This window comes from Antedon mediterranea, chromosome 3 (genome assembly GCF_964355755.1).
Source record: "Antedon mediterranea chromosome 3, ecAntMedi1.1, whole genome shotgun sequence".
In the NCBI taxonomy this organism is placed as follows: domain Eukaryota; kingdom Metazoa; phylum Echinodermata; class Crinoidea; order Comatulida; family Antedonidae; genus Antedon; species Antedon mediterranea.
Genome location: NC_092672.1, coordinates 26,268,596 through 26,845,311, shown reverse-complemented (window position 1 = coordinate 26,845,311; position 576,716 = coordinate 26,268,596). Strand labels below are relative to the sequence as shown.

Here is a 576,716-nt window from a genome sequence, read left to right as displayed (position 1 = left end):
GTATAAATATAAATTTCAATTCAATTCAATTACTCGATATTTTGTTTTGCGTTCAAGTTCAATGCGAACGTACGTCTAGGAGAAGCCCCGAAAAAAGCACACTGGGTGAAGGCAAAAGCAATTCTTATTATAGCTCTATCTATAATATTTATTTACAGCAATTTGTTGAGGAAATTAAATATGCCAATGTAAATAGGTGATATTGATACATTTGAGTACGTATCGGCTGGTGGTCTAAAAAAAATAATAGGATGCCATAATGTGAACTACAGTACATGATACCATAGATATTATAGTGTAAAATATTAATAATCACTATAATCCTCTATGATACATTATACTTCATAGCCACACATAAATACTGATGTATGTCGGAAGGCTATATACTTTATGCATGCTGCCTGACTGCCAGTGATCTAAACAATTGGTACGCAGTTGTCTGGCGGTGTCCTTTGTACGAATCGTTCGTCCCCCAGCTCGCTGTGAGACGCGTCAATATCATGTTACATGCAGGCATGGAGTAAAGAATATTTACTCCATGATGCAGGGACCAAACATTTATTTTTCAGGTTAAAATCCGCAATTCATTTGCAACTCTTTACAGACTATATCGCTCGAAGTACGCCATACAGGGAAAAAGGTACTGTATGAGTTATTCCGAACGAGTTTACGAATTTTTTAATTTACGAACAACTTTTTGTACTGTGGGGCACGTATTTGGACGATTTTCGGAGATGAGGGTGAGGTATTGAGCATGTCGGGGATGGGGGTTCGCAGTCGGTTAAGGGGGGTTCGCTGTAAAGGGGGGTTCGCCCGAACCATAAAAACCCCCCCTGGCTACGGGCCTGCTGTCTACACTATCAAACTAGTTTGACAAAAAAGTGTGATGCCCAAATGGTAGTGGATGCCCAAATATTTTAATTTTTTCATTTCCATTATTTATTTGACACAATTAGTCTAGGGGTTGCGACAGCAACAATGCGCCAAAACACAAAAGTATCCAAAACCCCTACAAAATACAATTACAGTATAACAATATTTAAAACAAGATAAAATACATTACATAAAGAGAATATTAATATTATATACAAAAATGAATTGAAATATAATGTACTCATCTGATCAGTCTAGTCTTTTTTATCACAATGATTTATTTACAAGATTAAAAAATATATAAAATTCTGGCACAAAAAATATATCGGTAAACATTTCTAGTGATATGACATCATGCATGTCTATATATGGGCACATCACATTTTTTTGTCACATAAAGTTTGATAGAGTAACCAAGGCTTTATACTGTTTTGGTATTCCCCTTTCGTACTCTTGGGGAAGGTCTGAAACTAATAGTAGGCACTTACAGTAGAGGACATGGCACTTACACAGCAGTGATTTGGCCATTTATTAATGTATGTCTCATAGTAAAATCTGTCTAATAATTGATTAATTCATTTTGCTTTAAATTCCAGATTTTTTAGGTAAATAATTTTTGAACCAGTTTTTTTTTTATATTTTGTGGTTAACCACCACCTTTATTCATTCAATGTTAGATAAACAACAATTACAGAATCTCATGTATGTTTACATTATTTTCTGCATATTTTTTGTTATGTATCTATTACAAAATATATTGCATATTTAAGAAAAATTAGGTGGTTTACTCATGAACCAGTTTTTTTAGGTAAATATTTTTGAACCATTTTTTTTTTATATTTTGTTGTTAACCACCACCTTTATTGACATTCAATGTTACATAAACAACAATTACAGAATCTCATATATGTTTACATTATTTTCTGCATATTTTTTGTGATGATCTATTACAAAATATATTGCATATTTAAAAAAAAGGTTGTTTACTCATGAACAAGTTTTTGGTCAAAGTGAACAACTATGTGACATTAAATGGCATCAACAAAAACATTTTAAAAAGAGGATTTTTTTCAGGGGACAATATCTCCTAACATTACAATATTTTTTTTAATTAGTCTTTTTCTGTATCATATTGAACGTTTTTCATAACAAGTTAATGTATTTAGAAATCTATGCAGTATGGTTCACAGAAACTATGACACGGCAACTGGGACAAATAAGGCTTTTGGGACAAAGGCAACACATTATTATATGAGGACTGATCGTATGAGAGTGGCAACATTATTATCATGTACACTCTCATACATATATCATTTCATAATGACTTTGAGAACATTTGTGAAAGGTAAGTAGTATGGTAAAGCATTTTTTGTAAATAATTTATTATTTTATTTATGCGATATGCTTTATTGCGGTCAAATACAAACTACACAACTAAACTTAAACTTAATAATTTTTGTAAAATATATTCAAATGGTGGCACTCACAAACTATTGAATACAAACTTCAAAATTATTTTTACATGACGTGAAACCATAAACTGTGGTCACAACTACAAACTACAAAATCTAAACGAAAACAAATTAAATATAAAAGTTAAACGTAAGGGCTAAACTTCCAGCATAATTTTAATGGCACATTAAAAAAAATCTACAATGTTGAAGTATTTAAAAAGACAAGAGAAAATCAATTGATATAAGTTATGTAAAAAATAAATAAAACTAAAGAATGTTTTAACTGAAAGTTTCTCCCAAGCAACTCTTGAGTGCATTTACAGAAAGTTAAAAAATGGCAACAGATTCGTCAATCCTCATTAGAATCTCCACATTAAATGTACATTATTATTTGTTGAAGATATAGATAAAATATTCTTTATAAAGTACAGAATGTGTAGTGAGAGAAAAAAAATAGTAGAATTGCATTATTGTTAAAATTTCATTTTCACACCTATAGGTGTTATTCTACAAGGCATGTTGACATTATAAATGTATGTCACGTAATGCCAATAATTTAAAAGGAAAAATCATTAAAATTTAAACATAGAAATATAATCATCTCCAAATCTCTACAGATGACTCTAACTTCTGTTGTTTCTGAACTCTTTGTGTACTGTACTTTGTGCTCCTCCCTAGGCGATTATGTTCGAATCGAAAGCGTAAGCTTTAATATACGCATACGCATCATGTTTCTATTTTCATAATCCCTTTCTGCGATTTTTTGCTTCAGCAAAAATGGTAATTTGAATTGTTTCTACTTTTTGCAAACAATCAGAGCTCAGGAAATGAGGTATGACACGTTCATGTGCACTCATATGAATGTAAAAGCTCAGCAGACACGCAATGAACAGATTTTCCTAGTGGAAAATAGGCTTAACCTATGATATAGACTTCAAAACATGAAATACATTAAGATTCATAAAAGACTTGGGTATCGCAGCCCGTAATTTGGTATCAATTAGTTTTGCAGCCTCTGATTGGGTGTATCGGTTTGTTTCGCGGTTTTGATTGGGTATCAGTTTGTTTCGCAGTCATGATTGGGTATCAGTTTGTTTCGTGGTCATGATTGGGTATCAGTTTGTTTCGCGGTCATGATTGGGTATCAGTTTGTTTCGTGGTCATGATTGGGTATCAGTTTGTTTCGCGGTCATGATTGGGTATCAGTTTGTTTCGCGGTCATGATTGGGTATCAGTTTGTTTCGCGGTCATGATTGGGTATCAGTTTGTTTCGCGGTCATGATTGGGTATCAGTTTGTTTCGTGGTAATGATTGGGTATCAGTTTGTTTCGCGGTCATGATTGGGTATCAGTTTGTTTCGTGGTCATGATTGGGTATCAGTTTGTTTCGCGGTCATGATTGGGTATCAGTTTGTTTCGTGGTAATGATTGGGTATCAGTTTGTTTCGCGGTCATGATTGGGTGTATCAGTTTGTTTCGCGGTCATGATTGGGTGTATCAGTTTGTTTCGTGGTCATGATTGGGTGTATCAGTTTGTTTCGCGGTCATGATTGGGTATCAGTTTGTTTCGCAGCTCGTGATTGGGTATCAGTTTGTTTCGCAGCTCGTGATTGGGTATCAGTTTGTTTCGTAGCTCGTGATTGGGTATCAGTTTGTTTCGCGGTTATGATTGGATGTATCAGTTTGTTTCGCGGTCATGATTGGGTATCAGTTTGTTTCGTGGTCATGATTGGGTATCAGTTTGTTTCGCGGTTATGATTGGGTATCAGTTTGTTTCTCGGTCATGATTGGGTATCAGTTTGTTTCGCAGTCATGATTGGGTATCAATTTGTTTCGTGGTCATGATTGGGTACCAGTTTGTTTCGTGGTCATGATTGGGTATCAGTTTGTTTCGTGGTCATGATTGGGTATCAGTTTGTTTTGCAACTCGTGATTGGGTATCAGTTTGTTTCGTGGTCATGATTGGGTATCAGTTTGTTTCGCGGTTATGATTGGGTATCAGTTTGTTTCGCAGCTCGTGATTGGGTATCAGTTTGTTTCGCGGTTATGATTGGATGTATCAGTTTGTTTCGCGGTCATGATTGGGTATCAGTTTGTTTCGTGGTCATGATTGGGTATCAGTTTGTTTCGCGGTTATGATTGGGTATCAGTTTGTTTCTCGGTCATGATTGGGTATCAGTTTGTTTCGCAGTCATGATTGGGTATTAATTTGTTTCGTGGTCATGATTGGGTATCAGTTTGTTTCGTGGTCATGATTGGGTATCAGTTTGTTTCGTGGTCATGATTGGGTATCAGTTTGTTTTGCAACTCGTGATTGGGTATCAGTTTGTTTCGTGGTCATGATTGGGTATCAGTTTGTTTCGCGGTTATGATTGGGTATCAGTTTGTTTCGCAGCTCGTGATTGGGTATCAATTTGTTTCGCAGTCTGTTATTAGGTGTATCAGTTTGTTTCGCAGTCTGTGATTGGGTATCAGTTTTTTTCGCAGCCCATGATTGAATTGTCATGCATTTTCTGTTGAAGGTGTGTAGAAACAAAAGGAAGAAATTGAATATTAAAGATGTATTGTCCTCCTGAAAAAATAATTCTTTAACAACATTTTCTTTAATATGCCATTTTAATGTAACATAATAGTTATCCACTTTGACCAAAAATTGGATTGAAAAAAAATGTATTTACCTAAAACAACTGTAATTTAAAGAAAAAAATTGTCAATTTGGCTGCCAGTTAATGGTTTTTGGTTGAATTTAACCATTTGATTTGTCATTTCATACATGAAACCATTATTTTTTGTTTTTTTCATGTAGAATTTAAATCAATTGGTTTTGTACAATAGCATCCTATGTCTAAGTTAATGTTCCTGAAATAATTTTTAAAAGCTTACCAGATTACAGTTAGCTTTTTAAATGTCCACATTTGTTAGTAAGAAAAATATATGTCTTTATGTTTATTTAAACATAGGGAATTCACGGTTTTTGTTAATAAATGGATTGTGATAAGTCTCCAGTACTCTATTGTTCAATGTAGTTATAGTAACATTTTCAGACCTCCCAATAAATAAATAGATTTTTGTTGTGATGCCAAATAAATCATTTATGGCATGTGTGATATTTAATTTGTTTCAAAACTAACACTTTTTTGTTCTAAATTGTTTACTGGTTTCAAAATCTTCCTGTCAGTTCACCATAGCTCAGTTCAGGCTAAATAATTTTGGTTGACATATTTGCATTCATAAAGAACAACACAAAGAAAGGAAAAGTTGAATGCTTGGATTACACAATTAAGCCTGCTTATCACCAGAATTACAGTACAGTATTTACAATGGGGTCATTCTGAAGTCAGAGGAATTATGCATTATAGAGAATTTATAGTATTGTATTATAGAGAATTTATAGTATTGTATTATAGAGAATTTATAGTATTGTATATTATAGAGAATTTATAGTATTGTATTATAGAGAATTTATAGTATTGTATTATAGAGAATTATATGTTTTAACACTACAGTCAACCCCTACTCAGAGGACACTCCTATTAAGGGGATGTTTGTTGGGTCCCAAAGGTACCCTTTCATAGGGGTTCTACTGTATAGTTATTTTTTGTTATGTTTTTATTTTAGAGAGGGTCGGATATCAGCTTGCCTGCAAGTTCAGATGAAAGTGTTTACCCTTTCTAAATAATAATTGAAATTAAAAACAAAAAATATTTGTCATTGAATGGTTTACTTTTGAGTTTCAGAAAAGTTAAATATTATTATCATTGCACGAGGAAGGTTGACTCAGCTGCAGAAACGTTTGATGAACTCACTGCTGAGGACAGACTAAGTGTCATGCATAAAGTGATTTGTGACAAGATTCCCACCGGCAGATCAATAGAAATCGAGCGATTCTGTTGGGTTAGTTAAACGTGAGGAAAGCATCCAACATGATAGCTAAGATCAACTTATTTTTGACAGAAATCAATGCTCTCAATCAATTGAATGGTGTGAAAGGATAATGTGATATCTTGTCAAGTTCTGAGGAAACAGATTTTAAAAAGGTAGGATTTTATTGGTTTTTATTTTCTATAATACTGTATGTGTGAAAATATTTGACATCCAGTCCACCTATGAGTGCCGGTATATGGCTGTCAAAACATCAGATGACCCTTTAGGGGAAGAGCATGTTATTGAAGAGTGTAATCTAGTCCACCTATGACTGCCTTTGTATGGCTGTCGGAACATCACATGACCCTTTAGGGGAGGAGCATGTTATTGAAGTGTGTAACATAATAGTCTACCTATGAGTGTCTGTATATGGCTGTCAAAACATCACATGACCCTTTAGGGGAGGAACAGTGATGTCAGAACATCACATGACCCTTTAGGGAAGGACCATGTTGTTGAAGAATGTAACATCTAGTCACCTATGACTGCCTGTGTAATCAGAACATCGCAAGACCTACAGTGTAGTGGAAGAGCAAGTTATTAATATAAAAGTTACAAATGTAAAACCTAGAGGAAACTGTTTTAGAAGTGCTTGACAAATACTCACATAACCTCATTGTGCCCTGTGTCACATAAGGACGGATTACATTTTCTCTCCATCTCATTTGGTTTCTGGCCACTGCTTCTGCCTCCATCCCTGATTCTCTTCCTGCTTCCCTTCTTTCCTGTTCATTTGTTCTTCTTCATACCATATTAGGTCCGCCTCTATTCTCCCTTTACAGTACCACGTCCGTGCATTCCTACTGTTGCCATCTGCTGGGTTTCCTTTATAGCACATGTAATCATACTTGAACTAAATTGAAGTGGTTTGTATTGACCCATTCAGGAAGTGCTTCATTTAGATATAATTACTTTAACAATAGTGATAATATTATAATAACATAAAGAGAGTCAATGTCATTTTAATTTATAGTGTTTTAATACCAGTGTTACTCTGTGTGTTTCTCGGATTCAGACCTCAAAGTTAAGTTTAGTTTTAATTCCATCCCTTTCATGGACGAATTTTAAAGGAGGTGGAGGACAGCTGGTTCAAGTATGCTTTGTTTATTTACATTATGAATAATATTATACATTCGGCTTAAAAATGAGATTATGCAGGAGTGTGACTCACATACAGGAGACTTAGTTACCAGTATTGTGTAAAATATATAAAATCAAGCAATCAGAAACTGAGCAAAATACTTAGATAAATGCAGATAGCGACATGGGGTGGAATATTTTATATTTGCAGGCTACAGTATATTGAAAATACAGATTCCTCAAGAATTATAAACTTTTTTGACATCTAATATATTGAATTTCTTAGAAAATCAAGACCTGCCCTATTTGTATATAATTATTCAGGTCATATATCATTTACTTGAAATTTATTTTAGATGTTATATCGTCAGTGGCCCTGATTTAGCACTCATAATTCTAATTCCGGCGCTGCTCATGCTCTGGTCTTTTAGCCTGTGAGCGCTCATAGCCGTTACTACACTGATTATAGTACAGAAACAAAGAAATATTTTTATATAGTTTATTATATATCATTGTTGTTACTTTGGGAGTACGGAACCTGAACTCTTGTTATAGTGATTAGGTTCACTTTTAGGTTCCTGCCTACTCCCTTAGTTTCTGTGTTTTTGTTTGTTTGTATCTGGTTTTTGGCAATAAATAATAATAATAATAATAATAAAACATACAAAATATATACTTTGACATTTTGCCAAACAAAAAGTTAATGTCATCGTCATGAATGTAAACCTTATCAAACAGAGAGCCCTTGATCTTCAAGAAAGTCTTGCCTGTCATCACATTTATGGTGGCATTTAGTACTTAAAATTAAAAGTAAAAAACAATATTTTTTTAATATTTGAATCAACAACAAAAAAATATGTAAGGCTATTTGGAATTTTTTGTCACATAATAATTGAATAAAAATTGTATTTGAAAAAATGATTTTCCTGAAAAAAATCTAAAGAAAGAAAAAATAGACAACCAGAATACATTGTCTATTGGACAAAAGGTTAAATTTAACCATTTATTTTGACTAATTATTATTTTTTTGGTGGTTTTTTTCCTGCAAAAGTGAATAACTGTAAAATTACAAAATAATTTGATTAATCTTCATTTTTCATGTTTTGGAGAATGATTCATGTTCTTTAATAAACAAGATTCTAAATTTTGATTGGTGACAAGTTTTTGCAGCCTGTTTGATTATACACATCAACCTTGGATATTCAGTTCATACACAAATCATGAATGTGCAAGGAATCAAAGCTTTTATTCTGATTGTTCTCAATTATAAATCTAAAAATACATTTTTTGACCAATACTTGACAATGGCATTGAATTGACATAGATTTAGTAATAAATCATTGATGCAAACATGTTCTGTTAAAATGACCTTTTTACACAGGCAGACTGAAATGTTAAATCTTCTCCTACAGCGATCTATGCTAATTAATGTATTTCTGTAGTTATATGAGTGATAGTTACCACTAGATATGTCAACATTTAGTTTTAGTTTTATTTATTAGTTCTAGCCTTCCAGAGTTTAAACTTCTTTGGTGTATTTTCAGACTCACAGCTTATATAAAGGAGCATTGTGGACATAGTAATTGTAAAATTGCATAAGATTGTTTATACACAAAGGTAGTAACGTAAGAGGCAAGCTTTCAAACCCTCTTTGCGATGCTTTAAATATTTTGATGCTGGCCAATGAACAGACACAACCATTATCAGTGATTATCATTGCATTTTAAAATCTATGACTTATGAAAGTTAATCGTCGTTCCTTTGACTTTTAACTTCAGACTACCATAACCCTGCTTAGGATAAGAAACCCTGTGTGTCTGAACATAGCTTTAAATTCCAACCAGATGGTCAAGGATGGTCCACCTCACTTTTCCAATATTTGCAAAAACACAGTACAAAACATTTTACTCTATGTCTAGATTAAGACCCAGACTGTCGAATTGATTAACCCTTTTAAATGACTTCTTATGAATGTCCTGTTGTGATATGTATTGTGTGTATTAAATTACTTTTAAATCGTATGTAATCTCCTAGCACACTGTATGTCCTACTAATTCCCTGTCTACACTATCAAACTTTATGTGACAAAAACTATGATGTGCACATATAGAGACATAAACAATGTCATATCACTACCATATTTTGGAATATCACTACCATATTTAGGCACATCACACTTTTTTGTCAAACTAGTTTGATAGTGTAGGAATAGCTTAAGTCATCCATCTATTGACAGTTCCATCTTTTCAGCACAAAACCAAAACATATGGTCAACGTGCCTTTTCCTTTCAAGCCCTTCTTTTTTGGAACTCATCATTTTCTGTTCGTAATTCACCAAATCTTCTTTCAGAACACCTTTTTCAGAATTTTTATTGACCACTTTATGCGCCTTTGATAAAGTTTGAATTAGTGCTATAAAAATTTCTGTTATTATTATTATCACAGTGAAAATGATACTTTAAAGGTTGTATATATTAGTTTGGAAATGATAATTATTAATTTTGTTTAAATCGTTTTTCATTAGTGAACAGGATTACCCTTAAACAAACTCTTTATCTATGTATCGTTAGTCTTTCTCCTGACATGCATTGTATTTCAGTCGTTTACGATGTAATCGGTTATAATCAAAATGTCATTATCACGACCAACTGCAATTGGACACATCAAATACATTATAACTTTCGATGACCTAGAAGGCCACTAACCTGTAAAAGTATCTGCTGTTCTTTTTTTATGGAAACAAAATATTTATCAATACTTTAATGTCACTTCATATTTGTTTTGTTATTGAAAATTGTTTTTATTTAATTATACTACAATTACATGTTCAATATTGAATTGATTCTAGTCTTCATCTTTCAATAGTATTGACAAATCTCATTGGGAGATGAATTACTTTTACTCATTTGCATATGAATGGTTTTAACCAATCAGAATGTAGTTTGTTGATAAGTTTAGTGATTGCTTTCAGTAAAACTGTCTGCTTTCTTATATGCACAGTAGCCAGCATTGGCTCAGCAGCAATTTAGGTATGAAAAGTATTATATGTTATATATCTACAAACCTGTATAGCAGTTATTATATGTATCACAATCCGTAGCAGCAGTCTGTAATTTCTGCTTTACATACTGCATTACTATTTTTGCTCATTGATTTACAGTTATTGCAAGGTATCGTTGGTGCAATTGTTATGCATTTCTTGCATGTTAACTTAATTAGTCGGAAGTTCACTTATATTTCCTGTCGTCGTCGATGTACTTGTATTACTCAGGGAGTTGTGATTTGAAGTTCAATGTTATTTGTGTCTTTTTGTTACAGAAATTAGTTTCATTTGGAAATTAACGAGCATCAGATGAAAAGGATTTCAGGAAACCTGGTAAGAGTTTCTATTTTTGAGTATTATTGTCATATTTGTATTTTACTGTTGTGTTCTTTTCAAGTGTTTTTGTCAAAGTTTTCAAACTGGCTGAAGTTGAAACCCTGTCTTTGCAGCTAGTTTGTACATTTTGTATGGCAAAATGAGTTAAGCTCATCAGATTCTTGAAATGATCTAAATCTCAATAGGTTTAGTTCTCCTTTATTTATTTTATCTACAATTATTTAGTGGATCTTGTGGTATAGAGAAATTCCATTTATTAATAAGGGTCTGTAGATTTGCCTGGACCTAGAAACCATCAAACCTATGTCAAGGTGAGGAGCAAAGACACGTTTCCCAATATCACTGCATGCGCACAATGAATTAGCATAACATTTGGTCGTCACAAATTGAAAGCGCCGTATTACTAATAATATAGTTCTGTATAAGGACCACTACAATTGTGGTTTACTGGTTAACTCAATGCATTAATTGATTATGGGGGCTGAAATGGATCACTGGGGTAACTCTACCTTGTCTGAAAGATGCACTGGGTATTTTGGATGACACCTTTGTGACCCAACTGTTTCCTCATAGTCTCCTGAAAAGTTGTTGGCTGTGGTGTTAAACTATGTATTGCTCGTCATTCCTTTTACAGGAAGTTTTATTTGAAAAATGTCTTTAACAAATTATAACATTGCTTTTACTGAAAACTGCACTAATAAGATTTTCCAGTTTAGCTCAAAAAACTAATTTCCATTGATAGAGTCCTTGATAGGTCCCAAAGAAAAGGGTCTAGTGTATCAAGATTTTAAATGTGCTTTTTATTGACCTTAGGATTTTGTTATTTATTACTAGTACATTTAACAAAACACTCATCACATATCCTGTACATTATTATCCAGTCTCATTGTTTGTCTTTTTTTAAAGTGAATATTATAATATAATTACCTATTATTATACCTTATAATAGATGGTAATGTTTTGCTGAGACTAACAAGAAGCAGTAATGTGGCGTAATGTTGAGAGAACGGGAGACTAGCATGAGAACGGGAGACTAGCATGAGAACGGGAGACTAGCATGAGAACGGGAGACTAGCATGAGAACGGGAGACTAGCATGAGACTGAGAGGAATTAGTTCAAACCTGCTTTTGCCATTGTCGTATTCCTTATGCATGTTTTTATCTCGTCCTCATAGACGTAGACTTTCTAGATTAACCCACAGGGCAGAATAATAATTATTTTTATGATTATTTATTAATATTGCAATTATATATATTAATTTTAATGCTGGTTAATGTCATGGATCATGCTGGTATAATGGATTGGCCGATATGAATTAACATCAGTTTTAACTTTAATAGTTTATAGTAATTATGATAATGAGTTGTATGGTTTTCTATCCAGTAAAGTACATTTATATGCTAGGATCTTGATATAAACAAACATAACAATATCAACTGAGATTGTGCTCTTTTTTTGGGACGTTACTGTCTTTTTATTGATTGATGCGAGAATATAAATTATAGTATATATATATATTTTTTTAAATAATCAACAATGAAAAATATAATGTAAATATACTGGTTTGTGATAGTACATTGCAATTAACGACAAAACATGACTCTCTCATAATCTAGCAGCCTCCTTTAAAAAGGGATAAAGCAAAGCTAAAGCTTATTATTTAGGATAGAAAATATAACATTAAGCTTGTTTTATGATTGCATGGGGTTTCTTGTTCCTTTATTTCCTACCGTTCCTTTCGTTTTAATTACAATTTTTTTGTTGTCACTGAATCAAAGTGAATTTCTAGATAAATAAATAAAAATAAACCATTAAGTTTGACCATGATGTCCCATTAGATTACACATTTCAGACACAAAAAAAACTTACTTTGTAATTATTTTTAATTCTGTTGTGATAATAACATTTTATTATTATTGAAAACAAATTGAATTTAAATTGAATAATCTGCATAATCAAGAAGGAAGTTTTTAATTCCAAGAATTGTTTTAATGTGTATTTTTTTTTCTTTTACACATTCATTTATTCAGCAGTATATTACAGTAGATGGACCCTATGGTGACTCTTTCGGGACCCAATAAAATGTCACTTCCAAATGGGTGTCCCTCTGAATTAAGGTTTGCTGTAGTACATTACCCTTGATTTGTTTTAACAGGAAAAATGGTTTCTACTGTTTACTAGAGTTTACAGTTTTTTTTATTTTTCTTGTTTAAAGATGTATTGTCCCCCAAAAACATGAAAAATGAAGATTAATTAAATCAGACTTTGAATATATTATGTTGTAGTTTTAATAAAGTTAATCACTTCCATAGAAAAAAAAACAAACAAAATTATGTTTTCACTAGTAAAATGACAAAATAAATGGTTAAATTCAACCAAAAATGCATTGGCTGGCAGCCAATTTGACCATTTTTTGCCTTCAATTAAATTTTTTCAGGTAAATACATATTTTTTCGATCCAATTTTTGGTCAAAGTGGATAACTATTATGTTGCTTTAAAATGGAATATTCAACCAAAATTGTTTTAAGAATTATTTTTTCAGGGGGACAATACATCTTTAAAGTAATATATATACAAACAGTTTGTATCTGTTTTATGAAACTATTCTTATTTTTTTATTCTAATCACATTCTATCATTCAAGCATGTTACCTAAAATCGATCCTAAATTGTGGATAGATTATGGTTTAACAACGTACATGATTACTCTCAAACAACGCTTGCGATTATTCTCTACTGAAATAAATCTATTCCGTCGATATAAATGTATTTATGATTTTGACGAATAACTATAGAATGCAAATTGGACCAACAAGAAGTAGAATATAAATTATATATATATATATTTAATTTAGCATATATATATATATATATATATTTAATTTAGCATATATATATATATATATATATATTTAATTGAGCATATATATATATTTAATTTAGCATATATAATATATTTAATAATCAGCATTATGAAACACATGGTGAATTAAATTATTATGCAGAGGTCATTTATACTGATTTGTAAGATAACTAATTTGAATTAAATATTTCAATATTATTAATACCACAATCAATACAGAATATATTTTATATTTTTAGATTTGACCATGGCGTTGTTTTTGCGATTAGGGACTTTTAGATTGAGAGTCGTATTTGACTGTTACTCGTCGACAGATATTCTGCCGTCCTAGTGATAAGACCCAGGCCATAACCTGTATTATTAAAAGCTTTATTTAAAATAACCAATACAAATTAATAATTCACAGTTTGCCACTATAATTTGACTGAAATTTATCGCGACATTCTCAGTCACGATTTTCGTAAATTAGTATAGTTTAGTATGCTCCAATAGGTTTTAAATGTCTCCCCACTCCCACACCAATCCTTTTTTTGTTATTATATTTAGTATAAATATGCGGTGAGGAATATTAAAATGTACAGCATGCCAGTCAGAGAGGTACCATATTATTGAATAAATTGCGACAACATTGTTTTCTAAAACGGTCACAATGTCAATATGGTGCTGGTATATGCTCCATATCAGCTCAGTCCTAATAATATTAATACCGTGATATTGTTATTAGGATTGGTACCGATGCATGAACTGAAATATGGTATATATGCATATTTAATTTTCTCCTAAGAAAGCAATTGATATACATATCTATTCTGCTAGCAATAATGATGATTTATTCATACCTCTTAAAATAAATATTGGAAAAAAATATATCAGTTATACTGGAGTTAAGTTATGGAATAGTATCATAATTATACAAAATTTCTTCAATTTATACTCATTTATTTAACAAATGAGTCTACTTATTTATTTGACAAAATGTCTAAAGAGATTTATAACATTTAAAATTACTTCCGATTTGTTTTCTTTAATACTTATAAGTGTGTACGAGACAACATCTTGTATCCTTTTATTTAAACATGTATGTAAACATTTATTGGTCAAATTATCTCAATTTTAAAGATATTCACTTACTTTATCCTAAAGTAATTAGTTCTTGTTTTTGTTTTTTTATTGTTGTTATTGATTTAACTTCTTATTACTTTATTGTCTTTTGGCATCTCGGCTCTAATATTTTTGTTCATACACTGGGTGTAGACCATAAAAACTGATTTCAATTGTTTTCACTTCTCCAAATATCTGTATGTGGCCACATTATAAAGTGAATATTTAACTTCTATTAATTCATTATGTTATGAAAGTTTTGCTATAGCTCTATACCAAAGCCCCTTTATTTCAACACCATATCGTTTGCAGCTCCAAGAAATTATCTCAAGAACATTATAGATTTGTAAGCTACTAATTGAATTACAATGCCATTGATTCAAATATTGGTGTTGTATCCAAACAATATTAAATTACATATGTTAATGATTAAATTACTTTTCTGTTTAAATAGTTGATTGATTGTTACGCTTTTCAATGTCCTGTGTAACAGCAGTACGTTCACCATGTTCATTCTTGCTATGTCTGTCACTTGTATGCTTGCTGCAATTATAGATAAGTCGATATGTGCGTGATACGATATCTTACCTGGTTAAACTTTATCCGTAAAAGTTATTAATAATCAATTTTAATTTACATTTTATGTGGAGTTGATAAGTGTGAAAATTGGATGTTGTATTGTACAGTGTCGTTTCTTTCACTCTTTTTTTAGTATTGTACCTTGAATCCAGAAACGAGCTCTTCGAATAATACTAGGGACTGATCACATGTATGAAGAGGCGTGCAAGATCGCCGGTCTCCCATCGCTTGCGACGAGGAGGGTGGGTCTAGTGTTGTCTTTTGGTGAGAAACTTCTTGCCTCTGACATATTTCGGAATATGCTCCCTCATTGTCGCGAACTTGATGTCGGCCTTCTGTCTCGCCCCCTCCTTCGTATTCCGTTTGGAAGAACTTATTTAACAAATCTATTAAAAACCTTTATGAAGTTTGTGGTACTTAGTTTTTGAGAGTCCATGTCAGTTGTCATATGTTGGTTCCACTAATTCTTTCCTAGTTCAGACATATGAGGTTTTTTGTGAGATGTAAACTTAATTAACTCTGTATGTGTAAACGATCTTGTTTTCTAGTTCAGACCTATGTTGTTTATGCCATGTGAGACATTCTCTTGTACATTGGGCCTTCACAACATTATCCAAGTCAGTTTTTGTAGTTGTTTCCACTAATTGTTTCCTAGTATAAACCTATTAAGTTTATGTCATGTGAGATAAAATAACTGTAGGTGTGAATAGATAATCGCAAAATGATACAGTAAACAGCCAGACAAATTTGCATTTCATGTGTGTTTTTTTTTGTAAGCTGTTTATGTATGTGTATTTATCAATGCTTTTATGTATGTAAATATGCACATTCTTCTTGCATATGAGATTTAAAATGATGAAATTGTTAAAAAGAGAAAAAAAAATGTGTTAAATGATAACGTGTATAAAAAAAGGAATATATGTAGAAAATATTGATAAGCTAACAGGTTTTGGAAATATATTAAAAGATAATATCTAAAAACATGTGTGAACAGATCTTTGTACAGTTTCTGCTTCATACACTGATATAGTGGTTTTTACAATGTTTTCATAGATTTAATATTGTTAATAATATTAATATTAATACAGTAACATCCCTATTAAGGGGAAACCATTGGGATGCAACAAAGTGTCCCCTTAATAGAAGTTTCCCCTTTTTATACCCACAACTCACCCACCACTTTCAGGATCCACAATTGAAAAACAAATAAAATCCCCTTTTAAAGAATTTTTGGGAAAAATAAAATAGGATAAGAATATCAGTTCGGCTTGTTTTTGCCAATATTCGAGGTGAAAATCTTATTCATAGAAAATTCAAATCTTATTTAATCCAGACGGATTATTGTTTTACATATCATGGGAAAATATTGAACGTTTTCTATCAATCAATTGAAGTTAGGATCAAAACTACTTATCATTGTCAGTGAAGCGTAAAGTCAAAACCCTTATACTGTATTCAACCATAGTGTTAAGTCCCTATGGAAGGGCCCCTTGAATCACCCACTGCAATTTAAATATACTATATACTTAATTCAATTAACAAGAACAATGTAACTAGCACTGGCTAATTATGATCATAATCATAATTTGTGTGTTAAAACTCTATATTATTTTTGCATGATTATGTTTGAAATGACCTCAAAAAATAGTACAACAATAGAGAAATTAAATCACAAATTTTCGATTTTCAAATATTCCATTCTTTACCAAAACTTTTCAGAAGAACAAAACATATAGCCCCCTTCAATAGAACTTATTATATACAGGTTTCAGGGTGATTAAACCCTGTTCAATGGCCTACCAAACGAGGCGTTAAATTTTCTAGTAGAATGGTTGGCGGGTTCCGTTAAGACCAGCAGGTGAATTTTAGGGTATAGGATCATTTGAAAGTTTCAGTTTAAATGAACAGGTTCAAATTTATAACAGGTACTGTACATACTATTTTTTATTGGAGCAAGGAATTTATTTTTTCTAATCAAAAGTAAGACTTTTCTTTTTACAGTAAAACATCATTAATAGTATTTTAAAAATGTTTTTAGATTATAAAGGGAGGTAGTTATTCTGGAATTTCCTCTATAAATATATTGTCATTAAACTTAAGTTTTGTGATTGTTTGTTACTGTGTCTGTATTGTGACAGCATGTTGTGATTCTATTTCTATTATCAATCAAATCAAAATCTTATTGCCTAAACAAGTAGATCTTTTGATTCACTTTCTAAATAATTACGTAATACAATTTTCAAAATAAATTCAAATCAAAATCACATTCTTGCAAATAGATTTCTTAATTATTATACATCTAGCTAAAATTATATTATGTTTATTTTTAATTATTATACATCTAGCTAAAATTATATTATGTTTATTTTACTAGAATTCATAAACTATTCATGACTTCAAATAATTTTGTATTTCAAATATTAAAGGAATAATATATTTGTATGCTAAATGTTATCAGTATTATACTTAAAAGCTGTTATGTATTCCATGTTAGCAGTAATTATGTTGTATGGGCTTTGCCAATAGCATAGCAATATATTTATTTCATTTGATAAAGTGATGATTAGATTTACATTATACTGATGTATCCCTGTCGGTCTGTCTGCAGGTCTTTTGTGGTTTATCATTCATTTGGCTGTTCATTAAATGAATAATTCATAGATGCATTCCTTTAAATTTCATATTCTCTTATCTATATATAAACTATGTTCAATTCTGAGATAGGCAGACACAATTCAAAAACGTTTTGGAAATAACCTTCTTCGATACATACCTAACTGAAATGTACTATAGTGAGTACTGTTCCATTGTCTCGCAAAACAATTTTTTTGATTTTTATATTTATATTTATACTGGGTAACTTCTTCAGTCAAAGACTGGTCTCCCAGAGGGCCCAGTTGGTGATCAGTGGCTGTGATGTACTAATACACCGGGGTAACCCCCTACTCGTCTCGAAAGATGTACTTAGGTTCTTTAAAGGGCACACGAGCTAGATGTGTACAATGGACCTACGGTTTATAGTCCTTATCCGAGAAGACTCGTTCTACCACCAGAACCATGGAGTGAGTTAGCCTCGAACCCCTGCCGATGTTATGGCTACGTAATTACGGTTCCACTGTCTTAACCGCTCGGCCACTCACTCACTGTTTCAATATGTTTTCACGAGCTAAACTCAAAGGAGATTTGCTTAGTTTAGTTAACTTCTGAATTCTCTGTAGTCAATTTTCCAGTCACTCCCCATAACGAAATAACTAAGTAGATTTAGATAGTCTTTAATAGAAATAGCTCTATCCTTAGTAGGCTTAATAGGCCGTTAGTAGTTTTTTTCTCTTGGCTACTAAGGATTTTATCATGATTTCTTCGACTACTTTCTGACTACATAAAATAGATAGGTGACATAATAGGTACTACCTATTAAAAGTACACAGTAAGTAGTTGTATCATAGTTGATGTAGCACTATTTAAAGTAGGCCTTTAAGCTACACCATTGTTAGTAGTTTTTAATAGATATTTTTCACCTTAAGAGTTTTTATGTAGACAGGGAGTAGTCTCCATCTATCTATATATAATAGATATTTAGTAGGTATGAAAAAAAAGTTAAATGTATTTTGTTAATAGGTTATAGATAGCTGTTGTCTATCTATTATAAGTAGACAGTTGATAGATAATACAAAACTGTGTTACTCATAGATTTATAATAGACTTATAGTAGTCTCCATCTATCTATATATAATAGATATTTAGTAGGTATGGAATATAAGTTAACGGTAGTTTGTTAATAGGTTATAGATAGCTGTTGTCTATCTATTATAAGTAGACAGTTGATAGATAATACAAAACTGTATTACTCATAGATTTATAATAGACTTGTAGTAGTCTCCATCTATCTATATATAATAGATATTTAGTAGGTATGGAATATAAGTTAAATGTAGTTTGTTAATAGGTTATAGATAGCTGTTGTCTATCTATTATAAGTAGACAGTTGATAGATAATACAAAACTGTGTTACTCATAGATTTCTAATAGACTTACAGTAGCCTCCATCTATCTATATATAATAGATATTTAGTAGGTATGGAATACAAGTTAAACGTAGTTTGTTAATAGGTTATAGATAGCTGTTGTCTATCTATTATAAGTAGACAGTTGATAGATAATACAAAACTGTGTTACTCATAGATTTCTAATAGACTTATAGTAGTCTCCATCTATCTATATATAATAGATATTTAGTAGGTATGGAATATAAGTTAAATGTAGTTTGTTAATAGGTTATAGATAGCTGTTGTCTATCTATTATAAATAGACAGTTGATAGATAATACAAAACTGTGTTACTCATAGATTTATAATAGACTTATAGTAGTCTCCATCTATCTATATATAATAGATATTTAGTAGGTATGGAATATAAGTTAAATGTAGTTTGTTAATAGGTTATAGATATATGTTGTCTATCTATTATAAATAGACAGTTGATAGATAATACAAAACTGTGTTACTCATAGATTTCTAATAGACTTGTAGTAGTCTCCATCTATCTATATATAATAGATATTTAGTAGGTATGGAATATAAGTTAAATGTAGTTTGTTAATAGGTTATAGATATCTGTTGTCTATCTATTATAAGTAGACAGTTGATAGATAATACAAAACTGTGTTACTCATAGATTTCTAATAGACTTGTAGTAGTCTCCATCTATCTATATATAATAGATATTTAGTTGGTATGGAATATAAGTTAAATGTAGTTTGTTAATAGGTTATAGATATCTGTTGTCTATCTATTATAAATAGACAGTTGATAGATAATACAAAACTGTGTTACTCATAGATTTCTAATAGACTTGTAGTAGTCTCCATCTATCTATATATAATAGATATTTAGTAGGTATGGAATATATGTTAAATGTAGTTTGTTAATAGGTTATAGATAGCTGTTGTCTATCTATTATAAATAGACAGTTGATAGATAATACAAAACTGTGTTACTCATAGATGTCTAATAGATTTGTAGTAGTCTCCATCTATCTATATATAATAGATATTTAGTAGGTATGGAAGGAAAGTTAAATGTAGTTTGTTAATAGGTTATAGATAGCTGTTGTCTATCTATTATAAGTAGACAGTTGATAGATAATACAAAACTGTGTTACTCATAGATTTCTAATAGACTTGTAGTAGTCTCCATCTATCTATATATAATAGATATTTAGTAGGTATGGAATATAAGTTAAATGTAGTTTGTTAATAGGTTATAGATAGCTGTTGTCTATCTATTATAAGTAGACAGTTGATAGATAATACAAAACTGTGTTACTCATAGATTTCTAATAGACTTGTAGTAGTCTCCATCTATCTATATATAATAGATATTTAGTAGGTATGGAATATAAGTTAAATGTAAAATGTAAAATGTAGTTTGTTAATAGATTATAGATAGCCGTTGTCTATATATTAGTGCGTGTGTATAACAATTGTTACACCCAAATTCCCGCTTCTTTTTTGCAGCAGCAGCAGGCACAATGCAGATGATCAGAGAAAAAAGGAGCATTCGCTTGTTGTAGGCCTTTTCGATCAGACCATGAATGTTTATTTATACACAATGTCAGTTTAGTGGTAAGTGAATCAATCCATATCTTTACATTTTATTTGTTAAAGTTAAAGTGTTCCTTTTTGATAGGCTAGAAGCTAGGCTAGCAGGCCTCTAGTAGGCTCTATAACCTAGCCAGGCCTGTCTGTATTAGTTAGTAGGCCTAGGCTAGGCTAGGCTACTAAGCTAGGTAGGCCCTAGCCTAGGCCTAGTCTTTTTTAAATTGCACTAGGCATTTTTCATTCAAGTTATAATTATAATAGCCTAGCCTAGGCCTAATATACTTTATACTGTAGCCTAGGCTTATAGGCCTACTACTAGTTAGCCTAGGCCCTACATTGCCTGTTTGTTGTTCAAAAAACATTTATTTATTCAACAATGGCATTATACAGTATAATATAATTATAGGTGTGTACATAAATGAAAACATAGTAATAAGCCACAAGTTGTAGGCCTACTTCCCAGGGTTCAATTATAAAATAGATTTTTTAGTTTATAATATTAATACTAAATAGTTATACTGGGCTGCCTAGGCCTATTATCAGTTTGTTAATAGGCCTAAGCCTAGTCTATTAATAGGTTATTATTATACATAATTTTAAACACAGTAGGTTTCATTTATTACCATAAATATAATTTAATACTACCGCAAAACATAGATAAACTCACATTATTTTCGCCCGTTGAGTAAATGTATATTTTTACTTTACAACAAACAAACTTGACGGGTTGTTTGTTGGTATATATTTACTCCATTGTGTTGGTTCAGAGGATGTTTTTCTTACGCACCTGCCTTTCTTGTATTTTGACTCCAAATTTGTTGACTAACTTTATCCTGAACACCACACTTTAAAATTAGGACTTATAAGTACTTTCAGAAGGAGAAACACATAATAACAAATAAATAAATCCTTTAAATTGATGATTTTACAGATGTGTTTCTTTGTATACTGTAATGTAACTCCTCGAGCTCCCCATGCTCAATGTTTTTGTTTCTATGGAGCGCCAAAAGAGCAACAATAATAGTACAAGTATAAAAACAGAAAGAAAACGAAACAAAAAAACTTATCATGATTTTTAAATTAAAATTTATTTGCCAGTATTTATTTCTTCGTACTTGCATGAGTATACTATTATCATTACAATTTTAATTTTATATTGTTCCATCCACACTGTAGATGGACTCCACAGAGTTTTCAGCCCTCTATATAATTTTTGCTCTTTTGACGTTCCATAGAAACAAAAACATTGAACATGGCCCATGGGGTAGGCCTACTGTACTGTAGGCTAGTCATTTTGTGTGCGAGAAAAACGTCTGTAAAATCATCAATTTAAAAATGTATTTGTTACTTTTTATGTGATTCTTTTTCATGAAAGTGCCAATTCTAAGGTGTGGTATTCAGAATAAATGTTGGGAGTTAAAATACAAGGCAGGTGCGAAAGATAAATATTTGTAATCTAGGTGTTGGGTCTTAGCTTTCGTGATCTTAGGTCTTAGGGGGTCTTAGCTTTCGTGGTCTTAGGTTTCATGACACCCATTGTAAGTATGCAGTTGATAGATATTACAACTGTGATATTAATAATAGATTTCTAATGCAGTATCTAGGCCTAGAGGCCTAGGTCATCTAGCTATATCTACTGTATCTATTTGTAATAATTCTTAGTAGGCCTAAGTATATAAAATAAATAGTTTATTAATAGTTACTGGCTATTATCAGTTTGTTTATAGTCTGTTAATAGGTTACTGGTAGGTAGCCCTTGTATAGCAAAATTCAAATGGCATATTCAACAAAAAAATGTTTAAACAATTATTTTTTCAGAGAGACGATCTTTAACCTATACTAGTACAAATTTGATGGTCAAGTGCAAAGATGATTAATTTATGGTGAAGTGTGCTTTTGCGTAATTAATTTTTCATGTCAATAGTGACAATAGTTGGTGCATTTCTTATTGTCTGGTCTAATTCCATTCAGGAATTGTTTTGAATTTTGAAGTTTAAATAAAATGTATACTGTATATTTGGATACTGTGTCTTGTTTCATTTGATAAGTCTAAATTGTTACAAAAGTGATGAGTGTTGCTCTGTTGCTCGGTATTCTTCCTGTCACATGTCCAACTGAGTTCAAACATGTGCAATGTTATGGTTAAGATATTAAGGTTTACAAATACTGTACTATCTTAATTTTTTGTTAAATAAATTTATAAAATGTATACTGTATATTTGGTTACTAATGTCTTGTTTCACTTAATAAGTCTAAATTGTTACAAAAGTAACTGTTGTTGTTGTTTGGTATTCTTCCTTTTACATGTCCAGCTGAGTTAAAACTTGTGCAATGTTATGGTTAAGATATTAAGGTTTACAAATAATGTACTATCTTAATTTTTTGTTAAATAAATTTATAAAATGTATACTGTATATTTGGTTACTAATGTCTTGTTTCACTTAATAAGTCTAAATTGTTACAAAAGTAACTGTTGTTGTTTGGTATTCTTCCTTTTACATGTCCAACTGAGTTAAAATATGTGCTTAAAGTTTTCGGACTCGCATATGTATGGACAAGATTAAGGTTTACAAATACGGGAAAAAAATTAATTTGTTATTTTTTTAATCATTATACATTTGTTATTTGCCAATAAGATGAATTATTGTTCTGTATCTGTATTTTAGCCAGAAAAGATTAGATTTTTAATTTCTGTAGATTTTAAGTATCTAAATTAACAGTAGTTAATTTATGTATATTTTTAATAGCCAATTTATATGTAGATTTTTAATAGCCCAATAATATCTATATGTAGATTGTTAATAGCCCAATAATAGTTATATGTAGATTTTTAATAGTCCAATAATATCTATATGTAGATTGTTAATAGCCCAATAATAGTTATATGTAGATTTTTAATAGCCAATTATTTAGTAGATTTTTAATAGCCAAATAATGTAGATATTTAATAGCCCAATAATAGCCAATTTATGTAGATTTTGAATAGCCAAATAATGTAGATTTTTAATATCCCAATAGTCGCCAATTTATGTAGATTTTTAATAGTCCAATAATAGCCAAATAATGTAGATTTTTAATAGCCCAATAATAGCCAAATAATGTAGATTTTTAATAGCCCAATAATAGCCAAATAATGTAGATTTTTAGTAGACAAATAATAGCCATTTTTAAGTAGATTTTTAACAGCCCAATAATAGCCAAATAGTGTAGATTTTTAATAGCCCAATAATAGCCAAATAATGTAGATTTTTAGTAGACAAATAATAGCCATTTTTAAGTAGATTTTTAATAGACCAATAATAGCCAAATAATGTAGATTTTTAGTAGACAAATAATAGCCATTTTTAAGTAGATTTTTAATAGACCAATAATATCCAAATAATGTAGATTTTTAGTAGACAAATAATAGCCATTTTTATGTAGATTTTTAATAGCCCAATAATAGCCAAATAATGTAGATTTTTAGTAGACAAATAATAGCCATTTTTATGTAGATTTTTAATAGCCCAATAATAGTCAAATAATGTAGATTTTTAGTAGACAAATAATAGCCATTTTTATGTAGATTTTTAATAGCCCAATAATAGCCAAATAATGTAGATTTTTAGTAGACAAATAATAGCCATTTTTAAGTAGATTTTTAATAGCCCAATAATAGGCAAATAATGTAGATTTTTAGTAGCTGAATAATAGCCAATTATTTAGTAGATTTTTAATAGTATATTAATAGCCAAATAATGTAGATTTTAAGTAGACAAATTATAGCCATTTTATGTAGATTTTTAATTGCCAAATAATAGCCAATTTATACAGATTTTTAATAGCCCAATAATAGTCATATAATTAGTAGATTTTTAATAGCCCATAAATAGCAAATTAATGTAGATTTTTAAAAGCCAAATAATAGCCAATTAAGAATCCATTCTAGATAGATTATTGGTAGTCTAATAATAGTTGTATTTAGTAGGTGTCGCCTACTAATATCATCGCGAAATATGCTAATGAGGCAAAAATCTACTAACAACTATAAAAAATCTATCAAATATCTATCTACTAGTAGGTGATAAATAGGCGACAGCTCTATATCTACTAAGCCGGATAGACTATAAGGCTAACCGCTATAGAGCTATAACTACTAAGACTTTTTGTTATGGGTCTCTTCCTTCACCCACCCAACTCTAATTTTAATTAGTTTCAGTTCAAATTAATTATTTTACTTAATTTAATATTCCTTTGTAGATTTTTGTTTGTTTAAAATATATATATTTAAAATTAACAGTTTTTATTACTGTAAAAATTGTAATGTATGTGACCCACAATACTTACATATTTACTTTACATATTTTGCAGAGCTTTCCATTCGGAATCGTAGACGAAAGAAACTGTAACATTCTTTATCTTTACCTTAATATGACCTATGGTAGCACAGTCCATTATATTCAGAAGGCTAAATACACTTGCCATAAAGCATAAATATAGGTACATAATCATGCAGTTTCAAGACTTATTATTATTTGATAATGCCATGTTTCCGCTCCATACTTATAAGATACTAGAATGTTGTAATTCTTTCAAGATCAGTATTTCGTGATGTTTCGACATTATGTTCTCAATAAAAAAATGTATAATCATGTTAATTCAACATGAGGGATAGAGTCTTTAAACACTTAAATAAAATTGATTGTAGAGCCTATACATCAAACATCTAATACGACTTTGTACGTTTCTGATGACATTTTATGATTTAACATCCATTAGAATGGTGTTTGAAACTTGCTTAGCTGTGATAGGAATAAATGGCTATTAGGTTTAATAAAGATACTCCTACTGACAAGTTTTAAATCCGTGCATGGTTAATATGTTTATATCACCCGTACAAAGATATTACAGAAATCATTAATCACTTTACGATTCGTCTTTGCATAAGTCTCAAATCGTCTGTACAAGACACCTGGAGCATGTGTTATTATATACATCAGTACTTGTACAGAATTTTAATCATACAATTTAAGACATTAAAGTATTTTAATGTTTGTTGAGTAAACCTAACTTTAGATTAGCAGGTGAATTAGATTCAACGAAATTCAACGTATAATAAAATGTGAATACATTATGTTACCCGTCAATCAGATTATTGCACTCCAATTGATATATAATTATTGATTATATTAGTCCCTGTCAGTATCTGCAATTTGCTTGATATTAGTGATCTTTATCCTATAGTCTATGAATTAGTTTAATTATGTTTTATCTATTTAAATACCCAACACTCTCTTTCCTTTTGTGATACACTATAATTACTTGAAATGACTGTAAACATTAGTAATCTGTGAATAATTTACAATGATAACATACATAAGTGTATCAATACTATCTGATTGGTTAATTTTGTATCTACTCCTTGTATTTCTAAACCCGCGAACCTTCAACAAAACATAGCAAACTCTATCGAACCAACATAAGTGATTGAATTATGTGTGCCTTGACTCACTAGGGTTTTAATAGTAACTACTTATTTTGGAGTAAAACACCATTTTCGGTTTTTAGATAGGCTAACTGCTAAAAACCCTGCAACCCTAAAAGAAAAGAGAAGAAAATAAATTGATTTGATTTGATTTGATTTATTTCGGCATCAGTACATAAAAAATCACAGACATTTAAAAATAGCAAATATAAAAAACCATGAATAAAACAAGAAAGGATGCCAAGGATAACTCATAAAAATCCTCTACGGACTTGTTTCCAATGAGGTCCTTTGAAAGAACAGCAAAAAGACATACAATGAAACATATAAAAATTACAAAAAACAGCAAAAGGACTAAAAATTAGAAGAAGCGCTTATTAAATAGTTTCAAATTCTATTGAACCAACCAAATTGATTTTATCATGTAGTGTCAACTTCTAAAAACAAAACTATATTCACATATTTTTTGGGTAAATAAACCAAATCGAGGTAACACGAAAGGTAATACCTTTATCTACTGAACAGCAAAAGTTCTGTTCTAATGTACTTCTATTGCTAGGCTACAACATTCTGTAAACATTTTTATAATGTGTGTAGTGCAAGAGTAACTTTGCCAAAATTGATAAAATTATATTGAAAACTAATTTACTGTTAGGGCTACTGTGTAAATTCCAGATTGATTATTCAACATATGTTAATAGAGCTAAGAAGTTGCCCTCCCAGTAGACAAACATGCCGCATATTTGTCCCTTGATCCTTTTCCTGAAAATATTTCCAAAGTAAAATATTTCCTAACCTTTATTTATTAACTTTTACAATAAGTCCTAGGAATTGTGTTTATAGGCAGATTTAACGGTAGGGGGAGGGTGCCCTCAGCCTAAGCCCACACTCAGCCCAAATCTACCCATTCCAACCCCACACCCAGCCCAATCCCACACCCAGCTCAAATCCACCCAGCCCAAATCCACCCAGCCCAAATCCACCCAGCCCAAATCCACCCAGTCGATATTTTGGTAAATAAAATGCAAAAGATAGGACATAAGTTGAAAGCACTTCATTTTAAAGGCCCTAGTGTTCACCAATTGCCATTTTGTTGGTTTTACTGTACTTTTGAGTACTATTTCTCATTGAACACTTTTTGTTGTATTGTATGAGATCTAACCACAGTTATTGTTGCATATTAGATTTACATGAGTGTTTCATTGTATTATAATTGCATGTACTTTTATATAGATGCTAGTTTGAAAGTACAGACACTTCCTAATTCCCTGTACAACACTTAATTACATTACAATGTAACACTCCAGGTTATTGCTATATTCCAGTAATAATTTTGAAGGAGGTTTACTTTGTAAAATGTAAATGACCCTCTATTAAGCACATTCCATTTGTTTCTATAAGTCAGTAAAGTATGCCAAATCATTTATTATACAAATATTATAATAACAAATTATATAGTAAAGAATGCTAATGAGTGGAATGGATGTAATATTTTCTGAAAGAGAAGTCCATTGACAGAGATTTAGCAGAGCCATGTTCTTTTTATTTTTTCTCCAATAAAATGTATCATTATTTCCATCAAAATATAAATCGGTCCACCCTGCAACACATGTGAATTTTCTATCCTTTCCATTATTTGTTTTCATCAGTGGATCCAAGATTTTTTTTAAGGGATATTGATAGTCTGTAAAAATAGATATTAAAAAGTACTTCATAATTTAATTTTCATTATCAAAAGGAGGAGCGCTACCCTCAGTGAATGTCTAGGCCCTGTTTCATAAAAAAAAAAATACTCTATCACAGCCAAGTTCAGCCAGGCTGAATTGGCTGCGCCTTGGAGCCATATAGACAGAGCTCTCTATAGTTACAAGCCTCATAGTTGCACAAAAACACCTTAACGTTCCTAACCAATAAATCAGATGACAAGGATACGTTAGTAGGTGTGTTATAATTAGGTTATAATAGCTGTTTGTGTACAGTACATTTAACATTTGTATCATCAATGTCTGTATAACAGTTTAACACATTTAAAAATGATCATAATCTCTACAATTCAATGGTTTCCTGACTACACCGTATGGTTTTAAAGAGGAGACATTGGAATTGCTCCTTAAAAGGGTGTTACCTGTTTAAAAGTTGTTTTTTTATATAGTTTTGAGGCACAAAGTTCTGTATTTTTTAAGAATGTTCTTCTGCATCATCAACAATTTTGGTTAATTTAGGATAATTTTTTTTAAAAACTTCTCTTCTTTTTTTTCGTCTTTGAAGCGTGTAGAAATACTTGCTTTAGAGGGGTGTCTGAATAGTTTGGTGTCCCAAAGGATGGGTTCTATTGTAGTGTCTAATAATAATAGCACTCAGTCAAACACATATGGAATTAACATACAGCTGGTAATCAGCGCAATTGTGTTTCAACCTTACATGGTACCCAGTATGGAGAGAGGCAAATATAAGTAGCGTATACAAGTTAATGCGGTGAGCAAATGGTTCTATTGTGTATTTCACTTTTTTGTAAAAACATTGAGAGTATGTTGTGTAACTTTTGAACATTAGTGAAAAGCCTGACTGCTCTTTAACCTGGCGCCACCTTGTTAAATTGAACAGTCAATCTGTCAACTCGTGAAAATGTTCTCCCTTCATATTTTCCAGTTTTTAGATTGTAACCAATCTAAATTACATCATTGTAACAGATAGTGAATTTAAAGATAAACAATAAAAATCATTCTTTATTCTAGAATCCCTTTTAGTCCAATTATTCAGCTTTATAAAAATTAAAAATAATATTTTTAAAGAAAAAAGAGAAATTCACAAAAACAGATATGTAAAATAGAAATTCTGTTTCATGATATTTGCACATATGTACATGAAGATTTTTATATTTCATTGATAACAATTTTAAATAAAAGTAAATATATATTTCCGGTTCAAATATTAACATGACATTTCTATAATTTGCTAAAAAATATTTTCAATGACATATTGAGCTTATGTCAAGCAATTTAATATCCTTGACCCTCTTAGTTGTATTGTTATTATATAATAACTTTGTTATTTTGCATTCTTGCCTATTGTATTTTACAAAAGCCACAAATTCTACTGCAACAATACATAATATATACTTGATTAAAAATATATGATAGATTTCCTTTATGATGTAGGCTACAGTTATATTGAACTCATATTCATAATATATGTGCTTTATTAATTCATTTCTCATATAAATTTATAATAAGTAAAATTACAAAATCTTAATTTACGTGCATCGTGCACTCGCTAGATTGATATCTGAGCACTGCACTGATATAAAGGCCAATTTACACAGATGAGGGGTATAATACAAATTTTATGACCATTTACACAAAACGCAAAGTGGACGGCGGTTTCCACTCAGGATAGATACAGTTTCTATGTGGGACAAGCTACGCAGTTTTCTGCTTGCCGTTACAGTTTGTCTGTGTAAATTGGCCTAAACGGTTCCTTAAAAACCTAGCCCCTCATTCATTTGGAAAGCATCCTGGTTGGAGTGTTAATATAATGGTCTTTATTTGTTTTGTGGGAAAGCAACCATGTACAACATGCATTTAATTATTTTATGATATTACTGACATCCTTTTGAGATTATTTCTAGATTTGCAATAAACAAAACTTTTAATAATGTTTTTTTTTTACCCATATCTTAATTGAAAGTTGACTGTAAGGTTGATAAACTCAAACATGTATTGTATTGTTGTTGTTGAAGTTAATAATCACCCACAGTCTAGAAGTGGTCTAGTACAAATCATACTACAACATACAAATCACTAAATGACCAGTCACCATTATATATTTTCAAGTTTAGTTAAACGTAGATCTCTCTTACAAGATCTCTAAGGTCGTTGACTACTAGTACTTTTGTTTCACCTAATTGCAGCTTCCAGACTGTGGAATAACCTTCCCAATTCTATTTGAGAGCACCTTCAATCAAAGTTTTCAAAATTCTTTAGAAAACACATCTTTTTAGTTTTTTGTAATACAATCTGTTCTATTTCAATCTATTTTTTTAGTTTCTAAGTGCTTTGTGACAATCTGGTGATTGCTAAAAGTTATATTTTAAAATATATAAAAAAAACATTAACATTATAAAAACATAACAAGAATGAATAATAATAATACACAACCAAATACAGTAGAGCTAGCAAAACAGAGTTGGAGGAGCAGAGTCTTCACATATGAAGTTGGCTCCTAATACGAAGAAGAAGAAGAAGAATGTTATTTTCTTATGCTATTGATAAAATATACCAAAACCAGAATTTTGCATTTTAAAATTTATATTTGCTTAACACAAGTATTGTTGTTAGTTTTCAATATAATTTAATTATCTTTTACCTGTATGCATGAATATTCATACTCCCAATTTACATAAACAATTAAATAAAAAAAATTAATAAATATAATGCAATCTGTTCTTTTTTCTAAGAATTTGAGACAATCTGAGTGCTGATTGTTAAAGTACTATATAAAAAATTAATAAATATAATCCAATCTGTTCTTTTTTCTAAGAATTTGAGACAATCTGAGTGCTGATTGTTAAAGTACTATATAAATATAACAATATTAAAAAAATAACATGATTGTTATTTTCTTCCTGATCCTAAGCATAATGAAATATATGATTATTATATAAATATGATAAAATATAAACCAAAATAATAAATCATAACAGTGAGCCGAACGAGAGAAATGTTAAATTCCATCCTAAAATGTAAAACTTCACTTTAATAGATCTCATTTCGATCAATAGTTATTAATAGTTCAGATTCATATAAATATTTTATGATCAATTTCTTTATTCATTTATTTGACTGCCTTAAATTCTGCTTTAAAGACATTTTTGAGAGCGTAATTTAAAGAATGCATTTACATTTGCATTTCGTGATGCCAATCGGTTTTCTACAAAAGAATTCTAGAATTGTTACAATTTGTTTGTTAAATATAATTAATTTAGAATTGTATCCTTAATGTGGATAGAATATAAAACCTCCAAATGAATTCAATACTATTATTATTCAGTAGATTAAATGATTATATTATTATCTAGGAGTATGAATATACATTTTGAAAAGAGCTTTAAAAGTGAACATGGTACCACAAAATGAGAATATTTTGTTTGTTAGAACTTATGAAAACTGATCCACAATACATACAATTAGAACATGAGAACATTTGTTTAAATCACAGCCAAAATGACCCACTGCACAACAACCCACCCACTGTGCCGACGAATTTAGATTTGTTAAATTATTAGTAATATTGCTAAATTGTATGATTTTAAAGCCTTTTGGGCACAGTTTTTCTGTCCATTTATATTCATTACATGTTATATATTACATGATTTAAAATATTATAACCGAAAAGAGTGTTTTTTTTTTGGAGCTTTAGTAAATTGAGATTGTTATATCTGTTATTGATCTAAAAATAACCAGATATTACTACATTTTTTGATTTTGAAAGCACTTGGGAAACATTTTTATTTATTTATTTTGTTTATAACTGTTCATATCCATTATAATGATTTAAAATTCATAATTGAAAAGATTTTCTATCTTAGGGGCTTTGTGCTAATTGAGATTGTTATATTTGCAATTGATCCAAGAATAATCTGATGTTATTGCTAAATTGTATGATTTTGAAACTCCTTTGGAAAACATTTTTTTTAAACTGTTCATATCCATTGAAATAATTATTTAAAATTCATCTATATATAAATTATGGTTAATTCTGACATAGGCGAGCACAATGCAAAAACTTCTCTACAAATCTCCGCCTTGGATACCTACCTTATCTATCCGATATGTACCGCGAAACGTAGATTTGATAACATTAGTGTGCACGCCGACGCTATTGTTCCATATTTATATCTTAGGAAGATATTATAAAGAGTTTTTTAACAACATTTATGATTTCAACATTGGATTTTCCTCTCAATTTCAATTCTTCCCGGTCAAAGTAATTTCCGGGTTTAAGATAAGTTCACCTTAGTTTCAAATATTTCCTCTCTTTTATACACAAGGGAGCAGTTAAAATAATAGATTTGACCCTAAAGGTGACTGGAAACAGGCACTTTCCATCAATCAATACAGTGTCCCTTTGGAAGACGAAAAAAAAATTGGCCATTAATCATAGCCATTTCAGTTTTTTGTTTATTTTAAAACATACCACACGTGTGTGAAGGTACAGTAGTTAAATAATAGGAATTATACTGCAAATTAATAAAGATCAAATTAAATATACGCCATAAAGAATCAGAATCATGCTGAAACTTTCCCTCTTACCACTCTACCCGTCAAATGATGCTTTAGACGGGTACTGAAACCAGGTTTTGCCTGAGTCTAATCGATCTAATCGCATTACACATCAAAAGACTAGGCCGCGCGACCTTACGAAGTGTCAATAAATCACTGGGAAAATGTGTCCGATCAAATTACTCTCTCATGGTCAAATGAAGTGACTAAATGTTTGAAAATGTGTTTTTCTATAAAATAATAGTAATATCATTTGTTTAACCATGAATAAAAAGAAAAAGTGATATATCAGCAATTTCAAATCGTAAAAATTGATTAATTCTACGCGAAGTTAGAATTCGTTGAAAATTCACGATTTCCAGGCTGTGGAGAAAATCGAGCCGGCCAGCAGAGAGACGACACACGAGGTCTTGGCGTATGAATATTTTACAAGCGTGGTACAGTGATTTGTTTTTGAATTATCATGTATTAATATTAATAATAAAATGTCTTTAAAAACAATACTGTATGTAGTTTTTAATACCTTTGCCTTTATTTAAGATGTATTAAAATATAAAATCGAACAATTAATTTTGTTTACAGTATATACATTACTACTTTATTGTAGCGTAGGTATTATGTTCGTACAAAAACAAAACAATTGTCGCGACAAAACACGTGTGATGTGGGCTTTCCATCAAACATGTGTACAGTATTTTGAAAATAATGCCGAAGAAAGCCAAGATGAGGCGAAGCATTCATATAAAAAAATGAATATTTTAGGCCGGGCCTAGGCCTAGTAGTGGTATTATGTCATGGAAGTCACTCGCTCGAGTATGTAAATAAAAACATTTTGTTACAGTTAATCCGATATTTAGCCTAGGAGTTCCACGTATGGACTGCCATGTATCTTCGTCAGATTTTCGTAGGCTACGATATGATGGATTGAGTACTTAATTACAATCGACCTTAGCCTAGCAATAAGGCCGGCCAAGCCTATACCGATCGTGAGAAGTCGTTTCGTCCTATATATATATATATATATATATTATAAATATGTTGTTATATAAATGAATAAATATTTGGATTTTGTTACTTTATATTCGTTTCAGTTCTATTTTGTTGAGTGTTTTGGTTGCTGCCTTTTTTTTAATGTTCAGTAAAAAAGTTCACAGGAAATACCTAGATAGCTTACATGCTTTAATCCATTTAGCATTTAATGAGGTCACATGCTGAGTAAAGTCATTAAGGCTGTCACTATCAAGGTCAGGCAAAACCTGGTTCAAAAGTTGGAAATTTGGTAAGAGGGAAAGTTTCCTCATGATATATTGTGGGGAATAGTATTATAAAATTACATAGGGAGATTTGATAAGACATTTTTCGAGTGAAATCCCGATAGCTGAGTTTTATTGAGTAAGCTTGCAGGAATAACTGTAGGCTATCTTCCTGTGTCCCGTTAGGACCGAGATGTCTGCCCATGTTGCAAGCCGTAATGTCTTCTTTCTTGGGCCCACTCTGTCACGGCAGTTAGTTTCAAAAGATGATTAAATTAAATAATGTATTAATAATTATTAGGATGGTATTCATTTGAATAAACGCCTCTCCAATAAAACATCACTTTGAATAATAACCCCCCCCCCCACCCCACAACCCAACTATCTAATAAACGTCCATCCACATATTTATAATAACACAATTATACTATTTGTAGTAGAATTCACCGCACTGTTATCTGCAATTTACCAAGCATTTGTTATTCTTTTTTACCACTTTTCATATCTATGAGAGGATTTCATTTGATTATAAATGTTACCATATTATTAGAACTAAAAAATTTAACATATATCCCTCGAATAAGCACCTCCCTCAAATGACCTCCGCCTCCCCAAAGGGCCCTACCAAACAATAAAAACTATACTTTAAAATGTTATTAATCATCAAAAACACTGTGAAACAAAGTAGTTTAGTTTTACGAATGTCAAGCATTTTCAATAATGGTAACCGACAGAAAATGTATAAGGAGAACATTATCATTCCGAGAACCATCGTCTACACTTCCTAGAGGGGGAGCGAGCGAAGCGAGCTCACCCTCTAGTAATTGAAAAGATGTTCTACCTTAGGGGCTTTAGTACTAATTGAGACTGTTATGTCTGTAATTGATCCAACGATTATAAGATATTTTTGCTAAATTCTATCGATGATTGAACCAATATCTGATTGATATCCAATCTTCAATATCCTTTTCTATCTCAACATTGATCATGTTCCATGAAATCAGATCCTGATATGTTAGAGCTTGACATTAAGACTTTATTATTTAGACAGTAAAGTATAGTTATGCTTTTAAAACCACTAGATCAAGTGGTTCTTATATGAATACTATTATACAAATAACATAATAGACAATTTGTTTTTATGTGTTGAAAGATTATTTCATTGAAACAAACCTGAGTTGAATAGGACCGACTATCATTTTTTTTCTGGTACAGCCGCTCCATGATCTCTTTGCTTTTCTTCCTTATATCTTTACTCTTTTTAAAAGTTTTACTAACGATTTTTATTTTATTTTATTTTATTATATTTATATTTTTGCTTCATGTACACGACAACTAACGATCAAATAACAGTTTTTCACATCGCAACTTATACAACGTAATTTTGAAAACTACAACCATTTTTCTATATACATACAACGTACATTTCTAGTCTAACAAAAACATTTTTCTAAACTTTCTATTATTTAAAAGTCGAAGATAGCCAGGTCTTGGGTCCATTCTATTGTCGCCACAGATTGATATCTTCATCAGTACTTCTATGAATGGATGATTAGGTGGGAACACGAACGCTAGTTGATCATACCCAGTACCGGTTTGATCGTACAATTAATTGGGAAACCACCTCACGACAATACTTGTGATTTGTTTATAAGAATAAATATTAATTTACTGATAAACATACATTTTTCTTACATAAAACAAAAGAAAGAACAATTTAATATTTGTTTAAAACCACTTACATGAGATCATGATCTACCAATCAACCAAAACCATGAACATGAAGATTAATCAAATCAGACTTTGAATATGCCATTTTGTAGTTTTAACAAAGTTAATCACTTCTGTGGAAAAACCTTAAAAAATAATGTTTTCACTTTAATATAAAATGACAATTACATAAATGGTTAGATTCAACCAAAAACCCATTGGCTGGCAGTCAATATTAATTGCTTAAAAAATTTACAATTTTTTGATCAAAGTCAATTATTATATGACATTAAAATGACATTATTCAGCAAAGGTATTTGATAAAAAAAAATGTTTTCAGAGAGACAATATATCTTTAACTAGAGTAGAATTACTGTATTAAGTATAATTTTGCTGTACAATATAACTATACTGAATGTCCCATGATACAAATAAACCAATCAAATGGCAAGAATACACTCAAATACACTCAAATGTTTTAATATTTAAACCATTTTTTACTGTTTTTATTTTGTTATGTTTACTGTATACAACCAAAATCATAACATGTTTTTATAAGAAAAGATGTTTTTTTTTCTCTTTCGTGGGGGTCACCCACATTTATTCATTCCTTTTACAAATATATATTATAATAATATACATACATTTTTGTAAAAATCTAAAACAATAAAATTCAATAGAGTTAAAAAGGCACTATATACAGGTACATAAAATCGGTGGAATAAAAGATGTTTTTTTTAGAAGAGTTTGGGTTCATTGTTTGCTTCTATGAAATTCAATAAACTGTTTTGATTGAACACACATTTAGAACTTAATTCTGAGGATTTGTACATAAGAACATTAATTTACAATGTATTATAGTATAAAAAAAGATTAACTATAATGTGGTTGAATATGAGAATCTCAAAAAATTGCTAGGATCAAGTATTGAAATGATGAGTGAGAGTTGCCCAAATCAATTTATTCAAACTTGGACTAAGGTATTTTGATTTTGATATGGAGACAGATGCCCTGTCATTGTTGCCACACAACCCTTCGTTGGAATCATTCTATAGCAAGAACCAGTGTTTTGTAACCCAAACCAAGATTATATCAGAAAAAATGAGCAGTGTGTGATATTACCTGTGGATTGGCAAGCCTTAAAGTGTTTTTTCCATAAAAGGGGCAAATCATCATGATCATCACTTTCATGGCTGTTCTCTTGTTGAATAGGCAAACACATTTATTAGGGTGTGTATTTTTAATTTGTTTATAGCTTCAATACTACTCAATTGCTATTTTCAAAATGTAATTTCATAAATTTTCATTAAAATACATTTGCATAAACAATTTTGTAATTGATTTGTGTTTTTGTTTAAAGTAACGTCATTACATCTTTTAATTAAACTTCAATCAATTTCTTGGTATGTTCGCTTGATCTTTGTTTCAATACCATCCTGCCAATAGCAATTATAAAGGGCATTAGTTAAATAAAAGAATATGTAGGTTATTTCATTTATTTTTAATCAATCTATACAAATTTTCAAATGTAAGTGACATTATCGTTGTAACATTGTTTTATGCATGTTTCACAAATCTAGGACATAAGATAGATTGACCTTTAGATCTGTTTCAAATGTGTACTGATCGGGTTCACAACACCAATAGCTACAGGGTCATATCTACCTGTGTTTGCTCCTGGACATTCTGAGGAGCAAGTAATACTGTTAGGGATTCAAATTCAAAGATATAGGCCTAGATAACATAAACAATGCAAATGATTATTTAGTGTTCCATTATTTACGTTTAAAATTTTGATTAAAAAGTCGAATGGCTTGTGGAAGGAAAGAGAGAAGATACCAGAGAATAATTTCTCTAACTGATGCAAAATTATTAATTCAAATATTGTTTTTATATTTCTAAATTCTAAAAACATTTAAAAATGTAAACATATTGATTCAGGCAGCTACTGTAAATTTAGGATACATGACCTAGAATTTTAGCAGCAATTACATTTTCTTTTTATAAACATTTGGTTATAATATAATAGAAATTTAATATAGAATACCATGTTATTTAGAATTCACAACGTTCGAATTATATTCTGGCCAATTGACAGTGAAATCCTAGTAGGCCCCTAAACCTGGCCTCTTTTGGTCGGCCAGTTAATCACGTTAATTCTATAGGACAAAAATTATTCAATCTTACGGAAAATTGTTTTTTTTGCTGATTTTTTTATTACTGATATAAATCATTATTTGGTCTGCTTATAAATCCACTACTGGGGGAAATTTAAAATAAACAAAATATAGAAATTTCTGCTCAAAACATGAATTCTCAATTTGAAAAAAACCACCTAGATTCAATAAAATGTTGGGTTTGTGAGGCTTTGGCAACATAACACAAACACATTAATTTTGACACGTGCCTAACAAGACACAAAACATTTGATCTGTGATGTTAGAACCAGTCGATAATTTCTGTCTTATGCTTTAAATACATATTCCTGTCTAATTTCACCAAGATTCGTTTCTTGGTCGATATTGCTTCTCGTTGGAGACATTCACCGCTTTGATTCAGGTCATACTATTTACAGATTGCCTGCCGAATGTCCCATAACACTGCCCCAAGACACGGAACATCCTAATTTGGTTAAGTTGTGTTATAGTCATCCGGCTGACAACTAGGTCACCATTAAATTACATGAAAACACTCGTCATCAGACATTTACAGCCGATTGATTTTGATTCCGGATAAGTCTGAAATATTTGAAAGATTACATTTGAAGTTGGTTTAAGTTTAAATGGTAAAGTTGCCTGGTGACTATGTTTAAATGTATTAAAAGATTCATATTATGTTAATATATTACTTAACCCTGTAAATATTTACAATAGTTACATATTGGATTGGAGGTTGTAGATAGTATAACAAAAGGAGATTTTTTTGCTTTTACCTTAGCTTTCTTATATGCTTCAAATTGCTTAAATAAACATTTTTTTCAAAGATGAAGGTACTAATTTCTGACTGATTATGATATACAGTAGTACTCTTGTTGCGAGAGAAGGTAGTTTCATTTAAAATTTTAAAGAATCTGTAAATGTACTAGTGTCTTTATGGTTTAATACTCGCCCTATAAGTATAAGCAAGATGTTTCAGAATCGAATCAATATCATCTATGTTTGGATAAATTTAAATTATCTGGGCAGTCAGTCAACATCTTAGTACTTTTTGTTCTCCAGATGAAATGTGTTGTTGCTCAATTCATCAACATCTCTATTTACTTTATCAATTGAATGAACAGTAATTACATCAAAATGATCCCAAGAGACACCAAGAATAACGAAAAGTTATCTGGATGAACTTGTTTGGAATAGATGTTGATTCCCATTGGGTCATTCCTTCTAAAGCTGAATCAGTCATTCCTTGCAAAATGTTGATCTGAAGATAATGTAACATTGTTCAGTGAACAGAGGTCATGGACTATATATGTTTTGGCTATATTTTGTAATTTTAAGAAAAATATTAAAAATAATGTGTTCAAGTTTTGTTTGATGCCTCACAAACCATACGCCACTTGTTTGTTGTACTTGGTATAAAGCATTCGGCATCCATCATTTTATGGCTGCCAATGAAAATCTAGAGATTATTTAAAACAGTAGAGTAGGGTTACCTTGTGTACTGGTTCATCACTGCCCATGCAGTGCCAGCCACCGGTACATGTGGTAAGATTTCAACCTGACCATTTTTTCACAGAGGCTTTTGACAACCCAGTGACTTGAACAGAGATTTTTCTTATTTCTTGCTACAACTGCACCACTTTATTTCTTGTGGCTACATCACTGCCCAGTGTGTCTCGCCCTCAGACAAATTTTGTGACAGAACTTAACACGAAGAAACTCTTTAGGGAAATAAAAGTTGTATACTTTTGTTACATTTAGTCCACTGTCCTTGGTGATGGTTCATGTATATATTTATCTGTATGACTGTCAGATTCTTAGGACAATTTCTAAAAGAGTTTCGTATTGTCACACAGAAGTAATTCAAAAGATCTGTCTACACAATCAAACTTTATGTGATGATAAAATGTGAGGTGCCCATATATGGACACGATGATGTCATATCACTACCATATTTTGGCACATCATACTTTTTTTTTGTCAAACTGGTTTCATAGTGTAGGCAGAGCTTAAAGAATTGTCAGAAGAATATTCATCCCTAGAAACATAATTAAAAGGTTGGTTGAGTTGAAAAATTGAAAAATGATCTTATTAGACAAATAAATATTAACCTTTGATTTAACCTAGCAACGTTCCACATTTACCAAGTTGTATTGATCGAAGAGCAGTTTGATATATATTGGCTATAACATTAAGCCGTATTATTTAATATGTTATAATGACTTGAACTACATTAGCTAACAAATGATTTGTGTCATTTTATGTTAACATGGGTGAAACTTGCAATTCCATAATAAATCAAACGTTACATGATATTTTGAAGAGGATGAAATATTAAACAATTCATCTTTTTCATACTTCTATTGACAATGATTGCAGTCTATGGAAAAAAATTTAATTGATACGAAATTAGACGTATAGACGCTTCCTTTGTGTTTCAGTATTGACGTCTCCGGCTTCTCAATTTTTTTTAATCTGATTCAAAAAAATTGAGAAGCTGGAGACGTCAATACTGAAACACAAAGGAAGCGTCTATACGTCTAATTTCGTATCAATTTAATTTTTTTCCATAGACTGCAATCATTGTCAATAGAAGTATGAAAAAGATGAATTGTTTAATATTTGATCCTCTTCAAAATATCGTGTAACGTTTGATTTATTATGGAATTGCAAGTTTCACCCATGTTAATATAAGAATGACACAAATCATTTGTTAGCTAATGTAGTTCAAGTCATTATAACATATTAAATAATACGGCTTAATGTTATAGCCAATATATAATGTTCATTTAGTCTATGGCTCCAACCTACATTTGACTTTAGTAATGCTGTACATTTTTCTACATTTTGTTGTTTTGATCTTGTTTTTAATATAATCCCGCTCTGGGATACAGTAGCTCCTTAAAATTGTTATGCAATCAATATGGTTCATTTGCATATAAGGCATGCAACATCAACATTTTTTGCTCCCCTATTTAGCCTCTATACTAAAATTGTAAATGGATAAATTAAATTAATTTTCAACTAAACACATAAAGTAGTCTATTTATTGGTTACACTTTATGTTATTGTAACCATAGGCAACAAATGTTTTGAGCGCCATTTCTAATTGAAACTCGTAAAAATGTCCCATATTTTGAGAAAGTAATAATAATAAAAATATGTAGTAAAAATCAATAAGCCTATTAAAGACCCTGATAAAATAAAATTAACTGTATCCTTTTATGTGTTTTGTATGAGACAATATAGTTGTTATATCTTCGGGGATTAAGAAAGGGCTTTTATACTGCATAATAAAATACATAAGCGCGGAAGTCTTTATATATTATATTGGCACCGCATTGCATGCGATATACTTGGTTGATAAAACTGTATAATATGCATACATTATGTGAAACTTCAAAAAAACAAATTTCTGTAGGCTTATTTCCAGTATGACGAGTTTGGGTGTATAGTAGTCACAGGGTATGAATGGTAAAAGTTAGGGATTAGACTCCATTAAATAGCCTCGATTAGAGGGTGGGATTATACTTGACTTCCATCAATCCATCAGAAGAGTATAGCGTTGGTATCCATGTTTTGAGGCAGGGAATTGATAGTCGGTGATATATGTTACCTTAAATTTGAATAATAAAATCATTTAATATAAAATTATAGCCTGCATAAATATCTTGCCAAAAAGGGAAGGAACTACAGACTTAATTAACAGCAAATGCGTGACTATTACTTGAAAAAGTAAACTAGGTGTTTCTTTCCTTATAGCACCAAACTGAAACCAAGGGAGGCACAATATGCTTGTATATTTTTATTACAAAAACCAGAAGTTTGAATTCTTTTTTTTAAATCACACATTTTAGTCAAAAACAATAGCAGTTTTATGTATTTTCATTTTTGAATCAAACGTTTCAGTGATAAAATACTAGCAAAGATAACACATCTTATATATTCTTCACTGTATCAGAGCACATTCCTACCGGAATAGTAACATCTAAAGGTAATTGTCATATCCCAGTGCCTTTCCTGTTTTCCCCATTGTTTTTTGATGTTATATATTCCCAGCAAGTTGACAAGTCCTATAAATGTCCAAGTAACATGATACAGTACATCAAATGTATACACATTCATACCAAAAATACCATGAAAATTGCAATAATGCTCTAACTGCCCCTAACAAATATTTTTGCAGTACAGAAGTCACACATTTTAATTTTTTTTTAAAGTTTAGTCACATACATAAAAACTGAGAAAAAGAAATTCTGCTGTCTTTGTAATGTATCGCAGTCATGTCATTATGTTTATTCCAACAAAAATTGCTCGTATCTTATAAATCAAAAGGCAAATTGAAAAAATGACAATGCTTTGGGTACATGGAAATAGAATATTAATCCAAAAATAAAAACAGCCAGAAAGAAATTGCAGAGCTTTTGGGAATAATACTAATCCTTCATCAATGCAATAAGTTTTAACTGTATTATATATATAAACATTACAGACACAGAACAAATTATAAACCGCCTGGTGATGTACTGAATTTTGATTAATTAATTTGAACTGATAAATGATGAGGAAAGCTGTGAGAATGAGAAAAAGATATTCGAACTCGGAACCTTCTACTTGATATGCAAATGTCCTAGCCATTAGACCACTGGGTCACAATGTATTGTTTGAATTTGATTGTAATTATTTATGTTAATAATATTTTCATGTAAATATGGTTTTCATATTGAACTTTTCCAGTAGTCTACTGACTGAAGTCAAACATTATATTGTAATTTGCCCCTTGAGTTTTCAAGCAATTCTCTTGCGATCTATAGTGTTGGAACTCAATATTTGTACCACATTCATTTTAACAGATATACTACCTGCTAGAACAAGGCAATTGGACATTGATACTTCTACAATCCTAATAATGACAAGGAACTTATTAGGTAAGTTTATTTGTTTATCTTAATTTAATTAAAATTTTTGTGATTGCTACAAATGGTAACATGGATGAATAATTCTGAAATATGTAATTTTATATTGAAAACAAACATTCACATAAACTAAATTTAGTTTAGGCTATAAAAATATTAGTAGTATAAAAATAAAGACAACTCTCTCAAAAAAACCTTTAAACCCTAAAATGACCTTTTTCCAGCCCTACCTATGCACCTTTTTTGGGTAAATGTTGACACCCAGGATTAAGTAAAATTACCTTTATTTAAATTTGTTCACAGATTGATCTTAGATTAGCTTAATAGAGGGATATTAGGCCTATAATATTAAACACTTTTAAAGGAAAACCTTATGAGACATTGGCCTAATTGTATGATATCTCTATATGTTTGGCCAATATAAAGGCGTCGATCTCCTTGTTTGTTTCCTTTCCTTAAAATCTTTGATCTGCCTCTGATAATTATAAATGTATACTATAGTACAATTCACTCTGCAACAAATGTGTTTGCTTTGTACATGATATGGATTGGAGATTCCCAAAAGATGAGTGATTTGTTGTTTGATTGGTGATTGATATAATTAGAGTAAATTGGCTGCTCATATGTATGTAATTGGAAATTTGATTACAGTATTTGATAATAAGTTTTGATTATAAGCCAATGAATGAATGATACTTTTTATGCATAGGCTAACCATGGCAATATCACGTTGAAACAAACAGTTTTTATCAGGTCTTGGATGAGAAACTGCCTAGGTATATTTGGTGCTGCACTGACTTTCATAGGATAATGTGGCATTGTATGAGGAGATTGAACTGGCATGTAAGTTGCATCTGTCCGAGCCATTCTGTGCCATATTGATTGTATGTTTAGGCAAGATGCTCTATTCTTATTGCCTTGTCCTACTGTATAGATGGGACGTAAATGTACAAAGATTGCACATTAAAACTTGGTACAATTCGAAATAGAGTAGGAGATCATCTCCCAGTGTTCTGTGTCCAGCTAATACAGAATTATATCTATGATAGGCCTACCAAGGTAATTAACCATACTGTTGTTCACACCAATGTTACATTTTAGCTGTCTTTGTTAATACTTGTCTAATAACAAATTATGTTCTTGCAAAGTTATTAGTAAGTCGAATTGCTTATTAACTATATCTGTTTCATGATAAAAGGATTTCATGATGTAACAAAGCATTTCATGGTGATTTGACACAATTCCAACCTTCAATTTGATTAAATTATTAATTTACAGATCATCTAATATGAATTCTGTTGCAAAACAATGTTTAGTACGACTCCCTGCAAGTTATGACCTGCGGCTCGAATTTAGACTGCAATAAATTTTTGAAGTATTGCGGGACAGCTTGCAAAAAAAGAAAGATGTTCAATTTGAAATGATAATAATATCATAATATTTATTTAAAAAACACAGGCACATACTGTATCTTTATTGATAATAAAAAAATTTAAAATGCAAACACAATATATAGATTTATAGTTTTAAGCCTTATGTTGAAATAAAATATAATAATTAAGTATATAACAATATATTTATTATATAACATAATGAGTTGAACAAAGGGTTATTAATTAACTTTATAGAGTTCATGATTTTATAAAATGAGATACTGTTATACGGTAAAACCCTTCCTCCTTATTAAGAGAACAATTTTTGTTGAAGCAAACAATGGAAATCACCAATGATTTGCATCCTGAAGGCAAGATTACCCTCTCTTTATTCTCACTGCCTACACCTTAACATTGCTATTTACTGTTTTAAACCATTTGTTGGCCCCAAAACATGTTTTTATCATTGCTAAAGAACACAGACTATTTATCCTGTTAAAAGTGGAATTACATGTTTTGTGACAACCTGTTGCGTTCCCTTGATGATATCATAACTTGTTCCCTTGATGATATCATAACTTGTTCCCTTGACTTGTTCTTCATTTCCTATATATGGCATGTCTATTGTTTGTATGTCATAATTTAAAACATTAAGTATATGTTCTTTCTCATTCTTACAGATATCTTCAGTATTTCTGAATTAATTAATTTCTTTAAAATTAAATATTAAAACAGATTAAAACAGAAAAATGCTTAAAATTTGTGAATTATTAAATTTTTAAATCTAATATTATACCGTAATATAAAAAATAAAAAATTACTGTATAAAGTTTTATCATTCAGTTATTTTGTAAGACTCTAAAACGTCACATTCTGAACTATTTTCTCCACTACAGTAAGCCTCAAATAAGACTTTTTTTTCATCCATTAGGCAATTATAGGATGGATAATTAAAAACCATGCTTATAACTAAGCCTTATTTAAGGATTAGGGAGTGGAGTAGAAAGAGTTACAACGTAACCCAGGCACTTGGTCAGTATTGAACCCTGGCCTTTAGGATTGGAAGGCTTTAGCTTCACAATTTAAATCCTCTAATTGGTGAGTTACTTGCTAGCTGTTGGATGAAAGAAAATTTTATGTATTTATTTGCATATCGACTTGAGAACCGAGACGTCTGTAAATGTTTTTAAATCTAATTTGTATGATACAATGCATTAAGTACAATTAAGACCTTATAGTGTTCAAAATGAGAGGAGCTACGTTGTCCTCAAATTGTAATTGTATCCGAATTTATTGTTGTATTTTTATAGATTTTTTTTTTCAATATTTTTTATTAACTGTGTGCTAATTGCTTTTTTACATTTTGTATATCGTAAAAAAAATTAAAAAAATAAATTAGGTAAAATGCAGGGCCCCAATGGAAACCAGTTTTTAACTGTTTGGGCTACCCTTGGTAAATAAATGTAATAATAATAATAATAATAATAATTTCCATACATGTCAAGTTAGAGGTTGTTAACATGCAGACTTTTCAATTATGTCCCGCTCCAAAATTCATTTCCCCAACCCTAAACAAATAAATGTTTATACCTAAGTCCCAGCCAACTGTGTCAAAACATTCATGACCGTCCATGGTTTAAAACGTCCCTAATTCATTAACATACTCCCCATAAAGTTGATTTTATGTTGTTGTGGCCTAGGATAGGTGATGGTGATTCTAAGCATGATAAACAGCATTTTGAAGCTAGGTACGTGCTTGAGGTTAGGTTAAAACGTAGATGCTTGAGACTTGACATAATGTATTTAAGTGTACAGTAGGCTACAACAGAGGGCAGCACATAGGTAGTAACAAATTAAAGAATTTCAAATCAACCGGTCATAGATGAGTAAAGATGAGAGAAAGATGCATTGTTCTCATTCTCTGGATTGGACGTTTAGCTATTGGTCCAAATGCAAATGAACGATCTCTACACTATTCTAAATAAGTAGGAGATTGTCAGTTTCACTACTTCTAAATTATGATACTGGTGGAGTCAAATTTATCAAACACGCTTAGCTTAGCAAAGGTGTATTTGTCCCCTTAAAACTTGGAAAAAATGAAGATTAATAAATTCATATTTTGAATAAGCCATTTTTTTGCATTTATATATAATATTAATCAATTTCATAAAAAAAAACACAAAACGAATGGTTCAATTTATAACTAAAACCAATTTTGCTTTCAATTACAGTTTTTCAGGTAATGTTTTATCCAATATAATTTGTGCTCAAAGTGAATAACTATTATGTGACACTAAAAAAAAAATATATAGATATATACAGTATATCAGTATCCTTAAGTAAGTGTCTAAACCTTAGATGACAAAGTCCAGGAAATGAAATGATACACAGCCTCAGGTTTTCACTTTTCACCACCTCATAAGATAAGATAAATTCAGATTTTGATATTTGTTATTTTTTTGTTTTAATAGAATGAGTACATCTTCCCTAACCTACCAGCCCTTTGATGAAGTGGAGGAGGGTAATGGCACTTCCAGGAAACGATTTAATGGTAGGTCAGCTTCGACATCACAAATTGAGATTCCAAATCTTGCCAAAAGGTCAGCTAGAAGAAAAGACAGAATGGCAGTGATACCATCAGAAACGGCAAAGAACTGGTCTTCCCAAGAATTTGATGGTAAAGCACTTTTTAACTTTGATTTTAATATTGATGTTTCTTTTGTTCTTTTTTGGCATTCTAGTTTATAAACAAGTTGGAATTGTGATATGGTTACTGATTTCTTGTTCAATGGTTTTAATTTAATTTGTACAGTGTTTTAAAACTTCCAGTCAATGGCAGCATTCAAGTCAACTCAATTTAAAACCATGGAATGTGTTGTTACTAGTATTTATAGATTTCAAACAGGAATGTTCTCCTGCGATAGAAGGAATTGGCTATGAATCACAATAAGCCATTGGGTGAATCAAGTGTTTCAAATTTTACTCCACTTCTAGAAAAATAAATAGAAAATTGTTGGTGTCCACCCCATGGATAACCGTCCCCCTAAGGTGGTTCCTTCTGGTGGGGAAATTGGCAATACACAGGAGATGATCCTACTCTTTTTGAAGAGTGTACTTAACATGCACATGAGCCATTTTGCCCACAGAACTAATGGCCTAACATCTCATCTGGAAGACCGTGCAATACTGTTTCTACATGTATTCCAACCTGCCAGTTGGACACACAGAGAGCGATATGAGATTCTTTAACAAATACAGCAATACTAAATATCACATACATACCATTGAATTCATAACTTGATTTAAGATAATGCCTTTGCGATGTACCATAGATTATATGATTCAACTATTTCTTTGTGTTTATCATTTGAACATTTCAACTCTGATAGATGATAGATGTCCACAACAATTGATTGAATGAATTTGTTCTAAGATATATTTTATGCCAGCGGCATAATGGAGCGTACTACTCATTGAATGTTTATTGTATTTAGATCAATCCACTTTATATTTAATTCAGTGTTTAAAGATGTATTGTCCCCCCAAAACATGGAGATTAATCAATTCAGACTTTGAATAGGTGATTTGCAGTTATTCACTACCATAGAAAAAAAATGATTTCTCATTTAAGACAAAATAAAAGGAATTATATTTAACTAAAAATTATTTTTGGTTTACAGTTTTTTAAGGTAAATAATTGTGTTTTCTATCCAATTTTGCACATTTTAAAAAAAGGGGCCAATATCTATAAGGTAATCTATTTTATTTATCATCTTTTTTTTTTTAATTTCAGGATTTATTTAATACCATATGCAATACAATCTGAGATGATATTTATTATTGGTAAAAAATTACCAAAAAATTTTAAACATTTTCATCCTTCTGTTTTTTTTTTTAATATTTGTATGTGATATATTTGATACCATGTGAAAATACAGTATAGACAATATTTATTTATCCAACCTTACATGAACATTTCTGTGATTGTAAACAGTGTCTTCCCTATGTTTTTGTCAATACCATTTGAAATTATACAACATCATAAATGATATTTAACAATATTTGATATTTCCAACCTTCACACCAAAATATCGGACCCACAGACCACCATTTGGTTCTTAACTTACCATGCTTTATTAAACAATTTGTTTAATTGGATAAGTGATCTCAGGAAACACTTACCCTTATATTGAATAATCCTCTTATCTAGGTGAATACCACTTAAGAGGAAATATCTCAATTAAGTGTTGTTAAATAAATTCCTAAGAGATTTAGAATTTTGTCTAAACTTCTCAAAATATGGAAGTAATGCAATAATTTAGTACAATTCAAAAAGATGTTTATATTAGTGTTTTCTTTTCAACTGTTTTTTTTTTATACCCCTTTCTGTATGTCGGAAAGTCCTGTTTTTAACCATTTTTTAGTATTATTATATTATACAAAAACATGAACATGGAAGCATGGTTATCTGGAGTCACAGTTTGGATTAGTTGTAAATAAAAACATATATTTCCTCTTATTTGTTTCATGGGAAGTGTCCCAATGAGTTCTACTGTATAATACAAAAATCAGATAAATGCTGCAAAAAAACATTAAGATTACATTAAGTACATACTTACCATATTTATGGATTGCAATTGATTATAAATTTATCTAGTGTAATTAACGTCAATAGTGTTGAGCTTAATACTCAATCATGCCATATACTTTTCAAACAAACAACTTTAGTCTTGTTCCAAGAAATGTATTTCAACATGTTGTCAAGCAGCCTTAAAGTTGAAATGTTTAAATTATACAAAAAGGAATCAGTTACATTCTCAAACCTTTGTGGCCTGTAGGCTTTCAATGCAATGAATTGAAAACATTTTATGCCAGATTTTTTGTCGGAAAATGTCATGGTCCTTAAAAATGTATTGTCTCCCAAAATCATTAAAAATAAAGATTTTTAAATTCAGACTTTAAATAGGACATGTTGCAGTTTTAATGAAGTTATTCACTTACATAGGGAAAAAAAGTACAAAATAAAAAACAAATAATGAGTTCACTTATAAAAAGACAAAAGAAACAGTTAAATATTGTCTGTCAGACAATTTGACTATTTTTCGCTTTACATTTCAGTTTTTTCAGGTAAATCATTTTTTTGGTGATCAAATTTTTGGTCAAAGTGAAACATTAAAATGGCATATTCAAAAAACAATTATTTTTTCAGGTGCACAATGTATTGTTTACTTTTATCTAAAGGCTTCTGTAAACTACCGATAACTTAGGAACAAGTCAAACCATTGTGCGCACTGCACTTCCTTACACAGTTTTAGTGGCTATACAACGACGATTTATTAACATAGAGCACAGATTTATAGACATTTTATTTATTTCGACTTCTCACTAACTCAGTTAGTGAAGAATCTGGACCAACAGGTGGTACACACCTCTAAAACGGTCCAGTCCCAATTTGCACAGTGGCTGTGTGTGACAGTGGCTGTGTTTGTGTGGACTAGTACACCGGGGTAACCCCCTACTCGTCTCGAAAGATGTACTAGGTTCTTTAAAGTGCGCATGAGCTATGTGTACACTGGACCTACGGTTTATAGTCCTTATCCGAGAAGACTCGTTCTACCACCAGAACCATGGAGCGAGTGAGTTTCGTACCCTTGCCGATGTTATGGCTATGTAATTATGGTTCCACTGTCTTAACCGCTCGGCCACTCACATCATCCAGCTGCCTTCCCAGTTTATTTTGAGATTTAATTTGAAATGAGGTTGAATGTCTATAATAGTACGTAATAGTAGTAATTTATAACGCGCCAATTCCAGCAGTAAGTGATCAAAGGTACAGTGTATGAGAGAGCTCAATCTGAAAGAAAAAGATGAGTTTTCAAGGGAAATTTAAAGGCGATAGTAGACGAACATGATCTAATAGAGGCGGGTAGGTCATTCCATAAGCGAGAAGCAGCAGAAGTGAAGGTGTTTAAAGACACCTTCCCTACAATTTGTGACGTTTTGTAAAAATAATACATATACAGTATATTACTTTAAAAACATTAAATAAGGTCATTCCTTGTCTTAAATGTACGTTTTATGGTAAATTATGATAAAAAGTGAGAAACAATGCACTACCAAGTAGCTCGCGGCGACTGACCTCTCGTGGACGGTCTTTAGGCCTAGCCTAGCTAGGCTTAGTTGTGTAGGCCTAGCTAGTAAACATCGGTAACGTACAAACATCGTACACTAGCTATATACCTAGCCTGACGTTGTATAGTTGCTGCATTAATTGCCTTTCTATTTTTGATACAAATTGGGGAAAACCCGGTATTTTCGCTGAAATGTTAGGAGTCTTCCATTTGTTTTGGCCTCACGATCGATCGAAAAGTGGGTGAATTACAGAAGAAAAACAGAAATATCAATCCGCGCGCAATGCATTTTGGGATTTATAGCGGGCCGCTATAATTATTAGCATCGACCTGTTTTTCACATTTTTAACCATTTAAAGACGAAAAAAGTTATCGCAATAGGACCATATAGTATTATTTTTAGATTAAATATAGTTTGTGATCTTAAAATAGATCTAAAAAACGTAGGGAAGGTGTCTTTAAGCCAGACGCATATAATTGCATTAATGACAATTATGCATTTAATATGAATTGTTTTTTTATGTATTGCATTATTGTATATAATAATAATATACATTTATTTTCCTTCGAAAATAACTTTAAAACTGTGAAGCATTTGCTTTAATTAGAATAGTTTAAAAAAACTTATATTTTTTATATTAAAATGCATTCATGTGAACCCTAAAATATTAGTATACAACAGACAAGGTTATAAATACAAATTGAATAAAACAATCATCCTCATGTATTGGATTTAAAAAAATTCATTAAACTCTAAATAAATTTCAAGTTTCATAAGGTTGACAAATGTACAACAATCCTAAATTGCATCAATATTTCATTTGTAGTTAAGCCAAGTATATCTGACCTTTGTGTGACCTTTTCAACACATCTTATTTTGAAACAGACAAATCCAGTATATTTATAAAATATTTGATTTTAAATTCAGAATTGAAAATCAAATATTTCACCAATTTCATTTAATTGAAGAAAAAAATCTTTTCAATGAATTCACAATTTATTTTTCTTAATCTTATTGATATTCATTGAAAGTTGAATAATGGTAACATCTAAGCTCCAAATTTCATTTACATACATACATGTCAACACGTTTTGTTGAAGACCTCATACAAGCCACTAAAACATACATAGGTTTTTAGTGGTTTATACATTGTCTGCTTTCTAATTGACTGTTTCTTTTAATGTTATCTGCATGAAAATTATTGGTGCAAAAAGTTTATTTCAGAAACAACTTTAACAAGGTTTTAAATAAAATAACGACAAAATAAAAAAAAAACATGTTGCTGTGTTTAAACATAGCAACCAGATCTGTGTTTTAAATAAGATGGAATTCATAACATAAAAAAAAGAAAATCATGTGAGCATATTATAGTCTTCACCTTGCGCTGTCAACAGATACCACGCCAGTTTTTGGCTTAGTAAAATAATGTTTACTTTTACATTTTACCAGTCCCTTTTATCCTCCTACACTGATAGGATTTGTGTCCTCACACAATATACTTTGACTCAAATTTAGATGTGTTAAAATACATTTATAAATTATAAATGAGTATTAACCATACATATATAAAATATTTTGGGTTAGATCAATTAGATAATTACAAAAAAATAAAAAGTGGTTTCAAGTGAACATTTTAATTTGAAAATAAGCAGCAAAAGATAAAAGAATCAATTAGATATTTTGATCTTACTTAAATTTGTTGGGTCAAAAAATATCTCTTTGATACGGGTTTAATTGATTTTGTTTTTTAAGACAATCATCATTGGTTGTTGTGGCGTGTCATAGCAGCTTTATTAAATTAACATAAAGAAAATGATCCTTAAATCAGTAGTGAATTAATAAAAAAAAAATTAAAATTTACAAAAAAAAGCACAAATGATAAGGCATACAAGATTTTGTTTTTATTTTGATCCTTGTGTCAAAAAGGATCCCTTTGACAACGGTACAATGATCCATGGTTTAGTAGTTCTTAGTTTTTTTCAAGATGGTCATAATTTAATTTTGTACCATAGGAGTTTGATTAAATCTTTCATCTATTGATGCTTTAACAGATTATTTTATCAGCAGCTTTAACATAAAGAAGATAATCAGCAATGATAATCTTTGAATATGAAACGAAGATGAGGAAACAAACGCTAAAGCAATCAAGCCTTTGCTTTTTCACTACTGGTTTTATAATTGTGTTTACCAAATAAGGGCTTAATAAGGTTGAATCTGATATGAATTAAGTTGAAATGATGATTCTTGAAAATAATGTAATATATAAAAATAATTATTTTCTTACCGCGTATGTGCAACACCTGTAAAAATAGGATGCATGGTTCACAGACTTTAATTCACTTTCACAATGTAAACTACTCAGCCATATATTTTGTGCTTAAAAATGAAATATATTGTTTTTCAGTTTAAATTTGTTTAAAAATATGATTTTTGTGTAGGCAGATTCAAAGAGGATCAGAAGCAGGTACCACTGCCACAGACACCTCAATTTTTTTGTTTCTTATATTACCATAGTTTTAAAAACATATTGTAAACCTTTTGTTTTATTTGTAAGCTAACATTTTGTTTGGTTACCTAACCTATAGAAACTGTTATAAAAAAAATGTATTTAAAAAAAAATTTGTTTTGTGAAATGATGAACTAGTTGTCAAAATATTTACTTTATTAATGTACAAACAAACAGCAACACATTTGTGTACCAAGGAGTGGCAAAAGAAGTCAAAATGTTATTAAATATAAAATTAAATATTGAGTCAAAATACTTGCCTCACTTGTTTACTTGAAAATCATGTATTTATTTATTTATTTATTAACAATATTTAACCAGGGTGGCCCAATCAGTCAAAAAGACTGTTCTCCCTTGGGGCCCTGGGTACAATAGTACATTTTAAACTAAAATATAAAAATAACAGTAACACAATAAAACTTAAACTACAGTAATGCCTTAAAGTTACTTTTGAAAACATTTAAATTACTTGACAATTTAGTTTCTTCACTTAATGTGTTAAAAAGATCAACACCTTTCCATTTAAATGAATGTTTTTAGTACTCTGTTCTACATTTTTCCAGGGAAAGTGATTATCAACTATTTCTTGTAAAATGATCATGATTTTCATTAGAAAATTTAAACTATGATTTAAGGTATTCGGGTACATCTTCATTTAAACACTTAAATAACATTTAATTTTGTTGTCATACAGTGTCAGTGTGTATTTACTGTATGAAGGAAGGAACAACACTTACCAAGATCAAAGCACAAGGAACAAAATCAAACCGAACATACTATTTAGACGAACAAAACAGTTGCATACGATGGAAGCCTACCCGCAAAGGCACAAAAGCCAAAAGTAAGTCAATTGTCGTATTCGAGTGTACCGTTGAATAGTTTTTCTGTTGAGTACTTCTTTAACGAGTATTTTAAACGTTGCAATTGTTCTTAACGAAAAAGCTTTCATTGTCAACGTTTTCTATTCGAATGACTTTCTGTTGAGCACAAATTTACAATTGGAATACAAAAAGTACTCAACGAATCTTTACGTTGACAACGAAAGTTTCCAATCGAATACGACATCCGTTTTCCATTTGACATTATGGTAGAACCATCCTATTAAGGGTACACGCAAACAACGGGTACTGAGTTTAACACACTACTACAACACCATTCAGGACACTCACTTAATAATAATAATAATGGCGTTACTGTATTTTTAATGGTACTACACTACAAGAAGGTATGTGTACAGTAGCATACATTTCATATACGTTTTTATAGTTTATTATGAAACAGAAATTTAGCCGAATATTTTAATAAGATAGTGAAGTTAAAGCTATTAGTATAAGTATAGAGGAAATATATTATGTTGATATTAAATGCCTGAGGCATTTAAACTGATTGGTAATATAGTTATTAGTCAGCATGTTCAAACAGAATATTATCATTAATGACTAACCCCTATTAAGGGAACACTTTTTGGACGAAACAAAGTGTCCCATAACTATGTGTTAAAACGTTCTACTGTATTTGAAAATACATTTATATTTGTATTTGTATTTATTTTGTATTTTGTATTATTATTTGTCCTCAGTGAGGATAGCATGCATTCCTTTGGATTTGTTGTGTTTGTGGTTAAGCTAAACCAATTTTAGCTTTGAGATATCTCTATACTTAGAAGCATGAACAGTTGGGAGTCATTAGTTTGATTTTCTAACGATCATAATACCTCTCACAAAAAACACTATAGAGTAATGTCGCTATTGCATCCTTTTTGAAATGAAATATCACTAATTGCATTTACTTTTTTATACTATTTTTAGTCGCTGTGGATTCCATCAAAGAGGTGCGCGAAGGACAGAACACGGATTCGTTCAAGCGTAGCCTTGTGAATGAGAATGTTAACTCGGCGTGCTGTTTTTCGATCATTTATGGCAACGGATTAGAAACAGTTGATTTAGTAGCCAATACAATTCAGGAGGCGTGTATTTGGATTCAAGGAGTGCGTTTTTTGCTTGCTGGCTTACAGATGGAAGACATGCTGGTCAAAAGTAACAGACTTAGAGATAAATATCCTTTAAATATAACAACTTTTGTTATCTATCACTGACGCATTTTGTTATTGTATTTCTTTATATTTTATTTAAAATCTTAAATTACTGGATGCCCTCAAATCAATGGAAATAGAATATTATAAAAATTGAATTATAATTCAATAATTGACATTAATACATTAAAACAGACAACATCAACATAAACAACCCCACATGTTTGCCAGCTCTTATACTATGACATCCAAATTCCTTCACTTGCACTGACTTGCACTGCTAGTGTATCCGAAATGCTTCATGCTTCACCCAGTGGACTCCAACAGCAAGACAAAAAAAGTATGATTCTCATGTATCTCATATGAATATTTATAGGTATAATACAACATCTCATTTGTTTCACCTTAGCTATCATAGATTATAACCTAACCTTTAACCTTTAACCTTTACCTTGCATGATACAGGCACCACATGAGATGCTGTTTACCAAATATTTCTATGATACTAGACAAAATTGTTGTATGTGGAAATACAGCACTGAGAATCGGAAAGTATCCATGAGTATATTGATAAAAACTGATATAATCATACTGTTTTAAGACCTTAACATTTGTTTACCTGGTTGAGAACAACATTTGAGACGGCCGACAAAAGTAAGAATGGACTTCTGGACATGGATGAGGTCATCAAGCTACTTCACAAACTCAACTTTAAACTCAGTAAACGCAAAATTAAAAAACTCTTCAGAGTACGTATTTTTAGATTTTTATTTAAGGATGCTTTAAAGATATGCTTTCATAAAACATGAGAATACCGTACAGTTAAGGTGTACAGTAGAACAATATCTTTCAGAATTTCTGTTACTTATGGACATATTCAGCAGTACTCTAGCAATTTTTATTTGTTGTCTTTAGGCACATGTGGCCAAGGATTACCAATAGTAAATTAATCACTGTCCTATCAGATAAGTGGTAATCCCCCTGATACAGGGACTATTTTGTAAACCATTTTACCAGTGTAACCCCCTACTCGTCTTGAATGATGAACTGAGTTAAGTGCACACAGGTTATAAAATGTGTACACTGGACCTATGGTTTATAGTCCTTATCCGAGAAGACTACCACGAGATCTAGGAGCAAGTCGGCCTCCAACCCATGCCGATATTGTTGGCTCTTTCAGGTAAGGTAATTGGCCCTCCTACCCTAACTGCTCGTCCATTTTACTCACTACTTACTTGATTTCTTGATTGTTGTTAGCTTCTGTGACCTTTGATTACAATTGAACTATTGCTGATGAGGGCTTGTACTGCCGTGAGAGTTCATATGTTTCTCTAATTCGTACTTAAACACATTAAAGCTTTCTTCAGGGAGATTATTTACTCAACTTTAATGTTATATGTAAAGCATTATCATTTTCTATGTAATGTACTAGAATGTTGTTATATAATCTTAAGCTCATAACTTGCGGTGGTACATTTTCTTGTAAAAAAAACAAAAAAATTAATTTACTTATATTAATTATAATACCTGAGAAAACTCATTTTTTGATTACGTATGTTTGTGAGTGTATGTATATTTCTAAAAATGTTTGTTTTCCATGATTTCGGAATCTGGGCTTAGTATGAACGTAGACAGACAGACATAAAATAGAGGGTGGGATTACTGTAGACCAGAGGATACCCAAGGATATAAGGTATCTTTTTTTAGAAGAAAAACAATCATAATACAATTATGTTTCTGGAAAACACTATTATATTTTAAGCTCTTCTAATAAAAACATTAAATTATAACATTACTTTTCACGAGTAGTGTTTAAATTTATCTCGGTACCTTAGTTGTTTAAATACAATATATTGAAAAAATTATCTAAAACAAATTTCTATGTTGATTGGCCTTTAATGTCAGATAAGTTGATATTTGACAAAAAATAGTTAACCAGTAAATAGACCCACTGCACCCATGCCATGATTATGTAAACTGCATAGTAGTTCATAGAACAATCTTCTAAGAATTTCTGTGACCTACGGGTAACATATTCGGCAGCACTTACTTGATTTCTTGATTGTTGTTAGCTTCATGTGACCTTTGATTACAATTGAACTATTGCTGATGAGGGCTTGTACTGTACTGTTTCTCTAATTTGTACTTAAACATATTATTAAAGATTTCTTTAGGGAGTTTAGTCACTCATCTATAAAGTGGTATAATATATACAAATCATTTTCTATGTAATGTACTAGAATCGTAAGCTCATAATCTTTGGTGGTACATGGCCAGAGTCCCCCCCGAAGTACCCTTTTAAAACTAAAGATCAGGAGCAGAAATGATGATAAATATGCTTTACTACAGTTTATCAATTTTTGCCCCTTTTGTGGAAGAAAGGATTTCCCTGGAAAAATCCTGGCTATGGACTTGTATACTATGCATTATGAATAAAATTGTCATTCAATTAATGTTTACTGTGGTTACAATATCTTTTCTAATATGTTACTGACAGGAAGCAGATACAAACACAATAGGACAACATGAGGGTCAACTAGACTATGAGGAATTCATGCAGTTTTACAAATTAATAAGTACTCGAAAGGAACTACTTTTTCTACTCCAGCAATATAGCCAATCAAAACAATACATGACAACTGAAGAACTTCAAAAGTTCTTGCAAACTGAGCAAAGGTTGGCGTCAGTAACAATCGCAATGTGTGAAGAAATTATTGATAAGTTTGAACCGGTACCAGAAAACATAGAAAACAGATGGCTTGGAATTGACGGTGGGTATAGAACTGAATACTTTTAGTATGATTCAATCCTAAAAATGTCTTTTTGATATTTCATATAAGAAGTGTTTCAAATCCTATGTATGCACATTCCATACACAGTGAAAGTTTTTTTTAGCAACATAACCTGTATAGATTGTATTGTATTGAAGCTAAAAGATTGTTTAAAATGGGGATAACCGTCAACCATTTTTTGTTTCTACTTTTTAAAATTGAAGGTTTTACAAAATACCTGCTGAGTCCGGAAGGAAATGCTTTTAATCAGAGCCACAAGAAAGTTCATCAAGATATGACACAACCTTTGTCCCACTACTATATGGCGGCCTCACACAACACATACCTTGTTGGTGATCAGTTAATGTCGCAGTCCAGTGTAGACATCTATGCCTGTGTTTTGCAAGCGGGATGCAGATGTGTTGAACGTAAGAACATTTTTTTTTATAGTTAGTCTACAAAATTACGATGATTATGATTTTATTGTCACATTAGGGGAAAATATTTTGTGTTGAGGTTAAAGGGTACACCTGCTCTTGTCCGGCTCTGGCTGTGGTTTTGCATCACTGCGCCTATCATTAGCGACTTTCCATTTTCACCACACGGCTCCACTAGGAAAGAAAGTAATATTTTGTGCAGAGGGTAATGCTGGAATTTGGAAAGAAAAATAATTGAGCAAATTTGATTATCGGGCTAGGAAAAACCAATCATGTAGTAAAAATGGCTACAGAAAAATTAAAAATGAAATGTCGTTTGAATTATTAACTATAGCTCTGTCAGCTGATAAATTATGGATTGAAATTTTAGAGAAATTAATTCAGATTTCAAAGTTGTTTTATTGGGTGTTATTAATAGTGAGTGTATGTTTTCAAGTTTGATGCTTTGCTTGCATTCATGTGTAAAACTTTTTGATTAAAGGTTAATATTACTGCATTGTGTTAAAATAGACCTAGTAAAGTCGTAACATAATTCTTTAGGGATACTATATCTATATATGTGCTGAAGAAGAAATGTTATAAATATAAATTTGTTGCGATTTATTTTTCAACCTCAGCCTACTTTACAGATATTATGTTGTTTTTCACATAATATTTTATTTTTGTAAAAACAATATTGTAAACATATGCTTGTGTTAACACCAATAGAACAACTTGAAATTTCTTTCTGTTACCGCTATACAGTTTTTCCATTATTTGTGGCCTAGCTTAATTTATCTTTCAAACAATTACAGAAAAATAAGAATCTTGGATAAAAAGAATGTTGTTGTCAAGCCATGTTTTACATTTTACAAGAAATAGGACAGTCAGGTTCCTACACCTGATGTTATTCTGCAATCTGCTGCTTTCATAAATCGAGGGCTGCACTCAGTAGCATCAAACTTCCTCTTGAAATATAACATTTACAAACACGTTTAAAAAGTAAATAATAATTATATAATATATTTTCTAACTAATTTTCAGTTGACTGCTGGGATGGAAAAGATGGTGAACCAGTTATTTACCATGGTTACACCTTAACAACCAAAATCCTATTTCGTGATGTCATAGAAACTATAAACAAATATGCATTTTTAAACAACCCTTACCCTGTTGTGCTGTCAATTGAAAACCACTGCAGCGTGGATCAGCAGAAAAAAATGGCGTACTACCTTGGGGAAATCTTAAAAGGTAGATAATTCAATTCAAAATGTACAATAGTGAAAGTTTTTAAAGCTCTGTCTACACTATCAAACTTTATGTGACAAAAAAATGTGATGTACCCAAAATGGACATTATAATGTCATATCACTACCATATTTAGGTACATCACTACCATATAGGGCACATCACACTTTCTTTGTCAAACTAGTTTGATAGTTTATACAGAGCTATAGTCGTATATTTATGAAAATCCTGTCTTGTGCTTTTATGATGTTGAATGGTGGAGTAAGTACTCATTTGGTGTATGTATGTACTGTTTAACTATACTATATTATGAGTAAATGTATTTCACTCTTATTGTTCACCTTTCTTTAACTTTTAGACAAACTCCATGCAACCCCACCATCTGAAAAACAAACTCATCTTCCATCACCAGCAGACCTCAAGGAAAAAATTTTAATTAAGGTAAAAATATTATTTAAGGTAAACATCATGGAATAAATTTACTCTAAAAATGCATATATCGAATATGCCAAACACAATCTTGCTTCTACAGTAGGTTAAAAGTATTGATATTTTTTTCAGACAAAAAAACTTCCAATGGCGGTAGCAAGCGATGCAGACACAGGGGAAGTGACGGACGAAGACAGTGCTGATGAAATGGAAGATAACTTTAAGGTAACTATTTAGTTTTTCTAAATTCCAGATAAGCATTCACCTGATTACCTATTAGAAGAAATTATCACCAATGATACAGAGATTGTGACCATTATTTTATCATTTTACATATAATTGTCACCAAGACTATCATTTTACGTAGATTGTCAGCAATTCTCAATATCATTTTACATAGATTGTCACCAATAATACTCCATTGTACATAGATTGTCATCGATAGTACTCTATCATTGTACATAGATTGTCATCAATACTAATCTATCATTGTATATAGATTGTCATCAATACTAATCTATCATTGTATATAGATTGTCATCAATACTAATCTATCATTGTATATAGATTGTCATCAATACTACTAATCTATCATTGTGTATAGATTGTCATCAATATTACTCTATCATTGTACATAGATTGTCACCAATACCTATCATTTTACATATATTCACCAATACTCTATCATTGTACATAGATTGTCACCAATACTACTCTATCATTTTACATAGATTTTCACCAATACCTATCATTTTACATAGATTCACCAATACTCAGCTATCATTGTACATAGATTGTCACCAATACTACTCTATCATTTTACATAGATTTTCACCAATATTACTCTATCATTGTACATAGATTGTCACCAATACCTATCATTTTACATATATTCACCAATACTCTATCATTGTACATAGATTGTCACCAATACTACTCTATCATTTTACATATATTTTCACCAATACCTATCATTTTACATAGATTCACCAATACTCAGCTATCATTGTACATAGATTGTCACCAATACTACTCTATCATTTTACATAGATTTTCACCAATATTACTCTATCATTGTACATAGATTGTCACCAATACCTATCATTTTACATATCATTTTACATATATTCACCAATACTCTATCATTGTACATAGATTGTCACCAATACTACTCTATCATTTTACATAGATTTTCACCAATACCTATCATTTTACATAGATTCACCAATACTCAGCTATCATTGCACATAGATTTTCACCAATACTCTATCATTTTAAAAATCAAAATAATCTGAATTTGTTACCTTGCCTTTAATTATTACATCTCATTGCCTTTCTTCCATGTTTTATTTATTTTTGTAAATTATACTCATAATTTAATATTTATAAATGATATTAAAAATAAAATTTTGAATTTATAAAATTATTATTAAACATATAAAAATGGGTGTAGCTTGGGTTCAAATCTTGTCAGGCGGCAGGATTTTTCTCACGACAAAAGCAACTCCACCACTCTGAAAAGACTTGTTTATGTAGAGCGTATTGTGTAGGCCCATATTTTTGTCTTGTAAACAGGATTTCCACCTTTGAGAAAGATAGTTCATGAAATAATAATTATGTATTGGCCCTGAAAAATGAAGATTAATTAAATCAGATTTTGAATAGATTATTTTGTAGTTTTAATCAAGTTAATAACTTCCTTAGAAAAAACAAGGCCATATAGATGGCTGCAGTCGCGTGCTTAGTGTTTACCGACCGACCGACCGACCAACCTACCAACTGACCGAAATTACTGAACATGTTTAAAGATATTGAAATGTTTAAAAACAGTTATTTTTTTAATTTACACATGCGTAGCCTGTCACTTTTGACGTGCTCGTATAACGTAATTTCGAGTTGAAAAGTGAGTCAAGAAAACAGAAATCGGGCAAAAAGAGTGCGCAAAAACATTTAACGCGCAGTGCGCGCGCAAAAATCTGCGCACTCATGGCAATTTTGTAAACGCTTAAAATTGCCTGAAACGTACTCTTATTTCGTCGAAAATAAATTTTGAAAATTTTAAGCGCGCGTACGCGTGCGTTACATGAGCTACGCACGTAATTGTATAGCCATATGATGATTTATGCCCTGAAATTTATGAGTACCAAATTTTATTTAATTGTGATTCATGGTTGTGAAGATATGATTACAAACGTGATTTCGTTAAATCGTGCGTAGACCGCGTAATTTTTTATTGCGCACCGTGAAAACATAACCACATCGATTCCTGGCCATAAGGAATATACTGTGAAAAATTGACTTTAGCTAGATTAAACTGAAATCAAGATAAGGTCAGAAAGCGATAAAACGCATAGTGATACCGGACCGACAGACCGACCGACCGACCGACATAGTGAACTATAGAGTCGCTTCCACGCGACTAAAAATTAGGAAAACATAAAATAAAATTCATTATAAAATGACAAAATAAATGGTTAATTCAGCTGAAAACCCATTGGCCAGCAGCCAATTTGACTATTGTGTGCGTTTAAAAAATATATCTTTTTTCGATTCAATTTTCTTTTTCAAAGTGGATAACTATTATTATATATTATTACTACATTTTTACAAATTATTTTTTGAAAGGACAATATCTTTAAAAAAAATGAAAATAATTAAATACTGACTAAAATCTTAGTTTCATACCAGGCGACATAAATATGTCTTCTGAAGGACATTATTAAATAACATAACACGTTTTATCTACCTCTAGGATAACATTAAATGAGTTGACACTTATCTTTCTATCTTAGAGATATAAAGTGATGATTCTGCATTGAGTGTGATTACTCAGTGAATATGTAACTCCCAAAAGATTAAAAGTTATTATGTTTGTAATTTATTGCATTTTCTAATGCTAAATTATGAAAATAAAACGGCTATGATTTGAAATCATGACCTCTGAGTCAAGGTTGGTTTTATAGATCGTAGTTGTAAAGGGTAATTTTCAGAATAATTTGAAAATAAAATCATCACTGGCGTTCCTGTTCCAACTGGAGTCATACATTATTATGAAAGTAAAATGTATTCCCTATATGTAGGCCTACAAAAAGTACATACCGTACTCATTTATTATCTAGGATGCTTGAAATAGATTTATCTTTGATAGTTTTGATGATTTTTTTCAATTTCATACGCATCCAACAGCGAGCCACACAGCAATTACACTATGATTAAACTATAATTAGGTTATATGCATTATCATGCATATAACCTCTTGATTCTGTCACAATCTTTATTTATTTCTTTATTTATTTATTTATTTATTTATTCTTTCCTTAGCACTATTTGTCCGTGAATTATCTTGGCATCAGTTTCATCTATCTAAGTCAATTTTTCAGAGTATATTCCTTATGGCCAGGAATCGAAGTGGTTATGTTTTCACGATGCGCAATCAAAAATTACGCGGTCTACGCGTGATTTAACGAAATCACGTTTGTAATCATATCTTCACAAGCATGAATCACAATTAAACAAAATTTGGTACTCATAAATTTCAGGTCATATTTCATCATATGGCAATACAATTACGTGCGTAGCGCATATAACGCATGCGTACGCGCGCTTAAAATGTTGAAAATTGTCAGAATTTATTTTCGATGAAATTAGAGTACGTTTCAGGCAATTTTAAGCATTTAAAAAATTGCCATGAGTGCGCAGATTTTTGCACGTGCACTGCGCGTCAAACGTTAATGCGCACTGTTTTTGTCCGATTACTGTTGTATAACCTTTCTTTAATAATATTATCATATTTTATTCACTTTTCAACGCGAAACAGCGTTATACGAGCACGTCAAATGTGACAGGCTACGCACGTGTAAGTTAACAAAATGGTGAAAATATGCTAAATTTTAAAATTAATATATATCGTTAGGATGCTCGGGAACACCTATTTTTTATTTAATTTTCTTGAAGTGTATGTATCATATGTATGATTTATTATGAAATTAGAAGAACAAAAGTTGATTAAGTCATCATTAATGGCATATTAAATTTAACAAAATTAATTTCGACAATCAAACAAATTATAACATTTTCTTAGGCCAAAATAACAAACTTAACGTTAACTTTCTTCCTTAAGAAGTTCATATATTAAAGGTAAAAGTATATAGTTTGACAGTGCATCATTTTTTTTCAATTTTTAAAGATGTCATCATAGTAAAACATTATAATTCATTGCGGTATGTAATAATCTATCTGCACCAAAGTGGTTACTGCATAGTAAATACACGGAGGAATTTTTCTCCAACTTTTAGTCAGTTGTGTATGGCTCAATGGTCTGTGCTCGTGTCTATGGCATTCAAGGTACCGAGTTCGAGTCTCACCTTGGGAAACGAAATAAGATTTTTTTTTATTATCCGTATTGTTTGTTCAAATTTATTTCTTAGTGTATAGATTATACACATGATTTATAATGAAATCTAGATAAAAATTAACTTATGTCTTTATTATTATGTAACAACAAATTTGGTTTATGACATTATACGCATATGGATCTTTGATCGGATTGTGATACCGGCTATGGTGTTCGCGTTAGCAAGGTCCTATCATATATTATAAATAATTAAAGATTCTGACAAAATCAATCAATCAATATATCTTTTAAAAATCAATTATCTTTATTTAAATCAATGCATATAACCTATAATTCGTCATAGTGACGAATTAAATCTAGTTATAATTTATCATGCTCATTTCAGTTGAAAGAGTTGTGAGTTACAACCCTGGCACTAGGTCAGGATTGAACCCTAGGATTGGAAGTAAAGTACATTATTGTCCTAATTTTGATGTTTCTTTTATTTCTCTTGAAAATCGTAGAGCTGTTTTTGATATGGTTTTTTTATACAACTCATTCAATTCCGTTTATGATTGTCCTCTTGTTGCTTTGTTTAAGTTGAATATGCCAACTCGTACTCGCAGCAAGTGTTTGCTTCACGTTCCTTGTGGTCGTGTTGAATGCACAAAACGAGGTATCTTTCAGCGGTTACCTAACACATTTAATAAGTTATAAGTGTTAAATCTCTTTAATGTTGTTATCTTTGTTTATGTTTTTGTTGTTTATATGAATACATTCTATATTTATTATGTTTAGATTCAACCTGTTAGTGGCGGTTTCATCGCTGTTGGTTGACAACTGAATAAAATAAAAAAAAAATAAAAATTATTGTCTGTGTTTCATTGTTTGTCTCTGCTTTTCCCTGTGTTGTGACATACAGATTTCTTAGCTATTTTGTTGCTAGGAGCCATGCTATGTTCACCTGTGTAGAAGAAGTACCTTTTAACTTTTTTTTTATATAATAATTTTTTTGTTATTAATGTGTATGTTTTTATGTTATATTTTTGAGTGGGTCAAACTTAAAGTCTTCTTACCCTGTTCTGTATAACAATGAACAAATTAATGGAAGAAACTTAAAAAGCAACATTTTAGTAGGAAACCAACTGACAATTTAATTTTTAACATCTTAAAGCATGAGTGTTTTTAAAAACATATGACAGCTATATTCTGTCATGTGCCTACATCTGGTATGTTTTGATTCATTATGTCTATATATGGGCAGCATATAAACTGTATTAAATTTAAATGTATAGTCTCTAGATAGTGTTTAAATATGTACAAAACTTACAAGTTATATCTCAACATTTATTTGATTTGGATATTTACAATACCTCTGGGAAACATGACATTAAGAGTCGATTCCATCAGTACTTAATCTCTCATCATGTCAGATTTTTTCTATTAATGTTTGATTTATGTTTTGATGATAAATTGTTCTGTTGAACAATTTGCTTTTATGAAGGTCATTTAATCAGGCAATTCCCATTTCTGCTAAATAATGTTTCTATCGCCAAAACTAATTATTTTTAGCAGGCATAAAAAAACTGAGATTTTTTTCTGTATGCCATAAAAATATAAAAAAAATAACATAAATTTATTTAAATAGATTGAAAATTCTGACTACAACAAAGAATATGTAAAATACATTCCGAACACCATATATTTTGGAAAACCATACTTTTTGGATCCTGCCAATTTTGGGAAAGTTTTGTTGAAGGAGAATGGTTCCTTCTGTACTCTTTGAATCTGTGCAGATTGTATGGCTATATTGAATAATACAAATAATCTTGAATTAATGTATATATTTATTTGTCTTTCAGTTGGAATATTCAAACCAATCAAAGCACTTAGAGAGTATAGCAATGGCCCAGCTGGCACTTATGCAAAAAAAGCCAGTGTCACCCGGCCGAAAAGCTTGGCAGGTTCTCGCCTCAAAGGTAAACATGTGCAATTCTGTTTAATTTAATACTCGGATATAAACATATGTTTGTTTATAGTAGGTAATTATGTTTTTTCTAAAAGATAAGATTTTCTTTTTTGAAAGAACTATATTAAAAATATGGAGAGTACTTACTCCCTCCATTTTAAATAGGTCTTTCAAAAATGAAATCTATGTTTTATAAATATAGAAGCGAAATGAAATTCTTTAAATATTTTTTCTATTTTATAAATCCAAAATTCATGCAAGGACTGAATTGACAGCGTTTGAGCTCTCTAATACCTTCCATTACATCTTAGTGATGGATCCAGACTTTAATGTAAATTATACACGTTTTAAAATAGTGCATACCTAATATAAGGTCTTTTATCTCATATTATCAGGTTAAAAGTAATTTTTCAAATAGTAGACGTTTTATAGTATTTATCTTAAATAGAAATTCTGTAAACCCAACAAAATATACAACAACCATCTAAGAAATTTTAAAGTACTGATTTTTTTCCTCCATTTATCAATGTCGCCTGTCACAATAGGTCAAAGGTCAATTGGTTGGACCAAAGCCTGATGATGATGAAGAGCAAGCCGAACCTGAGGGCACCAGTCGAAATAAGACGCCACAACGTACAACTAAGAAAAAGGTAAAAAATAAGAATTTAGCATTTGGACACACAACACATCAATCAAAAGCACTAAATCATTTCGTAGCATCTATTTTCTTATATTGATTTTTTTTTTTTTTTACATTTAAGTTCTTTTCAATTTTTTAACAGAGGCGCAGTAATCGTAGGTTCTCTAGTACTGATAGTGGGATTGGGAGTGAAAAATCGCGGGATGAACCGCAGGAAAGCAGCGAGGGAAGCGAGAGTCGCAGTAGAAGTGGCAGCAAAAAGAAAATTATAATGTCCAAGATGTTATCAGATTTAGTTGTTTATACTAAGTCTTCATCCTTCTCAGGCTTTACATCAGGTAATAAAACTTTAGTAAGCTGGATGTTTCAGGCATTAAATTTGGCCCGCGAGTGCATTTTATGTGGCCTACATAGTTAATGTCTTCCTATTTCCGAGGAATTTTCTCTTTGCTATGGCCCACAAGATGGATTTATAAATTAAGTCAGGCCCACACTATAAATATCATGAGAGAGGCTCTATGGTAGTTCAAATCCTGACTTTTTCCGAATAGATTTATTTTAAAAAGAATGTTTGTAGCATTATTTAAAAGATATTCTTCTATTTTATTTAAAGTATTATAATCTTATTTTTCAGCACCATTTTGGGAGCTTCCTTCGATGGGTGAGATGCGGGCGATGAATTTATGCACAGTGCACGCCTCCCAAGTTGCAAGATTCACACGCAATAATTTATGCAGAGTTTACCCATCTGCGTACCGTATTGATTCAAGTAACTATAATCCAACACCTATGTGGAATGCAGGAATTCAGATAGGTAAGACCAATGTAGTGTTTATGTCCGGTTCAATAATCAATGGTTTTTTTACATTTTCATTGTAAAACAATCAATTTTGAATAGTGTCGAAGCAAGGGTATTCTAAAATCATCTTCATTAAAATTCTTTATTAATATCCTACATGACTAAACTATATGTACACATCTATACTATTCGTGACTTGGGCAATATGGGCTTGCCCGCTTGGCTACAGCCATTGTCCAGTTAACTGAATATTGATGCTAATAACATTTTATTTCTGGTTACAGTTGCTTTGAACTATCAAACAGAAGGAAGAGCAATTCAGTTATGTAACGCACTGTTCAGTTATAATGGTCAGTGTGGATATGTCTTAAAACCTGATTACCTTTGTGATGGTAAGTTTTAATTATTAGAATCAATATCAAGTGGTAATTATTAACTAGAGAGGCAAAAGCGAATGATGCAAACACAACTCCTCAAAATGGCCAGCATATTTGTTTAAAAATATTAGTTTAACATAATATCCTAAAGATAATGTGGATTTTGTAGACCTACTATACTTTTTCTTGAACACTAGTCCTCACCATTCTGTGCGTTTTCGGCATTTGTGTATATATGTGTGAAAATTTGGTTTCTCTCAAAATGTTTGCCATCCATTGTTAATGAATAATTTCTTCAGAAAAAACCTAAATGTTAGCATACGCAAACACAAGAATACAACATAAGGTGTGTTGAAATATCGTGTGGTCCCTCTCCATGGTGAGCTGTGATTAAATTGGATTTCACTCTCAAGTTGATTATATAATCCTTTTGATAATTATACAATCACTCTTCTGACTAAATATTCATAGCAGAATATTAATATCACATGGAGGTCATGAGAGTTCATGTTACCACCTTTGGGAAATGTAACTGTAGTTTTGTTGAAAAAATTGCACTGATTACACTTACATGGTGAATAAAAAATCCCATCTATGCATATCTGTACCATACTGATTGGATCCTTAGACAGGCAAGATTCTTTACTCCCATTGCCTCACCCTTCAGATGGGACGTAAAGCCGAAACTGCTAAATGCCATGGGTCCGTGAAGGGCCTATTTACCCAAATTTCTGCAGTTGCCAGTTAGGCTAGAGTAGCAAAATTCATAATTTTACCGCATGCATTCAGAAATGAGGATATATTGAATTCGGACTTGATTGTGTGTTAAATGTATAATATTTAATATTACCTGTTCTTGATGCTGTCATGATTAAAATGATAATTTAAATTTCTAATAATTTTTATTTTAATTTATCAAAATAAGGGAGTTGAATTTTTGTTGAACATAATTCAACTAGATTTGAGTGGCTATGAACAACAGAATTTCTCAGAATAGTAGTTCAACATATTGCCATACATAGTGTTTTATTGGTCATAATTCAGCGTGGAGGCTAAACACCTATATACGAGAATTCGTTACGGCAGGTGTTGTGTTCTTGAAATTTATTTTATTAGTAACGCTATCTCAAAATACTTTCATCTCTGCCCTCGTTATTGAGTTATTATTTCATTATTATTTCTATTTAAATGTAAAATTTCACTGATTTATACTTGCTAATACAGAAATGTGATCTAAATGACACTATAAATAATTTATTAATCTATTTGAAAGTAGGTTACAGTGTGGTTATTTAAAGTTAGTACGACTTCCGTAATTTAGTGGTAAGTCCTTGAATCTACTAAGTATATCGCATCATTATTAGTGCCTACTTAAAGGTGCTGTGCATTACCCCTATGTAAAGCTCGTTGTCAGAATCCAGTTCTTCTTATCCATTTCTTTTCCTAAATTAAATTTAGTTTCCAGGATTTTCTTTATGGTGGGCCGCATGCCCCACAAATTAAAAAACCAAACAGCCAAAAAAAAATTAGAAACCATTGTTTGTTGATATACAATACTCCCTGTGGTAAAATCAATCGCATACGTTTCTCGATGAGGCATGGTTTAATACGGTGTTCTGCATTTTATGGAAAGAAAGAAATTGTAAACAAAAATATTCATTAAATTATTACGCAGAATACTACAAACAAATACACAGCAAACAATGAAATGTCTAGATGATAAGTTTGAGATTTGTGGTCAGAGTTATATGGATTGCTATTAATATGTGCGGCTATTATTGTGTGTATTTAGGCCATGATATAAAGAAGAATACGTATTACCACAAGAAACTACATTTCTTTATACTTACCAAAGCCCAGGAGCCTCAGTTATGTTTCATAATAACACTTTAGCATAATTATTATATGTATTAAAATAATAGAGTCTCCCAAGCCAGGTAAAGTACTTGATCACAGAGCATTATTGGCCCTACAGCTCTGTTACATTATCCCCCAAGCTTCATAATAGAAGTTAAAAAATCATTGTGTTTTTTAGCTTTTCATCCAGCGTCTCATATGCTCACATCAATGTTTAATGACAATATGAAATATCATTAAAAATATCTTGTGTTAAAAAGTGTGTTTCAACCTACTTGTTATTATTTAAAAATAAACATAGTTTAAACATTATTTGATATGATTTAAAAGATTGCTGATAACAATTAAAATGTAAAAACGTATTGAGATTTTATTATAGAAAGAAAAGTATTTGTTTTCAATTAAGTTCATTGTAAAACAAATTTGAAATATCAAATCAGTCATATATTTTTGTTTGACTAAAAATAATTGCTCCAAATTAGGCAAATATGTAACACATGTAAAACACAAACTTTAAACAAATAAAAAATAGAGTAAAAAGCACCATCCCGTCGACGTCGGCATATTTATTAATTAAACTTATAAATGGTAATTCAAGTTTTCTAACCTCGCCCATAGTGAACATATCACTTTAATAAATATTGTTAAGAAAGGGACATTTCTCACTTATTACTGTAATCACCACAATATTTATTTTTTTTTTTTTTGTCAATTGAAAATATAGATGAGACTGAGTTTGATCCTAGCTGTCAAGGAACTCATTCGACCCTGCAAAAAAAGCTACTAACGTTACAGGTTATAAGTGGACAACAACTGCCTAAGCCACCTCAAAGTTTACTGGGGGAGAGGGGTGAGGTATGATATCCTATTAATAATTATATTTTGCAATGTAAATGTAGAGGAGAGATTTGTATTATACAGATATTGACTGTTTAGAGGTTAAATATATGATTTGACATCCCCGAGGGAATGATATTATGTTTGAGGGAATATATATTTCCCGAAGCGCCAGCTGAGGGAAATATATATTCCCCGAGAACTTAATATCATTCCCGAGGGGATGTCAAATCTTATATTTAACCGATATAAAAGGCAATATCTGTTATATTATATAGCCAAGAACAAGTCTGCTGGGTTGGGTGAAGCTAGGCTAGGCCTCCTATATAGTATTTGTATTGTATTTAAACAAGCCTGCCTAGACACCTTACCTTGCGAAGAATAATATACAGATAATTACTAATTAATGATTCCTTAGCAATAAAATATTCACTTAGGCCTAGGTCGTTTAAATTAACAGAAGAATTTCCATCAATAAGCCTATTAATAATAATATTATAGTCAGGTAGGCCGAAAAAACAGCGAATAAACAATTCGTCTTCTTCTCTTTGAGGAGCCGAATCACCGGATGTTCAGCGCGTACTAGTTACTAGGTTTACTACCGTGAGTATTGACCAATCACAAACGGTGTTTCATCACATTTAGGGTGGACTAATACAAATGAGGGCGCTATGTATGCATAGTTTAAATAGTTTAGATGATTAATTTCTTCAAGCAAGTTACGTGGCGCAGCGATTGAAGTGTTGTCTTGCGATGGAGTGACAATTCCACCCGAGTTCAAGATCGAGTAGATGACTTTTGTTTATTTATCGGCAAACGCGAGTGTTGCCACACAAAAATTACACAGTCAATATCATCGTACTCGAGAATTTGTATGTTTAATGACAGGGGACACGATAATTACGCGAAAATTACTCAGTCAATATCATCGTTCTCGAGGATATATACGATTTACGATCTTCGCAGCGGTAGTCATGTGATGCAGTTTCAACCAATCACGTTCGCGTATTTACATAGGCTATGTAATATATGTTTATAGTTCTCTATAAAACATAATACAACCTGGTGTATTTGAATTCTACATAGACCAAGGCAATCTAACAACAGGATCCTTGCCAGGATAGGAACTTGTAACATTCCTTTGATCTTGGGATTGGCTGCGACACATTCATAGTTACAGTAGCAAGTACATCATTTCCTGGTTTCTGTTTAGGGGCGTGGAACTGATCATGTTGCAGCCATATATAAAACCTTTGACCTAACTAAGCTTAACAACATCTTGTTATTGATTGCCTTGCTTTTACAAAAGGTTCCAATGTTCAGAAAGTGTAGGTTTGAGGAAGTTACATTTCACTTGTGTTACCTGCATGATGTAAAACAGTTGTTAGCATAGTTTTGTTGAGAGGTCAGGTACAAGAACTTTTGTTTTATATATAAAATTGGTTTTTTTTAAATATAAATTTGATCAAGTGGTATTATTTTTCTTCATTAGATAATTGATCCATTTGTTGAGGTTGAGGTCATTGGCCTTCCATGTGACACAGCTAAGATGATTACGAAGACAATACAAGATAATGGTAAAATATAGTTCTGAAATTTTGCAATCCATGTGCCAAATTATATTAGGCATACTAAAAAAATTAGGAAATATTACAAAAACAAATAGAAATTTAAATGGCTGTACATAATATTAATATATTTATTTGGCATATCAACCACAATCTTGCCAAGAACAAGCAATAGGAATAGGCCTGAACAGATGATCTCTATAACAAATGGACAGGACATAATTATCCCAAGGCTTGTGATGGATGCTCCAGCCGAATTGTTGTCATGCCAGTGTTCGGATTGGACTTTTCTTTGTCAAATTATCTTGTTACTCAGTTAACTTGACCAAATTAAGTCCAGTGTTATCATATGCTTATAAAAATTATTTTTGTTGTTGAATATGCCACTTTGCAGAAAGGGATTAACTTTATTAAAAGTACAAAATAATATTTTCATAGTCTGATTTAATTAATCTTCATTTTTCATGTTTTTCTAGGTTTTTCACCAATCTGGAACAGTACTATGCAATTTGGTATCCAAGCAATTGACTTAGCATTGATAAGGTTTGCTGTATGGGATGAGGACCCGATTGGCAGGGATTTCATTGGACAGGCTACACTACCAATGTCTAGCCTAACTCAAGGCTACAGACATATTCACCTAGATGGGCTGGATCAGGCGACAATCTTTGTAAATATTAGCATTACAGACTTCGATGAGAGGGTAAGAAAATATTTAAGGTCATAACCTGTATTAGAATATCCAATACAAATCAATAATTCACAGTTTGGAAATATAATTTGAATTTGAAATTCACTTTACTACATTCTCAGAATATCATCGCGACCATTCTCGGCCATGATTTTGGTAAACTTTTTGTTGTTATGACGTCATACGTACTCATGTCAGAGAGCGAAAGTCAAAGTGCCACTGAACAAGTGCTCAAATTTGCCAGTCGACATGTCAGTCGCCTAGAATATGCACATATCATAAAATGATGTCATAAGGTAGCAGTTTTGACTGAAATTTTCTGAATATGAGAAATATACCAGATATTGACCAATTCATGAAATCATTAAAAACAACTGCTGTTGCAGTTAGCCGAAAGTGATTCCTGTATCATTATACCCACCAAATCCACATGTTAAAACCTTGTCTTTGACATAATGCTATATCCTTTTATTTTAACTTATTTTCTTTTAATTTTATCATTAAATTTACTATTACTTAACTTCATTTATATCTTACTTCTCTTGCTTGGTTATCTATCTAGCTCATTATTTATGAGAACTTTGCTGTTGTCAAAAATAAGGTAATTTATGGTATAAATGTGAAAAATGATGTACAGTACAAAAAAAAGTTGATCACAAAATGTATCAATTGGTAATAAAATGTCTTTAGTTTTGTCTTTTGTATACAATATTATTAACCAAAAGTGTATGATTAATAAATGCTAATTGTTACAATAGACTTTTTACCAACAAAATTTATTAATGTATTTCAATATATTACACTAACAGTAATTGTTGATTGACTTTTGTGGTATATTCATATTTTTAATCTATTAATTAATAATCAATAATTAAAGGAAGTATAGGCCTACAGACCAATCTGATATTGTTACTGTTATATTAATACAGAAGACAACTGAACATTCCAAAAGCAATATATGAGTATGAAAATCAAATATATCATTTCATGCCCATCTATTTTTGGTAAAAATGATTTGAAATTCTCACCCTGGAAGTTTTATAGAAGTTGATCATATTTACAACTACTAAAAGTAGGACACCATGATTGTAGATATTTTAAAGTTACTTTTATACATGAACATTTTTTGAAGCGTATCATAATTTGAACTTCTCGCCTCGGCTGTTTTATTGAAGGCAAACACCTTAATAACCATTAAAGTGTAAAGTAGGGCGCTATCATGTCATTGTTGTTAAACCACTGTGCAACAGACTGCATTTTTACTATTTTAGTGTTCCTTTGAGATTTGACATTTGGTTTTCACTAGTAGTGTCCATGGGTGTGATATATAGCAGATATTCGTTTGATGTGAAAATTTAAAAAAAAACTTGGCAAAAAAACATGCAAGACAGTGTTTATTCATTTTCTTTGTATGTATAATAATACTATGACATTTTGTAAAGTTGATTTTAAAATTTTTTACTTTAAGTATAAACATTTTTTTTTAATGGAAATCAGCAATATTAATTGGAACTTGTTTTGCAATTATTGGGAAAAGTCTAATTCTGCTTTTAACAAACGTAAATAAGTGAAACATGTTTTAACATTCATTTTATCTTAATAAAAATTGCTTTAATTTTCTTTAATCATCAACACATTCAAAGACTCTCAAACACCAATAATCCAAAGTCTCTCATCTCATGATTTATAACCCACTGGAAAAATCTCATTTGTTTACCTTTATTTTGGTTGCATAAGTCAAAAGAATAATTGCAGAGAAAATTATTATTTACCAAACCAGTATGTACTGCATTAATAGAATAATTGATTTTTACATTTACTAATAAAATAAGTAATAATAATTATTTTTTGGCCAACCAACTTTGAAAAACCTAGCATTAACATACTTTCAGTCTCATGTGATGGTTACTGAATAAACCTCCTTCTTCTTCAGGATTTGGAAGTCCACTGAAGAACATATCGCTCCTTCAAATCTTTCCATTTGCTTCTCTCTTTTGCTATTCTCAACCAGTACTTTTGATATGGGCTCGGGTTATTTAAAGACCTGAGGAAATTTTCTCAATCTCATTCTGGGTTTGCCAGTCTTTTCTTTTTCCTTATCTTTGGTTACCAAACTATTGTCATAGAGTCTTGCAAAGTGGCTTGCCCATCTTCACTTTTTTTTTTGCAATTGCTTAAAGTAGGTCTTATTGTTACACCAAGCATTCTCCGTTCCAAACTAACGTTATTATTAATAGCATATCAGCCAAAATAATATATAATAAATACAATTATAGTTTGGGTCAATTTCAAATATTTTCTCATCTTTACTTGTTATTTGTTAATTTTCAAATATAAAACAATTAATTATTGAATACATTTTCTTAAATTTTAGAGTATTAAACATCTGAAAAGCATGCAAACTAAACTGTATAATCGATCCAAATCGGCTGAGGGCGCTGCAACTCAAGTTCAATTGTCTACACCTCGAAAACAATCTCTTGGCCGAATGTTCTCCTCCAGAAGACGACATACTATCTCCGCTATTTTCAATCGACCAAAACCAATTGGTGGCGCCTTTGATAATTTACAAGATGAAGATTTTCAAACGAAGGAGTCAAAGTGTTTAGAAGGTATATTCTTATTATATTATTGTTTTTTTTATTAATTTTTTCTAGTTTTAATGTCTACAACTTGATTTCCACTAAGATGCAACACAGTGGGAGAATTTACAAAAACATAATTCTACAAAAACTGTATCTTTCTCTACTAAACTTCTGTTTAGCAATTACATTTTATTTAAATGGATATAGTTCAAAGGTTTGATTCCTTATTTTTTTTCTCACAATTCTGCTTCCATTATCAGGATCATCTGAGGTATATAATCTTTGATTTCAAATTTATGTTGTATAATTATTTACATTTACAGAATTATTAATAATATATTGAAAATAAATTATATATATTATGTTTAAATGTTGTGTTGTTACAATTTTGATCTGTTTTGTGATATGCATGTTGTATACGTCAAATGCCTGCATGAATACTTTTTATTTGTTAGTTTATTAATAAAGTCTGTTTAAGTTTTGAAATATTAAATCATTCTATATTCAAATAATATTTTCCACAACCAAGTATTTGTGTTTAGTGCATTTTTGTTTACAAATTCCTTAGCTGAGATTGTGATGTCATCATAAAAATGTAACTTTAACTCTGCTGGTTTAATGTAATTTTTTTCATTTTCTTTTTAGTCATGTTAGATAATGATGAAACTGCAGTGTCAAACAACACCATTTTGGAGCAGATTATGGCATCGGATTTATCAACGAGATTCGAAGAAGATGGAAGTGTAAGCGTTGATATTAGTCAACTGCAGTGTCTCTTTGAAACAATATCTGTGTCAACTCTACTTACTTGTATTCGTGAAGGAACTTTAAATATTCTTGTAAATGATGAAAGCAGTGGAGATTCTATTTGTAGACTCTTATACCAGTATGTACCGCTTCAAAGACCAATGGATCTACCAATCTCGGGAACAGATGAGAAATCTTTGCGTTCCTGGTGGAACAATCTTCTTCAAGATATGTCTGAACAATACCAAAGGAACTCTATTGCTTCCAATTTAATGTTGTCAAATGATGATGATTCATCATCATCTTCATCATCAGAATCTTTTGGTGAACTCTCTTTTCTTAGTGATATATCTGATACATTCATTTATGGTTCTAATACTACTTGCAGCGAAGGAATTGAGTCTTTACAACGTGAAGATCCTGAAGGATCTGACTGGAATTTTTCTGAAGGAATGCAGTACTTTGATAACACGCATAGTTTTGAATTGTTAGATCAAATTGAACATCCAAAAGATGAACTAAATGCTGATAAAATTGAATGTCAAGGATCTCAATCTTTACATCCTGATATTCTTTCAGGTAAAGATTCTACTGACATCAGCAAGAATCGTGATATGGAATCTGTGTCAGATGACATTGTCTTTGAAGATTTATCAGAATTTTCAAAAGTTTATATATCGTTACAAAATTGTAAAAAATCTTCAGAAGTGTATCAAGAGCACAGTTTGACATGTCAGAAAAATGTTGGAAATAAACTTGATTATTTTTGCAATGCTAAAATAATAGAAAATCCCAATTCAGGTATAAAAGATGGACTTTCGCAGCAATGTGATGATACTATAAGTTGTATCAGTGTACCTTGCAATAATGATGGAGAATTTGATACTTTAGAGAGCATAAAGCAAGAAAACCCTAAAATTAGAAATGACTTTATGTCTTTGGAATGTGATGATGTCATTAGTGATATCAGTGGCTCTGATTATGACAGCGATAATTCATCTTCTGATAATAGTATAAAATTGAACACTTCAGAATCATCAATACCAAGCGCATCTCTTAGTGAAGGTGCCATCACTGGAGATCTTGATTTTGAAGGGCATTACAATGTAACGTCCATAAACACAAGTAGTAACTCTATTCCAGAATACATGATGCAGAGATTTGTGCCAACGCGTAAACAAAGACTTTCTCGATCAAGAAATTATTCTAAACTTCAGCCAGAGTATACGGTCGGGAGGTCAATGACATCAGCTAGTTCAGAGATTCTCTGTGATACCAACCAAACATGTATTAAATTATTAACCCCACCAAGGGTTAAGCTCAGGAGATCTTTGTCAGATCGTATCATAACTTCATCTAAAGTACCGTTTTCAAGTTCAGTGTCATCAACTCTTTGTGAGGAACTAATGATGTCAGATGAACAAGACTTATCCAGCAATGTACAGAAGTCAAATCCTGTGATAAATTTGAACTCTAACAATAGTAATAATAATGATGGATGTGAGGGAAGTGATGACACCTCTTCTGATAAGGATGGAAAAGACTTACATGGAAGCTTTCCAATTCATTCAGTACCTTGTGCTCAAAGTGACAATCCAATAAGTTCATCCTCTATTAAGCATAAAGAACCAACATTCATTGTAGACTCAAATGTGGCAATAATGCCAATGATATCAATCGATGTCACTAAAGATGATCCCCTTTGGCAAAGTAGTGATGATGATCACGACTCTTTAGACTCTAGTAGCTCTAGCAGTTCCTCTGAGAAGACCATTTTAGATATTACTTTAGAAGACTTTGGAAAGAAATCAGAAGCTATGGGTGCTTCTTCTGAGGAAACAATAGAAATAGGTGAATTGAAGATTAAAGATATATTTGACCCAGAGGAATACAATTTCTACAAGAAGTGCTTTCTTAACCGGTTACATCAGGCACAAAAGAAACGAAAACATGATGCTAGAAGAAAAGGGAAGAAAACGTCAAAGAATAAGATTAAGCGGAAAGAATTAGAAAAGTTGTTAGAACAAGATGAAGCAACAAATGAAAATATTGTTAATAGTCATTCATTTGTAAGAGAAGTTCCACTATTAAAAGATGAAAATGAAAACAGTATATTAAATGCATCAGCAGAAAGAATAGTTAATTTTGAACAGAATCTAGGAAACGAACGATATGACCAAAATCTCTCTATACCTGGTACTGAAAATTACAACATGTCTAATACTTCCAAAAAGGAATTGATTAACCATAATCCTGATACAGACTATATCCAGCTTCACCAGATGCCAGACTTACTCTCCAATCACACCATTGAAGAAGATAACCAACCTATATATGAAAACAGTGATATAGTGGGGTTGGTTGATGAATCGATGATACAACCACAAAAGGTTTCCTCTCAGGAATTTAAACTCGGTGAATTACTAAAGTCACAAGAGTCTTCAGGTTTAAATATCGACTATGGAGATTATGTGTCATTGAGGTTTAATGAACAAGGTCACAGGCTACCGCTTATTGATGGCTCAGAAATAAGGCTTGACTCTCATACAGAACAAGGAATGATCAAATCTGCCCATCTGTTAGAGAATATCTACGAGGAGCTACCAGATGTGAAAGAGAAAAGGTTACAAATGACACAGAGCATGATGTTAACCAATATTAAAGCTCACAGACCTAGACCTATAGATGTTGATCTTGAAAAGATGTTTCTGGAATCACTTAATCTTGAACCTGGTATGATGTACGACTTAAATGATTCAAGAAATAGGTCTACTAACAGACCAATTTTTAGTTCATTGGGAAAAAGTGACCTCACTGTTCCTTCTCATCGTTTTTATCACAATCAAATTGAAAAAGACACGCATACCGACGACGTCTGTGCATTGGCACTTAGAGAAAGAAGTAAACAAATCATTAATGTTATGGCAAATGTCACTTCACCAACAGCAGTTAGAAAAGAACACAACATGGATAATTTGGATAATGGTATGGCTCGTGAAGATCACATTAACGGAACACACAATAAGGCCAGATTTGGTGATGATTTAGCTTATTCAGGTAAATGTGCTGGATCAAGGCGTCCTGTAAATATGCCAACTTCTAACGACGACAGAGAGTCGGCAGCTCTGCTTCGATTGAGTGATGCTCGAATTCATAATCGTAAGACATGGTTGCAGTCGAGAAGTTCACAACGCGTTAGCAATGAACAACTACCTACACAAGATCACGCAAGGAATGAACATCACGTAACAAATATGCAGCGCGTTAACCATAGTAACAGACGCGTCAAAAGTTCGCTAGAACATATTATGGACAAAAATACTCCATCGTTTCCACGCCAAGACTTGAATTCCACAGGACTTCCGCAGTATCAATATCATTGTCAACGGTTGAATGAGTCTGAAGAGTTTTTATTGGAAAACAAACCATTAAGGAGCAACATAGATTATGTTGCATTTCCTCGTAATCGTCATTATTTTAAAGAATATGCACGTACAGACAATCTCTATCCTCATGATTACCCATTCGCTAAACCACCTGATGCTGTAAATGTTCACAATCCAAAAATGGTAGATCAAGCAACAAGTCCCGGTGTCGACAAACACGAGACTTATACACCAGTAAATGCACAGCGAAATGATAGTAATTCATTTATGCCGAAACATAGAGATGCATCAGTTGTCAGTCACGAGAGCAGTCAAGATTTGAGTGTGGAAATGAAGATGACGTCAACACCTACTAGATCATGTAGACGAGTATTGTCTGAAATGCGACAGTGGAATTTAAGTGCAATTGGATCAGAATCTCTAACTACCGAGAAAATTAAGAACACGGGTTTCACTTCGTCAGAATCCGGTAGCCAAGTACCTGAAAGGAGTAATGAAAATACGGCGTCATTGTATGAGAATATGGCGTCGTTGAATCAACAATCTAAACAAGAAAACAATCAGAATACAACAATAACGGGTCAAGTGCAATCATCAAAGAAATCGATAAAGCTATCTGCATCCCTGACAGCCAGTTATGATCACACGATTTCTCCATCCACTACAAAACATCATGTTACACCTGATACTTGTGGTATCAAACGATGGTATACGAATGAAAATATGGCTGTCCATAAAGCAATACTACATCAAAATGACGAATCAGAAGTCACATTGGATAATTCCACACCAAACCATAGTCAGATGCGAACTACACCCGTTGAATTAACAAAATGTTTACCAAGTTATAAAGATCACCTTGAAAAACGTGGTATGTCGAAGCAGTACTCATCAACGCCGAGTTTAAACGACGACAATGATTCAGTGTTTCTTAATGATTCTGATTATGATGAAGAAACCCCACCCAGACCTCAACTTGTCCGCAGTGTAAGCCAACCGGAGAATACAAGATCTAGTATAATGCTGTATCGATCTAAATCGCATTCTGGAATGAAGCGGACGAAGTCTGTTCGTTTTGATGTTCCTGGTGAAGAAAGTTCCGATTCACTACCGTCGGATGAACTATCGAATGGTAACGGAGAACAGTTTAGTATTATTGAACGATTGGTTGGAAAACAGTCTTATCAGGCAATTCTTGATAAGTGGGCTGAGCGGAATGAATGTGGGTTACCTGCTGAACAACACAATACTTTGGAAGACGACAAACAGAAGAGTCGTCAGACAGTTATATATGCTTCTCCAAATACTTCGTACAATGGATACACAGAAATGGTAGATGGTGTCCAGATTAAGGAGTATGCCGATATTGGAACGCATGAAATAACACAAAAGAATCAATTCAAGACAGAACAGTTTGGGAATTCTACTTATGTGGATCAAAAGAATATTCCTATCACAAGGGACACAGAATATGACCACAGAAACAGCAATGGAACACGTTTTTCAGCAGACGATATACATACGTTATCAAGGTACCAAATGAATTACAGAGAAATGGAAACGTCAGAGTTCTGGAAACCAATTCATAGTGAAGACCATCTCAGACATCATAGTTCTTCCTCAAGCAATATGAGCATACCATCGTCAACTACAGACATCACATACCTGACTGAATTTGATCGGAATGACGTCAGAAGAGGAGTTATACGAAGAGACGCCACACCCTCGCAGTATAGTCACAACAGGCAACGTGATGCTGAACAAGGGCATCCACAAAAGACGGTATCGCCTCCTTTTGACGTCGTAAGTCCAGACGATAAATTCAAGTGGACAGATTCAGACTGTTCATCATCAAGGAGCGGTGACGGAAAAAGGAATACGTTACCTGGTGTTCGACGACTACACCGCTATTCTGCAGGAAACTTTAACAGTAAATTTACCGCGATCCCAAATAAACAACAAATGCATAATCGACAACCAGAAAATGGCTACCAAAACAGCTTGCCAGTGCGGGACATATTTAAAGATACAGGAATTCAACAATCAAACCATGATGGTCAACACATAAGAACTGACCTGATTTCACATAAAAAAGAAGGTATACGAATTAGTAACCTAAAGAATGGGTTGAAACACGTCTTCAGAAAAAAGGGGAAAAGAAGTGACGATGATAGTTCTGGCCAAGGATCTGAAAGCTCTGATAATAATCAGCAATCAAAGAAAAACGAAGAATTAATTCAAACTTTTAAAGACCATGTTGTCTTAAGAAACACAGACCGACACCAACAACATTTACAGGCTAGGCCTTCTTCTCTTCAAGTTCATTATGGAGTAGACAAACCCTCACAAGCAGGCATGCATAGTAGGCCTTCGTCTTTCTATTATGAACACGGGGATAGATGGAATGAATGCAAACCGTCGTCTGGTCATAGTGAACCACTACAACCAAAACACAGATCCACTAGCATGCCATTCGTAACTCCAACAGGGTTGGAAAACTCATCATCGCTCTACTTTTCACTTAATATTTAAAAGTTTTTTACAGTGATTTCCGCGCAATTTAATATTTCTGATACTCAGTGTAGTGTATAATTTTAGTTTATAATTATTAATAGAGAAAATGTATTTAACAATGGTATACATTAAGAATTAGTGAAATTAATTTTACCTTTTGAACTCACGTTCTACAGCATGTATGTTTATCGTTTAATAGTTTGCATTTTTTTAAACAGATTTACATAGTGAAGATATGTATGTATTAACACCGCTTATAAGTTGAATTGAATCAATTAACACATTTTATAAGTGTGGCTTGACTTGGCAAACAAATATAAAAAAAACAGGCTGTATGTATACATTGTTTTGTAATCATTATACCTACTCTAAACCTACCCGTGTGGGCATGCGCAGTAATTTGTAGATTTCTGCTTGCTGGATGTTTTGTTATAGTTTTCTAAAATATGTATTGTATCGGCCAATTTGGCATACAATACTGTATATCAAATGCAAATAGGGTTTGAGTAAATCGTAAACTACTGAATTAACTTTGTGTTTTAATTTAATTGTGAATAAATCACTCTACGCGTTAAAACAGCAATAAACTAGATAAGTAAAATGTGCAATCAAATATATTATAGTAGTATTATTACATTGTTAATAATTTGTAAAATTACTATTGCTTTCTTGTTGTAAATATTATTAATAATAGTTATGAGTATTAGTCAAACTTAAAAGTAGTTCCCACTTGGACGCATTGTAAGCGAGTTGACCAATCGCAAGCGACAGTTCATATGATCCATTTCGTCGTGATTGGTCAAACTGCTCGCGGTGCACTTATGTTATGCGTTGCATCCCAATGGGAACCAAGCGTTATAGTTATTTCTGTTATGTTAATACAGTACCGTAAATGATCGAATTAATGCCGTTTTTTATGATTGAATCACAGCAGCATAATTTCTTCTACTTTCTTTAAACAAAACACTTTTGCGATACATCAATGTATTCATACGGCAGATTATTTCAAACTCAAATAACTTGAGGCGATAGTAAAAATAATAATTTTCCCATTTTTTAAACATCTAAAATTTGCCTCATTTAAATTCAAACAATTAACATTTTTAAATCTTAGTGTGTGCATTGTACTATCTTAAATTGTGTCAAAATGCAAATGCTAATTTTAGTTGTAAATAGTTTGTGAATATTAAGCCATATGGTCCCTTGAAGATATTAATAAATATGTACGTTTTACTTATAATATGTAGTTTCAGATTTTTTTTATTGGGAAAAAGTAATTTTCAAAGTCCTATATAATTATTTTGGATTTTTCCAGTAATATTCAACTACACAATATTACTTTTGGGTTTCCCAATAATATTCGAATTCTCCTATATTATTATTTCGGATTTCCCAATTATGTTCAAATTCCTCTATACAGATTATTATTTTGGATTTCCCAGTAATATTCAATTACCCAATATTATTTTCGGATTTTCCAATAATGTTCAAATTCCTCTAAATTTTATTTCGGATTTTCCAATTAAGTTCAAATTTCACTACGGTATATTTTATTGTTTTCGGATATTACAGTAATTTTTTATAATTCTACTGTAATTTTTATAATATTGTTGTCGAATTTTCAAATTCTTTTCTTTTCAAATTTCACTATATTATTATTTCAGGATTTTTCAGTAATTTTCAATTTTCCCATTATTTTTCTTTTTGGATTTCCAAGTAATTTTCAAATACTCCTATTATTATTATTATTATTTTGGGATTTTACATTGCATTCTTAATCATCAGATTAAAATGTAAAAATGTGTAATTATGTTGTGCTTCAGATTCCAAAAAAAAAATATTAAAATATTTTTTGTGGAAGGGATCTGAGGTACAACAATTTAAAAATGATTTTTTTGCCTTCTATAAAATGATTGTGAAAAAGCGTCGCTAAAATATTGATTGACAGAAGCAATCAAGTCCATCCCCTCATAATGATCTCGAGATAAAAATTAAATGGTCATTTCATATTATGTTACGCATCATCACTGTGAATAGATATGTTTATTGAATTATTTAATAATCTAATGACAACATTTATTGTATATTTCTGTCAATTATACCTTTAATTTGATATAAATTGTCGATAAATATTAGATAAAATAATACTTGATACTTCACCAGCTTTTAAGTCATCATCATATCAAATACATTGCTTGTATCGTACGTGTACGCTTCAAAGATGGAAGGGGTTTTAATGTTGTCGTTGGCTCTCATGCTTTCACCGTTTTTGAGTACTTTGACCATTGGTAAGTTTTTAACTTTAACCAAGTTTGAAATATTGCTGGTATGCCTAAGTCATAGTTGGGTATCACAATTTAGAACCAATATGTTCACCTGATTGTCACATGACAATTTTAATCAGTATCATAGTTAGCATTTCAACTACCATTTCCATCTTCCTCCAGTTCGATGCTAAGTATCCTATTAATGTAGTTTCTTTCTAACAATTCTTTATATATTCGTCGTTGGTAATAGAAATGATCACGCCGCTTTTGGATAACTTTAATTAGTTCTATGAACAGATTTTTATTGCTCGCTTGACACTATGGGGATAATTTTATTTTTAAATTAAAAGAAGGCATCTCATTTTACAGCTGCTCGGACACCCTGGGCCATCTTTAACAAAGAAGAATGATACATTTTAAAAACTATTTACCATGTAGCCTCGGTGTATTATTTTCTTTGTATGTTCGTTTGTATCTATTGCACGATAGCGCTAAAAATAACTCGCACTTTCTAATTCTGTTTGTTTATTGATTTTTCATGAAAATTTAATGACGTCACAAAATCTTGAGATACTGTATCTTCATGGACTGAAATGTAAACTTACGCGCCCACTGCAATTCCTCTCTGCATTTTGCAATTTCGCTCATTTTTTTTTTTAAATTACAATTCTAGCCTCCAATATACTTTTAATTAATATTTATTTGTTAGCCCTTTGCCAAGACAGGTGGAGCTATTATAATCACAGCTGCTACAGATTTTTTGAATCTAAACTGAGTTGGATTGAAGCTCTTACAAGCTGCGAGGAACACGACGCTACACTGGTAACAATTTCATCTAACGAAGAAAACGAGTTTATTCGTTCAAACTGTCCTGATAATATATGGATTGGCTATAGCGACAGACTGTATGAGAGTGATTGGCGTTGGACAATAGAATCGGAAAACTCTACTTTTGTTGGTAATAGATTGTATATAATATATAGCCTATGTAAATAAATGAAGGTTATTGGTCGAAATGGCATCATATGACTACCGTTTCGAGGATTGTAAACGTTATAGATCCCCGAGGACTGATTAATGTTCGTGTTCCCCGTCATTAGACATAATCAATAAAGCATTTATTTCGTTCGATTCAAATTAAAATTAGCACACATGTTATTGCATTATTTTTTGTGAAATTACAAAATGTAAATCATAATATCATGAATTATAATAAATGGAAACGGCAAAAACACCGAATCATTTAAACGTGTCTTTGAAAATCCAATATTACAAGTTAACAACAACATTGATACGATGCACACTACTACAAAATACACAAACACAAAATAAAAATGTTCATGTTTTTATTTCGTAATTAAGCATAATTAAATAATAAGTGACTCTTTTCAATATGATTTTCAATACGCCCTTATTAAATTGATTATTATCAATATATATTATCCTGCTTTTTTTTTTTTAACATTTTAAAAGTAGGCCAAAGCCGTACCCGTAGCCAGGTCGTCGGTAGACGTCAAAATTCAGCTCTAGTGGTAAAATATGCATCCACTAAGGATTGGAAAGAAAGTCGCTTTGGGTCCACAACATTTGAGATCGAGATATATATACTTCCTTTTTCCAGAATCTTTTAAGATTTAAAAATTCTGATGATTATTTATACGGAAGATTGGTCTTACCAACTGGTCCTATACGTACAATACTTGAGTATAAGTTCCTTATGGTGTGTTGTATGTTAGTTAACATTAGAAACAATATTGTTTTACCTATTTGTAGATTGGATAGCAAGTCAACCAGACGATAAAGGGCTTGATGCCGTAAAAGATGCAGATTGTGCCTTGTTCAATATAAGCACAAATAATCAACCAGGATGGAGAGACAACTTCTGCACGTTGAATTTGACATACGTTTGTGAAAAAAGTTGGTAAACTTAAAATCTGTATCTCCCTTAATCATCCACCAACTTACCCATTGTATAAATTCATCTTTTTTATCTGGCACTTTTTCAACACACTTAAAACTAGTTAATGTTGTGCCCATTTTCAAGGAAGGTGAACGAAGTCAATTATCTAATTACCGGCCAATATCACTACTTGCAGTCTTTTCCAAAATTATTGAAAAACTCATGTATTCTAAACTTTCTGATTATCTCATAAAATTTGATATACTTAATAAACGGCAATATGGTTTTCGAAAAAATCACTCTACATCCCAAGCCGTTTTAGATCTTATTAATAATACTAGATGGTACGCTCGCTTCGCTCGCGTACCATCTAGGTCGTGCCCACAGATGGTTCTCGAATACACAGTAATTTCAGCGTTAAAAAACTGGCGATTTCAAATGTACAATAATGCAGGACAATAATATATGTCGTTTACAGGAACGATTAAATAGACACTGTGATTTATGTACTCAACTAAAATTAGCACACTGGGAATTGCTTCCGAAAGAGAAAGTTGTCAAAAAATGAGACCAATTGTTTAAGTCAAATTTAAACAAACTTAATTTGTGTTTTGTATGTAACATTATGGTTGAGAGATGGGGAAGAGGATGGGTGCAAAGAGGAACAATTTTTAAATATATTCTTTATTTTGTAACGAAATATTAATTAACATGTTTTACAAATAATATACCACTAAACACAGTAAAACATTGCGATGTAATACTTTGTTGAAACTATCACCGTCGTAGTCGATTGAAATAGTACAGTACATGTAACGATACACTACGACGTGTGTTTATATATAATGTTAAACAATTTGTGAAAAAAAATTATATCCAACCTCTGCAGCACAGATTGAAAAAAAAATGGATCGAATTTCTGTTATGAGTATACAGTACTTTCCTTTACGACGCCTGAGGGAATAGACACTTGTGGAACGACACAGAGATTTGAATGTTCCATTCATCGCAAATCAATACATTTGTATAAACGTATATTAAATCTATCAAAATAGTATTTTTTAAGAAAATCGGCCTGTCTTCAACATTATGATACTGTACTCGAGCTGTTCAACCGGTTTTCAGCTATTAAAAACAATTATCGTAGGAGGAGATAGGAAAATGCGAAGCCTCCTCGCATTTTTGTGGCGGGTATTTTTCAAGATGGACATCCATTAGACAGTGTATACCACGATCGGAAAACACCCCTATCTGGGGCAAATCGTTGAACCTAAATTCGTTTTAATCGTCAATAACTAATTATCTAACTTAATTTAATTAGTAAACAGGGTTACATCAGGTGGTTAAAATCAGTACCGAAAGTACGAACCAACAAGTTAGGCGCGATTTACCGAATTTTGCCCTTACGTAAATTTATATATAGATTACAAATTCATTTGAATCAAAAGAAAATGTATTAAGTTTATTTATTGATCTTTCAAAGGCCTTCGATGTTATTAATCACGATAATTTAATTAAAAAACTTGAGTGCTATGGAATTAGAGGTATTTCATTGAATTGGTTTAATAGTTATTTGAAAGATAGAAAACAATATGTTGCATTAAGATCTTGTACATCGTCGACGATGGATATTACTTGCGGAGTGCCACAGAGATCTGTGCTTGGGCCATTGCTCTTCCTTATTTATGTTAATGATCTGGCTAATGTCATTAACAAAATGCAAGTAATATCCTTAACCGACGACACCACCTTATTTTACTCTAATTCCAATATTGATTTATTATTTACTACATTCAATGATGAATTAACAAAATTTTGTGACTGGTTTATTTAAAACAAATTACTTATTAATACTCTTAAAACAAATTATTTAATTTTTCACAATTCTCAACGTAAACTAAAAGTTGATAACCTAAATATACTTCTTGACGGAATTCAAATTGAACGTAAAACTGAAACACTTTTTTTAGGTGTATATATTCATGAAAACCTTAAATGGACCAGTCATCAAAATTACGTTTCGAAAAAAATATCAAGATCTATTAGTATTATTAACAGACTTAAGCACTTCTTCCCTCTAAATATTTTAATTTCTCTTTATAACACACTTGTACTTCCTTATTTCCAGTATTGTAACATTATTTGGGCTGCAGATTGCTCTTCTAATATTGCTAGATTAACTAAATTACAAAAACGTGCAGCTAGAATTATTACTTTTTCACCATATAGAACCTCATCTGAACCCCTTTTTAAACGTCTTGGTATATTAAAATTAACGGATATCCACAATGTTCAAGTTGCCAGTTTTATGTTTAATTATTTTAAAAACCAACTTCCTATTTCTATGATTGATATGCTCTGTAAACGTACCAAATTTCACAATTACAATTTAAGAACTTCTCATTTAAACATTCCTTTTGCTAGACTTACTAAAACTAAATTTTTTATAACTATATCAGGTCCTAATTTGTGGAATCATATCCCGCCAAATATCAAAACGTCAATATCATTATTTACTTTCCGAAAAAAGTTAAAGAATCATTATATATCTAAATATTATACTGCTTAGTTAATATGCTTATTATCATTATTTATACTCATATACTATTTATGTTTACACAAAATATTAGTTGTTGTTTATTATTGCAATCTTTAATCTATAATGTATATATAGTATACTATATATATACATAAATTATATGTATACATATTTTTTTCATTTACCAATATCGGTATTTATTTCATTTATATCATGAAACTATTGAAATATAATTTAAATAATTTTGATAAAGAAGATGTTAGTTATGTTATTATACTGTAATTTTTTATCCTAAATTATATAATTATATATTCTAGGTTTATTTTTATTTTTTTTAGTAATGTGTTTTGTTGTGGGTCCCTACGAGACAAGTTTTTAACTTCTACCGACTACCAATTACTGCTTTATCTTTGTTCACTTTAATATCTTTTTTTCTATTTTGTATATATTCATTCATTATTATCTAAATAAATATTATCTGAATCTATCTGAAACTAAATTAGTAATACCGTGTAAAAGAAGAGTGAACTATTTTTTGTAAGCGCAAGCATATTATCGACCACTTCTAAGCCCAGTATAAGACCAATTATGTGATACAGTACACCTTTCTTACACATTTGGCTACGAGTGATAGAAAGGCTTTAAAATAGCATAGTTAACTTGTTTTTTGTAAATCATGTCCATCGTGGCACTGAAATCCTGAAGTGAAGTTTTTCTTCCCTATCACAATTTATCACTCTATCGAAATTTCTAACAAACCCAGCGGTTATGTCTGAGTATTAGGCCTACATTCGCGTATTTTTTCATAAAGAGTATTAATTTTCATTTATTTATTCATTCATTCATTTATTCAATCTCTGGTCCAGAAGTAACATTACGTATGAATAATTGTAGATCTTCCAGTACAATAACAATATAACAAACAAGTTTATATTATTTTCTGTATGTCTTCTTATTCACTTGAAATGAAGAACATGGTTGGAATATGTGTTGTTTTATATGCAACATATCTTATTCTGATTTTAAAACCAAGTTAAAATGATATCTCAAAGATAATCAATAATATAAGAGCTAGTTAATTTTGTGTTGTTTTTAAAAGGGCCTCTTCTAGTCAACTGTACTGTTGTAGTAGATACCCTATTTTAGTATTATAATTATTATCATTTTTATTAATATTATTATCACAATAATTCTTATTTGAAAGAAAGCTTTTAGTTAGCCAACTTTCTTTCGCTCCTCAATGAGTAGGGCTATCTCCACTTCCATCCTTTGTTTTCTGCGACAAATACAATAAATAAAAAGATTTTGACTCACTCAATCTACCGTATTTTTTATTATTTATCTTGAGAAAGTCACTAAATTGTATCTTTCCCTTTTTACCGCTGTCTAGTATCCCATCTTCCTGAAGGAATCACCTTTTTTATGTACAATAGTTGATGTTTACTTTTTTTTAATAGAAATCTGTCAAGATACCTGGACGCACTATGAATACAGTTGTTACAAACACTTCGAAGTCAAATTGAATTGGACAGAAGCACTAAACAGTTGTATAGAACATAACGCTACTTTAGTAACAATTTCATCGAGCGAAGAAAACGATTTTATTTATACATTTGCTCCTAACAAAATATGGATTGGATATAGCGACAGACTGAAAGAGGGCGAATGGCGTTGGACAATAGAATTTGAAAATTCGTGTTTTGGGGGTAATCTACTACTTAATAGTATTCAGTTACACTTTTAGTTTACTTCATAGGGTAATTGTTGACGAGTATGTTTTGAATATAATATAGAAATATTAAATCTTTGCATATTTCTAAATTATTGCGTTTTCAAAGACATATATATAGTCGTACGAAACAAATTTGTAGTGATTAAAACAAAGAAGTAACCAAGTTTTCTGCTGTTATTTTATTTATATATTTATATTATATATGTTAAAAAAATGTTATGTTTTGTTTTAATTTTCTTAGATTGGGAAGACGGACAACCAGATAATAAAACTCAAAATACCATTGAAAGTGCAGATTGCTGTGTGATTCGTAAAGACAACGGATGGAGAGATCAAGACTGCACGAAGACATTTTTCTATGTTTGTGAACAGAGTAAATGATGGATATATTAAAACCTTATTTCATTTTATTTAGTCATAGTCATAGTCATAGTCATATATACTTTATTGTCCATTTAAAAAAACAGAAATGTGATTTGAAAACTGGCAAAATACAAAAATATAAAATACAATTTACAAAAAAACACACAAAAAGTTAAGAGGCTAAAAATTGTTAAAATTAGATAAAAATTATCGGTTACATTTTACCTTTGTACTCTGGAGTTATATAATTTATCACTAACCAATAAATACAGCAAATAATACAGCAAAATATGAAGAGAAAAAATAATAAGCCTGACACCTTTCTAAAACATCTTCGTAAAATTTACCATACATGCCCCAGTTGAAAAAGAAACCCATATATAGACCTAGGCTATATAGATGTTCCTATATTGTCTGCAGAAGAATGCCATTATACTACGTGCACAGTAAGTGTCATGCAAATGAATTGCGCTATCAGTTTAGTCTTTCTTCATCAAATGTCAAAATAGTTTACCTGTTTTATTATTTTTTACTGGATTCACACACAGCTCAAGATTATCCTATGCAGAAGAATCTGTGTAATGCAACACATTCAACTATAACCAAGTATGAAGAACAGGACTATGCAGAGATGTATTCAGAAATCTATAACGTATCTTTAAATACAACTGCACCCTTAGGACTTAATTACGAATGGTCAAACGGAACCACCAGAGGTCAGGGAAAGTACACAAATGTAGAAACAGTAAAAGCCTCTGACATTCATATAAGATAAGAGCCATATTAAATATGTCCATAAAACATGGAAACTTGCTCCAAATCATTACTATTTACACATGTTTTACTCTATTTTTCTTTGATATTTTCTTAGAAAATACTTTACTGTTTGAAGGAATACATTCCATTATTGACGATTTCAATCCGTTTGAACTGCTGAATGTTGGTGAAATCCAATACTTCGCATATGAAAATGAAGTTGGCAAGTTGACTTGAAAACCTTTGGATATTGTACTACAGTATTTTGTAGCATTGATAAATGTATATTATTGTTTTTATTGTGGTGACATAATACACCATACAAATAGTGATATAATAATATTAAAGATACATTGTCCTTTGAAATACAACAAATGAAGGTCAAAATATTCTAAATTAAAATTGGCCATATCAAAGTAATATTAAAGTTATTCACTTTAAGTCGAAAATTTGAGCTAAAAACAACAAGTTTACGTAAATTAATTTGATTACATTTCGTCTGGAAAATCCTCGCTAGCGAAAGTAAACAAAGATTTCAAACCACGATAGGCATTATGGATGATGCTAATTAGGATTGTTTACAACAACTGAAGTTTTATGATTATGCATACAGAGTAGCCAAACAAGCGCGTTGCATTATGAGATATGTTTTGATCGAAAACTTTGACTGGAAGTCAACGTTATTTTTTGAACCAAAAAAACATATGTATTTCAGTTAAATGATTTTTTTTCGACTAATTTTTGGTGAAAGTTAATAACTATTATGATACTTCAAAATGACCCACTTTTTTTCGAAACCCTTTTTTAATATTTTTTCTTTAATTAGTCAAATGGACAATACATCTTTAAAATGATCAGCTTTCTAAAGTACAGTAATACATTTTTGTATTGATTTACAGATGGCTTTTTAGTCAAAGTAGACACACTCAACATCTCAGATGTACCGATAATGTCTGTTCAAGATGGTGTTCTAGTTTCAATAGCGGCAGCCGATATCGAGAGTAAGTTCTACCCTTACACTGTATACGTTATGCAATATTCTAGTTCCATTGCAGTTGCACTTAAAACCGTAAAACCATAAATATTAAAGCATTTAGGATGTTTATTTGTAAGCTGTCATGCCCAAAGAAATATGGAAGAGCTACACAGTGGTACGTTTCTGTGAAAGTAGCTCGTATTTTTTTAGCATTACTGCAATAAAACAAACTTTCGCAAAACAAAATTTCCGCTTATCTACGCAACGTTTTAACACTTAGCAAGTATTTGTCTACAAACAAACCACAATTAATATGAATAAAATATCGACAGGTTTGTAAACATTATCGTAATGATTTTTTTTTCAAGTAAATAAATCCAGAAGATAAAGTTTTCTTTCGTTTCATTTAAGATGTACATCATTTTTTTTTACAGTGGGACCATACTTGTTGGTTAGTTATGTTCAAAATATCTCAAGCGAAGAAGAATGTTCAAAGTAAGTTAAACGGTATTAATTCCAGTCTACTCAGCTGAAATCAGTACCTGCGGCGTGTAAATGAACTGGCCACCCTACTACACAATGTCAAGACTCAGTAAAATGAGCTCCTGGCAGCTCATTCCCCTACGTTCAGAAATAAATACGGGACATACCTTACCTTGCCGTACATTATTTTGCATTTTTAAATTGAAAATTTGTTGAAAAGCGTCTAAAATATGTTTTATGTTTTTTTAGACAGTCATATCAGGGAAGAGTTAAATTAACTCTTCCCTGGTCATATTTATATTTAAACCAGTAATTGTGTATAATGCTTCCTACTTTTATACTTTAAGCAAACGGAAAATATATAGGTAGAGCCTATTTGTTTTGGTTTAATATTTATGGAAGTACATTTCAGACCAGATTATTTTCGCGCAGCTAGGCATACGTCTTGTCTTCGAGAGGTTTCCATCTACTAATCCAAATCGGCAATGATTAGAAAACATAAGGGTAAACATATTGTTTAATAAAGCAATCTGCGCTCTGGCGACCATCTCTTTGTTTTGTAAAAATATTTTCATATTATTTTTAAAACTTTTTAATCTGCAGGCAGTATCAGTGTGTGTCTGTCATCGTATCCGTCTACGCGTTTGATAGTTCTAGAAACTCGTTGAGCACTAATGTTAAAATTGTTTACCCGTATACAGAGGTAATGTTATGCTACATGTATATCGAATCATATACCGTAAAACCTCGAAAAAAGCCCATGGGATTCTTCTTTTTAAGGAAACTTGGATAGGCTTCTTTTTTAGGTAACTTTTTACAAACCAAAGAGGGGGTGGGGGGGGGGTGCTTTTTTTCAAGATGGGTTCTTTTGGAGGTGTTACGATATTTCTAATTTATAATCATTAATCATGTAAATGCAACTCGGATTTTTTCTTTCGCTTTTTTCCCTTTTTAATTTTTTGATTTTCTTTTTCTTTATTTAACTTTTGTTTTTCCCCTTTTTCTTTTTTTTCATTTGTAGGCCTACTACTTTTTTATTCTTTTTAAATTGTCTAGTTTCTTTCTTTTTACCTCCGCCAAGGAGGTTATATTTTCACCCCTGTATGTTTGTGTGTTTGTGTTGTTTGTGTGTGTGTGTGTCTGTGAACAGCCTGGAGGCCACAGTTTTTATCCGATTTTTACCAAATTTGGCAACAATGATCTATGCCCCAAAAGCTCGGACAAGTTCGAATTTGAGAGGAAAAGGTCATAGGTCAAGGTCACAACTAACAAAAAACTATTTTACTGCCTAGAGACCACAGATTTTATCCGATTCTCGCCAAACTTAGCCACAATGATCAATGACATCATATAATTGTGGTTACATTTTGAAGGGTCAGGGTCAAAGATCAAGGTCCACAAAAAACTAAAAAAAAAACAAATAAAAAAATAATAATAAAAAAAAACCTCAGTGGGACTTGAACCAGCGATCTCAACTGTGAGAGGCTGGATACATAACCATTACACCACACTGTCACCCACAACTTTGTAGTGTGCAGTTAACATATTTACACTTAGAACTAATAAAAAAAAATGTTTAAAAAAATATTCAGGGGGAATTTTATGTAGGGGAATTTTACAGTAGGCGGAGGTTTGTACTCTCGGAGTACCCTCTAGTTTGTTTATATTTTCACTTTTCTTTTTTTATTGTTCCTCCTATTTTCAAATTGTTTTCCTTTTCTAATTTTTTGTCTAGTTTTTTCCCTTTTTTCTATTTTATTCATTTTACTATTTCTTCCGACTATTCTTTTTAGTTTATTTTTTATCTTTCTTTTTTTTTTGTTCTTTTCCCCATCCATCCTCTTAAGACATTGGTATAGTCATTGACATTAGTGAAATACTACTGTTTTTACCTAAATTGAGATATCACCATCAAAGTGTAACTGTATCCATACATATTCTTTAAAAAAAAATTTTTCTCACAATTTGTTCCTGCTTTTTCCTCATTTTCCTCCTTCTTATCATCTTCAACATCTTCCTCACCTTTACCGCTACATCCTCATTATTCAACTGTGTATAAAAGTTACTACTACTATACTAAATGAACTATGTATCAACATCATCATAAGAAACCATTTTTATCATCACTAGTAATAACCTACACATTTTTTTATTCAGTCTGTTTTGATGACGAAAACAATAGCCGACACTTACGAAAATAGTTCTGTAGATTTTCTGTGCCATTTTAAAGATGATAATGATTCAATTAACGCCACGTAAGTTAATTGACTTTAAAAATAGTTTCTGCAATAGTAGTAAATTATGATGTTACTATAAGCTTGGTTCCCACTAGAACGTAACGCAAGGACGCACACGCAACGCAAGCGTTTTAACCAATGACAAGCGAAGTTATAGACAGTTAGCAATCACAAGCGAATAAGCCATCGCTTGTGATTGGTCAATTCACTTGCGTTGCGTTACGTCTTTGTGTTGCGTCGCTAGTGGGAAGCACGCTTTACGTTGCGTTACGTCCTTGCGTCTCTAGTGGGAACCAAGCATTACCGTCTTCCCAATTTCATCTTCTTTATCATAAACATAGATTTTGTGTTTTAAATGTTAAGTGATTGGTCGACCAAAGGGTGTGTCACCATAATTAATGGAGAGCTTCTTACGGACGGTTTCGTCTGCGCCTGTTCTCACCTGACGTCATTTTCGATTTTGATGGTCCCTGCTAAGGTTCTTCAAAAGGTAGGTCATATTATTAGGAAGTCCGCGTATGTATTTATATAATTAATTATTTTAATTGTTTACTTTCTTGTTTTCCCATTTAAATTAAGCCTGGTTTCCATTAAAATCGCTACAGCGTTTCCATTAAAATCGCTACACGCGCAGATGTCGCCGACGCAATCGCGAAGGCTCCCCGATTCATCGCAGTAAAATCGGCAAAGTTCAACCATGTTCATCTTTGCCGATTGTGTCGGCGCGCGATGAATCGTATACGCGTATCAAAGAATATTTAGCGCTCGCGTACTAGATCCCCGATAAATTCTAGCGATTTTACGGAAACCAGGCTTAGAGAACTCAGTTAAACTAACATTCATCATCATTTACTCGTATAGTTTGTCTAAAACAGTTAGTTTCTATATTATTTTATGCCCTAATTTAGTTTTATTTTATTGTTATTGAACAGTTGTCAATAAATTTCTCACATTCACTTCAAACTTCATATTGGAAGTTTAAGTAAAAGCTTGATTTCTTGATATGTAATTATCTATAATTCCGTTATCATTATTCTAGATATGTACATAAATAAACGCCTATCATCCACTAGATATCTCTGTTTGCAGCCATACTTTACTCACAAAATCCTTCATAATGTGTAAAGCCGGCCAAAACATTGCACTCGGCAATACAATGGAGAATAACAATATCATAAAGCTGAGAAGTCCATAACCTTAAAACATATTTGACACTTGTCAATCTAAGACGAATATAGCCAAACAGATGATAATGATGGTATATTTCTATTTTCATTTATTTTAATATAATTGTTTATATTTGTTTTTTGTTTGTTTCTTTTTTTTTGGCAATGGAATACATCAGAAGACGGTGGATGATGAGAAGGTTGCGTTGTCTATCCTAACATATATTGGACTTTCTACGTCAATTGTGTTTCTCACTATTACACTCGTTATCATATGTAGTTTTGAGTATGTATCTCGTTTTTATAGGAAAATCTATGGACTGCATGTTTCTCTCTGTACAGGGACTTGTTTTTGGAAAAATGGCAAAATACTGTATCGACTACATATCAATACATTTATGTATTGAGGTAACATGCACAATGCCAGTTTATAAAAAAAAATTGACCAATTTTCGAAATGATCCCTGTTTTTCAGAAAAATCGTTAAATATCGACTGTTTAAGAAATATAGCAGAAATGCGCAGACCACATTACGTGATTCTGCGCATTTCAACAGAACTTTTGATGATGTTAGATCAATAGACGCTCATAAATAGCAATATTATCACATAATAATAGATTTGTTTTAACAATTTTAATATTTTTTCAATTATAATTAACAGTGATTTAAACCAAAAAATCTGCTATAATGAACTGACTTTTATTTTAATTTTGCAGGGAATTGAGAAACTTAGAGCGATTTAAAATATTACGTCATTTAGTCACGTCTTTATTGTTCGCATACATTTCTTTCTTACTTATTGAAATAAACACAGGTAGTAAGGTGAGTCTTACCGGGATGAAAATATATATATATATATATATATATATAAAAATAAATCCTGTCGACGTAACGCTACGGCGAGTTGCGTTGAGTTTTCAAATCGTTAAAGTTGAAAATAAATAACAATAACGATGATCGAGCCGGTTCAACTTTAACGATTGCAGATTTCAATGGTTTTTAACGTTGATTTTTACCCCCTTTTCCTGTGAAATCGTTGAATCCGGTCAATTGAACGCAACTCAACACAACTCGCCGTCACGTTACGTCGACAGCAAAACAGGCTTTATGGATAGGTTAGGCTTTGATCTCACGCGTGAAAGACACGTATTATCACTATAGTGATTGATTTACGGTGAACGTAAAATTACAGACATTTCTTACAGTGTATGTAAACTAAACATGGCTGGAGTTACGTGCAAACATTTGAGATAGAGTTTACCGACCACCCGACCGACATAGTGAGCTGTAGAGTCGCGACTATAAATAGACAGATATAGGGCCGAGAATCTCACCCAAAATACAGTATTTCTAGAAAAACACGATAAACGCAAGAGTTTTCAGAAATATTCAAATTAGGTTTTTGGAGGTATTGCTTCAAACATTAACCATATTTATTTTGGGTCGGTATCACATGAATCGATAATAGAAAACTTGTAGATACAAAGGTGAGGTTTTGCTGGTTTTTCACCCAAACTACTTCTCAAAACACGACGAACAGAGTTTTCTCCAAATATTCTAAACAAGTTTTTGCGATTCGTTTTCAATTACTTTCAAGCGACCTAAAAAAATAAAATGATTTAAAAATTGTATTTGGTTCTATTTCTAGGTCATATGTACAATTCTAGCTGGATATTTACACTACACAATCCTGACGTCATTTACTTGGATGTTGATATTTTCAACGGATATTTACTTGAAGATCAAGCATCCATTTTTAAATCATTATAAGCGATATCGAATAAGTCGATATGTTGGTTGGATTTCACCCGGTGTATTCGTTACTATATCTATTATTATCAGACGCGACAACTACATCGCACCTGGAATGTAATTACAATTCACTTTGACACAATACACCCGATTCTCGGTCTGTATTTAGATTTCTCCAGTATCACAGGAATATTTCGTATTAATATAACATCACATGTGTTTCACCTCACATGATACAGGCTCATTATTTGATACACATGAGATGCTGTATTACCAAATATTCCTATGATACTGGGCAAATATTGTAGTATATGTGGAGATACAGTAAGAATCATAGTCATACTGTAAAAAGACTACTACGACGATAGATACATTTTTTCCTACTGAAAGCAAAAGAAATGAGAAAAATGTTCATCCAAATACGATAGGATAACCTTTTATGTTGTTTTTTTGATCAAATCAAAAAAGTTTCAAATCCAATAAGATAGCGTCATGACCAGTTAAGAACAATAACATCATGGCGATACAACGATTTAAGTATTATATTATGACGTCATTAAAGTATAAATGGTTATCCTACAGTTTTAGGATGAAAACTTTCTTTGGTTTTATGTAAAGCTCTGTCTACACTATCAAACTTTATGTGACAACAAAATCTGATGTGCCAATGGACATGATGATTTCATATCATTACCATATTTGGATATATCACTAGGCCTACTATATTTGGACACATCACACTTTTTTTTATCAAACAAGTTTGATAGTGAAGACAGAGCTTAAGAGAAATTATATATTTATCTAGTTGTTGTCGTTGGTTATAGTATGTAGTATAAACGGGCTTTAACTCTTTTAGTGAAATGTTGAATTTAACCTCTCAATATACCATATCATTATTTCAGTTGCTGGATCAACCCGGAGTCTGAAGCCATGTTCACATTAATAGCGTTTATTTTCATCATTGTTTCGGTAATACTCTTTTTCTATTTTCTTAAAATGAAACACTATCGATAAACATACTTAATGTTCTATGGCATTGAACATTTCCATTTTGGCTTTCCATATTTGTCCTTACAGTAAGATTTAATATGTTTAGAAGTCTATTAACTTAGAGGTTAACTTAATCATAATATTCTCGAAAGCAATTTGCTTTCATTGCTTGTTATATCCGAAAGGTTATGGTTTTTCTACAAACAATTGGCCTAAGACGTCTTAGGCTAAGTTTGCGGTTTTCACTCTCTGCGGTTGAAATCCATACCCATTATTGCAGGCGACGATTGTACATTGCATAGTCCGCGGGAAGTATGTTGTTATTCAAATTAGTAGAAGCGTTCTAATATACAGTAGATAGGCCCTGTGGCGTCATTAAAACATTATATTCTAGACCTACTCTAAGCATTCATTTGAACTTTGCCATTTTTAGAAAGCTTGTTTTTTAAATATTAAAATAACATTTCTAATTTATTCAAATTTATCGCGACGCTTTCAATTAAGCCACACAGTGGTATGGTCGCTGGTAGTAAAATTAAAGCGCTGCTTTTTAGAAACGCGCTACTCGTTTGATAATGTATGGTTAATTATTCAAATCTCTATGTTAATGTTCATAATAAATCATGAAGACGGACTGTAGTAGGCCTATAATACCCACGACTCCATATATACACAAAATAAAAACATGCAAATAACATTTTAGGAAGATAACGTATGGGCCAAAAACATAAAAGGTCAAAAAAGAAGTAGGTATAATTTATAACATAAATTATGTTAATATTTTGTTCATTAATTAGATTGTTTTAGTGGAACTAATTATCATTGGATACGAAGCATTTATGAAATCACAATCGCCAAACAAAACACAGCAAGAACTAAGCAACGGAAACCAAATCAGGTTTGTTGTGAAGATAATACGAGGAATACGAGTTTTACCAATGTACCTCATAAGGGTCGAATGAATATCCAGGGACCTCATATACATTTTTAAATGACCATTAACATTTTAAAAAATGTCAATGGTCATTCAGGTACCTCATAAAAACTTTCAATACAATTATTTATCCAGATGCGGCCTCAAAGAACCTTTCAATAGGCTGCAGTTGGTCACCTAGTAGGTACCTCATAAAGCCTTTCAATACAAATGGTTATCTAGGTACCCCATGAACGCTTGAATGGTTACCCAGGGACCTAATGAATATTTAAAATACAAGTGGTTGTCCAGGTACCTCATTTTTTTTTTAAATAGCAGTGTAATATCCAGGTACTGTGAACTGGTAGATATTGCACTTTTCGATCAACTGTGCTTCTACCCCAAGATCACGCCATGTCAGTGCTGCTCGAAATTCTAGCTGCACTATTTCGTCTGTCCACAACAGTGTGTACTAACTAACTTTCATACACAATTTGGCCTCTGATATTAAAGGAACTCACCACTACTGTTTTGATAAAAGATAGTAATAATGAATAATTGAAATGAATATTAACACAATGCCATTCAACTTTTTTTCAGGTCACTGTTTTTTCGACTTTTACTCCTTGCTCCAGTTGTTGGAATTCCATGGATGTTCGGTATTCTTCTGAGTCTTTATTTCTCTGACGTCATCGAATATATTTTTGTTATTTTCAACTCAACACAAGGTTTTCTTATTTGGTTGTCTCAGTGTTTCTTCAGTAGCGAGGTAAGATAACATTTTCTAAAAAACATTCAGCTTCTGAATAACAGTCACAGTTTCATGGAACAAAATATTTTGGGAAACTGAATTGTAAGCATAGTTTAATTCACATTCAGACCGATCACAACAACAGCTATTATATTTAAATTAGTTTGGTTTATATTGGGATGTTTGACAAAGGTTTTGTTATTCAGAAGGGGTGTAAAATTGAGGACACTTTCTACTATTTAATACGCCGTTCTTACATAGCACTTAATGTTCAAAGCCTCAAAGTGTTTTACATGTAAGAAAACATACTTCCATAATGTTGCAGCTAGTGATCAGCCAATTCGTGTTATGACCTTACCAGGTAACAATTTGTTTTCACCTGGGTGGAGAGAGGCAAACGTAAGTGAAGTGTCTCTCCCAAGGATACAAGCAATCCAACAAGCATTGGACAAGAACTCCCGATATCGGGATCGAAAGTTCACTGCACCACATAATCTCACACATTGTTGAATATGAAAACTCATAAAACAGGTCAAAAAGATCAAATATAAGTACGAAGTGCCCAAACTAAAAAATATGAAATTATGAAGACATTTTTTGGTTAACACTATAATTTTATGTATAATTTAATAATTATTTTGTTTTTCTAGGTCAGGTCAACGCTTAGGAGACATTACAGAAGATCGGTAAATGCTGAATAAGATTAAAAGATATGATATTTAAAAAAAGTGATTGGCCAACATGTAGCATGCTGTGTATGTATATTTGCAGTTCAGACAGTTTTAGAAAAAATAGCAAAGCAAAGATATTTGCATTTAAAATGATTTAAATAGATATACAGACCGAGTCTGAGCAATTTTTTCTATTTTGCCCAGTTTACCATTCCATATTTATTTATTTATGAATGATGACTGGGCAGTTTAGAGTATTTTAACTTATGTAATTAATCAAGCAATATTTCTTCATTTTAGACACACAACTTTAATAATAAAATCTCTTTATTAAACTGTTGTACAGTATGATGAAGCCTTGATGGTTTAGATTAATGCCATTTATAGTCAACATTGCAAATTATTAATGTTAATACAACGGTTAATTTTTAAAAATATTAATAGTTACAATTGTTGCTGTATACACCTTTTTCAACTTGGATCCAACCGATGAGCTGAAAAGAACACAATGGAAATATTACTAAACTTAAAAAAAGTGAAAGTGAATAGAAATGTATGGACAAAGTAAACTATAGTTTCCATAAGCACTCTGCTTGAAAAGTACCTGCAAGTGTAGAAAAGTGGAGATCTGCAATTGATATTTCATTGTTGTTATGTACTGTATTTTATGATCTTTTCGTATATAAAATTAGTAAATTGTTTGATTCAATTTAGGTATTAATAATGCAGATATAGTTTTTTTTAATGTCTGTATAATTAGTATTATACATACTGTTAGTTTTCCCTATTTTAATATATATGGTAAATCTTCTGAATATGCACAATATGTGAATTGTTAGACTGATTAAGACAATAAATATAAGCTTACATTGTTTAGGTATCCTGAGTGATTCGTTGTCTGCTATAGTGCATTCATGAAGAACGTCATGGAAACGGTAGAGCACCCTTAGACTACACTCCTCACCCAAACAAGGGTTGTAAAATCCTGGTAAACTAGCCTAAAATAAAAAAACATAAAAAATAGATGATTATTTGAACTGAATTTAACTAAAAAAAAAACATCAAGCTAAAAACACACTTATATTATGTCACGATAAACTTCTTATGTACACCCGATTGAGTGACCTAGGAATGAATTGGTGGGTAAAGTCTTTGTGTATGTTGCTGCTGAAGATCATTCTTAACAACTACCCTGGTGATTAATCTAAAAAACACAACAATAAATTATCATTGTCATCATAGTACCACAATGTGGTTGAATAACGTGAAGTTTTAACCTATATTGGATGCAATAACTGTTATTTATATTGCATCTAAAAACTGCACTATGGTAATTAGTTTAATGGCCAGGCTCTCTGCAATTGTGTGTCTACAAGCTTCCATTTTCAACTATGATTCTTCAGTTGATAACAAGAATTACACATTAAACAACACGGAAACAAAAACTACACAAACCAGAAGTGGTGTTGATGGATGCTTACATGGATAAACTAACATTCAATTACTTGTCTCTGTGAAGGATTGTTACAACTGGAATACACATTACCTCAACAACACTATCAGACAATGGTAAATTACAAGAATCCTGGAGCAAGTGCCACTTACATGGATAAACCGAAATTGAATTTTTAAATCTCTGTGAAGAGTGTTACAACTCAAATACCCTATAAGACAATGGTATGGTACATTCCAAGAACCTTAGAGCAACCAACACGCATTTCGTTTCGAGACATTTTAGAGGTAACATGTTTGAATGAAGAGCTCCACAGTGTCTTTGGTTAAGGCATATTGGACATCCCTACCAGAAAATGGTACATTCCATGAACCTTGACCACCCTCAGGTTATGGCATAATGTATATTACTAACCTTTGATGCGTCTGTAAGAATTAACCTGGAATCTTTCACCTGGCTTTGCAAAGGTACTGTAACATCAATGACATCACTACGAACTCCATTATTCTCTCCACCAGCAGTCATGGAATTTTCCACTAAAAGCTTTCCATACCAAGCACGAATAATTATTAGACCTCCCACAGCTTGCTCCGTTTCTATGATCCTTTTCACAATTTCAGTCATCAAACGAACCTGACAGAATTATAAAAATAATAATTTTTCTTGTTTAATATACAATAAGTTTTCAAGTTAATAACAGAAGAGTATAGTACTCAAACTAATTTACCTCAGTTTCTGATTCTTTTTTCTTTTCGTTTGAGGTACTAGCATTCTCCTCCCTTTTCTTTTGTATATCTCTGAAATATCAATAAAACTATCAATAAAACCATCAATTATTTTTATAGATGAATTTTGATTGGTCAAGTGATCATGCATTGTAACACTACTAAATAAAATAAAATTCCCATCAGTTTACCCGTCCAATAGACAGGCACCATCTAATAAGTGAATTCATGACGACTTCTCTGTGACCAGATGGCAACAAAAAGAATTACTGACCACAGAATTCGGTCCTAAATAAATTGGTCTGTTTTAGTTTATGAAGAGATAGAAGACAACGTTTCAGGCTAGTACTATTATCTTAGATAATGTCAATAATGAAAGTATTAAATCCCATGGTTTCCTCAATTTTTTGAACTGAAAAAAGTACTGGGTGAGGAAGACCAAAGTACTGTATATTCCAACATTTAACTACACCTGTGTAAGGACTAACATCTTTGATTTAGTACATTTTGCTACACATTTTTTGTAGACATTAAAAATTATGTTATGTTATGGATGGTAGATTTATAAATAGTTGTACAGTTTTCACAAATAAAGGAAATATGCCTTTCCTGGAATGGAGGTGATGGCATGGATAGCACAACTGTAGAAAATTAACTTTACTACTTACTCTTCTTTCATTTTCGCCAAGAATGGATTGACAATAATGACTTTTACAAGCCAATAGACAGCAATTGGTAAAACAGTTCCGTAGAAAATAGCATTCGGTGCGATTTCCTGAGATAAATGAATTGGAAAAACAAACGTTTGGTTTGCTCGGTTTAATCTGAAAAGAAAACAAATTTGAAATAGTTAGAAAAAGGTACATACTGTGTATATAAAAATATATTTTGCAATCATAACTATCTAAGAAGGATTAAAAAAAAAAATTGGTGCAAATCTATTTTGAAAGATGATTGGTTAGTTGGAGAGGGACGGAGTGCGACCATTTAAATGTAATCTTAATTGTTTTGTGACTTACTTTATTTTAACTGCTACTCCAACAGGTACACCTACTGTGACCTTTGCCCCTAATCGACTGTGCTGTGATATTTTCTTCTCAATACCATATTCAAACATAGCACCAAAACTTCCAGCCCTTTCAAGAATAAAACATACATACAGTATTGTAATAGTATACAAATAATGAATGTTTATGAGTGCAATGGTAAAAATAATTTGATGCAAGATAAAAGGTTCACATTTTTTTAAAGAGAGCTTTAAAAACTGGAAACTACAGTATCTTGACCCAAATTCTTGTTTTAAACCATTCAGAATACCAAAATGTTTTGGAAAACCAGACATATTCCACCATAGTCCAAGTGTGTCCGTTATTGGGAGAGTTGACTGTACTTACTTTGCAGAAACACTTAATTTCGCCTCATCCCTTTCAAACTTCTTGACTAGGTTAACACTTGCAAATGTTGATGGAATACCAAGCTGTAACAAAATATATGTTTAAGTAAATTGTTAAAGATATAGTATCACTCAAAAAACAATATTTGTTGTTGAAAATATGCCATTTTAATTTCACATAATATAGTTAATATTCAATTAGACCAAAAATTGGATCAGAAAAAAAAAATTTAGTTGAAAAAATTTAATTTCAATAAAAAAAAAAGTCAAATTGGCTTCAAGGTTTTTTGGCTGAATTTAACCATTTATTTTGTCTTTTTATAAGTGAAAATATATGTTTTTTTCTTCTACTGAAGTGATTATAACTTTATTAAAATTACAAAATGGCCTATTGAAAACTGTATTTTATTAATTTGTATGTGTTTGAAGGACAATAACAACAACATGGAGCTCCTTGATTTATAGTGACTCGTCAGTTTTATTTTTATCTGTTTGTGTAGTACAAATACATCAATATTAAATTAAATAAATGTATCCATCTATTAAGGACTACTTTGGAATATTGTCTTTAATAAAATACACCTAGTGTATATTCTATTTATCAAGTGTAACGCGTCATAGAGGAACAAATTGACTAAAACCATATACTAACTTGTAACTGACAGACAAGTCGTGTGTTTGGCGTGTCACGTATCAACATAGACGTCATGGCTGACTGCATTCCCCATTTCCATGTTACGTAGCCGATTGTATGTTTGTCTAACTGCCTGGCTACGACTACAAAATAGTAAAACGCATGGTAATAGCTTTCTTCTCTATATTAAAACTCCTTTCACATCGGAAGACATTAATTATTTGTATAACATATAAAAACACACTTCATACATTACACCTACAAATATTCAGAAATTTACACTCATCATACAAAACACCTTGAACCTGTGCCGATTGTATAGCTATGGTTTGCGACGCCGCTGCCTTAACGCTTGGCCATCAACTATAGCATGAAAACCACAGAGCTACTATACCATTTTTTTTGGAGAGGATGAATTTGAATTGTTATCAAATGTAATCAAATTCTACAAATGTAGTCAAGTGTAAAAAAAAAAGAAAAGATTTTTGGTCAAACTTTCAGATACTGTATATATACAATTATAAATGATTTACCTGTAATGAGTGCTGGAGCTAAAAAGCCATGAGGTGTAAGTTGACATATTCCAGACATTGTACCAAAACTATAAAAATATAGAAAATAAAATACATACATGACAAAGACTGAAGTGATTAACTTTATTAAAATTACAAAATGGCTTATTCAAAATGTTATTTTATTAATTTTTATGTGTTTGAAAAAGCTATAAAAAATATAGAAAATAAAATATGAAAGAGAGATGATGATGATGAAGAACAACGAGGGAGTGAAAATGACAATGGATCCAAAATAGTGAACTGCATGGATCCAGATCTTGTCAAATTTTGGAGTCTACACCCTTGTTCCATACACAGTAGGCCAAAAAAAGGTATCATAATATTCATGAAGCAAACTATGATGATTAACCAAACCAACCTTCTACGATTAAAATTTTTGAAGACTTTAAGACCAACTTGAGGACCATTTCCACCTGTAACTTGAACCTGAAGATAAACAAACAGTACATAAATTTGGTGGTACTTTTCCATAATGGAATGCTTGTCGATTTGTGACTGTGTTTGATTTGACTATATGACATAGCCTATGTAAATTCGTGAACGTGATTGGTTAAAACTGCATGACATGACTACCGCTGCGAGGATCGTAAATCATATAATTTGTATCCTCGAGTACGATGATATTGACTGAGTAATTTCCGCGTAATTATCGTGTCCCTGTCATTAAACATATAAAATCCAGCAAATTTTCGCGTCTGCCGATAAATAAACAAAAGTCATCTATTGGGTCTTGAACTCGCGATGAAATTGTCACTCCATCACAAGACAACGCTTCATGCGCTGCGCCACGAAACTTGCTTGAAGAAATTAATCAACTAAACTATTTAAACTATGCATACATAGCCCTCATTTGTTATTAGTCCTCCCTAGATGTGATGAAAGACCGTTTGTGATTGGTTAATACTCACAGTAGTAACCGGTACGCGTGCGACGCACTGAACATCCGGTGATTCGGCTCGAAGAAGACGAATTATTATATATTCGGCCTACCTGATAATATTATTATTATTAATGTAGGCTTATTGATGGAAATTATTCTGTTATTATTTAAAAAACCTAGGCTAGTGAATATTTTATTGCCAAGGAATCATTAATTAGTAATTATCTGTATATTATTCTTCGCAAGGTACGGTATCTAGGCAGCTTGATAACACATACAATAAAAAAAAGGAGGCCTGGCCTAGCTACCCGACCCAGCAGATATTCTATTTGTTGTTGGCTATGAGCCTATGTAATATAACAGATATCGCCATTTGGGATGATATTATGTTCTCTGGGAAATATATATTCCCTCGAACATAATATCATTCCCTTGGGGATGTAAAATCTTATATTTCACCTCTAAGCAGGCAATATCTGTATAATAGTTCTTATTAATATGTCTATGGGCCATGAAGTTTTAAATAAATTATTATACAAACAATGAATGTTTATGAGTTGAATGGTGAGAATATTTCTTAAGTTGATTCTAATTTAAACAAGGCAGAGCCAAGTTGAAAATAAAGCAGTTAATTTTTATTGAAAGAAATATTCTCTCCATTTATGTTGTTTATATCACACCTACTTTTATTCAATTTATCGATTGTAAATCATTGATGAATGCATTGCTAGGCTGGGAAGCTAGGCCTTTAAAAAAGTCACTGTTCTAAATTTAGTTGCGGAGTAGAACAGTTACAGATGGCAAGCGATCAGTCAACAACGTGCATTAGAGTGATTTAATTATCACCATTAGATATCACTTTTCAATTAGGTAGGGCTAATTCCAAATGACATGTGATGCGTAATTAACCAATCAAATCGCAAGAATACAATCAGGTGTGTTATAATATCAATAATGAAATACCTTTTTAATATTGTATTATAATAGTAAAATAAACTGAACAAATAATACTTACTTCTCCCCAAGATTGGTATGACAGAACCCTACGGAATGATGTAGATATCTCTCCCGATCCATTGCCATTCCGTGTGGTCAGGCTTCCTGTAAGTGTTGCTGTGTCAGAGGTCGTTAGTGGGCAGTCTATTGATTGGTTTATTGCCATACTGTTTATCTCAATGCTTGGAAATGACCTGAAATAAACATTCAAGATTTAATTTATCAAATTTATCAACTTATTAAATGATTATAAAAAACAAATGAATTGATTCAATTAAACGCATTCCATGTACATGATTGCATTAAACAATTAAAAATATTGTATAGATTCATGGTGGACTAGTCTGGGTTGGGATCAATATTAATACTTCATTCAATGAGTATTGAGATAAAATGGTGTAGGAATATTTTCAGTACTAGTTGCTTTTGTAGTATGGTACATTGTAGCCCTGAAGATGAAATAAGGGTAGTTAATTTTAAATTAAATAGGCGAAGGGGTTATTAAATTATTAAAATCCTATTTCATGTTAAGGAATTAATCCTGATCAAATAAAAATTCCATTTTCTTTTGGGAGTAAATGGCCGAGCGGTTAAGACAGTGGAACCCATAGCCATAATATCGGCCTGTGTTCGAGCCTCACTTGATCCATGGTTCTAGTGGTAAAGCGTGTCTTCTCGGTTAAGGACTATAAACCATAGGTAGGTGGTTACCCCGGTGTACTGGCTCGCACCACAGCCACTGGAGAGGCATGTTCTTGGAATTGTAACATCCATAAAGTCCACAGCGCATTGGTTGTGGAATACGCTATATAAATAACATAATAATAATAATAACCCTAACATTAATAAATAGATTTAAAGTTGATATTGTATGAGTAAGTTACCTTTCTTCTTCAGGATCAAGGTAATAGTCAAAGACATCAGTGGCATCAACACCAACACTTATTATCCCCTGAACAAAAAACAATTTAATACAAAATGTTTAATGATACAAAGAATGACACTGTATAGGTGGATCCAAGCAAACATTTTGGCACACAAAAGATAGAACATTAGTAAATTAATTCAACAATACATTTTACATGATTCTCCCAATCTTGAATATTACATTGCATTGCTAAAATTAAACTTTAACATATACAGGGTTCAGACTTCAAGACAATACAGGGTTCAGACTTCAAGACATTACAGGGGTTGGTCAATCGGCCATTATTGCATCAAAATACTGTTAAATAATGCCAACCTACAGTAATCATGCCTATAAAATGAGCGCAGGACCAAACAATAAAAGAGCAGCATATAGCGTGGTCAGCTAAACTGTGTCACTGTGTTATGAGCTAGACAGTGAAACACGTAGGTTTCCTTGTAGATAACGCATCGTCTACAAGGTGTTGGTTCTGTGTGCTCATGTGCATGTTAAAGAATGCAGTACCGGTGGGATGCTAGTCAAGTCGCCCCATCGCAAAGTCGCCCCATACAAAGTCGCCCCATACACAGTCGCCCCATCGCAAAGTCGCCCCAAAACAAAGTCGCCCTGACACAGTCGCCCCATTGCAAAGTCGCCCCATCGCAAAGTCGCCCCAACGCAAAGTCGCCCCATCGCAAAGTCGCCCCAACACAAAGTCGCCCAATCGCAAAGTCGCCCCAAAACGTAAAAAAATAGTTTAAAAGTGCGTAAAATGTCGCAATGATACACAAAATAACACGGAACGTGTAGGCATAACAGGGGAAGCCCCGCCATGTAGTCTCAGGTCACATGATCGGCACGCTCCCCAATCATCAGAGAGGAAGCCCCCAACTAATCACTCCGCGGTCGCACTAAAGTGCTAGCTCTCACCAGAGAGGGAAACCCCCGTAATTACTCCGCCGTTGTCGCACTACAACGCACCGTCTGAAGGTGGGGAAACCCCGTCGGAGTTTTACGATGATATCAGTCGCGTTCGAAATCGGTGGCGTTTAATTTTGGTCGCGATAAAATGATGTTATACGATAGATTATTTTTACTTTGGTCGATGAATATTATTATTATTAGACCTATGTTAATAATTGATTTTTGTTTTTATTTTACACTGAGGTCTATGATGAGAGAAAGATGTGTGCCTTAAAAATGACAATTTGTAAACATAGTTTAAGATTATAGTAAGCCTATTATTCAGCATAATGTCATTTAACAGTACATAAATTTAAATGTGAAATATTTTATAGGGAACGTAGGCTAGTACGTCTGTGTCTTTTATTTTTTATATGCAACAAATTAGGTAAAACAATTTATTTATAAACATTCAGTTTACTATTATATACATAGTATTACAATGAACATTGATTATAAGCCTGGAAATGCAATCCCATCAGTATATCCATTATAAAATTGCATCATATCGCCACTATATGTCGTAAATGATGACGTGCATGTGTGTATTCGTCGTACGTCCGTGTACGTATTATTCCGTGCCTCTTCACTGTCTTGTTTATTAAAATTAAATAAACACCCGATATGAGGATATTTATTAGGCATGATAATTAGAATGTTCTATAACCAAAAGGGTTGAAAAGAATTTCTTCAATAAAATGATCATTCTGCTGTTGAATAAAAAGCGACTCGCAATCTGAAACATTCTCTGAAACCAATCGGAGCTGCTCCTTCTGGTATCTGTTTCCTTCTCACAGCTGCTACGTCTTTCTGCTGCCCGTCGGGGATTCCCCTTTTTAAAAACACGCACACGATAATCATACGATGGCTTTTCCATGGTCAAAATGTAGCGTTTTAATTTTACTAAAATACCTGCATGTGTAAAACGATCATATCGGCGAAGAAATCCCCTTTTTTTTATTTCTTCATTTTGAAAAGTCATAATTAAAATTAAATAACTATAGACACATAACTTGTCAATAAATGCCAAATGATCAATAGGCCTAAGTAGCCTATATAACATTTATTGTCTTACAACGCTGTTATTGTTTTAACTACTGTAAATATACGAAGGCCTACTATTTATACACTTATTATATTATCCCTAAAAAATGAGCTGGTATCCACGAGTAGGTTGAAGAAAGATTCGTAATTGTGGCTCTGGTAACTAATTTTAAAATCATATTAAATTAACATTTTCGAAACTATAAATCAGGGATAATCTTTTCGAAATCTTTTTAGAACTTTCAATTCAAACAAGGGACTATTTTTTAATGATTTTTAAAAAGCACATCACTCCATTAAAACCTGTAAAATAAAAATTAAAACACAAATTATGTATATAATAGGATAAACATTATAATGTATACGACATTTAGCGCGACCAAAGTAACAACGCAATCGATATCAAACGCAACCGCTATAATGATTAAAACAGCGTACTACTAGCGGCGGCACTTCCGAAATAAAACCGTGGGCGACTTTGCGATGGGGCGACTTTGCGTTGGGGCGACTTTGCGTTTGGGCGACTTTGCGTTGGGGCGACTTTGCGATGGGGCGACTTTGTAATGGGGCGACTGTGCCGGGGCGACTTTGTTTTGGGGCGACTTTGCGATGGGGCGACTTTGTATTGGGCGACTTTGTATGGGGCGACTTTGCGATGGGGCGACTTGACTGGATCCCTACCGGTGTACTGGCCAATTCACCACTGGAAGGACTCCACTAGACACTTAATAGGTTATACTTAGAGTACAACACCAAAATAAAAAAAAAATTTAAAACAAGAGAAAAGCAAGCTTTAAACATGGATTAAACAAATAAATTTACGTGATAGGAAGATTAATTTAGTATCAAGGGTGTATATTGAAACCTGAAAAACTGATAACAGTTGCCCTGTTATATCTTGAATCTGTTAAACTCCATCTACACTATCATATTTTATGTGAAGAAACAAATGTGATATGCCCATAATGGACATGATGATGTCATATCATTACCATACTTGGGCATATCACTACCATATTTGGGCACATCACACATCTTTAAAATTTAAAAATCAAGTGAAAGCCAAACTTTGAAAGTACCCTAGGATTGGTGCTTTGTTGTAATCGTCGCTCCTCTCTTTGACGTTCTAATCGTTCAAATTCTTCCATTATCTCTTGCGGTGTCCTCGTTCGTGGCACAACATCCCATTCTGCCTCAAGACCTTTCTCTCCATATATGTCATAAATTGCTCTTTTCTGTGGGTCGTTTAGAACTACAGAATGGTTGGTTGGAATAAATACAAAATAATTGATTAATACTACTGATATTACTTTTAGACAGATAACTTTAACACAATCACAGCTTAATCTATCATGTAGCAGTAGGGACTATAAAATATCACATGAATCAGATATATCTCAGATCAATGTTAAATCTATTACTGAGTCTGTTGAGTATAAATGCTACAACATATTCCTTTACAATCTTTGTATGTAGAAATTTAAGACTTTAATAAGAAATTATTTTTAAAAACCAAATAATATATACTAGTATTACATTCTTTTTCTTGTTCTTCAGCAGACTATTTAATTGCTATTAAAATGTTCGTATTTTTTATTTATTAATGTTTTTGCTGTTATAAAAACTATGAATATCTCTGAAAGTCTCAGTAAGACTGAATGTGTTATCACGTACAGTAATAGACAGTAAATATTTTCAATTCAACTCAATTCAAATTTATATTCATTTCTTCTTTTATTATAAAATTATAACAATAATAGTAAATGACATTAGCATAGGAAGGAGCTAGAAAAAAGTAAGGTACGAATCCAGCCTGTATAACATAAAACTGGGCAGCCTATACTGAATAATAAAACTTAAAAGGTTTTTGATTGTTGTATAACCAGTACGATGACAGATCTGCCGTGCAATTATATTCAAGCAAAAGAATAGTCTAACGTAATACGTACTTGCATAAGCCTTTTGCACTTTGTTGAATATCACTTCTGCAGCTTCTTTATCTGTTGAGTTCATGTGTTTGTCAGGATGGTATAACATACACAGACGTCGATAAGATGACTTAAGCTCATCTTCAGATGCCTATATAAAATGGCATTAAAATAAACGCCGTGGCTAAAGATACGGTACCGTATTCTAACTTCTGTTTACTAAAGGTACGGTAAAATTGCATTACGTCATAACCAGCCAATGGGGTGCTGGGACATGTGTGACGTCATCGTATAAGGACTTTGTGGATTTTTTTCATATCGCGAAAACAGTGATCAACCGCATTTTCTTTATGCTTTATTTATCGCTATTATCGCCATCGTGTGTGACAAAAACTAAATGTAGCCTACGTCTGTTATTATTATTGAAAAGCCAAAACATGTTGATTTTAATTCTAGAATACAGAAAACCGTTTCAAAAGAGGCCTAGGCTAGGCCTACTACGCCTACTATAACCTCATTATATGAGTTTGTTTGTGTAGGGAAAGCGATGCCAGGCTGGGGCCAGCTGCATGTGTGCGCTGATTTCTGTGACTCGTTAGCCTGGGGCTACTGTCAAAATCATAGTATTTGAGGGCCCCTTTATTGTCTGCATTTGCTTGTTGTTTATGGTCACCATTGTAAACAAAGTTTAATAAAAAATATAGGCATAAATAGGCCATTTGGAATAAAAATAAAACCCTCATCTGCAGCGCACACACACCCACGCAGCCTGGCGCCGCCGATAGGAATTCTCTACACAAAACAACAGAGACGCGATATGAAAAAAAATCCAAAGTCCTTATACGATGACGTCACACACGTACCAGCACCCCATTGGTTGGCTATGACGTAATGCAATTTTACCGTACCTTTAGTAAACAGAAGTTAGAATACGGTACCGTATCTTTAGCCACGGCGTAAAATAAATTATGTCTTATTCTTATAAGTAAAAATTATGTAAAACTTTATACTACACTAATGAGGTCATTGTTCGTTAACCATACATAACACAACAACTGCTTTTCGTATTGAGAAACAAACTATCAATTCTAATAATCCTTAATTATAATTATTAACATGACTGTGTGATAGGGTAAACTAAAAGTAATCAAACCAGGCCTAGGCTAGGCTAGGCCTTCGAGCACCTAGAAGTTCAACTCAGAAATAGAGAGGACTAGGAATACTACTAGTGATAGGCCTAAGCTGAGTTGTAATATAGACCTAGGCCTAGTCAGAGGTCTCATACACAGACGCTATCTAGGGCCTCCTAGGCAGGCTACAGTTACAATTACAGAGAGAGAGAGTCTCTGTTCTGGCTGGATAGTGCACACACATTATCTCCACTAAACAAAACGACTCTAGGCCTAGGCTAGGCCTAGCTTTTAATTTATCAAGTCAAACTTGACAAAATCTACATGCAAAAATGTATTTAAATATAAAAATTACATCTTTTCTTGCGTTTAGTATTGAATACAAATCATCCGTTTTCCCACCATCTCTATCACCTATGGGCGCCGCCATCTTGGTTTGTAGCTACATAAATGACGCCCTCTATCGTGCATACCTTCATTTCGCGTCGATCATAAGAAATATTTCTTACAAAACGCTGCTCGCTTGTTGACGTAACAGTTTTAAATATAATCGTCCCCCTGAAAAATATTTTTTATTTCAAATTTGTTTTTGATTGTGTCATGTTATTGTCACATAATAGTTATTTACATTAACAATTATTTAACTGAAAAAATGTAATTTAAAGCAAAAAATACTTGTCTGTCAGACAATGGTTTTTGGGTTATAATTAAACGTTTCTTTTCTGTTTTTATACATGAATAAATATTATTTTTTTGTTACAGAAGTGACTTTCGTATTTGAAGTAAAATACAACAAGAATTTATACTTTGATATATCATAATTGTGCAATTGAAATAAAAAAATAAAAAATACTGAATCTGTAAAATATGATATGCTTATTAAATAATTTAAATAATGATGTCTAAATAATATACTTTATTCATCTAAACAGACTCAATTTCTGTCACTTTAGTTTATTTTATTGCTTTAAGGTCAAGTCTGGGGGTAACTTCATCAAGTCTAGATGCTTCAAGTGTCAACAAATTGTATTCTATTACAATCAAACACTTTACTATTACTGTATGGACTGTTTTGATCTGGTCTAGATTGACAGTCAATGGGACTTATTGTAAATACCAGAAATAATGTTTTAATTATTATTTGACAGTGAATTATTATAATACTGGCCTATGTTGACAGACTCTCTTCTCCCAGACGTGCTTTGGGGGTTTGTAATTTTAGCATGACCCGTCACTAGTTTACAAAGTACCAACAACGTCGGCCTCTAGAACTATAACTGCTGCCTGCTTTAGCTTCTGAATGAGTAGTCCTCTTGGGACGTACCTGGCTAAAGCAGAAGCGTGAAAACTATTCAGTATAAAGATTATAAAAAACTTGAAAAATGAATATTAATAAATCGGACTTTGAATATGCCATTTTGTAGTTTTTACCAAGTCAATTACTTCCGCAGAAAATAAACCCGAAACAATAATGTTTTCACTTATAGAATGAAATAATAAATGGTTAAATTCAACTAAATAATAAGTAAATTATTTTTGAAAAAATGTATCCAAACCAAAACCAAACCAAAATCAGCATAAACAAAATATTAATAATAGTTCATATATAATATATAGCGCAATAAGCAAGCTCTCAATGCGCTGCATAAATTATTACCCGCCGGTCATCTTGGATCAAACATGTACGGGAACATACTCCCATAATAACATTAGGGTTGGTGAATACCCTGCCAAAATACGCAAGAATTTTGCCAAAATACGCAAATTGAGGGCGCTATGCTTTACCAAAATACGCAAATCATGCCAAAATACGCAAATTGTAGGCGCCATGCTTTGCCAAAATACCTAAATCATGCCAAAATACGCAAATTGAGGGCGCTATGCTTTGCCAAAATACACAAATCATACCAAAATACGCAAATCTGCTTTGCCGAAATTTTTTGCGTATTTTGGGATGATTTGTGTATTTTGGCAAAGCATAGCACCCTCTATTTGCGTATTTGGGTATGATTTGCGTATTTTTGCAAAGCAGATTTGTGTTTTTTGGCATGATTTGTGTATTTTGGCAAAGCAAAACGCCTTTAAACAATTGGAGGCCAATAACACTACTTAATGTGGATTATAAAATAATGGCTCATACTCTGGCTAATAGGTTACACGGCGTTATAGGTTCCATTATAAATGAAGATTAAAATGGTTATATTAAGAAAGGTTTGGAGGAGAAAATGACTGCAGGTGAAAGAATTCCAAATTTGTATAAAAAACATAATGGTTTAATTGAATATTTACAGCTTATGAATGCCATACCAAATGTGTGGAAAGAAATGATTAGAAAAGACAATCCAAATAATCAAGTTGTAGGGAATAATGATTCATTGTTGCATAAGAACATTAAAGTATCTATCTACTATAAAAATGTTATAAACAAACATTTCAGTGAACCAGGTTCACAAAGAAAATGGGAATGTTAACTAAATAACGTAGATAGATTGGAATAAATAAATAAAGTAATAAGGTATACAAGATGAAACATTATAGTTAAAATTGCTCAATTCAACTTTAAACTCCTACATCGTATATTTCCGTGTAAAAAACTATGGAATTTAACAGAAAACAATGTATGTGACAATTGTATAAATCAGATAGAAAGTGAACAGCACATGGTGTTTGAATGCAATGCCATTCAATGGACATGGCACAAATTTAAAGATGTGCTGGCTAATTGCTTTCCAGCTGAAGATAATATTACTTGGTTTAAAATTGTTACAGGAACAAAAAACAATATTGTAAATGAAATGATTTCTCTGTTTTTATTCTGTATATACATGGTGCACATAATACTCAATGCTGAAAGAAAAGATAAAGATGATAAAAAAGATCTGGATTCTTTTCACTGCTGAAGAGAAAAATCTGATAGAAAATTAACATTATGTGTAACTTAATTAAGGCACAACGTAAATGAGATGCAAAAAAGAAAACTCTGCTACAATTGATAGCATGAATATAAGTTGTATGAAGTGTTTTTTTTTTATATTTTCTAAAATGCAATACTCTTTTAATTTATTTCTCAATTACAAATTGTATACAGTAGTAGTATTGTAATAAGATGACATCGGGTATGAAGCGTCTCACATACACACAGGGCCAACATGGTATATTGAACTTGCACAGTGTATGGACTCTAACCTTATGGTTTTCATTAAATATATCATTCCATGCTATCTTCCTTATTATCTATTTTTCAACTTTTGCAATCCTCTTTTTCTATCTCATCCTTTTTGTCTTGGTGACAATGGAGGATATTTTATATTCCTCCTCTGAGTTTATAGCCTCTCTACCCGAACACGAACAAGATTTTATAAGTATGATTTTAATGACAGCTTATATAGTCTTTTATTATCATGTTTATCTTTATATTTTAATAACATCTTCTTTAAAATTGTAAATAAAAGCATATGATTTTATATTGAAATCAATCATCTTTTTATGTAAATATGCCTGCATTTTATCTACTTTTAACACTGTAAAAATCGTAGTAAAATATAATAGAAAGAGAAATATTCATACAAATATTTAATTGTTACAAATGTACCTTTATTGTTATATATAATATATATACATATAAAACAGAGAATTATTATAAAAGTGGGACGACCCCGCACAAGACAAAAACAAGATGTATAAATGTAAAAATCATAATGAATGAAACAATTTTAATGATGATGATGAAATAAAAGTGGAAAACCCACAAAAGACAAAAAAAATAATATGCGTATAAACGAACAAAAAATATAGATAATATTATATCTACAAAAATTAATAAATCTGACCAATCACCGATTTTAATTTACGTTAAGGTTATTGAAAGAGTCGGCAGTTAAAGTTAAGTTGTAAAAACGAAACCATGGCTCATTTATGAAATGGTAACTAATTTTCAAAATTGATCGGAATATTACTAATGGTAATAAACAGATCTTACTTTTTATATCATGTAAATCAATCCACTATATGTCTTAAACCACATATTGTGCGGTCTAAAGCCAAGAAGAAACATATTTTTACGTTAGTTCCTAAACCTAATGGGAAAATCAACACGAATACAAAAGAAATTATCAATTAAAGTCCTTCTAATTATTAATCCCTGTGTTAACGAATGCAATTAATGAATGCAAAATGGCTGTTTCAAACATAAAGTAATGTAATTAAGTCAGTACATAGGTTAACGGTGCAACCAAGAACATAAAAAAATAAGATTAGTAAAATAAGATTTTGTTAGGCCATGTTGTTTTAAAAAGTTAATGTAGAGAAAAAAGAAAAACACACTGTTTTCACTTATAAAAAGACAAACTAAACGGTTGAATAATTTGACTATTTGTTGCTCTAAATTACAGTTGAATATGTAATATGTTGAACAAAGGGGCTGTTTAAGAGCATCATTTTTTGTTTCTTGACAATTTTCTATATTTCGTAGAAATTACTATCAATATCCAATCCCGTCATGCCAGACGATAGCCTCGAGTAAACATTTTATTTAACTAAGCCAAGTACTTCTCTGCTACGGATAAGTTCTGTTGAGTTCATTTTTTTGTTAAAATATTTGTATATACAGTTATTTTATAAACATCTGCTATTAGGTTTTAAACTACTCTATTGGTGACGAATACTACGAAGCCTTTCACATTCAGCAACATATACATTGGGAGATAATTATTGATGACCAGTTACTAATTTAGAACGCAAGGATGTTCAGTTGGAGGTGAGAGTTTCCCAAGAACCAGTGGGAATATTAAAAGAAAACAGATCACGCTTAATAACATCTTTAAAGCAAACTTTTGGACGTGCGTGGTCGAGGTGAATCAGCCAGTTCACCGTAGAAAATATTTTTTTGGTAGACGGTAATCTTCCAGCCGAACAACATGACCAGACCAGCGTAAGCGCCGTTTTCTAAGCATCGTAAATATATCAGTGTCACGAAACCTTGCCAATTTAGTTATACAGAAAAACAATTACAAATTACTTCAAGAGCTTCTATCGGCAAATTAGTTTCATTGGTCAATACGTATTTCTAAAAACGTCAGAATGCCTACTATTTTGGTTGTCTTTTTTTTTGCCTTTTGTCATCAGTGATCTTTCGAGCAATTCATTCTATACAGTTATCCGAGAGCAGACTCTTGAAGGTTGGAGTTACGAGTTGAAAAATATCAGCCGTGTAAATTGTTTGCTGGAATGTTCCGACAAATGTTATTGCTTGTCGGTTAACTATAACCAGAAAGATCGTGTGTGTCAAATCAGCTGGCAGCGAATGGAAATGGAAAAAGCAACAATTGAAAAAAACAAAGCCCATGAATTTTGTTACATCGAAAAGGTGAGTGATATAAGTATATCATAACTGATTAGTGTACTGATGAACTGAACAATTCCAGTGATATTATGATTCAACTAAACATCAACATTATTACAAATTGTTATTAGATTTACAGATGTTTCAATAATAAAGTTTGTAAATCTGTAGCCAATCAGATTTAGACTTTGCATTTAATTTGTTTTACTGTAATTGTCTAATTGTTGTATATTAATTACAAATTAATGGTATTTTCCTTCAGGTCCTGGGCACCAATTCCAAAAGTAAGTATACAATTTTGCAAACTTCTATCTTCATTCATTCTATATGAAAGTTCACATCAAATGTTTGCCCATTATATTAGTTTTGCAATTTGAAATTGAATTTCCTCTATAGATACAAGCTCTTTTCTCAAAGAATTGAAATAAAATCTTGCGGTTTCGTTGTTTCATGTGTATGGATGAAACAAAGAAAATCTATTAAAGTAATAGGAGGGAGAGTTCTATTGGAGTCAACGACACCGATATCATTCAGATCGCCCACATTAAAAACTAAACATTGACTAGAACAATGCCATATGCAGTAGGGTGCGCAAATTTGAGTTCATCTACCGACCGACATAGTGTGCCATAGAGTTATAGGGGCGTGTGACGCAGTGAATTGGGCGTTGGATTACTGATCGTGAGATCGTGGTTAGGCAAGATAGTACTTACATTTGCCTCTCTCCACCCAGGTGTATAAATGGGCGGTACCGGTTAGATGAAGACACAACCTTGCGCTAAGTACTAGTTGCAAATATCATGGAAGTATGTTTCTATACGTGTTTGATCCAAAAAATGACCGGGGTAAAAATGTGCAGCGCATTGCTTCTAACAATGCGCTATATAAGAATGAACTATTTGTTAAGCGCCTTTGAGCATATTTATTCATGAAAAGGGCGCTATATAATAATAATAATAATAATAATATTTATTCGGCAAAAGTTCATAAAGTACATTTTACAATTCATCTTGCCAGGAGCAAGTAATAGGCATGAGCCCAAACAGAAAACTGCTCTTACTCCATCATTACTTATAAAATACAAAAATAACAAAACTAAGTAGCACAAATTAAGTCAAAATAAAACAAAACAAAGTAATAATGAGATACAAATAAATAAATGTGGTATATTATTATTGTTGTTGTTGTGATTGTCGATTTTCGTTTGTCGGCTGTCGTCTTTCGTCTTTCGTCTATCGTCTATCGGTTGTCGGTTATCTTTATCATTTTCGTTATGGTTATGGTTATCGTTATGGTTATCGTTATCGTTATCATTATCATTATTATTGTATAGTCGCGTTGCATGCGACTAAAATGATCTTAATCTATAAATGAGAAAACTAGGCAAAAACTATAAATAATTTTATATATCCTAACACTTCATTTTACCTATATATCAGTGATCTTTTTTATATCAGAAACTTTTTTTAAAGAGTTTTATGAGGGACTGTGGTGACATTTTACAAAATAATCCTTCTGCTGATAGTGGTGAATATGTGATACAGTCATGTGATGGAGAGTTTAGTTTGTACTGTGACATGAGGAAAGATGGAGGTTGGACGGTAAGTATACAGTTTATTCAAATTTATTATAAGTAATCTAACATCATCGCCACAGCTCACTAATTCATTACTAAAACAGTGCCAGAGAAAGAAAACACTGAATATAGAGAATATAGCCTTTACACGGCTGTGGAAACGTTCAGGTTGACAATGATAATCATCACATTATAATACTAATGTTCCAAAACTTTCATAAGAGCGAAATTATTGTAAAATGGTATTTTAGTCAAATTGGAAAATCCATAAAATCTATTGACAAGGTTCCTTAATTACTATATAATTTGTAGCATGCAAAATTTAAAGAAATGGAATCTTACCACAAATGAAATAGATAAATGAGGAACACCTGTTAAAATGTAATAGTATGATTAATCAAGTTGGCAATTTTCTAGTGTTTTCAAATCAATAAACTCTCCATCCAATATAGCTATGGGAACAATTTTGTTATTTTACTATTTGCAAATATTGTAAAAAATATGAAGTAAAAAGATAGAAATTATATTTCAGCAAAGTATTTGTAACTTATTTAGGTTAGAAATTTAGAAAGAAACTGTAAATGGCCATATTTTCGCATACAGAATGATTTGATATTAACTACTTTATTGAGGTTTTCGCGTGTTGATATTTCTCCAATTCCATTTTTATTCTAGGCCTAATGTAGCTTAAATTATTTTATTTTTGAATCACAAATGTCAAGTGTAAAAGTGTTGACAAATGTTTTCTAGGGGCCTAGACGAGCTACCATATTAACATACTGTATATTATAGCTGAGGCCCATACAGTGGGCCTAAGGTCTAGCCTACAGTTTGTAAGTCTAGAGGCCTAGACGAGCTTCCATATCAACATCCTGTATTATAACTGAAGCCCATACAGTGGGCCTAATTTCTAGCCTACATTTTGTATTTGCAGTACTACAGTAGTAAATTTTAAAAATGTTTCTATATTTTTTTAATCATTTTTAGAATCACAAATCTTCCAATAAACTAACTGCGAAACTGACATGCAAGTGAGACAATAATAATCTGTAGCTGTTTTCGGTTTCTACGTAATTTGATAGTTGTTAAAACCAAACATTTTCGAAAAATAAACCATTTCAAAAATAACGGAATATATACTGTACAGTGTATTGTGCAACATACGTTGGACAAATGTTAAAGAAAAGCTTCTAAAAACATCTGAAAATAGAACAAAACAATTCTAATAATAGTATTGAATTGAATCACATGCAAAAATAATCCTAATCTAAACTAAATTTTTGAATGGCCTTTCCAAATTTTTCACAACTACGTATTTTCTTCATTATTGAAATGCATTGCATTTAAAGTATAACTATATGACAAACAAAATATATACAATAAAATATTAAAATAGACTATGATATGAGATATAAATAAATGAAAAAAAATATTATATTGTGTTATGATTTATGTAATAGCATACAATTTTATAAACAAAATTAAATCAATTATAACATAATTATGAATTGTAGGGTATATTGTATAATTATTATTTTCCCTTTTATATCAATTTTTTTATAATATCTAGAAAAACAAATATTTAAAAATGAATGTTAATTTAAAGATTTATTAGAAAACAGATGATCTATAATTGTTTTTGTTTAGGTGATTCTTTACTGCCGTCATTCCACAGTGGTCAACAATTTACAACGTATGATAGAGATAATGATAAGCTAAGCAATGCAAACTGTGCTGAGAGATTCAATGGTGCTTGGTGGTACAAAGACTGCTCTTATTCAAACCTGAATGGGCTGTACACTACACCAGGTACAGATGATATGAAAAGCATCTTCTGGCTCCATTTCCATAATTACAACAGTCTCAAGAAGACAGTGATGATGATTAAAAGAGCACCATAAGAGAGTTTTCATTATTCATATCTAAATGGGGCTTACATCAACTACAGATGATAGCACAAGCATCAACTGATATACTTTTGATTGAGGTCTTAATAGACAGTTAATAACAGTTGTATAAATTTACGTAAGTCGCGCGTTACTTCTAGAATGTTTACTCGATGGTATGTAAAGTTAGTTCGTACTTTCGGTAGTGATTTTAACCACCTGATGTAATCCTGTTTACTAATTAAACTGAGTTAGATAATTTATAATTAATGCTACTACATTTGTTTGCGTATTTTACGTATCTCCTCCAAAACAAGTTTTAATTAATTACACCTATCCTTGGAACAGAATGTATTTTTTTAAATCACGGTTTGGCTCAATGAGTAAAACGCTGTGGCCATTGAAATTAATGCTTAGTAGGTTCGAGTTCGAATCTGCGATATGTGTAAATAATAAATTTCTTCGTTAAAGCACAAAATCTAAACCACAATATAATTACAAAAGTAGCAAAAAAGATACCAAACCTCACGCAAAACAAATAAAAAAAATATAAAAAACCATTACAATTAAAAAAATGTAAAAGAAAAAAAAAAGCAAACCCACACAAATAAAATGATTCCAAAGTCGTGTTTCCACAAAATATCAGATATAAAAGTTTGAGTTCGAGCGCATCATCTAATTTCGAGTAGTGAGTGCACTTTCTGTGTTGATTTTAAAGTCCGTTTTATTATTCCAATACTCACATCCTAATTCTTTAACTTAATTCATATTTATATTTTATCATTAAAATGTTTTAATCTGCCGACTGATTAACAGACGTCACATATTCCAATATCCAGTATTGCACTTTTATAATACTTAATCATCCCATGCGAATTATTATTAAGACTGACAAGACCGTGCGGAGCACGTGTTACTGCTAGACCACACTTATTACAAAAGTAGCGAATAGGTAACAAATCTCCCAAAAATTGAAATTTAAAAAAATGTAAATGAAAAAAAAAAACACAAAAGCAAAACGATTCCAAATGGTTTGATACATTGTTGAACATGAAAACAACTTAACAATTCGTGTTTCAGCAACAATGTGTTTTTCATTCGATTTATGTCCATTTTTTATTGCATGTATCAAATAATGAATACACCACAACAAAAACCAAAATAATAATTATAGTTTGGTATTTTGTACTTTCATTAGTGTTTTCGCGCATCATCTAACTAGTTCACACAGCACAATTGTTATTTAGCGTCTTTTATTTTCGTAAAGCCTGAAAAGTAAAAGTAAAGTATATAGTTCCAAATCCAGTATTGCTTTCATTTTTTAGCTTACAAATATTTTAGAGTGAAGGAATAGTGTATAACAAACTCAATGGCCATAATATGTTATTCTTGATACAATTTGTTTTGTTTTTTGAACTCAATAGTTCACTATGTTGGTCGGTCGGTCTGTCGGTCTGTCTGTCGGTCCGGTATCACTATGCGTTTTATCGCTTTTCTGTACTTTTTGAACTGTTTTGATGTACAGAAAAGTTTTAAAGTACATTCATTTTTGAAAGTTCATTTTTTTCTGAGAGCATGCGACTTATGGCTGTTGGTCTTGTTATTTTGATAATTTGTCGCTTTTATTATACATGCAAAGTATATAATCACATATTAATGCAGAAAAGACCGTGCGGGTTACTGCTAGTAATAGTTATTGACAATTAAAACGAATTTAGCTTCAACGATTCGCCTCAAATAGGGGTGTTTTCCGATCGTGGTATACACTACTGTCCATCTTGAAAAATACCCGCACACAATAATACGAAGATGCTTCAGTGTAATTATTTGGTTTAACATAAGTAGGTAAATGTATGGGCCATTGGGGGTAAACCTGAAACCTTTAGATATGGCATTGCAATACTTTAGCAATACTGTAAAGACATTTTTGGTCGCCATTTGAATCGACAATTTCGTATTGCAGCGAGTTTGGGTACTGTTAGATATAAACACATAATGTACAAATAAACTTTATTACTGACAGTTGGTTCTCAACGTGTGTATTAATTAATAATTACTAAAATATAAACGTCGTAGCGGTATATCGTTACATGTACTTTATATTTCAATTTACTATGACTGAGTTTTAACAAAGTATTACATCGCAAATGTTCTACTGTATTTAGTGGTATAATATTTATAGGCCTATAAAACATGAACACAAATTGCTGTTCTTTGTACCCATCATTCAACCCTAATGTTACATACAAAACACAAATTGGGTTTGTTTAAATGAGTTCAAATCAAACATTTGGACTCATTTTGTTACAACTTTCTATTTCGGAAGTAATTCCATGGTGTTAATTTTAGTTGACTACATAAATCATCATTCATTCGTTTCTGTAAACGACAATGTATTATAGTCCTGTGGTACGTACATTTGAAACCGCCAGTGTTTTACGCTGAAATTACTGTGCATTCGAGAACCATCTGTGGGCACGGCCTAGACGTTACGCGAGCGAAGCGAGGTCTAATTACCACTACTACCCAACTATTTGAACATATCGACAAATCCCTTCTATGTTTCAGACTTTTTAAGACAGCGTCCGCGTTTAAAAACAACAATTTGGGGTTTCAATATACATAACCTCACTACAATACGTTAACTTTCTGTGGTAATCCAAATAATTGTCTTACAAGGTCATTTGCAAATCTGAAGCAACACTCTCCAAGGTATATTTTTGTATCGAAATTGATCAATCTTTCACTTAAGTCTAATAGAAAGTTTTAAAATCATGAGAGAAAACAAACCAAGAAAAGAAAAGACGATTTGAAGGAGAATGCCCAGAATTCTTGCAGTTGTATCAGCGCCCTCATACATCGTATGTAACAGGACTGTCAAAATATTCCATATACCATTTTCAGCTTGATTACGTAGACCCTTCAATTGATTTTAATTGATATTTTATTAAGATCAAATAAGTTAAGTATACTTGCTTGAGTATTACGATATATATATATATATATCTAAATTTCAGCACCTTTCATATAAGTTATAAACATTAAGCTCGCCTTTAATTCTGAAGAGCTATGATATCATCATCAAAATTAAAATCGTGGCAACTCATGAAAAATAATTGGTTGGGCAAGCACATTAACATTTGAGAGGCAATCTGGTTGGTGAACATCATTCCCGAAATAAGAATTGTTTTCCAAATTACAGAAACTTGAGGGCGCTAAACTAATCCTAAATATATTGTTCAGGAGAGATTTTAGAGGGGCGTTTATTCGAGGGAGGCGCTTATAATAATTATTCCAAACGATGTTCTATGGGGAGTAGGGGTGATTATTGGAGGGAGACGTTTATTCAAAGAAAGGCGTTTATTCGAATAAATACGGTATGTCAACTTGAGGGCACTATTCATTTTCCAAAATACTTGAATTGTCCAAAATATGTAAGCATGGATGTAAACAAAAAAAAAATTCCTTGAGGCCCGGACTATTAATTTTCAAAAATATTCCAGCTTCTGTTGATGTGGGGTCCTGTCTTGTTTTTGTTTAAATATTACTATTCGAAGGAGGCGTTTATTTCTTTGTGTGTAATATGGTAGCATGTATAATCAAATAAATTTTCCCTAAATATGAAAAAATACAACATAATTAATATCAAGAAATGATAAAATACAGTAAAAATTCTATGGTGGGAGATGATGGGAATATGAATTCTACTACTGTGTACTGTGTGTATATGCATGTGGCGAGGCGTTTATTTGAGGAAAAAATAAAGGCCCGGAGCGTTTATTTGAGGGGGCCGTTTATTCCAAACGATGTTCTATGGGGAGTAGGGGTGATTATTGGAGGGAGACGTTTATTCAAAGAAAGGCGTTTATTCGAATAAATACGGTATGTCAACTTGAGGGCACTATTCATTTTCCAAAATACTTGAATTGTCCAAAATATGTAAGCATGGATGTAAACAAAAAAAAAAATTCCTTGAGGCCCGGACTATTAATTTTCAAAAATATTCCAGCTTCTGTTGATGTGGGTTCCTGTCTTGTTTTTGTTTAAATATTACTATTGTTCTTTTTATTATTATCATCATCATCATTACCATTATTCTAATATAATAATAATAACAATATTAATAATCATCATCTTTATCTGCCGCACCCAATACAAGTTTCAGTTGATTATTTTCAACCGTTTTTAACTTTCAGGGTTTTGCCTCTTTCATTTTCTACTTCTTTACATGATATCGTCATGATTCTAAAATTCTTCATTTTATTCACAGAAAAAATCCGCCTTAAATGTACTTGTAAACAGATGTGATATTTCTAAGTATCATCTGTACTCAAAGCACAGGTATGCATAGCACTCTTTCTGATAACCACAGTATCCTGTGTATAACCACAATGAATATTAGTCATCATTATAGATTAGAATACTTTTAATTAAGTTACTTTCACTTGTACATTAAACATCGAATAATAATAATATTAATTAACTACGCCTCGTGTATATTTTATAAACTATAACAATAAGTTTACATGGTGTCAGAAGTGACGGAATGTTAAGCAAAATGGCTGAAGGACCTTACTTTAAAGCGCCGTCGGACGTATCATTTGAAGGTAATGTTGCAAGTGGACTGGACATTAAAAAAACAAAAGAAAAATCATGTATCTATCAATATAATTGGTAAAAGATGGTGATGCTGAAGATGGTGTCATTCGTGATCAACTATTAAAAACGATAAAAATATCGAAAAAAGCTAGAGATATGAAGAAGAAAATCTGACTTTAGAGAAAATTCTAAAGATTCTAACCACGAACGAATTTAAACAAATTATTTTAAAAGAAACAACATTAGTTATATCGCTCACCGATATGGATGAAGTTAATCATCGCAGACAACAACACAAGCGAAATAGTAAAAGCCGATCAAGTACAGCAAGAAGACGTACTTGGACATGGATATGGTAGCAAAGGATCCAGCCAAAGAAAGATTGAAAATGAAGATTGAAAACTCTGAGCAATCGTTCAAAGTGGACACTGGTGCACAATGCAATATTATTATAACTAAGAACGCTATTAATGATTTAAAGAATGTTATAAAAATTGAGCAAAGTAAGGTTATACTTACATCTTTTACATGAAACAGAAATACAGAAAATTTACTGCATTATGTGAGTATGATAAAAAATTCTATCCACTTGATTTTCACATTGTAGACGCTAAATGTAATATTTTAGGCTTAGAAGCATGTAAAATGTTAGGGTTAGTATAATCCACAATGTAGAGCCGCACCACAAAGATTTACAAACCATAGGCCTATTGTATTGGCTGAAAACAAGGGCAACAAAGATTAAAGCTAAAACAAAATGCTAAGCCTGTTGTACATGCTCCACGAGTGCCAGTTGCACTCAGAGAAACAATGAAATCAGAACTTGATAGAATGGAAAACGAAGACATACTTTCAAACGTTAAAGGGTCTCAAGTATTGTAACCGTTAAAAAGAAGAACGGAAAAGTTAGAATTTGCCTTGATCCTTCGGATCTAAATAAAAATCTAAAAAGAAAATACTATCCGATGCAAACGTTGCAATTAATGATAAATTGGCAAACTCCAAAATATTTTCGAACATTGACTGTAATTATGGATATTGGATGGTAATCACAAAAGTAGCGATCTATGTACATTTAACATAGAATTCGGCAGATACATTTAATAGATAAATTCAATAGATTAGCTTTGGGATTGAATGTTGCACCGAAGACTACAAAAAATGTTATTACAACTACAAGTTATGATCTAGAGGTGAAATATTATGTGAAAGGTAAACATTTGTATGTAGCAGATGCATTAAGCAGCAATGATATTGATGTATCTGAACCTGAGTCTAATGACGATATGCCTGTATGTATGGTAGAATCGTTGCCCATAACGAAAGAAAGGTTAATTGAGCTAAAAACAGAAACCAACAATGATGATGAACTTGTAGTGAGGAGTTTTTCAATTTTCTAAAAAATATGGATTTAAACGTGTTACGTCTTCACTTCACTACCCAAAAAGTAAGGAAAAGCTGAAAAACAGTGCAAATAATGGAAAAAGAGGTAATATATATTTGCAATTACTGAATTATAGAATTTACACTACTAAATAAAGGTGAAAAAGTAACAGTAAAGACTCCTAATAATAAATGAGTACCAGCAGATTAACTAGAAGTTACTTGATTGAACACAATAATACAATATACCGCAGAAATTGAGTAGATATAAGAAAGTAGTAAATCAGTAGAAAATTAAAATGGTAAATATCTTAAGTTTTCAAAAAGAAGGATGTAAACAGATGTGATATTAGTATCATCTGTACTCATAGCACAGGTATGAAATTACCACCCTGTGTGACAACCACAGTATCCTCCCACAATGAATATCACTCATCATTTATACCATGAGTTTAGAATACTTTTAGTTAAGTTACTTTCACTTTTACATTGAACATCGAACAATAAAGATCATATTATTATTAGCAACTACGCCTCGTGTATATTTTATGAACTATTACAATACTTTTACAGATATAAAAGTTATAGTTCTGTAAAGAACTTTCCTCGAAGACGATCAAAGTAAGTATCAAAAGTCAACATTGGAAATGATTTACGATTATTATTTAAAAAAAATGTATAATCAATTCAATTCAACCAAAATCAGCATAAACAATATATTAATAATAGTTCATTTTATATAACACCTATATAAATTCCTGTCATTTGATTGGACGAATGTGGGTCACATGGCGTGCAATAGTACGCACTATTCAACGATCGTTAAATAGTACTTTTTGAAACATTTTTGTTTGTTATTTAGATGTTATATAAAACAAATAATGAATGTTTTGTATTCGTGTAATGGTACAAATAATGGCACTTGGTGAATGATGAAAGGTTATATCAACTCGGCAAAATTATAGCGCAATAAGCAAGCTCTTAATGCGCTGCATAAACCGCCTGTCATCTTGGATGAAACACGCGGAAAACATACGCCCATAATAATACAGCTACGTTGCAAAGTTGTGTATCGTGATCTAACCGGTACCCATTTTTATACAACTTGGTGGAGAGAGGTAAATGTAAGTAAAGTGTTCAATTGCATAAGGATACAAGCAATGTGGCGAGAGTTGGATTAGAACCACAATTTCACGATCAGTAATCCAACGTAGAACGTCCAACACACTGCACCAGACGCTCTAAAAAAACAACAAACAAGTAGGTCTATATAATTTCGTCCGATCGATTTGATACAGATCTGAGACAGCAATCTTTTAGTTTTATCTCCACTATTATTATGTTTGTAGGTGCTACATTGTATTCCAAGATGGCTGCCATTAAAATCTTATAATTTATATCTTATTATTAAATTTCAGATTTCTAAGAATTTAAAGGCATTATAATTACTTTATAATACTAGTAGAAAAAAAGTAGAATGTATTGCATTTGGGGGCCAATTTATCCCGAGCCTATTTTGGCCGCCATTTTGTGAATTCGAATTTTGCCATTATTATTGTTGGATATTCTTCAGTGTTGTATTTGATTATTTTCTTTAACGACAAGAGTGGGTTAATTCATTTCACTCATTTTTTTTTCATTTCAATAAACAATAAAATCCGGCCCATTCACATGCTTATTTTTTTCTCCAAAACCGTCAATTACAAGATATTCGCTTTCTCTGTTAAAATAGGAAATGGTTTTCGTAATTTAAACTCAAATGATCACAAAGGCACTATATTAATTAACTATTAATTTTTTATTTTCACCCATTCAAAAAATAAAGTACGGTATAATCTAAAGTGTTACTATAACTTAAATAAACATTGGTAATAGAAGTCGTATTTTAATATTTACCGTATTTACTTGAATAAACGCCCCGGGGCTTTCGAGGGACGTTTATTATTCGGGGGAGGCGTTATTTTTTTTTTTTTTTGGTGTAATATGGTAACATGTATAATCAAATAAATACCCTCTAGATAATATGGAAAAATACAACACAATTAATATCGAGAAGAGATAAAATAGAGTCAAAATGCTTGGTAAAATTGTTGATCATGTCAATCAATGAAATCTAATAAAAATACAATATGTTGTAATACAATATTGTGTATATGCATGTGGCGGGGCGTTTATTTGGAGGAAATAAATAAATGCCTGGGATCGTTTATTCGTGGAAGGCATTTATTCAAAGCGGGACCTGGTTTATCCGAATAAATACGGTAGTTTTTAATGTTTTCCTTATGCAATAATAGGTAAATATTTTTGGTAACAAAATCCCACCATAACCATACTTGTTGTCATTACTTTTTAGAGAAGCCTATTGTCAAAACGTGAATTTTGTATATTTCACGTTAAATAATTTCTGGTAAGTAAATATGCTCAAGCCTTTACAGTAGCGATGTAGGCCTATAATATAAACATCTCATAAACATGTAACAATACATTCCGTCTCTTAACTACTATACCGAATAGCTTTACTTTATACATTACTATTAGTTTACTTACTTCTACTCATATTTACACATCTTTGGGAAGAAGTATCTTTCGGTCAATGATCTTCTGACGACAAGTAATTATTAACATGAGAATCAGCTAAATTCATTCGTACCTTTTATAACAAAATATCTCTGGCTTTTTATAATAGCAAGCAGTCTTATTTATTATGCCCGTTTATGCATTACGTTATTTAAATAAGCATAATGAGTAACTAGCAACATCACAGAAGCGCTTTCAATATGCTTCATTTCCTCCTTTACAATTTAAAAACGACGACTAACCAAAGAACTAGTTATTTAGTAGTATACAATTACAATGTATAAGCATTAGTTTAAATATTCATAAATCAATCACACTACTGAATTGGTTATAGCTCCATTATTACTGTATTAAATATTGGATTGCAGATTATGAGATTTCAGATGTAATCTATCTCTTTTTATGGTTTTAGAGATAATAGACCTAACAATAGGCAATAGACTTATTATAACCTGCAGCACAAAACACTCATTACATTACATGAATAAACAATTTGTGGCATACGGTATTGAGTTTTAAATTTACTGTATATCTCCGTGATGTACGAATAAATCAAAGATCAAATCTTTTGGATTTATATATCATTTTTGTTCTTGGGTTCACTCTATTGATTTTGTATCCGTTTGTTGTTTGTAGGCCTACTTGTGTGTTTATGAAGGTGTGTAACCGATGTAAAGATGTTGCTTCAATACGTTTTAGTAGGAATATAATTAATGGTAGGCCTAATATTATGATAATAATGATAAGAAGAACAGTCAGAGATTACATACTTCCGTCAATTGGCTGACCTCCAAAAGTAAATAATTAAACCCCGTTGTTTTAAATTGTTATTGTTTAAAATACCGAACTAACGCGTAACCACGAAACCACAATTTGGCCATCATCTCACACCCCAAAAGTGGTCCAGAATTGGGATCCTGGTACGGTTTGGATGACCTCCAAAATGTAATGAGATCATGTCTAGCTATATACCTTTCAAGTGATTGAATTTGGTAAAGATCCGTCTACAGTAGATTCTAGAATTAGTAAACTAATAAAGTGATCCACAATTAGGAACCTTGTGCGGATTTCCTCCACCCATATCTTTATCTGTGGTTGAACATATTTTAAATATTTTTGGTAAAGATCCGTCTTTCATTTTTGACGTTATTCTTTTAACAGACAAATACACAAAACACAAATATCGCAATTTGAAGCAGGTAATATTAACGTAGGCCTACATAATTCAAATAAGTAGAAATATTGACATTTCTAAACAAACTAAGATAATTGACTTGATAACAGCTTACGTTTAGTAAGCAGCGTATTTTCCATCAAAAAGTTACGGGAGCTTCGACAGCAGCATGTCGTTCATATGCTAGGGTTTTAATTTAGTTAGTTATTAAGTTCCTCTGATTGTGACCAGTTTGTGGAAAATCGAAAATTTGAAAACGAAAGCAGTATACAGTACGAGGACATTTACTTACAATCCTAACCACGATTTCAATTTACTCATTTTACCTTGTTTTTCTCGTTTTGGTAGTGTGTGCTCAATAGATTTGTACTGCTGAAACGGATCATAATTTTCGTTTGTAACATTTTCTAAACATTCGGCATTTTCTCTCAAATCATGTAGTTGCTGGACATATTCCATCCATCCAGGCTTTGCTTCATCCTTTGCATTTTGGATCAGAATATCAATATATTCGACTGATGACAATGGATTTGGAAGAAGAGCAATCTCCTGAAGTCGATTCAAACTCTTGCGAATATCTTCTGTTAATTCCAGAACATCAAACTGGACATCTTCAAATTCCTCTGCAATTTGGTTCATTATTTGCTGAGCAGACATTTTTGCACCTTTTGCGACCTCGTAACGCTTCTTTAAATCTTCAGAGTTTTTCTCGACAGTATACTTTTCAATCATAATTCGATATTTCATATTTTTATGCATGCTCCAGTGACATTGGTTTGTGCATACCGTACAGTAATTACCACCCATTGCGGAACATCCACTTTTAGAATCATCGTCTGGGATACCACAAGGGTAATGGCATGTCCTGTTGCATGTCATGCAGTTGGTGATGTATGTACCTGTTGGAATTTCTTCATAAACAGCCTTTTCCTCTTCTACTGTGTAATTAAATTCTTTATTCATGTCAATATCTTTCTGGTGCTGCCGGAGAACTTCATCTTCCTTCTTAAGTTGTTCAAGTTTATTTAGCCCTGTTTGGATTCCACTTTGTATCCCAACAATGTATGTTTCCAGATGACTGCGCTCATCTAAGACATCTTTGGTCAATACTAAGCTTTTTGTCTCAATTGCTCCCAGCTTGTTAAAGAACCGCTTAAAACTTTTTTCTCCCATTTGCCAGAACATATTATCAAATCCTCCGCCCTCTTCTTCATCCTCGTCTTTCTCTTCATCTTCCGGCACCTCACCATCAGCTCTATTTTGAGCGAACAAAGCAGAATTGTTAAACTTGAAATATCCTTTATATGGGAGTTCAGCTTCTTTGATACCTACCATAACTGGTGGTTTCTGCCCATCTGCAAAAGTTACTAGGATAAAGATGTTATCAGCAATATCCTTCCCAAACAGTGACAAGATTGAGTCAAAAACATATTTCTGTGTTGGTGTGAGTCTCGCTAATGCAGCTTGAGCCACAAATCCTATAGCATCTATATGGTCGATACCACCTACTCCTGTAGTAGAAAAGAAACTGTGAATTTGTTTGGTTATTTGTTTGTCTCGACTAATGCCTGACGTGTCACCAAATCCAGGGGTGTCAATGATGGTCAGCGTATAGGGTACCTGGAAACCATTCTGATGATGGATTGTGTAGGATGTTATGGAAGTTGTCTGTGAAGTTGCCTGTGTAGTTTTGAAATCTTCATGAACCAGTTTGAAGCGATAACGATCCTCCCATTTTACACCAAATACATAATTAATCAGCCCATTGATAAAAGTTGACTTTCCTGCTCCTGTTGCACCTACAATCATAATTACTTTTTCGATAATTGGTGTGTTTCTGTTACGATTTCCAAATGCATATTTGTAGATTTTTTCTGATTCTCTTCTCACAACTTCCTTCAAATTGAGTGCATACACCGATGGCGAGCCGGTTTGAACAAGCTTTGAATTATGCAAGATATTTTCCTTTTTGATTTCTTCTTGCGAAATATTTAGGCAGATAGCCTCACTTGTCGGGCTGTATTTGCTCTGTCCAGCATCACTACAGTCAGCACGAACTCGATACATGAATATCATCTTATTTATAGCCCTGTGTTCTGCTTCTGGTGTATTGTGTAGAACAGTCATCATATCGCACCAGATCAATTTATCTGCTTCAATAGGTCCAGTTTCATCAGTTGTTTCCAACATGCAATATTGAATATTGTAAGATTTTATATTCACATTTTTAGCAATGATATCAGGAGAGTTCCATCTAACACTAATATGAAGACCTGATGGTAGCTGAACTTCTGGTTTACCAGGAGGACATGTTGGACGAGTGGTCATTGGTTCACTCACTAAACTGGCTTTGCTTACCCCGGCTTCACACACTGACTTCACCTGAAATAAGTATACAGAGGAAATGTTCAAATCATTTGCAGTAAATGAACATTCTTTGCTGGAAGTAGAGACTGTGATCCATTCTGTTTCAGAATCACTAAGTTGCTTATAGGACACTTCATAATGAGTGATATTCGAGACACCTTGATCTGGGACTTTCCATTCTAACTGGATGCTATGATGAGTTGAGTCAAAATATGTAGGTTTACCAGGCATTGAAGGAGGTTCAAAATTTGTATCCATACGTTTTCCATTTTTATACAAAAATATTATACCAGTTGGGTTCTCAAACTCGTTTTTGGCCTGATGGATTATAAAAGCTGTTTCTAATGATCCTTTATTTGCTGCATCAAAGTCTTTGAAGTGGCGCGCATTAACGACCATTTTATCTGTCAAAGAATCAGAAGGAAAACCGGAAAATACATGTTCTCCATTACAATTGTAATCAACATCGTTGGTTTTCATAAGATATTTTTGCATGTCTGTTAGTAATGTTTCGTTCTGTACCAAGCGCATTATAAAACATATGACATGTCTGTTGTTAGGATTGAAAATGGTTTCTGAAAAATGTCCATGTGAGTCTGCAAAAGTGATTTCACTCATGAAACTGACGTATGTGCTTAGCATGCGGATGAGAGCTTCCGCTTCATCTATCCATTTGGCAAGGTTTCCATGACTAAAAGGAGATCTTTTTCTACTCTCTAAAATGTTTGCTAAAATTACTTCCTTAGTTCTCCCTCCTCGAATGTCAGGCAATACTTGCATTATTTGCCTCTGAATATTAAGCTTATACTCTTCTACCATTTCTTTGAAGTTGTTTATATTCTGTCTTGTAACCGGGAACTTTTGACATGGGTCAGATTCTGCTAAGTCTTTGCACTTTATTTCCAAGCTTTGTAACTGTTCTAGTGTGTTTTCTGCACTTTCAACCTGAGTATAACTGATTTCTCTAACCAACTTTGCTGCTCTGTTATCTAAATTGTGCAATGGGTGAAGCCAAACATGCACAGGAACTGCTTTTCTACCTATCATTTTTGAAAGCTTTTTATACAACTCCACAACATCAAGATAGGTAGTAGGGTTGGAGGGAGGAATGAAGTCTCCATAAAAGGTGCACTCAAAACCATCCAATTTGTCTTTTAGGTCTTCTGGCAAGTCCAAAGAAATCCTTGGTAATGCTTTAATGGCAGCTTGTAAATCTCCATGTGCTTTCTTGTAAGTCTCACTTTCATAAAACTGTCTTTCAAAGACAAAAATAGCCTGACCACCATACAGTATACCAGTCACAACATGAGTGGCAATCCCGTATTCAAACACATTAGGATACATGATCTTTCCCTTTCCAAGGTGTTCCATTGCTAGCTGCTTAAACTTGGTTGTACACTTATATTGCATCGATACTCTGGCCTTGTAATTGGATGACTTGCGGTCATCAAGATATTTAGCTGAACCTGACCCCTCAACAAGACCAACAAGACAACTCAGTTTCAAGTTAGCATTGATATCAAGGGCATTAGCTTTGTCTGCTATAGACTCTTCAGTGTGTATTTTAAAGTTTGATGACTCTTGGAGATGTGAAACACTGTGACTTTCAAGGAATTCATTATCCCATAGTGAGGTACCAGGGATTAGTTTGTCATTACGACAATCGTACAGCATACCAAGTGTAAATGGCCTTCCTAGTGCTGGTCCATCGATCGGCCCCTTACTCTTACTAGAACCCATACCAATTCACTTTTCCTATTCAATGATGTGATCTGTCCTATGAAATAAGAAAGAACAACATGTTATTTAAGAATTTATTTGAGTAACCAATTGTTTGGTAATTGTGATGACACTGTCATTATCTTTTGTATGTACATCACTTTATCAAATAATGTATGCATTTTAAAATTAGTGTCGGAAAACAGTGGGTAGATTTTATTTCGGAATTTCGGTTATAATGGCCTGTAACATAAGATGATGTTAAAGGGTGTATAGTCTCACTAAGCTAAATTGGCCTACACAATCTAATCGAAGAAATTATCTTCTGTTATCCTTTGTTTGTAAATCACTTATTGGAACGGTTGATTGTAGTAGTGTTCGTCAATCTTTAGTTGTTTAATGGCCGTCACTTTGATACACTTAAGTTCATTCATCACTATGCTCGAACCAATTGTCTTCATCATTCCGCTATTAATATATTCCCTAGGTTGTGGGAAGAATTACCGGAAATGATTAAAAATTCTTTAATTTTAGACAGTTTTCAAATATTTTTAAATTCACTTAAATCACATGTTTTATATTGACTTTGTTGAATCGACTATTATGTATTTTATCCGTTTATTTTATATTGACACTGTTGATTCGTCTATTTGTTTTTTAAATATTTTTATATAGTTTATTTTATATCATTGTTGTTACTTTGGGAGTACGGAACCTGAACTCTTGTTATAGTGATTAGGTTCACTTTTAGGTTCCTGCCTACTCCCTTAGTTTCTGTGTTTTGTTTGTTTGTAACTGGTTTTTGGCAATAAATAATAATAATAATAATAATAATAGCATTTTATCAGGGACGCTTTTCTCAAGTAGTAAAGTACTTTTAGATTCCAGTCCAGACTAAATAATCAGAATCAGAATAATTCTATTGATCTTCAAAGGAGAAATTCATTTGCTCAGAGTTAATACAATTAAAATATTTAAATATATTTCTATAGATGCGTTGAGGCAGCAAAAGTGCTCAATTGAAATCAAGAGCGAATATATATTTATGAATTGGATAGAACACGGGCGTTTATTACACGGTGTTTCACGTTAAACGATCTTCAGATAGACTGAACCATACCGTATCTCGAGGTGTTATAAGGCTTTAGTCAGGTGGTATGTAAATGTTCTTGTTATGACGACATTTTGAAATCAGTTCAGACCTTTTACTTAACAAATTTGTTTTGTTTGCATTTAGAATACATAGCTTTTCATCTAAACAAAGACTACAACGCCCATAAGCGGCGTTCTTAGTGGAGGAATATTTAATTACTTTCCATTTAATTGTAAACATTACGTCATTACTTTTCAAAGACCATACGTACTTTGTACTGATTTCAGAATGTCGTCATAACAAGAAAATTTACATACCACCTGACTAAAGCCTTATAACACCTCGAGATACGGTATTGTTCAGTCTATCTGAAGATCGTTTAACGTGAAACACCGTGTAATAGACGCCCGTGTTCTATCCAATTCATAAATATAAATATATATATATATATATATATATAGATACAAAAATATTAATATCAGAAACTTTATATAGTAATGATTATTATAAAAAGTACGATAAAAACAATACATATAAAGAGAAGACATGCACCAATAAATATATTTAGAAACACACCCCAGTACTTATGTAACCCCAGAAGTTAATATATACGCTATATAGAGAGAACCTCGTGGGTTGAAGAGGTGAGATACATCATGGCGATGTAAGGTTTATAATAACCCAATAAAGGAGTACGTTTAAAGAGCTGGATGTCAAGATTGTTTATTGACTACTGTTATATTACCACTAATTACGTTATTATTGCTATCACTATTCTTATATATTTTTTATTTCAATGTGTTGCAGTGCGTTATCCCATATAATTCATATTGAAAAACTTGATGCTCATTGGGACAAAGGAATAAAGATAACGATTGGTGCGGGAGTATGGCAGTCAAATCCTACCACTTCTAGGTATAATATTTATCTGATCCTCCTATCATGAAGTGGATGACCATTATCATCTAGGATACATGTGGACAGTCTCATCACACGTGTGTGGTGAACAGACTCAGCACTTAGAGCAAAGTAGAGCTAGTTATTAATAATTACCTACTTTCTTTTTTATGCGATTGATCCTAACAATGTCCTCTTTCAATGCGCTACTACCCCACGCTGTAAAACAACAAGCCCATACACCACAAATAACGGATTGGTAGAACATTGTAAGAAATTCAATTACAAGTTCTTTAGTTTTTTTTTTATTTCTTTATTCTGATATAAAATCAATAGGATAAAAACACAAAAAAGTACCGAGACGGCAAACTTATTTCCATTGTGGTCCTAAACAAATATAACAGAATAAACAAGGAAACCACAATTACTTAAACATAATACACAAACATAGGCCTATAGCAAATTAAATTTCTCTTAATCTAAGAATTTCACAAAAATAACCTTTTGATCTCTGTTTAAATAATTGTAATGAAGAGGAGCTTTGCTATTAATTGCTATTATTGCTGTATCATATATAGCAATTATACAGCTATTTGTTTGCTATTATTTGCTATTATTGCTGTATCAGGTATAGCAATTACACAGCTATTTGTTTGCTATTATTTGCTATTATTGCTGTATCAGGTATAGCAATTACACAGCTATGTGTTTGCTATTATTTGCTATTATTGCTGTAAAAGGTATAGCAATTACACAGCTATTTGTTTGCTGTTAATTGCTATTATTGCTGTATCATGTATAGAAATTACACAGCTATTTGTTTGCTATTAATTGCTATTATTGCTGTATCAGGTATAGCATTTACACAGCTATTTGTTTGCTATTTATTGCTATGACCAATCATGCGCCTTAGTGTATGATGCCAGGTCACGGCCGCTCGGGAGTTAGGCTTGAGGAGTGGTATTACAACGAGTGACGTCACTAGCACACTGGCGGGTGATTTGAAGGCGTGTCAGCACACACGCAGATACGTAGTTTAGCCTACACTAATAATGTGTCAAAATCCACTCAAAGGCAGCTTCGTCGATGCAATCAGATCATAGAAAATGCAATAAAACTTGTCCAACAAAAACTACAGATAAACAGGAAAACATCAAAATCGTGAATCTAAGGGTAAAAGCGTGAGTAAAATCGTCCAAGCTTCATGTCAGATAGAGGTGAAGTATGAATAAAGGTACGCTGTGAGCGAAAGCTCAGAATTATTTTGGTAATATTAAGTTTAAGGTAGATATAATCACAATAATTAACAAAGTTAACAATTTCAGTCCTATAATGACTGTTGTTATATCGTACCGTATTAGCCCAAGCAATGCATCATCAGCAAACTTAATTACTGGACAGTCAACATGATTGGATCGAAAATCGGATGTATATAACGTAAAAAGGAAAGTTGCCAATACCGTGCTCTGGGGTGCACTCGTATTGGTCACAATGCGCCCAGACCTCACATAATCGTTCACTTGTATCGAGAATGATACCGACCAATTGATTCGCAACACCCATACCAAGTAACTTATGAGCAAGGAGATGGGGTTGTATCGTATTGAATGCTGATGAGAAACCGTAGTACATTATCCTAACGTTCATACCTTTACTATAATTATCTAAATGTGAATATAATTTATGTAATTTGTATACAATTGCGTCTTCCGTGCTATAACGTTTGCTGGAATATGCAAATTGCAGGGGGTCGACAAAATCCATAACAAGATCAGGCCTTAGCCGGTATTACACATTTCTCACACACTTTCATGGCAACTGACGTAAGCGCAATAGGGCTTAGGTTATTTATGCATTCGATGAACGATTTCTTTGGAATAGGAACTATACAAGAGGTTTTCCATATGTTGGGAATAGTTTGACGACTGAAACAAATATTAAAGATATTTATATAAATACGTAACATAGTTGGTCAACACATGATTTAAGAGTGTGATATGCAATACTTTATCGCCTTACATGAGTTAAGGCGTTAAAAAGTATACGAACTTCTATCTCATTTGTCGTTACACAATCTAACTGACCCCCAGCATTAACCATCCGTCTGATCGCATCCTTCTCTTCAGAGAAGTTGTGTGTATCAAAACGGTTAAAGAATAAATTAGGCCTAAGGTTATCATAACAAGAGCAAGAAACATCCGTAATAGTTGGGGAGCCGGAAGGGGTTTACCTGCACCCTCTAGCAAACTATGCCAACAATGTTTTTTCGCTTCCTTATATCAATACAAATCAAGTTTTTGCTGTTGGCCGAAAAAAAATTGGGGTGCTCGGTCAGTACAGGGGCCAAAAGGTCAATATGGTCAAAGTTAAGACTTTGCGTAACTTAGTAACTACTGGGTGTATTGGAATATTGTTTGTACCAAACTACTCAGAAGACCCATATTTCTATTCACTCTAATAAGAAACTTTTGCCAAAAGTGGACAGAAACCCCCTTTCTGACCACTGGTCAATAAATTGGCCATATAAATATCTCAGCAACCAGTGGTCAGAAAAGGATAATTGTGGTCTCAAATTACTCGCACAGTATATGTTTATATTTGTTCTAATGTAACAAAAATCATAAAACTGTCAATAAACCCTTAATTTTGACCTTTGACATATAGCCGGCACAAATATTTTTGGCTTGGAGCACACTTTTCATATCTCAAAAATTTGTGGGCGGATATGGTCATAGTTGGTGTCAAAATACTCAGAAGATACATATTTCTATTCACTTTCATGGACAATTTTTGCCAAAAATAACTTTGAAATTTTTGACCATTGGTCAAGAAAATAGCCAAATCAATATCTCAGCAGCCACTAGTCAAAAGTTATAATTTTATTCTCAAATTACTCGCAATATATATAATTATATTTGCTCTAATACAACAGAAATACACAAAATGTTTGAAAACACATTATTTTGACATTTAACCTATAGCTGGTACAAACATTTTTTCGTGGAGCACACTTACATTTTTAATAACTAGCGAATTGTCTTGCTTAATATCAAAATATCATTGACTGTTGTGCGAGTATGGTATATACTATGAATACTTTGTATCGGAAGTCCTAAGTAGATAATTCTATTAATTTTAATGAATAACATCACAGTTAAATCTCTTATCACCAAGATCATTATCAATATTTAGTATTATAATTACAATATAAACTATATCACTGTTTAACAATTTTAAAGAACTTCGGTAAATGAATGACAAATGCTATACAGTATACTGTTACATATTTTAAAACCATAGTTGAACAATAACAACAAATCAAAGTAACCGTAGTATGACTATATATTATGGTTTGGAATCACTAAATTATTATAATTTACAACTAATACAATTAAGAAGCTTACCATGTTTGTTATGACATTGCACAGTAAACCTTAAACATCATTCATACTACTCAGTATATGTGATTATAATTAAAACTAAAAATTAATAATTTAATTCTAAAGAACTTAGGTTTGTTTTGTTCAGATGTTACAATGTTTCCCACCTCCATTACAATAACCTGTTTGATGCAACATACTAAGTTATATTGAATCTTTTTAATACAAATAAACAAAAATATGTAAATTAGTTAATCTTTATTCACAAACCTATATTTAGGATACTAAAATATACATTTAGAATATTAAAATCACATGCGCACTGATGTAGTATGATGGTTTACTATTCAATGTTCATTCATTTATTTGCTTCTTAAATTATTAGTAAATCCAACAAAAAGGAGGAGATGAGTAAATAACAATAATGTCCTTTAGGATTATTATAACATAGTCATACTACTGTAGTAACGGTTTTCTTTGATTTTTCTTTAGATTTTCATAATTTTATTAAACACAAGCAAGAAACTGGGTATAGTTTTAAGTGAAATATTGCAGGAGTTTAAATTTGGTATTATAGCATAATGATTTGGGCAGTCTATGTGTGTAGAGACGGCGTGACTTTTTCTATCCATAAATTAAAAGTAGACAGTACAAACAACATTAGTGTTAAAGAATTGAGAAGTTTGATATGATTGTACCAACTAAAAGATCAATGTTTCTACTTTCTTACCTCAGCCCCAACCATGATGGGACTGAGGTGGTGCAGAAGACCCTACCATTGAAATTGGCTCGACCTATGTGTATATTTCAGATTCAAATATATTTTTAAAGTTTTATACAATTGACTCCAAGCTGGAACTTTGATATGATTTTTACATAACTTAATTTCTGGTCAACTATAGGTCCATATTTTCAAAATATCCTTACTCAATCCCAACACGATGGGGGGGGGGGGGGGTGGGGTTTGCTGAGGTTGAGACTTCCCTCCTAATCGCCATCTCTTCCACTGAAAACCATCATCCACAGAGCCGGTGTATTTGAAATTTAATACACATAGTGCCTACAAATTAATCGTAATTGGTAGGTCTATCAAAGGCTTTCAAATTCGAACCCCTCTATAAAAACTAGTTTACGGGCCTGGAGTAGCCTACCGTATGGTGTATCGTGGGCAACGCGTTTCAATTTATCATGTGATACCTGAAAAGTAAGGCTCCACTTTTTCATAACTTGTTATTTCGTTTTTAAACATATTCATTCCTAGTATTTTGGGACCAAAACTACCTAGTTGGTAAATATTTCTATGGTAATTTTCTTGATCAGTGTTCATGATATGTCTTTTGGCACTTGTTCATTAGAGTGATATCAATATGAGTGTATTTTGATATTAAGCAAAAACAACATTCGCTAGTTATTAAAAATATATGTGTGCTCCACGCAAAAATGTCTGTACCAGCTATAGGTTAAATCTCAAAATAAGGTGTTTTTTAACATTTTGTGTATTTCTGTTGTATTAGAGCAAATATAAATATATGTATATTTTGCGAGTAATTTGAAACTAAAATTATAACTTTCTGACTAGTGGTTGCTGAGATATTGATATGGCTATTTTCTTGACCAATGGTCAAAAATAAAGTTTCATGGTCATTTTTAGCAAAAGTTGTCCATTAAAGTGAATAGAAATATGTATTTTATGAGTATCTTGACACAAACTATGACCATATCCGCCCAACAATTTCTGAGATATGAAAAGTGTGCTCCAAGCATATTTGTGCCGGCTATAAGTCAAAGGTCAAAATTAGGGGTTTATTGACAGTTTTATAATTTTTATTACATTAGAACAAATATAAACATATACTTTGTGACTAATTTGAGACCACAATTATCACTTTTTGACCAGCGGTTGATGAGATATTCATATGGCCAATTTCTTGACAAGTGGTCAGAAAAGGGGTTTCTGTCCAATTTCGGCAAAAGTTTCCCATTAGAGTGAATAGAAATATGGGTCTTCTGAGGAGTTTGGTACAAAAAATATTCCAATACATCAAGTAGTTACCAAGTTACACACAGTTCTAACTTTAACCATATTGACCTTTTGGCCCCTGTACTGACCAAGCATCCCAATTTTTTTTCGGCCAACAGCAAAAAATTGATTTGTATTGATATAAGGAAGCAAAAAAACATTGTTAACATAGTTTGCTAGAGGGTGCAGGTAAACCCTTCCTGGCTCCCCAACTATAAGCTTACAATTGCTTCTTCGGTTTACTATTAGCGAACCCACTCAATCACCCATGTTATTCCAAACCTGTGGGATATCGTTATTCATAATTAATAGTGTTCGGTTCTTTTAATTGAGTTAGATAATTAGTTATTGACAATTAAAACGAATTTAGGTTCTTTATTCTTTATATCAAACCAACAGTGTAAAACACCAATAACAGGTTGAAAATAAAAGCTAAACTATAAAATATGAGCCAATATAAATATATACAAATGAAAAAGAAAATTTAAATAATTTCATTAATAATACATTTAAATTGAGAAAAATTACAGTTAAAAATATCTAAAGAATTATTTTTTAAAATACAAGAATTGTACAATGACGAGAGTCTACAGAAAATACCATTTTTACAAACATTGACACGAGAAAATTTAACATGAAGAACGGGTTTACTACGAAGATTACGAACAGGAACATTAAAATAAAACAACGAAACAAGATCACATTCAAACTTAGAAGTAAGACATTTATACAGGAAGTGCAAGTCCTGTCTTGCTCTCCTAGATGTCGGGGAAACAATAGGAGGCAGGTTGGCTGCTGGGCCGACAAAGCGCAAGAACTTGTTATGGGTCCGATCAATTCTGGAGGCTTGAGAAGCAGAGAGTGAATTGTAGATAATTGAACAGAAATTAAAAGATGGTTGGACGAGGGAAAGATAAAGCGCACGTTTGGTGTATGGAGAAAAATGTTTGCAATTGCGCCACATCAGCCCAAGCAGCCTATTGGCCTTTCTGACAACATGATCAACGTGTGAAATAAATGTCAGTTTACGGTCGATGAAAATGCCGAGGTCCCGGTAAGAGTTTACACTTTCAAGGACTTCTTCTTGAACTGAGTAAGCGAAAATAATAGGTTTTTTCTTAAGAGAGCAAGACAGGACTTTGCATTTCTCGGACTTCAGGGACATTTTCCAGTCGGAAACCCACGTACCGAGTCTTTCCAGATCTGCCTGAAGTGCAACGGAGTCCTCAGTAGTGGTAATAATTTTGTAAATCTTGAGGTCGTCAGCGAACATAAGACAGTTGGAATTTTGAAAGAGATTTGGTATTTCATTAACAAATATATTGAACAGCAGGGGGGCAAGAATGGAACCTTGAGGCACGCCTGAGATGACTGGGAGAGAATTGGAAGTGGCACCATCAATTACAACTCTCTGCATCCTACCGCCAAGATAACTTTTAAACCATGAAAATAAAGTACCATTGATGCCAAACTGATGAAGTTTTAATAATAATAGGTTGTGGGACAATTTATCAAAAGCTTTACTAAAGTCGGTGTAGATTATGTCACATTGCTTTTTAGTTTCGATGGCTTCATACACGGTAGACAGAAGAGTAGCAAGGTTTGTTTCACAAGATCTACCGGGCATGAAGCCATGTTGATCTTGGGAAATAATGGGCGAAACATGACATAAAAGTTGAGTGTTGATAACCCTTTCAAGAATTTTGGAGATAGTGGGAAGGAGGGAGATGGGTCTATAATTTTGGACTTTAGCTTTTGAACCATTTTTATGTATGGGGACAACGTTTGCAGTCTTCCACTGGTCAGGGAAAGTGCCAGATGAAATTGAATGTTTAAAAATATTGGTAATGGGTAAAGATAAGGTAGAAGAGCAAAGTTTAAGAGTATGATTACTGATAGGATCATTGCCAACTGCCTTATCCACACTGACTGACCTCAAGAGGTATTCGACATTATCTTGATAAATACTGATGTTATTGAGGACATCGACGTTGAGTTCAGGCAGATCTAAATGCTCGGCAATAGGGGTATCCCTGGAGTCCGAGAAAGCTGAAACAAAAAAGTTGTTAAAAAGTGTGGCTTTTGCTTGCGGGCTGTCAGCAACCTTAACCCCATCAGAGATACTAATGGCATTAGATGTAGTTTTTCGTTTGCACTTGATCCAAGTCCAAAATCGCTTAGGACTTGCAACAAGGTCAGAGGAGATGCATTTCAGGTAAGCCTTATATTTACAATTTGATAATTTTTTGAAATTAGTTCTGGCAACACAGAAGTTTTGACGTGAAATGATGGATGGAAATTGTTTCCATATACGATGGTAATGTTCTTTAGATTTTAAGGCTTTCACAAGCTCGGCATCAAACCATTTAAAACTTTTTTTGCGAATTTTAATGGTGGGGACAAGGTCCCTGACAGCCGCATCAACAAGATCGTAAAACATTCCAACACGTTCATTGATGTCTGTTGCAAAATCTAGGATATGCCATGGAATTTTTTCAAACGTGTTGTTTAATTCACCAAAATTGGCTCGTCTATAATTATAAAAATATCTAGATTTATTATTATTAATTAAATTAATATTTACAAATTGAAGTGAAATTGAAATTGAATTATGGTCTGAGTTAAAGATATTCTGGCCTGCAGAAATATCAGAAATAATATTGTTATTATTGCACAGTACAAGGTCTAGAATTCTATTATTACATGTTGGAAATTTATTGCACTGAGAAATATTGTGACCATGAATTACGGAGTCCATGAAAAGTTCTGAAAAGGAGTTAGCCGGTACTGAGTAAGTACCGTTGTTATTCCAAGTAATATCTGGTAGGTTGAAGTCTCCAATAACCAGAAGGTTATGATCAGGATAACGTTCAACGGCACTGTCAAGTGCAGTAATCAGGTTATTAATGGTTTCTCTACCGGAGCTCGGAGGTCTGTAATAAATAGCAGCGATGATCCATTGGGTTCTGGATACTGTGATCTCCACCCAAAGGAGTTCATTGCTATCATTTTCCAAGTCTTCAATTTTGCGACTTTTTAGTTGATCCGATATGTAGACCGCAACTCCACCACCTCTGCGATTTCCTGGTCTGTCTCGTCTGTAGAGATTGAAGTTTTCAATTTCTAGTTCCGAGTCGAGAACAAATTCCTTGAGCCAGGTCTCAGTAAAGGCAACTATATCGTATGTTCCATTTATCATATGTGCCGTCATGTCGGAATGTAGAGTTTCAAATTTATTTTTTAAGCTACGCACGTTTTGGTAGTAAACACCAAGTTGTCGTGGCGAATGCCTAGCTAAACCATCTGCTTCTGGTGTATCTGGGCCTGGGTTGAGTTCAACATCGCCATATTTGGTAACCAACGGTTGAAACGTGGCGGTAGTAGCATAGTGAGTATTGTACAAAAGCGGCTTACCTCTCATGCTGTGTGATGACTTTGATGTTACAAGAGCATTACGAATTATGATTGAAGACTTTCCCGCAGACACACGCAGGTCCAGGCCTAGTATACCTAGGCCCAATCCATTGGTGTTATGTTGATGTCCACTGCAGCATACAGGAGCTTCCAGCCCTGTTGGAAACTGATAAGTTCTGCTTGGTTGTACCTGATATGGGGCTAGAATATAGCCTAATTTTGGTGCGTTTGAAGACGACTCTCTCAATAAAATATTGCACAGTCCATTGTAGTTAGTGTTATTAATTGAATAATTGCAGATTGTGTTAGGTGAATTAACACAGCTTGGTAAATATAAGTAAAAATTGCACACAACAAGGAACAACAACATTAACCTTTCAGCCATCTTTTGTTAAACGATTTTCAACGATTTTCCACAAATAGGGGTGTTTTCCGATTGTGGTATACACTGTCTATCTGATCATTATAATCTCATTTTAAAATATTTTAAACAGAAATAACAATTCTCCTTTTTTATTGAGATTTTCATTTTATAACTCTTCAACCAATCATAAGCGTAATGATACACCGCAATGATACAAAAAACCCAGAGGACATAATCAATAAGAAACTGTATCAACACGAAAGCTATTTATCTAAGACTCTGACAGTTTTAAAATTTGTAAACTCAACTAATTGATAGGTTCAAGCTTCCACTAAGGTGCAGGATTGGTCATAGCAATACATAGCAAACAAATAGCTTGCAATTGCAATAATTAATACAGCAAAAATAGCAATTAAATAGCTGTGTATTTGCTATACCTGATAATACAGCATAAATAGCAAATAAATAACTTACAATTGCTATACTTGATATAGCAAAAGTAGCAAATAAATAGCTGTGTAATTGCTATACTTGATATAGCCATGAATAGCAAACAACTAGCTGTGCAATTGCTATATTTGATATAGCCACGAATAGCAAACAACTAGCTGTGCAATTGCTATATTTGATATAGCCACGAATAGCAAACAACTAGCTGTGCAATTGCTATATTTGATATAGCCATGAATAGCAAACAACTAGCTGTGCAATTGCTATATTTGATATAGCCATGAATAGCAAACAACTAGCTGTGCAATTGCTATATTTGATATAGCCACGAATAGCAAACAACTAGCTGTGCAATTGCTATATTTGATATAGCCACGAATAGCAAACAACTAGCTGTGCAATTGCTATACTTGATATAGCCATGAATAGCAAACAACTAGCTGTGCAATTGCTATATTTGATATAGCCACGAATAGCAAACAACTAGCTGTGCAATTGCTATATTTGATATAGCCACGAATAGCAAACAACTAGCTGTGCAATTGCTATATTTGATATAGCCACGAATAGCAAACAACTAGCTGTGCAATTGCTATACTTGATATAGCCACGAATAGCAAGCAACTAGCTGTGCAATTGCTATATTTGATATAGCCACGAATGGCAAACAACTAGCTGTGCAATTGCTATACTTGATATAGCCACGAATAGCAAGCAACTAGCTGTGCAATTGCTATATTTGATATAGCCATAAATAGCAAACAAATAGCTGTGTAATTGCTATACTTGATATAGCCATGAATAGTAAACAACTAGCTGTGCAATTGCTATACTTGATATAGCCACGAATAGCAAACAACTAGCTGTGCAATTGCTATACTTGATATAGCCACGAATAGCAAGCAACTAGCTGTGCAATTGCTATATTTGATATAGCCATAAATAGCAAACAAATAGCTGTGTAATTGCTATACTTGATATAGCTATGAATAGCAAACAAATAGCCGTGCAATTGCTTCCGGATTGTTTATTCATTTTAGTACTTTTATTTCGTTGTTTTAGAATAATGGGTTTTCATTAAATAGGCAATGTATTAATTACCATCCAGTATTTGCTCAAGTAATTTTTGGTAATTTTTAGCTTTTGACGTATGCCTATGTTATCGACAGAGACTAGAGAAACAACAACAATATTTTCAATGCAATAAATAACACCATTTTGCAATTATGTTTTAATTTCTAATAACGATATAATTGTTACCCCCCAAAAAAATTGTCTAATAACTTCGATGTGAAATTTAAGCGCAAACACAACGAGTCTGTTTTGCTTTTATTAAGATGATAAACCTGAGACAGAAAATATTAAATTCTTTCTGGGTTTCGAAAAAGTAACGCCAAGAAGAAACATATTACGTTAGTTCTTAAACCTTTCAATGAAGAAAAATTAACATATATTTTAATAAATACACTGTCTTTTGAAGAAAAGAAAAAATATGAAGGCTTGTTAACGAATTATGAATGAAAAATGGCTGTTTTAAACATGAAAATCATCAAAGCAAAAGATTCGTGTTTGATCACACATTTTGGGATTCCTTAGAGAATTAATATGTGATTGTTAAAATATTGGTATAAGAAAATTAAGCATGGGAGAAAAGAGGAATAAAATTATTGTTGTTTGAAAAAATTACTGTTAGGTTTTGATAACGCTAAGTATTTTAATAACAATGCAAGTGTCACAGACAAACAAAAATCGATTTTCTCTGAGATAAACACAATGGCCCGTTTTCATGAAAGGGGACTATCCTTAGTCCTGGACTATGGACTATCTAGTCCAGGACTAAGGATAATCCTGGACTATCATTGATATGGTATTTAGTACAGGAAAAATAAGCTCAGAATTAGTAAAAGGTTGACAAAATTGCAACAGGTTTTTTTTCACCACAATGCATTTCTATAAGGTCCCTATATGAACATACTAAAAGTCTATAAAAATCCAGGTACGCGAAATAGGTTTTTTAAACAAAATGGCACCAATGGCGAAAATGTCCAAAAAATTGACCAAAAAACATAAATAGTAGATCTAATTACCACTTTATAGCAGTTTTTGCAATGCTTTTTATATTTCTTTAGTGTCAAACATTTCAACTGCAATATACATATTAATTTAAGTGCTTAGAAAATGGCCGCAAAAACACATATTTAGGTATCAAGATATCACCACAGTTATAATAATAGACAACATAATTATAGTCTTATGCATTATAATGCATAGGACTACTACATTTGTACTGTCATAACAAAGTTTTAAAACTTATTTATGGAGTGGTAACAAAGAAAAAATTACCTAGAAATATTCTGATATAAAACACTATAACTGGAAAGTGGTGTTAACATGATTGACCTTAGGCTGGGTAAAACTGTTACCAAGTCCGGTCCCAGAAAAATGGAAATGCATCACATTTTATAACTTTTGCTCACTAGAATAAAACATCTTTTGTACATCGTTGAAGTATTTTTAGGAGATATTGTGGATAAGTCTAGATTTAAGTATATATGCCTTGTTACAACGTAGGTAATGTAGAAAACGCCAGCTAATGTCGAAACAACCGTTAATGTAGACATTTTTGTAAAATATATAACATTTTCTACATTAACTGGCGATAGTAACTACATAATTGTGAGGCAATTTTCGTTACTACATAAGCTGTTGACCGTTTCTACATTAGCTGGTGTTGATTTTTATTTACTACATAAGCTGTTGGTGTTTCTACATTAGCTTGAGGTTTTACTATATTAGCGGTGGATTGTTCTACATTAACGGTTGTTTTGACATTAGCTGGCGTTTTCTACATTAGCGGTTGTAACAGGCCTAAATGAAATAACTCCTCTGTAAATAAGAAGATTGGAAAGTTATAGTGGTTGAGAAACCAGGTTGCTTTTCACGCAACAATATTGATACGATACAGGAAAATGCTAACGTTATAAATGACCTACAGTCACACAATCCTTTCTATATTAACTGATGTAATGTATAAAGTTTGCTTACCTAAAACACAAAATAAACTTAGGCCTATTTCATAATTGCTTAATGGATTGAATACAATGTTGGAAAACAACATTTTTGTATGTTATGTCAAATACAACCGTTATTTTATAAGATGAATTTGGTGGTGATGTATCACAGGAAAAGGAAAACAAATAATTAAAAAATAATGCCAAGATGATTAAACAAATTAGGAAAATATATACAAATAATGAGTAGAACAAAATGAATGTTACTTAATAAAATAATGTTTAACGGTAGAAAATACAAGAAAATCATTCGCTCTAAATTAAATAAAATCAACATATATTTATTTTACCAAAACAGTAAGGAAATGACTGTGTGGCATTATACTAACATTTACGTGTTATTACACTGTATTTTATATTGTAACTCAATATTTTACCAGATGAAGAAATAAAAGTGGAAAGAACCTACAAAATAATAAATAAAAAAGATTCTGAGACCATTGTAAAATACTATTCTAATTTAAAGTGGACTAGTTTGTACATTATTTTTAATTCTGTATCATTTAGCGTGGAAGTGTCATTATTTTCATTCTTCTGTATCCGTCTAGGCCTATATATATTACTCCACGCCATGAATAAATCATCAACAAATATTTGTTTTTCCTTGGGCTCACCTTGAAATTTAATTCAGCGAGTACTTGCAGTCTGAACGATCGTGGAAAACGTTGGAAAGAAATGTTCTTATATTCTTTGTTCTTACCTTAAAATGAAATTCTGCGAGGATTTGCAGTCTGAACGACGGTGGAAAACGTTGGAAAGAAATGTTCTTCTTATATTCTTTGCTCTCACATTAAAATGAAATTCAGCGAGGACCTGCTTCCTAAACGACGGAAAACGGTGAAATGATATTTTCTTATAATATTCTTTGTTCACACCATTATTTATGCACTAAACATTCTAAGGGAATTTACAGCTTTGCAGCAATTTAATTGGATAATGGTATCTAGGCACTGGAACTGCATGAATCGATACGGGTTGGGTAGGTTTGGCCAGTATGCGTACCTTTTTATGGCCAGCGGGCGTCCCGGAAATTGCACAATATGGCCAGCGGGCGTCCAATTATTGCGCAATATTTGTTCAATGGCAGCGTCCGCTCCTCCATGCGTGTGAAATACGTACAATGCGACACAGATGGCGCTATATACATAATTAATTTTATATATACAGCTGAATTTGCAAGTAGGGCAAGGCTGAACTGAGGCCTCTAAAATCCAATCTATCTGTTCAGAGCAGGCTAGTAGCCTAAGTTAAACTGATTTAGTAAATTATACTACTGTATTTTAGGGCCTAATTAATAACAATTATTAATAGTTTTAACTATTATAATGTCAATCAAAAAGCATTTTTAATGAAATTTCACATTATTTAATATTTTTTTTCTGATAAATAATAATAGTACGTGGCCGGCCGGCATCTCGCGCGGAAAATGTAAATATAACGCCCTCTCTGTCGCATTGTACGTATTTTTCACACGCATGGAGCGCGCGGACGCTGCCATTGAAAACATATTGCGCAATAATTGGACGCCCGCTGGCCATATTGCGCAATATCCGGGACGCCCGCTGGCCATAAAAAGGTACGCATACTGGCCAAACCTACCCAACCCTGTAGCATGAATCTGGATAATCGTTACCTTATATGGAGCGCAATAAGCAGCAAAACTATGCAAAAAAAAAACCAAAAAACAATGAAATGATTTTTTTCTTATATTCTTTGTTCACACCTTTATTTATTCACTAACAGTCTAAGGGAATTTACAGCTTTGCAGCAATTTAATTGGTTAATGGTATCTATGCACTGGAACTGTATGAATCTGTATAATCGTTACCTTATATGGAGCGCAATACGCAGCAAAACTATGCAACAACAAAAAACACCAATGAAAACTTAGGAATAATTAAATGTGTATGTAATTGTTTATTTGCTTAAAAGACAATTCTAATTATTTTAAATATAAGTGTATTTGTAAAGATTTAAAATATATTATTTATTCATAAAAATTCATAACAAAATAGTACAAACAAAAGGCAGCCAAATGCACAATGACAAGCAATAACAAGGGATAGCACAAGAAAGACAAATGTACAATTGTAAAATTTTAAAACGTTTAAAAAAAAACAAGTTTAAGTTAAAATTAAGTAAAAAAATACCAAGCAATAAATGATTCAGAAATAAAGGGTTTAGAAATGAAAAAAAACAAGGCCAACAGCCATTAAGTCGCGTGCTACAATGCATAGTGATACCGGACAGACAGACCAACAGACAGACCGACAGACAGACCGACAGACAGACAGACCGACCAACCGACATAGTGAACTATACTGACCGAAATTACTGAACATGTTTAAAAATGTTGAAATGTTTAAAAACATTTATATTTTTTTAATTTACACGTGCGTAGCCTGTCACTTTCGACGTGCTCGTATAACGTAATTTCGAGTTGAAAAGTAAGTCAAGAAAACAGAAATCGGGCAAAAAGAATGCGCAATAACATTTAACGCGCAGTGCGCGCGCAAAAATATGCGCACTCATGGCAATTTTGTAAACGCTTAAAATTGCCTGAAATGTACTCTTATTTCATCGAAAATAAATTTTGAAAATTTTAAGCGCGCGTACGCATGCGTTACATGCGCTACGCACGTAATTGTATTGCCATATGATTATTTTATGCCCTGAAATTTATTAGTACCAAATTTTATTTAATTGTGATTCATGGTTGTTAAGATATGATTACAAACGTGATTTCGTTAAATCGTGCGTAGACCGCGTAATGTTTTATTGCGCACCGTGAAAACATAACCACATCGATTCCTGGCCATAAGGAATATTCTGTGAAAAATTGATTTAGCTAGATTAAACTGATATCAAGATAAGGTCAGAAAGCGATAAAACGCATAGTGATACCGGACCGACAGACAGACCGACAGACAGACAGACAGACCGACCAACCGACCGACATAGTGAACTATAGAGTCGCTTCCACGCGACTAAAAATTGTTGTTAAACAATAATATAACAGCAGAGAAGGTTTTAATGTGCAATAAATGTAGTGTTGTTTAAACTAGGACGATAACAAACGACAAGAAATAATAAATATCCCTAGAGAAAACACTTCCTAGAACTACATAGGATAATCATTTAAATTGATGATGATAAAAAAGATCATTGCATGTATTGTATGAAATTTATTTTGAATCCGTTAACTTTCCAGTACACTGTTCGTTTAAACTGACACTATTATATAGAGTACCATCTGGTAACTATACTTTATTACCTGCTAATCACACATTTTCATCTTTATTGATTTCGTCATCCACAGTTATTGTTCTAAACAAATATAAGAATTTATCAACAAGTTTATACTGGACAACAATGAACCACTATAAAATAAATTATTAGTCATAGTCATAGTCATATATACTTTATTGTCCATTTAAAAAACAGAAATGTGATTTGAAAACTGGCAAAATACAAAAATATAAAATACAATTTACAAAAACACACACAAAAAGTTAAGAGGCTAAAAATTGTTAAAATTAGATAAAAATTATCGGTTACAATTACATTTTACCTTTGTACTCTGGAGTTATATAAGTGTATAGCATTAGGTACAAACGAGCACCTAAACCGTTTTGTTTTGGTATTAAGTGCACGTAGTCTTATGCCAGAATTCATGAGAGCAAATTGTTTGTGAAGAGGATGTGTTTCATCATCAATGATACTTTTTACTTTTTTTAACACATTTTCTTTATACAAGGATTCAACATCAGGTAAGTGCTCTCCTACTAGTCTAATTGCTCTATTTCCTATTCGATTAAGTTTAATTTTATCTTTTTGCATTGTATTACCATAAAAACAAACATTACAAAAAAGTATTACACTGAGAATTACAGAGTTATAAAACAATTTAAGTATAGTTTTGTCAATTTGTAGGTACTTCATTTTTCTTAAAATAAACATCCTTTGGTTGGCTTTGCATGTGGCTTTATTTACATTATTTATCCAATTTAGCTTATTGTCAATTATACAACCCAGATATTTGTACTCATTTACTACTTCAATCTCATTTTCATTTATAATCAGAGGTTCTAAGGGTTCTTTAATTTTCCTAAAATCAATTTGCATTTCTTTTGTTTTCTTTATGTTTAGTTTCAGGTTGTTATTGCAGCACCAGTGATAAAAATCACATCCTAGTTGTCTATAGCTTGTTTCATCATTGCCAGTAATGTATCCAGTGATGACTGTGTCATCTGCATATTTTACTATACAACATTCATTTGAATTGGCTCTGAAACTGCTGGTGAACAGTGAAAACAACATTGGGGAGATAACAGACCCTTGTGGCGTGCCAATGCTAACAGTTCTTTTATCAGATAAAATACCGTTTAGTTTAACATACTGGAACCTTTTTGTTATTAAATAAGAATATCATACAGATAGATTATGGAAAACAAATAAATACTTATTTCATTGATGTATATTACAAATGTTGTTATTGTAGACTGTTTTATGTCTATAACTTTATTACATCATACTTTTAGTTTTCTTACATTGGTTGTCTAACATCGATGGTATGTACTCACATTATTACAGTTGTAGTAAATCAATAATTAGAAACAAAATGCAAATTGCTGCTTCATTTCTTATTATACAAAAGAAACAAGTATTTTATGGCAAAGATTTTTTTTTTAATCAATAGATTTTCATATTATTTCAACCTAATAAACTTGAAACAAAGTGGATTGGGTTGTTTTTATATATTTATACAGATTGTTTATTCGGTTCAACCATGGACAAAATAAGTAGCATATACCGTAAAACCTCTAAGAAGCCCACATACTTCTTTGTTTAGTTCTCTTTGGTGGGCTATTTTTTTTTTTTTTTTTTTTTTTTTGCAAATTAAAGAAAATAAGGTTTTTTTTTTCGTAAAATGTTTCATTAGAGCAAATATAAATATGTACATTCTGAACAAGTTTTTGAAAAAATCAACTCTCTACCTTAGCGGTTTTCGATACATATAGGAACCTGTAATTTCACCCTCTAATTTGCATATTTCATGTAACTTGTACTAATAATTTGCATACTTTGAAGGTGAGTGATACAGGTGTGATTTTGAGATTTACTAAACATTCCTATGTTGGCTATTAGAAACCTGTATCTGAGTCATTTGAGGGCAAAACAAAGTCTCTACAGACATTTTAGTTTTCATTATATATGCAATATTGAGAAATGGGGTCGAGGGTCAAATGTTATAGTTCCGGGCATTTTTTTGTAAAATGTCTCATTACAGCAAATATAAATATATACATTTTAAATATTTTAGTGAAAAAATCAACACTCTAGCATTAGCGGTTTTCGAGATATGGCAACGGTGTAATTTCACTCCCTAATTTGCATATTTAATATTACTTATACTACTAATTTGCATACTTTCAAGGTGCGTGACGAAGTTGTGATTTTAGGAATTATAATACAGTTCTATGGTGGGTATTGAAAAACAATATCCAAGTCATTGAGTCCAAAATAAAGTCTCTACAGAAATTTTAATCACATATTTATGTAAATATTGAGAAATAGGGTCAAGGGTCAAAATTTGTCTCATTAGAGCAAATATAAATATATATATTCTGAACCAGACTGTGCAAAAATGAACTCTCTACGATTAGTAGTTTTTAAGATATAGTAACCCTGTAATTTCACCCTAATTTGCATATTTAAGCTAATTTGCATACCTTCGGGATGAGTGTCAGAGGTGTGATGCTCAAAAAATAATTACCTTATCATATGTAACCATTTAAAAAAAAAAATCTCTGTTTGCAATTTGTTTCACTCAAAATGCTAGATTGACTAGCCTACATGTACTCAAAGGAACTTTAAAAATGCGCGTATATGAACACATGAGATGGGAAGATTAGACCCACGAGAATAAAAAATGTATTTTTGTGTAATGTTTATTGTTTAATTTTGCTGACTTATTACTCGGATTGTGTCATACCTAACACACACACGTCACACACACCCACACAGCTACTACTAGAATAGACATGGGTTTAGAGACTAATAATTAGGCCTAATAGTATGAATAGAAACTATAATTTTAACACGTAGTTCTTTAGTAATAAATTATATTAAAACACCATAAACTAAAGGCTGATTATTTTGACAATCCACACAAAACGCCGCTATTCTTCTATGAAATCGCACGCCGCAACAACAGCGGAGATAGGCCTAAAATCGTACCGCACTTGTGTAACCACTTCTTGTTGCTATACGCTTGGGTGCACACGGAACAACAAATTTAAAGACCCCTTCCCTGCAATTTTGGACGTTTTTTGGAAAATAATACATATATATCACTTTAAAAACATTAAACCATGTCATTCCTTGTCTTAAATGTACGTTTTATGGTAAATTATGATAAAAAGTGAGAAACAATGCACTACATAAGTAGCTCGCGGCGATCGACCTCTCGTGGACGGTCTCAGGCCTAGCCTAGCTAGGCTTAGTTTTGTAGGCCTAGCTGGTAAACATCGGTAACGTACGAACATCGTACGCTAGCTATATACCTAGCCTGACGTTGTATAGTTGCTGCATTAATTGTCTTTCTATTTTTGCCAGACTCCGTTGATACAAATTGGGGAAAACCCGGTATTTTCGCTGAAAAGTTAGGAGTCTTCCATTTGTTTTGGCTTCACGATCGATCGAAAAGTGGGCGAATTACAGGTGAAAAACAACAATATCAATCCGCGCGCAATGCATTTTGGGATTTATAGCGGGCCGCTATAATTATTAAAATCGATTTATTTTTCACATTTTTAACCGTTTAAAGACGAAAAAAGTTATCGCAATAGGACCATATAGTATTATTTTTACATTAAATATAGTTTGTGATCTTAAATTAGATCTAAAAAACGTAGGGAATGGGGCTTTAACTGATGAATTATTCATGTTTATTTTGTGACGTTTCATGAGGGGTCCCCAACTTATGTACGAAAAAAAAAATCGCATCCCGGACTGAGTGCCTCCTACCCTAGTAAAGAAACTCAAAAGTTACGCATAAAGTGAATTTAAGTTTACTGTATTCTTAAGTTAGAGAAAACAGAAAGTTTCTTTCCCTGTTCACACATATTACTTTTATGTATGATATTTTCTTATGTATTTTGTAATAAATGATGAGCGCATGAGATTACTATACCTCCATCCGGTTCGGCATTTATGTTCGAAATAATTCAGTACATCATGGTCGATGACCTGCTGCCAGCAAAGATTGTATAGCGCTGCTACGCGGCGCAAGATAGGTAACGTTTGTAATCCATGGACGCCATTCCGGCGGAAAAATTGAACAGGAATAAAGTCGTTGTCAAGGCAATATCGTACGATGTTTCGGTCAAAGAACGAAGTTGTCTAACCAAGCATTTCAATGTAAAGACACAGAATTAATCGGAAAGTGTCCAGATCCCAAAGAAACCTTTATTTTACTTTGTTTACATAATTTCTTCCCTTTTCCATGAATCAATCCTCAAGATGGTTAACCACAGATACTTCGAGGCGGACCGCAAAATTTAAACCATTTACATTTAAGTCACAATAATAACCTGTCAACCTGAATTGCGTCCATGGATTTACTGGGCGCGTAGTGTTATAAGATAGAGGCTTGACAACAGTTATCTATCTTGCGCCGTGTAGCGCCGCTATACAATCTTTGCTGCCAGTGGCGCTCTTGTTTGTTATTGTATATTGCATGCTCGATATTTTAATTTCGCAAGAAATAGATTTCTCAAAAGTCCATATTAGATTAGTTTTCCTTTATAATTGTTTCTTATTTCCTTGAAATAAATTTGATTAGTACACATGTGAATCATTAAAAAAATCGTCATTTACGATTTTAAATTCTTTAGTAATCCATAATGTTTCGTAAAATTATTCCTCTTTCAACTTTGGAAATTATGTTTATTTTGCAATTTCAAATGTAATTGAATCATGAGAACATGTCTAACCGGTCGCAACGCAGTGTTGTTATTTGAATTCTCCCACTCGATTTGATTCCGAGTCCTTCATACAGTACTGGTATTATGTGCACAGGAAACTGGATATTATCCCGAGTCTAATAGAATACTGATCACTTTTTGACTATATTGAATATTGCATCGATCATATCTACTTCGTTAGTAGAATCAAATATCTAATCTAGTACTAGTTTTAACTATATTAAAAATAGTATTCAAATAATATTAGTTTCAATGGGTTGTAAATCATATTGGCAGTTACAGTATATTGAATCCTGGACAGAAATTGCAATTTCATGTTCCACTGAATACTTAACACATACTACAATTCACCCACTCGATAAGGGGATTTTAGGAGATCTGAAAGATCGATTAAAGGAATGAAACACATAAGCATTTGTTCTTTTCTAAAGCGTAAAATGTATGTTACAACAGTACATTACTAAATCATACAATTATTGTTAAAAAAGGCACATACTAAATGTAAATAATCAATGTTTGTAAAACTGAATAGATTTAAAACTAGATTATTCCTATTTATTTCTTATTTTTTGCAAATGACAATGGTAACGTTAACTCAATTGTTCCATCCAAATCCAACACTATTCTGATGTATGTAAGTTGCCTTATTTCATGTTAACAAAGTTATCATCGGCATTAAATATAATTTCAAACAATACTTCACTTAACTAGCATTTGTAACAGGGAGCAGAGAACAGTAAAACGATTTTAAATTGTGATTATAATAATATGAATAACATTTTATTAAATAAGTTATCTTTTTAACTAAATATTATCCTTTTACATGTAAAAGAACAACACACATAAACAATTATAATTATGTATAAGAAAATTTCAAGAGAAAATGTTATAAATATTTCTATAAAATATAAAAAATAAAATAGATAAAGAATATAAGGTATCAATGAAAATGTTATTACATATGTATTATACAAACATTAAGTTAAAACTATTATTGTTATAAAAAATGCAATAAATAAAAACTAGATAAAGATATGAATTTAAGAAAACTATAATTATGGTAACACTATTATTATGTATAAGATATATTTTAGTAAATATTATGCTTATGTTAATTTTATAAATGAAAGTGGGTAAAATGTCTACAAAAGAAATAAAAGTAGAACGAATACAAGACTACTAATAACAACGATGACAATAATGAAATATAGAATACTTTTAGACAAACATATTTCTTTTTTAACAAAGGTCTTTCTAAAAAGATTGTTTAACACATTTTTATTCAACTGTATCCTTTTTTTGAAATTGTTTTCAATGTATCCAATTTTCTTGAAAATCACGCCCTTCTGCTATTTGGGGGATATCATGTAATTTCCCATTCTTTTACATGCAAAAGAGGTGAAATATTTCAATAATCATAAAAATTTCTTTTCTTAACTTAAAAAAAAATGTAAATGTTTAAAAGAAAAAAATGTTAAATGTTTTTTTGTAAATTTTCCAGATCTTTCTATTTCTGGTGTTTTTATTGAGTATACATACTTAATACCTCCAAATGTTATTACTTTCTGGGTTTTGCCTCCTTATTTATATTTAAATTGTTATTTTGTTTACTTTGAAAGATAAGAAATAAATGTTATTATGAATGAATGAATGAATTAAAAAGTGTAATGTATCAAAACAACACTGACTGATTTTTCGCGCCGCGCCTGTAGGACGGAATCATTAGGAAACTGTATAATTACGATTAACATCGGTTTGTGAGAATTTGTATACTCGACTAATTTATAGGTCCATGCTGCTCGAACCAAAGTACATCTGAGAAAAGAGAGTCTATTTTTAAATTCTCACCCTTTGATTGGCTGACGCGAATCAACACACTTCGTACACATTTCCTCACATATGCCCTGAAATCACGTTGTCTCTAAGGATTGTCCATTACGTGGAAAAATAATTTACTGAAATTCTTTGAATGAGGTTAAATAAACACGGTGATGTTTTTGACCCTATATTCCGAAAATTACAAGTCAGATTTTCATAATTCTTTCTTTATTATAATATTAAAACAAAATACTAACAAGCAATGTATAATTTGCTCGAAAAATAATAATTTTTAATTTTGCATCATCGTTATAGGCCTACCTAGTATAGTATGCGGGCCGGATTACTATGACCTTAGGGAGTAATTCCCCTACCCTGGAATATGTACATTCAAGTTCATTACTGTATTTTAGTTTATTGTTATATTTTTGTTGGCCAGACTATATTTACACAACATGTTTACTGCAGATTGTTAAAAAAAATAATTGAAAATAAATCATTATTTCTGAAGAAAGAAAAATAATTGAAATTGTTACGTCAAACAGTCAAGCGCCGTTTGTTGTAATAAATATTTCTTATTTAGAAATAGTTTTTTTGAAAATGTTGTCATAGTGTCCATGTTTTTTAATGTAATCACTTTCAATTATGTATGTATGTATGTATATGTGTATATATTTTTTTCATTTACCGATGTCGGTATTTATTTCATTTATATCATGAAAATATAGAAATATAATTTTAAATAATTAAATTAAAGAAGATGTTAGTTATGTTATTATACTGTAATGTTTATCCTCAATTATATAATTATATACTCTATGTTTATTTTTATTTTTAGTAATGTGTTTTGTTTGTGGGACTGGGATAATAGTGACTACCAATTACTGCTTTATCTATGTTCACTTTAATATCTTTTTTCTATTTTGTATATGTTCATTCATTATTATCTGAATAAATGTTATCTGAATCTGAATCTGAATTAAACATGCTTAAAGTTATTCACTTCTGTACAAAAAAAATTATTTCACAAAAGAAACAGTTACTTATAACCAAAAACCATTGTCTGACAATTTAAGCATTTGTTTGCTTTAGATTAAATTTTTTTCAGTTTGCTGATTTTATGTTTCTTTGCTCAAGATTATATAGAATCTCTTATGTATAGACATAATGCCTACATGTTTCATTTTTTGCAAAGCTTTTTTTAAAAAGACTGCTGTAAAACAGAAAATGGTTTCGTATTTTAAGCTTAAATGATCACAAAGCAAGCATATTTTTCACATTTTATTTGGGAGCGTGTCGAGAGTCGGGCCGGAAAGGAATTTGGATTTTAACCACTTTTTGAATCTGCTGAGTGTACCTTCATTTTTACTTCTTGGTAATGTATCCTGAATACTTTTGTACTGCTGAAACGGATGAAAATTGTCATCTTCGACATTCTTCAAAACTTCGGCATTTTTTCTCAAATTTTGAAGTTCTTGGACATTTTCAATCCATCCTGGTTTTGCTTCATCTTTTGCATTTTGGATTAGGATATCAATATATTCAACTGATGACAATGGATTTGGCACTAGAGCAATTTCCTGAAGGCGATTTAGACTCTTACGCACCTCATAGGTCAGTTCGAGAACATTAAATTGGACATTTTCAAATTCCTCTGCAATTTTGTTCATGATTTGCTCAGCAGTCATTTTTGCACCTTTTGCATCCTCGTAACGCTTCTTTAAATCTTCAGAATCTTTCGTGACTTCACGCTTTTCAAGCTCAATTTTCGTTTGCATATTTTTATGCATCGTCCAGTGACAATTGTTTCTGCATGACCGACATTTACCGTCACTCATTGCAGCACACTCTCTTTTAGATTTATTGTCTGGTATACCACAAGGATAGTGACATGTTCTGTTGCATGTTAGGCAGTTGGTGATGTATGTACCAGATGGAATTTCATAATGAACAGCTATTTCCTCTTCAACTGTGTACTGAAAATTTTTATTCATGTCAATATCTTTCTGGTGCTGACGAAGAACTTCATCTTCCTTCTTCAGTTGTTCAAGTTTATTTAGTCCTGTTTGGATTCCACTCTGTATCCCAACAATGTATGTTTCCAATTGACTGCGCTCATCCAAGACACCCTTGGTCAATACCAAGCTCTTGGGCTCAATTGCTCCCAGCTTGTCTAAGAACCGTTTGAAACTGTTTGTTCCCATTTGCCAGAACATAGTATCAAATCCTCCATCCTCTTCTTCATCCTCATCACTCTCTTCATCCTTCCCGACCTTACCACCAGGACTATTTTGAGCAAACAAAGCAGAATTATTGAACTTGAAGTAGGCTTTATATGGAAGCTCAGCTTCCTTGATACCTGCCATAACTGGTGGTTTCTTGCCATCTGCAAAGGTGACTAGAATAAAGATGTTATCAGCAATATCCTTCCCAAACAGTGACAAGATTGAGTCAAAAACATATTTCTGTGTTGGTGTGAGTCTTGCTAATGAAGCTTGAGCCACAAATCCTATGGCATCTATATGGTCGATACCACCTACTCCTTTAGTAGAAAAGAAGCTGTGAATTTGCTTGGTTATCTCTTTATCTCGGCTGATACCTGATGTGTCACCAAATCCTGGGGTATCAATGATGGTCAGCGTATAGGGTACCTGGAAATCCTTCTGATGATGGATTGTGTAGGAAGTTATGGACGATGTCTGTGAAAGTGCCTGTGTAGTTTTGAAACGTTCATGAATCAGTTTAAAACGATAACGGTCCTCCCATTTTACACCAAATACATAATTGATCAGCCCATTGATAAGGGTTGTCTTCCCTGCTCCCGTTGCACCTACAACCATAATAACTTTTTCGGTAGCTTTTGTGTTTCTGTTATGATCTCCAAACTCATATTTGTGGATTTTTTCTGATTCTCTTCTTACAACCTCCTTCAATTCTAGTTCATACAATAATGGTGAGCCGTTGTGAACACACTTTGACTTCAGCAAAATATTCTCCTTTGTTATTTCTTCTGGTGAAATATTTAGGCAGATATTTTCACTTATCGGACTATATTTGCTTTTTCCAGCATCACCACAGTCAGCTCGGACTCGATATCTATATATAGTGTTATTTATAGCTTTGTGGTTTGCTTCCAGTGTCTTGCCTTGAACGGACATTTTTTGCCAGGTCATTTTATCTACATTACTAGGTCCAGTTTTGGCTGTTGTGTCCAGATTGCAATACTGAACCTCGTACGCTTTAATCTTCACATTTTCAGCAATTATATCAGGAGGGCTCCATGTAACAGTGATATGAAGGCCTGGTGGAACCTGGACTTCTGGTTTACTAAGAGGACATGTCGGACGAGTCGTCAATGGTTGGCTAACTGGACTAGATTTGCTAACTCCAACTTCGCAAATTGCCTTCACCTTAAATAGGTATACTGAGGCAATCTTTAGATCATCTACAGTAAATGAACATTCTTTACTAGAAGTAGAGACTGTGGTCCAATCTGCATCAATACTAAGTCGCTTATAAGACACTTCATAATAGGTGATATTTAAGACGCCCTGATCTGGAACCTTCCATTCTAACTGGATGCTATGATGAGTTGATTCAATACATGTAGGTATACCTGGCTTTGAAGGAGGCTTAAAATTTGTATCAAGCAGTTTTCCATCTTTATACAGAAATGTGAAACCTCCTGGATTTTCAAGCACCTTTTTGTCTTCATGGATTATAAAATATGTTCCCGTTGATCCTTTATTTGCTGCGGCAAATTCTTTGAATTGGCGTGAATTTTGAACCATTGTGTCTGCCAGAGCATCATAAAGAGAATCTGAAAATACATTTTCTCCATCAAAATTGTAATCAGCATCTTTGATTTGCTTAAGATAACTCTGCATGGCTGTTAGTAGTTCTTCTTTCTGTACCAAGCGCATTGTGAAGCATATGACATATTTGTTACTTGGGTTCAAAATGGTTGCTGACAAAACACCAGGTGTGTCTGCAAAAGGTATTTCACTCATGCTACTGACGTATGTGCCAACCACCCGAACGAGAGCTTCAGCTTCTTCCACCCATTTGGAAAGGTGTCTATGACCAAAAGGCGATACTTTTCTTCTCTCTAAAAGGTGTGCTAAAACTATTTCTTCTGTCCTCCCTCCTCGAATATCAGGTAACACTTGCATCAATTGCTTCTGAAAAGTAAGTTTATACTCTTCTACCATTTCCTTGAAGTTGTTTATTTTGTGTCTTATATCGGGAAACCTTTGACATGGGTCAGATACTGCTAGGTCTCTGCACCTTATTTCAAAGTCGCGTAATTCTTCTAGAGTGTTTTCTGCACTTTCAATCAGAGTAACATTGATTTCTCTGACCAACTTAGCTGCTTTGCTATCCAAATTTTCCAGCGGGTAAAGCCAGACGAGAACAGGAACTGACTTGTCTGCTTTTACACCCATCAGTTTTGGAAGCTCCTTATACAACTTCACAGCATCAAGATATGTGGTAGGGTTGTTGGGAGGAATAAAGTCTCCATAAAATGTGCACTCAAAACCATCTACTTTATCCTTAAGATCCTCTGTCAAGTCTACAGAAGCACTACCATCAACTATAATCCCCGGTAGAGCTTTAATGGCAACCATTAAATCTCCATGTACTTTCTTGTAAGTCTCGCTTTCAGAAAACTGCTTTTCAAATATGAAGAATGCCTGACCACCATACTGTATACCAGTCACAACATGAGTGGCAATCCCGTATTCGAAAACATCATGGTGCATGATCTTTCCCTTTCCTAGGTGACCCATTGTTAACTCCTCAAACTTGGTGGTACACTTGTACTGCATCGATACTCTGGCCTTGTAATTGGATGACTTGCGGTCATCAAGATATTTAGCAGAACCAGACACCTCAATAAGACCACCAAGAAAACTCAGCTTCAAGCTGGCATTAATATCAAGGGCATTGGCTTTATCTGATATAGACTCTTCAGTATGTATCGTAAAGTTTGCTGACTCTTGGGGTTGTGAAACAAGTTGGTGTTGAAGGAATTCATTATCCCATAGAGTAATACCAGGGATGAGTTTCTCAGTACGACAATCATACAACATACCAAGTCTAAATGGCCTTCCCAATGCTGATACACTCATTTGTCCCTTACTCTTAATTGAAGCCATCTTGACTGGATTCTTCTGAACCACAAATTTACCTTTCTTTATCCAATGACGTGATCTCTCTTCTAAAAAAAATGACAGAATTTTAGTTAGTAGGTTAGACTTACATGATTTTTTCTAGGTAATTTATTATTTTAGTGTTGGTGATGCCACTGAAAACCAACTGTCAGTCTGTTGTAAATCATGTCCAATAATTGTCAAATATTTATTTTTCTCTGATATAAATCAGGCCACAGTGACAGGTTGTACGTATAAATGCACCCGTCAATGATATTTATCAGGTCAAAGAGATATTACTTAATACAATTACTGCACATTTAATTAAAACACGTCAACATTTTCTATTAGTATTTTTCTAAATAAGAAATTTGATTAATGGCAGAAATGTAATCTATGTCTCAGTCAGTTTTGTGTGTGATTCATAAACATGATCATTGATCAAACAGCACAACGATTAGCCGGTATATCTTGAAGCTAAAAGATGATAACATAAAGTATAACATTAAATGGCGAATAATAAAGAGGTGTAAACCATATTCCAATGTTAACAAACGGTGTAATCTATGCTTGCAAGAGAAGTATTACATCATATGCTAGCCTGAAACCAGCTCACTTAACCATAGGAACGAATTGGTCAGTGGATGTAGACATAGGAGAAAGTTTCTATTGAGGTATCAGTAATTTAGATAATAGGAAATCGGTTAACAATAGACTGTCCATCCAGGAAATAGAGATGTGTTGTACTTGCTAATTAGCATACTATTGTTCACATAAACAGTTTTGCCATAAAACTTCATTATAGCTTTTTGTATTCACTTGTGACTATCATTCAGAGCCAAGCACCTGAAGATTGAGGTCATACTCATGAAAGAGCCTGTAGTGCAATAAAATGTTCAGTTGCTAATTTACTAGCGTCTTTATCATTTATTTCTATTTGGCTCTACATTTTGTATCAAGCACTTTCGCTTTCATGATCTGCGTTAAATTTACCGCGAATTATATACCAATGTATAATGTAATATACTATACTGTAAACAATATTATATGCATTTTTACTTTTTATTATTATAATTGTGGGTATCATAAATTCAAGAAAATAATAAAAAAATAGAGTATTATGTGAGAAAATATTATTATGATGAACGAATAAAAGTTGTAGGTTACACCACAAAATAATTTGTGTGTATTTGCACACACCTATCCCAACTCTACAATAAATATTTACCTTATAATTGTGAGGGTTCAAGTCGAATAAGACTGTTAGGGCTAAATAGTTCTTGTATTTTAATTTGTGCAGTTCTAACTTTTCTAGTTCTATTCACAAACCTTAGCTTTCTTTTAGTTCATTTACATATGTATCTATCCTGAGCGGAAACCGCCCGTCCTCTCCGCTTTGTCATAGGAATAACATAGATTCTATATTTGTTATTACCGTTACCGCTGCTAGTCTGCGTAAATTGGCCTTAAGGCATCACCGGGTGGTTTAGAATTTATTCAGTGCCTGTGATGTTTATATATAAAAAAGTATCTTCATCGGAGATCCCGCTTCGTAAATAAAATACTGAAAGATGAGGGCTTGTCAATTTGATCTCTAGTGCGCGTGCGTACAATTGAGGGATTAGTGCTGTTCCGCCGTACCACGCCGAGAATGTTAAAGAGTCGCTATCCAATCGAGTTTGAACAATACCATGACAGCCCCAGTGGCCTAATGGTTACGACATCTGCATATCAAGCAGAAAGTTCCGGGTTCGAATCTCGGTTGGGGCGAATTTTTCTCATTCTCACAGATTTCCTCAACTTTATCGTTTCAAATTAATTAAATGTCAGTATATCACCGCTTGGTGGTCTATGCTTGGCCATATACTTAGAATTAGTGAAGATACTCCTGCTTTTTCAGCATTGGTGTTTGGTATTGTACACTCTAATTCAATAAAAGGGCGAATTGGAAAACATCAAACCAATCTGTTAAGTACACTTAGAAATGATTTATTTATCAGAAATTTTTAAGTTAAGTAATTTAAACGACTTAATTCATTTGCGTGAGATTGTCAGCAACAGAAATAAGTGGCTTTTGTTATTTTGAATCATTGTTTTTACGTTATTTTATATTTTTTGTTGTTGTAAGAGGCATGCATGTAAGAACTTATCAGATTTTATAAATCCACCACAGTGCGTGGTTTTGTTACATTTTTTAGAAATAAAGTTACCTATATATTATATCACCGGGTGGTTTAGAATTTATTCTGTGCATTTTTCTCATTCTCTTTTTTATATAAAAACTCCGTTTCACATTTACCTTGGGAGATTGACACTGTCGTTAATTCAATTATAAACATATCATAAAAACATATTTAAACATTTGATTGGAAAATGCATTTATAATTCCAACAAACTTGTTCTTTTTCTATTCTAGGTTGTGCCAATACTTCCTTCCATTCAATACGAAAAACATTCATTAGCTTGAAGTATTCTATTATCCCATTATGCTTTATTATAACGAGGGAATCAAATCTCTAAGACTTAAAATTCTGTTATTGACCAAAATTTCACCAATTGTTTTATAGCCTAATTTATGAAGTATAAAGACTTTCCGTCTGACAGTATACGTTTATTTTTCCACGGGGCTTGAGATTTAATTTCCTGTATATTTTGAGGATCTAACAGTTCAATATTATTTATTTTCACAATCGCATTAATCATTATATTAATAAAATTCAGGCATAATTTGTAATTGTTTTTGCTCTTCAAAATTAAGCTTACTTATCTCTAATGTACTTTCTAAAGAGTGCATGTAATATTTTGGAATATATTTCCACTTGCCTGGGTCTGGGCTCAGTAATCCCTTAACCCAGTGTTTAGCTTTAACGAGTTCACAACTACATAAAAATCAATCATATTAACCCTTCCCTCTTCTATTTTATTTATAAGTGTTTCCTCCTAATCTTTTCTTTTTTATTTCCCCATAGGAATCTATACAGTAACTTTTCTACAATTGGAAATATATGTTTTGGTAATCAATACGACTTTTAATTATGATCATTTTTCCAAAGAAGGCAAGGTGTCGTTTTTCCCATAGGTCTTAAAGTATGCTCTAAATCCCTAATTTTATCATCCCAGGTTTTTTTTTCACAAATACCTTTTTTATAGCCAACATAAATTCCGAGAAATTTCATTGGCTCTTTCGTTCAAGTGATACCAAGAGGGGTTGCTAGGTTATTCTGAATTGATCCAATCAAGATTCCTTTACATTTTCCTTTATTTAGCTTTTTACCCCGAAATATTACAAAAAGCATTAATTTCAATAAAAATATATTTTAAACTATTTTCACCTGTTGTAAAAATCACTGTGTCATCAGCACAAATATGTTTAAAAAAAGATTTTCATACGTAACACTGTCTAATTGTTGTTGCATGAACATGTTAGCCTTCAAAGTTCAATAACATTTATGCATTTACGCGCTCCTTGACCTACTTAATATTTTCAAAATGTTTGGTATGATCGATGACCCTTGATCTACTTTACCATTTGCTACCCTAGTTCCGCAAACTTCATTGCGTCTACGCCCTCTATGGCGAATAAGTAAGTAGCTTTACAAACGTTATAACACTTGCTCTACTTAATGTTGTCAAAATAATTTGGTATGGATCGATGACCCTTGACATACTTTACCATTTGCCACCCTAGTTCCGCAATCTTTATTGTGTGTACGTTCTCTATGGCGAATAAGTAAATAGCTTTACAACCGTTATAACACTTGACCTACTTAATATTTTCAAAATATTTTGGTATGGATCGATGACCCTTGACGTACTCTATCACTGTCCACCATAGTTCAGCGAATTATTTTGCAAATTACAGGGCTCGAAATTTACTTTTTTTGTTTTTGTTACTTTTCGCCGTAGAGAGCGTAGACGTTCGCGGAACTAGGGTGGCAAATGGTAAAGTATGTCATCGATCCATACCAAAATATTTTCAAAATATTAAGTAGGTCAAGTGTTATACCGGTTGTAAAGCTAGTTACTGTACTTATTCGTGTTAATAAATAATAGGTCACTAGGTCAAGGTCAAAATGACTGACTACCTCATTATTCGCCATAATAATGGTCACATGCCTGCATAATGTATTAGACAAATAATTAATTAATAATTAATTATAATTTAAAAAGTTGTAACTGTCCCTTTAATCCAATTTGAAAAAGGAACTAGGAAACTTAGCTAACTTCACAGACATGGCTATCAAGCGTTATATAAGAATTGATAGCATTGCATAACACTGCTACTAAACTGAAAGCAGGCCCTGTGTAAACATTCTCAAGCCAAATATTCAGCTTTAAGGCCCATTTACACAAGGGCGATAACGATCGACGACAAATAGTTAAATATGCATTTTCACACTTCCTGAAACAAAAGAAATTTAAACAGTTTTCATCCTAGAACTATTATAGGATAGCCATCTACGCTGCCTTTGATGAAAATTATATTTCCACATGACGTCATGATTGGTAAGAGCAATAATATCATGACAATACAACGATTACTGATCATGACATCATTTGATTGGATTAAAAAAAATAATAATTTTGATCAAAGACAGCATAAATGATTATCCTATATATTTCTAGAACAAAAACTTATCTAACTTATTTTGTTATATGTAAGACAATCGATATCGATTTATCGTCGCAAGGACCCATACATGAACATTTCAAATACAGTATTAATAAATCTATAAACAATTACTGATAAAATGATAATGCTGTGGGTATCAGTGGCTGGATCAATGGAGATAGAAATAAAATACTCAATTAAAACGATAAAATAAAAAGGTGAATTTTAAGCTTTCAGAAAACACTAATTTCTTCGTCAGGGTTAACATTAAGTTATATAAATATTAAATTACATAAAATAAGCAATAGATTGATTTGTCATAGCCTTAATTAATTTTAAGATGTACCACATTTGTTACTAACCTTTAATGTGGAGAATTAAATTCAGCGATGATTTCCGACTGTCTGAAAGACGAAAAAGCTGGAATGATAATTTGTATACGTTTCACAATGTTATATATTTCCACACCTTATAACTATTTGTGTATCTTAAACATTCCAATGGAATTTTCAACTTGGCAGCCATTTAATTGGTCGATAGCAGTTTTTGTTACCACAGGAGGGGTTATACGAACATTTAATCGACCAATCCAGTCTCGATAATGTTATAATCTTTCTTATGTGATCCTATTACTTATATCATTTTGTTGTGGTGACGTGGCTATGAACGCTAGGTGAAAAAAGAGTATGGAAAGTAATAGCAATGCTCTACGTATTTAATGCACCAACCGAAATAGTATTTCGTAGTAGTTGGGATAAAGAAGTAAACAAAAATAACCATAAGAGCTGAAAAGAACTGCTTATAAATAAACGTAATTTGATTATGTAAAAGAAAAATAAATTATAGATGCAATGCAAAGGTGCAAAGATGTGTCAACAGTGATTTTGAGTACTTTCTTAAACGATAGCTGAATATTCATAGCTTCCTTACACATTTCTCACTGTGTATAAACCGATTTGGAAAAAAATCCTCATCCCGCAAAAAAATGTATGTAGACCTATGTAAAGTTAGTTATAGTTCCTTAATCAAATTCAATTCAGTTAAATTTTTTTTTAAATAAAAATGTTAAGCAGGGACGAGTGAACATATTGTCCAAGAAGGTTTTATCTGTGTTATTAAGATTTCACTTGACAGATCGTTAGATTAATGTACTGTAGCTAACTTTAGGGTTGATTCAGTGAATAGTTATTATTTATCCATAATTTTATCTACAGAATATAATTAAGGAATAATTCATATTTAATAATGTGTGGAAATGTGTTTTGTCATAGTCTTAATTAAGATATGAAACAAATTTGTTACTAATCTTTAATGTGGAGAATTAAATTCAGCGATAATTTTTCACAAGTTTATATATTTTCACACCTTATAACTATTTGTGTATCTTAAACATTCCAATGGAATTTCCAACTTTGCAGCCATTTAATTGGTCGATAGCAGTTTTCTTTACCACGGGAGGGGATATACAAATATTGAATCGACCAATCCAGTCTCGATAATGTTATAATCTTTCTTTTGTGATCCTATTACTTATGTAACACTCTGACCATGTGGAAAAAGAGTATGGAAAGTAATAGCAGTGCTCTACTTATTTAATGCACCAACCGAAATAGTATTTCGTATTAGTTGGGGTGAAAGAAGTAAACTAAAATTACCATAAGAGCTGAAACTGCTTATAAATAAACGTAATTTGATTATGTACAAGAAAAATAAATTATAGATGCAATGCTAGTTTATTTTGTATTTACTGTTTGTATTGTTTGAGGGGATTTCCCTAATGATCAGCTGATGCTGGATGGACCACCCTCATAAAATATTGTTGAAAAAAAAAAGTGCAAAGATATGTCAACAGTGATTTTGAATAGTTTCTTAAACGTAGCTGAATATTCATAGCTTTCTTACACATTTAACATTTCTCACTGTGTATAAACCGATTTGGAAAAAAATCCTCATCCCACAACAAAATTTAGGTATGTAAAGTTAGTTCTAGTTCCTTATTCAAATTCAATTCAGTTACAACTTTTTTTTTATTATAAATGTTAAGCAGGGACGAGTGAATAATTTTTCAAGAAGGTTTTACCTGTGTTATTAAGATTTTATTTATTTTTTATTTTATTTCAACAATATTTTATGAGGGTGGTCCATCCAGCATCAGCTGATCATTACGGACCCTCAAACAATACAAACAGTAAATACAAAATAAACTATAAAAACACTTGACATATCGTTAGATTAATGTACAGTAGCTAACTTTAGGGTTGATTCAGTGAATAGTTATTATTTATCCATAATTTTATCTACAGAATATAATTAAGGAATAATTCATATTTAATAATGTGTAGAAATGTGTTTTGTCATAGTCTTAATTAAGATATGAAACAAATTTGTTACTAACCTTTAATGTGGAGAATTAAATTCAGCGATAATTTCCGACTGTCTGAAAGACGAAAAAGCTGGAATGATAATTTGTATACGTTTCACAATTTTATATATTTCCACACCTTATAACTATTTGTGTATCTTAAACATTCCAATGGAATTTCCAACTTTGCAGCCATTTAATTGGTCGATAGCAGTTTTTGTTACCACGGGAGGGGATATACAAACATTGAATCGACCAATCCAGTCTCGATAATGTTATAATCTTTCTTATTTGATCCTATAACTTATATCCTTGTTGTGGTGAGTTTTAGCTATAAACGATAAGTGATAAAAGAGTATGGATATTAATAGCAATGTTCTACTTATCGAATGCACAAACCGAATTACAATAGGTGTGGTGAATTTTGTCCAAGATGGGGAAATTTCTGTCCAGAATGGGGAAATATTTTGTCCAGAATAAGGACAAAAGCGATAGGTGGCGCTATATCGTGTCCAAAATGGGGAAATTTCTGTCCAGGATGGGGAAGTGGAGGCGCTATATCGTGTCCAAATTGGGGAAATTTCTGTCCATGATGGGGAAGTGGTGGCGCTATATCGTGTCCAAAATGGGGAAATTTCTGTCCAGGATGGGGAAATGCTGTGTCAAAAATAGGGAAGCTGTCCAATATAGAGAAATCCGATTTGTCCAGAATGGGGAAATTTCTGTCCAGAATGGGTAAGTGCTGTGTCCAAGATGGGGAAGCTGTCCAATATAGAGAAATCCGATTTGTCCAAAATGGAGAAATTTCTGTCCAGAATGGGGAAGTGCTGTGTCCAAAATAGGGAAGCTGCACAATATAGAGAAGGCAAAACATTAAAACAACATAAGAAACTTTTTTGTTTGTTTTAAAAACTTTAATTAAGTTCACACTTCTAATCTGAAAACATTTTTCTCACTTTACAATAGTATACGAGTATTTGCATATTTGTAACATAGTATTAATTAGTTCTTTTACTGAGTTATTTCCTACTCCAAATAGGCATAGTTTAGGGCTAATAATTATGTTGATATTAAAATATGATTAACAGCCAGTGCTTTGCATTTTCTGTAAGGTTTATGCTCTATTAGATTTGTTTTTTGGGTTAAATTTCTCTCAAAATCTTTGTGTCTATACAAATGTCATTAGTGAGCAACTATTCTGTCAATGTGTATTCTTTTAAATTTACCAGGGAGTGAATTGCTGTGCTGATTTATTATGGCTACTGATGTTCTTCCCATTTTCTTGAAAACTTTCCCATTCTGCCGATCATCTCTAATTCCATCAAGAAAAATTTTCATATGGACCATTTCATGAGCCATAGTATTAGTATTTTCATTTTTTTTTATTTATTATTGATGAGGAACCAATTTTATTCTTATGCAATAATTGAAGTGTTTCTCCGTAAACATTACCTAAAGGTACAAGAAACACATGATCCTCGGCCTAAGGTAACTTTCCTAAGTATACAATAGTGTTTATGTAGTTGTAGAGCGAATGTTAACCAGCTGTTGGTCTTGCTTGTGGGTCTCTCTCTTCTTGCTTCGGTTCGTAACCGCTCTTGTTGATCATATATTTTTTTTTATGAGCACATCTTTCGCACATGGCATGTGTTATGCATTCCTTATGATAAGGCTTGTGGCATGTAAAGCAGTTGATGACTTGTGGAGTAATGGGTGTGTTGCAGCAGTTTGTCAGAGGTATTGCGGACATCCTTGATGCAGGGGCATTGTGGCAGTTATCAATTTCTAAATATCCACGCAAAATCTGCCTTCTCAAATGCTTCAACAAGCTTTCGCCTAACAACCCTCTCGTCTTCTTCAAATCGTAGTGTTGATGGATCTTTTCCTGCACATAATGCAGCATCAAATGCAAATGCTATACAAAAATGGCCACAAGTGTTACTTGCATAAGGTTGTACACCGTACCATGTACGTGAAAATTCATGTTGGGAACGCTGGGTTCCATCAACTTGCATGCCACCTGAGTCAATTCTAACGGGTAATTTCTTGGATTCAATGTCTGTAAACTATCGTACACATCGACGTTACTATTGGTAAGTTTTTGGTACCAATGCTTGATTGATATTGTAATCCAGTGCGAACATATTGTGTAGTCTTGACAAAATTGTGCATTTGCTGTTGATAGATGATGTCTTGTAATCCACGTGTTTCTGGATAGTTTCTCTTTAGAATTATGTTGGCGGCATTTATAATCCTATTATCTACCTCATTATGTCTCTCTTCTACAAGCTTTTTATGGTGTAATCATAGTTGGTATTCCTTCAGCCACCAGTCATTGGGTTCATCAGTCGTTTGTGCTACAACACTTGACTTAGGCGTTGAAATAATCAGTCTTCCAAGAATATCTTTGGTTGTTTTCAGACCGAACGACTTGTTAATGTACTTAATGTGGTTTAAACTAACTCGTTCATAAAATGCTATGCAATCTACTTTTTCTATACATTCATGAGGCTTGCCAAGTTCAGACAAAGCTGTCCTAAAATAAACCTTTCTGTTCACATCCATGATCATTATTGTGGGATGGCACATATATTGCAATGCATATCTTCATTGATATTTGATTGAGCTTCAAATGCTAAAGAAGCATTCAACACCAATGTTTGATCAATTTCTATGCCCGATGTTTCGCATATCTGCTTAACAATGCTACCAGTAGCTATGTGATGATCCACGCCTGACCTAATCCATAGACAAACATCAAAATCCAATACAAAATGAATGATTATAGTTATAAATACCAAGTTCATAATCCTTGTAATGGTAAGTCATTGAACATTTTGGGCACATATTTGACAGTTTCTCTTTTATACAATTTGGAAAAATCGAATTTATTAGGCCTTGGATACTGTAGTTTCTCTAATTTGGACACAGCACTTCTCTATTCTGGAGAAATTTGTCCAAAAATTATATTTTTCTTCTAAAAATTTCTCTATTTTAGACAACATTTCTCCACTTTGGACAAATCGGATTTCTATATATTGGACAGTTTCTTTATTTTGGACACAGCCCTTCTCTCGAGGCAAAATTTCCCCATTTTGGACAAATCGGATTTCTCTATATTGGACAGCTTTATTTTGGACACAGCACTTCCCCATCCTGGACAGAAATTTCCCCATTTTGGACAAATCGGATTTATCTATATTGGACAGTTTCCCTATTTTTGACACAGCATTTCCCATCCTGGACAGAAATTTCCCCATTTTGTACACGATATAGCGCCACCACTTCCCCATCTTGGACAGAAATTTCCCCATTTTGGACACGATATAGCGCCTCCACTTCCCCATCCTGGACAAAAATTTCCCCATTTTGGACACGATATAGCGCCACCACTTCCCCATCTTGGACAGAAATTTCCCCAATTTGGACACGATATAGCGCCTCCACTTCCCCATCTTGGACAGAAATTTCCCCATTTTGGACACGATATAGCGCCTCCACTTCCCCATCCTGGACAGAAATTTCCCCATTTTGTACACGATATAGCGCCACCACTTCCCCATCTTGGACAGAAGTTTCCCCAATTTGGACACGATATAGCGCCTCCACTTCCCCATCTTGGACAGAAATTTCCCCATTTTGGACACGATATAGCGCCACCACTTCCCCATCTTGGACAGAAATTTCCCCATTTTGGACAAATCGGATTTCTCTATATTGGACAGCTTCCCCATCTTGGACACGATTATAGCGCCACCTATCGCTATTGTTCTTATTCTTGAAAAAATATTTCCCCATTCTGGACAGAAATTTCCCCATCTTGGACAAAATTCACCAACCCGTCTCAATTTAAAAAGACCTTCTGTATTGTATGCAAAATCGTTTTTTATTTTTTTTTTATTAATCAGGTTTAGCAGGTCCAAATGCACATATCCAATCGAAATGACACATAACTAATTAAATAATTCCGTGCATTTCCAATAGCAAAGTGAATTAAACCGACCGAAACAGCAAGAGGTCTGCTCACAATCTATATATGTATATAAATTTAGTATTTTCTTCAAAATTCTTGGTTCCGTCAGTGATGCTGGAATGGATCCGCCTCTGATAGCCATGTACCACACCACAAATTGTATATTGTTTAAAAAACTGTCCATAAGAATTGACAAATGTAATACTTAGTTACGAGCATCATAGGACAATTTGTTGGGTTAGTTCTGAAGGTGTCCCTTTAATAGAAGTTCTACTGTGTATTAAAACATTTTACATTAGTAAAATATGATCATTTTGGCACAGAAATACAATAAATATCAACAAATACTACATAACGTAACCTGTTTTTATTGTGATCCCGAATAATAAACATCCTAATTTCTGTGTAGTATTAAACACTATAGATACAAAAATGTGTTTATAATTCTGTTAATGCATTTAATAGCAAGTTTGAAGATTTCTTTCGAATCACTGGATATTATGCTTTATATATTGCATGTTAAATTCAACCAATTACAATTTCATTCTTTCTATGTTGTATAAATGACAAATAATATTATAAGTTTCACGCATTGCAGTTTTGTGTTCTACAATGGGTATAATGAAGAGAGAAAAAAACAAACAATAATAAAGGTGAGTAACATTTATTTGTTAATTTAAAGCTAGCTATTTTAAAAAATAAAAACATATCATATACAATTTGTTAATTCTATAAAAAGTGCAGCATTTTTCTAATAACAATTATTCACATGATGTCATACCCAACTGTTAATGGACAAAGAATAAATAATTAATTTTGTTTCCTTTGAATGTGGAATGTGGAAAAAAACTATTTCACAGTATTACTTTTAGTACACATTATATATGAATAGTAGAATTGTAAAAATTTAGCAAGATCTTCAGTTTAGGGGTAGGGGTAATAAACATTGATGCTATCGGTCATTTTTTAATTAACATAAAATAATTTTATGGTTTTTACTTAGTACTGACAAAAAAAGTTTTAAAAAATTGATTCATAGAAAGTTAGAAATGTATTTTTTTGGTGGTATATACATTGCAATGTAGTTTTTGTTCATTTTAGATCATTTTTCATTTTACTATCTTTAATTTAAAATGTTAAAAAATAGTACTTAGTGTGTCATGTTTATAAAGAATGTACAAATAAACAACAAAAAAATACATTTTAGTGAAATCATATTTGCCTACTGAAATGATAAAAAGTGTAAAAAAACCCCAAATGAAGTTTTTAAAATCAATCTGAAACTAACTGAAAAATAATTTCATCACAAATACCATAGTGTATTAAATAAAATGTTAGGAACCTTTAGTAGAACAATTTAATTTAATAAAATCAGCAATATTATAGCCACCATTAATTTAGAAGTTGGGGTAGTTTATCAGAACTCGTAACATGTGAATATGTCTATGTTGTGTATTGAAATCAAAGGCTCCCTACTAAGCAAAGCACAAATGTAATTCACTCCTTTGTACAAAACTGACAAACGATCCTATTCTAACAATTGTTCAAGTCTAAAATTTTGCCATCTATTAAAATTTCATCTACAAGATTAACTTATATTATTAAAATTATTAAGTAGTTTGCACAGCCAATTATCTGTACTCTATCAAAATTTGTCCAGTATCATAGGGTAATTCCATGATACAGCATCTCATGTGAAGCCTTTAACTTGACCTTAATTGTCTATGAAACATAAGAGATGCTGTATTATGGAATTTCCCTTGATACTGGTCATATATGTGGAGATACAGCACTGAGAATTGGATGGTTTGCAGAACAGCTAAACAACATGATTTATAGTAAGCACCATTTTAAAATATCTATATTTTAAATCAGCCAAATATAACACTAAACATTTACCCTGCCTTTTTCTAATAATTATGACAATAAAATTAAACCTTTATAGACAGCGGTTAGAGTTAAAAAAAACTTTAAAATACAGTCAGTTATCCTAAAAAAATGCTTCTTCATTTCCCACAATGCTTAGCGATTTTAGCCAGTGCAAAGAATTAGTTATAAAATATTCATATGGCATAATTAATTTATACAGTATGTGTCTGTTATTCAGATGAGAGTCACAAAGATGTGAGTATTATCACATGATTGTATCACAGAGCATGATCAAATCGCATAATATGATCACAGCATATGAAATCACACAGATCACACAACACAGTTTTTTCTTGGAAATGGAATACATCATGTGTTCTGATGCACAGCGCATCATCAGATCTTATTATGTGTTCCCAGTACATGAATGAAATACACACAGATCACATCACATAACATGATTCCAGGACATTAATTGGAATACATTGTCTGATGCGATCAAAGCACATGATCAGATTGCATAATAAGATCACAGCATGAATGAAATACATCGTGTGATCACACAGATCACACACCACCGGTTTTTCTTTTAAATTTACATTGCTGTAAGATTTTGTACTCTCTTTCCGTTGCATTCACGGCACAAGACGTGATCGTCTAATGAATAGCAACCTTGTCCGTCAACCTCTGATGATAGCTGTAATCCACAGTCCTGTTAAAAAATGAAAATGTGATCATTCTGTTATTCTATTGAATAATATAGTACTGATATTAATAGAGTGTTTGTATGTTTGGTCCTTTAAAGATGTATTGTCCCCAAAAACATGAAAAATTAATTAAATCAGACTTTGAATATGTTATTTTGTAGTTTTAATAAAGTTAATCATTTCCATAGAAAAAGAAAAAGAAAAAAAAAAATGTTTTCACTTATAAAATGACAAAATAAATAGTTAAATTTAACCAAAATCCATTGGCTGGCAGCCAATTTGACCATTTTTTGCTTTAAATTACCTTTATTTCAGGTACATACATTATTTTTCGATATAATTTTTGGTCAAAGTGGATAACTATTATGTTACATTAAAATGTAATATTCAACAAAAAATTGTTTAAGAATTATTTTTTCAGGGGGACAATACATCTTTTACTGAATGCATTTATACATGAGGTATCAAAATAACCAGAATGTTCCTGTGTAATGGAATGAACTATATTTGAAAGTTCGATACAATATGGCTGCCAAAATGGCGTCTGAAACACCAAACCACCTTGAGTTTTGTAATAGGCATGAATAACAGAAAAATAAAGGCTGCTTTACGAGTTACATCGCCAAATTGTTGTTTCCATTAGCATTGCAGTGCACATACAGAGAGTTCATAAATCATGCCAGGCTAACCTATACTAAGGTCTTGTTTCGACAGTGTCACAAGTGACATAAAGTTGTATACTGTATATATTTTGCTAGTTCATTCTTACTTTCCCTTTGTTTTCACTATTTGAACCTTTCTTTTGTTTTAGGAAGCTATTGTGTGAAGCCAGTGGAGCAGAGTATTTGTGTTGCAGAGAAGGATTGTGTGGAGGTTGCTGACTGGAGGAGAGGTGTAAGAGTTAAGTTAGTGTGTGAGTTGCTGATTGGTGAAGGATAAGGTGGTGGTATGTGTATAATTGAGGGAATTTTGAGGGAGATGGAAATTGAGAGGAGACAGAGAAGAAGGGCTATGTTATGTTAAGCCAGAAAGGGATAGGTGAATATTGATATGAGAAACTAAGACGTACAGGAGAAGAAGTAATTGAATTATGGTGATATAGAGTTGAAGCAGAAAGGAAATAAAGTGATATACATGAAGTTAATACATTGTGAGTTGGAAATAATTATGGTGATGTAGAGCTGAAGCAGAAAGGAAATAAAGTGATATACATGAAGTTAATAACTTGTGAGTTGGAAATAATTATGGTGATATAGAGCTGAAGCAGAAAGGAAATAAAGTGATATACACCTACATGAAGTTAATAACTTGTGAGTTGGAAATAATTATGGTGATATAGAGCTGAAGCAGAAAGGAAATAAAGTGATATACATGAAGTTAATAAATTGTGAGTTGGAAGTAATACTATAAGGCTGTACTTAAATGTAGAACTGTTAATTGTTGAGATTACTGAGGATTAATTGAAATTGTGAATGTAAATTGACAGAAGAAATAACTGTTGGAAACAGCAGAAGTAGTTGCATTTAAAGAATTGTTTGCAAATATTGAAGAGTAACTTTACGTAGAAAGAAATAATTGGTCTGGGAGCGGATTGCAGTACAGAACGACATCAGGAAACATTTTAACTTTGTATTTAATTTATTTATATGTCAGAAAATAGTTGCAGTTTGAGAAGAATTATAATTGGGAGTACCAGCAGAACGGGAGCAGAGGCGTGGGAGTTGTTTAGTTGCAGAATCGTTTTAACTTTTATCTTTCTAATTTGTTTTCGGGTCAGCGTAGGAGAGAAGGCAAGAAGGAACAATATTGTGGACATTTATTATTGTTTAATTATTCATCTTGTGATATTATTGTATTTGAAAGGGGGGTTTCGGGGATTTATTTGACATAAAGAAGATTGTTGATATTTTGTCTGGAAGGATTGGGAAATTTGGGGAATTGTATAAAGTGTGTGGGGAATAGGGATACTTTATCATTGTTTGAGAATTGGTTGGGTTTTTTTTGTGGTTTTTTTTTGGGGGGGTTTGGATTATAAAAGAAAGAATTGTTTGTCAAAGATTATTAAATTTCCTTTTTACATTTATATGTGTACAGCTGTGGCTATTTACCGTTGTTTACCGGTGGTTACCAGGAATTACATGTCCGAAAGAGCCGTAGTTGCGGCTGTGTGACAGACAGGCAATAGTTTCTGTGGAAACAGTGTTTAACCGATTCCGTTCGAGACAAACTGATTATCAAATCAAATGCGATAAGTTTAACTTGAAGGACAACTGGTTGCATTGTAGGAATTGACCATGTAATGACTGGTCATGCGCACTGGATTTTTAAATAATTATCTCATTTAAGGTAAAAATGTTAACAGATAATGTAAAAAAAATTTAAAATTGATTAATATAGGTAAAGTCAGATTTTCTTTACACCAAAATGAAGGCAGTTGTAGCATAACAATTGAAATGTTAAGACAATCTCAATGTTGATTTATTTCTTTTTTGAAACATGTGCAAAATAAAACTTACCTCGCAGCGGTAACAATCAACATGGAAACTGCGATCCAGAGCAACAATGCGTACCGTCTCCTCTTGTCCTTGTTCTGGCATTATGGGCTGTAAGCAAACGGAACATCGCGAAGCAAATTTCCTACAAGATACAAAGTTTTAAAAAAATAAAATTGTTTGTTGCTAAACAAAGGAAGATAAATGTTGTTATTTTGATTAGGTAACTGAATAACTTAGCTATTAGTGAAAGCTTGGTGGCATAGAGAACTGAATTCTAGGTTAGTAAGTCAGTTGTTCACCCTTTCTAGATGAAAACAAACCGACTGTTCTACAATCTGCAAAAAGGCTGTTATGTGTAACTGTTATTAACTTTTGTCAGGTGAATGTTTCTATTCTTAGTTTTTTTACCCATTTTATGATATTTTAACATTTTGTTAATGAAAACTTGTAGAAATTAGATTAATTGGTCTTTAAATATGTTTATGACAACTTTTTCAAAAACAAATTTCAAAGGGCACCATAATATTAGAGAGATAGCTTTTTCATTTTCGGCTGGTTTTACAGGTCTGAATGACAAACATTTTGCTTTAATGTATTGAAAATTTGACACACAATGCTGGTGTGTGTGATATGTAGGCTTAAAATATGTGTTTACAAAGTGGGTGTTTGAGTACAGTAGCTATTTTTCCATCTAAAATAAACTTTGTGACATGTATTAAATGTATTACATGTTGTTTCTTACTAACTGAGATCCATAAAATGTATATTTTTTTTACATGGGAAATGTTTTATGCATTTTTCATATGAACACAAAGTAGAGAAGAACTCACTTTACTTTGTTAATTCTTGATTCTCTATGGTACTGAATATAATTCTCACATAAATAAAAGACCCGTTCTCTGGTCAATTTTAGACAATTTTTTTACGATAAAGTAAAATAAATTTCTAAAATCAACCCTGAAAACAAAACATTGAACCATGGGACTCAATTTTGTTTGAGAATGCATTTTAAAGATTTGGTAATCATTTCTTGACATTTTGAACGCAAATTTTTGGTATTCATTAGATTTGAGAAAGTTGACAATAAATGTAAGACTTAGAGATATCAGGATATTAGAGAGCACCAGTTACTAATAAGCACTTACTATATAACAGTTCTCACAGAAGGCTTTAGATTCCATGGCATAGAATGGCTGTCCTCGTAACTTTTTCTTGCAGGTAGCACATGTAAAGCATGCCACGTGGAACACACGATCCATGGTTGTGCATCCGGAATCTTCTCCTACAACTTTTAAGCCGCATTTCGAAAAAAGGCCTGTTTAAAACAATAAAAAAACTATTATAAAAAGAGTAACAATCAGTGACATGAACAATGGCATGGATTTGTTTATCCGGGTAAAATTACATACAAAATATGCTAGCGTTCCTTACTCATTATACAAGTTTAGTGATCTATTCCTGTGAAGAAATTTAATCAACCTCAAGTGGAAACAAAGCTTCAGGCAAGTGAAACTGAAAACCTGTGAGCTTAGCAGCTGCTGCAGGCCTGGTGAAGAGGAGGAGACAAAGTTGTAATATCAAGATGGTAAACACAAACTCTAAAGTATCACTTGACAGTAAACTATAATGCAGTTTTTGACATTACAAATGTCAACTTACCTTTAAATTAAATACTTTACAGATTCAGTAAATTGCTTCGTTTAGAAATTTAGAAATAGTTAGGAAAAGGTACTGATATAAAAATATATTTTGGAATCATAACTATGTACCAAGGATTGATGCAAATATATAGTGAAAGATGATTGGTTAGTTGGAGAGGGACAGAGTGTGACCATCTAAATGTAATCTTAATTGTTTTGTGACTTACTTTATTTTAACGGTTACTCCAACAGGTACACCTACTGTGACCTTTGACCCTAATCGACTGTGCTGCGATATTTTCTTCTCAATACCATATTCAAACATAGCACCAAAACTTTCAGCCCTTTCAAGAATAAAACATATACATACAGTATTGTACAATAGTATACAAATAATGAATGATTATCAGTGCAATGGTAAAAATAAATGATGATGAATGAAAAAAGGTTCTTTTTCATGAGATGAAGCGCAGATAAAAACATAAATTATTTTATTCAGCTAAAACGAGAGGCTAGGCCAGCTTAACACATTCATTCAAATAGCAGCACTCCAATTTTGGATGCAGAGTATAACAATTATAAACAGCCTAGCCTTGTGTCATGAGTACCAAAATGCATATTGTAACAAGAATGAAGTGGATATAGCAAAATACAACTCGTAATTGCACTTGATAATGTAAGGATTCATTGGAGTAGTTCATTGAATAATTATGTGACCAACAATCCTTCAATCAAATGAATCTTTTCAGGTGGGTCATAATAGTTAATAGTAATAATTGGTCTTACCAAACTATGCAGTCTGCCTCTCATCAAATTTAATCATATTATTGTTCTATTACAAGATGTTACAGTCGACTCTCCTCATACCGGACTCCTGAAGCCCGTCTACACTATCAAACTAGTGTAATACAGTATTCCCAAATATGGTAGTGATATGACATACATCATGTCCATATCATATTTTGTTGTCACATACAGCTTTAAAAACTGGAAACTACAGTATCTTGACCCAAATTCTAGTTTTAAACCATTAAAAACACATTCAGAATACCAGAATGTCTTGGAAAACCAGTCATATTCTGCCATAGTCGAAGGGTGTCCGTTATTGGCAGAGTTGACTATACTTGCTTACTTTGCAGAAACACTTAATTTTGCCTCATCACTTTCAAACTTCTTGACTAGATTAACACTTGCAAATGTTGATGGAATATCAAGCTGTAACAAAATAAAAACAGAAACAATAGTAATTTGGGATATGTTTAAGTAAATTGTTAAAGATATATTATCCCTCTGAACATTTTTTTAAAAATATATGCTATTTTAATTTCACATAATAGTTAATATTCAGTTAGACCAAAAATATTTACCTGAAAAAGGTGTAATTTCAATCAAAAAATAGTCAAATTGGCTTCAAGGTTTTTGGCTGAATTTAACCATTTATTTTTGTCTTTTTATGAGTGAAAATAATTTTTTTTTTCCATCTATTAAGGAATACTATACTTTGTGGAGTTGGATAGCTGAGTGGTTAGGACACCTGACCGGATAGATCCGGGTTCAATTCCCGACAACTTCCAGTCCACTTAGCTGTAAATGAGTACCTAGTTGAAAATACTAGCGAGAAAAAAGGTGACGTGGAAAGGAACTGGCCACCCTACCACATAATGTCGAGGTTTAGTAAAATGAGCTCCGAACAGCTCATTCCCCTATGTTCAGAATGAACACGGGACTCACCTCACCATACTTTGCAGGGAAAATTTTCATTTAAAAATTTTGTTTAGCAATATTGCTAATCAAACTGATTTTTAAGTTGAGAAACATAGTTTTGTATTGTGTTTTTTGCTACACAATTTTCAAAATGTGTAGCAATAAGGTTGTTTTGTATAGCTTTTTGCTACGCTACACTGGCGAAAATGTTCCCTGCTTTGGGATATTGTCTTTAATAAAATACACCTACTGTATATTCTATTTATCAAGGGTGTAACATGTCATAGAGAAAAAAAATTGACTAAAACCATATACTAACTTGTAACTGACAGACAAGTCATGTGTTTGCCGTGTCACGTATCAACATAGATGTCATGGCTGACTGCATTCCCCATTTCCATGTTACGTAGCCGATTGTGTGTTTGTCTAACTGCCTGGCTACGACTACAAAATAGTAAAACGCATGGTAATTATAGCTTTCTTCTCTATATTAAAACTCCTTTCACATCGGAAGACATTAATTAAGTAAGGGCGTGTGGCGCAGTGTGTTGGACGTTGGACTACCGATCGTCAGACCTAGGTTCGAATCCAACTCTCGCCGCATTGCTTGTATCCGTAGGCAAGATACTTTACTTACGTTGCCTCTCTCCACCCAGGTGTATAAATGGGTACCCAGTTAGATCTAGACACAACTTTGCGCTGGTTACCGGCTGCATTATGGGAGTATGTTTCCATACGTGTTTGATCCCAAAAAATACTGGGGTAATAATGCTTGTAAAGCGCCTGTGAGCATGATTACTCATGAAAAGGGCGCTATATAAATGTGGTATTATTATATTATTATTAATTATTTGTATAACATATAAAAACACACTTCATACATTACACCTACAAATATTCAGAAATTTACACACATCATACAAAACACCTTGAACCTGTGCCGATTGTATAGCTATGGTTTGCGACGGCCATTGGTCATTGACTATAGCATGAAAACCACAGAGCTACGACACCCTTTTTTTGAAGAGGATGAATATGAATTGTTATCAAATATAATCAAATTCTACAAATGTAGTCAATTGTAAAAAAAAAAAAAATTGTTGGTCAAACTTTCAGATATATACAATTATAAATGATTTACCTGTAATGAGTGCTGGAGCTAAAAAGCCATGAGGTGTAAGTTGACATATTCCAGACATTGTACCAAAACTATAAAAATATAGAAAATAAAATACATACAGTACATAACAGAGACTGAAGTGATTAATTTGATTAAAATTACAAAATGGCTTATTCAAAATGTTATTTTATTAATTTTTATGTGTTTGAAAAAGCTATAAAAAATATAGAAAATAAAATATGAAAGAGAGATGATGATGATGATGATGATAACAAGAGCAGCTAGGGAGTAAACGTGACAATGGATCCAAAATAGTGAACTGGATCCAGATCTTGTCAAATTTTGGATTCTACACCCTTGTTCCATACACAGTAGGCCAAAAAAAGGTATATTATTCATGAAGCAAACTATGATGATGATTAACCAAACCAACCTTCTACGATTAAAATTTTTGAAGACTTTAAGACCAACTTGAGGACCATTTCCACCTGTAACTTGAACCTGAAGATAAACAAACAGTACAAACAAATTTGGTGGTACTTTTCCATAATGGAATGCTTGTCGATCTGTGACTGTGTTTCATTTGACTATACAACATAGCCTATGTAAATTCGTGAACGTGATTGGTTAAAACTGCATGACATGACTACCGCTGTGAGGATCGTAAATCATATAATTTATATCCTCGAGTACGATGATATTGACTGAGTAATTTTCGCGTAATTATCGTGTCCCTGTCATTAAACATATAAAATCCAGCAAATTTTCGCGTTTGCCGATAAATAAACAAAAGTCATCTACTGGGTCTTGAACTCGCGATGAAATTGTCACTCCATCAGAAGACAACGCTTCATGCGCTGCGCCACGAAACTTGCTTGAAGAAATTAATCAACTAAACTATTTAAACTATGCATACATAGCCCTCATTTGTTATTAGTCCTCCCTAGATGTGATGAAAGACCGTTTGTGATTGGTTAATACTCACAGTAGTAACCGGTACGCGTGCGACGCACTGAACATCCGGTGATTCGGCTAGAAGAAGATGAATTATTATTTATTCGGCCTACCTGATAATATTATTATTATTAATGTAGGCTTATTGATGGAAATTCTTCTGTTATTATTTAAACAACCTAGGCTAGTGAATATTTTATTGCCAAGGAATCATTAATTAGTAATTATCTGTATATTATTCTTTGCAAGGTACGGTAGGCAGCTTGTTTACACATACAATACAAAAAGGAGGCCTAGCCTAGCTACCCGACCCAGCAGATATTCTATTTGTTGTTGGCTAATGAGCCTATGTAATATAACAGATATCGCCATTTGTATCAGTAAAATATAAGATTTAACATCCCCTCGGGATGATATTATGTTCTCTGGGAAATATATATTCCCTCGAACATAATATCATTCCCTTGGGGATGTAAAATCTTATATTTCACCTCTAAGCAGGCAATATCTGTATAATAGTTCTTATTAATATGTCTATGGGCATGCCATGAAGTTTTAGATAAATTATTATACAAACAACGAATGTTTATAAGTTGAATGGTGAGAATATTTCATAAGTTGATTCTATTTTAAACAAGGCAGAGCCAAGTTGAAATTAAAGCAGTTAATTTTTATTGAAAGAAATATTCTCTCCATTTATCATGTTGTTTATATCACACCTACTTTTATTCAATTTATCGATTGTAAATCATTGATGAATGCATTGCTAGGCTGGGAAGCTAGGCCTTTAAAAAAGTCACTGTTCTAAATTTAGTTGCGGAGTAGAACAGTTACAGATGGCAAGCGATCAGTCAACAACGTGCTTTAGAGTGATTTAATTATCACCATTAGATATCACTTTTCCATTAGGTAGGGCTAATTCCAAATGACATGTGATACGTAATTAACCAATCAAATCGCAAGAATACAATCAGGTATGTTATAATATCAATAATGAAATACCTTTTTAATACTGTATTATAATAGTAAAATAAACTGAACAAATAAAACTTTTCACTTACTTCTCCCCAAGATTGGTATGACAGAACCCTACGGAATGATGTCGATATCTCTCCCGATCCATTGCCATTCCGTGTGGTCAGGCTTCCTGTAAGTGTTGCTGTGTCAGAGGTCGTTAGTGGGCAGTCTATTGATTGGTTTATTGCCATACTGTTTATCTCAATGCTTGGAAATGACCTGAAATAAACATTCAAGATTTAATTTATCAACTTATTAAATGATTATAAAAAACAAATGAATTGATTCAATTAAACGCATTCCATGTACATGATTGCATTAAACAATTAAAAATATTGTATAGATTCATGGTGGACTAGTCTGGGTTGGGATCAATATTAATACTTCATTCAATGAGTATTGAGAGAAAATCAGTGGCATCAATACCAACACTTATTATCCCCTGAACAAAAAACAATTTAATACAAAATGTTTAATGATACAAAGAATGACACTGTATAGGTGGATCCAAGCAAACATTTTGGCACACAAAAGATAGAACATTAGTAAATTAATTCAACAATACATTTTACATGATTCTCCCAATCTTGAATATTACATTGCATTGCTAAAATTAAACTTTAACATATACAGGGTTCAGACTTCAATACAATACAGGGTTCAGACTTCAAGACATTACAGGAGTTAGTCAATCGGCCATTATTGCATCAAAATACTGTTAAATAATGCCAACCTACAGTAATCATGCCTATAAAATGAGCGCAGGACCAAACAATAAAAGAGCAGCATATAGCGTGGTCGGCTAAACTGTGTCACTGTGTTATGAGTAGAGACAGTGAAATAAGTAGGTTTCCTTGTAGATAGCGCATTGTCTACAAGGTGTTGGTTCTGTGTGCTCATGTGCATGTTAAAGAATGCAGTACCGGTGTACTGGCCAATTCACCACTAGAAGGACTCCACTAGACACTAGGACTTAATAGGTTATACTTAGAGTACAACACCAAAATAAAAAAAAAATTTAAAACAAGAGAAAAGCAAGCTTTAAACATGGATTAAACAAATAAATTGACGTGATAGGAAGATTAATTTAGTATCAAGGGTGTATATTGAAACCTGAACAACTGATAACAGTTGCCCTGTTATATCTTGAATCTGTTAAACTCCATCTACACTATCATATTTTATGTGAAGAAAAAAATGTGATATGCCCATATATAGACATGATGATGTCATATCATTACCATACTTGGGCATATCACTACCATATTTGGGCACATCACACAGAGCTTTAAAATTTAAAAATCAAGTAAAAGCTAAACTTTGAAAGTACCCTAGGATTGGTGCTTTGTTGTAATCGTCGCTCCTCTCTTTGACGTTCTAATCGTTCAAATTCTTCCATTATCTCTTGTGGTGTCCTCGTTCGTGGTACAACATCCCATTCTGCCTCAAGACCTTTCTCTCCATATATGTCATAAATTGCTCTTTTCTGTGGGTCGTTTAGAACTACAGAATGGTTGGTTGGAATAAATACAAAATAATTGATTAATACTACTGATATTACTTTTAGACAGATAACTTTAACACAATCACAGCTTAATCTATCATGTAGCAGTAGGGACTATAAAATATCACATTGGCCAATCAGATATATCTCAGATCAATGTTAAATCTGTTACTGAGTCTGTTGAGTATAAATGCTAGAACATATTCCTTTACAATCTTTGTATGTAGAAATTTAAGACTTTAATAAGAAATTATTTTTAAAAACCAAATAATATATACTAGTATTACATTCTTTTTCTTGTTCTTCAGCAGACTATTTAATTGCTATTAAAATGTTCGTATTTTTTATTTATTAATGTTTTTGCTGTTATAAAAACTATGAATATCTCTGAAAGTCTCAGTAAGACTGAATGTGTTATCACGTACAGTAATAGACAGTAAATATTTTCAATTCAACTCAATTCAAATTTATATTCATTTCTTCTTTTATTATAAAATTATAACAATAATAGTAAATGACATTAGCATAGGAAGGAGCTAGAAAAAAGTAAGGTACGAATCCAGCCTCTATAACATAAAACTGGGCAGCCTATACTGAATAATAAAAGGTTTTTCACGCTGCCGCTCTAGCCCGCTACGTCCCATTAGGACTACTCAATCAGAAGCTAAAGCAAGCAGCAGTTATAGTTCTAAGGACAGACAGTTTTGTGAAAATGGAAACTCCACTATAATTTATTGATTCCAGCTGCTACAGTAGACCCAAAAAACGTCTGGGAAAGAGTCTATTAGGACATGTCATGCTAAAATTACAAATCCCTAAGCATTTCTGGTATATTCACTGTCAGATATTCATTGAATTATTATCCAAACAGTCCATTAAAGTTTGTGTTTGTAATAGGATACTTCACAATTGAAATATCTAGGGTGATGAAGTGACCCCCAGATTTGACCTTTAGCAATAAAATTAACTAAAGTGACAGAAATTGAGTATTCACTTCTGTAACAAAAAAAATAATATTTATTCACATATAAAAAAAGAAAAGAAACCCAAAAACCATTGTCTGACAGACAATTTAAGTATTTGTTGGTTTAAATTACATTTTTTTCAGGTAAAATAACTATTATGTGACAATAAAATGACACATTCAAAAACATTTAAAATAAAAAATATTTTTCAATAAGCGAGCAGCGTTTTTTGTAAGAAATATTTCTTGTTATTGTTGTATATAACCAGTACAATGAGAGATCTGCCGTGCAATTATATTCAAGCAAAAGAATAGTCTAATACGTACTTGCATAAGCCTTTTGCACTTTGTTGAATATCACTTCTGCAGCTTCTTTATCTGTTGAGTTCATGTGTTTGTCAGGATGGTATAACATACACAGACGTCGATAAGATGACTTAAGCTCATCTTCAGATGCCTATATAAAATGGCATTAAAATAAATTATATGTCTTATTCTTATAAGAAAAATTATGTAAAACTTTATACTACACTAATGAGGTCATTGTTTGTTAACCATACATAACACAACAACTGCTCTTTGTATTGAGAAGCAAACTATCAATTCTAACAATCCTTAATTAGGTTATATGCATGATATGCATAATTATAACCTCTTGATTCTGTCAGGATCTTTATTTATTTATTCTTTCCTTGCACTATTTTGTCTATGAATTATCTTGATATCAGTTTCATCTAGAAGTCAATTTTTCAGAGTATATTCCTTATGGCCAGGAATCGATGTGGTTATGTTTTCACGGTGCGCAATCAAACATTACGCAATCTACGCGCGATTTAATGAAATCACGTTTGTAATCATATCTTCACAAGCATGAATCATTTTAAAACAAAATTTGGTACTCATAAATTTCAGGTCATATTTCATCATATGGCAATACAATTACGTGCGTAGCGCATATAACGCATGCGTACGCGCGCTTAAAATGTTCAAAATTGTCAGAATTTATTTTCCATGAAATTAGAGTACGTTTCAGGCAATTTTAAGCGTTTAAAAAATTACAATGAGTGCGCAGATTTTTGCACGCGCACTGCCCGTCAAACGTTAATGCGCACTTTTTTTGTCCGATTACTGTTGTATAACCTTTCTTTAATAATATCATCATATTTTATTCACTTTTCAACGCGAAACAGCGTTATATGAGCACGTCAAAAGTGACAGGCTACGCACGTGTAAGTCAACCTGTTAGTGGCGGTTTCATCGCCGTTGGTTGACAACTGAATAAAATAAAAAAATAAAATAACAAAATGGTGAAAATATGCTAAATCACAAATGTGATTTATGACATTATATACGCAGAAGGATCTTTGATCGGATTATGATACCGACCGGCTATTGTATTTGCGTTAATAGCAAGATCCTATAATATATTATAAATAACTAACGATTCTGAGAAAATCAATCAATCAATCAATATATCTTAAATCAATCAATTATCTTTATTTAAATCAATGCATATAATTCCACTGTACATAGCCGTATACCTGCCCTGACGTATGACAAATAAGACATTTATTATTTGTCATCCTTCAGGGCAGGTATTGTATGATTCCACTGTACAGTACATAGCCGTATACCTGCCCTGACGTATGACAAATAAGACATTTATTATTTGTCAGCCGTCAGGGCAGGTATTGTATGATTCCACTGTACATAGCCATATACCTGCCCTGACGTATGACAAATAAGACATTTATTATTGTTATCCTTCAGGGCAGGTATTTTATGATTCCACTGTACATAGTCGTATACCTGCCCTGACGTATGACAAATAAGACATTTATTATTTATCAGCCGTCAGGGCAGGTTATTGTATGATTCCACTGTACATAGCCGTATACCAGCCCTGACGTATGACAAATAAGATATTGATTATTTGTCATCCTTCAGGGCAGGTATTGTATGATTCCACTGTACATAGCCGTATACCTGCCCTGACGTATGACAAATAAGAAATTTATTATTTGTCATCCTTCAGGGCAGGTATTGTATGATTCCACTGTACATATTCGTATACCTGCCCTGACGTATGACAAATAAGAAATTTATTATTTGTCAGCCGTCAGGGCAGGTATTGTATGATTCCACTGTACATAGTCGTATACCTGCCCTGACGTATGACAAATAAGAAATTTATTATTTGTCATCCTTCAGGGCAGGTATGATTCCACTGTACATATTCGTATACCTGCCCTGACGTATGACAAATAAGAAATTTATTATTTGTCAGGGCAGGTATTGTATGATTCCACTGTACATAGCCGTATACCTGCCCTGACGTATGACAAATAAGACATTTATTATTTGTCAGCCTTCAGGGCAGGTATTGTATGGTTCCACTGTACATAGCCGTATACCTGCCCTGACGTATTACAAATAAGACATTTATTATTTGTCATCCTTCAGGGCAGGTATTGTATGATTCCACTGTACATAGCCGTATACCTGCCCTGACGTATGACAAATAAGACTTTTATTATTTGTCATCCTTCAGGGCAGGTATTGTATGATTCCACTGTACATAGCCGTATACCTGCCCTGACGTATGACAAATAAGACATTTATTATTTGTCAGCCTTCAGGGCAGGTATTGTATGGTTCCACTGTACATAGCCGTATACCTGCCCTGACGTATTACAAATAAGACATTTATTATTTGTCATCCTTCAGGGCAGGTATTGTATGATTCCACTGTGCATAGCCGTATACCTGCCCTGAAGGATGACAAATAATAAATATCTTATTTGTCATACGTCAGGGCAGGTATACGGCTATGTACAGTGGAATCATACAATACCTGCCCTGAAGGATGACAAATAATCAATATCTTATTTGTCAGGGCAGGTATTGTATGATTCCACTGTACATAGCCATATACCTGCCCTGACGTATGACAAATAAGACATTTATTATTTGTCAGCCGTCAGGGCTGGTTATTGTATGATTCCACTGTACATAGCCGTATACCAGCCCTGACGTATGACAAATAAGATATTGATTATTTGTCATCTTTCAGGGCAGGTATTGTATGATTCCACTGTACATAGCCGTATACCTGCCCTGACGTATGACAAATAAGATATTTATTATTTGTCATCCTTCAGGGCAGGTATACGGCTATGCACAGTGGAATCATACAATACCTGCCCTGACGGCTGACAAATAATAAATTTCTTATTTGTCATACGTCAGGGCAGGTATACGAATATGTACAGTGGAATCATACAATACCTGCCCTGAAGGATGACAAATAATAAATTTCTTATTTGTCATACGTCAGGGCAGGTATACGGCTATGTACAGTGGAATCATACAATACCTGCCCTGAAGGATGACAAATAATAAATGTCTTATTTGTCATACGTCAGGGCAGGTATACGGCTATGTACAGTGGAATCATACAATACCTGCCCTGACAAATAATACATTTCTTATTTGTCATACGTCAGGGCAGGTATACGAATATGTACAGTGGAATCATACAATACCTGCCCTGAAGGATGACAAATAATAAATTTCTTATTTGTCATACGTCATGGCAGGTATACGGCTATGTACAGTGGAATCATACAATACCTGCCCTGAAGGATGACAAATAATCAATATCTTATTTGTCATACGTCAGGGCTGGTATACGGCTATGTACAGTGGAATCATACAATAACCTGCCCTGACGGCTGACAAATAATAAATGTCTTATTTGTCATACGTCAGGGCAGGTATACGACTATGTACAGTGGAATCATAAAATACCTGCACTGAAGGATAACAATAATAAATGTCTTATTTGTCATACGTCAGGGCAGGTATATGGCTATGTACAGTGGAATCATACAATACCTGCCCTGACAAATAATAAATTTATTATTTGTCAGCCGTCAGGGCAGGTATTGTATGATTCCACTGTACATAGCCGTATACCTGCCCTGACGTATGACAAATAAGACATTTATTATTTGTCATCCTTCAGGGCAGGTATTGTATGATTCCACTGTACATAGCCGTATACCTGCCCTGACGTATGACAAATAAGACATTTATTATTTGTCATCCTTCAGGGCAGGTATTGTATGATTCCACTGTACATATCCGTATACCTGCCCTGACGTATGACAAATAAGACTTTTATTATTTGTCATCCTTCATGGCAGGTATTGTATGGTTCCACTGTACATAGCCGTATACCTGCCCTGACGTATTACAAATAAGACATTTATTATTTGTCAGCCGTCAGGGCAGGTATTGTATGATTCCACTGTACATAGCCGTATACCTGCCCTGACGTATGACAAATAAGACATTTATTATTTGTTATCCTTCAGGGCAGATATTTTATGATTCCACTGTACATAGTCGTATACCTGCCCTGACGTATGACAAATAATAAATTTCTTATTTGTCATACGTCAGGGCAGGTATACGGCTATGTACAGTGGAATCATACAATACCTGCCCTGAAGGATGACAAATAATAAATGTCTTATTTGTCATACGTCAGGGCAGGTATACGGCTATGTACAGTGGAATCATACAATACCTGCCCTGACGGCTGACAAATAATAAATTTATTATTTGTCAGGGCAGGTATTGTATGATTCCACTGTACATAGCCATATACCTGCCCTGACGTATGACAAATAAGACATTTATTATTGTTATCCTTCAGGGCAGGTATTTTATGATTCCACTGTACATAGTCGTATACCTGCCCTGACGTATGACAAATAAGACATTTATTATTTGTCAGCCGTCAGGGCAGGTTATTGTATGATTCCACTGTACATAGCCGTATACCAGCCCTGACGTATGACAAATAAGATATTGATTATTTGTCATCCTTCAGGGCAGGTATTGTATGATTCCACTGTACATAGCCGTATACCTGCCCTGACGTATGACAAATAAGAAATTTATTATTTGTCATCCTTCAGGGCAGGTATTGTATGATTCCACTGTACATATTCGTATACCTGCCCTGACGTATGACAAATAAGAAATTTATTATTTGTCAGCCGTCAGGGCAGGTATTGTATGATTCCACTGTACATAGTCGTATACCTGCCCTGACGTATGACAAATAAGAAATTTATTATTTGTCATCCTTCAGGGCAGGTATGATTCCACTGTACATATTCGTATACCTGCCCTGACGTATGACAAATAAGAAATTTATTATTTGTCAGGGCAGGTATTGTATGATTCCACTGTACATAGCCGTATACCTGCCCTGACGTATGACAAATAAGACATTTATTATTTGTCATCCTTCAGGGCAGGTATTGTATGATTCCACTGTACATAGCCGTATACCTGCCCTGACGTATGACAAATAAGACATTTATTATTTGTCAGCCGTCAGGGCAGGTATTGTATGATTCCACTGTACATAGCCGTATACCTGCCCTGACGTATGACAAATAAGACATTTATTATTTGTTATCCTTCAGGGCAGATATTTTATGATTCCACTGTACATAGTCGTATACCTGCCCTGACGTATGACAAATAATAAATTTCTTATTTGTCATACGTCAGGGCAGGTATACGAATATGTACAGTGGAATCATACCTGCCCTGAAGGATGACAAATAATAAATTTTTTATTTGTCATACGTCAGGGCAGGTATACGACTATGTACAGTGGAATCATACAATACCTGCCCTGACGGCTGACAAATAATAAATTTCTTATTTGTCATACGTCAGGGCAGGTATACGAATATGTACAGTGGAATCATACAATACCTGCCCTGAAGGATGACAAATAATAAATTTCTTATTTGTCATACGTCAGGGCAGGTATACGGCTATGTACAGTGGAATCATACAATACCTGCCCTGAAGGATGACAAATAATCAATATCTTATTTGTCATACGTCAGGGCTGGTATACGGCTATGTACAGTGGAATCATACAATAACCTGCCCTGACGGCTGACAAATAATAAATGTCTTATTTGTCATACGTCAGGGCAGGTATACGACTATGTACAGTGGAATCATAAAATACCTGCCCTGAAGGATAACAATAATAAATGTCTTATTTGTCATACGTCAGGGCAGGTATATGGCTATGTACAGTGGAATCATACAATACCTGCCCTGACAAATAATAAATTTATTATTTGTCAGCCGTCAGGGCAGGTATTGTATGATTCCACTGTACATAGCCGTATACCTGCCCTGACGTATGACAAATAAGACATTTATTATTTGTCATCCTTCAGGGCAGGTATTGTATGATTTCACTGTACATAGCCGTATACCTGCCCTGACGTATGACAAATAAGACATTTATTATTTGTCATCCTTCAGGGCAGGTATTGTATGATTCCACTGTACATATCCGTATACCTGCCCTGACGTATGACAAATAAGACTTTTATTATTTGTCATCCTTCAGGGCAGGTATTGTATGATTCCACTGTACATAGCCGTATACCTGCCCTGATGTATGACAAATAAGACATTTATTATTTGTCAGCCTTCAGGGCAGGTATTGTATGGTTCCACTGTACATAGCCGTATACCTGCCCTGACGTATTACAAATAAGACATTTATTATTTGTCATCCTTCAGGGCAGGTATTGTATGATTCCACTGTGCATAGCCGTATACCTGCCCTGAAGGATGACAAATAATAAATATCTTATTTGTCATACGTCAGGGCAGGTATACGGCTATGTACAGTGGAATCATACAATACCTGCCCTGAAGGATGACAAATAATCAATATCTTATTTGTCAGGGCAGGTATTGTATGATTCCACTGTACATAGCCATATACCTGCCCTGACGTATGACAAATAAGACATTTATTATTTGTCAGCCGTCAGGGCTGGTTATTGTATGATTCCACTGTACATAGCCGTATACCAGCCCTGACGTATGACAAATAAGATATTGATTATTTGTCATCCTTCAGGGCAGGTATTGTATGATTCCACTGTACATAGCCGTATACCTGCCCTGACGTATGACAAATAAGATATTTATTATTTGTCATCCTTCAGGGCAGGTATACGGCTATGCACAGTGGAATCATACAATACCTGCCCTGACGGCTGACAAATAATAAATTTCTTATTTGTCATACGTCAGGGCAGGTATACGAATATGTACAGTGGAATCATACAATACCTGCCCTGAAGGATGACAAATAATAAATTTCTTATTTGTCATACGTCAGGGCAGGTATACGGCTATGTACAGTGGAATCATACAATACCTGCCCTGAAGGATGACAAATAATAAATGTCTTATTTGTCATACGTCAGGGCAGGTATACGGCTATGTACAGTGGAATCATACAATACCTGCCCTGACAAATAATACATTTCTTATTTGTCATACGTCAGGGCAGGTATACGAATATGTACAGTGGAATCATACAATACCTGCCCTGAAGGATGACAAATAATAAATTTCTTATTTGTCATACGTCAGGGCAGGTATACGGCTATGTACAGTGGAATCATACAATACCTGCCCTGAAGGATGACAAATAATCAATATCTTATTTGTCATACGTCAGGGCTGGTATACGGCTATGTACAGTGGAATCATACAATAACCTGCCCTGACGGCTGACAAATAATAAATGTCTTATTTGTCATACGTCAGGGCAGGTATACGACTATGTACAGTGGAATCATAAAATACCTGCCCTGAAGGATAACAATAATAAATGTCTTATTTGTCATACGTCAGGGCAGGTATATGGCTATGTACAGTGGAATCATACAATACCTGCCCTGACAAATAATAAATTTATTATTTGTCAGCCGTCAGGGCAGGTATTGTATGATTCCACTGTACATAGCCGTATACCTGCCCTGACGTATGACAAATAAGACATTTATTATTTGTCATCCTTCAGGGCAGGTATTGTATGATTCCACTGTACATAGCCGTATACCTGCCCTGACGTATGACAAATAAGACATTTATTATTTGTCATCCTTCAGGGCAGGTATTGTATGATTCCACTGTACATATCCGTATACCTGCCCTGACGTATGACAAATAAGACTTTTATTATTTGTCATCCTTCAGGGCAGGTATTGTATGGTTCTACTGTACATAGCCGTATACCTGCCCTGACGTATTACAAATAAGACATTTATTATTTGTCATCCTTCAGGGCAGGTATTGTATGATTCCACTGTGCATAGCCGTATACCTGCCCTGAAGGATGACAAATAATAAATATCTTATTTGTCATACGTCAGGGCAGGTATACGGCTATGTACAGTGGAATCATACAATACCTGCCCTGAAGGATGACAAATAATCAATATCTTATTTGTCAGGGCAGGTATTGTATGATTCCACTGTACATAGCCATATACCTGCCCTGACGTATGACAAATAAGACATTTATTATTTGTCAGCCGTCAGGGCTGGTCATTGTATGATTCCACTGTACATAGCCGTATACCAGCCCTGACGTATGACAAATAAGATATTGATTATTTGTCATCCTTCAGGGCAGGTATTGTATGATTCCACTGTACATAGCCGTATACCTGCCCTGACGTATGACAAATAAGATATTTATTATTTGTCATCCTTCAGGGCAGGTATACGGCTATGCACAGTGGAATCATACAATACCTGCCCTGACGGCTGACAAATAATAAATTTCTTATTTGTCATACGTCAGGGCAGGTATACGAATATGTACAGTGGAATCATACAATACCTGCCCTGAAGGATGACAAATAATAAATTTCTTATTTGTCATACGTCAGGGCAGGTATACGGCTATGTACAGTGGAATCATACAATACCTGCCCTGAAGGATGACAAATAATAAATGTCTTATTTGTCATACGTCAGGGCAGGTATACGGCTATGTACAGTGGAATCATACAATACCTGCCCTGACAAATAATACATTTCTTATTTGTCATACGTCAGGGCAGGTATACGAATATGTACAGTGGAATCATACCTGCCCTGAAGGATGACAAATAATAAATTTCTTATTTGTCATACGTCAGGGCAGGTATACGACTATGTACAGTGGAATCATACAATACCTGCCCTGACGGCTGACAAATAATAAATTTCTTATTTGTCATACGTCAGGGCAGGTATACGAATATGTACAGTGGAATCATACAATACCTGCCCTGAAGGATGACAAATAATAAATGTCATGTAATTTCATAATTTCATAAGTGCGAGTAAATACTACATATGGCCGGACCGCAAGTAAAATACGATATATATATGATGACGTAGTAGATATCTACACATGCGTAGAAGAACTCCTGGATTGGAGTAGGGAGATTTAGATCCTTCCAGTTTTTTTTTTTTCAATTTCAATTGCACAATTATGACATATCAAAGAATATGTGACAATAACATGACACATTAAAAAACAAATTTGAAATAAAAAACATTTTTCAGGGGGACGATATATCTTTAAAACTGTTACGTCAACAAGCGAGCAGCGTTTGTAAGAACTATTTCTTATGATCGAAAATGAAGGTATGCACGATAGAGGGCGTCATTTATATAGTACAAACCAAGATGGCGGTGGCGCCGCCATCTAGGTTTGTACTATATAAATGACGCCCTCTATCGTGCATACCTTCATTTTCGATCATAAGAAATAGTTCTTACAAACGCTGCTCGCTTGTTGACGTAACAGTTTTAAAGATATATCGTCCCCCTGAAAAATGTTTTTTATTTCAAATTTGTTTTTTAATGTGTCATGTTATTGTCACATATTCTTTGATATGTCATAATTGTGCAATTGAAATTGAAAAAAAAAACTGAATCTGTAAAATATGATGTGCTTATTAAATAATTTAAATACAAATGATGTCTAAATAATATTACTTTATTATACTAAACAGACTCAATTTCTGCTGTCACTTTAGTTTATTTTATTGCTAAGGTCAAGTCTGGGGGTCACTTCATCAAGCCTACTAAATGCTTCAAGTGTGAACAAATTGTATTCTATTACAAACAAAAACTTTCTATTACTGTATGGACTGTTTTGATCTGGTCTAGATTGACAGTCAATGGGACTTATTGTAAATACCAGAAATAATGTTTTAATTATTATTTGGCAGTGAATTATTATAATACTGGCCTATGTTGACAAACTCTCTTCTCCCAGACGTGCTTTGGGGGTTTGTAATTTTAGCATGACCCGTCCTAGTTCAAAAAGTAGGCCTACTAACAACGTCGGCCTCTAGAACTATTACTGCTGCTTTGCTTTAGCTTCTGAATGAGTAGTCTTCTTGGGACGTACCTGGCTAATAAATCGGACTTTGAGTATGCCATTTTGTAGTTTTTACCAAGTCAAGTACTTCCGCAAACAAAAACCAAAAACCAAAATCAGCATAAACACACTATATTATAATAGTTTATTCTTATATAACGCAATAAGCAAGCTCTCAATGCGATGCATAAATTATTACCCACCGGTCATCTTGGATCAAACACGTACGGGAACATACTCTCATAATAACATTAGGGTTGGTGAGTACCCTGCCAAAATACGCAAGAATCAATTTTGCCAAAATACACAAATTGAGGGCGCTATGCTTTGCCAATATACGCAAATCATGCCAAAAATACGCAAATTTTTTCTTTATATGTTAGGGACTCTTATGGATACAAGCTCAAGAGCTTATATTATTGTTATCCTCTTGCTCTCATCCTGTCAGATATATTTGTATTTGATGAATGGACATCAAATAAAAAACAAATTAATATTACGTAAACTCTTCCTTTAGGACACGCCTATTAAGGGACATGCCATTCTTGTCTTTAAATTTACAATAACGAAATGTCTCCTTTTCGCCATTAAGATAACAATATTTTTATATGCACTTTCGTGTGAAATATTGGTAAAAATGGTTGAGTTTAAAACAAGTTGAGTGTGTGAATTTTGTCTAAATGAAGTATAATAATCTCCAAATCGATATCATTATTTAGGATGTGGATAAAGGTAATTATGATATTATCTCTGTGCTTTTGATTTTATGATGGCGTTCGATCGTGTTGATCATTATAATATTGAGAACTGAGAACCGTATTTTAGACCGCGAAATAAAATGTTTGCGGAACACTGATCGAGTGTAATGTATAAAAACGATGATGTCATTGACACCGATATTAGATCCAGTATTCTGTCAGGCCATCAAGGCATTTTGTTTACAATAGTTTTTTATAGCTTTCATTTACATATACAAGCTCTAATTGTAACACAAATTTAAAATTTCTTTTTGATATCTACTCCATATAGTTAGGGCAGTTTTTAAAAGTTGTTTGAAAAAAAATTTAAGCATATGTTACAAAAATATTTATTTATTAAAATTTAAAAAATAATGTGTATTTTTTTTTATAAATGAAGTATAATAATTCCTAAATCGATATCGTTATTTATGATGTGGATAAAGGTAATTATGATATCATCTCTGTGCTATTGATTTTATGATGGCATTCGATCGTGTTGATATATTATTATATTGTTAAAAATATTACTCTAATTAATCTCGGATCGGATGGGGTCTCTAATTCCTATCATCTGCAGCTTTCTCAGTGACCTAGTATTAAACTTAAAACCATTTTTGCCGACATCCAGTTCTCTTACCAAATGTGGTATTTGTGCCGGTATTATTTCTTGCTCTCCTTAATGCCGGCCCGATTGAGATAAGATTGAAATAAATCGACCCACCCTTGGTGAAATGTTCCACAGGAACTCTTTACCTATTACGCAATCCCTTCTTGAAAATATGAATGAATGGTGTTTGCTCATTTCGCAAAAGTTATACCAAATCTGTTAACTATTATAGACCAATTTCCAGTGCAATTTTAGTTGTAAAATTTAATAATATTGTGTATCCAAAACCAACAACTTAATTAGAAATAAAAAAAATCAACATTTATATCTAACAATACATTATTGTACTTCAAATCATGGTTATATTTTGATTATAAAACAATTGGTGATATATTTATAAATGAATGAAATGACTACAGGTGAAAGAATTCCAAATTTGTATAAAAATCATAATGGTTTAATTGAATATTTACAGCTTATGAATGGCATACCAAATGTGTGGAAAGAAATTATATTAGAAATGGCAATCCAAATAATCAAGATGTAGGTAATAATGATTCATTGTTGCATAAGACCATTAAAGGATCTATCTACTAAAAATATTTTATAAACAAACGTTCCAGTAAAACAGGTTCACAAAGAAAATGGGAATGTGAGCTAAATAACGTAGAAATAGATTGGAATAAAGTATGGTATTATAAGGTATACAAGATGAAACATATAGTTAAAGTTGCTCAATTTAACTTCAAACTCCTACATCGAATATCACCGTGTATAAAAAGATTAAAACTATGGAATTTAACAGAAAACAATTTATGTGACAATTGTATAAATTAGATAGAAAGTGAACAGCACATGCTGTTTGAATGCAATGCCATTCAATGGACATGGTACAAATGAAAAGGTGTGCTGGCTAATTGCTTTCCAGTTGAAGATATTATTAATTGGTTTAAAATTGTTACAGGAACAAAAAACAATATTGTAAATGAAATGATTTTTCTGTTTTTATTCTGTATATACAAGGTGCACATAATATCCAATACAGCAATATTACGTTCGGCTCTTTCAGCATTCGTCTCTTTTTTATTCGCCTCATTTACCATTAGGTTCGGCTCTTTCAGCATTCGGCTCTTTTTTATTCGGCCCATTTACCATTACGTTCGGCTCTTTTTGATTCGGCCCTTTTTTATTCGGCTCTTTCTGCATTACATTGGGCTCTTTGTAAATCGGCATTTTTTATATGGCGCAATCATTTGACATGGGGTCAAATGGAAGAAAATCAACGACTGGAAATGAGTCAAAAGTTTACAAACATTTGATCATCATGGTAAATTATTATTATTAAATGTTAGGCTGACACTAGGCTAGGCCTAGCTAGCCTAGGCCATAAATCAAACCTTTTCTCTCTTAAAATGGTCAATAAGGTGGGACAATTGAAAGTTCTCTAACACATTAATCATGTCAATAAACTGATAAGTCATATTGAAATAGCCTTCAAATTCATTTAATTCAACCAACCAAACACTCTACATGCTGCATCTATATGTTTTGTAAACTTTTCATAGACTCTTTTCCAGCCGTTGATTTTCTTCCATTTGACCCCATGTAAAAGGTTAGAATTTAATTCCGCCGTATAAAAAAGGGCCAAATCAAAAAGAGCCGAACGTAATGCAGAAAGAGCCGAATAAAAAAGGGCCGAATTAAAAAGAGCCGAACGTAATGGTAAATGAGTCGAAAAATAAAGAGCCGAATGCTGAAAGAACCGAACGTAATGGTAAATGGGCCAAATAGAACTGCACCGAATGCTGAAAGAGCCGAACGTAATATGGTAAATGGGCCGAATAGAAATGCGCCGAATGCTAAAAGAGCCGAACGTAATGGTAAAAGAGCCGAATAGAATTTAAGTTCGCTGCCGGATGCAGCGATGGCGTTCCATACGGACTACTGTACTTTATTTGTGCGAGGTACTTTCGAATTTGTTGCGGACTTCTTTAATTGTGCGAGGAGCTTTCGAATTTGTTGCGGACTTCTTTAATTGTGCGTGGAGCTTTCGAATTTGTTGCGGACTTCTTTAATTGTGCTTAGCTCTTCTTTAATTGCGCGTTTCTTCTTTATTTGTGCATTTCGTTTTATATTGTCATGCTTTCTTTTGTTTATATGCGATTTCTTCTTTAATTGTGCGATTTCTTCTTTAATTGTGTGATTCCTTCTTTAATTGTGTAATTCCTTCTTTAATTGTGTGATTCCGTGTTATAGTGTTAGCCGACTGATTAACAGACGTCACATATTCACACAGCAAATTTCAATATCCAGTACTGCGCTTTTTTAATACTTAATCATCCCATGCGAATTATGATTTAGGCAGAAAAGACTGTGCGGAGCAAGGGTTACTGCTAGACCACACTACAAAAGTAGCGAAAAGGTAACAAATCTCTCTAAAAAAAAAAGCAAAATATTAAAACAATTGAAATTAAAAAAATCACACAAGCAAAACGATTCCAAAGGTTTGATACATTGTTGAACATGAAAACAACTTAACAATTGTATTTCTGCAGCAATGTGTTTTTCATTCGATTTATGTCTACTTTTTTATTGCATGTATCAAATAATGAATATACCACGAAAAACACCAACAATAATATAGTTTGGTATTTTATACTTTCGTTAGTGTTTGAGCGCATCATCTAACTAATTCACATAGCACAGTTGTTGTTTAGCGTTTTTTATTTTTGTAAAGTCTGAACAGTAAAAATAAAGTTTAAAATAAATCCAGAGTATTGCTTTCATTTTTTAGCTTACAGATATTTTAAAGTGAAGGGATATTGTATAACAAAATCAATGGCCATAAAATAGCTCCGGATTTTATTGTTGATACAATTTGTTTTTATTTTGATATTTTGTCAAAGTACTTTTATCAGAGTGCGCTTTTATTATACATGTATATAACCACATATTAAGGCAGAAAATACCGTGTGGGGCACGGATTACCTAGTAATAATTATTGACAATTAAAACGAATTTAGCTTCAACGATTTGAGGTGTGTTTTCCGATTGTGGTATACACTATCTAATGGATGTCTTGAAAAATACCCGCACACATTAATACGAGGATGCTTCCTTTTACGATAATTGTTTTTATTAGCTGGAAACTGGTTGAACAGCTTATATCATCATCATCATAATGTTGAAGACAGGCCGATTTTCTTTAAAACAATACTATTTTGATAGATTTAATATACGTTTATACAAATATATTGATTTGCGATGAATGGAACATTCCAATCTCTCAGTCTCAGTATAATTATTTGGTTTAACACAAGTAGGTAAATGTATGGGTCCTTGGGGATAATCCTAAAACCTTTAGATATAGCATTGCAATACTTTGACAATACTGAAAAGACATGTTTGGTCGCCATTTGAATCGCAAATTTCTTATTGCGAGTGTGGGTACTGTTAGACATAAACACACAACATACAAATAAACTTTATTACTGCCAGTTGCTTCTCAACGTGTGTATTAATTGATAATTACAAAAATATAAACGTCGTAGCGGTGTATCGTTACTTTATATTTCAATTGACTATGACTGAGTTTTAACCCCGGTTTTAACAAAGTATTAAATCGCAAATGTTCTACTGTATTTTGTGGTATAATATTTATAGGACTATAAAACATGAACAAATATTTCGTTACTGAGTGGATAAAGAATATATTTGAAAATTGTTCCTCTTTGTACCCATCCTTCAACCCTTTGTTACATACAAAACACAATTTGGGTTTGTTTAAATGAGTTCAAATCAAACATTTGGAGTCATTTTGTTACACGTTTCTATTTCGGAAATAATTCCAGGGTGTTAATTTTAGACTACATAAATCATTTATTCGTTTCTGTAAACGACAATGTATTATAGTACTGTGGTACGTACATTTGAAATCGCCAGTGTTTTACGCTGAAATTACTGTGCATTCGAGAACCATCTGTGGGCACTGCCTAGACGATACGCGAGTGAAGCGAGGTCTAATTACCACTACTACCCAAGTATTTGAACATATCGACAAATCCCTTCCATGTTTCAGACTTTTTAAGACAGCGTCCGCGTTTAAAAACAACAATTTGGGGTTTCAATATACATAACCTCACTACAGTACGTTAACTTCTTTAGTAATCCAAATAAGTGTCTTACAAGTTCATTTGCAAATCTGAAGCAACACTCTCCAAGGTATATTTTTGTATCGAAATTGATCAATCTTTCACTTAAGTCTAATAACAAGTTTTCAGGGGGACCATACATCTTTAAGCTTACTACGTGAGTTTTTGCTCAAAAGGATAATATGAACAAAAAGTAAAAATAAAATATCATGCCTCTTATAATTACAAAATACCAACTAGTTGTACTTTATCCATCTTATTATTAGTTTACTTACTGCTACTCGTATTTACATCATAGGAATTTTATCTATTTAGGCCCGTTAATGCATTACGTCAATCATTAGTGTTTTATGGAGATTTGTTGTGGAAGACTCTGGGTCTTCCTTCAATTAACTATGTGTGCTCTACATATGTCTGTGGTGGTATAAGTGATATTCAAAATCTTGAAAAATTGAAAACCCAAATGGCAAAGGCGATACTCAAAGCACCACGTACAACGTGTAAGGAAGCTTTGTACGGTGATCTAGGTTGGAAGTCTTATTCAAGACATGCAACGAATTGATGTCTTTAATCGTTTAGTAAAGATGGATATGAGTCGATGGCCCAAAGTAGCTTTTAGTGTAATGCTATTCATTGGTCATACGTCTACATTTAAGTGGAAATGGTACAACCATATGCAAAACACTCTAGCCTCGTGTGGAATGAGCCACAGGTTTAAATTAACGACAGATACTAACAATCAATGGGTAATCATTTCAAAAAAATATAATTAAAAGTATTGATGGTATCCAAATTTTTGACCAAGCCAGAAAGAAAACTTCATTGATGAATTATGTCACACTTAAATCCACACCATATATAGGCCTAGAACCGTATCTTTTAGATAAATTAGATTTCTTAGGGGCAAGTCTTAAATTTAAGGCAAGATCAAATACACTTGCACTTAACCTTAAGAAATCTATATGGGAAGAAGATAATGATGGTACATTTCCTATATGTAAAAATGATAAAGAAGACATTATACATTTTATGTTCAAATGCAAATAATTTGATGATCTACGCTCAACGGAATATTGTAAACTTGAACGTAACCTATATAATAGTAATCTCTATACATTCTGGTTGTACTTTCTACTAGGTAACTCAGTATTAAAACTAAAACTAACCCTAGGAAGTGACACTAGCCTTCCTACTGGGACGCAACCAGTAATTGTTAATAAAGTAAATGAAATATTTGACATGTTTTGCAAAAGCTATATAAAACAAGCATGGGCTTCACGTACCAAAATGTTAAAGATTTAAATACCAGTCTGGTACTACTAATATATAACTGTAAATAGAGTAATGATTAACATGATATACCTTACATTAAATATATCTACTTTGTAACGAAATAAAGAATTTTTTTAGTTAAGTATAGTATAGTTAAGATTTTTTTTTTTTTTTTTTTTGTTCATATTAATTTATGACGCTATGTGAATGTATTTTTATATATATTATTTTGTATCATGTATTATTGTTATTACTAAACTGTAGTAGTCTGGTACTACTAATGTATAACTATAAATACAGTAATGATTAACAGGCTATACCTTACATTAAATATAATTATTTACTTTATAACGTTTTTTTGTTTTTTTTTAGTTAAGTATAGTATATAGATGACAAATTTCGTTTTTGTAAAAGCACAAGTTAACGGAGTACTTACTCGAACGTTTCGATCTCTATCAGAGATCCTTCTCAACTGACTGCGGAGTGTTAATGCAGCTTGGTCATTCTTGACGTCATCTGTTGATGACGTCGTACGCCTCCGGTTGTAGGTTGGAGGTTGTGCGGGGCTCGGCCAGGTGATGTGTCTATCAAATCATTGTACAAATGCGAGAGTTCGTGGGCTCCAGTGTCCCGGTTCATGGTCTTCTCCTTATTTCTCCTTATATGTAATGATTCTCTAATCTGTCTGTCTTTGCGTTTAGGCTCTTTGGTTAAGATGGTAGCCTCCCAGTTTGGTACATGATTGTGTTTTATGACATGTTCTGTAATGGCAGATTTGTGTATGATCGAAGAAACCGAAAAAGAAAAAGAAAAAAGAACAAAGGACACGAACCACAGAAGGAAAAGATCAAGATGCGAGGTAGCATAGGAATCCCCTACGTAAAAGGAATGGCAGAAAGAATACGACGCACTCTCTCCTATCACAATGTCGGAACCTATTTCCTACCCCAAAATAAAATCAAGAATAGCCTCGTCCACCCAAAAGATAAAATCGAGAAGATGGATACATGTGGAGTAATCTACGAAGTCACCTGCCGCAACTGTCCACAAGTTTACATTGGGGAAACAGGGAGGGCATTACAAACACTAATTAATGATCACAAAAAAGATGTTACAACAAACACGGGGTGAGTAATGACTCCAGAACATCCACATCTTCGATCATACACAAATCTGCCATTACAGAACATGTCATAAAACACAATCATGTACCAAACTGGGAGGCTACCATCTTAACCAAAGAGCCTAAACGCAAAGACAGACAGATTAGAGAATCATTACATATAAGGAGAAATAAGGAGAAGACCATGAACCGGGACACTGGAGCCCACGAACTCTCGCATTTGTACAATGATTTGATAGACACATCACCTGGCCGAGCCCCGCACAACCTCCAACCTACAACCGGAGGCGTACGACGTCATCAACAGATGACGTCAAGAATGACCAAGCTGCATAACACTCCGCAGTCAGTTGAGAAGGATCTCTGATAGAGATCGAAACGTTCGAGTAAGTACTCCGTTAACTTGTGCTTTTACAAAAACGAAATTTGTCATCTATACAAAATCGAAGCTAAATGAAATTCTTTCAAGACAAAAGTATAGTATAGTTAAGATTTTTTTCGTATTAACTTATGATTTTATGTGAATGTATTTTTATATATTATTTTGTATCACTATGTATAATTGCTATTACTATACTGTATAGGAAACCATTTCAATATTAACTATCATGATAATTTAATATCCTCATCAACAATTATTTTTGTAACTACTTCCTCTTTATGTATATATATATATAAATATATTTAACTAAAATGTATCAACTCATGTCAGACAAATATTGCCACAGTATATAGTACTAATTTTAATTTAAATTAGCTTAAGTATCCGTATCCGTCATTTTATGTTAATTGTGATCAACTAGATGGTACGCTCGATTCGCTCGCGTACCATCTAGGTCGTGCCCACAGATGGTTCTTGAATACACAGTAATTTCAGCGTAACAAAACTGGCGATTTCAAATGTACGTACCGCAGGACTATAATACATTGTCGTTTACAGAAACGAATAAATAGACACGATGATGTATGTAGTCAACTAAAATTAGCACCCTGAGAATTACGTCCGAAGGAGAAACATATCCCAAATTGAGTCCAATTTGTGTTTTGTATGTAACATTAGGGTTGAGGGATGGGAAAGCGGATAGGTACAAAGGGGAACAATTTTTAAATATATTCTTTATCCACTCAGTAACGAAATATTTTTTTCATGTTTTATAGGCCTATAAATAATATACCTCTAAATACAGTAAAACATTTGCGATTTAATACTTTGTTGAAACTGTCACTGTCATAATCGATTGAAATATTAAAGTACATGACGATACACGATACACCACTACGACGTTTATTTTATTGGTAATTATTAATTAATACAAACGTTGAGAAGGAACTGTCAGTATAAAGTTTATTTGTATATAATAATGTGTTTATATATCTAACAGTAGAGCCTATCCACAATTTCAGTAATAAAGTTTATTTGTATATATTTTTATATTACATCTAACAGTACGAACATTCACAGTAAGAAATGTTCGATTCAAATGATGAGGACCAAAAATAGTTATTAGGTATTTACAGTATTGCCAAAGTATTGCAAGTTTATTCTCAAAGGGCCCATATATTTACCTCTACCGTATGTGTTAAACCAAGGGCTCATAAATTTACCTACTTGTGTTAAACCAAACTCTGGCAGACTGAGAGATTGGGATGTTCCATTCATCAATACATTTGTATAATCGTATATTACATCTATCAAAATAGTATTTTTTTAAAGAAAATCGGCTTGTCTTCAACATTATGATGCTGTACTCTAGCTGTTCAACCGGTTTTCAGCTTTTAACAAGGCCATATAGATGGTTGCAGTCGCGTGCTCATTAGTGTTTACCGACCGACCGACCAACCTACCAACTGACCAAAATTACTGAACATGTTTAAAAATGTTGAAATGTTTAAAAACATTTATATTTTTTTAATTTACACGTTCGTAGCCTGTCACTTTTGACGTGCTCGTATAACATAATTTCGAGTGGAAAAGTAAGTCAAGAAAACAGAAATCGGGCAAAAAGAGTGCGCAATAACATTTAACGCGCAGTGCGCGCGCAAAAATCTGCGCACTCAGGGCATTTTTGTAAACGCTTAAAATTGCCTGAAACGTACTCTTCATCGAAAATAAATGTTGAAAATGTTAAGCGCGCGTACGCATGCGTTACATGCGCTACGCACGTAATTGTATTGCCATATGATGATTTATGCCCTAAAATGTATGAGTACCAAATTTTATTTAATTGTGATTCATTGTTGTGAAGATATGATTACAAATGTGATTTCGTTAAATCGTGCCTACACCGCGTAATTTTTTATTGCGCACCGTGAAAACGTAACCACATCGATTCCTGGCCATAAGGGAATATACTGTGAAAAATTGACTTAGCTAAATTAAACTGATATCAAGATAAGGTCAGAAAGCGATAAAACGCATAGTGATACCAGACCGACCGACCGACCGACATAGTAAACTATAGAGTCGCTTCCACGCGACTAAAAACAATTATCGTAGGAGGAGATCGGAAAATGCGAAGCCTCCTCGCATTTTTGTGGCGGGTATTTTTCAAGATGGACATCCATTAGACAGTGTATATCACGATCGGAAAACACCCCTATTTGGGGCAAATCGTTGAACCTAAATTCGTTTTAATCGTCAATAACTAATTATCTAACTTAATTTAATTAGTAAACAGGGTTACATCAGGTGGTTAAAATCAGTACCGAAAGTACGAACCAACTTTATATACCATCGAGTAAAAATTCTAGAAATAACGCGCAATTTACCGAATTTTGCCCTTACGTAAATTTATATATAGATATGGATGCACCATTTCCTGTGTGTGCCACCGATGTAAAGGTGCAATTTCCAAATAAATTGATTGATTGATACCGTACTTAATCACGCATAACGGGATGTAACTAGCGCTATCCCAGAATAGCTTTCAGTATGCTTCATTTTCAACCTTTACAATTAAACGACGACGACTAACAAAAGAACTAGTTATTTCGTAGCTAAGTACACAATTACATAGTATACATTAGTTTAAATAAAATATTCATAAAGCAATCACACAATGCATTGGTTAAAGCTCTATCAAACATGAATTACATAACAAATACTGTAGTAAGTATTTGATTGCAGATTAGGATGTTTCAGATGTAAAATATCTCTTTTCCCGTTTCAGAGATACTCAAAACACTTAACTTAAATAAATTATTTTAAACTGTGGTAGATCTAGCATAGAATTAATGAGTAATATTTAGTAAATACTTAATTGTTTTATATTTATGTATCTCAGTGATGTGCGACTACGACTACGATCGAGTCGGTTGGTTTAACATTTGGTTTGTTGTTTGAATTTGTATGTGTGTGAACGTGTGTCACCAATGTAAAGATGTTGTTTCAATTAGTAGTAGGAACATAATAATGGTAATAATATTATTATTATTATATTATCAAATTATGATTAACTTGTAGTATATAATAGTAATTATAAAAACAACAATCAGAGATCACATACCTCCTCCAAGGCTGACCTCCAAAACTAACGCGTAACCACACAATTTCATAATTTGGCCATCATCCCACAGCCTAAAGGTGGTCCATAATTGGGATCCTGGTACGGTCCGGATTACCTCCAAAATGTAATGAGATCATTTGTAGCAACTGTATAAATGTCCTTGGTTTTAATTTGGTAAATGTTCTAGAATTAGTAAACTATTAAAGTAGTTCATAATTGGGACCATTGTCCGGATTTCATCTAACATTATGGTGTCTTCCGTGACCATATCTCTATCTGTGGTTGAAGATATCTGTAAATTTGGTAAAGATTGTCTTTTATTTCTGACGTTATCCTGCTAACAGGCAAACACACAGACCGGACATAGACCCACAAATATCCCAAACATAAATTTGGAGGAGGTAATATACGTAACGTACATAATTCCAAAGTATTACATTACTTCTAAACATTAGTTACTAGTAAAAGAATAAGATAATGCTCCTCTGATCATGAGCAGTTGGTGGAAAATCGACCATTGGAAAACGATAGCAGTACTGTATCCAGATTCATAGCATGGATTTAAACTCCTAACCACGATTTTAATCTACCCATTCTGCCCTGTTTTTCTCTTCTTGGTAGTGTATGCTCAATAGATATGTACTGCTGAAACGGATCATAATTTTTTTTCTTAACATTCTTTAAAAGTTTGGCATTTTCTCTCAAATTATTCAGTTGTTTGACAGTTTCTAGCCATCCAGGTTTTGCTTCATCCTTTGTGTTTTGGATCAGGATATCAATATATTCAACTGATGACAATGGATTTGGAAGAAGAGCAATCTCCTGAAGTCGATTCAAACTCTTGCGAATATCCTCTGTTAATTCCAAAACTTTAAACTGGACATCCTCAAATTCCTCTGAAATGTTGTTCATGATTTGCTGAGCAGACATTTTGGCCCCTTTTGCATCCTCGTAACGCTTCTTCAGATCTTCAGAGTTTTTCTCGACAGTATGCCTTTCAATCACAATTTGATATGTCATATTTTTATGCATGCTCCAGTGACATTGGTTTGCGCATACCTGACAGTTATTATCACTCATTGCGGAACATAGACTTTTAGAATCATCGTCTGGGATACCACAAGGGTAATGGCATGTCCTGTTGCATGTCATGCAGTTAGTGATGTATGTACCTGTTGGAATTTCTTCATAAACAGCCTTTTCCTCTTCTACTCTGTACTTAAATTCTTTATTCATGTCAATATCTTTCTGGTACTGCCGGAGAAGTTCATCTTCCTTCTTAAGTTGTTCAAGTTTATTTAGCCCTGTTTGAATTCCACTTTGTATCCCAACAATGTATGTTTCCAGATGACTACTGTAGTGAATATTTATCTTTTAGTTGGTTCCGAGCTTCCTCAGGCGTATATCCACTCGACGTACACTGCTGTCACTGAATGATATTTTATACAAAAAGTATATTTAACTCAACTAGAACTTTTATTCCTTGTAATTCGATTAATACATCTTTCTACCACTACCAGTCAAGCCTTAATATTTTCTTTATCATCTTTCCGTTTATCTACTCTGATCTTATTCTCTCTTCCCTTTACTATCTATTACATTCAGCGTTGCCAGCGATAAAATTTAAATTATGCCATATCCTGTCTCAAATAATGCCAGATTGGGAAAAAAAATGCCAGATCCCTAAAATTTGGCCCTAAACAGCGCCACCAACGGTTGTAAGTCTAATAAACGTTTGTAAAACCCCAACTGACCTAAATTGTATCCCTATGCCGTTCAAAAATTGTATTTTTAGTTTTGTGAGTAATAACTAATAATTCTAAAAATATCTGGGGTGCGAAAATGGTAATTGCAAATGAAAGAAACACCAACCCACGAACCCTTCTCCCCCCACCCCCCAACAAAAACCTGTTACAGCCATGGAAATTTAGAATTTTTGAGCTGAAATATGAGAGCTGCTCGATCTTTGCACTTAATTTCAAATGAAAGGATCTTAGCCCACCATAATTAGAAAATGGCAATTATAATTTAAAATAGGAAATAAAAATATATTAAGTGTCTCCAGGACCTCAGCCCCACCATGGTTGATAAGAAAATTTTGAAAAATGCTGATTTAAATGCCACTTAATTTATATGAAATAAAAATATATTTATTAGTGTCTCCAGGATCTTAGCCCACCATAGTTCGAAAATGGCAATTATAATTGAAAATAGGAAATCAAAATATATATTAAGTGTCTCCAGGACCTCAGCCCCACCATGGTTGGGACTGGAGGTACAAAAATTTGGAAAAATAGAGCTACTCAATGGCCGGAAATGGCACTTAATTTTAGTGAAATAAAAATATATTTATTAGTACCTCCAGGATCTTAGCCCACCATAGTTCGAAAATGGCAATTATAATTTAAAATAGGAAATAAAAATATATATTAAGTGTCTCCAGGACCTCGAGCTCCACCATGGCTGGTGCTGAGGTAAGAAAATTTGGAAAAATAGAGCTGTTCAATGGGCGGAAATGGCACTAATTAATTTCAAATATGAAATAAAAATATATTTATTAGTACCTCCAGGATCTTAGCCCATCATAGTTTTTAAAATGGCAATTATAATTTAAAATAGGAAATAAAAATATATATGTGTCTCCATGACCTCAGCCCCACCATGGTTGGGGGTGAGGTAAAAAAAATGGAAAAATAGAGCTGCTCGATGGGCGGAAATGGCACTTAATATTAAATAAAAATTACCTCGCCCACATGGTCACTACTGGGGCCGGCTTAGAGGTGAAGAACATTTGGAAAAATAGGGTTGCTACGACGATGCAAATGGAACATAATTTGAAATATGGAAAACAAATTCTCCTAGAAGAAATTCTTTTTAAAATTAGAGCTTCTAATTAGTTACTGGAAATGACGAGGTGCGGCCACTTATAATTATGAACTGAAACGACAAAACCCCTTTCATAATGTTTTCGTTCAATTGTCTCTATATCTGGGGATCCAATAACCTGCATGGTCTCTGAAATAGAGCAACATAATTGGCCAATAGCTAGCCTCTTCGGATTTGTTGTGCTGCCTATATCGCACACACGGTAGTTCTCGAGCAGCCTTCCTATCCGAAGAGTCTATTTAAGTCCGAAACAAAAGGATGGAAGAACTATTGTACGGAAAACCCGAACAGATCTGTTTTGTACAATATGATATTGTGTAAGGTGATATGTATTAAATTGCAAGATTAAACAAAATATTTTATTTTTGTTCTGTGGTATATTATTTTTTTGGTTGTTCAAAAAACACAAAATTATGCCAGATTATGCTAAAAACGGCTAAATAATGCCGCGGCATTATGCCAGATGCCGTGGGCCTCTAAATAATGCCAAAAAGCATAATAATGCCAGAAATGGCAACTATGATTACATTCCACTTTTATACTGGACATGCAAATTTTAGGCTTCAGAGGAGGATAACATTTTCCCTCCAACAATTATACGATTTTGATTGGCTAATAATATAAGGCGGACCTGGTCTAAAGCATCCTTCTCTAAACACAGAGAATCACAACCTAAATAATATGACATTCCCCTTTTTGGGAAAAAGATTGTGTCAATCTTTCCAAAAATTTAACATTTAAAACCATTTTACTATCAACTATCTACAAATAACACCTCTATAATATTATTTATGCACGGCTTAATCCATCTGCATTTCCATTTAATGATCCTTTCTTGTAAATAACTTTAAATGTATATCCTTGTAAAAACAGAGCCCATCTCATAAGTCTAACATTGGCACCCTTCATTGAGTCCATCCATCTCAATGCCTGGTGGTCAGTATGAACTTGAAATTCACAACCATACAGATAATACTTAAGTTTATTGATAGCCCAAACAATAGAGAGGCACTCTTTTTCTGGCACAGAATATCTCTGCTCATGTACAGATAACTTTCTACTTAAGTACACAATTGGATAATCATTACCCTCACCATATATTTGGCTCAGCACTGCACCTATGCCATAATTTGAGGCATCGGTTTGCAATATAAACATCTTATCAAAATTTGGGGCTTTTAATACATTATCATCAGTAAGTCGTTTCTTTAAAGTTACAAAGGCATTTTCACATTGTTCATTCCACTTAACGGTATTACTTTTACTCTTTAAAGTTAAATCAATCAATGGCTTAGCAATATCGGCATAGTTCTGTACAAATTTTCTGTAATAGCCAGTTAATCCGAGAAATGATCGGACTTGTTTCTTAGACAAAGGTCTGGGAAACTTTTCCACAGCCTCAACCTTATCAATCATGGGTCTAATTTCTCCATTACCAATCTTATGCCCCAGAAATTCTACCTGAGCATAGGCAATTTTACATTTCAAAGGCTTTGCTGTCAATCCAGCACTACTATCTTTCTAATACATCATTCAAATGAAAAATATGATCTTTCCAAGTTTGACTATAAATACATATGACATCTATATATGCCTTAGCATATCCCTCAGTACCTTGTAATACCTTATCCATTAATCTTTGGAAAGTACTAGAGCTATTTTGCATACCAAATGGAAGTACATTGTAACAATACTGTCCAAATTGTGTAATAAATGCTGATTTGTCTTTGGTCTTAGGATCCAGAGGCACCTGGTAAAATCCTTTAGTAAGATCTAACGTAGTTATGTATATTGCGGATGATACCTCATCCAACATTTCGTCTATGCGAGGCATAACATAAGGGTCAAATTGTGTAGTCTTATTTAGTGATCTAAAATCTGTCACCATTCTAATTTGATTCTGGCCTTTCTTCAGGGCAATAATAGGTGCAGCATAGGCACTAACTGTAGGTTCTATTATACCCATAGCCAACATACTATCTAATTCTTCTTTCAATTTACCCTTTAATGCTTGGGGCGTTCTATATGCCCTATGCCTTATAGGCATTTCACCATTAGTCTTAATTTCATGTGTCACTAAGTGAGTTCTACCTGGTACATCCGAGAATACATTCTGGTGGTACTTTAACAATTCTGTTAATTGTTTAGTTTGTGTATCATTTAAATTACTACTAACGTTAACATCTCTCCATGTTTGTGATTGATGATAAGACAATCCTATGTCTATTTCACTATCTAACTCATTTTCATGGACTGTTTCATTTAAGTCTACTTCTTCTATCGACTGAACATTTGTTACTACATAATAACCATCTTTACTTATTTCTACTTTATCATACCATCTCTTTAACATATTAACATGTAGAATTTGTTTTTCTTTTCTTCTACCTCCTATGTATATTTCATAATTTACATCATTGACCTTTTTTGTAACAGTGAAGGGGCCTTGCCATTTACTGTCTAACTTACTATTTCCTACTGGAAGGAATATCAACACTTTGTCCCCTTCTACAAATTCTCTATCAATAGCATTCTTGTTATAATTGTGGGACATAATTTCTTGTTGTTCAAGTTTGTTTACATTAGCATCTTTCATTAATTCCTCCATTTTTTCTCTTATGTCTAACATGTATTTGATAACATCAGTAGATGTTTCTTCATCTTCTACCCAATTACTTTTGAGTAAACTCAAGGGTCCCCTCACCTCTCTACCATAAAGCAATTTAAAAGGTGAATGGCCCGTCGCTTTACTAGGAACTTCTCTGTATGCAAACAGAAAGGGGGGTATGTAGTTATCCCAATTTTTTCTTTGCTTAACTGTAAGTGTCCTTATCATATTTTTCAATGTACCGTGAAATCTTTCAACAAGCCCATTGCTTTGGGGGTGGTACACTGTAGTCAATAATTGATTAATCCCCAACATACTACATATAGATTGCATAATTGAAGACATGAAATTAGTTCCTTGATCATGTACAATCTCTTCGGGTAATCCTACTCTAGTAAAGACTTCTATTAGAGCCCTGGCTACTGTTTCAGCTCTAACATTGGGTAACGGGATAGCATCGGGATATCTCGTAGCATAGTCAATTATAGTAAGCATATATTTGTTATTACGGCTTGTTCTAGATAAGGGTCCAACAATGTCTATCGCTTAACGTTTAAATGGTGTACTTATAATCGGTAATGGTATCAAAGTATGTTTCCTTTTACTTTTACCCTTATCTACCTTTTGGCATTGCTTACAGACTTTACAATAGACTACCACATCTTTAAATATACCTGGCCAATAGAATTGGTTCAGGATCCTACTTTTAGTTTTCTCAACACCCATGTGACCTGCAAATGGCACATTATGACCTAAGTGTAATACACCCTGTCTACACTGAGTGGGTAATACAATCTGTTCCACTTGGTTATTCTTATCTTTAATACTACTCCAATTTCTCATCAATATACCTTGTCTCATAAAGAAACATACCCTATGCTGACCTATTTCTTCTATAGGGACTACCCTGTCAAACACTCCTTTGAGTGAGTCGTCATTAGTTTGCAATTTGATCAGTTCTTGTTTAGTTAGGTTCAGCTTGTGCTGACTGTTTTATCTTTAGCTTTATCCTCATTTTCGTCAAACAAATTATTCATTTCTGTTCCATTCATATCATCTAAACACTTAGTTTTATTTACTTTGTTGTCATTTACTACTGTTTTCAACAACTGTACATTAGTTTCTTTAGGCGGCTCTTCTATCGGATTAAAGTTACTATCTTTCCCTAACAATATCATTTCGTCTTGTATTCTAACATCATTTTCTATTCTGGCTTGCTCCCTAGTTAGGACGAACATTTCTTTAGCCATTGTTTCCCCACAATTCTGGTCCAAATCATGACCCAATAACATATCCCTCTGTAATCCTTCGATTACGGCTACAATCACTTTTCCTGTCACTATCTTACTTTCTATAGCTACCTCAGCTAAGGGGACGGTAATATCGCCTCCTATACCTCTTAACGTAACCCATTTTCCTGGCAAGTAACATTTGTTAGGCACTAGACTTTCCTTAACAGCTGACTGGGTACATCCCGAGTCTCTAAGCATAGTTATATCCTGTCCTTCTAATTTTCCTGGTATTATACACTTCTCCATTTTATTTTCTACACTATCCATAACTACTTGGGGTCTATCTGATTTTATTCCTTCACATCTTAAGCCATCTTTTACATTCGGGCCCTTCTTAGTGTCACTTAGTCTTTCCTTTTGCTACCATCTTAGGACAATCCCCTATTTTATGTCCCTTCTCCTTACAATTGAAGCATAGGCCATTAATCCATTCATTTGAAGGTTCTCTCTGTTGGAAATTTCTACCATAGTTATGGAATTTGCCTCCCCTTCCGCGATACCTATTGTATCCTTGCTGCCTAGCTCCAGGTTTACTATTTTCTTGGCCCTTATAATACGTAGGCTTATTTTCAGAATTTACGGCATTCCAATAGCCACGGCCACCTCTATTAGCTATATAATCATCGGCTATCATAGCCATATCATAGCTCTTATTTACTTGTTTATCTCTAAGATAAAGCCTCAGATCTTCAGGCATTTTATCAAGTGCCTGTTCCATTATAATCATTTCAATAATGCCTGCAGCATCATCTTCTTTTACATTAGCACATTTCATCCAACATTTTAAATAATGGGAGAGCTCATTCAGCCATTCCCTGATGGACATATCTTTAACTCTGTTTGAATTTCTAAATTTAAATCTGTAGGTTTCTGCGGACACATCATACTTTTCTAAGATTGCCTTCTTTAAGGTATCATAATCTACACATTCTTTTACGGTTAAGGATGCATATGCTGTCCTAGCTTTACCAGACAGTTCAGGTGCTAACCTAGCGGACCACGTATTCTTATCCCAACCTGTGGCTTCTGCCAAGTGTTCAAATGTTCTAAAATATATATCAATATCATCTCATTCCTTCAAAGTAGGAACCTTTACCTTCATTTCATCTACTATATTCCTAGCATTACTGTAGCTAGACCTATTTTCTAATTCCATCATTTTCACTCTTTCTTGTGATTCAATTTTTCTTTGCTCTATATCTGCTTCTAATCTTAATTGGTCTTGTTGGTATTGTAATTCTAACTTTTTGTTTTCGGCCTCGGCCTCGAACTTCATTCGAAAATATTCGAGCATCATATCTTTAGGCATACCGCCGGGTATTTCGGGCAAATCAATATCCCTAGCCATGTTATCATACATTTCATTGACTTGGTCAACCATATCTTCCCTAGTATCTTTGTCTGACATAGTCTTATCTATATTTTTACCCGATCTTAAAGTTGTCATGCTAATAACATAATTTTACTAATGAAATATGTAAACTTATGTATACAAAATATGTTATAAAAGTATTTGTATTACCTTGATTCCATTCAGATATGTAAAAATATGAAATCCACATAAATTTATAAATGCAATACAATCTAAGACATTAATTTACTTCAAAGTCACAAACAACGTTCCAAGTTCGCTCCGTACAAAAATTTACTTTCGAAATAAAAATTAGTTTACAAAGTCAGCTTTGCAAATCTTCTCCAAATTTACTGGGCTTCCTTCTGTTACTTCAGTCTTCTTCTTTCAGACCTCGGTGAATATATACAGTATCTCCGATGAATATCCAGCAGTCTTGAGCTCAACAGTACTTCTTCTTCGTTGTAATATCCAAACAACGCACGGTATAAAAACTGTCAGGAATCCAGATCTTCGTAACCATTTAACTTTTTGGTTACTGATTTAACAGGCCCGTAGAGTAGGCACTGTCACTTCTTCTTCTTCTTCTTCTTGATACTTAAATCATGTATCTTAAACAAAAATTTCCACCGCTGCCACCATGTAGTGAATATTTATCTTTTAGTTGGTTCCGAGCTTTCTCAGGCGTATATCCACTCGACGTACACTGCTGTCACTGAATGATATTTTATACAAAAAGTATATTTAACTCAACTAGAACTTTTATTCCTTGTAATTCGATTAATACATCTTTCTACCACTACCAGTCAAGCCTTAATATTTTCTTTATCATCTTTCCGTTTATCTACTCTGATCTTATTCTCTCTTCCCTTTAATATCTATTACATTCCACTTTTATACTGGACATGCAAATTATAGGCTTCAGAGGAGGATAACATTTTCCCTCCAACAATTATACGATTTTGATTGGCTAAAAATATAAGGCGGACCTGGTCTAAAGCATCCTTCTCTAAACACAGAGAATCACAACCTAAATAATATGACAACTACGCTCATCCAAGACATCCTTGGTCAATAATAAGCTTTTTGGCTCAATTGCTGCCAGCTTGGTACAGAACTGTTTGAAACTTTTTGTTCCCATTTGCCAGAACATATTATCAAAACCTCCGCCCTCTTCTTCTTCCTCGTCTTTCTCTTCATCTTCCGGCACCTCACCATCAGCTCTGTTTTGAGCGAACAAAGCAGAATTGTTAAACTTGTAATATCCTTTATATGGGAGTTGAGCTTCTTTGATACCTACCATAACTGGTGGTTTCTGTCCATCTGCAAAAGTGACTAGGATAAAGATGTTATCAGCAATATCCTTCCCCAACAATGACAAGATTGAGTCAAAAATATACTTTTGTGTTGGTGTCAGTCTCGCCAATGCAGCTTGAGCCACAAATCCTATAGCATCTATATGGTCGATACCACATATTCCTTTAGTAGAATAGAAGCTGCGAATTTGTTTGGTTATTTCTTTGTCTCGACTGATGCCTGATGTGTCACCAATTCCAGGGGTGTCAATGATGGTCAGCGTATAGGGTACCTGGAAACCATTCTGATGATGGATTGTGTAGGATGTTATGGAAGTTGTCTGTGAAGTTGCCTGTGTAGTTTTGAAATCTTCATGAACCAGTTTGAAGCGATAACGATCCTCCCATTTTACACCAAATACATAATTGATCAGCCCATTGATAAAAGTTGACTTTCCTGCTCCTGTTGCACCTACAAGCATAATGACTTTGTCGATAGTTGGTTTGTTTCTGTTACGATTTCCAAATTCATATTTGTGGATTTTTTCTGATTCTATTTTCACAACTTCCTCCAAATTTAGTGCATACACCGATGGCGAGCCGGTGTAAACAAGCCTTGAATTAAGCAAGATATTTTCATTTTTTATTTCTTGCGAAATATTTAGGCAGATAGCCTCACTTGTCGGGCTGTATTTGCTCTGTCCAGCATCACCACAGTCAGCACGAACTCGATACATGTAGATCTTGTTATTTATAGCCTTGTGTTCTGCTTCCGGTGTATTGTGTAAAACAGGCATCATATCACACCAGATCATTTTATCTACTTCAATGTGTCCGGTTTCAGCAGTGGTGTCCATCATGCAATATTGAACATCATAAACTTTTATATCCACATTTTCAGCAATGATATCAGGAGAGTTCCATTTAACACCAATAACAAGACCTGCTGCAAGCTTAACTTCTGGTTTACTAGGAGGACATGTTGGGCCAGTGGTCATTGGTTCACTCTCTACACTGGCTCTGCTTACTCCGGCTTCACAAACTGCCTTCACCTGAAATAAGTATACAGAGGCAATCTTTAAATCGTTTGCCGTAAATGAACATTTTTTGTTGGAAGTAGAGACTGTGGTCCAATCAGTTTCAGAATCATTACTTTGCTTATAGGACACTACGTAATAAGTGATAATCGAGACACCTTGATCTGGGACTTTCCATTTTAACTGGATGCTATCATGAGTTGAGTCAACAAATGTAGGTCTACCTGGCTTTGAAGGAGGCTTAAAATTCCGATCCATCAGTTTTCCATCTTTATACAGAAATATAAAACCTCCTGGGTTTTCAAGTTCCTTTTTGTCCTCATGAACGATAAAACATGTTCCCGATGATCCTGTATTTGCTGCAGCAAATTCTTTAAATTGGCGTGCATTCTGAACAATTGTGTCTGCAAGGGCGTCATAAAGATAATCTTTAGATACATTTTCTCCATCACAGTTGTAATCAGCATCTTTTATTCTCCTAAGATAACTCTGCATGGCTGTTAGTAATTTTGATTTCTTTACAAAGCGCATTGTGAAGCATACGATATATCTATTGCTTGGGTTAAAAATGGTTGCTGAAAAAACTCCAGGTGAGTGGGCAAAATGGATTTCACTCATGCTACTAACATATGTGCCAGCCACTCGGACGAGAGCTTCCGCTTCTTCCATCCAATTGGAAAGATGTCTATGATCAAAAGGCGACGTTTTTCTTTTCTCTATTATGTCTTCTAAAACAACTTCATATGAACCACCTCTTCGAATATTAGGTAATACTTGCATTATTTGCTTCTGAAAAGTGAATTTATACTCTTCTATCATTTCCTGGAAGTTGTTTATTGTCTTTCTTATAACATGAAACTTTTGACATGGTTCGGATCCTGCTAGGTCTTTGCACCTTATTTCCAAGCTTTGTAATTGTTCTAAGGTTTTTTCTGTTCTGTCAACCAGAGTAAAACTGATTTCTCTGACCAACTTTGCTGCTTTGCTATCTAACTTTTCCAGTGGGTAAAGCCATACATGCATAGGAACTGAGTTTTTAGCTTTTCCCATCAGTTTCGGAAGATCTTTATACAACTTCACAGCATCGAGATAGGTGGTAGGGTTGGTGGGAGGAATACAGTCTCCATAAAATATAAATTCAAAACCATCCACTTTGTCTTTTAGATTCTCTGTCGAGTCCAAAGAAGCAATTCCTGGTAATGCTTTAATGGCATCATGTAAATCTCCATGTACATTCTTTTGTGTCTCTCTTTCAGAAAACTGCTTTTCAAAGACAAAGAAAGCCTGGCCACCATACTTTATACCAATCACAACATGAGTAGCAATCCCGTATTCGAACACATCATGGTGCATGATCTTTCCTTTGTCCATGTGTTCCATTGTTATCTCCTCAAACTTGGTGGTACACTTGTAATGCATCGATACTCTGACCGTGTTATTGGATGACTTGCGATCATTAAGATATTTAGCTGAACCAGACACCTCAACAAGACCACCTAGAATACTAAGTTTCAAGCTTGCATTAATATCTAGGGCATTGGCTTTGTCTGCTATGGATTCTTCAGTGTGTATTTTAAAGTTTGCTGACACCTGGGGTTGTGAAACAAGGTGATGTTGCAGGTAATCATTATCCCACAGGGTAATTCCATGGATGAGTTTCTCATTAAGACAATCATACAGCATACCAAGTCTGAACGGTCTCCCCAATGCTGGTACATTGATCGGTCCTTTACTCTGACTGGAACCCATACTGTACTGTTTATAAGGTTACACCTGTCTTCTGAAACAGTTCACCTTTCTTATTCAATTATGTGATCTGTCCTATAGGAAAGAAACATATATATATATATATATATATTATTTCAATAATGTAATTTATTTTCAGTTTTGGGTAACCAATTTAGTCCAGTAAAACATAGAACAAATTGCAACAGAATTTGTTATATATATATGGTTTATATGGTGAACATGAACATCATATCCAAAGTTTACCAAAATCGGACATCATTTTTTTTTTTATTGAGCAATTATATATCAAAATGAGTTGAGAAACCAGATTGATTTATACGCAATAATATTGATACGATAGAGGAAAATGATAACGTTACAAATGACAGTCAGACAATCCTTTCCATATTTACTAATGTAATGTATAAAGTTTGCTTACCTAAAACACAAAATAAACTTATTTCATAATCGCTTAATGGATTGAATACAATGTTGGAAAACAACATTTTTGTATGTTATGTCAAATACAACCGTTATGTTAAAAGATGAATTTGGTGGTGATGTATCACAGGAAAAGGAAAACAAATAATTAAAAAATAATGCCAAGATGATTACACAACTTAGGAAAATATATACAAATAATGAGTAGAACAAAATGAATGTTACTTAATAAAATAATGTTTAGCGGTAGAAAATACAAGAAAATCATTCGCTCTAAATTAAATAAAATCAACATTTATTTATTTTACCAAAACAGTAAGGAAATGACTGTATGGCATTATACTAACATTTACGTGTTATTACACTGTATTTTATATTGTAACTCAATATTTTACCAGATGAAGAAATAAAAGTGGAAAGAACCTACAAAATAATAAATAAAAAAGATTCTGAGACCATTGTAAAATACTATTCTAATTTAAAGTGGACTAGTTTGTAAATTATTTTTAATTCTGTATCATTTAGCGTGGAAGTGTCATTATTTTCATTCTTCTGTATCCGTCTATATATTTTACTCCACGCCATGAATAAATCATCAACAAATATTTGTTTTTCCTTGTTCTCACCTTGAAATTTAATTCAGCGAGTACTTGCAGCCTGAACGATCGTGGAAAACGTTAGAAAGAAATGTTCTTATATTCTTTGTTCTTACCTTAAAATGAAATTCTGCGAGGATTTGCAGTCTGAACGACGGTGGAAAACATTGGAAAGAAATGTTCTTCTTATATTCTTTGCTCTCACCTTAAAATAAAATTCAGCGAGGACCTGGTTCCTAAACGACGGAAAACGGTGAAATGATATTTTCTTATAATATTCTTTGTTCACACCTTTATTTATGTACTAAACATTCTAAGGGAATTTACAGCTTTGCAGCAATTTAATTGGTTAATGGTATCTAGGCACTGGAACTGCATGGCTCTGGATAATCGTTACCTTGTATGGAGCGCAATAAGCAGCAAAACTATGCAACAACAAAAAAAAACAATGAAATTATTTTTTTCTTATATTCTTTGTTCACACCTTTATTTATTCACTAAGATTCAAAGGGAATTTACAGCTTTGCATCCATTTAATTGGTTAATGGTATCTATGCACTGGAACTGCATGAATCTGTATAATCGTTACCTTATATGGAGCGCAATAAGCAGCAAACTATGCAACAACAAAAAACACCAATGAAAACTTAGGTATAATTAAATGTGTAATTGTTTATTTGCTTAAAAGACAATTCTAATTATTTAAAACATAAGTGTATTTGTAAAGATTTAAGATATATTATTTTATATTTTCATAAAAATTCATAACAAAATAGTACAAACAGAAGGCAGTCAAATGCACAATAACAAGCAATAACAAGGGGATAGCACAAGAAAGACAAATAATATGTACAATTGTAAAAGTTTAAAACGTTTAAAAAAATCAAGCTTAAGTTAAAATTAAGTAAAAAAATACCAAGAAAAATTTGTTGTTAAACAGTAATAATAGAAGAGCAGAGAAGGTTTTAATGTGCAATAAATGTAGTGTTGTTTAAACTAGGACGATAACAAACGACAAGAAATAATAAATATCCCTACAGAAAACACTTCCTAGAACTACATAGGATAATCATTTAAATCGATGATGATCAATAAGATCATTGCATGCATTGTATTAGTCTGGGTTCCAGACGGAGATTTGTCTTAATATTAGTAAAAAGATAAATATTTTGGCACATATGGCGTTTCATAAGTATACTACTTGATTTTGTATTTTCAGATAAAAATCGAAATAGAAACAAATAAATAAAAAAAGAGACAATGAATACAGACTTGGAGCAAGTCTAGCATTGTATGAATTTTATTTTGAATCCGTTAACTTTCCAGTACACTGTTCGTTTAAACTGACATCACATTTTTTTGTCATTTAAAGTTTGATAGTGTAGACAGAGGTTAATAGTATCAAATACACAGATATTAATATTAACTAGAGAATCATTTAAGCATGTTATCTTAAAATTCATTTTAAAACATTTTATTCAGCAGATGCCATATATACAGGAAGGTATGGTAAATCCACAATTAGCACGAATTTTATACTTTATTATCAATCATTAAATTATTTTTTTTTGTATTTCACAGGTCTCGGAGAAGGACTGTGTCTTTTCAAAATGGCCATTTCTAAAACACGTTTAAATATTATATTAGGCATAATGTTATATTAGGCATATAATAATTTACCTCTATTTATATGTGCTGTAATTAATATATTATTATATAGAGAATATACGTCTGTCGTGTCTTTAAAATCAATCACTTGTAAATGTATAGCCTGTATTGTTCCTTTTCTGAAACTCTATACTATCAAACTTTGTGACAAAAAAATGTGATGTTCCCATATATGGACACAATGATGTCTTATCACTACCATATTTGGGTACATCACACTTTTTTTGTCAAACTAGTACCCACATCATTACAGTTGTATTAAATCGATAATTACGAACAAAATGCAAATTGCTGCTTCATTTCTCATTATACAAAAGAAACAAGTATTTTATGACAGGAATTTTTTTTAAATCAATATATATTTTCATATTATTTTTATTTCAACCTAATAAACTTGAAACGAAGTGGATTGTGTTATTTTTATGTATTCATAAAGATTGTTTATTCGGTTCAACCATGAACAAAATAAGTATAGCATATACCGTAAAACCTCTAAAAGAAACCCACATACTTCTTTTTTAGATCTCTTTGGTGGGCTTCTTTTTCAAGATATGCTTCTTTTCGAGATTAATTTTGCAAACTAAAGATAATAGGGTTTTTGTGACAATTTTACATGTTTGTGATCAAAATAACATAGTCTCAAAAGAAGCCCATACTATTTTAAAAAGCAGCCCAGTGGGATTGATTTCGAGTGGATTTCTTTTCAAGATTACGTTTGCAGACCAAAAATAAGCTCATTTCGAAAAAAGGGGCTTTTTTTTCGAGGTTTTACAGTATATATTTATAACATACTGTAATGTTATTGGAAAAGTATGGGTCACATGAAATAAATGTTGTATTGAACTCGCTCCTCATTGAGAGTGAAATTTCGTTTTTAGTCGTGTGCAACGCGACTCTACAGTTACACTATGTCGGTCGGTCGGTTGGTCGGTCGATCGGTCGGTTAGCCAGTAAACACTAACTTGTGCAGCCATGTAAATGGGGTTGTTCGCGCTTATTTTTTTCCACGACAGAATGGATAGCGTTCTCGTTCAATCAACCTGTATTATAGTGTGCGCCGTCTATAATTGCTCTGTATCCAAAATGGGATCGCTGCTTTCTCGAATGCTTTAGGTTTTGGCTAAAAAGTAAGGTCTATTCTCTAACACTTTGTATTTGTACCATTGTATTCATAAATTCATAACATAAAATAAGCCTTGATATGCCTAACAATACGCTACATCGAATTCAATGCTGTTCTATTGAGTGCAAATAGTTAGATTTGCTCGTGAATCGATAATACACAAAAGACACTACTATTGATGACAAAACATGTTTCTCTTCATAAAATCAATATGCTCTAGTTGCTATGTTATTCGACTTTCAATCTAATAATAATAATATACCATAAACGTGAATCTACAGACTATCCTGCGGCTTAAATATCGTAAATTCAGTTTTCTTTAATGTAGTAGTAGTAGTGAATCAATAATATATACTAAAGAACCAACAATGCATAAAAATAAGTACTTGGTAACAAAACATTGTCACAAAATCAAAAGATGCTGATGTTTTCATAATGTAGGTTTTTTTTCAACCTAATATAGTTGAATTAATTTTAAGTTTTAGTTTTTCTACGGCTTCTGGACTGCCATTTATTCGAAAAATATAAATGTTTAATTTTAAATCGAGAAATATCTCTTATTATTAAAGATACCTCTATTTAAACCTAAAATATCTATATTATAAGATACCGCTCTCTATAATATCTCTATTAAAAACTAAAATACCTTATGTTTTTTACCTTTACCTTTAACTTAGATACATTTAGTGCAATTGTTTATGATGGTCTATTTAGTGCTACTTACAAAAAAAGTACATTAAAGTGCATAAAACAAAAACATACAGTATTTACAGATAAATGATCACCGTATGGATTCTCGACATATATAGTGTTTGATAAACTGCTTTAAAGGTGCCAGTCTAAAACAAAGCAGGCGCGAATAGCTATTAATATACTAATAGTAGAATGTGTAATTGAATAACTAACAATAGTGAGATACCGGTATGTACTTAAACGTAGAAATGTCATGCTACTAACATGTCAAAATATAACATTAATCGTATTCGTATAATGAAAGTTACGAGTCTAATGTGCTAATGGCTAACGGCTGATGATCAACTCGAAACCGAAATTTCTTCTTCCATTAAAAACAAATAAGAGAAATATGGAACAATGCTGAAGATATTAATATAAGTTCACAAATCAAGAATTACAATTTTAGATTATAATTTTATATTTGCTTGTGATAATTTTACGAGTAAGGTGTCTACAAAATACTCAATAACATAATAGTAATATCAAAGATGTGTATTTGTAAGTTTATATATGGCAAAATCTAAGATTATTCGATTCTAATCAGAACTACAAATAAGAGAGAGAGAAGTAATATACTCTCCTAGACCGAGTGACTGAAGTCGATCTTAACGACTGAATGAAGATACAGTTTGGTCGTTCACTTTAGGAGATTTATGTATGTAGTAGGCCTATGTTCTTAACAAAATTGTATTATAAATAATGTTTACAAATAATGATTATATCATGTATTCCTGTCATGTTAATGAAACAAGAGTAAAACAAATTAGAAATATACTGTACTCTGAGAAAATACATTTGTGTTAAATAAGAATATAACACAAAGATAAAAATGGAACGCAATGTACATGTGTAAATAATGGAAATAATGAAAAGAATAAAGGTAGGCCCCTATAGGCCTACGTGGTTTTAAAGTGTTAGTACAATTTTAAATCATTTAAACAAATTGTTTTAACCTAATTTTAGAATGATTTATTGGTTTTTTTTTATGGTTACTGTAATAATAATAATAATAATAACACTAATAATAATAATAATAATAATTTATTAGGAAATGACACCTTTGCATCGGTGGCACCCACAGAAGTGGTGCATCCAATTTAACATAATACATCAAAACAATACATTATATGACGGATACAGGTTCCTAAACTATTTGCAAAAATATAAAAGAAAAATCATTATCAACATGGTAATACAGGTACTGTATTAAATTGTCCTACAGTATCATTGGTTTATTTTGTATTTTTTCAATTTAATTCTTTTTAAAAATATATAAATATTTTTACGTCTACGTCATTAAAAAATCATTTGTTACTCATTGCTGTATTGAAGTTAGGCTTTAAGTGTAAAAAAGATTTCAGTATTGTTAAACACAAGAAAGAAGCGACGCAGCGGTGACCAAATATAAAAAACAGCAAAAAAAAAAAAAAGGATACCTGCACCAGAACTACATCTGCCGTGTCCTAATTTGGAAATGTTACAATTCAATTTTTATCAATTACATAGGCCTACATGAATATTGATATTACGTATTAATAAACATGTAATTCATTATTTATTTAAATCATCAATATAAATTACCTAAGAGTGCCTCTAGACTCTTCATTCAGTTGCGGAGACTACTAATTGGCTTTACTAGATGGTACGCTCACTTCGCTCGCGTACCATCTAGGTCGTGCCCACAGATGATTCTCGAATACATAGTGATTTCAGCGGTAAAAAACTGGCGACTTCAAATGTACATGCAGGACAATAATTCGTTTTGTACACATCATTATGCATGCATACAAAACGAAGACCGAAGAACCAAAAACGAAGACCCAAACGAAGACTCTATAGCTCACTATATGTCGGTCGGTTTGGTAAACATAACTCAAATGTGTGCACGCGACTGGGCCTGCCAGGTATATAGCCTTGTTTAAATAATGTTAAATTATTTTATTCTATTGTAAGTCAAATCACGAGTACAAATGTACACAAGATACTACGGTAGTTGACGAGAGAACAGCGGTTGTATAATATCCGTAGTCTGCGTGGCTGCTAAAATTGCACATCGATAACCGGTTAGACGGCGTTATATTAACGAGTTCCATTCGAATGGATGTTTTAACCGTATTTTTTAGAACGCATATAAACCGGTTATGTGAAATTTGTCCCGTTTCTGCTTCCAAGAAAATGGGGTTAATTTAATCATCCTCATTTTAACCGGTTATATGCTCGGTCTGTTTCTGCTGCAAAGCCGAATAAACCCATTATTTCTAAAATGTAATTTTATATTGACTGATTCCTGCTCAATTTTTGCTCCAAAATAACCGTTTAAATCAGTGGGTGTTCGTTGACAAAAATCGTTAATTAATCAAAATGCAATTGGTCCTGGTGGTTAATCCAAACGATACTGCAGTGAAGTTGACTCAGAGTCTGTTTCAGCTGCTTAACTCAAATTAACCGTTTTCTTTAAAATGTATTAAAAATAACAAGACCGCGTTTCTGCTCAATTTGTGCTCCGAAATAACCGGTTAAATAAATGGGTGGTCGTTGACAAAAATCGTTAGAATTACCCAAAATGCAATTATTGTTCCTGGCGGTTAATTTAAACGTTACTGCCGTGTAGTTGACTCGGGGTTAGCAGCTGTCAATGAAATAACCGTTAATGTGTTGCAGAATGTGTATAATTTGTGTACTGTATTTTTTTAATTCTGCTATTTTATTATCAAACAATATGCATTAAGGCTAGTCAATCTAGCAAAAAAAACAGCCCAAAGTGAAACAAATTGCAAACAGAGATTTTTCTTTTTTAAATGGTCATATATGATGAGGAGATCAACATTTGAGCATCACACCTCTGTCACTCATCCCGATGATATGCAAATTAGCTTAAATATGCAAATTAGGGTGAAATTACAAGGTTACCATATCTCAAAAACTACTAGTCCGAGAGAGTTGATTTTTTCACTGATCTATTCAAAATGTATATATTTATATTTACTCTAATGAAACATTTTACGAAAAAATGACCGGAAGTACAACATTTGACCTTCGACCCCATTTCTCAATGTTTGCATATACAATGTGACTAAAATGTCTGTAGAGACTTTATTTTGCCCTCAAATGACCCAGACATAGGTTCCTAATAGCCAGCATAGGATCACTTTGTAATTCCCAAAATCACACATTTGTCACACACCTCGAAAGTATGCAAATTAGTAGTACAATTTAAATAAAATATGCAAATAAGGGGAAAAAATTACAGTTGTCCTATATCTCGAAAACCACTAATGCTAGAGAGCTGATTTTTTCACAGCCGTATTCAAAATGTACATATTTCTATTTGCTCCAATGAAACATTTTACAAAAAATTGACCGGAAGTATGACATTTGACCCTCGACCCCATTTCTCAATATTGCATATATAAATGAAACTAAAATGTCTGTAGAGACTTTGTTTTGCCCTCAAATGACTCCGATACAGGTTTCTAATAGCCAACATAGGACTGTTTAGTAGATCTCAAAATCACACCTGTATCACTCACCTCCAAAGTATGCAAATTATTAGTACAAGTTAAATGAAATATGCAAAATAGAGGGTGAAATTAAAGGTTCCTATATATCGAAAACCACTAAGGCTAGAGAGTTGATTTTTTCAATAACTTGTTCAGAATGTACATATTTATATTTACTCTAATGAAACATTTTACGAAAAAATGACCGGAAATACAACAATTGACCCTCAACCCCATTTATTATTGTTTGCATACATAATGCGACTAATTCCCAAAATCACGCCTTCGTTTTGGCATGGTTGGAATTCCCTTTTTTCGTATTAGTTTATGTACAGCGCTTAGAGGTTACACAACATTAGGTGCTATATAAATCCAGGATATTATTATTATTATTTCTCAATATTTGCATATAATGCAACTAAAATGTATGTACAGACTTTGTTTTGGCCTCAAATGACTCGGATACAGGTTTTATATAGCCAGTATAAGTCAAGCACCTCGAAAGTATGCAAATTAGTAGTACAAGCTATATGAAATATGCAAATTACAGTGAATTGCCTTATGTATCTCGAAAACGCTAATGACCGAGAGAGAGAGAGATATGGCAACTTTCTTGTACTACTGATTTGCATACTTTCAAGCGAGGTAACAGAGGTGTGATTTTGAGAATTACTAAACAGTTCTATGCTGGCTATAGAAAACCTGTATCTGGGTCATTATTGAAAAAAAAATTTATCGAAAGTATGACATTTGACCCTCGAACCTATTTCTCAATATTTGCATATAATGCAACTAAAATGTATGTACATACTTTGTTTTGGCCTCAAATGACTTGGATACAGGTTTTATATAGCCAGTATAGGATCGTTTAGTAATTCCAAAAGTCAAGCAACTCGAAAGTATGCAAATTATTAGTACAAGTTATATGAAATATGCAAATTACAGCCTTATGTATCTCGAAAAACGCTAATGACCGATAGAGATATGGCAACTTTCACCTCTTGTACTACTAATTTTTATATTTTCTAGGGAAGTAACAAAGGTGTGATTTTGAGAATTACTACAGTTCTATGCTGGCTATAGAAAACCTGTATCTGAGTCATTTGAGGCCAAAACAGTCTGTACAGATATTTTAGTTGAATTATATGAAAATATTGAGAAATAGGGTCAAGGGTCAAATGTCATAATTCAATCAAGACAATTTTTGCATAAAATGTTTCATTACAGCGAATATAAATATGTACATTCTGAATCAACTCTGAATTCAAATCAACTCTCTAGCATTAATGGTTTTCGGGATATGGGAAGACTGTAATTTCACCCCTAATTTGCATATTTCATGTAACTTGTACTAATAATTTGCATACTTTCAAGGTATGTGACAAAGATGTGATTTTGGGAATTACAAAGAGGTCCTATGCTGACAATAGGAAAACTGTATCCGAGTCATTTGAGTCCAAAAAAATTATCTACAGACATTTTAGTCGCATTATGTATGCAAACATTGATAAATAGGGTCAAGGGTCAATTGTTGTATTTCCGGTCATTTTTTCGTAAAATGTTTCATTAGAGCAAATATAAATATGTACATTCTGAACAAGTTTTTGAAAAAATCAACTCTCTACCTTAGCGGTTTTCGATACATATAGGAACCTGTAATTTCACCCCCTAATTTGCATATTTCATGTAACTTGTACTAATAATTTGCATACTTTGAAGGTGAGTGATACAGGTGTGATTTTGAGATTTACTAAACATTCCTATGTTGGCTATTAGAAACCTGTATCTGAGTCATTTAAGGGCAAAACAAAGTCTCTACAGACATTTTAGTTTTAATTATATATACAATATTGAGAAATGGGGTCGAGGGTCAAATGTTATAGTTCCGGGCATTTTTTTGTAAAATGTCTCATTACAGCAAATATAAATATATACATTTTAAATATTTTAGTGAAAAAATCAACACTCTAGCATTAGCGGTTTTCGAGATATGGCAACGGTGTAATTTCACTCCCTAATTTGCATATTTAATATTACTTATACTACTAATTTGCATACTTTCAAGGTGCGTGACGAAGTTGTGATTTTAGGAATTATAATACAGTTCTATGGTGGGTATTGAAAAACAATATCCAAGTCATTGAGTCCAAAATAAAGTCTCTACAGAAATTTTAATCACATATTTATGTAAATATTGAGAAATGGGGTCAAGGGTCAAAATTTGGTACTTCCGGACATTTTTATGTAAAATGTCTCATTAGAGCAAATATAAATATATATATTCTGAACCAGACTGTGCAAAAATGAACTCTCTACGATTAGTAGTTTTTAAGATATGGTAACCCTGTAATTTCACCCTAATTTGCATACTTCGGGATGAGTGTCAGAGGTGTGATGCTCAAAAAATAATTACCTTATCATATGTGACCATTTAAAAAAAGAAATCTCTGTTTGCAATTTGTTTCACTCAAAATGCTAGATTGACTAGCCTACATGTACTCAAAGGAACTTTAAAAATGCGCGTATATGAACACATGAGATGGGAAGATTAGACCCACGAGAATAAAAAATGTATTTTTGTGTAATGTTTATTGTTTAATTTTGCTGACTTATTACTCGGATTGTGTCATACCTAACACACACACGTCACACACACCCACACAGCTACTACTAGAATAGACATGGGTTTAGAGACTAATAATTAGGCCTAATAGTATGAATAGAAACTATAATTTATTTTAGTAATAAATTATATTAAAACACCATAAACTAAAGGCTGATTATTTTGACAATCCACACAAAACGCCGCTATTCTTCTATGAAATCGCACACCGCAACAACAGCGGAGATAGGCCTAAAATCGTACCGCACTTGTGTAACCACTTCTTGTTGCTATACGCTTGGGTGCACACGGAACAACAAATTTAACTGATGAATTATTCATGTTTATTTTGTGACGTTTCATGAGGGGTCCCCAACTTATGTACGAAAAAAAAAATCGCATCCCGGACTGAGTGCCTCCTACCCTAGTAAAGAAACTCAAAAGTTACGCATAAAGTGAATTTAAGTTTACTGTATTCTTAAGTTAGAGAAAACAGAAAGTTTCTTTCCCTGTTCACACATATTACTTTTATGTATGATATTTTCTTATAGTAGAGGCTATATATGGTTTGACCTTGAAAAAATTCTAATAAAAGGTCTTTTGGTATTTTCTTGTACCTTTAGGTGTCAATAATTACCAAAAAATTTTTGCAGCCTTCTAGTTGCTGCGTTAGTGAGATATTGAGGGTCAAAGGTCAGTGACCTTTTTGTGGCATTTGATGGCTCATAACTCCTCAACTCCTGGGTTTAAAAAGACAAATGTGGTTTCTACATCTATGTTTTAGTGGTCAAACAACAAAATAAAGTTTTTGCAAATTTCGGGTTACTTGTGCCATTGGTCAGATAGTCGGGTCAAAGGTCATTGACCTTTATTCATTAATAACTACTGCTAGTGTAGGACCTGAGTAAGATTTGTATGCATTCAATTTAGGAGAGAATATCTCAACTGTTATAGGATAATTTGACCCCAAGGAACAACATGGGATATGTGTCAAATTCGTTATCTGGGGCGAACATGCCCAAAATCGGGGTCAAGGGTTAGAAATGTGTGGTTCTTATATCTCGACAACCACTTGTCATACAGATTTGCTTTTGGTGTCAAATTGTTCAGAATATACATATTTATATTCGGTCTAACACAACTTTTACCCAAAAAAAATGACCGGAAATGCTTTTACTGACCTTTGACCAAAAAACACATTTTCGGGTTAAATTATTATTTAAAATGTCAATGGACACACTTTGCTACCCAACTTGTATTTAATTATGTGATGTTATTTTTGGAAAATATGCATATTTTATTAAATTTAGACAAAAATTAGTATAAATTAATGCAAGTTTATTTTGGGTGAAATAATTCTAGCGTTGTAATGAAATATTTGGTATAAAAAAGGAAAGACTTAGTTGTAGTTTATTAAGTTCTTTATTTGGTAGACCAAACAAAATGGCATTGCAGTAGTCTAACCGTGATGTTATTAGTGCATGGACAAGTTTAATAAGCGAGGAGTGGGTTAAGGATTTGCGAATTGATCTTATGTTACGAAGGTGGTAGGTATCAGATTTACTAATGTTGTTGATATGTCTGGACATAATCGTTGCTGAGTCAAATACAACTCCGATATATCTAACCTCCAACGATGATGTGATTGATGTTTCTAGCAATGGCCAATTTCTTGAAGTGTTTTGAATAAAGAAATAAGATTTCTGTTTTACCAGGGTTAAAAACAGCATGTTTTTAGTTAGCCAATCCTGAACAGAACATCAACAACACAAGCTTCGATAACCGACTTCGCCTCATTAAACTCTGCTGGATTAAAGCTGATGTACAGTTGTGTATCATCTGCGTACACATGATATTGGACACAATGTCTCTTAATGATATCACTCATGGGCGAGATGTTAACTAAAAACAATACTGGACCCAGTATTGATCCTTGAGGAACACCGCATTTCAGGTCGATAGGTGGATTGACATTACCAATCTGGACCTGCTGCTTCCTATAGAAGACAAATATGACTTGAACCAATTTAGAGCAGATCCACGGATACCAATAGACGAGAGTCTTGCAATAAGAATGGAATAGTCCATGGTATCAGAAGCTGCCGACAGGTCGAGGTACACAGAAAAAAGACAATTACCTTTATCCAGAGCTAAAATAATATCATTATGCACCTTGAGAATGGCTGAATCTGTACTGTGGTGCTGGTTGAAGAGGGTCGAACAGATTATTGTCGTCAAGAAAATGTATGAGATCTAAAGCAACGCATTTCTCAAGGATCTATTAGATAAGAAAGTGACATTAGAAATAGAATGAAAATTTGCCATGCAAGTATGATCCAGTGAAGGCTTCTTTAAAATAAATGTAACTAGACCCAACTTCAAATCATCAGGAAAGGTCGTACCAGTTGATAAAGATAAATTAATAATAATTCTAAATACTGAAGTCAATTATGCACATTTTCCATAAAGTCATATTCCTAATTAAAAATTTTCAATACAAGTTGGGTAGCAATGGGTAGCATATTGTATATGTTTCCATTTTATACCATACAGTGTGTCCATTGACATTTTAAAGAATAATTTAACCCGAAAATGTGTTTTTTTTTTGTCATTTTTTCGATCAACCAGCATCGGCCAATAGCTTAAGATCTGCATGGCAACTTGTCAAACAACTCTCAGGGAAGAGATCTCAAAGTTCTTGCATCATGGGAGAGGATCGTCTTCTAGCATGGAAAACTCACTTCCACAAACTACTATCGGTGAAGACTTCAGTGGTAGATGACATGGATATCTGCAAAAATCTTCAACTTCAACCACCAGATAAGCTCCGAGAAGTTCTCCGAGGCTGAGGTGTCAATTGCCTGCAAACAGATGAAATCTGGCAAAGCACCTGGTCTTGACGGTCTTCCCATCGAAATATGGAAATTACCTGGCACCCAGAAAGCTCTCACTCCTTTCTGCAATCAAACTCTTGACGGAAACAGGCCATCAGAATGGGGAATTTCTGGGATCGTTCCTATCCCGAAAAAAGGTGATCTTTCAAAACCAGATAACTACAGGGGTATTTCATTATCACAATTGGCTGCAAAGATCTACAATCGTCTGATTTTAAATAGGATACGTCCTGTGATTAATGAAGATCTACTCCCCAACCAGAATGGCTTTCGTCAGGCTCGATCAACAACTACCCACATTCTTGCACTGAGGAGAATTGTTGAAGAGGTAAGAACCATCACAAGGAGGCAGTCATTATCTTTATTGACTTTCGCAAAGCCTTTGATTCCATCAATCGCAACATCATGATGAAGATCCTCTTAGCATACGGCTTCCCTCATAAAATTGTAGAAGCCATCAGAGTAATGTATATCAATACATCAGCAGTTGTCCTGACTCCAGATGGTGAGACTGATTGCTTCAACATCGACTCTGGCGTACTTCAAGGAGACCCTCTTGCTCGATTCTTGTTTATTGTCTGCCTTGACTACGCAATGCGATCAGCAACTACATCATCAGACGGTCTCAACCTCCACCGTAGGCGTAGTAGAAGACATCCAGCTGAAGTACTACCAGACCTGGACTTTGCCGATGACATCGCCATTCTTGAAGATTCCATACATGCTGCCGAAAATCTACTGCACAGAATTCAACAAGCCACACAAGGTATAGGTTTATACTTAAACATCAAGAAGACCCAATTCATACATTTAAACCCCTCATCACCTTCTATAACTCTCGCACTGGATGGATCAGCAATAGAACATCATTCAAAGACGTCGCATGGGCCTGGCCGGTCATGTTATGAGAAGCTCTGAGCCTGCCTCAAGAGTTCTCCTTTGGGAACCAGAAGAGAAAAGGAAAGTGGGAAGACCTCAACTGACTTGGCTTGACATTCTGTTGAAAGATACCAAACTAGACCTGAGTGAACTGAGAAAGAGCATGCTTGATAGAGATGTGTGGAGACAAATTATCATGGCACCCACTTAAGACATTAAGTAAGTAAGTTTGGTCAAAGGTCAGTAAAAGCATTTCCGGTCATTTTTTGGGGTAAAAGTTGTGTTAGACTGAATATAAATATGTATATTCTGAGCAATTTGACACCAAAAGCAAATCTGTATTACAAGTGGTTGTCGAGATATAAGAACCACACATTTTTAACCTTTGACCCCGATTTTGGGCATGTTTGCCCCAATAGCGAATTTGGCACATATCCCATGTTGTTCCTTGGGGTCTAATTATCCTATAACAGTTGAGATATTCTCTCCTAAATTGAATGCATATAAATCTTACCCAGGTCCTAGACTAGCATTAGTTATTAATGAATAAAGGTCAATGACCTTTGACCCGACTATCTGACCAATGGCACAAGTAACCTGAAATTTGCAAAAACTTTATTTTGTTGTTTGACCACTAAAACATAGATGTAGACACCACATTTGTCTTTTTAAACCCAGGAGTTGAGGAGTTATGAGCCATCAAATGCCACAAAAAGGTCACTGACCTTTGACCCTCAATATCTCACTAACGCAGCAACTAGAAGGCTGCAAAAATTTTTTGGTATTTATTCACACCTAAAGCTACAAGAAAATACCAAAAGACCTTTTATTAGAATTTTTTCAAGGTTACATAGGATAAATGTCACATATAGCCTGTACTATTATGTATTTTGTAATAAATGATGAGCGCATGAGATTACTATACCTCCATCCGGTTCGGCATTTATGTTCGAAATAATTCAGTACATCATGGTCGATGACCTGCTGCCAGCAAAGATTGTATAGCGCTGCTACGCGGCGCAAGATAGGTAACGTTTGTAATCCATGGACGCCATTCCGGCGGAAAAATTTGAACAGGAATAAAGTCGTTGTCAAGGCAATATCGTACGATGTTTCGGTCAAAGAACGAAGTTGTCTAACCAAGCATTTCAATGTAAAGACACAGAATTAATCGGAAAGTGTCCAGATCCCAAAGAAACTTTTATTTTACTTTGTTTACATAATTTCTTCCCTTTTCCATGAATCAATCCTCAAGATGGTTAACCACAGATACTTCGAGGCGGACCGCAAAATTTAAACCATTTACATTTAAGTCACAATAATAACCTGTCAACCTGAATTGCGTCCATGGATTTACTGGGCGCGTAGTGTTATAAGATAGAGGCTTGACAACAGTTATCTATCTTGCGCCGCGTAGCGCCGCTATACAATCTTTGCTGCCAGTGGCGCTCTTGTTTGTTATTGTATATTGCATGCTCGATATTTTAATTTCGCAAGAAATAGATTTCTCAAAAGTCCATATTAGATTAGTTTTCCTTTATAATTGTTTCTTATTTCCTTGAAATAAATTTGATTAGTACACATGTGAATCATTAAAAAAATCGTCATTTACGATTTTAAATTCTTTAGTAATCCATAATGTTTCGTAAAATTATTCCTCTTTCAACTTTGGAAATTATGTTTATTTTGCAATTTCAAATGTAATTGAATCATGAGAACATGTCTAACCGGTCGCAACGCAGTGTTGTTATTTGAATTCTCCCACTCGATTTGATTCCGAGTCCTTCATACAGTACTGGTATTATGTGCACAGGAAACTGGATATTATCCCGAGTCTAATAGAATACTGATCACTTTTTGACTATATTGAATATTGCATCGATCATATCTACTTCGTTAGTAGAATCAAATATCTAATCTAGTACTAGTTTTAACTATATTAAAAATAGTATTCAAATAATATTAGTTTCAATGGGTTGTAAATCATGTTGGCAGTTACAGTATATTGAATCCTGGACAGAAATTGCAATTTCATGTTCCACTGAATACTTAACACATACTATAATTCATCCATTCGATAAGGGGATTTTAGGAGATCTGAAAGATCGATTAAAGGAATGAAACACATAAGCATTTGTTCTTTTCTAAAGCGTAAAATGTATGTTACAACAGTACATTACTAAATCATACAATTATTGTTAAAAAAGGCACATACTAAATGTAAATAATCAATGTTTGTAAAACTGAATAGATTTAAAACTAGATTATTCCTATTTATTTCTTATTTTTTGCAAATGACAATGGTAACGTTAACTCAATTGTTCCATCCAAATCCAACACTATTCTGATGTATGTAAGTTGCCTTATTTCATGTTAACAAAGTTATCATCGGCATTAAATATAATTTCAAACAATACTTCACTTAACTAGCATTTGTAACAGGGAGCAGAGAACAGTAAAACGATTTTAAATTGTGATTATAATAATATGAATAACATTTTATTAAATAAGTTATCTTTTTAACTAAATATTATCCTTTTAAATGTAAAAGAACAACACACATAAACAATTATAATTATGTATAAGAAAATTTCAAGAGAAAATGTTATAAATATTTCTATAAAATATAAAAAATAAAATAGATAAAGAATATAAGGTATTAATGAAAATGTTATTACATATGTATTATACAAACATTAAGTTAAAACTATTATTGTTATAAAAAATGCAATAAATAAAAACTAGATAAAGATATGAATTTAAGAAAACTATAATTATGGTAACACTATTATTATGTATAAGATATATTATAGTAAATATTATGCTTATGTTAATTTTATAAATGAAAGTGGGTAAAATGTCTACAAAAGAAATAAAAGTAGAACGAATACAAGACTACTAATAACAACGATGACAATAATGAAATATAGAATGCTTTTAGACAAACATATTTCTTTTTTAACAAAGGTCTTTCTAAAAAGATTGTTTAACACATTTTTATTCAACTGTATCCTTTTTTTGAAATTGTTTTCAATGTATCCAATTTTCTTGAAAATCACGCCCTTCTGCTATTTGGGGGATATCATGTAATTTCCCATTCTTTTACATGCAAAAGAGGTGAAATATTTCAATAATCATAAAAATTTCTTTTCTTAACTTTAAAAAAAATGTAAATGTTTAAAAGAAAAAAATGTTAAATGTTTTTTTGTAAATTTTCCAGATCTTTCTATTTCTGGTGTTTTTATTGAGTATACATACTTAATACCTCCAAATGTTATTACTTTCTGGGTTTTGCCTCCTTATTTATATTTAAATTGTTATTTTGTTTACTTTGGAAGATAAGAAATAAATGTTATTATGAATGAATGAATGAATTAAAAAGTGTAATGTATCAAAACAACACTGGCTGATTTTTCGCGCCGCGCCTGTAGGACGGAATCATTAGGAAACTGTATAATTACGATTAACATCGGTTTGTGAGAATTTGTATACTCGACTAATTTATAGGCCCATGCTGCTCGAACCAAAGTACATCTGAGAAAAGAGAGTCTATTTTTAAATTCTCACCCTTTGATTGGCTGACGCGAATCAACACACTTCGTACACATTTCCTCACATATGCCCTGAAATCACGTTGTCTCTAAGGATTGTCCATTACGTGGAAAAATAATTTACTGAAATTCTTTGAATGAGGTTAAATAAACACGGTGATGTTTTTGACCCTATATTCCGAAAATTACAAGTCAGATTTTCATAATTCTTTCTTTATTAAAATATTAAAACAAAATACTAACAAGCAATGTATAATTTGCTCGAAAAATAATAATTTTTAATTTTGCATCATCGTTATAGGCCTACCTAGTATAGTATGCGGGCCGGATTACTATGACCTTAGGGAGTAATTCCCCTACCCTGGAATATGTACATTCAAGTTCATTACTGTATTTTAGTTTATTGTTATATTTTTGTTGGCCAGACTATATTTACACAACATGTTTACTGCAGATTGTTAAAAAAAATAATTGAAAATAAATCATTATTTCTGAAGAAAGAAAAATAATTGAAATTGTTACGTCAAACAGTCAAGCGCCGTTTGTTGTAATAAATATTTCTTATTTAGAAATAGTTTTTTTGAAAATGTTGTCATAGTGTCCATGTTTTTTAATGTAATCACTTTCAATTATGTATGTATGTATGTATATGTGTATATATTTTTTTCATTTACCGATGTCGGTATTTATTTCATTTATATCATGAAAATATAGAAATATAATTTTAAATAATTAAATTAAAGAAGATGTTAGTTATGTTATTATACTGTAATGTTTATCCTCAATTATATAATTATATACTCTATGTTTATTTTTATTTTTAGTAATGTGTTTTGTTTGTGGGACTGGGATAATAGTGACTACCAATTACTGCTTTATCTATGTTCACTTTAATATCTTTTTTCTATTTTGTATATGTTCATTCATTATTATCTGAATAAATGTTATCTGAATCTGAATCTGAATTAAACATGCTTAAAGTTATTCACTTCTGTACAAAAAAAATTATTTCACAAAAGAAACAGTTAATTATAACCAAAAACCATTGTCTGACAATTTAAGCATTTGTTTGCTTTAGATTAAATTTTTTTCAGTTTGCTGATTTTATGTTTCTTTGCTCAAGATTATATAGAATCTCTTATGTATAGACATAATGCCTACATGTTTCATTTTTTGCAAAGCTTTTTTTAAAAAGACTGCTGTAAAACAGAAAATGGTTTCGTATTTTAAGCTTAAATGATCACAAAGCAAGCATATTTTTCACATTTTATTTGGGAGCGTGTCGAGAGTCGGGCCGGAAAGGAATTTGGATTTTAACCACTTTTTGAATCTGCTGAGTGTACCTTCATTTTCACTTCTTGGTAATGTATCCTGAATACTTTTGTACTGCTGAAACGGATGAAAATTGTCATCTTCGACATTCTTCAAAACTTCGGCATTTTTTCTCAAATTTTGAAGTTCTTGGACATTTTCAATCCATCCTGGTTTTGCTTCATCTTTTGCATTTTGGATTAGGATATCAATATATTCAACTGATGACAATGGATTTGGCACTAGAGCAATTTCCTGAAGGCGATTTAGACTCTTACGCACCTCATAGGTCAGTTCGAGAACATTAAATTGGACATTTTCAAATTCCTCTGCAATTTTGTTCATGATTTGCTCAGCAGTCATTTTTGCACCTTTTGCATCCTCGTAACGCTTCTTTAAATCTTCAGAATCTTTCGTGACTTCACGCTTTTCAAGCTCAATTTTCGTTTGCATATTTTTATGCATCGTCCAGTGACAATTGTTTCTGCATGACCGACATTTACCGTCACTCATTGCAGCACACTCTCTTTTAGATTTATTGTCTGGTATACCACAAGGATAGTGACATGTTCTGTTGCATGTTAGGCAGTTGGTGATGTATGTACCAGATGGAATTTCATAATGAACAGCTATTTCCTCTTCAACTGTGTACTGAAAATTTTTATTCATGTCAATATCTTTCTGGTGCTGACGAAGAACTTCATCTTCCTTCTTCAGTTGTTCAAGTTTATTTAGTCCTGTTTGGATTCCACTCTGTATCCCAACAATGTATGTTTCCAATTGACTGCGCTCATCCAAGACACCCTTGGTCAATACCAAGCTCTTGGGCTCAATTGCTCCCAGCTTGTCTAAGAACCGTTTGAAACTGTTTGTTCCCATTTGCCAGAACATAGTATCAAATCCTCCATCCTCTTCTTCATCCTCATCACTCTCTTCATCCTTCCCGACCTTACCACCAGGACTATTTTGAGCAAACAAAGCAGAATTATTGAACTTGAAGTAGGCTTTATATGGAAGCTCAGCTTCCTTGATACCTGCCATAACTGGTGGTTTCTTGCCATCTGCAAAGGTGACTAGAATAAAGATGTTATCAGCAATATCCTTCCCAAACAGTGACAAGATTGAGTCAAAAACATATTTCTGTGTTGGTGTGAGTCTTGCTAATGAAGCTTGAGCCACAAATCCTATGGCATCTATATGGTCGATACCACCTACTCCTTTAGTAGAAAAGAAGCTGTGAATTTGCTTGGTTATCTCTTTATCTCGGCTGATACCTGATGTGTCACCAAATCCTGGGGTATCAATGATGGTCAGCGTATAGGGTACCTGGAAATCCTTCTGATGATGGATTGTGTAGGAAGTTATGGACGATGTCTGTGAAAGTGCCTGTGTAGTTTTGAAACGTTCATGAATCAGTTTAAAACGATAACGGTCCTCCCATTTTACACCAAATACATAATTGATCAGCCCATTGATAAGGGTTGTCTTCCCTGCTCCCGTTGCACCTACAACCATAATAACTTTTTCGGTAGCTTTTGTGTTTCTGTTATGATCTCCAAACTCATATTTGTGGATTTTTTCTGATTCTCTTCTTACAACCTCCTTCAATTCTAGTTCATACAATAATGGTGAGCCGTTGTGAACACACTTTGACTTCAGCAAAATATTCTCCTTTGTTATTTCTTCTGGTGAAATATTTAGGCAGATATTTTCACTTATCGGACTATATTTGCTTTTTCCAGCATCACCACAGTCAGCTCGGACTCGATATCTATATATAGTGTTATTTATAGCTTTGTGGTTTGCTTCCAGTGTCTTGCCTTGAACGGACATTTTTTGCCAGGTCATTTTATCTACATTACTAGGTCCAGTTTTGGCTGTTGTGTCCAGATTGCAATACTGAACCTCGTACGCTTTAATCTTCACATTTTCAGCAATTATATCAGGAGGGCTCCATGTAACAGTGATATGAAGGCCTGGTGGAACCTGGACTTCTGGTTTACTAAGAGGACATGTCGGACGAGTCGTCAATGGTTGGCTAACTGGACTAGATTTGCTAACTCCAACTTCGCAAATTGCCTTCACCTTAAATAGGTATACTGAGGCAATCTTTAGATCATCTACAGTAAATGAACATTCTTTACTAGAAGTAGAGACTGTGGTCCAATCTGCATCAATACTAAGTCGCTTATAAGACACTTCATAATAGGTGATATTTAAGACGCCCTGATCTGGAACCTTCCATTCTAACTGGATGCTATGATGAGTTGATTCAATACATGTAGGTATACCTGGCTTTGAAGGAGGCTTAAAATTTGTATCAAGCAGTTTTCCATCTTTATACAGAAATGTGAAACCTCCTGGATTTTCAAGCACCTTTTTGTCTTCATGGATTATAAAATATGTTCCCGTTGATCCTTTATTTGCTGCGGCAAATTCTTTGAATTGGCGTGAATTTTGAACCATTGTGTCTGCCAGAGCATCATAAAGAGAATCTGAAAATACATTTTCTCCATCAAAATTGTAATCAGCATCTTTGATTTGCTTAAGATAACTCTGCATGGCTGTTAGTAGTTCTTCTTTCTGTACCAAGCGCATTGTGAAGCATATGACATATTTGTTACTTGGGTTCAAAATGGTTGCTGACAAAACACCAGGTGTGTCTGCAAAAGGTATTTCACTCATGCTACTGACGTATGTGCCAACCACCCGAACGAGAGCTTCAGCTTCTTCCACCCATTTGGAAAGGTGTCTATAACCAAAAGGCGATACTTTTCTTCTCTCTAAAAGGTGTGCTAAAACTATTTCTTCTGTCCTCCCTCCTCGAATATCAGGTAACACTTGCATCAATTGCTTCTGAAAAGTAAGTTTATACTCTTCTACCATTTCCTTGAAGTTGTTTATTTTGTGTCTTATATCGGGAAACCTTTGACATGGGTCAGATACTGCTAGGTCTCTGCACCTTATTTCAAAGTCGCGTAATTCTTCTAGAGTGTTTTCTGCACTTTCAATCAGAGTAACATTGATTTCTCTGACCAACTTAGCTGCTTTGCTATCCAAATTTTCCAGCGGGTAAAGCCAGACGAGAACAGGAACTGACTTGTCTGCTTTTACACCCATCAGTTTTGGAAGCTCCTTATACAACTTCACAGCATCAAGATATGTGGTAGGGTTGTTGGGAGGAATAAAGTCTCCATAAAATGTGCACTCAAAACCATCTACTTTATCCTTAAGATCCTCTGTCAAGTCTACAGAAGCACTACCATCAACTATAATCCCCGGTAGAGCTTTAATGGCAACCATTAAATCTCCATGTACTTTCTTGTAAGTCTCGCTTTCAGAAAACTGCTTTTCAAATATGAAGAATGCCTGACCACCATACTGTATACCAGTCACAACATGAGTGGCAATCCCGTATTCGAAAACATCATGGTGCATGATCTTTCCCTTTCCTAGGTGACCCATTGTTAACTCCTCAAACTTGGTGGTACACTTGTACTGCATCGATACTCTGGCCTTGTAATTGGATGACTTGCGGTCATCAAGATATTTAGCAGAACCAGACACCTCAATAAGACCACCAAGAAAACTCAGCTTCAAGCTGGCATTAATATCAAGGGCATTGGCTTTGTCTGATATAGACTCTTCAGTATGTATCGTAAAGTTTGCTGACTCTTGGGGTTGTGAAACAAGTTGGTGTTGAAGGAATTCATTATCCCATAGAGTAATACCAGGGATGAGTTTCTCAGTACGACAATCATACAACATACCAAGTCTAAATGGCCTTCCCAATGCTGATACACTCATTTGTCCCTTACTCTTAATTGAAGCCATCTTGACTGGATTCTTCTGAACCACAAATTTACCTTTCTTTATCCAATGACGTGATCTCTCTTCTAAAAAAAATGACAGAATTTTAGTTAGTAGGTTAGACTTACATGATTTTTTCTAGGTAATTTATTATTTTAGTGTTGGTGATGCCACTGAAAACCAACTGTCAGTCTGTTGTAAATCATGTCCAATAATTGTCAAATATTTATTTTTCTCTGATATAAATCAGGCCACAGTGACAGGTTGTACGTATAAATGCACCCGTCAATGATATTTATCAGGTCAAAGAGATATTACTTAATACAATTACTGCACATTTAATTAAAACACGTCAACATTTTCTATTAGTATTTTTCTAAATAAGAAATTTGATTAATGGCAGAAATGTAATCTATGTCTCAGTCAGTTTTGTGTGTGATTCATAAACATGATCATTGATCAAACAGCACAACGATTAGCCGGTATATCTTGAAGCTAAAAGATGATAACATAAAGTATAACATTAAATGGCGAATAATAAAGAGGTGTAAACCATATTCCAATGTTAACAAACGGTGTAATCTATGCTTGCAAGAGAAGTATTACATCATATGCAAGCCTGAAACCAGCTCACTTAACCATAGGAACGAATTGGTCAGTGGATGTAGACATAGGAGAAAGTTTCTATTGAGGTATCAGTAATTTAGATAATAGGAAATCGGTTAACAATAGACTGTCCATCCAGGAAATAGAGATGTGTTGTACTTGCTAATTAGCATACTATTGTTCACATAAACAGTTTTGCCATAAAACTTCATTATAGCTTTTTGTATTCACTTGTGACTATCATTCAGAGCCAAGCACCTGAAGATTGAGGTCATACTCCGATGAAAGAGCCTGTAGTGCAATAAAATGTTCAGTTGCTAATTTACTAGCGTCTTTATCATTTATTTCTATTTGGCTCTACATTTTGTATCAAGCACTTTCGCTTTCATGATCTGCGTTAAATTTACCGCGAATTATATACCAATGTATAATGTAATATACTATACTGTAAACAATATTATATGCATTTTTACTTTTTATTATTATAATTGTGGGTATCATAAATTCAAGAAAATAATAAAAAAATAGAGTATTATGTGAGAAAATATTATTATGATGAACGAATAAAAGTTGTAGGTTACACCACAAAATAATTTGTGTGTATTTGCACACACCTATCCCAACTCTACAATAAATATTTACCTTATAATTGTGAGGGTTCAAGTCGAATAAGACTGTTAGGGCTAAATAGTTCTTGTATTTTAATTTGTGCAGTTCTAACTTTTCTAGTTCTATTCACAAACTTTAGCTTTCTTTTAGTTCATTTACATATGTATCTATCCTGAGCGGAAACCGCCCGTCCTCTCCGCTTTGTCATAGGAATAACATAGATTCTATATTTGTTATTACCGTTACCGCTGCTAGTCTGCGTAAATTGGCCTTAAGGCATCACCGGGTGGTTTAGAATTTATTCAGTGCCTGTGATGTTTATATATAAAAAAGTATCTTCATCGGAGATCCCGCTTCGTAAATAAAATACTGAAAGATGAGGGCTTGTCAATTTGATCTCTAGTGCGCGTGCGTACAATTGAGGGATTAGTGCTGTTCCGCCGTACCACGCCGAGAATGTTAAAGAGTCGCTATCCAATCGAGTTTGAACAATACCATGACAGCCCCAGTGGCCTAATGGTTACGACATCTGCATATCAAGCAGAAAGTTCCGGGTTCGAATCTCGGTTGGGGCGAATTTTTCTCATTCTCACAGATTTCCTCAACTTTATCGTTTCAAATTAATTAAATGTCAGTATATCACCGCTTGGTGGTCTATGCTTGGCCATATACTTAGAATTAGTGAAGATACTCCTGCTTTTTCAGCATTGGTGTTTGGTATTGTACACTCTAATTCAATAAAAGGGCGAATTGGAAAACATCAAACCAATCTGTTAAGTACACTTAGAAATGATTTATTTATCAGAAATTTTCAAGTTAAGTAATTTAAACGACTTAATTCATTTGCGTGAGATTGCCAGCAACAGAAATAAGTGGCTTTTGTTATTTTGAATCATTGTTTTTACGTTATTTTATATTTTTTGTTGTTGTAAGAGGCATGCATGTAAGAACTTATCAGATTTTATAAATCCACCACAGTGCGTGGTTTTGTTACATTTTTTAGAAATAAAGTTACCTATATATTATATCACCGGGTGGTTTAGAATTTATTCTGTGCATTTTTCTCATTCTCTTTTTTATATAAAAACTCCGTTTCACATTTACCTTGGGAGATTGACACTGTCGTTAATTCAATTATAAACATATCATAAAAACATATTTAAACATTTGATTGGAAAATGCATTTATAATTCCAACAAACTTGTTCTTTTTCTATTCTAGGTTGTGCCAATACTTCCTTCCATTCAATACGAAAAACATTCATTAGCTTGAAGTATTCTATTATCCCATTATGCTTTATTATAACGAGGGAATCAAATCTCTAAGACTTAAAATTCTGTTATTGACCAAAATTTCACCAATTGTTTTATAGCCTAATTTATGAAGTATAAAGACTTTCCGTCTGACAGTAGGCCTATACGTTTATTTTTCCACGGGGCTTGAGATTTAATTTCCTGTATATTTTGAGGATCTAACAGTTCAATATTATTTATTTTCACAATCGCATTAATCATTATATTAATAAAATTCAGGCATAATTTGTAATTGTTTTTGCTCTTCAAAATTAAGCTTACTTATCTCTAATGTACTTTCTATAGAGTGCATGTAATATTTTGGAATATATTTCCACTTGCCTGGGTCTGGGCTCAGTAATCCCTTAACCCAGTGTTTAGCTTTAACGAGTTCACAACTACATAAAAATCAATCATATTAACCCTTCCCTCTTCTATTTTATTTATAAGTGTTTCCTCCTAATCTTTTCTTTTTTATTTCCCCATAGGAATCTATACAGTAACTTTTCTACAATTGGAAATATATGTTTTGGTAATCAATACGACTTTTAATTATGATCATTTTTCCAAAGAAGGCAAGGTGTCGTTTTTCCCATAGGTCTTAAAGTATGCTCTAAATCCCTAATTTTATCATCCCAGGTTTTTTTTTCACAAATACCTTTTTTATAGCCAACATAAATTCCGAGAAATTTCATTGGCTCTTTCGTTCAAGTGATACCAAGAGGGGTTGCTAGGTTATTCTGAATTGATCCAATCAAGATTCCTTTACATTTTCCTTTATTTAGCTTTTTACCCCGAAATATTACAAAAAGCATTAATTTCAATAAAAATATATTTTAAGCTATTTTCACCTGTTGTAAAAATCCCTGTGTCATCAGCACAAATATGTTTAAAAAAAGATTTTCATACGTAACACTGTCTAATTGTTGTTGCATGAACATGTTAGCCTTCAAAGTTCAATAACATTTATGCATTTACGCGCTCCTTGACCTACTTAATATTTTCAAAATGTTTGGTATGATCGATGACCCTTGATCTACTTTACCATTTGCTACCCTAGTTCCGCAAACTTCATTGCGTCTACGCCCTCTATGGCGAATAAGTAAGTAGCTTTACGAACGTTATAACACTTGCTCTACTTAATGTTGTCAAAATAATTTGGTATGGATCGATGACCCTTGACATACTTTACCATTTGCCACCCTAGTTCCGCAATCTTTATTGCGTGTACGTTCTCTATGGCGAATAAGTAAATAGCTTTACAACCGTTATAACACTTGACCTACTTAATATTTTCAAAATATTTTGGTATGGATCGATGACCCTTGACGTACTCTATCACTGTCCACCATAGTTCAGCGAATTATTTTGCAAATTACAGGGCTCGAAATTTACTTTTTTTGTTTTTATTACTTTTCGCCGTAGAGAGCGTAGACGTTCGCGGAACTAGGGTGGCAAATGGTAAAGTATGTCATCGATCCATACCAAAATATTTTCAAAATATTAAGTAGGTCAAGTGTTATACCGGTTGTAAAGCTAGTTACTGTACTTATTCGTGTTAATAAATAATAGGTCACTAGGTCAAGGTCAAAATGACTGACTACCTCATTATTCGCCATAATAATGGTCACATGCCTGCATAATGTATTAGACAAATAATTAATTAATAATTAATTATAATTTAAAAAGTTGTAACTGTCCCTTTAATCCAATTTGAAAAAGGAACTAGGAAACTTAGCTAACTTCACAGACATGGCTATCAAGCGTTATATAAGAATTGATAGCATTGCATAACACTGCTACTAAACTGAAAGCAGGCCCTGTGTAAACATTCTCAAGCCAAATATTCAGCTTTAAGGCCCATTTACACAAGGGCGATAACGATCGACGACAAATAGTTAAATATGCATTTTCACACTTCCTGAAACAAAAGAAATTTAAACAGTTTTCATCCTAGAACTATTATAGGATAGCCATCTACGCTGCCTTTGATGAAAATTATATTTCCACATGACGTCATGATTGGTAAGAGCAATAATATCATGACAATACAACGATTACTGATCATGACATCATTTGATTGGATTAAAAAAAATAATAATTTTGATCAAAGACAGCATAAATGATTATCCTATATATTTCTAGAACAAAAACTTATCTAACTTATTTTGTTATATGTAAGACAATCGATATCGATTTATCGTCGCAAGGACCCATACATGAACATTAAAAAAATACAGTATTAATAAATCTATAAACAATTACTGATAAAATGATAATGCTGTGGGTATCAGTGGCTGGATCAATGGAGATAGAAATAAAATACTCAATTAAAACGATAAAATAAAAAGGTGAATTTTAAGCTTTCAGAAAACACTAATTTCTTCGTCAGGGTTAACATTAAGTTATATAAATATTAAATTACATAAAATAAGCAATAGATTCATTTGTCATAGCCTTAATTAATTTTAAGATGTACCACATTTGTTACTAACCTTTAATGTGGAGAATTAAATTCAGCGATGATTTCCGGCTGTCTGAAAGACGAAAAAGCTGGAATGATAATTTGTATACGTTTCACAATTTTATATATCTCCACACCTTATAACTATTTGTGTATCTTAAACATTCCAATGGAATTTCCAACTTTGCAGCCATTTAATTGGTCGATAGCAGTTTTTGTTACCACAGGAGGGGTTATACGAACATTTAATCGACCAATCCAGTCTCGATAATGTTATAATCTTTCTTATGTGATCCTATTACTTATATCATTTTGTTGTGGTGACGTGGCTATGAACGCTAGGTGAAAAAAGAGTATGGAAAGTAATAGCAATGCTCTACGTATTTAATGCACCAACCAAAATACGGTAGTATTTCGTAGTAGTTGGGATAAAGAAGTAAACAAAAATAACCATAAGAGCTGAAAAGAACTGCTTATAAGTAAACGTAATTTGATTATGTAAAAGAAAAATAAATTATAGATGCAATGCAAAGGTGCAAAGATGTGTCAACAGTGATTTTGAGTACTTTCTTAAACGATAGCTGAATATTCATAGCTTCCTTACACATTTCTCACTGTGTATAAACCGATTTGGAAAAAAATCCTCATCCCGCAAAAAAATGTATGTAGACCTATGTAAAGTTAGTAATAGTTCCTTAATCAAATTCAATTCAGTTAAATTTTTTTTAAAATAAAAATGTTAAGCAGGGACGAGTGAACATATTGTCCAAGAAGGTTTTATCTGTGTTATTAAGATTTCACTTGACAGATCGTTAGATTAATGTACAGTAGCTAACTTTAGGGTTGATTCAGTGAATAGTTATTATTTATCCATAATTTTATCTACAGAATATAATTAAGGAATAATTCATATTTAATGTGTGGAAATGTGTTTTGTCATAGTCTTAATTAAGATATGAAACAAATTTGTTACTAATCTTTAATGTAGAGAATTAAATTCAGCGATAATTTTTCACAAGTTTATATATTTTCACACCTCATAACTATTTGTGTATCTTAAACATTCCAATGGAATTTCCAACTTTGCAGCCATTTAATTGATCGATAGCAGTTTTTTTTACCACGGGAGGGGATATACAAATATTGAATCGACCAATCCAGTCTCGATAATGTTATAATCTTTCTTTTGTGATCCTATTACTTATGTAACACTCTGACCATGTGGAAAAAGAGTATGGAAAGTAATAGCAGTGCTCTACTTATTTAATGCACCAACCGAAATAGTATTTCGTAGTAGTTGGGGTGAAAGAAGTAAACTAAAATTACCATAAGAGCTGAAAGAACTGCTTATAAATAAACGTAATTTGATTATGTAAAAGAAAAATAAATTATAGATGCAATGCTAGTTTATTTTGTATTTACTGTTTGTATTGTTTGAGGGGATTTCCCTAATGATCAGCTGATGCTGGATGGACCACCCTCATAAAATATTGTTGAAAAAAAAAGGTGCAAAGATATGTCAACAGTGATTTTGAATAGTTTCTTAAACGTAGCTGAATATTCATAGCTTTCTTACACATTTAACATTTCTCACTGTGTATAAACCGATTTGGAAAAAAATCCTCATCCCACAACAAAATTTAGGTATGTAAAGTTAGTTCTAGTTCCTTATTCAAATTCAATTCAGTTACAACTTTTTTTTTATTATAAATGTTAAGCAGGGACGAGTGAATAATTTTTCAAGAAGGTTTTACCTGTTTTATTAAGATTTTATTTATTTTTTATTTTATTTCAACAATATTTTATGAGGGTGGTCCATCCAGCATCAGCTGATCATTAGGGACCCTCAAACAATACAAACAGTAAATACAAAATAAACTATAAAAACACTTGACATATCGTTAGATTAATGTACAGTAGCTAACTTTAGGGTTGATTCAGTGAATAGTTATTATTTATCCATAATTTTATCTACAGAATATAATTAAGGAATAATTCATATTTAATAATGTGTGGAAATGTGTTTTGTCATAGTCTTAATTAAGATATGAAACAAATTTGTTACTAACCTTTAATGTGGAGAATTAAATTCAGCGATAATTTCCGACTGTCTGAAAGACGAAAAAGCTGGAATGATAATTTGTATACGTTTCACAATTTTATATATTTCCACACCTTATAACTATTTGTGTATCTTAAACATTCCAATGGAATTTCCAACTTTGCAGCCATTTAATTGGTCGATAGCAGTTTTTGTTACCACGGGAGGGGATATACAAACATTGAATCGACCAATCCAGTCTCGATAATGTTATAATCTTTCTTATTTGATCCTATAACTTATATCCTTGTTGTGGTGAGTTTTAGCTATAAACGATAAGTGATAAAAGAGTATGGATATTAATAGCAATGTTCTACTATCGAATGCACAAACCGAATTACAATAGGTGTGGTGAATTTTGTTCAAGATGGGGAAATTTCTGTCCAGAATGGGGAAATATTTTGTCCAGAATAAGGACAAAAGCGATAGGTGGCTCTATAATCGTGTCCAAGATGGAGAAGCTGTCCAATATAGAGAAATCCGATTTGTCCAAAATGGGGAAATTTCTGTCCAAGATGGGGAAGTGGTGGCGCTATATCGTGTCCAAAATGGGGAAATTTCTGTCCAGGATGGGGAAGTGGAGGCGCTATATCGTGTCCAAATTGGGGAAATTTCTGTCCAGGATGGGGAAGTGGTGGCGCTATATCGTGTCCAAAATGGGGAAATGCTGTGTCAAACTTGACCTTAATTGTCTATGAAACATAAGAGATGCTGTATTATGGAATTTCCCTTGATACTGGTCATATATGTGGAGATACAGCACTGAGAATTGGATGGTTTGCAGAACAGCTAAACAACATGATTTACAGTAAGCACCATTTTAAAATATCTATACTTTAAATCAGCCAAAAATAACACTAAACATTTACCCTGCCTTTTTCTAATAATTATGACAATAAAATTAAACCTTTATAGACAGCGGTTATAGTTAAAAAAAACTTTAAAATACAGTCAGTTATCCTAAAAAAATGCTTCTTCATTTCCCACAATGCTTAGCGATTTTAGCCAGTGCAAAGAATTAGTTATAAAATATTCATATGGCATAATTAATTTATACAGTATGTGTCTGTTATTCAGATGAGAGTCACAAAGATGTGAGTATTATCACATGATTGTATCACAGAGCATGATCAAATCGCATAATATGATCACAGCATATGAAATCACACAGATCACACAACACAGTTTTTTCTTGGAAATGGAATACATCATGTGTTCTGATGCACAGCGCATCATCAGATCTTATTATGTGTTCCCAGTACATGAATGAAATACACACAGATCCCATCACATAACATGATTCCAGGACATTAATTGGAATACATTGTCTGATGCGATCAAAGCACATGATCAGATTGCATAATAAGATCACAGCATGAATGGAATACATCGTGTGATCACACAGATCACATACTACAGGTTTTTCTTTTAAATTTACATTGCTGTAAGACTTTGTACTCTCTTTCCGTTGCATTCACGGCACAAGACGTGATCGTCTAATGGATAGCAACCTTGTCCGTCAACCTCTGATGATAGCTGTAATCCACAGTCCTGTTAAAAAATGAAAATGTGATCATTCTGTTATTCTATTGAATAATATAGTACTGATATTAATAGAGTGTTTGTATGTTTGGTCCTTTAAAGATGTATTGTCCCCAAAAACATGAAAAATTAATTAAATCAGACTTTGAATATGTTATTTTGTAGTTTTAATAAAGTTAATCACTTCCATAGAAAAAGAAAAAGAAAAAAAAAATGTTTTCACTTATAAAATGACAAAATAAATAGTTAAATTTAACCAAAATCCATTGGCTGGCAGCCAATTTGACCATTTTTTGCTTTAAATTACCTTTATTTCAGGTACATACATTATTTTTCAATATAATTTTTGGTCAAAGTGGATAACTATTATGTTACATTAAAATGTAATATTCAACAAAAAATTGTTTAAGAATTATTTTTTCAGGGGGACAATACATCTTTTACTGAATGCATTTATACATGAGGTATCAAAATAACCAGAATGGTCCTGTGTAATGAAATGAACTATATTTGAAAGTTGGATACAATATGGCTGCCAAAATGGCGTCTGAAACACCAAACCACCTTGAGTTTTGTAATAGGCATGAATAACAGAAAAATAAAGGCTGCTTTACGAGTTACATCGCCAAATTGTTGTTTCCATTAGCATTGCAGTGCACATACAGAGAGTTCATAAATCATGCCAGGCTAACCTATACTAAGGTCTTGTTTCGACAGTGTCACAAGTGACATAAAGTTGTATACTGTATATATTTTGCTAGTTCATTCTTACTTTCCCTTTGTTTTCACTATTTGAACCTTTCTTTTGTTTTAGGAAGCTATTGTGTGAAGCCAGTGGAGCAGAGTATTTGTGTTGCAGAGAAGGATTGTGTGGAGGTTGCTGACTGGAGGAGAGGTGTAAAAGTTAAGTTAGTGTGTGAGTTGCTGATTGGTGAAGGATAAGGTGGTGGTATGTGTATAATTGAGGGAATTTTGAGGGAGATGGAAATTGAGAGGAGACAGAGAAGGAGGGCTATGTTATGTTAAGCCAGAAAGGGATAGGTGAATATTGATATGAGAAACTAAGACGTACAGGAGAAGAAGTAATTGAATTATGGTGATATAGAGTTGAAGCATAAAGGAAATAAAGTGATATACATGAAGTTAATACATTGTGAGTTGGAAATAATTATGGTGATGTAGAGCTGAAGCAGAAAGGAAATAAAGTGATATACATGAAGTTAATAACTTGTGAGTTGGAAATAATTATGGTGATATAGAGCTGAAGCAGAAAGGAAATAAAGTGATATACACCTACATGAAGTTAATAACTTGTGAGTTGGAAATAATTATGGTGATATAGAGCTGAAGCAGAAAAGAAATAAAGTGATATACATGAAGTTAATAAATTGTGAGTTGGAAGTAATACTATAAGGCTGTACTTAAATGTAGAACTATTAATTGTTGAGATTACTGAGGATTAATTGAAATTGTGAATGTAAATTGACGGAAGAAATAACTGTTGGAAACAGCAGAAGTAGTTGCATTTAAAGAATTGTTTGAAAATATTGAAGAGTAACTTTACGTAGAAAAGGAGAAAGAAATAATTGGTCTGGGAGCGGATTGCAGTACAGAACGACATCAGGAAACATTTTAACTTTGTATTTAATTTATTTATATGTCAGAAAATAGTTGCAGTTTGAGAAGAATTATAATTGGGAGTACCAGCAGAACGGGAGCAGAGGCGTGGGAGTTGTTTAGTTGCAGAATCGTTTTAACTTTTATCTTTCTAATTTGTTTTCGGGTCAGCGTAGGAGAGAAGGCAAGAAGGAACAATATTGTGGACATTTATTATTGTTTAATTATTCATCTTGTGATATTATTGTATTTGAAAGGGGGGTTTCGGGGATTTATTTGACATAAAGAAGATTGTTGATATTTTGTCTGGAAGGATTGGGAAATTTGGGGAATTGTATAAAGTGTGTGGGGAATAGGGATACTTTATCATTGTTTGAGAATTGGTTGGGTTTTTTTTGTGGTTTTTTTTTTGGGGGGTTTGGATTATAAAAGAAAGAATTGTTTGTCAAAGATTATTAAATTTCCTTTTTACATTTATATGTGTACAGCTGTGGCTATTTACCGTTGTTTACCGGTGGTTACCAGTCCGAAAGAGCCGTAGTTGCGGCTGTGTGACAGACAGGCAATAGTTTCTGTGGAAACAGTGTTTAACCGATTCCGTTCGAGACAAACTGATTATCAAATCAAATGCAATAAGTTTAACCTGAAGGACAACTGGTTGCATTGTAGGAATTGACCATGTAATGACTGATCATGCGCACTGGATTTTTAAATAATTATCTCATTTAAGGTAAAAATGTTAACAGATAATGTAAAAAAAATTTAAAATTGATTAATATAGGTAAAGTCAGATTTTCTTTACACCAAAATGAAGGCAGTTGTAGCATAACAATTGAAATGTTAAGACAATCTCAATGTTGATTTATTTCTTTTTTGAAACATGTGCAAAATAAAACTTACCTCGCAGCGGTAACAATCAACATGGAAACTGCGATCCAGAGCAACAATGCGTACCGTCTCCTCTTGTCCTTGTTCTGGCATTATGGGCTGTAAGCAAACGGAACATCGCGAAGCAAATTTCCTACATGATACAAAGTTTTAAAAAAATAAAATTGTTTGTTGCTAAACAAAGGAAGATAAATGTTGTTATTTTGATTAGGTAACTGAATAACTTAGCTATTAGTGAAAGCTTGGTGGCATAGAGAACTGAATTCTAGGTTAGTAAGTCAGTTGTTCACCCTTTCTAGATGAAAACAAACCGACTGTTCTACAATCTGCAAAAAGGCTGTTATGTGTAACTGTTATTAACTTTTGTCAGGTGAATGTTTCTATTCTTAGTTTTTTTACCCATTTTATGATATTAACATTTTGTTAATGAAAACTTGTAGAAATTAGATTAATTGGTCTTTAAATATGTTTATGACAACTTTTTCAAAAACAAATTTCAAAGGGCAAAATAATATTAGAGAGATAGCTTTTTCATTTTCGGCTGGTTTTACAGGTCTGAATGACAAACATTTTGCTTTAATGTATTGATAATTTGACACACAATGCTGGTGTGTGTGATATGTAGGCTTAAAATATGTGTTTACAAAGTGGGTGTTTGAGTACAGTAGCTATTTTTCCATCTAAAATAAACTTTGTGACATGTATTAAATGTATTACATGTTGTTTCTTACTAACTGAGATCCATAAAATGTATATTTTTTTTACATGGGAAATGTTTTATGCATTTTTCATATGAACACAAAGTAGAGAAGAACTCACTTTACTTTGTTAATTCTTGATTCCCTATGGTACTGAATATAATTCTCACATAAATAAAAGACCCGTTCTCTGGTCAATTTTAGACAATTTTTTTACGATAAAGTAAAATAAATTTCTAAAATCAACCCTGAAAACAAAACATTGAACCATGGGACTCAATTTTGTTAGAGAATGCATTTTAAAGATTTGGTAATCATTTCTTGACATTTTGAACGCAAATTTTTGGTATTCATTAGATTTAAGAAAGTTGACAATAAATGTAAGACTTAGAGATATCAGGATATTATAGAGCACCAGTTACTAATAAGCACTTACTATATAACAGTTCTCACAGAAGGCTTTAGATTCCATGGCATAGAATGGCTGTCCTCGTAACTTTTTCTTGCAGGTAGCACATGTAAAGCATGCCACGTGGAACACACGATCCATGGTTGTGCATCCGGAATCTTCTCCTACAACTTTTAAGCCGCATTTCGAAAAAAGGCCTGTTTAAAACAATAAAAAAACTATTATAAAAAGAGTAACAATCAGTGACATGAACAATGGCATGGATTTGTTTATCCGGGTAAAAGTACATACAAAATATGCTAGCGTTCCTTACTCATTATACAAGTTTAGTGATCTATTCCTGTGAAGAAATTTAATCAACCTCAAGTGGAAACAAAGCTTCAGGCAAGTGAAACTGAAAACCTGTGAGCTTAGCAGCTGCTGCAGGCCTGGTGAAGAGGAGGAGACAAAGTTGTAATATCAAGATGGTAAACACAAACTCTAAAGTATCACTTGACAGTAAACTATAATGCAGTCTTTGACATTACAAATGTCAAATTACCTTTAAATTAAATACTTTACAGATTTAGTAAATTGCTTCGTTTAGAAATTTAGAAATAGTTAGGAAAAGGTACTGATATAAAAATATATTTTGGAATCATAACTATGTACCAAGGATTGATGCAAATATATAGTGAAAGATGATTGGTTAGTTGGAGAGGGACAGAGTGTGACCATCTAAATGTAATCTTAATTGTTTTGTGACTTACTTTATTTTAACGGTTACTCCAACAGGTACACCTACTGCGACCTTTGACCCTAATCGACTGTGTTGCGATATTTTCTTCTCAATACCATATTCAAACATAGCACCAAAACTTCCAGCCCTTTCAAGAATAAAACATATACATACAGTATTGTACAATAGTATACAAATAATGAATGATTATCAGTGCAATGGTAAAAATAAATGATGATGAAAGAAAAAAGGTTCTTTTTCATGAGATGAAGCGCAGATAAAAACATAAATTATTTTATTCAGCTAAAACGAGAGGCTAGGCCAGCTTAACACATTCATTCAAATAGCAGCACTCCAATTTTGGATGCAGAGTATAACAATTATAAACAGCCTAGCCTTGTGTCATGAGTACCAAAATGCATATTGTAACAAGAATGAAGTGGATATAGCAAAATACAACTCGTAATTGCACTTGATAATGTAAGGATTCATTGGAGTAGTTCATTGAATAATTATGTGACCAACAATCCTTCAATCAAATGAATCTTTTCAGGTGGGTCATAATAGTTAATAGTAATAATTGGTCTTACCAAACTATGCAGTCTGCCTCTCATCAAATTTAATCATATTATTGTTCTATTACAAGATGTTACAGTCGACTCTCCTCATACCGGACTCCTGAAGCCCGTCTACACTATCAAACTAGTGTAATACAGTATTCCCAAATATGGTAGTGATATGACATACATCATGTCCATATCATATTTTGTTGTCACATACAGCTTTAAAAACTGGAAACTACAGTATCTTGACCCAAATTCTAGTTTTAAACCATTAAAAACACATTCAGAATACCAGAATGTCTTGGAAAACCAGTCATATTCTGCCATAGTCGAAGGGTGTCCGTTATTGGCAGAGTTGACTATACTTGCTTACTTTGCAGAAACACTTAATTTTGCCTCATCAATTTCAAACTTCTTGACTAGATTAACACTTGCAAATGTTGATGGAATACCAAGCTGTAACAAAATAAAAACAGAAACAATAGTAATTTGGGATATGTTTAAGTAAATTGTTAAAGATATATTATCCCTCTGAACATTTTTTTTAAAATATATGCTATTTTAATTTCACATAATAGTTAATATTCAGTTAGACCAAAAATATTTACCTGAAAAAGGTGTAATTTCAATCAAAAAATAGTCAAATTGGCTTCAAGGTTTTTGGCTGAATTTAACCATTTATTTTTGTCTTTTTATGAGTGAAAATAATTTTTTTTTTCCATCTATTAAGGAATACTATACTTTGTGGAGTTGGATAGCTGAGTGGTTAGGACACCTGACCGGATAGATCCGGGTTCAATTCCCGACAACTTCCAGTCCACTTAGCTGTAAATGAGTACCTAGTTGAAAATACTAGCGAGAAAAAAGGTGACGTGGAAAGGAACTGGCCACCCTACCACATAATGTCGAGGTTTAGTACAATGAGCTCCGAACAGCTCATTCCCCTATGTTCAGAATGAACACGGGACTCACCTCACCATACTTTGGGATATTGTCTTTAATAAAATACACCTACCGTACTGTATATTCTATTTATCAAGGGTGTAACATGTCATAGAGAAAAAAAATTGACTAAAACCATATACTAACTTGTAACTGACAGACAAGTCATGTGTTTGCCGTGTAGTAGGCCTGTTAAGTGACCCAATCCTTCAAATTGTGATAACATTCTGAAACTTTGCACAGTTATTCATTAGGGTGTCAGAAATATGAAATGGAAGGGTTGCACAAAATTTGGTCAGGGGAAAGCCGCCATTTTGGATTTCAAAATGGCGGACCCGAATTGTTCACTTTTCAGGTATATCTCTGCTAAATAGGCACTTAGAGTTCTGAATTTAGGTGCAAATTATATGGTAATGGGGTCACCAAACATATTGGTATAACTAACATTTTAATTGCATGGCGGCCATTTTGGATTTCAAAATGGCGGACTTCAAATTTTCACTTTTTAGGTATATCTCTGCTAAAGAGGCACCTAGAGTTCTGATTTTAGGTGCAAATTATATGGTAGTGGGGTCACCAAACATACTGGTATAACTAACATTTTGATTCCATGGCGGCCATGTTGGATTTCAAAATGGCGGATTTCAAATTTTCATTTTTCAGGTATATCTCTGCTAAAAAGGCACCTAGAGTTCAGATTTTAGGTGCAAATTATATGTTAATGGGGTCACCAAACATATTGGTATAACTAACATTTTGATTGCATGGCAGCCATTTTGGATTTCAAAATGGCAGACTTCAAATTTTCATTTTTCAGGTATCTCTGCTAAAAAGGTACACAGAGTTCTGATTTTAGGTGCCAATTATATGGTAATGGGTAACCAAACATATTTGTATTTAACTGACATTTTTATTGCATGGTGGCCATTTTGAATTTCAAAATTGCGAACTCAAAATGTTTCAGTACGGTACCTACAGTTATAATTTTAGGTACAAAGTATAATATAGTATTGAGGTCAACAAACATATTAGTATAACGTCTTTGATTGCATGTCGGCCATTTTGAATGTAGCTCAACCCGTACTGGCTTTACACTATTTGTTTATGTTCATAATTACATGTATTTAACACGGACACTTATTGTAGGTCACATTTTCCCTGGCAATCATACAGCTCTGTACATCGTAAATCACTCTTTCTGCATTTACAGCATCCAAGATCACAGTCGGTGTGTCCAAAGCGAATTAAAACATCGGAAAGTTCCAGCAATGAACTCCAAGCTGGACTAAATTTGTTGCCGTCCTTCCTCTATCCCCAGTTCGCTGGGTCCTGTTCAACCCTGAATGCATCTAGACAGTCGTACCACTTCCTGGTTTCTGTTTCACATGTTCTCTTAATGCCGCAGATGTTGGGGGATATTTTCAATAGTCTTTCTCTTGTTGTAAAAAGATATCTTCTTGCATTATTAAATGTTCTGCAGTAGACATAGTTACAACAAACTGTTCTAGATAATCTGTGTCTGTTTCACTAACATGCCCTACAGACAATGACATCCTCTCAAAAACTGGAGTCATACATGGCATCTTTTTCAAAGTCTCGTTTAATGTAGCTTTACCTTTTCCTTAAACAGATGAAGTTCTATCACAACCGCTAATGGTATGAAAGAACAAGTAAGCGGCTGATGCTTGTGATCCAAGAGAAGAAGCAATCTCGTGTATTGGGATGTACTTCAAGTGCTACAGTTTGAACAATACGTGGAAAATTTCAGCGGCAAGTTTAACGTGAACAAACATACGTTCATCTGCCTCTTCTATGTTACATGGCATCAGCGATTGTATATTTACTGGTTTGTTACAGCTCTGTCTCCCAAAGACCCTACAAACATTCCGTGATTAGTGCCAATGTTCTCTACTACTTCAGTTACAATAAATGAAAACAACTCTGATTTGTTGTCATCAAATCTAAAAAATGTGGTCAAATTGTTGGGCATGCTCCCGCTGGCTTTAACGACCCTCCTTACACCAGAGACGCGGTTTGAACGCGTACCAGACTTTAAACTGTCGTTAAAGTATCTATCGAAAAACAAATCTAGTCGTGTCACTGATCGAAGTTGATGGTTGTATGACACTTGATATATACTCAATGAATGTCTTCGATCATTGGGCCTGAGCATATTGATTGTTGCTGGTCCATCTAACACCTTGGCAGCAACTAATGGTGCTTCATTTTGTCGCACAACCATACAGTATATAGACCATCAACTTCGATCAGTGACGCGACCAGATTTGGTTTTCTATAGATACTTTAACGACGGTTTAAAGTCTAGTACGCGTTCAAACCGCGGCTCTAGTGTAAGGAGGGGCGTCAAAGCCAGTGGGAGCATGCCCAACAATTGGACCACATATTCGAGATATGATGACAACAAATCAGAGTTGTTTCATTAATTGTAACTGAAGTAGTAGAGAACATTGACACAAATCACGGAATGTTTGTAGGGTCTCTGAGAGACAGAGCTGTAACAAACCAGTCTGTAAATATACAACTGCGTACGAACGTATGTTTGTTCATGTTAAACATGCCGCTAACATTTTTCCGCGCATTCTTGTCAAGACAGTAGACAGTGATGTTGTTGTTATTTCATTGTCAACTTTCCACAGAATACCTGGCATCCACGAGCTTTGAATCGAGTTTGGAGTGGGGAAGCACTTGAAGTATATCTCAATACACAAGATTACTTCTCTTGGATCACAAGCATCAGCCGCTTACTTGTTCTTTCATTCCTTTAGCAGTACTGATACAACTTCATCTGTTCAAGGAAAGGAATTTGAGACGATGTCATTGTCTGTAGGGGATGTTAGTGACACAGATTATCTAGAACAGTTTGTTGTAACTATGTAGAAAGAAGGTAAATGATGCAAGACGATATCTTTTTACTACAGACTATTTAAAATATCCCCCCAACATCTGCGTGTGAATCTGCGTGTGAAACGGTCTGTTCTACAAGCCAGAAAATGGTACAACTGTCTAGATGCATTCATGGTTGAACAGGACCCAGCAAACTGGGGATGGAGGAAGGACGGCAACAAATTTAGTCCAGTTTGGAGTTCATTGCCGGAACTTTCAGATGTCACAAATTAGGTTTTAATTCGCTGTGACACACCGACTGTGATCTCGGACGCTGTAAATGCAGAAAGAGTGATTTATGATGTACAGAGCTGTGTGGTTACCAGGTTTGAGCTACATTCAAAATGGCCGCCATGCAATCAAAGACGTTATACCAATATGTTTGTTGACCTCAATACCATATTATACTTTGTACCTAAAATTATAACTGTGTACCTTTTTAGCAGAGATATACCTGAAAAGTGAAAATTTTGGGTCCGCCATTTTGAAATCCAACATGGCCGCCATGCAATCAAAATGTTAGTTATACCAATATGTTTGGTGACCCCACTACCATATATTTTGCATTTAAAATCAGAACTCTAGGTGCCTCTTTAGCAGAGATATACCTGACAAGTGAAAATTTGAGGTCCGCCATTTTGAAATCCAAAATGGCGGCTTTCCCCTGACCAAATTTTGTGCAACCCTTCTATTTCATATTTTTGACACCCTAATGAATAACTGTGCGAAGTTTCAAAATGTTATCACAATTTGAAGGATTTGCCTAAAATATGCACCTTAACATGCCTACTAGTGTCACGTATCAACATAGATGTCATGGCTGACTGCATTCCCCATTTCCATGTTACGTAGCCGATTGTGTGTTTGTCTAACTGCCTGGCTACGACTACAAAATAGTAAAACGTATGGTAATATCTTTCTTCTCTATATTAAAACTCCTTTCACATCGGAAGACATTAATTAAGTAAGGGCGTGTGGCGCAGTGTGTTGGACGTTGGACTACCGATCGTCAGACCTAGGTTCGAATCCAACTCTCGCCGCATTGCTTGTATCCGTAGGCAAGATACTTTACTTACGTTGCCTCTCTCCACCCAGGTGTATAAATGGGTACCCAGTTAGATCTAGACACAACTTTGCGCTGGTTACCGGCTGCATTATGGGAGTATGTTTCCATACGTGTTTGATCCCAAAAAATACTGGGGTAATAATGCTTGTAAAGCGCCTTTGAGCATGATTACTCATGAAAAGGGCGCTATATAAATGTGGTATTATTATATTATTATTAATTATTTGTATAACATATAAAAACACACTTCATACATTACACCTACAAATATTCAGAAATTTACACACATCATACAAAACACCTTGAACCTGTGCCGATTGTATAGCTATGGTTTGCGACGGCCATTGGTCATTGACTATAGCATGAAAACCACAGAGCTACGACACCCTTTTTTTGAAGAGGATGAATATGAATTGTTATCAAATATAATCAAATTCTACAAATGTAGTCAATTGTAAAAAAAAAAAAAATTGTTGGTCAAACTTTCAGATATATACAATTATAAATGATTTACCTGTAATGAGTGCTGGAGCTAAAAAGCCATGAGGTGTAAGTTGACATATTCCAGACATTGTACCAAAACTATAAAAATATAGAAAATAAAATACATACAGTACATAACAGAGACTGAAGTGATTAATTTGATTAAAATTACAAAATGGCTTATTCAAAATGTTATTTTATTAATTTTTATGTGTTTGAAAAAGCTATAAAAAATATAGAAAATAAAATATGAAAGAGAGATGATGATGATGATGATGATAACAAGAGCAGCTAGGGAGTAAACGTGACAATGGATCTTGTCAAATTTTGGATTCTACACCCTTGTTCCATACACAGTAGGCCAAAAAAAGGTATAATATTCATGAAGCAAACTATGATGATGATTAACCAAACCAACCTTCTACGATTAAAATTTTTGAAGACTTTAAGACCAACTTGAGGACCATTTTCACCTGTAACTTGAACCTGAAGATAAACAAACAGTACAAAAATTGGTGGTACTTTTCCATAATGGAATGCTTGTCGATCTGTGACTGTGTTTCATTTGACTATACAACATAGCCTATGTAAATTTGTGAACGTGATTGGTTAAAACTGCATGACATGACTACCGCTGTGAGGATCGTAAATCATATAATTTATATCCTCGAGTACGATGATATTGACTGAGTAATTTTCGCGTAATTATCGTGTCCCTGTCATTAAACATATAAAATCCAGCAAATTTTCGCGTTTGCCGATAAATAAACAAAAGTCATCTACTGGGTCTTGAACTCGCGATGAAATTGTCACTCCATCAGAAGACAACGCTTCATGCGCTGCGCCACGAAACTTGCTTGAAGAAATTAATCAACTAAACTATTTAAACTATGCATACATAGCCCTCATTTGTTATTAGTCCTCCCTAGATGTGATGAAAGACCGTTTGTGATTGGTTAATACTCACAGTAGTAACCGGTACGCGTGCGACGCACTGAACATCCGGTGATTCGGCTAGAAGAAGATGAATTATTATTTATTCGGCCTACCTGATAATATTATTATTATTAATGTAGGCTTATTGATGGAAATTCTTCTGTTATTATTTAAACAACCTAGGCTAGTGAATATTTTATTGCCAAGGAATCATTAATTAGTAATTATCTGTATATTATTCTTTGCAAGGTACGGTGTCTAGGCAGCTTGTTTACACATACAATACAAAAAGGAGGCCTAGCCTAGCTACCCGACCCAGCAGATATTCTATTTGTTGTTGGCTATGAGCCTATGTAATATAACAGATATCGCCATTTGTATCAGTAAAATATAAGATTTAACATCCCCTCGGGATGATATTATGTTCTCTGGGAAATATATATTCCCTCGAACATAATATCATTCCCTTGGGGATGTAAAATCTTATATTTCACCTCTAAGCAGGCAATATCTGTATAATAGTTCTTATTAATATGTCTATGGGCATGCCATGAAGTTTTAGATAAATTATTATACAAACAACGAATGTTTATAAGTTGAATGGTGAGAATATTTCATAAGTTGATTCTATTTTAAACAAGGCAGAGCCAAGTTGAAATTAAAGCAGTTAATTTTTATTGAAAGAAATATTCTCTCCATTTATGTTGTTTATATCACACCTACTTTTATTCAATTTATCGATTGAAAATCATTGATGAATGCATTGCTAGGCTGGGAAGCTAGGCCTTTAAAAAAGTCACTGTTCTAAATTTAGTTGCGGAGTAGAACAGTACAGATGGCAAGCGATCAGTCAACAACGTGCTTTAGAGTGATTTAATTATCACCATTAGATATCACTTTTCCATTAGGTAGGGCTAATTCCAAATGACATGTGATACGTAATTAACCAATCCAATCGCAAGAATACAATCAGGTATGTTATAATATCAATAATGAAATACCTTTTCAATACTGTATTATAATAGTAAAATAAACTGAACAAATAAAACTTTTCACTTACTTCTCCCCAAGATTGGTATGACAGAACCCTACGGAATGATGTCGATATCTCTCCCGATCCATTGCCATTCCGTGTGGTCAGGCTTCCTGTAAGTGTTGCTGTGTCAGAGGTCGTTAGTGGGCAGTCTATTGATTGGTTTATTGCCATACTGTTTATCTCAATGCTTGGAAATGACCTGAAATAAACATTCAAGATTTAATTTATCAAATTTATCAACTTATTAAATTATTATAAAAAACAAATGAATTGATTCAATTAAACGCATTCCATGTACATGATTGCATTAAACAATTAAAAATATTGTATAGATTCATGGTGGACTATAGTCTGGGTTGGGATCAATATTAATACTTCATTCAATGAGTATTGAGAGAAAATGGTGTAGGAATATTTTCAGTACTAGTTGCTTTTGTAGTATGGTACATTGTAGCCCTGAAGATGAAATAAGGGTAGTTAATTTTAAATTAAATAGGCGAAGGGGTTATTAAATTATTAAAATCCTATTTCATGTTAAGGAATTAATCCTGATCAAATAAAAATTCCATTTTCTTTTGGGAGTAAATGGCCGAGCGGTTAAGACAGTGGAACCCATAGCCATAATATCGGCCTGTGTTCGAGCCTCACTTGATCCATGGTTCTAGTGGTAAAGCGTGTCTTCTCGGTTAAGGACTATAAACCATAGGTAGGTGGTTACCCCGGTGTACTGGCTCGCACCACAGCCACTGGAGAGGCATGTACTTGGAATTGTAACATCTATAAAGTCCACAGCGCATTGGTTGTGGAATGCGCTATATAAATAACATAATAATAATAATAACCCTAACATTAATAAATAGATTTAAAGTTGATATTGTATGAGTAAGTTACCTTTCTTCTTCAGGATCAAGGTAATAGTCAAAGACATCAGTGGCGTCAATACCAACACTTATTATCCCCTGAACAAAAAACAATTTAATACAAAATGTTTAATGATACAAAGAATGACACTGTATAGGTGGATCCAAGCAAACATTTTGGCACACAAAAGATAGAACATTAGTAAAGTAATTCAACAATACATTTTACATGATTCTCCCAATCTTGAATATTACATTGCATTGCTAAAATTAAACTTTAACATATACAGGGTTCAGACTTCAAGACAATACAGGGTTCAGACTTCAAGACATTACAGGGGTTGGTCAATTGGCCATTATTGCATCAAAATACTGTGAAATAATGCCACAGTAATCATGCCTATAAAATGAGCGCAGGACCAAACAATAAAAGAGCAGCATATAGCGTGGTCAGCTAAACTGTGTCACTGTGTTATGAGCTAGACAGTGAAACACGTAGGTTTCCTTGTAGATAACGCATCGTCTACAAGGTGTTGGTTCTGTGTGCTCATGTGCATGTTAAAGAATGCAGTACCGGTGTACTGGCCAATTCACCACTAGAATGACTCCACTAGACACTAGGACTTAATAGGTTATACTTAGAATACAACACCAAAATAAAAAAAAAATTTAAAACAAGAGAAAAGCAAGCTTTAAACATGGATTAAACAAATAAATTGACGTGATAGGAAGATTAATTTAGTATCAAGGGTGTATATTGAAACCTGAAAAACTGATAACAGTTGCCCTGTTATATCTTGAATCTGTTAAACTCCATCTACACTATCATATTTTATGTGAAGAAACAAATGTGATATGCCCATAATGGACATGATGATGTCATATCATTACCATACTTGGGCATATCACTACCATATTTGGGCACATCACACATCTTTAAAATTTAAAAATCAAGTGAAAGCCAAACTTTGAAAGTACCCTAGGATTGGTGCTTTGTTGTAATCGTCGCTCCTCTCTTTGACGTTCTAATCGTTCAAATTCTTCCATTATCTCTTGCGGTGTCGTCGTTCGTGGCACAACATCCCATTCTGCCTCAAGACCTTTCTCTCCATATATGTCATAAATTGCTCTTTTCTGTGGGTCGTTTAGAACTACAGAATGGTTGGTTGGAATAAATACAAAATAATTGATTAATACTACTGATATTACTTTTAGACAGATAACTTTAACACAATCACAGCTTAATCTATCATGTAGCAGTAGGGACTATAAAATATCACATTTGCCAATCATGAATCAGATATATCTCAGATCAATGTTAAATCTATTACTGAGTCTGTTGAGTATAAATGCTACAACATATTCCTTTACAATCTTTGTATGTAGAAATTTAAAACTTTAATAAGAAATTATTTTTAAAAACCAAATAATATATACTAGTATTACATTCTTTTTCTTGTTCTTCAGCAGACTATTCAATTGCTATTAAAATGTTCGTATTTTTTATTTATTAATGTTTTTGCTGTTATAAAAACTATGAATATCTCTGAAAGTCTCAGTAAGACTGAATGTTTTATTACGTACAGTAATAGACAGTAAATATTTTCAATTCAACTCAATTCAAATTTATATTAATTTCTTCTTTATTATAAAATTATAACAATAATAGTAAATGACATTAGCATAGGAAGGAGCTAGAAAAAAGTAAGGTACGAATCCAGCCTCTATAACATAAAACTGGGCAGCCTATACTGAATAATAAAAGGTTTTTCACGCTGCCGCTCTAGCCCGCTACGTCCCATTAGGACTACTCAATCAGAAGCTAAAGCAAGCAGCAGTTATAGTTCTAAGGACAGACAGTTTTGTGAAAATGGAAACTCCACTATAATTTATTGATTCCAGCTGCTACAGTAGACCCAAAAAACGTCTGGGAAAGAGTCTATTAGGACATGTCATGCTAAAATTACAAATCCCTAAGCATTTCTGGTATATTCACTGTCAGATATTCATTGAATTATTATCCAAACAGTCCATTAAAGTTTGTGTTTGTAATAGGATACTTCACAATTGAAATATCTAGGGTGATGAAGTGACCCCCAGATTTGACCTTTAGCAATAAAATTAACTAAAGTGACAGAAATTGAGTATTCACTTCTGTAACAAAAAAAAAAAATATTTATTCACATATAAAAAACGAAAAGAAACCCAAAAACCATTGTCTGACCGACAATTTAAGTATTTGTTGGTTTAAATTACATTTTTTTCAGGTAAAATAACTATTATGTGACAATAAAATGACACATTCAAAAACATTTAAAATAAAAAATATTTTTCAATAAGCGAGCAGCGTTTTTTGTAAGAAATATTTCTTGTTATTGTTGTATATAACCAGTACAATGAGAGATCTGCCGTGCAATTATATTCAAGCAAAAGAATAGTCTAACGTAATACGTACTTGCATAAGCCTTTTGCACTTTGTTGAATATCACTTCTGCAGCTTCTTTATCTGTTGAGTTCATGTGTTTGTCAGGATGGTATAACATACACAGACGTCGATAAGATGACTTAAGCTCATCTTCAGATGCCTATATAAAATGGCATTAAAATAAATTATATGTCTTATTCTTATAAGAAAAATTATGTAAAACTTTATACTACACTAATGAGGTCATTGTTTGTTAACCATACATAACACAACAACTGCTCTTTGTATTGAGAAGCAAACTATCAATTCTAACAATCCTTAATTAGGTTATATGCATGATATGCATAATTATAAACCTCTTGATTCTGTCAGGATCTTTATTTATTTATTTATTTATTCTTTCCTTGCACTATTTTGTCCGTGAATTATCTTGATATCAGTTTCATCTAGAAGTCAATTTTTCAGAGTATATTCCTTATGGCCAGGAATCGATGTGGTTATGTTTTCACGGTGCGCAATCAAACATTTTGCGGTCTACGCGCGATTTAATGAAATCACGTTTGAAATCATATCTTCACAAGCATGAATCATTTTTAAACAAAATTTGGTACTCATAAATTTCAGGTCATATTTCATCATATGGCAATACAATTACGTGCATAGCGCATATAACGCATGCGTACGCGCGCTTAAAATGTTCAAAATTGTCAGAATTTATTTTCCATGAAATTAGAGTACGTTTCAGGCAATTTTAAGCGTTGAAAAAATTACCATGAGTGCGCAGATCTTTGCACGCGCACTGCGCGTCAAACGTTAATGCGCACTTTTTTTGTCCGATTACTGTTGTATAACCTTTCTTTAATAATATCATCATATTTTATTCACTTTTCAACGCGAAACAGCGTTATATGAGCACGTCAAAAGTGACAGGCTACGCACGTGTAAGTCAACCTGTTAGTGGCGGTTTCATCGCTGTTGGTTGACAACTGAATAAAATAAAAAAATAAAATAACAAAATGGTGAAAATATGCTAAATTTTAAAATTAATATATCGTTAGAATGCTCGGGAACACCTATTTTTTATTTCATTTTCTTGAAGTGTATGTATCATACCCTGATACGATTTATTATGAAATTAGGAGAAAAAAAGTTGATTAAGTCATCATTAATGGCATATTAAATTAAAAAAAATTAATTTTGACAATCAAACAAATTATAACATTTTCTTAGGCCGAAATAACAAACTTAACATTAACTTTCTTCCTTAAGAAGTTTATATATTAAAGTTAAAAGTATATAGTTTGACAGTGCATCATTTTTTTTTAAATTTTAAAGATGTCATCATAGTAAAACATTATAATTCATTGCGGTATGTAATAATCTACTGCACAAAAGTGGTTACTGCATAGTAAATACACGGAGGAATGTTTCCATAACTTTAATCAGTTGTGTATGGCTCGATGGTCTTTGCGCGTGTCTATAGCATTCAAGGTACCGTGTTCGAGTCTCACCTTGGGAAACGAAACGAAATAAGATTTTTTTTTATTATCCGTATTGTTTGTTCAATTGTATTTCTTAGTGTATATATTATACACATGATTTATAATGAAATCTAAATAAAAACACAAATGTGATTTTTGACATTATATACGCAGAAGGATCTTTGATCGGATTATGATACCGACCGGCTATTGTATTTGTGTTAGCAAGATCCTATAATATATTATAAATAACTAACGATTCTGAGAAAATCAATCAATCAATATATCTTAAATCAATCAATTATCTTTATTTAAATCAATGCATATAACCTATAATTCGTCATAGTGACGAATTAAATCTAGTTATAATTATTAACATGACTGTGTGATTAGTTAGTTAGGGTAAACTAACAGTAATCAAACCAGGACTAGCCTAACCTACTAGGCCTAGGGCTTAGTATAGACCATTCGAGCACCTAGAAGTTCAAATCAGAAAGAGAGAGGTAGTGATAGGCCTAAGCTGAGTGGTAATATAGACCTAGGCCTAGTCAGAGGTCTCCTACACAGACGCTATCTATGGCCTCTAGGCCTACAGACAGGCTACAGTTACAGAGAGAGTCTCTCTGTCTGGCTGCATATGTACGTGCACACACATATTATCTCCACTAAACAAAACGACTCTAGGCCTAGGGCCTAGGCCTAGCTTTTAATTTATCAAGTCAAACTTGACAAAATCTACATGCAAAAATGTATTTAAATATAAAAAATTACATCTTTTCTTGCGTTTAGTATTGAATACAAATCATCCGTTTTCCCACCATCTCTATCACCTATGGGCGCCGCCATCTTGGTTTGTACTATATAAATGACGCCCTCTATCGTGCATACCTTCATTTTCGATCATAAGAAATAGTTCTTACAAACGCTGCTCGCTTGTTGACGTAACAGTTTTAAAGATATATCGTCCCCCTGAAAAATATTTTTTATTTCAAATTTGTTTTTTAATGTGTCATGTTATTGTCACATATTCTTTGATATGTCATAATTGTGCAATTGAAATTGAAAAAAAAAACTGATTCTGTAAAATATGATGTGCTTATTAAATAATTTAAATACAAATGATGTCTAAATAATATTACTTTATTATATACTAAACAGACTCAATTTCTGCTGTCACTTTAGTTTATTTTATTGCTAAGGTCAAGTATGGGGGTCACTTCATCAAGCCTACTAAATGCTTCAAGTGTGAACAAATTGATTCTATTACAAACAAAAACTTTACTATTACTGTATGGACTGTTTTGATCTGGTCTAGATTGACAGTCAATGGGACTTATTGTAAATACCAGAAATAATGTTTTAATTATTATTTGACAGTGAATTATTATAATACTGGCCTATGTTGACAAACTCTCTTCTCCCAGACGTGCTTTGGGGGTTTGTAATTTTAGCATGACCCGTCCTAGTTTAAAAAGTAGGCCTACTAACAACGTCGGCCTCTAGAACTATTACTGCTGCTTTTAGCTTCTGAATGAGTAGTCTTCTTGGGACGTACCTGGCTAATAAATCGGACTTTGATGCCATTTTGTAGTTTTTACCAAAGTCAATTACTTCCGCAAACGTAACAAAAACCAAACCAAAATCAGCATAAACACACTATATTATAATAGTTTATTCTTATATAACGCAATAAGCAAGCTCTCAATGCGATGCATAAATTATTACCCACCGGTCATCTTGGATCAAACACGTACGGGAAGCGATTTTTTTTTCCGTACGAGAGTTCCTCCATCGGGTCGTTTCGGACTCAATCCACTATTCGGTAAGCCACCGATGCTCACTGATGCGTGAAAGCAACCACAAGACAAAACGTGAGCAGCTTTTTTGCACGAGTGACAGATTTATACATACTAGGCTAGGCCTAATATACTCACTGTAAATATAATAATACTGTACATATTAATAGTAGTACTGAACCTCATTGTAATAATAATAATAGGCCTATAATTTTAATAATATAATACTGTATAGGCAGCCACAAACCAATGTATGTACCATCAGATTCACAAACAGTTAACACACACACAGCAGCAGCACTTTGTTGGTCGTCACAAGCAAGGCCTAGCTAGCCTAGCCCTACGTACGTGTGCTTCAATGTAGTACATTTCCAGCTACAGTAGGCCTACTATTTTTTATTTTAATAAAATGAAGTAGCAGGTTAGAAATTATATGTACAGTAACACTAACAGATGTTTTTATCAAGAAAATTACAATTTTCTTCGGGTTTTTAAGTGTAACATTTGAAATGAATTATAGGCCTATTATAGATCATAGTAACATGTAGGCCTATTCTTGTAAGTTGTAATGTATAGAAATACATGCTTGCTTAATAAAGCGTTTAATATTGTGTTAATTTAATCATTATTGATATCTTGGCCGGTGGAAATTTTGAATTAAAATGAACAATTTTTTTTTTTAATTAATTTCAGAAACCATAATAAAAAAATAAAATCAAGAATAAGAATACAGAAAACCGATCTTCATGATAAGATGATAGTATCACTTATAAGCTTCCTGGAAAATGTGTTATTATAAAATAATGTATTTGTAGTCGTGTCAGTACCGTAATTGAATGTTTTTTACTTTGCATGTATTTTTTATGATTTTCCAAATTACATATACACATAATAAACAATAATCTTAGTTGTAGGCCTATAACTTAAAGATGTATTGTCCCTTTGACTAATTCAAAAAAAAATTTAAAATGTTATATTTCGAAAAAATGTGGGTCATTTTGAAGTATCATAACAGTTATTAACTTTCACCTAAAATTAGTCGAAAAAAAAATCATTTAACTGAAATACAGACGTTTTTTTTTGTTCAAAAAATAACTTTGACTTCCAGTCAAAGTTTTCGATCAAAACATATCTCATAATGCAACACGCTTGTTTGGCTACTCTGTATGCATAATCATAAAACTTCCTAGCGATCTGTGTGAAAACACCTTCTCTACCGTGACAGGTGGTAAACAATCCTAATTAGCATCATGCATAATGCATACTACTTGTGGTTTGAAATCTTTGTTTACGACGATCTTTGCGACGATTTTCCAGACGAAATGTAATTTATTTAATTTACCTGTTAATTACGTAAACTTAATATTGTTTTTGGCTCAAATTTTCGACTTAAAGTGAATAACTTTAATATTAATTTGATATGGCCAATTTAAATTTAGAATATTTTGAACTTCATTTTTTGTGTTTCAAGGGACAATACATCTTTAATTAAAACTCCAAAAATGGCCTATTATTAAAAGTCTGAAATCTTTATTTTTCATGATTGGGGATAATACGTACATCGTTAACGTAAAATTTCCATTACCTTACAATATAAATATTAATTTAATATTATTTTAAAAGGTATAAAAAACATACACTGTGCATAGGAATTCCTAATGTACATAATCATTTTAAATTCAAAAGTAATACATTGCATCCATAGGCCTACACAAGCTTGGCTAGGCTAGCCATGGGCTAGCTACAATACCATAACAGTGGGACAGCCAGTCGACAAATCGTGTCAAATTTCGACTCGGAGAGGGCGCCCTACTTTTCTAATTTAGTTCAAAATTGCTAAATTTTAGGGTGTTGGAAAAACACAATATTTGTAAATTTAGCTGATTATCGGAAAAATATTGTTAGTGAAATAAATTCATAAATGGTTTTAATATATCGTCATGTAAAATTAAATGTATTTGAACAAAACGATAATCTGTAATTTAACGGCAAAATCAACCAATGTCTTTTTTCCGAAATTGTACCCTAGAAAATCGTTAAAATAAAATATTTAGAAAAATTGAACAGTCCTGAATTTAAAATCCCTGTTAGAAAAATTAATAATCTACAGAATACGATATTAAGATACAAAATTCGGTGGTTGGGATGCAGCTCCGACTATTCAAACTAAAGGTACCACTATTTGTTCCATCGAAAACTAGCGAAACCGCCATTTTGTAAACACATCGTCATCGTGTTTATGAATTTATTTATAGCGAACGATATACGCGAGGTTTATAATTGTCCGCGTATAAGAATTCATATAAATAAAAACATTCCAATACAACGTATATTATTACTTGTTTATTTATCACAGTATACATTTTAGTTGAGGAATATTTATCATAACTATTATAATAGCTTTTATACGAGTCCGAGGCCTAGCCCTATTAGCGAGCGATTGTTCCAGGGGCGGAAAGTCACTTAGTGACGTTGTGATCGGGCGCGTCGGGCCTAGCTAATATTAATAATATGACCTGAAATAACCGGCTAACAAGAACTGTTATATACTTGCTTTCAATTGTTTTGTTATTGATGAACAAACAAGCAATTAGATTGAATAACAAATTATTTATTCTTTTTTTTTGGGTAAAAACATGTACAAACTAGTACTCTATAATATAAATTAATAGTAATATTAAACTAATACAGTATTAATAAAATATAAAATAGGCCTAACATACAATAAATATTCAATTTTTAAGGTCTACCACATGACAATAACCATGGAGTAAAGTTACTCCATGCAATAACATAATTTGCAGAGTATAGTGTAGTAGGTTTGCATTCAACATAAATATTTGTATTGTAATTCATCTATCCTCTGCAACATACAAGTAATTCAACATTTTGTTTTAAATAATTAAACTATAGTTTGGGTATGACAATGTCGGTAGGTACCGGTGTCATCTTTTTATCCACTTCACTCTCAGTTTAAAGTCACAAAGACAAAGAACTCTGCATCATCAACGATTCCTGAAAGTGTCAGAAAAAATAATAAATATTATTAAAAAAAAATGTTAATGTCAAATGGAAGCTGTATTTTATTAATTAATATTACAGTATTTGCTATTATTATTTATAATAATCTAGGCCTACTAGTAGCCTAGCTAGGCATCTATTGAGCCTAATAAATCAAATAATAAATGAAAAATAAAATAATAATATTAATACTGATTGAAAAAAAAGTATTTTTTGGGGGGATCAGATCACCAGGCTAGGCCGGCCAGGACCAATGATACTCGTAATCAGTACAACTTAACGACTATCGGATCAGCATCAACACAGTACAACGTGCACGTCTCGCTATCGCCTATACTGACACACGTGTCTCGCGTTGCCGAAACCACGCTCACAGCTAGAAAATGTACCTACCTTTCGAGGCCTGAGAATACACCAACAAATTTTGAACAGGATAGAAATATATCATACTCGATTAAACTAATATTATTCTTGATAAAACAATTGATTATAATTGTTTTAATTTGTTGGGATGCACCTCCGACTATTCAGAAAATGGACAACAAAACAGTAGTCAAATCGTACCACATTTATAAATTTCACGAGTCCCGACTTCAGTCGCCGAATGTATTGTATTAGCTTCGGTTTCTTTGAAGGAAACCGATTGGATATTCAATTATACTTATTAGGAAATGCTTTTACCATAATAGGTAATGTTGGGCGGTTCTTAAATATTAATGAGAGCTTAAAATAAAACAGCACTTATTTGCTAGGCGACGAAAAATCATGGTTTCAGTTTTCAACGATAGGTGGCGCTTCAAAATCGTCAATGCGGAAGTAAGTCGATTTTACACGATTTAACGGTCAAAACGCGAAGTGGCTTTCCCACTGATAACGATAAGAAAAGAGCCTTTCGTTCGTGACAAAGGGTCGTTCAACTTCAAAAAATAATATCTGATACGACCTAAATATCTTTAATATGCTATTGGGTTCTTAATGTAATTACTAAGTAGGCCTAATATTTATTAATTAATGTCATCAAAACTCGTATTAGTGTAGATTCATTTTACTATTATGACAGCCTGTGTGAAAGTATTAGCTCGCGGTTTGTAAATGTAAATTGTATTATGTTGTCACGCATCAGTGAGCTGACTTTACCGAATACCGAAGAGAGTCGATTGAGTCCGAAACGAACCGATGGAGGAACTCTCGTACGGAAAAAAAAATCGCGTACGGGAACATACTCTCATAATAACATTAGGGTTGGTGAGTACCCTGCCAAAATACGCAAGAATCAATTTTGCCAAAATACACAAATTGAGGGCGCTATGCTTTGCCAATATACGCAAATCATGCCAAAAATACGCAAATTTTTTCTTTATATGTTAGGGACTCTTATATATACAAGTTCAAGAGCTTATATTGTTATCCTCTTGCTCTCATCCTGTCAGATATATTGGTATTTGATGAATGGACATCAAATAAAAAACAAATTAATATTACGTAAACTCTTCCTTTAGGACACGCCTATTAAGGGACATGCCATTCTTGTCTTTAAATTTACAATAACGAAATGTCTCCTTTTTGCCATTAAGATAACAATATTTTTATATGCACTTTCGTGTGAAATATTGTTAAAAATGGTTGAGTTTAAAACAAGTTGAGTGTGTGAATTTGTCTAAATGAAGTATAATAATTTCCAAATCGATATCATTATTTAGGATGTGGATAAAGGTAATTATGATATTATCTCTGTGCTATTGATTTTATGATGGCGTTCGATCGTGTTGATCATTATATTGAGAACTGAGAACCGTATTTTAGACCGCGAAATAAAATGTTTGCGGAACACTGATTGAGAGTAATGTATAAAAACGATGATGTCATTGACACCGATATTAGATCCAGTATTCTGTCAGGCCATCAAGGCATTTTGTTTACAATTTTAAAATGTCATGAAAAGAAAGGACCTGGAAATTAGAAATTTAACAATAGTTTTTTATAGCTTTCATTTACATATACAAGCTCTAATTGTAACACAAATTTAAAATTTCTTTTTGATATCCACTCCATATAGTTAGGGCAGTTTTTAAAAGTTGTTTGAAAAAAAATTTAAACATATGTTACAAAAATATTTATTTATTAAAATTTAAAAAATAATGTGTAATTTGTTTATAAATGAAGTATAATAATTCCTAAATCGATATCGTTATTTAGGATGTGGATAAAGGTAATTATGATATCATCTCTGTGCTATTGATTTTATGATGGCATTCGATCGTGTTGATATATTATTATATTGTTAAAATTATTACTAATTAATCTCGGATGGGGTCTCTAATTCCTATCATTGCATCTGCAGCTTTCTCAGTGACCTAGTATTAAACTTAAAACCATTTTTGCCGACATCCAGTTCTCTTACTAAATGTGGTATTTGGGCCGGTATTATTTCTTGCTCTCCTTAATGCCGGCCCGATTGAGATTAAAATAAAGTTGACCCACCCTTGGTGAAGTGTACCCTAGGAACTCTTTACATATTACGCAATCTCTTCTTGAAAATATGAATGAATGATGTTTGCTCATTTCGCAAAAGTTATACCAAATCTTTTAACAATTATAGACCAATTGGTTAATTCCAGATCCAGGTAAATGGAAATGCATACCGAAATATTTCCTTAACCTAATTGAATATACAATAAAAAGTACTAAACTTAATGTACATGATCATGGTAACTTGAGAGATATGCCTACATTCTACAAGACGTGATTAATGCTGTTGTAAAATTTAATAATATTTTGTATCCAAAACCAACAACTTAATTAGAAATTTAAAGAAATCAACATTTATATCTAACAATACATTATTGTATTTCAAATCATGTTTATATTCTGATTATAAAACAATTGGTGATATATTTATAAATGAATAAAATGAGGTAAAAGAATTCCAAATTTGTATAAAAATCATAATGGTTAAATTGAATATTTACAGCTTATGAATGCCATACCAAATGTGTGGAAAAAAATTATTAGAAATGACAATCCAAATAATCAAGTTGTAGGTAATAATTATTCATTGTAGCATAAGAACAATAAAGGATCTATCTACTATAAAAATGTTATAAACAAACGTTTCAGTGAACCAGGTTCACAAATAGTAGAGGCTATATATGGTTTGACCTTGAAAAAATTCTAATAAAAGGTCTTTTGGTATTTTCTTGTAGCTTTAGGTGTCAATAATTACCAAAAATTTTTTGCAGCCTTCTAGTTGCTGCGTTAGTGAGATATTGAGGGTCAAAGGTCAGTCACCTTTTTGTGGCATTTGATGGCTCATAACTCCTCAACTCCTGGGTTTAAAAAGACAAATGTGGTTTCTACATCTATGTTTTAGTGGTCAAACAACAAAATAAAGTTTTTGCAAATTTTGGGTTACTTGTGCCATTGGTCAGATAGTCGGGTCAAAGGTCATTGACCTTTATTCATTAATAACTACTGCTAGTGTAGGACCTGAGTAAGATTTGTATGCATTCAATTTAGGAGAGAATATCTCAACTGTTATAGGATAATTTGACCCCAAGGAACAACATGGGATATGTGTCAAATTCGTTATCTGGGGCGAACATGCCCAAAATCGGGGTCAAAGGTTAGAAATGTGTGGTTCTTATATCTCGAAAACCACTTGTCATACAGATTTGCTTTTGGTGTCAAATTGTTCAGAATATACATATTTATATTCGGTCTAACACAACTTTTACCCAAAAAAATGACCGGAAATGCTTTTACTGACCTTTGACCAAAAAACACATTTTCGGGTTAAATATTTAAAATGTCAATGGACACACTGTATGGTATCAAATGAAAGCATATACAATATGCTACCCATTGCTACCCAACTTGTATTTAATTATGTGATGTTATTTTTGGAAAATATGCATATTTTATTAAATTTAGACAAAAATGAGTATAAATTAATGTAAGTTTATTTTAGGTGAAATAATTCTAGCGTTGTAATGAAATATTTGGTATAAAAAAGAAAAGACTTAGTTGTAGTTTATTAAGTTCTTTATTTGGTAGACCAAACAAAATGGCATTGCAGTAGTCTAACCGTGATGTTATTAGTGCATGGACAAGTTTAATAAGCGAGGAGTGTGTTTGCGAATTGATCTTATGTTACGAAGGTGGTAGGTATCAGATTTACTAATGTTGTTGATATGTCTGGACATAATCGTTGCTGAGTCAAATACAACTCCGATATATCTAACCTCCAACGATGATGTGATTGATGTTTCTAGCAATGGCCAATTTCTTGAAGTGTTTTGAATGAAGTAATAAGATTTCTGTTTTACCAGGTTTAAAAAGAGCATGTTTTTAGTTAGCCAATCCTGAACATCAACAACACAAGCTTTGATAACCGATTTCGCCTCATTAAACTCTGCTGGATTAAAGCTGATGTACAGTTGTGTATCATCTGCGTACACATGATATTGGACACAATGTCTCTTAATGATATCACTCATGGGCGAGATGTAAACTAAAAACAATACTGGACCCAGTATTGATCCTTGAGGAACACCGCATTTCAGGTCGATAGAGGTGGATTTGACATTACCAATCCGGACCTGCTGCTTCCTAGAAGACAAATATGACTTGAACCAATTTAGAGCAGATCCACATATACCAATAGACGAGAGTCTTGCAATAAGAATGGAATAGTCCATGGTATCAGAAGCTGCCGACAGGTCGAGGTACACAGAAAAAAGACAATTACCTTTATTCAGAGTTAAAATAATATCATTATGCACCTTGAGAATGGCTGACTCTGTACTGTGGTGCTTTCTATATGCTGATTGAAGAGGGTCGAACAGATTATTGTCGTCAAGAAAATGTATGAGATCTAAAGCAACGCATTTCTCAAGGATCAATTAAATAAAAAAGCGACATTAGAAATAGATCGAAAATTTGCCATGCAAGTATGATCCAGTGAAGGTTTCTTTAAAATAAATGTAACTAGACCCAACTTCAAATCATCAGGAAAGGTCGTACCAGTTGATAAAGATAAATTAATAATAATTCTAAATACTGAAGTCAATTATGCACATTTTCCATAAAGTTATATTCCTAATTAAAAATGTCAATACAAGTTGGGTAGCAATGGGTAGCATATTGTATATGCTTCCATTTTATACCATACAGTGTGTCCATTGACATTTTAAAGAATAATTTAACCAGAAAATGTGTTTTTTGGTCATTTTTTTCGATCAACCAGCATCGGCCAACAGCTTAAGATCTGCATGGCAACTTGTCAAACAACTCTCAGGGAAGAGATCTCAAAGTGCCTGCATCATGGGAGAGGATCGTCTTCTAGCATGGAAAACTCACTTCCACAAACTACTATCGGTGGAGACTTCAGTGGTAGATGACATGGATATCGTCAAAATCTTCAACTTAACCACCAGATAAGCTCTGAGAGGTTCTCCGAGGCTGAGGTGTCAATTGCCTGCAAACAGATGAAATCTGGCAAAGCACCTGGTCTTGACGGTCTTCCCATCGAAATATGGAAATTACCTGGCACCCAGAAAGCTCTCACTTCTTTCTGCAATCAAATTCTTGATGGAAACAGGCCATCAGAATGGGGAATTTCGTTCATATCCCGAAAAAAGGTGATCTTTCAAAACCAGATAACTAGAGGGGTATTTCATTATCACAATTGGCTGCAAATATCTACAATCGCCTGATTTTAAATAGGATACGTCCTGTGATTAATGAAGTTTTACGCCCCAACCAGAATGGCTTTCGTCAGGCACGATCAACAACTACGCACATTCTTGCACTGAGGAGAATTGTTGAAGAGGTTAAGAACCATCACAAAGAGGCAGTCATTATCTTTATTGAGTTTCGCAAAGCCTTCAATTCCATCAATCGCAACATCATGATGAAGATCCTCTTAGCATACGGCATCCCTCATAAAATTGTAGAAGCCATCAGAGTAATGTATATCAATACATCAGCAGTTGTCCTGACTTCAGATGGTGAGACTGATTGCTTCAACATCGACTCTGGCGTAGTTCAAGGAGACCCTCTTGCTCCATTCTTGTTTATTGTCTGCCTTGACTATGTAGTGCGATCAGCAACTACATCATCAGACGGTCTCACCCTCCGCCGTAGTAGAAGACATCCAGCTGAAGTACTACCAGACCTGGACTTTGCCGATGACATCGCCATTCTTGAAGATTCCATACATGCTGCCGAAAATCTACTGCACAGAATTCAACAAGCCACACAAGCTATAGGTTTATACTTAAACATCAAGAAGACTCAATTCATACATTTAAACCCCTCATCACCTTCTATAACTCTCGCACTGGATGGATCAGCAATAGAACAAGTAGAGGATTTCAAGTACCTCGGAAGCTACTGTTCATCCACTAACCATGATGTCGAAGCAAGACTTGGTCAAGCATGGGGTGCGCTAAACAGTCTTTCAAAAATATGGGCATCTCGTATCAACAAGTCCACAAAAATCCGCCTCTTTAAGTCAACAGTTGAAGCCATTCTTCTTTACGGCTGTGAGACATGGAGTCTTACTTCATCGCTCTCAAAATCATTGGATGGAGCATACACCCGCATGCTGAGGAAAGTCCAAAACATCCCATGGTCCTCACACGCCACCAACAAGACACTATATGCCAACCTTCCCCGTCTTACGACCATCATTCAAAGACGTCGCATGGGCCTTGCCGGTCATGTTATGAGAAGCTCTGAGCCTGCCTCAAGAGTTCTCCTTTGGGAACCAGAAGAGTAAAGGAAAGTGGGCAGACCTCAACTGACTTCGCTCGACATTCTGTTGAAAGATACCAAACTAGACCTGAGTGAACTGAGAAAGAGCATGCTTGATAGAGATGTGTGGAGACAAATTATCATGGCACCCTCTTAATAGTGGGATGACATTAAGTAAGTAAGTTTGTTCAAAGGTCAGTAAAAGCATTTCCGGTCATTTTTGGGGTAAACGTTGTGTTAGACTGAATATAAATATGTATTTTCTGAACAATTTGACACCAAAAGCAAATCTGTATGATTTGGTTGTCGAGATATAAGAACCACACATTTCTAACCTTTGACCCCGATTTTGGGCATGTTCGCCCCCCCCCCCCCCGATAACGAATTTGGCACATATCCCATGTTGTTCCTTGGGGTCTAATTATCCTATAACAGTTGAGATATTCTCTCCTAAATTGAATGCATACAAATCGTACCCAGGTCCTAAACTAGTAGTAGTTATTAATGAATAAAGGTCAATGACCTTTGACCCGACTATCTGACCAATGGCACAAGTAACCCGAAATTTGCAAAATCTTTATTTTGTTGTTTGACCACTAAAACATAGATGTAGACACCACAGTTGTCTTTTTAAACCCAGGAATTGAGGGGTTATGAGCCATCAAATGCCACAAAAAGGTCACTGACCTTTGACCCTCAATATCTCACTAACGCAGCAACTAGAAGGCTGCAAAAATTTTTTGGTATTTATTCACACCTAAAGCTACAAGAAAATACCAAAAGACCTTTTATTAGAATTTTTTCAAGGTTACATAGGATAAATGTCACATATAGCCTGTACTAAAAGAAAATGTAAATGTTAACTAAATAACGTAGAAATAGATTGGAATAAAGTATGATATTATAAGGTATACAAGATGAAACATTATAGTTAAAATTGCTCAATTCAACTTTAAACTCCTACATCGTATATTTCCGTGTAACTATTGAATTTAACAGAAAACAATTTATGTGACAATTGTATAAATCAGATAGAAAGTGAACAGCACATGGTGTTTGAATGCAATGCCATTCAATGGACATGGCACAAATTTAAAGATGTGCTGGCTAATTGCTTTTGAGCTGAAGATAATATTACTTGGTTTAAAATTGTTACAGGAACAAAAACAATATTGTAAATGAATTGATTTCTCTGTTTTTATTCTGTATATACAAGGTACACATAATATCCAATGCTGGAAGAAAAGATAAAGATGATAAAAAAAAGATCTGGATTCTTTTCACTGCTGAAGTGAAAAATCTAATAGAAAATTAACACTATGTGTAACTTAATTAAGGCACAACGTAAATGGTATGCAAAAAAGAAAACTCTGCTACAATTGATAGCATGAATATAAGTTGTATGAAGTGTTTTTTTTTACATTTTCTAAAATGCAATATTGTTTTTTGTTTATTTATCAATTACAAATTGTATACAGTAGTATTATAAGATGACATCGGGTTTGAAGCGTCTCACATACACACAGGGCCAAAATGGCATCTTGGACTTGCACAGTGTATGGACTCTAACCTTTTGGTTTTCATTAAATATTCCATGCTATTTTCCTTATTATCTATTTTTCAACTTTTGCAATCCTCTTTTTTCATCTCATCCTTTTTGTCTTGATGACAATGGAGGATATTTTATATTCCTCCTCTGAGTTTATAGCCTCTCTACTCGAACACGAACAAGATTTTATAAGTACAATTATGACAGTTTATAGTCTTTTATTATCATTTTTTATCTTTATATTTTAATTAACATCTTCTTTAAAATTGTAAATAAAAGCATATGGTTTTATATTGAAATCAATCATCTTTTTATGTAAATATGCATTTTAACTACTTTTAACACTGTAAGAATCGTAGTAAAATATAATAGAAAGAGAAATATTCATACAAATATTTAATTGTTACAAATGTACCTTTATTTTTATATATAATATATCATATAAAACAGAGAATTATAATAAAAGTGGGACGACCTCGCACAAGACAAAAAAAAGATGTATAAATGTAAAATGGCTGTTTCAAACGTAACGTAATGTAATTAAGTCAGTACATAGGTTTACGGTGCAACCATGAACAAATTAAGATTAATAAAATCAGATTTTGGTAGGCCATTTTGTTGTTTTAAAAGTTAATCACTTCCGTAGAGAAAAAATAAAAACATACGGTTTTCACTTATAAAAAGACAAACTAAACGGTTGAATAATTTGACTATTTGTTGCTCTCAATTACTGTTGAATATGTAATATGTTGAACAAAGGGGCTGTTTAAGAGCATCAATTTTTTTTCTTGACCATTTTCTATATTTAGCAGAAATTACTATCAATATATGGCCCAATCCCGTCAAAAATATTATTTAACTAACTCTGCTACGGATAAGTTCTGTTGAGTTCATTTATTTGTTAAAATATTTGTGTATACAGTAATTTTATCAACATCTGCAATTAGGTTTTAAACTACTCTATTGGTGACGAATACTACGAATCCTTTCACATTCAGCAACATATGCATTGGGAAATAATTGATGACCAGTTACTAATTTAGAACGCCAGGATGTTTGGTTGGAGGTGAGAGTTTCCCAAGAACCAGTGAAAATTTTAAAAGAAAACAGATCACGCTTAATAATATCTTTAAAGCGGAATTTTGGACGTGCGTGGTCGATAGCCAGTTCACCGTAGAAAATATTTTTTTTGTAGATGGTAATCTTCCTGCCGAATAATGACCAGACCAACGTAAGCGCAGTTTTCTAAGCATCGTAAATATATCAGTTGTACCAGTAATTACCACTTCTAAGGGTTTACCATAAGGTGGTTCTTCATCTGCGCCCTGAGCCAGGATTACTGTTTGCCGATGTTGATCAACATTCCAAAATCCGAGAAGGCCTTTGAAAAATAAACAAGAACTTGATTAAACCCACTTGTTGATAATATTATAAAACAATTTCCATATTATATTCTTAAGTACCCTTTCTATAATTATGGAGAAATAATTAATAATTTTGGCCGTGTTTCTGCAGCAAAAAATTAACCGATAATTTACCGATAAAAATTAACCGATAAACCAATTCTACTAAAAAAAAATTCACCGATAATTATCTCACTCAAATCGGATAATTATTATATATTATAGAGGACAAATTGGTGCGTTGTGATTGGGCCTGGTTGTTTTGTTAATAACTTACCATGCGCACTTATTGGTTATTTTCTCTTATTATTATGTAAATCGTGTAATTTTATTACTATTTGATTGGTGCAGACAGAGCTCTACTTGGATGGAACATCATATATATTAGATGAAAATATAGTTACTAGTTACCACAAATACAGCGTACGTGCATTTGAAGGCAACTTAGTTTCATTGGTCAATACGTATTTCTAAAAACGTCAGAATGCCTACTATTTTGGTTGTCTTTTTTTTGCCTTTTGTCATCAGTGTTCTTTCGAGCAATTCATTCTATACAGTTATCCGAGAGCAGGCTCTTGAAACTAGTTGGAGTTACGAGTTGAAAAATATTAGCCGTGTAAATTGCTTGCTGGAATGTTCCGACAAATGTTATTGCTTGTCAGTCAATTATAACCAGAAAGATCGTGTGTGTCAAATCAGCTGGCAGCGAATGGAAATGGAAAAAGCAACAATTGAAAACAACAAAGCGTATGAATTTTTTTACATCGAAAAGGTGAGTGATATAAGTATATCATAACTGATTAGTGTACTGATGAAATGAACAACTGCAGTAATATTATGATTCAACTAAACATCAACATATTACAAATTGTTTTATTAGATTTACAGATGTTTCGATAAAAAAGTGTGTAAATCTGTAGCCAGTCAGATTTAGACTTTTAATTTGTTTTACTGTAATTGTCTATTTGTTGTCTATTAATTACAAATTAATGGTATTTTCCTTCAGGTCCTGGGCACCAATTCCGAAAGTAAGTATACAATTTTGGAAACTTCTATCTTCATTCATTCTATATGAAAGTTCACATCAAATGTTTGCCCATTATATTAGTTTTGCAATTTGAAATTGAATTTCCTCTATAGATACAAGCTCTTTTCTCAAAGAATTGAAATAAAATCTTGCGGTTTCGTTGTTTCATGTGTATGGATGAAACAAAAAAAATCTATTAAAGTAATAGGAGGGAGAGTTCTATTGGAGTCAACGACACCGATATCATTCAGATCGCCCACATTAAAAACTAAACATTGACTAGAACAATGCCATATGCAGTAGGGTGCGCAAATTTGAGTTCATCTACCGACCGACATATTGAGCTATAGAGTTATAGGGGCGTGTGACGCAGTGAATTGGGCGTTGGATTACTGATCGTGAGATCGTGGTTAGGCAAGATAGTACTTACATTTGCCTCTCTCCACCCAGGTGTATAAATGGGCGGTACCGGTTAGATGAAGACACAACCTTGCGCTAAGTACTAGTTGCAAATATCATGGAAGTATGTTTCTATACGTGTTTGATCCAAAAAATGACCGGGGTAAAAATGTGCAGCGCATTTCTTCTAACAATGCGCTATATAAGAATGAACTATTTGTTAAGCGCCTTTGAGCATATTTATTCATGAAAAGGGCGCTATATAAATGTGGTATATTATTATTGTTGTTGTGGTTGTCGATTTTCGTTTGTCGGCTGTCGTCTATCGTCTTTCGTCTATCGTCTATCGTCTATCGGTTGTCGGTTATCGGTTATCTTTATCGTTTTCGTTATGGTTATGGTTATCGTTATCGTTATGGTTATGGTTATCGTTATCGTTATGGTTATGGTTATCGTTATCGTTATGGTTATGGTTATCGTTATCGTTATGGTTATGGTTATCGTTATCGTTATGGTTATGGTTATCGTTATTATTGTAGAGTCGCGTTGCATGCGACTAAAATGATCTTAATCTATAAATGAGAAAACTAGGCAAAAACTATAAATAATTTTATATATCTAACACTTCATTTTACCTATATATCAGTGATCTTTTTTATATCAGAAACTTTTTTTAAAGAGTTTTATGAGGGACTGTGGTGACATTTTACAAAATAATCCTTCTGCTGATAGTGGTGAATATGTGATACAGTCATGTGATGGAGAGTTTAGTTTGTACTGTGACATGAGGAAAGATGGAGGTTGGACGGTAAGTATACAGTTTATTCAAATTTATTATAAGTAATCTAACATCATCGCCACAGCTCACTAATTCATTACTAAAACAGTGCCAGGGAAAGAAAACACTGAATATAGAGAATATAGCCTTTACACGGCTGTGGAAACGTTCAGGTTGACAATGATAATCATCACATTATAATACTAATGTTCCAAAACTTTCATAAGAGCGAAATTATTGTCAAATGGTATTTTAGTCAAATTGGAAAATCCATAAAATCTATTGACAAGGTTCCTTAATTACTATATAATTTGTAGCATGAACAAACAAATGAAATAGATAAATGAGGAACACCGGTTAAAATGTAATAGTATTATTAATCAAGTTGGCAATTTTCTAGTGTTTTCAAATCAATAAACTCTCCATCCAATATAGCTATGGGAACAATTTTGTTATTTTACTATTTGCAAATATTGTAAAAAATATGAAGTAAAAAGATAGAAATTATATTTCAGCAAAGTATTTGTAACTTATTTAGGTTAGAAATTTAGAAAGAAACTGTAAATGGCCATATTTTCGCATACAGAATGATTTGATATTAACTACTTTATTGAGGTTTTCGCGTGTTGATATTTCTCCAATTCCATTTTATTCTAGGCCTAATGTAGCTTAAATTATTTTATATTTGAATCACAAATGTCAAGTATAAAAGTGTTGACAAATGTTTTCTAGGGGCCTAGACGAGCTACCATATTAACATACTGTATATTATAGCTGAGGCCCATACAGCGGGCCTAAGGTCTAGCCTACATTTTGTATTTGCAGTACTACAGTAGTAAATTTTAAAAATGTTTCTATATTTTTTTAATCATTTTTAGAATCACAAATCTTCCAATAAACTAACTGCGAAACTGACATGCAAGTGAGACAATAATAATCTGTAGCTGTTTTCGGTTTCTACGTAATTTGATAGTTGTTAAAACCAAACATTTTCAAAAAATAAACCATTTCAAAAATAACTGCATATATACTGTACAGTGTATTATGCAACATACGTTGGACAAATGTTAAAGAAAAGCTTCTAAAAACTTCTGAAAATAGAACAAAACAATTCTAATAATAGTATTGAATTGAATCACATGCAAAAATAATCCTAATCTAAACTAAATTTTTGAATGGCCTTCCACTTCAAAATTTTTCACAACTACGTATTTTCTTCATTATTGAAATGCATTGCATTTAAAGTATAACTATATGACAAACAAAATATATAAAATAAAATATTAAAATAGACTATGATATGAGATATAAATAAATGAAAAAAAATATTATATTGTGTTATGATTTAATGTAATAGCATACAATTTTAGAAACAAAATTAAATCAATTATAACATAATTATGAATTGTAGGGTATATTGTATAATTAATATTTTCCCTTTTATATCAATTTTTTTATAATATCTAGAAAAACAAATATTTAAAAATGAATTTTAATTTAAAGATTTATTAGAAAACAGATGATCTATAATTGTTTTTGTTTAGGTGATTCTTTACTGCCGTCATTCCACAGTGGTCAACAATTTACAACGTATGATAGAGATAATGATAAGCTAAGCAATGCAAACTGTGCTGAGAGATTCAATGGTGCTTGGTGGTACAAAGACTGCTCTTATTCAAACCTGAATGGGCTGTACACTACACCAGGTACAGATGATATGAGAAGCATCTTCTGGCTCCATTTCCATAATTACAACAGTCTCAAGAAGACAGTGATGATGATTAAAAGAGCACCATAAGAGAGTTTTCATTATTCATATCTAAATGGGGCTTACATCAACTACAGATGATAGCACAAGCATCAACTGATATACTTTTGATTGAGGTCTTAATAGACAGTTAATAACAGTTGTATAAATTTACGTAAGTCGCTAGTTACTTCTAGAATGTTTACTCGATGGTATGTAAAGTTAGTTGGTACTTTCGGTAGTGATTTTAACCACCTGATGTAACCCTGTTTACTAATTAAACTGAGTTAGATAATTTATAATTAATGCTACTACATTTGTTTGCGTATTTTACGTATCTCCTCCAAAACAAGTTTTAATTAATTACACCTATCCTTGGAACAGAATGTATTTTTTTAAATCACGGTTTGGCTCAGTGAGTAAAACGCTGTGGCCATTGAAAGTAATGCTTAGTAGGTTCGAGTTCGAATCTGCGATATGTGTAAATAATAAATTTCTTCGTTAAAGCACAAAATCTAAACCACAATGTAATTACAAAAGTAGCAAAAAAGATACCAAACCTCACGCAAAACAAATAAAAAAAATATAAAAAACCATTACAATTAAAAAAATGTAAAAGAAAAAAAAAAGCAAACCCACACAAATAAAATGATTCCAAAGTCGTGTTTCCACAAAATATCAGATATAAAAGTTTGAGTTCGAACGCATCATCTAATTTCGAGTAGTGAGTGCACTTTCTGTGTTGATTTTAAAGTCCGTTTTATTATTCCAATACTCACATCCTAATTCTTTAACTTAATTCATATTTATATTTTATCATTAAAATGTTTTAATCTGCCGACTGATTAACAGACGTCACATATTCCAATATCCAGTATTGCACTTTTATAATACTTAATCATCCCATGCGAATTATTATTAAGGCTGACAAGACCGTGCGGAGCACGTGTTACTGCTAGACCACACTTATTACAAAAGTAGCGAATAGGTAACAAATATCCCAAAAATTGAAATTTTAAAAAAATGTAAATGAAAAAAAAACACAAAAGCAAAACGATTCCAAATGGTTTGATACATTGTTGAACATGAAAACAACTTAACAATTCGTGTTTCAGCAACAATGTGTTTTTCATTCGATTTATGTCCATTTTTTTATTGCATGTATCAAATAATGAATACACCACAAAAAAAACCAAAATAATAATTATAGTTTGGTATTTTGTACTTTCATTAGTGTTTTCGCGCATCATCTAACTAGTTCACACAGCACAATTGTTATTTAGCGTCTTTTATTTTCGTAAAGCCTGAAAAGTAAAAGTAAAGTATAAAGTTCCATATCGAGTATTGCTTTCATTTTTTAGCTTACATATATTTTAGAGTGAAGGAATAGTGTATAACAAACTCAATGGCCATAATATGTTATTCTTGATACAATTTGTTTTGTTTTTTGAACTCAATAGTTCACTATGTCGGTCGGTCGGTCTGTCGGTCTGTCTGTCGGTCCGGTATCACTATGCGTTTTATCGCTTTTCTGTACTTTTTGAACTGTTTTGATGTACAGAAAGTTTTAAAGTACATTACTTTTTGAAAGTTCATTTTTTTCTGAGAGCACGTGACTTATGGCTGTTGGCCATTATTTTGATAATGTGTCGCTTTTATTATACATGCAAAGTATATAATCACATATTAATGCAGAAAAGACCGTGCGGTTTACTGCTAGTAATAGTTATTGACAATTAAAACGAATTTAGCTTTAACGATTCGCCTAAAATAGGGGTGTTTTCCGATCGTGGTATACACTACTGTCCATCTTGAAAAATACCCGCACACAATAATACGAAGATGCTTCAGTGTAATTATTTGGTTTAACATAAGTAGGTAAATGTATGGGCCATTGGGGGTAAACCTGAAACCTTTAGATATGGCATTGCAATACTTTGGCAATACTGTAAAGACATTTTTGGTCGCCATTTGAATCGAAAATTTCGTATTGCAGCGAGTGTGGGTACTGTTAGATATAAACACATAATATACAAATAAACTTTATTATTGACAGTTGGTTCCCAACGTGTGTATTAATTAATAATTACTAAAATATAAACGTCGTAGCGGTATATCGTTACTTGTACTTTATATTTCAATTGACTATGACCGAGTTTTAACAAAGTATTACATCACAAATGTTCTACTCTATTTAGTGCTATAATATTTATAGGCCTATAAAACATGAACACAAATTGTTGTTCTTTGTACCCATCCTTCAACCCTAATGTTACATACAAAACACAAATTGGGTTTGTTTAAATGAGTTCAAATCAAACATTTGGACTCATTTTGTTACAAGTTTCTATTTCGGAAGTAATTCCAGGGTGTTAATTTTAGTTGACTACATAAATCATCATTCATTCGTTTCTGTAAACGACAATGTATTATAGTCCTGTGGTACGTACATTTGAAACCGCCAGTGTTTTACGCTGAAATTACTGTGCATTCGAGAACCATCTGTGGGCACGGCCTAGACGGTACGCGAGCGTGGGTTCCTGTCATGTTTTTGGTTAAATATTACTATTATTATTATTATTATCATCATCATCATTATCATTATTCTAATATAATAATAATAACAATAATAACAATAATAATAATAATCATCTTTTATCTGCCGCACCCAATACAAGTTTCAGTTGATTATTTTCAACAGTTTAACTTTGAGGGTTTTGCCTCCTTTATTTTCAACTTCTTTACGTGATATCGTCATGATTCCAAAAAGATGAAGAAATAGGCCTAAATGTTTATTGGAATGAAATGAAATTGTTCAAAACAAAAACGTCTTCATTTTATTCACACAAAATCCGCCTTAAATGTACTTGTAAACAGATGTGATATTTCTAAGTATCATCTGTACTCATAGCATAGGTATGCTTACCGTTAGCATAGCACTCTGTGTGATAACCACAGTATCCTGTGTATAACCACAATGAATATTACTCATCATTTACACCAGTAGTTTAGAATACTTTTAGTTATTAAGTTACTTTTTTGTACATTGAACATCGAACAATAAATATATTATTATTAGCAAGTACGCCTCGTGTATATTTTATAAACTTACAATACGTTTACATGGTGTCAGAAGTGATGGAATTTTAAGAAAAATGGCTGAAGGACCTTACTTTTAAGCACCGTCGGAATTTTCATTTGAAGGTAATGTTGCAGCTAATTGGAACATTTTCAAACAAGAGTTTAAAATTGTTATGATTGCAAGTGGACTGGATACTAAAAAAGACAAAAGAAAAGTCATGTGTCTATTAAATATAATTGGTAAAAGAGGTCGAGCGAGTTATGATAGGCTACATTTCGCTTTGAGAATGATGCTGATAAAACGAAGCCATACATTGTTCTTTAAACGATTTGAAGATCACTGTGTGCCTAAAGAAACGGAGATTTTAGAGCGACACAAGTTCTACCACATAACACAAAAGGATGGTGAAACAGCCAACCAACTGACAAGTGCTCTGCCAAAATTAGCAGAAACTTGTAACTTTGGTGATGCTGAAGATAGTATCATTCGTGATCTATTCTTCAGTGCTATATTTGATTATTTTCTTTTATGACAAGAGTGGGTTGATCCATTTCATTATTTTTTATTTTTCATTTCAATAAACAATAAAATCCGGCCCATATATTTTCACATGCTTATTTTTTTCTCCAAAGCCGACGTCAATTACAAGATTTCGCTTTCTCGGTTTAAAAAGGAAATGGTTTTCGTAATTTAAACTCAAATGATCACAAAAGCACTCTATTAATTAATTATTAATTTTTAATTTTCACCCATTTTAAAAATAAAGTACGACATAATCTAAAGCCTGAAATTAGTGTTACTATATCTTATATAAACATTGATAATAGTCGTATTATAATACCGTATTTACTTGAATAAACGCCCCGGGGCTTTTGAGGGAGACGTTTATTATTCGGGGGAGGCGTTAATTTTTCTGCGTGCAATATGGTAACATGTATAATCAAATAAATACCCTCTAGATAATATGGAAAAATACAACACAATTAATATCGAGAAGAGATAAAATAGAGTAAAAATTGTATCAAAATACTTGGTAAATAATAATTGTAGATCATGTTAATCACTGAATTCTACTACAATAGAAATGTGTTGTAATACAATATTGTGTATATATGCATGTGGTGAGCGTTTATTCAAAATGATATTCTCCTATTGAGGAAGGCATTTATTCAAAGCGAAGCGTTTATTCCAATAAATATGGTAGTTGTAAAACTGAATTCTAATGTTTTCCTTATGCAATAATAGGTAAATATTCTTTGTTAACAAAATTCCACCATAACCATACTTTTTGTCATTACTTTTTAGAGAAACTTATCATTGTCAGAACGTGAATTTTGTATATTTCACGTTAAATAATTTCAGGTAAGTAAACATGCCTTTACAGTAGCGATGTAGGCCTATAATATGAACATCTCATAAACATGTAACAATACATTCCGCCTCTTAACTACAAACTACCGAATAGTTTTACTTTATCCATTAATATTAGTTTATTTAATACTACTCATATTTACATCATATTTGGCTATTTGTCGGTCAATAATCTTCTGACGACAAGTAATTAAAAACATGAGAATCAGCTAAATTCATTCATACTTTTTATAACAACATATCTGGCTTTTTATAATAGCATGCAGTCTTATTTATTATGCCCGTTTACGTATTACTTTATTTAATTACGCATAATGAGTAACTAACACCATCACAGAAGCGCTTTCAGTATGCTTCATTTCCTCCTTTACAATTTAAAAACGACGACGAACTAGTTATTTAGTAGTATACAATTACAATGTATATGCATTAGTTTAAATATTCATAAATAAATCACACTACTGAATTGGTCATGGTTCCTTCAAACATGCAATACAATAAATTATTATTATTAAATATTTGATTGCAGATTAGGATATTTCAGAGATGTAATCTATCTCTTTTTTCCATGGTTTTAGAGATAATAGACCTAACAATTAGGCAATAGACTTACTATAACCGGCAGCACAAAACACTCATTACATTACATGAATAAACAATTTGAAATTGTGGCATACGGTATTGAGTTTTAAATTTACTGTAGGCCTATATCTCCATGATGTACGAATAAATCAAAGATCAAATCGTTTGGTTTTATATTTATCATTTTTGTTCTTGGGTTCACTATATTGATTTTGTATCCGTTTGTTGTTTGTAGGCCTACTTGTGTGTTTACGAAGGTGTGTAACCGATGTAAAGATGTTGCTTCAATACGTTTTAGTAGGAATATAATTAATGATAGGCCTAATAATATGATAATAATGATAAAAAGAAGTCAGACATTACATATCTCAGCCAATTGGCTGACCTCCAAAAGTAAATAATTCAACCCGTTGTTTTAAATCGTTTAAAATACCGAACTAACGCGTAAGCACAAAACCACAATTTGGTCCAAAGGTGGTCCAGAATTGGGATCCTGGTACAGTTCGGATGACCTCTAAAATTTAATGAGATCATGTGTAGCTATATACCTTTCAATTGAATGAATTTGGTAAAGATCCGTCTACAGTAGATTCTAGAATTTGTAAACTAATAAAGTGATACATAATTGGGATCCTTCAGCGGATTCAAACCCCCTCCCATATCTTTATCTGTGGATGAAGATATTTTTAATATTTGGTAAATATAATTTTTGACGTTATTCTGCTAACAGACAAATACACGAAACACAAATATCGAAATTTGGCGCAGGTAATATTAACGTAGGCCTACATAATTCAAATAAGTACAAATATTGACATTTCTAAACAAACTAAGATTAGTAGGCAGCTTATTTCCATCAAAAGTCACGGCAGTTTCGACAGCAGCATGTCATTCATATGCTAGGGTTTTCATCTTAGTTCAGTTTTTAAGCAATTTTTTTTCTAATTACTAAATAGGCCCACCTCTGATCGTGACCAGTTTATGGAAAATCGACCATTTGAAAACAATAGCAGTATACAGTATGCGACATTGACTTACAATCCTAACCACGATTTCAATTTACTCATTCTACCTTGTTTTTCTCTTTTTGGTAGTGTGTGCTCAATAAATTTGTACTGCTGAAACGGATCATAATTTTCTTTCGTAACATTTTCTAAACATTCGGCATTTTCTCTCAAATCATGTAGTTGCTTGACATATTCCATCCATCCAGGCTTTGCTTCATCCTTTGCATTTTGGATCAGGATATCAATATATTCGACTGATGACAATGGATTTGGAAGAAGAGCAATCTCCTGAAGTCGATTCAAACTCTTGCGAATATCTTCTGTTAATTCCAGAACATCATACTGGACATCCTCAAATTCCTCTGACATTTTGTTCATGATTTGCTGAGCAGACATTTTTGCACCTTTTGCATTCTCGTAACGCTTCTTCAAGTCTTCAGAGTTTTTCTCGACAGTATGCCTTTCAATCACAATTTGATAGGTCATATTCTTATGCATCGTCCAGTGACATTTGTTTGCGCATACCGCACAGTTATCACTACCACGCATGGCGGAGCATTTACTTTTAGAATCATCGTCTGGTATATAACAAGGGCAGTGGCATGTTCTGTTGCATGTAATGCAGTTGGTGATGTATGTACCTGTTGGAATTTTTTCAAAAGTAGCCTTTTCCTCTTCTACTGTGTACTTAAAATTTCTGTTCCTGTCAATATCTTTCTGGTGCTGACGGAGAACTTCATCTTCTATCTTCAGTTGTTCAAGTTTATTTAGCCCTGTTTGGATTCCATTCTGTATCCCAACAATGTATGTTTCCAGTTGACTACGCTCATCTAAGACATCTTTGGTCAATACTAAGCTTTTTGTCTCAATTGCTCCCAGCTTGTTAAAGAACAGCTTAAAACTTTTTTCTCCCATTTGCCAGAACATATTATCAAATCCTCCACCCTCTTCTTCTTCCTCGTCATTCTCTTCATCTTCCGGCACCTCACCATCAGTTCTATTTTGAGCGAACAAAGCAGAATTGTTAAACTTGAAATATCCTTTATATGGGAGTTCAGCTTCTTTGATACCTACCATAACTGGTGGTTTCTGTCCATCTGCAAAAGTGACTAGGATAAAGATGTTATCAGCAATATCCTTCCCAAACAATGACAAGATTGAGTCAAAAACATATTTTTGTGTTGGTGTGAGTCTTGCTAATGAGGCTTGAGCCACAAATCCTATAGCATCTATATGGTCGATACCACCTACTCCTGTAGTAGAGAAGAAACTGTGAATTTGTTTGGTTATTTCTTTGTCTCGACTGATGCCTGATGTGTCACCAAATCCAGGGGTGTCAATGATGGTCAGCGTATAGGGTACCTGGAAATCATTCTGATGATGGATTGTGTAGGATGTTATGGAAGTTGTCTGTGAAGTTGCCTGTGTAGTTTTGAAATCTTCATGAACCAGTTTGAAGCGATAACGATCCTCCCATTTTACACCAAATACATAATTAATCAGCCCATTGATAAAAGTTGACTTTCCTGCTCCTGTTGCACCTACAACCATAATTACTTTTTCGATAGTTGGTGTGTTTCTGTTACGATTTCCAAATGCATATTTGTAGATTTTTTCTGATTCTCTTCTCACAACTTCCTTCAAATTGAGTGCATACACCGATGGCGAGCCGGTTTGAACAAGCTTTGAATTATGCAAGATATTTTCCTTTTTGATTTCTTCTTGCGAAATATTTAGGCAGATAGCCTCACTTGTCGGGCTGTATTTGCTCTGTCCAGCATCACTACAGTCAGCACGAACTCGATACATGAAGATCATCTTATTTATAGCCCTGTGTTCTGCTTCTGGTGTATTGTGTAGAACAGTCATCATATCGCACCAGATCAATTTATCTGCTTCAATAGGTCCGGTTTCATCAGTTGTTTCCAACATGCAATATTGAATATTGTAAGATTTTATATTGACATTTTTAGCAATGATATCAGGAGAGTTCCATCTAACACTAATATGAAGACCTGATGGTAGCTGAACTTCTGGTTTACCAGGAGGACATGTTGGACGAGTGGTCATTGGTTCACTCACTAAACTGGCTTTGCTTACCCCGGCTTCACACACTGACTTCACCTGAAATAAGTATACAGAGGAAATGTTCAAATCGTTTGCAGTAAATGAACATTCTTTGCTGGAAGTAGAGACTGTGATCCATTCTGTTTCAGAATCACTAAGTTGCTTATAGGACACTTCATAATGAGTGATATTCGAGACACCTTGATCTGGGACTTTCCATTCTAACTGGATGCTATGATGAGTTGAGTCAAAATATGTAGGTTTACCAGGCATTGAAGGAGGTTCAAAATTTGTATCCATACGTTTTCCATTTTTATACAAAAATATTATACCAGTTGGGTTCTCAAACTCGTTTTTGGCCTGATGGATTATAAAAGCTGTTTCTAATGATCCTTTATTTGCTGCATCAAAGTCTTTGAAGTGGCGCGCATTAACGACCATTTTATCTGTCAAAGAATCAGAAGGAAAACCGGAAAATACATGTTCTCCATTACAATTGTAATCAACATCGTTGGTTTTCATAAGATATTTTTGCATGTCTGTTAGTAATGTTTCGTTCTGTACCAAGCGCATTATAAAACATATGACATGTCTGTTGTTAGGATTGAAAATGGTTTCTGAAAAATGTCCATGTGAGTCTGCAAAAGTGATTTCACTCATGAAACTGACGTATGTGCTTAGCATGCGGATGAGAGCTTCCGCTTCATCTATCCATTTGGCAAGGTTTCCATGACTAAAAGGAGATCTTTTTCTACTCTCTAAAATGTTTGCTAAAATTACTTCCTTAGTTCTCCCTCCTCGAATGTCAGGCAATACTTGCATTATTTGCCTCTGAATATTAAGCTTATACTCTTCTACCATTTCTTTGAAGTTGTTTATATTCTGTCTTGTAACCGGGAACTTTTGACATGGGTCAGATTCTGCTAAGTCTTTGCACTTTATTTCCAAGCTTTGTAACTGTTCTAGTGTGTTTTCTGCACTTTCAACCTGAGTATAACTGATTTCTCTAACCAACTTTGCTGCTCTGTTATCTAAATTGTGCAATGGGTGAAGCCAAACATGCACAGGAACTGCTTTTCTACCTATCATTTTTGAAAGCTTTTTATACAACTCCACAACATCAAGATAGGTAGTAGGGTTGGAGGGAGGAATGAAGTCTCCATAAAAGGTGCACTCAAAACCATCCAATTTGTCTTTTAGGTCTTCTGGCAAGTCAAAAGAAATCCTTGGTAATGCTTTAATGGCAGCTTGTAAATCTCCATGTGCTTTCTTGTAAGTCTCACTTTCATAAAACTGTCTTTCAAAGACAAAAATAGCCTGACCACCATACAGTATACCAGTCACAACATGAGTGGCAATCCCGTATTTAAACACATTAGGATACATGATCTTTCCCTTTCCAAGGTGTTCCATTGCTAGCTGCTTAAACTTGGTTGTACACTTATATTGCATCGATACTCTGGCCTTGTAATTGGATGACTTGCGGTCATCAAGATATTTAGCTGAACCTGACCCCTCAACAAGACCAACAAGACAACTCAGTTTCAAGTTAGCATTGATATCAAGGGCATTAGCTTTGTCTGCTATAGACTCTTCAGTGTGTATTTTAAAGTTTGATGACTCTTGGAGATGTGAAACACTGTGACTTTCAAGGAATTCATTATCCCATAGTGAGGTACCAGGGATTAGTTTGTCATTACGACAATCGTACAGCATACCAAGTGTAAATGGCCTTCCTAGTGCTGGTCCATCGATCGGCCCCTTACTCTTACTAGAACCCATACCAATTCACTTTTCCTATTCAATGATGTGATCTGTCCTATGAAATAAGAAAGAACAACATGTTATTTAAGAATTTATTTGAGTAACCAATTGTTTGGTAATTGTGATGACACTGTCATTATCTTTTGTATGTACATCACTTTATCAAATAATGTATGCATTTTAAAATTAGTGTCGGAAAACAGTGGGTAGATTTTATTTCGGAATTTCGGTTATAATGGCCTGTAACATAAGATGATGTTAAAGGGTGTATAGTCTCACTAAGCTAAATTGGCCTACACTATCTAATCGAAGAAATTATCTTCTGTTATCCTTTGTTTGTAAATCACTTATTGGAACGGTTGATTGTAGTAGTGTTCGTCAATCTTTAGTTGTTTAATGGCCGTCACCTTGATACACTTAAGTTCATTCATCACTATGCTCGAACCAATTGTCTTCATCATTCCGCTATTAATATATTCCCTAGGTTGTGGGAAGAATTACCGGAAATGATTAAAAATTCTTTAATTTTAGACAGTTTTCAAATATTTTTAAATTCACTTAAATCACATGTTTTATATTGACTTTGTTGAATCGACTATTATGTATTTTATCCGTTTATTTTATATTGACACTGTTGATTCGTCTATTTGTTTTTTTAATATTTTTATATAGTTTATTTTATATCATTGTTGTTACTTTGGGAGTACGGAACCTGAACTCTTGTTATAGTGATTAGGTTCACTTTTAGGTTCCTGCCTACTCCCTTAGTTTCTGTGTTTTGTTTGTTTGTAACTGGTTTTTGGCAATAAATAATAATAATAATAATAATAATAGCATTTTATCAGGGACGCTTTTCTCAAGTAGTAAAGTACTTTTAGATTCCAGTCCAGACTAAATAATCAGAATCAGAATAATTCTATTGATCTTCAAAGGAGAAATTCATTTGCTCAGAGTTAATACAATTAAAATATTTAAATATATTTCTATAGATGCGTTGAGGCAGCAAAAGTGCTCAATTGAAATCAAGAGCGAATATATATTTATGAATTGGATAGAAAACGGGCGTCTATTACACGGTGTTTCACGTTAAACGATCTTCAGATAGACTGAACAATACCGTATCTCGAGGTGTTATAAGGCTTTAGTCAGGTGGTATGTAAATTTTCTTGTTATGACGACATTTTGAAATCAGTTCAGACCTTTTACTTAACAAATTTGTTTTGTTTGCATTTAGAATACATAGCTTTTCATCTAAACAAAGACTACAACGCCCATAAGCGGCGTTCTTAGTGGAGGAATATTTAATTACTTTCCATTTAATTGTAAACATTACGTCATTACTTTTCAAAGACCATACGTACTTTGTACTGATTTCAAAATGTCGTCATAACAAGAAAATTTACATACCACCTGACTAAAGCCTTATAACACCTCGAGATACGGTATTGTTCAGTCTATCTGAAGATCGTTTAACGTGAAACACCGTGTAATAGACGCCCGTGTTCTATCCAATTCATAAATATAAATATATATATATATATATACAAAAATATTAATATCAGAAACTTTATATAGTAATGATTATTATAAAAAGTACGATAAAAACAATACATATAAAGAGAAGACATGCACCAATAAATATATTTAGAAACACACCCCAGTACTTATGTAACCCCAGAAGTTAATATATACGCTATATAGAGAGAACCTCGTGGGTTGAAGAGGTGAGATACATCATGGCGATGTAAGGTTTATAATAACCCAATAAAGGAGTACGTTTAAAGAGCTGGATGTCAAGATTGTTTATTGACTACTGTTATATTACCACTAATTACGTTATTATTGCTATCACTATTCTTATATATTTTTTATTTCAATGTTTTGCAGTGCGTTATCCCATATAATTCATATTGAAAAACTTGATGCTCATTGGGACAAAGGAATAAAGATAACGATTGGTGCGGGAGTATGGCAGTCAAATCCTACCACTTCTAGGTATAATATTTATCTGATCCGCCTATCTATCATGAAGTGGATGACCATTATCATCTAGGATACATGTGGACAGTCTCATCACACGTGTGTGGTGAACAGACTCAGCACTTAGAGCAAAGTAGAGCTAGTTATTAATAATTACCTACTTTCTTTTTTATGCGATTGATCCTAAAAATGTCCTCTTTCAATGCGCTACTACCCCACGCTGTAAAACAACAAGCCCATACACCACAAATAACGGATTGGTAGAACATTGTAAGAAATTCAATTACAAGTTCTTTAGTTTTTTTTTTATTTCTTTATTCTGATATAAAATCAATAGGATAAAAACACAAAAAAGTACCGAGACGGCAAACTTATTTCCATTGTGGTCCTAAACAAATATAACAGAATAAACAAGGAAACCACAATTACTTAAACATAATACACAAACATAGGCCTATAGCAAATTAAATTTCTCTTAATCTAAGAATTTCACAAAAATAACCTTTTGATCTCTGTTTAAATAATTGTAATGAAGAGGAGCTTTGCTATTAATTGCTATTATTGCTGTATCATATATAGCAATTATACAGCTATTTGTTTGCTATTATTTGCTATTATTGCTGTATCAGGTATAGCAATTACACAGCTATGTGTTTGCTATTATTTGCTATTATTGCTGTAAAAGGTATAGCAATTACACAGCTATTTGTTTGCTGTTAATTGCTATTATTGCTGTATCATGTATAGAAATTACACAGCTATTTGTTTGCTATTAATTGCTATTATTGCTGTATCAGGTATAGCATTTACACAGCTATTTGTTTGCTATTTATTGCTATGACCAATCATGCGCCTTAGTGTATGATGCCAGGTCACGGCCGCTCGGGAGTTAGGCTTGAGGAGTGGTATTACAACGAGTGACGTCACTAGCACACTGGCGGGTGATTTGAAGGCGTGTCAGCACACACGCAGATACGTAGTTTAGCCTACACTAATAATGTGTCAAAATCCACTCAAAGGCAGCTTCGTCGATGCAATCAGATCATAGAAAATGCAATAAAACTTGTCCAACAAAAACTACAGATAAACAGGAAAACATCAAAATCGTGAATCTAAGGGTAAAAGCGTGAGTAAAATCGTCCAAGCTTCATGTCAGATAGAGGTGAAGTATGAATAAAGGTACGCTGTGAGCGAAAGCTCAGAATTATTTTGGTAATATTAAGTTTAAGGTAGATATAATCACAATAATTAACAAAGTTAACAATTTCAGTCCTATAATGACTGTTGTTATATCGTACCGTATTAGCCCAAGCAATGCATCATCAGCAAACTTAATTACTGGACAGTCAACATGATTGGATCGAAAATCGGATGTATATAACGTAAAAAGGAAAGTTGCCAATACCGTGCTCTGGGGTGCACTCGTATTGGTCACAATGCGCCCAGACCTCACATAATCGTTCACTTGTATCGAGAATGATACCGACCAATTGATTCGCAACACCCATACCAAGTAACTTATGAGCAAGGAGATGGGGTTGTATCGTATTGAATGCTGATGAGAAACCGTAGTACATTATCCTAACGTTCATACCTTTACTATAATTATCTAAATGTGAATATAATTTATGTAATTTGTATACAATTGCGTCTTCCGTGCTATAACGTTTGCTGGAATATGCAAATTGCAGGGGGTCGACAAAATCCATAACAAGATCAGGCCTTAGCCGGTATTATACATTTCTCACACACTTTCATGGCAACTGACGTAAGCGCAATAGGGCTTAGGTTATTTATGCATTCGATGAACGATTTCTTTGGAATAGGAACTATACAAGAGGTTTTCCATATGTTGGGAATAGTTTGACGACTGAAACAAATATTAAAGATATTTATATAAATACGTAACATAGTTGGTCAACACATGATTTAAGAGTGTGATATGCAATACTTTATCGCCTTACATGAGTTAAGGCGTTAAAAAGTATACGAACTTCTATCTCATTTGTCGTTACACAATCTAACTGACCCCCAGCATTAACCATCCGTCTGATCGCATCCTTCTCTTCAGAGAAGTTGTGTGTATCAAAACTGTTAAAGAATAAATTAGGCCTAAGGTTATCATAACAAGAGCAAGAAACATCCGTAATAGTTGGGGAGCCGGAAGGGGTTTACCTGCACCCTCTAGCAAACTATGCCAACAATGTTTTTTCGCTTCCTTATATCAATACAAATCAAGTTTTTGCTGTTGGCCGAAAAAAAATTGGGGTGCTCGGTCAGTACAGGGGCCAAAAGGTCAATATGGTCAAAGTTAAGACTTTGCGTAACTTAGTAACTACTGGGTGTATTGGAATATTGTTTGTACCAAACTCCTCAGAAGACCCATATTTCTATTCACTCTAATAAGAAACTTTTGCCAAAAGTGGACAGAAACCCCCTTTCTGACCACTGGTCAATAAATTGGCCATATAAATATCTCAGCAACCAGTGGTCAGAAAAGGATAATTGTGGTCTCAAATTACTCGCACAGTATATGTTTATATTTGTTCTAATGTAACAAAAATCATAAAACTGTCAATAAACCCTTAATTTTGACCTTTGACATATAGCCGGCACAAATATTGTTGGCTTGGAGCACACTTTTCATATCTCAAAAATTTGTGGGCGGATATGGTCATAGTTGGTGTCAAAATACTCAGAAGATACATATTTCTATTCACTTTCATGGACAATTTTTGCCAAAAATGACTGTGAAATTTTTGACCATTGGTCAAGAAAATAGCCAAATCAATATCTCAGCAGCCACTAGTCAAAAGTTATAATTTTATTCTCAAATTACTCGCAATATATATAATTATATTTGCTCTAATACAACAGAAATACACAAAATGTTTGAAAACACCTTATTTTGACATTTAACCTATAGCTGGTACAAACATTTTTTCGTGGAGCACACTTACATTTTTAATAACTAGCGAATTGTCTTGCTTAATATCAAAATATCATTGACTGTTGTGCGAGTATGGTATATACTATGAATACTTTGTATCGGAAGTCCTAAGTAGATAATTCTATTAATTTTAATGAATAACATCACAGTTAAATCTCTTATCACCAAGATCATTATCAATATTTAGTATTATAATTACAATATAAACTATATCACTGTTTAACAATTTTAAAGAACTTCGGTAAATGAATGACAAATGCTATACAGTATACTGTTACATATTTTAAAACCATAGTTGAACAATAACAACAAATCAAAGTAACCGTAGTATGACTATATATTATGGTTTGGAATCACTAAATTATTATAATTTACAACTAATACAATTAAGAAGCTTACCATGTTTGTTATGACATTGCACAGTAAACCTTAAACATCATTCATACTACTCAGTATATGTGATTATAATTAAAACTAAAAATTAATAATTTAATTCTAAAGAACTTAGGTTTGTTTTGTTCAGATGTTACAATGTTTCCCACCTCCATTACAATAACCTGTTTGATGCAACATACTAAGTTATATTGAATCTTTTTAATACAAATAAACAAAAATATGTAAATTAGTTAATCTTTATTCACAAACCTATATTTAGGATACTAAAATATACATTTAGAATATTAAAATCACATGCGCACTGATGTAGTATGATGGTTTACTATTCAATGTTCATTCATTTATTTGCTTCTTAAATTATTAGTAAATCCAACAAAAAGGAGGAGATGAGTAAATAACAATAATGTCCTTTAGGATTATTATAACATAGTCATACTACTGTAGTAACGGTTTTCTTTGATTTTTCTTTAGATTTTCATAATTTTATTAAACACAAGCAAGAAACTGGGTATAGTTTTAAGTGAAATATTGTAATCGTAATTGGTAGGTCTATCAAAGGCTTTCAAATTCGAACCCCTCTATAAAAACTAGTTTACGGGCCTGGAGTAGCCTACCGTATGGTGTATCGTGGGCAACGCGTTTCAATTTATCATGTGATACCTGAAAAGTAAGGCTCCACTTTTTCATAACTTGTTATTTCGTTTTTAAACATATTCATTCCTAGTATTTTGGGACCAAAACTACCTAGTTGGTAAATATTTCTATGGTAATTTTCTTGATCAGTGTTCATGATATGTCTTTTGGCACTTGTTCATTAGAGTGATATCAATATGAGTGTATTTTGATATTAAGCAAAAACAACATTCGCTAGTTATTAAAAATATATGTGTGCTCCACGCAAAAATGTCTGTACCAGCTATAGGTTAAATCTCAAAATAAGGTGTTTTTTTAACATTTTGTGTATTTCTGTTGTATTAGAGCAAATATAAATATATGTATATTTTGCGAGTAATTTGAAACTAAAATTATAACTTTCTGACTAGTGGTTGCTGAGATATTGATATGGCTATTTTCTTGACCAATGGTCAAAAATAAAGTTTCATGGTCATTTTTAGCAAAAGTTGTCCATTAAAGTGAATAGAAATATGTATTTTATGAGTATCTTGACACAAACTATGACCATATCCGCCCAACAATTTCTGAGATATGAAAAGTGTGCTCCAAGCATATTTGTGCCGGCTATAAGTCAAAGGTCAAAATTAGGGGTTTATTGACAGTTTTATAATTTTTATTACATTAGAACAAATATAAACATATACTTTGTGAGTAATCTGAGACCACAATTATCACTTTTTGACCAGCGGTTGATGAGATATTCATATGGCCAATTTCTTGATCAGTGGTCAGAAAAGGGGTTTCTGTCCAATTTCGGCAAAAGTTTCCCATTAGAGTGAATAGAAATATGGGTCTTCTGAGGAGTTTGGTACAAAAAATATTCCAATACATCAAGTAGTTACCAAGTTACACACAGTTCTAACTTTAACCATATTGACCTTTTGGCCCCTGTACTGACCAAGCATCCCAATTTTTTTCGGCCAACAGCAAAAAATTGATTTGTATTGATATAAGGAAGCAAAAAAACATTGTTAACATAGTTTGCTAGAGGGTGCAGGTAAACCCTTCCTGGCTCCCCAACTATAAGCTTACAATTGCTTCTTCGGTTTACTATTAGCGAACCCACTCAATCACCCATGTTATTCCAAACCTGTGGGATATCGTTATTCATAATTAATAGTGTTCGGTTCTTTTAATTGAGTTAGATAATTAGTTATTGACAATTAAAACGAATTTAGGTTCAACGATTTTCCACAAATAGGGGTGTTTTCCGATTGTGGTATACACTGTCTATCTGATCATTATAATCTCATTTTAAAATATTTTAAACAGAAATAACAATTCTCCTTTTTTATTGAGATTTTCATTTTATAACTCTTCAACCAATCATAAGCGTAATGATACACCGCAATGATACAAAAAACCCAGAGGACATAATCAATAAGAAACTGTATCAACACGAAAGCTATTTATCTAAGACTCTGACAGTTTTAAAATGTGTAAACTCAACTAATTGATAGGTTCAAGCTTCCACTAAGGTGCAGGATTGGTCATAGCAATACATAGCAAACAAATAGCTTGCAATTGCAATAATTAATACAGCAAAAATAGCAATTAAATAGCTGTGTATTTGCTATACCTGATAATACAGCATAAATAGCAAATAAATAACTTACAATTGCTATACTTGATATAGCAAAAGTAGCAAATAAATAGCTGTGTAATTGCTATACTTGATATAGCCATGAATAGCAAACAACTAGCTGTGCAATTGCTATATTTGATATAGCCACGAATAGCAAACAACTAGCTGTGCAATTGCTATATTTGATATAGCCACGAATAGCAAACAACTAGCTGTGCAATTGCTATATTTGATATAGCCATGAATAGCAAACAACTAGCTGTGCAATTGCTATATTTGATATAGCCATGAATAGCAAACAACTAGCTGTGCAATTGCTATATTTGATATAGCCACGAATAGCAAACAACTAGCTGTGCAATTGCTATATTTGATATAGCCACGAATAGCAAACAACTAGCTGTGCAATTGCTATACTTGATATAGCCATGAATAGCAAACAACTAGCTGTGCAATTGCTATATTTGATATAGCCACGAATAGCAAACAACTAGCTGTGCAATTGCTATATTTGATATAGCCACGAATAGCAAACAACTAGCTGTGCAATTGCTATATTTGATATAGCCACGAATAGCAAACAACTAGCTGTGCAATTGCTATACTTGATATAGCCACGAATAGCAAGCAACTAGCTGTGCAATTGCTATATTTGATATAGCCACGAATGGCAAACAACTAGCTGTGCAATTGCTATACTTGATATAGCCACGAATAGCAAGCAACTAGCTGTGCAATTGCTATATTTGATATAGCCATAAATAGCAAACAAATAGCTGTGTAATTGCTATACTTGATATAGCCATGAATAGCAAACAACTAGCTGTGCAATTGCTATACTTGATATAGCCACGAATAGCAAACAACTAGCTGTGCAATTGCTATACTTGATATAGCCACGAATAGCAAGCAACTAGCTGTGCAATTGCTATATTTGATATAGCCATAAATAGCAAACAAATAGCTGTGTAATTGCTATACTTGATATAGCTATGAATAGCAAACAAATAGCCGTGCAATTGCTTCCGGATTGTTTATTCATTTTAGTACTTTTATTTCGTTGTTTTAGAATAATGGGTTTTCATTAAATAGGCAATGTATTAATTACCATCCAGTATTTGCTCAAGTAATTTTTGGTCATTTTTAGCTTTTGACGTATGCCTATGTTATCGACAGAGACTAGAGAAACAACAACAATATTTTCAATGCAATAAATAACACCATTTTGCAATTATGTTTTAATTTCTAATAACGATATAATTGTTACCCCCCAAAAAAATTGTCTAATAACTTCGATGTGAAATTTAAGCGCAAACACAACGAGTCTGTTTTGCTTTTATTAAGATGATAAACCCGAGACAGAAAATATTAAATTCTTTCTGGGTTTAGAAAAAGTAACGCCAAGAAGAAACATATTACGTTAGTTCTTAAACCTTTCAATGAAGAAAAATTAACATATATTTTAATAAATACACTGTCTTTTGAAGAAAAGAAAAAATATGAAGGCTTGTTAACGAATTATGAATGAAAAATGGCTGTTTTAAACATGAAAATCATCAAAGCAAAAGATTCGTGTTTGATCACACATTTTGGGATTCCTTAGAGAATTAATATGTGATTGTTAAAATATTGGTATAAGAAAATTAAGCATGGGAGAAAAGAGGAATAAAATTATTGTTGTTTGAAAAAATTACTGTTAGGTTTTGATAACGCTAAGTATTTTAATAACAATGCAAGTGTCACAGACAAACAAAAATCGATTTTCTCTGAGATAAACACAATGGCCCGTTTTCATGAAAGGGGACTATCCTTAGTCCTGGACTATGGACTATCTAGTCTAGGACTAAGGATAATCCTGGACTATCATTGATATGGTATTTAGTACAGGAAAAATAAGCTCAGAATTAGTAAAAGGTTGACAAAATTGCAACAGGTTTTTTTTCACCACAATGCATTTCTATAAGGTCCCTATATGAACATACTAAAAGTCTATAAAAATCCAGGTACGCGAAATAGGTTTTTTAAACAAAATGGCACCAATGGCGAAAATGTCCAAAAAATTGACCAAAAAACATAAATAGTAGATCTAATTACCACTTTATAGCAGTTTTTGCAATGCTTTTTATATTTCTTTAGTGTCAAACATTTCAACTGCAATATACATATTAATTTAAGTGCTTAGAAAATGGCCGCAAAAACACATATTTAGGTATCAAGATATCACCACAGTTATAATAATAGACAACATAATTATAGTCTTATGCATTATAATGCATAGGACTACTACATTTGTACTGTCATAACAAAGTTTTAAAACTTATTTATGGAGTGGTAACAAAGAAAAAATTACCTAGAAATATTCTGATATAAAACACTATAACTGGAAAGTGGTGTTAACATGATTGACCTTAGGCTGGGTAAAACTGTTACCAAGTCCGGTCCCAGAAAAATGGAAATGCATCACATTTTATAACTTTTGCTCACTAGAATAAAACATCTTTTGTACATCGTTGAAGTATTTTTAGGAGATATTGTGGATAAGTCTAGATTTAAGTATATATGCCTTGTTACAACGTAGGTAATGTAGAAAACGCCAGCTAATGTCGAAACAACCGTTAATGTAGACATTTTTGTAAAATATATAACATTTTCTACATTAGCTGGCGATAGTAACTACATAATTGTGAGGCAATTTTCGTTACTACATAAGCTGTTGACCGTTTCTACATTAGCTGGTGTTGATTTTTATTTACTACATAAGCTGTTGGTGTTTCTACATTAGCTTGAGGTTTTACTATATTAGCGGTGGATTGTTCTACATTAACGGTTGTTTTGACATTAGCTGGCGTTTTCTACATTAGCGGTTGTAACAGGCCTAAATGAAATAACTCCTCTGTAAATAAGAAGATTGGAAAGTTATAGTGGTTGAGAAACCAGGTTGCTTTTCACGCAACAATATTGATACGATACAGGAAAATGCTAACGTTACAAATGACCTACAGTCACACAATCCTTTCTATATTAACTGATGTAATGTATAAAGTTTGCTTACATAAAACACAAAATAAACTTAGGCCTATTTCATAATTGCTTAATGGATTGAATACAATGTTGGAAAACAACATTTTTGTATGTTATGTCAAATACAACCGTTATTTTATAAGATGAATTTGGTGGTGATGTATCACAGGAAAAGGAAAACAAATAATTAAAAAATAATGCTAAGATGATTAAACAAATTAGGAAAATATATAGAAATAATGAGTAGAACAAAATGAATGTTACTTAATAAAATAATGTTTAGCGGTAGAAAATACAAGAAAATCATTCGCTCTAAATTAAATAAAATCAACATATATTTATTTTACCAAAACAGTAAGGAAATGACTGTATGGCATTATACTAACATTTACGTGTTATTACACTGTATTTTATATTGTAACTCAATATTTTACCAGATGAAGAAATAAAAGTGGAAAGAACCTACAAAATAATAAATAAAAAATATTCTGAGACCATTGTAAAATACTATTCTAATTTAAAGTGGACTAGTTTGTACATTATTTTTAATTCTGTATCATTTAGCGTGGAAGTGTCATTATTTTCATTCTTCTGTATCCGTCTAGGCCTATATATATTACTCCACGCCATGAATAAATCATCAACAAATATTTGTTTTTCCTTGTTCTCACCTTGAAATTTAATTCAGCGAGTACTTGCAGTCTGAACGATCGTGGAAAACGTTGGAAAGAAATGTTCTTATATTCTTTGTTCTTACCTTAAAATGAAATTCTGCGAGGATTTGCAGTCTGAACGACGGTGGAAAACGTTGGAAAGAAATGTTCTTCTTATATTCTTTGCTCTCACATTAAAATGAAATTCAGCGAGGACCTGCTTCCTAAACGACGGAAAACGGTGAAATGATATTTTCTTATAATATTCTTTGTTCACACCATTATTTATGCACTAAACATTCTAAGGGAATTTACAGCTTTGCAGCAATTTAATTGGATAATGGTATCTAGGCACTGGAACTGCATGAATCGATACGGGTTGGGTAGGTTTGGCCAGTATGCGTACCTTTTTATGGCCAGCGGGCGTCCCGGAAATTGCGCAATATGGCCAGCGGGCGTCCAATTATTGCGCAATATTTGTTCAATGGCAGCGTCCGCTCCTCCATGCGTGTGAAATACGTACAATGCGACACAGATGGCGCTATATACATAATTAATTTTATATATACAGCTGAATTTGCAAGTAGGGCAAGGCTGAACTGAGGCCTCTAAAATCCAATCTATCTGTTCAGAGCAGGCTAGTAGCCTAAGTTAAACTGATTTAGTAAATTATACTACTGTATTTTAGGGCCTAATTAATAACAATTATTAATAGTTTTAACTATTATAATGTCAATCAAAAAGCATTTTTAATGAAATTTCACATTATTTAATATTTTTTTTCTGATAAATAATAATAGTACGTGGCCGGCCGGCATCTCGCGCGGAAAATGTAAATATAACGCCCTCTCTGTCGCATTGTACGTATTTTTCACACGCATGGAGCGCGCGGACGCTGCCATTGAAAACATATTGCGCAATAATTGGACGCCCGCTGGCCATATTGCGCAATATCCGGGACGCCCGCTGGCCATAAAAAGGTACGCATACTGGCCAAACCTACCCAACCCTGTAGCATGAATCTGGATAATCGTTACCTTATATGGAGCGCAATAAGCAGCAAAACTATGCAAAAAAAAAACCAAAAAACAATGAAATGATTTTTTTCTTATATTCTTTGTTCACACCTTTATTTATTCACTAACAGTCTAAGGGAATTTACAGCTTTGCAGCAATTTAATTGGTTAATGGTATCTATGCACTGGAACTGTATGAATCTGTATAATCGTTACCTTATATGGAGCGCAATACGCAGCAAAACTATGCAACAACAAAAAACACCAATGAAAACTTAGGTATAATTAAATGTGTATGTAATTGTTTATTTGCTTAAAAGACAATTCTAATTATTTTAAATATAAGTGTATTTGTAAAGAATTAAAATATATTATTTATTCATAAAAATTCATAACAAAATAGTACAAACAAAAGGCAGCCAAATGCACAATGACAAGCAATAACAAGGGATAGCACAAGAAAGACAAATGTACAATTGTAAAATTTTAAAACGTTTAAAAAAAAACAAGTTTAAGTTAAAATTAAGTAAAAAAATACCAAGCAATAAATGATTCAGAAATAAAGGGTTTAGAAATGAAAAAAAACAAGGCCAACAGCCATTAAGTCGCGTGCTACAATGCATAGTGATACCGGACAGACAGACCAACAGACAGACCGACAGACAGACCGACAGACAGACAGACCGACCGACCGACATAGTGAACTATACTGACCGAAATTACTGAACATGTTTAAAAATATTGAAATGTTTAAAAACATTTATATTTTTTTAATTTACACGTGCGTAGCCTGTCACTTTCGACGTGCTCGTATAACGTAATTTCGAGTTGAAAAGTAAGTCAAGAAAACAGAAATCGGGCAAAAAGAATGCGTAATAACATTTAACGCGCAGTGCGCGCGCAAAAATATGCGCACTCATGGCAATTTTGTAAACGCTTAAAATTGCCTGAAATTTACTCTTATTTCATCGAAAATAAATTTTGAAAATTTTAAGCGCGCGTACGCATGCGTTACATGCGCTACGCACGTAATTGTATTGCCATATGATTATTTTATGCCCTGAAATTTATTAGTACCAAATTTTATTTAATTGTGATTCATGGTTGTTAAGATATGATTACAAACGTGATTTCGTTAAATCGTGCGTAGACCGCGTAATGTTTTATTGCGCACCGTGAAAACATAACCACATCGATTCCTGGCCATAAGGAATATTCTGTGAAAAATTGACTTAGCTAGATTAAACTGATATCAAGATAAGGTCAGAAAGCGATAAAACGCATAGTGATACCGGACCGACAGACAGACCGACAGACAGACAGACAGACAGACCGACCAACCGACCGACATAGTGAACTATAGAGCTTCCACGCGACTAAAAATTGTTGTTAAACAATAATATAACAGCAGAGAAGGTTTTAATGTGCAATAAATGTAGTGTTGTTTAAACTAGGACGATAACAAACGACAAGAAATAATAAATATCCCTAGAGAAAACACTTCCTAGAACTACATAGGATAATCATTTAAATTGATGATGATAAAAAAGATCATTGCATGTATTGTATGAAATTTATTTTGAATTCGTTAACTTTCCAGTACACTGTTCGTTTAAACTGACACTATTATATAGAGTACCATCTGGTAACTATACTTTATTACCTGCTAATCACACATTTTCATCTTTATTGATTTCGTCATCCACAGTTATTGTTCTAAACAAATATAAGAATTTATCAACAAGTTTATACTGGACAACAATGAACCACTATAAAATAAATTATTAGTCATATTCATAGTCATATATACTTTATTGTCCATTTAAAAAACAGAAATGTGATTTGAAAACTGGCAAAATACAAAAATATAAAATACAATTTACAAAAACACACACAAAAAGTTAAGAGGCTAAAAATTTTTAAAATTAGCGGTTACAATTACATTTTACCTTTGTACTCTGGAGTTATATAAGTGTATAGCATTAGGTACAAACGAGCACCTAAACCGTTTTGTTTTGGTATTAAGTGCACGTAGTCTTATGCCAGAATTCATGAGAGCAAATTGTTTGTGAAGAGGATGTGTTTCATCATCAATGATACTTTTTACTTTTTTTAACACATTTTCTTTATACAAGGATTCAACATCAGGTAAGTGCTCTCCTACTAGTCTAATTGCTCTATTTCCTATTCTATTAAGTTTAATTTTATCTTTTTGCATTGTATTACCATAAAAACAAACATTACAAAAAAGTATTACACTGAGAATTACAGAGTTATAAAACAATTTAAGTATAGTTTTGTCAATTTGTAGGTACTTCATTTTTCTTAAAATAAACATCCTTTGGTTGGCTTTGCATGTGGCTTTATTTACATTATTTATCCAATTTAGCTTATTGTCAATTATACAACCCAGATATTTGTACTCATTTACTACTTCAATCTCATTTTCATTTATAATCAGAGGTTCTAAGGGTTCTTTAATTTTCCTAAAATCAATTTGAATTTCTTTTGTTTTCTTTATGTTTAGTTTCAGGTTGTTATTGCAGCACCAGTGATAAAAATCACATCCTAGTTGTCTATAGCTTGTTTCATCATTGCCAGTAATGTATCCAGTGATGACTGTGTCATCTGCATATTTTACTATACAACATTCATTTGAATTGGCTCTGAAACTGCTGGTGAACAGTGAAAACAACATTGGGGAGATAACAGACCCTTGTGGCGTGCCAATGCTAACAGTTCTTTTATCAGATAAAATACCGTTTAGTTTAACATACTGGAACCTTTTTGTTATTAAATAAGAATATCATACAGATAGATTATGGAAAACAAATAAATACTTATTTCATTGATGTATATTACAAATGTTGTTATTGTAGACTGTTTTATGTCTATAACTTTATTACATCATACTTTTAGTTTTCTTACATTGGTTGTCTAACATCGATGGTATGTACTCACATTATTACAGTTGTAGTAAATCAATAATTAGAAACAAAATGCAAATTGCTGCTTCATTTCTTATTATACAAAAGAAACAAGTATTTTATGGCAAAGATTTTTTTTTTAATCAATAGATTTTCATATTATTTCAACCTAATAAACTTGAAACAAAGTGGATTGGGTTGTTTTTATATATTTATACAGATTGTTTATTCGGTTCAACCATGGACAAAATAAGTAGCATATACCGTAAAACCTCTAAGAAGCCCACATACTTCTTTGTTTAGTTCTCTTTGGTGGGCTATTTTTTTTTTTTTTTTTTTTTTTTTTGCAAATTAAAGAAAATAAGGTTTTTTTTTCGTAAAATGTTTCATTAGAGCAAATATAAATATGTACATTCTGAACAAGTTTTTGAAAAAATCAACTCTCTACCTTAGCGGTTTTCGATACATATAGGAACCTGTAATTTCACCCCCTAATTTGCATATTTCATGTAACTTGTACTAATAATTTGCATACTTTGAAGGTGAGTGATACATGTGTGATTTTGAGATTTACTAAACATTCCTATGTTGGCTATTAGAAACCTGTATCTGAGTCATTTGAGGGCAAAACAAAGTCTCTACAGACATTTTAGTTTTCATTATATATGCAATATTGAGAAATGGGGTCGAGGGTCAAATGTTATAGTTCCGGGAATTTTTTTGTAAAATGTCTCATTACAGCAAATATAAATATATACATTTTAAATATTTTAGTGAAAAAATCAACACTCTAGCATTAGCGGTTTTCGAGATATGGCAACGGTGTAATTTCACTCCCTAATTTGCATATTTAATATTACTTATACTACTAATTTGCATACTTTCAAGGTGCGTGACGAAGTTGTGATTTTAGGAATTATAATACAGTTCTATGGTGGGTATTGAAAAACAATATCCAAGTCATTGAGTCCAAAATAAAGTCTCTACAGAAATTTTATTCACATATTTATGTAAATATTGAGAAATGGGGTCAAGGGTCAAAATTTGTCTCATTAGAGCAAATATAAATATATATATTCTGAACCAGACTGTGCAAAAATGAACTCTCTACGATTAGTAGTTTTTAAGATATAGTAACCCTGTAATTTCACCCTAATTTGCATATTTAAGCTAATTTGCATACCTTCGGGATGAGTGTCAGAGGTGTGATGCTCAAAAAATAATTACCTTATCATATGTAACCATTTAAAAAAAAAAATCTCTGTTTGCAATTTGTTTCACTCAAAATGCTAGATTGACTAGCCTACATGTACTCAAAGGAACTTTAAAAATGCGCGTATATGAACACATGAGATGGGAAGATTAGACCCACGAGAATAAAAAATGTATTTTTGTGTAATGTTTATTGTTTAATTTTGCTGACTTACTACTCGGATTGTGTCATACCTAACACACACACGTCACACACACCCACACAGCTACTACTAGAATAGACATGGGTTTAGAGACTAATAATTAGGCCTAATAGTATGAATAGAAACTATAATTTTAACACGTAGTTCTTTAGTAATAAATTATATTAAAACACCATAAACTAAAGGCTGATTATTTTGACAATCCACACAAAACGCCGCTATTCTTCTATGAAATCGCACGCCGCAACAACAGCGGAGATAGGCCTAAAATCGTACCGCACTTGTGTAACCACTTCTTGTTGCTATACGCTTGGGTGCACACGGAACAACAAATTTAACTGATGAATTATTCATGTTTATTTTGTGACGTTTCATGAGGGGTCCCCAACTTATGTACGAAAAAAAAAATCGCATCCCGGACTGAGTGCCTCCTACCCTAGTAAAGAAACTCAAAAGTTACGCATAAAGTGAATTTAAGTTTACTGTATTCTTAAGTTAGAGAAAACAGAAAGTTTCTTTCCCTGTTCACACATATTACTTTTATGTATGATATTTTCTTATGTATTTTGTAATAAATGATGAGCGCATGAGATTACTATACCTCCATCCGGTTCGGCATTTATGTTCGAAATAATTCAGTACATCATGGTCGATGACCTGCTGCCAGCAAAGATTGTATAGCGCTGCTACGCGGCGCAAGATAGGTAACGTTTGTAATCCATGGACGCCATTCCGGCGGAAAAATTGAACAGGAATAAAGTCGTTGTCAAGGCAATATCGTACGATGTTTCGGTCAAAGAACGAAGTTGTCCAATAGGTGTGGTGAATTTTGTCCAAGATGGGGAAATTTCTGTCCAGAATGGGGAAATATTTTGTCCAGAATAAGGACAAAAGCGATAGGTGGCTCTATAATCGTGTCCAAGATGGAGAAGCTGTCCAATATAGAGAAATCCGATTTGTCCAAAATGGGGAAATTTCTGTCCAAGATGGGGAAGTGGTGGCGCTATATCGTGTCCAAAATGGGGAAATTTCTGTCCAGGATGGGGAAGTGGAGGCGCTATATCGTGTCCAAATTGAGGAAATTTCTGTCCAGGATGGGGAAGTGGTGGCGCTATATCGTGTCCAAAATGGGGAAATTTCTGTCCAGGATGGGGAAATGCTGTGTCAAAAATAGGGAAGCTGTCCAATATAGAGAAATCCGATTTGTCCAGAATGGGGAAATTTCTGTCCAGAATGGGTAAGTGCTGTGTCCAAGATGGGGAAGCTGTCCAATATAGAGAAATCCGATTTGTCCAAAATGGAGAAATTTCTGTCCAGATTGGGGAAGTGCTGTGTCAAAAATAGGGAAGCTGCACAATATAGAGAAGGCAAAACATTAAAACAACATAAGAAACTTTTTTTTTATGTTTTTAAAACTTTAATTAAGTTCACACTTCTAATCTGAAAACATTTTTCTCACTTTACAATAGTATACGAGTATTTGCATATTTGTAACATAGTATTAATTAGTTCTTTTACTGCGTTATTTCCTACTCCAAATAGGCATAGTTTAGGTGCTTTGCATTTTCTGTAAGGTTTATGCTCTATTAGATTTGTTTTTTGGGTTAAATTTCTCTCAAAATCTTTGTGTCTATACAAATGTTATTAGTGAGCAACTATTCTGTCAATGTGTATTCCTTTAAATTTACCAGGGAGTGAATTGCTGTGCTGATTTATTATGGCTACTGATGTTCTTCCCATTTTCTTGAAAACTTTCCCATTCTGCCGATCATCTCTAATTCCATCAAGAAAAATTTTCATATGGACCATTTCATGAGCCATAGTATTAAGCAATTCACTCATCGAATCTGCAGCATTTTTACTATTAATATTTATTATTGATGAGGAACAAATTTTATTCTTATGCAATAATTGAAGTGTTTCTCCGTAAACATTACCTAAAGGTACAAGAAACACATGATCCTCGGCCTAAGGTAACTTTCCTAAGTATACAATAGTGTTTATGTAGTTGTAGAGCGAATGTATGTCCTTAACCATCTGTTGGTCTTGCTTGTGGGTCTCTCTTCTTGCTTCGGTTCGTAACCACTCTTGTTGATCATATATTTTTTTTTATGAGCACATCTTTCGCACATGGCATGTGTTATGCATTCCTTATGATAAGGCTTGTGGCATGTAAAGCAGTTGATGACTTGTGGAGTAATGGGTGTGTTGCAGCAGTTTGTCAGAGGTATTGCGGACATCCTTGATGCAGGGGCATTGTGGCAGTTATCAATTTCTAAATATCCACGCAAAATCTGCCTTCTCAAATGCTTCAACAAGCTTTCGCCTAACAACCCTCTCGTCTTCTTCAAATCGTAGTGTTGATGGATCTTTTCCTGCACATAATGCAGCATCAAATGCAAATGCTATACAAAAATGGCCACAAGTGTTACTTGCATAAGGTTGTACACCGTACCATGTACGTGAAAATTCATGTTGGGAACGCTGGGTTCCATCAACTTGCATGCCACCTGAGTCAATTCTAACGGGTAATTTCTTGGATTCAATGTCTGTAAACTATCGTACACATCGACGTTACTATTGGTAAGTTGTTGGTACCAATGCTTGTCTGATATTGTAATCCAGTGCGAACATATTGTGTAGTCTTGACAAAATTGTGCATTTGCTGTTGATAGATGATGTCTTGTAATCCACGTGTTTCTGGATAGTTTCTCTTTAGAATTATGTTGGCGGCATTTATAATCCTATTATCTACCTCATTATGTCTCTCTTCTACAAGCTTTTTATGGTGTAATCATAGTTGGTATTCCTTCAGCCACCAGTCATTGGGTTCATCAGTCGTTTGTGCTACAACACTTGACTTAGGCGTTGAAATAATCAGTCTTCCAAGACTATCTTTGGTTGTTTTCAGACCGAACGACTTGTTAATGTACTTAATGTGGTTTAAACTAACTCGTTCATAAAATGCTATGCAATCTACTTTTTCTTTACATTCATGAGGCTTGCCAAGTTCAGACAAAGCTGTCCTAAAATAAACCTTTCTGTTCACATCCATGATCATTATTGTGGGATGGCACATATATTGCAATGCATATCTTCATTGATATTTGATTGAGCTTCAAATGCTAAAGAAGCATTCAACACCAATGTTTGATCAATTTCTATGCCCGATGTTTCGCATATCTGCTTAACAATGCTACCAGTAGCTATGTGATGATCCACGCCTGACCTAATCCATAGACAAACATCAAAATCCAATACAAAATGAATCATTATAGTTATAAATACCAAGTTCATAATCCTTGTAATGGTAAGTCATTGAACATTTTGGGCACATATTTGACAGTTTCTCTTTTATACAATTCGGAAAAATCGAATTTATTAGGCCTTGGATACTGTAGTTTCTCTAATTTGGACACAGCACTTCTCTATTCTGGAGAAATTTGTCAAAATTATATTTTTCTTCTAAAAATTTCTCTATTTTAGACAACATTTCTCCACTTTGGACAAATCGGATTTCTATATATTGGACAGTTTCTTTATTTTGGACACAGCCCTTCTCTCGAGGCAAAATTTCCCCATTTTGGACAAATCGGATTTCTCTATATTGGACAGCTTTATTTTGGACACAGCACTTCCCCATCCTGGACAGAAATTTCCCCATTTTGGACAAATCGGATTTATCTATATTGGACAGCTTCCCTATTTTTGACACAGCATTTCCCCATCCTGGACAGAAATTTCCCCATTTTGTACACGATATAGCGCCACCACTTCCCCATCTTGGACAGAAATTTCCCCATTTTGGACACGATATAGCGCCTCCACTTCCCCATCCTGGACAGAAATTTCCCCATTTTGGACACGATATAGCGCCACCACTTCCCCATCTTGGACAGAAATTTCCCCAATTTGGACACGATATAGCGCCTCCACTTCCCCATCTTGGACAGAAATTTCTCCATTTTGGACACGATATAGCGCCTCCACTTCCCCATCCTGGACAGAAATTTCCCCATTTTGTACACGATATAGCGCCACCACTTCCCCATCTTGGACAGAAATTTCCCCAATTTGGACACGATATAGCGCCTCCACTTCCCCATCTTGGACAGAAATTTCCCCATTTTGGACACGATATAGCGCCACCACTTCCCCATCTTGGACAGAAATTTCCCCATTTTGGACAAATCGGATTTCTCTATATTGGACAGCTTCCCCATCTTGGACACGATTATAGCGCCACCTATCGCTATTGTTCTTATTCTGGAAAAAATATTTCCCCATTCTGGACAGAAATTTCCCCATCTTGGACAAAATTCACCAACCCGTCTCAATTTAAAAAGACCTTCTGTATTGTATGCAAAATCGTTTTTTATTTTTTTTTTATTAATCAGGTTTAGCAGGTCCAAATGCACATATCCAATCGAAATGACACATAACTAATTAAATAATTCCGTGCATTTCCAATAGCAAAGTGAATTAAACCGACCGAAACAGCAAAAGGTCTGCTCACAATCTATATATGTATATAAATTTAGTATTTTCTTCAAAATTCTTGGTTCCGTCAGTGATGCTGGAATGGATCCGCCTCTGATAGCCATGTACCACACCACAAATTGTATATTGTTTAAAAAACTGTCCATAAGAATTGACAAATGTAATACTTAGTTACGAGCATCATAGGACAATTTGTTGGGTTAGTTCTGAAGGTGTCCCTTTAATAGAAGTTCTACTGTGTATTAAAACATTTTACATTAGTAAAATATGATCATTTTGGCACAGTAAATACAATAAATATCAACAAATACTACATAACGTAACCTGTTTTTATTGTGATCCCAAATAATAAACATGTTAATTTCTGTGTAGTATTAAACACTATAGATACAAAAATGTGTTTATAATTATATTCATGTATTTAATAGCAAGTTTGAAAGATTTCTTTAGAATCACTGTATATGATGCTTTATATATTGCATGTTAAATTCAACCAATTAGAATTTCATTCTTTCTATGTTGTATAAATGACAATACATATTATAAGTTTCACCCGTACACTTGTACGCATTGCAGTTTTGTGTAATGCTCTACTGGTAAAATGAAGAGAGAAAAAAACAAACAACAAACAATAATAAAGGTGAGTAACATTTATTTGTTAATTTAAAGCTAGCTATTTTAAAAAATAAAAACATATCATATACAGTTTGTTAATTCTATAAAAAGTGCAACAACATTTTTCTAATAACAATTATTCACATGATGTCATACCCAACTGTTAATGGAAATAGAATAAATCATTAATTTTGTTCTTTTTGATTTTTTTTTACCATGGAATGTAAAAACCCCCCACTATTTCACAGTCTTTTTAACTTTTCTTACAAATTATAGCAATAGCATAGAGAAATTGTAATGAATTGTAAATTCCAGTAAGTTCATCAGATTAGGGGAAGGGGTACAACACAATATAAATTGATAAACAAAATTATGCCATTTCATTTTCTAATTAACTATTTTTACTTAGTACTGACCAAAAAAAATAGGGAAAAAAGTTCTAAAAACATGATTAATTAAAAGCTACAAACGTTTTCGGTGGTATATTTTATACATTAAAATGTAGTTATTGTTCATTTTTCTATCATTAATTTAAAATGTGGAAAAATAATATTATCATTATTATTAAATATGGTCATATTTATAAAGAATGGACAAATAAACAAAAATTAACCAAAATGAATTTTTTCTGTGTGAAAATCCATCATATTTTCCTGCTTAAAAAAAATGACCCAAGTAGAAAATCTGAATTAAATGAACGCCCTTTAAAATTTAATCTGTGTACCGTAACTTAGAAATAATTCACCACAAATCCCATAGTGTATAAAATAAAATAAAGCGACCTTCAGTAGTACTGTCGAGCACTAAGACCAATAGAGCCTAACATTAATTTGGAAGTTGGGGTAGTTTACGGAAGTTGTCACAACTCCTAACATGTGAATGTCTATGCTGTGTATTGAAATCAAAGGCTCCCTACTAAGCAAAGCACAAATGTAATTCACTCCTTTGTATAAAACTGACAAACGATCCTATTCTAACAATTGTTCAAGTCTAAAATTTTGCCATCTATAATAATATATATATTTAAAATTTCATCTACAAGATTAACTTATATTTATTAAAATTATTAAGTAGTTTGCACAGCCAATTGTCGGTACTCAATCACATTTTGTCCAGTATCATAGGATAATTCCATGATACAGCATCACATTTGAAGTCTTGAACTAAACCTTAATTGTCTATAAAACACAAGAGATGCTGTATTATGGAATTTCCCTTGATACTGGGCAAATATGTGGAGATACAGCACTGAGAATTGGATGGTTTGCAGAACAGCTAAACAACATGATTTACAGTAAGCACCATTTTAAAATACCTATATTTAAAATCAGCCAAAAATAACACTAAATATTTACCCTGCCTTTTTGTAATAATTAGGACAATAAAATTAAACCTTTCTAGGCAACGGTTATAGTTAAAAAAACTTTAAAATACAGTCAGTTATCCTAAAAAATGCTTCTTCATTTCCCACAATGCTTAGCGATTTTAGCCAGTGGCAAATAATTAGTTATTATGGCATATTCAATTTTTACAGTGTGTGTCTGTTATTCAGATGAGAGCCACAAAGATGTGAGTATTATCACATGATTGTATCACAAAGCATGATTATATCACAGAGCATGATCAGATCACATAATATGATCACAGCATATGAATGGAATGCATAGCGTAATCACACAGATCACATAACTCAGTTTTTTCTTGGAAATGAATACATCATGTGTTCTGATCACAGGGCATCATTAGATCTTATTATGTGTTCCCAGTACATGAATGAAATACACTGTGTGATCACACAGATCACATCACATAACATGATTCCAGGACATTAATTGGAATACATTGTGTGATGCGATCACAGCACATGATCAGATTGCATAATAAGATTACAGCATGAATGAAATACATCATGTGATCACACACCACCGGTTTTTCTTTTAAATTTACATTGCTGTAAGACTTTGTACTCTCTTTCCGTTGCATTCACGGCACAAGACGTGATCGTCTAATGGATAACAACCTTGTCCGTCAACCTCTGATGATAGCTGTAATCCACAGTCCTGAAAAAATGAAAACATGTGATCATATTGTCAATCTATTGAATAATATAGTACTAATATTTAGAGTACAAAAATGCAGTGGACATACAGAGAGTTCATAAATCATGCCTGGCAAACCCATACTAAGGCCTTATTTCTGCAGGCAATAGTTTCTGTGGAGATTCTACTCGAGATAATCTAATTATCAAATATCAAATGAGATCATTTTCACCTTTAACCTGAAGGGAAAATTGTTGCATTGTAGTAAATGCGCACTTGATTTTTTAGTAATTATCTGATTTTATTAACAAAAAATGGCTACGGCTGCAGAGACACAGCCAAAAACCCTTCAAAATTGGCGTTGGATAGTAGTGCAAAATTAAGTATATGTAAATTTAAATATAAAATTGATTAATATAGGTAAAGTCAGGTTTTCTGTACAAAAAAAAAGACAGTTACAGTAGCATAACAAAGATGATTTATTTCTTTTTGGAAACATGTGCAAAATAAAACTTACTTCACAGCGGTAACAACCAACATGGAAACTGCGATCCAGAGCAACAATGCGTACCGTCTCCTCTTGTCCTTGTTCTGGCATTATGGGCTGTAAGCAAACGGAACATCGCGGAGCAAATTTCCTAAAAGATACAAAGTTTTTAACAAATATAATTGTTTGTTGCTAAACAAAGAAAGATAAATGTTGTTATTTTGAAGTAACTGAATAACTTCAAAGGTCCGCTTGTTGGCATAGAGAACTGAATTCTAGGCTAGCAAGTCAATGGTTCACCCTTCCTAGATGAAAACAAACTGACTGTTCTACAAAAAGGCTGTTATGTGTAACTGTTATTAACTTTTGCCAGGTGAATGTTTCTATTCTTAGTTTCTTTTCCCATTTTATGATATTTTAATGATTTGTATTTTTATATACTTTTTATTCAAGTCAGGCCAGTTTTTTTTTTTAAAGTTTGTATTATACTGTCATAAATAAGATTATATATATAGCCTTATTTACAATAATATTGATGTACACTGTAAATAAAACATAATAATTAAGGCACTGTGTAAAAGCATAGGGAAATTAGCGCCCTCAAACAGTTCGTTATGATTTGATACCCAATATATTTTAGGTATCTGGTTGTCATTTCCCTCTATTGGACAAAACATTAGTCAAATACAGTAATAAAATAGCAAGCATTTTGTTTATTAAAGAGGTATTGTGCAATGTTTCAGTAAATAATGGTAATTATTACTAGTAAAAATAAATTGATGTTACAAAACGACCCAATTATCAGAACTAATTGCAATCATGGATTTTTCATCCATCCCTTTTCTAGTATCTAGTATCTAGTATTTGCTAGTATACTGTACATATCAAATATCATATAGTATGTACAAGGCCAGCATACCTATCATGTAAATCACCAAATGATTGGTAGCCAGTCCAATTAAAGACATACTGTAATCTAGGTCATTATGTGACCTATATCAAGTTTTGTTATCAGAAATACATCAATTAAATTTTAATTAAATTCCAAAATAATTATTTATTTTTTAAATATAGTTATTATAATTTCTCCCATAAAACCTTTCTACCAAAAAGAAAATAGATAATATTGTTACATAAATATTTTTTAATTTAGAAATTAATTTTTTTACTATCGTCTTAATTTAATTTGAGGGATATGTTAATGACAACTTTAAAAAAAAAACCATTTTTTTAATTAGTTGAAAATTATTAAACACAAAAAGTCAAATTCATTATTTGGTCTTTTTTCAATGGGCAATACATTTAATATCTTCAAAAAAATTGAAAAGAAAAAACATTTTATGACATTATGACATAATACTATAAATCAGTACCACCAGCCAATCAAAATTTGTCTTTTATTTCACTTACTTGTGGAAATCTTTGATACAGTGTATCTGATTGGTTGCATCAACGGTAAATGGAACACCATCAAGACTGTCACCGCAAACAACGCAAGTGAAGCAAGCAGGGTGATAAGGTTTGCCGGTCGCTCGCAGGATCTGAGAAAAGAAATTAAAGCAATTATTTTGTGGGGTTGAATTAAAAGTATTTGTGTTGCGATTACTTTTCAATTTATAATTGTTAGCATAGTGATTTATCTAGTATTATATTAATGCTACTAAATTTTTTGTGTAATTTTACGTATCTCCTCCAAAACCACTGAAAAATACGTGCTCACATTTGGCACACTGATGTTTATTGAGGGGCCGCACACGATAGGCTATGTCAATTTCCTGAATTTTAAGGATAAACACTAAAAAAAGGCAAAAAACAACGGTAATTTGACGTCTCAGCCACCATGTTACGTCACTGTGTATAAACTTAGCAACCTCCTCTGTTGTGTACCGCCATGGCCGTATCTACAAATACTATGCCGGACCGCTAAATAAACAGTCTTTAGTTGAAGTTTTAATTAATTACGCCTATCCTTGGAACAGAATGTATTTTGTAAATCACGGTTTGGCTCAGTTATGCTTATTAGGTTTGAGGTCAATCCGCGACATGTGTAATAATTAAGTATCACTTTTTAAAGCTAAAAATAAAAACTAAACCACAATGTAATGTAATTACAAAACTAGCAAAAAAGATACAAAAAAATACACACAAAAAAATTGAAAAAAAAAAATCACACATGAAAAAAAATGTATAACAAAAAAAAAAAAAAACACACAAAAAACAAATCCAAATAGCCTATGTGTCACACATACACACCTTGGTATTGTTGACAATTTTTAAAAAAAAACAATTTGTCAGGAGCCGGGAAGCCATTTTTTTTTTCATGCAGAAGTTGGGGCCCTTATGTGAAAGATAGTCAAGTTCCTAAATATAACTAAACCTACCCTCTAAATAATCTCTCTCTCACTATAAAGTAAAAAGAACTTGCTCATCGGATTCGAACCCCATACATCGACATGTAAAGTCCATAGCCTAATACACTCAACTACACAAACAGCTCGAAAGAAAACCTTTGTAATATTTGCGAATTTCTAACGTAGCTTATGGACATGATTAATGAATATTCATTCATATTTTGTGACGTCTCATGAGGGGTCCCCAACTTATGTACGAAAGGAAATATTGTGGCCGGGAAAATATAAATAAACTTAATTCGTGTTTCCACTGTAATATTGCTTTAATTTTTTAGCCTACATATATTGAAGTGAAGGAATAGTGTATAACAAACCAATGGCCGTAAATACAGTAGTTCCGAATTTTATTCGTGATACAATTTGTTTTTATTTAAATAATTTGTCAAAGTACTTTTATCAAAGTGCGCTGTTATTATACTTGTCCATGCAAAGTATATAACAACATATTAAGGCAGAAAAAGACCGTGCGGAGCAAGGGTTACTGGTAGTATATATATTCATTTGAATTGCAGCCAGTATTTAATATGGTACAAGGCACCCAGTATTTAATATGGTACAAGGCACCCTGTATTTAATATGCTACAAGGCACCCAGTATTTAATATGGTACAAGGCACCCAGTATTTAATATGGTACAAGGCACCCAGTATTTAATATGGTACAAGGCACCCAGTATTTAATATGGTACAAGGCACCCAGTATTTAATATGGTTAAATCACTCATTCTCTATAAATCTTGGTGTATCTTTATCGTATAGTACAGTATGTATCTATAACATAAACCTACCCTCTCTGTGATTGGCTTGGAGCAAGTAGCGCACTTCTCAAGGGATGACTGAAATCAAGAAAAAAGATATGCAGTATATGTATAACAATCAATTAAAAAATGACTTGAACATTTTAACAGATAATTATTACTAATAATTGTTACTAGAGTTGTTTCGTCAGATTTGTGCCTGAGCCATACTAAATATTGTGACAGCTTGAATCAGCTTAACATTTTGTTAATGAAAACTTGTAGAAATTAGATTAATTTGTCTTTAAATATGTTTATGACTTTTTCAAAAACAAATTTCAAAGGGCACCGTAATATTAGAGAGATAGCTTTTTCATTTTCGGCTGGTTTTACAGGTCTGAATGACAAACATTTTGCTTTAATGCTAATTTGACACACAATGCTGGTGTGTGTGATGTGTAGGCTTAAAATATGTGTTTGAGTAGCTATTTTTCCATCTAAAATAAACTTTGTGACATGTATTAAATGTATTACACGTTGTTTCTTACTAAATGAGATGCATAAAATGTATACTTTTTTACATGGGAAATGTTTATGCATTTTTCATATGAACACAAAGTAGAGAAGAATAATAAAATACACATGGTATAAATACTAACAGTCAACTCAATTTACTATTGTTAATTCTTGATTCCCTATGGTACAGACTATAAATCTCACATTAATAAAAGACCCTTTGGTTTTCTGGTAAATTTTAGACCAGTTTTTAATGATAAATTAAAATAAAGTTCTAAAATCAATCCTTAAAACAAAACATTGAACCATGGGACTCAATTTTATTTCAGAATGCATTTTAATGATTTGGTAATCATTTCTTGACATTTTTACCATTAATTTTTGGTATTCAGAACATTAGCTTTTGGAAATGTAAGACTTACATCTGGAGATACCAGAATATTATAGAGCACTATACTACTAATAAGCACTTACTACATAACAGTTCTCACAGAAGGCTTTAGATTCCATGGCATAGAATGGCTGTCCTCGTAACTTTTTCTGGCAGGTAGCACATGTAAAGCATGCCACGTGGAACACACGATCCATGGCTGTGCATCCGGAATCTTCTCCTACAACTTTTAAGCCGCATTTCGAACAAAGGCCTGTTTAAAAAAATAAAAGAACTATTATAAAAAGAGTAACAATCAGTGACATGAACAATGGCATGGATTTGTTTATCCGGGTAAGTACACACAAAATATGCTAGCGTTCCTTACTCATTATACTAATTTAGTGATCTATTCCTGTGAAGAAATTTAATCAACTTCAAGTGGAAACAAAGCTTCAGGCAAGTGAAACTGAAAACCTGTAAGTGAGTTTAGCAGCTGCTGCAGGCCTGGTGAAGAGGCGGCGACACAGTTGTAATATTAAGGTGGTAAGCTTAGCAGCTGCTGCAGGTCCGTTGAAGAAGAGACAACACAGTTGTAATATCAAGATGGTAAACACACACTAAAGTATTATGATATTAACACTAGCCAGTAAACTATAATGCAGTTTCTGACATTACAAATGTCATATGACCTTTAAATTAAATACTTTACAGATTCAGTAAATTGCTTTGTATATATTCTATCTCTGACTACTGCTATGATATTACTAGCATGTGGTCTTTGAGGTTATTTCCAACTGACCATTGGACCAGTTACTGTAGATCGACTACTTGACCAAATTCAATTTTACTGGCCATCATCAACATAGCGTTCATTCTGGTAACATTTTACTCTGGGATATTTTACAAACTCATCTGTCATGGCTTATGTTTCTCATATCCACAGACATTTAAACAATTGCCTCCTAAATATGGTTTGGAATAAGTGGTAGAATGTTTACTTATTTTGTTTTTACACAATTTTTGTGCCCAAAACTATTAAATAATTTTAAATTGTAGAAGAGAAAATATATTTAGATGCTCTGGCAACATGTTAGGTCAGTTGCCCAGGTTTTTTTTTATTTCTATAAAATTCAATAAAGATATTAAACCACTTGGGGCTGTTTGGATCTAGTGTCTGACAATTTTTCAGCTATTTATATCACACTTGCAAGCAGGCAACATTAAGTGTCCAGTGATTCAGGTCAATTGTAAATGAAGGGTAACAAAATCAAATGGCACCACAAATATTCATTTGTATGATTAAAAGTTATGCTTTTTATACAGATACAGATACAGATTCATTTATTGTCCAAAATAATAATGGAAATTACAATGCTCATAAACCTTGGCTTGCCTAAAATATAAATATAACGGGGACTATCTAACAAATGTTTTGTTATAATGCCTTATCCCAGCTTAATGCCTTATAACAATCATCAGTAGCCACAGTCTACAGGGTTCCCAAATTCTGTGATAAACGATTGTAAAATCCCAATTTACGGTTGTATCAAGTTTGAAAACCATAATTTCTATGCTAAAAAATGACTGCATACGTGCAAATTGACTGTCATGATGCGTCAATACTGTAATTTTCTCTTTACTGAACTATGGAAATGATTTATCAAGACAACTGATATTAATTATAGCAACTTTGACTTTAATATCATTTAACCATATTAGTCTTTAGCCTTGTCCATACTCGATGTGGAAAATGTTATATTTACCAATACTAACTTTACGGCCATGAGTACTTTTGACCATTCATTCACATGGTTAGTATTACCATGGCTTTACCTGGATTTAACAATGGCATTGGATTTTAATAGCATGGTTAGTTTTACCGAGACCATGGTAAGTTCCACTGACCAAATTTACCAAGTGTACGCAAGCAAACTTTTTTTTTGTAAATTTAGCCGGCGTCAATCATGGTTAATTTTCCTACCAAATTCAGTTCAGTCATAAAGGCATTCATGTACTCTTTTTGGATATAAATAAGAAATGGCAGAAAATTCTAACTAACCAAAGTATTCTCCTTCATCAGGTCGACTGTCCATATTCTGAACCAACAGGTTAGTCAGGTGATCAACTTTTGCTTCGGAACCGGTTCTATCTGGATTTGATATTGGCTGATCAGATGGCTGTGGCAAGAAGTAAGCCCATTCAGATGTTTTGGCACGTTGGGCCCCTTCAGGAGCTGTTGGTTCTTGAGGGCGAGGCACCTGTGGGCCTCTACGAGGAGCATACTGCTGTGTTTGGGACGGAGGACGACCTGGCTCATGGGAAGTAGTTGGCTCAGGGGCAGACTGCGGAATTTGTCCAACGCGTGCGCGAGGGTGTCTTTCGTTGTATGGAGCATTTTGTGGTGGTGGAGGTGGGTTGTAGTAGCCTGGTTCTGGAGGTGGTGGTGGGGGAAGATCATCAACTTGACCTCCTCCCTGGTAATTTGCTGGAGGTGGAGGAGGTGGTGGCAAGTCATCGTCAGGGACAGAGTAGGCTACTGGTGCATAGCTCGATAAACCTAGAAAATTAAATAATTAATAAACATATTTTACACACATAAAAACAAAATTATTTAGAAAAAAATAATTACTGATGTATATACTTTTGATATTGAATATATAGTATTTATTACAATAGAGTAAGTTTATTTTTTTATATAAAAAAAAAAGAGTATTAGTAAACTTGAAATGCAATTGACATTTGACACCAATGAAATACATAATATCTTACATAGTGAAATGGAATTTGAATAATAAACAACATCAACTCACAAACAAAATGTTAAAGTTCATTAAAAAAATATGTTCGTCAACCGATTAATAATAACACATGCTATGAAAACATTTAACAGTAAATAAAAATCATATAAAATTGTATTGTAAAAAGTATAAAAAATACAGTTTTTGATAAAAAATATGAGTTCATGCAACAATTATTATTACTTATTATATACAACTCTTCAAAACCACACTTCTTAAACAGCAAAACTAAAGAAACAAATTCTTTTTTATGAAAAACCAGAAATTGTGGGCGAGGGAGCGGTCACGTTTACAAAATCACATTTTAACATTTGCTTTGTGGACTGTACCAATTATGGAGGGGGGTGATATATATCTTGCTTTTATTGGTTCATCCAGGTAAGCTAGGCACAACATAGCCAATTTTTATTTTTTTTTCAGATTCCACCATACATGTAATGTTTCTTTGGTAAAATATTTATATTTCAAATTAATTTTTTAGTTTAATGGCTATTTAAATAGAACATTTTCCAACTGCTGGGATGAAGGACACCAAGACACATTATACTGTAAACAGGAACATTGATTTATGACAGTGTAAAATGAAACCATCTGTATATGATATGATATCAAGTTCTTTGAATTTGAATCCTATACTTCAAACCAGTTTCTATGGCCTATGTAACCCATGAAACACAGGTGTGGCTATATTAAAGTAGTACAGAAGTGTATATTTTTACACTATATACACTGTGTTAACTTTCGGTGTGTTGTATAAGGTACCACATTGCTATCAGCTGTTCAAGATATAACAGCTATGATAATATTTTAAAAATTACATTGGGATTGTGCTGACTTATCTTTAAACATCAAGTGTTGATGTGGCACCCCTAATGACAGTTACAGTCATCCCCACTTTTGCCACTCCTGCCACAAAAATTGTACAGCTTCAAAAAAATGACCAATCGATGACCCAACCACCAGGAAGCCTCCCATCTTTCAGGTCCAATGTAAATTTATGAGTCACTTACTCCAACACACATGTACTTTAAAGGGTTTATATAAATATAAGTAATAAGTAAGCCTCGTGAATAAAAATACTGAAAGACGAGGGCGTATCAATTTGATCTCTGTTGCGCGTGCGTACAACTGAGGACTAGTGCTGTTCCGCCTTAATAGCCGAGAATGTTAAAGAGTCGCTATCCAATCGAATTTGAACAATACCATGAAAGCCCCAGTCTAATGGTTAGGGAAACTGCATATCAAGCAGACGGTCCGAGTTCGAGTCTCGGTTGGGGCGACATTTTCTCATTCTCACAGATTTTCTCATCTTTATCGTTTCAAATTAATAATTAATTTTCAGTATATCACCGGGCGGGTTAGAATTAAGTTCTTTGCCTGCTGTGTTTATATATATAAGTAAGTATTATATAGATTCTTATTAAATATCTTTTATGATCAAAGGATTGAACAATGAAAACTATAAATATAATTATGAACATCAAACATTATTAGTAAACATAAAATAAATGAAACATGTAATCACATACATAACTTTACAATCGGAAAACTATGAAATCAAATTTTAATGATACATGCTCCATAAACAAGTACTGAACATGCTCACAACATGCCGAGTTGCACGTTTTTGTGGTAACTTTGTACCTCATTCATACCTGGCCCAGTCGGCCGTGATCTAAGCTGATCATGACGTTGTGATGTTTTAACTGGAGGAGGTGGAGGGTATAAAGGACCTAAAATAAAGATGAATTCAATGTACACAAATGTAAAAGCAATGTAAACTACACTGTGGATCTAAAAAATGAAATAATGGACCTTAATGGTAAATCTATTATTCAAAGTATGACATGCCAAAAAGAAAAATGGACACGGATTAGCGAGTGGTAGATACATGAATCTAATCATTACATTTTGATGTCAATATGAAATACACATCTAGAGCTGTGAATAAAACCCAAGTTTAGAAATAAAAATTCTTAGTGCAAAATCACCCCAATTAATTAAAGTGTGAATGGTTCACTGAGCTAAATGCTATCCTGTAGTATACTGTATAACAGAAAGAGAAATATTGTAAGCCAGAGTATACAGTAGCCCATCATCTCATAAACAATTTATATTGTGATTTTCAGATTTTGGTCCTCAGAAGCCCACTCTAAAGTATAACCCTCAACCAAATTCATTTTGGTCTTCCTCAGATATAAGCCCACCCTAAAGTATAACCCTCAACTCAATGCATTTTAGTTTTCAGTTATAAGCCCATCTTACAACCCAATTTGCATATTAAAGAATACAGTGTATGAATAATCATTGTTTTCGAAATTTCATTTTGGAAAACCCAATGCTGCTGAAAGTAAAACTAAGTTTTGGTTACTAGTGATTATTTAAAAACATATTATATGAAATATTGTTTGAGTGAGTGGCCGAGCGGTTAAGACAGTGGAACCGTAATTACGTAGCCATAACATCGGCAGGGGTTCGAGGCTCACTCACTCCATGGTTCTGGTGGTAGAACGAGTCTTCTCGGATAAGGACTATAAACCGTAGGTCCAGTGTACACATCTAGCTCGTGTGCACTTTAAAGAACCTAGTACATCTTTCGAGACGAGTAGGGGGTTACCCCGGTGTATTAGTACATCACAGCCACTGATCACCAACTGGGCCCTCTGGGAGACCAGTCTTTGACTGAAGAGGTTACCCAGTATAAATATAAATTTCAATCAAAAAGAACCTTAAATTAGTTTGCATAAAACAACAAATTAAATAAATGTGGAATTAACTATTAATAGTGAATATAAGTGGTATAAAAACTCAGCAAATATGAATGGTTTAATGATACCATCACCATATACAGGTACAGTATTGTATAGGTAATAATGTGCATGTTTACCAAAAATGAACCAAACATTTCTAGAATAACCATCAGCACTATCATTACCGATACCACAATTCACTATGTCACCACAATTCGCTATGTCACCACAATTCACTATGTCAACACTGTTCATATTTACAGTTAAAATAAAATGATGTGCCACTGTACCATCAACCTACAACACTGCACTTACTGCTTGATGCAGATTTCAAAATAAACTCATCCTATTGGATTTTATATTAACACACAGTGGGATTATATAGGATGAGTGAAAAATCCCCATTGGAATAGATAATGTTATATCTCGGTGGGATAATTTTAACACACTGGGATAAATATAATCCAGTGGGAGATTGATCCTAATATATAAAATGTCTGATTATATAGTATAATGCCTGATTACGCATTGAAGCATAACAAAACGGGACGGGAACATCCAGTTATTTCGGGTATTGCTAAACTGCGCAAACTGCGCAAACACTGCGCAAACAACAACAAAAGCTGCGCAAACCTCCTTCAAACCAATTAATATTTATTAGAACACAACTAGAACTATATAGGGAGACAATTTATGAGAAAAAAAATTTGAAATTCCTTTAAGTTTGCCTTTTTTTGGGTTAAAAACTTCAATTTTTGGGAAAATTACTGATTTCACAGCGCAAACAACAACAAAAAGCTGCGCAAACCTCCTTTAAATCAATTAATATTGATTAAAACACAACTAGACCTATATAGGGAGACAATTTATGGGGAAACACATTTGAAATTCCTTTAAGTTTGCCTTTTTTTTTGGGTGAAAAACTTCAATTTTGGGAAAATTACTGATTTCACAGCTCAAAAAAAAAAAAGCTGCGCAAACCTCCTTTAAATCAATTAACAATGATTAAAACACAACTAGACCTATATAGGGAGACAATTTATGGGAAAACAAATTTGAAATTCCTTTAAGTTTACCTTTTTTTTGGTGAAAAACTTCAATTTTTGGGAAAATTACTGATTTCACAGCGCAAACAAAAAAAGCTGCGCAAACCTCCTTCAAACCAATTAATATTTATTAGAACACAACTAGAACTATATAGGGAGACAATTTATGAGAAAAAAAATATGAAATTCCTTTAAGTTTGCCTTTTTTGGGGGTTAAAAACTTACATTTTTTGGGAAAATTACTGATTTCACAGCGCAAACAACAACAAAAAGCTGCGTAAACCTCCTTTAAATCAATTAATATTGATAGAACACAACTAGAACTATATAGGGAGACAATTTATGGGGAAACAAATTTGAAATTCCTTTAAGTTTGCCTTTTTTTTGGTGAAAAACTTCAATTTTTGGGAAAATTACTGATTTCACAGCGCAAACAACAAAAAAAGCTGCGCAAACCTCCTTCAAACCAATTAATATTTATTAGAACACAACTAGAACTATATAGGGAGACAATTTATGAGAAAAAAAATTTGAAATTTCTTTAAGTTTGCCTTTTTTTTGGGTTAAAAACTTCAATTTTTGGGAAAATTACTGATTTCACAGCGCAAACAACAAAAAAAGCTGCGCAAACCTCCTTAAAACCAATTAATATTTATTAGAACACAACTAGAACTATATAGGGAGACAATTTATGAGAAAAAAAATTTGAAATTCCTTTAAGTTTGCCTTTTTTTTGGGTTAAAAACTTACATTTTTGGGAAAATTACTGATTTCACAGCGCAAACAACAACAAAAAGCTGTGCAAACCTCCTTCAAACCAATTAATATTTATCAGAACACAACTAGACCTATATAGGGAGACAATTTATGGGGAAACAAATTTGAAATTCCTTTAAGTTTGCCTTTTTTTGTGTGAAAAACTTCAATTTTTGGGAAAATTACTGATTTCACAGCGCAAACAACAACAAAAAGCTGCGCAAACAACAACAAAAAGCTGCGCAAACCTCCTTTAAATCAATTAATATTGATAGAACACAACTAGAACTATATAGGGAGACAATTTATGGGGAAACAAATTTGAAATTCCTTTAAGTTTGCCTTTTTTTTGGGGTGAAAAACTTCAATTTTTGGGAAAATTACTGATTTCACAGCGCAAACAACAACAAAAAGCTGCGCAAACCTCCTTTAAATCAATTAATATTTATTAGAACACAACTAGAACTATATAGGGAGACAATTTATGGGGAAACAAATTTGAAATTCCTTTAAGTTTGCCTTTTTTTTGGGGTGAAAAACTTCAATTTTTGGGAAAATTACTGATTTCACAGCGCAAACAACAACAAAAAGCTGCGCAAACCTCCTTTAAATCAATTAATATTGATAGAACACAACTAGAACTATATAGGGAGACAATTTATGGGGAAACAAATTTAAAATTCCTTTAAGTTTGCCTTTTTTTTGGTGAAAAACTTCAATTTTTGGGAAAATTACTGATTTCACAGCGCAAACAACAACAAAAAGCTGCGCAAACCTCCTTAAAACCAATTAATATTTATTAGAACACAACTAGAACTATATAGGGAGACAATTTATGAGAAAAAAAATTTGAAATTCCTTTAAGTTTGCCTTTTTTTTGGGTTAAAAACTTACATTTTTGGGAAAATTACTGATTTCACAGCGCAAACAACAACAAAAAGCTGTGCAAACCTCCTTCAAACCAATTAATATTTATCAGAACACAACTAGACCTATATAGGGAGACAATTTATGGGGAAACAAATTTGAAATTCCTTTAAGTTTGCCTTTTTTTGTGTGAAAAACTTCAATTTTTGGGAAAATTACTGATTTCACAGCGCAAACAACAACAAAAAGCTGCGCAAACAACAACAAAAAGCTGCGCAAAACTCCTTTAAATCAATTAATATTGATAGAACACAACTAGAACTATATAGGGAGACAATTTATGGGGAAACAAATTTGAAATTCCTTTAAGTTTGCCTTTTTTTTGGGGTGAAAAACTTCAATTTTTGGGAAAATTACTGATTTCACAGCGCAAACAACAACAAAAAGCTGCGCAAACCTCCTTTAAATCAATTAATATTTATTAGAACACAACTAGAACTATATAGGGAGACAATTTATGGGGAAACAAATTTGAAATTCCTTTAAGTTTGCCTTTTTTTTGGGGTGAAAAACTTCAATTTTTGGGAAAATTACTGATTTCACAGCGCAAACAACAACAAAAAGCTGCGCAAACCTCCTTTAAATCAATTAATATTGATAGAACACAACTAGAACTATATAGGAAGACAATTTATGGGGAAACAAATTTAAAATTCCTTTAAGTTTGCCTTTTTTTTGGTGAAAAACTTCAATTTTTGGGAAAATTACTGATTTCACAGCGCAAACAACAACAAAAAGCTGCGCAAACCTCCTTTAAATCTAAATCTACCTCCACAAATGGACAGTTGTCCACAACTAATCCTCCATATACTAGTGGCAAAAAAAAGGAACAAAATACTTCAAAAAGGGCTAACAAAACCAGAAAAAAAGAAAAAAGAGCATTGTAAATGTAAAGCTTTATGTTGATTTGGAAATACAGTAGAATGTTATAAAAAAACCTTGAAGGTAAATAATTGCGAAACATTTCATTAAAAAAAGTTATATTTGAAAAAAAATAATTTTCTTGTTTCTGTTTTTTTTAAAGTTTCCGTTGTGAAATCTGTAAATTTCCCAAAAATTGTTTTACCCAAACAAAGGCAAACTTACAGGAATTTCAATCTAAATTGTCTTCCTATAAAGTTCTAGTTGTGTTCTTTTGCGCAGCTTATTTTGGTGTTTGCGCAGTGTGCGCAAACCTTGACATCTGTGAAATCTGTAATATAAATTTTTTAATTTAAAAAAAAAAGCAAACTTACAGCAATTTCCAATTGTTTTTCTAAATTGTCTCCCTATATTGTTCTAGTTGTTATCTAATCAATATTAATTGATTTGAAGGAGGTTTGCGCAGCTTTTTTGGGGGTATGCGCAGGCCTTTAAATCTGTGAAATCTTTAATTTTCACAAAAATTGAAGTGTTTAACCCAAAAAAAAAAGAAACTTACAGCAATTTAAATTTTTTTTTCCCATAAATTGTCTCCCTATATAGGTCTAGTTGTGTTTTAATCAATATTAATTGTTTTAAAGGAGGTTTGCGCAGCTTTTTTTGTTGTTTGCGCTGTGAAATCAGTAATTTTCCCAAAAATTTAACTTTTTCACCCAAAAAAGGCAAACTTAAAGGAATTTCAAATTTTTTTTCTCATAAATTGTCTCCCTATATAGTTCTAGTTTTGTTCTATCAATATTAATTGTTTTGAAGGAGGTTTGCGCAGCTTTTTGTTGTTGTTTGCGCTTTGAAATCAGTAATTTTCCCAAAAATTGAAGTTTTTCACCCAAAAAAAGGCAAACTTAAAGGAATTTCAAATTTGTTTTCCCATAAATTGTCTCCCTATATAGGTCTAGTTGTGTTTTAATCAATATTAATTGATTTAAAGGAGGTTTGCGCAGGTTTTTTTGTTGTTTGCGCTTTGAAATCAGTAATTTTCCCAAAAATTGAAGTTTTTCACCAAAAAAAAGGCAAACTTAAAGGAATTTCAATTTTTTTTTCTCATAAATTGTCTCCCTATATAGTTCTAGTTGTGTTCTAATCAATAATAATTGTTTTGAAGGAGGTTTGCAGAGCTTTTTTTGTTGTTTGCGCAGTGTTTGCGCAGTTTGCGCAGTATTTGCGCAGTTTGCGCAGTTTAGCAATACCCGTTATTTCCATTACAAATATTGTGGCTATTACTGTGTGACTTTTTTTACACAAAAAGTACCGTGTTATCTTCTGTTTGAAGAGGTCTAGACCGAAACTAATGCTAGTCTGCTTATCACAATATTGCAGTGATGCCAGGGGAAATAAAGTGGTCCGGTTTGTGCAAGAAAAGGGAATAATCTCTGTTTAAGCCACTGGGTTGTCAAAGGCCCTTGTGATTGTGAAAAGTGTCAGGTTGAAACCTTACCAATTAGCGTACTGGTGGATATGGCCCTGTATTGCCTCAATTCCTATGTAAATAGTGACATAAACTAAACACAAAATAAATATACACATTCATTCAACACACATCTTTCACTACAAACACCTTTCCCATAATAAATTATTTCTGATGTTATAGACATTTTAGTAAATGTCAAAGTGTAGATGACAAAGCCTGTCAGAAAACAAGTTAGTGTGTAACAGGTGCAAAGCAGTTGGCGAGTTGACCTCTAACCTCTTACCTTTGTACGGCTTTGGAACAGCTGAGGGCGGTAATCCTGTAAGAAAACGCATTCCATGTTTCTATCATGCACTATCTAATGCTAAGCGTAACACTACATTATTACAAGCATTTTTATAAGAATTGTAAAATGGCGTACTACAGCTAAAGAGACACTTACAGTACGAGATTAATACTAAACTGTAGTTTGTAAAGTCACATTGTTTCTGTTATGTCAAACAAAACTCATGTGGCAGTTAGTTATTAAAGCAATGAAATACTATCTAGATGCGAATTTCCTGCCAATCAAAATTATTTACATTTCTAGAGGTTAAATAGATGGTTTCATAAATAGATGGTTTCATAGGTTAAATAGGTTTATATTTTATTTTTATTTTATATTCAATTGAAACCAACAGCGATAATTACCACCACTAACACTAACAGGTTTGATACAAACAAAGCCAGGACTGTTGAAAGCACCTTGGTAGGTCCTAACATTGATCAAGGGCTCCCCTCGTCCAGTGCCCACCTTGACCAGAGGAAAGGCATGGACCAATACATCTGACGCAGATGCTACAGTATACATCTACAGTATGGCACGGTTAGTTACATTAAGCTATTTCTAACCTAGCGTCCACACATAATAGGAATTAAAGAACATGTGCCAACACAGATATGTAAAAAAATGGTCTTCAACAAATATGGAGACTGCTATCAATTTGTTTGTACTGTGTCTGTTGCATTTGAATAATAGCGAGACTAAGTTTCGAAGTTTTACAGAAAAGAATCTTCTTAATATGTTGGATGGATATTCACTACATAGAAAAATCAGCTCTATTTTAAGAATTTAAAATTGAACTAAGGGTCTATGGTTGGGAAACAGAACTGCAGCAACATGCAACAAGTAAAGTTACCTTAATATGAAAAGAACATGTTACAAATTTTGGCTAATCTACACTACAGTACAAACTACAGCATTGCCTTAACAGCATATTCTAACAAAATGTTAAATATGTATGTTACCTCGAGAGCCAGAGGGTGGAAGAGTCCCATCAGCATTACGTCTCGGTTTGGGCGCTGTCACCGGTGCATATTTTTTTGGTTGTCCATGCGAGTAAATATTTGATGACGAAATGGTGTTTGAAGTGTAGCTTTGTTCTCCCGGTTGGCCGTGTAAACGATTACGTTCCACTTCTAGCTTCTGCAACTCTTGCTCTAATTTATTCATTGTTGTCATTGTGATCACTCTAAAATTGTAAACATTATTAAAATTAGATGAGAATGCTGAATTATATTCCGAGACAAACGTTCCAGACCATCAAGTACAGTACTAACTCTATATTTTGAGGAAAGAATAATTCTTAACCATTTCCGCCATTTTCAAAATAAACATATTTCAATTTAACACAATCCAACATTGGTGGGAGTTCTGCTTGAAAATACAGTACACACAGAACAGTGTTACGAAAAGTGTTGCTGTTATAAGAGATGGTTCTCACTAGAGGGCGCTGGTCATGGATGACCACATGTACTCAGATAGGTGTGTGAAACAGAATTTCTTCTTTTCATGTATCCTCTCTTCAGATAGCTATTTTCGGTATACATTACGATATGGTACTACTCTTTGTATCCATGATCCCTCCACAGTACAAAGAGTTTGCTACTGAATAGTTACTGGTCCACTGAATTGGTTAATTCTCAGTAATTAAATATACAGTGTCATAGATATCGATAATTAGGATGTTGTTTAAATACCGCTAAAGAAGAATCAACAAACACTTCATATGGTGAGTCAAACGACACTGATTATGGTAAGATAATTGTAAACTGTTCAGATAGGTGTGCAAAATACATTCAAGTAACTGTACTTTATAAATATTTGTATTGAACTATTTATTTTACATGATTTCATATCTGGTATTTGTCATATGACACGCCACATTTAGTTTAAGGATTGCGGTGGTTGGTGTAATTGTAAATTAATCAAATGCAATATTTACATTACCATGCACTGTCATGCTAACTCAGCAGATTTACCGAATTTATCCCCCATTCTACCGCCTACAAATTTACTAGGCAAAGATGGGTAATATGGACAGTTAACATTGATGTAGTGTACAGTATACTGTTGTGTAAAGTACTGTACATGGATTGACTAATAATACTGGAGGACAGTATTCTATATTAGCTATTTTACAATGTTTGATACAATACTGTACAGTATTATTTATACTTTATGGGTTTTTATACTGCCAACCAGAGAGATGCTGGACCTTTGAATCAATAAAAACTAGCCACCTATGAATATCGCAAACCCTGTCATGAACGGTTCACTTTTTGCTGGGAACTAGTAAAAATATTGCACCCTCTCTGGCGTGGCCCTTTTCCTGTCATCTTGGTACAGTAGTTCAATAGTTGAATCTTAAATACATACACTGGGTCAGGTTAATGCAAAAATATTGTGGCAGCTACCGTAGGGCAGCTAAAACGAGAATATGGACATTGAGTTGACCGTGAATTGACCACAGAACCAAATAGGAATGATATGACACCAGCACATGTTACAGTAGTAAAAATCCTGTTATACCGACCACCTGGTATGAATATAAACATAAACAATAAAGAATACCGTAGATTACAGTATGTTCAATAGAAGTTAGTCAGTATACAGTATCTGTATTTAAATTAACTAGATAGACCTATAATACTGTAGATAATACAGTATCAACTGTAAGTCAATAGAGAGGGTTCGCAATCTTACAAATACGATAACGAAAACAGATACATCACGCACACGTATTCGTTTCGTAAGCCATAAAAAAATCTGCTTCGCATGGCCACGAAATATCGAGGCGCGTCCAAAATATGACTGCGGTAAATTTGAGCGAAGCGCAGGTACGTGTTGCTTGGTGCTTGGCTGCCTAGGTCTACAGGCGTAACACCAAAGCGAGTGAGGACTTTAAAAACTGCTATTTATCTACATTGACCTGGCATTTTAGTAAATTACTTTAGTAAATTACTTTCAATAAATCTATAATTATATTATAATCATGAATCATTCCTAATTCAAATGCAAAATGTGCAAAATAGATCAAAAACTATACTCGTTTTGTAGTTTCGAATACAGTTTCACATTCGTCAACACGAATACGCTTTACGAATATGAAATGGAGATCAGCTCAAAAGTTTCACAAATGTATGACGTATCCGTTTTCGTTATCGTATTCGTAAGGTTGCGAAACCTCCCTATTATCTACACATTTACAACTAAATTTGATACAGTAACAACCCTACCCTACTAACAAACATACTGTACTTCTGAATTGTACACATTCTAACATTATCTATTGTATTTAATCAAAATATGCACTATTTATTATTAATGTCTACATGAAATACAATTTAAAACTTTGTTTCTCCTTAACCAGGTTTATTTTATTTCATGAAATAAAAAAACTAAACGTATTTAAACAAAAAATCAAATCCATTTTACTTACTACTACTGGAATGGTGGTGTGCAGTGTACACATGTGCTGCTATTAGTAGCACTGTATAACTCAACAACAGTGAAATTGTATGTGTTGTGTATGTCTCACTTGGCATTTATTAAAAGTGTTTAGTGATGTAATAAATTGCATACCTAAGTATGACTCATCACTTCCTGTGTGTACATTTTTATTAAAATGTTTTGGAAAATGCATCAGATTTAATTGAATCATTATTCACCATGAAGAGGTTGAAGTACTCTGAAAAACCTCTTGTCAGCCAATCAACATGTTGTGCATCAATTTTCATGTTTTATCTGGGGTACTGTATATCTCATAAATTTAGACAAAATTGTGAATAATCAACTTCTTCATGTTCCTAATGAGAACTTAAGTTGTGCATTTTCCAGTGCAGCATCTATTTTATGGAATTACTTTACAAATAGATAGATAGAGTTTTACGCATCAGGACGAGAGCATCTATGTTCATTGGAGCATGAAATGTTATTCCTTGGGACTAGTGGCGAATAAACTGACGAATAACCATCCAACTGTACTAAGCACAGTTTACCCCTCAAACCAGTTTATGGTAGTGAAATGTTCATTTTTGTAATAAACAACATTAAAAACATAATATTATTACACAATTCAAATCAGAAATTGTATGGGTGTCACGAAAGCTCAGACCACGAAAGCTCAGACCCCCTAAGACCTAAGATCACAAAAGCTAAGACCCAACACCTAAGATTTTCAGCGAAAATACCGGGTTTTCCCCAATTTGTATCAACATCTGGCAAAAATACAAAGACAATTAATGCCGCAACTATACAACGTCAGGCTAGGTATATAGCTAGCGTACGATGTTCGTACGTTATCGATGTTTACCAGCTAGGCCTACAAAACTAAGCCTAGCTAGGCTAGGCCTAAGACCGTCCACGAGAGGTCGATCGCCGCGAGCTACTTAGGTAGTGCATTGTTTCTCACTTTTTATCATAATTTACCATAAAACGTACATTTAAGACAAGGAATGACATGGTTTAATGTTTTTAAAGTGATCGATATATATGTATTATTTTCCAAAAAACGTCCAAAATCGCAGGGAAGGGGTCTTTAACTGAATTTATAGGGAACTGTACATATATTCCGTACAGCACTATAGTATTCACTACTGTACATATTGTACTACAATTTGTAAACCTTAACAGCTCTTGTATTCAATAATCTTTTCCATGAAACCATTTGTCAGTCACAACAATGTCATTCACAAAATCCTTCCATGGTCAAATGCTTACTACTGGTACTACACTATACAATAAAATTAGTCTATAGAAACCCTCTGGATTATATGTATGGTAAGATCAATTTGTACTGAATAGGTGATTGTACTTAATAGCACTCAGGATGAGTTTAACACAAGTACAGTAATTTAAAACACATTAAGATCTAACACAGCAAGGATGCAGTCACACTTGAGACCTTCTGATGTATTGTTTGGATGGCAAAAATGTAAAAAAAAAAAATTATACACTTAAAAAAAAAATTAAAAAAAACAAACTAAAAACATGTACTGTATAATATAAACAACTTGTATAGGTGTGTGTCCCCCTGTAAATAGGTGTGTGTCCCCCTGTAAATAGGTGTGTGTCCCCCTGTAAATAGGTGTGTGTCCCCCTGTAAATAGGTGTGTGTCCCCCTGTAAATAGGTATGTGTCCCCCTGTAAATAGGTGTGTGTCCCCCTGTAAATAGGTGTGTGTCCCCCTGTAAATAGGTGTGTGTCCCCCTGTAAATAGGTGTGCCTGCGCCTGTACATTACAACAATACAAATAAGATGTATTCTTGCAAGACAATACTGTACTAGTTTCACTATCAGCAAAATACTCAGGTATGTTCTGATTTTTTTTGTGCTAAAAATATTAACCATAAAATCAAGCTCAACTGTATTTTTCTTTCAAATTTTAGCATATTAATTTTTTTTCTTTTATATATTTTTCAACACAAATTAATGTATAAGCATTTTTATTTGCACAAACAACACCCATTGGAATTACAATATTCTACACATTAGTAATAATTATTAGTTGATAAATACAATTCCCCACGCCCTCCAAAAAATTGATGAAAATGATTAATGAAATCCAACTTTGGATATGACGTAGTTTTAATAAAGATATCCCCACATTTCTTTAAATTACATTATTTCATTTCAGGTATATATTTTGTTTAGATATGATTTTTGGTCAAAGTGGATAACTAACTGTATTACGTTACATTAAAATGAAATATTCAAAAAAAAAAGTATAAAATTATTTTTCAGGGGGACAATACATCTTTAAAGTAAATTTTTTTTTTTTTTTCAATGTAATTTTTGGTAAATGAACAACTCAAAAATGGCAAAACCAACACACCATTGTTTAAAAGTTACTTTACTGGGAGAAAACATTCTTTAATATTTGGGAATCATTATTACTGTTATAATAATTTATAATATTTAATACATCATATACTCATAACATTTTGTTTTGAAATATGAATATGATCCATTAATGTAATCAAAACACTGCAGTAATACCATACAGCCAATAACTGATCAAATCATTATATGACCAGAGAACATTTGAAATTTAATTTAAGTTTGGTATTTGGAGTATGCCAATACCCACAGGGTTAGCTGGCCTAGGCTTCATCAGTTAATATGCCATCCCTAATGATATGGTACTGGTGGTAGGTGATATACACTGTTTATATAGAAGAAAGGTACTGTTTAGTATTATACCTGTACACTACTGTGATACTATAGATAAAGCTGTACAACAATAATATTTATTGTAAAGAATTTATTATCTAAGTATTTTAAAACTATTCGATGTATTTTAATTTAGCTTTACTGTACAGTATTATAAATATTTTACTAAAGATTAAGAATAAAATGTTCATATTTTACAAGACAAATAAAGTTAATCTATGTCTTTCCTTGTTTACCTTATTTTTTTTTACTAATTACATTACAAAGTACTACTGTGTATATTGAATTCATTCAACCTCCAAGGAAAAGGACATGCAGTATCCCCGACTTTACATGATATGATACAGTACATCGCCTCATTTTAGCTTAAACATACTGTATTAAGCATAATTTGCTCAAAAATTAACTTAGCCAAGAAAGATGAAACATATTCTCTCTTGGTACAGTACTGTAGCTGATGTGCATGGATAAACTTATTATAATGACATTGATGAATAATAAATCACCACAGAATAACATGCCTATGATGCTACGTGGGATGCGCACAAATTATTCCCAACAGCTAAAAAATTGAAATGATTGAAAACCAGATATGATTGGCTGAGACAGAATAATAAATCATTTAATATTCTTACAATAATTTATTCAAAACGCATCAAAACACGGAAATGGATGAACTGTTAATGTAAGGACACTGAATGTACACTAGATTTCTAATATTTTATATAAAACTATGCCAGTTTGGCTGTGTTTTCAAAAGCACATGAAAAAGGCTGCTGATAGTGGCACTAGAGAACCGAAGCGTTCTTAAATCTAGTCAGCTACTGTACAGTACAGTATTCACGATTAACAGTTTATACCATTATTTGCAAAGAATTTTCATAAGAATCCATTGTTTCTGAAACTACACACAGTACCTTAACAAAAAACTGGTCATGTGTACCTTGAAAAGTTGCTAGGAGTGGCTGCGTTTTACAAAACTTGAATTTCCGGAAACGTCCCCAAATATGTGGATAATTAATCATTCCTTAACAATAACAGGTTTTTAATGTCTGTCCATCTGGATTTAGCTAGGCTGTGGAGGCCAGAGTTGACACCACACCATTTGTACGGGACTGTGTAGTGACTACTGTACATTCGCGCAAAAATGTTAATTGTTATTTGGTGCTGTTCAGTTTTCGTGCACAGCTGACTAAATTAGAGGATGTCCTGGTTTTTTTTTGTCAGCAGCATGTTCTGGTTGCTTACAATTTTTCGTAAACACAACACTAAATATAAAACTGCTGTTCAAAAATTAAACTTTGGTATCATCGCCAATTTGACATTTACATTAAATAGTACAGTAGTACTGTACGGTACATTCAATATTTTATTAGCCTGCCTCTTCATACTGTAGACCAAAAGAAGATGATTAAACTGAAAGTTATTCTCAGTTGCCAGACAACTGTTGGATCCTATCCATAAAAGGTAGTTTAATTCAGTACTTCCTTAAAAGGTTTGAAATTGGAGACTTTCTAAAAAAAGCATTATGCACCTTGAGGCCAGTTTCCTGGTGTGTTCAAAACAGGGCAACAATACTGAGCATGTACTTGTATTTAAAGTATAAATTACTGTATCAAAATGTTAATTGATATTATTTTTGAAAGGATTGTGTACAGTTTAATTTGTACTGTACAGTATTGTACAGTAGATGACATTTCTGTCATCAATACTATACTACAGACTGTGTTACACAGTCACTATAATATTAACTTAATTTTACATTACCCTGTAATTATTACACATTTTGTTTTCATACAGGAATGAAAATGGTGAGAAATCTCAATACATGCACATACAGTACAGTAAAATAAGTTAGAATAGCCATAACATTTTTACCTTGTCTAGTTTAGTTTTAAAATAAAAGGTCAAATTGAATTACTCAATATAAAAAATACACCCGGTTCTCTCATGTTGATCATCATTATTGATTAAGTAACATGATGACTTTATCCACAAAGAGTAAAAAAATGTTTGTGCTGTTCAGCCATCATTTTAAAATAGTGGGGGTTTTACGACCATTTTGAAGAGGTATGAGGTATTCTTTTAGTGTATGGGTTTTTTTTGTGAGGGTACACAAAAACAATTAAATAAAATTCTTTCAAAATATGGTACAAAAAGTATGTTCTTTCCTTTAAATTAGAAACAGGACCCAAGAATGTTAGTACGGTATCTTATTATCAAATTCTAAATTATATCAATTAATAAAACAATACAAAAAAATACATTTACTACAAGGTAGGACAAAATATAGCATTATTTATTATTCTTGACTTGGTTATTTTTTAGAGTAAACTTTCTATACATCTTTTCAATCTAGTATAGCTAGGCCTACATGAATGAAGATAAACTCCTAGGCCTACTATTACTACGCCTACTTTGACTGGGCGTCAAATACGGTGGAAAATTATTCAACCCTACTTAACTTAAGTCTAGGCCTCCGCTATTGTCAGACTGCATTACTGGATACCTAGTCTCTACCGGAAGGAAAAGCGACTTCCGGTATTTTAAGCCTACCGTTAGCTCTGGCCGTCTTGACAAAAACATGGATAGTATAGGCCTAGCTAATCTTTATTACTTTAACGTTTAGATAACTATAATTACAAAACTGAAAGGCAAGGCTCGATTTAACGTCATTCAGCATTATATCAAACTATTTATGATTGTAATACCGATAACTTTAAGTCATACTTACCCTTATTAAAGATATCGTCTCCTTTCAAGCCTCCGGAATTCCAAGAATGCTACGCGAGTGAATCAGGGGAGTTGTGGTCTGTCGTCGTAAACTTCTTATACTTTTAATTTTGCATAATAATTTTTATATACAAAATCTAATTACATTAAGGAATTATTATGTAATACTAAATTTAAAAAGAAAATAGTTGTATTACTTACTGTAATTTATTTGTTTAAACTACATTTTATTTAATTGAAATATAACAGTAAATATACGGTTGTAAAATAAAGTTGTACAAAAGACTGTACAATATGACGTCATTTAATAAGGGGGGGGGGGCGTCCCCTTTTGTGGGATTACTCACGAGACGGCGCGGCAAACGCAACACTTCGGGATGATTCTTCTTTTCTATAATAAATTCAAATTTACTAGCTTGAGACTCAGAGACAACAATTCAATAGGCAATTGGTTACGTCTTAGTGTATTTTGAATTTGCAAAATTCATCATGGCTCAAAAGCTAAATAAAAATCCTACATTACAATAATAAAAATATTAATTCCCGGGATGGCAGTCCATTCGTATTGCCATGATATTTAATAATATCAGGGGGATTACCACCTATCTGATAAGTGATAGGAAAGTGATAAATTTACTATTAGTAATCCTTGGCCACATTACCTAAAGACATAAAATTAAATAAAAATAAAAATAAACAGGCATTGCTAATATCTCGAATTAGGAATTATAGATAGTTGTAGGTTTACTCCATATGGCCACTGGAAGCAAAATTAAGAGTGCTCATACATTTCAATATTATATTTATTTTTTGATATTTTGATATTCGGCTATTGGCAGAGGGTCCTCTTCAGCTCAACAATAGGCTTATTCATGACAATATGAATAAGAATTATTTATACGTGATAACTATAATTGAATATATATTATATATTTGTATTTCACCTCCTGTGGTTCAACAACAATTAAAAAGAACTTAAGAAAACGTAAGATTCGACATGAATAACTAAACTAAAAACTATTCCCAAGCAACAATACAATACATCAATCATTGTGAGTATAAGAAGATCGTTCTCGATCCTATGCAGAATATTTTTTTGTAATGGCATTGTTGTATAAATAGTCAGGAAGATGCCTTTCTAGTAAAATAACTTTGCATTAAAATAATGTCCGTATAGGTAATCATAAAAAGAGTCTAAAATAATGTTCTATGTTTCTTAATTCTTCTTTTCTAATGTTGTCAAAAACGTGCTGAGTTAAATAGGCCTACAAAGTAACATTGAACTGTGCACGCTTTTTGACAAGCATGAATCCAAGAAATGGAAGATTGATGATTAAATTCTTCAATCTTTGATTAGTCTTGCAACAATGATTATGACCATTTGCTTGTTTTACAATCAATTTGTTGAGTAGAGTGTTTGATCTTGTTTAAACTGGCACCATAGCAAACATGTTTTCAAGAAGATACTTTTCTATTTTGGTTCAGGTTTTTTAATTTGGAATAGGTTAAATAGGTCTAATGAATTGAGTTTTTTGTACATTTGATAACTCTGATTTATATAATTCTCACAAGGGCTATCCAATATTCCTAACTGAAAATGGTGTGAACACTGAACGGCAGATATTATCTATAGTTGCCTGATGTATGTATTATTATCAAATAATGAGTACAGTATTAAAATAATAGGAACCGGAAAAGTCGAGCGAATCATAGGTCGGTATTTGTAAATATTATTACAAACATTTCAAATTAAAATCAGATTTTAAAGATATCATTTAAAAATGAATTTATAACAACGTTATTTGTTGTAAAATGAGTTGGTAAAATTCTGTGCAATAAACGAAGAAAGGAGGATCGTAAAGTAGGCCTACACTTAATATGTCGATAAACAAGACCATATACTGGCTGCAGTCGCGTGCTGAAATTAGTGTTTACCGACCGACCGACCAAACCGACCGCGAAGTGTGAGGAGCTGTATAGAGTCGCGTTGCACGCACGCGACTAAAAATACTGTATTTAGTTTTGAGAGGCTTTTTAGTGTAGAAAATAGAGGGCGAATGACTTTGTTGTTGTTGATTCACCACCACCCACCGCCGGTCAACAATCGGTCATCCTCCTTTCATCGAGTTTCTTGGTAAGTGAAGTTTTTACTTAATTTGCTTAATTTAAAATTGTTTAAGAATGATTTAATAAATTTTAATTTCCTTAATAAACTGGCATCACAAAACATATGGCAACGCTAACCGATGCACGTAGTATACAATTATGTATGTTTTAGGCTAGGCTAGGCTGTGATGGATTTTTTGACAACCGACAGATCTGACACTACAAATACTCACTTGTGGACGGCGTTGAATACACTTACAACACTAGGCCTAGCCTAGAACAATGTAGAGTCAAACAAACACACATTTAATTTCCATTGTATTGTGGTTATGTAAGCAGATTAGAATAATAGGGTCCTATCATCAGTGTTTTTTTATTTTTCTCCTAGCAGTCAGTGTTTTTATTTATTTTTCAAAGTGAAAATGCAGAAACAAGTAAAATTGTTGAGATTGTTGCGGCCATGTGGGTCGTCACTATGGCAGCAAAAGTGGTGCCAGAGAACAGCAAGTACTGTCAAACCATTCATTTACCAAGATATTTGGCAGATGGATAAACTAGACGAAACGACCTTTAGGAAACTGACAGGTGAGCAAATGACATCCAGATAGTACTGTGTACTCTTATCATTAACACATCACTGTTTCATAAATATTTAACCAGTTCCCAGCTAACCAGTTATATACATTCAAACAAACAGAATTATGAAACACAAAATTTAGAAAATGAGATGGCGTATATAGTAATGTATGAGTAAACATATATTTTTTTATTTACTACTTTTTAAAAGTTTATTTTCATCTTTTTTATCGTCTTTTCCATTATTTCCTCAACAATTTTTGTTGTTGCTTTGTTACTTCCCCGTAGTCAGAGGTGTATCCAGGGATTTTTTAAAGGTGGAGCGCTAACATCATTGATGTCTGTCAAAAACAGATTAAAAACGTAACTTTCATAAATTCAATCCACCTGTCAGAGGGTGGGGCTGGCAAGCATGTGCCCACTAACGCCCTTGGTAGTGCCACATTATCATTTCTTCCTCATTAACATTCCCATCACCCCCTCCACATCTTCAATAGTAAAATACAAATTCTACTTATTAACTTACTATTTTTAACCAGATAAACATGTTTCAACTGTTGAGTTTGGAGGGAGAAAGATTCTCAAAGTTGAACCTCAAGCACTGACCTTGCTGACCTCACAAGCAATGGTGGATATTGCTCACCTTCTTCGACCAGCTCATCTTGGGGTGAGGCTTATCATCATTTGTTTTAAATATAAATTTTCTCATAACATCTGACATTAACAATTATAATTAATTACAAAGATAGATGGATGGATTATCAATATTATTATCAAATCTAAATCCACACTAATCAAATATTAACAAGACTAATCAAATCTTAACCGACACTTAGCAGATCTTAACAAGACTAATCAAATCTTAACCGACACTTAGCAGATCTTAACCGACACTAATCAGATCTTAACGACACTTAGCAGATCTTAATCGACACTAATCAGATCTTAACTGACACTTCGCAGATCTTAACCGACACTAATCAGATCTTAACTGACACTTAGCAGATATTAACCGACACTACTCAGATCTTAACTAACACTAATCAGATCTTAACCGACACTTAGCAGATATTAACCGACACTAATCAGATCTTAATTAACACTAATCAGATCTTAACTAACACTAATCAGATCTTAACCGACACTTAGCAGATATTAACCGACACTAATCAGATCTTAACTAACACTAATCAGATCTTAACTAACACTATTAAATTGGCAATAATCAGATCTTAACTGACACTAATCAGATATTTACTGACACTAATCAGATCTTAACTAATACTATTTAACTGGCAATAATCAGATCTTAACTGACACTAATCAGATGGTATGATGAAACAGCATTGTTTAAGCTATAAACTACACTTGTTTTTACAGCAATTAAGAAAGATCCTGGATGATCCAGAAGCATCAAGTAATGATAGGTTTGTAGCGTTAGAGTTACTAAAGAATGCTTGTATTGCTGCAGATATGGTGCTACCAGGTTGTCAAGACACAGGCACTGCTATTGTTATGGGTAAACTAGCTATTGTTTATTGTCGACAGGCACAACTATCACAGGCCTTGTCTTTTAAGGCGAGCAAGTGCGATCACTCACCTAACACACTCCTAAACTGCCCTTGAGCGAGTGCGATCACTCACCTAACACACTCCTAAACTGCCCTTGAGGAGTGCGATTTACAACATGCCTAAATTTGGTAAACTTCTACACACCAAAATACAAACAGCAAACCTCTGAATGTATTGAGGAGTGCAATTTGTAGCACACCTATAATTTTCAAAAGACAAGGCCTGAACTATGGTGTATTTATTGTTGAATTTCACCACTATTGTTATGGGTTTTAACTTTTATAGGCACCACTGTAATTGTTATGGGTACTCTAATTAACTAAATGTTTATTGAATGTTGACAGACACCACTTGTTGGCTACTGTTTAATAATTTGTTGGTCTTACCAAAGATAAAGTACTGTATACTGACACTGAAAAACGAAAACACTTTAGAAAATTATTATCGGATGGTAATCTGAGACCTGGCATCCACTAGCCAGAAATATATCTCTAGATGAGATTCAAGGATACTTATGGATAGAGGTTAACAGACTTAGAAATGATACACACACTTAACAGGACAGGACATTGTAGGCCAGCTCAATGTCTTCAATTTTTGAAGTATGCCATTTGCTTTTTAAAATTGATTTTCTAGGTAAAAGAGGTCAAAATGTATGGACAGATGAGAATGATGAGGAGCATATATCAAGAGGAGTTTATGATACATACACACAGAGAAATCTTAGGTATTCACAGGTAATTGTTTATGATGTTATGATATTGGGTTATATTATTACTGCTCAAACAATACAAATAAATATCAACACGTTTGATTGTTTTTTTTTTTGTTTTTTTTTTTTAACCATATTTAATGAGGGTGATCCATCCAGCTATTGCTGATCATTAGGGACCCTCAGAGGTTCACAAGACAAACATATACACAAGATGCTCTACATAAACAAAGTCTTATTACAAGTCTTTGGGAGTGGAGTAATTTGGTCCTTAGAAAAAATCCTGACATGTGACATTGTTGTGTTTGGTATGATTTTTTAAGACATAAGACAAAACTTTATTATCTGCAATCCAAAGAAATTACAAGAGCTTGCAGCCAAACATACATAAAAGTATACAGCCAAAAAATATCAATATTTCATAACCTTCCTCAATACAGTGAATGTGTTTCATTCCTCCTTTATTTTATCTTGACCTCTCTCTGACCTTATGGTCTGTACCATTATATTTTAGAGTGTTACACTATAGTAGTGTAGTAAGCTGACCATTCCATAAACAACAGATTCTTTTATAGGTATCACCTGTAGACATGTACAAGGAAGTAAACACTGGTAACAATTTACCTGCCCAGGTTGAGATATACGCCACACCTGGCAACGAATATAACTTTCTATTTATAGCCAAAGGAGGTGGTTCAGCTAATAAAACGTTCCTCTATCAACAAACTAAAGCATTGCTAAACCCAGAGAAGCTTGCACAATTTATAAACGAGAAAATTAAGGTAAATGAAATAATATTTAAGTACACTATACAATTTAATCAATTAGATTTAAATGTTAGATGTTTTCAATTGTTTATAAGTAAATCATTAAAAAGAGAGATTTTGACTGGTATCTGTGAGGGCGTGTGGCGCAATGTGTTGGACGTTGGACTACTGATCGTGAGACCGAGGTTCGAATCCAACTCTCGCTGCATTGCTTGTATCTGTAGGCAAGATACTTTACTTACGATTGCCTCTCTCCACCCAGGTGTATAAATGGGAACCCGGTTAGATCAAGACACAACTTTGCGCTGATTACTAGCTGCATTATTGAAGTATGTTTCCATACGTGTTTGATCCAAAAAAATGACTGGGGTAATAATGTTCAGCACTTAGAGGTTTCATTACATTAGGCACTATATAAATCCAGGATAGTATTATTATCAGGGCAGAAACTGCAGGTGTCCATCATCACTTCCCAGCAGAGAATTTATAAATGAAAGACAAAATGTATAGATAGATACCCATCTCTGTCTATTCTTTGTTTTCCAGACCTGTAAACCCAACTAATAAGTAATCCAACTGCTTGATAAGCTCTCTTTATTTAAGTAATTTCTGTCTCTACATCAGCTGATAAAATCAAGCTGCCTTACTGCCTATCAAATCTGTTATACTACGCACTGCATAGAAATTGGAAAAAGTATAAAATTCATTTGTAAAAGTTGTTCACATTTTCTAAAAAAGTCATATTGATTATATTTGTTCATTTAGACCATTGGCACAGCGGCTTGTCCCCCATACCATCTTGCATTGGTCATTGGTGGTCTGTCAGCAGAGATGACCCTTAAAACTGTCAAACTAGCTTCAACAAAGTACCTCGACAATCTTCCTACAAATGGTGAGTGCAGTACAATAAAGGTCATTGCTTTAAAGGCCATTGACTTAAAATCAGGTTTTGATTCCAACGTCCAATGACATTCACTATTTACCATGCTGGGATTTGATTGGTCGTTCATTGAGTACCACGCCTGGTTTTTATCAGAAACATAACAAAAATTACATTTAAAACAATGGGAATCTTTGTGAGTAAAAATAAAACACAAATTATTTATTCTGTGTGACAGCGATAGTGGCTGTGTGTGTATTAGTACACCGGTGAAAGCCCTGACTCATCTTGAAAGGTGTACTATGTTCTTAGCTACTGTAGATAGACCTATGGTTTATAGTCTTTATACAAAGAGAAGACTTGTTCTACCATCATAACCACGGAGCTAGTTAGAACCCTTGCCGTTGTTATTCCACTGTCTTAATAGCTCAGCCTGTCACTTGCTATGATGATGTCTAGTTATCCCACACAGTAAGGATGTGGTTTTTAGTTAGTGATCAGGATTCTTCAACAATGTTTTTATTCATTTCTCTATTTGTTAGTACAGTATATTTCAATGAGTTATGGTCAAATTTGGGAAAAAACTGCAAATTTCACTTTAACTATGATACAAGAAATTCATAATATGAAACACTAATGATACAAATTACTTCTAATTATAGGTGGTGAGTTTGGACGTGCATTTAGGGATTTAGAAATGGAAGAACAAGTACATAAACTAAGCCAGAAAATGGGCATAGGTGCTCAGTTTGGTGGCAAATACTTCTGTCATGATGTTAGGGTCGTACGTCTACCACGTCATGGGGCTTCTTGTCCTGTTGGTCTTGGCGTCTCTTGCTCTGCGGACAGACAAGTACGTTTTATGAGCAATATATAATTTTTCTTAATAATACTGTATATTAATAATAATAATGAAATTTGAAAGTTGCATTTTAAGATGAAATTTTTTTTAAATATTTTAATTAGTAAATGTTTTATGGAGTTTGTACTGGTAGAGCATTATCAACTACAAGGCAACAGATGATAAACAATGTGCATACTCACAAACTGATTGTTGTGATAGATTCAACATTTACATCAATTTCGAAATGAGGTTGCCAATTGATAGTACAGTTACAAGACAATATTAGAATGTTTAAATTATACATTATGAATTGCTGTCAAAATGAAATGTAGAATGTTAAACTTTGACAAGCGATTTGTACAATAATCCCATTATTTGTACTGTAAACTCATAATCTGTTGAGAAAAAATATAATTTTTTCAAAATAATTTTTAGTCTACTTTTTAAAATTCATTTTAATTGTTTTATTATTACTTTTTTTGTACAGGTAAAAGGTAAAATTACAGAGGAAGGTATATTCTTAGAACAGCTTGAGAAAAACCCAAGTCAGTATTTACCTGAAGTAGCGGAGGACGATCTTAGCGAAACTGTCGTTAAGGTAGCACCATAAAACAATATTACTGTACTACGATTATATTTAACTTTTATAAAGAATAATAATAAGAGGTTGATACTGAATTAAAGTAAAATTAATATAAAAACAGTAATATATTATTCCTATAACAACATATACAGTGCAAAATAACTCTCGTAATAGCATTACTTTTTTTAGTAGTTGATATAGAACAACAGACAATGACCAATAAAACATTGCCTAACAAACAATGACCAATAAAAACACTACCTAACAAACAATGACCAATAAAAACACTGCCTAACAAACAATGACCAATAAAAACATTGCCTAACAAACAATGACCAATAAAACACTTCCTAACAACAATGACCAATAAAACATTGCCTAACAAACAATGACAAATAAAAACACTGCCTAACAAACAATGACCAATAAAAACACTGCCTAACAAACAATGACCAATAAAAACACTGCCTAACAAACAATGACCAATAAAAACATTGCCTAACAAGCAATGACCAATAAAAACACTGCCTAACAACAATGACAAATAAAAACATTGCCTAACAAACAAGGACCAATAGAAAACACTGCCTAACAACAATGACCAATAAAACATTGCCTAACAAACAATGACAAATAAAAACACTGCCTAACAAAATGACCAATAAAAACACTGCCTAACAACAATGACCAATAAAACATTGCCTAACAATGACAAATAAAAATACTTCCGCAACAAACATTGACCAATAAAAACACTTCCATACAAACACCAATCGAACAACCAAAATATCCTTGATTTTCACACTGTTTGAAATGTTAATTTATTCAAACTAGGTGGATTTGAATCAACCAATGAGCAGCATACTTAGTAACCTAACCCAGTATCCAATCAGAACACGGCTTAGTCTGACAGGAACTCTTGTAGTAGCAAGAGACATTGCACATGCTAAACTACAAGAGAGGATAGACAGTGGAGAAGGTTTACCACAATACATCAAAGATCATCCAGTTTATTATGCAGGGCCAGCCAAGACACCAGAGGTATACAAACCACTACATTTTGATATTGTATGGTAGTATGTTAAAGATGTATTGTCCCCCTGAAAAAATAATTCTTAACAACATTTTTTTTTAAATATACCATTATAATAATAATGCACATTCAGCTTTTAGTAAACATTTTGAGAATTTTTGCCATGTGAAGTTGTTGACTGATCCACGTTCGGTAATCATCCTGTGTAGTGCACATCATCTATAACAGTTCTATTTCACATCCAAAGTTGTAGCACTGCGTTTTTTAATGGCCCAGCATTCATCAATGAGTTACAATGAATATATTAAAGTTTGTTTTAGGTAGGTGAGTTATAAAACAAATAATGAATGTTTTATTTTAGTCTTTCAACTCAATTAATTTTCTTACCATCCAACTAAATGTATAGGTTTATGCTACTAACATACTATAGAAATAAAATGGAATTCAGTCAAATAATTTTTGTCAACTGTCTACAAAAAAGGAATCTTCAATCTCTTCAATTAACTTAGTTTGTAAATGAATAACTTCTTATAGGGTTATGCTTCCGGATCATTTGGTCCCACCACTGCTGGTAGAATGGATTCTTACGTGGACAGTTTTCAAGCAGCTGGAGGGTCAAAGGTCATGTTAGCCAAGGGAAATCGAAGTAAACAGGTAGGTCTGAGAAAATAGTTTTTAAAATAATAATAATACAATTTATTTCCACAAATTATAGAGCAAAATACAGAGTAACAAAATAAATATACAACCAATAATGAGCATAATTAATACAATGCAAGAAAAGTGGAAAAGGGTAGCCACAGCAAGCAAGCAAGCTTTAAATTGGACGCCCCACTCAACAGTAAACAAGGCCATATACATGGCTGCAGCTGCGTGCTCAAGTTAGTGACATAGTGAGCTGTAGAGTCGCATTGCACGCGATTAAAAACTAAAACTTTAATAGAAGCTTTTATAAGTCAAGATGATAATTAGAATTAAAGAAAATTTAACTTGACTTTTTGTGTTTTAACAGCAGATTTCGTCTAGGCCCGCTGATTTCCACTCGATTATGAGGCTTAATAGTTGCCCCTGCTTCTGTAGGCAGTTAAAGTTTCAGAATTCACATAGGTTTTTGAAACGAAGCCTAACCAATATGTTCACATTAAGAACAGTAGCGCAACGTAGAGACGTAAGGCTCCTAATTTAGGAACCCTAAGTGGCCCTCCCAGCTCCAGGGCCAATGGGTTTAGCCAATTTTTTTAAATTCCAGTTTTTTCCTCTGGGCACTGCTCAGAGGCCCCTATAAGCTCCGGGCCCCTATAAGCTCTGTGGCCCCTATAAGCTCTGAGCCCCTATAAGTTCAGAGCCACTGAGATTAGCCAGCGAGCGCTCATAGCCGTTACACCACTGATTAAGAAATTTTTAGCTCAAATAGAAAAGTCTTACCTTTATTTTGAATTAATTTCAGGTAACAAAAGCATGTAAAACGCATGGTGGATTTTACCTAGGCTCTATAGGAGGCCCTGCTGCCATCTTAGCTAAGAATTGTATCAAGAAAGTAGAGCAACTTGAATACCCAGAACTTGGTATGGAAGCAGTGTGGAAGGTACAGGTAGAAAATTTTCCAGCATTCATTGTTGTCGACGATAAAGGCAATGATTTCTTCAAGGAATGGCAGGTGTAACAATATGTACAAATTATAAAATATCTATATATCCGATAATTGGATTGTTTATTTCTGATATTAATAAATTACTTTACTATTAGATTTTGTTCCTTTGTTCATTTGAGATGAATATTTATTATCAATAAATAAATTCAATTGAACATTTTACAGATGTGTTTATAAAAGTATCAAAATATTTATTTAAATATTGTTTTTTTTAAAAGGAGGTACACATATGTACTTAATACTCAACATACAATATGTACACCAGTCCTAGTTAAACAGAATAGAGTATTCAAATAATGTTAACTGTTTAAATTAAAAGAATTAAATTACGCAAGTTGTTGGCTTCGTTATAACATTCTTTTTTGATAAAAATATGTTTGAATAATATCTAGAATTCTCAAACAATGAGAAGAAAGTCATGATTCAACGTTTCTATCTTTATTTGATCATCATCAAGAATTTGTTCTTTAAAGTTCCTCAAACAAATCAATTAAGGTATAATTGTCTCTTTTGGTAGTTGGTTGTCGTCGCCATGTGTTGCTTATGAAATTTAATTTAATGTCAAATCATGGACCTATAAAATTATAGGTCCATGGTCAAATGTTCTGGTGTAACGCTTTCAAAACATATTCTTCCTAATATGCAAGCTCATTGAATTGGTGTATGTGGGTTTAGCTTGGTCTGAGCATCTCTCAACTTTAACAAAAACTTGTTAAACGTTTCTTCTATTACTTCCCTGCTTTCATTGTTACTTGTCGATAAATCTGTAACTTCAATTTTAGGAATGTTTAGTATACCAACTGTAGCTTGATGTTTTCCATTTAAATCTCCGTGTATACTGCTTTTAGCTGAGTCAAATGACTGTAATTGAATTACGGGTTTGTTAGTTAACATGCTGTTTGATTTTGTATTTTTATCTGGTGTTTCTCCATGAACCAGACTTTCTAAATTCGTATCACTGGAGGTTGATGGTGATGTGTGACGCTGCAACGAATTATCAATTGTTCTCCGATGTGCCTGATCTTTTGTAATGTCATTGTCCATATTAGATTCCACGTAAGATACACCTGGTAATGACTGATCTTTCTTCTCTTTTTCGTGTCTTTCTGGATGTCTTTGGTTATCGTCTCCTCTTTTACAGACACTGCTTTGTGACTCATTTCTACCAACACTCTGCTTATGTCTGTCGTGTTTTTTCGAACGTGTATTGTGTAGGCTAGCGATAAACCTGATGTATTGCCGATACTGGATATCTTCGTGTGATGATCGTCGTTTCGTAGGATTACTAAGCCTCTTAGACCTTTCTAGATTATCAGCTTCAGCACCATCTTCAACTTTCAATTGTAAACCTGGACTTTGACTATGTTCGTACAAAGCCTTTTGAAATAACACATTCATCGAACTTGGATCTTTACTTCTTCTACTCTCCTTTTTGCAATTAAATTTTGTTTTAACAGTAGTCATATCTTCTTGGTGCAGTTTATGCTTTGCATGAGGAATACGTCTAGCAAACGGCCCTTGACATACCAAACAAATATTTTGTCGACGACCGGACGTCAATTTGAACAACGACGTCTCTTTTGGAATGCTCTCACGAGTAAATGTTTCTGTTAATCTTCCAGTTTTAATTCCAAATCGCCGAAGTTCACGTCTGCCAATAATTTGATGTTTACTATCTGAGTTTCCAACTTTACCCTTGTAAATGTTTCTAGGTATTCTTGTAAGTTCAGTTTTAACTGTATCACATACATCAACAGGTGTATTCGTGCTGATTGGCGGAGTGTGTTCAGTAACTTTTAATTGTTCTGGTTCCCGGTCACTTAATGAAGCTCTGCTGACGTCACACGGAGATAAGTATTGACCATTGAATGTATCTGTTTTGTGAGAAATTACAGATTCTACTCTTGTCAAAACTACTTTTCGTGATACTCTATTCAGGTATACAATTCCTCGGTGGCCCTCGTCTGTTGAATACGAATACTCAGAAAAATCAGAGTCGAATCCTGCAAAAAAATATGAACGAATACGGGTAAAACGTCATCCTCATTTAAAATTAAGCCTACCTTTACTTCTCTCTTTGTTTTCGTTCTAATAATTATTAATAATAATGTGCGCATTATCGTAAGATTACCATAAGCAATTATTACAAATCAGCGATGATTTCATTCAAATTATTACTTGGTCTACTAGATTTGCTGGTTTTAGTTAAGCCAAATATAACTATAAGCAACATCATTATGATCGCCAACATAACTTTCTGTTTAAAGATTTGCATGGAGAAAACAGATCAGTAAGTCAGCTTTATGGTAGATAAAGGTAAAATGTGTTTCTGAAAAGGAATCACAGTAAAGTTGAGGATGTCACTTGGATTAAGCATCAAGGAAATTGAGAATATACCCAGGTCTCAATTTACTTCCTAATTAGACATCACGTGGTAAGTACTGAATCATGACATGTATTATCTTTGATTTGTGGTTCTAGGACACAACGCAAGAAAGTTTGCGCAATGTCAGCAATTTGACCAATCACGACGCGATGGATCATCTGCAGTTTCACTTGTGATTGGCTAACTCACTTGCGTTGTGTATAAGTGGGAACCAAGCTTAAACGAAGATCTACAACGTGTCCTACCTTCTGTGTCGTCACAATAACTGAAGTCACTCCTAGAGCACGTACTGCATGATACAGAATCTGAATCATAATAACCATCATTGAAGATTCCGATCATACCGTCACCATTTGGTTCATTCCGTCGGAGTCCGATCTTAACGTCACTCATCGCGCGAGAAGAACCGTTTACTCCGATTACGTCATCGTTTGAGTAAGTTAAACCCGTTCCGTAAGAACTATCCCTTCTGATGACGTCATCATAAGATAGGTTATGATTGGAAAATGATTCTTTGGATGTATCAGCCAAACTAATTTGAATGTCGCTGACGTTTCTAGAATAAAAAATAAATAGACCAGTTAAAAATAAATCATTAACTAAAACATTAAAAAAGACGATATCTATAGTTGGACGATATTGTTACACGAGTGAGTGGCCGAGCGGTTAAGACAGTGGAACCGTAATCACGTAGCCATAACATCGGCAGGGGTTCGAGGCTCACTCACTCCATGGTTCTGGTGGTAGAACGAGTCTTCTCGGATAAGGACTATAAACCGTAGGTCCAGTGTACACAACTTGCTCGTGTGCACTTTAAAGAACCTAGTACATCTTTCGAGACGAGTAGGGGGGTTACCCCGGTGTATTAGTAGGCCTACATCACAGCCACTGATCACCAACTGGGCCCTCTGGGAGATCAGTCTTTGACTGAAGAGGTCACCCAGTATAAAGATAAAACAAACAAACAAACAATTGGTTAGTGGATGGGATTAGTTAGGTTGATCAACACTATTTTATGTTTATCTAAATAAATATCAATATTTTTAAAAAATGCTTCGTGGTCCTACCGTTGGTAAGACCCGAATTGTGATGCATCGCGGTATCGAGAAGACTCATCAGAAGGTTGGTGGTTAAACGTCGGCATATCTGTGAAAACAAAAGTGGTGACAATTCTATAATATAATCAAAAGCAATAGTACAGCAAAATTGTATTAGTAAAAGCTAAACATTATAAGTATGAATAATCAGTACATTAGGCCTACTTATAATTTCTATCATCTTACTATTTGATTTTCGAAATAATTGAGACTTCATGTTTCGAAAATAGGGCGGATATAATGAAAATATGGCTATGGGGGTTAAAGCCGGTTGAAGAGCCATTATGTAAACCGTAACAAAGTCTGCAGTTTGAGAAAAGCTTCCTGACATAAGTGTCACTGCTATCAATAACTGTAAAAGAGAAACGATATGATTTCGTTACAAAGATAATTTAAAAAGCATTTTAATTAAACAGTATCCATGATGCTATTTTACAGAATTAAAGTCCAACTAGATTGGTACTTAGTAATGTTGCAGATTACGATGTCAATTGAACGAGTTTTTTTGTAATATTACGGAATTAATGGAACAATTTTGTTAAAATACAACAATAAACAAAAAGAATGACTTAACAAAGATTTACTCGGTTAAACTCCTTTAATAAACCTTAAGTTATTTCTCACCAAGAAAGGCATATGACAGCACCAATGAAGAACACAAATAACAAGAAGCATCCTAGTGAACGAGAGTCGCTGGTTCAAATCTGTAGATGAGTTCGGTTTAAAAGAAGTTTGAACAACACTTTCACCATGCGTTCCATTTTGGTTCATGTGACTATTTGACCTGAGTTGAACTTTGACATATGAATTCCAATTACAAAATACAGAGACCAAACTGAACATTGATATTTGAAGCATTATGTAAGCAATTGATAATACAATGATAGAGAATATTGTCGAAATTGTATCATCTGGCGTAATATCAAAGTGACAATAACTCAACGAGTCTTCAAACGTTTTCATTCCGATTCCACCAATCAATGGCATAGATCCAAGTAAAAGAGAGATCAATAAACACGAACCACACGCAATAACACTTCTTCCAATAGGCCTACATTGTTTCTTTAAAACTATTTCAGATGGTTTAACGTAAAAGTAACGTTCTAAAGAAATAAGACAGACGGTAAATGTTGAAGTAAACTTGAGCGCGAATGACATCGAACCCTGGAAACCACATGCACTTGGCGTGTCTTCCATGTTCCAATCCATTAAAAACGCAACAGCTGATATGGGTAAAACTAGTGTAGAAAATGAAAGATCACATAAGGACAACACCAACACCAGCACACCTGGTAGCGATCGGCGAACATTTTTAATCGACACCAGAAGGAGGATATTACCGATGATTGCGATTATAATGATGAGAATAAGTGAAGCAGCACCGATTGCCGAAGTGGCTGTGTCGTTATTCGTTAAATTCATCATGGCCTCCTGAAAAAAAAAATGTATCAGTATCGTATCGTATGGGGCGCCATAAGCAGCAAAAGTATATTTGTGTTAAACACAAATGTGTAGCTAAAAAATGTGTGTGTATGTGTGTTCTAGGTGAAAAATGTATGTGTACATTTGAAATGTGTGTGTGTGTAATTGCAAAATGTATTTGTAAACCTAAAAATGTGTTTGTATTTGTAAAATGCATGTTTGTAATTGTAAAACGTAGTTGTACACTTTTAAAATGTAGTTGTACACTTTAAAATGTAGTTGTACACTTTTAAAATGTAGTTGTAACAAGGAATGTATACTTGTAACGCTTGGTTAGAGATCTCTAATCAAGCGTGAAGACCATACCATTTCTCGAGAGGGGTATACCATGGAAAAGGGCTATCTGTCCGGCGGCCGGCCGCCGATGGTATATTTATTTCCTTTTTATCGTTATAGCATTGGCGTTTTGGGAGTTTTGATTATTATATTGAAAAGCGACGGCGAAACACTGTTGTCGGTCGTCTACTAAATTATATAATAACTAGGCCGGACTATACTAAGTCACTAAGAGTGGTAGGTATGTATTACAATACAATATTTAGCCTAGGCCTCGCGCCTATAAATAAAGACCCAATTCCGTTATTAAAAGAAAAGAATGAAACAGCTAGCCTACTACTACTAGAGGCTATACTAGTTAGGCCTACCTAGGCTAGCCTGTGTAGTTTAGTAGAAGTAGGGGCCTAGACCTAGCCTAGGCTAGGCCTAGGCCTCTTAGCCTACTAGCCAGTAGGACTTCCTAAGCCCTGGGCCTAAATAGGGCTAGGCCTATATAGGCTAGCTCTCAAGCAAGGAGCCTACTAAACTAACCAAAGACCTAGCTAGGCTTTATGCCCACTAACTGCTAGGCTAGGCCTACCTCTTGCCTACCTAGCAGGCCTATAGGCTAGGTCTTTACTAGCTAGGCCTAGTTAGCTATAGTAGGCAGGCCTAGACTACTATAGTACTAGGCCCTAGGCCTAGTCCTTCTACTACTAGCCTTCTAGGCCTATAGGCCCTAGTAGGCTAGTACTAGCTTATAATAAATATAGCCTCCCTGAAGACCATACATAGACTCGGCCGTAGTAGTAGTACTAGTAGGCCTACTAAAGGCCCTAGGCTAGCTAGCTAATAATAATTCTTATTTCAAATCAAATTTTAAGAATTAATTTGTACATATTTTTATTTCAGAACAGGCATTTACCATGGATTTACTGCAAATTATCAGAGAATTACCAGGAACTTTATGCCAGGCGCAAAGAGGTCTTATATCTGACAATATTAATGTGCTTGAAAACTGGCATCTTAGGATTGAGAATTTAAACATTTTATTTAATAATTTTTTAAGAAGGTTACAAGAAAGTGATGTTCCTCTAGATACCATTGAACAATTTGTTATACTTTCTACTGAATTAAACTCTATTTTTGCCTCATATGATGAAAGGGATTGCGGACACAAATGTGTTATGGTGCTCTGTTGCTGTCGCAATCCCTGGACCGCTTGTTGTCGAATAAAGAAATGAAAAAATGAAATGAAATGAAAGAATAAACGGAAATCATGATCATCATAGGTGGTTTGCATCGCATCAAACTGAACAAACATCTAATGGGCGACCAAGGATTATAGTTAATAAAGAGAATATTGAAGAACTATTTGAAATATTTCATAGTTGGAAAATTGTTGCACATCAATTAGGGATTTCTGTTGATACACTTCGAAGAAGAAGAAGATTATATGGTTTGCCCGTTTCCCAGCCTAACTCTACTAGAAACTACTATTCAAATATTTCAAGAGATCAGCTTTTAAATGAAGTAAGAAGAATATTGATTTTATTGCCTGATGCTGGAGAAACATTAATTATTGGTGGATTAAGAAGAAGGCGTATACATGTTCAGAGAAGTCTAATTCGGGATGCTATAATGGAGGTTGACCCAATCAATAGATCATTAAGGCGAACCAGATCTGTTATAAGAAGAGTTTACAATGTTGCAAGTCCAAATAGTTTATGGTAAGGATTACAGTATACGGTAGATGTTTTTACTAACAATAATAAATACAGTATATTTAGCAGATTTAAAAAAAGTATGAACTTTTTTAAGATGTGAATAATAAGTTGCCCATAATACTTATTTGCATGAATTATTGTTGAGGTACTGTACATATAATTGATAAGAAAATATACACATGTAACATTAACAATGTATGTCAGTACAAAAAGTTTATTATGCATGATTCAAGAGAGTAGCCAATTTGTTTTGTTTTACAGGCACATCGATGGCCATCATAAGTTAATTCGCTGGAACTTTGTCATATTAGGAGGCATTGATGGATATTCACGCAAGATTGTTTATCTTACTGTAGATGTTGCACAAATAACAAAGCAGAGAGTGTTCTTCAGCTATTTCAAGAAGCTGTTGGACAGCATGGTTTACCATCACGAGTCAGATCTGATAAAGGAGGCGAGAATGTATTGGTCGCTCGCTTTATGTTAAGCAATAGAGGCTTAAATCGTGGCAGCCATATAACAGGTTCATCAGTTCACAATCAAAGAATTGAAAGGCTGTGGCTGGATGTCAAACAAACTGTTGTTAAACAATTTCAAGGTATATTTAACTAAATGGAAAATTTGGGAATTCTTGATCCCTTAAACCAGATTCATATTTACATGTATTGCCTTCATTCTGTATTTTTAAGTCTCATTAATGATTCATTAAGAGAGATGGAAGGCAATTGGAATGACCATCCCATGAGTAGCGAACATAATCTTTCACCGAATCAACTTTGGCATATGGGATTAAATGCTTATGCATTTACCAATCCTGAAGAATATCAAGATCTAATTCACAATTATGGAATTGATGAAGATGGGCCACAAGCTGTTGATGACAACAATAATGAACAGATTGTTGTTCCATATATACAATTGCCATTAACCAACAACCAAGAACAATTTATTAAATCATATGCACTAGGTGCTAATAAAGCAGATGTTGACCAGTGTATAGACATTTATGTCAATTTAGTTCATATAGTGGAAGGCATGATGTAAACCCCTAAACAACCATTTAGTAACTATCTCTGATCAGTGATAGTAAACAACCCTAGAAATTAACAAACATTGATTCTAATGAGACTTTTCACCGGTTTCCGTAGGACCACTAGAGTCTGGTTTTCTTTTTTGAAAAAATATAATACTACTGTAGCACAAATACAACTTTGTGCAATGGGTAATTTAAATTTACTTTCTATGGACGAGAGAGTTAGTTTTTCTAATATTTATTATAATAATTGTCTCTGTGTATGGCAAGATATTCCAAAAGAACATTCTTATTATTTTCAACATATTTGCGACAGCTCTCCAATGTTATATTAAGCAGCTTTTTTCTGTACACATGAAACATTTGAACTGTAAATAAATTTTTTGTTGTTGCTTTAATCTATTGTTTAGTTTTATTTTATATTATAATTTATATTGTTTGAGGTGTAGCATACGATTGGATAGTGCTTTGCACTCATAACAATCCTCCGGTGTTTATTTAAATAAATACAGTAACATGATTTTTAACAGTTTTTTGGTGTAAAAACTCTAATTTTTATGATAGCTATATTAATAACGTACAGTGAACACAGAGCCTTCAAACAAAAGGTAGAGCTGAGCTCATCTAAACTCAATTGTACTGTGGCTAGAAACTTATCCATAAATAAATTTATATTAACAAAATGTGAATGACATGATTTTTTTTATAGTAAAAACTATATTTGTTGTGAATGTTACAGATTTCCCAATGCAAAACAAATACAGAGCTGATCCAAGCTATTTAAAATCAATTGTATTTTGGCTAGATTTGCAACATGCAATTTTAACAGGGGTGGTCGCAGAGGACTATTTTAAGGGTGTTGGCCAAGAAGAGTCCAGCCGCAAAACCACATATTTGGCCCATAGAGGAGCGATGCAAATTGTTTTTAATTACACCACTAGATGGCCGGAAATTAATTAATTAGCAATTATAATGAGTACAAATTATTTATTATCAAATCATAATTTTAAAAAGCTAAACAAAAAATAAGAGGCTGCTGCTATAAATATATTGAGCAAAACGTTTACAGTAATTGTATTATTTTGAAATAAATGCTAAATAAGTCAGTAAAACCACAATTAGCAAAATTTATTTTCATTTATCCACTATAAACTGTATAAACAGTGTTGCCTAAACAACACTCCAGAAAAAAATATTGAAATTTGCAGAAAGAAGGAATTGCCCAGGCAACACCCCTGCGTCTGCCCCTATTACCCACAAATTGATTTTTATTGCTTCTAAACAAATTTTCAATATAGATGTAAAAAAAACTAGAAATTAATTTAACTTTGACGAATTATTGTTGATCATTTTTATAATTTTATTGACATTAATATTTTTTAAACATGCACGTATGTTAACATACGATCGGAACATGTTGATGTATGCCTTCCTATTATACGCTTATATAGTGCTGAGTTGTGTCTATTATATGCCATATACATTAAGTACAGTATATACTGTATATCTATATACCGTGTAGCATTGGTGAAATTACGGACACACATCATGTTCTAATTTTTTGGCATTGATAACATTATCAAAAAAAACTTGTGGATAACAATATCGAAAGATAATGAATTGAGCAATAAAATATAACAATTGGAAGAAAATTTGTCACGTAGAAGCGTGGTGCACGCTCTTTAAAATTTGTATAACTTTGACGAAAGAGATAAAAAAACTACTTTTTAACTTCAACTGGCCATATGATAACGTTACAACATCCGATAGACCTAATTTTTAAATAAATTCATATCTACATTTTACAAGCTCTCATAATAAGTTATAAAAATCAAGGTCAACTTATTTCAAAAGAGCTGCAAGGTATTCAAATATCCATTGTAGGTGAAATTGCATTGCATTATAAGTTTATAGTGGATAAATGAAAATAAATTTTGCTAATTGTGGTTTTACTGACTTATTTAGCATTGTTTGTATCCGTAGGCAAGATACTCTTAGACACAACTGCGCTGGTTACCGGCTGCATTATGGGAGTATGTTTCCATACGTGTTTGATCCCAAAAAATACTGGGGTAATAATGCTTGTAAAGCGCCTTTGAGCATGATTACTCATGAAAAGGGCGCTATATAAATCTGGTATTATTATATTATTATTATTAAATTACGTAATCAGCGTTATTTAAATTTTTAGACATGATGAAATCATCTAAATGGAAATGTTGGCAACTCATGAGTAACATAATTGGTTGAGGTAGAATATTAAAAATTTAAAGAAAATCGATCACAGATAAGCGAGATGCCCCCTGTTCAATATGATTGTCTAAGATGAAACGAAAAAAATCCAATTTTTGTTATTCTTGTGGCCAAATGATGACATCATATAATTTTGTACGTCTAATATGTACATGATGCATTCATAACTCCAACTCATTGGCTTCCATAATCAGTTTAAAAAAATGGGGGTAAGCGTCCATTCTGAAGAGTTATATTTATATATTATAAGGCCTTATTTTTTACCGTTTTTGACACTTTTGTGCAATTAATGTGCGCATTTTGTCATTTTTTAACCTGCTCGTATAGCGTTATTTAAAGTCGGAATAGACTCAAATTTGGTGAATGTAATCTTGAGCTTTTTAAATTTTTAACGCGCGATTTCACTATTAATTTTTATTTTATTTGCTATTCTTTTTACCCTTGACATGCAGTTTATGTATAGTAAATTTTATTGACATGTGATTACAAGTAATATAGAGATATGATCGATAATGTGATTTCACAAAATTGCGTATAAATTACGTCACAGATGAGTGAACTTTTTGAGATAATTGTTACACAAAATAGTGTACAGAAACAATAAAAAGAAAAAAAATAACAATAAAGATTTCATACAATAATAATAGATGATCATTTTATTCTAAATGATCACCTAAAAATATAATTACACACGTACATGATTCGTATAGTATACTAATATTATTTGTCGCATCAACTTCCAAAATTAACCTTTGTGACCTTGTTTTTGCAGTGGTATACTTTCAATAAGTTCAAACAAACAACAAAATAAGAGACTCAAAAATACTTTTAATGCAGTGTTTAATTGTTTCAAATACAATCACAAACTTTAAAAAGTATGCCAAACTCCATGAAGGTACCATACTATAAATACGTTATAAAATCAGTTTTTAATCTAATAACAAGAAGCATGTTGTTAAGTAAAATTTCTGTGGAATTATTTAACATACCCATAAGTGCAAAGAAATAGATTATTATAGAGGCTGTTCTTTTATTCTAAACCAAATTTTTTTTTTCAATAGAAATGCCTCCTTTGGTTTATAAGTAACCCAAACATTACCAAAGTATAGTTTATATGCATTTCAAGTATAAAAGTACCAGGAAAAAAAATGTGGTACATGGTATTAAATGAATGAAAGTAACAAGCATTGAAGATATTTAACATGAAATTATCTTTATACATTTAAGATGCAGTAGAAAATCAATTTCTATACATAAAAATCAAGTATTGAAGTCTGACATAAATGAGCAATTCATAATATGATTTTTAGGGAAAAAAACTCTCAATATTATATAATTATTTAAATGTGATTTAAGAATAAAACCCTCCATCATTAAAACATACATGTAACTATGTTAAAACTGGTGTTCAAAATATAACTACCACTGTATGTGATAAAATTAACTTTATGATTGTGTTTCCCAACAAATCTATTAAACAAAAATTGTTTAAAAAAATGTAGCCACTAATTGCAAAATATTTTTTTTTTAAATTGGAATTAAGACTTTGAATTAAGCTTGATTAAAACAATAAAAACATATTAACAATAACAAAACTGAATGTCATTATTGTATTAAACATGTTAGCACTTAATTACTAAACATTTTAAAGCTATTATTGCTACAGTAAAAACTAAATTGTCTAAAGCCTTAATGCTCAAGCATTCAAAGAAACATAACAATTGAATAAGATCAGCTATCAACAACATTTTTGGTTTGAGAAAACAATGCTATAATTCTGTTATAATCTTCCAAAGCCTTCATGCCCATATTTAAAAGCACTTTTTATGCAAGATTTGAACTCATCTTTGTTGGTATACCCTAAAGGTAAAAATAAAGTCGACGTACAAACAGATGATTCTGGCCACATCCTGTCATCTTTCTTTTCCAGGTATATTCTTGGCTTATTAATATTGTCGAACTGTGTAAAGCTGGTACAAAATTTTAGCATACATGTTAATTCTTGGCATGACATCTCATTAATTGCTTCCCGTAACCACTCTTTCTCTTTATGAACATTCTCCAGAGTATCCCACTCTACTATGTCTACCATCAACTCGGGTGTCATATCCACATGTTTCATTAGGAAAATAGAACACATTTCATCGCATCTTTCAATGAATGGCATAAGTTCTGTATACTGAAGGCCATCTCTTATGCTTCGTAGTTGCTTCTCTCGTTTGCCAACTACTTCATCTCTGATTAGCATACTTTTTAATGTTTCAACATTTTCAATTGAAATTTTACATTCAACTGGCCATTGACTTGAATTGATTAACTGCTCATAGGCTGGCCCCTCTGCTGATTCATCCATAAGGTTATCTATCTCTTCTGTGCTCTTACAATTATCCAATCCATTCAAAAAAGCCAACAAATTGGCAGTTGCTGCATTTAATGGGATTATTTCTTTGGGTTGATGCCCTGACAATATAGAATCTATTTCCTCTTCTGGTTTTCCTGCAATATATAAATAGGCCCACATAGGTAGATTTGGAAATGGTGGCCCACCATGTAACAAACTATGCGAAATTGCCAACCCCAGAATCTTAAAGGGAACTAGATTGTTTCCTGAACGATTTGGAATAAAACCAACGTCAGTCTTGTCAAACAAACGATTAATGGACTCTTTGAAAAATGTGTCAAAAAAATCTATACTAAGGGCCCCACCATCTACGCCCTCTTCTCCTGTGAACTCAATGCACAGTTTTTTTGTTAACATTGATTTTTCGGCCAAACTTTTTTTGTAGAACAGGACTCCATCACGCCACAGTTCATTCCTTCTAATTTGAAGATGTTCTGTTTCTTCCAAACACTTTTTTTTAAAGCTCTTTATGCATTCCTCCTTCGAGATGTTGTTTGTGAGAAGGTCGATGGCATCATTAACGTCAGCCAAGTTAAGTGCGTCTTCAATACTCTTAGTCGACTGGTTTGGGAACATTTCATATATATATGATCTCACACTCTGCTTATTAGACAAATCTAAAGTTTGCCTTGAACACTCATTTGCACCTCTAGGCTGTGAACTTCCACCGTTACAGTGGTGTTTTTCAGTACTGGAAATCATTTTGTAACAGTTTACACACTGTATTGAGTCTACAACCTACATATGAATAATAAAATTAAATAATAAATACATTCATCATTCATGTTGTACATGTAATACTATTGTATATTACTCTAACAGATTGTAGATACCATATACTGATAACTGCAAATAACTTGTTTGCATACAGTATGTTCCATACATTATAAATATTTCTAGCTTTTTTTGCCGCTTTCATTAACATTTTTTAGACATTTCTTATATTTTTATTCTTTTATAATTTCACAAATAATTTGAAAATAAAAAGAAATGTTTTTTTAATTTTACTTGGAAGAAATAAATCTTTATTTGAATTGAATTGACAATTCAGATTTATAATACAACTTTTGAATCTTGAAAAAAAAAAAAAATCTCATATCATAATACCACAATACAATTAATTCATTTACAATTGCACTGAAAAGATTTAGACAAAACCGGTTATAAACAAAAATGTTATGTTATGTATCTTACTTCAGTATCACTTTCTTTTGCATCAGATGTAGGACTAAGAGGTAATAAATAGTCACTAATGTTACTGTTAGTTGTACTAACAATATCTCGGGAAGGCAACAAGTACACCCTCTTGTTTCCATATAAACGATGCAAAAGCTGTGCATTCCTTTCTTGATCATCAGTTAAACGTAGTTTAGTTAATCGTGAACCCATTCCAATCATAAACTCAAACCTAAAAGATATAATTTATAAAATGTAGATGACAAAATGTTATACTTAAAACATTTACTGAAGGGAGGTGAAAGCTGTACACAAGGCATTCTTTTTTTTCTGACTTAGAATGCTCAGCACCAAAATATCAAGGTACAGTTCATTTATTATTATAGTTATTTATTAAAAACATTCAGAATATGTACTGGTATGTATATTGTAATGACCAATGATTGCTTGTAGAAATGGAAAATTGTTCTAGTCTTGCAATAAGAAATCAACTACTATGCGCCTTGAGCACTCTTGAGTGGTATGTGCGCTATAAAAATCCTGTTATTATTATTAGTCAACAGTGAGTATGTAAATGCTTCAAAAATTATTCTGATCTTAACTGTACATCATATCATTGCACACAGGTTAACAAACTTCTTATGTTGGTACTATCACATTATATTGAAAGCTCAAAGTTAAGATTTTGCAAGGCATTTTGTTTAATCTTTTGAAGATGAAAAGGAAGCTGGAATGTTGTTTCCATGAATCAGTCATGCTTGTAACCAAAAATAAAGAATCAGAATCCCACTTTCGCTGAGCAAAAATATGTACTTATTCAAAATATTTTTTTGCAAATCCAACATTGCTTGTAAACTAAATTTAACATTTTAGTTTTCACTACAGTTACAGTACTTTATTTTAAATTTAAATAAATCAAAAGAACTTACTTAATTGGATCACTTTCAATTTCCAATATATCTGAAAACATATTTTCCAATTTTTTGTAAACTTCTTTTGCTGTCATGCATTGTTCTAGTTCAACATGATGATAAACATGACCTGTAGTGTTAAAAGCAAATTTAATGATACATAATCAGTAAATATGATTTCTCATGCAGACAAAAATAAATAGGCCATGTTGAACCTTGAAAATGTTTATCAACTTTCAAAAGATTGAAAAAAAAATAAATTGATTTTTTACTCAAGACACTATTCTATACTTTTTTTTATATATTTATTCATGAATCCCAATTGACTTTTAGGAAGGAATTTTGTTTAAAAAAGTTCATTACCTAAAATGTTTAGACTATAAATACATTTTTTTAAATGAATGTGCCAAAAAAGAAAAGATTTCTTTTCTGAAACAAAAATTTGTAAGAAACAATATTTTTTTTTAGTATTGAATAAAAAACTGAAATACATAGTAGATTAGGATAATAATCATAATAAATAACTAACCTTTTTCATCTAGTTTACCATAGTAATTTGCCCTGGGTATTTGATCGCTTTATGATGTATCCAATAAAATGACTTCTTTTAAGTAGAAGTAATTTTGGTTTTGCCTAGAATTAGAGCATGAACGAGACCTTGAATTATCTTGTGTTCTTCTTCTGGTGGTATTTCTTGATCTTGGTGTGGTAAATAAACTATTCATTTCACTATTTAGATCTTGGTGTGGTCTTCTTGTAGTATTTCTATGTGTTTGAGGTTGAGCATTTGGAGTTACATTCTGAATGATTGTTAAAAAATTGTCATTTGATAGTAGGGATTTGGTTAAATTATCTATATCAGTTGTTGAAAGCGATGCCATGGCTTTATTTTTTACAGTAGTTATCTGAAACAAAACAAATTATTATTAATAATTAAATTCATCAATACAGATACAGTACTGAATTAACTATCTTACTACAGTACTAGTGGTGAAGCCCATATTTTGTTTAGATATATTTTAAAGGATTATTCTACATTACAAGAAGAATAGAATATCGCATTTTGTTATTTTAGTAGTAAAATATTGATTGTTTTACCCAGGTCTAGTAGGGCTAGCTGGGCTACTACTAGGCTAGGCCATACCCTGCAGGTTTGGCTAGCCTAACACCAGCCCTACTGCTGTTTCAACTCCAAATGTGTTAAAGGACAACTGTACCGAGGACCATATTTTAAAAACGTATTAGGGGTATACATATGATTTCAGAACCATCGCGAAATCGAGGATATCGCCGCACGCGCTCGCCGTACAGCCGTCGCCGTAAATTGCTGTGACGTCACAGGTGCATCGCATAATCTACTTAATGAGTTTTCGCTGTTGTTACCATACAATAGATAGGTACCGTCACTTTAATTGCTTATTTAACCTTTTAAATTACTTAAATTTGCCAAAATGTTTTCCTGGTATTTTGAAGAAACACTTCAATATCCAGATAGACAAAACAAACAATAAAACAATTCAACTTTTATATTTTTTACGATTTATTTAAAAAGTGTGTTTACTAGAAATGTTCGCGCTTTGCGAGACTTGTCTATGGGACCCGAAGAGTAGCTAGTAGAAACATGACGTATGACGTTCTGGAATCATTCAACCATATCGGACTCAAAACTTTTTCTCTGCTGCTGCTGTGTGGTGGTGGTGTGTATGTGACGTGTGGTGATGTGGTAAACTCTGTGTGTGAGATAGTTGTAATTTTTCCAGACAAGTTTTTTAGCATTGATCGTGGGCTTATCACGTAAGTTTAAAAAAAAAATTAGATTATGTTTGTTTTTGTGTCAGGGTCTCGTAATTTCAATTTTGGAAAACAAAACTAGGCCTAACCCTAGGCCTAGGCCTAGCTAGGTCCCCTCTGCTCTGGCTCTGCTGCCGCTGTTTTCTTTTATATATATGCCTAGCCTAGTCCTAGTAGGAGTCTGGGTAAGCCTATTCTACTAGGCTAGGCCTATAATAAATAGGCTACTAATTGATATGCGCAAGAGCCTAGTATAGTACTATGCCTACCTAGTACCAGCCTAGGCCTAGTAGTACTCTACTACTAGCTTAGAGTGGGTCTGATTATTTTGGGCCTTTGGCCATGGCATGGTGGGTGGGGCATGGCCGCCGTTTATGAACGCCTAAAAATTCATGAACTTATTATAATAATATTAATAATATTTTACTCGAAATCCTCACTCATAATCATATTGTGCCCAGCTAGAGGAAGGGTTAGGCAGATGGATTGAATACTACTAGGTAGACCCAGGGCCTACTAGGCAGTGCATATCAAATCGGTATTTAATATAGCCCAATTTAATACTCTCATTTAATTTCATCATAGACACATATAACGATAAAACATGGCTGAAGTGCATGAAACAGAAGAAGAAGAGTATGGAAGTGACGACGATATTTTTTATTCTGTTCCAAAACCATATTTATTTGAACCACAATACTCACCAACCGAGATAGAGCGCAGAAGAAAGGAGAAGAATAATAGTGCAGTTGCACCCCTGCCAACTGCTTTAGTAAGTAGACTGAATGACAGTTTTTGGTGTACATGTGGTTTTTGTACACCAATGGCAACGGAAGACGAATGTGTATGTTGCAATGAAGTTCAACAAACATTGTCTTTGTTAGAGAGAGAGAGGCCTACTACAACTCCAATGGAAAAAGATGACGATTTATTATTACGGTGCATTACATCTCATTGTGATCTTGAAGCACACTTAAATACAAGTGTTTTGACAACATTTTTTCGAAGTCATCGACACAACTGGAAACAATTTCCGAAACCAAGGGGCCTACATGGCCAACTAAATAATGAGTAAGGCTTTTGGTTTTTTATTCAAGATATCTTTCTTCCTTTATTTATTTTTTTTATTCTTTCTACATAATACATTCATTTTGCCGCTAGTTCCATTGTGTTAAACTCAAGAGAACTACTCTATAAGCACAAGAATATGTTTTGTTTTTAAAAATACATTTGACCACTAAATCTGTTTTGCATGACCATGTTTTCAAAAGTCACTCTAATAACCAATTACTATATAGAATACTAGATATCAACAAGCAGTGAGTAAAACAAAATATAGAAAACATGGCACTTTTTATTTTTAACAGACTTAGCTAAAGTCATTCATTTTTTTAAATTATCAGACAATACCGCCTTGTAGCTTACAGAGTTGTACTACAATGGATTCTACAAGGTGAAAAACTAGGCTACAAGAACAGAATGGTATTGCCAGCTTGTTTGGTCAAGAAAATTAGAGAAAAGTTTCCTTCACCTGATGGAACATACAAAGGTTTTTCTTGGCCTGCTACTGATGATGCATAATTTGTTCGATTAAACTGAAAAATAAACTTTGTATAACAACAGTATTTAAATCATCACCATCATAATCATCTACTGATTATCCATAATTTGCTCGGTTCTTTGACAATATTCATTTATTAATAAATCTTTAGAAGGTTGTTCCTGCTTTGAGATGTTTTTTGGTAATTCTGGAAGAGGCACTGCAGATTCTGTATATTTGTACCTTATACCTGGGTCCATTCGTCTCTGTAGCGTCTTCTCAACCAGATCAACAACGTAATCATATTTTTTAGCTTCATAAATTTTTTTGGGCAAACCATTTTGTATCGAAGATCACCTACAATTAAATTCAGAAAAACAAATCATTTTTAATAGGCCTATTATGTAGCTGGACTAGACAGTTTAGACATGGGTGAACAGAGAATATAATAAAATGTTGTATATTAACTTAAAGTGTCGTATTATTTTATTACATGCATTATAAGTATTACCTGCAATTGTTTGTGCCTGTTTCCTGCCAACATTAGCATTATGATCTATAACTGCTAGCTGAGTCCTGCCTTGCATAGAACCATAATGAAAGTGAATTCGTTTTGGGGCAAACTTGGTGTACGAGGCATGATAGGACTCTAAGGTACCTGAATTGAAGAATTGAGCAGTGAGTAAGTAAAATGGGTTTTACACTAACGTTTAATTCTTATTGTCTACACAAAAAACATTTCACACCCACCAGTATGCTTAAATTCTCCAAGTTGACCAAGATCATTATCTAATCTTTTATCCAGTACAATTTTTTTCAAAGCATCATAGGCTGGCGAATCATATTCTAGCCATATCTTGCTTTCTGCTTCTTCTTCTGTTAGGGCACTGTGTGCACAGGTATTCTCAATCCCATCTTCCTCCCATCTGTGAACATTTACCACGTGATTTAAAATTGATTTCCACCTGTTTTTGAGTACCTAAACATTAGTAAAAAAATAGTGTAAAGCTCAATTTAGAGAATGATGATGATGGTGCTCTTTTTTCTTTTATACTAGTATAAGAGCAGTTTATATAGTACTGCAATATTTTTTATTGGACACAACTTTATTTTTATTTCTGTATTAATTATATAGTACTTATTAATAATAAACACAGTATAAAGCAGAACTGATTTTTTAATTTTGAGTATTTTATATATCAATTATCAATATGATGATGTACATAAATATATATTTTTGTTTTGTTTACAGTATATTGACAGGGCTTGTTAAGCACATCACAAGATGAGAGTTTCATTACTTTTGCTTTTCCTCTTCACCCCTGTCGATTGAAAAAAAAATTCACTAGTGGTCATACCTGGACATCACCTTTACAAGTTGCACAACAGAACCACAAATGGTTTGTTATGCTCTTGGTCCACAATAATAGGTGCTCATTTCCCTTCTTTTTACCACTTGCCAAGACTTTCTTTTTAATGCCTGAAATATTTGATAAAATATACAATATAGTATTAGTAAAACAATTTATGAACTTTACAAACATGATTACAGTATATACTGTACTCGCTGGTGCTACACTAGTAGACTAGAAGAAGTGTCAATTGAAATTACACTGTGTGAGATGAGATAGATTAGAGCAAACTCATATAATGCTCATTTGTACAATATGTATATGGTGCTTATTTATATACTGATGAGAGTAAAAAAAATGAAGGATTTAATTTGGTTTTAGTTTGTTAGAAAATTATTTTACTGTATCAATCATACCTTTACAAACATGCCAGCAATCAAGCTGATGTGATATCTCCCAGTATTCGTCCTTCATAACTTTTCTGATTGATGGTGATCTGTCAGTTGTGATTGTTTTGATGTTGATGCCATGACCCAACAAAAACTCTAAACTTCTGATGAAACCTTCCTTTTCCATTGCTACTGAGCTGGAACATTCCGTCACTTGTATCAGCCGAGCATCAACAATTTTGTCACTTTTCTCTTCAATAAAAGAGTACGTAGAATATTTTGCGGAATACCCTGGCGAGTCTGACCGGGCGTCCCCCAAAATTGAGATAGTCTCATTATCCAAACTTCTTAAAATGAGTTCGGCAATCATCACATCTTGTTGTTCCTTATATGCTTCATTTATGACTGGCAACAAATAACATTTTCGAATTTGATAAAAACTTGATGATGATAAAAAATGCATATCAAGAATTTTAGCAAAATTATTAATTGCTTGATATGTGTTTCCACTGTACAAAATAGCAGAGGCTGTAAGTAAATTGATTTCTGCCATTCCACGAACATCTGGACAGCTTTCCCATTTGCCAAAGTGATATTCAGTACATTGCCAATGTACAATTATTTGTGCTCCCCTGTATAACACATTTGTTGATATTATCTTCTGACCGCATTCTTGGCATCGCTTAAACATTTCAAGCACACTATCAACATTGACTATCACTTTTCCTGTAACATTATCATCTACTACTTCTATTTCTTCTTCAGAGGGAGAAGAACTGTCCTCTTCTGGTATCCATCCCATCGACTCATTTCCATGTGATGATGAAAAGCTTACATTTAAGTCCTGTAAAATTATAATATTATATAGTTTACAGAATTTGATATTATTACATACACTACGCATTCACAAGTTGGTGAAGATAGATAAACCATAAATAATCATACCTCATCATCATTGCCATGTACTGATTTTTTTTCTTGGACATCATGTGATGTATGCGATGATTCTGAGCCTGTGAAAACCTAAATATATTTATTTTTCTTTAATACCATTTCTACACAGTAACAAAAAATAGAATTGTTTTTTTAAACTATAGTTAGTGTTATTTGTTGTTGTTCTCAATCACCAAATGATGGCTAGTAGTTAGTAGGCCTAGTTAGTAGTAATCATCATTATAGCATTTTTCATTTAAAAAAAATAATGCACTAAGAAAGGGCCTATCTCTAGCTAGTAGTAGTAGTAATACTATCTAGCATAGGCTATATTTTTTCTTGTTTGGATTTATAGGCTAGGCATAGCCTAAAATCCCTAGGCCTATATCATAAATGTAATATTTTAATAATGTACAGAGTAGTAGGCCCAGTCAATTGTTAATTTTTTTTTAGGCTTAGCCTAAACATAAAAAGAAAAAAAAAACTTATTAGGCCTATATTTTACTTTGATATATTAGGCCTAATTATTAATATATTATTGTTCTGGTGGTAAATTCATCATTGTTCTTACCGATTCTTGATTACCAGCCTCCTGTCTTTTTTTAAATGCACTTCTCATAGTTGTACTACTAGGTTTGTTAAATGCAAATATACTTGGTACTGCGTCAGGTTTCAGGCGGTGTTTTGGCTTGTAAAGATGCGGAGCTAGATCGTGTTTTGGGTCAGGTAGGTAATCTGACTTCATGAAGTACTTTCCACAAACTCGCAAAGTTCTGTATGTCGACGGCTTACAGCCGGGATTCAAATTAGCGTTTCTAATAACAGTTAACCATCTTCTGGCCAACGCCTTATCATTTGGAAAGGTATGAAAGGGTATTCCATCTAATCGGGCTTTTTCGTATTCCCGACAATTTGAAACAACACACGCCGGCATTTTCAGTTCCCTCTCTCTACTACTACTCTACACAATGTTGATCACACCACCGTCACACACACGAGGAGGAGGAAGCTCGCACACGGCCCAAAAATCGCTAGCTAGCAGAGAAAAAGTTTTGAGTCCGATATGGTTGAATGATTCCAGAACGTCATACGTCATGTTTCTCTACTAGCTACTCTTCGGGTCCCATAGACAAGTCTCGCAAAGCGCGAACATTTCTAGTAAACACACTTTTTAAATAAATCGTAAAAAATATAAAAGTTGAATTTTTTTATTGTTTGTTTTGCCTATCTGGATATTGAAGTGTTTCTTCAAAATACCAGGAAAACATTTTGGCAAATTTAAGTAATTTAAAAGGTTAAATAAGCAATTGAAGTGACGGTACCTATCTTTTGTATGGTAACAACAGCGAAAACTCATTAAGTAGATTATGCGATGCACCTGTGACGTCACAGCAATTTACGGCGACGGCTGTACGGCGAGCGCGTGCGGCGATATCCTCGATTTCGCGATGGTTCTGAAATCATATGTATACCCCTAATACGTTTTTAAAATATGGTCCTCGGTACAGTTGTCCTTTAACTAACTATATCATGAATAGCAAATCTTGGATTTAGGCTTTAAGTAGGCCTCATAAGTAGGCTCACGTCTGACCCTTATAAAATGTATAAACAAATAAATCCTTTAAATTGATGACATGTACAGTAAACGCTGACACTCAACAGTAACATATTTATTTTAGTCTGTTCAAATAGCGAAACGTTGTCATGCCCAATTTCAAATTGTGCATAACATAACAAAAGCATGACAATAACTTTATATAGGCCTAGGCCTATATATATATAGCCTATATAGCCTATATATGGATACCCTACATTTATAAACAATCAATGTACAAATGAAATGTCATTAATAAAGAATAAAACAATTTTGGCTAAATTGAACAGCAAATTCGGTCTACTAATTACTATAGCCAGCAAGCTCTGCGTGATGTAGCAGGGGAAAATTTCATTTTTAAATTTTGTTTAGCAATATTGCTAATCAAACTGATGTTCAAGTCGAGAAACATAGTTTTGTATTGTATTTTTTGCTACACAATTTTAAAAATCTGTAGCAAAAAGGTTGTTTTGTAATACTAATAGGCCTAGGCTAGTATAGCTTTTTGCTATGCTACACTGGCGAAATTATTCTGTGTGTAGGCATTTAAGCTGCGTGATGTAGGCATTTAGCTAGTTTATGCGGCCTGCCTAGTTAGGCCCAGTAGGCCTAGGCTAAGCCTATGCCCCTTGGCCTAGCCCTAGTAGACTAGCTAGGCGCTACTGTAGCTGTGAACCAGTAGGCCTAGCTAGGCTAGGATACTATTTATTATGCCTCCCTAGCTAGGCTAGGCCTAGGCCTATACTGGTTTACAGTACAGCTCTAAGGAATGGGCTACTTTACATACTGTACTGTAGGCCTACCTCAACAATAGGATGATACTGACAGTTGTGGGTATGCATTCCAGATTCCATCCAAACATGTGGTGCATGCTCGTCTCACTCGCTGAATACCATGAGGGTGGGTAGCGGTTGGTTGCGTATCGTTATTCGCGCCAATAATCGACAACGTTGACTAATGCGCATGTCAATCAAATGTGTTTCATACATTGTCAATAAAAACAGATAACAAAATACCATCGGTGGCAGGCCGCCGGTCATCTAGCCATTCTAGACGATAAACCCCTTTCGAGAAATGGTATGGTCTTCACGCTTGATTAGAGATCTCTAACCAAGCGTTACAAGTATACATTCCTTGTTACAACTACATTTTAAAAGTGTACAACTACATTTTAAAGTATACAACTACATTTTAAAAGTGTACAACTACATTTTAAAAGTGTACAACTACATTTTAAAAGTGTACAACTACGTTTTACAATTACAAACATGCATTTTACAAATACACACACATTTTTAGGTTTACAAATACATTTTGCAATTACACACACACACATTTTAAATGTACACATACATTTTTCAGCTACACACTTTTGCTGCTTATGGCGCCCCATAGTATCGCATCACAATATTATACAAATTAATATTAAAAACAATTAGAAGCCTTAAAACGAATATTAAAACAAAATATTGTTTTTTTACGCATGTTTATGTTTTTGTTTGTCGCAACAACCGTATACATACTGTATTGGTGAATCTGGAACAGTCGTTCAAAATACAGTATATGGGATGATAAAAGTTAATATATTCCCTACAATATAGGGGGCCTACATGGTTATTTTTTCACATGAACTGTAAAAATCATGATCAAGAAAAATTCTTTAAACTAATAAACACCTTCTATTAATATGATCAATGATCAGATAAAATCAATTGTAAAGACATGTGCTATAGAAATCTGTACTACATCAGGCTTACCCTTTGTATTTACTAAAACTATACAATCGGATTAGCATTACTTAATTGGGGTACCTGAAAACTAAAACGGCGACTTTGTTCTGGTAATCCACATGTTTTTGTGTGTGGAAGCAATGACTGTTTAGTGAAAGTTAGCTAGAAATGTATTTTGTTTAAATCTGAAAATTGGAACGTACGTGGTTGTATACATTGTTTACGGTAGGATATATCCTTTATTCATAGTTATTGTAAAGCATACTGTTTATGAAAAATTCCTAAAACAGTGGCATATAATCCGTAGTTTAGGGCTTTAGGCCTAAATATTTCCCCTACGCTGACGTAGGCAAATAGACGACAGAAACTATATATTTTCTCTCCTCTTTCTTGATGAAATTGTGATTAATGTGAATAGAAGACAAATAAGAAAAACTCTTGCATATTCATTGACCGCAAAGATGCAAAAAGAACAATGAGAATGAAGTTTTACCAAATTATAATTGAGGATATGCCTAAATGTGTAACAAAAGAATTATAACACCATATAAATAGAAACGCATTGCATTGTATGGAAAAGTATCTTTTATGAACGGTCATTTTGTATCAAACATGTAATTCATGGAATAGTTTTATCAGGAAGATATACATCTTAACCCTAACCCCGTGGTTTTACTAATATAGGACTATGTGATGGTTTAAGATGGACACAACAGTAGCCCAATTTTTACTTTCATAAAGGGTTTAACTATATTTCTCTAAGGGTCAACAAAGCTTGAAATGGATCACCTGCAGTTGATATTAATAGGTAAAACATTGTATTCTTCAAACATTAGCAAATGTGTTTCTACATGCCCATTGCAGCTGCATATTTTTTATGAATAGGTTATTAAGACGAAAGTCTTATTTGTGGCTGATTATCGAACCAAATTAATGGTATCTTAGGCCTACTGCCAAGTATTCATCATCACACTACTACCGGTTATAGGTAACATTAAAACATAAATAAAAAATCTACTTACTTTATTTGTTAACAACTTGAGAATTTGAAAATTGAAACGAATCTCACAAACTGCGCGGTTTGACAAGAAAGTACAGCAATTATCGTAATATAGCAACTACAAAATGGTCGTGTGCTGCTTTTCTTTGGAAATAATGAGGCGGAAATTTCACAGTACTTTACCAGCTGCAGGCACAGTGAACTGTTCAGCGTGGAGTATACTCCAAACTACATGTTTCAGGCACTAAGATTACCGTAGGCTACTAAATTCGTTGTAACAAATCAATAATTACAACATACTTCTGTTTGTTATGATCCAACATAAATATCCGACTAGCTGTTTCTATCATTCGCCGCATTCAGACGAGTTTGTCAATTGTATCTTGTCGTTAATAATCAATAATCGAATTGCAGCAAGGACTGTGGAATGTATACACAATTAACCTGATCTTAATTGTTCTCTTTGTGTTGAAGATTTTCGTCAATAATCTTAAAGCCACAGTCTCTTTCTTCAAGAATAATCCAACGATCTTAATTGGTTGGATAATCATGAAGGAATTAGGAACGCGGATTAACCTAAAATTACCCGGCCCACGTGTTTAGTAAAAGTGTGGAGGAAATATTCAAATTAGAATAAAATTTTATAATTTTCAGATTAGTTCAAGCATCGGAAGTATCAACTTTATAACAGGAGCTAGTAGTTAGTAGTTAGATAACTATTATGCCGACTTTCTATCATCTTCGGCGTCTAGGCAAAGTATTTCACTTAGGCTTAAGTCAATAATATCGAGATTACTCTTAATTGATATTCAATTTTCAAACTGTACTATAAAGTGTTATGCCTACGTCATCATACATTAAAAGTATAATTATATGAGGAATGTTACATTTTTGTCATTCTTAAACCAGAACAACACAGAGATTTTACAAATTATTTTTTTTTTGTGTAAATTCCATTAGATTTTAAGCAACCCGATGAATTTTACTCTCACATGTCCCGAATTTTTGTAAGAGCTACTTGATTTTAATTTGTATTCGACCTAATTGTGATATCAATATTTTTTTATCTCTTATTAGATATTACTACATTAGCTGCACAACGATACATTAAAAATTAAAATAAACCAAAATATATTAACCTACCAATTCAATGTCCCTGCTTACTTCAGTAGTACCGACTGGTATCAAACAATAATATTAAAATCCAACCTCTATGATAAACAGACTAAGCAATACACCGACATACTATACAGTTTCGCAAACATTGCATAGTAAACGATATATAAAATTATCATATTATTTGATTCGATTTCTTCATTCCACTTCAGTAAGCTTTAAGTTATACAAAGTAACCCATTCGGAAGGATCTTTAATTAATTATTGGCTAAACATATAAAGGTGTACGTGCAATTGCTATTCACACGTTGGTTTGTCGGTAAGTAAAAAGGACAAGACTGTGTGCGTGTGTTTAACAATAACAATGCACATAATATTACAGTGTTATAATCGATAGACTCTGTACACAATTGATACGTATTGTGGCGGTATATTAACTAACATCGACAGACAACATTTATAGTCTGGTTTGTTTCATAAGCTCGTTTCGAGGTTCTAATTAACGTAGGAGATGGTTTATACAAAATATCAATCTGCGCATGCGTACGAGCCTATACAACGTTCCGTTTATTATCGCATCGGGACTGTATTTTGGTCGATTAAACGAAAGCTCAAACGGGAATCTTCATTTGCTTTACATTGCTGTTATACTGTATTTCACAATCAAGTTAAAAAAAGGCCTACAATAATACATTATAAGTGGCCATTTCTTTGCGTGTGGTATGCGTGTGATATCCAGGTACGTCTATAAGCGGCACGTGAGATCCACTGTAGATTACTCATGTCTTGTAAACTATTGTTTCGCAATTATAATGTCATTTGTGGGAGAAGCAACCCCACTAGGACGCAACACAAGGACATTTGACCAATCACAAGCGATCAATAATTCACGATTAGTCTTGCGTTGCGTCTACGTCCCTGCGTTGCGTTATAGTGGGAACCAAGCTAACCCGTACCAAAATTGCGTTCCGGACCAGAGAGACTGCGAACGTAATATACGACGATGCAAAAATATAGAATTCATCGACAAAAATACATAAAATCACAATATATTTTTTATTAATATTTCTCTTTAAATTTCAAACTTTACATATTTTATCCTATACAATTATTTTCGAACCCAAGAAAAAAAAAATAAAGTGATGCATAGCAAAAAAGTAAAACATTGTTATAATAATGTTAAAGCTTAATGTATAATAATAGCACATACAAATAATTTTTCCCAAGTTATAAAAACGATTGTCCAGGAGTAATATAAAAAACAAAGGGTAACAATAATGTACCAAAATAGGAAATTAATTTCGTTTTGTTTCGTCTTCTAGTCGAATTGGCAGTCATCATAACTACTAGATCATAGCGAACCTTGATACTATGATATCAAACGTTATGATAATTTAAAAACAGATTAATAATTTATTTGAATTCAATAGGTACATGTTCCTATTCATTGCTACATTATCCGCATGTAAAATTATGGAGAAATAACAACGGTAAATTGAAAAAAAATTAAAAAAATACAGTAATGACAATGAGTGTAAGCAATATAATTTAGATGCATTTGTGTTGAGCAAATGACAAGCGAAGTTATAGTAAGTGGAAACATGACACTGTAATTCAGTAAAAAAAAAAAAAAAAAAAAAAACACCCTAAAAAAATAAAACGATTTTAATATTTTAATATAGACATTTAGCATTGCTAGGTAAAATAATGTAGTAGAATATATTGCAACTGTAAACAAAATCGAGCATCACATTTAAGAAGCAGAACAAGTAATTTAAATGCAAACATTTACTATAAAATATATAATTTTAAATTAAGAAAAAAATGACGGTAAATAGTATTTTGGTTAATCGTAATATTTCTAAAATTAAATAAATATAAAATTAGTTCAAACATATTTAGGCTAAATCGGGCTAAATCGGTTCAAATAGGTTCAAACCAGTTGAAACAGGTTTTGATTGAATAAAATGTTGATTCAACATATATTTTGTTAATTGATAAAGACGGTATTTGGTTAGTGAAAGCATGGCAGTATCCATGGTAAAATTTAATACTTTATAATTGTTTTGATCGAAGTCTTAAACTTTCCTAAATTTAATCTATCACTTATTTAAAAAATGTCAATTGCATTGTTAATTTTAAAATAAATATCATAAATATGACAAGGTTCAAATGATTCAGTCCTTGAATAACAATTAAAAGCATTGACCATATGTAGTCCAGTGATGGCTGGTACACACTAGAGCACTGTTCAGTTGGTTCACAAGGGTGGAGCCTTGAATTCTCATCACTAATACACTTTGAACCACCGATTAGCATTGGCGAACTTAACCCTACCTAATAGAAAGTACATTAGCGCTCTACGTTTATTGCAAAATGATTTAGAGTTGTTCAATTGGGAGTGTTCACCTCTCCTCACTCTGTTATGGTAATCGTTAGAAAATAATTAAAAAAATAATATGTAAACATTTTTCCTTGTGTGTACCAGCCCTAATATCTAGGAAGTGAACTCCAATTCACACACTAGTTGTAAGTTTAAACACACCCTTAACATTATTAACAGTGTGCTTTTTCCACATTTCCATTCTGCGATTTATTGAATATCATGTGACCCGCAATCCTCCAATCAAATGACAAGGATCTACTTATTTTGTTATATAAAAGAAATGAATACTTTAACCAGACTATGTGAGTTTTGTAATAATTATGTCAATTGTTTTTTTTTTCAGAAATATTTTTTTCCATTGATTTAATGTAAAAAAAAATACAAAGTACTGTATTCAGATGCAAAAAGATGTTAATTTATGCAAATAGTAAATGAAACTTTTTTATTTTCATAAAATGAGCAGAAGACTAGGATCTTGTGTACCAGTAGCCACCATCTGGTTCATTTCTTCAAATTTACTTTTAGCATAATTGATCTGTTGAGAAACCTAAAGAAAAAAACAAAGATTTAAGAACATGGTACAAAAGTAGTTTCTTTTCCTTGCGGGAATTCTATTTTCCTTCCCATTTTCCCATCACAATTCAAGCCACAAACATCAACATATTGGACAGGAAACTTTTGTTTACTTGGCCTAATATAAAAATTACACTTGAGCATATTTTTACTCTAAATGGTTAATTGAATATCATGTGCCATTCAGTATTAGTTCTACTGCATGGTAACCATTCTATTTAATGGTTCTATTACACGGCAGGCTTTTGAACGCCTGGTCTCAGCTCCATTAAATAGATTAGTTAATTTTCTCAAGGAAAAAATAATCTCCCCAATTAATCATAAACATTTATTATTTTGTTTATTATTGTCGTACTATTGCAACATCAAAGCTTAGATGCCACTAGCGGCACAAAATACAAGAATGTAGACGAGTTGACCAATGACAAGCGACAGTTTGAATAATCCATTGCGTGTGATTGGTCAAATCTCTTGCATAGTGCTTACGTCCTTGTGTTACTTCCTAGTGGCAACCAAGCAACTACATTTCTCATTACGTACCTTGAGTGCAATATTCTCATTATCACATCCTACTCTTGGCCTTTCTTTTGGACTTAGATGAGGGTGGCTAACACCAGCCTCTGTATATGCTTGTTTTGTTAGTTCGACATAATGTTTAGGCCCTGTGATAGAATAGTAGAGATATACAAGTACTGTACTGATTCTACATGAATTTATTAATTTCTATCAATGGTCAACAAAAAAAAAAAAATGGTACTAATTAAACAATACAACAATTACATTAATACAGGAAATTGCAAGAAGAAATTTCTTGTCAAGTCAAACCCCAGGATTACTGTCAACCTATCTCATCAACAATACCGGACACCCCTGGGATGGGAAATTATGTAGTCAAAACCAGACAAGACGCACAGATCCTTACTGGGAAAATGTATTTGGAAACTTTCCAAAGCATGGAATATACTGATAATGTGCCAACCAATGCTTTAGTTATTAAAAAGAAACTAGTAGTCGAGTCTTGGTTAATTTATGTCTTATATTGCTATGTTTTGGCATATCCAAAACAGTCCAGAAAAATTGTCAGTTTAGCCGGAATCTCTTGCAATTTTTGGGGTACTTGGGAGATGCACGATAGGATGTCAATAAGAGACAACAATTGCTCTCACATTAAATTTCCTCTTTAATATTTATAACAATTATTCTAGACTTTATTAGTTGTTAAGATGAGTAACTCACCAACTTTCAGATGGTTAGCATGGTATAGTTCTGAGTACCAGACCGTTAGCACCGGGTTAAGAGGGTCCGAATCGGCAAGAAAGTGTACACATTCACTGGTTATCAAGGCTTGCATTCCTTCTGTGGCATTATCTCTTAAAGTCTCAAATGCTACATACCTGAAAAAAAACAATGAAATTAAATAAAATCTGAGGTTGGTTGGTTTTGTATATTATAGATGTATTGGATTGTCTAAGTTCTTTTATGTTTTGTTCTCCTTGTTTTCTTAATTCAGATAGATAATAATCATATTTGCAATAACGAATTCATTTTATAGTTTCTATGGATACAGATTTTGTACTTGAATATGATAAACTAATTTAAGAGTAATGAATTATGTTGATGATACATGCAAGCAAAATGGCAAATCTTATCGATTAACAACAAAAAATAAATAAAATAAATTTACTGCACAAAAAGAACATCATTTTAAAATGGCTCTGAAATCTTACAATGAATTGAAATTACACATTCTATAAGAGTGGCATTATGATCACATCTTTTGAATGACACCTGCTAGTGGTACCAGGAATGGCAGTACAAACTTGTGAAAAAAACATGTTACATCATTGTGTCCATATATGGGCACATCAAATTTTATTGTCACATGAAGTTTGATAGTGTAGACCGACCGAAGTTTATTAATAATGTTTGAACAAAATTGTGCTGTCCTAGTTATTTTAAAATCCTAAAATCAATTTCACTTCACTTACGTTTCTTTGCTTTCTGATTCACTAATCTTTCTCATATATTCCTGTCCCGTAGAATCATGTGTTGTGTATTGAGGTAAAACACCAGCCTGATTGACACAGCATCGTATCTTGCGCACTTTTGAAGGCATTTGATTGGTTGCGCTACTTGTGGTGTAGCTTAGGGCTGCTGCAGTACCAGAGGCTAGGTCAAACATACCAGCTACAGGCTTAGTGAACGTGCCAACAATGCCTTTGCCAAACCCCGCTAGAAGACCCTGTTAAACAACATTTTTGAAAAATTAATAATAAACCAAAACATAATTACATTTCTTCCAATATTTATTTTACAGTGACAATTGTCAGAAATCACACACTCATCATATGATTCAAAAGGCTTCATAATGCGTTTTCCATATTACAAAACATTTGGGACTTTGAAGAATAGGATTTAGGTGAGTTAACATAGCATATGTAACAGTATACAGTACACAGTAGAACTCCTCCTTTGGGACACCCCTATTAAAGCTATCAAATGGATACTTTCCTATGAACCGAACAAGGGGAAATGTATGTTTTAGCACAACCATTCAATCAATCAATCAATCAAAGTAACATTTATTTCTCTTGTCTTTCATAGAAAATAAAAATTAGCAGTAAAAATTATTGAAATAAGAGGGGCAACATTCCTAAAAAGCAAAGCTTGTATAAGGCAGCCCATAGAAAATGAAAAAAAAAAAAACAGGACAACACGGGAACCGGAAACAGGACAAAAACAGTAATGAAGACTTTTAGATTCAGGGTACCGAAAAGACTAAATATCAAAACTACAATGAGTGAAAGGATAATTAAACATAACTAGATAAGAGGTGCCGTTTCAATTTAAAAGAAAAACTCTTCTTAGACAAAGCACTTTTTATATTAACTGGTACGTTATCCCAAAGTTTAGGACCAGTGAACTTAATGCTATGTTTAAAAGAAGTAGTTTTAAAAAAAGGAATACGTATTTGATTTGCGCTCCGAGTACTGTGGTTATGAAAATTAAGATTGAAACTAAATAAATCATTAAAGTGTGATGGCAGGATCGAGTTTAGCCATGAATAGAGGAAAACACTTTGTTGAAGATGGTTAATATCCTGAATTTTAAGAAGACCAAATGAAGAAAATAAAGGATTGGAATGGGATAAAGGAGGAGCATTTGCTATGTATCTTACGGTTTTCTTTTGGATCAATAACAGTTTGTTTAAGTAGGACGGGTATGTATTACCCCAAATAATATTACAGTAAGTGAGGTAAGGGAGGATTAGTGAACAGTAAAGAATCCGGAGTATGTTTCGAGGGATGAAAGATGATAATCTATATATGATACCAGAACTTTTGGATATTTTGTTTTCGACTTGAGTAATCTGATGTTTCCAATTTAGCTTACAGTCCAGATAAACACCAAGAAATTTAGTTTTCTCAACAATAGGTATTAATTGATCTTTAATTTTTAGTTTAAAAGTACTAGTATTTAGTGGTATTTGTGAATTTTTGAACACCATACAACAGCACTTTTTTAGATTAACAGAAACATTAACTTCTATTCAGGGGACACCACTATAAAGGAGACACATTTTTATTCCTTAAGGTATCCACTTATTAAAATAGGGCTTCTACTGTAAGAAAAAAAAACCTGAGCCTCTAAATATATATTTCTATTTTTGTGTCAACAAAGCCTACTTCTAGCCTTTAGTTTTCCTAAAAGCTCTGTCTACATTATCAAAATTTATGTGACAAAAAATGTGATGTCATACTATATATGGACATGATGATGTCATATCAAAACCATATTTGGGCACAACACACTTTTTTTGTCAAATAGTTATGATAATGTAGACAGAGCTTTAGAAAACATGTTTCATTCTCTTCGTAATTGGATTCATCTTTTAAAAATATATTATTGACACAAAAGTACACATACTTCAACGCCATCTTTGCTTGCACCTTGATACGACTGCGTAAAGACGCTGGTTAACCCACCAACAACTCCAAATCCAAGACCTTTGACACCAGCCATAAAATGTCCGACACCAGATTCACCGTGAGATCTGTGGATCTGATGGCGTATATCCTGATGTTTTCGATCCATAGTGACCAAGCCAATACCTGCTGAAATCGTCCCTGCCATCTGAAATTAATTAATGTTTAATGATTTTGAATTTAATGTATTATTATTTATTATTATTACGTTATCGGAACTCAACAAAACATTTTTTTTGAAATGATTGTTTAAATATATTATTTTGGGGAGATGTTTATTATAATTAGTTGCAAAAATTGCAATTTTGTAAACCATCAGAAGATTTCGAAAAGTCAATCTTTTTTATCATTAAAATAAATTTGTTAAGTTACTTTGTTTTTGTATGCAAAAAATAGAAATAAATATTAATATTTAAATATCAAATGGTATGATAATATTCAATTTCAAAATATTTTTGTCTGTAAAATATAATTATAAATATTTCACTTACCTTTGCTGTTGTGTTGGACATGCCATGAGTAACGTTTCTTAACAGTCCAGCTACGTTTCCTTCTAACCCTTCCCTTACACCATCACGGAGGTCTTGTAGTAATCCTATAGGATTGCCTAGGAAGTCCACAGCTCCAAGGATCTTTACTGCTTGGCTCTTCAATTCCTGTGAAATAACAATTATTTAAGCCTTCGACTACAATATGTTTTTTACAGGATAATTTGCACAAATTCTCAAAATGTGTACAACTGAGTGTGCTGCAATAGCACAGTCATTATAAAAAGTAATGCATGGCTCAAGATACAAAATGGCAATACACCTACAGTATACAATTTTGACATCTGCATTAAAATTGTTACATTACTTTGATCTCCTGGGTTTATTATGCATTGTCATACACACATTAAAAAAACCTTGTGAAATCTTGGAAAAAGGTATAGTGGGTGCCATTTTTTTATTATTATGCATGGACTGGTCAGTTAAATACAAGGGCAATTTTGAAGTACAGTATACAATACATGTATAGTAACAACTCGGAACAGTCAGAACTGTCCTCGTCCTTGCTGGTGTGTGTCTTTCATAGAGTCAGATTTTCCACAAAATTGCGTTCACACTATGCAAACCTCATATTGGTGTGAAAAAGGTATTATTATATGATCAAATTACTCACTTCAGTATAGTGTTTAGAAACCGCTTCAAGCAATAACTCTTGGGTCTCAAAGGCGTGTACACGTGTGAAGGGGTCAAGAGTCACTGGTGCATCTTGAAACTGTATCAACATAAGTTGCATCCTGGATTTGAGTTGCTTGTATCGTGGAGGCAACTGGACGGATTTCAAAACTGTCAAGCGAAACTCTGCTGTGCTTACTTTGATGGTTTCAAAGAAAAATCTTTTAGCTTGGCTTAATGAAGCATTTGTTCTGAAATAAAGTAAATTAATTAAATTTATTAAAAGCCAGTGAGGTGCTTTCTCTTTAAGCATGTTGAAATTTGTATTGTAAACTCAATATTATTTCTGAGCAGGGAGTAGCCTAGCCGTTAGCAGATTACATAGTATATTAATATTCTTAAAGGACAACTTGACCGAGGACCATATTTTAACAACGTATTAGGGATGTACATATGATTTCAGAACAATCGCGAGATTAAGGATATCGTCGCACGCGCTCGCCGTACAGCCGTCGCCGTCAATTGCTGTGACATCAATCGTGCATCTACTTAATTAGTTTTCACTGTTGTTAACATACAAGAGAAGTATTGCAATGCACCATTGACGTCACAGCAATTGACGGCGACGGCTGTACATCCCTAATACGTTGTAAAAATATGGTCGTCGGTCAAGTTGTCCTTTAACAAACAGTTGATGTTAACATAATGGGTACAGAACATTAAGATGAGGCAAAGGCAAGCTGGAGTTATTTACACTACTACAGTATTATACCCTAAATGATTAACAAATAAAACAAGCAATATGTTTTTAAGTGCTTAGCGCAGGACAATATATATTTTTTAATCTTAACCAAATCTGTAGGGTCTTCAAACAGACTGAATCAGGGCTCTTTAAGCTCCGAGTTCCCTGGGTTTAGCCAGTGAGCGCTCATAGCAGTTACGCCACTGAGTCTTGGGCTCCTTTAGTCAAACTCACTAACCTGAATACATCATAACGGCTTTCATTTGATGTTTCAATGTTGGATTCCTCATCTCCATACTTGAAAAATTCAAACAACTTCAGCAACATTAGCTCTTCTATTTGTAGAATCACATTCTGCATGTTCATCATCAAAGTCTAGACATAAAAAGATGTAATAAAAAGAAAAAGATAGTACAATATAATATGTGTGGATGTTGCCTTAAGCTTGTTTCCCACAACACAACGCAACAATGTAACACGATGCAAGCAAGTTGATCAATGATAAGCCAAAGTTTGAATAATCCATTGCTTCTGATTGGTCAAATGACTTGCGTCCTAGTGGAAACCAAGCTTAAACAACAACTAAATGTTCTATTATGCTTGTGCAAAATATTGGGCTGGAACTATTATTATTAGTTACTTTTTTAAAAATCCTTTTCACCATTATTTTTGTGAATACTTAAAAAATATATTGTTCCCCTGAAAAAATAACATAGATATTCAAAATTGTATTAAAAAAGTTTATTTTCCTGATAAATAATTTAAAGTAAACATTAGTAAATCTTTCTTTCAGACAATGAGTTTTTGGTTAAATTTAACTGTTTATTTTGTTTTTCTATAAGTGAAATCTGTAGGCGCTGCACTGCTGGCTGCCGTGGGTCCGTGGAGGGCCTAATCCGAATTTCCTCACTGAGGACAAATATTAATACAAAATACAAAAAAAAAAAAATACAAATCATTTTGTCTTTTTGGTTGCATCTTTTTTCAGTGATTAATTTTATTAAAACTACAAGTAGCCTATTCAAAAGTAAGTCTGATTTATTAACCTTCATTTTTAATGTTTTTGGGGGTCAATATAAATGAATGAGTGAATATTATTGTATAGTGGACAAGTACATGCATCAGAAGTTTGTTTTTTATTTGTTTAAATTAATACTGTATTTATTATTACCTTATAAATATTGATATCATGTCCAGCTGACGGTAACTTGTTGATGTGGAAGTCAAGTAATGGAGCTTTATTGTTGTTCTCTTGATTTTTATACAATACTACTGGTTTCAAGGAATTCATTAATTGGTTATCAACCTAAGTAAAAAAATAGTTTTATTCAAAACAAAAATGACTGAAAATCAAAACTATTCAAGTGAAAGTTCATGGATAACTACTGTAGGTCAAGTAAACATTACAAAGCTCTGTTTGCTGGTGTCTCCCAGGGCAAAAAGACCAACAGCAATTACTGAGGTGAGATTACTTAAATTGCTTAAAAGATTTTCACTGATGGATATGGAATGAAAGCTGGTTCTAAACCAACAATGACAATGGTTTTAAACCTATGGTGCTGGTTCTAAAACAATGATGCCAAAACATCCTTTGTAGGGTTAGTTAGTTTCATGTCTGGGGTTGGAAATTTGAGGATTTTTATTATCACTACTACAATACCTGAATATCATCTATGTTTGCATCTATATATAGGCCAGTCACCGCATCAAGGTAATGAACATCAATGTTGTTGAGTGAGCAGTACAATATCTCCTCTGGCAAACTGTTAACAAGTGAAATTCCAATCCCACTCTTCAGCCATAGTGCCACCTACATTAAGAAATGAATTATGCTGAGATAACAAACTACAAATTCTATACCAATGATGTTGGTTATTACTAGTTTCCAATACCCTAAAAATGATGTTATATGAATATGGTTGTGGGTGTCATGACCTGGTTTATTAAACACTAAAATGACATCATTTGAAGCATGTCAATTTTTACTACAAATGGACTGCCAATTTATGGAGCACTGTCAAATGAACGAACAATGTTATGAACAGAATGCTCAGTATAAACATCTCTAACATATAACACTATTAGTATAGTTATTTAACAACAAAATTTACTTCAAGTTCTTGCATGGAATCAGCATCATCACTAGGTGTTACAGCCGGATCTGCTGACTTCTTCTTCTCTTGACTTTTGACCTCTTGACTATTTACTACTTCCCAATCTGATACAAACCCAGAGTTGCTCACAACACTTGAAACTTGAAAATGTTTCTGTAAAAAAAAATGTTGCTATTATAAATAAATGGTTTTTAGTATGGTACATATTTTTTTTGTCTGAGGAATTCAATTGTTCTACAAAAGGGGCAAAAATCAGCATAAGTTACGATCACTTTTCCGCTGGTGGTCTGCATTTTATTATTGCTGGTTCAGGAGGTTGTTTGATCCATTGAAACCCCCATTGGCTACGGGGCTTGGAATAACCACTAGGATTGGAGTATGAAAGTTCCACAGTACTTATATTAATATTTTTAATATCCGGATCTATCTATAATGTGTCCCTATCATAGGCAAATTCTCTAATACAGTGTCACATATAGTGTGTATCACGTGTGATGGCTAAGCCAGAAACCTATAACCTTTACATGTTACAGGCGACACATGTGATACATATGTGACAGAGTATACATAGTTTGCCTACTGTATGATATTGGACAAATGATGCCATATGTGAGATGCAATACAGAGAATCGGGTTAATAATACAGTAAGTACAATGTGTACCTGTGGAAAGCTGTCTGTTATTCTTAGCACTTTAGAAGGTCCATCTGATATCACTTTGCAAGTAAGGCTTCCTGAGCCAGGCCGATGTTTCAGTCGTTCTACACGCTGCTCTTGTGGTGGTGTTTTATCATTACTAATGGAGCTCATAGGTCCGAGCACAGCTGGAGTGCCTGAAAGTAGAACATATAATCATTGTGAAGTTTAAACATGTCATGAATTCAACTTTCGGTTATCCTCTAAAGAGAATGTTTTATAAATTCCAATACGGATGAGCAGATTTTTGCGCAGGGAATGCAAAGGTTTGTAAAAGGTAAACTCTATTAGATTTTGGTTAGGATCTGAGTCATAATTTTAGATCTGTCTTCACATTTTCTCCCTGCCGGAGGTTACAACTCTCTGTCAGCTTTTGTTATTTACCTCCACTAAGTATATGTAGCCGATCGCGCGTGTTTGTTTGTCTGTTTGTTTGTTAGCAGGATTACTCGAAAAGTAATTGCAAGATCTTTACTAAAATGAAAATACAGATATGATATGAGATATGTGGTCAAGGATCACTCCATTGAAAATCATCAAAAAATAATACAAATAATTTAATATCATCATCACACTACTAACCATAATATAAATAATAAATATGATGGTAGGATGTACAGTATTTGCCTCATCTGGTAAATTAAAATATATATTTTTATGAGATAGTGACATCTTTAGCACAGTTGGCTAAAGTGGTGGTAGTCCACTGTGTTGTGTGCTGAACCATGAAATACTATAGGTTTCCTTTGGTGTACGGTTCAATTCCCATCGACATTCTCCGTGTGTCATGTAAACAGTAGTAGTCTTTTGGAAGACGTTAAGTTGTTTTGGAACATGGCTAATGTGCATGTTAAAGAACTATCAGTATACTCTTTGAAAAAGAGTAGGGTATCGCCTCTCGGTGTACTGCCAAATTCACCACAAAGGACCACACCGTAAACAAGTCTTACATAAAATAGGGGAAGGGAGACAGACAATCTGTGACAATTTTTATCTCCTCAGTATGGTGAAAATTACAACATAATAAGGGGATATACAGGAAATTTAGATCCAGGGATCTAGGGATACAAATTGAATTGGCACATTATCAAATTGACTGACTTTGATCATGATGATGTCATCAAAATCATTGAATATGCAATAGGTAGGCAGATCAAGTCTTAAATTACTGACTTTATTATGATGATGTCTTAAAAATCATTAAATATGCAATAGGTTTGGACAATCAAGTCTAAAATAACTGACTTTCATGATGATGATGTCATCAAAATCATTGAATATGCAACAGGTTTGGACAATCAAGTCTAAAATAACTGACTTTCATGATGATGATGTCATCAAAATCATTGAATATGCAATAGGTAGGCGGATCTAGTCAAAATGACTACTGTAACTTTATGACGGCAGTATAAAAAAAATCCTTTGATCACTTTGTTTAATTTGGGAGCTCTTACAAGTGTGTTTGTATCTAATTGTGTCGATTTTCTTTTTTGACAATCAAAAATGTCGGTACACGAGCGCCGTGTTTTGTCCATACAAATTCATGTTGTGTCTGGATATATTGGAAACAAGGCAGCTGTGTTTCCAATGCAGGTTAGATATTGTGCATTTTATTTAGTGAAAAACAAAAGGAGTGAAAAACAAGGAAGAGGATGGTGATAATGTTCCAGCAAGGTACAAATTTACAGTAGTAGATGGGTCACTCTCTCTTGAAGAAAAGATCTTTACATTGTAATTTAATTTATTCAGTTTTTATCAGAGATATTTTTGTCCAGTGTTTGGACAAACCAAAACATGTTTGTTTTGATAGTAAAATTTATATTCTATTAAAAAATATGATCAATTTATGATATATCTATTAATTATATTATTTTTATATAGGCAGTTTAGAATTTCTTATTTGACCATCAAATTTATTTACAGTATATATGCCTGTAAATTTATATATCTATATATAAATGTAAATGGGGGAATAACCTGCGACTGGCAGCCTACAGGGCTGAATTGTGAACAGATGTGGACTACACATACAAAACTTTCTTCTCCGTTAAGGATCCATTCATGTCGAGTGCTGCCACCAAATGGCGCCTGTTCGTCTGTCCTCAACGGCAGGGGATGAATGGAACAGTACACCGGGGTAACTCCCTACTCTTCCGAAAGATGTACTGGGTTCTTTAAAGTGCACATTGGCCAGATGAGTACACTGCACCTCTAGTTTTAAGTCCTTATCCGAGAAGAATTGTTCTACCACAAAAAAAAATGGTCGAGGGCCTTAAACCAAACTGCTCGGCCACTCGACTCGACAATTTTGAGTCCAAAGCTTGGACTAAGAAACAATTTTGGTTCTTTCTGTTTATTTAAACACTGTAAATACAGTATTTTCAATGTTTATGATGAATAAGCATATTTGTACTTCATAATTGCATGATACAATATGAAAAACATGAATGACCAAATATAACATTACTATAAACTATTAAATATTATTAGGCTGTGTGGACTATGAATATAAATGTTTACTATATTATAACATTAATCTATTAAATATTATTTGTGAGTGTGTATACCATATTGTAGTTTAATTACTATTACCAGCTGATAAAAAGCATATATTTATATGACAATGGCAGAGGAAAATCACACGCATGTTTAATTGCTTGATAAATTACAATGTCTTGAATCAATTGAATCTTGATATTAAAGAACTTCATTAATCCTAGCATCCTTGTCATGCCTTCGATCAAACCAGAAACCAAGAAAATAAAATAAAAAAGGGTCAAGGAATCTATACAATGCCTAACCAAAACTACATTTTGTAAAATATTAATCACAGTATCTCCAACAAATTATACAAACAATAAAAAAAGACCATAGAGCACCGATTTTAAGTTATCAATCATAATATAATATGTAAATAAAGTTATAATAAATGTTCTAGCCTTCAAAAACATAATATGGCACCACAAACATTTTGTTGGTAATGACTTCAAAATACAGTATATTGAAAGCATTGTTTTAGTTATATTACAAGAAAAGGTTTAGAAAAAAAAAGTGCAGTTCAAATTTATTACAGTTGTCATATTTTGGATGGTGCTCAATACTGTACTGACGAAATGAGAAAGAAACCATATTTTTGAACATTTAAGTGTTGTTGCATACATTTAAATTAATTTTTTCAGGTACTTGGATATGAAGTAGATATTATCAATGCAATGCAGCAATGCACAAACATAGCATATAAGGTTTGGAACGATGGTCAGATCTTAAATGGTAATGATCTCAAACGTCTGTATGATTGTATCAAGCAAAATGACATAAATATTTATTCTCATATTTTAACTGGTAAGTACTGTATGCTCTGAACTGCACTAGTTATTGAGTGGTGATTTAATTTTAGATTCAATCTTATTTATAATTTGTTTATTAAAATGCTTTTATTATTACTTATTACTTGAAAAAACAGAAGCTTGCTATTATATAGTACAATTGCTTTGTACGTTTGTTTGCATGACAAACATTCAAGAAAATTTAATAATTTTACAAATAATTTTGTTTTTCTTTTAACACGCCACTCTGTTGCCAAGTACTTCACTCAGTTTCTAAGTGCTTTTATTTTTGTTGTTTATGCATCCCTGTGTCCTAGTGGAATTAGTCGGGGCTGATGATTAAATCATCCTCTTTTTTTCTATAGAGTATTATATGTATTGTTGATTTAGGAAATTTCATATAGGAGGTGGTGGGTTATATCAAGATAACAATTCTATTTTTGTATTAGTATGTTTTGCTTTGTCAATGATATACCGAATATTAATTAACTAACTAAAAATGAGAAAGATGAGAAAATCTATGAGAATAAGAAAAAGCCACTCCAACCGAGACTACATTATTATTAGGTATACAAATGAAATTATGTATAAATAGAAAATGAATATAGAAAATTCAGAATTTAGACAGGATGTACCGCTACACTAAATATACACCTCATGAAATTGCATTTGTGCTAAGTCTCAGCAGCCTACTGATACTTTGTTTAGAAGGTTAAAAATAGCACTACACCAGCCATGAATGTCAACTAATAATAATAATACATACAATGCAATTACTTTGCAATCCAAAAGAATCTGTAACAAGTATATTACATTATTCACAGGTGGTGTAGGCTCACCATCTTTCCTTCGTGAGATTGTACAGGTGGTAAAAGATGCAAAACAAGCCAATCCAAATGTGATATATCTGTGTGATCCAGTCATGGGTGATAACGGCTGCTACTATGTCCCAGAAGAACTGATGCCAATTTATCGCGATGAACTGTTACCACTGGCAGACATAATTACACCAAATCAGTTTGAGGCTGAGTAAGTCAAAGTTAAAAGTTGACTTTATGGTAACATTTTACATTGGAAAGCCAAGGAACAGATACAGGGGGCGCAATCTCTCTTAAAATGAAATTATTGATATATATTTTAAACATACTATATTATAGTTAGTGCTCCTCTGTTAAAAATTCTGAATCTGCCAAGAATTCCTAAATGCACACATTTCGAACTATGGACAACAATCATGGAAGAGTTACCATTTGACAAAAGTTTGATTAGCTCCTACAATTAGATTCAATGGTGACCAGGAAAATAAAAAAAGATTGTAAATTCTCAATACTCAATTACAATATTGATTACTTACAACCTTTCATATGTGATCATGCCTTTCACATGCGTGCAACTGATATGCACGTATGAATATGTGGATTTAGCTGGCTTCTAACTACAAGTTTGAAAATTGAAATGTGCAAACGGAAAGGACATAAGTTAAGCTGTTAACAATGTTTAGGCCCTAGGTGCTCGACCCTATTTCATAATTCCTGGATCTATCGGTCCCAGAATAATCGGATAGTTCAAAACAGTTATCTTTCACATTTTTGGTTGTTAGACTTTTAAGTGGGACGAAAATAACCAATGAAGAAGAAGCATTAAAAGCTACTCAGTTTCTACATGATAAAGGAGTAAAGACAGTTATACTTAGCAGCTATGAAACAGGCAATGAAAATACACTAACATTGATTGGAACACAGATCAAAGGTAATGACCATTGCATAATGATTCAAATTCTCTGTACACCTCCAAATTCAAGCATAAATTATCCAGTCTGAAAGGCAATTCTGTTGTGTTGCATGAATCACATCTGGTGCCTGTAGTACCGTATTTTATGGTGGAGGATAGGTCTATGACATACGATACAGGCATCACAAGTGATACATATTACAATAATTGCATGCAACAAATTACAGTTGCCTACAGTTCAACAAATTATACATACAGTAGCAGGAATCACTTGTTGTTAAATTTTCAAAATTTGAGAGTAATGTGAGTAGTATATTATAAATATTTGGTTCATTTGAGGAGTGTCCACCACTAAAGGAAATCCATTGAGATTGTGAGTGGGGGTCAGAGACTGTGCTTTTGCTCTAAAGCTCAATGTCTTTACCCAGGGACCAATAATAAACATGTTGCACTGTGTGCTTTTGCCTATAGATGGAAAGAAGACTGGTTTTAAAATTGAGTATCCCAAGGTAGAGATGTCATTTAAAGGAACTGGTGATGTCTTCTCTGCTCTTCTACTTGTATGGAGTCATAGATATCCAGACAACCTTCAGGTTTGTTTAATATTACTAGTTATTGCTTTAATTCATTTGGTTACATTATAACATGATAAAAGAATATCCCTTGCCATTTGTTCTAATTCTGCATCATATGAAGTAGAAGTAAAATATAATGGTTCCATTAAATGGCTCTATTGCATGTTCAGTTTGTTGTAAAAATGTTGTGCCATGCTGCAGCATTGGTGACATTCGAAAAAACAACCTGTAGTGTGTGCTGCTTAAAACTGTTCTACTGCGCGGTCAAAATTCTGCATGCTGCCTTTTTTAATGGCCTAATAATTGAGAATTTAAGCATCATATTAATAACCAACCATTAACCAAGGATATGCATTATATAAAATAGAACAAATATAAATAAAAAAACATAGTACTGTATAGAGGGCGACATTTATAGTATATCAATGACGTGCTCAGGATAAGACGTGTATAGCGAGCGCTCCTCATTTGACTACAATTTACACGGCGTGTATGCATCATGGCCACCAAACCCAAGACTCGCTCTCGCCCAGCCGATATTGAAAGTGCTTGTTCCAACCCTGTGGACTTTAACAATTTTGTACATGCTTCCCTAAAATCATTATTAGATGGGCAGGCAAAAATTAAAGAGGATTTGAACCAAGCTATTGGATTTAACTCGGACAGAATCGCAGCACTCGAAGAAAACGATATTATCAAGGCTAACAAGATTGGTCAACTCGAACAAACGGTTGATAAATTATCATCTACGGTTGCGAAGCTTGAACTAGAGGCCAACAAATCCGAACGCTTCAGCCGACGTAACAACGTTCGAATTGTGGGACTTAAAGAAGAATCAGGTGAGGATTGTGTTGTCTTGGCCAGGAACATTCTAATAGATAACTTTGAATTTAGTGAAATACCAACGATAGAGCGTGCACATCGAGTCGGTCCTGTACTACCGGTGAGGCCCCGACACATTATAATTAAACTACTTAGTTATAACTCTAAAATTCAAGTCATGAAACAGAAGAATATTGCCTTACAAGATAAACAGTTTTACGTGATAGATGATCTGACCTTAGTGGATTATAAAGAAAGGAAGAAATGGAAATTTCAAGTTAAAGCTTTATATGACAATGGAACTAAACTTAAATTCTCTGCTGGTAAATGGCGAACTTCTACGGGGACTCCCTATATATTCAAGTAACTTTTACGGTGATTTGAGGAACTGAGATATGAATGGTTTCTTTTTCTCTGCCTTCTTTCATTTTGTAATTTCAGTATATTTAACCTGGCTTTGCTTGTTTAAATTCCAAGTATGTCCGCTACGTACCATTATTATGCAAATTATACCTTTGCATACCCGGTTGCATACCTAATGTATTATTCTCCGTTTTATACACGGGGAGTGCAACGCTTACGCTACCAGTAATACGGCAGCACTATACAGAATTGTTTTATGTTTAATTATTGTTATATTTAGTTTTTTATTTTATTATATTATTGTTAACTTTTACCTAATGTTTAAATTATCTATGATACCTTATAATTAATGTGCCAATCCAACCCTACAACTGATGTGAAATTTAACCCTTTTGTGGCATACGAGAACATGAATATTAACGAAAATGTTGATCCACACTCTCAATTTTATGCTAGTTTAAATGAATCTAATTATTTTGATCCAGAAACATTCTCAGAGAATTTCTCTAAGCATAACAATGATAAAAATGTTTTGTCTACTATCCATTTTAATACACGTAGTCTCTTGGGCAAGATGGATTCTTTAAAACGTTTTCTTCTTACTCTTGAATTTGTTTTAAAACTAATAAAGCGCAAGGACTTGATGAATTCAGTCCAAAAGTTATTAAACTATCAATTTCCCTTTTGGTTAAACCTCTATGTCACATATTTAATCTGTCTTTAACAAAAGGAGTTTTTCCAAATAAATTGAAATTGGCAAGAGTTACTCCCATCTTTAAAGCAGGAAAAAAGGACACTTTATCTAATTACCGACCGATCTCAGTCCTTTCGCTATTTTCTAAAATATTAGAAAGAATTATCTATAATAGAACCTATGCCTTTATGGAAAAAAATAATATTCTATTCAATAAGCAATTTGGATTTCGCAAACATTTTGATACCGCAATGGCCTTAATTGATTTGTCCAATGAAATAATAGATGCATTTGAAAATGATGAGTTTGCAATTGGTGTTTTTGTCGATCTATCGAAAGCATTCGATACCATTAACCATCCCATTCTTCTTTCAAAACTGTATCACTATGGTATTCGCGGTGTTCCTCTCAATTTATTTAAGAGCTATTTATCCAACCGCTACCAATGTACCAAGTTTTGTGATTCCCAATCAGACTATTTGCCTATTACCTGTGGAGTACCACAAGGTTCATTACTAGGTCCTTTTCTGTTTCTTTTATATGTGAATGATATTTACAATTCGTCAGTATCTTTATCTTACTTTTTATATGCAGATGACACAACACTAATCTGTAAAAATCGACACTTAGAGTCGTTATTTAACACTGTAAATACAAGTTTAATTAATGTATCCGAATGGTTTCTGGCAAACAGCCTTTCTGTAAATCTAAAAAAGTGCAGCTATGTTTTGTTTAGAAGTAGTACGATGCCAATTAAATTAGGTCCATTGCAAATTAAACTAAATGGTTCTGTTCTCCCCATGGTCAATCATGCTAAATTTTTGGGTGTATCCATTGATAGTCGTCTGACATGGAAACCCCATGTTATTGAGACAGAAAACAAAATCTCAAAAAATATTGGTATAATTTGTAGACTGGCATCTTTTCTTCCACATCATATTCTCCGAACACTCTACTGCTCCCTTGTTTTGCCATATCTCTTATATTGCAATATCGTTTGGTGTGACACATTCCCAAATTATTATCAAAAAATGTTGGCATGATGTATAAATTGAAATCAATATTTCCTCAAAAAGTATTAAATATTTTATATTCTACTCTTATTTTATCGTACTTAAATTATGGTGTTCTTGCTTGGGGAAATGCTTCAAAATCAATTATTACTAAAATGTTATTAATCCAGAAACGAGCTGTCAGAATTATCTCAGGGGTAACTTTTCGTGCTCACACCCAAGATCTCTTTCAAACAAATAAAATATTAAAAATTGAGGATCTCTATAGATTTAATGTTGGTGTCATCATGTTTCAATTAACCGCCGGACACTTACCACCTATAATATCCAGTAAATTCACTCAAAATAAACAATACCACACTCACCAAACAAGACAAAAAGATCAGTATCACCTGCCATTTACTCGAACTAGACTTAAAATGAATACCCTTGTATATACTGGACCTAAACTCTGGAATTCTCTTCCTTTATCTCTTAAAAAATCTCATAACTGTGCTTTATTTAAACGTTTATTTAAACGTCAATTTAAACTATTATTGGTTGAAGGTTCTTTGTAAATTCTTTTATTATTGATATATTTGATATTTCTTAAATAATTTTTATAATCTATTTTTTACTTGTTTTTTTAGTTCTAAACATGTTAAACTTATGTGTTAGAGAAAAGATATTAGTTTAATTGTTGTTTTTTTGGAGTTTCTAATTGTGTTATATTATTTATATTTTATTTGTTTTGTTTTGAGGAGCCTATTCACCACAAGCTTTGCTTTTTTTTAGGCTCCTCCACTTTATATTTATATATTTGTAAAGTGAAATAAATAAATGAAATGAAATAAAATCTAATTTAAATAAACTTCAAATACTACAAAAGAAAATCATTCGAATAATTTCAAATGTTTCACCTAGAACTAGTACAGATCCTTTATTTCGTTCTCTCAAATTATTAAAATTAACAGATATTAATATTTTCCAACAATGTTTATTTATTTACAAAAGCCAAAATGCTCTTCTTCCATCTCATTTACGCGATATGTTTTCTCCCAATTATGAATTTCACGGCTATTCCACAAGAATCCTCAATAACCTTCATATTCCTAAACACAAAAAGACTTCTTTTCAACATAATATTAGATTTACTGGACCCAAGATATGGAACTCACTTCCTAACAAAATTACAACTTCTGCAAACAAACATAGCTTCGTCTTTAACACTAAACAATATCTAATACAAAAGTAAATTAATTAACTAGTTATATTCTAGGTATCAGTTTTTTATTGTTTTCATATTCCGTTATCGTAATTACTTTATTCCTATCCCATTTACTATTATTTACTAATTTGATTTTAGTTACTTTTTGTTTTGTTCAGGCACTTTCAACACAAGCTTTTGCTTTTTAGAAACTGTGCCTCCTTCATAATATTGTTTTATTCATTTTAAAGATGAGAAAAAAAAAAAAAAAAAAAATTGTATTGTTTTAACTATCTTTCTTCTCGTCATGAATTTTGTATTATATTATTTATTTTGTATATTATGAAGGAAATAAATGTTACTATGAAATGAAATGAAATTTGCTCCACAGGATGTATTATGACATTCATCTCAGAGCATTGTTTTAGAAAACTCCAATGATTATAAGGTTGATTATATTTTTAGTTCATTATCTATATTTCAGTTTGCATGTGAACAGGCATTATCAACGATGCAAGCGATTTTGCAAAGAACTTGCAAACAGGCAAAATGTAAGTGACATTACAGTATTATAAGACCAAAAAAGGAGTGATGTGCCCAAATATGGTAGTGATATGATCAAATATATTCATCCTGTCCATATTATGGGCACATCAAATTTGTCACATAAGTTTCATAGTGTAGACAAGGTTGTTTAAAAATAAGTAGACTGGCTTCAACTTTCTCATAACAGAAAACCAAAAGATATTCTAAAATAAAGGTTTTTAATAGGCCCAGATTTTCATAATTGGACCATGTGAGCCATCTTGATGATGATGAATAAAACTAAGAATGCGTTTTACTAGATAACATAATAACAAATGCAATGGTTTTATTTTACAGTGTCACCCACACCTGCTGGATCTGAACTTCGAATTATTGATAGCAAAGTTGATATTGAAAACCCACCGGAGTCAGTAAACATTAAAGGTGCTGTGCTATCCTTTTGAAGAAAAAAAGGGTTTTTCTATATAACCATGTTTCTGTAATATTATTTTGCACCCGATTTTCTATGTACTGAATCTCAACATACAGCATTATATCAAGTCACATATACCTAAGCTATCACAGGTGCGCCTGTATTATGTTTAGGTCATAGGCTTATTGCCTATGATACAGGTGTCACATATGATACTTGGCTCGCAGAATCAGTTGGCCTCGGGGCAACCGTAAATGGATGTAGAGCAGCTAAAAATTAATTAAAATGGTCAGCCCTGGTGGACAAACAAGTAAAAATCCAATGAAAGAGTACAATAATGTTTTGCATCAGTTTTGGCCATTAAGATATTGAGAGGGCAACCAAACTGGCTGCCCCTCAGGGGAACAACAAAACCTTGGTTTTGTGAGGCCTGGAAATGTGAAACACAATTTGCCAATGATTGATTAACCAATTAACTGACTTAAAAAATATTTTGCTTATCATTTCTAAGACACTTTTTACATTTGAGTTAATAAATATTTATGGTGATTGGAATTGGTAGTGGATTTTCTTTTTACAGTTTAATTTCAATTTTGTTTGTAATATAAATAAAATTATCATATTTAATCAAACCTTCCCACACCTGATGGCAGGGGGGGGGGGGGGAGGATATCGCTGCAAATCTAGCCACAAAATCAGAACAGGTTTTTAAAGATTCTGCTTGTGGTTCTGGCAGTAGAACAAGTTTTCTTGGATGACTTAAAACTGGAGGTCCAGTGTATATGCACTTAGAGTAGGGATCACCCTGTTGTACTGGTCGTTGGAGACAGATGAATGGGAATATAAATGGTATAACAGGTACTGCTCTTTCAAACCAAACAAATAGTTTAATCTAAATTATGATTTAACATTTAATGGCCAGATATGTCAACCAATTCGAATTCGGAGTGGAGTTGTGGATTGGTGGTTATGATGCTTGGCTACCACTCCAAGGGCCCTGGGTTCAAGTCCCGTCACATGTCAGGATTTTTTCTAAGGACCAAATTACTCCACTCCCAAAGACTTGTAATAAGACTTTGTTTATGTAGAGCATCTTGTGTATGTTTGTCTTGTGAACCTCTGAGGGTCCCTAATGATCAGCAATAGCTGGATGGATTACCCTCATTAAATATGGTTAAAAAAAAAAAATCAAAAAAAAAAATCTAAGGCCTACATTAAACATGTCAATAGTGGTATAATCAATCAATCAATCAATTTATTTGGAAATTGCACCTTTACATCGGTGGCACACACATTGAACACAATTAACATAAAATGACGAATACGGATACTTAAGCTAATTTAAATTAAAATTAGTACTATATACTGTGGCAATAATTGTCTGACATGAGTTGGTACATTTTAGTTAATGCTAGCTTGGTTGTTACCATGCCTGCCACTGTCAGTGTCAGGTGTAGGAGCATTATTCTTATGCCCAAAACAGTGCCAATACTATGCCTCATAAGAGACTTCACCTTTACAAAATCATTGGTTGATATCCTATTCAGTAATTGCTGAGTCATGTGCTTATTGTTTACCAAATAAATAATTATATATAAGGAAGTTGTTTGAAAATGAATACAAAACATGGGTTAACAATATAACACAGCAATAGCAGACAATATCCAGGAAGTCTACAAGTTCAGCACACTTGTTGATACACCTGAACGGTTTCGTACAATCTGTGTACAGGCTGTTAATTGTGGCTAATAAACTGTGATAAAAGCAAGTGGTTTAGTACTGTACAAATACAATAAAAATTTGACAAGTTTTTATTTATAATCAAAGAAACACAACGTGTACATGGTTGGAAAATAACATAAACTAAATCAGTATAAATAGCCATAGTCATCTGGACACAAAACATTACAGCACTGACATCTGAAGAGAAGGTAAGATAAACATTTCGGATCCAACATTTCTATATTTTCATACTTCCTTTTATGATTGTGTGTATACAACTCAATACTGACTTGATTTCTGATAAGCTGGTACTTACAGGGGATTTGTTGCCAAATACTGCAGTACCCTGCTGGTTTATGGATGACTGATGGGCATTACATTGTTTTTATTGTTTTCTTACAAGATAGAAACTGGTGTTTACAGGAATTTGTGTTTCCTAAATACTGATATATTACAAAACCTAGCTGGTTTACTGGACGACTGGGCATTTATTTATTGTTTTCCTAAAATAACATAGAAGAAACTGGTATTTACAGGAATTCTTGTTTCCTAAATACTGATAAACTACTGTTTCTATAATTTGACAATATGATTTATATACTACACAGTATACAGATGGTTTACTGGCAAACTGGGCATTAAATTGTGTTCCTAATAATTTAGATAATTAAAGCATCAAAAACATTAAAACCACAATTTCTTTGAATTCTTTGAATTGGTGTTTTATGTATATCGTTTTTCAATTAACATGTTAATACCAATGCTGATATTAATAGTCGTCTGGTATAATATTAAGTAATATTGGAAATCACATTGTACAGTAGCCTATTTGAATTTCCAAAAGTCAAAACTGAATGAAAATTCAAATTTTCCCCTGACAGCCAAGATAAAAGCAGTGATACAGTATAACCTATGAGAATCCAGTACAGTACAGTCAATGACCTATGACCTGTATGTCCAGCAAGCTACTGCAGTCATTCCCTACAAGAAAGACCAGTCAACCAAAACAAACAATTAATTTCCCCACTGGGTGTTGAACATAGCTGCCAATACGTTGCATGCATCATCATTAAAATTTATCAAATAAAAAAAAGGGGGAATCCCTGCTTGCTATCTAATCGGTCACATGGGTTAGGAATTATGTGTTTGGTCCAAAACCATCAACTCGAATGCATTTTTCAGGAACAGAGTCCATTTTTGGAATAATTTTTATTTTGAAGTTCATTTATTACTGTAAATTTATTCTCTTTTGAATAGGATATGTTCCAAGATTGCTTTAAGCATTGTTGCATTGTTTTTGCTGTCATAACTGCTTTCATCTCGGTTGTCTTTACATCACTTATTTGTTTATGCATATTCCGTGCTAAGCGGCACAGTCGGGAAGATGAACAATCCCAAGGAAACAATTTTATACCTGATGATCAGGAAGATAACCAGTCAGAGCCAAGACCAGAGATAAATCATATAGTTGAAGAAGATAACATTCCGGAATTTAGATCACATATATTTACTGAAGAACCTTTATTTGTGAATTTGAAGAATGTAGCAGATTTAAATTCACAAGAAGATGAAGATAATAACGGCATGTATAATAATGGAAATATGTGTTTTAGCCACTTAGAGAACTCTTCAAGGGAGGAGGCAGAGAACTCGGGAAATGCTCACAAGTTACGCAAAGCTAAAAATAGATGCACGAAAAGAGACAAGACTTTACAAAAATTAGCAGCGGAAATATTATTACAGAAGTATTCAATTTGTAGAGAATCATTGCCATTTAGTAAATTAAAACAATTGGACACTCAAATTCACATTCACAGGAAAAGTTTGTTTGGTACTCGACATCACAACAAAAATCACAACAAAACTACACATAGACATCTTATGGAGAAAGCAGAAACAGTAGTATAGCGGGAAACTTTATGAAAGTATGGTCAAACAATATAAGGAGTTTTTAAATGTGGTGAGCAATTCCGTTGTTTTGATAAGTGTTTGGAAGGGAGTTGGCAAAACCTTTTTTCGTTTTTTAAGAGGTCTGACTTTATCTTTCTGAAAATACTTATCTGATGTTTATGTACTGTAAGATAAAGGTGCGTCCCATGTTCATTCTGAATATAGGGGAATGAGCTGTTAGAAGCTCATTTTTACCAAGCCTCAGAATTTTGTGGTAGAGTGGCCAGTTCCTTTCAGTCATCTTATCCTCCTAGTATATTCAACCAGGAAACCAGAAACCAAACTCAATTTGGCTTTATTATTAAATGCATTTTCTTTTATATTGTCAACATTGTTATTAATTTTCATAGAAATTCTGAATCTTGGTACTTGGTACGATGAATCCCCTTACAAGTCAAACAAAGCTATATTGAAATTGAGTGCAGGTGAAGCATCAGAGCCAAAATTTACATAAACATTTTTATTGTTAATTAATTACATAAATTAACGATTTTTATGTATAAGGATTTTAGATCTATAGGTTTTCTATCAATTAAATGTTCTTGATATTTGCTATTTCATTACTAAAGTTACATACTATCATTTATTTTGAACGATTTCTTGAATTTTAATTTTAAGACAGCATTTTAAACATGGTATTAGCTACAAAAATATAGGGGGTCTTTGTCAAAAATAAGTGGGTGGAAAAAAGGTTATTGTCTAAAAAGTTTAGGGAAAAGTGTGGGTGGAAAAAGGGTAATATCTAGAAAAGTTTACTGAACTCAACAAGAGTGGGTTGAAAAATAAACAGTATTTTCACTCCAGGATTCTTGAATCGGTGCTGTGTTGAAGTTAAGCTGGGTGGATTAAGGCCTTAAATTAAATTTTAGGCTGGGTGGGAGGAATTTAAAGGGGGTTTACTGCCTACATCCAACTAGCAAAGTTACTGTACATAATTCATCATGTATAGCATACGGAAACATTACAAAATAGCATGACTGAATTAGCAAAATAGAAAACGATAAAGCATTTGTTGATATAGATTTTGCAGTACACCACATATTTTGTGGTACACCACGTATGTGGTAACATACATGGTGTATATATCAACATTTGATTTCCCCATGTAAACCTTCAAACAAGATAAAGCATTTGTTATAACAGGGAAAAATTTCATTTTAAAATTTTGTTTAGCAGTTATTGCTAATCAAACTGATTTTTTAGTCGAGAAACATAGTTTTGTATTGTCTTTTTTGCTACACAATTTTAGAAATGTGTAGCAATAAGGTTGTTTTGTATAGCTTTTTGCTATGCTACACTGGCGAAATTATTCCCTGTATAATAATATTAAAAAGGATATGGTAGAATAATGGGTGTCACTGCCCACCTCCAACCAGCACAATTACTCTATACAAACAGCAAACAGAAAACTACAAAGCATTTGTTATGATATTGAAAGGATATAAATTTCTAATAGAAGTATAATGTCATGTGAGAGTACTTGTAAAAGCATTTTAATACTTTATTTCTACAAAGCTATATTCTAAAGCAAAGCAGCTATTATTTGAAAACTTCAGGGAAATTTTATTTTTAAGTCCTATTCAGTTATATTGGATTTGTAAGTTTTAAAATCATGAAACCACCATTTTAATTATGTTAGTTTATGTTACTTATCCAAATATTATAAATTAAAAGGCAAATTACTGCAAATATAACATTGCTGTGGGTATCAGTGGCTGGATCTCAATGAAGGTACAAATAAACACTGAAATAATGATGTATATGGAGATATAAATAAAATAAGCAAAAACTTAAATAAAAACATTAAAGTAAAAAAGTCAGAAAAAATTGCAGAGCTCTCAGTGCATATTCATATATTATATAATATATATACTGTATATAAGTATGGGTATATGGTTATTTAGCCAACTTCTATTCATTAATATAGCCTACAGTATACTGTATCAATAATACTACATATTAAATATATAAACTTATATTTTTTGGTCATTTGGAAGTTAATAAATAAATACAGCCTAGAAAACTAGCCATGCTCTATTTTATATTTGTTTTTATATCCTGTTCATCATAATCAAGCAGATGCATCCGCAATGGAGTTCATGACAAACTGCACTAAAATGATTGAGGTTGTGTTCAGTGGATTGCAATTGTTGCATTTCCATTTGTATTATGGGACATTTTCAACATCATACATTTACCACTTGCAGATTTCATGTACAACAAATAAGATTACAAGTTTCCACCAATACATAAATACTAAAGTATATGTCTACCCATAATTTACAAAATGGACAACAGGAATTTGTGTGAAGTAAATAAATCGAAAAGCGATGGGGATTAAATAATAATAATAATAATGTGTCATTCTCATATAGCACTTAATGCTTCACATTATTACACCAGTCACACTTATGGAAATGTACTCCCATAATGTTGCAGCTAGTAATCAGCACAGTCTTGACCCTACACCTGCAGTGTTGGCCTCAAACCCCGGATTTTCAATGAGAATTAGCCCAAAACCTACTGTACACTATCAAACTTTATGTGAACGAAAATGTGGACATACAGTATCAATACCATATTTGGACATATCACCAGCATGTTTGGGAACATCACACTTTTTTGTCAAACTAGTTTGATAGTGTAGATAGTGAAAATATTATCTAAGTCTGTTATTGCTATTTTCATGCTTGTATGATCACCTACTATTTGTGTGCCATGTTGGACACTGTTATCCCTAGTTGTCAATAAAGAATAATAATAGACAGAGCTATCATGCCCTAAATGTAATTCTCTCTGTAATTCACAGACCTCTGTGTTTCGCTGTCTGCCTCAGGTACAGTAGTAAATGGTTCTACTTTAAAACTTTAATCATTCAGAAAAAAAAAATCTTACCTTGTTCTAATCCCATAATACCATGCCTTGATTGAACTGTCAGTCCACCAAAACTACATTGCAAGCGACCATCCTGAAATATTCAAAATATATAACAATAACTATCTCTAATGTTGGTTTTTTAAAAAGATTAATGACCATTCTTACATACATTTCTTTATTTGTCCCAAAATTAATTCTGCTAAAATAAGAGACAAAAAGGAAATCCTCACGAAACCTACACAGGCTTGTTAAATAATAATAACAATACAAACAGTTTTTGCAAATTAGAAACAAAAAACAGGTTTTAATTGAATAATTCTACAGTACATTAGTAAAGAGAACTGTAAAAAGTATTGTGTAATAGTTGACATTTATATAATGACGATATAAACCCAGGCTGCAATACAGAAAGTCAAATGTTCATGTGTGGATGCGATGCTGTATACAATTTAGGCAGTATCCACTGATGATTGAAAATCATAGATATGTATTTGTGTTTGTGTATGGACAGGATGCCTTTACAGATTATATGATACTGTATTCAACTATACCGAAAAAGAACATGTATATATGTGTGAAAAGGATGCCTTTTCGACAGAACCGTACCTCTGTAAAATACCATGTTTGTGTTGCCTTCCTTTCATCTTCTGGTTTTTGTAAGATCAGATTTACAGGCTTTGTAGAGTCTGCTGCCATCTCTGCAATATCAAGAACAAGGCCTTCCAGAGGGCCTTTGCGTTTTGCGTTGGGGTTACGTGGTGAACATGATCCTTCGTTTTGAAGCATACCGGTACTTGTCATTCTCCACAGCTGGCTACGCTTGGCCGGCTCCTATAAAACAAATATTTATATCAACTATAGTAGACCAAACATCAGTGTTATAGCTCCAGTGTATAAACTCCAAACTTTTGCTTGGCGATGTGAAAGGGCTACCTGTCAATTGGTTTAAAGCCACCTATCCTCATGAACAGATTCAAATGGTCGAGCGATAAGGCAAGGGGGCCATTTACCATACCTAAAGAGTCAATATAAACAAGGGACCTAATGTAGAGAGCTCAGATCAGGCAAAAGTATAGGAATTTTGACTTGGTCAATATGGCCTACTTATGTCACAAATTATTTCTCCTACCTTTTTCATTAATACAACATTGTAGCCATCTACTGCATCAAGTACAAGTTGTTGATTACGATGTAGTCCTGATTGGCTGCCATTGATAAGTGATTGTAAATTGCAATTTGATCTAGAAAAAAATGTATACTGTTTCATTCAATCATTCACAAACAAATCTATAAATAGTGAAACATTTGAAAATTTAAAAAAAAAACTCAACTCAACAATAAAGCTGGAAAAAACATGGAAAGTTCCACTGTGTGAAGAGAATTGACATTCAACTTTAAATTTTAAGTTTAAAACATACAAGAAGATTAAAGTGTCTATTTATCAAACTAAATTAGAAAAACAATCATCTTAACTTTTAAGTCAACAGTTTTGTTTAAGTCAGTTTCCAAACCTTAGCACAATTTGATAACTCATTTTTGGAAAACAAAGTTTTCACTTTAAAAGCACTATAGTTTTTAACTATCTTTGGCTTAAAATGATTGATAAATGCTGGTCCTGTAGTCTAATGGTTGAGTATTTGCATTTGAGTAAAACAAACCACTTTTGTCAAAGATGTTCTAATCTATTACAAACTTTTACTGGGGATCAATATGTTTAAATGTGTCATCTTCATCACCACTGTGTATCACATCAGCCTTTCTTTGTGAGAATATCACTTTGGATGCTGTATATAATGGAGGTGACAGTGTATTGATAATATCAAACTAACATGTGATAGACATGGGTTCAAACCTATTGTACTATACTGATTGCATCCTTAGGCATATTGCCTCATCCTTCAGATGGGACGTAAAGCCATTGGTCCCATGTACATATAGTGCATGTTAGAACTTGAGAACTTGGTACACTATTCGAAAAGAGTACAGGATCGGTGTGCTGATCTGTTAGCAGCTGTCCAGCTGGCTGCATTGGGTTCATAGAGGGCCTAATCCCCATTCCCAGTTAAGCTTGAGGATGAAAATAAATATCTCTTTATCTAGTAGTTATAGTAAATCTACGAGAATTAAGGATGATGATGATTATCACAAAAAAATAAATTGACATACCCATTAAAAGTAGCTGCCATCGTAATGTAGATAAAATTTTCATAGTAGAGGCGTTCCCCCTCACCAATTTGATCAAGTTTGTAATATGCGCTAGATCCTCCTTTAACTGTACATTGCAATACCTTTGGAAGCTCTGGTTCATCCCATGCATAAGCAACGCAAGCTTGCGAGGTCAGTGTTGTATTTAATGAGTCATCAGCGACATCAACTTGACAAAATATCACATCAACCTAAAAGATAGAATTTTATATTTTTTTTCTCAAAATTTTAATCATAAATGTGTATAAGACAAACTGAACAGCAAACAATCATATTACATTCTTCGAAAGTCTTTATTGTCATGGGAAAACAATCCTGACAACCAGGATGCATCTTAACCACAAAGTTACAACTCTGTTGAATGATTTGAAGTTGATCATAATTGGTCAGATGTTTTGCCCTACTCTGGCGTTATTTGTACTTTATACTAAGTACATTTGAGAATACCAGCGGAAACAAATTCGCAAGTAATTTTCGGGTGGGACTCGAACCCACGACCGCCAGATCACTAACCTGGCGTTCATACCTCTAGACCACCAAGCTTGCAGTGATGGCTAGTGGTTAGATTCGAGCCCAAGTAAGCAGCGGGTACTGCACCAACAGGGTTGTAATTGTATTAAACTACTGTGGAGTAGCTTTGTTTTGCCCTACTCGCAAAAGCTACTCCACAGTAGTTTAATACAATTACAAGTTGATCATACTTACATCTGATTTATTGTCTATTTTATACGGTGGGGGCATTTTATCAACATTAGTGAACACAACAAAGTAGGTGGCTCCCCTGAGACTAACTTCCACGTGGAGAAGTGTAGAGTTGTTACCAGAGCCTCTGTGAAAGATAAGAGAAACACATATGAATATTAAAGATATAAATGTTATTGTTTTTAAATTGTATTCTTGAGTATTACACTTTATATTGTCACTTTTAGCACAAGCTTTGCTTTTTGAAATCAGTGCCTCCTTCATGTATATTGTAAGAAATTATACTCATGTTTGTTTATAAATGAAGGATATAAATGTTATTTTGATTTTTGATTTCAAACTTGATTAATAGAATAATCTTCCAACAATAATTGAGACAATTTATTTCAGCTTGTTGTGTCCGCTTTACTCCATATAAAGTAGTATAAAAATAGTCAACCATAATATCAAACTTCTAGGGTTAACTTTAACACAATTATTTAAAATTGGAGAGGCATTATTGGATTTAAGATGCTAGTTTGAAACCATGCCTACTATTCAATCAAGCAGTACTAAACTTGCAGTGAGTTGAGCATAGCCACACAAGAATATAATACAATTTATAATAACTGTAATACTTTTAGCAGATATACGACAACCATCTTGAAAAGGCCATCCCCTGTTTTGCATCACTTTACCTAGTTGACTCTCAATTAGTTTAGTAGTATGTCTATGCATTCACCTCATGTTAATGTTAAATGAGACTGGCCGATCTATCCTGAATCCGCCTGACCATCTACAATCCTTGACGTCTGACATTCGAACACAAAGCAATTTGTCTAGGTCATCTCGTGGCCAATGGAAGACAACACTTGACTCTGGCATGACAACGAGATGAACTTCTGGGACTTTGGTCCACTGCAAAAATTGACAACAGTATTAATAATCGTAAAAAATAAATAGTAACATAAAAATAACTTAAAATATACTTCAGTACTGAAATTGTATTATAAACGATACTCACCATGCCTTTGACAAGATGCCTTTGAGCAAATGCTAATTTACATCCTGCAAAGTTGACCAATTGGAAGCGAGGTACAAATGTTACAATGTGGGTAGACATATATCGACCTTTGCCAGAAACAACATCAATACCAAGATGAAACACCCTGTTAAAAAATTAAAGTAAATTTTGTGGAATTAGAGGGTTATCCCTACTAAGTGATGTGTGTGTAAAGCTCTGTCTACATTATCAAACTAGTTTGACAAAAAAGTGTGATATGCCCAAATATGGTACTGATATGACATCATCTCCATAATGGGCGCATCACATTTTATTTGTCACATACAGTTTGATAGTGTAGACAGAGCTTAAGGCATACAATAGATGATAGATAAATATTGTTGTCAGTACAACTTACTTTTGTGGTCTTCCATTGTTTTGCAAGAGTCTTAGTGAGCGAACTCCAGTACCTCTATCCAAGGAGAAGTCACTACACCAATAAGGTCGACCTTCATGTCCGGCAAATCCTTTACCAAGCCGCATTTGACATCTAGAAAATAAATTTGAAAAAGAATTAATGATCAATTACCTACCTTTCACAGTAAGTTTGGGGATACTTTACCACTAGTACAGTAAGTGGTATTAAATAACCATAATATTGTAAAGTGTTATTGGCACACTCACTCCATTGTTCTGGTGGTAGAACGAGTCTTTTCGGATAAGGATTATAAACTGTAGGTCCAGTGTACACATTTAGCTCATGTGTACTTTAAAGAACCTAGTACATCTTTCGAGACGAGTAGGGGGTTACCCCGGTGTATTAGTACATCACAGCCACTGATTATAACTGGGCCCTCTGGGAGACCAGTCTTTGACTGAAGAGGTCGCCCAGTATAAATAAAATATTTCAATTCAATCAAATGTAGGTTCTGTGTACACAAACAAATGTGCTCCAAGAACCAAGTACATCTTTCTAGACAGGTACTGTGAGTAGACAGAGGAGAGGTCCTTAATCGGCTGCACAGACATAACCTGACCTTAGAGGAGGCAAGTACTTGAAAAGTGTAACATATAAATCTAAGCGCTAGATAGAAGAAATCTATATATATATATCTATAAGTATATCAGTATACATTATAATTATCAGAAAAAGAAGAACAATGAAGGATAGTTACAGTATACAGAGTACAGAATTAAAGGCATGGTCCTGTTAAACATTGTTTAAAATCAATTCACTACCATCATACTTACTTGTATGGCTTCTCAAAATCTGAGAAGGAGTACAGAAGTGGTGACATGCTCCTTGCTGCTTCATGTTCTTCAAACTGTCCAGCAGACTCATCATCACCTTCATGTTGCTTAAAGATTAGCGGTAGTCCTGACTTGTTGATAAGCCAATAAGGTGCAGAGATTAGACACTGTATCAAAAGTAATTGAAAAAAAAGGACTGTAATCTGTAATGTTATTCATTAATTAATCTATATTGGACAATATTTTGATATCTAAATGTGAACAATAGCTGTATTTAAGTATTTATGATAATCATCATTTGTTATTATACATTCTTGGGTGGGTGACCTCTTCAGTTCTCAGAGAGGAGCGTACAGGACTATGATGCATGGCTGTGTGTGGAAGTAGCTGTGTATACAAACCATCTACTTATCTCAAAATGTACAATGTTCTTTAACACAAGTAGTTTTTGTACACTGGGACCTACAGTTTATTATTATCCGAGAAGACTATACCACCAGAATCATAGAGAGAGTGAGCCTCAAACCATTGCAGATGTTATGGCTACATATTATGGTTGTACTGTCTTAACCACTCACTACTCAGTCATTCATCAGAATTGTATTAATGAATTAGATCATTGGTTTATACCTTTAATGCTCTGGAAGCCCTGACTTCTACCTTGGCATGCAATGCTAGAAGTCTGTTTTTGGTGTCAAAGATTTGGATATCTCCACGCATATCATCTACTATTCCTGCAGGAAGATTTATTGCTGCTCCTTTTGGAAAGTTTTCTATGGTGAAGTTGAAGCTTACTTCACGGTTGATGTCAACCTTGGAAGGAAAAAGAGTTCACACAATTAATTTGAGTTTTGAAAAATAACAATGGCTACATATATTGTGATGACAATTACTACTGTACAGTGGTGGTGGTGATGATGGTAATGATGGTGGTGATGATAATAAATAAATACAATTAAAAAATAATGGAAGTGCTGATGGATTGTGATGATGGTGGTCTTGCTGATAATGATGATGGTAGTGATGATGATGGTTATTATGGTAGTGATGATGATGGTGGTCATGATGGTAATGATAGTGGTGATGATGGATGGTGATGCTGGTGGTGATGATGATGGTAGTGATGATGGCAGTGATGATGGTAGTGATGATGATGGTGGTCATGCTGGTAATGATGGTGGTAATCTAATGGGGTATGGTGATGATGATGGTGGTGATAATGATGCTAGTAGTAATAATCGAAATGATGATGACAGTGATGATGATGGTGATGATTGTGGTGTTCATATTTTATGATGAAGGTGGTGGTCATGCTAATGGTAATGATGAAGGTGGTGGTCATGCTGGTAATGATGGTAATGATGATGATGGTGATGATTGTGGTGTTCATATTTTATGATGAAGGTGGTGGTCATGCTAATGGTAATGATGACGGTGGTGGTCATGCTGGTATTAATGATGATGATGGTGGTGAGCTGGACGGTGGTGCTGATGTTGTTTTGGATAATAATAATACCAACAGTGATAAAAATAACAATTGCACTCTCACCCCATATAATGGCTGATCTTTGCCAGGAGCAATTTCTCCTTTCATTGTTGTTCCTTTCACAAAGTATTTAATCTCGTATGGCAACAGGTTGGTCATTACCAGAGTTGGTAGCAGTGTTAACGTATGACCTGGCTGTGGAGGGGTCTCAACACGTCGTGCAAGTTCTATCGATGACGGCTGTCTCTTGCTTAATGGATCTACTGGATATGCTTCTCGCTTCACCCAACAACAAAACCTACAAATTTTCAGCAGTAATTGATTTGATTTATTTTGATACACCATACATACAGACATTACAGATATGAACAAACAAAAAACACAATCATGTGTATAGCACCAGGGATAAATCATCAAAAGGGGATTAATATGCCAAGGTGTTGTTTTTGTTTCAACAACAACAAACTTCTAAATTGGAACCATTATAATTGGTCAAAGTAGCTGGTGACTTGACAAAAACGAAAGCTGTTTTTTCATGGCATGGGTTCAAAGGCAACTCACTCCAAGTTCTAGTGGTGGAAACACCTACCTTATAGGACAGTGATTAATTTACTATTGGTAAAATAAAAACCTCCTTAAATAAACAACCTCACCTAAAAAGTTCCTCTTCTTCTTCATCATGTGTTTTGCATTCCATCACCAAGGTTTCAGAGTCTGTAACTCGTTGCCAAAGGAAGGCACGTTTACAGAACTCCACTCCGCCATTCTTGGGTCTTGCACGAAGATGCCATGATATTCTATGGAGCGGTATGGGTACCTCACAATTAGGCTCGAGAATTCCCAAGTTTTCATAATCTAAAAGAGTGAAAAAGAATAATTTAATTTTGATACCCAAAAATTGATGATTTAAAAAAGAAAACGTATTAAATTGTGTATACATTTGGACAAAAAAGGTAACTGTATTTATTATCGTCTTCAAGCGTAACTGGAAACTGAGGAAATTTGGATTAGGTGATCTGACCAAAGTTAAGCAACGTTGGACATGGTTCTGTTATGGATGGGACACATGACATGACATACTCACCCACTGAAGTTGATTCTGGGTTTGTGACCCTGAGCTCCATTGGGATGCTAAGCCTACTGACTACCATTAAACCTGACCTCACTGTTATCACTTTTCTAGCATTTCCTTCTAAGGTCACTTCAAATACTAACCTGGCTGGGTGACTGCTGGAGAACTGTAACAAAACAAATTTGGCTTTGAATACAGATATGCAACCATTTCCAGTTAACATATAATGTGTGACACAAAGTGACAATGGCTGTTTATTCTTTAATAAAAACAGCATTTCCCAAAAACGTAGTATAGTGCTGAACAATAAACATCTAACATAAATGGAATAAGAGATCTGTCTGTAATGTTAGTAAATTCAGTTATTAAAATTAAGGTGTAGTTTATAATTGTAATATTAGTTAACTAAAGCTAGTGTCAACTTCAAAATCTATTTCACATGGATAGTGTCTCACATAACTTTGTGGTGTCATGCTACTTAATTAAAGGTTAACTTACAACATTTGAAGCTTGGTTTCTTTGTGGATTCGCTTGTCTAAAGTACACTCCAACTTTATCCACAGACACTGGTGATACCTTATGCCATCCGTCAACCTTTACCAGAACTTGGTGCATATGTGGCTCTCTTGTACTCTGTATGTTAACATACATTTTACATGTTAGTAAAAAATGATTGTAAAAAAAAATAAGAGAAAAAAAATCCTCTGAATGTAAAGAATTAAAAAAAAAGAAGAAAATACTAATTTTCAAGGAATATCTTACCCTATGCCGCATTTTATCTTTCTCCTGAAACTGAAATGTGACCTCTTCCTCCTGTTTGACCTGTATCCACGAACTAACATTCTCACTGTTAGAAACCTCACCTGTTGTCGTGGCAACACTAAAACAAGATAAATTTTAGCTTCAGAATGTATTGCATGACACAAGCAATGTACAGTTTCAAATAAATTGGATGACTCACAGCCTACAGGGCTGAATTGTGCACAGACCATTTTCATTTTCACTAAGGGTCAATTCATGTTGTCCCAGCTGCTACCAAACAGAGTTCACTCGTCTTTCAACAACAGCTAGGGCTGTGATAGACCAGAACACCGGGTATTTACTCTACACTATAGAGGAGAGTAATGAATATAGAATGATCTTACTTGATTTATGACTATGAACTTACATTGTTGGTGTTGTTGTCATTGTAGCAAAACAAAGCAAACAACCAGTCTTGTTGCGTAGAGCAAACGGTACAAATGGTTTTCGATGACGTTTGCTAAAAAGAAAAGATAACATTTTAGTTTATCAAAATTTGTATTGTATTGTCTTTATTTCAAAGGTCAAACGATATCGAAAAACTTTATATAAGTGTGGCCACCGAGGGAGTTATATTTTTATTTAAAAAATCCAAACGTAGAGTATGCTTTTTGAAAAATCTAGGGCATCTGCATCTATTAGTATTGGGCATGCCAGATGCAGCTGGTGAACTGATGTACACAGAGGTCCTAAGTTGAAAAAATGAAATGTTGGGTAAACAGAAAAAAAAAACCGAGGGTAAACAATAGAGGGCATGCTATATATAATTTTTAAATTATTACTATATATTATTTGTATTAATTTAAATTCACATGTCATTAATGTTATGTTGATTGAAGACAATGGGGATTTGTAGAGGCTGTACATTGGAGCAGGGTACTGTTTGGTTGTCTCATTATTATTACATTTGTATAATTATAATTGTTATAAATTTAATAATAATAATAATACCACATTTATATAGCGCCCTTTTCATGAGTAATAATGCTCAAAGGATTATTACCCCAGTATTTTTTGGGATCAAACACGTATGGAAACATACTCCCATAATGCAGCCGGTAACCAGCGCAGTTGTGTCTAGATCTAACTGGGTACTCATTTATACACCTGGGTGGAGAGAGGCAAACGTAAGTAAAGTATCTTGCCTACGGATACAAGCAATGCGGCAAGAGTTGGATTCGAACCTAGGTCTGACGATCGGTAGTCCAATGTCCAACACACTGCGCCACACGCCCTAATAGTATTGTAATGTGTTTTTTAGTAAATTGTGCCACTTTTACAAAAGTGTACTGTATGTTCAAGCCAAGCCACGTAGGCCTACAATAATTTTGTTATTAAAGTAGACATTTTTTTTACTAAACGAGTGTTTCAGTGAAATTTTCATGTAAAAAATCATAAAAAAATGCTTGGCTTGGCAGTTGATAGAAGGCTGTTAATTCGTGAAACAAATGCCTAAGAAATACTTTTGTTTAAAATTATAAACAGTGCCAGTGCCAGTTAATTGTATGAAAAACAGTAAAGAGTGATGCATTTTTTACTTTCTTTAAATCTGAAAAGGGGCCTAGATGTTTTTTGTATATCCAAAACAATAAGAAGAAATTGCACTTTTAGTGGCACACTCAAAATATTGGGAAATGCCCACGATAATCCGAAGACTGGAGGCATTAAGCATTTACTTTTCTTTGGTTGTAGAAGCCATTTTGTAGTAGTCTTCTGTCCAGTTTTCTTTGGTAATTTGTATCAGGTCTATCAAAGCACTGGTTACATTCAAATCCAGACGTTCATCCACTAAAAGAAAAAAAAAAAAAATGAATATACTTTAACAATGGTACAGTCCATAATGGGTGGGTATATTGTCCTGGTGGTTATTGTTCGATTTCCAAAAAACAATGGTAAATAAATGTTACTTTGTTGTCATTCTCCAGACAAAATGTCATGCTTTTTTATGTCCCAGAGATAAACTATTTATTAATGGTTTAGATTGCACAGTGTTGGTTAATATTACAAAACGATTACATTAATATATAGCGTGATAATTTACTACTGTGCATAATATTACCTTTTATTTGTATGAATAGCTTTGATGGATATGAAGTTCTTTTTTGTTGGTAGATCCATTCTCCCTTACACCTAAAATAAATGATAATGTATTATAACACTTCTTAAAAAACATTATTGGCGGTGAATAAATTTTTACAAGGCTTAATGTTATCTCATCTGTTTTTAGTTTATCTTGGTTTTCATGTGTTTTCTTACTGTGTTCCCTGGATAAAACCCTGTGATTTCACATGTTTTTTTTAAATAGGGTGTGGGAAGGGTGTGAGTTTGTTTTTAACGTTTTCCTTGTTTTTTTGATTAGCAAAATGCTATTCCTAACCATTGGAATGGAGCTCAAATTGTATGGTAGATAAATAACAAGTCTGATATGCCTACTTCCAAGGTTCTAGAAAAGGTTCCCATCCTGATAGGCTGCGGTTGTAATATTCTCCCACCAGTGTACAGCTAGCCTGCCCCTCAATGCTGGGTAGCAACTTCTGGAAAAAATGCAAGTTCTGCATCGACAGCTCCATTAGTGGTATGTCAATATCACGACAGTCATCAATTAGACAGATGGAAATAGATACTGCACGTACCTAAGTTTCACAGAAATAAAGTTATTATATTAGTTAAAAATTTAAGACATTAAAAAAATGAAGGTATGAAATATAATGTAAAAGAAGTAAAATGGGTATGGGCAGGTCATATAGCAAGAAGAGAAGACAACAGATAATCGACAAAAGAAGTCAAGAACGCAGTTGGAAGGATGACATATCATATGTGACTTGTGACTTGTGTAGAGGAGGGCTACAGGAAATGATAGAGTCGAGGTAAGGTAAGGGCATGTATGGTCATGACAACAACAAACATTTGTTGGTTTTGCTATCTGATCGGACTATACCATAACAAATGTATTGTGTAAAATAATATATATTTTATAATTTATATGTCTAGGGGGTGCCTGGATATAAAATTGCAATATAGGTAGGATTCTTCTGTCCGAATTTAGCCTAAATTAGTGGATGGGATTATACTTGAGCATGGGATTATACATGGTCATATATGGTAAATTTGTATTACCATATTTAGACATACCAAACTATACGGACCTCAACTCCTGCAACTTCTAGTTTCTTTTTCTCTTCATCACTGCTCTCTTTTTTCTCCACAACTTTGATGGGCGTGGCATTCTCCAGCAGCCAATTGGCAGCTTCATCAATTGAGTTGTTACTTTCTTCCAATGCTCTCATACAATCCTTATAGGCAAAACCAAGCTCTAGTAATTTAGGTACTTTGTAGAAAAAAAAAAATGTTTATTATTAACCATATTTGGATTACTGAATACAAAAAAGCTTATTAAAAAAAAATACCCATTTTGGCCATTTTTGGAAAAATAGTACAGGGATTTTTTGCGAAAAATGGCCAAAGTAGGTTTTTTTTTTTTAATAATACAATATACAAATTATACTATGTAGGTAATTTTGCATAAAGAGTTTACTAAAATCCAAAGAAGTTATTACACAATTAGCAATTTCAGCACTGCACCATTATTCCTCTCTAAATTAACAGTACAGTAGATGTCTTTAATTATTTATGTAAATATATTTATGGTATCATATTAATAAATATAGTTGTGTAAACATTGTTTAATGTCTTAGACATTTTATATTTTAAATGTCATAGAGTAGTAAATGGAAATGAATTTCCAATTGTTATGGACAAAATAAATGCTACAATAGTAGTGGATTATTATCATACCTAATAACTCTTTCTTCTTCTCATCTGCAAGTTCTATTGTTTCGTTGGACTGTACCATTTGTGTTTGAAGGGACTTCAAAAGACTTTGAAATAGATTGACATCATGGTAAGATACACGGATAGTAAGTGGACCTTGAAAATGTACCTATAAACAAAATACTACGATCATAATAATTCATCTTCAAAGCAGTAATTATTAAGAGCTATTTGACAGGTCGACTTATAATACAGAGCATGACCTACCTAGGTAACAAAAATGATGTGTCAATAATGCTTGTCACCTAGACCTTGAAATCGACGGCCACATCCACATGGGTCGTAGTCGACTGTTCCCGTCGACAGATATACTGTATGAACATTTAGATTAAGTGGACATTTACGTGCTCAAATCTGTCAGTCGACGTACCAGTTTCCTAGCGTGTGAGGTGAGTCCTGTATTCATTCTGAACGTAGGGGTGTACGCATATCATAAAAATGACGTAATATGGTAGAAGTCAACATAGTCGACGTGAAAATCTAAAAGTCCCTAGTGTGTCAACCTCAGCAGATTGCTACGGGGTTCATGTACTTTCTCAAGATTTACTTTCCATGACATTTCTAGCCAAAATTTGATGACCTTTCCTTGACTTTTAAAAACGTTATCATAACAAGTTGAAATAATGTGTAGTGTTAAAAAACAAAATGTGATTCTATATTTCTATTCATTTTTGTTATTGAACATTTCATAATACAATATAAACCAAATTTGTCATGAATTTCCCGGCCTGAAAAATAATTTTGAATTTGGTATTGAGAACCATACAATGATTTCCACAAAAAAGAGATCTATCACATTTGCAGCCAGTGTAACTGCAGTGCTAACTTACCTCAAGGCTTGTGGGAACATCCATGTCAAGGGTTGCATCCAATAAACCTCCACTACGTCCATGTAAGTGAGTATGGTTAGCCTTTAGTTCAACATTCACAGTGATCGGATCGATAATAGAGAGGGCGGTGTTTGTCTCAGAGCCCATCCGACAAGAGAACACTTCAAGCTCTTGTAAAGTGCACGAAAATGGATGCGACATGCTCTCTGGTTTCAGAGAGGTCACTGCACAGGCAACCTGGGAAATGTGAACATAATGTATTCTTATGATAATGAATTAGTTGAAGTATAAGAACTCACACTACTGATGCAACTAGATAGAAATAGATTCTTATTTTTAAGGCCTTGAATTATACTCAGAAATCGATACCTTTTAGGTCAGCCCAGGAATTCTGATTGGTAAATCATTCCTATATTCGCCAGAAATTAATTCAGTTGGACGTTTGAACTATTATAAGTAAAATATCAGTCTTATCTTTATCAACTATTTAAAATTACTATCAGTCGATTATTAAATCAATTTTTTGTTATTTGTTCTATTGTTTTGCCTTTAAATGGTACATTTTCTATTTTATCATTGTGTAAGAAAATAGAAATTATATCAATTTATCAAAAATAAGAAAGATATTTAACTTATACTGCAAATACCCTACTGAATAAAATTTCCAAAGAATTATAGGAAGTAACAAACGTAACCTCATTCTACTTATTGATAAAAAAAACAAGCCAACGCCTAACTTTGTCATACACCACAAACTCTAAGCAATGGTCCATAATGGCTGTGATGTACTAAATACACCGGGGTAACCCCCTACTCGTCTCGAAAGATGTACTAGGTTCTTTAAAGTGCACACGAACTAGATGTGTACACTGGACCTACGGTTTATAGTCCTTATCCGAGAAGACTTGTTCTACCACCAGAACCATGGAGTCAGTGAGCCTCAAACCCCTGCCGATGTTATGGCTACGTAATTACGGTTCCACTGTCTTAACCGCGCGACCACTCAACTCACTCATGTAATTTTACATCCACAGTCAATTAACCCTGGTGAACAACATGGGTATAATTATTAAGTGTAAACAATTTCATCTGGTTTTAGTGTAAAACTTACGTTTTTCCAAGACAGTTTGTCCAAGTCACAGCTATACTTCATCAGTTTACTATCTACAAACTTTATTTTATTGTATCCGTGTTGTTGTTTCACTGGGTTAATTGACTGTGGAAGTAGTGCATTAGCACATGTGTTATGATAATGTTCCAGACTGAGAACAAATTTTTCTAAATTTGAAACTCAATTAAATATTTTACCTTGAGTATAATAGCATCTGTATCAATGAATGATGGATCTTCCACAACCACAAACTCAGTCTCTGTAAAGTTTAGACGTAACTCAAACGTTTTTTCATTCTATAAAAAAAATAGATTCTTATTTGAAGGCTTGTACAGCAAGAATACATATTAAAGAAAAGTTTTCCCACACCACACATTGTTTTTTTGTTTGTTTCATTCGTTTACCACACACATTTTAATACAAAGACAAATAATTGAAAGATACAAGTATGTAAGTGTGTGGTAGGTCACCAAAATAAGATTGCAAAGAATCTTTAAGTCATAGCCACAAATTAATATAATTAAATACTATCACGATATATATAAAAAAAGAACCATATGCAATGTAAAAAGCAAAGACATATTAAGGCCTATGTATTAAAAACATAGCTTTTTATAGCTGATATGCGACAACTTAGCTTACCCTATATTTATTGATGACCTGAGTAAAAAATAAATAATATTTGTTTTCTCTCTATTTAATTCAAATTCCATTTTATTCATCTTCATTATTAACATATCAAAAGTTTTCTTTTTATTGGGTAAATACATTAAGTACCGGTGCTAGATGCTTTGTTCTGATGAACTGTATAGTTATGATGCTTTAGTGATGACGAGTTGCAAGGCATAATTATAATTGAAATACATTTTCAAGAGCAAGTCTGCTTTAAGGTGATTGCACCAATGTAAGCATTGAAAGTTGTGTGGAGTATTGTAGCAGTGAAATGCAGTACATATTGTCTTTAATGCACATACCTGATGCATTGGTGGCACTCTTTTAGTAGCAATACCAGATGCCACACTGATTGGTGTTGTTGATCTTTTTTGTTTTGATGATTTAGATTCAGACTTTACTTCAAATGGTCTTCCTTCAGCGGCAGAGTTTGTACCGGTTGTTACAGTAGGAGGCTGGTATAAATACCTATGTTCGGCTGAATGAGTAAATCAATTCATTATGAATAAGTTTTCAGAAAATATCAGAAGTTTCCATGATTGATAATTCATTTTGTAGTCTCTTCTTTAATCTGAAGACCCTGGGATTAATCTGAAGACCCTGGGATTAATCTGAAGACCCTGGGATTAATTTGAAGACCATGGGATTAATCTGAAGACCCCTGGATTAATCTGAAGACCCCTGGATTAATCTGAAGACCCCTGGATTAATCTGAAGACCCCTGAATTAATCTGAAGACCCAGGATTATTCTGAAGAACCCAGGATTAATCTGAAGACCCTAGGATTAACCCCTGAGTCTGGGATTGATATGAAATCTCAAGGATTTATTTTAACACTCCAAGTTATGTTTAAAAAATGTCCTAAAATGGTGACAAGGCTTAAAAAAATCTGCATTTTTCTAGAAAAATACTCCTCTTAAACTTGTTAATTGTTGAAGCATGTTAAAACATCATAAACAATCATCATTAATTAATATTGTGTCAATTCATTGTTCAAATCTTCAAAAATGTACTTACGTGGAAGTACCATCTGTGCATTATAACTAAGTAAAAAGTCCTTAGCAGCAAGCCAAATATCTAATATACACATAACCCGCATATTGTTAAGAAGCAACGTGGCACGTGTGTGGTCGGGTCGTGACGCATAGTGAAGCTCCATCTGTAAGGGATTCTGACTTGCCTGTTGGTTATGCTTTGAGGGCGTCAGAATTTCGTGAAAAACATTACCCCATGAAGATTCAGGTTTTCCTAAGAAATATGAAATAATATTCTGTAAAAATTTATTTTAATTACTTACAGATCTACATGTAAAGGTGAAAGCATTTTCATAAAGTAGGCATAATTTATGATCATAACTTTTTATTAAGAAATTACCTCTTTGTCTTGTATCGTGAGCACGTAGTGCGTGAGACACCAAATCAACCGTCTTGGATTCGTTAGAGAAACTTTCAAACGAGAATCGTGACTTGATAAAATTAATTTCTACTAATGAGCCTTCTTGTTGTTCAGCTGTACTATGCGACTCCAAGAGTTCAAGGGTCACATTCATTAGATCAATATGCATAGATAAACTTGTCCAGACTTGCCCACTTAGAACGGTCTGAAAGTAAAGTTTTAGATTTGTTGTGAGATGTGAATGTGAAGATTTTGTTGTCAAAACATGGCTTACATGTTTCTCATGTTGCCAGGCGATAATGAACTTGTGTCAAACTAGCTTTGTAGAGTAGCTGACAATACAATGTCTAGAAGGGTCTATAGTATCTATGAGTGTAACTGCTGGAATTCACCAGCAATCACATTGTGATATTTCTCTTACATAAAAGTATTTCATTTAAATCAATAAATATTAAAGAATTTCCTGTTAAAAGTGGTAATCATTTGGGATTTGTTAAACTGTAATTGTAAGGATGTTATCCTTGTAAACAGTGAATAAAGTCATTGGGCTCCAAAGTTTATTTTACCTGGTTGATAGGTGCTTGAGGGCGCTGTATTGGTTGAAATTCTTCTAAATGTTCTCCTAGGTTATGGTCCAGCATGCCTCTGATCAAATGATACTGAGACGTATCAATTGAGCAGTGGACGGATGATAGCACTCCACTGATACTGATGTCAGGCACTAAAGAAAAACAAATTAGTATTACAATAAAATAATGTGCTTGTGAAAAAAGACACTAAGATGGGAATTCTAAATCTTCTATGTATTGTATTATTGATTTAAAAGTTTCAAACCTGTTCTACTAATGTCAACATCTAGATTCCTCTCTACTTGGAGTTTTAACAGACAAGTTTGCTTCAGAAGCGGTGGACCCTATAAAAAAAAGAGTACTTAACAAATTGAGATTCAAATTAAAATGTTTAATAGTATACTGTATTAACTAAACAGGTAGCGTTTGATTTGCAATGACGAATACCTTACAGTAAATACTGTAGGCCATGTCAACTCACTTTGCGTATGCAGAGAAGTTGCAATATGCTTCCTCACTCTAGTTTTTACAGTAGTTCACCAGTTCTCACAATTTGAAATCTAGTCATTATTATTACTATTTTAAAGAAAATTGATATGACCCGATGTGTAGAAAATGTTTAGTCTCAATGTCAAAGTAAAAGATGCTTGTTGGAATACCATCCTGAGATGAGAGTGTGTCTTATTGTAATTATAGTCATAACAGTATTTTTTTGTTAATTTATACGTAATGTTACTTCTATTCTATGGACCAGAGATTCCGAAATAAAAGATTGAAGAATTGAAGAAGAAGATTGAATTGAATATTGGCCATGGTGATGCCAAGACTATTCTCAATGTTTGAATACAACACAATGGTTAAACAAATCTTATATAAGACTAAGATTTTAGAAAGAATGTTATTTAAAATACACTATTTTTGATTGTTGAATTTGCTTGACTGTTCTATTCAACTCATAAAAATATTCTACCCATTCAACTTTATAAATTAATTTTTATTTCTTTACCTTTCTTGAGACAACAATAGACGGAAAGATCATAGCTGTCTCATCTCTGGCGTCAAAGTCTGCATGATCAATGCAGTTTCCAAGAAACAGATCCATATCTTCAAGGCTAAGATTCATGCAATCCAGAAGACAGATGTGACTTAATGGATCCGACTCCTGTTGAGAGAGTCTGGAAGACTGTCGTGACAAGGAACTGGATAATCCTATTGTTAGAGAAATAAAATATATATATATATATATATAAACACAATAGGCAAAGAACATTAATTCTAAACCGCCCGGTGATATACTGAAATTTAATTAATTAATTTGAAACGATAAAGATGAGGAAATCTGTGAGAATGAGAAAAAGTCGCCCCAACCGAGACTCGAACTCGGACCGCCTGCTTGATATGCAGATGTCCTAACCATTAGACCACTGGGGCTTTCATGGTATTGTTCGAACTCGATTGGATAGCGACTCTTTAACATTCTCGGCGTGGTACGGCGGAACAGCACTAGTCCTCAGTTGTATGCACGCGCACCAGAGATCAAATTGATACGCCCTCATATATATATATATATATATTGCACAGTATCAAGTAAATAGAATTGTCACAAAAACAGACTCAGATTTGAGAGATTCCAATAATTGCCTGCATTTTCATTAATAGATGAAATTGCAAATTACAGTACATAGTCTGGTTATACTACAAAATCTCATCTCATTGCATGCTCAGTTTTGCTTTACCACCTTGTTTGCACTGGACTGGTAAATTCAACCAAGGTAACTTTACCCTAGGCAATCTGTAAATTTGACCATTGTTCACGCTTAGATAATTTATCAGGGTTAATTTTACGATTGACATTGAAGCCTATGAAATTTGGGTGTTTACACAAGTTTGGTTAAACCCTGTTTCCACAGGAACTTTATCTGTTAATTGTTAACGGTTATTTAACGGTTAATTTACGGACACAGAATGAAGTTATAATGAAAGTATTAACAAATTTAAGAATTTTATGCAGTAACCCTGGTTGATCTAAACACAAGATTCTTACCGGCACTCTTCACTGATATTGTGCCTGGGTCCCCAGCAAATAGGAACTGGTTCTTAAGAGTAATACGACCAAGATTGGCAACTAGTGTCTCCTTTGACTTGGAACTCAGAGGAATGAGAATGACTGGTGAACCTGCTGAGATGTCCATCAGAAGTCTACCATTACGAGCTGGATCCTCTTTGACCTGCAGAAAAATATATGTATTCTCACAATTATTTGACCTCCATCCACACTCATGTTTCTCTTAATCTAATTCATAATTAATCTATGTTTTATTAGAATGTACAACTGTATTTGATGTGTGTGGAACATTTAATACAACAAACAAACAGACAAATATTCTTTTCTACTTTATAATTTATTCACATTTCTCATTCATCATTTATAAGTATTTTTAAAGAGTTCACAATTTGGTTTTGACAAGACTCTTTTAAATAAAACGTAAAAAGATTTCACACAAAAACAGAAAAAAATAAATGTAATAAAGAAATGTCATATATACAATTTAGAGTTGTTTATTAGCATAAAACAATAAGAATAGTAATTTGGAAAACACACAAAAACAAGAACAATGCATAATGCAGTAACCAAAATGAGTAGTATTGGTTTATGATTTATGGTGTAAACATTGGTTTACCTTGCAGTACAAATGAGGTAATAAAACTGTATAATAAATGTTCTTAAAAAGTCTTAATTACTAATTTTATATCACCTCCTTAACTTTTACATTATTTTCTCTTTCATAATAAGCATTAAGGTATTTTTGACACACACATGTTCCCCTTGTTTATACCTACAGTATTTTCCTCTCTATCGTATCCTAAATAATCTAATACTAATAATCTCATTATTTGCACTGGAACTATAACAGCGCCACTGCCAAAACTTCAAATGAGAGTTTTTAAAGGTAAATTCTATTAGGTTTGAGTAGTATTTAAAGATGTATTGTCCCCCAAAATTATGAAAAATATAGATTTTTAAAATCGGACTTTGAATAGGCCATTTTGCAGTTTTAATGAAGTTGTCCACTTGAAGAAAAAAACGGGGGAAAAAAATTATTTCATCTATAAAAAGACAAAATAAACAGTTAAATTACCCAAAAACTCATTGTCTTCCAGACAATTTGACCATTGTTTGCTTTAAATTACATTTTTCACAGTTAAATAAATTTTTTTCAGACCCAATTTTGTGAGAATGAATAACTATTATGTGACATTAAAATAAGATATTCAACAAAAAAATAAAAAAAAAAATTTTTTTTAGAGGGACAATTAAGGCAATTTGTGAAAAATCTCCCGAGTTTTTACAGGAGGCGCTGTGAATTAAAATCCTGAAATAAAAATGCTTTTGTTTTTTTTTTAGTTTTCTGCACATATGTATACCCTGGAATTCAAATAACCAATCGCAGTACTTTCGCTAAAATTTAGCGTGTAAAAGTGTACATTGTTACTCTCTCAAAATATATGATAGTGTTAAAAGTTTGTGAAAACACTTAACATATCTCAGAAGATTAAATTTGTATAAAAAAGTTGTTTGTTTAAAAGCCAAGAATTGGTTTCCATTCTGTAATTGATAAATCATGTCCTTCCTATTGGATACTACACATGTTGAAAAAAAAAACTGTTTTAAATTTAGTCATGTTCTGCATGACTGGTTTTGAAATCTTATTAAAGTATGCAGCTCTGGTCATGTGATAAAAGGAAGTTACAAAGTGGAAAAACCAACTTTATTCAATTTCTGAGAAAGATCAGTTTACATTTTTAAAAGTAACTTTTGAGCAGCAAAGTATAAGGTATTTAGCATAAATAATTGCAATTATAAATTGCTTTTATTTATTCAATATTTAATTTGGTTTTTTACATTTATATTAGTTTAACTGATTTAGAAATTGTCTCAGATACAAACATTTCAGGATGAAACACCCTCTTACTGCAGAAAAGTATCATTAATTATTGAACACCAGCATATGAAGTAAATAGTTTCATTGAAATAGAAAAATAACAAAAACAAACAGATACTTTTAAAATATATTGTCAGGGGCGGATTTACCCCTTTTGTAATATATATTATGCACCGCGCGCGTTTACATACGATTTTATCAACGATTTTACAGGAAAAGGGGGTACAAATCAACATTAAAAATCGTTAAAATCTTCAATTTTTTTTAAAAGTTCAACCGAGTTCAACTTCAACGTTACGATTGGTAAAACTGACTGACCAATCAAATAGGTCATAAATTACGTCATCATAGTTTGTGAAAAAATATGTACGCGCTGACAATTTTTGATTTTTTACAATGCTACGATGTTTTTTGTACTCTTTTAAAGTTTGATATTTCAAAATAACAAAGATTGTTTACAAAGATAATTAACATTAACAATTTTTCATTCAAAGATCAGATGGTATCCGTTGGTTTTATTGTGACCTTGTCAGATCTTACTGTACCTATACTCCTAGTATTTGAATCTTAATTATCATGTCAAAGTTTATAGGATGTATCAAAATAATTTGTTATTCATTATTATTGCAGGATGGCTAGCAAAGATTTAATAGAATATATTGATGAGAGATTACTAGAATGTTCCATCTGCAAAGGAAGGCTAGAAGATCCAAAATCACTAAGCTGCCATCATAGTTTCTGTCTAAAGTGTTTAAAGAAATGGGTTGACACCAATGGAAAGCTAACATGCCCCACTTGTCGCAAGATTGATTCTTTTCCGATTGGAGGGCTTCAAAAACTCCCACCAAACACACTTCTTAAAAACCTTTTAGAAACTATCAAACAACATGAAAAGAAGGATGATAATGAATGCACTGCCCTGAGTCTTTCCACATGTCCTTCTCATTCTCAACCATTACAAATGTATTGCACAAAATGTAAAGTACCAATATGCATAGAATGTACTGAAATGGAACATGAAGCAGGGAATGGAAAACATGAACTCATTAATATTGTAACAGCATTTAAAATGTTTAAGGAAACTTCAGAAGAATTGAAGAAAAGCGCCAATGAATCCATACAAAAAATGGAAAATGTACTGAAAGTAGTTTCAGAGAATACTAACAAATTAGAAGAAAGTATAAAGACAAGTCTCAATGTTATTGATAACACAGTTCAAGAAATGGTACAAACAATCAAGAAAAAAAGAGATGAAATGACAAAAAAAGTTATAGAAATTTATACAAATGAAAGGGAAGGTTATAATTCACCAATTAGACAAATTCACGAAATCAAGGATAAATTAACTACAAATGTTGATTCCTTAAATGAGTTATTAAACAGCGAACCATCAACTGCTATGAAATCAAGCGTATTAACTACATTGAGAGATCAAATTAATAAAGCTAAAGAAATCAAGCAAAACGACAGTGTGAGACAAGTTAACTTCATCAGAAACAAACATCTAACTGAAATTGACATTGGAAATGTTACAATCACACCACTTGCTAATCAAAATAAATGGTCCTTTTGGAATAGCAAAGTGTGATCACTGAACAAATTCATGCGGTATTAATATGGTTGCATGCATGTTCATATTCGACATTAATTCTCGTAAGCAGTTAATGAAGATAGAAAACTATAAAAAAAAAACAAAAAACACAAGTCAATACACTGATGATGCCCTCAACTGGTGGCAAAGTAGCAGATTTAGGAATTGATCAAGTATTATTTAAGATAAGGACAATTAAGAATCTGAAAAGGTTTATAAATATACGATGAAGATAGTACTTTGAAGTTACCACATGTAGTTTTAGTAGATAAGTATGATATTGATAATATCATCATTGCAAGTTGTAAAAAAAATGATAAAATGTCTGAATAAAAACTGTTTAGTGATATTAGATTGAGTACTTTTACGTTCTATGAGTAGTTTAATTTTTAATTTAAAAACGGTAAGTAAAAAAGTTGTATGATGATGTCATGTTCAGGAACAAATAAAGTAAGTAACCAAAAATGAGTAAAAATCAGCATAAAAGCTCTACTATCCACTCCCATATACCGTAAATATTCTAATATTAACCCTAGGTTACTATTATTTGCTTGTGTTTTTTAGGGTGTTTTATTTATTAGAGTAGGAGTTAAGATTAGAAGAGTGGGCTACTATTACTAAGCACTTGGCTCCATGGAAATAGTAACCCACTGATCCTCCCTCAGTTTTGTGCATCACTAATTCATAGAAATAATATAGCACAAGTGCATTTTGCTGATTTAACTTATTTACTTACTGAGGCCAAGAAAGGTCTTTACAAAATGTGACAGGATTAGTAAAATATGCTTGTATGTAAAAACAATAAAACATGATAGGAGAATAAATGTAACACGTTTTCACAAGTTGTAAAGTATATGTATTTATTTAAAGGCATGAGTTGTTTCTTGTAATTGATGTACTTTCTGTTGGCTGGTATTGAACAAAAACACTTTCTGAAAGACTCACTTTGAAATCATCACAACTAGTTTATAAACATTAAAGCATGCAGCACTGGTCATGTGATAAAAGGAAGTTACAAAGTGGAAAAACCAACTTTATTTAATTTCTTAAAAAGATCAGTTTACATTTCTAAAAGTAACTTTTGAGCTGCAAAGTATAAGGTATTTAGCATAAATAATTGCATTGCTTTTAGTTTATTCAATATTTATTTTGTTTATTTATATTTATTTTAGTTTAACTGATTTAGAAATTGTCTCAGATACAAACATTTCAGGATGAAACACCCTCTTACTGCTGAAAAGTATCATTAATTATTGAACACCAGCATATGAAGCAAATAGTTTCATAAAATGGAGAAATAATAAAATAGATACAGTACTTTCAAAATATATTGCTTACAAAGATAATTAATGTTAAATATTTTTCTTTCAAAGATCAGATGTCATTTCTAACAACATGTGAGGTTCAAAGTATAAGGTAAAATGAAATTAATGTTTATTTATTTACTTTAATTATAACTAGTAGATCAGAAATAATATTTTGAATGAAATTTAGGTCTAGTGTATGAACCATTTAAGATTACAAAACTATAGTGGTGAAAATATAATAATTAGTCTACAGTGTTCATTAATTTAGAAGAAACATTGAATCAAACATTAAAGCTACGGAACCTTTGACATAGTTGTCTGGAAAAAAGTATTGAAATTAAAAATAAATAATTTCATTGAAGAGCACTAACATAATTTATACTACATAAGTGTGACATTGTAGTTTATCAAAGCAGTATTTCAACGTTGCTGGACATTTTTTTGTTGCTTTTCACATCAAGCATGTGGGTCTCCATGTGGTACATTTGTCAGGCAAATCCTTGCACCACCACTCTTTCTAGGATGCATGTAATAATGTGTTACTCATTACTATTGCAGGATGGCTAGCAAAGATTTAAGTCTACTTGGCAATATAGATGAGAAAGTTCTAGAATGTTCTATCTGTAATGGAAGGCTGGAAGACCCAAAACTACTTAGCTGCCATCACAGTTTCTGTCTGAAGTGTTTGGAAAAATGGGTTGACACCAACAATGGGAAGCCAACATGCCCCACTTGTCGCAAGATTGATTCTGTTCCGGTTGGAGGGCTTCAAAAACTCCCACCAAATACACTTCTTAAAAACCTTTTAGAAACCATCAAACAACATGAAAAGAAGGATGATAATGAATGCACTGCCCTGAGTCTTTCCACATGTCCTTCTCATTCTCAACCATTACAAATGTATTGCACAAAATGTAAAGTACCAATATGCATAGAATGTACTGAAATGAAACATGAAGCAGGGAATGGAAAACATGAACTCATTAACATTGTAACAGCATTTAAAATGTTTAAGGAAACTTCAGAAGAATTGAAGAAAAGCGCCAATGAATCCATACAAAAAATGGAAAATGTACTGAAAGTAGTATTAAGAGAAGTCTCGCAGATATTGATAACACAGTTCAAGAAATGGTACAAACAATCCAGAAAAAAGGAGATGAAATGAAGAAAAAAGTAGAAGAAATCTATAAAAATGAAAAGAAAGGTTATGCAGTACAAATTAGAAAAATTCATGATATCAAGGTTGAATTAATTACAAATGTGGTTTTCTTAAATGAGTTATTAAACAGCGAACCATCAACTGCTATGAAATCAAGCAAGATTGTATTAACTACATTGAGAGATCAAATTAATAAATCTAAAGAAATCAAGCAAAAGGACAGTGTGAGACAAGTTAACTTCATCAGAAACAAACATCTAATTGAAAAAAACATTGGAAATGTTACAATCACACCGCTAATATATGGTCCTTTTGGAATAGCAAAGTGTTGTATTCGCTTAGTTCTGGCATAAATACAATTGATACAAACAATAAGGAGACTTGGAAGTAATAATCAGGGCCGTAGCCAGGATCTGTCTAGACACTAAGTATTTTGGTCACTGCTCCATCAACTCACTCCCCCCCCCCCCCCCCCCGGTGGGGGAAGCAAATTTTTTTAACCCCTAGTTGGCCGGAAATGGTAAATAAAATTCATGATAAATGGCACCTCTAATTGGCCGGAAAAGACACTCTCATGCAGCATGCTACCAATGAGCAAAACGATCATACTTTTTTTCCTCCACTTCACACATGGTCTGTGCGGAATCGCCGATTGTTTGGTCATTCACTCGTTATTTTTTTATAATAATACAATACAGATGATCGTAAATCCTGCATTCAAGTATGTGAACAAATTCATGGGGTATTAATATGGTTGTATGCATGTTCATATTCGACATTAATTCTATAATTAAAATAAGCAGTTGATTAAGATAGAAAACTAAAAAAAAAACAAAAAAAAAACAAGTTGATAAACTGGTGACGCCCTTTTGGCGGCACATTAGAAGATTTAGGAATTGATTAAGTGTTATTTTATGATAATAAGGACAAGAATCTGAAAAGGTTTATAAATAGACGATGAACATTGCTGTAAAGTTTAGTAGATAAGTATGATATTGATAATACTGTATCATCATTGCAAGTTGTAAAAAAATGATAAGTGAATAAAATGTCTGAATAAAAACTCTGTAGTGATAAAGATTGATTAATTTTACATTCTATAACAAAGTTTGTGTGATTTTTAAAAACTGTAAGTAAACAAGGACATAACATGGCTGCAGACGTGTGCTCAAATTTGAGTTAGTGTTTACCAACCAAACGACCAACCGACATAGTGAGATGTAGAGTCGCGTTTGACGCGACTAAAAAGTTGTATGATAAATTTGGGTATACCCTGGACCAAATAAATTAACAATAAAAAATGAGTGAAAATCATAAAGCATAAAAGCTCTAATTGTAACTTGCTATCCACTCCCATATACCGTAAAGCTTCTAATATTAACCCTGGGTTACAATTCTTTGATTGTGTTTGAGTTATTATTGAGTAGCGTTTAACATTAGAACAGTTTAATATTACTAAGCACTTGGAAATAGTAACCCAAGCCACCCAATTTTGTGCATCACAAATTCATAGAAATAATACAGAACAAGTAAAGCACATTTTGTTGATTTAACTTATTATTTTACTCATAACATTATTTAGCGATTATGAAAGGCCATGGACATTTTTAAAAAACTTGACAGAATTAGTGAAACATGATTGTAAAAATAGAACATGACAGGAGAATACATGTAACACGTTTTCACATAAGATGTAAAGTATGTATTTATTTAAAGGCATGAGTTGTTTCTTGTAATTGAAGTACTGTCTGTTGGCTGGTATTGAACAAAAACACTTTTTGAATGACTCACTTTGAAATCGTCACAACTAGCTTATAAACATTAAAGCCTGCTGTTCTGGTAGGAAGTCACAAAGTGGAAAAACCAACTTCATTTAATAATGTTTAGAAAAGATCAGTTTTAACTTCATTTAACATTTGAGGTGCGAAGTATAAGGTAACATGAAATTAATGTTCATTTAATTTAATTATAGTAGATCAGAAAATAGATTTAGAAATGTACAGAGGTCTAAGCAGCATTTCAATGTTGCTGGACATTTTTTTGGCTTTTCACATCAAGCATGTGGGCCTCCATGTATTATAGTCTAGGATATTTTTGCTATACTTGATAAAATTTGGATATGTTGTAGAATAGACATCACTGAATCCAAAAAGTATTTTCTCCATTTTTTTCATACGCAAGGGTGGTTGGCAGCCATTTCAAAATGGCCGCCATTTTGGACAAAATTGTTAAAAATATTGTAAGTTTATGACATTAAAAGATCTTATCGAGATAGAAATTCAATCATAAAAGTAACAAATGTTCAAATAATATTTCACATCATTTTTGTAACAATGTTGTTAAAAATGGCGGCTATTTTAAAATTGAAAAAAAATGGAGTAAATACCGTGTTTTGGATTCAGTGATGTCTATTCTACAACATACCAAATATATGTAAATAAAAGTAAGCAAAAAATATTTTGATTTATGTGGCCATTTTAGATAAAAAGGTGGCCATATTGGATAAAATGGCAACCATTTTGGGCATAATGGCGGCCATTTTGGCTTGTTCAATTCCAAAAATGATGTGCAATATTATTTGAACATTTATTGTTACTTTTATGATTGAATTTCTATCTCGACAAGATCTTTTAATGTCATAAACTTACAATATTTTAAACAATTTTGTCCAAAATGGCGGCCAATTTGAAATTGCTGCCAACCCCCCTTGCGTATGAAAAAAATGGAGAAAATACTTTTTGGATTCAGTGATGTCTATTCTACAACATATTTTACCAAATATAGAAAAATGCAACTTATCAAATGGCTACATTTCATACTGGACTATAATACATTTGTCAGCATCAGCACAGATCCTGAAGGGACAGGGGGACATTTCCCCCACATATTTTTTAGAGAGAGATTGTTCCCCCTCATTTTTTAAAAATCATTAAATTGTTTAAAATTAAATAGAAAGTATTAAGACTTCTATGATACGTCATGCGTGTAATTAAAGAAAATCCAGTATCTAAGAAGAATAGATTGTGCGTGAATATAACCAGTGGCGCATCAGGACTAGTGCCTAAAAAGTGCATAAATCAAAATAATTGTATTCTTCCGGGCGGAATTTGTATGTGCTCAGAAATCGATTGAAACCACCTATAAATTACTCAACGAGCTGGGCTTCCAGGGGGCGAAGCCTCCGACCCTTGGCGGCCCTCTAGCCTAATGTACAGTACTTCATTTTGATATGTCCCCGTACTATTAAAAACGGATCTGCGCCGTTGTTTTTAGGGCAAATCTTGCCACCACCACTCTTTCTAGGATGCATGTAACAATGTGTTACTTATTACTATTGCAGGATGGCTAGCAAAGATTTAAGTCTACTTGGCAATATAGATGAGAAAGTTCTAGAATGTTCTATCTGTAATGGAAGGCTGGAAGACCCAAAACTACTTAGCTGCCATCATAGTTTCTGTCTGAAGTGTTTGGAAAAATGGGTTGACATCAACAATGGGAAGCTAACATGCCCTAATTGTCGCAAGATCAATTCCATTCCCGTTGGAGGTCTTCAAAAACTTTCACCAAATACACTCCTTAACAACCTCTTAGAAATCATGGAACAACATGAAATAGATGAGAATGAATTCACTGCTGTGCTGTGCCTTTCTCACACTCAACCATTACAAATGTATTTTCACAAATGTAAAGAACCAGTATGCATAGTATGTACTCAAACAAAGTGTACATCATGGTTTGAAGTACATGAACAAACTGACATTGTAACAGCATTTAAAATGTTTAAGGAATCATCAGAAGAATTGAAGAAAGCTGCCAATGAATCCATACACAAAATGGAAAATGTACTGAAAGTAGTTACAGAGAACACTAACAAACTAGAAGAAACTAAAAAGAGAAGTCTTGCAGATATTGATAACACAGTTCAAGAAATGGTACAAACAATCCACCAAAAAGGAGATGAAATGAAGAAAGAAGTTGAAAACATCTATAAAAATGAAAAGGAAGGTTATGATGCACAAATAGAAAAAATGCTAAAAATAAATTCTGAATTAAATACAAATTTTACTTTTTTAAATCACTTATTAAAGAGTGAACGATTAACTGTTATGAAATCAGGTGAGATTGTATTAAAGAAACTACGGGATCAAATCGATAAGTTTAAAGAAATCGAAGAAAACGACAGTACGAGACAAATTAACTTTATTGGGAACAAACGTCTAACTGATATACTGAAAGGAAATAACATAGGAAATGTTACAACCACACCACTTGTTATCAGAATAGACAGATATCCTCAAGGAATAGCAAAGTTCGATGACTACATACTGGTTTCATTTGGCACAAATGCAATTCACGAGTACAGACAATCAGGAGAATATGTAAGCAAGATTACACTGCCAGAAGGTGTGAAAGTTGAAAGAATGTACAAAATGAAAAATGACCACATAGCATTCTGTGATGATGGTCATTCTTGCATTCAAGTATGTGATATGAATGGTCATATGATAAAATCCATTGGTAAAGGTGTATTGGAAAATCCATTTGGTATTCACATAGATGAGTCGGCTAATGTTATATATGTAACAGATTTTAACTTTGCATGTGTGTTTGTGTTTGACATTAGCAGTGGTAAGTTGTTGAAGAGGATAGAAGACCAGAATAAACTAACTAGTCAATACCTTAATGTTACACTTACAAGAACTGGAAACTTACTTATAACCGACTTAGGAAATGATCAATTATTATTATATGATGATAGGAACAGGAAATTGAAAGTGATTATTGATAAAGGCGATGAAGATGGTAAGGTGAGGTTTCCACATGAAGTTTTAGTTGATCAGGATGATAACATCATCATTGCAAGTATTGGGAAACTACAACTATTTGGTAGAGATGGACATTTTATCAAAAGAATTGATCAGGGAGATTTTTCAGACTGGTCATTTATCATTCCATATGACTCATGTTTTGCTGCTATAAAAATTGTTGATGACAACTTAATATTTTATTATTTGCATTATTAGTTGCGCAAATAATTGATTATGCTGTAGCCAAAGCGAGTAATTCTAAAGATTTATTGATAAACATTAATGAACAAATAAATCATTTTTGGTTAAACATATACTCTCTGGAACTGCTCACCGTCTTTATAAAGAACACTTTTTTCCATCAAAGTCGTACATATTGTTATAATAGATTGTAAAACCAATGACTTATTAGAGAGGTTTCGCAACCTTACGAATACGATAACGAAAATGGATACGTCACACATTTGTGAAACTTTTGAGCTGATCCCTATTTCATATTCGTAAAGCGTATTCGTGTTGACGAATATCACCAGACATATTCTTAACTACAAAACGAGTATAGTTTTTGATATTTTGCACATTTTGCATTTGAATCAGGAATGATTTATGACTATAATATAATTATAGAGTTATCTAGATATATAAATTTACTTAAGGGCAAAATTCGGTAAATCGTGCCTTACTTCTAGAATTTTTACTCGATGGTATATAAAGTTGGTTCGTACTTTCGGTACTGATTTTAACCACCTGATGTAACCCTGTTTACTAATTAAATTAAGTTAGATAATTAGTTATTGACGATTAAAACGAATTTAGGTTCAACGATTTTCCCCAAATAGGGGTGTTTTCCGATCGTGGTATACACTGTCTAATGGATGTCCATCTTGAAAAATACCCGCCACAAAAATGCGAGGAGACTTTGCATTTTCCTATCTCCTCCTACGATAATTGTTTTTAATAGCTGAAAACCGGTTGAACAGCAAGAGTACAGCATCATAATGTTGAAGACAGGCCGATTTTCTTTAAAAAATACTATTTTGATAGATTTAATATACGATTATACAAATGTATTGATTTGCGATGAATGGAACATCCCAATCTCTCAGTCTGCCAGAGTTTGGTTTAATAATAATATAATAATAATAATACCAGATTTATATAGCGCCCTTTTCATGAGTAATCATGCTCAAAGGCGCTTTACAAGCATTGTTACCCCAGTATTTTTTGGGATCAAACACGTATGGAAACATACTCCCATAATGCAGCCGGTAACCAGCGCAGTTGTGTCTAGATCTAACTGGGTACCCATTTATACACCTGGGTGGAGAGAGGCAACGTAAGTAAAGTATCTTGCCTACGGATACAAGCAATGCGGCGAGAGTTGGATTCGAACCTAGGTCTGACGATCGGTAGTCCAACGTCCAACACACTGCGCCACACGCCACACACGTAGGTAAATTTATGAGCCCTTGATTTAACACATACGGTAGGTAAATATATGGGCCCTTTGAGAATAAACTTGCAATACTTTGACAATACTGTAAATACCTATTAACTATTTTTGGTCCTCATTTGAATCGAACATTTCTTACTGTAAATGTTCGTACTGTTAGATGTAATATAAAAATATATACAAATAAACTTTATTACTGAGATTGTGGTTAGGCTTCACTGTATACTGACAGTTCCCTCTCAACCTTTGTATTAATTATTAATTAATAATTACCAATAATATAAACGTCGTAGTGGTGTATCGTGACATGTACTTTAATATTTCAATCGATTATGACAGTGACAGTTTTAACAAAGTATTAAATCGCAAATGTTTTACTGTATTTAGAGGTATATTATTTATAGGCCTATAAAACATGAACAAAATATTTCCTTACTGAGTGGATAAAGAATATTTAAAAATTGTTCCTCTTTGTACCTATCCGCTTTCCCATCCCTCAAACCTAATGTTACATACAAAACACAAATTGGGTTTCTTTAAATGAGTCCAAATCAAAAATTTGGACTCATTTTGTGATAAGTTTCTCCTTCGGAAGTAATTCCCAGGGTGCTAATTTTAGTTGACTACATAAATCATTGTGTCTATTTATTCGTTTCTGTAAACGACAATGTATTATATAATACTGTAGTACATTTGAAATCGCCAGTTATGTTACGCTGAAATTACTACTGTGTATTCAAGAACCATCTGTGGGCACGACCTAGATGGTACGCGAGCGAAGAGAGCGTACCATCTAGTTGAAAGTAATTTACTAAAATGCCAGGTCAATTTTGATAAATAGCAGTCCTCACTCGCTTTGATGTTATGCTAGGAGGCCTAGTCAGCCAAGCAACACGTACCTGCGCTTCGCTCATATTTACCATATTTTGGATGGCGCCCTCAATATTTCGTTGCCATGAGAAACATATTTTTACTGGCTTACGAAAACGAATACGTGTGCGTGATGTATCTGTTTTCGTTATCGTATTCGTAAGATTGCGAAACCTCTCTAATAAGTCATTGGTTTTACAATCTATTGTTACTTATAAAGATAGATAATAACTATAGGAGAGAACACCTGGATTATTTTTATATCTGGACCATAACAATTTTTCTCTGTATATACAGAATAATTTGTATAAATACATTTGTTATTGTATTTCAATGTTGAATCATCTTTTTATAAATGTTTATATCTAGTCTGCAGTGCATAAACCAACAAAAATAAGACTTTCTGATTGGTGTACAAATTAGACCAATACAGATGAATTGATTGAATTTATACCATATATTTGCAAACATAATGCATATTGTCTCCCATCAACAATGCAGTGCAAGTTTTACAGAACTAGAATAACCTTTGTAAGCTTGTTATAAAAGAGTCATAGAAGCTAGAGCTACAGTATTAATTATCTATTTATATCAAGAGGGAAGAGGGTTTGTTGTACACATTTTTCCTACTGCATCTATACACTAAAAAATGACCGCAATTGCACTAGATTTATATGAAGTTTCAACATTTTCAGGATCCAATTATCAGCCAAAATAGGGCCAAAATGCCCACTTTTTCACACCTTGAATATTTGTCCACGTAACCATACATGAGGAATCACAATTACTGCAATTTTACTAGGAAACTATTACCCCCTCCCCCTCCCCCTCGCCGAGTCGGGAGGTTGTTGGGGATGGGAAATTGTTGCTAGGGCGGGGGGTGGTGGACTATTATATTTTTTTATTATATTTTATTATACTATTTTATTTTTTTTAGTATTACAATCACCCCCAGGAAAGAGTTGAAAAATGACCGAAATTGTAACTGGCAACTATAATTGAAAAATGCCACTGAGAGGTTGTGGGCTGGGAGTGATGGATCAAGCGTATTAAGTAGTTACCGGCGTTTTGGTCTAATGAAGTATAAACATGACCAGAATTGTCCTGGGAACATCCACTACTTTTGAACCATCCTGCAGAGGGATAAGAGTCGGTGGATCGTGACTGGGACAAGGTACTGGGGTATCAAGCTGACCAGAACTATCTTGGAAAGGTTTTCACCTACAATTCTATCATCAGTTCAACTATGAGCTTCTGACTAACTCTTGCCCTACCTTAATTGCTATTAAAAAAAAAGATCAGAATTGGACTGGAAATATTTTAAACTACATCTGAAAACTGCAACTGAGGAGTTATGTTTACAGAGTAGTGGGATACGAATATAACTGAAATTGGATAGGGAAAGGTTTTAAAAGTTATTTAAAAAAAAGGTGTGGGTTGTGATTGAGGTGGAGTCTGAGGCAAGGTTTGGGGGTGGGGTTAGGGGATGTTGGTGAATATAGGGAGACAGTGGTGTCTAGGGTAATGCATTATGAAAATGATCAGAATTTTACTGGAAGGTTTTAAACTACATTTGAAACCCAGCCTTAGGTAGCTACAGTATACTATGATATAGTGATATTTAATAGTAAAAGCATAAAAGCCAATTGGTTTGCCATCCTGTAATTATAGTCATGTGCTTCCTGTTGGCTACAGTACAAGTTGAAAAATCAATTGTCTAAAACTGTAGTGTTTTAAGTTTAACATGTTCTGCATGACTAATTTGGAAATCGTCACACGTTTACAGACATTGAAGAATGCTTTGTTCATGTGATAAAGTGAATAAGAATAAAGTGGCAAATCAACTTTTTTTCATTTCTAAAAAAGATCCGTTTTAAAGTAACTTTTGAGCTGCAAAGTACAAGGTATTTAATATAAATAATTGTATTAAATTGCTATTAAATATATATCATATTATTTATTAATTAATTAGGTTTACTATAGGAATGTTTTAAGAACTTGATTGAAGCATTTAATCGTTATTAATTAATTATTTAACACCAACATTTGAGTTGCAAAGTACTCTTGACAATTAAGGGAAAAGATCAAGAAGAAAGGAATATTGAAAGATCAAATGGAATCAAGAATAAATGATATGATATATGTCGGTTCTACATAAATTACGTAAACAATTTTCAGATCTTAGCAATTCTTGGTATATTGTGGTAATGTCAATTATGTCAAATTTGGTAGATTAAGGTATAAAATAACTTGTCACCCATTACTATTGCAGAATGGCTAGCAAAGATTTAAGTCTACTTGGAAATATAGATGAGAAAGTACTAGAATGTTCTATCTGTAATGAAAGGCTGGAAGACCCAAAATCACTTAACTGCCATCATAGTTTCTGTCTAAAGTGTTTAGAGAAATGGGTGAATACCAACAATGGAGAGCTTACATGCCCTACTTGTCGTGAGTCCCATACCATTCCTGTTGGTGGGCTTCAAAAACTTGCGCCAAATACACTTATCAACAATCTTATAGAAATCATCCAACGACATGAAAGTACATATTGTAACAAGCTCTTTGACATGATTGATGAACTTGAAACAAATCCTGCATTAAGTAGTGATGATGAATGCATGGACCTGTCATGTCCTTCTTATACTGAACCATTGGAAATGTATTGCACAAAATGTAAAGTACCCATACACAAAAACAATATTCAAATGAAATGTATAATGTCATGGGATGATGGAAAACATGAATTAATTACCATTGGAAATGCATTTCAAATATTTAAGGAATCGTCAGAAGAATTGACGAAAGCTGCCAATGAATCCATACAAAAAATGGAAAATGTACTGAAAGTAGTTGCAGAGAACGTTAGCAAACTAGAAGAAAATGTTAGGAAAAGTCTTGCAGATATTGATAACACAGTTCAACAAATGGTACAAACAATCCAGCAAAAAGGAGATGAAATGAAGAAAAGGGTTGAAGAAATCTACAAAAATGAAAAGGAATGTTATGAGGTACAAATAGAAAAAATGCTAAAAAACAATTCTGAGTTAAACAAAAACTTGAATTTCTTAAATGAGTTATTAAAGAGTGAACCATCAAATGCTATGAAATCGAGTGAATTTGTATTAAAGTCACTACAGGGTAAAATCGATACGTTCAAAGAAATTGAAGACAGTGATAGTAGGAGACAAATTAACTTTATCAGGAACAAACTTCTACCTAATATACTGAAAAAAAGTAACATAGGAGAAATTACACCAATTTATATCTGTTAGTGAAGTGGTATTTATTTGTGTGGTGTTGTCTCCGAGCATCATGAATCCTCAGGTGTATTACACAGACTGTACGAAATACTGTAGCATTCTTTGAATAATAATAATAATAACGGTAATTAGATGCATTCAAGTATGTGATTGAATGGTTATGTGATCAAATTTATTGGTAAAGGTGTGTTGATAAATCCATCAGGTATTCACATAGCCGGCAGGGACGAATGTTATATATGTACCAGAGTTTGACATTCAATCACAGTAAACCTGCTTCAAATTAGCATAGAGAGAGAGAAAGAGAGTTGAAACAAACTGTTACTTTTCTGAATTTCCACAGTGTTCGTAACAAATATGTGTGAAAATAATAAATATTTATCTAAAATTGTTGTAATAATAGTACAGAAATAGATACATGACTACTCTCTCTCCTCCTAAACCACTGGGTTGATAATCTCATCATTTGCACTGTAAGAGATTAATCATGTTCACATCAGCATAACTTTCCAAATAGTAACAACTTCTAAAAAGTTGTAACCAGGTTTGAGCAGTTTAAACATTTCTGTAGAAAATGTTGATGTTTTTACAGGACTTTTGTAAATTGAAATCTTGATAAAAAAACACACCAGCATTAATATTTAGTTGTTTCATACGCATGTTTTACTCTTTCTTAAGTTAAACTGAAACAAAGTACATATTTGAAACAATTTGTTGCATGTTTGTAAATCAATAAAATATTTCAGAACATAAAAAAATAATTTGTCATAGTACAGTATGTTTTTATTTTATTTTATTTTATTTTATTTCATTTCATTTCATTATTTTATTTTATTTCATACTACTGTTGTAACATAGTAGTGTGAAAAATGAATTAGTTCAAAAGCATGAGAAATTTGTTTCGCATCCTGTATGAATAATTATTCTTCCTATGTATGTGTATAAAAAAATGGTTTGAACTGTTTTAAGTTAGTCATGTTATGCTTGACCAATTTTGAAAGCGTCACAGCTATTTTACAGGCATTTGTAAACGGCTCTGATCATGTGATGAAAGGAAGTTCCAAAGTGGAAAAACCAACTTTATTTAATTTCTAGAAAATATCGGTTTTCGATTTTAAAAGTAACTTTTGAGCTGCAAAGTAAAAGGTATTTAACAAAAATAATTGAAAATAAATAGCTTTTAGGTAATATAATTTTATTTGATTAGTTATATTTAGTTATCTGTTATTTAATTGATAGGTCTATGCCTACTAAATAAACAGTAGTTATATTTAGTTATTGGTTATTTAATTGATAGGTCTATGCCTACTAAATAAACAGTAGTTATATTTAGTTGGTTATTTAATTGATAGGTCTATATGCCTACTAAATAAACAGTTTAAGGTGACAAAATTGAAGCACCAATTAGTGCTGACAATTACCATTTTTATTAATTAACACCATCATTTGGACTGCCCATTATTCATGCATTTTAATGGAACGATAAAAACAAAAAATATAGTTACGAAACTACGAGAGAGAAATTCTAAATATTGATTGTCTTTTTATTTTTTGTAATAAAGGACAAATAATATGGTATGTCGGTTCTACATACATACCATGTAAATTATTGCCAGATCTTAGGCACGCACATTCTTGGTATATTGAGGGAATCTCAATTATGTAAAATCTGGTAGATGAAGATGTATCATACAAATATGTTATGTATTACTGTTGCAGGATGGCTAGCAAAGACATAAGTCTACTTGGAGAGATCGATGAAAAAGTACTAGAATGTTCTATCTGTAGTGGAAGGCTAGAAGATCCAAAATCACTAAGCTGCCATCATAGTTTCTGTCTAAAGTGTTTAGATGAATGGGTTCAAACCAATCATGGCAAGCTAACATGCCCTACTTGTCGCAAGTCGTATCCCATCCCAGAAGGAGGTCCTCAAAAACTTGCACCAAATACACTTCTTAACAACCTCTTAGAAACTGTCAAACAACATGAAATAAATGATAAAAATGAATGCACTGCCTTGCTGTGTCCTTTTCATACTCAACCATTACAAATGTATTGCACCAAATGTAAAGAACCAGTATGCATAGAATGCACTGAAGCTAAACATGCAGCAGAAGACGGAAAACATGAATTAGTTAACATCGTAACAGCCTTCAAAATGTTTAAGGAATCATCAGAAGAATTGAAGACAGCTGCCAATGAATCCATACACAAAATGGAAAATGTACTGAAAGTAGTTACAGAGAACGTTAGCAAACTAGAAAATAGTAAAAGGACAAGTCTTGCAGTAATTGATAACACAGTTCAAGAAATGGTACAAACAATCCACCAAAAAGGAGATGAAATGAAGAAAAAAGTTGAAGAAATCTACAAAAATGAAATGGAAGGTTATGATGTACAAATGGAAAAAATAGAAAAAATCAATTCTGAATTAAATACAAACTTGAATTTCTTACACAAATTATTAAACAGTGAACCATCAAATGCTATGAAATCAAGCAAGATTGTATTAAACACACTAAAGGATCAAACTAATAAATCTGAAGAAATCAAGAGAAACGACAGTAAGAGGCAAATTAACTTTGTCAGAAACAAACATCTAACTGATATACTGAAAGAAAGTAACATAGGAAACATTACACCACTTGCTATCAGACTAGAGGAAAATCCTTGTGGAATAGCAAAATGTGATGATGACTGCTTGCTGGTTTCATTTGGCACAAATGAAATTCACAAGTACCAACAATCAGGAGAATATCTGAACAAGATTAGACTACCAAGAGGTGTTGAAGTTAAAAGACTGTACACAATGAAGAATGATCACATAGCATTCTGTGATAATGGTAATAATAATAAATGTATTCAAATATGTGATATGAATGGTCATGTGATCAAATTCATTGGTAAGGGTGTATTGGAAAATCCATGGGGTATTCACATAGATGAGTCAGCTAATGTTATATATGTAACAGATTTGGTTAACATCGCATGTGTGTTTGTGTTTGACATTAGTAGTGGTAAAATGTTGGAGAAGATTAAAAACCAAAATAAACCAACTAGTCAATATCTTGATGTTACACTGACAAGAACTGGCAACGTACTTGTAGCCGATTTAGGAAATGATCAAGTGTTATTTTATGACAACATGAACAAGAAACTGAAAATGTTCATAAATAAAGGAGATGAAGATGGTAATGTGAGGTTACCACATGAAATTGTAGTTGATAGGTATGGTAACATCATCATTTCAAGTTGTGGGAAACTACAACTATTCAGTAGTGATGGATATTTTATCAAAAGAATTGATCAGGGGAAAAATGAAATTGAGTTTCCCAATCAATTATGTATTATTTCATATAACCCATGCATGGTTGCTATAGCAACTTCTTTTTGCAAAATACTAATATTGAATGTTTAAAGGAGCACAAAAACAACTTTTCTCCTATATATGACCATCGATGATGCGATAGCCAACCAGTAACTTGAATGTAATGTGATACTTTGGTTAAATTTTAGGTGTAAACATTGATGTAAAATTCAAACAAATGTAAAATTCAAAAACTGTAAAATTCTAATTCTAGTTAAAAAAAGAAAGAAATAAATTGTATGAATTATTGTACAAATATGTGGTGATGGTTGGAGTGTTTTATTTTTTCTTATAAAAGTAAAGAAAGTTTTTTGGTTACATTTATGACACGATAGGATTCATACACTTTTGGTAGACCACTGCCAACACATAGATGATTGATAGATCATGAGTTAGGAAGCATTTGCGACGACCGACGGCCTAATGTCAGATCAATTAATGCATTATCAGTCGTGAAACGTGAAACCACTAAAACTGTGTCAAGGTGGGGAGCGAGTAATCACTCAACCTTCACAACTAGGTCTTAAAAGAATGGTATCAATAGTACTGTATTAAATACCACAGTAAGTTTAAAGATGTCATTTGTATTATCCAAAACTATTGAGTTGGTGTTAACCATTTGAACTCCAATTTTAAACCTATACTCCAAATTTGAAAGTACTGACAGTACTGCAAATTACATAAATGTTGGTAGTCTATGAGTGAGATACCTACCTGTATAGACGCTATATATGCCATTACAAATTGACACCCATTGAACAAAAGAAGATGCAGAAAAACAAAAGCTTCAGAATGGCTAAGTCTAAAGCACTTACTTGTTGACCATCAGATGCTGCCCTCATACGGCCCAGCATGTCTTGTAGAGTATTGAAGTGTTGTGCAAATGCAAGCAGTTCCATTTGGAAGCGGTGTGTGTGTATGTAACACACGGAAGACATGCGTAGATTAATACTGATATCAAATTGTCTCTGCAGATCAGGATCAGGCTTCCCATACCTAGAATAAAATACAATTTTAAAAATGTTAACCATCAGTAATGTGTTGCCAAATGTTTTATAAACATGTTTTTAGAACGATGGGGTAATAATAAGGAATATTAAACTAGCATGCGAGAGGTATAGGTTTGAGACCTGTCGGTGCCATAGTTCTTGTCCTTATGCAAGACTCTAATGTCATCTTTTGGATGAGACACAAATCTGTTGGAGTGTACATACTTTCCATGCACAATAAGGAACTTGGTACATAGAGTAGGGGATTGACTACCAGTGTGAATATTGTGGTCCTGTACACTGGGTCCACTGGAATTGTAGTGTTTGGTCAGCTCCTTGACCCCGTCACTGACCAAACGCCACAATTCCATCTTTCGGCCTGATGATACAACCTGGATAGGTCGTGAAACGTCACTGTTTACTAAACAAGTAAGTCCAGTGAACTAGATTGATATCTTTCCAAAATTATAAATAAAGGCGTCTATTGTCTTCTACATTGTGAGAGAATTGTGAACTTTCTATTCTAAAATACTTTTCTACATAAATAAAAAAACACCCAATATTTACTTAAAGATCTTGAATCCTAGTGCCTCATCCCCTCTGGTAACAAATTTCTCTGGATATGTATGACCAGTAGGTGTTAAATCCAATAGCATCATGCTGCCAAGACTGCCCTCTATGGCCACATTGCCCTGAACGAGCGACAGATGCGTCGTTATACCAGAAACATTGGCCTTTGCTAGCTCATACGATGGTTTATTTAGCAATAAAGATAGTGACTGGATACGAATATTGATTTCTGTGTTTGCTTCTTCATTGCTCACTAAATAAAAACAACATTATTGATCATTGATTGATAGAAACACAGATACAGTAGATGGTGAACAACAATGTAAACAGCAGTACACATTTTAGACATTCTAAAGTACTATATGGCGACCACAAAGCAATGCCAAATGGCAGGGACTCTTCAAAATGGTATCGAACCCCAAAAATATATATATTTTTTTTTTTCAAATACATACAGTCTAGTATTTATATTGTGATTGGCAATAAAATGAATAATTTCTTGGTAAAAGTGTTGGAGAATTAGTCTAGTTGTTTTGTCCAAGATAAACACAGAATTCAGTGTTCTTCTCTTTATTCTCTCGTTAAATAGATAATAAATGAAGATTCAAATGCAGTGTTCAGCTTTTTTCAATAAAAGATGCATTTGGAATGAAATTTTGTAGAACCCCTACACTGTCAGGACCTAGTAAAGAGTACCCTTAATAGGGGTGTTCCCTAAATAGAAATGGTATAGTCCTTAGTGTTTAAACATTCGTCTTCATGGGAAAGTGTCCCCATAATAGAAGAGTTTGGTAAATAGGAATAATGGTCTGTAGTGTTTAAACATTCCTCTTCAATTCATGGGAAAGTGTCCCATTAATAGAAGAGTTTGGTAAATAGGAATAATGGTCTGTAGTGTTTAAACATTCCTCTTCAATTCATGGGAAAGTGTCCCATTAATAGAAGTATTCCATAAATAGGAATGGTCTGTAGTGTTTAAACATTCCTCTTCAATTCATGGGAAAGTGTCCCCTTAATAGAAGTATTCCATAAATAGGAATGGTCTATAGTGATTAAACACTCCTCTTGAATTCATGGGAAAGTGTCCCCTTAATAGAAGTATTCCATATAGGAATGGTCTATAGTGTTTAAACATTCCTCTTGAATTCATGGGAAAGTGTCCCCTTAATAGAAGTGTTCCATATAGGAATGGTCTATAGTGTTTAAACATTCCTCTTGAATTCATGGGAAAGTTTCCCCTTAATAGAAGTATTCCATATAGGAATGGTCTATAGTGTTTAAACATTCCTCTTCAATTCATGGGAAAGTGTCCCCTTAATAGAAGTGTTCCATAAATAGGAATGGTCTATAGTGTTTAAACATTCCTCTTGAATTCATGGGAAAGTGTCCCCTTAATAGAAGTGTTCCATAGGAATGGTCTATAGTGTTTAAACATTCCTCTTGAATTCATGGGAAAGTGTCCCCTTAATAGAAGTGTTCCATAAATAGGAATGGTCTATAGTGTTTAAACATTCCTCTTCAATTCATGGGAAGGTTTCCCCTTAATAGAAGTATTCCATAAATAGGAATGGTCTATAGTGTTTAAACATTCCTCTTGAATTCATGGGAAAGTTTCCCCTTAATAGAAGTATTCCATAAATAGGAATGGTCTATAGTGTTTAAACATTCCTCTTCAATTCATGGGAAAGTTTCCCCTTAATAGAAGTGTTCCATAGGAATGGTCTATAGTGTTTAAACATTCCTCTTCAATTCATGGGAAAGTTTCCCCTTAATAGAAGTGTTCCATAGGAATGGTCTATAGTGTTTAAACATTCCTCTTCAATTCATGGGAAAGTGTCCCCTTAATAGAAGTGTCCTCAGAATAGGGGTATCCCAAAGGAATGGGTTCGACTGTAAAGTTTACTTGACCATTGCACTGGCTATACCTGAAAGCAAGACAATTTGATACCTGATTCATCTTGAGTACTAGTACCCTGTGCTGACATTTCTTGTGACTGTTCACTGGTCATTGATGTACTCATTGAGGACGCAGGAGCTGGTTTAGCCCCCATACCAAGAAAATCAAGCAACACTACGAGAGTTTGTAGATTGATGGTAGTGTCCAGTGCATTGAAGTCTACATCTATTAAACGATTGATCTATATATATTACAAATAAGAGTTATGAAAATTATTGTGTAAATGCCAAATAATTTATTGTCATCTCATTAAGACCAAAACTATGAAGTGAACAAGATGAATTACATTTCTGCTAACTATAGAATAAATATATTGGAAAAGATGTTACAATTTCTTTCTTAGCATTAAAAGCAGTCAATGTTAATGAAAGAAAACCAATAACCGTAACCAATGCAAAAAGGAATTAAGCTCTGTCTACAGATCAAACTTTATGTGTAAAAAAAAGGTGCCCATAGGAATATGATGATGTCTGTTTTGAGACAGAAATATCGGATAATAGGCGCAAACTCATTGGCACGAGAAATTATTTATAATTGTCTATCACTGCCATATTTGGGCATATCACTACCATATTTGGGCATCACTACCATATTTGGGCACATCAAATTTAGATTAATAATTTACAGAATAGTACTTACACTTTTATGTTTAGTTGCAAAATCTGGAGAGTTCTTGTCTATCAACTGCATATTAATTTGCACAAGTGCATCTTGGGAAGTTTGTGATTCATTTAAGGGTGACATTGAATGTGCATCAGGAGAAGGTGGCGGAGTAGATGGAACACCACTACAAGTAGCTCTAGCAGGCATTCGTATTGAAGTGGATTGTTTCTTCATCATTGGGCTTGTTTCGACATTGAGATTTGATGGCAGAGATCCAGGCATCATGGCAACTGGTGCCAAAAGTCCAGATATCGTTGGACAAGAGGTTGATTGCACCATCTTCAAAGGTACAGGGGATGGGTTAGTGATGTTCCTTCTGGATACCATAAGATATCGATGTTTTGAATGTGCATCTACTAATAGATCAACCATTTCAAGGTATTGTAATGAAACATCACATTCTGCAATGTATCGGTTATCCTTCTTAAATCTAACAGAAAAGTTTTGGAAAGATAAACTGACTAGACCTTGAGCACCATCGGTAAGATCTCCTTGTAGTTCTAAAGTGAACTCTGGGATATCGAAGTTTGCATGAAGCCTTGTGAAACTTTCAGATTCACTTGATTCCATTTTGTCAGAAGATGACCATTGGTCAGATGGCAGAGAGTGTCCATCAAGACCAAAAACTGAATCATTCATTGATTTCTGCGGACTTGCTTTTTTCTCCTTTGTAACATCTTGGTATGTGATGTTATCCAAAGTTTCAAACACTTGTTCATAGACATGTTTTGAGAGGGCAACCTTTAACGGCTTCACAATTTTACCGCCAACAGTTATTAACAATGCTTCTTGCATAAACTCGCCATCCACATGGCAGTCATCATTGTGATCAAGAAATGTTGTCAGTACTGCTTGCTGCTTCACAATTGATAGTTCAAGAGATGTGTCGTGGAGGACGGGTGTGCCTTTATACGCTGAACTAGTAAAATCGTAACTAGCTACTGAGCTGGCACGATTCTGTGCATCATTAAAACTATTGCTTCTTGCTTTTGATTCCGACATACTGCCGCTCCGTGATTTAGCATCCTCATTATTAAAAGAAAATAAATTAATATCTTTAATTGATATATAAAATCCATCGGTTTTATCCTCGTTTTCTGCACCAACATTAAAATGTTTTAATTCTTCATAATTTTTTATTGTAATATTTCCGAGGTGTCCAATAAGAACTTCGCTACTCTCAGGTGAGCGTGGAAAGACCGTTATTGGAGTTTCCATTATAACGCTTAGCTTTAACCGTGTCGTTGATTCTGACTGTTCTTCTTCATGTATCGTTGTATTGTAACTTTTGCTACCCAACTTAATTGGAGACTCATTACAGTCGGTTACATTTGGTGTGAATGGTACATTTGCGAATTCTGATTTCTGTCGCATAAAATCTTTTGCTGCTTCAGCAGCGACCTTCTGAAGGGAATTCGCGGCATTCATGGCAGAGCTTTGAAATTCATTAACACACATACTGAGCTCATTTAAAAATTTAGGAGCATGTGTGTAACAGAGTGATGCTAAATGAATTGAAACTTCCAATATTTCCTCTTGTTCTTCTTCGTAGAAAGTTAGTGGAGCATTTCCTAAGGCACTAGATGTGCGCATTCCTCCTACGCTTTTGAAAGCTGAAACATGGGGAGTAGGTGTATATGACAAACTTGTCATTTTTTTCACAGAAAAAGTGAAGGCTTGTGATTCCTTATCTTCTAAGCTAACTGCAAACACGGAAGCATCAATTGCAGAACGATACACATCAATACCACTTCTGTTGAAACTGTTTGAAAGACTTGTGGAGGATAAAGAACCAGAGTCTTCAGCTATAGGATCCTGCCCAACACTTAAGACTTTCTTATGCTTTCCTGAAGCTGTCAAGTCAACTAACTGCATGCCTCCAAGTGATCCTTCTACTGTTATCTCGTCTCCTGTAGGAATTTAGATTAGTGAAAATAAATTTTCTAAAATATTTTAGCAATGTCCAGATTTTAAAATAAAGTAATTTCTAAATTAACTGTAAACTTTTAGTTGAAAGGCTAAAAAGAATCCAAACAGACAGAGGATGACCATAGTTTGGAATACAGATGGTTACAAACAATATTGTGATTGAGAAATGTTTTTAGTACTGGTTGTTATCGGCAGTGGTTATTGGCACGGCCAACTGTGTTGATAATGTATTATTCTATCGGTTGACAATGAATTAAAAAAGAAATTGTTAAGGTGAAAATTGTCAAAGAAACTTAAGGTTAAAAAAGTGGTTAATAAAATAAACAAACTTACCAAAAATGGACTGTACATGGAAATTACTTATAGTTGCTGTAGCAACTTTTTTTCCCTCTTTTTTCCCATGGCGACGAACTAACACAACATTTAAACAATTAAAATCAGCAGAAACATCAGTACGAGTAGACGACTCAGCAACCATCTTAAACGAATAAGATGTTCAGTTATTTTCTAATATGAAATTTCTCTGTTTTGTGATAAGCTATAGTTTGGTATAAGTAAGTATTATCAAACAACAAAATGAATTGGTAATATTTCATTTAATGTAAATGTAATGGTTTTATATTGATTTTCAATTAACAATTAATTTTAACACCAGGGGCGGATTGCTATAAACGGTCTTAGCGCTTAGCCGGCTATAATTTGTAGCGTAGGAAGTAGTCTTTATTATAGACCATTTCTATACCAAGGTCTAACCTGTAAGCAGTCTTAACAATTAAAGCCTACTCGAGGGACGTCTTAAAACAGCCTTAAACCTCTCTTTTTGTCCATATGGCGTTGCTTATTACGTATTATTGATCGTGAAAGACAACACATTGAATGAGTGTTAAATCAAATAATAATGAGGATCTTTATATAGAATAGATTTTCTCTCATAAAAATGTCCTGTATGCACTTTTATGATTGAGCAAGCATGACAAACATTACCTTATTTGGTATTCTATGGGTGGAGTGCACCCTCAATTTATTACTGTACACGGCCATACCTAAGACTGTTTTATGGCAATGATCTAACAGGGGTGGCTTTAGTAAGACTATTAGATAAAGCAAGATTTAATCTGGGAGTTAAGACCATCAGTTAAGACTTTTTTTTATAGCAATCCGCTCCATATTATATAAATAAAAAGGAATTACATCAATTTAAATAGAGTACCAAGTACCAAGCTAACCCTTACCTGTAAAGTACTGCTTTGGTTAAGATCTGTTTTTGATGTTTTATCAGAAGTTAATGGTTGATCTGGGAAAGCGCGTTTAAAAAATGCTAACAACTCAATCATTGTGTCTTGATTAGCTAGAAAAGGAATTGAAAATGTTAATAATTGTGCAATGTACTCTTAAGGTTCAAAGTTCTATTTTAAGCTTAAGCTTTTGAAGAAATGTCTTGTTTGGCATACCAATGACATCAAGGTTGTTGAACTGCACATTTGCTATTTGCCTAGCACCTTCAGCAGATGAGTTTGTTGGGCAGTCTGGACTGATCAAGTCTAACTCAATAGTAATCAATGCTTCTGAGTCTTCACCCATAGGGGGCAAGAACTTCTTGGTAGATGTCACATGATCAGATGACATGTCTCTTGAACTGGACTCTGAAGGAAGCGTACCTGTTGGAGTAAGGAACAAATATTTACATAATAATAATGTAATCAAATATTTTTTGTTTCAACATTTAATTCAAATTATTTTTTTAAAGCCTTTGTAGTTAATTCCATGGATAATATAAAAATATTTTTAGCTGAACTATCTGTGAAAGAAAACGTAAACTTGATTCTCACTAGAATGTAATGCAAGGACATACAGGCAAATCAAGCACTTTGACCAATTGCAAGTGAGGGTTGGATGACCGGTTTCTTCAAATTGGTCAAATAGCTTATGTTGCATTTACGTCTTTGCATTGTGACCTAGAAGAAGATTTGATCATTTTAGTGTGGGGACAACATGCAAATTTGAGGGAGTAATTTGCCGTTACAGATATATATATATAAATCCAAAGGCAAATTACTGAAAAAATGACAATGCTGTGGGTATCAGTGGTTGGATCTCAATAGAGATACAAAAAAAAAAGCGAAATGCTAAATCAAAACGATAAGTAAAACAGCCAGAAAAGTTAGCAGAGCTTTCGGGCAACACTAGCCCTTCATCAGTGCAAGTGAAGGAATTTGGATAACGTCATAGTATAAGAAAAAAAATATTAAATCATTACGGTACCTAATAACTCATTAGAAATAAGCGAAACAGCAGTAGAAAGAAGTGACTGTGGTTGACTTGCACTAGCTATCATAGCCTCTGCTGGTGATGTCAGAGACCGAGAGGAATTCGGAGAGTGAGCAGAAACCGGTGATGCGGCTGAAAATGGTGAATTAGGGGTACTGTCCATAATGCTACCACTAGGGACATCCATGCTAAACAAAACAAAAAGAAATACTAATGTCAGAGAGATCTTTTTTTAGAAAATTTAACACAATGTATTTTCAAAATAAATTCACTATTTGGGGTCACCTCTAATAAGACAACACTTTCCTGCCAAACCAATGAGGGGCAACATATGTTTTAACATATATAGAACAACACCACTATTAAGGGAACACAGCTGCTGGGTTTCAATGGTGTCTCCTTAATCGAAGTTCTGCCGTAAATAATTAAAAGATATTAAATAGATATATATATATAGATTAAAAAATTAAAGTTACTACAAAAATATAAATATTTTAAAACCTATTTGGGAAGTTATTTCAATTAAAAAAACTTTCACTTTGTGATGATTTGAATGCGATGTTATTTTCTTACCTGACTTCTTTATGAGAGGCCAGCAAAAGTTCAAAGTCTGGTCCAAATTGCTGAAGTGCATCTATCAGTAGCAATCCGTGAATTGTTAGTGAGAGCGACGTGTCGAAAGGACGCTTTGTAAGGTTGGTTCGTACACCCGATACTTGACATTCAACAATACAACGACCTGCAATAAAAAGAAATATAAACTGACAAAGTCATGTTATATGTGATGTAAAGCTCTGTCTACACAAAAAAGTGGTGATATGATCATCATGTCCACATTTTTTTGTCCAATAATCGATAGTGTAGACAGAGCTTTAGAAATAAATCAAATCAAAACCAAATAATAAAGAAAAGAGTCTCTGAATTTGTCGTGAGGTGGTTTCCCGATTAATCGTACGATCAAAACGGTACTGGGTATGATCAACTAGCGTTCGTGTTCCCACCTAAACCTAAAGAAAAGAGTCTCTGAATTTGGGGAATGAGCTGTTAGAGCTTATTTACTCAAGCCTTGGCATATGTGGTAGGGTGGCCAGTTCCTTTCCACACCACCTAACCTTCCCTAGTATTTTTCAACCAGGTACAGATTTACAATGTACTGGAGTTAAATCAGAAATTGAACCTGGGTCTTTCTGTATGATAGTCAAGTGTGTAAACGACTTGGATACAGCAACAAAAAATGGTTTAAAAGTGGTCTTTATCATTGAAAGTAAATCCTAGAAACTGGCCGAATGTTGATATTTTTCTTACCACTGCTCTGTATGTCCAAAGACATTTTATCAACAGAAAAGTGCACCAGCAAAAGGCGAGACTCCAACATTAAAGATTGAGCTCTTTGAGCAAAAACTGTTTCCAAGTCAGATATACTGTAAAGAGATAAAATACGTAATTATGAATGTATAGTTGAATGGAGAATATATTCTCATGAGTTGAAAGATCAACTGTTCTATTCAAGAGGTAGAGCCAATAAGTAAAAAAATTAGGCGTTAAATGAGGAAAAGAAACTGCCATTTTACTAATAAAACTTTAATTATTTTCATATATTTTATTAGGTGTCTTCACCCAAAAAGGTAAAAATGAAAATAGTTCATAGATCCATGATTTAAAACAAATAATGCACAAGTCTAAATTCACACGTTAGTGGAAATTTTGTGCATGTCGCAACATTGAAAATATCCTAGAGTGCGCCGCATCTCCACTAACGCACTCTGACTTGTGCATTATTTATATAATAACACAACTCTAACAGTTTTGATGATTCCCATGCATTTTTGCAGCTGTCAAGATGAAAAGTCATTCCGTGCATCCTTAGAAACATATTATTCTTTACATGTGCTGAAAAACTGTTATGGAGTAAACTTTTATGTAATTAATTTGGTGTTTACATTTGTAATTACCCTCTTTAAATAAAGTTAAATAACCAAGACATACTAAAAATTACCAACATATCATTATTAATTTTATTTGATTCGTACACAATGTTAAGACAATCAACATTTAAGAATAATAATAAGCCTACCTTTTACTCATATCTCTTGACATCATTGGTTGGCTAAGGTCAGGCTCGGACATATCCATATTGATTGCACCTCCTTGTGGTTCTGGTCCAGCTAACAGCTTAAAACAATTAGCTAATGCTTGTATCTAATATAACAAACAAAACATGTATGTTTATCACACTATTGTACCACAGTATATTAGGCTAAAATATTAAATCGTTAGGCTAAAAATATTAAATCCAAACTTTAAATTGAAGGGTTGGATAAAACATTTAATGGCCAAAATGGGGATCATAAACACAATTATTGAATGGTAGGATACAGAGATGTTTAATAAATGGACAAACTAAACACACAATGGCCATGTTACTTTTTTTTTTCGTTATAGTACCTGTTTTAATATATTTCTTGTCATTGTTGTTTTTTTTTTGGCATTGAAATCAAACAGTTAGGCCTAAATTTATTGTACCCTTTCCATATATCTAGTAATTCATTCATTCAGGCTTATCGCCTGACTTTATTTACTTTAGGCCTTTGGCCCCTAGTAATTAACAAAATAATAATTACATTGAAAAATAAAGCAATTTAGTATAATCATCAAAATGCACATTATAAGTTTACAAAGAACAGATGTACCTTCTTTTCATTAACATGCATCGACAAACATGGTAGATTTCCAGAGAATGTCATGCTAGGCCATTGTGGGTCAGCTGTGTTGACCAATCGTCTCTCAACAAGCATCGAGATACTAAACTTCTCAACAACTTGCATGTGGTTGGATCGTTTGGTGTACACAGTTCGCCAGTTGTCACTGGATCGACCAATGATGATCTGTAGATCTGACAGGTTTAGGTTGTACCTACATTCAAAAGAAAATAATAATTACTCTAAAAGTAAGTAAAAAAAGACTCTAAATCTACTTTGTTACCTCACTCTGCCGAGGACCACAATGTTTTGACGAACCTTAATGCAGTATATTTTTATCGTATTATATTATATGAGCCTCACAAAAATTGTTTACAAGTCATTAAAGCAGTTTCATTCACTCATCAGAAAACTAATTGGATCTTTGGGCTAGCCACGTCAACAACTGAAGGATTGTACTTGTTAGTGTCGCATACAAATAACATTGATGATATAATGCATGGATATGGGTGTGTTAGATGGGAAGGACGGTAATCGTTAAATTTGAGCCCATTACTATTGTTTAAAGATAATTGTGTGGCACAGTGAGCATTGGACTTGCAAGCCAGAGGTTGTTAGTTCAAGCTTCAATCAGATCACTGCAGTGTTGAGTCCTTAGAGCAAGATTCTTTATCAACCTCATTTCTCCTCAACCAGGCTCTCATTATTTAAAAAAGAATTGGGAAGGTACTTCAAACTTATTTGTGAGGAAGGAGTGGGGAACCACACACCAACATACACAATAAAGTGAGGTAAATAAAATGGAACATGGGCACCAGAGGTCGTTTTTAGCAAAAAAGCTTTATTTGACTTTTTATTATTCTGTACATACCTATCATACATACGATCTCTAACAGAAGTTTCAGTAAGGAGGCTACTGTCTGTTGAAGTGTATGTTGCATCACTCATAACACTCGTTTCCACAATTTTAGGTGGATCAACCAGCTCGTTAGGAGGCGTCTGAAAATCCTCATCAAGGTCACCTAAAATTAAATTAATTGAATGATATTTATGATAATACACATGAAATCGATATCTTTATTCAAACAAAAAAGGATGATACAATAAAACATAGAAGCAGCAGAGGGTTGAAATTATTGTATTTTAACAACATTTTTTGTAATTACAATATCAATCACATACATAAAAACACATCAAACATTAACATGTTGAGTGAGTGAGTGGTCGAGCGGTTAAGACAGTGGAACTGTAATTACGTAGCCATAACATCGGCAGGGGTTCGAGGCTCACTCACTCCATGGTTCTGGTGGTAGAACGAGTCTTCTCGGATAAGAACTATAAACCGTAGGTCCAGTGTACACAACTAGCTCATGTGCACTTTAAAGAACCTAGTACATCTTTCGAGACGAGTAGGGGGTTACCCCGGTGTATTAGTACATCACAGCCACTGATCACCAACTGGGCCCTCTGGGAGACCAGTCTTTGACTGAAGAGGTTACCCAGTATAAATATAGAGAAATAAATAAAATAAACATTTTATAAAAAGAATAATCACAGATTAAAAATTAAATATAATAATAACAAGCATTTTATAATATATTTATTGCAGTTAGTCTGTTTTCTGACACAGGTAAGTATTGAGTATTATTATAGTAACAATAATTATAATAAAAATTTTATTAATAATTACTCACCATCTTCATCCTCCTCCTCATCATCTACCTTCTCAGGTTGTTCTTCTTTTTTGGAGTTATCTTTGGCAGTAGCACTTGACAGATCTAAATGTCCAAAATCCAGAACAACCTAATAGAGAAAAAATATAATTAAAACCATACTCTTAAAATAAAGTAATAAGTCACTTTGAACACCAATCGGATGAGGCTATTAACATGGACAATTTAAATTTGATATAGGCAATATTTGGTGTGGTGGCAATTGACCCAGTTAACCATGCAGGAAACTCATTTCTATTGGCAAGGTCAATTGTGCATATAATGTCTTGTTTTCTATTGGCAAGGTTGACAGTGCTTATTAATTCTAATAACTTTAATCGGCACAGTCAAATGTATGCATATAGTGGACATGCTTATGGTCACTTCCTTACCAACCTTTAAATATTATGAAACTTAAAACAAGAAACCAACAGAGCATAACATATCTGATTATACAAGAAAATGAGTATTATGATATTTTTCTACAACCCTGTCATTAGAATAGGCTATGTTTGCGCAGCTGATAAAAGACATTCTGTTACTTTTTAAAAATTATTATGAAGAATGATACTTACTAAAGTAGCATCTTTAGAATAGAAGCTGTCTGGTATGATAATCTGTGGAGCAGATATGTCAAGGTGTACATCCCACCTGGTGATCTCACCCTGTGTACAAAAAGATACAATATACAAAATAGATTATCATTTAAAGGAAAATAAACTTATCTTTTTTATTGTGTTTAAAAGGCTAAATTATTACCCATTGTTACAGAATTAAAATAAATAGAAAATATAATCCTTGAAATGCTAAATATATATTAACAGACAAAATTCTGATGCTAATTTGAATAAAGTAAATGGGAACCCACAAACCATCCCAATTTTAAATAAAATGTAAACAAAAGGACCATATGAAACCTGTGATCCACAATCACAACTACTGTACTTCACCTCCAATCCAAAACCAAGTTTGTGTACACAGTACCTTATTTTCACCTTCCATAATTCTATCCATTGTGTTAATGATCTCCTGCCTTGTTTGGTTCTTGAAGTCTTGATATCTGGCCCTCATCGCTCTCGTCAGTTTCAGTTCTGATGGTTTTGATGACAAGCCAGTTTTTGTGTGTGTGTTAAAGAAATCTGTAATGCCCTGCATTGCTTTCGAATTGTATACAATTTCTAATGGATGTGTTATGACCTCTAACCTACAAAAATATGAATTCAAATATATTTATATAATGACATACAGTATAGGCCATGTTTCCACAGCCATATTAACCAATAAACTGTCTGTGGAAACAGGGTTTAACGATTCCACTCGAGAAAAATTAACCAATAACTAGATTTGAACTCGTCACTACGGACGAGTTAGGTTATCCGCAGCGCACGTCATACGTTAGAATATTGCGCACAGAAAAACGATTATGCCATCCATTGAAAAAATGTTTATGCGCTCTCTACCTTTATGGTGAAAGTGTGGTGAATTGTGTCTGGGCCTACAGCATTTATGTTACTTTTGGCGACGATTGCGTGCCATATTAGTAAAGAACAACGTGGTTACACCTCCATGTTGGATTTGTAATATTATAGCCTAGTATTGCTCCCGATATTGCTTTGCAATTTTATATTGTTAAAACGAACATATAGCCTATATTAAAAAAGTTTAAACACAATTGTGTTAAATATAATAGTTAGAAATAGGTAAGATATATTTTGATTAATTTGGATTGTTGATTTGTAATATTTAATTGTTTTTGTGTTTGCCATCAAAATGAAATGGCCTAGCCTAGTAGGCCCTAGGCAGGCCTAGGCCTAGCTAGGTTAGGCCTAGCTGTGTCCCGGATTATCTCTTCAGGAAGGCCTAGACCTAGCCTAGGTTTAGTTGTACAGTACTGTAGTAGAGGCATAGTGACGCTAGCCTAGTTCCATTTTGCATCTGGCTTATAACTATATATTAATTCCTAATTAAACTTTATCTTGAATACCATGCCTTAAAACTTAGCATTGTTAGCAAGCTGAGTCTGCTTTTTGCGAAGTTCTCTTCTATGCCTACTAGCCTAGGCCTCCTAGGTAGGGGCTAGGCCTAGTTTTTAGTTGTATCAGTTCCTAAAGAGTTGGAAGAGATACATGTACAGTAATAACATTATTGTTTCTACAGTACTTCATAATCTCTAGAATATCGTAAATAGTGAACATAAAATAAATAATTTGTAGAGATGATTTATGGTCTCATGATTGGGAGTGAAGTGTTGCCTGTTATTTTGTAGGCATTTATACTATTATGAAACATTTACATAATTCAAATTTTATTGTTTGTGATCAAACTATTAAATGAAATTACCATTGAGACAACATGTCGGCCCCAATTAGCTGGCCCATAGCCAAAGTCATTTTAAGGAAATTTCCTAATTTTTCAGACATTGATTAAGAAGTTTGTTGATTTGGAAAAAGTGTTAATGTTGTTTATTGCCATTATCAATGTTTTTCCTTGTATTTTTTAGATTGTAATTGTTTTTTATTAACAGAAGATTTACAGTTTCAGCTACAGCTGTGAGTATTAGTAGGGCAATTCCACAATTTTTTTTTTGGATTTTGAAAATGTTTAACTTTTAGCAGTCTTAACATGTTTGATATCAAACTAAAGCTAATGTTATATACTTTCAGGATATTTAAGTGGTAAAAAAAAAAATGAGATATATACAGACATATTTTCATTTAAAATAATGATATTTAGAAAACTTAAAAAATAAAACAATATGAGGTTTACTTAAATCCTATAACAGACAACTAAATCCTAATTTATAAATGTCATTTCTTTTTAGAATTAAAGAACTAAATATATTGTTTGAGATTTTGTTTAAAAAAATTGAATTAATCAACATAGAAATATTAAGGAGGGGCCAACATAATTATTAATAATTTTGTCGGGTTGTTACCAAAAAACATTTTTTTAATTTAAGAACCATGTACCTTCTAGACAATTATAATATTTTCCAAACTATTAAAAATTATAGCTTTACATACACTCATAAGGTTACTTTTTTTTAAAACCTTATTTTTACATTTTTATATGATATTAAAAAGTGTCTGGTTGTTACCGAGTTAGTCACAGACTGACATGTCAGTCTGTGACCAGTGTTATTACAGTAAGCTAAACCAGCATTTTTACATTAAAATTTATTTCAATATGCTTTAAAATCAATAATCAAAATATATAGTATATAGTTTAAAAAAATTGAATTAATCAACATAGAAATATTAGAGAGGGGCCAACATTTATTAATGATTTTGTCGGATTGTTACCGAAAAACAACATTTATTTTTAAATTTAAGAACCATGCACCTTCTTGACAATTATAATATTTTCCAAACTATTAAAAATTATAGTTTTACATATACTCATGAAAAAAATGTTAATGTTGTTTATTGCCATTATCAATGTTTTTCCTTGTTTTTTTTAGATTGTAGAAAATATACAGTTTGAGCTACAGCTGTGAGTATTAGTAGATTATCTGTTAAACAGAGAAAACATATTTTCCTTACTTTGTGAACTGTTGCCTGCCCTAATCAGCCGTTTCATACCCAAAGACATTTTGAGGAAATTTCTTAATTTTTCAGACATTGATTAAGAAGCGTGTTGATTTGGAAAAAGTGTTAATGTTTATTACAATTATCAATGTTTTTCCTTGTTTTTTTTTAGATTGTAGAAAATATAGAGTTTCAGCTAAAACTGTGAGTATCAGTAGATTATCTGTTAAACGGAGAAAACATATTTTCCTTACTTTGTGAAATGTTGCCTGCCCTAATCAGCCGTCTCATACCCAAAGTCATTTTGAGGAAATTTCTTAATTTTTCAGACATTGAATAGGAACCTTGTTGATTTGGAAAAAGTGTTAATGTTGTTTATTACCATTATCAATGTTTTTCCTTGTTTTTTTTTTAGATTGTAGAAAATATACAGTTTGAGCTACAGCTGTGAGTATTAGTAGATTATCTGTTAAACGGAGAAAACATATTTTTCTTACTTTGTGAACTGTTGCCTGTTATTTTGTAGACATTTTGTATTATGAAACATTTACATAATTCAGATTTTATTGTTTGTGATCAAACAATTAAATGAAATTACCATTGAGACAACATGTAGGCCGCAATCAGCCGGCCCATACCCAAAGTCATTTTGAGGAAATTTCCTAATTTTTCAGACATTGATTAAGAAGCATGTTGATTTGGAAAAAGTGTTAATGTTGTTTATTACCATTATTAATGTTTTTCCTTGTTTTTTTTAGATTGTAGAAAATATACAGTTTGAGCTACAGCTGTGAGTATTAGTAGATTATCTGTTAAACGGAGAAAACATATTTTTCTTACTTTGTGAACTGTTGCCTGTTATTTTGTAGGCATTTTATATTATGAAGCATTTACATAATTCAGATTTTATGGTTTGTGAATAAGATATTAAATGAAAGTAGTATTGAGACAACATGTAGACCCCAATCAGCCGGCCCATACCCAAAGTTATTTTGAGGAAATTTCTTAATTTTTCAGACATTGATTAAGAAGCTTGTTGATTTGGAAAAAGTGTTAATGTTGTTTATTACCATTATCAATGTTTTTCCTTGTTTTTTTTTTAGATTGTAGAAAATATACAGTTTCAGCTACAGCTGTGAGTATCAGTAGATTATCTGTTAAACGGAGAAAACATATTTTCCTTACTTTGTGAACTGTTGCCTGCCCTAATCAGCCGTCTCATACCCAAAGACATTTTGAGGAAATTTCTTAATTTTTCAGACATTGATTAAGAAGCGTGTTGATTTGGAAAAAGTGTTAATGTTTATTACAATTATCAATGTTTTTCCTTGTTTTTTTTTAGATTGTAGAAAATATAGAGTTTCAGCTAAAACTGTGAGTATCAGTAGATTATCTGTTAAACGGAGAAAACATATTTTCCTTACTTTGTGAAATGTTGCCTGCCCTAATCAGCCGTCTCATACCCAAAGTCATTTTGAGGAAATTTCTTAATTTTTCAGACATTGAATAGGAAGCTTGTTGATTTGGAAAAAGTGTTAATGTTGTTTATTACCATTATCAATGTTTTTCCTTGTTTTTTTTTTAGATTGTAGAAAATATACAGTTTGAGCTACAGCTGTGAGTATTAGTAGATTATCTGTTAAACGGAGAAAACATATTTTTCTTACTTTGTGAACTGTTGCCTGTTATTTTGTAGACATTTTGTATTATGAAACATTTACATAATTCAGATTTTATTGTTTGTGATCAAACAATTAAATGAAATTACCATTGAGACAACATGTAGGCCGCAATCAGCCGGCCCGTACCCAAAGTCATTTTGAGGAAATTTCCTAATTTTTCAGACATTGATTAAGAAGCATGTTGATTTGGAAAAAGTGTTAATGTTGTTTATTACCATTATCAATGTTTTTCCTTGTTTTTTTTTAGATTGTAGAAAATATACAGTTTTAGCTACAGCTGTGAGTATTAGTAGATTATCTGTTAAACGGAGAAAACATATTTTCCTTACTTTGTGAACTGTTGCCTGTTATTTTGTAGACATTTTATATTATGAAACATTTACATAATTCAGATTTTATGGTTTGTGAATAAGATATTAAATGAAAGTAGTATTGAGACAACATGTAGACCTCAATCAGCCGGCCCATACCCAAAGTTATTTTGAGGAAATTTCTTAATTTTTCAGACATTGATTAAGAAGCTTGTTGATTTGGAAAAAGTGTTAATGTTGTTTATTACCATTATCGATGTTTTTCCTTGTTTTTTTTTTAGATTGTAGAAAATATACAGTTTCAGCTACAGCTGTGAGTATCCGTAGATTATCTGTTAAACGGAGAAAACATATTTTCCTTACTTTGTGAACTGTTGCCTGCCCTAATCAGCCGTCTCATACCCAAAGTCATTTTGAGGAAATTTCTTAATTTTTCAGACATTGATTAAGAAGCGTGTTGATTTGGAAAAAGTGTTAATGTTGTTTATTACCATTATCAATGTTTTTCCTTGTTTTTTTTTAGATTGTAGAAAATATACAGTTTGAGCTACAGCTGTGAGTATCAGTAGATTATCTGTTAAACGGAGAAAACATATTTTCCTTACTTTGTGAACTGTTGCCTGCCCTAATCAGCCGTCTCATACCCAAAGTCATTTTGAGGAAATTTCTTAATTTTTCAGACATTGATTAAGAAGCGTGTTGATTTGGAAAAAGTGTTAATGTTGTTTATTACAATTATCAATGTTTTTCCTTGTATTTTTTTAGATTGTAGAAAATATACAGTTTGAGCTACAGCTGTGAGTATTAGTAGATTATCTGTTAAACGGAGAAAACATATTTTCCTTACTTTGTGAACTATTGCCTGTTATTTTGTAGACATTTTGTATTATGAAACATTTACATAATTCAGATTTTATTGTTTGTAATCAAACAATTAAATGAAATTACCATTGAGACAACATGTAGGCCACAATCAGCCGGCCCATATCCAAAGCCATTTTGAGGAAATTTCCTAAATTTTTAAGACATTGATTAAGAAGCATGTTGATTTGGAAAAAGTGTTAATGTTGTTTATTACCATTATCAATGTTTTTCCTTGTTTTTTTTTAGATTGTAGAAAATATACAGTTTGAGCTACAGCTGTGAGTATTAGTAGATTATCTGTTAAACGGAGAAAACATATTTTCCTTACTTTGTGAACTATTGCCTGTTATTTTGTAGACATTTTGTATTATGAAACATTTACATAATTCAGATTTTATTGTTTGTAATCAAACAATTAAATGAAATTACCATTGAGACAACATGTAGGCCACAATCAGCCGGCCCATATCCAAAGCCATTTTGAGGAAATTTCCTAAATTTTTAAGACATTGATTAAGAAGCATGTTGATTTGGAAAAAGTGTTAATGTTGTTTATTACCATTATCAATGTTTTTCCTTGTTTTTTTTTTAGATTGTAGAAAATAAACAGTTTCAGCTACAGCTGTGAGTATTAGTAGATTATCTGTTAAACGGAGAAAACATATTTTCCTTACTTTGTGAACTGTTGCCTGTTATTTTGTAGGCATTTTATATTATGAAACATTTAAATAATTCAGATTTTATGGTTTGTGAATGAGATATTAAATGAAAGTAGTATTGAGACAACATGTAGGCCGCAATCAGCCGGCCCATACCCAAAGTCATTTTGAGGAAATTTCCTAATTTTTCAGACATTGATTAAGAAGCATGTTGATTTAGCAAAAGGGTTAATGTTGTTTATTGCCATTATCAATGTTTTCCTTGTTTTTTTTAGATTGTAGAAAATATACAGTGTTAGCTACAGCTGTGAGTATTAGTAGATTAACTGTTAAATGGAGAAAACATATTTTCCTTACTTCGTGAACAGTTGCCTGTCATTTTGTAGGCATTTTCTATTATGAAACATTTACATAAGGCCAAATAAAAAAAAAGACTTGTTAAGCGTCACACCCTCATAAATTTTCAGGGGCGGGGGGACGGTTTTTTTTTTTTTTTTTTTTACTTTTTCTGGAGGTATAATTTTGTGCGATGGACGTTTTGGACGAAACGTCAAACTTTTAAAATGCGAAACAGAACAAAATTGATTATGTATGAAATATTATTGCCGATGACAAAATTGAGTTTTGTATTGTTTAAATCCAGACGTAATTAAAACATTAAATTTAATTGCCACCGAGCGAAATTGTAGGCCCTAGGCTAATCCGTCCAAACTGCCACCCCCGCCTCACTCATCGGCCATGGTCCGCCGTCTCTCGCTTGACTCATCTATCCAGTAAATGCGAGAAGCATGATGTTGGTACGTCTCTCAATAATACTAAATAGTGGGCTGATTTTGAAAACAGCTTACGCCATTTCTTAAGTGAATTTTTATTCAACGTATTCATTCTTCTTTGATGAATCCTTTGCCAATTGCTGTGTAAATCAGTATTTAAAGTTGTGATGAAACGCATCGCCGGGCCCATCGCCCAACAGGACCTCGTGGTTTGCCGATCTCGAGCGCGAGATCATCGTAAACAAAATTGGTAGAGTCCATTATGTATGGGGTGTTTCCTATTTACGAACCTATAAAAAACGCGCTTCGACCACTGTGTAGGCAAAATATTTATTTCGTTAAATCCCTAAATTGATAATCGTGTATTCTGTAATCACGTGACTGATGATGTAATCCTCAGCGACGTACTAAATGCACGTGATTTAATGTGTTGGGGAAAAAGCTTGCTGTTTACCACATTACATGATTCGCGGTGCTATTCGCGTTTCCTTGACGTAAATCGGCGGCGTGTAAATGAAACCAAATTGCCGTTGTCGACATAGAGCGATCGGTGGCTAGCTAGCGTGGCTAAGCTAAGAAGTACAGTACGTATTTTTCAAAAATTACACCAGCCTAGCAAACATTTGCTAGTTTTGAAATTTTCAACTAGCAATTATGAAGAATCTACTAGCAAAATGCTAGTTTGCTAGCGTGAATTTTGAGCCCTGCTCTGGAGCTGGGCCGGGCCGCTGAACTTTCCGTTGTATATGGGTAAAAAAAAAATAAAAATAAAAAGAGAGGCGGCTGGATAATCAGGAGCGGGCGGTGACGCTTAACAAGTATGTTTTTTTATTTGGCCTAATTCAGATTTTATTGTTTGTGAATAAATTATTAAATGAAATTAGTATTAAGACAACATGTATACCCCAATCAACCGGCCCATACCTAAAGTCATTTTGAGGAAATTTCTTAATTTTTTGATTAAGAAGCATGTTGATTTTGAAAAAGTGTTAATGTTGTTTATTGCAATTATTAATGATTTTCCTTTTATATTTTAGATTGTAGTTGTACAGAAAATATACAGTATCAGTTACAGCTGTGAGTATTAGAAAATTATTAGTAAAACGGAAAAAACATATTTTCCTTACTTTATGCCCTCCCTTAATTGATAAACATGTGTTGTCTGTAAATTTACAATACTGAGTGACCAAATATTTTTGTGTATAAAATTCTGTTATATTAGAACATTGAATAATTAAACCTATTTTCAGATTATATGTTTATACTAGGACTTTATTGAATATTACAATATAACAATTTATGTGAATTATCATTTTATACAAGTGTTTGATTAAAAGCAACAAAAATACAAGTTGATTTCGTAGAAGTTGAAAAATTGTGAAGGTGAAATTGTTATGAAAGAATTTGTTTCCGACACATTCCATGTAATGAAGTTTTGACATATTTTTAGGTCAAAATATCTTCTATAGTGTTATATTGTATAAACCAAAGTCACAAATATATTATCACAAATATATTATCACAATTTACTTCAAAATTAGGGACAATCATCCTTTTTAACATAAATGTGGTGGTCAGTTTCTCCAGACATAAATTTGCAATTTTATAAAATGGGTCTATCCTGAATTTAGTAATGAGTTGGTCCTAATTTGTTTTGCTAGGCGTAATAGATCATGTTACATTCCACAGGGGGGATGTGTATATTATTATTTAGGTATTTGTAAAAACATTGATTTATCTACTGATTCAATTTATAATTGTTTGACTGTAATTCTTAGTACTTAATAACTAACTCTTTTTTTTTTCTTTTATTGTAGGTGACTGTCTTATATAAACCCACAGGATCTCAGAAGAGATCCGGGTCTTTAGAAAAAGATCCACTCTCCAAAGAGAGTTTCTACGAGGGGTTACCGAATTTTAATATTTATGCACAATTTCTTTTTAAACATTTTTTAAAAGTATCTTTGAAACATTCAGTAAAACCTTGAAGTAAACAGAAGTTTATCACAAGGAAAAAACTAATAAACAAAAGTTTATTACAAACCATTTTTGCAAAAGCAAAAGTGTAAAACCTTGAAGATAACAGAAGTTAATCACAAGGAAACAACTAATAAACAAAAGTTTATTACAAAACCATTTTTGCAAAAGCAAAAGTGTAAAACCTTGAAGATAACAGAAGTTAATCACAAGGAAACAATTAATAAACAAAAGTTTATTACAAAACCATTTTTGCAAAAGCAAAAGTGTAAAGTTTGATTATACAAACAAAAGTTTGAAGAATAAAACAGAAGCTTATTATAAAGAAATAAATATTAAACAGAGTTTATTACAAAAGAATTAATTAAAGAAGATTTAAAGATCACTTTTATTTGAATCTGTTATTAAGTAGAATTGTAAAAAGAATAAAAATTAGAATCTGAAACTATTTAGCATAACCAAGTATTAAAGAGAAGTTTAAAATAATATAAAGTATTTCATCAAGCCAATATTAAGCAGAAGCTAATTTTTTATTCAGTGAAATTGTATAATTGAACTATTGAAAAAAAAGCAGACAAAAAAAAAATATATTAAAAGAAAAAAAATTAGGACAAAAATTAAAAATCATAGAAACAAAAGACAATATAAAATTGAATTGTTTTTGGAATTTTAATAATTTATTTTGTTTTAGCAAGAATTTCTTGAATTGATAAAAAGAACCTAATTGTAATATTCATTGGAATTGCAGAATACAAAGTTTATTAATTTGAAGAAATTTGTAGATTTGTTTCTTATACAAATTTTGAATAATGGATATGGAATTCATAACATTAGTTGGTATCTTTTTGTTGATTATCTTTACAATGATAATTTATTTGTGTAAGAATGTGAATAAAGAAGTTACAAGTAAAAAGCAGATTTTTGTCAATACAACTGGTAATGTTAATAATGGAGTTATGGATAAGACAGCAGAATTTAAAATAGTTGTTAATGACATCTTGGACCTACTTGATGAATGCTGTTCAACTGAGAATGTCAAAGACGACAGAAATGATGATACAGGTAATGTCAATTGTGAATTTATGAAAGATACAACAGAATTTAAAGGAATAATTGATGATATCATAAACATATTATCTTATGGTACAGAGGTCACTTCAGAGTTTGATGATACATGCGATTTCTGTAATATTGAAGTGAAAGTAGACGACAATTGCATAACATGTGACTGTTGTAGTCAATATTTTCATGTGAAATGTGTAAGAGATGTTTTTGAAGACAAACTATGTAATTCCCGGGTAATTTGGATTTGTTCAATGTGTGGGAATAATAATTTTGTTGATAACATGTTTGGTGAAATAGGTATTCCCTGTCATTTCAATAGATATACAATTCTAGAACCTGATGAATCTGTCACTTCAGACTTTCCAGATTTAACGAAAAATAAAGAAAAACGTTGTAATAATGCAAAATTAAAATGTCCACAAACAGGAAGTGAAGATTTACTTGGTAGTGATTGGATCAGAGTAAGATCAAAGAAAAGAACCGACAACAGAAAAAAAAGATGTAAAAATAGAGGAAATAAGAAAAGGAGAAAGCGCGTTATAAATGGTATAAGTATAGAACCAGGTGTAAAATATATAGGCAAAGGTGTAAAAGATTTCTATGAAAGACAAAATAATAACAAAATGGAATGGAATATGAATACAACTACTTACAGAGAATACAACAAAGAAAATGGTAAAACGAATATATTGGGAAATTCACAAACAATAATTGATGACAGTGGTAGGCCTATGTGTGATGATTTGAAAAATACAAAAGTAACGCACGGAATACAACAACAATCAGGTGGTGGTTCGAAACGTTTACGAAATAACAAGGGTCGTTTTGTCAAAACTAAGAAGATTGATAACAAAAAAGCACAAGGTAATGTTGACCTGAATTTAAAGAATGATTGCGATACTATGGAACGGTTTGGCAAAGATATAAAGAACATGGGTAACAATGACAATTCTGAAACGAAAACTGACAAGGATTTTAAAATAGAATGTACTGTAGAAAACGACAACACAGCGACTGACGATGCGAAAGCACAAAATAATAGCAAAATGAATGACAGAAGTAGAATAATTGATAGTAATGGTACAGATCATAAAAATCAAACATGTGCAAGTTGTGAATTTGAGGAAAATGAAGTATTGATAATTGATGACGGATGCAAAAAAGCAGTGACTGAAAAAATTAGGTCCCATACTAAACCTAAATGTGACCAACATACTATCGATGTGGATATTGAAGTTTTAACCAAAAATAATTTTTCGGAAGAATTGATAATCGATAATGTACCAAAACAAAAAAATACACGAAAAAGGCAGAAAACACAATCAATAAATGAATTACAAGTATATAATAGTAATGAAAATATAACTGTAGCACAGGGTAATTTTAATCAAGGAAATTATAGATTTGGCTTTGCAAGTGGTAAACAGTGTGTTGCAAATAGTCTTGTAGCTATTCTTTATTCTACAAAGAGGAATGGAAATGAATTTTACACCAAAGACCTTGACACAATATTGACTCTTGGAAACGAGTTGTACTGTTACATTCAGAAAGATTCCACTATGCACGAGGACCTTTTAATGATTTCTGAACTGCCGAAAGAATTGGATATCTTGGATAACACATTTGTAATATCTCCCAAAGAATCAGTTTTTGGCATAATAGATGGGAATCTCGAATTTATGGCTGAATACGGAGCCTTGTCATTAAACCAAGCTCTTGAAAAAGAATTACACCAACATGATGCATTTTTTATGAATTTCAACAGAAGCACATTTTCTATTATCAAACGTGTAAATGGATTTCTTATATTTGATCCACATGCAAGAAATCGATTTGGTTGTGTTAGTGAACATGGAAAGAGTATTTTACTTTACAGTCCATCTTGGCAAGGTGTGTACGATTATTGTATAAGATTAGCAAAGTCAATGAACTGTAATTTACATGAAACCGAGTTTGAACTGACTGGTGTAAATATTGAAAATAAGTCTATGATGTTATGTTCCGCTTCTGTGCTCGATGATAATTGTGAACAAAGCAACTTGGGAAACGTCGATGTTGATGAACCTAGTACGTCTTATCAGTATAAATGTAGTACAAGATTACCAGAAAAGAATATTGATTATAAAGTTAAAGGCAAAACACATAATAAAGAAGGTCATGTCTCATCAAGTAATGGATGGCAAAGTGATAGTGATATTGAAATTGTTAATGTTCAGTATGCAGAAAGACCTGACGAGAATTTTAAATTTATTCCTACCTCAGAAGCACAAAAGAAAAACATGTGTAATAAATTAGGCATTCATTGTGAACATACCGATATGAATTGTGGTATTAACAGAGCTAGTCAGATTGGACATCCTCTTCAAATTACAAATATTACAGGTGATGGTAATTGTTTTTATCGTGCAATTTCATACATTATTTCTGGGACTGAAGATAATCATTTACTTTTAAGAAGAGCAATTACTAATCATTTATTGGAAACTGATGACTTATTTATTAATACATTTAGTCACGAATATAGATCAGTTAAGGAATATGTGTTTAAAAAAAGAGTAATGGATAATGGAACGTGGGCATCCAATACTGAAATAAGTGCAATGGCAAACTTGCTTAATACAGATATTTATTCATTTAATGATCAACTTTTGACGTGGCAATTGTTTTCTGCTAAAAAGCCGGGAAGAATAGATGATGTTACAACTGACAATGGTATATATATTTTGTACACCATGAATGTGCATTTTAATGTAGTAGAATCTGTCAATGTGAGTCAAAATAATGTTCAGGAAACAACAGGACAAGTTGATATGAATGTGACATCCCACAATAAACTGTCAAATACAGAGGCGATTTTTTTGGTAAAGAATTCTACAACAAAGAAACGAAAGCAAACGGGAAATGAAACTTGTGACACATTTGAAGATATAGAACCAAAACACAAACACCGTAAAACTGGTGAAAGAACTTGTTCAGAAAGCAGAGTAAAACTATTTAGCGGAAAACGAAAACAATCTTATAGAATTAGAAAAGAAAGAGCAAAGAATCGACAGAGAATTAAACGGGAAAGAGAAGAAAACAATAATTCAAAAGAAACAAATGAAATCGGAAACAAATATCAAAGTGATTCTCTATACAGAGAGGAAAAGAAACGCAAAGTAAAAGAGGCACAAAAAATAAGATATGGTGATGATGATTATAAATTCCAAAAGAGGAAGGAAAACAGAGAAAGACAACACAAAATGTATAGATGTGAACCTGAATATAATGTTAAGGCACGAAATAAAGCTAGACATAACTACAACATTGATTTGGATTACCAGACAACCAAAAAAGCCAACAATTTGTTAAATTATAAATTTAATGAAAAGTTTAAGCAAAATTTGAAAGAAACAATGAAAAATAGATACAACAATGATACAATATTTAGAAATAAAACTAGACAAAATAATAAACAAAGAAATAAGGAGAGGTATCACAATGACCTACAATTTCGACACAATTTGAAGCAAAAATTAGCAGAGAAGTATTGTAATAATTCAAAATTTAGAGAAAACGTTACCCAAAAATTGGCAGAGAAGTATCGGAGTAATTTGAAATTTCAACAAAACTGTAAGCAGAAATTGGCAGAGAAGTATCGGAGTAATTTGAAATTTCGACAAAAGTGTAAGCAGAAATTGGCAGAGAAGTATCGGAGTAATTTGAAATTTAGACAAAACTGTAAAAAAAAAATTACTGAAAAGTATCAGAATAATTTGAAATTTAAACAAAAATGCAAAGACAAATTGGCAGAAAAGTATCGGAGTAATTTAAAATTTAGACACAACTGTAAGCTACAATTGGCAGAGAAATATCGAGGTAATTCAAAATTTCGTCAAAGATGTAAGCAAAAGTGTAAGCAAAGATTTACAGAAAAGTATCATGGTGATGAAAGGTTCCGAAAAAAAATCATGAAGAAAAACATGAAGAATCGGGAAAAAATCAAAGCAGAAAACACTAATTTTGAGTTTGTTTTAGAAAACTTCAGGGAAACAATTTCTCGTGGTCCTGAATATATTTGTTGTGTTTGCTTTAAAATGTTATTCAAAGATCAAGTTATGAAGTGCACCAAATCTAAGTACAAAAATCAGGCTTGTATAAATGAAAATTATTTGCATATTTGCAACAATGAATGTAATACACCTTGTCAATTTATCGAATCACCAAGATGTCGTTTATGGATTTGTTTCACATGCCACAGAAAATTGTTAAACGGTAAAGTCCCTGCAGAAGCCAATTCAAACAATTTACAATTACATGATATTCCTCCTGAGCTCAGGTGTTTAAATAATTTAGAGCAGCATTTGATTGGATTAAACATTCCTTTTATGAAACTAATGAATTTACCAAAAGGTGGACAGCATGGAATACATGGACCAGTTGTATGTGTACCATCAAATACTATTGAAACTGTGAAAATGCTGCCTAGACCAGAGGTTGATGATCAATTAATATCCGTAAAATTGAAACGAAAGTTGTCTTACAAAGGTTATTACAAATATAAATTTGTTAACACTGCCAATGTTATTCAAGCTCTTAGATATTTACAAGATCATAACAAGTGCTATTTTGATATAGCTATTAATGAAGAATGGCACAATTATTTATCTGAAGAAAACATCGAAAGTGAAACTACTAATGGAGAAGAAAATCAAACATGTATAGACAACAATGAAGAAGAAGTAGAAGAAGAAGTAGAAGACCGATTATGTGGTGTTACCTTTGATACAAGTCTGCAACCTGTTGATAGGCGACAAAATTTGGTTGATGAATATTTTAATGACATAATTTGTTGTGCACCATGTGAAAATAATAGTCCTATTGCATTGTTAAGTAATAAAAGCAATGAAGCAAAATCATTTCCAGTGTTATTTCCAACAGGCCAACCAACATTCCATGATACGAGAGATGTTAAAATAACACTCGGACGTTATTTTCATAATAGATTAATGCATATAGATAACAGGTTTGCACAAAATACAGAATTCATATTTTATGCTCAATCGTTATATGAACTTCAACAAATTTTATCAAGTATTTCCATTGCATTGCGAAAAGGGTCAAGTAAAAAGGATGATTTTAGTAAAGTTACTGTATCCGATTTAAAAAATGTTACCAAAATTGAGGAAATTTTAAAATCTGATAGGGGTTATAAATTTTTAAAACAAATTCGTGGAACTCCACCGTACTGGCAAGCTACACAGAAAGATATAATAGCAATGGTTAGACAGATTGGAAAACCAACATTCTTTCTTTCATTCTCAAGTGCTGATTTCCGTTGGAAAGAAATAATGACGACATTGCTAAGTCAGTCTGGAGACCAAAGAAACATTGAAGAATTAGAATGGGCAGATAAATGTAATTTGTTGAAATCAAATCCAGTGACTGTTGCCAGAATGTTTGATAAACGATTTCATACTTTTTTGAAAAATGTAATTTTGTCTGAAGCACAGCCTATTGGTAAAGTCATAGATTATTTTTACCGAATTGAATTTCAAATGAGAGGAAGTCCACATGTTCATATGTTAGTATGGGTTGAAAATGCTCCTATTTTTGGTACAGATAAAGATGACGAAGTTATTAATTTTGTCGATAAATATATTTCTTGTGCTGTGCCATGTGAAACTGTAGATCCTGAACTGAATGAAATTGTTAAAAGTGTGCAAATTCACAGTAAAAGACATTCTAAATCATGTAAAAAAAAGGGAACAAATTGCAGATTTAACTTTCCCAGACAACCTTCTGGAAATACATTTGTTATGAGACCTACAATTGTGGATAAAGACAATGATGATAATGATGACAATAAACAAGCAATGGAACTGTTAACCTCAGTAAAAGATGCTGTGACTAATGAAGAAACATATAAAAATGCAATAGACCTTTTCCAAAGTTTAGGTATTACACAGAGTGCATTTGAGAAAGCAAATAATTGTGTGGCTACTGAGGAAAAGATTGTTATAAAGAGAAACCCTCAAGATGTGTGGGTAAATCAATATAATCCTTCCTTATTGAGAGCATGGAATGCTAATATGGATATTCAATATATTACAAATGTATATGCATGTATAATTTACGTTATAGGATATATGTCAAAATCTGAACGTGAAATGGGTTTACTGTTAAATCATGCAGCATCAGAAGTAAAAGAAGGCAATGAAGATGCTAGGCAAAGTTTGCGAAAACTTGGTAATGTTTATATGAATAATCGAGAAGTGTCTGCACAAGAAAGTATTTATCGTGTTTGTAGTTTAAGATTAAAAGAATGTTCAAGGAAAGTTGAATTTATCCCAGTAGGACCTAATCCTGTCAGAATGAGTTTACCACTAAGTGTAATTAAAAACAAAGAAGATGATGATGTAAGTGCATGGTTGCCAAGTAAGATCGACAAATATAAAGCTCGACCTAATAGTTCTGAATTTAATAAAATGTGCCTTGCAAAATTTTGTTCAGAATATAGAATATTGAGTTCATCAGAAATGAAAGGAAACAAACAAAAAAAGAATGTATTTCAGTTAAAAAAACAGTTGGGATTCATCCAAAAAAGAACACGAACTAGTAATGCTATAGTAAGATACCCTCGATTTCCAATGGATACAGCACCTGAGAAATATTTTTTGAGTATACTTCAGTTATTTCTACCATTTCGAAAAGATGAACAGTTAAAACCTCCAAATTTTGAAACGTATGAACAATTTCATGAGAAAGGATGTGTGAAATTATGTGGCTGTCAATTACAAACGGTAAAGTCAATAGTTCATGGAAACATGGAACAATATGAAAAAAGTGCTGATGATGTTGAAGAAGCACAGGAATGTTTATCAAAATTTGGACCACAAGAAGATGCATGGAGTTTATTATGTCCAGAAAGCGAAAAAGAAAGGTTAGACAACCCAAAGCCAAATGTAGAGGTTGATGATGAAGAAGATGAATTTTTCATTCCAGATTTTGGAATTCAAAAAAATCATACATCTAAAGTAGAGTCTAATTCATCTAATATTCCAAGACCAGAATTGAACAAAATGATTCGATCTTTAAATGAAAAACAACAACATATATTTTATAAGACAAGACAATGGTGTTTAGACAAAGCTAATGGTAAAAAACCTGAAGCATTTTACACTTTCATAACTGGTGGCGCTGGTACAGGAAAAAGTCATTTGGTAAACTGTATTTATAATGAAGCGACACGTATTCTTGGAAAAATTATGGAAAATCCCGATGATTCGTCAATATTGAAATTAGCTCCTACAGGAATCGCAGCATATAATATTAAAGGCCAAACAATTCATAGCGCTTTGTCTATCCCGATTAATATTTCACTTCCGTATCAACCACTTGGAGAAGAAAAAATAAGTGCACTTCGTAATCAGTTGTGTCAGTTGCAAATTGTTATTATAGATGAAATATCAATGGTAAATCAAAGGTTACTTTGGTATATCCACGGAAGATTAAGGCAAATAAAACAAGTACGCAACGATAGTCCATTTGGTAACATTTCAGTAATTGCTGTTGGTGATTTTTATCAGTTACCCCCAGTGATGGGCAGTTCGTTATATAAAGACACATTGGAAAGCTCACTGTGGTTAGATAACTTTAAGCAAGTACAGTTAGACCAAATCATGAGACAAAAAGAAGATAAAGAATTTGCTTTATTGTTAAACAAATTGCGTACAAAAGAAAAACATGATTGTTTGTCTGATAACGATTTATTTGTTTTAAAATCACGTGAAACAGGGGAAGAATGTGAAGATGCTGTTCATATTTACCCACGTAATAAACAAGTTGATGAATGGAATAAAAAAATGTTGCACAAAACCTGTACAGACATTGTATGCATTGAAGCAGAAGATAGTGTAGTAAACGCCAAGAAACAGACTAAAATTTGTGAGAAACCTCGGAATTCACGTCAAACTAGTTTACTAAATTATTTGTGGATTGCACTTAATGCCAGAGTGATGTTGATTAAAAATGTAGATGTTAAAAAAGGCTTAACGAATGGATGTATGGGACATGTTTATGAAATAGTCAAACCCAATCGTAACGCCAAACCAGTATCTATTAAAGTAAAGTTTGATAATAATGAAATCGGTGTTCAGGCAATTGAAATGTTTAAAGAATCTATGGGGAATAAATACAGTCGAAAACAATTTCCTCTCAAATTAGCATATGCATGCACAGTTCATAAAGTCCAAGGATTGACAATGAATGAAGCAGTAGTTTGCCTTAAAAATACCTTTGCACCTGGACAAGCATACGTAGCCCTCAGTCGTGTTACTTCAGTATCTGGACTTACTATTGAACATCTTAATCATAATCTGATTTATTGTGATCCAAACATAAAGAAATGCTTAAATAATATGGAATCATATGTACAATTTAAAAAACAAGGTCATGATTCGGATTCTAAATTTTCAATAATGTTACATAACATTCAAGGGCTTAAACAACATTTTGCTGATCTTCAGTGCAATGATTTATTTATGAATTCTAGTATTATATGTCTAACTGAAACGTGGTTAAATAAGGATGATGATGTTTTTGATGTAAGTATTGAGCCGTATAAATTGTATCACCAAGCAAGGTATGATTCGTATTCCAATACAAATGATCTGAGTTCCAAAATAAAAAATCAGGCTCATGGCGGCGTTGCAGTGTATACCAAGAACACGTTTACAAGCAGATTAAACATACGTAATAATGATATAGAAGCAGTTTCATTCTTAATAACAAGTCCAATTTCAGTTTCCGTGTCAGTAATTTATCGACCCCCAAGCTATGATATTAATCAATTCTGTCAAAATTTGAGAAAATATTTGGAAGAGTTACAAAAAGTGAGTACAAAATGTATTGTAATGGGTGATTTTAATGAAAATCTTTTCAAACAATCTTCCAGAGTGAATAATTTAATGTCAGAGAATGAGTACCGACAACATGTTACATGTTCCACCACTGAAAACAATACATTGATTGATCATGTTTATAGCAAAGGTCTTGATTCAGTACAGGCTGAAGTAATTCCAATTTATTATAGCTATCATGAAGCCATTCAAATTAAATTTTAATTGCAGCAATGGTTTTTAAGTATTTGAATTATATTTCTGTAAATAGAAATTGAACTTGCATAGCATTATTATTTCAAATTGTTTATTACATTCTTACATTATGAAATGGAGAAAAACTGAAAAACCAAAATGAAATACTATTAGGCCTATCACTATATGTGCAAGCGTGGTCAAGAACGTCAAAATATATTAATATATAATATACAGGAAAATCATTCAGGAGAATACTATAAAAACTTTTTAAGAATTGAAAATAAACTGAATACAAATCAAGAAAAAAAAACAATTTGATAAAAACAAGCTGAAAATCATTTGACTCTCTATGCACGAGGGGCAGCGAATAAGCTGTAACTTCAACCCATGTCATTCTCCTGTATAGGAGAAATCTTAATCTTAATCTTGTTTTTTATATTCTTTTTTTCTTTATCTAACCAGATCCACATGAAATTACTAATACAGTAATTTACTCATTTTCAAGAATAATCAATTTATTATCTATGCAAGAGGGACAGCGAATAATCTGTAACTTCAACCCATGTCATTCTCCTGTATAGGAGAAACAATATCTGGTGAGTAAACACATTTTAATCTTGTTTTTAAGTGAGTTTTATTATTATAAATATTGTTCTGAATTTTAATATGTAATGTTGCAATCTGTGCACATAATAATCTTTCAATATCTACCGGTATTTAAGTAATGTTAAAAATAAAAAGTTACATTTTACAGAAGAAGAAAATACGCTTTGTTTTACACGATTACCAATACTTCATTAGGTCTATACATAATTTCAGTTGTATAATTGCTTTTTATATTATTTTTTCTATCTATCCAGGTCCACATTAAATTACTAATACAGTAATTTACTCATTTGCAAAAATAATCGATTTATTATCTATGCACAAGTGGCAGCGAATAATCTGTAACTTCAACCCATGTCATTCTCCTGTATAGGAGAAACAATATCCGGTGAGTAAACACATTTTAATCTTGTTATATTATTATATATATATTGTTCTGAATTTGAATATGCAATGTTGCAATCTGTGAACATAATACTCTTTCAATATCTACCGGTATTCAAGTAATGTTAAAAATAAAAAGTTACATTTAACAGAAGAATAAAATACGTTTTGTTTTATAAGATTACCAATACTAATACAGTAATTTAGATTCAACCTGTTAGTGGCGGTTTCATCGCTGTTGGCTGTCAAATGAATAAAAATAAAATAAATAAATAAAATAAATTTGCTCATTTGCAAAAATAATCAATTTATTTTGTTTTGGTTTTTAGGTGTTCAATAGAATGGTTTCAACTCTTCAATTATAATAGGATCTGGATTTTTAGGCAGTCAGTAATGCAGTCATTCGCTCTTTCATAGCTATTGTCTAAACGCGGCCAATGATTAAATTATTAATTATATTAATGATTGTTAAAAAAATAAGAATCTTCTATAAATAGATCAATAAATATAAGTTTAATGAATCCACAACTAACAAATGAACATGTATATAATGTACTAAGTAAAATTACTGATCACCAAATAAACTACTGTATAGTATAAACAGCCTACTATATGTTGACAATTTGGTACAATTTGCAATAACCAATGAAAGCTTTTATAAATACATACATTTTATACTTATTATTTGTTTGAAATAAAAGATTATTTTTAACAGTTATGGTGTGATGATATTAGTTTTATGAGAACTATTATATCTATTGGGGTAAGTTTCACTGTAACTGAGAACTGAGATTCCATTGGATCAAAACACAGAGCAGAGGAGACAATAAATTGCTATTATTATTCACACATAATTCTGTAACTGGTTGTACTGTAGTATATTATGGTAAATAGCAGAACTGAAATTACGGGAACAATATTCTTTGATGTCATCAAAAAGAAACATAAAGGCATGTCCATTACAAATTTATACAATCTTATGTTGCCCAGAATTAAAGATACGCTGCGAACAAAATTGGTGGAAAGAAAGAAGGATAATAATATAAAAAAAAAATAGATTTGAACTCGTCACTATGGACGAATTAGGTTAGTAACGTTAGAATATTGCGATTAACGATTATACCATTTTGACCTGAAGAAAATAAAATGTTAGTGTGCCCTCTATTTTTTGTCTAAGTATATACAGTATACACTATATACTGTATATATACTACATACAAGGCAGAATAGGTGAAAATAACAGAACCGGCTTTTTATTCAAATTTTTAACATGATGACGTCATCAAAATGAAATACGTAGAAAGCATTTTTGGAAGTGAATTATCTGAGCAACAACATATCAACGTGTTAAACAAATTTGGATACGTAGAATATGGATGCACGCTCTTTTAAAAGTCATGAACTATGACGCAATATATGAAAAAACGACTTTTAAACTGGCCATATGATGACGTCACAACAGCCGATGCGCAAAATGAGTACATGAATTCGTATCTACTATTCAACAGCTTCCAGAAAACGTTTTAATCATGAGTCTCACTTTTCATTCTGAGGAGCTATATAATATTTAATTTTAATGGAAATAAAAAATTTGATGAAAATAAGTGACCCAAGTTTATTACACTTTTAAACATGATGACGTCGTAACAATTTTAAAAATGGTAAACCATGCGAAAGATAATTTATTGACCTAGACAATATAATAAAATGGTGGGGAAATGGAATACGAATAAGTGGAGATGCGCTCTATTAAATATGATAACCTATGACGAAATAGACAAAAATCCTATATTTCATATTCGCGTGATCATACGATGACGTCACAATGTCCGGTTAGCCATATTCATGCATGATTTGATATCTGCAACTCATCTACTACCAGAATATGTAATTATAAAAAAGTTCACCACGAAGTTTAGAATCTATGACTGTTTAAAAAAAGGCATAATTTTGACAAATTTTTTAACTTTTTCATCAAAAATGCGCGCAAATTGTTTAATTCTACTTGCTCGTATGACGTGATTTTAAGTCGAAATTGATTGAAAATTGGTAAATTTACTATAAAAGGCTAAAAAAGCAAAAATCAAGCAAAAAAAATATGTTTTTGCGCTACGTGCGCACGTGCGCGTAAAAAAATTGCGCACTCGTGGGAATTTTTCAAATGCTTAAAATGACATGAAACGCGTAGAAAGTTGATTAAAAATTGATTTTTCGCATTTTAAAATTTTAAACGCGCGTGCACGCGTAACTTTTTGTAAAACATGCCATTTTTAATCCATAGAAAGTTTGCGCTTGATATGACTTAAATTTTCACCAAGTTTCAATACAAAATGACTTTTGATTTTTAATCTATGATCAATCATTGAAATTCATAAAATCGCGCGTAACTTACGCTGCGCGACTCTAAAGTTAAAAAACGAAACGTCCTGCACATCTACAGCTAGAGGTCAATCTTATGACAAAGTTACACAATCTTATATTGGCCAGAATTAGAGATACGCTGCGAACAAAATTCCGGGAAAGAAAGAAGAATAAGATAGAAAAAAAAAAAAAAGAAAAAAAAAGATCCTGACAATAACAAGGGGTTATCCGCCAAGTGCGGATAACCAATTATCTCATCCAAACAGATAATTATCAGTTAAATGCTATAATTTTTAACCTTTGAAGGACAAATTGTTGTGATGTGATTGGCACTTTATTGGTTAAAAAATTAAACGATAATTATGTTTTTGCTGCGGAAACACGGCCATACATACAAATATACATACACATTTTTATATAATCATTTTCTCTACAAACTCACTACTGAACCAAACACATAATTTATTTCCTCATAAAGTGTCTGTTACAAAGCTTTAAGTTGAACTAATGATGGGTAATTAGTGGTTCATTAACGGTCCGGCCCGGTCTTTGAGCCAAGTAAGTAATTTTTTGAAGAAAGATAAAGAATGTTTTACAAATTTTAAAAGAAACATAGACATAATTTAATTTTTTAAATGGTCACCTGATTCTCTATATGGTATGGTATAGCATAATTTGTACAGTATCATAAGCAAATTCTTTAATATAGTGCAAACATATAGTGTATGTATCACATGTATTATGTTACAATTAGGCTATGTACATGGCATTGATACAGGTGTCTTATGTGATACATATGACCCTGTATCACAAAAATGCCTATGATACTGTACAAATTATAGATACAGTACAGAGGATCGGAATTGTCTAATACATACTTGCAGTCAACATTTGTGCCTGGAGGGTTAGATTCATATGTCATTTCAAAGAGTACATCTTCAGACTTTTGTCGGGTTATGCTAGTAGCTTGATTCTGATAAGGCGATGGATTGGTTAACCGAGAAAACAACCCAAACTGAGTCCTTGATTGTGATACTACCTCATCCTAAAAGAAAATGTTTAATATTTATTATAAATATAATTTGATTTGATGATTATATAACAAATAATTCAAACTTTAAATTTGTCCGGTTTTAATTTTAAATTTGCAGTTCATCATCCTTATCCTTCTTGATTTCTTCTAGAGAAGACCCCAAATGATGGCTTATTACTAATGTTTTCATTTATGTACACATCTATATATTATACTGTATAATGCCATTGTTGAACAAATAAATGTTTTTTGAACTGAACTGAACCTTCCTTATTGTGTCTCCTTACTGCCTCACATGCTAAATATATGTTATTTGAGATGGAAAAGTACACTTGGGTAAGCCCCACTTATGTGTTCTTCAAGGTGCACACAAGCTCTAGGAGAGCCTTAGGCCCATTTACACTAGGACGATAACGATAGACAATAAATAGACAATAGACTATAGAATAACCTTCTATGCTTCCTTTGATGAAAATGATATTCTCACACGTCAAATCAAATGACGTCATGATTAGTAAGAGCAATAATATCGTGACAATAGAACGATTTTATTGTTTTTATTTATCATGACGTCATTTGATTGGAATTTAAAAAATATTATTTTTATCAAAGACAGCATAAATGATTATCCTATAGTTCTAGAACGAAAACCTTTCTAATTTATTTTGTTTTATGTAAAAAAAATGCATTTTTATATATTTATCGTCCATCGTTATGGCTATAGTTTGCAGTGCCTGTGCCCTAACCACTCGAAAACAGTAGTTGATTGATTACATGAGAAACATCTTTTCCCATCTGTACTCAAATCATATTTCTGTATTTTCTGTTTACAATTTAAATCTGTGGTGTAAAAGGGTAACGGATATTTAATACCTTTTTAAGCTGTGGTGAAACAATTACTGGAAATAAAGATCCTTTAGTCATTCGATCTCTTAAATACAGCGCCCCCAATTTAGCACCAAAAAATGTTGAGTTGGTTCTCAGACGAGATTCAATGTTCATAGTTACACCTGTAAACTCGAGTTCAGCTATAGTTGATGGCTGATCTGATGATTCTGTAGAGGTGCTGTTGCAAAGGATGAACGACCCACCCTTAAGGTTAAAGTTCAAAACAACAAAGACTTGATCTCGTCTCAGTAGAGTACTGTCAGCCATTGGGTCGCCAATAAAGTCCATTAGTTCTTGTTCATCTAAAAAAAATAAATATAAACAAATTAGATTGGATCCAAATTGGATGTAACTATCCAAGCTCTATGTTAATCACTGATTTCATAAAATTACAAATTGAAACGTAATAAAGATATAGAAAAACAGGTTTATTATAGAAATACAGTTTGTGGTTTAGCAATTAAATGTCAATGATACACAATTGCACTATAATAATAATAATTTATTAGGAAATGACACCTTTGCATCAGTGGCACACACAGAAGTGGTGCATCCAATTTAACATAATACATCAAAACAATACATTATATGACGGATACAGGTTCTTAAACTATTTGCAAAAATATAAAAGAAAAATCATTATCAACATGGTAATACAGGTACTGTATTAAATTGTCCTACAGTATCATAGGTTTGAATTGATAATTTAAAAAGGTATATAAAAAAAAGAGTTTACATTACAAACCATTGTGTTTCAACATCAGGTACTGATGACCTATAGTTGTTATCACAGGTGTATAATATTTACAAATCATATATAAAAGCAACAATAAAAAAGAAAAACAATCTATATATTGGGAGATTTAAGTTCTGACCGTTTCTCCCATGCAGCTCTTGTGTATTGTTTACAAAACTAATCAAAAAAGGTCTCAGATTCTTTACAAATCGCGATAGAATCTCCACCTAAAATATACTGTAATTTATCATCAGCACTTGCTGTTGTGTAACGATTTCATGTGTCATAATCATTACAGAGCACAAGATTATTTTGTAGAATGGATAATTCTTTCATTCTAATATTATCAAATGCTTTACAGTTTAATAAAAAAATGTTTAATGTCTTCAATTTCACCATTCCCACATAAAGTACAAAGACCGGACACATCATTGGACCATTTATAAGTCTAAAGGTAGAGTGTTAGATCTTAATTTAAATTTCAGACTTTTTATGACATAATAAGTAAGTAAGTAAGTATTTACACAAAATGATAATAGAAAGTACCCACCAAAAGCAGGGGGAGAAGAAGACAATGTATTTGCTGATTCCTCAGTGTACAACGGTCCATCAACTGATGAATCTGTACCTTCATCATGTGTAGCAGCTGTTTCAACAGTTGACGATCCTCCCCATCCCCAAAGCCAGCTCCCATAGCCTTGCTGTGACGGTGCTTCTGTCGGTTTTTTAAACAGTTCCTTTAAAAAAATGTATCAAAATCAAATTTTTCTGAGACTTGAATCAATGTCAAAGGCTATAGGAGGCTATGACATTGAAAAAGGCAATAATTTTTCATGTGGAGTTTTTGATTTTGATATATATTTATACTGGGTAACCTCTTCAGTAAAAGACTGGTCTCCCAGAGGGCCCAGTGATGATCAGTGGCTCTGGTTGGTTTTCAAACACGGATTAGTCACAACCTTGGTTGGCAGAAAATAATCAAATTCTTGACAAAAAGTTGAACATGCATTAGAACCATTATCGGTTTTCCTAATAATTAACGGCACATGACGCATCATTAACCAATCAAATGGCAAGGATACACTCAGGTGTGTTATAAAAACAATTATTGAACTATACATAGCATACCTCTCCATCATCTATTCTTTTCTCTAATTGGCCAAATACCAATTCTCTCAGTAAACGAATTTCATCAAATGTTAAATCTTCCTCGAGTTTCTCCAACTCTTCCTTAATAAAAAAACGATACACAAAATTAGTTTGCTGCCCATTAATATTGTCGTGAGGTGGTTTCCCGATTAATCGTACGATCAAAACGGTACCTTAGTATATTATATATAGTATACATTGTAAATACAAAGTACATTATAAACCATTTTTGACAATCTCATCAGTACATTTAAAAAAATAAATTTTAGAGCAAAACAATTAGTTGTTGGTTTAAGCAACAAAATCATTTCTAGATCATTATATAATTATATTTATAAAAAGTTTGATATAACGTATGTTCATAATGTAATCAATCAGAGGGTCAGAGGATAGTGGGAATTTTGTTTGCTTAGGCTAGGGGTAGTAGGCTATCAATTTGACCAGAATTGTGGTTGGAAAATGTTTTACCATACTTTACTTTACTTTAATATTATCAGTATTTTAATAATCCTTAGGAAGGGACTTGGAGTTTGTGGTGGGGATGTAGGCCTATCACCATGACCGAAACTGTACTTAAAATGTTTTAAACTGCATTTGAAAACTGCTACTGAGGGATTATGGGTTGGGAGTGATGGCTAACATAATTTGTACTGGAACCGTCTTTAACACATCACCCAGTATCTGGGGTGTGTTGGGAGGGTGTGTTGGGAGGGAGGAGGGGGAGCGGAAATACTGGCGTAATGAAATATGTGATTGGAATTGTACTAGGAAAAGTTAATAAATTTGAACTGTCCAGGGGATGAGTTAAGGTTAGTTAATTGTGGCTGGGATGGTGAGATTAGAAAGAAGGCCGTGGGCTGCAGTATCAAAATTAGATATTTTAATTATCAGCCAATATGACACCTATTCATTTACACAGTTTTCATAGGCCTGTCATAGCTATGTATACCCCACTCATTTTGAAGCTAACGTTGAATTGAATTTGTCCTGGGAAGAATTTTTTTATTAAAAAGAGTGTGGGGTGTTATTGAAGAGGGATGGAGGTTGGTGAGTATAAGGATATACTGGCGTTAGGTGTTATGTACTGAGAATGCTTCTCAAAACTACTTTTGAAACCCGCCCTGGGGTGGGTTTAATTGCTAGTAAGAAATAAAACATTATGTTGCTATAGTAGGTAGGTAGGTAATGTTTTAGTTCAAAAGATTCCAGAACAGAACAAGATCTTACAAAGGGTCTTTCACACCTGCCGGCAAATCAAATCGAACATCAATGTTTTATTTCACTCGCATATTGATTGCCGCATAGCCACGTAGAGCGTAGTGAAAACTAAACATTTATTTTTGATTTTCTTTCCTGGTGCCGAACCGGAACCGTGCTGGAACAGGTTTGAAAGACCTTTATCTGGCTCTTAAATCAGTTACCTTGTCCTTGTTATTTTCTACATCAGCTGTCAGTATCTTTGAGTAAATACTTATATATTGCTTGTTGTTTTGCAATCTCTTCTGAATGAATGTTAAAGTTCCTTTTTCATTGCGTTCTCTTATATTTTCCATTATACCGGTAATTGCAAACTGCCACCATTGTCTTGCACTGAAATTTAACATAATTTGTATCAATCAATATCAAACAGAATAAAAACAATGCTGGGAATTAATTATGAACATTGATATAATCAGGCTAAACTAGCATATGAACAGGTATATGCCTGTGCCAAATTACAGAGTTTTCTACTCATAATTCAGTCAAAACATCAAAATTTCACTGAAAAAATGTCTTACATTTGGCACTGAAAAAGTTCTCAATGCGCAAATCATAAAATTGATGTCATATGGTAACAGTTTACTAAGTGGACGAGCAAATCACCACGCCCCTATTGTTTGTATATTTAGGCAACATGCTTTCATGATTATTTGCTTTCCAGCTATGCTGCCCTCAATATAGTTATAAATGTGTAATGCAGTGATATTTATAAAGTGCAATTCAAGCAAATGAAATGTCTGCACTCAGATATAGAGAGTTTGCTGCATCTGTGGTAGACATAGTCTCAGATGATGATAGTGGGACAGACTGAAATAGGAAAGAGATTATAGGCTTCTTTAAAAATCTGCTATTACAAAATAAATGGTAATGGCCACAAAATACATAACAGCAAATAAAAATAATACTCACTTGTTTATTATTGGAACCTCTGGTCTGTATTTCCTAAACTTGAGTGACTGCGAGTGCCTTTCGAATTCCTTTAAAAGACCAACTAATGACCGATACTGACTTTGTGACAATGAGAGTGGTATCTTATCGAGTTCTAAGTCAACGATGAAGCGAGGTTTTAAACGAGAACGTAGCGGAAATGGAGAACAATTCCTTCTCAGTTTAGCTTTGGCGGTAACTGGTTCCAATAGATACTCATGTTTCTACAACATAGGAGAAATACAATAATATTAACAAACCGACTCAATCAACATGTAATATTTGTATTATGCAAAAAGAAAAATAATTTAGTTGTGGCACAAAAAGTACAAGTGTTTTTCTTCAATTCCAGAATCTGTATGATACTTCTAGTGTCATCCATGGAAGCTCAGTACTTTTTCAATTAAGATGTCCCAATGCTTTCTTTTTGATGTTGCAAGAACTAAGCTTTCCACAGCTACTCTAAAAAATATTGCATATTTGCGGATGAATGAAACTAAATCACAAAAATATAAGAACTATTAATGCATATAAAAAATAAGTAATAAGGCACTTACATTATTTTGTTTTCCAGTTTTATCTGTAGAAATATGTAGTGATGCCTAGAACGAGTGATTAAATAAATATATTTATTAGTTTTACTTCTTATTTATTTATAGTGCATTCAAGCCCTTTTAAAACAGGATTAAACCAAGGCAATCTACAAACAGAATGCTGAGCTCCGAAGATCAAAAGGTTTATCTGTGGCTGCGATACAATCAATTCCACACCCCCTAACAGACACCGTGCACCGTGAAGAATATTTACATAGTACACACTGTGGGTATTTGTCGCAGCCAGACATAAGACCAAAGGACTGTTATGAGTTCCTGTTAAATTCCCTTGATTAAACATACCACACATGCGGTAGCGTTTGCAACGATGTACAGTACTGTGAATAGGATGAAGATAATCCCATACCTATCTTTAATGTGTCGGTCAACTCACTGGATATCTCAGACCCACAATGTTTTTTATAATGCAATGGAAAATACAGGATTTTTTTTTATTGCCTTTCCTTTGCATTTATAGTTGGTTTTGTGATTAATTTTGGGTTAGTAGGTGGTTTTGGATCATTTTCAATTTATTTTAATATATTATTTGCCTAAAGGTTATCTAATTGTTTGGTTTGTAGACTTAATTAATCCGCAAATGTGACCTACTGCCAAGTCTTCCCAGCTTTGATCTCCAAGCAGCTGGGCATCCATATCCCAATACATAGCAAAGTCTTTGAGTTCAATCAGCTTGAAGCGCATTTTGCTGTCACTTTCACTAGCACTGTTGGTTTCCTAGATAAGGAGAAATAAGAATAAATATTACTAATCTCCAGTTATTGGTACAGTACACATTTTTCATTTTCACATACTATAAAGCACTGTTTTTTAACTCATTAACTTCGCAGTTTCAAAACTCTACAGTAATATAAGCCTACAACTGTCAATATCTTCTCCATACACTAAAAACAAATATATTGAGCCAGACTTGAACCTGGGACACTGCACACAGTATTAATGCTCCAGGCTAACTAATTGCTGATGGGATACAAAGCTGCCTTGATGATTATGCACACATGATCTCTTGAATCATGAATAATTCATGAGGCAAATACAACTGTGTATTTAACATTCACTGGCATTTGATCACTTTCATAGTGCGCAAGCAAGTCCTGTCAGTTTCGTAGAAAACAGCACTGATTTACTGAGATGGTACGATTCAGGAAATGCCTGTTTACATGCTAGTAACAAACACAGCAAATTTTACACATATCCACTTAAAGTAGTCTTTTAAGCCTCCTTGTTCCGTAATAAACAAGATGTTGATTGTAGAACACACAACGATGAAGAAGAACGACGTTACTATCATAATATGTGACAGTGTTACTCCCCACATGTTAATACCCCTTTAATTTAAATGTATAAGTATATTGATAGTTTATAATTTACCCAGTTTTCATTAGTACTCTGAGCAGACAAGCTGTTTATAGTGATACCAAACGCAAATGTTTCATTTGGTATTGTTGTTGAATCCTCATAACGAATGTGCACATCTTTCACTACAAGCTAAAAGATAGATTATAAATACAAAATAAACCAATCATATGTACATAATCAATTTGATCCTATCATTTTGAGTTTCAAGTTATAGGAGGTTTTGAGAAATTGAAGTAGTTATTATTAATGTGTTATTGCTATCCAATTTATGAGGGTGTTAAATAGCTTCAGACAGTAGACAAAGTACGAATGTAAAATCGACCAAATAATGAACAGAGCCACGTATACTTGGCTTATACGCATGTCAAAAAAATTAAAAATCTTTTGTAGAAATTGCTGTCTCCTTTGTCCCAAAACGAAAGTTTGCTACTCTCTTGATACAAGAACAAGGATAATACCAATTTCATGCACTAAATGTCAATAGAATTTAAATATACCTGCAGGTTCTCCATAATGTTGTAGAGAAGTGATGTTGAATAAGTGTACCACGATGACGAGCCAGATTTTGGCAGGTTTAGTTCCATTTTGGCCTAAAAAAGTAAGAACAAAAAATGTAACATATCAATACTGTATAATTAATAATATTATTTCAATTTTATATCAGACAAACTGTCCATAGGATACACATAATACAAAAAAATTGAATTCTGTAACAACCATCAACAAAAGATGAAGAAGAGAGGACCAAGAATTATTGATTTACTATAGTACACTGTAGTGTTTTAAATGCTATGATTAAAATCCTAAGATTTTGTGATGTAAAAACTCCTACAATAGAACAAAAAGTGAATTATTATTGGGAGAAAAGGGAATAGGGAAAGAACCAGGGTCGTAGAAGGTCCATTTATAGCGTACTGACAATTTTGGTTTTCAGGCTAAATATAGCAGGATTAATTAAATATTAAAATGTTGTTTTGTCTCGTATGTGGATCTTATCAAGGCCCGGAACCACAGTGGAAAAGTGGTGATATTATGGTGTGCTGTACAAATATCTTCTATATGTACTCCTCTGTGAAATCAAAACACTGTTCCTATACTGGAATTTATAATAATGAATTATCATCAGCAATGTTTCATTTTGATGTACAATAATATGTTTCACTGTTACCTTCCATTGGCTCTCCAATGCTTGTAATTGCTTATCTTTGTGATCCTTCTGCCATGATTTCTCTTTCTCTGCATTATAAGCTGACCGAGCTGCTGGACCAGCTACTAAGTATAGATTATCAATTGAAATGACCCATGGTTCACTCTTAAGATGTCTCACTGGAATCTGTAACTTGATACGCCCAATGTAACCTATTACGTAAAAACAATTGTTAAAGATGCATTGTCCCTTGAAACACAAAAAATGAAAAATATTCTATATTTAAATTGGCCATATCAAAGTAATATTAAAGTTATTCACATTAAGTTGAAAATTTGAGCCAACAACAAGTTTACGTAATTAACATGTAAATTAATTTGATTACATTTCGTCTGGAAAATCGTAACAAGCGAAAGTAAACAAAGATTTCAAACCATGAGTATGCATTATGCATGATGCTAATTAGGATTGTTTACAACTCGTCACGGTTCAGAAGGTGTTTTCACACAGATCGCGAGGAAGTTTTATGATTATGCATACAGAGTAGCCAAACAAGCGCGTTGCGTTATGAGATATGTTTTGATCGAAAACTTTGACTGGAAGTCAAAGTTATTTTTTGAACAAAAAAACATCTGCATTTCAGTTAAATTTTTTTTTTTACTAATTTTTGGTGAAAGTTAATAATTATTATGATAATTCAAAATAACCCACTTTTTTTCGAAATATTTTATTTTTTTGGAATTCGTCAAAGAGACAATAAATCCATATTTTTTTTTTCAAAAAAAAATTTAAAAGATTTTTAATTTAAAATTACTAATTACACAACAATACACTTTGAAATAATGAAATGTTTTTGTTGCTTTGTAGTTCTTCATTTCTTTGTTTTACATGATAGTGATACCCAATAATGGTCTTAATTAATATTACTTAATTATTTTTATTTTATTTTATTTAATCGAAATCAACAGCGATAATTACCGCCACAAACAAAGCCAGGACTGTTTAAAGCACCTTGATTGGTCCTAACATTGATCAAGGGCTTCTCTCGTCCAGTGCCCACCTTGACCCAGAGGTCTGAGGCAGATACTAGATGCAGGGGCTGCCATAAGAGTCAGCAGTGCTGACTTCAAATGCCTAACGGGACCCCAGCTCCGTATACAGCACCCGTTATTCCCAGATGGTCTCCCATCCAAGCTCTAACCAGGCCCAACGTCGCTTAACTTCGGTGATCTGACGAGAACCGGTGTTTCAACGTGGTAAAGCCGTATGTTAAAATTTATAAATATCATTGAATTTATAATCGTATGTATTGTTATTTTGCTATTACTGAAATTAATAAATGTTCTTAAAATGAAAAGCTCATTTTGGTTCCAATACACGACCAGACAATCTACTGTACAAACTTTGGCTTGTAACGGTATTGTCAATTTCTATTTGTGTGCTAAATTACTAAGTACTAAAGTGTATTCTTTTGTTCTATAACACAAAAGGGTTTATAATATTAATAAATGCAAAAAGTTGGATGAGTATCTTGTTTTGAGACATTGTTCATTTTAAACCATGTTTGTTATTAATTACAATCAACCTGTATTTAAATATCATTGAATAAATAGAATACATTACCAGCTTTGACTTCTAAGGGTAGATCAAGTTCCTTCAATGCATCCTTTCTTAGTGGAAGATTTTCAAGTTCGACAGCACCTGATGATGAAATGAATGAATTTATTAATTCTAAATTTACTGGCATTTTATTCACATACTCTTGGATGAGTATGGAAAACAAAGACATTTTCTTTGTATTAAATGTTTTTTTTTGTTTAAAGATGTATTGTCCCTTGAAACACAAAAAAATGAAGGTCAAAATATTGTAAATTTAAAGTTGCCATATCAAAGTAATATTAAAGTCATTCACTTTAAGTCGAAAATTTAAGCCAAAACAACAAGTTTACGTAATTAACAGGTAAATTAGTTTGATTACATTTCATCTGGAAAATCGTCACGAGCGAAAGTAAACAAAGATTTCAAACCATGAGTACGCATTATGCATATGCTAAATTAGGATTGTTTACAACTCGTCACGGTTAAGAAGGTATTTTCACACAGATCATGAGGAAGTTTTATGATTATGAACTACAGAGTAGCCAAACAAGCGCGTTTCATTATGGGATATGTTTTGATTGAAAACTTTGACTGGAAGTCAAAGTTATTTTTTTAACAAAAAACGTCTGTATTTCAGTTAAATTTTTTTTTTTTCGAAAAATTGTTGGTGATAGTTAAAAACTATTATGATACTTCAAAATGATGACCCACCTTTTTTCGAAATCTTTAATTTTTTTGGAATTAGTCAAAGGGACAATACAATTTTATTTTTCTCCAACAGAAAAACATAAGATTACGGTATATGTAATACATTGAACAAAAAAAATGAAAAGAAGAGAATTGCTGATGCAATGATGACTGTTGATGATGCTACTGATATTGATAATGATGATGGTGTCGAAGATGATAAGGAAGATTATGGAGATGATGATATAGATTACAATGATATTGTTATTGGTTATTGACCTTCTTGATGATGTTGGGATTAGTAATGTTTTATTGTCAATGCTGGTAATAATGTGAATGACCTTACCACTTAAAAAGCCAATGGAGAGTTGATGTTGGTTAAGGTTTTCAACATATTCTCCAAGATAGGTATTGAGTACCCACGCTGCTAAACCTTCCAACATCTTTAGTGTCGGAAGTTATACCTGTCATATGAAAAAGATTGTTTAAAGATTGACTTAACTCAGGTACAGGTTCTTGGATAAAAAACAAACCATTACAAAAAAAAATTACAACAATTTTATACATTTGACTAAGAGTTAGTGCCTTAAGAAAATATTGTATGTGTTTTTGTTTTTTTTTTTCTACCAATTCCTAATACTGTACTTAATACAATGTTTCTAGCAGTACAACTGGGTAAACTGGCCAGCAAGTTTTAAGCCATTCATTCATTCTTTATTTAGCCTTTAAAATTGAAATAAAACAAGACAGGTGGAAATCTAAGGAGGCAAGGATAAGCAAAAGCAATTAAAATCACTGTAGCTCGCAGGCTTGCTTATCCATCCTTAGACATCCAGTACATAAAGATAGATAAAATACACATTAACGATCCTAATATAAATAAATTCTAATTAAGTAAAAGTACAGCCTATTACTACAGTAGCAAATTATTCTTAATTTAGTCAAATTTCAGTACCCAATGAATTTAATAGTTAATGTTCTTTCATTTTCATAGCCAGACACATGAATCAGGAATCAAAATGCATACTTTGTTTACAATTTTAAATTGTGCAAGGATTTCCTAGCAAAATTTTGAATTGTGCGAAAAAAGTGCATTTTACACAAACACAACTAGGCCTAGGCCTAGGCCTACATTTTTTCTCAACCAACCCACCAGAGTCAGAGACAGCACAATCAATCTTAACATTTAATTTACAAATAAAATAAATTGTGCAAGAAAAATACAATTCTGAATTTCAATTTCGTAAAATATAACCAAATCATGCATGAAATAGGGCCACACTACACTACCAGCCCCCGCCCGGGCCAAGTAGCCATACTCACTGACTACAATGGAATAGGCTAGGTAGACTTCTAGCTAGGCCCTAGCTAGGCTAGGCCTCTAGAGTAGAGGCTTTTACTAGCTAGGACAGGTGGCTGGCAGGCTAGAGAGGTGGATGGGGATAAAGCTAGGCCTAGCTAAAAAGGCCTACCCTCTAGAGGTAGGTAGGCCTAGTAGCCTAGGCCCTAGGCCTAGCATTTTTTATAAGCGATATTTTGCATTAGGCCTACGTATAAATACTTCAATATCATAGGAAACATACTGTTAAATATTATGCTGTGATTCAGAAACCATATTTAGTAAAAAGTATTCTTTTTTGGAACTGGAACTGACCTTCGTGGTCTGATTTTTATCGTCGACACGATAAAAACGTAACTCGTTAACAATTTTTTTTGTCGGTCATTTCGTACGTCACATTGCGTTTGTTAAGTGATATATGCGTTTATTGGAAAATAGTTGACGCAATTAGGATTACAAATAAACTTCATTATTTTAGTTACAGTTATATGTTATCTGTCAGTTATTTAGAATAATTCTTCTATTATGCTAACTTCTAATGAATGTATAATACTTTAACAAAAAAATAAAGATAAGAGGCTTTATCTTTATATAATTCGTAATTTGTATTGCCAGTGTTTGACGTTCCATAGCGTTTTACTGCTGCTCAGCCGACCATGACATTAGTATTTCTGTGATTAAAAATAAAAACAAAATTTCCGTCATTTCACTTTGTTGAGTAATAAATGTACTAAAAACTAAGATTGGAATGCCTTTGCAATAACCTATAAGGTGTAGTATTCTTTTGTGTTACTTTTAGTGTTTTAGCAAAGTATGTATAGGCTAGCCTAGTCCTAGTAGTAGTTGTAGTAGTCTAAGTAATAATAATATAGCCTAGGCCTAGGCCTACTACTAGTAGGCTACTAGGCTAGGCCTAGCCCTAGGCCTACTACTAAGTACTACTACTCTAGGTAGGCATAGGCTAGACTATCTATCTAGGCCTAGGCCTAGAATAAGATCCCTAACTGTACTACTCTGTAGCTAGGAGTCCTAGATTATGAAACCAAACCGTCGCCGTCTGAGAGTTGTATATTCTATATAGGCCTATGGTCGTTTCGACCCTCATAATGTTATTGTTAGTAGTGTATTACTTACAATTGAAATTTTAAATTATTCTTCATTCCCAAATGATCACCTCCCAAAACGAACCTCTGAGATAGAATAGCAATATGCATAATTTAAATTTTATAAGAAATTTGTCATTGTATTTTTTTTATTTGCAGAAAATATGTGAAGAATGATAAAAAATGACGCAGCAAAATAGGAATTATAGTAAAGGAAAACAGACGAAAAGTCAACGACAAGACGAACAAGAAAGAAAACGTGATGAGCGAGCTATTAAGTCAGGTTACAGAAAACAAAGAAAAGACAAATCATACTTGGCAGACGACGAAAACTTTGCTGGTTTTGCAACCCAACTACAAACTCTATGTTTACAATTACGAGACATTCCTGGAGATGGGTATGCACAGATTCCATATAAATACTATTATAGAAATATTGTTCAGTATTTTAGAGAATGGGCGTCAACCACATTCAAATTTATTTTCCTCTATGCAAGTGAGAGTAGAGCTATATTCACACTTTTCATAGAACTGAAGATGGTGCAGTTTAATTCTTTATATGATTTTCCATTATTTAACAAACGGCACCATCTTCTGTTCAAGTGTGAATGTACTATACTAGCTTAACCATGTACCCAATAAAAGACAATGGTGAGTAAAGACAATATTGTTAAAGCAACAAAAAACCTCACCGTAATTCCTTCCTAACCATATCAATCAAGATGCCAGCCAAATCATACAAGTTGGTGTTAAACTTTGTATGTTTCTGCGAAAAATATGCATGCATAAACTTAACCGACACCAATCCGGACTTGGTTTATGCCCATTCTCTTACTTTAAACATTTGTATTTTAATGAACTTTAACAATATTTCTTTTTCCAGTAACTGTTTATTTCGAGCACTTGGTGACCAATTTGAAGGCCATGGAAGAAACCATTTGCATCATAGGGAGGACACAGTACAATACATAATAGATCATCGTGAATTATTTGAGCCCTTTGTGGAAGATGATGTTCCGTTTGAAAGACATGGTAAATTAATGTTTAAAAACAGACCATGTATATTCGGAAAAGACTGTTCAAATTCTAAACCTTTTTTTCTAGACTATAACTCTCAGTCCTGAGAATGATCGAAGCAGATTAATTGAAATGTTGAGAAACTCAACAGTTTCAAAACTACATACTGTATGTGGTATACCATAAATCATATTGATTTTTGCCATGCAAACCTTTAAACATAATTTAGGCTTTTTTTATTTACAATAATACTAATAGTGATGTGATTGTTGGTAAAACTTGAATTCTTTTGTTATAAAAAACATGCTCCATTGTTCAACAAAGGGGCTTTGTCATCCAACTTAGTTGTTCATGTAAAGCTTTTCCCCAGGCTTATAATTATTAGCTGGACTTATTTTTATTGGTTCATGATTTATTTAAATATCCTATTAGTTATGATTGGTTAATTAATCTTCCATCTCAACACTCTTGGCACCTAAAGATTTCACACTGTTAATTATTTTTGATTCCTAAACAAATAATGTTTGAAATATAGAATTTTTATAATGGCTTGTCTCACTTTTTTTTATATTATCAATCTTGTTTTGTTGTGTTATTTATGTTAAATGTTACTCTCAAACTATTAATTAATTGATATTCTTCACAGTTTCTAATCTACGGAAGTCAGGAACATACGCTGGCAATGATGCAATTGTAGGATTTGCCAGGCTAAAGGAACTCACAGTCGTCATACACCAACTCAATGCTCCAGTATTCAGGGTAAAAAACATCCTAAACTTTATACATACTGTATACACTAAGTTACAATAACAAAGTCTGTATATACAATCATATACGAAGATTTACCATAATAGAAAGTGCAGGGAGCAGCTAGAAATCGTTCACTATGGCAGAAACACGGCTGATGATGATGATCTAACTAACTAATTATTTTCATTTGTTGACAGTGAATCTTTGTGCCTAGTTTCCTTACTTAGCTATCTATTCCTCGTCCCGGAGACAAGAATCACAGCCAACCAAGCTGATAAAAAATAATAATTTATATGCAATGTCAACCTTGCCTAAGAAAAACTTTAAAGCTCTTTTGTTTTTCTTGTATTTTCAGGTTAGTGGTAATGATGCACCAGGGTCTAGAGAATTACACATATCCTATCACAATGGAGATCATTATTCAAGCGTACGCAAGCTATGTGATAATACCAATGAACCAACACATTTTAAAACACCTTCGGTATGTATTTGTTATCAAGTAGAAAATACTACGGATAATGAGTGAGTGAGTGGCCGAGCGGTTAAGACAGTGGAACCGTAATCACGTAGCCATAACATCGGCAGGGGTTCGAGGCTCACTCACTCCATGGTTCTGGTGGTAGAACGAGTCTTCTCGGATAAGGACTATAAACCGTAGGTCCAGTGTACACAACTTGCTCGTGTGCACTTTAAAGAACCTAGTACATCTTTCGAGACGAGTGGGGGGTTACACCGGTGTATTAGTACATCACAGCCACTGATCACCAACTGGGCCCTCTGGGAGATCAGTCTTTGACTGAAGAGGTCACCCAGTATAAAGATAAAACAAACAAACAAACAAACAAATGCAACAGTACTATAAACTCAGAGGTGAAAACAAATTTAATATTTAATATATAAAAGCAAGACCAAACCAAATTGTGCTATACTTTTCAATTGACACATCCAAACATAAAATGTCATTTTATAAAACAAATCTTGCCATTAATATTTATAATAATTACTGTATTATAATGGTATGCCATGGAGGCAAGCATAGTATTATGCCAATATATATTATGGCACCAAATATGTATCGATTTTTTTGTAGATAAACACCACCTTTTTTCATTTAATCTTTCATAAGTATTACAGTCTCATATAAAATTTCCGTTTTCTACCTTTTTTCGTTATTTTATAATTTTTACACTTCTCTATTTTTAACCTTTATACACAGTGTTATGATCATGCAGAATTACACAACACAAAAATAAAAGTATATATGTTTTTTTCTTTTCAGAAATAGCTATCTAAACACATTCATATAATTTGTATACACTCATATGGTTATAAACATTTGTATACACTCATTGGACATCAAGCCAACAGAAAATGTTTCTTCCAATTGGATACCTAACCTTTATTTTGTTTCTATATCTCTTTAATATTAAACATTCTCTAAATGGTTCCAATTAAACAATTCTTTGCATTCTGAGTTATTCAGTAAATGATATATAATTTCATGTTTTTTCTTGATTAATTTACAGTTACCAACTAGTGTTTCCTGTGGTTCTCTAACAACGAAAACGTCAAAAAAGAAATCTGAAAATATAAAACATGAGGGTGCTTGTGGAGGGCCTTCAGATCTGTGCAATGGTGAAATAGATGATATTGAAATGAGTATTATGCAAATTATTGAGCTAACAGGTTGTCAGGTAATTTGAATATTTTTGAATTATTGGGCTAACAGGTAATTTGAAAAAAAAAAATGTGCTTCACTGAATTTTACAGAAATAATCTGTTGATTATAGTTCTGGTAAAAGTTGCCATGATTCACTGACTTTTTACAAAAATATATTTTGATTTGTGATCACTGTGCACAAAAAGTTACCATGCTTCAGTGAATATTTATGGGAAAAACTGTTGATTGATACTTATCACTGTGAACAATTTTGATAAAAGTTGCGATGCTTCACTCAATTTTTACAGAAAAAACTGTTGATTGATACTTAACACTGTTAAAAATTCTGGTAAAAGATGCCATGCTTTAGAAAATATTTACAGAAGAAACTGTTGATTGATATTTACTAAATCACTGTACACAGTTTGGGTGGTAAACGTTACAATGCTTCAATTAATATTTACTGTACAGGTAAAACTGTTAATTAAGGTGTATCCCTTCTTATGCCCTCGGATGTTTTAACAGAAATGCAACATGTGGAGAAAAGAATGTCAAATTCATTAATAGAAAAAATGAATTATATATACCTGCTCGTAGGGCACTCTCTGTCAACTGTAACATTTACATAAAGAAACTTTGCTTGATTTGTTAAATAATTATTATTATGACTCAATTAATTTTTTTTATAGGATGTAAATTTAGTACGAGAAACTTTACAAGAACATTTTTATGATGTTCCATCAACTGTAGACTTCATTATGGCTTTGTTGTTGTCATCAGATCAACAAGAAGGTATTGTATTTTCCCATTTTTGAAAATATGCTCCGTAGAAATATTTACACATGTACCATCAGCATAAGAATAAAGGAAGGTACACTCAAACCAGCCATCCAAGTAATCTGTTAAAGATGTATTGTTCCCAAAAAACATTAAAAATGAAGATTACTAAAATCAGACTTTAAATAGGCCATTTTGTAGTTTCAAGTAAAGTTATTTATTTCCGTTAAAAAAAATCAACAAAAACAATGGTTAAACTTATAAAAAGACAAAATGAACTGTTAAAGTGAACCAAAAACCCATCTGACAATTTTAATATTGCTTAAGTTAAAAGTTGTTCAGGTACAGGGTAAGTTTTGGTTAAAGTTAATAACTACAGTATGTGACGTTAAAATGGCATATTCCACAAAAAATGTAAACAGAATTTGAAAAAATTAATGGGGAAAATATATCTTTAAGGATTGTGGGATATTGTGTAACAGGGTTTTTTTATATATAAAAGGAAATACTAATTATGTATTTCAGATGGATCATTATTATCCAACAGCGATAGTGGAGGATTGTGGGATACGAATGGAACTGGGTCGAGGATATTTGGCGATGCGAATGAAAACATTGTAAAAAACAAACAAAATCCACATAAAGGAAAAAGCCAGAATACAGGAACAAAGTCAAAGAAAAATGAAGTAAGTCAACAAATAAGTAGCATTGGATATTTTTGTTCATGTTTAGTATAGTAGATCACCACCGGGTGTTTTGAATTTGTTGCATTCAAGTATTAGTAATGGAATGTCATGTATAAGCCAAATTTCTGTCTAGAATCTAACTAGTGCCATCATTAAAACACTAAAAATTAACTAAAGAAACTAAATCAATTAAAGTTACATTACCTATTATAACTGATAACAATTTTCGCCCCACCATTTATTTTTCATAACCCTTTGAAAATTAGTGTACAACAAGGTAGGGTAGGTTTTTACTGTTTATTTTAAATGCTTTCACTCCCAAACCTGACAAGAAAGTGCTCATTTTAAAAAAACCACACACGCAAGCAAAATTTAAAAAAGTATGAAACATGGTGAAACTATTACCTTTAGTAACATGATTATATAAATGTATAATCAATAGAAATGTTTTGCCTGCACATGGCCTTTAATAATAGGAAATTTTTTTAAAACTTTTACAGACCCGTTTAACAAATGCACAACGAAAGAAGCAAAACAGAATAGAGAAAAAAGAAAGACAATCAGAGAGGCATAAACAGCGTATACAAGGGACACAGGCATCATCACCAAATGAAAATGATAATGATGAAAATGCTTTAGTTTTAGATGGGTTACAATCCCTTGCAATATAGATAGGAATACAATAGTTAAACAAGCCATTACACTACTTACATTAAGCCAGACCTCCCAACTCTCCAGATAATGATCTCTCAATAATTTAAGTCATATCTCCCAATAAAATGCAATTTCATCCCGATATTTCTAATTTCTATTACTGTAAATAAAGAAAAATAAAAAAATATGCTAAGTATTGGTCTGCAAGATGTTTATAATAAATTCATGTATTGTTTAATAAGTGAAATAATGAGCTGGCATTGTATTTTTCGCCTTTGGTACGTCTGACATACCCATGTTTACTATTCATTATAAATAGATACCTTTACATTTTCAATAGCGCCCTCTATGAGTTGATATATTTTTCAAAATATTATAGCACCCTCTAGTTATATTTCATTTTTCACCATACATTAAGCCTTGTCTACACTAGCAAACTTATATATAAATCCAAAGGCAAATTACTGAAAAAATGACAATGTTGTACAAAAAAAAAGCAAAAAGCTAAATCAAAACGATTAAGTAAAACAGCCAGAAAAGTTAGCAGAGCTTTCGGGCAACACTAGCCCTTCATCAGTGCAATAAAGTATATATATATATACTTTACTGAACTTTGCAAACTTAGAGTTTTCTACTGTTTGGAGAATTTTGCCATTCCTGTCTAAACTTGTTACTTACTAGTTACTCCACCTGCAGGACTACAAAGACTGTAATTTCTTAAGTTCAGAAACCTCAGAAAACTATTTTTAAGTATTAAAATACCAAAAATGTACACGTCCTAACTTCTAAAAATTTGTGTTCCTGAAGTTTGAAAAAGTTGTCTAAACACTAGCAAGCTTTGGAAAAAAAAGTTTGCTAGTGTAGACTAGGTTAACACTGAATGTATAGTACTGATCTCAGTGTCATTTGAGTCTCTAAAAAAGGATTCTTTCTAAACTTGATCCAAAAGGCCTTAGATGTCACAGACATCTATGTTTCCATAATGTTCGTAAAGATCTGAATAGTATTCAGCGCTAGCAAGCCTCATAGACTATAATCCCTGCTATAGTAAACCAACAGGGAAATCGCCAAATTTCGATTCTTATATTTTTTAAAATAACCATCATAATTTGACATGCGCTGAATCATATAATCTGGTCTGCGCATTTTACCTCAACAGTCGATATTTCTATAATTTTTCCCCAAAAAATTCTAAAAATAACTCTGTACTATAGTACAGGAAAATTTTCGAAAATCCTTTTATTCTTTTAAAATAACAGTTTACTATGTCATGTGGTCTACACATGTTACCTAAATGCAAATATTATAATGTCGATATGTTCATTAAAAAAATTTTAAATGGACATTTTTTACCCTTTTATTTCTAATAACTGGTTACTATGGCTCTATAAAAAGGTTATCATATATGCACACACATCATCAAATAATTTATCTGTACTATAGTTGTAATTTTTTTACCCTTTTATTTTTTAAATAACTGGTTATTTAATTATTGTTATAGGTCCTATACACCTATACTTCATGTAAGATCAGAATGTAGTAACAAATGTCTGCGGCCACTCTATGGGGAGATTTGATATAGCTCAAAAAGCTTTTTATTATTTAAAGGCAATTGTTTATACTGTATATAAAAACGAGTAATTTTATTTAGTTGAATAGATTAGATAGGAAGAACAAACAACAGATGAATGAGTGACTATGGGAGGTTTTAACAATTAAGAGATTACCAAATTAACTGATTATATAGGAAGTACAAGCTTACTGGGGTCCGCAAAGGAAAATTCAACTGTATTAATAGACAGACATACTGAAATATGAGATTTCTACTGTGGTATCGAATAGTTGATGCTTTTAAACTCAGTCTAAATAAAAAGCACTCCAGTCAAATAAGCATATGTACTGCAGTGAATAACACTTTCTAACCAAAATTTCCCAGACCATGAAATATCAAATTCAATCAGGGAAGCGTGTACAGTAATTCAATCAATGTTAGTTTCACCAATGTTGATATGCTTCATCACATATCCTGGAAAATATTCCTGCAATTACAGCGGAGGTGGCCATCATAGCAACAAGTAAATACCAATTGATAAACACATTGTATTGCTGTTTTTGCTGGTTATTTAGCAATAATACACAATAAGGTATCAATGTTATTTGTGTTCGCTCCCATACTGGTGTCTATGTGTAGCAACCACACATTGTTGTTGTTGCTTAGTAACTATATCAAGATGTACTTGATGACACTGTTGCTTCTTCACTATTGCTTTCATTTGCAGTTTGTTTCAACTTCTTCTTCGCTCTGATTTCATTCAACGTTTCTTCAACAGATCGCTTGTCCTTTTTATTTGCACTTGGAACTTGAATAAAGAAAACAAAAAATAGGAATTTAATCGAGCAAATGCTTTAATGTGTACTTAACAGGGATTGCCTACCCGACCTCCCAAGGCCACCCACAAATTATGTCCCGACAGGCAACCTGTTAAAAGTCACAATACCAATGATCATGCGATAGAAATGTCTAAGACATATTGTAGCTCAGAGAGTTGGAAATTAATTACAGTTTTTCTCACAAACAAAAAACTTTCAGGGGTAGTGAGGTATTGAAGTGAGGTAAAGAAGAGATGTCCGGTTAGGAGCGAGTAATTCTTTTACTAAATTTATACTGGTGCAATTGATTTAATTATTCAAAACTCACCGAATCCGAATTGCTTGTTGGGTGTTAAATTATGAGCAGCCTCTTTTGCACTTTCTTCACCTATAAGTTTTTTATATTTATCTCTGTAGTTTGTAGCAGGCACAAACTTTTCCTTCTTTGAGGTGCTTGATAATTCAGCTTCTTCCAATTCCTGAAAAAAAGGGAAATAAAATGAAAAATTTGATTTTACAAAAACACATGATAAAGTAAAATAGTAACCTATACCAAATAAACTTTAAAATAAATATATTAATAATTGAGCCAGCGGGTTAATTTTAATTACTTACGATTAAATTTTTTTTTTTTATGTGAAAGTAATTTAGATGTAATTTACATCAATGAAATGTAAGCATACATTAATTAATTATACAATTAATTATAATAATTTAATTACATTATCATAACAATTTGTCAAAAGTTGGGTTAAATTTTAGTAAAATAATATAATAAAAAAAAAATGATGTTTTAGTTTTATAATATAGATTAGAAACTAAATGAATAACATATAGGACACTATGTTTTGTAGGGCCATTCAAATTAGAGACTGAATAAAAAAACTATATATTTTTCATAGAACCCTGCACTCTTAAATTAACTGTTATTTCTCATCACTAACTTTCAATCTCGCTTTTTCCTTGGCAATTTCAGGATTCCATTCTTCTCCTCGTCTATAGGCTTCCAACTCATCATCTGTAGGAGCATATTCCTGAAAAATATTTAAAATTAGTAAATTATGAGCAGCTTTAGGTAAACTCGAAACTGCCCAGATAAAGAGGAGGAAATCTGTGAGAAAGAGAGAAGGCTGTTTCAACCAAAAATCAAACCTTCTGCTTGTTATGATTTTAACAGATTTTCATTGTGTACAAGAAAAAACAAAAGGGAAGCATAATTTGAGCTATGGAGTTCAGTCTTAGAAACCCATTTTTGAAACCAGGTCTTTATAACATTTCTCATTTAGCCTCACTTTTATCTTATCTTACCTTTTTAAATAACATAACATATCTTTCATCATCTGTGAGACCAAACGAAAACGATGTTAAACCAGCTACATCAGCGATATCATGGCTAAATAATAAAGATTATATTACATTTATTATATTGTTTGAATCTACAACAAGCTAAACATTTTAAAGATGCATTGACCCCCAAAAACATGAAAATTAATGAAATCAGACTTTAAATAGGCCATATTTTCAGTTTAAAAAAAGTTACAGTATTCACTTCAGTTAAAAAAAAAAAAAAAATCAATAATTATTTCACCTATCCAAAAGAAATGGTTAATTTTAACCAAAAACCATTGTCTGACAGACAATTTAAGTATTTTTTGCTTTAAATTACACCTTTTTCGGGTAAATAATTGTTTTTTCTCGATCCAGTTTTTGGTCAAAGTGAATACCTTTTATGTGACATTAAAATGGCATATTCAAAATAAACTTTTTAGGGGGACAATGTATTTTTAATGTATGACAATTTAGCCTGAACAACAAAAACCTTATAAAGGGAACACCATTATTAAGGGAACACCATTATTTAGGGGACACTTTCTTTGATTTGTGAAAGAGGCAATATGTTGCAGCCAACCCCTTTTACAGGGACACCCCTACTAAGAGGACACTTTGCAAAGGTCCCACACACAGACAATTAGCTCAATTTACAGTAGTTAGTAATGAAAGATTGCATCATAATATTTCAATCATCATTTTATTATCATTATTTTAATAACCTTGTATCAATATATATACAGTAGCCCTTTTGGTAACCCAGCTTGGAATGTATTATAGCTTATTGTATTGAGCTGTATATTATAAAGTTATGAATGTGAAATAGGCCTATATAATTGAACTTGAAAAATAAATCAGGATGAAAACTTCACTCAAATTTTGGATGTTATTTTGCAATTTTAGCAATAATAAATACTTGGTATTTTACCAATAAAAATACATCTACAAATAACACAAACTTAAATGAAACGACTGATGATTTGGTAAGGTCACCACCAGTGAAAGATCCTCGACTTAAGGAAGGGTCTTCCACACCTGTTCCGGCACGGTTCCGGTCCGGCGAATCGAACGCCAATGTTTCGTTTTCACGATGCTCCACGCGGCCAAGCACCAATCGATATGCGCAGAGCCGCATAAAAACGAAACATTGACGTTCGATTGGATTTGCCGTCGCCTCGACTTACACTATACTTCTACACATTTTGTCCATATTTTCTAGCTTTAATCTCGTCTCTTTACTGTCGTTAATGAATGCATTTATTCTTTCTTCTATTTTCTCCCGAAAAGCATTCTTCCTTTTTCGATCATCTTCTTTCATTTTTTCAAGTTTAGCTTTTCGTTCTGAAAATTAAATTTAGAATTATCGATTTTTAATTAATACTGGTTGAACTAATGGATGAGCATATTATCACTTTATATCTACAGTAGCGTTAGCCTGGATCAATATACAATCATGATCAATACACAAGGACTAAGTATGTTAATTATGCTGCACGATTTGCGCACTTTTTAATTGTGCAGCTTTACTTGGGCAAATAATATAGGCCTATTCGCAGAAATTTCAGTATATGATAAAAGTCTGTATAAACCTGTTTATTCTGTATCATACATTTCATCATCATCTTCCTTCTTTATTAATGCATAAACTTTTTTTTGACTACCTATCTGATACTCGACGATTCGAGTCTTATTACAATTTTAGTCTTTTTTTATTCCAATCCACTCGGGCAGCTCATGTCTGCTAGGTTCTCTCTAATAGTAAAGGCTATGCCTATTTATTAGGCTTTAACTTTTTTTTAAACTAAATTTAGTAACGGCTATGCCTATTCTATGCCTAGCTAGGGGGAACAGACGATCGGGACCACGGACGATCGGGCCCAAGACGATCGGGTTTTAAGAATTTCTTACCAATACTCTCGATTTATGAATAAATGTGATTGATTTTGATTGTTATTATTGTGTTGTTTGTATTCGCGTAAGCAAAACTTAACGTCGCATGGTCTAACCACCCGCTGAAGTTTTCACCCTATACTATATAGAATATGATTTTATTGCTAAGAGGGGCTTTTAAGCACTGAGTGCTTCGCCTCGATCCCGTAGACGAAAGTGTACGGGAAACAAGTAAACAAGTAAACAAGTAAGTATTTATTTATTTTTTATTTTCCCGAGAATGTTTTGGGCCCGATCGTCTTGTTTTTTGGGCCCGATCGTCTGGGACTGGGCCCGATCGTCTGTGGGCCCGATCGTCTTTCACCCTTGATGGGCCCGATAGTCTCACGATTTGGGCCCGATCGTCTGATAACCCATAGGCCTACATATACATACCTATAGGCCTAGGCTAGGCCTATAGCCAATCTAGAAAAAGAGGCCTGGCTGTCCTGCTGTGTGCAACAGCAGTAGCTAAAAAGCTAGCTCCTTGGCGTAATACTACTAACTTACCTTTAGCAAGCTTTTTTTCTTTTTCTCCGACTGATGGAGGCTTTTCCATTGAATTTAGTATACTTCCTAGCAAGTCGGCCATCCTAAAAATAAAATTTAACTCTATTTTTGGGACAAATTAAAAGTAAAATAGACCCCCGCAAAAATTGTTGTGATGATTTTGTACTTTAACCCATGGTAGAGGGCAGCACAATATTACTAATAATTATAGGTACGTTTAGACGCGTTTAACAAAAAAAATAATGTATAATTTAATATTTAAACCTTTTTATTTTCCAGCTTTTTTTTGCGAAAGGTTTTTGAAGAAAACAAACATAACTTAATAAATAAAAGCAATCATGCAATCTATAAATTAAACTCGCTTTGCTTTACAAACGAAACGAGAATACACGTTTTGTAAACGAATTCCAAACGATTGAATTCATTGCAACGCACGACCACAACCCCTTTTGAAGAGAAGGACGGAAAGAAAGAAACCAGACATTTTACAGTTAAAGAAAGCTAATTAATAATACGATGGCGACTGAAGAGCAAATAGAAGAAGATGCTTCAGAATTAAAATTTCCAAAAGGTACAGTATGTTACGGGATGAAAACAGGGCTAAAAAGGAGGCTCTACATTAACAAACTAGGCCTGAGCTAGGTCGGGTTTCGGCCCTAGCATAAGCAAGCGTTAAGGGTGTCTGATCATTTCGGCCGCCAGTCATTTCGGCCGCCGGTTATGGAACGCCCAAAATCATGAAACGCCAAAAAAGACAAAATATGTATTGTTCATTTCGGCCGCCAGAATTTTTATTGTCAATATTGTTAACGTATTGTTACTTACTTACTTGTCAAAAAGGGTGTATACATGTGCCTATCGCCTGAATAGACGTGTGTAAATGGTGTCAGATGAAATCGGTCGCGATAAAAGAAACATCCGGTATTTTGTATGGAGCGCCGCTAGATACGCTTTTTATCCTATTAGTTACGTTTGATATCGGTCGCGTTTGATATCGGTCGCGCTAATTTGTATATGGCGCATTAGATACATTTTTAATGAAAACGGTCATTATGTTTTTAGTTAATTGTGAATATTGGAATTTCTAATAATACTGTTTGACATTTTTTTAAACCTCGATCGTTATTTTTTAAGTACAGTAAATATTAATATTTATCTCATTATTTATAAATAATTTGTGTTTCCATTTTATCTTACAGGTTTTAATGAATTGTAATGTGTTCTTTTAGCATGCCGTTGTTTAAGGTTTTGAAAATAAATAATAATTTAATAGTTAAACAAGTAGACGCGCCTATTGCGTATTTTTTAATCACAGTTAATTACGAAACTCGTTCTATACCTGCAAGTGGATACCAGCTCAATGAGGTTTATGCAATAAAGGAATTTGATGCATGATGATGATTTTTGCATTCGATATCCGCCACTCTGACGTGAGCATGGTTTAGGATAATAATAAAATATATAGATAATATTCCGTTATAAATCAATCTACCAGCCCTACAGTATGTCTATGATGTACAATGATAGATGTGAGAATAATGTATGGATAATAAAGGTGGACACGATTCTCAAAGAGGTACTGATATTTAAACATTTAGATTTACGAACGTCATATGGATGTTATGTGAGACTACTTACTTAATTATTTACATTAAATGGTTATTGTAAATAAAGAAATAAAAGATATTTTTCAAATTAAAATCTATAGTATCGACGTACAGTATACGTAAATTATATACATCGTTTCACAAAAACACGTGCAGGAGGCCTATAGACGTTTTAAAAGTATGGTTATTAGTAATAGACGTCATCTTTACCTGGCCATTTTAAAAAGGGGAAACCCCGTCAGCAAAATAACGCATTGTTAGAGGAAACAGCTGCACGATCATAGAAGGCGCATCTCCCCCAATATGGCTTATTTGGGGGTTTATTTCAGTAACTCGCCTTTTAACCATCCGCATATAATGATCATTTTTACTAACAACTATTTTAAACATTAGAAATAAAAGTATACACGTGATTTGTCTCAACAATTATTATTGTACACTTAATAATATTATCCTACATAAAGTATGTAAATAAAATAAAAAAATAAAAATTATGTGATCGATCGAAAAGTATGTTGTTAACGACATGATATAATCTGCCACAGTAGGCCTATGCATAAGTATAACAATGGATACGCTGGCTTTACGGGCTATACATTGTAACAATTATTGTTTTTAAATAAATTGTTCTCTTTTACGTAATTGTTTGCATAATAAAGGACAGACGTATATTCTCTATATAATATATTAATTACAGTACATATAACTGGAGGTAAATTATTATATGCCTGATATAATTATTTACCTAATTTAATATTTAAACGTGTTTAGAAATGACTATTTTGGAAAGATACCTGTGAAATACATTTAAAATTAATAATGATTGATAACCAAATAAAAAATATCCACATAAATAATCTAGCCCCTAAAAAATATCAATTAAATCTATATAAATGAAGAAAATGTATATCCCGCTAGCATGCATCCCGCTCCATACAAAATAGGGCGACCGATTTCAAACGCGACCGATATGATAAAAAAACCGTGTAAATCATTAGTTTAGTAGTTTTAACTAACACTAACACAGTGGTTGTTGTGTGGGGGGGGGGGCTGAGAGGTTGTAGGGCTCAGTCAGGAAGAAGCCGGCGAATGACAGTAAAATAGCGCAACTCTGTACAAATCAAAAAGTATGATCGTTTTTGTTGATTGCTGCTTGCTGTTTGAATACGGACGTCTATTCAGGGGATAGGCACATGTATACACCATTTTTTATAATTGAGGCGTGCCATACATTAACAATATTGACGATTGGCGGCCGAAATGAACAATACATATTTTGTCCTTTTTGGCGTTTCATGATTTTAGGCGTTCCATAACCGGCGGCCGAAATGACTGGCGGCCGATATGCACTGTGACCGCGTTAAGAGGGCAAGCTTTAGTAGGCCCGGATAAATAGAGACTAGGCCTAGGCCTACTGTAGGTCTACTGTAGTAGAAATGCCATGAAAATGCATTAAAGTTCCTTGTTTACATCATCAGTTTATAAATATAAATAAACGCTATGTCTAAAGATACGGTACCGTATCCATACTTTTAAAAACTAAAGGTACGGTAATTATAGAGGGCGCTATGTAATGTGGATGTTAATCAAATAGGTTATTGCATTGGTTTTCTGCAAGCCAGCTGTGTAGCCTAGTGGCCATGTGGTGAGGCTTTGGCCTAAGGGGTTGTAGGTTCGATACTCTTCTTGACGTCTTTTTTTTAATTTTTTTTTTTTTAGTTTTTAATTTAAGAGAGATTATTTAGAGGGTTAGGTTTTTAATATTTAGGAAGGAGTTTAATATTTAGGAAGGAGTTTTATATTTAGGAACGAGTTTTATATTTAGGTACGAGTTTTAGGAATGCAATTTTACCGTACTTTTAGCAAACGGAAGCGCCCTCTATAATTACCGTATCTTTAGTTTTTAAAAGCATGGATACGGTACCGTATCTTTAGCAACGGCGATAAATAAAAGTACATTTTATTAAAAATGTGATTATTGTTGTTTGTTTTACAGAATTTGAGCAAGCAGAAACTTTGCTAATTTCAGAAGTAAGAATGTTGTTGGAACATCGTAAGACACAAAATGAGAATCAGGAAGATGAACAAGAGCTAAGTGAAGTATTCATGAAAACATTACAGTACACAGAACGATTTTCACGCTTTAAAAACCGGGAAACGATTGCTGATGTTCGAAGGTAAACATCTTAATTCTTCTAAATCAAAAAATTACAATTTTAGCTTCTCCCTTCAATAGTACTTCTCTGGGTTTATGTGTGGCTTGTAAAGTCTAATATATAAATGAATATTATTATCTCATCATACTGTAATTAATTGGTTAAACACTGAATAACTTTTTCTTTACACAAACTTTAATTTTATGTTTCAGTTTAATGAAGCAAAAACAGCTGCATAAATTTGAAGTAGCATCACTGGCCAACCTTTGTCCAGACACTGCAGAAGAGGCCAGAGCTTTGGTACCAAGGTAAGACAATTACCTTTTCTGTCAACATACTGGCTTCAGGCATATGTTTCTCTTTGAATCAAAGAATTTTTACCATAATCTTCCAGGATATTTCTGGAGAATTTGTAGTAGTAGTGAAAAATAGCATATCAATTTAAAAATGTGTCGGAACCTCCTACAAAATGATTTATTTATGATTGCTGTGTGTAATAAATCATTTTTTTTGTTAAAGCTTGGAAAGCCGATTTGAAGACGAAGATATGCAGGAAATGTTGGATAACATTCAAACAAAGAGGAGCTTTCAGTATTGAACTAGCAAAAAAACTTTACTGGCATTAAATGTTTCTTTCACATGTTCAATAAAATATGCTCCATGCATTTTCACTGCAAGACCAAACTTGTTTCATCAGCACTATATATCTACAACCTGCCGTTCGTGAACTTTTACTATTTGAGGAGGTTATTTGAAAATCTAACGCCCATCTCTACAATATTTATGAAATAATATTGCTATCAAACCAAGCACCAGACATGTACTGTATGACAAATATTGAGGCATAACGTTGTAACGTATAACTGTAAATATTGCTTATCTAATGTAAAAACTTTAATATTAAGTATGATATTGCTATACATTTTTAATGAAAATTGTGTGATTAAAGTGTAAATTTGATGGAAAAAATCAAGTAAAGATTAAGTCACTGTGGGTCTAACATTAAAATTATTACGTGTAATTTATAACTTTTAATAAACCATTGCTAAATGAATGGTAGTAATTTTTTTTGTCTAGGGATCGTCGTCCCACTTTTTATTTCTTCAACGCATATTGTTGCGTTCGAGTTAGTACATATTTTAATTACGGCAAAATGTGTTTTTAGACGAATTTCTTCGAAACTGACGATGCCATTGCATAGTTGGATATCTAATTGACTGCCAGATTTTAACAATGCAAAAGACAAAGCAGATGTTAAAAATGTATTGTGCCCCAAAAACATGAAAAATGAAGATTAATTAAATCAGACTTTGAATAGGTTAGTTTGTAGTTTTAATAAAGTTAATCACTTCCGTAGAAAAAAAAATATTAACAAATGTTTTCACCGGTAAAATAACATAATAAATGGTAAATTCAACCAAAAATCCATTGGCTGGCAGCCAATTTGACCATTTTTTGCTTTAAATTACAGTTTTTTTCAGGTAATTTTTGGTCAAAGTGGATAACTATTATGTGACATTAAAATGGCATATTCAACAACAAAAAAATGTAAAAATTAATACATTATTATTAAATACATCTTTAAGGTCAGCACCGACTTCATTTTACAAATATTAGCGCGTCTCGCTCCGAAACTGACTGCAACTTGAATTGGATTTAGTATAAAAACACAATGTATTGTTGTGATCAGGTTGAAGGTCATGTATGAATTATTTCCTATATGCCTACGTCATGTACACTTTTGTATATTGTGATGTGAGCATACCATGCCAAACGTCTCTTTGTTAACCGCACCCCATTTAGGCCTACTACAAACTATATTATTATTGGTGACTAAGTAAAGTTAGAATGGAGGAAGTTGCACTAGAAAACAAGGTTAGTGGCACACTTAATTAGCAAACTACTAACATTTACAAGAGAAAGCTGGAAGATTTAGTTATAATGTTAATTAAAACTAATACCACAATATGTATTAGGAGATATTTTATTATAACACACTAGAACATTAGCCTGCTAAAATCTAGAATACATTTCATAAATTGTTATAGATGTCTGGGCAAGAGAAATTTAGATGTCAAGATCATCCTGATAACATAATGGAGCGTTATTGTACAACTTGTACCAAAAGTGCATGCAAGGATTGTGAACATTTTATGACATGTTATACAGCAAAACATGATACCAAGCCCATGAAAGTTGCTGTCGATGAATTTAACAAAAACGTAACTGAAACTATCACGTCAGCTAAAGACATCAAACAGGAATTAGAAGCTATATTCAATTCCATAATTTGCAATGACGGAGAATTGAAATCTCAAGTAGACTATATAAACAAACTGATTGAAAACCATATAGCTGCTGTTGTGAAAAAAGTTAAAGAGGAAGGCGAGAAACTAATGAAAGATCTTCAAATTGTGTGTAAGCAAAAGAAAGACGCTATAAAAAGTCAGGTGAAAGAACTCGAACCTCATCAAATGCAATTGCAAAGTCTGAAGAAAGCAGTTGAGGAAATGACAGACAAACCAGAAAATAAAAACACACTTAACAGTTACAAATCGGATATTGAAGGAATTCAAAAAAATATTGATAAAATGAAAGAAACATTTCTCTCGTATGCAAACAATCTTACTCCAAACTTTACAATAAACACAGAGTTGTACGGTGCTATATCGAAAGGGCTTGGTAAAATCACAAGTGTTGATAACAGATTCAGTATTACTGAAGATGATGAATTCATTACTGTTATCAAGGGGCAAATATCTACAGTAGTGGTAAAAAATGTGGTCAAATGTGATGCAGGTGTATTGACTGCTACACTCGTAAAACCATCAGGTGAAAACATCGCAATTGAAGAGGTAGAACACATTGGAAACGGGACGTATAGAATAAAAAGTAAATGCAATGAGGAAGGTGATTGGAAGATGGAGATCACTACAGGAGTTGCTAGCATCAAAGGTTCACCTGTGAATATCACAGTTCTACCAACACTTGTACATACCGTTAGCAACATAGGATCCCTCCAAATAGATAGCAAAGTAACAGATGTGAAATTAAATAAAGATGGCTGTATGTTAGTGTCAAGTCGGTCTAATGAATTGCTGAAATTTAGCCAATCAGGTTCATTTATTTCCACTGTACACATTCCAAATATCCATGTTTATAAAATGCATCAAATGGAAAACGGTTATTTTATGTTTAGCGACGCAGAAAGAAAGAATGTAGTATTGTGTAATGATAGATTTAAAGTTATCACTCAATTTGGTAAAGGAATATTAAAATGTCCTGTTGGTTTGGCAGTAAACAATGAAACGAAATGTCTGTATGTTGCAGACAGAGAAGCTCACTGCGTTTATCAATTTAATATTGATGATGGAAAGCTGATAGGTAAGATAGGTTTGATTTCACCGCATGATGTTACTTTAACCAAAGAAGGTAACTTATTAATTCCCGATTGGAGTACTAATAAAATAAAAATGTTTTCTGCAAACGGTATGTTTATGAAAACGATTGTAGACGGGGGTGAGCAGGATGATAAAGTTTGGAACCCTATATGTATAGTAATAGACAGGGATGAAAATATAATAGTTGCAAGCATTCATAAACTACAATTGTTTGATAAGAATGGTATATTTATAAAACGAATCGATGCCATAAACGATAACATCGATATTCCAAGTGGAATCGCTGTAATTAGCAATAACCCAAGGAGAGTAGCTGTGGCAAATTGTGGAGAAAACAATGTTAAGATATTTAATTACTAAACTTAACAATACAGTTCATTCCTACATAAAATGAGTGTAATCGTCTTTGTATGAGAATCTTCAGATACACCTTTTTTCATTAGATTTTTTTTACATAATTCATGTATCACATTTCCATTATTAATAAAAAAACAAAACAAAATGATGATAAGATATTGTTTTGAATCTTTACCAAATTTATTAGATTTGATTAAAACTCAATAATTGAATAGGCATACGTTTTAATATTATAAGTTATAGAATAGCTACATTACATTCTTAAATATTTATTTTACATGTGAAATTGAAAGATTGTTCAGTGTTAAATAAAAATGTGTTGGATGGGGTTTTCTACTGTGTACTAAAAATAAGAATAACTATAAGATGCACATTTAGCGACTTTATTTTCTGATACTGGATTGCTTTATAATAACGGCAAACCCGGAAATATTATTTTAAACATTCTGTTGATTGTTGGAGCATCTGTGTAGATATGTAACACGTTGGTACGGTAAAGAAAAGAATTGTTGAACATAAAATTGCCTTAATAACCTCTGTCTACACTATCAAACTAATGAAAACATTTCTTCTGGTTTCGATTCGTATAATAATATAAGTAGTTCTTTGATAGTAAACCAATAAAACTTACGTTGGCAAGACAGTTTAACTAGTTTAACAAAAAAATCTGTGATATGCCCAAATATGGTAGTGATATACCCAAATAATATGGTAGTGATTTGACGTCATCATGTCCATATATCGGCACAGAGCACTGAGCATCGGCACTGTACAAATATAACTTGAAAATTAAAATTGGTAATCCTTTCATCTGTATTGTGAATTGTTTCTATAGTTTCAATGTGTTGTATATATCTTGCATTGCGTATTGGCAGAGAATATAGTGAACATAACTGTTTGTGCGCGCATAAATAACATATTCTTACCATGGCCAAATGGACACAGGGACTCGAATCACTCTGATCTGTTATGTCTTTTACAGGGCAGAGTAACCGCTCTCTCCATAACAGGCCATGACGAAGACCATCCGATTCCCAGAGTGCTGTATCTCCACAAACTATCTACTATTTGCGAGGTATCATAGGAATATTTATTAATACATTTCTTTCATTATCATGTATCATGTAAGGTTAGTTTAAGGTAGTGATGTTGTATTACCAAATGTTCCTATAATATTTCGGAAATAGATACAGTACCGAGAATCGGCTGCAAAGACATTGTTACAAAATAAACAAAGGCTTCTTAGCAGCGCATGCGCCATTAAAATGCACGTACGTCGTCATGGCAGGCGTCTAGATTAAAAAAATGAGCCCAAGTGGGAAGGTTGGTGACTTAATCATAATGATTTCTCATCATTTTACAATATTATAGTAGTGTAGTATTTATACAGAAAATAAACAAGACCAACAGCCATTAAGTCGCGTGCTACAATGCATAGTGATACCGGACCGACAGACAGACCGACAGACCGACAGACAGACAGACCGACAGACAGACCGACCAACATAGTGAACTATAGAGTCGCGTCCACGCGACTAAAAAGGCATACTAATTTTGACGAATTTTTTAACTTTTTCATCAAAAACGTGCGCAAATTAACCAATTCGACGTGCTCGTATGACGTAATTTTAAGTCGAAATTGTTTAAAAGTTGGTAAAATTATTATAAAAGGCTGCAAAAACATAAATCACGCGAAAAAAGTATGTACTTAACGCTACGTGCGCACCGCGCGCGTAAAAATTTGCGCGTATGGGAATTTTTGACATGCTCAAAATGACAAGAAACGCGTAGAAAATTGATTAAAAACTAATTTTGCAAAGTTTCAATTTAAAATGTTATTTGGTTTTTGACCTAAGTTAAAAACGAGAAAATCGTTAAATCACGCGTAAATCACGTTGCGCAACTCTAACGTCATTCACAATAGGAGGTGCACAATTTCACGTAAATGCCCACATGTTGACATCAAAACAGTTCAAAAAGTACAGAAAAGCATTAAAACGCATAGTGATACCGGACCGACAGACAGACCGACAGACAGACCGACAGACCGACAGACCGACCGACCGACCGACATAGTGAACTATAGAGTCGCGTCCACGCTACTAAAAATAAAGGTGAGGATGTTCAGACGTTCAGATACTGTATCTTTTTGTCCTGATGATGATGCTACAAATTATTTCTGTCAGTTTTAACAAAAAAACCAAATTTAAAAAAAGAATAATTACGAGATTTAAAGTAGAAATGTGTACAAGAAGTGGTGTAAAGCACGACCAGATATTGACCACCAATGTAGCATTAATAGGTCGTCCGATATATTATATATTATATATACATTATAATTTACTAATGTAACGTAATCATATATTGATTTCTTTGGCCTCTTCTTTGTATCTTGGTATCTTTCTATATTTGACAACCTCTATCAATTCTCCATTCGTAATATAACTGGATGATAGCACTGGTTATTATTAACTAGATTTGAACTCGTCACTATGGACGAGTTAGGTTATCCGCCGCGCAAACGCTACGTGCACGTTATACGTTAAAATATTGTGCACAGAAAATCGATTATGCCATTGTGACCTGAAGAAAATAAAATGTTAGTGTGCCCTCTCTATTTTGTGTCTAAATATATATACAGTACACTACTGTATCATACTAAATACAGTGCAGAATAGGTGAAAATAACGGGACCCTTCTCTTATTCCAAATTCTAACGTGATGACGTCATCAAAATGAAATACTTAGATAACAATTTTGGAAGGAAATTATATGAGCAACAACATATTAACGTGTTGAAGAAATTTGGATACATAGAATATGGTGCGCGCTCTTTTAAATGCAATGAACTATGACGCAAAATAAGAAAATACGACTTTTATAATTCAACTGGCCATATTATGACGTCACAACATCCGATGCGCAAAACGTGTACATGAATTCGTATCTAAAATTCAACAGCTTCCGAAAAACGTTTTAATCATGAGTATCACTCTTTATTCTGAGGAGCTATAACATATTGAAATTCACTGTAATGATGAACAAAAGTTACCCAAGTAATTTTGAATATGATGACGTCATCAAATAATAAATCATGCGAAAGATAGTTGATTGACCTAGACAATATCAAATCAGGTGCAAAATGGAAAACGAATAAGTGGAGATGCGCTCTGTTAAAGGCGATGAGCTATGACGAAAGAGACAAAAATCTCATATTTTATATTCGAGTGGCCATATGATGTCCGGTTACAACTCATCATCTTTCAGAATACGTAATAAAAGTAACTTTCACCGTTTAGTTTAGAAACTATGACTGTTAAAAAAAAAGGCATAATTTTGGACGAATTTGTGAACTTTTTCATTAAAAACGCGCGCAAATTATTTAATACTCGTATGACGTGATTTTAAGTCAAAATTGTTTAAAAGTTGGTAAAATTACGAGAAAAGGCTGAAAAAACATAAATCTCGCGAAAAATCTGTTTTTTACGCTTTTTCGCGCGCGTGGGAATATTTGACATGCTCAAAATGACATGAAACGCGTAGAAAGTTGATTAGAAATTGATTTTTCGCATTTTAAAATTTTAAACGCGCTTTCTGTGAAACATGCCATTTTTTTTCAATAGAAAGTTAGCGCATGATATAAATTAAACTTTTGCTAAGTTTCAATTTAAAATGTTATTTGTTTTTTAACTAGGCCCCTATGTTAAATACGCGAAATTCATAAAATCACGCGCAAGTCACGTTGAGCAATTGCAAACGTCATGAAAACCTTAGCTGCAAAACATCACGTGAATGACGATATGTACCATAAATATGTCGTCAGTCCGATATAGGATATTCACCATTCGTAATAATTATAACCGGATGCTAGCACTGGTGCAAAGAAATCCTTGGAAAAATAGTTTAGCATTTTCAATTTACCTCCATACTCTTGTGGAGAGCATATTTCCTTAAAAATGAGATGCTTTATGATTAGAAACAAAATTAGTAATTAAAACTTGGAAAAGTAAAAAAATAGATTCGGAAGAAAATGTTTCTTGATTGATTATTAGGAAAGTTGTGAAGAACGATTTTTTTAAATAATTGAGAGGTCGGAATGTGAAGACACATTTTCGGTTAAAAACACTGTTTATATCGTCATTATAATAATTAAATAAAATTCTGGTTTTATATGCATTTTGATTTGGTTCTTATTTAAATCAGTTTTGGAAGGAGTATTGTATCTTGTATGTGCTCAAAACCTCGTATGTGTCACTACAACATACACGTTTAGACAAAAAACACAACATTGTCTGCTTTCTGAGTGGCTGTTTCTCTGAAAAATGTTATCATTATTGTTTACAAAAAAGTAAATTTCAGAAACAAAATGGAGATATGAGGTTTTATTGGAAAAGCTACGATAACATACTTTTCTAATTTTAATAATTGTTAACTAAAGTTTTACATTTTAAATGTCTAATTTAAAAATCTTAAATCTTATTTTCTCCTTTTATACTGAATTTTTTTATTGGCGCTATACTCTGTTAGCTGAAAATGGAATTAAAAAATATACTATAATCTAAACATACCATTGGTCTAATAATATCAAAAGAGAAGTTTGTATAGTGAATAAGTACAAAGTTCACGGTTAAATTAAATGATTTCCTTTACGTCATTATAGAAGTTGTCAAAGATAGGCCTATACACTATCATTGAGGTTGTTAATAATTCACAGAATACAAAGCCTTTGTTAACCGCACCCCATTATTACCAAGTATATTGGTAAAGATAATAATAGGACTACAAATAATAAAAGAAGATAAGGTAAGTTACTGACTGTAGTAATGTAGTAGTGTGTATTGTTGAATGCTAGGCATGGCATAATGTTACATATAAACGCATTCTCTGGCATATAATGCAAGAGATGCAACCGTACTGATGTTAAGGTACTCCAGGCTAGGCTAAAATCAACATACAATATATTCAACAATGACATGACATTTTATTTCTTAAAACTGAATTCTATATGTATTACAATATCTCTTTCTCATGATAATATTCCTTGATTCATCTTGTCCCTCCATGGTCATTGTCGAGTCATTCTTCGGAAAATATGGGAGGTATTTAAATGGTGGTTAGACGAAATGTTAATTCCAGATTTGAATTGGTTTCATGTTGCCCTAATGTTATTTAGCAGAGCATTCCAATCATCTCTACTCTAGATGCGTAGCATCGCTTCTAATCTGCAATTGCATCTTAGGATTAGGCCTAGTACTTTGTCTATGCGTTCTTTAAGTCTATAATGTTATATTTCCTTTGCTTTCTATTATCTTGAATTGTTTGACAATCGGTTTGTGGGTTGGTTACAGCTGTTATACGTCCCGTTTTAGAATACGCGGTTCCAGTTTGGGAAACCTGTATTAACGAATCTCAGTACAACCTTAGAGGTAAATACCCGTTTCCTATCTTTAGAGTTAAATCCGAACACTCGAGAAGATTTATCACTAATTTTGGCCTTTTCAATTCTTGGTAGTTTATCCTTGTACCCGAGTGCCCCTTTCTGATAAGAGTCTTTATTTTGACGTTTTATTATTTTTTTTTATCCCATGTTTGTAAATTATATGTATTTTTATATTGATTATGTTTTTGAAAGAGATATATCTTGTACCTATATTTTTATTAGATATTTTCATAACTTTTTTTTTGTTAAACTTCAATTTTAAATATTCTATTTGTGATTGCAACATTTCCTCGTATCGTATCGTATACTTGCGGGAGTCTCCCGATATTTCGAGTCATCTCCCGGTCTGCCGATAAAAATATTTTCTCCCGATATTTTGGGATAAACCAACAACAGTCTTATAATTAATATTTCTACCATAAAAACATACTAACGTCAGTTCGTAAGATGTTTATAATCAATTCATGCATTACAATAGATGAATATCTTTAGGTTTTTTTTTAAATCGCCCTCTATGATTTGATGTATTATTATAGCGCCCTCTATATTGTCTTACAACCTTCCGATATCTATTTTTCCAAGTTGGGAGGTCTGCCTATTATATACATTTTCTCCAAAAGGTTTCCGACCAAAATATAACACACTGTTTGTTTGACAACTAACCTGAAGCACCTTCCTATAGAAATAGGAAACCTATCATAACATAACGACACAGTTGCAAAATAACGACATAAAACATTACAAAGTGCACAAAGCTCAAATATTTAGACCTACAGCATTGTTTATTTTTTTAAATATATTTTTATATGTTGAAACTTAAAATGGTTTATATAAATATTTACAGATGTCTAAACAAGAGGTCCCATTCAGATGCCAAGATCATCCTAATAATACACTGGAACGGTTTTGTACAACTTGTACCAAAAGTGCATGTAAGGATTGTGAACAGTTTGTAAGTTGTTATACTGAAAAACATGATACAAAACCTATGATAATTGCTGTAGATGAATTTAACAAAAGAGTAGATGAAGTTACAACGTCTGTCACAGATACAAAACAGGAATTGGAAGATATCTTTAATTCCATAATTAGCGATGACAGAGAATTTAAGTTACAAGTAGATTACATTAAACAACTGATTGAAAACCATGTAGAAGTTGTTGTTAAAAAAGTAAAAGAGGAAGGAGGGAAGCTAATGATGAATCTTGATATTTTATGTAAACAAAAGAAAGAATCAATTGAAAGTCAAGTAATAGAGCTTGAACCACACCAAATGGAATTACAAAGCCTCAAGACATCAATTACAGAAATGACAGACAAACCGGAAAATGAAAACATACTTAACAATTGCCAATCGGATATCGAAGAAGTCAAACAAAATATCAATAAAATGAAACACAAATTTCTCTCTTATGCTAACCATCTTACACCAAACTTCACAATAAATGCAGAGCTGGATGGTGCTATATCGAAAGGGCTCGGTAAAATCACAAGTGTTGATAAAAGGTACAGCGTTCGTGAAGCTGATAGATCAATTACTGTTACAAAGGGACAACCATTTACAGTGAATGTTGAAAATGTGGACGAATGTGATGCATGTGTTTTGAGTGCTACTCTGATAAATCCATCAAGTAAAAGCACTGCCATCGATAAGGTGGAATACGCGGGATGGGGAAAGTATAGAATAAAAGGTAGATGCGATGAGGAAGGCGATTGGAAGATGGAGATCAGTGCTGGCGTTGCTAGCATCAAAGGTTCACCAGTGAGTTTCACATTTGTACCAACACTTGTACACACCATTGAAAACATAGGATCACACAAGTTAGATAATAGACTCAAGGTAACAGATGTAAATTTAGATGAAAATGGCTGTATGTTAGTATCAAGCTGTTCAAATGAGTTGTTAAAATTTAACAAATCAGGTTCATTTATTGCTAATATACAAATCAAAATCCCAATCTATAAGATTCATAAAATGAGAAATGGTAATTTCATGTTTAGTGATGCCGAAAGGAAGGTTGTGATGTGCAATGATAGATTTAAAGTTATCACTCAATTTGGTAAAGGAATATTAGAATATCCAGTTGGTTTGGCAGTAAACAATGAAACAAGAGTTCTGTATATTGCAGACAGAGAAGCTTCCTGTGTCTATAAGTTTAATATTGATAGTGGAAAACTGATAGGTAAGATAACTGGTAAATGGAGTAAACTGATTACCCCACATGATGTAATTTTAACCAAGGAAGGTCATTTATTAGTTCCTGATTGGAAAACTAATAAAATACAAATGTTTAATGTAAATGGTGCATTTATGAAAACAATTATAGACGGGGGCGAGGAAGACGGTAAGGTATGGAACCCTAAATGTATAATAATGGACAAAGATGAGAATCTAATAGTTGTCAGTGACCATAAACTACAATTGTTTGATAAGAATGGTATATTTATAAAACGAATCGATGCCGTAATTGATAACGTTGACACTCCTGGTGGCATCACTGTAATCAGTTATAAACCAAGGAGATTAGCTTTGGCAAATTTCGGAGCAAACAATGTTAAAATATTTAATTATTAAATAGAAAAATGTTAACGTTAACTCATTGAAATTTGGATTTCAGCACAAATGGTTAATTCAAACAATTCTCAATTGAACAACAGAAAACAACCAATACGGTATCAATGTCATAAACAAAATAATTATTAGTAGCAAAACCACGAACAACATACGTTCGTATGGTATAATTGATTTATAGTCCAATGTGTTTGATTTTCAGCGGCAGATTTCGACAAAATTGACAGACAAACCCTTACAAAATGTTATAAAATATTATTATCAGCTAGGGTGAGTAACCAAGATGGTTATGCATAACCGCTTGTGAATTGTGTCCGCCTATCTCGAAATTAGTGGGTTTGTTACGATTTCCAATATTGTTTCGTTATAAAAAGCTGCAACGTTTTGTATCAATTTTAATTTCATGATTTTTGTATTTTTTTTATAGAAATATTGATTTTTTTCAGGGCACACCTATATATCATGCTACATGATGTAGTACTGTTTTACAGTACATTTATACAAACAAATTCATTTGTACATTTGTTTTGTAAATTACAGTTTTACTTTTTTTCACACCGCTTAAACTTAAAACAAACTAATCCACAACTACGAAGAAAATCCGTTTCAATAGGAAAGTTGCTCATTAAGCCAAAAAATGCAAACATAGAACTGAACTGCACAAGTCCAGATGTTAAATATCATGTTTAATTGTTGTACATTTAAGTAAAAAATAAAACATTTGTTACTAAATTAAAGAAATAAAAGAAATACATAAACATATAATTGTAAGGTTGCACTTTGGTTGGTTTTCTCGAAGTTAGTGATTGAATGGTCAAAGAATCTTCTAACGTTTGTAAGCTTACAACTTCCCAAGCATAAAACGTCACAGTGACGGTTGGTTCCAACTGGAGAAAGCCATTACGGGAGAATCTTCCTTTAATATCGCCTACGTCTAGCCACACAAAGGGTGCGATTGCAGAGCTTTTAATCCCGATTGTAAAGATGTTGCCTTCTTGAACGACTTTAGTAATCTTTAAAAATAAATAATGTTTAATCTAAAAAATATATATATAATTTTACAATTTCTTGCGGCAAAGTTTCAACATAGAGAACTCCATAGTCTCAATACAATATATGCCACTATCCTCAATAATAAATATACAAATGATCAATGTTTATAAGTGTAAATGGTACAAATAATGGCATGAGGTGTGAATGATGAAAGGTTATATTTCAAGCCGAGTTGATATAATATTAGGTATTTAAAAAGTGACTATATCAGCATTCTCAAACTTGCGTGGCACGGTTGATCCGATCGTGCTTATAATGTTTTATATCGACACGACCGCGTTGTCCTAATCTAAAATAAACACATACCTGTAAATATGGATCTTGTACTAAGCCTTTTGCATCGAAGAAAGAAGAGATATAGAGAGGATTGGTTTCAATTTTGTTTGAGGCCATCCTTCCAACACCAAATGTAAAGAAACACGAATTTCGAGACTTGCATCCAGCTTTGCTAAGTATTTCACTTGACGTTACGGTTAGAACCATTATTGATGACTGTGATTTCTATAATTTTGTGAAAACAGACATCTAGGTTATCATCTAATGGATAAAACCACTGCAGACGACTGTGATGATCTCTATATAGTGTGAGCACAGACATAGGTTATCATGTTGTAGTTTGCATAGTTCTACCAGTTTGGCCTAATGAATAAAACCACTGCAGACGACTGTGATGATCTCTATATAGTGTGAGCACAGACATAGGTTATCATGTTGTCGCTTGCATAGTTCTACCAGTTTAGCCTAATGGATAAAACCACTGCAAACGACTGTGATTTCAACATTGTTTGAGAACACACAAGTAAGGGCTTAGAAATTTAAAAAGGAAGTTCTGAATAACAGCGACCTCAACCCCTATAATGGACAGAAAAAACACCTACAATGAACAAATAATCTCTATAAAGGACAGATTTCACAAATCCCACACCAAAATTGTATTTCACTTAACCTAATGGATAAAACCATTTCATAGATAGTACGCAAATATAATGGACCTATTTACTTTCCTAAAAAGTTTTCGCTTTAAGTAATAGGAATGATTTAAACATAACTTACCAGATTAAATTTATAATTTTGTACAAGTAGTGGTGTAAAGCTATCCCAGGACCAGATCTTGACCACCAATGTTGCATTGATTAATGGGTCAGTCAAGTCCGATATAGCATAAACATACAGATGACCATCCACAATATAACCTGATGCTAGCAATGGTGCAAAGAAATCCTTGGCAAAGTAGTGTAGCATTTTCCATTTACCTTCGTATTCTTAGAAACAAAAAAAAGGTAAACTCTATTATTCACACAGATGATTCACCCCTTACTCTCGTCGTTGGCTAGTTAAATTTGAACACTACATTCAATATTGAGGTTGGTCTTAATCAGTATGTATGTTTTGTAATTATCTATTATTATCATCTAATCCTTTGCTCTTTAAATTTAATAAGTATTTTGTTTTACACTTTGATAATTGTTTCCATCGTTGTAATTGTCTTGGCTTTCGTCACGACTACCGTCAATCACGGTTCTTTTTAAAACAATATGGTGTACAAACAGATGATACAAGAACCGAATCGATAATTTTACCAACAAATTTATGAACATAACAGGTATATTGGAGAATGGAACGATTTGAAATAAAGGTATCTTGATGAGTGTGAAGTTCTATTATATTTATTTTTCATTTGGCATGACGTCAGGAAACCCAAAACTCAAATTAAGGTAGAAATCATGAATAATTCATTAGAATAATTATGAAATAGAATGGGACATTATAGAGGGCGTTATATAAACATGCGGAGTGATTAAATAATTTGTGTAAACAGCGTTTGCCAATCGAAATGTTTTGTCTAGTGGTAAAGGCTTTAACCTATTACACTGGAGCCCTCGGGTCGAGGTGTTTCAAGAACATGTTTTTTAAAATTTAAAAATACTAGCCAATAACCAGGCAGCACGATTCATATAGGAGAATAGTATGGTTAAATGCATCATTTAATAGTCTATACTGGCTAACCTTCCGGAGACTGCGCATACGATTTATACATGGGCACGTTTTGTTTTTGATCCTGATTTAAAATAATAACAGTTGATTCGCAACTTTCTATAGAGGGCCGCGGTAAGAGACACGGGGTTGTAGAGCGTGTTTGTTCGATTGACAGCAGTGCTTTAACATAGGTAAGCGCGTTTTGATAATCATTGATTTCACCATTGATGCATATCCATGTGTTCATTTGTCCATGTAAGGACGCATTGACATTGATAGATTCGGATGTTTACCTGTGGATGCCCATGTTGGTGCCTGCCAGATATCATTCAATTGCCAGTAGAGTGCCCCTCTAGTCATACCATTATTATTCTTGTCAACATCACTTTGATGTCTTCTATAATGCTCTGTCTCTATTTTTATACACATTGCCTGTGATATCTATATAACAAATGTGTAAAATGTGTATAAATGAAATTGTGTATTTATTGCAATCGTAAAAATAAAATACAGATTGAAATTGAACAAAGGCCTAGAAAATATTGCAGAGTTACATACAAAAACGAATATCAATTATCATTTACAGTTTTAGTTATTTTCATTTAGAATATTAGATGAAAATAATATAAAAATAAACAAAATAAAAGTTATTATATACAAATTCTAAAATTATTCGCGATTGCATGAGTGATTAACAGTCAAAGAAAATACCGTGATTGAGAATAAAATGTTTCGAACGGTTAGTGTTCACTTTAGTTACATTAAATTCTGGTCTCGAATAAATAACAATTCGTCTTCTTCGAGGAGTCGAATCACCGGATGTTCAGCGCGCCGCGTGTACCAGGTTACTACCGTGAGTATTAATCAATCACAGACGGGTCTTTCAGCACACCTAGGGAGGGCTAATAACAAATGAGGGCGCTATGTATGCATAGTTTAAATAGTTTAGTTGATTAATTTCTTCAAGCAAGTTGCGTATGGTGATGATGGACAAATCATCGCGAGTTAAAATCTCAGTAAATGATTTTGTTTATTTATGGCCAAACGCGAGTGTTGCCACACGAAAATTACAGTCATTATCATCGTACTCGAGAATTTGCTGGATTTTATGTTTAATGACAGGGACACGATAATTACGCGAAAATTACTCAGCCAATATCATCGTATTCGAGGATAAATACGATTTACAATCCTCGCAGCGGTGATGCAGTTTCAACCAATCACGTTAACGTATTTCCATAGGCTATGTAATATAATATTATAGTCAATAACATTATGTTTGATAGCTCTACTCTATATTTATTCCATTTTTAAGGAAAGGACTGTGTCTTTGCAGGCCTACACTTTCTCAATATAAACTAATATAAGTCAGGAACAAAATGTTAACAATGAATTCCATTGAACTCAGTCACCATGCTAGTATGAGGATTATATATCAAAACACTTTTGTACAGCTAACAAAGTTTAAAGTTCATGGTTTAAATTTCTTTCTATACGTCATGCATACACATCCGTTAAATGGTAGTGTTATTGCTAACCGCACTTTCATTAATTATACTACAAACTATATTGGTTTAGGACAACGAGGAAGTTGCAGTCGATCAAGAAGGTAAGTTGCAAATGTTATTAGAAAAACAATTGAAACTACAAGTGATGTCGAACTATTAGTACATGATGGTTGATGGCGTTGGTTAATAAACCCCAAATCATATTTTAAAATACAATTTTGGTAATAATTTCCATGAGATTCTATACTACAAAATCCAATTGTATACGTACGATTAAGACTACAATAAACAAATAATAGATAAAATAAAGTTAGTTACATGCTAAACTATAGCAGTATATATAGTGAACGATGGAGATGGTATTAAGACATACATCGACACCAGAAGTACTTTGGAAGATTGTTGTTTTTTCTTTTGAAACACTAGAAGTTCTGGTTACCATTATTGAAAACTTAAAATGAATTACATTACAGATGTCGAATCAAGAAGTAAAATTCAGATGTCAAGATCATCCTAATAATAATCTTGAACGGTTTTGTAAAACATGTATCAAAAGTTCATGCAAGGATTGTCAACATTTTATAAGTTGCTCTAGATTGAAACACAATAGCAAGCCTATGCAAGTTGCTGTCGATGAATTTAACAAGAACGTAACTGAAACTATCATGGCAGCTTTGGATATCAAACAGGAACTAGAAACTATTTTTAATTCTATGATTAGAGATGACGGAGAATTTAAGTCCCGAGTAGGCTACATTAAAAATCTGATTGAAAACCATATAGAAGGTATTGTTACTAAGGTTAAAGATGAAGGCGAAAAACTAATGATAGACCTTGATATTCTATGTAAGCAAAAGGATGAAGCCAATGATAGCCAATTAAAGGACCTCGATTTACACCAAATGCAGTTGCAAAGTCTGAAGGTATCAGCTACAGAAATGATGGACAACCCAGAAAATACAAACATACTTGAAAATTGCAAATCGGATATCAAAAGTGTTCAACTAAATATTAATCAAACGAAACACAAGTTACTCTCTTATGCAAACAATCTTACACCAAACTTCACAATAAATGCAGAATTAGATTGCGCTATAAGCAAAGGCCTCGGTAAAATCACAAGTATTGATAACAGGTACAGCATTGATAAAGATGATAAATCCATTACTGTTACAAAGGGGCAACCATTTGAAGTGAAGGTAGAAAATGTTGACAAGGAGTTTGCATGCACACTAAATGTTACTCTGATAAAACCATCAGGTGACACAACTATCGTTGATGTGATAGAATGCATTGGAAATGGAAAGTACAGAATAAAAGGTAGATGCAATGAGGAAGGTACCTGGAAGATGAAGATCACTAATGGATTTTCTAGCATTAAAGGTTCACCAGTGAATATCACAGTTGAACCAACTCTTGTACATACAATTGACAACATAGAATCATACAAAATAGACAACAGATTCAAAGTAACAGATGTGAAGTTAATTAAAGATGGCTCTGTATTAGTATCAAGCGTATCCAGTGAATTGTTGAAATTCAGCCAATCAGGTTCATTTATTTCCACTGTACAAGTTCCGGATTGTGTTGTCTACAAAATACATCAGATGGAAAATGGTAATTTTATGTTTAGTGGAGGCAAAAACAGGAATGTTGTAATGTGTAATGATCGGTTTGAAGTAATAACTCAATTTGGTAAAGGAATATTGAAATTTCCTGTGGGGTTGGCAGTAAACAATGAAACAAAGGTTCTGTATGTTGCAGACAGAGAAAAACCATATGTATATCAATTTAATATGTATAATGGGAAGCTTTTGGGAAGGATTGGTTCAAGTAATACATTGATTGGCCCACATGATGTCATCTTAAACAGAGGAAGTAACCTACTAATACCTGATTGGAGTGCTAACAAAGTACAAATGTTTCATGAAAATGGTACGTTTATGAAAACAATTGTAGATGGGGGTAAGGAAGACGGTAAGGTTTGGACCCCTAAATGTATAGTAATGGACAAGGATGAGAATATAATAGTTGCCAGTGACCATAAACTACAATTGTTTGACAAGAACGGTTTCTTTATAAAACGAATAGATGACAAAACTGATAACATTTATACTCCTGGTGGACTCACTATAATCAGCTATAATCCTAGAAGATTAGCTGTGGCAAATTTTGGAGAGGACAATGTTAAAATATTTAATTACTAAACAGAACACTGTTTTATGTACATACACCTTCAAGAAATAAGATACGATCAAAGGGTATACTGATGGCACCATATAATATCATTTTAACTAAAGAAGATCATTTTAACTAAAGAAGGTCATTTATTAATACCCGATTGGAGTACTAATACAATCCAAATTTTCAATTCTAATGGTGAATTTATGAAAATAATTGTAGATGAGGGTAAAGAAGATGGTCAAATCTGGAACCCTAGAAATATATAGTAATGGACAAGGAAGGATAATCTAATAGTGTCCAGTGACCATAAACTACAATTGTTAGATAAGAATGGTATCTTTATAAAACGAATAGATGGCGTACATGATAACATTGATACTCCTGATGGAATCACTGTAATCAGTAATAACCCAAAGAGACTAGCTGTTGCTAATTATGGGGCAAACAACGTTAAAATATTTAATTATTAAACAAATTGCTGAAAGCACATCCACGTCACACTTTCATGCCACTGCTGTATAACGCAATATGTTTTTTATTTAAAATAGGCCTACAGGATCAAATGAAGATATTAAGAATACGTTAGATAGAAATTGTAAATAACATAGAGATGTTAATTTTTTATTTTGACTAACTAGGGAAGAGTGTAATTTCAATCTTACCTAGAATAACCAGTATTTTGTACGATATTTTTTGAAAGATGTAGATGGTAAAATGCGGTGCCATTATATGTATTGCAAATAATTACATGCACGCATCTATATAAACTTCATTTTGTATCATATCCTTCCCCATACATTTTTAACTCTATATTATTCATAAAATTATGAAATCTTACTTGGAATAACCAGTTTTTATTTACAGAAACCCAACCATTTTGAAATTCAAGTTGAGGGTAAGATAACCTCAGTTAAAAACCACATGATAAACAATAATATAAACTTGGTTTAAAAAAAATCTGAGCAACTTAGCAAAACATCCTTCATTACACATCCTTGTTTATATAGCCTCTTGATTGTTGAATCATTTTAGTCTTTCTTTTAAGTGAAGTAAATATACTTATAAAGTAGGAAAAAAAACAAACTAACTAAAATATATATTTTCAATCGCCTTAAACACTGTAAAACAAAAATTGAAATAAACATTACTGATGCTTAAATCTATATTGTAAATTTCTTCTTATTTTTTTAATTAAATGTGTGTCAACATTCTTGTATTTGTTTCCGTTCACACATTAAACAAGAATGTTTAAACGTATCATCTCATCTAGTGATGCTGTAGAATGATAAGACATTGCGCCACCAATTACAACTACAAAAATAACCCAACAGGACAACTAAATATTAAAGGAAGAATTTCTGTCGAGAAATTGCACAATGAACAGAGCTAATCTAATAACAATTTAGATTAGTTTAGTAACAAAAGTTTTGTTCACACCCCACTCACACAAATACACAAACGGAGATAAGCCAGTCATACGAGTTACTAACATACTGTAAGTGCTCGTGTGATTCACTTGCTCATACATCCGCATTACATCATCAAATAATTAATACCAATTATTATTGTTATCTTGAAACTACCTTAAATCATCAAATGTGTATAATTTGAAATTACATACAGTTAAATATAAACTTTTGTTACTGATTTGTATGAAAGCTAACCAAGTCACTGATAACGCACTCTATTAAAAACCTACGCCATTCGTACTCCTTTGTTACTCATTTGTATGAAAGCATACCGTACCAAGTCACTGTTAATAATCACTTCATTACAAACCTAAGATTAGAACTACGTACGAGGAAGTTACAAATCATGAAGATAAGGTAAAGTTATACATAGTATTACAATTGCCATTTAATCATTATCAAAACATACGTTTGTTTGTGTTCTACCTGTGACCACCCTTCCTGCCGTGATAAAGATCACAGCGGGAATAGTATAACAGTTAATATCATACAAAGTAATTTAAACGCACTCCTAAGGTTTTGACTACTTTTTTAAACTAAAAGAGGGTGATCTTTATATTTGTTTAGCAAACTAGATGCTATGCTTAATACTAATATTTTTCCCCATATATACATCTTTGCAAAGACCATGCTAACACACACAATTAACCTCATAGAGGTGTGAGAATGGAGTTTTTCACAGAGTTATTTAACTGTGACCCAGTTTAAAGTTTTTATTATTTTATTTCTCATGTTTTTGAATAAAACCTAAAGGTTTGGACTACGAGGAAGTTATTCATGAAAATAAGGTTCGTATGATAACGAATTACAAAACTACAAAAAAAGTTATAAATTGAAGCTAAAACAATTGTATAACAATTGTGAATCAATTGTGTTGCGTAGCACTGTGTCTATATTATATATACTTTATACTGTCAAATTATAGAAACAGTGCTCAAATTCGGAACATGATCTTATAATCGCGTCGAGCATAGCTCATCGACGAAAGTTCCGTATTTTTAGTTGTATGAAAAAATGTCTCTTAGTGGTATGATACTCGTCCTGTAAGCAAGAGGTCACATGTTCGAATCATTTTATCATATTTATTATATAGTTAAAATACTAGAATGTTAACCTGTTGAAAACTAAAACTAAAAAATTATTAATAATATTACAGATGTCGAGTCAAGATATACAATTAAGATGTCAAGATCATCCTGATAACATACTGGAACGTTATTGTACTACTTGTACCAAAAGTGCATGTAAGGACTGTGATCATTTTATGACGTGTTATACAGCAAAACATGATACCAAACCTATGATAAATGCAGTAGATGAATTTGACATAAACGTAACCGAAATGATCAAGTCAATTAAAGATGTCAACCAAGAATTAGAAACTATTTTTAATTCCATAATTAGCGGTGACAGAGAATTCAAGTCACACGTGGACTACATAAAAAAGCTGATTGTAAAACATGTAGAAGGTGTTGTCAAAAAAGTTAAAGAAGAAGGCGAGAAACTAATGACGGACCTTGGAAGTGTATGTACACAAAGAGAAGAATTCAATAAAAGTCAAATTAATGAACTCGAAATACATCAAATGCAGTTACAAAGTTTGAAGACATCAGTTACAGAAATGACAGACAAACCGAATAGTAAAACCATACTTGCTAAATACAAATCAGATGTTGAAGGTGTTCTGCTCGTTTGCAAACAATCTTACTCCAAACTTCTTAATAAACACAGAGCTGAACGCTTATATTTTAAAAGGCCTCGGTGAAATTAAAAGTGTCGATAACCGTTACAGCGTTATCGAAGATGATAAAAACATTACTGTTACAGAGGGGCAACCATTTTCGGTGAAAGTAGAAAATGTGAATGAATGTGACGATACATGCACACTGTCTGGTACTTTGATCAAGCCATCTCGTGACGACATTGCTGTTGATGAGGTAGAAATCATGGGGTGTGGAAAGTATAAAATAAAAGGAAGATGCAATGAGGAAGGTGCCTGGAAGATGGAGATCACTAATGGAGTTTCTAGCATCAAAGGTTCACCAGTGAATATCACAGTTGTACCATCTCTTGTACAAACCATTTATAACATAGCATCATACAAAATAGACAACAGATTCAAAGTAACAGATGTGAAATTAGATAAAAACGGCTGTATGTTAGTATCCAGTTATTGTAATGAGTTGTTACAATTTAAAAAATTTGGTTCATTTATTGCCAACATAAAAATTCCAAATGTCAATGTCTATAAGATACATGACGTAGATATTGGTCATTTTGTATTTACCGATGCCCAAAATCAGAAAGTTGTATGGTGTGATGATACGTTTCAAGTAATCACTCAATTTGGTAAGGGCATACTGGAATACCCAGTTGGCTTGGCTGTAAACCTTACAACAAGAAGTCTGTATGTTGCAGACAGAGATGGGCACTATGTATATCAATTCAATATTGATGGCGGAAAGCTGATATGTAAGATTGGTTCAATGGATACACTAAATGCTCCACATGATGTCATTTTAACAAGTGAAGGTAATCTATTAGTACCTGATTGGAGAGCTAATAAAGTACAAATGTTTAATGCAAATGGTGCATTTATAAAAACATTTGTGGATGGTGGGGAGGAAGATGGTAAGGTTTGGAAACCTAAATGTATAGTAATGGATAAGGATGAGAATTTAATAGTTGTCAGTGACCATAAACTACAATTGTTTGATAAGACTGGTATCTTTATAAAACGAATAGATGACGTAAATGACAACATTGATACTCCAGCTGGAATTACTGTAATCAGTGATAACCCAAGGAGATTAGCTGTGGCAAATTACGGAGCAAATAATGTAAAAATATTTAATTATTAAATAGCAGAATGTTTGTATTACATGCTTAATCACTACAATCAGCGTTGATTATTATTCAACTTCTTTCTACTTATTCTGTATTAAGCCTACTATGGCTATATCTTATAGAAAACTTTATTTCCTAATTATTATTTAGGTAAACTGGTTTTTATTTTTATCAAAAACAATATTACAAAATCATGAGAATTTATATTCTATGTTTCCCTTGAATTGCGATGGGATGAACCCACAAACGACTAATCGTGTAACCAGGATGTTTTTATATGTAGGCCTACACTGCAAAATGCAGTTTTTGAAACATAATCCCGTAAAATACTTAAATTTACGAACTGACTAAACAGTAATAAGACATGTTGATGTTTGATCCCGAATTCTATGCCTTGCAACCTTCTGATCAGGAACATTGGGTTTATAACTCTAAACATATTCCTAGAAGTAAGGCTAAGGCAAAATATATCCCATAACCTATATCTTGAGTAAAAATTCAAGATTTAAACATATACTCTCTGAATTTAACTCAAAACGTATACATTGGAAGTAATAGACAGCTTCTGTACCAAACGTAATATTCGGGATTGAATGGGACAAATAATATGCACTCAGAGTAAGTTTGTTGATTTTCAAACCATACGCTTTGAGAGTAAGAACTATGAATACACAGAGTTTGACCGAAATAAATGATGATTTGTATAAAACTGTAAAGATAGATTTAAACTTTTTGTTACTTTATAAAAGTACGGTACATTGGAAACATGATAAATAATTGATTTACTTAATCAGATTCTATTGTCAATATATCATTCTTTATTCTTCTTTGTCTCGACTTCGACACAGACAAAAAAATAATAACAATGCTCCTTGTCTGTCTACTTTTCATCATTGCACGCAGAAATATAGTAATAAGAGTGTGTATTACGCATTAAAAACCAAACGAATTCATACAATGCAGATTGATATTCAAATGCTTCTTCGGTACTGTATCTATATTTTTCCAGGTAGTAGGCACGATGCACAATGACAGTAATCTCGCGATGCATGCTCCTGATGCGGTCTCTGTGGACCGGACACATGATATGCTGTCCCAGTCCTCTCTGCGAGACATCGCGGCAGCGGTGAGAGCGTTACCGAAACAGATGCCCCTATAACCTCTCTTCATATCACCCCTTCCATTGGTACTCTTGTTCTTAGGAGGTAGTTCGTCGAAGCGATATGCAACGTTTAGCCTATACGCACGCCGCTCAACTTCTGGTCATTCTCACGGCAAGAAGACTTTTAGGCCGATTAAGGAGGGGAGCTCGTCGCGAGACTGAAACGCAGTGGCAGTGTGAGATACCATAGTAATGCGAGAGGTTGATGACGCCCTTGCGACTTCCAGTTCCCCGGGAGAAGACGGATAGGCCTACTTTGGGAATTGTTTAAAACAGTATAAATAGGTCTGGGATACCTTTAAACAAAAAAAATAAAATAGAGTTCTCCACAATTGATCGGCGAAACAGACGACATGCGACATAAACCTCAGGAATTTGAATAATCGGTTGATGATGAAAATGATTTCGTCCGTCTTGCTGGAGCTAAAACGAGGTGGCTGGGCAGCCACAATTACTTGATGTGCTTTCCCAGGGTTTTCATTGATTCATTTTAATGTCCCCCTTTTGACCAAAATCAACCATAATTGGATTGGATCATTGAACATTCCTCCAACGGCACATATGCGGCAGGTGCGTGACATTGCCACATCTTGAGCGGTACCGTACTTTTGGTAGATTTCTCTACTTGATATTCTGAAGATGGCATGATGGCGGACGCAATCTACCTTTACTTCTTACTACCTATCGGATTTAGCCGCAAACCAAGCACCTCACATAGGTAGGTACTGTACTATTATGCATTAATTTTTTACCCAGTGCTTTACTGGCTATTATCGGTTTAAGCTAGGCTAGATATAAACTTGGTGTTGGTAGTCTATAAGTACGGTTTACCTGAATAAACACCTAATAAACTAAAACCATTATGCAATAGCGGTGCTCAACGGAAATTATGTTTTCGTATTGTTTTCCTCTCTACAGAAACCAAATGTTTTGCTTATTATTTTTATAATGATCAAATATACGAAGACAAATGTTTAGGTAGATCCTACTATTATCTATAGAAAACTCAGATCAGACGTTTTTAAACTTAGACCTATTTCTTATGTGACAAAGGTTAAAGTTCATAGTTGTATTATTTCCTATACGTCATTCATACACCATTGTTAGTAAGTTTTATAAAAGAATACAATTGGTTAAGCACATACCATTACTACCACTAATATTACAACTGGAAACATATCAGTTAATGCTACAAGGGAGTTCCAGAATCAGGAAAATAAGGTAAGTTGAGTTTAAAACTATAAACATCTAATCTTCAAAGATAACACAACTTATTAGATTAATATGCTGTGATGCGAATTCAATTAACATGCATTATGTGAAATAATAAACGAACCGAAAATGAGATATTAGTCGAAAGGTTTATATCTGAGTTGATGAAACAAAAACCATATTTAAAAAAACTTAATTGAAACTGATTAACTATGTTGTTGTATACCATTTGTTTTAATTATTACTGATGAGTATCTGTTTTTTAATCTGAAGAAATACGTTTATTTGCCTAATAAAATCAAAGAACAGTGTTATACACAGTGTGGACTTAAATGAACTCAAACATTATTAACATATTATGTGAAATAATGCATAATCACTATATTGCTAACAACAGAATAAATTTTAGTAAACGCATGGAGGAAATATAATATTTCCTCTATGGTAAACGTAACGGAAAATCTTGTGCAGATATTTCCACGAGAGTTACAGTGTGTCGAAAAACAAAAATACAAGATAAGTTGCATACCAATTAACAAAACATACATGAAAAAACAACAAAGCAAAAGAAATCTGAAGGATTTAGTCCTTGTTCAAAGAATATAACTGGTACCAGGATATAAAGATTATTCGGCATTTGAGGATTTTCAGCGGATAATCTTTTTTATTCTATTATTATGCTAGCGAGATAACCAGCATCTGTACGTACAAGACAGTGTACAAGACTAAACTTGATGCTTGATTAATTGCTCCAATGTGGTTCTAATGTAATTATAATTCACAAATTACACATGTTATTGCTAAAATAGTATTCGTTCACACGTTTTGATGTCTTCTTGATTAAAAATTAGAAAATTGCTAGTATAACATACATCACTTTAACTTTGTGTTTGAACTAGGTGATTGAGTTTCAATCTAGTATCAATCATGATTCGTAGGTTTAACACTAGAAATGCATGTTAAACAAAGAATACAATTTTCTAAATATTGTTTACAGATGTCGAGTCAAGAGGTGCCATTCAGATGCCAATATCATCCAGATAACATAGTAGAACGGTTTTGTACAACGTGTACCAAAAGTGCATGTAAAGATTGTGAACATTTTGTGAGTTGTTATACAGAGAAGCATGACACCAAACCTATGATTATTGCAGCAGATGAATTTAACAAAATCGTAAATGAAGCTATCTCAAAGGCCACAGATATGAAACAGGAATTAGAAGTCATTTTTAATTCCATAGTTAGCGATGACAGAGAGTTTAAGTTACAAGTAGATTACATTAAAAAATTGATTGAAAACCATGTAGAAGTTGTTGTAAAAAAAGTTAAAGAGGAAAGCGAGAAACTAATGATGGATCTTGACATTGTATGTAAGCAAAAGGAGGAAGCAATTGAAAGACAAGTTAAAGAACTCGAACAACACCAAATGCAATTGCAAAATCTGAAGACATCAGTTACAGAAATGACAGACAAACCGGAATGTAAAACCATACTTGATAGTTACAAATCGGATATTGAAGAAGTTAAACAAAATATAAATACAATGGAAGACAAATTTTCCTCTTATCCAAATAATCTTACACCAAACTTCACGATAAAGTCAGATCTGGATGATGCTATTTCTAATGTAATCGGTAAAATCACAAGTGTTGATAAAAGGTACATTGTTAATGAAGAGGATAAATCAATTACTGTTATCAAGGGACAACCATTTGCAGTGATGGTAAAACATGTGGATGAATGGGATACTTGCGCATTGACTGCTACTCTGATAAATCCATCACGTGACAACATTGAATTGGTGGTAGGTGACATAGGAAGCGGAGGGTACAGCATTAAAAGTACATGCAATGACGTCGGTAAATGGAAGATGAACATCACTAATGGATTTGCTAGCATCAAAGGCTCGCCAGTGAATATTACAGTTCTACCTACAGTTCTACATACTATTGATAACATAGGATCTTTCAAAATAGATAACCGATACCATGTGACAGATGTAACATCAGATAAAGATGGTTGTTTATTAGTACCAAGCTATTCTAATGAGTTACTGAAATTTAATCAATCAGGTTCATTTATTGCCAACATACAAATTCCAAATGTCCAAATCTATAAAGTACATAGAATAGGAATTGATAATTTTATGCTTAGTGACGCCGAAAGTAAGAGTGTTGTAATGTGTAATGAGAAGTTTAAAATAATTACTCAATTCGGTCAAGGAATCTTAGAATATCCAGTTGGTTTGGCAGTAAACAATGATAAAAATGTTCTGTATATTGCAGACATAGGGGCTCAATGTGTTTATAAATTTAACATTGATAGTGGGGAGCTGATGGGCAAGATAGGTTCAGGTTCAGTTGATGTAACACCAGGTACACTGATTAAACCACATGACGTCACTTTAACCATGGATGGTAATTTGTTAGTACCAGATTGGCATACTAATAAAATACAATTGTTTTCAGCAAATGGTACATTTATGAAAACAATTGTAGATGGGGGAAAGGAAGATGGCACAGTTTGGAACCCTACATGTATTGTAATGGACATGGATGAAAATCTAATAGTGTCCAGTGACCACAAACTACAACTGTTTGATAAGAATGGTACATTCATAAAACGAATAGATGAAATAAATGATGACATTAATTCTCCAGATGGACTCACTGTAATCGGCTTTAAGCCAAGGAGATTAGCTGTTGCAAATTGTGGAACAAACACTGTTAAGATATTTAATTACTAATATGTTTTGCTCTTTAACAACAATATAGACCCTAAAGACTTCACCGAGATTCCAAAACTTCCAATCTCATGTTGACATATTTTACAGGTAACTTTAAATTCTCAACTTCACACACAATTTAAATTTGCATACCGTATGTACATAGCATGTACCATTTTAATGAATACAGGGAAATAAATAATGCATGGCCTATTTCCTCCATCGTTTAACAATTTTGCGAGATCAAGTGGGAGGTTATATGGGCGTTTGTTACACGTGTACTGTAGGTCAAGACACATTCGTTTTTTTAATTCATCGTTTATATTTCCTAGGATTATGAGAGCAACATGTTTACATCATCATACTTTCACAGAATTTATTTTTAAGTACTATCATGATCATTTTGTATTATTCTATCTTTTTTTTTCTTTCTTTTTATAATGTGTTATTATTTTGTATGAGAAACTGTTTGTAAAATAATGTTTTGTATATGCTGTAATTGATAGATTAAGAGCAGTTATTCGGTTTGTTATCATGCCTGTTGTTAGATTCTAGTATGCCTACAATCTGTATAATTTTAATTTTCCAAATATATATTACAATTAAAAATTTTGGAATTAATGTTTTTCATTAAACGATATGAATAAAGTATTTTAAAAGTCTATCCTTTATAATAATAAGAATAGCAGCATATAGTTTGTACAATGGAAATAATGTAAATGTATAGAAGTAAACAGAGAAACAATCATAAACTTTCAGACTTATTCAGAATAAAAAAAACCACTTCATTTTTGGGGAAATGTTTAAATTTACTGGCATATTCAATCATTATGCGATGTCATGGTCGGGCATCTGATTTTGATTTGATTTGATTTGATTTATTTCGGCATCAGTACATAAAATATCACAGACATACAATTAAAATTGGCAAATATAAAAATACCAATATAAAACAAGGATGCCAAGGATAACTCATAAAAGTCCTCTACGGACTTGTTTCCAATGAGGTCCTTTGAAAGAACAGCAAAAAAGACAAACAAAGCAACATAAAAAAAAATACAAAAAACAGCAAAAAGGACAATCGAAAAAAGAAGAAGCGCTAATTAAATAGTTTCTAGAGCTAGTGAACGTTCCTGTAGATACTTTTTAACTTTACTTTTAAAACAACAGACAGTTTGTGATTCCTTAATGTTAATTGGTAAATTATTCCATTCTTTAATAGCATTGTAAAAAAAGGTCACATGTGCCATTGGCTTGATAGTTGGGATTCTAAAATTAAAATTTCATCCCCTAGTATTGTAATTATGACTGTCTGAAATTCTAATAAAACGATTGCATAAATAAGGTGGACAACAATGATTATATATTTTAAAAACATGACAGACTCTAAGAAATTCGACACGGTCTTGGACTTTTAACATACCAACGTCGTTTAGCTGATATTGACCAACATGAGATCGGGGACCTAACTTTTTTATAAAACGAACCATTTTGTTTTGAGTCGTTTGTAATTTTGATTTTAAATTTTTATTTACCGTAGAAGACCATGAGCAAACCGAATAATCGAACATCGGTTGGATTAAAGCAAAACTAAGAATTTTGCGACAATGTGAATTAAGAAATGATGATTGTCGGTACAGAAATTTCAGTCTGCCGTTTGCTTTGTTTATAACAGAGCGGGCAATGACGTCACCTGATACATTTTGGTCAATCTCAATACCTAGATATTTGATAGATTTTGATCCATTTATAGTCGTTCCAAAGCAATCAATATAGAATTCGTTTACTTTGCTTAATCTACGTTTAGAACCAAACAGGATGCATTCGGTCTTACCCATATGAAGCGAAAGTTGATTGTCGATCAGCCAATTATTGCATGATACGAGATTGTTTTGGAGTTTAGATTGGATTGCGATTGGATCTTTATGGGAGTAAAAAATTGCACAATCGTCAGCGTACAAAACAACTTTACAATCACTTTCGATACTAGATGGTAGGTCATTCACGTAAATAAGAAACAAGAGAGGACCCAAAAGGCTACCCTGGGGGACTCCACATCCAATCTCAATAGAGTTCGATTTGGTACCTTTAATATCGACAATCTGATTTCGCCCAGACAGGTACGCTTGAAACCAACCGATAGACCGGCATCCTAGATACTTAAGTTTTTTACACAAAATATCATGATTGACCGAGTCAAAGGCCTTTTGGACATCGAGTAAAACCATACCCGTAAATAAACCATTTGACATTTGAACTCTAAGGTGATCTCTAAGATGGATAAGACATGTGTCGGTAGAAAATGATCTACGAAAACCGGATTGATGATCGTAGATAAGTTGATTCCTTTCAAGGTAATCGGAAACTTGTATATATACCACCTTCTCCAGAATTTTCGAAACTGAGGAGAGAATGCTTATAGGTCTGTAATTGTTAGCCTCAGTTCTGGAATTCTTTTTATGAAGGGGCGTGACTTTTGCGAGTTTAAAATCCGAGGGAATACGTTCGTATTTAATGGAGAGGTTAATTATATGTGTTATTGGTATTTTAATATTAGGAGCTCCGTCTCTAAGAAATTTTGCAGGAATCTGATCAAGGCCTACACTTTTAGATGGGTTGAGATTTCTCAATTCCTCTTCGATAAGGCTCTCGTCAATTTCTTCGAGAGAAAAACCAGAAACATGTTTGATTTTGCTATTATAGTAATTTTTAAAGGCATTCGAACCCACACAAAAAAGGTTACTGGGAGAAGGCAATTTCTTCATTAAATCGGAAGCAATATTTGCGAAGTATTTATTGAAATAATTTGAAACTTCGCTTTCATTATGGCAAAGATTCCCATTAACATCTAACGAAACAGTGCTACCCTTTTGTGGCTTATTTTTATATCCCAAATCTTTAAGGCATTTCCAGAGTTTATTGGGATTATTTTTGTTAACTTCTACCTTATTTAAAAAACATTCAGATTTTGCTTTCTTTATGTCCTTTTGTATGCGATTACGTAACTTACGAAATGCATCATAAAGGTCTGGCCTATTTGGGTTATTCTTGAACTTATTTAATAGTGAGTCTCTTTCTTTTATGGCACTTAATATTTCCGGTGTCATCCACTCTTCAGATTTTTGTTTTAGGCGCACCTGTTTGAGAGGAGCCATTCTGTTTATAAGAGACACAAATATTTTTTTAAAAGGGCACCAGGCAAAGTCCACATCTGATGAATCGAGAACAGGCGACCAATCAGATTGTGTTAATTGCTCATTAAAAATATTAACATCGTAGTTCTTAAGTGAAAGAATTTTGATAGTTTTATGTTGGTTAAATTTATATTTTAAAGATTTACGAGTACAAAACGTTAGGCTGTGGTCACTAATGCCTACATGGATGACACCCGATTGCAACATTTTTTGCGAATGGTTACATATGATAATATCTAAAACTGTTGATGTATACTTAGTAATTCGAGTTGGTTCCTTTATCAGATGGGTAAAGTTAATTTAAAACAATTTGTATAGGATCATTAACTGTGACCACGTTCTTAGCTTATGCATGAGTTCATCTAGTATACGCCATTCATATACATTTGTTACCAATTTGTATAAAAGTATACCACGTCACACTGCACTCCATTACTGGTAACCATAATATAAACGTAATGGTATAACTACGTACGAGGAAGTTACATTATACAGGAAATAAGGTAAGTTGCTTATTAAAATTAGCAGAAAAAAAACCCCCAGAAAACATTCGTATATTTAGACTAAAGTTATTGAACGCCAAAACAGTTGTTTAATGCTTTTAATAAACTATAATATTGTTAATTCAACAATAATATTAAAAATGTTTTAATGAATTATATAAATATTTACAGATGTCGAGTCAATCGGTCCAGTTCAGATGCCAAGACCATCCTACTAATACACTGGAACGGTTTTGTACAACTTGTACAAAAAGTACATGTAAGGATTGTGAACAGTTTGTAAGTTGTTATACAGAAAAACATGATACCAAACCTATGGTAATTGCTGTTGATGCATTTAACAAAAGGGTAAATGAAGTTATAATGTCTGCCAAAGATGCAAAGCAGGAATTGGAAGACATTTTTAATTCCATAATTAGTGATGACAGGGAGTTTAAGTTGCAAGTAGGTTACATTAAAAAACTGATTGAAAACCTCGTAGAAGTTGTTGTCAAAAAAGTTAAAGACGAAGGAGAGAAACTAATGATGAATCTTAACATTGTATGTAAAAGAAAGGAGGAAGCCATTGATAGACAAGTAAAGGAACTCGAACCACACCAATTGCAATTACAAAATCTGAAGGCATCAGTTACAGAAATTACAGACAAACCGGAATTTAAAACCCTACTTGATAGTTACAAATCGGATATTGAAGAAGTTAAACAAAATATCGACAAAATGAATCACGAATTCATTTCTTATGAAAATAATCTTACACCAAACTTCACAATAAATGCAGAACTGGATGGTGACATATCGAAAGGGCTCGGTAAAATCACAAGTGTTGATAAAAGATACATTATTACTGAAGATGACCAATGCATTACTGCTATAAAGGGTCAACCTTTTGCAGTGACAGTTGAAAATGTAGACGAACATGATACAGGCACATTAACTGCTAAATTAATCAAGCAATCGCATACAAATATTGCCATTCATAAGGTAGAATATATGGAAAGTGGAAAGAGTACAATAAAAGGAAGATGTAATGAGGAAGGTGAGTGGAAGATGGAGATCACCAACGGCGTTGCTAGCATCAAAGGTTCACCAGTGAATATCACGGTTTTACCAACACTTGTACAAACCATTGACAACATAGGATCACTAAAGGAAGATAACACTTACAACGTAACAGATGTAGCATTAGATAGTAACGGTTGTATGTTAGTATCAAGTCTTTCTAATGAATTGTTGAAATTCAACCAATCAGGTTCATTCATTGCCAATATAAAGGTTCCAAATGTCCAGGCTCATAAAATACTCCATGTAGGAATTGGTCAGTATATGTTTAGTGACCCTGAAAGAGGGAGTGTTGTTATATGTAATGATAGATATGAAGAAATTTATCAATTGGGTAAAGGAACATTAAAATTTCCAAGTGGTTTGGCCGTAAATAATGAAACACGAATTATGTATATTACAGACAGAAAGGGCCGCTGTGTTTATACATTTAGTAAGGATAATGGGAAGCTGAAGGGTAAGATAAGTTCAAAAGGTAATCTGATTACACCATATGACATCATTTCAACTAAAGAAGGTAATTTATTAATACCTGATTGTAGTATTAATACAATACAAATGTTTAATTCTAATGGTGTATTTATGAAAACAATTGTAGACGGAGGTAAGGAAGATGGCAAAGTTTGGAACCCTAGAAGTATAGTTATGGACAAGGAGGAGAATCTAATAGTGTCCAGTGACCATAAACTACAATTGTTTGATAAGAATGGTATCTTTATAAAACGAATAGATGACGTAAATGATAACATTGATACTCCTGCTGGAATCACTGTAATCAGTAATAACCCAAGGAGACTAGCTGTTGCTAATTATGGGGCAAACAACGTTAAAATATTTAATTATTAAACAAATTGTTGAAAGCACATTGACGTCACACCTGCACGAAGTCACTACTGTATAAACTAATGTTTAAACAAAAGTGAAATCTGCGCATGGAAGACATTATAGCCATTATATAGTATTGTCCCCCTGAAAAATATTTTTTATAATATTTTTTTGTTGATTATGCCATTTTTAAATGTCACATAATAGTTATTGACTTCAACCAAAAATTGGATCGAAAACAATTTTATTTACCTAAAAAAACTGGAAATTTAAAGCAAAAACTGGTCAAAATGGCTGCCAGCCAATGGATTTTTGGTTGAATTTAATCATTCATCATGTTATTTTATAAGTGAAAACATTATTGTTTCCGGTTTTTTTTCTACGGAAGTGATTCACTTTATTAAAACTACAAAATAACCTATTCAAAGTCTAATTTAATTAATCTTCACTTTTGATGTTTTTGGTGGACAATACATCTTTAACTATTCTTGCTAGATTGTAAATAGCTTTTAGAGATTTCTTATTTGGAATAACAAGTTATTATGTTATAACATAATGTATTTTAGAAAGATGTAGAGGGCAAAATGCGGTGCCATAATTTATTTTACAAATAATTATATACATGTAATTATATAAACAGTTTGTATAAAATCCTTCTTCATAGTTGTTTAACTCTAATCTATCATAAATTAATTATCATACATAATAATATCAATAATAACGGTTAGATTATGATATCTTATTTGGAATAACCAGTTTTTATTTACAAAAACCAATTTGAAAAACTAGCTATATGGAGGGTAAGATAGCGTCAGTTAAAAACTACATGTATGCAATGGTATCAAATCTGAGTAGCCTTGCTCTGAATACACATTCTTGTTTTATGTTTATTGGCGCGTAATTGTTGAAGCATTATAATTCTTTCTGTTAACATTTTACGTAAAATATACTTATAACTAAAGTATAAAATAGCAATATGTAAGTTTAGGTGGCACTGATACATGGGGCATTGTATATCATTATAGTGTAAAAGTATGTATGGAAAACCATAGTAATAAATAACTCTATGGCGAAATCAATTCTTTAAAAATCATTTGTTTTGTTATAGAATCAAATTAAAAAAAAAAACTTTTTATAAACAAATCAGAAAAATGTTTACTTAGGTTAACACAGGATTTAAACACTTATGGTAATGCATATTAGTTAAATAGTTAGTTAAAAAAAAATGTTTACAGACGTTGAGTCAAGAGATGCCGTTCAAATCTCAAAACCATCTCAACGTCAATCACAGATAGCAAGGAAAAAATAGAGGTTGTAATTAGTTGTGACAGAGAAAATGAAATACCAGTAATTGCAAACCATAATAAAACTGCAAACCATACGTGATAGTTACAAATCGGATATTGAAGAAGTTAAACAAAATATCAAGACAAATTTTCCTCTTATTGAAATAGGCCTACTCTTACACCAAACTTTACAATAAATACAGAGCTGGATGGTGCTATTTCCAATGTAATCGGTAAAATCACGTGTTTATAAAAGGTACATCATTAATAAAAATGATAAATCAGTTAACGTTATCATGGGACAACCATTTTCAGTGAAGGTAAAACATGTGGATGAATGGTATACTTGTACATTGACTGCTACTCTGATAAATCCATCACGTGACAACAACATTGGATTGGCGGCAGGGGACATAGGAAGCGGAGGTTATAGCATTAAAGGCGGTTGTTTATTACTACAAATCTATTCTAATGAGTTTCTGAAAATTAACCAATACTATTTATTTATTGCCAACATACCAATTCCAAACTTCCAAGTCTATAAAGTACATAAAATAGGAATTGATAATGTTATGTTTAGTGACGTCGAATGTACTCTACACTATTTTTTAGTTATATTTGTTTTCTCCTGAAATTGTATTTTCAGCCTCTTTTTTATGATTTCATCATGGTGTATAATCTATATTTGAAAGTGTATAATTATAATTAAACACTGTACCAGTTAAAATAGAAACATTATAGATGCATTGTGAATTGCTAGTTTGGTTTGCTTGTATTCAAATGTTTGTCAGAATTTCTCCCTATTCACACAATCTCCTACTGTAGTAAACGAGACTGTTTGAACGTATCGTAACTTACGTATCTTATGTGAAGCTGTGATTCTAAAACAATAGACAACGAAGAAAACTACCCATGAGGGCACAAACTCACTGATGGAAAATATTACATCAGGATAGCTACTTTGCAGAGACGCAAATCGTAATTCCTATTACTAGTATGTATTTGTTGCAATTGATGCCGCTAATCTGTCTACACTATCAAATTTATGTGACAAAAAATGATGTCATATCACTTTTTTTTTAAACTTTTTTTTAAAACTTTTTAAAAATACTAGTTTAATAGTTTATACCGAGCTATAAGCCTATAGTCTTCACAAGCACACTTGTGTTTGCACACTGAACAAATTCAGAGTTTGGGAAGAAAAGTGTGCCAGTGTATACCAGCTTCAAACTGTCTACAAGAATAAACATATCCTGCAAGAAAGACTAATGATTGATCATGAAGTGTATTATATGCACCGGGAGGAAGTACCTTCACATTACAGGTAGTACCACCTTATTCTGTTGGGAAATTACTTCTATAAATAACACCTATTGTGCTTATAGAATTTGATTTATACTTGTTATATCTTGGCCTATTAATATCAAACACATTGTATAAGATCATTTAACTGTGACCAATGTCATGCATGAGTTGTTTCATATACCCATTTGTTACTGATTTGTATAGAAGTATACACTCCATTACTGCCAACTTTAAATGGTAAACGTAAGAACTACATACGAGGAAGTTACAATAAATCCAGGAAATAAGGTAAGTTGTTAATTAACTTAACAGAAACACAACAGGAAAACATTCGAAAGTGAAGATTTAAACCAAAGTTAATGAACATTAAAATGTTTTATAAATTCAACATTATTATTTAAAATTTCTAAATTAATTTTATAAATATTTACCGATGTCGAGTCAATCGGTCCAGTTTAGATGCCAAGACCATCCTACTAATACACTGGAACGGTTTTGTACAACTTGTACCAAAAGTGCATGTAAGGATTGTGAACAGTTTGTAAGTTGTTATACAATTGCTGTCGATGAATTTAACAAAAAGGTAAATGAAGTTACAACGTCTGCCAGAGATATAAAACAAGAATTGGAAGATATTTTTAATTCCATAATTAACGATGACAGGGAGTTTAAGTTACAAGTAGATTAGGCCTACATTACAAAACTGATTAAAAACCATGTAGACGCTACTGTTAGAAAAGTTAAAGAGGAAGGAGAGAAACTAATGACGTATCTTTATACTGTATGTAAACAAAAGAAGGATTCAATTGAAAGTCAAGTAAAAGAACTCGAACCACACCAAATGTAATTACAAAGTCTTAAGACATCAGCTACAGATATGAAGGATAAACCGGAAAATACAAACATACTTGACAAATTCAAATTGGACATGGAAGGGATTGAACAAAAAATCAAACAAATGAAAGACAAATTCTACTCGTATGCAAAAAATCTTACACCAAACTTCACAATAAATGCAGACATGCATGATGCTATATCGAAAGGCCTTGGTAAAATCACATGTGTTGATAAAAGGTACAGCATTAATACAGATGATCAATTTATTACTGTTGTAAAGGGACAGCAGTTTACAGTGAATGTTGAAAAAGTAGATGAAAGTGATTCAAGTGCATTAACTGCTATGTTGAACAAGCCATCATGTGACAACATTGCCGTTGATGAAGTAGAATACACGTACAGTGGGAAGTATAAAATAAACGGCAGAAGCAATGATGAAGGTGAGTGGAAGATGGAGATCAGTGCTGGAGTTGCTAGCATCAAAGGTTCACCAGTGAATATCACAGTTATACCACGCCGTTTACGTACCATTGAAAACATAGGAACCCTTAAAATAGATGACGCAAGAAATGCAATCTATGTGAAATTAGACAACTATGGTTGTATATTAGTATCAAGTTGGTGTAATGAGTTGCTGAAATTCAACCAATCAGGTTCATTCATGGAAAATGTACAGGTTACTGGTGTCATAGTCTATAGAATACATCAAATGGAAAATGGTTATTTTATGTTTACTGATGCAGCAATAAAGAGTATTGTAATGTGTAACGATAGATTTAAAGTAGTCACTCAATTTGGTAAACGAATATTAGAATTTCCAGAAGGTTTGGCAGTAAACAATGAAACACGAGTTCTGTATGTTGCAGACAGTGAAACTCACTCTATATATATCAATTTAATATTGATGGTGGAAAGCTGTTGGGCAAGATTGGTTCGAATGGTAGGCCACCACTAACTGCACCACATGATGCTACTTTAACCAAGAAGGGTAATTTACTTGTTCCTGATCAGGGTACCAATACAATACAATTGTTCAATGCAAATGGTATGTTCATGAAGACAATTGTAGACAGAGGTAAGGAAGATGGGAAGGTATGGAACGCTAGAAGTATAGTAATGGACGTGGAGGAAAATATGATAGTGTCCAGTGACCATAAACTACAATTGTTTGATAAGAATGGTATCTTTATAAAACGAATAGATGGCGTAAATGACAACATTGATACTCCTGCTGGAATCACTGTTATCAGTAATAATCCAAGGAGATTAGCTGTTGCTAATTATGGGGCAAACAATGTGAAAATATTTAATTATTAATTGTTCAGAAGAAAAAAAAAGACTAAATGGTTTTTAAAAATTAAAATCCAGGCTCAATAAACATGGAAAACATTATTTAGAATACAACGTCTGAATTTATTCTTAAACAGTTTTTTAAATAACTATCTAACTTTGAATAACCAGTACTTACTTTATAACAGATCCATTCTGACGGTAAGATGACGTTAGATACAAACTACAATACACAATTATATAAATTGATTTGGCATAACATTTAAGCAGCCTATAAAAACTCTTGCATATAAAGTCTTGTTTTATGTTTATGGTCCCTTGATTACTTAAGCATTTAGCCTTTCTGTTATTATGTTATTTAAAAAATATACTTATAGCCAGGGAATACAATTGACAACACTAAAGTTTAGATTTAGAATTCACTTAAAAACTGTACAATTTGAAATAAAAATGATTGATTCTCTATTCTGCATTTTACAAATGTTATTCACAACTTAATAATTTAACTGTATTCTTTACATATATTTTTTAATTATTATAATCCATTAAAATATATGTTTTCCCGGTGGTTAAACCTCATTGCTGCTAAATTTGAAATACATTTCTTCTTACATTACAAAAACAAAGGTTTACATTATATACATTACATTATAAAATATGAATTGCAGGCCTACTTTATTTACAATACAACGTAATGTTCTGTTCCAGAGACAAAGTGAGTGAAAAGGTGAAAAAAAATAAACAGAACACAATTATGAACTAAGATTATGCAGGAATACAGCAATACTGTATACAGATGTTACTATCCAATTCACCTACATCGGTGCAGTAATCCCAAGGAAGTATATACTAAGTATCTATTGTCAAAACACAAGTTTGTGGGTACCGCATCGGTGACCAATAAAGATTATGCGCGCAAATTGATACATACTGCATTATTCTTGAAGGTTAATAGTAATGTTTAGCCTCACTACATAACGGCAGGTAAGGCTGAGACTGAAACTTACAGTATATTAAGAAATAAGGTAAGCGGCGTACGTAAGTAAGGTGATAGATGTAGACATTATGTTATATTTGTTTAGTAAACTAGATGCTAGTATGCGGCTGGAAACTTTAAAGCATATCTGGTCACCCGATTCTCAGTGCTGTATATTAGTAATACAGCTTCTCATTCATATCATACGTGGTGCTTTATCATGTAAGGTTAAGTTAAATATGATAATGGTAGATACATGTGAAACACGTATGATATTATATTATGCCTATCACATATTCCTATGATACTGGAGAAATCTATATAATATAGTTTTACTATTATTCATTTTTCCAAAGGATAACAATTAACATCGTGCTACTGTTCTATTTTATACTTCCATGCTGTAATTGCCACATTGTTATCTTAATAGCAACAAGACGTTTTCTCAATGTATTATGCTAGTGTTTGGTAGCCTACTACAAATCAATAACACTCGAAAAAATACTGGATTTTGACAACAATGATTTTGTTTTCCTATTAACGTCTTATTCTCGCATCTAGTATGGTACATAAAGGCGTAGGTCCCGTGCACACAGTGCACGTTACAGAACGTAATGGTACACTAAACGAATAGAGAGGGGATCGACTCTCTTTTCCCCCTTGTAAATATTACATATTATATTTATTGTGTTATTGCTTATGAGTGTCCTTGGCAATTTTTTATTATAGGTAATTTAACTACGATCAAGTTTAAAGGTAATAGTGAACTATTTCCTGTGTATTTGCATGATAATCATTGCTAAACCTAACTCTACTACACAGGATTATTTGAACTACGAGGAAGTTAAAGTATTAAAGAAATCAAGGTTCGTATCATATTGAATTGCCTAAAAGAAAAAAAAGTTACTACATAAAGCTTATGAACAATAAGAATACAATTTTAAGTTATTTCTTTATTTCACACACTAGAATGTTAACCGGCTGAAAACTAAAACTAAAATGATTTACATAAAATATTTACAGATGTCGAGTCAAGAGGTACAATTAAGATGTCAAGATCATCCTGATAACATACTAGAACGGTATTGTACAACGTGTACCAAAAGTGCATGTAAGGACTGTGATCATTTTATGACGTGTTATACAGAGAAGCATGATACCAAACCTTATTCAGTAGATGAATTTTACATAAACGTAACCGAAGTTATCAAGTCAATTAAAGATGTCAACCAAGAGTTAGAAACTATTTTTAATTCCATAATTAGCGATGACAGAGAATTCAAGTCACATGCAGACTACATAAACAGGCTGATTGTAAGGCATGTTGAATGTGTTGTTAAACAAGTTAAAGAGGAAGGCGATAAACTAAGGATGGACCTTAAAACTGTATGTACACAAAGAGAGGAATTCAATAAAAGTCAAGTAAATGAACTCGAATCACATCGAATGCAGTTACAAAGTATGAAGACCTCAGTTACAGAAATGACGGACAAACCAGAAAGTAAAATCATACTTGCTAAATACAAATCAGATGTTGAAGATGCTAAACAAAATATCAATCAAATGAAAGACAAGTTTTCTTCATATGTTAACAATCTTACACCAAACTTCTCAATAAATACAGAGCTGAATGCTGACATTTCTAAAGGCCTCGGGAAAATCAAAAGTGTCGACAACAGGTACAGCATTATCGAAGATGATAAAAACATTACTGTTACAGAGGGGCAACAATTTTCGGTGAAGGTAGAAAATGTGAATGAATGTGACGATACATGCACACTGTCTGGTACTTTGATAACTCCATCACGTGACAATATTGGCGTTGATGAGGTAGAATTTATGGGAAGTGGAAATTATAAAATAAAAGGAAGATGCAATGAGGAGGGTGAATGGAAGATGGAAATTACAAATGGTGTTTCTAGCGTCAAAGGATCACCAGTGAATATCACAGTTGTACCAACTCTCGTACGTACCATTGAAGACATACAATCACTTAAAAAAGACAACGGATGCAAAGTAACAGATGTGAAATTAGATAACGATGGCTGTATGTTAGTATCAAGCCATTGTAATGAGTTGTTAAAATTTAACAAATCAGGTTCATTTATTGCTAACATACAAATTCCAGATGTCAATGTCTATAAGATACATAAAGTGGGAAATAGTCATTTTGCTTTTAGCGATGGGCAAAACGAGAATGTTGCAATTTGTACTAATACGTTTGAAGTAATCAGTACAGTTGGTCAGGGAATACTAGAATACCCAGTTGGCTTGGCAGTCAATATTAGAACAAGAAATCTGTATGTTGCAGACAGAGAAAAGCACTATGTTTATCAATTTGATATTGATGATGAGAGGTTAATTAGAAAGATAGGTTCAATGGATACACTGGATGCTCCACATGATGTAATTATAACCAGAGAAGATCATTTATTAGTTCCTGATTGGAAGACTCATAAAATTCAAATGTTTAATTCCGATGGTGAATTTATGAAAACAATTGTAAGCGGGGGTAAGGAAGATGGTAAAGTCTGGAACCCTAAATGTATCGTAATGGACAAGTATGAAAATCTGATAGTTGTCAGTGACCATAAACTACAATTGTTTGATAAGACTGGCATCTTTATAAAACGAATCGATGACGTAAATGACAACATTGATACTCCAGGTGGAATAACTGTAATCAGCTATAACCCAAGGAGATTAGCTGTGGCAAATTTTGGAACAAATAATGTTAAAATATTTAATTACTAAAGTGAAAAATGCTTTATTCTAAAACAAAATCATAAAGTCTAATGTATTAGAATATCATTTACGAAAACTACAAATATGATTTACGAATGTATAGCAAATTTATTTTCCGTTAGTAGATTGGTTTAAACCATAATAGCCATCATGACTCAGCCAAACATTCTTTTACTTGGTGTTTGTTTTAAATATTTCTTTTATGTCAATAGTTACTTTTAACGGGTGGCAAAAAGACTGTGTTTATTTTTTAAATTGCATTGAAGACATGGGTCGCTTCCAAGACGCAAGCTGAGAAATGAGCAGTCATGCAGATACCATACTTTTGTCCACTACTTAATTACTGTAACATATCAAGACCTGGAAACAGATAGCATTTCCAAATAATCTTATTAAATTCTACTGATTTACTGTTAGATTGTTGTTAGTGTTTATATTGAGTAATGTAAATATGTTAAGTAGTTTGATTTTCAATTACATATTCAGATTTAAAATAAAATTATTGATATGTTAATTAATCTGCATATTAAATTGAATGTTTTTATTGTGTGTGTTATAACTATTGTGGTCTGTTTATACTACGGACGATAAAAACGAAGATAAAAAGATAAACATACATTTTCTTAAATTTAGAAAAGTTTTCATCCTAATTATAGGATAACCATTTTAGCTGTCTTTATTTTGTTTATATAATCTAATCAAATGACGTCGTGATCAATAAAGAACAATACAATCGTTTACTAATTGTTGTCCTATTTTAGTTCCCTAGAATAAACGCTTTTTTTGATTTATTTTGGCTTCTGTCGGAAAAAGTTAAATGAAAATCGCTCTTTATGACGGAAACCAAATCTAAGCAAAAGCGAAATGTTGAAAGAGTCTAAACATGTTTAATTAAACATAATCATTTTGTTTCATGTATTAGACAGACTACATTACCATTTACTGAATCGGAAAAAAAACACTGTTTTCGTGAAATTATAATTAAGACACTTCTTACGTCATCGCCTGAGCGCCTCATGCATATTCATGTATCTTAGGCTTTTTAACCAGACTGTATTTTTGCACAAACTCCCTAATATAAACAGTAAGTGTAAACTACCTGTACAACCGTACAACGTCTGTGACAACAATGGAAATTCAATGTACGTACCTGTGTTAAATATATCATATTCTTATAATCTGCTACGGAATCGTTAGTTTCTGGAATTGTGAAATGTTTCTTTATCATCGAAAGCATTTGAGAATTTCCTTAAACAGATACCGTAGAATTATAAATATGAGTAAAATATAAACATAAGTAAAATAATTATTAATTTACTGTTATTTGGCGTCACTTTGACGACAAAAACAAAGATCTGTGATACGATCACACTTTTTTCTGCAACAACAACGTTATAAAATAAAACTGTATATTAAGGAAATGACAACGTAAATGTATTGTTCCCATGTGTCATTTTAATATCACATAATATATATCCACTTTGAAAATTGTTTACGTTTATGGGGAACAATACATCCTTAGTATAAACATGTCGGCATGTATACATGGTGGGTTCCAGGCCGACTCGTCTCCTAGTTCTGGTGGTGAAACAAGAGTTCTCGGATAAGAAATATAAACCGTAGGTCCAGTGTTTTCAAAGTGTGTGCATTTTAAAGAACTAAAATCATCATTTGAGACGAGTTGGGGTTACCCCGGTGAACTGGTTCACGAAAAGATTCTGTGTCAGGGAATTACCACCTATCTGATAGGACTGTGAATAATGCATTTATTTGTAATCATTGGCAAATAAAACAAATAAAACCAGACCTGAACATCATGACGTAATCATAAATCTAAATAAAACACTTGCGTTGGTTTGGGATTTACCTTTGGGATGATGTTGCCGATGAAGACTGAATGTACTGTTGTAGCTCCAATCTTCTGGATTCGAAACGCTTTTGATTGCTGAGAATGACGGTAAAGATTGGTAGCCATATTCACTGGCAAATCGGGGTGTGTCGTAAATGCTTACATTCCAACAATCATCAACGTAGTTGTAGTAATGTACTGAAAGTAATGTATAGTAACATTTATACAGTGTGGCAAATTACTGTAGCTTACTCAAGTGCATATAATTAATAACCAATTTTTGCACGATACTGGAGAATGTGAATTTTTATAAAACTATTGTTATCGCTAATTTACTGTAATTATCTAATGAGAGACTCTACTCGATTTGTATAAGTACCGTACTTTATTCAACTCGTGCTTCTTATAATACAATACAATACAATGCGATAATACGGTATCAATGTAGACAGGAACAGAGGATTATGATGCGGTATATCAGCGTGATGAATGTCCCTGAAGGGCTGTAAGGTGAGCGCTGTGCGTCTCAGGGGAAGTGTAAATAAGGTGTGTCTGGGTCCTGGTGCATCTGTTGGGTATATAAGTTTCTGTTAATTAACATAATGTCGACATTACAATATAATGTTGTGAGCTTGCATGCCTATTGGTCCTAAGTAGGCCCAGGTACCTTTTTAGGGGTTGATTATTAGTATTATTTATATTCAAGTATCACAGTTAAAATAAAAATGTTATAAAAACTTACCATCCCCATATAATGGGTCTTTTGGGTTGTTAGCCACCCATCCCTCTTTCTCCGTCTCGACTCCATTTGATGGACTTGAGCTTACAATTGGTACGTTGGTGTGCTGTTCTAAATAACGTTGTCGTATAGTTGATATATACAATTTAATATAGTCTGCTTTGTAAAGACTGAAGTTAGAACTTGTCCCATACCTGCCAAAATGATTATTTTATAAAACAAGTTACTTGGCTAACTTAGGTGGGTACTTTTTTATCTATATAATAATTGTATATAAATATACTCAAGTTTATCCACAATTTTAGTGGAAATAATAGTTATAGACCCTACAGTAATTCATCAAACCATAATGGTAGAACATACATTTATGAAAGGAATACTAATTGTTTATTCCAATTTATCATATCTGAATGTTATGTTGTGTAAACAATAATCCCTCTACTGAAGTTGATATTGGCAAACGTTGTCTTAGCATTTTGTTGAACACGTACCAATTTTCTCTTAATGCGCCCTCATTTTCATTGTTAGCTCCCCAAGCTATCACAGACGGATGCTTGCTTAACCTCCTAACCTGTTAATTAACAATAGTAAAAATACTTAGTTATTACTTTATGCGTTTATAAAAAAAAGGTTGACACGTCGGAATAAGACCAGTGTCAAGAATAAAACAGAAAGAATGTTTCCATGGACATTCATTAGACAGTGTATACCACGATTGGAAAACACCCCTATTTGGGGCAAATCGTTGAACCTAAATTCGTTTTAATCGTCAATAACTAATTATCTAACTTAATTTAATTAGTAAACAGGGTTACACCAGGTGGTTAAAATCAGTACCGAAAGTACGAACCAACTGTATATACCATCGAGTAAAAATTCTAGAAGTAAAGCGCGATTTACCGAATTTTGCCCTTACGTAAATTTATATATAGATGTAGTCTCGAATCGTAGCATTCTTCCTTATTAAGTTAAACGTAGAACATGCTACCTTACACTTCAATGGTCAACACCTGTAAGGAGGAAACCTGTTTAGAAAAAAACACTATTGTTGTAACAAACCTGATATTCAACTTCACTGTCAACTGTCAACAAGAAATCTTCACCGGTAGGATACATTGCACAAGCAAACATAATATCCTGCCAGATCAATATACCACTCTCATCCGCAAGTTTGTAAAATTCATCCTTTTCATATATTCCCCCTCCCCAAACCCGAAGAGTATTCATATTAGCATCTATTGCCGATTGGAAGAGATTCTTTAGACGATCTTTTGTCACTCTCTCCTGAAAAGCATCCACTGGAATCCAATTTGCACCCTTTAGGAATATGTATTGGTAATTGATTTTAAAGTAGAACGTGTTTCCTAAGAAAAATATATCACATTTACGTTAGAAAATTAATTTAAAAAACACAATAATGTATAGATGAAATTAAAAAATATCAACAGTACCTTTTCCTGGTAGAGCATCTTGAATAAGTTGCACTGTTCGGAAACCAATCGTCACATTCTTTACAGAAACTTCACCAGAAGCGCTGGAGAACATCACTGACACCACATACAGTGGTTGCCTGCCATAACCAATTGGCCACCAAGTTTCTGCCTAAAAAGAACGTTTATTGATTGTGATTTTTTTTGCTCATACAAACTTTACAGACGAGACTTAACTAAACATAACAAACTTTCAACATCAAATCAAAAACAGTAAAAGAGTAATAAAAAGATGTAATATTAATGGTAGACAGAATATCATGTAATAATAAAATCTCTGTTTAGTAACATAGTGTAGTTGGTTTTCTTTAGAGTGTGGTCTTTAGTACAGTATGACCTGTGCAGTTATAGGATCTGAAACAATTCAAATGTTACTACACGAGTGGACTAACAACGGATACTGGTATTATAAACATTTCTAATTAAGATTCTTAATAGATAACTTAACGAAACTTTAATGTTTATTGCGAATGCCCAATGAATATTAGCTACTTGAAACACTCATAGAGTAGATACACAGAATTCTGTTCATAATTGTTTTTGTTCAAATATCTTGATGAAGAACCTGAATAATCATATTTACCATAGGAACGTCAAAATGAGCATTGTGTGTCGAAATTGATCCTGATTTTAGTGTTACAGACGTTGTGTTCACTACACCAAGCTGTGGTAAACTTATAACAATTTCCCCCTCTGCTTTTGATACAGATCCTGTTTCCAAATAAGTTGTTACGTTTAGAGACCAATTAATATCCTTTGAATCTATTTGAAAGAAAAACAAAACAGAATTTGAATATTTTGCAGTTTGCCGATGAATGTCACAATAATGCCACAAGAACGATATTAAGAGTTAATTTGTCTATTAATTAACGAGGCGAAGTTTACAAAACACTTAATTAAAATAACAGTTTAGTCTCCTAAGCCACATTTACTATGCAAGCTTCAGGACATGTTGTAAACAAGGGTAGTCCTGAGACGTACTTGAGAGAATAGGAATTGCCGTTACATCCCGTATCGCAGCAGCCTGGAACAATTCAACACTGATGTTTCTCCTGTTAAAATAAAAACAATACTTTTTTTTTACGATTTTTAAAATTTGAACAGGTGTAAATATGTTATCTGGTAAAACATTAAAATAATAAATAATTGAGTAATGTACCATAATTATCATTAACACAATATATCCACGTTTTGAAAATAATTATTACGGAAAAACGAATTAATTAGTTAATATAATAATAGTATTATAATATCTACCGGTAACATATGCATAGTTGTTCAATATGGTACAAAAACAAACGTTTACAAATTATATATTTCATTATGAATTTTAAAAAGCGAAAATGAAATAATTAACGTATGGTACCCTTGGAACTATTGTATTGCTTCAGGGAAAAGGCTAAGCAATATTAAGCAATTAACTGCATCATTGGTAACAAGTGTTTAGTCTACATTATATGCCAAATTAATGTATTGTTTAAAATGCATTTTTTTTGGTCATATTAATAGAAAAAACAAAGATTAGGCCTATTTCATAGTGAAAGTGCTAAGTAGGCATACACAGTGCTTTAACAAACATTATTTATTTTAATGTTGTTAATCAAAAGTTTTTATGTTTATTTTATAATTGTCGAGGACCCCTTCTAAAGCAAGCTTCTCAGTTTAAAGGGTTATCCTCTGCTATACCATAATAGTTATAATTGTTATAATTATTTAGTTTCTGTATGATTTTGTTAATTTCAAATCATAATGTATTGTAGTGTGGACATTATTGATACCAATAAATATTACAAACGAGCAAACAAACAAACACTTACCAAATTCCCACTGGTGCAAATGCTGGACCCCAATCCCAACTAAACGAACATTGTTCCTTTCGAATGTAGTTCGGATGACAGAATCCCTGGTATTCAGGGGGATTGCAGGCTGGTGGTACATTATACTGGCTGTGTGCGGCTGCTTGTTTCGCTGCGTATGAAACTGGTGATTCGAACTCAATTCGTATTGTGTTTTCTCCAGGCTAGGTTGAGAATAATCATATCGTAAATGCTTCAATAGAAACAAAGTAGCAGGGAAGTATTATTGTTTATTTGAAGGGGAAGGGGAATTGGAGGCGTCGTGATAAGTGCCCTTTAAAAACTGCACAACAGCTAGCTATATGAATTGAAACAGGAACATTCTCTGTTTCTTTCTAAAATCTAAATAGTATGAATCTTTATGAATAAATAATATTTCCCAACTAAGAGAATAAAAGAAATTTTACATGGCCTGCACTAGATTTTACCTAGTTCGTATAACCGAATAAAACTAATTCAATTAGTGGTGGAGATCGAATGTGTCGGTGTAAAACATTTAAATCACTGTTGATTGCACAATATAACAGTAGGTATGTTTACTGTACTTTATCCAAATCTATAACTGTCACTAGATAGTATCTAACTGACTATTGAAAATCTTTTGGATACAATTCTAGGTGTCAGTACTTACATTAACAAATTTCCCAATGTTGTAAATGTATCTAAGAAACATGTTAACAGAATTGCCAACACGGTGGCCATTGATAAACACTGTCGAAACTGTATCCAAACCATCGCATACTAACTGTACAGTCGACACTGACGTAATATTACTCGGTACTGCAAAAAAAAAATAAAGAAGCCCGTTTAAAGATGGAAGGAGGAAAGATCGTGGGAACAAGTGTGTTTAACATACACTCTAGTAACCTTTCTGTAGATAACATTTAAAGATGTTAACACTTTATTAGGTTGTATCTTTGTATGTGCATCACCCAAAAAAAGAAGTTGATCTGGGTCTCTGTGATTTGAATTCAATTGAAGTATGGAATGTTAGAAATACTGACATTATAATATCAAGTCAAGGCTACTTTGTTCCTCCCAAATATCTCGGCCAAATTCGTATGGAATCAAATATAAAGTATATTACATTAAAATTAAACTGGATATTCTGTAGCATTTAGCTGCTTGTCTTTATTTTTGAAAAACAGATACTAACTCATTAACTATATTATATATATAGCCTATTAATATAAATGCATAATAACATAAATATGGTTTTTATTTTTAAGTAATCAAGCCAACGGGGACAGTCTATAAGAAATAGATGCAATGGATAGGAAAATTGAATTTTAACTTAAAAGGAAATAGAAGTTGAAGGTCTTCCCATCCTCTGAGAAAATTAATTTTGATTTACATATTTTTGTGTACAAATTAAAGGCCTTGGGACCAGAGTCTGAACAAACCTTACTTACTGTCGCCAGATCAGAGCGAGAAACATCGTCGTAACCCTCATTTAAAGAATCAATATTGCCTACTCTAACTACATAGCACGTAAGGTTTGTTTTTATAGATACCAATGGAGAATCAAATGACAGGCCTACTGTGTGTGATATTCATTTACGTAGGCATGACCAACGACTAATCTACCAATCTGAAGGACGGAGTAATGCAGGCAAAGGCATTGAAAGCTTCTAAAAACCAGTTCAATCCTTAGGCCTACTATAAGCCTACAAGCAGATCCCCGCATACCAAGATCCTGAATCTCACATTATATATACTTTGCAGTATTGTATTTAATGTAATACTTACTACTAAAAATACGACTAAACGTCCAATTTGTGTATACAATCCATCTATACTCAAGGTCATTGAACCTAAAATAAGGGTCACCGATTATTCCATTTGATATCAATGCTGTATGGACACTACCAGGTACCACAACGCTTGTTGATATTGCTGTCAAAATAATCAATAGTAAGTGTATTTACTACACATAAATTACTATTTACAAGTATAATATTAAAACAATAAACACATTTAAAAATTAAAAGAAAAAAACGTGTTCAATTTTAACGACATATAATATAGAATAATATAGATTTGTATCGGCGGCAAAATACATATTAAAATGTACCTTTTATCTTAGATTAATACAAATCATTCCCATTCAATTGTCCATGATGAATGATATAACAGAACATAGAGAATTATTTATTTTATCTATGGCAATTTCATTTTCATTTCATTTATTCATTCGACCAATAAACAGATACAGAACAGATCAGAAACAAAGCACAATGGTCAGGCGAAACTAAAGCAAAACTATTACTAGAACGCAAAGAGTCAGTTTCCCCTTGTTTGTGGCTCCATCTCGGGTCGTAGTGCAAATTTATGTCCCAGCAATCAATTCATTGAAATAGAATTGCTAGTGCGTAACTAATGTATTCATAGTGGGAGGGAAGTATGGGTTGTTTACACTAAACGAAAACCAAATAAATGTTCATAACACGAGAAATCGCAAAGCTAAAAGTCTCTATGAGACATACATTTTTGCCGACAGCTCTGTTGATGAAAATGACGAATACTGTAGATACGGTCTACAATAAATCTTGGCATGTGAATATTAAATGTTAACCTATTTTGCATAACAGGTAAACTTATCATGATATCTGCAGTTTAGTAATGTTATATTATGCAGACATTCATTATCAGTATACATCATCTGAAGATTGAGTCATGGTTTCCAATGTAGATTTCACTTTTAGAAAGAAAACAGTCTACGTATATATATCAGTATAATTGCAGACATTATAATTTATGTGTAGAGTTTAGGTCTGACAATTATTTATTTTCCAGTCACATCACCTTCAATTAGCCAATTAGGCTTGCCAGATCTTTATAAAGTCTTAGTTTTCACATAAGCACGTCCTAAATCTCGACTTAAGCAACATTATTGTTAAAATAGCCAGCTAGTACAGACGCATGCCAAATTACGATGTCACAACGACTGTGTTTTGGACATTTAGTGTTTAGTTATACCTACTTTCATTAGCGTCTTCTAATTTCCATTCTCCATTCAAGTCTACTCTAATCTCACAAAGACTGTAAACGATGAGGGTGCAAAACAAGAACAAGTTTCGAAGGCATGACATCATCAACTAAAAATAGAATTCCAATTTGTACAAGTTAAAAAAAAACCAGTTAAATTAAGTATATTAATAGCAACAATGCACGTTAGTTGGCTTAGATTATTACAAAAAATAAGTACTGAATACAAGTTAGGCCTATTAAAAAGCAGAGCTATCAATAGATAAACGGCGAGATATAGCGTAAATAAGGAACATAGAGCCCTTTGTATTACACTACCATTGTAGGCTACACAACTAAGCATAGCCTAAGATTGGTTAGAAAGAGAGTTAGAATTTGGAAGCTAAAACCCGGTCAATAATTTAGGCCTACTTTTGTATTGGTAATCAAATTGCATGACTTAATTATTTTATTCATAAACTAAGAACATCTCGGCTGATAACAACAGTAATACTATAAGGCTACTAAATACGGTAATAGTGACACTCTTAAAAACAAAAACCACCAGTAATGTGGGAGAGATTTTCAGAACTTACATTGTATATGGTTTCTACGCTGAGAGATAAGAAATATGAAAATTAGATGATTGAACGTTGCACTGTCACAGTAGGCCTACATGCTATATCAATTTCTTTGATAACATTATTCTATTGTGTAGTATATGTTTTTGAATACTGTACTTGACACAATGTAAACAACTTGATATTGGAAGCACGTGAACTATCGCTACCCTGGATAATTACGTCACACTTAATTCATATTCAATAAGGTAGCGGAATATAACTAATACATAATTCATGTTTTCTACACTGCTTACCTACGAAAAAGTAAATAGGAATTTGTGTTTTTTTTCGAACAACACTTCATTTACATTACTAGAAACTGGCATGAGAATTATCTGGGGGTTTTTTGCTAACTCAAATGAAAATTATGTGTTCTTTATTAGACGTAGTTTCGAAACAAATTAAAACAAGGCCATATAAATGGCTGCAGTCGCGTGCTTAGTGTTCACCGACCGACCGACCAACCTACCTACTGACCAAAATTACTGAACATGTTTAAAGATGTTGAAATGTTTAAAAACAGTTATATTTTTTTAATTTACACGTGCGTAGCCTTTCACTTTTGACGTGCTCGTATAACGTAATTTCGAGTTGAAAAGTAAGTCAAGAAAACAGAAATCGGGCAAAAAGAGTGCGCAATAACATTTACCGTGCAGTGCGCGCGCAAAAATCTGCGCACTCATGGCAATTTTGTAAACGCTTAAAATTGCCTGAAACGTACTCTTATTTCATCGAAAATAAATTTTGAAAATTTTAAGCGCGCGTACGCATGCGTTACATGCGCTACGCACGTAATTGTATTGCCATATGATGATTTATGCCCTGAAATTTATGAGTACCAAATTTTATTTAATTGTGATTCATGGTTGTGAAGATATGATTACAAACGTGATTTCGTTAAATCGTGCGTTGACCGCGTAATTTTTTATTGCGCACCGTGAAAACATAACCACATCGATTCCTGGCCATAAGGAATATACTGTGAACAATTGACTTAGCTAGATTAAACTGATATCAAGAAAAGGTCAGAAAGCGATAAAACGCATAGTGATACCGGACCGACAGACATACCGACAGACCGACAGACCGACAGACCGACCGACCGACTGACATATATAGAGTCGCTTCCACGTGACTAAAAACTGAGGCAGTTAAACATAAAATGTTGAGAAATGACCTAGTTAATAACTTAGATCTAGTAACTCTAGGCCTAATATAATTAGATTGTAAACTGTTTGTATAGATGGGAGTAACGGTCAACAGAGATGAAATATTGACCTATTTTTTTTTCTCTTGCTAATCTTTTTCAGAAATTAGACCTACTTCTTCTGTTTTTTTCTTTTTTGTTATCGAGAAGAGATTGTTAGGAATGACACTCATTTTCGTTAGTACTGATATCATGCAGGTTTTGATTGAAATATATTCCAATAATGTAAACAAAAATAGCATCTCCTCTTTCTTGCTATGAATGTCCCTGAATGTAAAACATTAAAGAAAAACAATTTGGTAGCACATACAATATGATGGGTATTTGTGTATGATGTTGCCTTAAGCTAGCTCTTTCTACACTATAAAACGTTATGTGACAATAAAAAAATGGACGCGATAATGTCATATTAATAACACTTTTGAGCTTTTTTTAAAACTGGTTAGTGTAGACAGAGCTTTAGTGGTAATAACATTTACTGCTTTATGTCATAACTTTTATGGCACAATGTACAGTATGATGTTTACATTACAGGGTGCTGTGGTCTTGTGGCTTCTAAGTATTGACGATTTATTTATTTATGACATGACTTGAACGCAGTCATTAGACTCGTTCATATTTTAAATCCATTAAAAAAGAAACCATAGCAATTATGACTTACATATAAAGTAGTTATTATTGTTAAAACCAATGAGTCATACACTTTATGATCAGGTTGTGGTGGATATTTTCACAGAAGTCGTAATATTTAATATACTTTTACGAATGTATCCATAAAAAAACTTAATAAACATGTTTAAGTAGGTTATTAACAGTACATTGTATTGTTCAAAATCTATTAAATAATTATACTCGACAACAAAGTAAACATAATACATATTTATTACCATAAAAATGATAATTATTGCCAAGTTGTACTTAGTATTATTTTTGTTTGTATCTTTTTCAAGATAACGTCCAAAGTTATCGTACCCGATTTTTTATCTTTAGAAATAGCTATAATATAACAGCATACCATGCAGGGTATGTTATAATTCAAATCAAAATATAAAATCAAATTCAATTTAAGTAGAACTACAATATATATATATATGAACATAAACTCAACAATTTTAATATTGCATTCCTTAACAAAATAAAGGTTGACAGTTACTGTACATTAATTTGCAAGTTGTGTGATAGAATTTGAGGCGAGTACCATGTCATGTTTCTTTTGCTTTCTTGATTGATTGATTGATTGATTGATTCATTCATTCATTCATTCACAATAATACAAACAAAATAGAGAACATGAATGAATACATGATGAAACGTATGAATAAATATGATTGCATTTATGGATAAGCCAATTAACCAGTAAAGGTTTCAGTGGAGTAGGCCTACAGAAGTAAGAGAAATGATTGTATAATAGAAAATAAATGTTAAATTATAAAATATACCATAAATTGCTATACAGTTAAATGTTTTTTTTTTCAAATTAGGTAAAATATCCATTTATTTATGATATACTTTTTAAAATAAAAAATGGAAATCACTCAATCTTAAACCCGTAATCGGGTGTGGTCGCTCGCAATTGAACATTTACCAAGTCCCTCCACAAATCTCGGGTATGTGCCATCATCTGTGTTTTTGAGAAGGATTTTCCATTTTTATTTGGCAAGATTTTTAATTGTTATTAACTCTTTCCAGGTTTCACCACGTTAAACATGAACAGTCGATTTGTTTTTTAAATTGCGTTTTGCTAGCCTTGCTGAACCGAATTAATATCTCTACGGAGTGGATATTTTGGATCTGGCATAATTCCTTAGGTTGACAGAAATTAAACTCAATTAAGGTGTAAAGCGTCTTTTTCACTATGCACTTTAATCTGCCTTTTGAATCAAGATATGGAAAACAGATAATGTAAAATAGCTTAATAAAGATTGACATGACTGAAGAAAAACAAATATGATGTAAATTGACTTTAAATCTATACAAATAATATACAAATAATGTACATACGGTTGCTGCATATATTTCTAAAGAAATTCTGTTTGTTAAATATAGCGCATTACCTGTCAATTAAACGGAAAAATGTATTGGTGATTTGTATTAATACCGTGTACTTAAGAAGTGACATTGCCTTGAAAAAATATAGATTTTAATAATTACAACAGTATAAAAATAGATATATTTGTTTCAGTGAAAAACACACACAAAAACACTTTTAGATTATATTGCAAATGGAAGTGGCCAATGATGACAAAACTTTTACATTCCACTGAAAGTAACTTTATAAAAGTAACTTTGTAATAGAGTAAGTAACTATTAATCCGCTAAATTGTGGCTATGAACCACCAGATTAGCCTGTATAATTGTACTTAATCGTGGACATTCAACGAAATTCAACTGTCCAATACCCATCTCACGCTAATGGGATAAAGTCTATTAAACCCACACAGGCTGGTGCAATCTATGGAAATCTATCTACAATTCAATGGAAAAAAGAGGGTAGGACAGTCCCTAATGAATAGAGGCGCATCCAACGTTCTAAGCCTTAGGTCAACCCCCTACATAACAGACAGGACCCGAAAGAACGGCGTCTGCAGTGACACTTGTTGCTGTCCGTGACCTTATTAGATACTTTACATTTATTCACAGTTTAATCCTGCGTCATGGACAACTGCACACCGCATATACACATTTGTATCTTGTACTTTTAGATATAATAATTACGCAAACGTAAATTATTTATATTTTGGGTTTCAAAATATGTTTTTTCTTTACGTTCATTTAGATATGATTTTCACTTAAGCACTGTACTTCTTATAACTATTTGACTAAAGCAAAGGGATGTTACATGTTATCTCTCTCTTTTTAGTCTCGTGCAACGCGACTCTACAGCTCACTATGTCTGTCGGTTGTTCGGTTGGTCGGTCGGTAAACACTAACTTGTATATGACCTTATCTTGATATCAGTTTAATCTGCTAAGTCAATTTTTCACAGTATATTCCTTATGTCCAGGAATCGATGTGGTTATGTTTTCATGGTGCGCAATAAAAAAGTACGCGGTCTACGCACAATTTAACGAAATCACGTTTGTAATCATCATATGGCAATACAATTACGTGAGTAGCGAATGTAACGCATGCGTACGCGCGCTTAACATTTTCAAAAATTATTTTCGATGAAATAAAAGTACGTTTCAGGCAATTTTAAGCGTTTACAAAATTACCATGAGTGCGCAGATTTTTGCGCGCGCATTGCGCGCTCTATGTTGTTACGCACTCTTTTTGCCCGATTTCTGTTTTCTTGACTTACTTTACAACTAATAATTACGTTATACGAGCACGTCAAAAGTGACAGGCTACGCACGTAAATATAAATGTTTTTAAACATTTCAACATTTTTAAACAAGCAATTTCGGTCAGTTGGTAGTATGGTCGGTCGGTTGGTCGGTCGGTCGGTAAACACTAATGAGCACGCGACTGCAGCCATCTATATGGCCTTGTTTTTCTTTTTTTTTATGAATCTATAAAGTGAATTCAGACTTAACATAAGTCCAGATGCCTAATCACATATATCCAAATGTAAAAGAATGTTGATAAATGAATAAATTATTACAACACTATAAATCATAGATCATAAATACTGGTTGACATAAACAATGCACTGTATAATAGCTAACTAAAATCGGTGTGAATAATAAATACGGTATGATATAAAATAGTTGGCATGTAGGCCTACACAGTCACTTAAAAACAGTCCCACTAAATCGTGCCAAACCGTAGAATGTAGCTTTAACGTTACTAATAATTCACTGTTGAGTAGTTATGCATGATGTTATTTTGGTTTCGAGCAAATTTTATTTTTCATAAATGAAAGTTCATACTGTCATTAATAACCCTAGTAAGTATTTGAAGTGAAGGAAATCTGGCTACGCGCCAGTTATAGGCCTACACATCAGCTGTTTTGACTGGGGGAATAGGAAGCTCGACCGTGTCCATTTAAATA

The 576,716-nt window shown here is 32.9% G+C and overlaps 29 protein-coding genes, 4 long non-coding RNA genes, 1 other non-coding gene and 2 pseudogenes across 41 annotated transcripts; 19 read left to right on the top strand and 17 right to left on the bottom strand.

Moving 5' to 3' along the window:
* Window positions 1-16,812: 16,812 nt before the first annotated feature.
* Window positions 16,813-83,039, top strand: LOC140044229 (uncharacterized). The gene is made up of 23 exons (XM_072088706.1): window positions 16,813-17,233; window positions 42,570-42,644; window positions 46,477-46,682; window positions 53,338-53,484; window positions 54,452-54,698; window positions 55,295-55,424; window positions 57,173-57,446; window positions 57,671-57,874; window positions 58,907-59,113; window positions 59,469-59,551; window positions 59,672-59,764; window positions 65,735-65,851; window positions 66,387-66,491; window positions 66,624-66,819; window positions 67,116-67,295; window positions 67,565-67,672; window positions 68,744-68,748; window positions 70,250-70,369; window positions 71,844-71,928; window positions 72,396-72,639; window positions 72,733-72,766; window positions 74,985-75,222; window positions 75,841-83,039. Exons 3-23 carry the CDS (start codon window positions 46,478-46,480, stop codon window positions 81,858-81,860), a joined length of 9,042 nt encoding a protein of 3,013 aa, XP_071944807.1. The 5' UTR covers window positions 16,813-17,233; window positions 42,570-42,644; window position 46,477; the 3' UTR covers window positions 81,861-83,039.
* Window positions 83,040-84,063: 1,024 nt separating this feature from the next.
* Window positions 84,064-86,034, top strand: LOC140044228 (hepatic lectin-like). Its single transcript, XM_072088705.1, has 3 exons — window positions 84,064-84,130; window positions 84,819-85,067; window positions 85,883-86,034. Exons 1-3 carry the CDS (start codon window positions 84,064-84,066, stop codon window positions 86,032-86,034), a joined length of 468 nt encoding a protein of 155 aa, XP_071944806.1.
* Window positions 86,035-92,329: 6,295 nt separating this feature from the next.
* LOC140045113 (adhesion G protein-coupled receptor E3-like) lies at window positions 92,330-101,490 on the top strand. The gene is made up of 12 exons (XM_072089869.1): window positions 92,330-92,400; window positions 92,810-92,870; window positions 93,462-93,561; window positions 95,016-95,113; window positions 95,459-95,585; window positions 96,441-96,547; window positions 96,979-97,084; window positions 97,911-98,131; window positions 98,917-98,983; window positions 99,802-99,902; window positions 100,518-100,686; window positions 101,319-101,490. Exons 1-12 carry the CDS (start codon window positions 92,349-92,351, stop codon window positions 101,367-101,369), a joined length of 1,260 nt encoding a protein of 419 aa, XP_071945970.1. The 5' UTR covers window positions 92,330-92,348; the 3' UTR covers window positions 101,370-101,490.
* Window positions 101,491-101,654: 164 nt separating this feature from the next.
* LOC140045112 (dnaJ homolog subfamily C member 11-like) lies at window positions 101,655-114,397 on the bottom strand. Its single transcript, XM_072089868.1, has 15 exons — window positions 114,323-114,397; window positions 112,859-112,988; window positions 111,989-112,161; window positions 108,880-108,947; window positions 108,015-108,189; window positions 106,478-106,545; window positions 106,078-106,145; window positions 105,563-105,687; window positions 104,912-104,994; window positions 104,537-104,653; window positions 104,186-104,341; window positions 103,520-103,589; window positions 103,207-103,425; window positions 102,208-102,337; window positions 101,655-101,833 (listed from the first exon to the last, which is right to left on the bottom strand). Exons 1-15 carry the CDS (start codon window positions 114,395-114,397, stop codon window positions 101,811-101,813), a joined length of 1,680 nt encoding a protein of 559 aa, XP_071945969.1. The 3' UTR covers window positions 101,655-101,810.
* A 65,235-nt stretch (window positions 114,398-179,632) lies between these two features.
* LOC140044441 (uncharacterized) lies at window positions 179,633-183,562 on the bottom strand. Its single transcript, XR_011844457.1, has 3 exons — window positions 183,401-183,562; window positions 182,277-182,397; window positions 179,633-179,765 (listed from the first exon to the last, which is right to left on the bottom strand). It is a non-coding gene; the product is annotated as an uncharacterized lncRNA (long non-coding RNA).
* Window positions 183,563-183,725: 163 nt separating this feature from the next.
* LOC140044227 (dnaJ homolog subfamily C member 11-like) lies at window positions 183,726-200,822 on the bottom strand (annotated as a pseudogene).
* A 12,531-nt stretch (window positions 200,823-213,353) lies between these two features.
* Window positions 213,354-225,072, bottom strand: LOC140044226 (uncharacterized). The gene is made up of 3 exons (XM_072088703.1): window positions 222,042-225,072; window positions 220,885-221,056; window positions 213,354-214,208 (listed from the first exon to the last, which is right to left on the bottom strand). The coding sequence occupies exons 1-3, from the start codon at window positions 225,070-225,072 to the stop codon at window positions 213,416-213,418; spliced, it is 3,996 nt and encodes a 1,331-aa protein (XP_071944804.1). The 3' UTR covers window positions 213,354-213,415.
* Window positions 225,073-241,571: 16,499 nt separating this feature from the next.
* Window positions 241,572-255,234, bottom strand: LOC140044225 (uncharacterized). Its single transcript, XM_072088702.1, has 3 exons — window positions 255,202-255,234; window positions 253,164-253,205; window positions 241,572-248,247 (listed from the first exon to the last, which is right to left on the bottom strand). The coding sequence occupies exon 3, from the start codon at window positions 248,183-248,185 to the stop codon at window positions 244,301-244,303; it is 3,885 nt and encodes a 1,294-aa protein (XP_071944803.1). The 5' UTR covers window positions 248,186-248,247; window positions 253,164-253,205; window positions 255,202-255,234; the 3' UTR covers window positions 241,572-244,300.
* Window positions 255,235-259,320: 4,086 nt separating this feature from the next.
* On the bottom strand, window positions 259,321-274,647 carry LOC140043775 (dnaJ homolog subfamily C member 11-like). The gene is made up of 14 exons (XM_072088248.1): window positions 274,573-274,647; window positions 272,351-272,480; window positions 270,874-271,046; window positions 269,927-269,994; window positions 269,060-269,234; window positions 267,482-267,549; window positions 267,095-267,162; window positions 266,305-266,400; window positions 266,167-266,178; window positions 262,758-262,774; window positions 262,042-262,124; window positions 261,137-261,253; window positions 260,415-260,584; window positions 259,321-259,413 (listed from the first exon to the last, which is right to left on the bottom strand). The coding sequence occupies exons 1-13, from the start codon at window positions 274,645-274,647 to the stop codon at window positions 260,440-260,442; spliced, it is 1,227 nt and encodes a 408-aa protein (XP_071944349.1). The 3' UTR covers window positions 259,321-259,413; window positions 260,415-260,439.
* Window positions 274,648-277,925: 3,278 nt separating this feature from the next.
* On the bottom strand, window positions 277,926-279,485 carry LOC140043773 (uncharacterized). The gene is made up of 2 exons (XR_011844398.1): window positions 279,012-279,485; window positions 277,926-278,612 (listed from the first exon to the last, which is right to left on the bottom strand). It is a non-coding gene; the product is annotated as an uncharacterized lncRNA (long non-coding RNA).
* Window positions 279,486-289,041: 9,556 nt separating this feature from the next.
* Window positions 289,042-292,328, top strand: LOC140044223 (techylectin-5B-like). Its single transcript, XM_072088701.1, has 4 exons — window positions 289,042-289,098; window positions 290,417-290,560; window positions 291,409-291,448; window positions 292,075-292,328. Exons 1-4 carry the CDS (start codon window positions 289,042-289,044, stop codon window positions 292,326-292,328), a joined length of 495 nt encoding a protein of 164 aa, XP_071944802.1.
* Window positions 292,329-298,346: 6,018 nt separating this feature from the next.
* LOC140044222 (uncharacterized) lies at window positions 298,347-302,168 on the bottom strand. Its single transcript, XM_072088700.1, has one exon. It carries the CDS (start codon window positions 302,166-302,168, stop codon window positions 298,347-298,349), a length of 3,822 nt encoding a protein of 1,273 aa, XP_071944801.1.
* A 21,735-nt stretch (window positions 302,169-323,903) lies between these two features.
* Window positions 323,904-350,348, bottom strand: LOC140045111 (lipoma-preferred partner homolog). 3 transcript variants are annotated; one of them, XM_072089866.1, is made up of 9 exons: window positions 350,278-350,348; window positions 342,338-342,561; window positions 341,334-341,369; window positions 332,504-333,001; window positions 330,546-330,715; window positions 329,607-329,654; window positions 327,820-327,950; window positions 326,440-326,560; window positions 323,904-325,943 (listed from the first exon to the last, which is right to left on the bottom strand). In XM_072089866.1, exons 2-9 carry the CDS (start codon window positions 342,549-342,551, stop codon window positions 325,827-325,829), a joined length of 1,335 nt encoding a protein of 444 aa, XP_071945967.1. In that variant the 5' UTR covers window positions 342,552-342,561; window positions 350,278-350,348; the 3' UTR covers window positions 323,904-325,826. The 3 variants fall into 3 exon arrangements, with proteins under 3 accessions (XP_071945967.1, XP_071945966.1, XP_071945968.1); XM_072089865.1 differs by lacking the exon at window positions 341,334-341,369 and adding an exon at window positions 334,898-334,975; XM_072089867.1 differs by lacking the exon at window positions 341,334-341,369.
* A 2,004-nt stretch (window positions 350,349-352,352) lies between these two features.
* On the top strand, window positions 352,353-361,338 carry LOC140045110 (fumarate hydratase class I, aerobic-like). 3 transcript variants are annotated; one of them, XM_072089861.1, is made up of 12 exons: window positions 352,353-352,410; window positions 352,800-352,967; window positions 353,498-353,625; window positions 354,339-354,477; window positions 355,167-355,267; window positions 355,818-356,024; window positions 356,775-356,901; window positions 357,552-357,742; window positions 358,221-358,331; window positions 359,151-359,357; window positions 359,884-360,003; window positions 360,797-361,338. In XM_072089861.1, exons 2-12 carry the CDS (start codon window positions 352,805-352,807, stop codon window positions 361,010-361,012), a joined length of 1,710 nt encoding a protein of 569 aa, XP_071945962.1. In that variant the 5' UTR covers window positions 352,353-352,410; window positions 352,800-352,804; the 3' UTR covers window positions 361,013-361,338. The 3 variants fall into 3 exon arrangements, with proteins under 3 accessions (XP_071945962.1, XP_071945965.1, XP_071945964.1); XM_072089864.1 differs by having other exon boundaries at window positions 352,370-352,410; window positions 352,774-352,967; XM_072089863.1 differs by having other exon boundaries at window positions 352,370-352,410; window positions 352,771-352,967.
* On the bottom strand, window positions 361,265-386,107 carry LOC140045109 (uncharacterized). Its single transcript, XM_072089860.1, has 6 exons — window positions 386,073-386,107; window positions 365,108-365,914; window positions 364,670-364,835; window positions 364,454-364,532; window positions 363,632-363,942; window positions 361,265-363,003 (listed from the first exon to the last, which is right to left on the bottom strand). The coding sequence occupies exons 2-6, from the start codon at window positions 365,906-365,908 to the stop codon at window positions 361,649-361,651; spliced, it is 2,712 nt and encodes a 903-aa protein (XP_071945961.1). The 5' UTR covers window positions 365,909-365,914; window positions 386,073-386,107; the 3' UTR covers window positions 361,265-361,648.
* LOC140045108 (uncharacterized) lies at window positions 369,464-376,281 on the bottom strand. The gene is made up of 4 exons (XM_072089859.1): window positions 376,251-376,281; window positions 375,740-375,851; window positions 374,829-375,042; window positions 369,464-374,372 (listed from the first exon to the last, which is right to left on the bottom strand). The coding sequence occupies exons 2-4, from the start codon at window positions 375,814-375,816 to the stop codon at window positions 373,014-373,016; spliced, it is 1,650 nt and encodes a 549-aa protein (XP_071945960.1). The 5' UTR covers window positions 375,817-375,851; window positions 376,251-376,281; the 3' UTR covers window positions 369,464-373,013.
* Window positions 377,204-379,093, top strand: LOC140043772 (uncharacterized). Its single transcript, XM_072088247.1, has 3 exons — window positions 377,204-377,515; window positions 378,098-378,583; window positions 378,916-379,093. The coding sequence occupies exons 2-3, from the start codon at window positions 378,117-378,119 to the stop codon at window positions 379,091-379,093; spliced, it is 645 nt and encodes a 214-aa protein (XP_071944348.1). The 5' UTR covers window positions 377,204-377,515; window positions 378,098-378,116.
* LOC140043337 (uncharacterized) lies at window positions 379,273-382,660 on the bottom strand. The gene is made up of 7 exons (XM_072087838.1): window positions 382,298-382,660; window positions 381,739-381,816; window positions 380,821-381,637; window positions 380,411-380,532; window positions 379,803-380,031; window positions 379,564-379,710; window positions 379,273-379,409 (listed from the first exon to the last, which is right to left on the bottom strand). Exons 1-7 carry the CDS (start codon window positions 382,658-382,660, stop codon window positions 379,297-379,299), a joined length of 1,869 nt encoding a protein of 622 aa, XP_071943939.1. The 3' UTR covers window positions 379,273-379,296.
* Window positions 386,108-388,810: 2,703 nt separating the features above from the next.
* LOC140044221 (intermembrane lipid transfer protein VPS13D-like) lies at window positions 388,811-502,635 on the bottom strand. Its single transcript, XM_072088699.1, has 71 exons — window positions 502,524-502,635; window positions 501,515-501,592; window positions 499,913-500,103; window positions 499,242-499,334; window positions 498,757-498,873; window positions 497,977-498,102; window positions 497,332-497,376; window positions 496,757-496,998; window positions 496,009-496,177; window positions 494,567-494,668; window positions 493,989-494,175; window positions 492,688-493,004; window positions 491,660-491,826; window positions 468,480-468,699; window positions 468,071-468,160; window positions 467,478-467,586; window positions 466,655-466,805; window positions 465,775-465,997; window positions 465,159-465,283; window positions 464,390-464,505; window positions 463,658-463,823; window positions 463,079-463,272; window positions 462,268-462,474; window positions 462,049-462,164; window positions 461,150-461,294; window positions 458,864-460,797; window positions 458,216-458,405; window positions 456,265-456,520; window positions 455,524-455,704; window positions 434,991-435,174; window positions 433,953-434,155; window positions 433,212-433,290; window positions 432,944-433,098; window positions 432,357-432,582; window positions 432,000-432,230; window positions 431,285-431,460; window positions 430,508-430,606; window positions 429,200-429,436; window positions 428,334-428,478; window positions 427,685-427,866; window positions 426,972-427,171; window positions 426,598-426,668; window positions 426,215-426,326; window positions 424,906-424,998; window positions 424,500-424,617; window positions 424,236-424,370; window positions 423,750-423,903; window positions 423,319-423,520; window positions 422,729-422,963; window positions 421,810-421,992; window positions 421,180-421,346; window positions 420,347-420,478; window positions 419,950-420,094; window positions 419,668-419,843; window positions 418,950-419,073; window positions 418,206-418,435; window positions 417,169-417,280; window positions 416,646-416,870; window positions 416,058-416,130; window positions 398,790-398,959; window positions 398,125-398,280; window positions 397,674-397,823; window positions 397,185-397,319; window positions 396,252-396,388; window positions 395,273-395,522; window positions 394,603-394,767; window positions 394,053-394,259; window positions 392,114-392,367; window positions 391,362-391,519; window positions 390,666-390,787; window positions 388,811-390,099 (listed from the first exon to the last, which is right to left on the bottom strand). Exons 1-71 carry the CDS (start codon window positions 502,618-502,620, stop codon window positions 390,001-390,003), a joined length of 13,161 nt encoding a protein of 4,386 aa, XP_071944800.1. The 5' UTR covers window positions 502,621-502,635; the 3' UTR covers window positions 388,811-390,000.
* On the top strand, window positions 399,762-410,078 carry LOC140045104 (pyridoxal kinase-like). 2 transcript variants are annotated; one of them, XM_072089857.1, is made up of 7 exons: window positions 399,762-400,415; window positions 402,002-402,164; window positions 402,973-403,177; window positions 403,749-403,897; window positions 404,351-404,472; window positions 409,017-409,083; window positions 409,415-410,078. In XM_072089857.1, the coding sequence occupies exons 1-7, from the start codon at window positions 400,326-400,328 to the stop codon at window positions 409,519-409,521; spliced, it is 903 nt and encodes a 300-aa protein (XP_071945958.1). In that variant the 5' UTR covers window positions 399,762-400,325; the 3' UTR covers window positions 409,522-410,078. The 2 variants fall into 2 exon arrangements, with proteins under 2 accessions (XP_071945958.1, XP_071945959.1); XM_072089858.1 differs by lacking the exon at window positions 409,017-409,083.
* On the top strand, window positions 411,111-439,370 carry LOC140045103 (tripartite motif-containing protein 2-like). Of its 3 annotated transcripts, XR_011844545.1 has the most exons (3): window positions 411,126-411,421; window positions 412,470-413,172; window positions 413,513-415,533. XR_011844545.1 is itself a non-coding variant. In XM_072089856.1 (2 exons), the coding sequence occupies exon 2, from the start codon at window positions 437,522-437,524 to the stop codon at window positions 438,476-438,478; it is 957 nt and encodes a 318-aa protein (XP_071945957.1). In that variant the 5' UTR covers window positions 411,111-411,421; window position 437,521; the 3' UTR covers window positions 438,479-439,370. The 3 variants fall into 3 exon arrangements, 1 of the variants encoding a protein (XP_071945957.1); XR_011844544.1 differs by having other exon boundaries at window positions 411,111-411,421; window positions 412,470-415,542; XM_072089856.1 differs by lacking the exons at window positions 412,470-413,172; window positions 413,513-415,533 and adding an exon at window positions 437,521-439,370 and having other exon boundaries at window positions 411,111-411,421.
* Trnad-auc (transfer RNA aspartic acid (anticodon AUC)) lies at window positions 434,306-434,377 on the bottom strand. The gene has a single exon. It is a non-coding gene; the product is annotated as a tRNA-Asp (tRNA).
* Window positions 439,861-441,076, top strand: LOC140043771 (tripartite motif-containing protein 2-like). Its single transcript, XM_072088246.1, has 2 exons — window positions 439,861-439,897; window positions 440,347-441,076. The coding sequence occupies exon 2, from the start codon at window positions 440,348-440,350 to the stop codon at window positions 440,951-440,953; it is 606 nt and encodes a 201-aa protein (XP_071944347.1). The 5' UTR covers window positions 439,861-439,897; window position 440,347; the 3' UTR covers window positions 440,954-441,076.
* On the top strand, window positions 442,161-446,506 carry LOC140043770 (tripartite motif-containing protein 2-like). Its single transcript, XM_072088245.1, has 2 exons — window positions 442,161-442,882; window positions 444,288-446,506. Exon 2 carries the CDS (start codon window positions 444,289-444,291, stop codon window positions 445,969-445,971), a length of 1,683 nt encoding a protein of 560 aa, XP_071944346.1. The 5' UTR covers window positions 442,161-442,882; window position 444,288; the 3' UTR covers window positions 445,972-446,506.
* Window positions 449,752-454,851, top strand: LOC140043335 (uncharacterized). Its single transcript, XM_072087835.1, has 3 exons — window positions 449,752-449,982; window positions 450,351-451,348; window positions 453,018-454,851. Exons 2-3 carry the CDS (start codon window positions 450,352-450,354, stop codon window positions 454,757-454,759), a joined length of 2,739 nt encoding a protein of 912 aa, XP_071943936.1. The 5' UTR covers window positions 449,752-449,982; window position 450,351; the 3' UTR covers window positions 454,760-454,851.
* Window positions 468,945-470,984, top strand: LOC140045106 (uncharacterized). The gene is made up of 3 exons (XR_011844547.1): window positions 468,945-469,195; window positions 469,996-470,044; window positions 470,956-470,984. It is a non-coding gene; the product is annotated as an uncharacterized lncRNA (long non-coding RNA).
* On the top strand, window positions 472,129-477,508 carry LOC140045105 (uncharacterized). Its single transcript, XR_011844546.1, has 12 exons — window positions 472,129-472,157; window positions 472,365-472,396; window positions 472,608-472,639; window positions 472,952-472,983; window positions 473,297-473,328; window positions 473,539-473,570; window positions 473,781-473,812; window positions 474,126-474,157; window positions 474,472-474,503; window positions 474,814-474,845; window positions 476,349-476,388; window positions 477,129-477,508. It is a non-coding gene; the product is annotated as an uncharacterized lncRNA (long non-coding RNA).
* LOC140045734 (5S ribosomal RNA) lies at window positions 501,044-501,161 on the bottom strand (annotated as a pseudogene).
* A 1,543-nt stretch (window positions 502,636-504,178) lies between the features above and the next one.
* Window positions 504,179-510,988, top strand: LOC140043769 (OTU domain-containing protein 3-like). The gene is made up of 9 exons (XM_072088244.1): window positions 504,179-504,287; window positions 504,779-505,017; window positions 505,503-505,651; window positions 506,283-506,395; window positions 506,742-506,867; window positions 507,913-508,080; window positions 508,736-508,838; window positions 509,349-509,509; window positions 510,010-510,988. Exons 2-9 carry the CDS (start codon window positions 504,803-504,805, stop codon window positions 510,178-510,180), a joined length of 1,206 nt encoding a protein of 401 aa, XP_071944345.1. The 5' UTR covers window positions 504,179-504,287; window positions 504,779-504,802; the 3' UTR covers window positions 510,181-510,988.
* Window positions 510,989-511,791: 803 nt separating this feature from the next.
* LOC140043768 (sperm-associated antigen 7-like) lies at window positions 511,792-516,473 on the bottom strand. The gene is made up of 6 exons (XM_072088243.1): window positions 516,302-516,473; window positions 515,047-515,203; window positions 513,842-513,926; window positions 513,478-513,567; window positions 512,862-513,012; window positions 511,792-512,523 (listed from the first exon to the last, which is right to left on the bottom strand). Exons 1-6 carry the CDS (start codon window positions 516,381-516,383, stop codon window positions 512,390-512,392), a joined length of 699 nt encoding a protein of 232 aa, XP_071944344.1. The 5' UTR covers window positions 516,384-516,473; the 3' UTR covers window positions 511,792-512,389.
* A 274-nt stretch (window positions 516,474-516,747) lies between these two features.
* On the top strand, window positions 516,748-521,005 carry LOC140045102 (DNA-directed RNA polymerase II subunit RPB4-like). The gene is made up of 4 exons (XM_072089855.1): window positions 516,748-516,872; window positions 519,905-520,085; window positions 520,277-520,372; window positions 520,584-521,005. Exons 1-4 carry the CDS (start codon window positions 516,818-516,820, stop codon window positions 520,660-520,662), a joined length of 411 nt encoding a protein of 136 aa, XP_071945956.1. The 5' UTR covers window positions 516,748-516,817; the 3' UTR covers window positions 520,663-521,005.
* Window positions 521,006-521,446: 441 nt separating this feature from the next.
* LOC140043767 (uncharacterized) lies at window positions 521,447-524,611 on the top strand. The gene is made up of 2 exons (XM_072088242.1): window positions 521,447-521,939; window positions 522,113-524,611. Exons 1-2 carry the CDS (start codon window positions 521,913-521,915, stop codon window positions 523,823-523,825), a joined length of 1,740 nt encoding a protein of 579 aa, XP_071944343.1. The 5' UTR covers window positions 521,447-521,912; the 3' UTR covers window positions 523,826-524,611.
* A 7,736-nt stretch (window positions 524,612-532,347) lies between these two features.
* LOC140045098 (beta-mannosidase-like) lies at window positions 532,348-571,505 on the bottom strand. Its single transcript, XM_072089850.1, has 17 exons — window positions 571,489-571,505; window positions 570,909-571,023; window positions 569,675-569,821; window positions 568,557-568,705; window positions 567,887-568,089; window positions 567,051-567,121; window positions 566,653-566,831; window positions 566,031-566,181; window positions 565,639-565,943; window positions 565,071-565,150; window positions 564,583-564,773; window positions 563,859-564,038; window positions 563,142-563,239; window positions 535,158-535,305; window positions 533,941-534,149; window positions 533,194-533,388; window positions 532,348-532,847 (listed from the first exon to the last, which is right to left on the bottom strand). The coding sequence occupies exons 2-17, from the start codon at window positions 571,018-571,020 to the stop codon at window positions 532,536-532,538; spliced, it is 2,730 nt and encodes a 909-aa protein (XP_071945951.1). The 5' UTR covers window positions 571,021-571,023; window positions 571,489-571,505; the 3' UTR covers window positions 532,348-532,535.
* LOC140045099 (uncharacterized) lies at window positions 545,202-548,823 on the top strand. Its single transcript, XM_072089851.1, has 2 exons — window positions 545,202-545,255; window positions 546,244-548,823. The coding sequence occupies exon 2, from the start codon at window positions 546,244-546,246 to the stop codon at window positions 547,990-547,992; it is 1,749 nt and encodes a 582-aa protein (XP_071945952.1). The 5' UTR covers window positions 545,202-545,255; the 3' UTR covers window positions 547,993-548,823.
* LOC140045100 (uncharacterized) lies at window positions 551,653-553,596 on the top strand. The gene is made up of 2 exons (XM_072089852.1): window positions 551,653-551,668; window positions 551,840-553,596. The coding sequence occupies exon 2, from the start codon at window positions 551,840-551,842 to the stop codon at window positions 553,571-553,573; it is 1,734 nt and encodes a 577-aa protein (XP_071945953.1). The 5' UTR covers window positions 551,653-551,668; the 3' UTR covers window positions 553,574-553,596.
* Window positions 559,889-563,132, top strand: LOC140045101 (uncharacterized). Its single transcript, XM_072089854.1, has 2 exons — window positions 559,889-560,112; window positions 560,270-563,132. The coding sequence occupies exon 2, from the start codon at window positions 560,270-560,272 to the stop codon at window positions 561,998-562,000; it is 1,731 nt and encodes a 576-aa protein (XP_071945955.1). The 5' UTR covers window positions 559,889-560,112; the 3' UTR covers window positions 562,001-563,132.
* Window positions 571,506-576,716: the final 5,211 nt, after the last annotated feature.

Coding starts and splice junctions, on each gene's coding strand:
- LOC140045098 (XM_072089850.1), bottom strand. CDS start 571,020: ATGATGTCATGCCTTCGAAACTTGTTCTTGTTTTGCACCCTCATCGTT. Junction 566,182..566,652: donor CTCATTTTGACGTTCCTATG/GTAAATATGATT, acceptor CGTTCTTTTTAG/GCAGAAACTTGGTGGCCAAT. Junction 534,150..535,157: donor ACCAACATGGGCATCCACAG/GTAAACATCCGA, acceptor TTTGTTTCTAAG/AATACGAAGGTAAATGGAAA.
- LOC140044225 (XM_072088702.1), bottom strand. CDS start 248,185: ATGGCTTCAATTAAGAGTAAGGGACAAATGAGTGTATCAGCATTGGGA.
- LOC140043335 (XM_072087835.1), top strand. CDS start 450,352: ATGGCTAGCAAAGATTTAAGTCTACTTGGAAATATAGATGAGAAAGTA. Junction 451,349..453,017: donor AATTACACCAATTTATATCT/GTTAGTGAAGTG, acceptor AAAATCTGGTAG/ATGAAGATGTATCATACAAA.
- LOC140043775 (XM_072088248.1), bottom strand. CDS start 274,647: ATGGCGGCGCCCATAGGTGATAGAGATGGTGGGAAAACGGATGATTTG. Junction 271,047..272,350: donor AGTGCAAAAGGCTTATGCAA/GTACGTATTACG, acceptor ACCATTCTGTAG/TTCTAAACGACCCACAGAAA. Junction 267,163..267,481: donor AAAAATTTTAATCGTAGAAG/GTTGGTTTGGTT, acceptor ATATTTTTATAG/TTTTGGTACAATGTCTGGAA.
- LOC140044229 (XM_072088706.1), top strand. CDS start 46,478: ATGAGTACATCTTCCCTAACCTACCAGCCCTTTGATGAAGTGGAGGAG. Junction 71,929..72,395: donor GAAGACAATACAAGATAATG/GTAAAATATAGT, acceptor ATGTTTTTCTAG/GTTTTTCACCAATCTGGAAC. Junction 72,640..72,732: donor AGGGTAAGAAAATATTTAAG/GTCATAACCTGT, acceptor CTACATTCTCAG/AATATCATCGCGACCATTCT.
- LOC140043337 (XM_072087838.1), bottom strand. CDS start 382,660: ATGCCGGCGTGTGTTGTTTCAAATTGTCGGGAATACGAAAAAGCCCGA. Junction 381,638..381,738: donor TACATGGCAATGATGATGAG/GTATGATTATTT, acceptor ATAATTTTACAG/GACTTAAATGTAAGCTTTTC. Junction 380,032..380,410: donor CTTGTAAAGGTGATGTCCAG/GTATGACCACTA, acceptor ACTAATGTTTAG/GTACTCAAAAACAGGTGGAA.
- LOC140045109 (XM_072089860.1), bottom strand. CDS start 365,908: ATGATGAATTTAACGAATAACGACACAGCCACTTCGGCAATCGGTGCT. Junction 364,836..365,107: donor GCTGTCATATGCCTTTCTTG/GTGAGAAATAAC, acceptor TCTCTTTTACAG/TTATTGATAGCAGTGACACT. Junction 363,943..364,453: donor CAATTCGGGTCTTACCAACG/GTAGGACCACGA, acceptor TTTTTATTCTAG/AAACGTCAGCGACATTCAAA.
- LOC140044221 (XM_072088699.1), bottom strand. CDS start 502,620: ATGTTGGAAGGTTTAGCAGCGTGGGTACTCAATACCTATCTTGGAGAA. Junction 497,377..497,976: donor AAAGCTGGGAAGACTTGGCA/GTAGGTCACATT, acceptor CACTCGTTCTAG/GCATCACTACATATTTCTAC. Junction 430,607..431,284: donor GAGTGCCACCAATGCATCAG/GTATGTGCATTA, acceptor TTTTTTTTATAG/AATGAAAAAACGTTTGAGTT.
- LOC140044223 (XM_072088701.1), top strand. CDS start 289,042: ATGGAAAAAGCAACAATTGAAAACAACAAAGCGTATGAATTTTTTTAC. Junction 289,099..290,416: donor AATTTTTTTACATCGAAAAG/GTGAGTGATATA, acceptor TTTTTATATCAG/AAACTTTTTTTAAAGAGTTT. Junction 290,561..291,408: donor GGAAAGATGGAGGTTGGACG/GTAAGTATACAG, acceptor AATCATTTTTAG/AATCACAAATCTTCCAATAA.
- LOC140045099 (XM_072089851.1), top strand. CDS start 546,244: ATGTCGAGTCAAGAGGTGCCATTCAGATGCCAATATCATCCAGATAAC.
- LOC140045102 (XM_072089855.1), top strand. CDS start 516,818: ATGGCGACTGAAGAGCAAATAGAAGAAGATGCTTCAGAATTAAAATTT. Junction 520,086..520,276: donor ACGATTGCTGATGTTCGAAG/GTAAACATCTTA, acceptor TTTATGTTTCAG/TTTAATGAAGCAAAAACAGC. Junction 520,373..520,583: donor GCCAGAGCTTTGGTACCAAG/GTAAGACAATTA, acceptor TTTTTGTTAAAG/CTTGGAAAGCCGATTTGAAG.
- LOC140043770 (XM_072088245.1), top strand. CDS start 444,289: ATGGCTAGCAAAGATTTAAGTCTACTTGGCAATATAGATGAGAAAGTT.
- LOC140045108 (XM_072089859.1), bottom strand. CDS start 375,816: ATGACAGCAAAAGAAGTTTACAAAAAATTGGAAAATATGTTTTCAGAT. Junction 375,043..375,739: donor ATTGAAAGTGATCCAATTAA/GTAAGTTCTTTT, acceptor TATATCTTTTAG/GTTTGAGTTTATGATTGGAA. Junction 374,373..374,828: donor CAAAAGAAAGTGATACTGAA/GTAAGATACATA, acceptor ATTCATATGTAG/GTTGTAGACTCAATACAGTG.
- LOC140045104 (XM_072089857.1), top strand. CDS start 400,326: ATGTCGGTACACGAGCGCCGTGTTTTGTCCATACAAATTCATGTTGTG. Junction 403,178..403,748: donor CCAAATCAGTTTGAGGCTGA/GTAAGTCAAAGT, acceptor TTTGGTTGTTAG/ACTTTTAAGTGGGACGAAAA. Junction 403,898..404,350: donor GATTGGAACACAGATCAAAG/GTAATGACCATT, acceptor TTTTGCCTATAG/ATGGAAAGAAGACTGGTTTT.
- LOC140045112 (XM_072089868.1), bottom strand. CDS start 114,397: ATGGCGGCGCCCATAGGTGATAGAGATGGTGGGAAAACGGATGATTTG. Junction 112,162..112,858: donor AGTGCAAAAGGCTTATGCAA/GTACGTATTACG, acceptor ACCATTCTGTAG/TTCTAAACGACCCACAGAAA. Junction 102,338..103,206: donor TTCTTACAGACGCATCAAAG/GTTAGTAATATA, acceptor TTTTTATTTTAG/GCTAGTTTACCAGGATTTTA.
- LOC140044228 (XM_072088705.1), top strand. CDS start 84,064: ATGGAAGGGGTTTTAATGTTGTCGTTGGCTCTCATGCTTTCACCGTTT. Junction 84,131..84,818: donor TTTGAGTACTTTGACCATTG/GTAAGTTTTTAA, acceptor TTTATTTGTTAG/CCCTTTGCCAAGACAGGTGG. Junction 85,068..85,882: donor GGAAAACTCTACTTTTGTTG/GTAATAGATTGT, acceptor ACCTATTTGTAG/ATTGGATAGCAAGTCAACCA.
- LOC140044226 (XM_072088703.1), bottom strand. CDS start 225,072: ATGGGTTCCAGTCAGAGTAAAGGACCGATCAATGTACCAGCATTGGGG. Junction 221,057..222,041: donor CAAGGATGTCTTGGATGAGC/GTAGTTGTCATA, acceptor GTAAAAATATAG/ATAAGACTATGTCAGACAAA. Junction 214,209..220,884: donor GCCGAGGCCGAAAACAAAAA/GTTAGAATTACA, acceptor TATTCACTACAG/TAGTCATCTGGAAACATACA.
- LOC140045111 (XM_072089865.1), bottom strand. CDS start 342,551: ATGACAACAATGAATAAATTAGAGCAAGAGTTGCAGAAGCTAGAAGTG. Junction 330,716..332,503: donor TGATGAAGGAGAATACTTTG/GTTAGTTAGAAT, acceptor TTTTTTAAACAG/GCCTTTGTTCGAAATGCGGC. Junction 329,655..330,545: donor TCTGTGAGAACTGTTATGTA/GTAAGTGCTTAT, acceptor TCTTGATTTCAG/TCATCCCTTGAGAAGTGCGC.
- LOC140045110 (XM_072089861.1), top strand. CDS start 352,805: ATGCAGAAACAAGTAAAATTGTTGAGATTGTTGCGGCCATGTGGGTCG. Junction 354,478..355,166: donor AGGCACTGCTATTGTTATGG/GTAAACTAGCTA, acceptor TTGATTTTCTAG/GTAAAAGAGGTCAAAATGTA. Junction 356,025..356,774: donor TTATAAACGAGAAAATTAAG/GTAAATGAAATA, acceptor TTGTTCATTTAG/ACCATTGGCACAGCGGCTTG.
- LOC140044222 (XM_072088700.1), bottom strand. CDS start 302,168: ATGGGTTCTAGTAAGAGTAAGGGGCCGATCGATGGACCAGCACTAGGA.
- LOC140043769 (XM_072088244.1), top strand. CDS start 504,803: ATGACGCAGCAAAATAGGAATTATAGTAAAGGAAAACAGACGAAAAGT. Junction 506,868..507,912: donor CACATTTTAAAACACCTTCG/GTATGTATTTGT, acceptor ATTAATTTACAG/TTACCAACTAGTGTTTCCTG. Junction 508,081..508,735: donor TTGAGCTAACAGGTTGTCAG/GTAATTTGAATA, acceptor TTTTTTTTATAG/GATGTAAATTTAGTACGAGA.
- LOC140045113 (XM_072089869.1), top strand. CDS start 92,349: ATGTCTGTTCAAGATGGTGTTCTAGTTTCAATAGCGGCAGCCGATATC. Junction 98,984..99,801: donor TTATTTTCATCATTGTTTCG/GTAATACTCTTT, acceptor TTCATTAATTAG/ATTGTTTTAGTGGAACTAAT. Junction 100,687..101,318: donor AGTGTTTCTTCAGTAGCGAG/GTAAGATAACAT, acceptor TTGTTTTTCTAG/GTCAGGTCAACGCTTAGGAG.
- LOC140045101 (XM_072089854.1), top strand. CDS start 560,270: ATGTCGAGTCAAGAGGTACAATTAAGATGTCAAGATCATCCTGATAAC.
- LOC140043772 (XM_072088247.1), top strand. CDS start 378,117: ATGGCTGAAGTGCATGAAACAGAAGAAGAAGAGTATGGAAGTGACGAC. Junction 378,584..378,915: donor CATGGCCAACTAAATAATGA/GTAAGGCTTTTG, acceptor TTAAATTATCAG/ACAATACCGCCTTGTAGCTT.
- LOC140043771 (XM_072088246.1), top strand. CDS start 440,348: ATGGCTAGCAAAGATTTAAGTCTACTTGGCAATATAGATGAGAAAGTT.
- LOC140045103 (XM_072089856.1), top strand. CDS start 437,522: ATGGCTAGCAAAGATTTAATAGAATATATTGATGAGAGATTACTAGAA.
- LOC140045100 (XM_072089852.1), top strand. CDS start 551,840: ATGTCGAGTCAATCGGTCCAGTTCAGATGCCAAGACCATCCTACTAAT.
- LOC140043768 (XM_072088243.1), bottom strand. CDS start 516,383: ATGGCCGACTTGCTAGGAAGTATACTAAATTCAATGGAAAAGCCTCCA. Junction 515,204..516,301: donor AGAAAAAAAGCTTGCTAAAG/GTAAGTTAGTAG, acceptor TTTAATTTTCAG/AACGAAAAGCTAAACTTGAA. Junction 513,013..513,477: donor AGGAAAAAGCGAGATTGAAA/GTTAGTGATGAG, acceptor CCTTTTTTTCAG/GAATTGGAAGAAGCTGAATT.
- LOC140043767 (XM_072088242.1), top strand. CDS start 521,913: ATGGAGGAAGTTGCACTAGAAAACAAG. Junction 521,940..522,112: donor AAGTTGCACTAGAAAACAAG/GTTAGTGGCACA, acceptor AAATTGTTATAG/ATGTCTGGGCAAGAGAAATT.